This window comes from Rattus norvegicus, chromosome 7, assembly GCF_021556685.1.
Source record: "Rattus norvegicus strain SHRSP/BbbUtx chromosome 7, alternate assembly SHRSP_T2T, whole genome shotgun sequence".
NCBI classification, from domain to species: domain Eukaryota; kingdom Metazoa; phylum Chordata; class Mammalia; order Rodentia; family Muridae; genus Rattus; species Rattus norvegicus.
The window spans coordinates 83,089,412-83,666,127 of NC_141540.1; the positions used below are offsets into that span (position 1 = coordinate 83,089,412).

General features: G+C 38.0%; 1 protein-coding gene, 2 long non-coding RNA genes and 3 pseudogenes across 9 annotated transcripts; 4 read left to right on the forward strand and 2 right to left on the reverse strand.

Moving 5' to 3' along the window:
- The first annotated feature begins 31,950 nt into the window (after window positions 1-31,950).
- LOC103692897 (anaphase-promoting complex subunit CDC26 pseudogene) lies at window positions 31,951-32,361 on the forward strand (annotated as a pseudogene).
- Window positions 32,362-36,504: 4,143 nt separating this feature from the next.
- Window positions 36,505-38,643, reverse strand: Krt18-ps3 (keratin 18, pseudogene 3; annotated as a pseudogene). The gene has a single exon (XR_015626146.1). The product of XR_015626146.1 is annotated as a keratin 18, pseudogene 3 (transcript).
- A 40,748-nt stretch (window positions 38,644-79,391) lies between these two features.
- Window positions 79,392-82,526, forward strand: LOC148004779 (uncharacterized; annotated as a pseudogene).
- A 15,459-nt stretch (window positions 82,527-97,985) lies between these two features.
- Angpt1 (angiopoietin 1) lies at window positions 97,986-346,731 on the reverse strand. Of its 4 annotated transcripts, none has more exons than XM_087559330.1 (9): window positions 346,079-346,731; window positions 209,565-209,720; window positions 198,298-198,419; window positions 183,102-183,334; window positions 164,155-164,282; window positions 155,773-155,874; window positions 147,498-147,664; window positions 121,524-121,654; window positions 97,986-103,339 (listed from the first exon to the last, which is right to left on the reverse strand). In XM_087559330.1, exons 1-9 carry the CDS (start codon window positions 346,373-346,375, stop codon window positions 103,179-103,181), a joined length of 1,497 nt encoding a protein of 498 aa, XP_087415456.1. In that variant the 5' UTR covers window positions 346,376-346,731; the 3' UTR covers window positions 97,986-103,178.
- LOC102547184 (uncharacterized) lies at window positions 346,174-356,016 on the forward strand. Of its 3 annotated transcripts, XR_015624782.1 has the most exons (6): window positions 346,174-346,456; window positions 347,221-347,395; window positions 348,371-348,469; window positions 348,686-348,814; window positions 352,250-352,306; window positions 352,785-356,016. It is a non-coding gene; the product is annotated as an uncharacterized LOC102547184 (long non-coding RNA). The 3 variants fall into 3 exon arrangements; XR_015624780.1 differs by lacking the exon at window positions 352,250-352,306; XR_015624781.1 differs by lacking the exons at window positions 348,371-348,469; window positions 352,250-352,306.
- Window positions 356,017-421,769: 65,753 nt separating this feature from the next.
- On the forward strand, window positions 421,770-494,944 carry LOC148004780 (uncharacterized). Its single transcript, XR_015624784.1, has 4 exons — window positions 421,770-421,807; window positions 422,907-423,042; window positions 492,434-492,641; window positions 494,483-494,944. It is a non-coding gene; the product is annotated as an uncharacterized LOC148004780 (long non-coding RNA).
- The last annotated feature ends 81,772 nt before the right edge of the window (window positions 494,945-576,716 follow it).

Genomic DNA, 576,716 nt, shown 5'->3' on the forward strand with positions numbered 1-576,716 from the left:
AACTCCACAAGAAGACTAACAGAGTCAACTAACCTGGACCACTGGAAGCTCGCAGACTGAGCCACCAACCAAAGTCGTCCTCCTACCCCAAACATATGTAGCAGATGTGCACTCAGTCTCCATGAGGGTTCCTGAACAATTAGAGTGGGAGATGTCCCTAAAGCTGTAGCCTGACTGTGTAATCCATTCCCCAACAGCTCTGCCCTATCTGGCTTAAGTGGAAGAGGACTCACCTAAGCCTGCAAAGACGATTTGCCAGAGCAGATGGGGAAGGGAGCAATCAGGAGAGGGAGCAGTGTTTGGAATGTAAATTAGTGAACAATTTTTTCAACTTTTCTTGCCCATGCTATGAAATACATATCTTTCTTCCTCTTTATTGAATTTTTACTTAATAAGGGGTTTGGTTACTCTAGCAGAAAGAGCATATAAAAGTCAATACTAAATAATTGGAAGCCACAATGCAACTTAGCTCCTCCCTGCAAATACTATTCTAATTCTCATCACTGGAAGGAGATAGTTTTGACTTTATAATATGGGAAGTCCATTGTGGTTTTCTTGATGTGTTCTCATCATAGGTCTCCCTTATTTCTGCCCTCCAGCCTATCTTCAGGGAGTTCTTAGCTATTACTACTAAATCTCCACTTGTTCTCATGGGTTCTTAACATGTTCCCTCTTCTTTAAAAAATCCTTGAGTTTTTGAAATTTTAACCTAATTACAGCATCCCCTTTCCGCTTCTCCTGCAAACCCTTCCAAGTGCCCCCCCACTGCTTTCTTTTAAACATATGCTTTTTTTAACTGTCGTATATTTAAACATAGCTCTAAGTACATAAATACAACCTACACAGTCTATATAATGTTACACGTGTGTATATGTTTTCAGGCATGACCATTTGATTTTACTTTACTCTGCTGGAGCAAATATTACTCTAGGTTATATAGTTCCATACTAAACATTTGTAACTAGGAGCTGCAGATGAGAAGAGGCACACTGTGTTTCTCTCTAGTTCTGAGTGAATTCATTCAATATAATCATTTCAAGTTCCATCCATTTAACTGCAAATTTCATCTCCTCTCTATAGCTGAGTAATATTTCATAGTCTACACATAACACATTGTTATTATCTATTCATCAGTTGAAAACATTCATGTTACATCCATTTCTGAGTTAATTTCAACAGAACAGCAATGGGTATGTTCTCTTGACATTAGTGTGTCTGTGCCTCTTCTAGAACAGATTCTTTTAAACTTGAGTGTGCATGTAAACTATCTAGAAGTGTGAGCACAAAGGTTCCCTATTAGTCTGGGGAGATGGTAAGAATATGTACTTCTCAGTGTCAATCAGTAGCAATGTGCTGGTCTGATTAGAGAACACATTTATGCATAATGAATTCACAATCAAGACAGTGGGCATAAATCCTTCTCTGACTAGCCCGTCAGTCACTGAAAAGGTACATAGTGATACTCTTTGTGTACCAGGAAAAGCAGGAATACTTCACACTATTGAGGACCATTCTCCTATATTTCTTCGTGCTGCTCTTCTCAGTCTTCTCAAATTTAGCAGTTGGTGCTGAGTGCACCTCCCTACATAAATACTTGGTCACTCTTTGAGGCCAGCCTTGGCTACATAGCAAGTTTGAGGTCAGATTGAGTGATAGGAGATCCTCTCTCTTTCCACCTTATATACAAATTGCATATATAAACATATCATTAATATGCCAAATGTTTCTTATTGACTTTCAATTTGAAAACACAAATTTTAATTTTTTTAAATTGAAATATTTTAATTACTTCATTTTCCTTCTCTTCCTTCAAAAATATTCCACCTTTCTCTCTCTCTCTCTCTCTCTCTCTCTCTCTCTCTCTCTCTCTCTCTCTCTCTCCCTCTCTCTCATCTCTCAAATTTGACCACTGTACTTTCTTTCTTAATTGTTGTTACATGTATGAACAGTATCACTAAACATATAAATATGATCACAAAGATCCTGCTTGTGTTTGGGTTTCTCTTTGTCTTCCTGTGTTTGATGCTTCAGGCATTTTGGAGTTAAAGTGTTAATTTCATTACAGTCTTAAGCCTTCCTCCCAAGCTTCTCCTTTACCTTGAATATCTATCCTCAGTTTTATATCTAATATCTTTGTTGTGACCAATGTCAGCCCATTGTTAGTCCCTCAGACAGCCCTAGTTGACTTCTGTCTAATATTTTATTATATGAGAACATTGACCTTCTCTGTCTCTTTATTTTTAAAGACGTTGTGACCTGATGTCTTTGTGTCCTAAAGTGCCCAGTGTCTGCCATGAAGCAAGTGCCAACAGATACTTTAGAAAAAGGTGACTTTTAAAGGGCAGAAGGGAATGTGATATTTTGATTCATCTACTTTCTCCTTTTTTCAAGGCATATGTTTTATCACTTTTAAAGAAACCAGACTATTAAGGAAGCACAGGTTCATAAAATGCAGCCTAGTCTTTTACTTGTCCTTTAAGTTGCATAATTACATCCAGTATGTTCATACTCTTCCAGTGTTATACTTTTTCCTGTGAAGTTCATGAGATGATTAATAGAAAACTTAAATTATTTACATATAAAAACCCCAGCTGCTCATGAATCTGAAAGTGTTTAAAACGCTGACACATGTAACCTCCTACTGCTTCATAAATTGTTTCCCGTTACATACTGCCTTTGTATATGGTGAAATCTCATATTTACTTAAGAATTATGTGTCAAAAAGAAAGATGAATATTTGAGAGCATCCCAGGAACCCTTTGTGATTTTATTATTTGGACCTTCTAAGATACCACTTCTTGTCCTTCTTCTCTTGATTAATTTCATGCCTATTCATTTGTGAAAATATGGGCTTAAACTATTTTTTGCCTCTCTGCTGTTACTCTGGGGAACAAGGGGAAGAAACTCCAGGTACCAGATAGCAGTCCCATAGAGTGTCTATGGCCTTTCGTAGTTTGGACCACAGGTACTCTGGTCTCGGAGTTCTCTACGAGCTGTTTAGAAAGCATTAATCTATAATTAGGTTTTAACTTTACAAAATGTAGAATCACATTGAATTTTGAAAGAGTCATGTGTTTATCTTATTTACATTAAACAAAGATAATACAAATGGATGAGCTGAGACGTGGTGTCCTGTGCATATCTCCTGAACCATTTGATTATACTCTGACCACAAAAGATCAGAGACAATGTCCATACCTTACACATTCTCTTATTCCAGTGTGATGACTTGTTTTTATTTTAAGTTGTGAGTGAATTAGGGAGAATTATTCTCCTCAGGTTCATTGTGGGCTCTAGGCCAGGGGCAGCTGTCGGCTCAGCAGGGTTCCAGGCTGCCTTTCAATGGAGACTGACTCAAAGCTCTTGCCAAGGATGAATGAGAGTCCTGTGCTTATGGGAAAACATTCAGGTTGTCCCTTCCCTTCAGCTTGCTGCTGCTTTCCAGGCCAAAGCCTCACTTATAAGAAGTCAGGATAAAGCTGCTCTGTCCTTGTCAGTGTGAGTGGAAATACCCTTTGAATCAGTGCAGCTTAATGAAGGTCACTGGGCTTCTGACCTGAGATGTTCTGTCACTGAAGGGACCTGACTCTTCAGCATGATACGATTACTCTCGAGCACACTTTCTCTCATTGTTAACCTTCCCATGTGTACAGGTCTCATCTTCTCTGTTCTCCAAAGTTTCAAACCATGGCTATAAACGGCATTCTTTTTACTGCTTTTTTTTTGTTCTCAAACAGATATTTTCTTAGCTTTTGTCCTTCAATTAATATTCACAATTTGAGCGAACAGTTAGCATTCAAGAAGTTTTTAAGTCACAGGAAAATCAAAAAGATTACAAGTCTATGAGTGTCATAGTTTGGATATAAAACAACACTGACAGTTCATGTACTGAAGTTTTGGGCAACCACATGTCAGTAATATTGATAGGTGACAGGATTTTGACAATATTCACCTCAGCAATTAATCAATACATTTATTAGCTTCTAGCAAATTTAGTTCCAAGAAGGAGTCTAATTCTAACTGGAGGAAGGTCCCTGAGGACATGCTCTAGAACTGTTTCCCTTGTTCAGCCCTGTTACTTTCACTCGGCTTTAGGGCCATTACTCACCTGGCTCTCATGGTTCCATTACTGCATTTTCTGTCTTACCACAGTGAATCCAGCTGAGGGTAGAAGGAAATCTCTGTAACCAAGGTCAAAATAACTGTCCTTCAGTAAGTTGGTTGTGTCAGGGCTTTTGTTACAGGGACAGAAGGACTGACATGAAAGTGTCAAGAGACTCACCCTGTAGGGGTTCCTAGGAGTTCTGCCTGTGTCATTTCAAATCTTTTCTTCTCATTTCCCTTTTTCTTCTAAGGTCAGGGTCCACAGTTACAGCTCTCAAAGACCTATTGCCCATATGTAGGGGTTTTGGAGACAGGAAGTTTTATAAACAGTCATGCAGAAAAACTTCGGATCTTCATTTGCATTCTCTCCATTTTCTTTTCTGCATAAACTTTTATCATTGTAATATTTCTTTACAGAACTTTTCATATATTTCTTTTCACTCACTTATAAGACTGTTCTGAATAATGTCATGTTTTATAGATGGAACTAGGCATGAGGACACAATGCTGAAAGAACCACTCTTACCTTCTGGGCTGCACTCACATTAGAAGCGCCCATAGTAAACAGTGATAATCAGAAAAGCAACTGTTGGCCCTGATATATACTACTGATGAATGGTTCTCTTCTGTGGAAAATAGCCACTATCTCCATGTTTCAGATCCATTCTTTGTAGAATTAAGTGTGGCCTGAAATTTGAATAACAGGACCAACTCAAGCTCATGAAGATCCTTGAAGAAAGATGCTTCAGGGTGGGGGACATGAAAGGACACATAGTGGGAAACTAATAGAAGCCCAGGGTAGCTGTGGCTATCAGAGCATGTTCAGATAGAGTTTAGTGATGCACGCCGAGCCAAGTCACAAGTGAGCTTTCCAGGTCATGACAAACCATTGAGCAATATCAGACTCCATGTGAACTGTCGTTTGTAGATGAATTTAGATGATAACTCAAGGAAGTTACCTTTTTTATGGTTTGTGAATAGACAGACTCACCTTTGATCTAAGATAAGAGCTGGCAGAGAAACTAGGTGACCCCATTCATTGTCCACAGAGAAGTATTTAGAAGAATCAGGTTCTGCATTGTCAAGAACACAAGGTGTGTTGCGTTTCTATAGTGTTGTACATTCTAGTACTGAGAATGTTTCCATTGACTAGGTCAAGCAAGCAAATGCAAATTTCTGGGCAGACTTGACAGAGTGAGACTTATTAAGATATAGTCTAAAGCAGCCTCAGGAAACACCTTTTCCCTTTTTTCCTTTTCCATACATGGATGCCTATCAGGCTTGGACTTTGTACAATGTTCCACATCTGCTAGTATTTTACTCCCCTCCCCATCCCCAGTCTTAAATATACTTTCCTTACCCTCTCCTCTCCCATGTTAAAATGTGATCGTTTGATTCCTAAATCTTCCCTCTGCTTACTTTTCTCTCTGAGGCTGGCCAATTAGCAATAAACTTCCAATGCTTTGGTGATGGCCTCAGAAACTTGAAATACTAGTGCAGTCTCTGTAAAATTCCAACAAAGCATTTTTAAACCTATTTCAAAAGAACAGTTTAATTCGTTTCCTTAGGCTTTTCAAATAGTAGGTTGAGCCAAAGGTAAAATAATATTGTATTATTATCTGCACGTGACTATTGGAACCTGTGACTAACTGGTACAGAGCTAAGAAGAGACTCACACGATGAAGCCAGGTGGTAGAACACCATGTGTTCAGTGTGCTCACATATAGAACACATCAAACAAGTAAACACACTTTCATTACATAGCCTAGGCCTGGAATAATTATTTTGCTCCTGGCAAGAGACAAAGGTAGATAATAACCATTTAAGTCGAGTTAATATTAAGGGATTACTGGATTATTTTTGGAACATAACCACCTTTAATTGTTATATATGCCTTATATTTTCTGATGTCTGCAAAATATTTGTATATATTTGCAAATATATATATATATATATATGAATTGCCAGGTAGTTGTAAATAAGTAATATGGACAGAGTTATAAAAACTAGAACCTAAAATGTATAAAAAGTAGAAAATACAATGATGTTGTTAAAATATGTATAAATGTACCTCTTTCAAATATGTAAATGATTTAAATAAATTGACATGTATTTTACTCAATGCAAACTGTGATATATATATATATATACACATATACATATATGATCTTTTTCATTGCATTTCTTAACTTCAGGTTCTTATACTTGATCTTCAACATGAATATCTCATTAATGATCTGTTTTCAATAGAGATGCTTTGTTTGCTTTATTGAGAGCACATTGATTATTTGCAGAAAGATTATGAAGCCTGAGAAACCTATAATTAACAAAGCTTTTTTTTTATAAAATCCAAAAAATTAGTAAATGAACCAAGACTGATTTCAGTAAATTTGTAGGTTTAGCTGGAAAAACAACCTAAATGCCTCTTATACTTTTTAGTATTAAAACCAGCAATATAGAAGCGACAGAAACATGGCACTTAGCATAGAAAATCACAAAATAAGAATTGTACTAACAGTCACAGTCTTTAATTTTAATTTTATTTATTTGTATTAGTTTACATATATAAGCCTTTTGCCTGCAGTATGTCTCTCCCTTCCATGTCTGGTTCCTTTCCATGGAGGCCAAAAGAGAAGGTGATTGGAAATGAAGTCACATGGATGCTAAAAATAGTATTCAGATTCAGCCAGTGTTCTTAACCTTTGAGACTTTTCTCCAGCACAGCTCTCTCAATTTTGATAAGAAAATCTGCATTATTACAAAAAAATAAATATGCATCTTATATTTTCCACATGAATTTGATTTTTAAAAATATCTAAGTGGCTTATTAGGAAAGTCTTTGTTGATAACTCAATTTAATAAATTCAATAAATGTATTTGAAAGTAATGTAAAAAATTCTTTTTTGCTTTGTCAATAAGTTTATCATCTTTATGGAAAAGAAAAAAACCTCATAAAAAACTTTTTTTTTTTTTTTTTGCTCTCATCAACCTGTTTACGGGCTCTATGGAAGCTTTGCTTCTTTTGAAATCAGCGATCTGATTTCTCTTCTGCTCCAAGAGATAGACAAGTCTCCATCTACAACACCCTTCAGGGCCTTGAAATCGTGTTATTGCCAGTTGTAATTTGGGCAGTACCTCAATCCAAATAGAAAAGAAGGCATGGGAAGGATCATTAGTGCTTTGCACATTGTATTCTAACTGCAGTCATCTCCATTTGGCCTTCATAGATCTGGTCCATACCAAACCTATTGAGAAGTCTGTCAACAGCAGGCCAGTACAATATGCTGCAGCATAATTTGTCAGGTCAATGCTCAAAGTATATTTTGGTAGCCCATGAATATATGCTGTAGATACTATCTAATCCCCTTCTACATTGACTTAAGAAATCTGCATGGATTTCTGCATGTACCCCTGCAATTTCACTGGACTATGATACTGTATTTGAATATATTCTCTATATATTTTTAAAAGAATATATATATATTCTTTTATCTTCTCCTAAGTTTGACATGATATTTCTCAGCTGAGGTTGTATTCTCAACAACTTTTACCCCGTAAACCTTCAGAATCAAGACCTGTAGCCCTTCCACCAAAGTGTCCAAGTGTCACATTTCTTTAACAAGACAAAGAAAGTTCAGCACAGTAGACTTGCAAGCATCTGCCCTAAGTCTTCACTAGGTATAAAACAAGGGAAGTGAAAAGACATGGACAATGTTGAGTGGGAAATCAGTGTTTTTTCTCATACTGTAGTCACAAGTGTATTAAATCCTGTTTGCATGTTTGTTTCTGTGGTTGCTATAAAGATACCAAGGTATTTGACCCTGGTGCTTGCTCTATGTCTCTAGAAGCAGAAGGTCCTTTGGGATTCTACTGGGTAACAAGACCATTAGCTGTGAATGATGGTTGCTTGTATTCTTAGCATTGCTGCTTCTCAAAGGTGCAAGAACACTGACAGGAGGCTTTGTGCCTTTTCTCACAGAGTCTGCAGAGTAAGCTGAGAGAAGTTCTTGTTTTTATCCTGTCCAATGGTCAGAGTCAAGACGATCCAACCAATAGAAGCAACTCTTTGTGTTTTCATAACTCATGCTTATACAGGGAAAGGGTGTCTCTAACATGTTTTTCCCAGGCCTTTCTGGAACTTTCTATAGCTAATAAGAAAAGAGGAAAACCAACAGACAGACTTTCTTTGTGTAAGTGCTCTCAGCCTGCCAAACTGACTGGATGCAAAGGCAATTTCTTTACCGTTTGCAGCCTTCCTCTGACTTCTGCACAGGGAGTTGGGAAATATTTATTGTTGAATGGGGCCCTGGGAGATTATTCTTGGAAGGCATAACCTCTGCAAACCTTTGTGTCCTGACTGAACAGTGTCCTACAGCTAGAATTTAGAAACCTAGATTTCATTGCCTCCACATAACACACACACACACACACACACACACACAAACACACACACAAACACACACACAAACACACACAAACACACACAAATACACAAACACACACAAACACACACACAAACACACACACACGCACACACACAGAGACATACAAACACACACAAACACACGCACACACACACAAACACACACACACATGCACACACACAGACACACACTTACAGAAAAACAGAACAAGTTGTATTGTTTTGAAATCCAATCATACAGACTTGTATTTTCTTGCTAAAGGTAATTTATATTTCTAGAGTAATGAGCTTAAAGAGGTGTGAGAATCAGAAAATACTTTTAGGGTATTGTGCTCTTTAGGATGTAGTGAACCATTGGAATTGAAAGTAACAATATTTTTTTATTGACCAAACCATGTGTTTTTGAGACGAAAGGTGCAAAATGAAAAGAAAACAAACCACAAGCACTCACTTTAAGGAGTTCATAAAATTTATCACTATCAAAGGGCTGACTAAACCTTTACTGTATTAATCTGACTCAAATCTTCTATTTAATTCTTCCATCTTTCTTGAAATGATACATTTAGTCATTCTCTTACCATCCTTTGCCACTCTTTCTGTCCCTTAGGCTAGTGTCTTGAGTGGTTGAGCATATGACTAAAGGAATAAGGCACACACAGCTATGCTCATGACAAGGGTACCATGGTGTCGATTTGACTAGACCCTGGAACAGCAAACCTCCCTGCACCTAATTTTTTTGGTCGTCTTGCCTTCATAAATGAAGTCTGCAGCTGACAGGATTTTGAGTTTGTCTTGATCAGTGTGTGTATATCTGAACTCCCTCACTAGTAAATGAGTGAATTCTGCCATATAGAGATCCTACATGCATATAGTTCCACCAAAATTCAGCCTGTTTCATAACATTGGTGAGAAGCTATTTCATACAACTAGTATGAAAAGTTCAGCTTAAGTCATAGTTTCATTTGAGGTACATTTGGGGCTTCTGTGCCTGACCCCCTAAATGATGCCTGGTCACTATGATCATCAATGCCAGTTGATGACTCAGGGGCATGCTGGGAGCGGCCTTCTTTAAGTGGAACAGATATAGCTCTTCTCTGCCTTTCTGGGATGTTCTCATCTTTTCCCTCACAAAGGATACCACAAGATACCAATTTTCCTCAAACTTCAATTTATCACCTTCCCACAAATATTCTAGCGTGGACAGTTTTGGGGATTGTATCATTTCCTCCAGATCATATCTCCTTTGCATTACTTGCCCTGCACACCATGACCAACTTTTGAGCTTACTTTTATTACCTGAAAGAGGAATGAAGTTTCTGCAGAATCTGGTCATTCCATGACCATAAAACTGGTGTGCTTTCATTTTCAAAGGGCAAATCTTGCCCTGTTCTTCTCTTCCTGATATCTATTCCCTCATCCCCCACCCACCCTACCTCTGCCAAGCTAATGAATTCTTGAGTAAATGACAGTGAAACCTCATATTTAGAAATGCAGAAAGAAGAGCACAGGCCTACTGTTGAAGGCACCACTTTCTTTACATCTACGGTTCAGACTTTTTCCACTTGTCTTCTCTCTCGAGACTAAAACCAATTGCCAAAAAATCAACTTGTCAGGAGCACTAAAGACGTGAGCAAATAAAGTCAAATATATTTTGAGTGTTCCCTTTGTGAACTTGTGATACCAGAAACTGTCAAACATTTCTTGCAGACATAATAAGCAGCATATGAGCATAAGACATTTCCCTAGTAGAAGGCACCTTTGAATGCAGAGTAATCTGATCTAACAATGGAGTCCACAGAGGGACCCCATGCTCTTGAAAGAAGGAGAGTTCTGACCTGTTTAATGGTGGTGGTAGAAGTTTATACAGCAGAAGACAGTTTGGAGCATTACTGATATCTCTAATGTATTACTTCCCATTTCCCTCTGATTAGGCTGAGTACCCGTGATGCCCAGCACATTATATGCTAGTGGAAAGGAATGAATGAGTGTGTACTCACTGTTTTATTTATCATTTTATACTTCTGATTGGTTTTAACCCCTTAAGGATTTAAGTGATTCAAGATTTTTAAATTTTGTTTTCTATTTGCAAGCATCAAACAATACAGGGGACAAATTGGTTTGAAACAGATTGATTTTTATAGCAGTGATGGATAAAAATAACCATGTCCTTAAGTTGTTATCACACAGGATGCTGAGACAGAATCCAAACTATTCCCTCTGCCTTCCCTCCCATCGTCACCTTGATTTAGACTTCTGTATTTGGGTTGTTTCATGTGTTGTATACTACAATTCATTCATCAAAAAATAAAGAAAAAAACATAAAGAAACCCTTGTCTCTCATGACAGTGAGCCTAAGAGGAGCAAAAGGAGAGTGTTGAATCCAAACATATTTGACCATGGACAGAGCAATTATTTCTTTTGGCCCAAACTGACCGCTGTCTCTAAACTGGTAAGAAACAATATCCACAAACCTTAGTGCTCCAATTACGTCACATTCCTTTTTCCCCTTTCTCTACATCCCTCCTCCCCTCCTTCCTCCTCTCCCTCCCTCCATTTCTTTAGTCTTTCATTATTTTCATTTTTTACTGTGCATTCACATATGCTGCATGCATTAAAGCATATGAGTGTGAAAGTGTGTCTTACTCACTTATTCTATTGCTGTAAAGAGACACCAACACCAAGGCAACTCTTACAAAGAAAGCCTTTAGTTGGGACTTGATGGCAGGTTCAGAGGTTTAGTTCAATGACATCATGGTATCCTGTTTGGGAGCATGGTGTCATGCAAGCAGACATGGTACTGGTGGGTGTGGTGGTACTGAGAGTTGTACATTCAGAACCTGGCTTGGGATTTTGAAACCTCAAAATCTATCTCCAGTGACAGTTTTTCCAATAAGGCCACACCTCCTAAATCTTCCCAAATAGCGCCATTCCCCGGTGACTAATCATTCAAATATATGAGCCCATAGAAAGCAGAGCCATTCTTATTCCACTGTGACCACCACAGTGTTCATACAGACTTGTGTGTGACACAACAGCTGTATGGAGGGCAGCGATCCACTAGCAGTACTCAAGTTACAACTCTGACATTGTGACCTGGGGCTGGTACTCAGTGTCAGACTTTAGCAATAAGCACTTATACCCATTAAGGCATCCTGATGATATTTTAACTCATTCTTTTTCAATTTCTTTATTTCCTCTGCAGGCTTGGCTCCCATACCCAGAGGCTGGGAAGAGAAGGATTCTGGCAGAGGCAGCAGAGTAGGTGCTAAAGCATTGAAGAGCTGTCTACAGAAACTGTGCTGAGAGCTTTGTTTAAACTCGTGTCACAGACGACTAACGTGCTGCTACGAAAGTGAGATCCAGCTGACCTTCAAGCGTGCTCAGGTGTATGGTATGCTGTGATTCCAGGTTTATGGGCTTCCTAACCCAGACCTGCTGCTTCCAGCTCAATACCTGGATTACCGAAATGCAGTGCCATTTCAGATACTGAGCTCAGAAATCACACATACTGAATTTTTAGGATTTTAGGATCCATCAGAAACAAGCCTCTGCCTCATGATTTTCAGCATTCCACATTTTTCACCTTAGCGTTCCTGTTCAACGAAATCTCCCTCTTCCCGTAACAGCAGGTTACTGAGATAAGAGTGCCAGCCACCTGAGAATAGAAAAGTCCTGTGTTTTGAAAATAGCTTGCCTCCTTCAGTATGCACTGCTTAGGCATTACTGGCATCACACCATGTTTGAGATTGGCTTTAGGGCCCTTGGCAGAAGGAGAGCCCCTTGTGCCTGAATCTGTGCACTGCCACTGTTTCTTAAAACCTGGCCCAAGAAGAGTTCCCTCCAATGTGTCAGTTCCTAGAATCATACTTTGCTTCCCTGTTGCTTTCAAGCAGTTTCTTGATGCCCTTAACCCTTTCTTCACCAGAATGACTGCCAGCTGTTGACCATGTGTCTTACGCACATCTGTGTAGATCTTCATCTCTTTATTTCTATCCAAATCAGCTCTTGGGGACCTCTTCATGGTCTCTCTAGTTTCTGGTTCTTGCTCGCTTTTACCCATCCCTGTTTATCTGGTTCTGTCCACCACATATATTTACACAATTAGGTCTTGTTTTTTTTATTGTCAACTTGAACCTACTTTTAATAGCTTTACCGTGAATGAATGAGCTTATAAAAAGAGTAATGTGTCTTCCTGACAAACATTTTTATATGAATTCTTCTTTTATAGGCCCTGAATGACTTGATTTATCCAGGAAAATGCAATAGAACACAGATGTGTGGACCAAGTGTGCTTGCTTGGTAGTGTCCTGCATAAAATGCTTTCAGGCATGTAAATATTCATGACAAACGATGGTTGGCTTTCCCCCTTGGAAGCCTTTATTCTTTTTTCAGGCTTGTTAACAATTGGATTGTCAATAAAGTCTGTGGTATATACCTCCTCAAACATACCACTACCCAAATGTGTAAGTAAATGTTAACACTCAAAATCATATAGTAAAATCATTAAACTATTTACAACTTGTTAAACAAACCTCTCTGCTTGGTTAGGGCCTCTTGGTTCATATTCTTGCTCATAAGAATTTCTGGTTTTGTTGTTGTTGTTTCTTTGTTTTTGTCTGCTTTGGTTTTCTTGGTTTTTGTTTTTGTTTTTGTTTTTTGTTGTTGTTGTTGTTGTTTCTCCCTCTGAGCCTTTGGGAATGTACTATGATAATGTATTGGTGTATCACGGTATGCTGGACTACCATGGGACTGATACCAAGGTTCTCTTGTGTAGAAATCACTAAAAGAAAACTTATATTCTATACTAGTAGTTTGTTTGTTGAAAATGCTGTATCCTCTGGTAACTGGGACCACACTAATTGGCAATTTATGTTCTTCTAATTACCCAATATGGATATGGTATAATAAAGTACACTTCAGAATTAAACTTTTGTTATGATGGAAAGAACTATGTGCAGGAATTAGTAATAGCAACCATGACATTTTCAGTCAATAGCAACATTTAATTTTGTCTTCCTTTACAAAGGTTCTCAAGCTACAAGGTATTATTCTGGATTCTGTGTGTGTATGTGTGTGTGTGTGTGTGTGTGTGTGTATTAGGTATAAGAAGTACATATTTTATACATTATGCATATTATGTATACTATAATAAAATATGTGTATTATAACATTATGTTACTATATGACATATTATGAATATTATATTGAAATAATTTATTTTTACTTCAGGTGAACTAATAGTATCACAAAATTAGTCTATATTCTTTCAGATATTTCAAAGAAACTTATAAAAAGGTCACATTTGCAAAAAAGAGCCTACTCTGCATTCTGAAGAAAATGCCAATTCATAATTTCCATTTTTAAGACACCCTCTCCACATGGTGTCAGCTCTCATCTGATCTGAAGTTGGACGTGATTGGATTGTCAATAAAGTCTGTGGGATGTTTCCTCAAACATATCACTACCAAAATGTGTAAGTAAATGTTAACTAGTGCCTGTGAACTTGTGCCATCTGTAAAATCTTGTAGTCCAGAGGATAGAAACCATGAAGAATTTAATTTAATAGCTATTGTTTTGAAGGAAAGAATGGTATCTTGTAGGGAGGAGATTGAGAAGTGCTAAGATAAACATGAAATAAGATGTTGAACTGATGATGGCATTTATATTTTAAAAGATACAGACACACTTTTTCTACTAAGAGAAATGTTCAGATTTACTGCTATTCACTTAGTCCAGATGAATAAATATGTTCTTACTCAATTAAATAACTGGAAGAATTATAACTGGAAAAATGTGCCCTATAAAGATGGCTCATTGGGTAACATGCTTGTGATCCAATTGTGAGGACCTGAGTTCGATTCCATAGCTCCCACATCAAGACACAAATCTGTAGCCCCAATACTAGGAAGTAAAAGGCAGACAGGCAAAGCTTGTGGACTTGCTGGTCATCTAGTTGAAGCGGTGAATGGGTTCTAGGTTCAATGACAGGGTTCGTCTGAAAAAGGAAGGTAGAGAAGAAGCAGAAGAAGGCTGATGTCAGGCTCTATATGTGCACACACAGGTGTACACATTTACACAACATATGACTACAGCATGTATGGCTGAGCAAATGTGCACACAAATGCACACACATGTACACATACATCTATCCCCTTTCCCCCCACACACAAATACGAGAAAAAGTAAATGGAAGCAATGAGTAGTTCAAAGGATAAAGATAGTTTTCACCAAACCTAATGATCTGGATTCAATTGTGAGAACCCACATGAAGTAAGAACATAACCCCCCAAAATAAATGAATCTAATCTTTCTCAAAATTAAAAATGGAATTCAAAGATGTAATATATCTAGGTCACATGATAAACCTATTTTTAACTTGTGAGGAAACTCCATACTGATTTCCATATAGTGGCTTCACTAGAGTGCACTTCCACAAACAGTGACTAAGCAATCCCTTTTGTCTGCATCTGCATCAGCGTTTGTCACTTTTTATTCACTTATATAGTTACTTATTTATTTGACCTTAGCGATTCTGACTGTGTCCTGATAAATTCTCAAAGTATTTCTTTATTTGGAGTTTCCTAATAAGTATTTTGTTTGGAACTTTCCATGCCCATTTTGTAAAAGTGGGATGTTTGGCTATGTGGTGTTGAGTTATTAGAGTTCTGTATATTCTGAATGCTAACACTCTGTCATATGTATAGCTGATAAATATTTCCCCATTCTGTAGGCTGCATCTTGATTCAAGTAATGGTGTCCTTTTCTATATAGGACTTTATTTCATGTGGTATCATTTGTTAATTGTTTGTCTTAAACCTATGCCACAATGGCCCTGCTGAGAAAATTCTTTCCTGTGCCTAAAATTCAAGAATATCCTCCACTTTTTCCTCTATCAGATTTGGGGTAACAGATCTTATATTGAGGCCTTTGATCAATTTGGAGTTGTGTTGTACAGAGCAAGAGATAAGATGGGAGTTTCATTCTTCTGCATGTAACCATTTGTAACCAACAAAAATTGCCATTTGTTGAAAATAGCAAGTCGTTCTCCAGTGTGAATTTTTTATTTTTAGACTTTAAAAGAATTTTGGGAAGAATATTTAATTAAGGGGGATGCAATACATGGTATGCAAATAATGGAACAGGAAGGTTAAATGGAGTCAGAGTGGGAAAACCAGGTTCAAATATAGGAATTATGGTGATTTGAATACGCTTGGCTCAATGAGTGGCACTATTAGGAGGTGTGGCCTTATTGGAGGAAGTGTGTCACTGTATGGACTGAACCTGCAAGTGTTGTCCCAATATGCATAGTTGCATTCGTCTTAGCAATAATAGCCTAAGACAAGGAAGAATTACTAAAACTAAAAATATTTGAAATAGTCATATGTAAATCTACTTCTGTAGGTAGATTACTTCCTAAAATATATTCATAAACTTATTTAAAATAAATTGAAATAGAGCTACCCTATAACAAGGGAACAATGTTTCTCTGTCATTATCAAATAAAAAGACACAATAACGTATATGGGGTACCTCTTTTTGAGTTGTTGGCCAGTGGGGTCCCATAGACCCCTAAACAGTATAGACGATTGCCACTGCTGTTGGTCAACCTTCAGAACTGAGTGGTAACACCCTGTTGCTGAAGATAACCCATACTTGAGTCACAGGATACTGAGACATCTTTCTGATACCAGCCTGGGAATTTATCCCTATAGTGTGGGTTGTTTCCATGTACCGACCAGGAGGGAAAAGTTATCAACAATGTAACCCAGCTATGAACTTTGAGAGCTACAATAATTCCTGGGCTCTATCCAAGGGAACTGTGGGATATGGCCTGGGTGGAGGGGAAAAGGGCTACAGCTCTTGGAAGGGGAACCGGAGAAAGGAGGGCTGCTGGGCCTCTTCTGTGGCTGCCACTGCCCCAGAATCAGTGGCAGGTGGCAGGACGGCGAGGAAGGCTGGGAATCAAGATCAGAGCCACCTATCAGAAAGTGGCTGTGGTAGGCTCGAGCAGCTTCCAGGAGTGAGAATCCTCTTCCCTAGACTGTTTCAGCTCCATAAGACAGGCACTTTCAGACGATCTTTGCTGAAATAATTCATACACTTCCGTGTGGATCGGGTCTTAGAAACATTTTGGAGTGGGTTGGGTTCTAAAGCCAGATGTTTTCTATTAGCTTGGTCTGCGATATTAGTGATTTCCTCATCTACATGTGGAGGGGCTTCAGGTGTTGTCTCTAAGTGATTGATTGCCACAGTCCCCATGTCATGGTCACATGTTCCAGGACAGGAACTTGGTTGGGAGTAGATTTAAAAGCGTACCGTTCTCAATTATGAGAATTGGTGGGGTTCCCAATCCACTTGACATTACCAGGTTTTCTGTCTGGTAATTTTGAGCCCACTGACCTCAAAATAATGACAGGCTTGGGAAGATCTGAAGCCCGTTGGTACAACAGGGGAATGAACATTATGAGAGTATGTTCCTGTTTGGACTCAAGGTCCACTCCATTAAATGGAACTCATACCTGCTACAGTTAAATGGCCCAAAATGCTGTGGCTGACAGGAAAATAGGAGAGAATTTAGCACTATTATTTTCTTAAGAGGGGATTAAAAAAGTAACTTCCTCTTTGGTTCTAACTCTAATGCCTATAGTTTGGGTCATAGTTCAACCCTAATCAGAGAAGCTTCTCTTTGCAGCAGATAATGATAACGACACAGTCAACCTGATCAGTGAACAGAGAGTAAGAGACTGTGGAGTACTGAATTCTGAAGGGAACGACCATATTGTACACCCTCTCCACATGGCTCAGTGGTCATTCTAGATTAGGGCAAGGAAGGGTTTCCAAAGTTAGAAGTAGAAGACATCTGCTACAAAACAGTATTCACCAGACATGAATTTAAGGTACTATGACTACATTCTCAAGACCTATGCAAAAGGAAGCCAGCCTGATTTCCAGTACGGGAGGTAAAAGAGCTCAAGAAGCCACAAAACTAGCTGAGGAGTCATTGACAATTTTTGATGACTTCTCATGGAATAAAAACCAGGTGGGGTTGTTTTGTTTTAGAGAAATTCATACATAAGTACTTTATTTGTAATTACTTTATTTCTGTTGTTCAGTGAAGAATGATACCAGAGACTCAAATAGTATGCAAAAGCAAGGAGCACTTCATTCTGCAGAAGACCAGCATGCAGGGGTCCCTTATTTCCAAATGGAGAGGCACCCAAGTGAACTTGTAGGCCTGATTTAGCACAAGTTAGGAAATGCCGGGGTAGGTGACCTCTATGTTAATCTGTTGGGTCCATCTCTGTGGACATTCCATTACCAGGGTGTTGGGGCTGGAAACTTGGGAAGGTCTGGGAACTGTTACTGAGGAAGTAGCTGAGGAAGTCTAGAAAATGCTGTTGACCTTGCTTCAGGCCAGGTAGCTGGGATATTCCATTACCTGGGCATGAAGGCTGGAGTCTGGGGTTTTTTTTCTATTAGTAATTGACTTTCCTGGACTTGCTTGGACTTACCTAGTTTTTAGGCTTAGTCCCTTAATGGGCAATTTGAAGTTCATCATGGAGTTAGCCTAGCCTTCTCAATTTACATCACTGATCTTTCCTTCTCTTACTCATAATTCATTCAGTATGCCTCTCACTTCATCTCAAATTTATGGTCTCTTTTTCTAATTACTATTTTACACACACACACACACACACACACACACACACACACACACACAATCTGCAGAGTCAATTCAGTGCTACTTGTATTTATATGTTTTTAGGGCTGACCATTTGGTTTTGAATAACCAGCTAGGGGGTTCATCCCTAGGAAAGACTGATTTGTGCCTTTGCAGCAGTCATTCATCCTGTGCAGATCTTCATCTGTGGTAAGAATCTTGTAAGATGTCTTCAGATCATGCTGGCATGACAGGTTTGGATTAAGTAACTATAGTGTTGATATTTCTTGAATGTCATATAGAGAGGACTTTATCTCACAACTGATACCCTGTCTGGCTCTTACAACCTATCTGTCCCTCTTCTGAGATATTCCCTGAGACATAGGTGTAGGGATTTGATGTAGATGTACTTGGATGGAACTGGGTAAACATGGTCATTTGTTCCCTATATTTTGACCATGTGTGTACCTGTTATGTGTCTGCAGAAAACTAGAAATTCATTTGATGACAGGTGGTAGCCATCCTTACTGTTGTGTATAAGTATTTAGAATGCCATTAGAAATCATACTGATTTAGGTAGTAGTTGCTTCTCTTCTAGGTTGCATGGCCTAACGAGCCAGGATTAATTGGCTAGATTTACAGCACAAGATATGTTTTCCCTTCTATTGAGCAGGCATTATATCCAATTTGATAGTTACCCAAAGGTATAATAAGTGTTGCAACTGTATCTTTGGGGATCCCTTGCTATGCTGATTACTGTTATGCTTCATAGAGATCACATGTGGACAGAAATATTGATTAATTTTTCTCACTTAGTAAATTGTGTAACACCTTTCAGTACTACCCATTAAAGAGCCCCATTGCTGTTTTTCATATATAACCCTTCATAGCACCTATAGCCTGCTATTCTCCTCTCTAGAGTTTTTTACCTGACTCCACCCTCTGTGGTTCCATTTATCTTTTCTACTATCTGTGGGTTACCTGGGTTATACACTCACATCTACAGAGCTAGAGCTAGGAACCACAAATAAGAGATAACCTATGTCTTTTTTTCTTTCTGGATCTAGATTACCTCACTCTGTAAAATATTTTCTAGTTCCATTCATATACATGAAAATTTCATGATCTTATTTTTCCCAGAGGAATGAAAAAATGATAAAAAAGAACATGGCAACTCCTAAAGAAGTTAAACATAGAGTTGCCACATTAACCAGAGATTCTACTTCAAGCAATAGACCCTAGCAAAGTGAAAATATGCATCTTTATCAAAACATTTTAGTAATTTCCATGGCAGCATGACTCACAATAACCCGCAAGTAGAAAAACTGAAACATTTCTCAACTTATGGCATCATAAGCTTAATGTGAGTCATAACATATGGAGACGACTTAAATAAAATTAAGTTTTTATACAATATATTTTTACCATATTCTTTTCCCTCTCCTAATTCCTTCTTCCTTATCTCCATACCTTCAACTTCATGTTCTTTCTGTCTCAAAACAAAAACAAAACAGTAAAAAAACAAACAGAAGACAAAAATACTAAAACAAAACCAAAAGTACCCCCAAAGCACTGTATTAACTACCTATTCCTTGGTATGGAATTTGCCCTGGGATATGGTTGATTTACCCATGACATTCCTTTGGAAAATCCCAAGTTTCCCCTTCCTAACAAAAATCAATGCAAATAGCTTCATGGTTAAGGGTAGAAAGTCTTGATCAGTCACCCTTCTCCATGCTGAATTTTTCTAGTTGAACCTGTGCATATGTTGTGTATGTGTGTTCACATCCTATGTGAATTCATACTTGTATCAATCCTATTGTATCTGGTTAACTCTATGACTCCTTGGAGTCACCCATCAACCCTGGCTTTTCCACTTCCTTTTCAACAGAGGTCTCTGCACTTTCAGGGGAAGGGTTCGATACAGCCATCCCATTTAGGATGTCTAAATACTCCAAGTCTCTTACTCTCTTCATATTTTACATTTGCGGTTCTCTGTGTTGTGTTAATAACTACATTGCAAGAGAGGGCTTCTCAATGGAGGGTTGAACACTGATCTATGGGTATTACAATATATCACAAGGAGTCATATTGTTGTTATGTGCTCCTAGCATAATAATAATCTTCCTTAGGACCGATGACCTATCTAATCTCAGGTTCTTGTCTGTGTTAACAGTGACAGGCATCTGTTTTATTACATGGAGTGAGCCTTACATCTGATTTTTAAAAAAAATGGTTGATTACTCCTATAACAGTTGTGCCATTGTTGTGTCAATGTGTTTTACATGGAGATCACTGTTGTAGACCATAGGATTTATAGATGTATGATGTTGATGGTTATTTTTCTCATCCAGCAGTATGCAGAGTACCTGTCAGCACAGTTAATGGTAGTTAGTAGGGGTTAATGGATGAATCTTCTATTTGTTCACTGCATGATTTCTCTGTTTGATGGCAAAAGTAAATTGCATGTTAGGCAATAGGGCTTTAGAATTATGTGTGGAGGGTAATCGATAGCTTTGGTAAATAGCCTGTAATGCTTTGGCATCCCTTAAGCTGATTACTAATCATAGAGGAGTCCTTGTTGCAGAAAACATTAAGTATTGTATAAATGCCATTACCTACCTCAGTCCTAACACTCTTAAGAAAACTGACTCTTCCTCCCCAGAAGCTATAAATTACTACTAGTTCCTAATTTTGGCATAGGGATTTATAAATCTCTATCTAATCCATGCTAGGATGCTGAATGGCTTTATCTCAAACATGTCTGTGCAGGCAACCCTGCTGTGAACTCAGTGCTCTAGTCCTATCATAGCCAGTAGACAGTATTATTGGAGTTTCACCTGATATCTAGTTTGTATAACTGTCCACCGTCTCTTTTGCAATGGTTCCTATGTCTTGGTAAGAAAGATTTTATATAGATACCTCATTGGTGCCTGAGTATTTTATAAATACTTATTTTCTATGTTCTAGCCAGGTGTTAATTTCTGCATTAAGCAACATCTCCTACACAAATCGATTTTATAGAAAGGTCTGAGAGGGCACTGTAGGAAGTTTTACATTATGTTCATTTAGTAAAATAATAGTAATAGGTTGACCTCTGGGGTCTGTGAACTCACAAACCATGGGTTATTGGCCAGACTTCAAGGATGAAGCATATTTTTCTCCTGTATCTCCTTAAATTTATCTAGAAATTGGCTGATTACCCCAATAACATCCATACCACTATTGTACCCATAGACATATCTTGCTACACCATTCATTATTGGAGATCATGAAGTTCACAATCAACAAAGGCTTCTGATGACTCTTTTCTTCCAGCATTCTATATAGCATCTTCCATTACTGTGAGAGCTATCCATCAGGCAAGAAACATCCAAGTCAGTATTAACTTGATTTTTTTTCATTTCCTATGACAAACATGTACAGTTCATCAGCTATATGGTTTCATGCTGGTTAATCTTGATTACCAACTTTAAGGGATTTGAAATCATCTAATAGACACACCTCTGGGGTAGTCCGTAAGGGCATTTCCAAACTGACTTACCTGCACTGAAATGTTCTAACTTAAATATAATGGTACTGCCCTGTGTGCTTGTGAACCAAAATAAATTCTTATTTCTTTAAATTTTATCTGCCCAGTATTTTGTTGCAATAAAAAAATAGCCAATACAGTTAAAAAAATAAAACATTAGATCTTTATTTTTGTTTTCCATAAGCAAAATATAACAAAATAAAGTAAAATAAAACAAAAGCTTCACATTGAAGCTGGACAAAACAAACCAATAGAAGGAACATAGACCCAAGAGAAGACACAAGCATCAGAACCAACTACTTCGCACATCCAGGAATCCCATAAAAGTACTGTGCCATAGAATATACACAGAGGACTTGGCGAAGACTCATGTACAACTCATACTTGCTGCTTCCGTCTCTGTGAGTTCACATGAGTTTTGATCAACGAATTTGTTAACAGGCCTTATTCTCCTGGTGTCATCCATCTTCTCTGGCTACCACACTCCTTCTGTCTCCTGTTTTGTAGAGTTCCCTGACCTCCGAGGGAGAGATTTGATGGAGCTTTGTGTTCCAAAGACTCTCTCTCTTCCTCTTTCTCTCCCTCTCCCTCCTTCTCCCTCCCCCACCTCTCTCTGCGTTCTGTCAATCTGCATTTGTCCCCATCTGCTGTAAGATGAAAACTCATGGAATGGAATATCATGAGGAGTCATTCTATTGTTACTCTTTTGGACAGGAGTTCTTGTTTTTACCTTAGGTCTCTGAACTTTGTAGTGTCTGGTTCTTGATCACCCAAGCAAGACCAGGTTAGGTTCTATCTCTTGGAGTGGGCCTTAAGTCAAATCTGATACTGGTTGGTTATTACCTCAAGCTATGTACCACAGGCAAAATTGCAGATTATAGGTCAAAGGTGTTGTACCTGGGTTGGTGTTTGTTTCTCTTCTGATAGCCACCAAGAGTACTTTTTCATACCAGAAACACTAGAAGAGAAGTTTTCAATCTGTGTGTCATGACCTCTTTGGAAGTCAAATTACCCTTTCATAGAGATTGTTTAAGACCATCCTTCATATCATATATTTACTTTATAATTCATAACAATAGGAAAATTACAGTTATGAATTATCAACAAAAATAACTTTGTGGTTGAGGGTCACCACAGCATGAAGAACTGTTTTAAAAGGCCACAGAATTAAAGGGTCACTGCACTAAAACATGGAAGTAGGACTTGTTCTTCCTCTAGATATTTAATGAGTTATGTGACTATTGTATTTTGCAATTGGGCCTTGCTGTCAGCTTGTGGAGAACACCCTATTGTCTTGCTAACATCCTAGGTTGTTTGGGATCAATAATTCAATTATTTGGCCAATAATTCAATTGAATGTCATGCAGTTCTGGTACTGGAAGCTTCTTTGTGATAAGAGATGGCCAATGGAGCTTCATCTCCCTCATTATTTGGAGACTTCATTAGGATGGACTTCATATATTTTAGGAAGATTCCACTACACTAGGCTTCCATACCATCCCTCAAATGCCCCAATGCTTACCTGTCTCTCCTTGAAGATTCTCTTCCTCAACTCCATTCACTCTCTAATCCCCCCCCCCCGCTTCACACCAAATCCTCCCACCCCACCCCCACATTCCCCCCCTTTAAAAACTACTCTATTTCCCTCTGCCAAAGAGAGCCATGTAGCTCTACTCAAGTTCCTTCCTCTGGTTTTACAGATACTTGCTTGGTTATTATTTATTAAACAGCTAATATCCACATATAATCAAATGCATGCCATATTTGTCTGTGTCTGGGTTACCTTACTCATGATAATTTTCTTGAGTTCTTGCATGTATTTGCCTGGAAATAACTTAATGTCTTTTTTTTTAAGTTCAATTTACACTTGACGGATATCAAGGTTATTTCCAATTTCTGGCTATTATAAATAGCAAAGCGGTGACTATGGTTGAGCAAATATATCTGTGGTAGGATAAAGTATCCTTTGTGTATATACTGTAGTGGTATAACTGGGTCTTGATATGAGTTGATTTTCATCTTTCTGATGAGTCACCACAGTGATTTCCATGGTAACTGTAGAAGTTTATGGTCCCTGCAGCAATGGATGAATGTTCCCTTTACTCTGTGTTTGCCCAGAATGAGTCATTACAGGTTTCACTGCTATGAACATAGTTGATCAAGTGTCTTTGTAGGATGTTGTAGGATCTTTTGGGAATATACACAGGAGTGGAATAGCTGGATCTTGAAGTAGGACTATTCCCAGTTTTCTGAGAAACCACCACATTGATTTCCAAAGTGGTTGTACGAGTTTGTATTCCTATCAAAAATGAAGAAGTTTTCCCCTTGTTCCACATCCTCACCAGAGTGTATAATCTCTTGAGGTTTTGATCTTAGTCATTCTGATGGGTATAAGATGAAACCTCAGAGTTGTTTTGATTTACATTTCCCTGATGACAAAGGACTTTGAACATTTCTTTAAGTGCTTTTTTGTCATTCAAAATGACTGTTGAGCATTCTCTGTTTAGTTCTGTACCCCATTTTTATTGGGTTGTTTGGGTTGTTTGTGTCTAACTTCTTGAGTTCCATGTAAATTTTGGATATTAGCCCTTTGTCAGATGTAGAGTTGGTAAAGATCCTTTCCCAATCTGTAGGCTGCTGATTTGTTCTATTGGCAGTGTCCTTTGCCTTACCGAAACTTTGAAGTTTCATGAGGGCTCATTTATCAATTGTTGCTCTTACAACCTGAGCCATTGGTGTTCTGGTCAGGAAATTGTCTACTTTATCAATACATTGCAGCGTATTTCCCATGTTCTTGTTTATAAGATTTAGGGTCTCTTGTGTTATGTTGAGGTCCTTGATCCACTTGGACTTGAGGTTTGGGCAGAGTGATAAATATGGATTTATTTTCATTCTTCTACATGTAGATATCCAGTTAGTCCAGGATCATTTGTTGAAGATGCTTTCATTTTTCTGTTGTATGGTTTTTGACTTCTTTATTAAAATTCAAGTGCCCATAGGTGTGTGGGTTTATTTCTGGGTCTTCAATTCAATTCCATTGATCAATGTATCTGTTTCTGTACAAATATCAGGTAGTTTTGTTTTGTTTTATCACTATTGCTCTGTAGTACAGCTTGATGTCAGTCAGAGAAGATGATTCCTTCCAACGTTCTTTTGATTTTTTAATTTTTCCACATAAGGTTGAGAATTACTCTTTAAAGTATACAAAAAATTATGTTGGAGTTTCTATGGGGATTACATTGAGTCTATAGATTGTTTATAGCAAGATGGTCATTTTCAGAGTGTTAATCCTGCCTATCCATGAGCACAGGTGCTATTTTCATTTTCTGATATCTTCTTCAGTTTCTCTCTTCAAGGTCTTGAAGTTCTTGTCATACAGATCTTTTACTTACTTAGAGTTACACCAAGATATTTTATATTATTTGTGGCTATTGAAAATGATGTTTGTTGCCTAATTTTTTTTTCTCAGCCCAATTATCCTTTGTATACAGGAGGGCTTTTGATTTGTTTGAGTTAATTTTGTATTCCAGCCATTTTGCTGAAGGTGTTTATCAGCTGTAGGAGTTCTCTGGTAGAATTTTTGGGGATGCTTATGTATAGTATCAGATCATTTACAAATAGAGATAATTTGACTTCTTTCCAGTTTGTAAACCTGTGATTTTTTTAGCTGTTTTATTGATCTGGCTAGAATTTTAAATACTATATTGAATAGATAAAGAGTGTATGCAGCCTTGTCCCAGATTTTTGTGGAAACACTTTAAGTTTTTATTTATTTAGTTTGATGTTGGTTATTGGCTTGCTGTATATTACTTTGATTATGTTTAGATATGTGCCCTTTATCTCTGATTATTCTAATACCGTTAACATGAAGGGTGTTGGATTCTATCAAAGGCTTTTTCAGTGTCTAATGAGATAATCGTGATTTTTTTTCAGTTTGTTTATATGGTGGGTTACATCGGTGGGGTTTTGTGTATTGAAACATCCTGGAATCCTTGGAATAAGGCCTACTTGATCTAGCTGGATGATGTCTTTGATGTGTTCCTGAATTCATTTTGTGTGTATTTTAGTGAGTATTTTATATCAATGTTCATAAAATAAATTGGTCTGAAATTCTCTTTCTTTGCTGAATCATTGTGTGGTTTAGGTATCATAGTGACTGTGGCCTCCTAGAATGGGTTTGGCAGTGCTCCGTCTGTTTCTATTTGTGGAATAGTTTGAAGAGTATTGGTATTATTCTTCTTTGAAAGTCTGGTAGAATTTTGCACTAAAACCATCTGGTCCTGGGCTGTTTGGGAGACTTATAATGACTACTTCTATTTTTTGGGGGGTTTGGAGGCTGTTTAAATAGTTTACTTGGTCTCGATTTAACTTTTGTAAGTTGTATTTGTCTAGAAAATCATTTCATTAAGATTTTCCAATTTTTTGGAGTACAGGTTTTGAAATAAGATCTAATGATTCTTGATTTTTCTCAGTGTCAGTTGTTATGTTTCCCTTTCATTTCTGATTTTGTTTATTTGGATACTGTCTCTCTGTCTCTTGGTTAGGTTGGCTAAGGGATTGTCTATATTGTTGATTTTTCTTAAAGAACCAGCTCTTGGCTTCATTGGTTCTTTGCAGTGTTTTCTTTGTTTCTGACTAATTGATTTTAGCCCTGATTTTGATTATTTTCTGCCTTTTTATTCCTCTTTGGTGGGCTTGCTTTTTTCTAGAGCTTTCAGGTATAGTTTTAGATTGCTGCTATGAGAATTTCCTAATTTCTTTTTGGAGGCAGTTAGTCCAATGAAGTTTCGTCTTAGCTTTCCTTGTGTCCCATTAATCTGGGTATTTTATGCCTTAATTTTCATTGAATTCTATAACATCTTTAAATTCTTTCTTTATTACTTCCCTGACCCAGAGATCACAGGATAGAGAGTTGTTCAATTTCCATGACTGTGTAGACTCTCTAGTGTTTCTGTTGTTGCTAAATTCCAGCTTCAATCGACAGTGGTCTGATAAGATACAAGGCATTATTTCAATTTTCCTCTATGGATAAATATTATAAATAGGAACTTCATCTCATGCTAGTACCAGCACCAGTAGGCCACATGGTGCCAGTGGTTTCATTTGGCCAGGCACATCAGGCAGATTATCTGGCCCAGAGCTCTCAAACCGTTTCCACCTGACTCGCTAAGTTCCATTGGTGTGTTGCTTCCATGCCAGCCCCACAGTCACAATTCCCAGTAATCTGGTAAAATCAATACTCTCGATGTTTGTAATTTATCAATCATATTTATATCAGTAACTTTTCACTCCACAAAGTGTCCATGCAAGAAACTCGGAGACAATTGATATTGGTATAAACTTCCCACCTAGATAAGATAAATTGTCCTGTAATAATCCATCCCTTATAAGATATTCATAGCTCTCTGTCGCTGTTAAAACCACAAGGGGCTGGTTCATCCTTTTCCTCCTCCATCTTGGTTTCTTCTTTCTTTCCCTCATTTCAAAAACTCTACCCCTGCCTTTCTTTTTCACTGTCCAATGCCAGGCCTTGTCTTACCTTGTGACTGCCCTCACCTGCATACAGACATCAATCCACATATCTCCCTGGGATATTAAGCTGCTCAGTTCAGCTTGGCTTGGGCCAGAGATCTCAGCAAACAGGGAAAATGGGTGGGGAAAGGGTAGTCTGCCTGTATGGTTCAGGAGTCTCAGGTCTATAAAAGGTAGGAAGAAAGGCAGTAGGACAATTGATGTCCTTCTGGGATAGTAGGCTGATCATGGCAGTTTGGCTTAGCCCAGCTCAGAAATCAGGGAATGTGGGTGGGGTAAAGGAAGCTTAACTGTATAGTTGAGAAGGCTGATGGAGGTGGAGGATAGGGAGCAGAAGAATATAACTATATCTCATTTTAAATTGGATTATTTGGCTTTTTGATATCCAGGGTTTGTTGTTGTCATTGATGTTGTTTATATATTTTGCATATTAGTTCTCTATTAGATGTGGAATTGCTAGATCTTTTTCCATTCTATAGGCAGCTGCTTTGTCAGAATGACTGTGTCCTTTGCCCCACAATGGCTTTCAGTTTCATGAGGTGCCATTTATTATTTGTTAATATTAGTGCCTATGCTTAGAGTGTTCTGTTCAGAAAGTATGCTTCTGTGCTGATGAGTTCACAGCTGTTCCCCACCTCCTGTACTTTTGGCTTCAGTATATTTGGTCTTATATTGAGGTCTTCAATACATTTGGACTTGAGTTTTGTGGAGGGTAATATGTACAGATCTATTTGTGTTCTTCAACATGCATGTAGCAGTAAATATTAAAAAATAGAATCTACCATTCTACACTAGTGCCCACTCCGGTGGACCACATGGCATCTGCAGGATGTTTTCATCTTTATCAACAAAGTGTCCCAACCCAACTTGATAAGTTTCTAATTTTCTTCCCAAGCTGTTGCCGGCTACTTCCTGGGCACTTGTGGTGTTCTTGCTGCCATGACTAGCCTCACATTGTCACCGGCTACTCTCTGGCCCCAGCAGCAGCCACTACCTTGTGACTCTCTGCTGTGAATTCTGTTCACAGTCCCAGCATCTTGCCCTCTGTTGTTATAGTCACAACACCACTAACCCGTTAAAATCAAAACTCAATATGCTTGCAATTTATCAGATTTATATCAATAAATCCTCACCCCACAAAACATTTACACAATAAAATCTGAACAAATTACCATTAATATAAACTGCCTACCTAGATAAGACAAATTATTCTATACAAATCTATCCCTTATGGAATATTCCTAATTACCTATGGCCCTTTAAGACCATACAGAACTGTGTCTTCTTTCTCCTCCTTTATCTTGGTTCTTCTCCTTTTCTTCTCTCTTCCTCCTCTCTTCAAAATTCTGTGCCCACCTTACTTTTTTGCTGCCCAATCACAGGCTTTACCTTATTTTGTGCCTGCCTTCACCTGCATATAGACAACAATCCACACATGCAGACATCTAGCTTGACTAGCAACATTTGTTGAAGATGCTTTCTTTATTTTAGTGTGTATTTTTGGTCTCTTTATAAAAAATTAGGTATACATAGACATAAGATTTTATGTCTGTGTCTTCAATTCAATTCCATTTGTCTATTTTATGACAATACAATATTCTTTTGATTACTATAGCTTTGTAATATTACTTGAAATTAGAGAAATACTAAAGCTAACAGACATTACAAATGAAATGGATCTAAAATATTTTTCAGAACATTTCACCCAAACAAAAGAATATACCTTCTTTGAACCTCATGGAACTTTCTCCAAAACTAACCACATACTTAAACACAAAAAAAGACTCAACAAGATACAAGAAAATTGAACTAACTCCAGCATTCTATTTGACCACCATGGATTGAAACTGGGTATCAATAGGAACAGAAGCAACAAAAAGCATAAAAATGTATGGAAGCTGAATAACTACCTTCTGAATGACAAATGGGTCCACAGAAATAAAGAAATTAGTGATATTTAGAATAGAATTAAAATGAAAATACAACATATCCAAACTTGAGAGCATTTCTAAGAGACACGCTCATAGCACTAAGTGCTACGTAAATAACCTAAAGAAATCTCTCGTAAGTTAATTTCACTCATGAAAGCTCTAGAACAAAAAGAAAAATTACACCTAAGAGGAGTAGAGGTCAAGAAATAATCAAACTGAGGGCTGAAATAGAAAAAAAGTAAATAATATAGAGAATCAATAAAACAATGAATTGGTTCTTTGAGAAAATCAATTAAATTGACAAACCTTTATCTAAATTAATTAAAAGGTGGTGTAAGTGGTGGTGTATAATCTGGGTTTGTGGTGCATGTATTTAATACTAGCACTTCGGAGACAGAGGCAGTCAGATCTATGAGTTTGAGACGAGCCTGGTACACAGAGTAAGTCTCAGGATAGGCAGGGCAACACAGAGAAATGCTGTGTTGAAAAAGGAAATAGATAGATAGATAGATAGATAGATAGATAGATAGATAGATAGATAGATGATAGATAGATAGATAGATAAATATAGATAGATAGATAATATAACAAAATTCCAGAGAATCATGATCAAGAGAACTGCTAAACATAGAAGAGACATACTTTAAAACTATACTCCAGCAAATTGGAAAAATCCAAAATAAATGAATGAATAATTTTTCAATAGCTTCAACTTGCCAAAGTAAAAACAGCATTCAGATTAGCAATTTAAATAGATCTATAGTCCCTAGTAAAATAAAAGCAGTCATTAAAAGTTTCCCAACCAAAAAAGCCAAGGTATTCGTGCACAATCTTATCAGATTTTCAAAGATAAATTAACAACAATGCTTATCAAATTATTCCACAAAATAGAAACAGTAGGAACATTGCCCAATTTATTTTATGAGGTCACAATTACCCTGACACCCAAAGCACATAAAGGACCCAAACACGTGTGTGTGCGTGTCTGTGTATCTATGTGTGTGCATATTGGTGGTGTTACAGACTAATTTCCCATATTAACATAAATAAAAATACTCAAGAAAATACTTACAAATAGAATCCAAGAACACATTCATAAGATCATTCCCCATGATTAAGTATGCTTTATTCTAGAGAAAAATATCAATAAATGTTATCTATTACATAAATAAACTGAAAGGAAAAAAACACATGATCATCTCATTAGATTCAGAAAAGTCATTTAACAAAATGTAGCATCACTTCATGAAAAAATTTTGGAGAGATTAAAGCTTTAAGGAACATAGCTCAACATATCAAAGGTAGTTTACAACAAGCCTATAACCAGCAATAAAATAAATGGAGAGAAATTCAAAGAAGTTCCAATAAAATCCTTTCAATTAAAAATACCTTTTCAATATATTACTTGATGTCAATATATTACTTGATAAGATGACTGAAGGTAATAGTAATACAGATTGCAATGGAAGAAGTCAAAGTATCTTTTTTTTTCTTTTCTTTTTTCTTTTTTTTGGAGCTGGGGACCGAACCCAGGGCCTTGCGGTTGCTAGGCAAGCGCTCTACCACTGAGCTAAATCCCCAACCCCCCAAAGTATCTTTATTTGCAGATTATATGATAGAATACATATAAATGACTCTAAAAAAATCCCACCAGGGAACTCTTAAGACTGATAAACACATTCAGGGAAGTGCCTGGTTACAAAATGAACTTACAAAAACCAGTAGCTATCCTACGTACAAATGACCCATGGTTTGAAAAAGAAATGAGAGAAACAACACGTTTCACAATTGCCTCAAATATCATAAAATAGCTTGAGGATGCTCTATCCAAGCAAGTAAAATACTTGTATGACTGAAAACTTCAAGTCATTGAAGAAAGAAATTAAAGAAGACATCTGAAGATAGAAAAGATCTTCTAGGATCATGGGTCGCTCAAATTAATATAGTAAAAATGATCATCCTACTAAAAGCAATCTATAGGTTTAATGAAATCTACATTAAAATTGTCTTTAACGGACAGTGGTCAGTGGTTAGTATTGCCTTCTCCATGAATAAACACACATTTTATGGAGGCTCATTTCCCTTAAGAGCCTGGTGTTTTGTTAAGTCTTATTCTGACATATTTTATAAATGAGAATACTTCAGTTTTGGTTGTCATTGCCAATTTTCACACTAGTATGAGGTAGAGCAAAGACTGGAATTCAAGAACACTTATGCTATGTGGAAAATTATTATTTCAACCTTGCCTGAATCACTAACCAAACAATACCATTTTTTTACTCCATTTGAGTCAAATTGGAGAAATTTGCAGGTAGTCAAATTCAATGATTTGCTGATAAATTTTGAAGTGTACAAGATTTAAAATATTCATCCTGAAAAAAGTATCACCTTACCTAGTTGCCTAAGTGAAAGCAACCGCTGTTCTCTTCCTCCAGGACAGGTAGCAGAACCCAAGAGACAGTGACCATGATGATTGGGATGGCTTTACTTTCTTCTTTTAATTCTTTAAAAATGTTTCCAGAAGGCTTGTCAGTAGTGATATTTATGTCACTTATAAAAGATCTTATGTAACATATCAAATACATTTTTTAAATCTACCATGTTATCATTGTCCCTTGTGCAAGAAAATTATCTTAAAAGAACATAATACATTGTATATGTAATGCATTGCATTGCATACATTGTATTACATATGTTATGCATTGTATCTGTAGAATAGACTAAATGGAAACTGTGGTTATGGTTAGGGCTACCCAGCAGTGTGGTCATGGTGGGAGTTGAGGTTCTGGGAAGCTTCAGAAGAAAAGAGTTTACAGATTCATGTTTGTGGCTGAGATTTAGCGCCCTCAGCTTTTCCTCTCTGGCAATTTCAACAGTCCATAGCTCACTGCATGGCTCCTCTGAACTCCTGGATGACGTCAATATCCTTTGATGAAAACCAACCCACCCAGAGCTCAAGCTTGATGACCCTGAGTGTGAGAGCATTCGAAAGGACCTGGAGGCCCATAAGAAGCAGGAGGAAGATGTGGAAGGTGTAGGAACTAGTGATGGAGAAGGACCTGCTGGGCTCAGCAGTGACCACAAGAGCCAGGAACAAATGATTAAAGATGGAATTGGTCATAAACCCCAACTCAAGACCAATAACCGCACATCTCAGTTTGGAAACTTTAAATACTAGAGATAGATTCTCTGGCATGCCAGACCCCTGGGAATGAATAAAATGATGACAGAAGTACAAACCAGATTTAGAGAATTAAGTGTGTGCAAGCAAGCAGAATGGTTTCTGTCTCCTGCAGGGAGAGGTAACTTCTGTGTGAAATTATTGCTATCCAACCTTTTTGATAGGGTGGAAGCCAAATTCTGTCTTGTTCTTGGAAAACTGAACTGCAGAAAGCTTACCTGGTTTTTGTTTTTAAAAATAAATACATTTTTGGAAAAAATGTGAGACATCTTTGAAGGTAGTAACACTGAGAGGTGTCTTAAATTTCCAACTCTACAAGTGACATCATTCTCCTTGTCTTTACAGAAAGACCCCAGACCCAGAGCACTTGCAGTTGATTCCCTGGACTTTGACTGAACTTGTTTATGCAGTATCTGATGGCTGCTGACCATCCTGCAAGCAACAGAAATCCCAGATGAGTGTGTTCAGGCTGCAGTCCAGCACTCGGGAGGCTGAAGTAGGAATCTCAAGAGTTGGAGGCTAGTCAGGACTACACCGCAAAACTCTCTCTCTCTCTCTCTCTCTCTCTCTCTCTCTCTCTCTCTCTCTCTCTCGCTCTCGCTCTCGCTCTCGCTCTCTCGCTCTCTCGCTCTCTCGCTCTTGCTCTCGCTCTCTTTCTCTCTCTGTCGCTCTCCCTCTCTGTCCCTCTCTCTCTCTCTCTTGCTCTCGCTTTGGCTCTCTCTCACTCTCTCTCTCTCCCTCCCCCCAAAAACAAAACAAAACAAAACAAACAAACAAACAAAAAACAAAAATCCCTGCCCTCATGGAGACTGCATTCTAATGATCAAATTGTCAGTAACAAATCCAGTTACAGGAAGTCTTTACAGGAGGGGAGAACACAAGCAGCTCTGATAGTGAAAGACATTCTATTCTTCACTCTGGACTAGTCTAAGAATTTTTGCACAGGACCCATCTGAGAGCTTCTCTGGATACTTTTGACCATAAAATTCAAGGACAGAACCACCATCTGTGGAAGCCAGAACATCTGGAATCAAGTTTCAAAGAAACTCCTTAACTGGGATATACACAGGATTTTGGATAGTTTGTGAGCGATGTGAATGGGAAGGTAGAGACAGGTGTGTAGCTTCTTTTTCCTGCTCCAAGATTTTTTATAAAACCTCTATTCCAGTTTTATTGATGACCCCTAAGTCCTGTTATTTTCCTGTCTTAGAAAACATAAAACCCCCAAGACACAGGGGAAAAAAAAGAAACTGTGGTTATTTTTATGTTTCACACTCAGTATTAAAGGGTGAGAGCAATCTAGCTTATGCTGGACCATCCTGCTTGTGTGAGCTGCCAACAACTCCTTGGTGTGCAATGGACTCCCTCATATGATCCTTCCTCTCCTGGCTCATTTCACCAGCATCCGGTATAAGACACATTGGTGTGAGGCGGGCAGGCTGATTCTGATAGAGTGCGCTGATCGGCAGAGAAAAGGCATCAGCTAATTAAAAGGTTGCAGGCAGCAGTGCAAAGCTTAATGGAGACTTTACGTCTGAGGATAGATTCATTTGTAATGATTATCATTACAAATTTGTAGTATTTGTGAGTGAAGCCTCAGATAACTGCCTAACAGGCAAATAACTTTGAGAACGGACATGTATACTGCACGACATGACTATGCCTTTTTCATATAAAATGGAGGACACTTTTTTTTTATTGTTTTTTTTAACTTTGTATTTGACAGTGATGTATTCTCTTTGGCTTCAGAGCAGAGATAACGTGGATTGAGATAAAAGGTAGAAAGTGAATGGTAAGTCACAGGAAGCAATCATCAGATGATAAAACTGAACAGGAAGTGCTTATGTAGATAAATGAAGCATAGAGAAGGGCAAGAGGTCATTGAGAATGGTCTCCTTCTCAAAAGACTTTTAAACTTCAAAAGAGGTTGAAATAGGAAAATGGCCTTTAAAACTTCCTGGTCACACAATTATACTCTAAAACTTTATGTTAAAAAAGTTTATGTAAAATTATGGCATAAATTAAATCCCTTTCACATACATACCAAAATAAGTACCTATAGAAAAATATTGGAGAAAAACATTCATTGCTTGTCCCCTTATCTCAAAAAGAAAAATCATCATAAAAATACTTCCCAGTTTGAACTTTTGAACTCTGAGATTCTTTTCAAATTAGATGTTTTTCTGAATGTAGGTGAGCTATACTCCTTACAATTCAAGGTATCACATCCTCCAGGAACATAAGAATTTTACTAAGCAATGAAGAACCTTCAGAATTCTGTGGCATGACTCGCTAAGGATGAGCTATACAGCTTGAAGGATTTGTAGTGGTCACACATATGGGGGAGGGAGGTCTTCCCACAAGTCATAAATCATCCTGTCCCCTTCCAAAGCAAGCCCTAATAAAGAGTTCTCAGGCTCAGCTATACGTGAGAATCTAGGGAGCTTTTAATAACCCTGATGCCCAGGCTACACCACAAACCAATTAAATCAGGATCTCTGGGGTGGGACCTACATATCAATTTTTTAAAGATCCTCAGGGATTCCACTGTGAAAGCAAGGATGAGTAACACTGTCTTAAGCTTCAGTTAATAGAACACAGAACCGTGCCTCTTTTTTTCCTTGTTTTTATTGGTTATTTTATTTATTTACATTTCAAATGTTGTCCCCCTTACAGGTTTCCCCTCCTATCACCCCACCACCACCCATACCCACTCCTGCTTCACCACTCTAGCATCCCCCTACACTGGGGCGTCGAACCTCTATAGGACCAAGGACCTCCCTTCCTATTGGTGCCAGATAAGGCCATCCTTTGGTACATGCCCCACCCCATGTGTACTCTTGGATTGGTAATTTAAACTGTGCCTCTTAAACTGAGAATCTCAGCTAAGGTAAAGAAATCAGTGGGGGAACCAAACAAGAGTTCGTGTCTCCCATCCTCTATCCTGATATTTCTACAACACTGTCATCCGTCTTTCCTTCTCTCATTTTGCTGCTTCAATCCGCCCTTTCTAATCAGCTGCACTTCAGATTCCACATTGTGTATAAAACATAGCAGTGGTGGAGGTACCCTCTGTCAATTAGGTTTCCACACACCATCCTATGTTCTAGGAAATATTTTCCTGTGCTCTCAACTTAGACTCAACTCTAATTCTTCGGTCACACTAATGAGGAAAAAATTCAAAAACAGAAATTAAGTGGATAGCTTGGAAATATGTAATGAAGCAAAGAGTATGGGGTAGAATTAACATTATGTAACTCTCCTTCAGCTCTTTCTGCACTTCTAAAATGCCAACACTCGTGGTGGCTATCCTCAGTAGTATCCCTTGGTATTGCTCAAGGAAACGCTCACATATTAAAGGGCCCTGAGGTAAAGAAGATGAGGGAGAACCATGCAACTGCTGCCTTTATTAGAGCAATCTTTTTTTTTTATTAACTTGAGTATTTCTTATATACATTTCGAGTGTTATTCCCTTTCCCGGTTTCCGGGCAAACATCCCCCTCCCCCGCTCCCCTTCCTTATGGGTGTTCCCCTCCCAACCCTCCCCCCATTGCCTCCCTCCCCCCCACATTAGAGCAATCTTACTTGCGTTGAGAGGTCAGAAAAGAACCCAGAATACTGCCCTATGCCATACCTTAGAAACTGGCTCAATTCATGATTAGAACAGCAGCTCTGTCCATGGATGCTACCATTTCTCATAATGCAAATCAAACATTATGTCTTAAAGTCTGATAAAGGAAGTTAGAAACATCCGACATTTATACAACATTAATTTAGCTCAAACTAAGATCATATAATAAGATAAGATTGATTATGAACAAGAGTGGTACCCATAGGTTCATTTATTTGAGTGCTTAGGGAGTGGCACCGTTTGAAGGTGTGGCCTTGCTGGGTCCATCTAGGTCCAGTGTTCCCTTCCTGCTGCCTATGGATCTGATGTGGATCTCTCAGCTACCATGTCTGAGTATTGCTGTCATGCTTTCTGCCATGATGACACAGGGCTATTTCTCTGAAATTGTAAAAGAACTCCAGTTAAATGTTTTCCTCATAAGAGTTACTGTGGTTACGCTGACTCTTCATAGCCGTAGAACACTGACTAAGACATTATTATATGAAGATGGAAAAGTACTCCTAGGCTATCCGACACCTTCTAATGCTATGGTAAGAGTTATTGCACAACACTTGTGGCAAGCCAGTGGTGCTATACAGAGTTTGATGGAGTTAAGTTTCTATTCACCAACTTGGCTTATCAATAGTCTTCACAGACATCTTTATTTTCAGAAGGGAAGAGGAACTGTGGAATTAGTGTAGTTTCACTGGAACTCAGCTGTGTATAGGGATTTGAAGTTAATAGACCCCTACAAGAGAAGCCGTGTGTTTTAGGCAAACACACTGTGAATGTTGAATACTTTTCAAATGGTTTTGGTGCCTACCCCCCAACAGTGAACTCTCAACTTTTATTGGTCCCTCAGTCCTCAGGAGTTCCCTCTTTCTCAGCCTCAGTGTCTCAGAACTGTGGTGTCATTGGTCTCGGACACCACTTTGCCATCCACTACCTTATAGGTAGTTGTCCTCTGCATGGTTTGCATGGAGTTGCTGGAGTCCAAGGCGTCGTTGAGATTGAAATCTTCCCCATCCTCCAGCAAGCGGTGGAAGTTGGCAATCTCGGTCTGAAGACTGACCTTGATGTTTAACAGGGCTTCATATTCTTGGGCCTGGTGCTGTCCTTCTGCTGTCCTGTGCCAGCTCTCATTCCAGGTGCAGGAGGACCCCACTGATCTGCTCCATCTGCGCCCTGTATCTGGCCTCCACGTCCCTGAGGTTGTTCTCCAAGTTGATGTTCTGGTTTTTTCACAGAGTCCAGGTCATTCTCCAAGGTCTGGAGGGTGCGTCTCATCTCCAAGAGTGTGGTCTCAGCATCCCTGATTTCTGCAGACTTGGTGGAGACTGCTGTGGTACTCTCCTCAATCTGCTGAGGCCACTACTTGTCCAGTTCCTTGCAGTTCTTCTGAGTCAGCTCTTCATATTGGGCATGGATGTCTGCCATGATCTTGCTGAGGTCCTGAGATTTGGGAACATTCACTTCTACTGTCAACCCAGAACTGGCAATATGGACTTCCAGACCGTGGACTTAGCCCTCATAAATCTTCTTCATGAGCGGTAGCGACTCCTTGAGCACTTCGATTTCTGTCTCCAGTTGCAACCTTGAGATTTGGTGTCATCTACCACCTTGCAGAGTCCATGGATGTAGCTCTCCACAGACGGGCGAGTGGCCAGTTCTGCCTCATACTTAACTCTAGAGTCATCAGCTGCAAAACAGGCATTGTCAATCTTCAGGACAATGAAGGCATTGTCCACAGAATTTGCAAAGATCTGAGCCCTCAGACCTTTGATGATCTTGAAGTAGTGGCCACAGTCTCTGATGCCCTGGGCCCCCTTTTCTCCAGATGTTCCCAGATTTTGCTCTCTAGTCTCCTGTTCTCAGTCTCCAGGCTCTTCACCTTGTCTAGGTAGCTGGCCAGCCAGTTCAGGTCTTTCATGGTGTCCTTCTCAGTCTGGATTCTACCTATTCCCGCCAGGCCCGTGGAGCCACCCAAGATGGATCCAACACAGATATTCGGGACCCAGAGCCCTGGGAACCCCATAGATGCTGGCTACGCTGCTGGGAAGCCGGACCAACTGGCTGGGAGTCTGCAGAGTCTTGGGACCTGTAGTTGGTGGAAAATGTAGTGGAGCGGGTGATGAAACTCATCGTGTCTGGAGAGGAGAGTGAAGCGAGAGACCAGAACAGGACTTCCGCCACCAGAGAAGTAATTTTTAACTCTCCAGAATTTGGATGAGAAAAATCTCTCTCTGACCATCCACACTGCCTTGTATAAAGAAGGTTTAAAGACAGCCGTTTTGAGAGAGCATGTAAACAGGAGTTAATATGTATCCAGCCTAAATTCACTACTCCTCCAAAACCTCTATTAACCTCCAAGATTCAGAGTAGAACAGATTCTCCATTATGATCCAAAGTTCAAAGTAGTGGGAAAAGCACAAAATAGGATTTAAAGAGCAGAAAGAAGGTGGTTTGTAATCAATAATAGATGTGGGAATCTTCTGAAGACAGCACTCTCAAGCCTGATGTCCATTCTCAGCTGAGTTTCTCCCGCCGATGGACCATCCGTGGGGCCACAAGACTGAGGAAAAATTTCCCAGCATAATGAGTTCCTTGTTATTTCTCTTTTGACATGCAAGGGAACAATTCAATACTGTCAGTAAATCTACTTCTAGAAGATGAAATTCCTTTTTCTGGTTTCCTGTGCACCTGGCAGTCTCATGGTACACATATATAACATACAGACAAAACACACTCATACACATTATTTTATGTGCACAGATGTTTTGCCTGTATATACATCTTTGTGAGGGTGTCAAATCCCCTGGACCTGTAGTTACACACAGTTGTGAGCTACCATGTGGACCCTGGGAATTGAACCCTGGTCCTCTGGAAGAACAGCTAGAGCTCTTAACCACTGAGCCACCTCTCCAGCCCATACTCATACACCTTAAAATGTTTTAATGAAACATAAAGGGAAACATGGAAAATAAGAATGAGAAAGTTGATATATAGGGGGTCACCCTTTTCATGGACCTAAACTGGATAAACATATTCATTCTTCGTGGAAGAATGGAAAGAGGTGGGGGAGAGAGAGAAAAGGAGAGAAAGAGATTATTTGAATCATACCTTTTGTTCAGAAGTTCATATCTGGATTGTGACCACCATAGATATTTCTTGTATCTATATATCTAAATGTATTCCAGGCCTACTGGTTATGAAACAACCACAGCACCATTACAAGTTTCTTAAGCACCTCATTTATCCTGAGAATTATTTCCCTCACAAGAGATCCTTAGACAATGTCTCCTGCCTGGTTTGATGGGTATTGTGCTGATAAGAGCCTTGGTGTCATCTGCATGTCCAAATGACACCCACAGTTTCTACTTACTCTCAGAGATCAGAGAGAGTATGATTTCTCAAGCTGAATTATAATTCTAACTGTGAAAGAACATAGAGATCAAATGTGCTGGCCCTGGAAAAACTTTGGCAAACTTCTTAGAACTGTCTTCTGCCTTACTCCAAGATAGTTCCTTAGTTCAAATGAGGTTACCAACCATGATAGCTCATAACATTTGCCTTGAATAACCAAATATTACCTTTTCTCTGTATATTGTCAACATTGTTGAAATTTAAGACAGGTCAAATATATTATATTAGATAAAAGAAAAAAATTATTGCCAGTGTACTAAACTGAACGTTGTGGTATAAACAGCCACATTTTTGAGAGGGCCATGGTAATCAAAAGATGAGAAAAGAGAGATTTCTCACAATTGCTTTTGCTTGTCATTACATCGGTGATGAAAAACATTGGGCAGTTTTAAAATAAAAAGAACTTAGTCAGTGAGAATATTTCTACTATTAGAAAAAAAATCCAACAATAAGCAGCTATTCCTATTTAATTGCCGTATATATACTGGAGCACTTCAGCATGAAAAATGATTTCCTACTCTTCATGCTTTCCCACAATATCTCTTTTTCTATCTTGTTCTATACAAATCTCACAAAATGTCCTATTCTCATGACACTAGTGAACTATAAGCTCTTTGAGGATAAGTAAGTAAATGTCTGCATAGGACTTACTGTGGTACTCTGCAAAGTGTATAATTCATTGATTTAAACATTGTTTCATACATATTCTATGCATGCCAGAGTTCCTCATGTTTTAGGATGTATTCAAAGATTTTTTTATCCTATACACAAGTAATATCTCTTGATTTTGTAGCAGAAGTTTTCCTTTTTGGGGGTTCTGGAAACGCCTCAATCTTTGACCACATGTAGGCAAAATTACAAATAATAATAGGAAAGTTAGTCCCAGGTCTACAGCAATGTATGCCTTCTTACTCAATCTGTTTCTTTCTTTCTTTTGCAGATTGCTTGTTAATATCTTTCTAGTTTTTTTTACTTTATGTTGAATAGATGCAGACATTAGAAATATTTTTTATTTCCCTTGCAAGATACCAAGTAATTGCCATTTTGCATTAATGTACAAAGTTAAAGAATTTATTCTAACTCTCTGTGAATGTATTTTGACTAGTAACTTTGCCGAAGGAAAACATCTGTGGCTTGAAAACCAAATTGGGCATGTCTTTTTTTAAAGTCCAGAGCAATTTCACTTAGTGCCCGAATTCTTTCTTTGCATAGTTAAACAGTAAGCCACTGAGCTTTTGTTTTGAAAAGCTCCAAACACTTGAACTACTGTGGTGAGAGAGAGAACGAACACACACACACACACACACACACACACACACACACACACACACACACACACACACACACACTGATTTTCATAAAACCTAAGAAGACAAAAGATTAGCCCAGACTGTTATGGTCTATGTAATGCTGGAAAGAAAATAGAAAATTTCACAATTTTAAGAAATGGACACTCCTACTGCTTTAACCCCCATGAGCCACGTCTGCCCTCAATAAAGCACAGGGCTGTTTTTAATGGAGAAGCCCAGTTCTGTTCACCAGCTATGCCGTCTCAGAAACTAAGTCTTCAAAGTTTGGGGAAAAGCATTCCTTCGTTGTTCTGTGTTGTATGATGTATGAATGCTTCTGTTTCTGAGGCTCCTTCAACAATAATTAGTTCCCTCATCAATTTCTCTTCCCGTGCTCAATTGACAAACAAGTGCCACATGGGCAGAATGTCTGCATTCTCGGCTCTACAGAATTTGGGGGCATTTTTTTCCTGTAGGCTTCACAATAGAAATCCTCCCAGGAGGGTAATAAGTGGATGTGTGGTAATACAAGCCATGTGGGCCAGCCAACAGTGGAGTGTTACATCTTGGAACAGACCTCTCCGCTTAGTGATTAGCAGGTGTGATGCAAGAAGCCTTGGACTCAGCTCAACCTAAGTCCAGGGCCTGTTTCTGCTTTGTTCCCAGTCTCAGTATTAAGTTCTTAGGAAACTTATCATGTATCGATATGTTTCTATGCTCTTAGAAATGAAGTACCTAGGAAAGCCTACTGCAAATCTTTGTACCAGGCACAATTTTTCTGATTTTTTTTCTTAAAAGTTTGCATATAAAACTATTTGTCTCAAGATCTACATCTAAGTTATTGTTTTCCTTATATCAAATAACAACATAGCTGATGATTATTGGTTAATCAGATCAATTCTGAGTCACTTTCTTGAGAGTGGGCTATTTTTCTCCCCAAGTGCTTGCACTTGGACACTGCCCTTCCAGGTAGCCTCTTACAAAGGCTCAGAAAAAGAAGTAGAGGGTGTCTTAATAATGCCAATCCACGTCATGGTCTCTTGCATGATGGTGAAAGAGGAAGAGAGCTGGTGAGGGTCCCAGATTGCAATGCCGTCTCTTCGCTCGGACAGCAGTTTTATAATACTACCCACATCCTTGGTGTCTGGATTTGAGCAGCAGAGGAAAAGAACCCACATTGTTTCTACTGTTCTGAGAAACGAGGCACAGGCTAATGGCACATGAGGTGAAGAAAATATAAGAAGCTCTGAGCATCAGGGCATGCAAAGTAAAAGAAAAGGCACTCACGATCTGAAGTCAGGACTTAGGGATGGGGAAGATGGAGGAGGGGGAGGTGTAGGGCTGTTGACTTTCCAGGGGACAAAGTGAAAGCATTTGAAGACACAGAAGCAAAACAATAATATATGTTTGCACATGGTAAAGTTATGTCTGTTTTTCATGTTCCATGTAGCTAGCATGATGTTACTTACATGACCATGGAGAGAGTCACTCTCCAGGCTACAGATACTAAAATTCATAATAGGGAATGTCTGTAATTAGAGAACTGACAGAAGACAGCTTTTGTGCAGGTCCATGTCCATGGGCATGTTTATGTGCATGTCCCAATTAAAAGCTGAACTGGTGCTTGGTATAGTAAGGCTCACATATTAAACACATTGTAGAAAACATTCGGTTTTGATTATGAGGGTTTGATTGTGAGAGAGGTCACAATTAGTAAATTTGCTTGAAGTTTTTCAACCATGTTAACTTTTAAGTTACTGCACCCCAAGACTACAAAAGTAAGTAAAACATTAAATTTTTGAAAGATTTATTTATTATCTATAAGTACACTGTAGCTGTCTTCAGACACACCAGAAGAAGGCATCAGGTTTTATTACAGATGGTTGTGAGCCACCATGTGGTTTCTGGGATTTGAACTCAGGACCCCAGTGCTCTTAACCACTGAGCCATCTCTCCAATTTAAAAAGCAGTTACTTTAGCCTTCCATTTCCCCAAATGATCTCCTTAAATTATTATGAGGCAAAATTATTACCTGTAATGTGATCCTATCCAGACATGTAAGGCAGGAAATCTGCTGAGCAGTTTATTGATATATTCCATTTCTTACCGTGACACTTAAGGCCATAGACAAAGAATGTTTCATATTCGCAAGTTTATGGGAGTCCCTGGAACTGTGAGGATGACACTATAATCCCCCAAGTCAACCTTCCAAGGAATCGTGCCAACAACATAACTGTTTGAATGTAAATATGTCGTTCTAAGGTCTGGATTTAGAGTTGAGATTTATGACTGCTGCAGTACTTGTGATGCACGGTGTAGTAAGAATTAGGCTGTGACATACTTTGACATTCATGGGAGAGATTTTAAAGGCAAAATTTGGCTTTAGTTTTGGTCAGTGGTCTCTTCTTTATCAAAAACAGAAGAAAGCACTTATCAGTTTATCAATCAAGGATCTTGAGATTACAGACTGTAACTTGTTGAAGAACAGGGGAGCCATTGGAAACTGTCTGTCTAAAATGACTTTGACGATATTTTTATGTTTACTGTGAATAGTAAAGACATTTGCTTTTATCAGCTCCGCCTTATAGTTACACAAGAATAGATTCATAATCTTGATTGTGTACAAAGCTGAAATGTTTATTCCAAAAATTAATTAAAACATTGTAGTCAAACCACACTGACAAGACTGTGATAAATAAATAAATTCCATTCTTCAAGTATGAAATATAAATTAACAAAATGGTTAAAGTGTAAATATCATGGTATGTTTTGGCTGTTTCCTCAATGAGGTTTTCAAAGGTTACAAATGAAATTATAAAGCTCTGGGAGAAAATAGCCTACTTGACAGCTAGTAGAAGCATGTCTACATGCGATAACTTTCTGTGTAATGGTGATATCAATGTCTTCATGCCACAATTGCTCATTTAGCACTTGATAAACATGCTAGGAACACAAAGAAACAGGGAGAGCAGCTAATATTTGCCACTCTTTCTTTTCTCCAAGTATCTCCAGGTTATTTCTTTTTAGTTTTTGCCTTGTTTGGCTTCCCATTCATCCTCAGATTCTAAATTGGTAGTCAGGATCCAAAGGAAAGTTTGGTTTAAGTCCAATAGTCAACATGACTTCTCTAGTTTTAAGATTGAGCCATAGTTTAGTGAATTATTTATCTTCTTTGAATTCCTAAAATTGTTTCCAACTCACGAACAGGATTGTATCAGATTTCAGAAGATCATGGTGGTAAAAGAGGAAGCGGGCTTAAAGAAAAGAGTGAGAAGATAGCATCCATGTTGACTCCACAGCGTAATCAAGACAGAGGGAGGAAGATGGAGAACAAAAAAGGATGTACATCGAGTCAGCTTTGAAGTCACTTACCCTTCAAGAGTTGGAACTTCCGGAGCAGAATGGGGTGTGTAAGTTTATGTGGGTGTGTAAGGATCCAATTATTTTAGAATATTTGACAAGTGCATTCAATGTGGACAGGAAGAGCAATACAAATTTAACTAACACAAGGAAAAGAATGCCTGTATTACCACAGTTCTCCCAAGGGATACATGAGACATTGCGTTCTTTTGTGATAAACATGGAAAAATATTATGAGCAAAGAAGAGAGGACAAAGATGAATAGGAAGGCTTAATTAAAATGATCCTGCTGTTCACTGCCTGTGAGAACTACAGTGGTTTAATAATCATCCTATCATGATAACAAGCAAGGAGCACAGCCTTGGGAGGAAATAACACATTTACATTTGTCTATACCATGATAGGTTTGTAGACTGTAAAACATTTAGCCAAACATATCTTTGAGCCTAACATCTAGGTCTAGACAGGGGGAGTAACAGTATTGGCTTAGGGAGGTCATCTGGGAATGAACTGAAAACCACACTCTTATAGCTGGGTGTGTGAGGTGTCTGCTAGGGAAAGGAGGGGTGTGTACCATGCAATTCAGGAGGAAACCAGTTGGAGCCATTCCCAGGGACTGGGGCAGTAACACAGAGATGGGAGTACAGAGGGCGCTTTTCTCAAATCTGGAGATCAAATATTCTGTAGCTAAATAATTCCTCCCTCTTTCTGTGGTGTGTAGTTCAGAAGCTCAAAGCTAGCAAAAGAAAAGTGCAAACACTAAGAATAGGACAAAGCCAAATGCCAACAAGAATGGAATCATGAAATCTAAACATGAAGGTGTTACCATAGACTCTAAACTCAGTGAGGAGGGAAAATGGAACATTTATCAGGATTTTTTTTACGATAACTCTTCCCTTTGCTTCTGAGAGGTCAGCTCCCCTTTTGGTATCCTCCCACCGTGGTGCATCCAGTATGTTCAGGATTAGGCACATCCTCTTATTATGACTTTTGATATCTGAGGGTGTTTTAACATTTTATCCTCTGTTTCCTTGGCATTATAGATTGATATTTTGGGTCAGCATTGGAGACTTTACATGTTCTCTTCTGTGAAGAACACTTATAAATCCCTGAATTACACAGAAGGACTTACAGGAGTAGGTCTGACTAACTACTAAAGCAAATAACAGAGGACAGAAAAGTACATGTGCTGCAGTATATCCTGTAAGTCAATTATGGTTATAGTTTCAAACCAGGTAAGATACCTGCACACTGGGAAAATTAAGGGTAGGTTGAAAGAAGAGGAAAGACAGACAGGCTTTGAAAGGTAGGTTGGATGTGACCAGATAGAGAAGGGAAATGACATACCTGGTACAGGAGATGGCATCGGGGTAGAACTGACATAGAATATGTGAAGACTCATAAGAAAAACAAAGCTCTCAGAAGTGGGTAGCCTAAAGCACTGGAGGTGAAGAAAATTGTAAGTTTGGAAGATGGGGTGCAAAGTTTCTCCTACCTCTAGATTACATAATTGACTTTACATTCGGAAGGTAAGATTCACTTGTAGCTACCAACCCACCTGATTCAGAGGACAGATGGAGCTAGCAGAGGTAACTATGACTGAGTCTTCCTACAGAGCAGCTAGTAAAGGTCCAACTGCTGGCTCTGCTGAAGGCCTAATTGCACCAATAGGAATGTTCCACTACACACTAGCCAACCACAACTGGTCCCTGCAACTGGGTCTCCTCAATGTCAGGAAGAACATCATTGAGCAATCCTCTTCATTTCACCTTCTTTTTAACTAATTAACTAACTAATTAATTAATTAACATCCCGAATGAATGCTGCCCCCTCTTGTTCCCGCATCATAGAGTTCCTCCTCCCTGCCTCTTCCCTTTGCTTCTGAGAGGTCAGCTCCCCTTTTGGTATCCTCCCACCGTGATGCATCCAGTATGTTCAGGATTAGGCAAGTCCTTTCCCACTGAGGCCAGTCAAGGCAACACACTGTTACATATGCTCAGGGGCTCTTGCTCCAGCCCATGTATGCTCTTTGGTTGGTGGCTTAGTCCCTAGGAGCTCCCAACAGTCCATGTTAGTTGATACTGCTGATCTTCCTGTGGGGTTGCCATCTCCTTGAAGGCCTTCAGTCCTTCCCCTTGACTCTTCCATAAGGGTCCCGACCTCTGCCCAGGGTTTGTGGATGTCTGCGTCTGTCTCAGTCAGATGCTCTGTAAAGCCTCTCAGAAGACAGGCGTGAGGGACACCTGTCTGTAAGCATAACAGAGTATCACGAAACGTGTCAGGAATTGATACTTGCCCATGGGATGAGTCTCACATGTGACCTTTTTAATGGTTCATAACAAAATCAAATCTTCTGCCTCCAAATTACTGGCTTCTAAAGTATCTTTTCATCAGAAGTGTGAGATGTGTATTCTTGGATCATAGACTGTATTCTAGGCTTGATTAATAATTAAAAAAAACCCTTCATGTGGCTCTCAGTATTTTATTACTTATTTTTTCTTTCTAGAGACCCAAACAGTTACCTCCCAAGAAGTACCTTAAAGAGACACATAAAGACTTAAAAGGAATGGTAATGACTTCCTGGTGTATCAACTCCTTGGAGTATCACAAAAGGCTCTTAAGGTTTCTTTAAATGTTCAGTCTTCACTGGGCTTGAGAAACATCTCCATGCACTCACAACACGGATTGTATGCATGTTACAGACACATGATCACACCAAGCTCATTATTATGCATCTTCGTTTTCATGCTACCCCTTTCCTTTCCTAAAGCTTGCATGGTGAGGAGTTGAGCAAGCCTCTCCTGGTCTTTACTGGCTCAACCCAATTCCCCAAACTCACTTTGAGTCCTGTGGATCTTTGTTTGTCCTGTCAATACAATAATCATCATGGTGAGTCTGATGTTCTGTTCTGATCTTGACTAAGCTTGATAACAGTATTCTCACATCCAACTCTGAGCACCTAGGAGCTAATTAGATACAATAGTGTTAGTTAAGCAAGCAAAATGAAATGATATTTAATAATTGCATATTATGGTACATACAGAGTTACATATCATATCAGTATTTGATAAAGCTAAAAATCCATAACTTGTTCACCCTAAACTTCTCATAAGCTTGTTTCTTTTCAAAAAGGCTCAGCATCACAAGTCATATGTACAAACTGTAAGCCTATCAGCAATGTATCTCCTTATCAAAAATGGCTGACTCCAAGGCAGATAGGCCACCCACAGTATTTTGAAGCAGCAGTTTGCAACCAGCAATGATTTGGTTAACCTTTGGTTAAACATAGGAATTTAAAGCATGAAAAGGTCTGGAACTTGACACAACCCTTTGACACCATGCTGTCTGTCATTAATGATAATCCCCATTAGATGTTCAGCTTTGAAAATGGAATTAGACTTCAGTTTTCAACCCTAACCCTGCTGTACTGTAAACTGAACCCTGCTGTGTTTGGAGACTTCCTGATTTACTGCTTTGCCTTTTAACTGTTTTCAGGCAGATGGGGGTTGGGAGTAGGGTAGAGAGCTGCAGGGATCAAGTGAGTACAAACAAGGCCTCTCAAGTACCACCAAGGGAAGAGACTTTCTGCTTAGATAAGTCACCAGGTCAGAAGAGCTTTATTCCCACCCTGTTGATTTCATCTGCCCTTCTCTAGCTAGGTATAAGAATTTCCTCACTGGGACATCATGCAAGAAATCTTTGGTATCCCTTTTCACTTCCTTTTGAAAACAATGGTAGTAAAGTTAAATTCCCCACATCCTTCTCAAGCCTCATGGGCTTTTTCCTTGTTAGCCACAATGTTTCAGAAAGCTCTAAGTCTCATTTTATATATAGTCCCATGTTTCTCACAGGATACAAATAGGTGCAATTGCTTGCTAACTAACCGAAATGCCTCCTTCTAGAGCTGTGGTTTACATAGAAAAATGAATGTTGGACACCAGTTAAATTATAAGTAATTAAGTCACTCTTCCTGTTCACCTTGTTAACTTTGGACACATATTTGACTTACTAGCTGTGTTTGTTGGGGTTCTCTAGGGTAACTGAACTAAGAATAAATCTCTCTGTGTGTGTGTGTGTGTGTGTGTGGAGCCTTTTCCTAGCTATCCATGGGACTCATGGTGACCAAAACCATGAAATGGACATGTCTGTGTTCATAAAGTAGTTGAAAACTGCTATCCTTCTCTTAAAAAAATCTCTCTGGCACCGAACTTTCAGCAGTCACCTCAGCTATGACCTGAGGAGAACATTTTCTATTACAACTAGCCAAAAAGTCTAGGAGATAAATTGATAATCAGTGTGCTGGCTATTCTTGATTGCCAGTGTGTGCGCGCGCGCACACACACACACACACACACACACACACACACACACACACACACACACACAGTTTATTAGAATGACTTACAGACTGTGGTCCACTTAATCCAAAGATGAATGGAAAGTCCAAGAATCCAGTAGTTGTTCCTCCTACAAAGCTGGATGTCACAGCTGGTTGTCAGTGTACACTGGAGTCCTAAGGAAGTAGACTCTAATATTAATGAATGAGTGGACTTGTTAGTGAGGTTTTTCTAGGCAAAAAGAGAACTTCCTTCTTCCATATCTTTATATAAATGTCCAGCAGAAGAAATGGCGCAGATTAGAGGCAAGTCTTGCCACTTTAAATGATCGAGATTAAAGATGTGTCCTCTCACCTCAAAGATCCAGACTAGAAGTAGATATTTCAGTTTCAACATAAGCAGAAATGAATCATAGGTGTGCCTCTTTGGGGGGGGTAGTTAATTACCAATATAGTTAAATTGGCAATCAAGAATAGCCAGCACACTGATTATCAATTTATCTCCTAGACTTTTTGGCTAGTTGTAATAGAAAATGTTCTCCTCAGGTCATAGCTGAGGTGACTGCTGAATGTTCGGTGCCAGAGAGATTTTTTTAAGAGAAGGATAGCAGTTTTCAACTACTTTATGAACACAGACATGTCCATTTCATGGTTTTGGTCACCATGAGTCCCATGGATAGCTAGGAAAAGGCTCCAACACATTGGCAGATGACAATGTTATATTGCAATATCACGTCGTTGAAAACTCCCGTTAGAAGAGCGAGCACTGAGCATTGCTTTCCATCAATTGGTTTGAGAAGAGACGGGATGCTCTGCGTTTTCTGCAAGTTCTGTGGGCTGGTCTCTAATACAGAGATGTTTTAACATAGTAATTTTTGTTCTTTTTGGTAAATATGAGTTCATCATACCAGTACCATAGAAAGACTTCTAAAACTTCATTAATCCTGAGACTTTGGTTTCAAAACAGTGAAGTTGATATTAATACCCTAATAAATGCAGTAGCATTACTTTGCGAATCTGAAAGCTAGGTGAGAATAAAATCAGCATTGTATCAATTGACCACACCACTAGAAAGTTTTCTTTTTATTTAATAATGATACATATCAGTTATTAGAGAAAAGATGATGCTTTCTGTGCCACTTTATATGTCGTCATCTAGTTTGGAAAAGAAAAGAGTAAGAGGCTGGATCTGTTTTAAAAGATTTTAGAAGGTCACACAAATATGTAGCCAAGAGCTGTCTTATCTGGACTCAGTGGAAGAAGATGAACTTAATCCTGTAGAGGTTTGGGGGAATATCTGGGAAAAAACCCTATAAGAGGCAAAGGGAAGGGGATGGGGGAGGAACTCTGTGAGAGACAATATTTGTGATTTAAATAAATAAAAGAATTAATAAAAGAAGAAATTTAGAAATGGTTTTGTGAATTGCCTATAATCTCACAGAGAATAAATGATAGATTTGAAATTAAAATCTGGGCACTGCACCTACATCTGGTGTCTGTCACCATTGCATGCTGACTTCCAATGATGAGGTCTGAGTGGAGAATTGGCTCAAATATTGTCAAGGTTGAGGGCCCTGAGGTGCGAGAATCTGGAGTCTAGATAGTTAATCCCACTGTTTGAAGCATTGGAGCTCCCTGGTTTGAGAATAAGAGGGTTAGCTGTCCACAGGCAGACAAAGATAAATGCCCCAGCTCAAGAGGGGAGATGGAGATTTGGCCTTTTCTGCCCCACGGGATAGCCTTAGATGATGGGAAGTTTACTCTTAGAAAGAAAGATTGAGATGGTTGTTCTGGGATCCTCCATTAATTATCATTAGCAACATGAGAGTGAGATGTAGCACACTATTGCATCTGTACTTTCCCCTGACACACACACACACACACACACACATACATACACACACACACACACACACACACACACACACACACACACACACACACTTCATGTTGTGGCACATGACAAGAAACCATGTCTCTTCTTCCTTCACATTCTCTTATTATTTTGAAGTTATCCACCGTGGGTCTTCTCCAGTGAACAAATCAATAGACTTTCAGTTTTTAAAACTACTAGCAAAATGAACTTCCTTGCCTTGTAATTTCTCAGGCTTGAATATTTAAATACTTACAGTGGATCTCCCTAATTTTTTCCTGTTTTTTGTGAAGATAAAGATACATTCTTCTCATTTCAATGTGGGCATTCATATTTGCTACTCATACCCAATTGCCTGATCTAGAAACTCAAGTAAAAATTTTAAAAACAATGTAATACCTATTTTAGCTCCCAATCTTAGAGGAAGCAATTACTCTCTGGTCATTGAATTCAGCCTCTCCTATGATTTTCAGCTATACTTTTCCAGTGAGGAGATACTGTTCTTTAGTGCTTCCCAATTACTCTGCTGGAGAAAAAAATATCTCAGAAGCTTCCTCTGGACATCGTCCATTTTTCTTTTTCTTTTTGTGGGTTTGTTTTATATCCCTTTTCCATAACAATGTCTAAGTCTGTGTCCACACTACATCCTTTGAGCCCTCATAGAGAATTGTGGAATGGCATTGTCTCCAGAGCTCCTGGTGCTCTGGAATGCATCTACCAGCTTCCGTCTGTGGGTCTCAAAGTCCTGCAGTCCCACAATGCCCCAGCCTCCTGAAGTAGAGTCTCCTATGCTGAAAAAGAAGAGTGGAAAGAAGGCTATGAGAGAGAGTTCATAAGCTTTCTCTTTCCACATTGAGATTTAGTTCATTCTCTTCAACAGGTATTTCTTTATTCAACATTTTTAGAGACTTCAAGAGCTTCTGGCTGTATGCAACTGTCATTTCCACCATCTGGTTAGTAACATTGCTAAAGAGTAAATCACATGATCTCAGTCTTCTTCTCTGTTGTCCTGCCATTAGTACGACTCAAATTGTTGGACAATTTTATTTTCTGGTAGATTAAAACAAGCTACTCTCAACACAATTTCCAAATCCTAGTGCACTTGGCTATCTAGAACATCATCATTTTCTTGACATGCTTTTTCTGTCAAACAGCTGCTCCTCTCCTGTCACCTCATAGCTCATATCTGCGTCTTTCCTTGCTTCGATATAAAACAAAGACTCCTGTGGTACTCTGTGCTCATTCTCTGTTAACCACTGTTTTCACTTACAAGATGTGCTAAGATTTAACTCTGCCGATGACTTTCTCTTATTTTAAGTTTAAGCAAATTTGATAGATTCAACTCTTCCCCATGGTTAGAAAAGTTCTCTAAGGAGTAGGCAGTCCAGAAATATTTCTTTTTCCATGACAACTGGCTGAGAATCAGTCATTGTGGGAGACAGTGCCAAAAGTAGCAACTTTGTCATTTGGTGGAAACTTTATCACATATGTGTGGCATATGTTTGTCCTAGTAAAAATGTTAGTCAAGATTGTCACTGTACTCCTATTGGGAAATTGGGGCTTTTACTTTAAGATTCCTAACCCCCATCATATAGATATGAAATTGCTGTTTCAGATCTTCTGAGTTCGAAATCTACATTTGGTTCAGTATTAAGCTTTCTGCACTGAAAGGAGCCCCCAAAAGCCGAGCCTTTTATTACTTAAAGGACTGAATACGTCCCCTTAAACCGTAGCAAGGGCAATTAAAATGAGAATAAAGTAGATAAAGAAAACCCTTTCTGAAGTTTTTGCTTAGATGTCTAAAATTTAAACTTGAGGCCTTGGTCATGAATTTTGGTTACACAATAGATAGGAACAAAATAAGTCTATTCGTCACAAACACTCTCTGTGCTAGCCTAACCCCATGGCCATCTCGTTACAGTAACTATGTTGTTTTGAAAAATAACTCATTCTACTGAAGATGAAAGATAACTGATTGACTGCATGTATAGCAAAGAGGGAAGCTTTTGTTGTATGAGGAAGCAGGCCTAAAGTTGGTTGAGTAGTCAGTTAAAAAACAAAAAACAAAAAACAAAACAAATGTAGAAAGGAATTAAGCTGTGGGTGTAATTTTAGAAGTGCTATTGAGTTCGATTCTTTCAGTCATTACTCACCTATGTTAGTCATTCACCAAGGCCTCTTTCACCATCCTGCTAATACCGCTTGATTCTCAGTAGCCTTGCTTCAAGGCCTCCTTTCTCTTATACCTGATTTCTTCATATTTTTAGAGAGTTATCGGCAAAGGTAACTTTTGTGGGTTCTGGTTAAGATGGAGATTTAAAAAATCCGATCAAGGGTATAGGAAGAACAGAACAAATTATACTGTATTGGGTCCTATACATAATGTGTGAACACAATATTTTATAGTGAAATCTTGGGTCTTATCTTGATAATTATGAAATAGACAAAGTATATATTGTCCTGGACACTTTTAAAACTGTGAAAATTTACAATAAAATGATTAACATTCTGTATGTTCTATTTTCATGCCTCTTTCCCTGAACTACATGTCGTATACAGTCCCCTTGGTAGTTTTCCTTAAATTATATACAACCTCCTGCAAAAGAGTGTTGAGAGTTTGATATGATGAAGTACATCGAGAGGGTAGGATTTCCCATTATTCACTTTCGTCTGACCATTTAGTGATGATGGGGAGCCCTTGGGTGATGACAGATATGGTGAAAATCGTGCATTTATGAGAAAGAAGTCATGAAATTATAGGAGATTTACCCGATCTGATATGCTTTCATCTTGCAGATTTCTACCTACATTATTTGACTTTGATTTTCCTAGTATCCTCGTGAAGTAAATGTTTTTAATTTTCACTTTGCAAATGAAGATACTGACAGAGAGAATGTGTTCGTTTAACACGGAAACTTTAGGATGAAAGCACGCATGTAGACAACAAAGTTTTCTATTTAGAGAAAACACTTGGTAATTATATAATACTTTGAAGAAAGATAGTTTATTATATTAGTGACTATCCATTTGGATGAGGTATCATAGGCACATTTATTCTTGCACATTAAGAGCAGAACCTATTTTCTGATTAGTATCTCTAATTATGTGACATATACCTGTATCACTTTAAAATAGTTTGTTTTCCTTTGGATATTGTTATGTTGTATTTTTTCTTTGTTTTTGTTATGTTGTAGCTTTGATGATTGTGCACAACATTTTATAGTGAACTATATTTATTAGTATTGATTCTCTTATACAAAAATATAAAATAAGGGATTTTTACTAGTATTTAAAAAAACCCTACATTTTATCCAGAACTTTTTTTTTCTACATTTAGGTTAATCTTTAAAAGGAACAGGTCAAAAAAGACCAGGGAATGAGTTGAAATAGTTAGATTTTGTCAATTTATAGTTATGGTCTATCATTTACATTTAAATCACTGCTCTGTCCCACTGATTCATGTTTTATTTGTTTGTTCTGAGACTGGGTCTCATGTAGCTTAAGTGGACCTCAAATCTCTAAGACTTTGAGCGTAGCTTTGAACTGATCCTCCTGCCTCTACCTCTCAAGGGATGGGATTACAGTCACTCAGCACCATACTGGATAATCATCAGTTATTTCTAAATCTAATCTTAAAACAGTCTGGGGCCTATTATTATTTTCTCTATGTGTTCTTTGGTCAGGACAGTGGCATAGTTCCAGTGGAAATAAAGGATCATAATAATAAATGTTTACCACTTTCACAGAAAGAGAACAATGTAAGAAAATACTAAAGGATCAAGAGGTATAAGTTCAAGAGGCCCAAATTTGAAACTTACGTGAACTTGAATTTGGAAATTAAATATGGCAAACAGTTTTAGTCATTGTCTTCTACATTACTAATTGAGTTATTTGAAGAGAATTATATTTTCATTGTGTATATTATTGAATTAAAATAAAAACATACATATAAAATATATAGCTAGGTACAGAGAAAAGTTTGACATAATGATTATGGAGTATTTCTCCTTAGAAATGAAGATTAGATTATATTTTGTTCACAGCATTTAAGTCCTGGTTTTTAGTCTGATTTCTTTTCTAAAAGATTGAAATGCCTGTTCTTTCGATTGTTGCCTCTGACAACATCGCTCAGAACACTTGCCGAAGAGAAACATAATGGAATCAACACCGTAATGTGATATTTCCTGATGGAATACCAGGCTTGCCCCTTGTGGGAGACAGTCCCATAATCAACTGGCAGGACTGCGAGGTTCTTTCTTACATGCTAGATTGATGTGATAATCCATACCATGTTTTGACATATTTTGTGTATTACAACTTCTATGCTTTTGCTTCTATGGCAACTGATAGCTTTGTCAACTGGTTTCAGAGCACTGGGGAAAGAAATACATTGGCAAAAAGCTTGAGTTTTCATTTTTTCCCTACTATAGAAAAACCAAGATACTCAACCACACTGGCTGTGATGATGTGACAAGAGATAATTTAATTATTTTTGACATAGGGTTATATTACCCAGAAAAAATGTGATTTTTCAAACAGCTTACATTTATTTAAAAACAAATCCAAAGACAAAAATGCCTTCCTTATTTTATTAAGTAAATTTTTAGACATAATAGCAAGAGTAGGAAGCATTTGTGCTATTTTAGCTGCAACATGAGAAAGAAGCATTGCAACTTATGGCTACAATAATTTTGGTCTACAATCACTGTGTTTTAATGATAATTAATTATATTTAAAACAATCTTGCATCTCCCAATTTCTGCGAGAGAATTAGATGTTTAAATTTATCTATATTAATTATGCATTATTTCATTTACCACATTTGATTTTCTCACATTGCTAGCAATTTCTATAAATAGTTGAGAGGTTAGTTAAATATGAATAATCTATGATCCACATTCAAGCATGATGTTTGCATTGTGAGGAAAAATAGCACTTGTTTTTACATCATCAGAAAACATTAAGTAAATTTCACAATACATGAAAATTAGTTTGTATTAAAACTTTAAGCCAATTTTTTCTTGGAAGAAATAATGTCAACCCATTTACTTATCATCATGCTTAGCTGTTATTGCCCTTATAATACCAGGCAGTATTCATCAGTTGAGACAGTGACCATATGGCCCTTAACAATGAATATATTTGCTTGCTGATCTTTTAATAAAAGTTTACCACCCTTGAGGTACTTATATTTATACATCTTAGATAACCACTACACTGAACACGCATGTTCATATAAAACGTGTCATTAGGGGATCCTGTGAAAGTGTTCTCTCTGAATCCTTTGCTATTTACAAACAGACATTTCATATTTTGCACATCTTTCTGAAACTCTTAGGTACTGATATCAAAATCTTGTATATATAAGTGCATGAAATAATGTATATAAAACACACAGAAAATCTTTTATAATAAGTTGATTGGGCATCTTTCTTTGACTTCCTAGTTTTCCATCACTACACCAAAACATCAACATAATTATTATTAGAATATTTATCAGCTACATGGTTAATAGTAATATTCATTTTGGTATTTGGATTGTTATTGAAAAATGATAGACACTAGATTTAATTTAGTTTTAATAATTTGTAGTACCTTGACTGGAAATCTAATTATATGCTATTTGACTGTCAGATGCCTAATTGACATCCTATCCCTACAGCATGATAAGGCATATCTGATATTTTACATGCTCATTTGCATTTTCCTGAGAAAGAGAGCTGAACTAGCAATAGTGTCCAGAATGTGTAGAGTTCTCAGGAGGCATAGCCTGTAGGAGATATGGAAGACAGCAGCCAAAGAGCTTAGGCTTTGCGACTTTTGCCATTTTGTTGCTGAAACAGTTTGCTTCTCATTTCTAATGCTAAAGGTCCTACTTGAGGTTTTGGTTTGGTTTGGTTTTGGTTCATTTGCTTGTTAGTTTGTTCACAGTTTTACAGTTGTAGAGTGTAATGGTTAGGTATGGTAGGCGTTTAGCACTAATAGAATTACATTTCCCAAAATTCACTTCTTTTTCTAGGTCTGTGTTAGACATTGGGACAATGATTTGAATGTGGTAGGCAAGAGGGACAGTACATTTCAGCTCTGGAATTTGATAGATTCTTCATATCATTAGGGGCTGACCAGCCTCATTTGATTTAGAAAGCAACTGGTTCCAGTGTCCTTCTGTTGCTCCCTGTCCTACTATGTTAAAGAGCAATAGCATTTTTGGTAGGTGACCTCAATCATCATGGTTAGAGATATGTAGACACCACATGTTCCAATAATATCTCATGGATTTCTGTTGTCCTTAGAGTTTCCTGTTTGTCCATATCTTTCCTTTACCAGATGAGCTTTCTGCAGCTGTTAACCTGAAGTAACTTTAGGTTTACTGAAAGGCTCCACCAGTATCTTCACAGCTTCTACCATGGGATAAGGCATGACATACGAGGGGCTTATAATTGTCGATAGAGCCACCATAGATGTACAAAACTTATAGACAGTAACTATTAGCATCCATAATAATTTATACATGAGAACATCACACTCCAAAGAAAACAGTGTGAGCTCTAGGAGTAAATATTTACTGAGTGTTTTCTCTCTAAATTTTTTAAACAAGAGAAGCTTCCTAATCCTCACCTAAAACATGAGTTACTGTGACATCTTACCCCATTTTAAAGGTGTGTGTGTGTGTGTGTGTGTGTGTGTGTGTGTGTGTGTGTGTGTGCATCCTCTGCTTTTTGCCAGTAGTTCAGGTGGAGAAGAGTTTCCAGTCCTTTTTTGATTAGCTTACCTCACATGTTAATCTTGATATCTTCTTTGAGTCCCAATCTCCTGCTACAATAAGAGATTTGTGGTTTTAAATCTTGGGTTATTTTGTTTAATTTCTGGCTCTTAAACATTTTGAAATGATAAAACAAGCAAAAATTATTTGTAGTACATCTATGACCATCACAATACTGGTTTATAGTAGATATCTCATGTTAGAGTTTGTAGTTTTTCTGTAATTTGGAGAGTTTTAATAGCTTCAGTCTAGTGTACAACAAGACCGATTCTCATAGTAGCATGTGCAGAGAACTATGAACTGTATTGGCATTATAATTATACTGATATAATGAAAGCAAATGATTTTGAAATCAATATAGCTTTCAGTGTTGTTTTATTTTGTATCTTTAGAATTTACTGAATGTAGTGTTTCTCACACAATCCCTATTTTATTTGAAAGATGATATTAAATGAAAAGTAAAGTAGATACATGGAAAAAGGAACATGTGCTTCTTTTTATACCCCAAAGTATAATCATGGGATCAGCACACAAAATGATAGATTTTATTTTTTATTTTATTTTATTTTATTTTATTTTTATTTACTTGTTAAATAAGGAAGCAGGAAGAGAATAAGAGGAAAAGGAAGGGAGAACATTCAGGTATCAAAATATCTTAGTCCCATTTGAGTAAAGATTGAAGGTTTCTACTAACTACTTTACATATGTGGCAGATATGTGCAAGATGCCACGACTCTGACTCTTCATAATTGATTGGGTCATATGACTACTTCAAGTCAGGGAACTGAACAGCAGCCACATTTTGGTTATACCAAATAACGACTATCTGAATAAGCTGGGTATGATGGTGCCCGCCTGAACATCTAGCAGTCCAGAGACAGAAGTGGGAGGATTGTGCCAAGGTTGAAACTATCAAAAGACTATATGGTGAGTCCCAGGACAGCTGGTGTTAGACACTGAGACCCTATTTTAAAACAAGAAGGGAGGCAAAGCTTATCTGTAATTACCCAGTCTCTCCACTTCCTTATCTCCACTACCAAGAAATCCATAGACTCCCGAACATGAACCGGAAGCATCTCTTGTACTTGGGATACTTGAGTGACAGCGTGGAGCCAAAGGGCCCCCCCTGTTTTAACTTGTTACATTGTTCCCACGATTCCCACTTAACCTCTCTGAATGCCAACTTTCTCTTGACCAAAATGACGGAGAATCTGTGATTGTTTACTAATGCATATCTTTTCTAGGTTTTAATTTTCTATAGATCAGTGGCAGTGACAGCTTTTCTCTGCAATCCTTTCAATTCCTTATCTTCTAGTGCTATTGTCAGAGAACTTACATTACTATCTACTTGCCATAGTAGACAGAGAAAATAGATTTTTCTATAATACAAGACCATTATTATTTGTCAGTAAATTAAAATGAAATCTTTACATTTTTATGAAATTGAATGTTACCAGGAAACATCAAAAGTCATATCTCAAGCTTTATCATCCAGTCCAATGACAAGAGGGCAAGGGGTCCAGGACAAGTGTGAGTAGGGAAAAATATCATGATGCACAAACTATGTGCAAATAGGAACATGGCCAATCAATTTGTACAACAAATGCTATCATTAAAGACACTGAAAATCACTGTTAATTGTCATTCGCATTATATACTCAAGAGTCATAAAAATTTAGTCAAGTAAAAAAATGTAGTAAAGTTACATCTAACCGTGGAACCATAACAGAAGATGAAACAGATCATAGATACTTATGTTCTTATCTTATTCTGACTTTACTGTGCTATAAAGTTGAAAGTCGACCATTAAATCATTGAAAAATGATACATTAATAGAATAGCAACAATGCTATCAGTAGACCCATCTCCTCAAACACATTATTTATTCTTTCATGGTTTCCATTTTTATCCTTTTATAATAGACAAAACACCTGTCTATATTGAGTCTCTCTGAATGTCAGAAACTCAGGAGATTAAAGCAAGATTTTCCTGAATATTGGTGGAATTACCAACTTTGTTACTCATCTCTGTTCCTTTGAATCAGATTGCTGATATTATGAAGATTAAAAAATTAGGGGCTGAAATGTATTACTAATTAAATGAGTTCATTTCTCTCCCAGAACACCCAAATTTGGTTTCCAGAAGCCATGCCAGGTGGCTCACAACCATCTGTAACTCCCGCTTCAGGAGATCTGACACCCTCTTCTGGGTTTCATAGGCATCTGCACTCACATTGAGTGGATACTCAATATGTATTTATAAAATAGAACTCTCCAATAATCAAGCCAGCTATGCCAGTTGACTAACACAAGCTCTTCAGGTCCTCCAGACATTAGGTGGGTGGGGATTAAGTCATTTGGAAATCCCTCTGACCTCTTGAATCTTAGATTACCTCCCAAGTTCATTTTAGGGTCATACTGCCTTTCTATTATCAATCTTTATTTTCAGATCTTTGCAGTTTATGTGGGGGAAAAAATCTCTTCCATGTGTCAGAGTTTAAATTAAATAGTTTCAATCTTCAAACACTGGCTTCTGCTGCCAGAGCATAAAGTATATTCTTATTTCAATTCTAAGCAGTCTAGGAGTTTAGTATATGTAATACGTTCAGGATGTGCATCTCTCAAGCTTCTTTACCTCTAAATAAATCAAAGTAATGAAAAACCATTATTTACTGTGGTTTAATAAGGCTTATAGCCTTTAGACAGAGATAGACAAGAAAGCTCCCAATTTATCCCTGCTTTTCTTTGAGAAAACTGTGATCCTTAATCTTAATTAGCTAGTAGGAGTATGTTTCTTTATACTATAATTCTAACAGAATTGAGAATGTCTGAGCTTGTTAGTGCGTAACCCTTATCCTCACCTCGTGCACTGTGATAAGACTCCATTAAGTAACTGTCCTCCCTCAGGCTAAGAGTCAGTGAAAATAATTACAGGAGCAATAATGATGTTGATAATGAAATACACTACACTAGACCAGAGGATGGGCTAAATTCACTTAAGTCATTGCCTTACTTAATACTTACTATGTCAGTTCAAAGACAAAGTCAGTTTCGAGGGCTGGCATGGCATGACAGATGTGACCACCATTGGAGTTCCCTGAAAGGTCACTGCATGCATAGCTGAAACAAGGAAATATCACACAACAGTACTGAAATCTGCATAGTAAGACAGTTGAATATACCTAGAAAGGGAACTGGGGTTTGCATGGTTCTGCTAGTAGCCACCAGTCATTCCATGAAACAGAATGTGCCTGGGCATCTGTGATAAAAAAGACTTTATGTCAAAATATTTTCTTATGTTTTGAATTGATTAAATTAAACACATGTAGTAAAAAGTCTATATACATGTTAAAACATTAATTACTGTAGATGATAAAAATTTATTTTTCTTTTCTGTATTACTTTTGTATGTTAAAATATTTATTAGCAAATTATTTATAAATGCAAAGTGAATGGGTTAAACATTCTTTTAACCCACAATTAAATAATTGTAGGTAAATAGATGGAACTGGAAAAAGTCTTTTTTTTTAATTCAATCACATATCTCAACTGTAGTTTCCTCTCTGTCCTCTCCTCCCAGTTGTTCCCACCACCAGCATTCTCTTCCCAATCCACTCTTCCTTTATTTCTCTTCAGACAAGTGTAGGCATCCCAAGATTATCAACCAAACATGGTATATCAAGTTGCAGTAAAAGCAGACACCTCCCCTCATATTATTGTGGGATGAGGCAACCCAGTAGGAGGAGAAGGGTTCCAAAAACAGGCAAAAGTCAGAGACAGCCCCATTCCCACTATTAGGAGTCTGTTAGAAGACCAAAGTACACAACTATAATATGTATGCAGAGGGTCTAGGACAGACCCATACAGGTCATACAGGTTTATTATTGTTGGTTCAGTATCATGAGCTCCTACGGGACTAAGTTGCTTGATTCTGTGGTGGGTTTTGTTTTGTTTTTTGTTTTTTGTTTTTGTATTTGGTGTCCTTGACTCTTCTGGCCCCTACAATTCTTCCTCCCCCTTTTGTGCAGGATTCCTCAAACTTTCTTTAATGTTTGGCTGTGGATATGCATTTCTATCAGATACTGGATAAAGCCTCTCTGATAACAATCAAGCTAAGCTCATGTCTGTGAGTACAGCAGAATATCATAAGGAGTCATTTAATTGATGTTTTTCTTCTATGCCTTAGTGTTTGCTTCTATGCTAGGTCTTTGGGTTATTGAGGCTGTGACTAATCCTCCTGCCTCCATGCAGTGTTAGGGTGGCCTTCTTCTTATGACATGGATATCAAAATAGAATAGTCACTGGTTTGCCACTCCCTCAATGTCTGTGCCGCTTTTACCTCAGCACATCTTATAGGCAGGACAAATTGTAAGCTAAAGGTTTTTTGTCTGGGTTGGTGTCCCAGTCCTTCCACTGGAAGTCTTGACTGGTTACAGGAGATGGCTGGTTCAGGTTCTGTGTCTCCCACCACTACAAGTCTTAACTAGGTCACCCTCATAGATTCTCATTGCACTAGGTTTCTACCTCACCTTTTAAAATGTCCCCTAATTCTAGTTGTCTCTCCCAGAACTCTCTTCCTTTCTCTGATCCCTATCTAATCCCTCTTGTTTTTGTCATTACCTGCCCCTAATCCATCTATGATCTCTATTCTACTTCTAATTTTAAGGGAGATTCTTTTGCTTCTGCCTTGAACTCTCCTTGTTACTTAGCTTTCCTGAGTCTACGAATTATAGCATGACTCTTCTTTACTTTGCAGCTAATATCCACTTATGAGTAAAGATATACCATGTTTGTCTTTCTAGGTGTGGGTTACCACATTTAGAATTATTTTTTCTAGTTCCATACATTTCCATACAAATTTTATGATGCTATTATTTTTTAACAGCTGAGTAATACTCCATTGTATAAATATACCACATTTTCTTTATCCATTCTTCAATTGAGGGGCATCTCTGTGGTTTCATTTCTAGCTATTATGAACATAATTATGCATAATTATTGAGGTAGTGTCTTTGTGGTAGGATGGAACATCCTTTGGGTATATGCCCAGGAGTAGTATAGCTGGGTCTTGAGGTATATGAATGCTCAATTATCTGAGAACCCTCCATATCAATTTCCAAAGTGGCTGTACAAATTTGCACTCCCACCAGCAATGGAGGAATGTGTCCCTCATTCTACACTCTCACCAGCACAAGCTGTCACTTGTGGTATCTGTCTTAATCATTCTGACATGGTCATCAGACTCTGATGGAGTCTCAAAAAAAAGATTTCTCTGCTAGGAATTCTATTTAGATCTGCACCCCATTTTTAAATTGGATTGTTTACTTTTCTGGTATCTAGTTTCCTGAGTTCTTTATATATTTGGAAACTAGTTTTTTGCCAGATGTGGGGTTGGTAAGAACCTTTTCAATTCTGTAGGCTGCCATTTGATTTTCTTGCCTTACAGATGCCTTTCAGCTTTGTAATGTCTTATTTAATAATTGTTAATCTTAGTGTCTGCACATCTGATGTTCTGATCAAGAAGTTGTCCCCAGTGTCAGTGCATTCAAGGCTATTCCACACTTTCTCTTCTATCAGTTAGAGTGTATCTGGTTTCCTTAATAGATCCATATACTTATTACATGTCACAACTCAAGTCCAAGTGGATCAAAGTTCACAACACAAAAAACTATATGTCTTAAAATATTATCTTTCAGCTAAGAAATGTCACAGAGTGCTTTTGATTGCCAGCTAAAGCTAGTAGTTACCCTCAAAGACAAGACAAGGATACAAAGCAAATTCTGAAAGGAACTTTAAATTTAGCTCTTGTTGCCCAATAGGGGATTATGCCTTAAATCTATTCTTTTTATGTCCTTTATTAATTAGCTAATGAGTTAGAAGAGGGCTAATACTATTTTAATGCATATGCAGTTTGGTAATTATCCTATCATGTCAATGGAAACTTTTATTTTAGGATGTTCAAGAAAAGCCATAGTCTAAGCCTCCTCCATCATGTGTGGCATGATATTTATATGCAATCTGTCCCTGAGAGATTACTTCTTCAAATCCTCATGATAGTTATTGAATAACTAAATGACTAACTTGTTAAAGAAATAAAATTAATTTTCTTCCAAGTACTGGTGATCCCCAAATATATTCAATCTCTCATTGGTGATCAATATTTCATTCTTTAGAAGATAAAGGAAGTATTATATACCTTTTCCATGTGATTTTACCAGACCTAGAAAGCCACATGTGACTCTTTCATCGATGAGAAAAATAAATACCATGCATGGACTCGTTACGTGAACTTTATTTAATTTGAGAGTGAACTAATTCTGCCAGTGGAAATAATTTTCTAGCACTCAGTATTCAAGGAGATAAATTGTCTTTCATTTATCAGAAAATTTCACCAAAGCCAGCTTGGTTTCCATAACTAGCATAATAGTAATTGGTCTGTTTGGACTTTACACTGTCAAAGTAAATGAGCTACATTTTCCGACCATGACTAATTGGTTGATAAAGATGTTAGTAAGTCTCTCTCTCTCTCTCTCTCTCTCTCTCTCTCTCTCTCTCTCTCTCTCTTCCCTTTGCTCCTTCTCTCCTCTCTACACCCCTTTCTCTTCCTCTTGCCCCAATCTCTGCCCCTCTTCTTCCTTGTGCTTTGTTTTTTCGTTTAATTTCTGAGGGTCTTATTAGGCACACAGTATTTACTTAGGACTATACATGAGTTCCTATTTCTATGGATATATAGTTATCAGACTTTCTGGCACACTTACATATAGTCAATAACTTTATCCTTCAGTTAAGGGTAAAAATATATCAAAACCCTAATGATCAATGCCAAAAAAAAAGCACAGACTTCCAAGATGATATGTAGTAGTTCTAAGTTGTGTTATTTGTTTTGTGAAGGTTAAATTATTGAGTCAGGCAGAAGAAATGACAGTTTGACCTATTATATAAAAATATAAAAGTTCTACAAATATTTTGACTGTAAAGTCAAGGCCTTGTCAAACCATGGAACCTGGCCTAGGGTCAAATGGGCATACTATTATTTTCTCGTTTAAGTATGGGACCTTAAGGACAAAACTCTACTCCTCTAAACTTCAACTCAATAATGTTAGTTACTTCAGTGTTAAAAAGCTTAAGCTTGAGAAGAAAAATCTAGCTCAGCCATTGTGCAGAATAAACATCGATACATGTTAGCTTTCTCCTCAATCTACTGACTAAAATTCTTTCTCTACACACTAGTTTGCAAGCAGCTAATGTTGCATGCATGTAGTCTTATATTCTCCCTGCCTTTACTCTGGGAGGTGGCTGCACTACCAACCCCCACCCAGCATCCCTTGAATCCTTGGACAAAAGAAACACACACAGTTTGTTCCTTTTCAACTTGCCTTAGGACCCAATTTCTGGGCACTACTATATCCCACCTGGAAAAGTGTGGTTCCCGTATCCATTTCTTAACTCAGTCTCTCCCACTTGCCCTGAACATCAGCTTCTAAACTCTTTACGAGTGGCCAATGTGGCTACTGTTTTGAGATCTCACATGGCAGTCAGGTTCTCCTCTCTCCAAAGTATGGCAAACTCTCTTCTCTTTTGTGTCCCCTTCTGCCTCCAGGGACCCAGAAGTGCTACCTCTACCTTCCACCCAACAATTGTCTCATGGCTTCCTTTACTGACAAATCAAGAACCAACTGGGGAGCAGGACCTTAGCATTAGAACTCTCTCCTACAAACAAAAGAAAGCATTTAAAAACAAAATTCAGATACATAGAGCTAAGAAACATGTCTGGCTGCTCATTTTTTTTGTCCCAAAAAGTGGCACCAAGTCAGCCTATAACTAGGGTAGCATAAAACTAACACATTTTAACCTCATAATTTACTTAAAAACAAGTAAGGTGACAACTTCACTTGCCCTTTTGTGAGCCGATTTACTGTATTAAAGGAATGTGATGTAGATTTTTTGGAAAATATACTACCACTTTCTTTTATTTTCTGAGATACCATGTCTCCATTTTTTCATCAAAAGCTCTATTTTCTATGACTTAAAATACATTTTATTTATTATTGACAGTTTCATACATGTATACAATGGATCTTGAGCTTATGTATTCTGGTTGTCTCTTCTCACTCCCTAACATGTCCTTTTCCAATGTTGACTTTGACTCTTTTTACCTAAAACAAAGAAGAAACACAGGACTAAGCCACACCATTCAAAAATAACATTAAAGCATAATTTGGGGAGTACATAATGTATCAATTCTAAATATACCCTATCTTCTTATTCTCATAAGGTTAGTCACTTTATGTCTATCATTGAGTCTAAGTTTCCATGAGTTTCATTTGTCACTCAATATTAGCTGAAGGTCATGAATTTTTGACATACACCATGTTTCAATTCAGAGTGTGAGTTTCTACATCATTTGGATGTTGACTAGCTAATTCATCTTTTCTTTTTATTGGATTTTTTTATTTACATTTCAAATGTTATTCCATTTCCTGGTTTGCAGAACATAAGTGCCCTACACCCCCCTCCTCCCCTTCTTCTATAAGGGTGTTCCCCTCCCCATCCTCCCACAACATTCCCCTACACTGGGGGTCCAACCTTGGCAGGACCAAGGGCTTCTCCTTCCATTGGTGACCAACAAGGCCATCCTCTGCTACATATGTAGTTGGAGCCATGGGCCAGTCCATGTATAGGCTTTGGGTAGTGGTTTAGTCCCTGGGAGTTATGGTTGGCTGGCATTGTTGTTCTTATGGGGTTGTAAGCCCCTTCAGCTCTTTCAGTCCTTTCTCTAAGTTCTCCAACGGGGGTCCTGTTCTCAGTTCAGTGGTTTACTGCTAGCATGTGCCTCTGTATTTGACATGCTCTGGCTGTGTCTCTCAGGAGACAGCTATATCCAGCTCCTGTCAGCATGCACTACATAGCTTCATCAATCTTATCTAGTCTTGGTGGCTGTATATATATGGGGCACATGTGGACAGGGTCTGAATGCCCATTCCTTCAGTCTCTGCTCCAAACTTGCCTCCATATCACCTCCTATGAATATTTTTGTTCTCCCTTTTAAGAAGGAGTGAAGCATCAACATTTTGGTCAACATTCTTGAGGTTCATGTAGTCTATGGACTGTATCTTGGTAATTCCAGCTTTTGGGCAAAAATCCACTTATCAGTGAGTCCATACGACGTGTGTTTTAATATTTCTTTCCTTTCTACTTGGCATAAAAGTTTAATTTCAGGGTTTTATACTTTTACCATTCTAAATTTAGTTGTAAATTATTATATTTTTATAAATCTTTGTGTTATTTCTTTTAAAGAATTGTCTTTAACTTTATGCTTATATTTTTGACATTTCGGTTTTTGAGGACCTGCATTTGAACCTGGTAGTGTTGGTTATTTCTATTTTTTTTTGCTGTCATTTTCTTACCAAATGTCCAAAAAGAAACAACTTGATGAGGAAAGGATTTATTCTAGCTCATGGTTCGTAGGTATAATCTATTATGGAGGGAAAAGCATGACTACAAAAGCATTAAATCTCAGCTAGTGCTGAGATTCTGTTTGGGTGTGTGATTCTGTCCCCTTGTGTCTCTTTCTCTCTTTGTCTCTCTGTCTTCTGTCTCTATATGTCTATCTCTCCCTATATGTCTCTCCCTCCCTCCCTCTCTCTTCTTATTGTTCTAGATAGTTCTTTGAGTATTATACTGAATAGATAAGGAGAGAATGGGCATCATTGTCTTGTCCCAGACTTTAATGGGATTGCTTCAAGTATCTCTCGATTTAATTTGATATTGGCTGTTGGTTTGCAGTAAATTGCTTTTATTATTTTTAGTTATGGACTTTGAATTCCTAATTTCTCCAATATTTGTAACATGAAGAAGTATTATATTTTGTCAAATGTTTTTTCTGCTTCTAGAGAGATGATCATGTGATTTTTTTTCTTAGAGTTTGATTATTTGGTGGATTATGTTAATGGGTTTTCATATATTGAACCATTCTTGCATCCCTGTGATGAAGCCTACTTGATCATAGTGAATGATAGTTTTGATGTATTCTTGGATCCGGTTTGCAAGAATTTTATTGAGTATTTTTGTGTCAATATTCACAAGCGAGATCGGTCTGAAGTTCTCTGTTTTGGTAGGGTCCTTGTGTGGTTTAGGCATCAGAGTAATTGTGGCTTCATAGAATGAATTAGATAGTGTTCCTTTGTTTTTATTTTATAGAATAGTTTGATGAATATTGGTTTCAGGTCTTCTTTGAAGGTCTGGTAGAATTCCGAACTAAATTCATCTGGCCCTGGGCTTTTGTTGGTTGGGAGGTTTGGATTGGCAAGATTAATATAGTAAAAATGACCATTTTGCTAAAAGCAATCTTCAGATTCAATGCAATCCCCATAAAAATTCTTACTCAATTCTTTATAGAGAAAGAAACAGCAATTTGCAAATTCGCAAAAAAACCCAGGATAGCAAAAACTATACTCAACAATAAGAGAACTTCTGGGGGAATCACCATCCCTGACTTCAAGCACTATTACAGAGCAATATCTATACAAACTGTATGGTATTGGTACAGAGACAGGCAGATAGATCAGTGGAACAGAATTGAAGACCCAGAAATGAACCCACACACTTATGGTTACTTGATATTGGACAAAGGAACTAAAACCATTCAATGGAAGAAAGATACCATTTTCAACAAATGGTGCTGGTTCAACTGGAGGTCAGCATGTAGAAGAATGCAAATTAATCCATTCTTATCACCATTTACAAAGCTTAAGTCCAAGGGGATAAAAGAACTCCACATCAAACCAGATACACTCAAACTAATAGAAGAAAGAGAGGGGAAGAGTCTTGAACACGTGGGCACTAAGGAAAATTTCCTGAACAAAACACCAATGGCTTATGCTCTAAGATCAAGAATCAACAAATGGTACCTCATAAAATTACAAAATTTCTGTAAGGTAAAAGACACTGTCATCAGGACAAAAACAGCAATCAACAGATTGGGAAAAGATCTTTACCAAAATATACAAAGAAAACAAAAAGTTAGACTCCAGAGAACAAAATAACTCCATTAAAAAGTGGGGCACAGAGCTAAACAAAACGTTCTCAGCTGAGGAATATCAAATGGCCAAAAAAGCACCTAAAGAAATGTTCAACATCCTTAGTCATCAGGGGAATGCAAATTAAACAAGCCTGAGATTCCACCTCACACCAGTCAGAGTAGCTAAGATAAAAAAAAACTCAGGTGACAGCAGATGCTGGCGAGGATGTGGAGAAAGAGAAACACTCTTCCATTGTTGCTGGGATTGCAAACTGGTACAACTCTGGAAATCAGTCTGGAAGTTCCTCAGAAAATTGGACATTCCATTACCTGAGGACTCAGCTATACCTCTCCTGGGCAGATACACAAAAGATACTCCCACATACAACAACGACGAATGCTCCACTATGTTCATAGCAGCCTTATTTGTAATAGCCAGAAGCTGGAAAGAACCCAGATTCCCTTCAACAGAGGAATGGATTCAAAAAATGTGATACATCTACACAATGGAGTACTACTCAGCTATCAAAAACAATGACTTCATGAAATTCATAGGCAAATGGAATGAACTAGAAAATATCATTCTGAGTAAGGTAACCCAATTACAGAAAAACACACTTGGTATGTTCTCATTGATAAGTGGATATAAGGCCAAAAGCTTGAATTACCCAAGATGCAATCTACAGACCACAGGAAGCTCAAGAAGAAGGATGACCAAAATGTGGATGCTCCCACTCCTTCTTGAGAAGAGGAAAAATATCCATAGGAGGAGATATGGAAGCAAAGTTTAGAGCAGTGACTGAAGGAACAGCCATTCAGAGCCTGCACCACATGTGGCCCATTTATATACTGCCACCAAAACTAGATAAGATTGATGAAGCTAAAAAATGCATGCTGAAAGGGACTGGATATAGATTTCTCCTGAGAGACACATTCAGAGCATGTAGAGAGGTCAATGCTAGTAGCAAATCACTGAACTGAGAACAGGACCCTGTTTAGGGAAATTAGAAGAAGGATTGAAAGAGCTGAAGGGGTTTGCAATGCCAAAAGTACAACAATACCGACCAACCATAGCTTCCAGGGACTAAACCACTACCAAAAGACTATACATGGACTGACCCATGGCTCCAATTGCATATGTAGCAGAGAATAGCCTTGTTGGGGCACCAGTGGATGGAGAAGCTCTAGGTCCTACCAAGGTTGGATCCCCAGTGCACGGGATTGTCGGGAGGATGGTAAGGGAGGTAATGGGGGGATCACCCATATGGAGGAGGGGGTGGGGATGCGGGCTTATGGACAGGAAACTGGGAAAGGGAATACCATTTGAAATGTAAGTAAAGAAATATATCTAATAAAAATTAATTAAAAAGACTTCTAATTCCTTATGGGATCTGTGCCATTTTACAAATCTTACCAGCTCTTGATTTAACTTTGTTATGTGGTATCTATCTATAAAACCATCAATTTCATCTAGATTTTACAGTTTTGTTGAGTGTCAACTTTTGTAGTAGAATCTAATGGTTTTTGAATTTCCTTTGTTTCTATTGTTATGTGTCTCTTTTCATTTCTGATTTTGTTAATTTGGATACTGCCTCTGGACCCTTAGTTAGTTTGGCTAGAGGTTTATTGTTGATTCTTTCGAAGAATCAGCTTTTGTATTTGCTGATTCTTTGTTGTGTTCTCTCTGTTTCTATTTCGTTTCCAGGCCTGTGTTTGACTGTTTCCTGCCTTCTTCTTCTCTTGGGTGTGTTTGCCTCTTTTTGTTTCAGAGCTCTCAGGTGTGTTGTTAAGTTGCTAGTGTAAGATCTCTCCATTTTCTTTATCAGTGCCCTCAATGCTATGAATTTTCCTCTTAGCACTGTTTTCATTGTGTCCCATACATTTGGATATGACGTGTCAATATTTTCATTAAATTCTAAAAGTCTTTAATTTCTTTTTCTATTTCATCTTTGACCAAATTTTCAAATAGAGCATGGTTCAGTCTCCATGTGTGTTTGGTTTTTCTGTTGCTTTTTTTTTTGCTATTGAAGAGCAGCGTTAGGCCATGATGGTCTGATAAGATGCATGGGATTATTTGGAACTTCTTGTATCAGTTGAGGGTTGTTTTTTGACCAATTATTAGGTCAGTTTTGGAGAAGGTACTATGAGATGCTGAAAAGAAGTTGTATTCTTTTGGTTTAGGGTGAAATGATCTGTAGATATGACTTAAATCCATTTGGTTCAAAACGTCTATTAGTTTCACAGTGTCTCTGTTTCATCTCTGTTTCAATGACCTGTCCATTGGTGAGAGTGGGGTGTGGATGTCTCCCAATATGTGTTTTGAGCTTTACTAAAGTTGCTTTTATGAAAGTGGTTGCTCTTGCTTTTGGGACATAGATGTTCAGAATTGAGACTTTCTCTTGGTGAATTTTCCCTTTGATTAATATGAAGTGCCCTTCCTAATCACACTTGATAACTTCTGGTTGAAAGTCTACTTTATTGGATATTAGGATGGCAACTCCAGCTTGTTTCTTGGGACCATTTGCTTGGTCGACCTTTTCCATCTTTTATCTCAGAAACTCTGAGATAGTTTCTGTCTTTGTTAGTGAGGTGTGTTTTTTGTATGCAACAAAACACCAGAGCTTGTTTGTGTATCCAGTCAGTTAGCCTATGTCTTTTTGTAGGTGAGTCGAGTCCATTAATATTGAGATTAAAGACAGATGACTGATGGTTCCTGTTACGTTTGCTTTTATAGGCATCTTTATGTTTTTGTGGCTTTTTCCTTTTGGCTTTGTTGTGAGATGCGTAATGTCTTTTCTTTTGTATCTTCTTTGTATTGAACTTTTCCTTTTAGGATCCTCTGTAGGGTTGGATTGGTAGATAGATACCATTTGAATTTGGTTTTGTCCTGGAATGTTTTGGTTTCTCCATCTATGTTGATTGAAAGTTTTGCTGGGTAGAGTAGCCTGATCTAGCATTTGTGTTTTTTTAGAGGCTGAATGACCTCTGACAAGACTCTTCCAGCTTTTATAGTCTCTGTTGAGAAGTCTGGTATAATTCTGATAGGTCTGCCTTTGTATGTTACTTGGGCCTTTTCCCTTGCAGCTTTTAATATTCTCTTTGTTCTGTGTACTTAGTATTTTGACAAGAGGACTTCCTTTTCTGGTCCCATCTGTTTGGTGTTCTGTAGGCTTCTTGTACCTTTATGGCCATCTCTTTCTTTAAATTGGGGAAGTTTTCTTCTATGATTTTGTTGATGTTTTCAGGTCCTTTGAGCTGCTGAATCTTCATTTTCTTCCATTCCAATTATTCTTGGATTTGGTCTTTTCATTGTGTCCTGAATTTCTGGGATGTTTTGGGTTAGAAGTTTATGTTTTGAATTTTCTTTGACTGTTGTGTCAGTCTCTCCTACTATATCTTCTACACCCGAGATTCAATCCTCTATTTCTTGTATTCTGTTGGTGATCCTTACATCTGTAACTCCTGACATCTTTCCTGGGTTTTCCATTTCCTGGTTTGCCCCCATTTGTGTTTTCTTTATTGTTTCTACTTCCACTTTTAGCTCTTGAACTGCTTTATGCAATTCCTTCACCTCTTTGATTGTGTTTTTCTGTATTTCTTTAAGGGATTTATTTGTTTCCTTTATAAGGGCTTCTACCGGTTTACCTGTATTTTCTTGTATTTCTTTCAGTGACTTATTTATATCCTCCTTAAAGGACTCTATTATCTTCATGAGATAGGATTTTAGTTCAGGTTCCTTATTTTCAGGTTTGTTTGTATATTCAGGGCTTGCTGTGTTGGGAGAACTTGGTTGTGATGATGCCCAAGTATATAGGCTTCTGTTCTTTATGGTGTTGCACTTTCCTCTCACCATCTGGTTATTCCTAGTGTTTGCTGGTCTGGGTGATGCTGTCTGGAGTCTGCATCTCTTTTCTCTTGGTTGCAACAGGTCTCTTGTTAGACCTGTTGCCTTGGCTGTAGCAGATCTCTCATGGGGCCTTCCAACTGGAGGGCCTTCAGAGAGGCAGAGAAGCTGCTGATTTGTTGTCATGGCTACGGTATATCTTTTAGGAGGCCTTCAGATTGTTGGGTCCTCAGCTGAACAGTCACACTGTTGTCCTGTGAGAAGCTGTTCTTGGGATGTAGGGGTTTCTGTTTCCTTGTGTGCAGCCACACTCCAGGGACTCTTTCAGTTTTTTAGTCAGTTGCCCTGCATGCCTCAGAACCCCTGGGAGGTCTTCAGACTGTGGTGTCAATTGCCCAGTTCCCCTGAGTACAGAATAACTCCTGGGCTGCCTTCAGACTGTGGTTTCCTGGGTGCAGTGCCTCTCCTGGGATATCTCTGGTTGTGGTGTCAGATGTTCTCTGTGCAGCAGATCTCCTAGGATGACTCAGGATGTGGTATCAAATGTTTTGAGTGCAGTGGTTCTTCTGGTATGCTTCATGATATGACGTCAAGTGTTCTGAGTGCAGCCGATCTTCTGGTATGTCTGAGGATATCAACTCTTCCAGGGAGCAGACTAGCTAGCAGTCTATCCCAGCAGAAATGACCAGGTGATAGTGGATTGTTGTTTGAAGGGTGGGGGTGTGGGGAGTTTGTAGGTGCCAGAGTCCACTACCTGCCCCCAACAACTACTGTGGAACGTGAGGAGGGTGGGTCTTAACAAATACTGAGTACAGTGGATCCTCTAGTATGTCTGAAAACATAGCCTCTTCCGGAGAGCAGACTAGCTAGTGTTCTGTTCCAGCAGAAAAGTAGACATGTATTTTTTAAAAAACAATGAAGTTGTAAGTCAAAAGTAACTATGACATTGAAAAATAACAACAACAAGCCTAATAATTTTATTTTGTTATTTTTTTCTTAATTTGAATTTGGACGTTTGTAGGGATTTTTATAGTAGTTAAGAAAGGTTTATCAAATGTAGCAGAGGATGGCCTTGTTAGACCCCACTGGGAGGAGAAGTCATTGGTCCTGCCAAGGCTGGATGCCCCCTTTGCAGGGGAATGTTGGTGAAGGGTGGTTGGGCAGGGAGAACACCTTCAAAGAAGAAGGGGAGGGGCATGGTATAAGGGGTTTACAGCAGGAAACTAGGAAAGGGAATAACAGTTGAAATGTAAATAAAAGTATCCAATGAAAAAAATAATAATAAAAAACCAGACTGTACTCTGTACTCCCTCATGGTGCAGGCAGTGTCAGCCAGTCAGGTCACTTACCTCATGGCTTGGGAGGTGGGGAGAAATCAACAAATATGAAATGGAGATATGGGAAATTTAGAAAGACAAGGTGGTATGTGCACTGTGAAGGGAGGCAGAATAGGTGATGCCAGTCTACTAAGGAGCAAATTGGTTTTTTGGTGATCTGCATTGCCACCTGAGACCATGGTGACATCTGGTACCTATTGCCTTTCAGGGTCATATGTAGGCCTTGTGTCCTGCTGCAGCTGAGACCTGTGGTAGTCTTTGAATCAAGTTACCACCAAAGGCCATGTGGATGTTTGTGGTCTGGGCTGATAAGTGCAGCCGTATTGATATCAGTGGGCCATGTTGGCACTGGTGGACTTGTTTGGGTTTGTGGTCCTACTTCAGCTGGGGACCAAGCTCACGGTCTGTGCTGTCATCAGAAACCATAAAAATGTCTATGCCACTGACTATAAAGAGCCAAATAGCTACTTTTTCAGTGACATTGATGATTGCAGAAACATAGAAAAAGAGGGGCATGCAAGGCTTTTGTGACAACCCTTCCCCGTATCCCTAATAAGTAGCAGCCTAAACAGGAATCTATAATTAAAGAGAACGCTGAAAAAGAGTGATAGGAATGGGGACGTTAGCTCTTGAAAATTGATGGTTTCTAGCAGGAATGCACAATGGAAATGACTCAGTACTATTTAAGAGGCAGGCCACTGAGAGTTTGAAAGTGCACCAGTGAGCATAGAAAACACAAATTGGACTTGCTTTTTTTAATTTTAATTCTATTTTTATTTTAAGTTGTTTGGGTCACAAGGTCAGGGGAATTACAGAGAGAGAAGGACTAGGAAATGAGCGTGATCTGAGTTAATGATATGAAATTCCCAAAGAACCAATAAAATATGAAAACATTTTACAATTTCAATGAATGTTGTCACATTGAAAAAGTCACACAATTGCATGAAGATTGAATACATAATGTTTGAGAAGATGTTTATTTCAGAAGTATATAGACAACTGGATTCTAATCAATGTGGAGAGAAAATAGGATAAGTGATGTTGATGATCATCATCATGATAGATGAATAGATTGATTATGAATAGATAATAGACTATGAAAGATAGCATGCAGATGAATAAGCATAGATTGTAAATAGATGGGTAAAGATAGATGATAGATGATTAGATAGATAGATAGATAGATAGATAGATAGATAGATAGATAGATAGAAAGAAGGAAGATAGATACATACATAGACAGACAGATACATAGATAGACAGATATCCAAAAGATGTTAGGAGGAGGTTAGTTGTTACATAGCTTATATGTAATCTATGTAATATTAGTGCTTATATAGTTTACAGAAAAGATTTTATATATATTTATGTGTGTGTGTGTGTGTGTGTGTGTGTGTGTGTGTGTGTGTGTATAACTTGAATTTCTACTGTTAATGACACAGAAAAGCATGTGGAAGGAAGGCAATAAACACTGAAGAGAAGCTATAACTGAGGAGAGTTCATGAGTGTAGGAAGGATTGAGAGGAATGCTGTAAATTTTACTATATAGCATTATTATCTGTGTAGTCCTTTTCTGAAATGATTTCTTTTTCCATGAACCTGTAATTCTATATTTAAGATATAATTTAGAGCATACCGCTAGTTTAGCTTATCTCTTCGTTTTTCTTTGTGTGCAGGACTCATGGGAGGGAAGATTGACAGATGGTCACCAGGTTAAATAGCCTCCTGGAATTTGTGTAATTTGAAAATTGGTCAAACATGAATTCTTTAACACTATCAGTCATTGGTAAAACATTGGCATTTGGTTAATGCCTCTGAGAATTGTTCAGGGAGGTCTTATCAACTGTAGCCCTGGTACACACACACACACACACACACACACACACACACACACACACACGCACACATGCACACACAGAGAGAGAGAGAGACAGAGACAGAGACAGAGAGACAGAGAAACAGAGACAGAGAGACAGAGACAGAGACAGAGACAGAGACTGAGACACAGAGACACAGACAGAGACACACAGAGAAAGAGACAGAGGGAGAGAGAGAAACAGAGACTGAAAAACATACAGAGAAATAGAGACAAACATACAAAAACAGAAAGACAAAGAAACAGAAAGACACATAAAGTAGAATTCTTTTTTTTTTGCTCTTTCAAACTGTTTATTGATTGTTCATTGTGGAAAAATTTTTACCTTTATTTTTATCACTCTCCTCCCTCTCCTTTCTCTCCATTCTTCCCTACCTCCTTTCCACTGTCCTTTCTTCCCTTTCTCCTTTATTTATTCCTTCCTTGTTTATAATATTTATTCTTGACAAGTTTAAAATGTGAAGATGCTGCCATGATCTCTGCATTATAATGCTGTGCTCCTCTGCCACAATTCCTTAGGACTATTGAGCTGTAAAGTCCACTTCTATTACTTCCAAGTTTTTCAGAGCATCTCTTTTGTTTTGGGAAGTTATAGCAGCATTCCTGCCTTCCTTTCTCTTTTTTGACATTCACATACTTTGAGACATGGCCTGGGAGAGAGAGTTGAGAAGAGTTGTTTCTTTGAGACCCTGAGAAACTTAGACTTTCCTTTCATGTCACATGGTTTCAATATATTGCCACGTTAAGTATTCAAATTAAGGGCAAAATCTAAACAGACTTTTGCCAAATCTACAGAGAGAAATAGAGTTATTCACTGGCTGCCAGTGATTCCCTTTCTCTTTATTGTGGTGATTAAATGTGATTTTTCCCTTCAGTGATCTGTTCCTAAATTTATTCCTGTGAGATGCCAAAAAGTAGACAAAGTTAAAAGTGATTTTTGAAAGGTTGCAAATTTTCAACCATGTAGCATCTTTTCCTAGCCTTGTGGGACCCTGCTGACTGCCCCTGGAAGAGCATCCAGAAGCACCATCTCTCTTAGGCTTCTCTTCCCAACTCCAGGAATGAAGCAAGATAATTGCTTGTAATTTTTATTATTTGTAGTCATTCCTAGTGACTATGGGAAATGTCAGTTGGAAACAACGCTTCTTTGTCCTATTGTGACTCTATACCTTTGGGGTTTCTTCTGCTCCTGCTCCACATTCCATGAAGACTAATCATTGTTCATTCCCTGCTGGATTCATATTTTAAGGAAAAACAAGAATCATATGATTGTAGGCCACTTGTTCTCCTTAAAAATCAGAATCTCCAAAATGAAAATGTGTTTTATTCCTTCATATCTATTGGTATATTAAGCTGTTTCTATCTACTTGTTGGGGGTCCAATAATTGCCTTATAAAAATTATGAACATCAAGCTCAGTCTGACAGAGATAGGCTATTGAACATATGCTGGACTGATCAACCAGGGTTATGGTCAAGATTCAGGAACTGAAACATTATTGTGAATTACATGGCATTTTAAGTCACAGGGCTTTCAAAACCTACTCATAGATCTATGTACATCTATGCTAGTTATTCTACCAATCAGAATTTAGGTATGTAGGGATTTCCTTAGAACATATCTTTGTTGTACACTTAACTTGCTTCCGTGGGTTGTGCTATTCAACTGTGGCAGTGGACTTGCCTTGCCTAACATTCATGTCTTAACTTATCTACTAGCATGGGACATGGTTTGTCTAATATTCTAACCATTTGTCTAACCAGGATATCAGTTGCCCACATACTTGCTTCTTTCTGCCAAGTAGGATGCCATTTCCCAGGGAGGTCTTGGGAACTTAGATTTTACATAATCACTACTAAAAATGGAAGTCTCGTTTTAAATACTTTTTTATATCTCTTAAGTTGGGGTCCATCCCAGGGGTATCTCATACAACAAAAGCTTATGCATTGTGGAAGTGTTGCTGGGTGGTTGGTTCAGGTCCAAGATTATTGTGACTAAATACAAACCAGTTTTACTAACTTCTATCATGACTGATTTCTAAGGACACAAAACATTACAGAATATATAATTAACTTGGCCTTAGAAAATTTCCTAGTAACAGTAGAAATGTATAAGAAATTTTTCTTATAATGGCAGGCAAGTCAGGTAACAGTTACCTAGGCCTTAACATTTTACCTAGGCTTTAACATCCCCTCTAGGCCTTAATATTTTACCTATGCCTTAATGCTATTTATTTCAGAAGACATGGTATTCAATTTGTAAATTATTGAAACTTAAATTAGCTTAAATAAAGAGTAATAATAGTTCTTTTTGAGACATGTATCATTGTATAGTAGAAGCTGGTCTCAGACATACCATCATCCTCTTGACCTGAATAAAATTAATGTAACATAATTGCTCTCATAGCTGATATGTTTTATTTTAGTAAGTTTCTGAAACAAAGGAAATGTTTATATAATTTTATAATAAGTTCTTCAGACTGAAATAATGTTTATAAAAATTGATATTGACTCATCAATCTTGACTGTTTCATATCTTACTACCATACTTTTACAAGTTAAAATTAACTACTATTTGCTAGAAGGATCGATTCTTCGATTCCAAAGAAGCTTGAATTACAATGAATTATAATCGTTAACCTGATTGCATTGCATAAGTGATCCAACGTACATACAAATAAAACTACCAGTTTTCTGCCAAACTTAAAAAAGAAAACTCTATAAAATCATGTAATTGTATCCAGAACTTATAAAACACCATTTGCTTTTAATACGTGATATGACTTAATTTACCCCTGAAATAACTCTAAAATTGTTAGCTCAGTTTTATAGCCAAAGAGCCCGAAAATTTAAAAAGGCTCATTAACAAGCCCAAGGTCATCTACATCCAAAGTGAAGGATTAGTCACTAACATGGCAACTGCTGTCTCAAGAGTTGACTAGGAGAAAAATGAGAGTAAATATCTCCCTACAGTTCACATCCAGGGTGAGTGGAACACACTTCTAATAACTCCACGGGAAGAGAAAAGCCACTTGCAATTCAATTCAAATGTATTTGATATGAAAGGACCTTAGATTTTCATTTTATTTTCTCGCAAGGCAACTCTTCACGATGGGATTCTAGAGGTGTGGGTAGGATGTTATGGAGCCGTAGTTAACTGAGGAGAGATGCAGACATAGTTGTGTTGGTCTGGATCTAATCAAGTCCTTTATGAAGAACAGTAGACACAGACAGGCACTTCAGGTTAAAGGGGGGAAAAGCCATTTTACACAATGGAGGCATTTTAAAGATTGTCCTGAATAAATTGATTCATACCTAACAATTTTCTCCTGGTATTTATTACAGGATATTGCCAAACCTTGGCCATTTGGTGCATGGCCAGACCTTTTCCATTTTTCCCTCTGGTCTAAAAACAGTCACATCAAATCTTATGAATCATCATTTTTTTCAGACATCATACAGTTGAGTCAATTAAAATAAAATTAATCATTTTTGGGGTTGGGGATTTAGCTCAGTGGTAGAGCCCTGGGTTTGGTCCCCAGCTCCGAAAAAAAGAAAAAAAAAATTAATCATTATTTTCCTTGCTAGTTAAATTATTGCATGTAAAGTTTGTAGATGTTGAGCAAGGTGGGGGTTTAGAGGGAGTGGCCCAGATCCTAACGGTGCTTGCCTAAAATGCTTCTACTTCTGCAAATGTTATTTCATAATCATTTAGATTCTAACGCTTGTTAAAGCACCAAGGGTTATATTTCCTAGAGATTCACTTAATCTGTCCACAGAGGAACCCAAGATTGTCAAGCATAGAGAAATCATCCTGAGAGGTTCTCTCTTTTTATAAATGTTCACTCACATCTTTAAAATCAGCTAACATTTATTTAAACTCTGAAGGCAATGTAAATTTGGTAGTTGAGCAGCTCTGTAACAAAACTTTGTAGGTTATAATTTAAAATAGTTCAGTGTCTACAACTTTTTGACATTCCTCCTAAGCTCCTTTCAAGGTGACTTTCATTAAAGGGAGAGGAACTCAACCCTTTCTTTGTATGTGAAAAGGCCATCTCCAGGGCTAGGAAGATGTTTCTGCAAACAGTACTTGCTGGGCAAGCCCTACAGAGGGAAGACCATGCATTTCTATAATACCAGGGTTCCTACAGTGGGATGGCAGATGGGGGAAAGAGAATCACCTGGAAGCTCTGACACTAACTAGATTTGAGTGAACAGTATAGTGACAGAAATAAGAAAGATACAGCTTTCTAACGGTGGAAGGAGAGAACAGACTCCCACAAATGTTGTATGGTCTCCATGTATGTGGCAAGGCATGTCTGTGTCCTCACCCTAAAAAAACTTATTTTAGAAACGTATCGCCAGACTGAAACCATAGAACTTATGAAAGACAGAGTTGAAAAAGACAGGCAGAGTTGTAATGTCTGATGATCATGACGCAGTGGATAAATTGTTGCTCAGAAACACGAAACGCCAATGAACAGAATTGTGAAGTGAGAAGGACCTTTCTAAAGAACAGGTGGAGTCTGCTGGATCTCCTAGAGGTCATGAAGGTGCATCTGGCGACTTCATGGGACATGGAGGAAACTTTGGAGGTGGGAGAGGTAATTTTAGTTGTGGTGAAAACGTTGGTGAAAGAGGAGGCTCTGGTGCTAGAGGTGGTGGCAGCAGTGGTAGCTATGGATGGTGGATATAATGGATATGCAGGTGATGGTGGCAACTACGGTGGAGGTTCTGGTTGTAGCAGCAGAGGAGGCAATGGTGATCGTGGAAACCCAGCTGGTGGGTATGGGGTGGTGGTGGGACAGGGGGATATGATATGCACAGTGAAGGAGGAATTATCGGTGGTGATTGAAACTATAATGGCTCTGGAGATTATAGTGGGCAACAGCAATCAAAGTATGAACACATGAAAGGGGCCAGTTTTGGGGGAAGAATCTCAGGTAGCCACCCTATGATGGTGGCTATGGATCTGGTGGTTGATATGGTAACAGAAGATTTTATAAACAGCAGAAAATGGCTACAGCTGTTAGCAGGAGTTGTTGGGAAACTTCAGGTTACACTGAGACAGTCATCCCAAATGCATTAGAGGCACTGTAAAAATCTGCCACAGACAGAACAATAATATCGCGTGGCTAAAGAGCCACTTCTCCGGACTGTCACAACCACAGTTTGGAAAAGAGCAGCTAGTGATAAATGTGATGGGGTGTTGGTAGACACAGCTTCCTGGGGTCTTTTATCTGTTGAAGCTTAGCATCTTCCCTTTTCTTTTCATTACATCAAGTATACTGCCCTGTAAGTTGTGCTAGTGGTACCAAAATTAAAAAATTAAGAAAAATTTAAATTTAGAAAGAAATTAAATACATCTTTGAAAAAATTATCCTATTTATTCTGAGTATAACTCTTAATAAAGGTACAAGAATACCAATATATTAATATACTTATAATAAGACTCAACAAGGACTTGGAACAATGTGTATAAACAGTCAGGTGATTGATCTGAATGAGGAAAGAAGTATATATAGAAGAACTCTTTATAAAACTGTTTTTACAGCTACATGATATTTTAAAATTGCAATATAAGAACCATATGCCTTTGTGATAATCTTATACTATCATGTACATAACATATTTTTCTCACATGTGTACATAATGTGAAATGGGTTCTTTTACCAGGCAACATCTTATCACCTCACATACCTGTTGTTTTAATTATTTTTATTTGTTAACTTGTTTTATGTTTGCCAGTTTGTTTTAGTGGATGAAACATTTAAAGTATACTTTGATGTTCAAGTATATTACACATTGTTGCTAACTTCAGACACTATGGAGTATAAGAGACTATTTGAATTTATTCTTCCTGGGAGTTTCCAAGCAATAAAATTATGCCTGTCCTGGTGCCAATGAGAGGTAAGCATAGCCATAGCAAGAACATGTCTAGATTATTTGCCAAGAAGTGGTGGACATTGTAAGAACAACATGGTGTATGTGTTCAATCCAGAAGAATCTGCTTCCAATAGTTTGGTTCCCCTGGGTGTTATTGGGATTCTGATCATTGTTCAAAAATTTCATAGCACTGATTTAGGAAAAAGAGAAACATTTAAAGACAAATATGCTTGACTGCTGCTGCATCTGCCCCAAGAGAAGGACTTTGCTGTCTTAGGGAACAATCTATGCCATGAATGTTTAGCTTCTAGGATTTAGTTAACATTTGTTTACATTCATTATTTTTCAAAAATGTTCTTGCACACATGGTTATCGCTTATAAAAGTGGGGATAGGGGAGACAGAAAAGCCCAGAGGGCCAGCAGAATGAGAATAATTAGCTGCAGGGGGTGGGGTTGGGGAAGTCTCCTGGGACTCAATGGGAGTGACCTTAGCTAAAATGCCCAACTGTGGGGAAATGGAATCTGAAGAGACCGCCTCTAGTAGAGAGACAGGACCCTCATTGGAGCGATAGGGTCACCAACCCGTCTTCAAAACATTTGATCCAGAATTATACCTGTCTAAAGAAATCCAGGGACAAAAATGGAGCAGAGAAAGAAGGAAAGGCCGATCAGTGACTGGCCCAACTTGGAATCCATATCACAGTCAGGCACCAAACCCTAACATTATTACTGATGCTATATTGTGCTTACAGATAGGAACTTAGCATGACTGCCCTATAAGAGGCTTTACCAGCAGTTGATTGAGACAGATACAGATACTTACAGCCATTGGACTAAGGTCGGGACCCCTATGGAATAGTTAGGGAAAGGATTGAAGGAACTGAAGGAGATGGCAATTCATAGGAAGAGGAACAGTGTCAATTAACCCGGGCCCTTCAGAGCTCCCAGAGACTAAGCCGCCAACTAAAGAGCATACAATGGTTATTTCAGGGTCCCTGGCACATCTGTAGCAGAGGACTGCCTTGTCTGGCCTCAGTGGGAGAGACTTCGCCTAATCCTGTAGAGAGTTGATGCCCCAGGGAAGGGTGATGTGTGTGTAGTGGGGTGAGGTGAGGTGAGGTGAGATGAGATGGGTGGGTGGGGGAACACCCATGAGAGACAAAGGGGAGGGGAGATGGGATGAAGAACTCTGGGAGGGGGAAACAGGAGGGAGGACAACATTTGAAATGTAAATAAATAAAACAATTTTAAAAATTATTATTCAAAAAAGTGAACCTCTGTTGCTAGACATTTCTAGAGTAATGTTTGGGAAATTGTTTGACTCACCATAATCTCCATGGTAAAGAAAATATAAAGACACAGATCAGCTGTAGTCCCTTCACAAAGCAGGAACACTGAAATCACATTGCAATAGTCTAACAAGATTGTCTTGTGTCTTGATCAAATTCTTCTAGTTTTTCCCACCTGGAACGAAGGCCAAGCCCTGCACACCTAAGGAGAGGTATTCAGAGCATGGTGAATTTTGGTGTCCGTTGTTTCTTCAATAATTGGCTGCTGAAGTCAATGTCTGTCTTCTGAGCACATCTTTTTTATGCCACTTATAGCACTTCACATCCGATGAATCTTCACCTGAAAAGACTTCTCCTTATTAGGTTTTCCAGATTTATTTCTTTAAAAAATTCCATACAATTGATCACATAACAACTTCCTTTGAATTAGATCCTTGTCCTCTAAGCCTTTGCTTCAGGACTTACACTGAAATGTTCTATTCACAATTGGGTTTTTTTCTTTTGTTTATTTGTTTTTGTTTCATTATTATTATCTGAAAACACTTGTTTATTTATTTAATAACTAAATCTCTTCTAAAATAAAAATTTACAAAGTCCCTGAGGGAGAGACTACATCAGTCTTATTCCTAACTTAGGGAAGAATCTAATATCTAAAATTTATTTGAAACTTCAATATACAAACAAGAAAATAAATCAACATTTCCCAGATGACATATACGTCCTCCTCACCCTTGACTGCAACTTGTTCTGCTATCTCAGTTTTATACCTGAGGGCTGCAGGAAAGCAATGGTTAGTTAGTACTCTAGCTTAAGGTCGATCTTCTAAGCCACACTTCCTTTCCCAGGATTTCACACCAACAATATTCTGCTTTCATTGACTGTGCCACCATGAGTTACTGATTATCATTTATCTATGACATCTTCATAGACTTATTCTTCTGTCTTATTGCTGCTTTGCCTCCTGAACTCTCATTCCTACCTTTTCTAAACAAGGCTTGGCTCTTCTGCCTACTTTATGGTCTATTGCCAAGAATCATTTTGGGCACTCTACTATTGATCTCAAATATGATAAAACATGAGTATGATTACCTTTACCTCCAGGACACAGTTCAAACTCCCTAATTTGGTTCAAAGTACACCCACTTAAATGCACTCATATTCAAGACTCTCCTTAAGACACTAATAGAATTATTATTGACTTTTTTGAGATGCCAAATTTGACGTATATATGCTTATGTGCATTACGTGTATGTGTGTGCGCTTGTGTGTATATTAGTACATACATGTGTACAGATGATCATGAACATGTGTGTAAGACTCTGTGGAGATCAAAGTTGATACTGAGTATCATTCACACTCTACTTTGTTTATTAAGCACATAGATGGTTCGTTCTGGCTAGACTAGCAATGAGCTCAACCCAAGGATCCTGTATCTCTCTTTGCTTCCCACGTAGCAGGGTAACAGGTGGCTACCTCACCTTTAAGGGTTTTATGTAGGTTCTGGGGATTCAAGACTTGTACTCATTCTTAAGTGGCAAATATTTTATCCATAGATCTAGCATCCCTCACTTAGTTATACATGTCATGGTGGAACTCTACTGATCGCTTTGTATCTGAGTGGGATCTCCCATCAGTCTTGTTATACTCAAAATCTTTGCTGCCCATAGATGTATAAAATGAGGGCATGACAACTCCAAAGTCATGGTTGAAGGGAGTGTTTCTTTTTGTAGATATGAGGAAGAGTACAGCCAGAGGCATCAGGAAGAGTTTAGAGCAAGGAGAGTAGTGCGTTAGACATGGGCAGCAGGTTGGACTGGGCCTCGAGAGGAGAGAGAAGGTGGGGGGAGGAAGTAGGGAGGACCAAGAGAGGAAGACAAGAAAGAGCAGAGCCAAGAGACAGCATGGCCGAAATGGCAGGTTAATTTAGGGATAAAAAGCTTATGGGGCAGAAGTCCAGGAGCTTAAAGTTTAGGGTAGGTGATATGATGAGAAGAGACAGCATGCCAGACTATACTCTGTAATAAGTGTTTGTGATTCTGAGGAAGCCTGGAAGGTAGCATAGGCTTTGGTTTGCTACTAGGCACCACAGTTAGCTATTTGTTCTGAGTTTCTTTTGTACCTGCCCATAGATACTTATGGACCCATAGTAGGAAATGATGCATATGTCAGTCAGTTATGCCTTTTATGACTGAAGTACTCTCAACATAGAGAGTACTTCATAGCTAGAGTAGCATCATTTACCCCTCACTTCCCTGAATCTTTCTGCCTTCTCTGGGAATCAGGTTTCACTGTTTTTCAGGACAGAGATTAATAGTTCTTAAGCAAATAGAAACTGGGAAATGTGCCTTAGCATTCCAATGACAAGGTAGAAATATGAATAATCTCTATTTGGATGTTGGACACAGTGCAACGCACCTTCCTCAGCATTCGCCATGTGACAGGGTTATGGGTAACACATTAGCACTGTAGAAACAAGTCCTCAAGTGAGTGCTCTTATTAACATGCCATTCAATTTTATGTTCAAGTGACTAGCAGTGGTACTGAGGATTTTACACAGTGGTGTCCCAGCAGAATTGTTCACTCCTTGTAATAAAATGCTTACTTTGATTTTATGTATGGTGCCACTGCAACATTACCCACTCAGTGGGTGCTCTGTAAATATTGACTGGTTGAAATTTGGAATTTCAAGTATCATACATTTGGGGTTATTGGCTTCATATAATTGCCTTTGTGAACTACAAATGCAACTAAAATTGGATCTCTACCTAAGGCATTTCCATGGAGATTTCAGACTATGTTACACAGAAAATCCTTACAATAGAAATTATTCTTTTTTATAGCTTAAAGTATTATTTAAGGGCAATAAATAGTGGTTAATAATGGAAAAGTCTTAAGTTTCAGGCATGTTTTTAGAGACTCAGTCTACTAATATAATTAAGTGGAGGTCAAGAAATATTATTTATTTTGGTCATAGACACTAAATATCCAAGAGAAACACACATATCTTTCCATGGCGATGGCTTTGTGGTTAAACTCCTGCCTGCTTACATGTGGGAAATGACTTTGAGATGAGCATAATAACATTTTTATGGTTAGAGATTCATTTTAAGCATTGCAGATACGTTTGACATTCTGGAACAGATTTCAAATACACAGCAGAGTTCTTAAAGAACCTTGATGCACTACCACTTGCTCTAAGGAAGTTAATTGTGAAGTCTCATAATTTGAGGGGGAATTACATTTTATATCATTAGAATTTTAAATATGAGAAGAAATTGAAGTGGTAGATAAGAACCCTTTTAAGGGCTGTTTGCCATTTGGAGTGAGCCAACTCAAGACACTCAAGGTGACTTAGAGCCCCTGACTGGAATCCTTTAAAGGGGGGGAGTACTATATTCCATGCTTTATTACGGTATAATAGTCCAGTAGTGATGGGGGGGATGAAATTGAGAAGCACAAAATTACAGCTGTGGAAACAGTGAGAGTACACTACAGTAGTGTAGAAGGTTGGTAATGAAGATGCAGGGAAAAGAAAGATTGTGCTTAAGGGTAGTTCGAAGGCTCAAACCTGGAGGACCTAGTGATTAGACATGAAGCTGAGTCATGTGGTAAAGGGAAAGAAGTATGGCTAATGCTGAGAACGATCCTGTGTAGTTGAATAGCTGAGTCTGATGTTAGGGACTTTATTCAGTATCAAAGGCATTGGAAAAGCTGCCCCAATAAAGTCTGTCCTAAGGATTTGCTCCACCAGAGTCATCACGTACCTTATCCCATACCGGTAGTTACCAGTTCCTGTCACTGTTAAAACAACCCTCCAGAAAAGCATTTATAATTGTATTATGTTTGTTTTCTAGAGTTCTTTTATGCTGCATTATCTTGCACAGCTACATAATATACTAAAAATGCATTCAAGGCTTTGGTAGAACATAAAGACTATCCTTGTTTGAGGGAATTTCATTTGTCTACTTGTTTCACAGCCTCTGCTTCTACTCTGAGCTCCTTAGGCATCTGGTTATACTGGTTCCTTAGGCCTAAGGTATACTGGTAAACAGAGCTAACATGAGCTAACCTCTGCCCTCAGGTTGTTTCCAAAAAGGTGTGCAGACTGCAGTGGTAGCAAAGGATTTCTGGCTGTGAAGACTTGAAAGGAGAGTTCTGTTCTTCATGGTCAAGATCACTCAGAGAAAGGAGTAGGAGTAAGGAGTTTGCTGAGTAAGAAGGACCTAGAAGGAGCTCTATAAACAGGAGTCCTGATTACAGTACCACATTATGTCATAAAAATATTATATTGTATAGTATTGTATTACGGCATAACCTGTCATAGAGTACCAGCGCATAGCATATTTTTATGGGAAATCAGGATTCTTCTTTGGGTTCTTAGTCTCATAATGAAAAAATAAAAAAAAAATTGTCTCAGAAGGAAGCTCAAGGGCAATTTTATCAGAGTTTACGAGGAAAACAGCAGGAAAAGCAAGTTGCAAGTCTGGGAAAAGCTGCTGTAAGGAGGGAGATAGACAAATGGAAGAGAGGAATCCATCCCTTCTAAGTTGGATTTCAAAACAAAAAACAGAATGACAGCAGCAACAAAAAAACCAGGTCTTTTTACCAATTGAACTCAGCAAGTAGCTGCATGGAGGACACAGTGAGAGGCATTTCAAAGAAAGCCTGGAAGCCCAGGCCATCAGCAACAGCAAGCCCAGGCTTCAGGCCAGTGGCTGAAGCAAAAGAGACAGGAAGAAAGTAGAAATTGTGCTTTTCTGAGTTAGAACTCAGAGCAATGGGCGTGCCTAGCAGTGTTTCAGCTCAGAGGCTCCACCAGCATCAAGGAGGGTCTTGCAGGAAAGGCAAGCACATCATCTCATTAAAGGACTAATTACATCTCCTTATCCTGTCATCGGTCGAGTCAGCTTTCCAATGGTGAGGTCTCCTGGCCAGATGATTGACAGGCCCATCTGGATCCTTGCTTAAAGCAGATGTAGTATGTAATGTAATTTTTGGACAAGACTAGAATGTCATGTATCCAACCAAAGCCCCCAAGCTGCCAGTTTTTCATATGGTAATTTAAACCTTAATGGGGCAATTTGAGTCCTACCCTTTTATGTTTAGCAGAGAAATTGGAGGGATGGCCCAAATAGGGTGATGAGGGATTCAATTCATCTTCAATGGCCTCCAAAACTACTCACTGTAACAATATTATCATATATAGTATATTTAATAAACATAATCATAAATGTGACATGCAAAGATACAGGTATGGCAACAAATCAGGCAGATGGCATGCACTGGGCTTTCAACAGTGTTAGGATACAGACTGTAAGGGAGGGAGAAAAAATGATGAGACGATTTTAATGACTACTTTCTTCAGTATAGTATGCCTAATAAAATTGAGTTAAGAATATGACATTTAATTATCAAAGTTCATTCTCTCATGGCACACATGATCTGCTGAGAAAGAATGTTGGTTGCTAATAAACAGGTCTTATACCCTGGGTTATGTACTTAACAATATTCACAAGAACTGGAGATGAAGAGAAACTGGTTAAGTCAGTTTTTGGAAAAGAGAGCCTGGAAGTGAACAGTTCTAATTCTTGTCCTTGGTCACAAGCCAGAAATGTCCTTTGGTTCTATGCTGGACAGAGACCAAAAGGCCAGGGTGAGCTCTGATTTCCCCCACAATCTCTCACTTCTAAATGAGCACCCCTGCCTAGAAGCTCTGGGTGAGGGACTGAGGGAAACTCTAGTCCAGACACAGGTCCCTCTGCTGAAAAGTTGGGGAATTTAGGTCTCTGGCTTCTCATGTTAGAAATGAATTGTATCTTTTCCCAGATTCAGGCCATCTCTGAAATAATTTTCTGTTCTCAAGTGATTTTCAAGATTTGGTTTTTATTTTTATTTCTGGAGTGGGCCAGGGGAGTGGATATGTGCATATGAATTGCGGTGTCCATGGAGGTCAGAAAAGGCAGTTGTGGGTCACCAGATCTGCTGATGGTAGCCAAATCCCAGGAGAAGTAACAAGTACTTTTGATCTGAGTCTCTGCTTCAGTCCGAGTCTCAATTTTTCGGGTTGATGTCCAGGGAACTAGACAGGGTTTAGTAACCTTAAAGGGAATTGACAATTGACCCTCCCAGTTCCCATGGTAATAATAGAAAACATGACAATTGACCCTCTGATCAAAAAAGTAGAATACCTCTGGCTCTGGATGGAGGCATGACATTCTGATCTACTCCAGATATTAAAACATTACATAATATTTTCCTCTCTCTTTCTTTTTTTCTGATTTGACCTGCCAATCACCTGGCCAAGAGAGCACCCAATTGGAAAGCTGGTTCACTGAGGATATACTAAGGAGAGAAGACAAGTAAGTATCCCCTTAAGGAGATAAAGTTTTTACCCTTCCCAGAAACCTCCCCTGGGTGCAACCTCTGATAGAAAAGCCCTGACACACTGCTAAGCCTGCTTGCTTTTCTGAGTTCTTTGTAACTCAAACAATATGCATTTCTTTTTCCTTATTCTCCCTCTCCCCCTCTTCCTAACCTCCTATACTGGCTTTAAGCTTTTGCTTGTACTGATACTCTGGACTTGCTTTCTCACTTTCTCTGCAGCTCCTCTCCTCCTTTCTTCCATGTAGCTACTTGCTGTCCTCCAGTTGCTAAACAGACCTGCTTTCCTGGATTCTGACTCTCTCTCCTCCTCCTCTCAATGTCCCTTGGCAGCTGCCAAGGTTTTCACCTTGACAATCCTATTTTTCTTTAAAAATCTAATAAAATTGTGCTCCATTTTCTTCCTGAGTCCATTTCAAAATTATCTTTTTATGAAGACTGGTATCAGCAGAAAGGCACCCTGGCTCCCTACTAACAGGTTGTGGACTCACAGACAGGAATGAGCAGCCACTGTGGGTGAGGGACAGTAGTCCAGAAGAAACAATGTTTCTTAACATTTGCAGGGATTTACAGGTTGCTCAGAGCCATGGGTATGGGGCAAAAACCAGAACTCTACTTCAGGCTGCAGGACCCAAACCCACAGGGATACAGAGCCAGTGCTTGCCCTTGAGGAACCACGCTTGCAATAGCACAGTCGGGATTCATTTTTAATGCAGCCTTTAAACCTGTTTCCAGAATGGCAGATCTTTATGCCTAGAGGACTGGTTGCCTTCAAAAGTATTTGAGGTAATTTCAGCTGGTGAAAACTAAGATGTACAGTCACAGTTTGCAAGCATAACATTTAAGATAGAATCACAAAACAAAGTCATATAATAGAAGCTTTTATCAAAACATGCTAATTGTGTTTAGGTAAGATTATGTGCAATATATTTCAATCTTTAGTGAAAATTTATTACTATATAATATATATTACTATGTATTATACATTATATAATGTATGACTATTTATTATATAGTTGCTATATAGACTGATGTTCATATTTATTAAGATTTATGTAAAATTACCCTAGGTCAGGTGTACCACTTTCTTTTAAAGATTTTGTACAATAGACATGGTAGGACTTATAATACAGTCGCAAGTCAATATGTTAAACTGATAAGCACGTTTTATCATTAATCTTGTTATTTATTTCTTGGAAAACTCTATCATCTAGGTAGAAGGCATAAAATGCTAAAAAGCACAAAAACGTCATTTCAACATATTTATAGATGGTTAGAATACAGAATAAAAAACACTGGGTGGGGCAGCAACAGACCAAAATGTTTGCTACATGTCACTGACAGGAGCTTCAGATCCTAGAGTTTTAGGGTCCTCCCCTCTCCTCCCCTTCCCTGTCCTTCCCACTTTCCCTCTACTCCTGCCCTTTCCTCTGCTCCTCTCCCCTCCCTTTCATTCCCCTGCTTTCCTCCCCTCTCCATCTTCTTCTCTGTCTTCCCATCCCACATCAGCAGTCAATCTTCTTCCCTTCACTCTTGCCTTTATCCCTCTCAGTATTCTCCTTTTTCCCCGTTCTCCCTTTATTTAATTTCCAACAGACCCTTCCCCTCCTCTGTGCACCTTTCATCTCCCCTCTCTTTCTCTCTCCTCTTCTTCTCCATTTTTCCTTTCTTTCTTCACCATCTTCTCTTTTAGCTGAAGACTGAACCCAGAACATTGCACACACTAGGAACAGAAAGTCATCTACAACTAAACTGTCCTCCCCAGGCCACAATGATTGTTCTACTGTTAAGATGGGTGGATCTTGTATGGATTTGGGAGACCATAAATAAATTAGCACATGTAGCACATTTAGCACTGATGCTGTGCTAGGGTGTGGACCTAGGATCTATTTTGTCTGTAAAAGAGAAACACCTGTACCGATACCATACAGTTTTTATCACTATTGCTGTATTGGTAATGGAGCTATACCTAGGCATAGACCCAAAAGAAGCTCCAACATATAACAAGGACACATGATCCACTATGTTCATAGCAGCCTTATTTATAATAGGTAGAAGCTGGAAAGAACCCAAATGCCCTTCAACAGAGAATAGATTCAGAAAATGTAGTACATTTACATGATGGAGTATTACTTAGCTATTAAAAACAGTGACTTCATAAAATTCTTAGACAAATGGATGGAACTAGAAAATATCATCCTGAGTAAGGTTACCCAATCACAAAAGAACACACATGATATCCACTCACTGATCAGTGGATATTAGCAGAAAAGCTTGGAATACCCAAGATACAATTTACAGACCACATTAAGCTCAAGAAGAAGGAAGATCAAAGTGTGGATTCTTCAGTCCTTCTTAAAAGGGGGGACAAAATACTCATGGAAGAAAATATGGAGACAAAATGTGGAGTAGAGACTGAAGGAAAGGCCATCTAGGGACTGCCACACCTGGGGATCCATCCCACATACAGTCACCAAACTCAGACACTATTGCAGATGCTAAGAAGTGTTTGCTGACAGGAACCTGATATAGCTGTCTCCTTAGAGGCTCTGCGAGAGCCTGACAAATGCAGAGGTAAATGCTTGTAGTCAACCACTGAACTGAGAATGGGGTCCCCAATGGAGGAGTTCGAGAAAGGACTGAAGTAGTCGAATGGTTTGCAATCCCATAAGAAGAACAACAATATCAACTAACCAGACGCCCCAGAAGTTGCAGGGACTAAAACACCAACCAAATAGTACACAACCGAATAGCACTCCATGGCTCCAGCCCCATATGTAGCAGACACAGCATTGTCCAGCATCAATAGGAGGAATAGCCCTTGGTCTTATGAAGTCTCAATGCCCCAGTGTGGAAGAATCTCAGGATGGGGAGGCGGGAGGGAGTTGGTTGGAGGGTGGGGAAACACCCTCATAGAAGCAGGGGGAGGGGTGTGGGATAGAGAGTTTTAGGAGGGGAATCCAGAGGAAGGGGTTACATTTGAAATGTAAATAAATAAAAATCCAATAAAAAAGAATGTCTAGTTAGGCACTATAACACACACCTTTATTTCTAGCACTTGGGAGTCATAAATATGTGGGTTTCATAGATGTGGGCTTCTATCGGTGCTAGGTCAGCTTGGTCTATAGAGTGAGTTCCAGGCCAGCTAGGGCTACACATGAGACTTTGTAGCAAAAATCAGAAGCATAGACTGGGCTGTGGTGGTCCAAAAAGAAAAAAGAAAAATAAAAAAAAAGAAAAGAAAAAGGAAACATACATTGCATGAGATCTGGAACCTCAATTTTTCTAGTCTGTACTTTGAAAGGATAAAAAAAAGAGAAAACAGATAAAATGGATAAAATTATATGTACTTAACCCTATATATGTAAGCAACCCACAATGTATAAAATTAGTGAATATAAAATCAATGAGCATATCATTTTAAAAATTATGGAAGCTTCCATATGTAAGGTACATTTTCTAGCCCTTCTCAAGTTGGATCAACCATCTTTTAAATGGCAAAATTATATGTGGCAGAAGAAATGAACAGTATAAGGTAAAGGTCACAATGCTAGCTCAACTCCTAGTACTACCGTTCAGTAGACAATTGCCATTTTTAATCCTTTAACCTATCTGTCAGGATTATGATCCCTTTGGTTTGCAAGCATGGTGGGAACCATGCCCAATACTTCCTCTTCCCTGTTGCTTATGTGACATAACTGCAGTGTGAATGTGTTCAATTCCATTCTTGCATCTGACCTTTGGATATAGATTTAAAGGACTTGTACTATTAGATCAAACTCAATTAAGATATTCTGTCCAAAGTGTGGCCATGAGCTGATGTCCAGCAAGAAAATAGGACTTGAATTGTACAGCCCCAGTAAATGAGTTCTGCCAACAGAGAGTTTGGAAGAGGACCATCAGTTCCAAAACAGTGCAGCCTGATGACAGTGATTTCAGTTGAGAGAAACACTTAGCAGAAAGCTCAATGCAATAACCCAAAACAATATGACAGTTTGAAATAAACATTTTGCTAAAGTGTTTCTTGGGAGATAGTAAGTTTTTATGTTGGAAAACAGTAATATATATGGAAATATTTAAAGCCAAATAAATGTTTGCCATTGAAATAATAATTCTAAAAATAGCTTGAATTTGCATTTATTTGAAGTTTCAGCTCTATGCTTTAAAGATCTAAGAATGTTGTGCATGGGAACAGTTATGGTCAGCAGAAATGGCCAGGATGCAGGATCAGGCCTGCCAAAACAACAGAATAAAGAGACCAAAGTGAAGGTGGCCTCTGTCCTCACCCTGGACTGATGTATCTGCTACATTTTAAATTAGGAAACATTTAAATTGAGAGAATTCTTTATACAAATAGGATGACTCTTTTAATATTTAAATATTCCCAGACTGTGAGTAAGGAAATGACTTGTCACAAGAGAGGGCAGTGTGGTAAAGTGTTCTAATTCACACAGGTTTTTCAGGAGTGTCTGATTCCCCAAGGCCATCCTTAAATTTGCCTGAGGAAGGATCCTTTCCTAAAATCTTATATTGTAATTCAGAATGGGCACAAGTCCTTCTCTTGGTGATCTCTAGTGTGAGTCTAGATGAATCCATGTGAGAACCATCCATAAAGGAATGGATGATGATAAATAAAATAAATATAGCACAATTCACAGCTGATATTGAGGTGACTTCTTTGGTTCACTACCTGTTGCCCTATCTTCACGAGATCTGCTACTCCTCTGAAACCATTTTTATAGGGAACTTCTCCTACAGGAAGAGTCTTCACAATTGTCAGGAACATACCCTGACAGAAGTACATTGTGATATACTGAAGAAGGGCAAGAAATGCAAATAAGAGTCTCAAATATAACACCAAATGGTGTATTATTTCCTAGTTTTTGAAAGTACAAAATCATTCTATTAAACTTTTACTTAATATATTATGAATAGTATATTAATTTGCAATACATAAAGTATTATTATTTAAAAACATATTTACAATTGGGGTTCAACAAAAACCGGGAAAACAGAATGCACCCACTATTTCTTCAATTTCCTTGTCAGAGAGGAAAAGACAGGGCACGTAGTCACAAAACATCATTCATTGGTAGAAGCCTATTTATTGAGATACTATTTAGCACTTGCAGCTTGCCAAGAAAGGAAGAGGGGGTAGGTGGAAAACTGCATGTCTTATCTATAACTGCCTCTACAATATAGAAGGACATATCTGAGTCACCTAAAGGTTTGCTCTCAGCCAATCTTGATGCAGATTTGCTCAGAGATAGTGGATGGGATATCTCTATGTTATCAGGCATATTCTCTAAGGGGCTTAGGCCTATCATGACCTATAGAATTAGCAAAGACAACTTTAGCCAACACAGACCACAATGGGAACTTTTGTCATTTTATAACAAAGAAAATTCCTCTCTACCTACTGTCCCAAGAAATGTCATCATCATTCCGGGTTTGATACTTTAGAGCTGGGGTTACACAAAAGAGACTGAGTCAGCGTGTCTGTTCTCTGGCTGATAAATGTTTATTTCAGCACAAACATCCTCATTATACCTCACTGTGGGATGGTTCTGCTATGCTATCATCCTGGGCTCACTTGTGGTTACTCTGAGGAAATGAAGCCCACATGAGTCTCATTAGCACATAAATATTCTGATGTCCTTTTTGCATGAGCTCTTTGATGTTTAGGGGAAAACATGTGTCTTTATGATCTTTTTGTTAAAACTTAGAAAAAAATTTTTTTGAAATATAAACTATTGGGGGAGGTACTTTGATAGTCCAATTTGAGATCATGTTTTTATTCATGTGTCTAATCATTATTATTTAACTGAAAATTATCACCGACTATTGTGGAAGGAACATTTAACACACATAGACACACACACACACATACACACACACACACACACACACACACACCTACACACACACACAGACACACACACACACAACTAAAATTTTATTGTTTGCAAGAGTAAATAACTGGGTATTTTAACATATAACTGGGTTAAAGACAATCTTAAACACAGGTCTAGATTTTAAAGCTAGGCAAATATGGTCACTGAGCAAACAACTTACCTTTCAAGAGAACAAGGATATCCTCAATTGAGCAGAGCACAAGCAAAACTATATAAAGTCTGTAACGTAAGTAAGTGTCTTAGCTACAATTCAGTTGCTGTGAACAGACACCTTGACCAAGGCAACTATTATAAAGGGAGGATTTCATTTGGGGCTTGTTGACAGTTTTAGAAGCTTAGGTCATGATCATTGATCATAGTAGCAGGAAGTGGGCAGATATGGTCTTGGAACATTAGCTAATACATCCTGACCACACATATAAGGGAGGAGGGGGGAGGGGAGGGGGGAGAGGAGGAGGGAGAGAAATTGGGCCTGCTGGGTATTTTAAAACCTGAAAGCCCATGCATAGTAGTAGATCTCCTCCAATAAGCCCATACTTCTTAACTCTTCCCTAACAGTTTCACTAACTGGGCACCAAGCATTCAAACATATAAGCAAGCATATGGATGCCATTCTGACTGGAACCCTGACCATAATTTAATATGATAAAGTACAGAAACAAGATGGATCCAAGCATGCTGTATTACTGTATATTTTTATTAAGCTTTGCAAATTAAAAACAACAACAACAACAAGCTACAAATTAAAGGGTTTGGTAACTCAGTACTCTTTCTTTCTTGGAGTTCTGTTTCTGGAACTTTCTCAGCATTTCAAACTTTGTGATTATTAAGTTTGTCAGAGTTGTATGTGGTCAGCAATCTTTGATGTTAATATTCTAATTGTTAAATGGCTTCACCATCACCACCCCAATATAAGACAATGATATTACTGTATAAATTTTCTGTTAGTTCTTCATGCTCTCTTGGTGAGTACATCCCCAGTTTTGTCCTTTTTTGAAGGTTCCTTATTTCTAGAGACAGAATCATATTGAAATATTCACTCATTATTAGCCCTAGAGTAGATTTTATATCAGTGGTTCTTAACCTGTGGGTTTTGACCCCTTTGGAGATACATATCAGATATACTGTGCATCAAATATTTATACTATGATTATAGCAGTAGCAAAATTACAGTTATGAAGTAGTAACAAAATAATTTTATGACTGGGGGGCCACCACAACATGAAAAACCCTATGAAAGGGTCACAGCATTGGAAAGTTTGCAAACCACTGCTGAATGATCAGATGCAAGGAAGAGTTCATAGCTCTCGCTTTTAAATCAAAGGAGAAAGAGCTACATTTAGTGAGGAAACGTGGAGAGATCTGAGACCACTGAGGCCTCCTGTGTCAAATATTTACAAACTATAAATGCAAAGAAAGAAAAGAAAAAGTTCTTGAAGGTAACTAAAAGGCACTATTCCACTGAACTCACAGTGACAAGAAAGCTGAACAGTCTCACTAGTGCGGATCAAACCATCCACCATGTTCTCTTAAGCCAAAGGCATACCCAGGAAGCGGCTGGATACTCTCCTCCTGGATTCTATTTCTACAAAGGCAGTGACAGGTTTTTTTTTTTAAAATAAACTTTATGAGAAAAATTTGAAGGTCATTAATATGGCTTTTTGAGATTTAAGGAGGCAAGACAATTTTAACACACTAATTCAAGGTAAAGTAAGATCTGATAGGAAAGCAGCAGCAAGCTATGCCAAAAGTTAGGGCTGAGGTAATTGGTGAATGGGATGCACCAAGGAGTAGTTTGCTACGTGGATGAAACCACTCTACCATGGGAGAAGACGAAGGAACAATTAATACTTGGCTTTGAAGCTTTGGAGGTCAAGTTATCACTCTGGGCCCAGACTATGGTAGCAACTTCATTTGCTATACTGAATGAAAATGACTGGGGTCAAAGCAAACAAACAAACAATCTAGAACATTCTACATCTCCTGTCTGTATGCTCTAAATGGAACAGCAGTGCCCAGAAGACAGCAAGCACATCTGTTTGCAACATATTGACTGAAAATCTTCTTCTCACTATTAAGACCTACAGACAAGATGGCTTTTAGAGAATCAGTGCCAATTGGCCATTCATCTGCCCAACTGAGAGTTTGTATGGAGATGCACAATGAAATGAATGTTGTCTTATGCCTGCTGACACAATGTCTAGTCTCAAGTCAGTGGAGCAAGGAGAAACTTTGATTTAGATCTTTAAGGACTACATCCCAGAAGTCCACAGTGATTTGTTTGATAAATTTAGGCCCAATAAATTGAAGATCTGGAAAGGAAACAGCCACCATGCTTAGTAAAAAAAAATTTCTTGACTCATGCGAGGAGGGAAATATGACAACACTAAGGGGAGTTTGGAGGTGTTTCCAGGCCTCTTGGATAAGTTTGAATGACTCAAGACTGTTAAGTAGTAAATGATTCGGGTGTGGTAGAAATATGAAGCAATCTAGAATTTGGAGTCAAGTTTATGCATACAACTTAACTGCTGCAATCTCAAGACAAAATAGAGAAGATGGAAGGCCGCTTCTTCTTGGTGAACAAAGAAAGTGATAATCTAAAGTAAAACTTACTCTTCCTTAAGGTGGCTGTAGATACTTTTGAATGATCATGAGGGATCTATAGCTGTCGTCCCAGTGGATTTCAGAGGTTTGACTCTGGTTCTCAATGGAACTCTGATCTGATAAGCTACTACCAAATAGCATTGCATGATACAGAGAACTCTTCCAGAAGAAGAAAAACAAATGTGTGTGTATGTGTGTGTGTGTGTGTGTATGTGTGTGTGTGTGTGTGTTTGTGTGTCTTATTTTAAGCAACAAATACTCCACCCTCCAGAAAACACAATGCTGTTTAGTCGGCTGCCATTAGCATCACAGGGAGAGCCTCCACAAACAAGATTATAACCCACTGAGGTCGCAGATGATGGGGCACAGTGTTTGCCAATGAAGTATTAATAAGGTTGTATGCATTGTTATTTACAACAATATTCCTGTCTAACATTATTTCAGATTTACTTAATTATAGTATAGTATAAACAAAACATATGTGCTCAAGAAACAACAACAAAAACAGCTGTGAGTCATTTTATTGTGATAGTCTCTTTATTGTGGTAATAAAGCACCAGACCCACAGTAATCCCAGGGCGTACTTGTTTAGGAGTTTGGGATAATTAAGGTGGACTTCAAAGAGAAGAAAAAGGTTTATGGGTGTTCATATTCACAGACGCAAATGCCATAAGCAGAATTACACACAGATGTCGTAAAGTCACTTAGGTTGCTTACATGATAGAGCAAAACTTTAAAGTTGGGTGTTGGTGTTGGTATTATTCATTTTATTGTTATTTATTATTATTATCATCATTATTACTATTTACATGATTTTTGTGTGTGTGTGTGTGTGTGTGTGTGTGTGTGTGTGTGTTTTCCAGACACAGCATGGATATGGAGACCAAATTCTGTCTTTTCCTCCTACCGTGAAACAGGGTTTCTGTTTTCTACTGGATATGCCAGGCTCATTAGCTCTCAAGCTTCTAAAGAGTCTACTGAATCTGCATCTTATCTCCTGGAAAGATGTCTGAGATTTTAGACATCCATGCTATGTTTCCGGGTTTTATGTGCATTCTAAGTGTTCAAACTCAGGTCCTTACATTTGTTGAGTAAACACTTCACCCATTTATTTGTCTTCCCATCACTTCCCATCATACATAGGATATGAAAATCCATCCAAGAGCTTCTCATTTTAAAATCTATTACTTCCTAGTTCTTATCTATTTCTCCATTTCTTCCCCTCTTCAGTCTTCTTTGCAATCCCATTTAACCTAGAAATTCTCAAATGTTAATGCCTTTAAGCCATTTGAGGATCTCATTAAATGTATTCAGTTCTGAGGGTTAGTCCCCAAAATTCTGCATTTCTCTCAGGGTTCTGGTCAGCTCTGCTATTCTAGAATGAATGCTAGAGCCCAGTCTGGTCCTCAGAGTCTTACATTTCATGTATTCATCCTCGTCACAGGATGTGAAGTTGACTCTCTAGCTTTCTAACTCAGCTCTCAGCTATGACCAATTTTTCTTGAATTATAAAAGTAATGCACCCTGTGCAACTGTAATGCCACCCCTCTCTTCAGTAAGTTCCCTAATACCTGATGTAATGTCCTTATCAGCATCTCCGACCCATTCCCTCTGCTTCCTCCTGTCTATCTATTTCACGGTTTTATTTCCCATCCTCTTGCTTGCCTGCTCCTTAGAACTCCTCATGCTTCAATGAATGTTTCACTGAGTTCTCTGTCACTCTGAGCTCTCTTTTGAAAATATGTGAGATGTAGTAACTTTAATTTTAATTTTTCCTAGAAATCCCCTTATTATGTTCCTTTCAATAAGCCCGATTTCACATGGTAAATAATTGATAAAATAATGACCAGAGAAAAAGGAAGAAACATTTGACTATATTAGAAAAGCCAAACGAACATACAATAGGCATCCGTGGAATTTTACAGCTTAATGCTGGCCTTAGACTAATTACAACAAGCACATAAAGAGCAATGATAACAATCACAGAGCTGTGGAGATGGTGCAGTGGGGAAAATGCTCGGTGTGGAACAGTGAGGATCTGACTTTAGATTCCTTGGACTCCATATAAACCAGATATGGTAGCTGGCCACACCGGCTTTTCTATGCTGTGTTAAGAAACTGAAGCAGAAGAATTCCTGGGGATTTGCAGGCCAGGTCCCTTAGCTTGGATAGCAGTGAGCAGCAAGAGACCTTGTCATAATGAGATAGAATGTGAAGAACAGCAATCTCTTCATTTCTGAATTCCTCTTGCAACACACATAGATTTATCAAGTTTTTTCTAACAATTAAATTCCAGTCAATATTAACAAAGGTTTTGTTTTCAGGTAATGTGGGAAAATAAAAATAAGTAAAAGATGCCTTCTTAACTGTGAGTGGAAGGTATGCCTGTGTTATATAATGAATTCAAGGCAGGTTGGAATATCTCAGTGAGAAATGTTCTCAAATTAATAATAATAATGATGATGGTGATGATGATGATGATATCATGAAGTTTAGGTATAGAACAGTTTTGTAGTGTATATAAGGACCTGGGTTCAAATCCTAGAACTGCAAAGCAAATTCTGAAAATAATATTCAGACAAGTCAAGAGAGTCAAATTATGGATATATAAATGCAGGATGACAATTAGGGAGTAGATCTGAATGAGAGCAGAAGGAGGGAGGAGCTCGAAGGAATTGAGGGAGAGGAGATAATTTTCAGGATATATTATTGGGGAAAATAAGCTATTTTCAATAAATGAAAAATAGTAAAATGTTAAGTATTTCCTCAGAAAAAGGGTTGAGAATATCTAATATTTTGATGCAATCTAGACAATTTATTTTGCACATACAGATTTGATCAAAAATACCATATTTTTAATTTTAGAATACTTCAAAATGAGGCTTGGGATCATGGGTGATGATTGTTGTATACTGTACCATCAATTAGTTAATAGTGTTTAACAAAGCACCCCAAACAACATGTCTTAAAACAACCATTTCATACTCTTCTCATATGATGTATGCTATCTAGGGAGTTAGATGATCTGAACCAGAGTCTGCTGACTTTAGTTTAGATGAATCATGGAGTTAAACTTGGCCTTGTCCTGTGTGGTCTCTGAGCTCTCATTAGTGTGTCCTGGGAAATCAGAGGCAGAAGAAAGAGTATCTTTTCAGTATTCAGTGTTGGAACTGGTGACAGTTTGAATGACTGTGGTGGTGATGGGAGCAGGATGAAGAACAGGACTGAGAGAATTCCAAGTTACTACAGACTTCGTTACTTAGTCTCTAAGTCCGCATCAGTATGTGGGGTGTGGGGATAAACTCATACTTCTCACGTGCTGTTTCCTAACCTTTACATCAAACTCAGATATCCAAATAACTTATATTTTGACAGAGTCCACAAAAAAGATCATCAGATGTCACATGATGATACAGAATCTGACCATTGTCAGGAAAAACATAAAACCATATAGTAAAGATATCGGATCAAGACCCAACCCTTTGGTTTTCCATTGTAATGAGTCTAAGCTTTCCTACCTACCGCATGCCAGAATGAAGTTTTTTTCAACTAGTGAGGCCTTTGTTCATCTGCTAATTTTTATAGTGATTCCATACTTCAATAGGTTGTAAAGTTAAGTTTTATAAAATATGTAATTAAAGCAAAATGAAGTTGCACAAATTATTTTCAATTTTATTTAAATGAAATAATGTTCTAATATTATGAAAAACTGTCATAGAAATGACACAACTTTTATTGGAATAGAAATTTAAAGACAAAGTTATAGTATCTATTTTATCCTCCATTAATTAAATGCAAAAGCTATGCATGTCAAATTGCTACACACATGTTGGCATTATACAATGTACTCAGTATACTTCTTTATTATAAATAACTGAAAACAATATCTTATTTTTCAAACCCACATAACAAAACTGCAAATACCACACTTTTTTTCCTCCTCGTTTCACTTTATTTTTTGTAATATGGATGGAAAAACAGTTTACCTTACCCAAGATTAGTTTTAAAACATCTGTGGGCACAAAAACAGCAACAACCACAGTCACAAAAATACTAATTTTCTTTCACCTAAATGAAAAGGAAGATTTTACAGGGCTCAGCTTAAGAGAGTTGTGACGGAGTTACTAACAGTAGAAAAACTTTGTAACGCCTGGACAAAACACTCATAAGGCAAAATGGTCTTTTTTGCAGATATAAGTATAAGAAAGATGTGATGGTAAACAGTACAAACCTTTTCTTAAAACCATGAATAGCTTTGTTCTCCCAGATGCAGGAAAACCACTGAGGCCTGTGGCTTCAGTTATCAAGGTTCATATTTTGACACATGTATGCCACAGGAAGTCTTCTCCTTCTCTGAGGAAACAGAACTGGTGCCTACACTTAGTTCTCCCCTTTCATGGTAAAATCATATTTGATTCAATTTTTTTCTACTGTAACCTTGAACATTTATGAACAGAGAACTCTTCTTAATAGAATACTGCAGCCACATCAGGTTATCACAAAATCCCGTGTCCAAAACTTCACTTACTATAGATTATGTCATAAGGACATCTTATCTAAGGCACTTATAGCAGTTAACCAATTAGAAAATTCTTAGTCAAATGACTATGCTTTTTTTCCTATATTTCTCATAAATTACGAGTTATGCCAATTTTCTCCACTACTGTTATTTTACAAGATAGAAATTGCTTGAAGTAACAGAGCCTGGAGGAGAAAAAAACGTGAAGGGTAATATACTTAATCAAATAATACATTAGCTGTTTTGAAACACTTATAGTCAATTGTATAGTCATCAATTGAGGACAGCATTGTATATTCCAGATTAAACATGTGTTGAGTTTAACATGAACAGGTGTAGCATATGTACAATGATATTTAAAATCCTTCTATTATTTGTAGAAATATTTAAAGTATGACTCATAAAAAACAGAGTAGGATATGCATTTTGTAAGTACAGGGCAGTTAATTATCAAAAATTAAATTAGCATGAAAAATCTGAATGAAGAATTGAAGGCCTACAAACATTTTATAAAACAGCAATGCCACACATCTGCAAATACATGAAAGAAGAGCTGTACAATGGTTTGTTCCAACTCAAGTACTCCACATGTCACTTTCCTACATACCACCAATGAGAATGCTAACTGCATCATGTGTGTCGCTTTAAGAACTGGATGATAACTTTCCCACTTCTTACATATACTCAGGCTCTAAACATACCTGTGGATCAGTCAATCAAATTCCATGTAAATGAATACTGTAGCATGAGCGTAATTTACACCTACTATATCCATTCTTGATTATATTTTTATATCTTTTAACAACTGAATTCTCAGAAACTCAGGAGTCCTTAGGCACCTTTTACCCCCAACTCTTATCCTCCATGTACTGTATAGTATCATGGCTTACAAGGATGGCGTTACATTTGAACACGGGGAAACTGAAGTCAACTAGTAAATCTGACACTCAAAATGGGCTGGTGAACACCACTAACTTCTAGCCAACTCAGCAGACAAAGGTTTTCTCTATGTCCCTTTTGTGCAGTGACCTATTAGCAGGATTTCCCAGAATGGCACCAGTTCACCTCTGCAATCCATCTGCAACAGATTCTGGCAGTTCTGCTCCCATTTTTTTCCCTGTATGTTGTTTGTTGTTTATTCTTCTTTTGCTTTTACATGAAAGAAGCTGCATTTAGCATCATTGTGTTACAGATTCAAGATGTGATCCAGTAGCACTCTGAAGTGCAGCGAGCTGAACAGGTTCTTCCCTTTTCAAAACTCGACAGTGAGCAGCATCGTCTGGATAAAATCCACTCAAACACAGTGACCCGAGTGGAGACTCTGTGACCCCAGAAGGCTCCAGATCCATGGTCAAGAACACAGGTGACATCACGTAACCACTTGCTGCTGGAAGGGAGACGATGCTGGTTGTTTCGGAAGCTTCCAGATAGCTTCTCATTCGGGAACATCCCCAGATTGTTTTTCAGGTTTCTAATACTGGCATAGCGCCTTCAGAAGTCCAAGGGCCGGATCATCATGGTTGTGGAACGTAAGGAGTAACTGGGTCCTTTGAAGTAGTGCCACTTTATCCCATTCAGTTTTCCATGGTTTTGCCCCGCAGTGTAGAACATTCCGTTTAGATTGGAAGGGCCACAGGCATCAAACCACCAACCTGAAAAATGAGCCAATAGAAAGAAAAATGAGAAAAATGGAAGCAAGTTAGATCTAATATTTAAAGATCCATGTCACGATGGATGGGAGATTGTTCACCCTTGTTCTGACTATTTGCAAACTGGAAGCATTGAAACAGTATCCTCCCAGGAGAAGTGTTCCAGTGACACTTTTACCTAGTGTAACCAGAAGGAAGAAAATCAGGCAAACTCGTTTTCAATGTGACTGTGGTTAGATTCCCTTCCCACTGTAATTATGCAGTCTCTAAGCTTCGATTTTGAAGATAAAAGTCAGGCTTGATATAGAAGTGGAATTTGACTTTATGTCTTTAACTGACAGTCAAATAATTACTCGTGTATTAGTAAATCCAGAAACTTAGACAGCTGTGACTCAAACGATAAGAAAAACACCTTTTTTAACTTTCATAATTTTGTTAAGAATTAATCCTAAAATTAATTGGACACTATAGTGTCTATGATGTTTAAATTATATCTAGCCTCTCTATAAAGGTAGAGCAACATGGGAGTGTTTCCAATAGTGGCCGTATAGTTTATATTTAGCAATATTTCATCTATGATTGTTCAAATTGGTTTCAAATATAGTAGAAGAAAAGCTACACACAAAAATAATGTGGTGGCCTTGTGCTTACAGTCTGTTAGAATAATTGAACAAACTAGTTCTGTTTTCTTGATGAACTAAAGTTTTGGACTTTTCCGATAAATCTTAGTTCTTTTCTCCTGAAGTAACACTATTGAAGTCTTTAGGGAGAGATTTATGCCAGAGACATTCTAGAATATTTTTATTTGGATACACTTGACCTCTATTTGATTGCAGAGCTGTACCTAAGGGACTAATAGCTAACGAAAGGGAAAGTAGTCCAGCTGCTGTCTGATGGTAACATGAGCGTTGTCTTGCAGAAACTTTAGAAAAAGTTCAACAAAGTCATACTAGTTCTCCATGCTTTCAACTTGAAAAGGTTAATGCAGTTGGGGCGTGTTTATAAAGTCACACCAGGGACATAACAAGCAGCCTTTGTCACCAGTCCATTGGAGGAGCAGTAAGGTATGTCTGATGAATTCTGAGAGGTCCTGGATTCTGTGTTATATGCACACAGCTTGAACATTAACAGGGTCAAAACACGAGAGACAAGAAAGCTCTTGTTTGGCACAAAAGGAGGAACCGTATGATTCTGTTTTTCCTTCCTTATAATTAATTCCCTAATATTTGGTCAGTATTTCTAGTAGAAACATATGATTTATCTTGCAAAAGATATTCTAATTTTAAGAAGTTGATTTATCCAGAATATTTTCTTTAATAGAGCAAGCTGAAAGTCTAAAATGAAAGTCACCCTCATTGCTTCTGTGTTTTCAGTTTCCTCCAACCCCTGAGACTCTCCTGTCTCCGTGCTTAACCATTGAGTCTTCCCATTGCCCCTCCTTGTACCCATAGCAAAGGCATTAACTCAGTAAAGAAAGCCATGAAGATTCTGACAACCATATCTTGAGTTTGCATTCAGAGACTTATATCAAATGTCAACCTTATCTGGTTTATAGAAAGTCACAATAGTTTTAGAAAAAAATGCTGTGTGGCAATAGACAAGCCCTGGCTATGAAAGGAGAACCTAAAGGATGATGGGATGATGTTATGGGACACCATTTGACTGGGCTTAGGGCGGAGATAAGGCATATATATATATATATATATATATATATATATATATATATATATATATATCCTGTGAGAAAATAAAGCAAATCTATCCTGTGTGCTTTATCTAAGAGTGACACACATGAGTGCAGTGATGATGGCATTCTGGAGACAGTCACAGAAAAACTGTCACTGCTGGAATAGCCTCAAGATGAGAAATAGTCACCTAAATTAAAGCTCAGAAGATTCCAGAATGAAACAACTCAAACTTTTGTTCATGACTCTATTGGTAAATAATTAGTACTTCTCCCACTTGGGCTTGCTAAGCAATGGTGTGAGGAGGCTACAGGCCTCTCATTCACTGGCTCTGACAGACCAGTTCTTCTCATGAAGTGATTTATCTCAGTGCAAATGTGATGCAATAGTCATCATGACAGCCATGGTTCTTGTCCTCACAGAAACTGAATGCAGAGCGAGAAAGAGGAACAAAATGTGACAAGGTCATTACTGATCACTATCAGGAGTGCCATGATGAAAATAAGGGGCTTCTCATAGTATTGGAAGAAGCTGATGTCTCTAGAGGTCTGAGGAAGGAGGCAGCTAGGGGAAGATGAGCAAGGGTTCTTCCAGCTGCTGCAAATGTCAGCAGGAAGTCTGAGGAGCCTAGTCAATGTGTTTGGAGACTAAGAGAACCTAACTGTAGTCTACACAAAGTGAGCAGACACATTCAGGAAATGAAGGTGGAGAGTGGCTTGGACAGCTGAACAGTAATGTAGAAACATTTATACTTTAGCTAGCCTGCGTATCTATCATCAGGCAAATAAATAACATATTCTCTAGCAATGGGAACTTGTACTTAACCAAAGGAAATGGATCTGCTTGCTTAAAAGTTTCGTCAAACAGGGGCAGCCTCTATTCTATATGGTCTGCCAAAGCCATTTTGAGCATATGAACCAGTATGATGAGGGGGAAATTAAGTCTAGAATCAATTTCACACATACCAATCCATGGACAGGCAGAGAAGATGGTGAGTTAATTAAAACAAAATTCTTGACTTCAGGGCATTTGTATTGACAAAAACTGTCAAAAATTAGATGGCAGCTATTAAAACTTGTAGAAGGAACGTATTGTATAAGTAGGCTAGAGACTCTAATTGCCCAAGAAGCTTCAGAAACATATTCATTTACCACTTGCATTAGATCCAGGAGCATGAATTATTGGCTGGAAACCAATTCTAAATACAGTGTGTACCCTGGAAGAGCAGGAGGGTGTCTGCCAGCAGCTGGGGTTGCTGAGTGCCAGTGGGAAGGAAATTTGGGGAAAACAAATAGAAGAGAGAACACAGAGTTAGTTACTATGTTTGGGAAACTTTCTGTGAACAGTGGGGAGCCACCAGAGAGGCAAACTGAGAGAAAAAATAACTTGATTGATATTGACCTCCTTGGTCAACAGCCAGAAGATTCTAAGCAACAATAGTAATATTTGGTACTTACTGTGTAGTTAATATATATCACTAACTATGTAATGATACCTACCTATGGTTTTAGTCTCTTCGTTCTCCAAATGGCTTTAGAGAGTACCACAAGTTCCATTATAGAGACATCAACCCTCATAGAGTTGAAAGAACTCTTCTTGGTGACATTCACAGCACATGGACTATGTCTGAGTTATTATATTACAGCACAAGTAGAACTAAATAAGATGACTTACTTCCTATGGCAGTCTGTAAAATTTTATCTAGGCCCATAGTACCACTTAGAGATGCAGGGTAAGAGTTATAGTGGGAACAAAATTGCCCAAATGCTCCACATGCCTTACAGTGCCACAATGAAGACAAAGTTATAGCTGACATTGTTTCTATTTTTTTCTCAAGTGGGTCTATTAGAAAAATATGAACATTACTGATACACTTCATTATGATATTAGTATAAAACACTGTATCTCTGAATCTAATATTGTTTATTGAAGGTCTTCATGTGTTAAGGGATACAAATTTGAAATATCCAGTTAATCTAAGGATCAGTGGGCCACAAAGAGTAGAAACAATTATGCAGCAATTAAGGATGGCTAAGACAATTAACTAGCATGGCAGACAGCAAATCATAAGTATCCCTCATGAAAATTTCAGTTTCTTTATAAAATAGTCTGAACTTCAATGTAGAGGAAGCAGTCATTTTCATGATGTAAGATTTTGATATATGCATTTAAGCAAAGTAACCAACAGGGGCATTTCTTTTTGTCAAATATTTGTAATCATTCTTTTTTACTTTTTATCTTTTTGCTAAAACTGCTCAGCAAAATCAGACCTTAGAAAGGTATATATCCAGATGTTAGAAAGCATGGAAATGTAAAGAAGACAAATATGTAGACTTAATGTCATTGGAATTAGTAGCTAGTTTGTAACACGCTTTATGCCTGCATGAAGTTCTGCAAGAACAACTACAGGGGTCAGAGCTGTGTTTGCATCAACAAGCTGTGAGATGCCTGAGTTGTAGTGCTCAGGAATAAGAAATTGTCAACTCTATATTTTGTCCCTTGCTTTCCTTGGAGCAACAAATAAGAAATGCCTTAAGAAGTGACCTGGGAGACTGAGATGACTTGTTCAGTAGAATACCTGCCTGAAAGCTTGGAGACATGATTTCAGGTGCCTGGAACCCACTTGCAAAGTGGGACAAGGTAGTGAGTGAGTGCTAACACTTAAGAGTGGAAACAACCAGATCTTGACCTTCAGTGGCAAGCTAGCCTAGCCTAATCATGACTTGCAGGTTCACTGAGAGACTTTTCGTTGAAAAATAATAGTGAAAAGTGAACAAAGATAGACATTGGCATTGACCTCTGCCTATAACCACCCTACCTACACTCACACACACACTCCCCTTCCACACAGACACACAACACTCTCACACACATAGGCACACTATGGCTGCATGTGCTAATGAATATATAAAGCGCATGTAGCCACACATGCTTAGTGGTACCCCGGAAAGATATTTGTGCTCAAAAGAACTCAGTGAGACAGTAGAGGACAGAAGAGAGCAGCTTCCATTTGTCACTGGGAGAACTGATAGAATGTCTCAAATGTTTGAAGGCTGGCAACTCTTCACATAGGCTCTGCCAAGTATTTTTCATTATAACCTGTAACCTCATGTATATTTTAATAAGAAATCTGAGACGCATGTTTCTAATTCATTTACACTTAACTCATTAAAAGTTAGTTTTGTAATAACTATCTCAGGCTTCCCAGGACTTTAGAATTATTTGACCCTTTTATCTTTGAAGCAGAAAATTCACATTTTATCACTAATAAATGAAACTCTGCCCAGAAAATGGGGATTGGATTCTAAACTTTCTACCCAGGAAGTTCAAATTTATTTGAAAGTCAGGAAATCTAACTCTCACAGTCCTCTGATCCTAAACAAAACGTCTCTCAGCACTTCTTTTTTAAAGGTAAAACATACAGCAAAGTGGAAAGATATATCTGTGGGTTGCTTTCCTTCCCACTGTTAACGAACGCAATCTTATCATCAATATGCAGAAGAGTTCCCGGAGAAAGTAAGACTTCCCTCCTCATCAGTGAGGAGAAGGTGAGGCTGAGTTAAAGCTCTGGGTGTCATTGGTATGACAAAGGTCATAATGCAGAAGGCACATGCTGATTTTAGATGTAATACATTTCACCCTCAGCATGGCCCAGCTTTGGGAACAGCTCAGCTGCAGAACTCTTGTGAATGTGAGAAGAGCCTTTTCAGAGATCCGTCTGTCTTTCTTCCTTCATCTCCTGTGTGTGTGTGTGTGTGTGTGTGTGTGTGTGTGTGTGTGTGTGTGTTGTGAGCGTGTGTGAGCATGAGTGCTTGCTTGCATGCATGTGTTTCTTATTTTCCTCTTTCTTCCACAGATGAAAAGTTGTTGACTCTGGCCAGTAATATTGAACTTATTTAAATCCTGCACATGTCCTCTTACTGTCTTTCTCCTTCTATGAACTTCACCTTTAAGCACGTCGAGTGAGGAACCGCTTGGGAAAATATTCTGCCAACATTTAAATACACCTCCTTCGTTCTCTCTAAACGCCTTTACTCCCAACAGAAGCAGTACAGAAAATAGAGTGATGACCTCTGCGGTTGAGTACATGTGTGCAGCTCTTACTTCTGACACGAGTTCTGTGCACAAAGGCGAATGACCTCACTTCTCTGTATCTCAGATCTTGTGAAAGGAGTTAGTAAGGCCTGTATTTTCCCTAATCAAAAAGGTTTGGGGAGGCTGAATCTGAATAATGAAACACAGATCATTTAGGCTAATGGAAAAAGTCTGTGAGACAACAAAGCTACATATCTATTTTCTGTCTAATGGATTATAATACAAATAAAAGTATATATTTGTTTATTTCTCACAGATATCCAACTACTAGCCTGGAGTTGTAGCATTTTGCCATCGGTATAGTTGTGCACATAACTAATAGACTATAGTTCTAATGCCCTCCCCTATAAACTTGTGAATGATTCTCCATGTTGAAGCAAATATCCTACAGCATGGAAAGTAGAAATAAAATTCTAAGCACTAAGTTTAGGAAGATCAACTTGGTAGGAAAGTCAGAAGCCTTACAAATAAAACTTTGAAAATTCACGAGGCCAATTCTCCTTGTGTTTTGTGATTCTTAGATACTGGTATCTATTCTTGATATTTAACCATCCTTTTATTCCATATTTGTCTATGAAATGCTTGTGTCTAATCACATGCTCTAAATAAAATTTGATGCCGGAGGAACACTGGCACTTTATTATTTTTTTTTACCGTTTTACAAACTAACTGTTGAATTTGAGATCATCTTACAGTCTCAGATAACGTACTCATTGAAGAAACCCAGGCTTACTGAACTCATCATATGTGTCCCACACGAAGGCCAACTGAAGACCAAATGGTAGGCAGTGCCCAGCTATAATGCAGAGGACACATGCTTCTGGCAGGTACAGTTTGCACTAAATTTAAGATGTGAATGGAAATAAGAGAAACTCAAGGTAGATTTTCTACACCCAGCCTCAGATAATCTGGACCATTTAAACATACCATGTAAGGATTGCAAACCACTCATAAAACTTTGCCCAGCTCTTCCTGACTTTAGAAAAATGCCAACTTGACTACATCTATTTTCCCAAGGATCCTGACATTTCCATATCAACCACCGCATCACAAGGAATTTTCCCCTCTGTCTTTGTCAAGGTTAGAACCCAAGCAGAGTAAGCATTTATCAACCACTGTGCGCATCTGGTAAGTCCTAGGACATAATGAAAAATTTATGTGTATGGCTTTATGCACTCTTTTGGGATGGAACTGAAAAAACTATCCTTTGTTAGCTTTAGAAAGCCTTGCCTGTCAGCTGACATGGTTTATATGTGGGAAAAGAGGGCAGAGTTTCTACCACAGCAGATTCTTTTTGAGGAGGTTAGGTCACATTTTTACATAGTTTTTATATTATATACTAAATATGGAAATCACATTGAAACAAAACTCACATAAGGAAAGAGAAGTAAAATAAAACCATGCTTGTTTGCTTTTTGTTGTTAGCAACTTCTAATATTTGTATTTTATGCACTTTTAGACAAGATTATTTATATAATTATTTGATATGTAGATTGATTGAACAACTCAAGTTTTATAATTGAGTTTTAGACTGATTTTTCCAACTGTTTAGTTGATTTAACAAAAAAGACCATGTTCTAGGTGAAAATAAGTTTACTTTGAAAGAGACATTCTAACAGTAGAAGCTCTTTAATTTCCGGTTTTAGATTCAGAAGAATTCTTGTTCAAGTATTTTAGTTACAATAAGTTAGGCAAACAGGAGCATGCATGGAATGATATTGCACTTGCTTGGTCTCGATGCTAACTAGTTGTGAAAACTGACAAGTTGGACTGAAACTGCTCACTCTCTTTGGACTGGGGAGTACAAAGCAAAGTCTCGTGAAGGACTAAGGAAGCGTTTTCTATCTCTTCATCAGTGTCTCCCATCTACCCCAGACAAAGTTGCACAGTCCTGTACTTTAGACTTGGAGGAACTTAGGGCAAAAACTGAACACATTTCCTAAGCTCAATGGCAGTCACCCAGCAGGGCTACATCTGGCTTATAAGCCTCTGCTGATAAATCATTCTATTTAGTGTTCACTTGAGAAGTTGTTTCAGTAGAAAAGTCTGTGTGACAATATTTATATTGAAATATATGGTCTGGTGTAATAAAAAGGTTGTAATGAAACATAAAATTATTCAATATTTAAGCTGGGTAGAAGGACTTCTGGCTTCCTGGTAACATAGGAATAAATCTACATACTTGTGAGATGCCATAGAACAGTCTGCTCTTCGCTTCTGTGCATGTGAATACATGATGCCGCCTCGGGCCATAGTGTTCCCCTTTCAACTCAACAGTGCTGAACATATAAATTATCACTACCCATGTGCTAAAAAACATGATGTTTTTCTCTACTAGCACTATAATTGCTACATGGACCAACAAACCTGCAGAACCAGAAGGAAGATTGAGATTTTTGAAAACTAGGAGGGAAGATCATAATTAAATTCTTGAAAGTAAATAGCTTTCTCACTCTTACTCTCTCTTCTCTTTCTCCTTTTCTCTTGCTCTAGCTCTCTTGCCTCTTGCTCTTGCCTTCCTGCCCTCTTCCCTTTGTCCCTTCTCTCCCCATTCCTCTCCCCACTTCCTTCCACGTGCTCATGACCGGACTTCACTCCTTTCCTCGTCTACTCTTCTTCTCTCAGTAAACCTTTCCATGTGGAAAAAATAGCTTTCCCTTCAGTTCTTGCAAATGCTCATAATGATTAAGGCACCACCCTCTAGCAGTTCACTCTAGTGACTGGTTCCTGGATGCTCCATCTAAAGTTTTTCCCTTCTTCCTTATAATTCTATTATATTTTATATTATATCTATAAAACTGTTATTGTTCAAACTTGTGCATTCTTTGTGCATTATTTTTCTGACCACTTCTTTTTATATTGACATGAACTCTAGTCTATCCAGTTCATTACTCTAGCAGTAATTCCCTTTACTAAGATGTACTCATTAAATAAATATATGGTAGACTGATAGAAGTAATGAGATTAGGAAACTAGTCAAAGGTTCTGCTTTGCATTCATCTGCAATAGCAGTAGCTTTCAGTTAAGTTCATCTTTTGGTTCTAATCTTAACAGATGAGGGGGCCCATGGCACCAGTATCTTCAACTCAAACTCCATTGAGTTCTTCAAGAAAACCCTTTATGACTGTTAGTGAGCAGTAGATAGGACTTCAACCATGAAAGTTTTTAACAGATGACAAATCCCACAAGTTCTTCCTTTCAAATTATAAAGACTCTCGTTTGCTCAAAAGAGACACTATCAAGCAGGAGTGAGCTCAAACATGATTTATACAGAAAAGGAAAGGAAAAGCCATTAGACAATGAAATGGTCAAATTTCTAAGGGAAAATTTGACGGGGACCAGAGAGTGGTGGGTAGTAGCTCTGTAGGATATATGCTCCAGGCCATGCTCCAGTGACTTGGAAAGCTATTGACATTCATGCCTATGATTTTCAGTTCTCAGCTCTCAAAATTCCACAGCTTAGATTTTCAGTGTGAATGGCTTTACAAGACCCAGGTTCCTTCAGAAGGATATTTGATAGGGTAGTAGCATTTATTACAAAAACACATTTACTTAGACTAGTCCATTGCAAGCAATAAATAGAAAAATTTCTTCCCATGTATGTGTTTATGAGTGAGTAAGAAGCAAGTCCAAGGGCGATTACGGATGAAAGAACCTGACAGAGTTCAGTCATGAGGCAAAATTTAGGTCCTAACACAGAGATTGGTGGTTTCTCAACAACCAAGGCACGTCCTCCTCTTTTTACTCCTTGTTTGAATTTTCCTGACAGGAAGATGAACACCAATGTTGTTCTTCTACATACACATTTGAAAGATCTCCCTGTTGGTTGTTCTAGGACTGTATTTATTTCTTTGGAAAAATGTATTTGTCAAAATATACATGGAGACTATGAGTTATGTTTCAACACTCAAACAGGCAGGGAACTTGGATGTTCCAGTCTTTGTATAAAGCTACCAATAATGTTATTTATTGAACCAGAGAGTTGATGCAAGATGCATCAGTGGCTACCATTTTAAAATAATTCTTGAATTTCTAATGTTGATCCTTGGGTACAAGTCATAGAATTACAAATAGGTAACTTGTATATGCCTGAGAAGGTCAAATTATGATGCCAGAATAATTTATTCAGCACTACAATATAACAGTAAATATGATAAGAGCAGATTCATGTCATGCTATCCTTGGTAATAGACTGATCTTGTATTGAAATAATGTCATTGTAGCTGAAGTGGTTTTTAGGCTGTGATTGGACAGTGGCAGAAAGGCAAACGGATGGTCACATGGGCTTCATTGAACATTACTCTAAAACCTTCATCTTTTCTATGCTCTAGTAACCCAGGACAGAAACGCTAACTTAAAATTTCGTTGCACTGGATCTAAAAGTGAAGAGCAACTTCAAGGATTAAAAAATGGAAATCAGGTTCTCTGCACCCAAATCCCGTGGGAGGGAGAGCTAAACCTTCAGAGAGGCAGACAAGCCTGGGAAACCAGAAGAGACTGCTCCCTGCACACACATCTCGGACGCCAGAGGAAAAAGCCAAAGACCATCTGGAACCCTGGTGCACAGAAGCTCCCGGAAGGGGCGGCACAGGTCTTCCTGGTTGCTGCCGCTGCAGAGAGCCCCTGGGCAGCACCCCACGAGCGAACCTGAGCCTAGGGACCACAGGTAAGACCAAATTTTCTGCTGCAAGAAAGCTGCCTGGTGAGCTTGGGACACATGGAAGCAGAATTTCTCTAGGACCGGGCACGTTCTGTGTTTACCGGAAGTCCCACACCCACGGATCCCGGCCCGCAGCAGCTCTCTGCTCCCAGACCCGGTGAGAGAGAGACCCAACCGCCTGGTCAGGTGGGCACTCCTGAGGCTGCAGAGCAGAAGAGACCACCAACACTGCTCACCCCTGCCCACTTCCCTGGCCCAAGAGGAAACTGTATAAAGCCTCTGGGCTCCCGTGGGGGAGGGCCCAGGAGCAGCAGGACACCTGCCTGAAACACCGCCGGAACCTGAAAGAAACAGACCGGATAAACAGTTCTCTGCACCCAAATCCCGTGGGAGGGAGAGCTAAACTTTCAGAGAGGCAGACAGGCCTGGGAAACCAGAAGAGACTGCTCTCTGCACACACATCTCGGACGCCAGAGGAAAAAGCCAAAGGCCATCTGGAACCCTGGTGCACTGAAGCTCCCGGAAGGGGCGGCACAGGTCTTCCTGGTTGCTGCCGCTGCAGAGAGCCCCTGGGCAGCACCCCACGAGCGAACCTGAGCCTAGGGACCACAAGTAAGACCAAATTTTCTGCTGCAAGAAAGCTGCCTGGTGAACTCAAGACACAGGCCCACAGGAACAGCTGAAGACCTGTAGAGAGGGAAAACTACACGCCCGAAAGCAGAACACTCTGTCCCCAGAACTGACTGAAAGAGAGGAAAACAGGTCTACAGCACTCCTGACACACAGGCTTATAGGACAGTCTAGCCACTGTCAGAAATAGCAGAACAAAGTAACACTAGAGATAATCTGATGGTGAGAGGCAAGCGCAGGAACCCAAGCAACAGAAACCAAGACTACATGCCATCATCGGAGCCCAATTCTCCCACCAAAACAAACATGGAATATCCAAACACACCAGAAAAGCAAGATCTAGTTTCAAAATCATATTTGATCATGATGCTGGAGGACTTCAAGAAAGACATGAACACACTTAGGGAAACACAGGAAAACATTAATAAACAAGTAGAAGCCTACAGAGAGGAATCGCAAAAATCCCTGAAAGAATTCCAGGAAAACACAATCAAACAGTTGAAGGAATTAAAAATGGAAATAGAAGCAATCAAGAAAGAACACATGGAAACAACCCTGGATATAGAAAACCAAAAGAAGAGACAAGGAGCTGTAGATACAAGCTTCACCAACAGAATACAAGAGATGGAAGAGAGAATCTCAGGAGCAGAAGATTCCATAGAAATCATTGACTCAACTGTCAAAGATAATGTAAAGCGGAAAAAGCTACTGGTCCAAAACATACAGGAAATCCAGGACTCAATGAGAAGATCAAACCTAAGGATAATAGGTATAGAAGAGAGTGAAGACTCCCAGCTCAAAGGACCAGTAAATATCTTCAACAAAATCATAGAAGAAAACTTCCCTAACCTAAAAAAAGAGATACCCATAGACATACAAGAAGCCTACAGAACTCCAAATAGATTGGACCAGAAAAGAAACACCTCCCATTACATAATTGTCAAAACACCAAACGCACAAAATAAAGAAAGAATATTAAAAGCAGTAAGGGAAAAAGGTCAAGTAACATATAAAGGGAAACCTATCAGAATCACACCAGACTTTTCGTCAGAAGCTATGAAGGCCAGAAGATCCTGGACTGATGTCATACAGACCCTAAGAGAACACAAATGCCAGCCCAGGTTACTGTATCCAGCAAAACTCTCAATTAACATTGATGGAGAAACCAAGATATTCTATGACAAAACGAAATTTACACAATATCTTTCTACAAATCCAGCACTACAAAGGATAATAAATGGTAAAGCCCAACATAAGGAGGCAAGCTATACCCTAGAAGAAGCAAGAAACTAATCGTCTTGGCAACAAAACAAAGAGAATGAAAGCACACAAACATAACCTCACATCCAAATATGAATATAAAGGGAAACAATAATCACTATTCCTTAATATCTCTCAATATCAATGGCCTCAACTCCCCAATAAAAAGACATAGATTAACAAACTGGATACGCAACGAGGACCCTGCATTCTACTGCCTACAGGAAACACACCTCAGAGACAAAGACAGACACTACCTCAGAGTGAAAGGCTGGAAAACAACTTTCCAAGCAAATGGTCAGAAGAAGCAAGCTGGAGTAGCCATTCTAATATCAAAAAAAATCAATTTCCAACTAAAAGTCATCAAAAAAGATAAGGAAGGACACTTCATATTCATCAAAGGAAAAATCCACCAAGATGAACTCTCAATCCTAAATATCTATGCCCCAAATACAAGGGCACCTACATACGTAAAAGAAACCTTACTAAATCTCAAAACACACATTGCACCTCACACAATAATAGTGGGAGATTTCAACACCCCACTCTCATCAATGGACAGATCATGGAAACAGAAATTAAACAGTGATGTTGACAGACTAAGAGAAGTCATGAGCCAAATGGACTTAACGGATATTTATAGAACATTCTATCCTAAAGCAAAAGGATATACCTTCTTCTCAGCTCCTCATGGTACTTTCTCCAAAACTGACCATATAATTGGTCAAAAAACGGGCCTCAACAGGTACAGAAAGATAGAAATAATCCCATGCGTGCTATCGTACCACCACGGCCTAAAACTGGTCTTCAATAACAATAAGGGAAGAATGCCCACATATACGTGGAAATTGAACAATGCTCTACTCAATGATAACCTGGTCAAGGAAGAAATAAAGAAAGAAATTAAAAACTTTTTAGAATTTAATGAAAATGAAGATACAACATACTCAAACTTATGGGACACAATGAAAGCTGTGCTAAGAGGAAAACTCATAGCGCTGAGTGCCTGCAGAAAGAAACAGGAAAGAGCATATGTCAGCAGCTTGACAGCACACCTAAAAGCTCTAGAACAAAAAGAAGTAAATACACCCAGGAGGAGTAGAAGGCAGGAAATAATCAAACTCAGAGCTGAAATCAACCAAGTAGAAACAAAAAGGACCATAGAAAGAATCAACAGAACCAAAAGTTGGTTCTTTGAGAAAATCAACAAGATAGATAAACCCTTAGCCAGACTAACGAGAGGACACAGAGAGTGCGTCCAAATTAACAAAATCAGAAATGAAAAGGGAGACATAACTACAGATTCAGAGGAAATTCAAAAAATCATCAGATCTTACTATAAAAACCTATATTCAACAAAATTTGAAAATCTTCAGGAAATGGACAATTTCCTAGACAGATACCAGGTATCGAAGTTAAATCAGGAACAGATAAACCAGTTAAACAACTCCATAACTCCTAAGGAAATAGAAGCAGTCATTAAAGGTCTCCCAACCAAAAAGAGCCCAGGTCCAGACGGGTTTAGTGCAGAATTCTATCAAACCTTCATAGAAGACCTCATACCAATATTATCCAAACTATTCCACAAAATTGAAACAGATGGAGCCCTACCGAATTCCTTCTACGAAGCCACAATTACTCTTATACCTAAACCACACAAAGACACAACAAAGAAAGAGAACTTCAGACCAATTTCCCTTATGAATATCGACGCAAAAATACTCAATAAAATTCTGGCAAACTGAATTCAAGAGCACATCAAAACAATCATCCACCATGATCAAGTAGGCTTCATCCCAGGCATGCAGGGATGTTTTAATATACGGAAAACCATCAACGTGATCCATTATATAAACAAACTGAAAGAACAGAACCACATGATCATTTCATTAGATGCTGAGAAAGCATTTGACAAAATTCAACACCCCTTCATGATAAAAGTCATGGAAAGAATAGGAATTCAAGGCCCATACCTAAACATAGTAAAAGCCATATACAGCAAACCAGTTGCTAACAGTAAACTAAATGGCGAGAAACTTGAAGCAATCCCACTAAAATCAGGGACTAGACAAGGCTGCCCACTCTCTCCCTACTTATTCAATATAGTTCTTGAAGTTCTAGCCAGAGCAATCAGACAACAAAAGGAGATCAAAGGGATACAGATCGGAAAAGAAGAGGTCAAAATATCACTATTTGCAGATGACATGATAGTATATTTAAGTGATCCCAAAAGTTCCACCAGAGAACTACTAAAGCTGATAAACAACTTCAGCAAAGTGGCTGGGTATAAAATTAACTCAAATAAATCAGTTGCCTTCCTCTATACAAAAGAGAAACAAGCCGAGAAAGAAATTAGGGAAACGACACCCTTCATAATAGACCCAAATAATATAAAGTACCTCGGTGTGACTTTAACCAAGCAAGTAAAAGATCTGTACAATAAGAACTTCAAGACACTGAGGAAAGAAATTGAAGAAGACCTCAGAAGATGGAAAGATCTCCCATGCTCATGGATTGGCAGGATTAATATAGTAAAAATGGCCATTTTACCAAAAGCAATCTACAGATTCAATGCAATCCCCATCAAAATACCAATCCAATTCTTCAAAGAGTTAGACAGAACAATTTGCAAATTCATCTGGAATAACAAAAAACCCAGGATAGCTAAAGCTATCCTCAACAATAAAAGGACTTCAGGGGGAATCACTATCCCTGAACTCAAGCAGTATTACAGAGCAATAGTGATAAAAACTGCATGGTATTGGTACAGAGACAGACAGATAGACCAATGGAATAGAATTGAAGACCCAGAAATGAACCCACACACCTATGGTCACTTGATTTTTGACAAAGGAGCCAAAACCATCCAATGGAAAAAAGATAGCATTTTCAGCAAATGGTGCTGGTTCAACTGGAGGTCACCATGTATAAGAATGCAGATCGATCCATGCTTATCACCCTGTACAAAGCTTAAGTCCAAGTGGATCAAGGACCTCCACATCAAACCAGACACACTCAAACTAATAGAAGAAAAACTAGGGAAACATCTGGAACACATGGGCCCTGGAAAAAATTTCCTGAACAAAACACCAATGGCTTATGCTCTAAGATCAAAAATCGACAAATGGGATCTCATAAAACTGCAAAGCTTCTGTAAGGCAAAGGACACTGTGGTTAGGACAAAACGGCAACCAACAGATTGGGAAAAGATCTTTACCAATCCTACAACAGATAGAGGCCTTATATCCAAAATATACAAAGAACTCAAGAAGTTAGACCACAGGGAAACAAATAACCCTATTAAAAATGGGGTTCAGAGCTAAACAAAGAATTCACAGCTGAGGAATGCCGAATGGCTGAGAAACACCTAAAGAAATGTTCAACATCTTTAGTCATAAGGGAAATGCAAATCAAAACAACCCTGAGATTTCACCTCACACCAGTGCGATTGGCTAAGATCAAAAACTCAGGTGACAGCAGATGCTGGCGAGGATGTGGAGAAAGAGGAACACTCCTCCATTGTTGGTGGGATTGCAGACTGGTAAAACCATTCTGGAAATCAGTCTGGAGGTTCCTCAGAAAATTGGACATTGAACTGCCTGAGGATCCAGCTATACCTCTCTTGGGCATATACCCAAAAGATGCCTCAACATATAAAAGAGACACGTGCTCCACTATGTTCATCGCAGCCTTATTTATAATAGCCAGAAAATGGAAAGAACCCAGATGCCCTTCAACAGAGGAATGGATACAGAAAATGTGGTACATCTACACAATGGAATATTACTCAGCTATCAAAAACAACGAGTTTATGAAATTCGTAGGCAAATGGTTGGAACTGGAAAATATCATCCTGAGTGAGCTAACCCAATCACAGAAAGACATACATGGTATGCACTCATTGATAAGTGGCTATTAGCCCAAATGCTTGAATTACACTAGATCCCTAGAACAAACGAAACTCAAGACGGATGATCAAAATGTGAATGCTTCACTCCTTCTTTAAATGAGGAAAAAGAATACCCTTGGCAGGGAAGGGAGAGGCAAAGATTAAAACAGAGACTTAAGGAACACCCATTCAGAGCCTGCCCCACATGTGGCCCATACATATACAGCCACCCAATTAGACAAGATGGATGAAGCAAAGAAGTGCAGACCGACAGGAGCCGGATGTAGATTGCTCCTGAGAGACACAGCCAGAATACAGCAAATACAGAGGCGAATACCAGCAGCAAACCACTGAACTGAGAATAGGACCCCCGTTGAAGGAATCAGAGAAAGAACTGGAAGAGCTTGAAGGGGCTCGAGACCCCATATGTACAACAATGCCAAGCAACCAGAGCTTCCAGGGACTAAGCCACTACCTAAAGACTATACATGGACTGACCCTGGACTCTGACCCCATAGGTAGCAATGAATATCCTAGTAAGAGCACCAGTGGAAGGGGAAGCCCTGGGTCCTGCTAAGACTGAACCCCCAGTGAACTAGTCTATGGGGGGAGGGCGGCAATGGGGGGAGGGTTGGGAGGGGAACACCCATAAGGAAGGGGAGGGGGGAGGGGGATGTTTGCCCGGAAACAGGGAAAGGGAATAACACTCGAAATGTATATAAGAAATACTCAAGTTAATAAAAAAAAATGGAAATCAGTCCACCATGCCCCACAGTTTCTGTTGGGTTCCTATGCATCTTAGAGGAAGGACAGTTTCTCTTTCTACTAACATGGGAAACATGTTTGTTAGTGTAACACAGTAAGAACGTCAGAGTAGTTGGCAGTAGGGATGCCTACACTTCTATTTAGAGAAGGTATTACAATTCTGAGGGAAAAAAAAAACTTGAGTCATTATGATCGAGATTTTCCTCACAGTTTTGCTTGGGGCTAACCCTATTCCAGAAAGAAATTACACCATTAATATATTACATGGCTGGTTTTTAGGTTAGTATTCTCTACATGTCAGCCAACTATTGCAACAACTTCTAAAAGACTTTTTGCATATGTTTATGGCATTTTAATAGTTCATACTTTAAGTCAACAATTAGGTAAGTATAAACGTACTTCAACATGCAAACTTTATAGCATTCCTCTAGAGAATAAATCAGTACATGTTGTATAATGGAAGAGAAACAAAACACAAGGAAAAGCACATTTCTGAATATAGGAGAAGCCATTTTGCCTAACAGTGACTCTGAGACTCAGGAAAGACTTCTGCTCTTTCTTTGGTAAGAAAGTGATTATACATTGCTGGATAAATGTTACTGATATTTAAGTAGCAAGTACAAGCTTCCCTTTGACACACTCGTAATATCAGAAAAGACTTGGAATTATCCAAAAAGTATTGACTTTCTTATACAGTGATACAATGCTATTCAATGGTGTCTCCTATATCAGTAAAAAATCTTTTTCCAAACCGTGGTAAATCTGGTATGGATATATAACTTTAGGTTCCAATACATTTCTCCCTTTTGTTTTTTACTCAATGTAAAAAAATCCATCAATGAGCTTGACTGCATAATTGTAAAGCATTTGCTGGGAAATAATGTTCTATACACCTTGAAGAGCAAACCATAGATGATCTTAAAGCAAGAGTTCCTGTTACTTCAAGCAGCCACCAAATTCACTGAGAATGAAGCCTAGGACATTTCTGTCACAGATGAAGGAAATTGGGGTGAGGTGGGGTACTTTGAATCAGGCCAGCAGTGCCCTGCTCAAGAACAGGATAACCTCCTTGCAGGGCTAAATGATCTCTAGGACTTGCTCTTCTGTTTCCTGACCAAGAGATCACACTCTTTTCTCAGAGAAAAGAAACCCCAAACCTGAAACCAGTGAAAGGTAGTTTAGGGAAAGGCCTCTGAGACTTACCTCCTGTTAGCATAAGGGCGCATTTGCACATACAGTTGTCGTTATCAGCGTCCTTTGTGCTGAAATCAGCACCATGTAAGATCAAGCTGCTCTGTTTGCCTGCTGTCCCCGTGTGACCCTTTAAATATAACCTGCAGTAAAACAGAAAGTACGATCATCCACTTGACAGAGCATGACCTAGAAGATAATTTGTTGCGTGTTTAACTTCTTTTTGTCCTCCTGTCCTTTGAACTCAACCCTTCCAACAAATCACTTTATGAACCAAAAGTCAATAGATAAAAGAAGGAAAGAAGGAAGGAGTTAGAGAGGTAAAGAGGGGGGGTGAGAGGGATGGAGAATACAACCATGAGGCATAGGCTCCAATTCTGAATGGGTGCAATTCCCTGTGGCTGCAGCTTAGTGGCTGCTGTTCTTGTTTGCTATGCATAAAGGAACCCACGTGGCTCACGGCTAGTGCAGGACTCACAAACAGAAATGGAATTTATTCTTATAGTTACTTGTTACCAAACATAAATCTCCATGAGCATATCAGTACAGCAGAGCATTTCATTAATATCCCATACTAAATACTTTTACTATTAACACAACCACTATACCAAGTCTTACCGACAGAGGCTTCTTTTGGTTCATGTCATAGAAAGGTGAAGGTCACCCCACAGCACTCAGAGCACTTCACGTTTGCTGAGCACACACTCTATGTCTCCCTTTCTACGGCTCCTTAGACCTTTTAACCCAGGTCACATGCACTACTTCTAAGTCTGAAAGATTTGTTTCTACTGCCTTTAGAAAAACTGTGTTCAAATTCCAGCAGCTGTTTGATCTTTAAAACAATACTATTTAAAGAGCCCAGCCTGCTGTCTACAAACATTTCTTTCTAATGGTGTGTGTGCAGCAAACCAGTAGGACCTTTGAGTAAAGGCCTGCTCAACAGCAAAACAAATCGGGCTGTTAATGACAATTTAATATTATTACAGAGATGCAGACTGTCTATGGATTACATCCGGGAATCATGGGACTTCAGAGAAGTCGTCTAGTATAGCTTCTTGTCTGTTGGCTATCCTTTTCTGTCCTCTTTCATTTTCTGGGCCATGGGAGCTTGCCCAGGTGCTTCTCTTGCTTTTAGGAGCTCTGAGCATCTACAGTGCAGTCATGAACATCAGCAGTTTGGTACTCTCTATCAATGTGGATTCTCATTTGCATCATCTAGCAATGTTTCTTTGAATCATACCTACATAAGATCAATGGCGACTAATCTCTACATGAATGTGAGTCTCCTAGGATCTCGACCAGCTCTAGGAAGATATGAAACATCAGTAATAAAGGTAAAATAAAGTTGGGAGATGTGTAAAGACATGTAACTGGTTTTCCACATAGATATATGTAAAATGTAATGTTTTATCTTTATTTTGTGATCTTTAATAATTTTTTGTTTTAGGAAATAATAGTATTGTTTTGTGTTTGAAGGTTTTTTTCCTTCAGATTTTTAGGCCCAGAGTAAAGTGTACAATTAAACCCCATTTAGTTTGCATGGAGTCAGTCACTAACAGAATTTCAAATTCAGAGCAGCACAAAAATTTTCTAACCCTGACCTGCTAATACTGAATCACATATAAGTTGTTATTTTCAAACTCTGAGTGGGAGAATAAATATCCCACAAGCTAATGCAGATAATAAATGTAAACCTATTCTTGATAGTGTGATTTTTAAGTCTTTTTACCTTTACAATATAAGATATTATCTACTTTAGTTCTATTTTAATATCTGAATACATACTTATTAAAAATATCAAACAATAGCAAGTCAAAACCACTGTCCCCTTCTCTCACCTTGAAAAGATTTACCTTTATTTTTATTTTTTATTTCATAGCACGAGTGTTTTGCTTGCATGTCTCTCTATGTACCTCATTTGTGTCTGGTGCATTAGGAGGTCAGCAGAGGGCATCAGTCCTCTATAAATGGAATTACAGATAGTTCTGTACCCTCATATGGATGCTGGGAATCAAACCCAGGTGTTCTGAACGGAACAGCAAATGCTCTAATTACCAAGCTATCTTTCCAGTCCTTTGTCTCTTTCTTTAGAAGGAATCATTGTTGCCCATTGTGTATCTTTCCAAGTCATTTCTCCTCATGTATGAATAAAAATTGAAACAACATTGCACTTTAAACATTTCTTTACAATGTGAATTTTATATTCTTTTATTACCACTTCCAGGCATCACATCTTGTTCTCCAGCATCACCTGGAAGCTCTGGTATGAATACGCAGTATTTTCCCAGGCATCGCATGTCCTTCTCAGGTATCTCCTGGAAGCTGCGCTATGAATGTGCTGTAATATGTTCAAGACAGCCTTTCTCTCTCTCAGTATTCATGCAGGAATATATGCTTAAGTGGGAATGACATCTGGAACATCGATCCCTGACCTTCCTCTGGGGGAATAGTTAAGGCTTATGTCAGGCCCACTTCCTTTTAATCTTCTGCAGTCCAATTTTGTCTGAGTTTTGCAGTTTTCCAAAATACAAAACAATGTTCAATATATTATGTGCACAGAGTAAAGTAAGAAAGGCTTTATCTCTTTTCCTGTTTGTTCTTCTGTTCTTAGTGATGATTCATTTATATTCTGTTACAGCCAATGGAGATTAAGAAACAAAGTCAAAGTAAAATCATGCTTAAGGTAAATTCTTCAGTGAACTTTTTTTTAAAGATAAAAGGTCTAATAAGATAAACATTTTCTTAAGGTCCTGGTCAATTTACAAATTACTAAAACAAGAAGCGAAGGTCCAATATACACTCCATCGTATAGGTTGGAGTGACTTGAAAAATGAGGTCTGGGGAGATGGGTAAAGTACTTCAAATGAAAATGGCAGGAAGTCCTGAGTTGGCCTGCCCAGCACTCACACAAAACAGGGCATGGCAGTGCTGCTTATCATCAGATAACTGCCCCAGTGAAACGGAAGGAAGAGACAGAGGATCACCAGAAGTGCACTGGTTGTCAACCCTCCTGCTGTAGGCAGGTGATAAGACACTGTCTCATACATCGCGGGATACCTGGAATGACACCCAATGCTATCCTCTGACCTCTATACATGCATACCCATGCTCACACACCTAAAACTCAGAAACACATCATAATACACTCATGTGGGAGACTATATATATGAGACCAGTATCTTAAGTATAATGAACTTTTTCCTTGAACAAGATGAGATTAGTAATGTTCTTGATAGATCTCATGGCCTTAGCGTGTCACACAGGCAGCTCATGAGGTAAGAAGAGATACTTACTTTGGTACTCCTTCTCTTACATTGGAAGTCGGGGGAAATTTTTCATAAAATTAAAATTTTCCCAAAATTATTTAAAGAAATTTACCAATAAGGACAATTATGATTCTTTGTAGCCCTATAGGGATCCCAGAGAAATCCATGTCCAGGAATAGCTCTTTGCCCAGATATTACATATCTTTATTGTAATAGAGTCACAGTTGTTGACCCAAAGTTAAAGACCATAATTGCTACAGGTAAACAAAGGCTGGCCACTCATTATTGCCAAGTATTTTATAATTAGATAGAAAAACTTTGAATTGAGACTAATGAAATCATAGACTGTTCCTTTAAATTCAAATCCTTATGTGTAAATAAGTGCTTCTCCTTATCTATTTAGCTGATAGCTATTGCAAGTGGACCCTCAGCTCACAAAATAAAAGTCAAGACTGTCCTGGCAGTTGACTCTGGTGAAATAGAACTTGAACTGTGAGCCATTAAAAAAATGACTTTTCTTTTCAAATAACTCCATGGAAATCCTAAACGCTTTTTCTTTGTCCAGTCAGAGAAGAAGTGGATGGCAAAATGGATAGTGTGCTATGAGATTAAATTAAAATGTTCTTTCAGAGAAAAACGTTTAAAGGGACAGAAGTAATGAAGCAGGATAAAACTGGGGTAGGGATACTCTACAAAAAAAATGACAGGTGTTCTACAGGAGGCAATAGCATATGACCAAAGACACAGGTGGAAGATTATTATAGCTTCTGACCTTATTTTTTTCTTAATTAAGGAAAAAATGCTTGTTACTACATCATTGTTAGTCACTATAACATCTATCAGCATTTGGTTTTTCCCCCAATTACTATGCGATGGGAAAATAGAGTCCAATGTGTATATATTGAAATTAATCACAGTTCTCCAGCTATCTGTATGAAAAATATAGTACTCCCTTCAGGTATGGAAATTTCACAAGTGGAAGGATGAAGTTATTACATTTCTTAGTGAATGCATAGTAATAATGCACACTATTATGGGGCAACAAGCTTCCAAATGTCTTTCTATACCTCTCCCTCTCCATCTCCTTCTCCCTCTCCGTCTGTCTCTCCTCTCTGTCTGTCTCTGTCCTTCTGTCTCTGTCTCTCTCTCACTCTCTCCCTCTCCCTCCTCTTCTCTTCTCTTCTCTTCTCTCTCTCTCTCTCTCTCTCTCTCTCTCTCTCTGCAACCACATGCACTTGAGCATCAGAGGGAACCTCGGTGAAGTCCCTTCTCTTTATTAGGCAGATCCTGAAGATAGAGCTCAAGTTTTCAGTCTTGGTAGCAAGCACCCTGACCCACTAAGCTTCCTTGCTCACCTCACACTCTCCCTTTGGATGGTATCCCAGTCCCATAAACATAGTTTCTCACTAATTTCATCTGCTAAAGAGATTTCCATTTTCACTCTCTTTTTAGGCTGCCAAGAGTCTTTTTCATCATTAAGGCAGATTGAGTTATATGTATGACAAATCTATGCCTGGCCTTGAATCTTAAACAATAGGCAGTGTGAGGTACCAAACTTAAGGTCTTTGGTACTCACAAGCAGAGCACATTTTTACCTTTGATTCTACGTCTCTCCCTGTCACCATTTGAAAGTACTTTGTCTTTTTCATAGCTTCTTGAAGAAATTGTGAATGAGACCACTCCACCCTGTAATTTTTTAGAGCCTGGTAGCAGGGACTCAATCGGAGTTTCTCATGAGAGCCATGACTGTGCCAGTGCAGCACTGGACTGTTTCTGACTTAACTATCTTTCCCAGCCTGTACCACCACTGAAAGAGCAGGGTGTCAACAGCAAGGAAGGCATCACTATCAGAACTGAGTGAGACAAGCAAAATCCTATTTCTTCTAATTATTTACAGAGAGAAAGCTGCGTTTTACTTTAGGACTTCTGGAAAAGGAAAACATTTCCATTCTTAGAGTTGTTTAGATTTTAGAATTTCAAATCCTCCCATAAGCATCTCTTTGCTGGCTTTCAAATTTATGACTTTTCTTTAGTAATTATTAGTGTGTGTGTGTGTGTGTGTGTGTATGTGTGTGTGTCTGTATATTCCTAAATATATAAATATAACCTGGTCGGTCTGTATAATGTTACTTGTACATGTAGGTTTTCAAAGCTGCCCATTTAGTAGTGTATACCAATTGGTGTGCTCTCCCCTTGATAAGACTGTTTTTCTCTCCTCTCAGCATTGCTAAGGTGCCTGTACTTCTGTGTGGTGTTGACTCTTGGTGGGCTTTTCCCCATCCAAGTTACTATGGTTATTGGTATCCTACTTGTCTAGGAAATGTTCACTAAGTGATACTGGTGAGATTTCATGGGTGTAGCTTCCAACATCCCTAGGAGACAAAAACCTAACAGAAAACTCTGTCCCTTTAGCTCTTACAATCTTCCCAGGCCCTCTTTCTCAAAGATCCCTGAACAGTAGAATTGTAATGTAGATATATCAGTTGCAAGTGGACTTCACTTGTCTATAATTTCATTGGTTATAATTTTCTGAGATTTTTCTACTGCAAAAAAATAAATGACCTTTACCAGAATTGAGTAATGTACTTCTCTGTGGATATGTGAACCAATGCCAGCTATATGTCTGATAGAGGGTTAATATCTAAAACATTTTTTTGAAAAGTCAAACCACAAATAACCTACTCAAAAGCAGATCTGTTATTTGAACAGAAAATTCTCAATAGAAAGAAAAGATCATTTAGAAATATTGCAAAAATGTTTATCATTCCTAAAAATTAAGGAAATTCAAAACAACTTTGAGATTTCATTTTATTCCAGTTAGAATGGTAAATATCAACAAAACAGCTGAAAACAAATTCTAGAAGAGAAGTAAGGTGAAAGAACCCTCATTCACTGTTGATAGGAATTTAAATTGATAGAGCCACTATGGAAATCAGTATGGAAAATCCTCAAAAAGAAAATTACCATATGAGCAAGTCATACTACCCCTGGGCGTATGCCTAGAGAAATGAAAATGTTGCATACATGAGCTATGAAATACTATTCCACTGAAAAAAATAAGCTGAAATCATGAACTATGTAGTTAAATGGATGGAACTAGAAAAGAACATATTGAGTGAAGTAACCCAGACCCAGAAAGACAAACCACATATTCTCTTAGCTGACCTGTCTCGCTCCAAATCTTTAGATGTGAGTAAATGACCCGGGGTGATTCCAGAAACCAGGCATGTAAAAAGGTACCATTTCAGTAATAACAGGTGGTAGAGCCACAGAAGACATTAACACAGCATGTGAATTCTGAAGGAACGAGTGTGAAAAAGAATTGGGACCTCATTAGGGAAAGAGAATGAAAATAAATATAGAGGAAAAAGAGAGGAGGGTAAAATAGTAGTAAGGGTGTCTGAAAAGTCACTAGGAATCAAATTATTTACTTAAAGCACTTATAACACACACAACTTTGATATATAAATTCACAAATATAATCTAAATAAAAAATTTCCATCTGGGCTTACCATGTACCCTCAAAGGCCCAAAGGGTATCTAACAAACATCCCAATGCCAGGTGTGAGAAGCCCTATTTTAAGCTTTTGGTCAAGATAGTGCAAAAGAACTACTAATTTATTCATATAGGCTATTTGCCATTGGTTGTCCCCGTACCACCAGTGGAGATTTAAGACGAGTCCCTATTGCTGAGGACAACATACACTTTAGATACAGGACCCAGAGACATCTGAGCTAGAACAGACCTAAAAGTCTCTTCCCCGAGGACTTTTATGGTGCCAGAAGTTGCCATGCAAGCTGCCAAAGGTAGGAAGCAATCAAGAATCCTAAACAGCTATAATGCAAATGAACTACAATGACCAACATGACATGATCACCCAAGTGAACATGGGTGCCATGTGTACTTTGTGGTAACCAACAATTCTCTACTTGGACATAGGACATCCTGAACAAGAGTTAAATAAAAACTGACACTGGAAACAGCCAAATACTCAGAACCAACAAACTCATGGGTCTTGGAGGAAAGTCTACCATTACCATTTTACTAAACCAGCATGATCCCTAATGATTTTCTATATATGTTCTTATAGCCACAGGCATTTCATCTTTGACAATGTCAAAGTGTCTTGGGGAGTTATTCAAATGATGAACAGTGAATGGCAGAGGTTTATAAATAAAAACAAAAATACAATTTTGCTTTGGAAGATAAGAGGGATGGAGAGGTTTCCTACCAGGCTTGTGGAATTCAAGAATGACTTGTTTTAAGGTTATCTAACATCAAGAAAAGAAAAGAAAGTGTGTAAAAGTCATCTTTTATTTAGAGATGTCAACAGTCAGTATATTCTGTTTCATTTTCTGTATTTGAGGCTAAAATATATTTTCGTAATATAAGAATGTATGTTCATCACAGCTTAAGGGTGACTTTGAATCTTGTATTAATTAGACTTTGCTAATATTGTTAAATCACTTCTAATTACATGAATTTTTACATTATTTCTGTAATGATATCTGCAATGTAACTTTTTATTAATTCATCCGGAATTACTCGAAACTCATCCAATTATACAGCTTATTTAATACATGACCTGAGATTTATTGAAGTACTGCCACCCTCAGCTTTTGCATGGGTGATAAAGATCTCTACTTGTCCTTGCACAGGTCTCTCCCCCCGAGAGAGAGCAGGACCCCTTTTATTCTTTAAACTTTTATTACATAGATCACCTTATCTAAAGGAATATTATTAATAATATACATATCTCATCTGCCTGAGTAGAATGGAAATTTTTTGTTCTTTGTGACCTTTTATGTCTCATACGTATAATGAGCATCCAATAACTATTTATTGAGTCAGTATAAACTAAGAATAGAAATTGTTTGGAGTTTAAATTTTAGGCATCTCAAGCCTATAGCTGTAACACCCTAACTCTAATAACATAATTATCTTTTAGAATTCAAGACCCAGGGGCATTATTTTTCAGAATTTGACGTTTAGCCAATATTAATGACCTAATGGTCTGTTCACATTGTATTGCTTTAGTGAATATAGAATTTGTCTTTGGCTGCCAACAGAAAAAGACTTAAGGAAATAACTCATAAAACACCCCAGTAAATGACTACTTCAGCACAAATGAGAAATGAAAGCATCAAATTTTATGAAGGGACTTATATCACATACAAGTGCCCATTCTATTGGATAATTTCCGTTGGACCCAGGCATTGAATTTTTGCATCACTTCCAAGAGCTTCATATTCTTTGTTAAGGAACAGAGGGTTTGTTTATTAGTGTTGAATCTTGGGGTAATCATCACTGCTGGAGAAGGCTCCATGATCCTTCTGCAACATTTTGTTACATATTGGTGAAACAGTGTTTTGCCAAAAGGAAAATGATCACTTAATTCTTCCCACAAGTCTATAAGTGCATATATAAGAAGATGTATAAATCAAACTCATTGACTAAATTTCCAGGAGAGCTCTTGTTAGAATGTTGATCATCAATCACAGACCCAAATCTGTAAGTGGAAGCAAACGATCAAAGGAAGATAGGAAAGAAAACAGTGTGTGAGTAGGAAAACTAAAACAACTGATATGTGCAGTTTCACCAATTAAGAGGAATATAAGAGCAATTTATACCAGAGATAAATAAGGATCAAGCATATATAAGTGGTTCAGTACAAAATAAATATAAACTGAAAGAAAACACTGCCAAGAGGAAATAAGTAAATACATGTAAATAAACAAACTATTAGTTTCCAAAGACTGAGAATGTGTCACATAGTACCTCGTTAAACCTGAGTTAACTGAATGAATCTAAGTTAAACAAATAAACCTTGATAGGCCTATGTCCTCTATAAAATTTGTAAACATGGTGAGATGGAGACACAGCCAATTATTGAATGGTTGAGGGCAGAGGTTGGCATTACTGATGGTCTACAAAGTCTAATACTATTTAAAAGAAGAAACAGAACACTAGGTTCAAAGAAGAAACAACTGGGGAATAGATTTTTGGACAGATTACTTAGTTTAAGATCAATGTTATTTTCAAACAGGGAAGCTAAAAAACACAGTCATTTAAATATCTACTCTTTAATCAAGTTCCAATCATTTAAGAACCCTTGGGATTCTTTTATTTTTTTAATAGAGTGTTTTCCTTCTTGAGTCGAGAACCTCCACTTGTTTTATTGTTGTTTGTTTGTTTGCTATTTTTTGTGTGTGTTTCTTGTAAAGGACCCTGGAAACTTTAAAAAGATTCCCATCTCACCTGTCCTCTAATTCTCATGCTTACTTCTAGAAAAGTTTGTCACTATAAATCTTTCCTGAGGAAAGTCAACTATTTTAACAGAGAATTGAGGCACTGAGGAATTACCAGAGTTTTGTTAAGAAGGTGCTTTGTTTTGCAAGACTCAGACACCTTGCATTTTTGACACTAGAAACACTATCACTGCAACTATTTTTATATCATGGCAAAAGTCAATTTTCAGTGATTCATGAAAGGCCATGAAATGTGTGTGTATGATTTCAAAATTGATTATCATTTTTTCTTTGAAAGAAAATACTGACATCAAATATTATTGTCTTGGCTTTCTGTTGTGAAGAGATGAGATTATACCCTATTTTGAATCTAAACACAGATGTACACTCAGATACATATCTTTGTTAGTGCTAAGGAAATATAATTTGATTTTCTAAAGTTTAGAAAAATACAAAACTTACGTGCTCTTAGTTCAAGACAAAAATCATAAACAAAACCAAAAAAATAGCTCTTCCAGTGTACCTTGCCTTTTCTAGTATCACATCAGAAAATTTTAGTGTCAAAATGATGTGGCATAAAATCCCTATAAAACTTATAACAGGTCCTTAAAGTATATTTCAATTCCCCTGAGGTTTTATGTGCCTCACAGAGTGAGCTCTAGATGAATGGCTCCCTACCTGGACCTTCTTTTGGTGTTTAAAATCCCATGGTCAATAGCCACGTCAAAAAACCATGGATTTTTCTTTTACCAGAAAATATGTAAGACCATTGTAAAAACTGAGATCCTAAAAGTTTTGTAGTATAAAAATGTCCAAGGGAAAGAGAAATATTCTCATTTCATTATTTCTATTTATGGAGTAGCAAGAAAATTCCTACTCAGCATCTTCTAGACTGAAGACAGAGTGGAGTAATTATGAGGGTAAAAACCATTGGGAGGCATTGTGTGAGGTTTCCTGCAGGGAAAATACTTTCTCTTCTTGTGTTGGATGGAATGTTACAACAGGTCTACAATTAAGAATCCAACGTGGATAAGCAGATTCTTCTGTAGACTGAAACCATCCCTGTGTTTACTTCTCTTCACAATTAGTATAATTCCAAAGCCCTTGGCATGGATTATGGCCTTCTGTTATCTATAGCACAGTGAACCACACTTTGGAGATGGTGGCTGTTCTTTAAATGAGGTGTGTCCTTTCCTACCTCTGAGTTTTGAGCGCATTGTTCATCTTCTTGGAATGCCAAGCTCCCCGCCCCCATGTCACCATCTTTTAAAGTTGCCCCATAAACATGCACTCACATTTCATAAAGCACCAAGGATTTCCTCAAGGAAGCTTTTCTCAATCTTTCTCACCCTCAGCAGAACTAATCTCTTAAGTACTCAACAATTATCTAAATCAATTTCTTAACTAAGGACTTGAATGTGAAACTAAATCACAAATACATGCAAGTGAAATTTTGTGTTTCTTCCTTATTTGGGGGAAGAAAGTCTTTATTTCTTTTTATTTTTCCTATTTTGTTCTTTTGTTTCTGTTTTGTTTTAATAACTGTTCTCTGATTGGATCTCAGGCTGCCTCCCTTGAAGATAACTTATGCCTAATACTGTGGATTATACTGTAGAACACGTGCCTGCTATTTGTTCAACAGTAAGTGGAACACCAGTCCATTCCACTAAACCTAATTTCTTTACTTTCTTGCCTCCTATTATCTCTATTACCAACTCTGTCTGCATTCTTCTCTAGAGAATTACTATTCCCCCATTTTATGTTATTTCTGGTTACTCTTGGTGAACCTTCCCAGGTTTCTCAAATGGTCCATGGCCCCTTCCTCATGCCATGTGATTTTTTTTTGTTGCCGTTTGTGCATTATACTGCTTTTAAGGCTATTTCTCCTGCCTTCCAACATGGTGGTACCTCATAATTTATGAGTTTTCATCTCAGGCAAGAAGTATATACTATATATCCCATTCATTAAAATTATTATCTCTGGGTCTAGGAAATCATCACAACATAAGCAAAAGATTAAATCAAACTATGATATCTAATAAGGTGGAGAAATTTTGTAGTCAGGTATGGCAGCACATTCGTGTAATCAAGAACCTGTGATAAGAAGGCTCATATGTTCAAAGCCAGCCTGAAGAACATAACACAATGCTGTCTCAAAAGAGAGGCAAAGGGGGACAGATATGCTTTGTAAATTCAAATACAACTCCGTTTAAAACTTTAATTTGGAAACCTATGTTAGATATTTACGAGAGCCATGGAGTTCTGCAGAAATAACTTTCTTCTTGGTATTTCACAACATCTGCTACTGGTTCCAGTCAGGACCACAGGGCCATGTAGCCTCGAGGATCAGAGAAATGAGAAACATTTCACTCAAAAAAAGTGAAGCAAGTTTTCCAATACCTCCAAATATGCAGGGCTCAAATTGACATGAGCTCAGGAGATTTTTTTCAGCTCACAAGAATTTGTTTTGTAGATTTGGAGTGAATGTCAGCTTTAGCTCCTCACTTTACTCCCAAGGATCTGAGATTTGGAAAAGTGAAGGAAAGTGTCCAAGGTCGACCAGAAAAGAAACTGCAGATCCAAGTCTAGAGTTCATGTCTCTGAGTTCCCAGTGCATTACTTGATATGTTTCAAAGAGACACTTCCCAATAAAGATCCCAACCAAAAATAAGACTTGTGTGAAAAAGATGTGCTTCCTGACCAAGTCATTTCAAATGTTTCTCCCCCAATAATTTGCTCAATATTTTATACTTCTATTCACATAGAACTTTATCAGACAAAGCTAATAATAGCCATCAGTCAGTCAGTTCTGACCTGACAGTACCATTCAAGCCCAAACATTGAGATAACAAAATTAAATATCCACTCATAATAATTATAGATGGCATAAGCAAACTATGATGAGAGGGACATTATAAATTCCTCCATATATAACCTTCAGATTTCAGCAATTCAAGTTTTCTCCTATGGCAAAAGGACTCATTTAGTTTCTGTGATGCTAAATATATATACTTATAATGTTTCTGTGATACTATAATGAGAATAGTACCATAATTACTAATAATGCTCAAACCACAAACACATAACGCAAAAATTAAGTTTATATTTTTAAAAATTCCCCAAGATCTGATGAAACACAGACACACAGACACACACACACAACACACACACACACACACACACAAACACACCACTTTTAAAAACACTATCAAAATATGTGATTTTAGTTGTGTTGTGACAATAAAATTAGAACATCTTTAGTTATTTCTTGAAAGTAATAGCACAATTACCTTTGCTTTCAAATAGTGAATCTTTAGTTATTATAATAACATAAAATAGTAGTTTTTAATTTTGTATCACAGACATTCATGATATTAGCAAGAGGAGGATCAATATTAAACACATTTCAAAATTATTAGTTTAATAAATTATATAAAATCTGATTCTTCATAAACAGTTTAACTTAGTCCAACTAATAATGGTACAAATTGATTTTTATGGGCTTTAGTGTGAGAAAATATAAAATGTACCAATCATTATCTAAAAGCTATGATCTGAGTTTAACCAGGAAAAAAAATCAAGAAAAGAAAAACTGAAATCTTCAATAATATCAGTTTTCTATAAATACTATTATTTTTATTAATTTACATTAATATTTGGTTATATTTAGCACATTACCATGTACATTACCATTATGTATCATGTGTATGGCATTTAGAGGCATTTAGAGAGCTATGACCAATGCAATGAGTAGATCTTGTCTGGGTTCTGAATCTATAAAATAGATAGATAGTTGTAAAATGTAGTAGTATAGATGTAGGAATTGAACCTGGGTCCTCTAAGAGAGCACCCAAGTGCTATTAACCACTGTGACATCTCTCCACCCACTCAGTCAAAATGAACTGAATTTAAAACCTTCCACATTTGAGCAGCATAAACTGATCATGAAGGATTAAAAAGAAAGAAAAATAGATCATAACATTGGTTGGGTAAGGAAGGCAAAAGCGGGTAAATCTAGAAAGTTAGAGGAAAGGAGCTAACCATGGTCAAACACATTATCTTGGCTCTTTCACCATGCCACCTGTTGTGTGTATTTTAGCTTTCATATCAAGCTTCACACCTCTATTTTCCTACACAACCATGGCTAGTGTATTCATGTTGGTTTTCATTGAATTCTGATTACGTTACAGCCTGCACAACTCTGATTCTCATGCCAGAACTGTTTTTGTTTTTGTTTTTTTTAACTCCACTGAGCACAGCATCTTTTCAATCCCCCAATTAATCTGTTATTTTTAAGGTTGTAATTATTGTTATGTTGACGATCATATATTTATTTTTAACTGTATTTTTAGATAGTAAATTTTTATGAGATGTAAAAGGCCACCCTAATCCCTAAACTGACAGAAACTCTTAACTATTTATTAGATACATAAAAAAATCCAATTGTTTATCAAGAAAGTCAAAGCCCATAAAATAGAAATGTATGCAGAAAATTAGGGCCACAGCTGGAGTGAGGACTCCATGGTTAAGAACACTCATTGCCCTTTCTGCTAGGACAGACTACTAGCTACTCTGTTCCCCAGAAGAGACTATATCCTGAGACATACCAGAGAATCCACTGCACTCAGCACTTGCCAAGAAACTCTGCCGAAGTCCCAGAGCTGCTGCTTGGGGCCAGTGGACTCAGGGACCCACCATTTCCCCAAAACTCCACCCAACCAAATATCAATCCACTTCTACTTGGTCCTTTGTGCTGGGACAGACTGCTAGCTAGTCTTCTCCCCAGAAGAGGATGTATCATGAGACATACAAGAGGATCCACTGCACTCAACATTTGGTAAGAACACCCCCACCATCTGAAGTCCCACAGCTGCTGCTGGGTGCCAGTGGACTCAGGGACCCATCACCTTCCGAACCACCCCCACCTGCTCAATACCAATCCCCTTCTTCCTGTTCCTTTCTGCTGGGACAGACTGCTAGCTAGTCTGCTTCCCGGAAGACAGTATATCCTGAAGCTTACCAGAGAATCTGCCACTCTCAGAACATTTGACATCATATCCTGAAGCATACCAGAAAAACCACTGTAGTAAAAATACTTGACACCACATCCTGAGGCATCCTAGGAGATCTGCTGCGCCCAGGGAATCTGACACCACAACCAGAGACATCCCAGGAGACCCACTGAATCCAGGACACCAAAGCTTGAAGGCATCACAGAAGTTCTTCTGTACACAGGACAATTGGGCTATTGACCTTCCAGGGGCTCTGTGGCATGCAGGGCAACTGATCCAAAAGACTGAAAGGCTCCCTGGAGTATGGCTGCACACAAGGTAACAGAAAACACAGTCCATTGACTCTCCATGAGAGCAACAGTGTGACTGCTCCTCTGAAGACCCAACAGGCTGAAGGCCTCTCAGGAGATCTACCACAGCCAGGGCAACAAAACAAGCAACTTTTCTGCCCCTGTGACTACACTCCATTTGGAAGGCCCCACAGGAAGTCTTCTACATTCAGGGCCACAGTCCTATCAGGAGACCTGGTGCAACTCAGGGACAAAAAAGGCAGACTTCAGAAAGAAGACCCAGACCAACAAACACTAGGGATAACCAGATGGTGAGAGGCAAGGGCAAGACCATAAGCAAGAAAAGCCAATATACACGGGCGTTATCAGAAACCAGTTCTCCCACCACAGCAAGTCCTGAATATACCAACACACCTTAAAATCAGGAAGCTGACCTAAAATCCTATCTCATGAAGATAATAGAGTCCTTTAAGGAGGATATAAATAACTCACTGAAAGAAATACAGGTAAGAAGGAGAAGCAAATAAATCCCTTAAGAAATAGAGAAAAACACAAACAGGTGAAGGAATTACGTAAAGCAATCCAAGACCTAAAAGTGGAAGTAAAAACAATAAAGAAAACATAAATGGAGGCCAACCAGGGAATGGAAAACCTAGGAAAGAGGACAGAAATTATAGATGTAAGTATCACTAACAGAATACAAGATATAGAAGAGAAAATCTCAGGAGTAGAAGATACTGTAGAAGAGATTGACACAAGAGGTCAAAGAACATTCAAAACATAAAAACTCCTAACCCAAAACATCCAGGTAATTCAGCACACTATGAAAAAAACAAATCTAAGAATAATTGGACTAGAGGAAAATGAAGATTCTCAGCTCAAATGACCTGAAAACATCAACAAAATCATTGAAGAAAACTTCTCCAACCTAAAGAAAAGACAGTCATAAAGGTACAAGAAGCCTACAAAATGCAAAGCAAATGGAACCAGAAAAGAAAATCCTTTGTCACATAGTAGTCAAAACACTAAATGCACAGAACAAAGAAAGAATATTAAAAGCTGCAAGGGAAAAGGACCAAGTAACACACAAAGATAGACCTATCAGAATTATGCCAGACTTCTCAACAGAGACTATGAAAGTCAGAAGAGCCTGGTCAGAGATCATGCAGACTCTAAAAGAACACAAATGCCAAACCAGGCTACTGTATCCAGCAAAACTCTCGATCAACTAGATCGAGAAACCAAAATATTCCAGGTCAAACCAAATTAAAACAGTGTCTATCCACCAATCCAGCTCTACAGAGGATCCTAGAAGGAGAACTAAAATATAAGGAAGATGCCTATACCAAAGAAAAGACAAGATATTAAGCAACTCACAACAAGACCCAAAGGAGAAAATGACAAGCACATAAAGTTACCTACAAAAACAAATATAATGAGAATCAACAGTAATCTGTCTTTAATATCTCTCAATTTTAATGAACTCAACTCACTATAAAAAGACAGAAGCTTTTTGTGTATCCATAAGACTAGATACAAATAAAATCCAGCATTTTTCTGCATACAAAAAACACACCTTGCTAACAAAGACAAGTAAAAGAATGAAAAAAGGTCTACCAAGCAAATGGTCCCAAGAAACAACAAGCTTGAGTTGCCATCCTAATATCAAATAAAATAGACTTTCAACCAAAAGTTATCAAGCAGGATGAGGAATGACACTCCATGTTCATCAAAGGGAAAATTCACCAAGAGAAAGTCGCAATTCTGAACATCTATGCCCCAAAAGCAAGGGCACCCACATTCATAAAAGGAACTTTAGTAAAGCTCAAAACACACATTGAACTCCACACAATAATAGTGGGAGACTTCAACATTCCACTCTCACCAACAGACAGGCCATTAAAACAGAAACTAAAAAGAGACACTGTGAAACTAAGAGAGGTTATGAACCAAATGGATTTAACAGGTATCTACTGAACATTTCATCCTAAAACAAAACAATACACCCTCTTTTCAGCATCTCATGGCAGCTTCTCCAAAATCGACCAAATAATTGGTCAACTGATACAAGAAGACTGAATAACCCCATGCATTCTGTCAGACCACCATGGCCTAAAGCTGGTTTTCAATAATAGCAAAAGCAACAGACAACCCCCACACACATGGAAACTGAACAACTCTATACTCAATGACAATTTGATCAGGGATGAAATAAAGAAATTAAAGACTTCCGGGATTATAATGAAAATGTTGACACATTCCAAACTTATGGGACACAAAAAGAGCAGTGCTAAGAGGAAAATTCATAGCACTAAGTACACTGGTAAAGAAACTGGAGAGATTTTACAGTAGCAAATTAGCAGCCCACCGGAGAGCTCTAGAACAAAAAGAAGCAAACTCACCCAAGAGGAGTAGAAATCAGGAAATAGTCAAACTCAAGGCTGAAATCAACAAAATAGAAACAAAGAGAACAATACAAGGAATCAGCAAAACCAAAAACTGGTTCTTTGAGAGAATTAATAAGATAGATAAACCCATAGCCAAGCTATCTAAAGGGTCCAGAGACAGTATCCAAATTAACAAAATCAGAAATGAAAAGGGAGACCTAACAACAGAAAGAGAGGAAAATCAAAAAATCATCAGAACCTACTACTAAAGCCTATATTCAACAAAACTGGAAAATCCAGATGAAATACATGGTTTTTAGACAGATACAACATACCAAAGTAAAATCAAGAGCTATTAAAATTTGTAAACAGCCCCATATCCCATAAGGAAATAGAAAAAGTCATTAAAAATCTCCCAAAGGGGGAAAAAAAACCACAGGGCCAGATGCATTTAGTTCAAAATTCTACCAGACTTTCAAAGAAGACCTGATACCAAAATTTCTCAAACTATTCAATAAAATAGAAACATAAACAACACTACCTAAATCATTCTAAGAAGCCACAATTACTCTGATACCTAAACCACACAAGGATTCTACCAAAAGAGAGAACTTTAAACCAATCTCACTTATGAATATAGATGCAAAGATACTCAATAAAATTCTTGCAAATCGAATCTAAAAACACATCAAAACCATCACTCACCTCCATCAAGTAGACTTCATCTGAGGGATACAAGAATGGTTCAATATACGAAAATCTACTAACATAATCCACCATATAAACAAACTCAAGGAAAAAAAACACATGATCGGCATCTCCTTAGATGCAGAAAAAGCATTTGACAAAATATAACACCCCTTCATTTTAAAAGTATTAGAGAAATCAGGAATTCAAGGCCCATACCTAAATATAATAAAAACAATTTACTGAAAACCAACAGTCAATATCAAATTAAATGGACAGATACTTGAAGGAATCCCACTAAAATTAGGGACAAGAAAAGAGTGCCTACTCACCCCATTTCTACTCAATATAAAACCCGAAGTGCTAAGTAGAACAATACAACAACAAAAAGATATGAAGGGTTATACGAATTGGCAAAGGAGAAGTAAAAGTATCACTATTTGCAGATGACATGATAGTATACATATGAGACCCGAAAAATTCTACCAGAGAACTTCTCCAGCTGATAAACAACTTCAGCAAAGTGGCTGGATATAAAATTAACTCAAATAATTCAGTAGCCTCTTTTTATACAAATGATAAACAGGCTGAGAAAGAAATTAGGGAAACAACTTCCTTCACAATAGCCACAGATAACATAAAATATCTTGGGGTAACTCTAGTCAGACAAGTGATTTTTATGATAAGAACTTCAAGTCTCTCAAGAATGAAATTGAAGATCGCAGAAAATGGAGCGATCTCCCATGCTCATGGATTGGCAGACTTAACAGTAAAAATGACCATACTACCCAAAGGCAATCTACAGATTTAGTGCAAAATCCCAACACAACTCTTCAAAGACATGGAAAGAGCAATTCTTAAATTCATCTGGAAGGGCAAAAAACAAAAACAAACAAACAAACAAACAAACAAAAACCAGATTATCACAGAATATTGAAAACAATTCTTAACAATAAAAGAACTTCTGGGGGAATCACCATTCCTGACCTCAAGCTGTATTACAGAGCAATACTGATAAAAACTACATGGTATTGGTACAGGTAGATCAGTGGAATTGAATTGAAGATTCAGAAATACTTGATCTTTGACAGAGAAGCCAAAAGTACACAATGGAAAAAAAAGAGAGCATCTTCAATAAATGGTGCTGGTCTAACTAGCTGTCTGTATGTAGAAAAATGAAAATAGACCCATATTTGTCACCATTCACAAAGTTCAAGTCCAAGAGGATCAAGGACTTCAATGTAAAACCAGATACACTAAATCTAATACAAGAGAAAGTGGGAAAGAGCCTTGAACTCATTGATAACAGGGCAAATTTCCTAAACAGAACTCCAATGACTCACATTCTAAGATCAAGAATTGATAAATGAGACCTCATGAAACTGGAAAGTTTCTGTAAGGCAAGGGACATAGTCAATAAGACAAATCAGCATCCTACAGATTGGGAAAAAATCTTCATTAGCCCCACATCTGATGTAGGCCTAATATCCAAAATATATAAAGGACTCAAGAAGCTAACCACGAAAAAACCAAACAACCCAAACCAAAAATGGAAATAGAACTAAGCTGAGAATTCACAACAGAAGAATCTCAAATGACTGAGAAGAACCTAGAGAAATGTTCAAAGTCCTTTGTGATCGGAGAAATGTCAATCAAAATGACAATGAGATTCTACCTTACACCAGTCAGAATGGCTAAGATAAAAACCTCAGGTGATACCACATGTTGGCAAAGATGTGGAGAAAGAAGAACACTCCTCCATTGCTGGTGGGATTGCAAACTGGTACAACCACTCTGGAAATCAATTTGGAGTTTCCTCAAAACATTGGAAGAAATAGATCTACCTGAAGACCCAGCAATAGCACTCTTGGGAATATACCCAAAAGATGTCACATCATTCCATAGGGGCACATTTTCCACTATGTTCATAGTAGCCTTATTTGTGATAGCCAGAAGCTGGAAACAACCCAGATGTCCCACGACAGAAGAATGGATACAGAAAACGTGGTTCATTTATAGAATGGAATACTACTCAGCAATTAAGAATGAGGACATCCTGAGTTTTGCAGGCAAATGGATGGAATTACAAAATATCATCCTGAGTGAGGTAACTCCAAAATGACATGCATGGTATGATTTCACTAATAAGTTGATATTATCCAAAAAAAAAGTGCAGAACACTCAAGGTACAGTCCACAGAACTCAAAAAGTTCAACAAGCTGAAGTGCCCAAGTGAGGACACCTCAGTACCACTTTGAGTGGAGAAGAAAACCACCACAAGGGAGGAGGGAGGGAGGGAAAGGGGAGGGAAAGGGGATGGTGTGGGGAGAGAGAGGAATATTATCTGGTAATGGGTTGGAGGAAAGGACTGAGCCCTGAGGGCCAGAGAAAGAATGGAAACAGGTAACCTTGGGAGGAAGGAAGTTGTGAGGACCCTCTAGAATGTACCAGAAACCTGGGAGTGAGAGACTCTCAGGACTCAAAGGGAAGGACCCTAGGTGAAATGAATGAAGTGGGGAGAGGGAACTTATTGAACCCACCTTCAGTAGAAAGACAGGGCATCAAGTTGAGGGATGTGGTTGTTATCCCACAATCAAAGTTCTGACCCATAATTCTTCCTGTCTGAAAGAAATGCAGAGATGGAAATACAGAAGAGTCTGAGGAAAAAAAGGTCCAGCGACAGGCCGAAAGTGTGTTTCAGCTCACGGGGAGGCCCCAAAACCTGATTCCATTACTGAAGCTATGGGGAGTTCACAAAAAGGGACCTATCATGTCTGGTCTCCAAAAGACCCAACAAGCAGCTTAGTGAGATGCATGCAGATATGTGCACCCAACCAGTGAACAGAAGCTGCTAACCCCTCTGGTTGAATTAGGGAAAAGCTGGAGGAATCTAAAGAGGAAGGCAACCCTGTAGGAGGACCACCAGTAGTCTCAATTAACATGAACCTCAGGGATTTCTCGGATCACCAACCAGGCAGCTACACCAGCTGAGATGAGGCCTCCAACACATATACCAGGGTCTTGGTTCAAAAGGAAGATGCACCTAACCCTCAAGTGACTAGAAGCCCCAGAAAGCTTAGAGATCTGGTGGGGTGGGTGAAGTGGGTGGGGCAGGGATATCCTTGTGGTGACAGTGGGCAGGGAGGATCTATGGGAAATGGAACTGTTGGGGGGGGGACTGGGAGGGGAATAAAGTCTGAAGTGTAAAAATAAATAAATGAGGGACTGGAGAGATGGTTCAGTGGTTAAGAACACTGACTGCTCTTCCAGAGGTCCTGAGTTCAATTCCCAGCAACCACATGGTGACTCACAACAACTATCTGTAATGGGATCTGATGTCCTTCTTCTTCTGGTGTATCTGAAGACAGCAACACTGCACTCATAAGAAAAATAAATTAATCTTTAAAATAATAAATGAATAAATAAATAAATACATAAATAAAATTTGTAAAAAGAGCACTTGTTGTTCTTGCAGAGGAGCTGGTTCAGTTCCTAGAACCCACACAACCTGATTTCAAGGGAACAAAGGGCTGGCACACCACACCATTTACTAGAGAAGATGTCAGGGAAGGTATGGTCAGTTAAGACAATATCCTAATTGTAGAAGTCATATTAATGTAATAGACCTCAGTTTGTGTATGCAGAGACAACATGGTGGGAAAGTTGTAGAAAACCCAGTAGCTACAGAAACATCATCACGATGAGGAACCTTTGGACTGAACAAAGCTAGTAGCAGTAGACGGATAATCAGTAGTGAGAAAAAAGCATGAAAGACTTAGTGGTAGACTTCACTTGTAAACACTGAAAATTTGTATAAATGTATGAAAAAGGATAAACAGAAAATCCCTAATTGTCTATTGAAAATACATTCCAGCCATTGTGGGAAGAAGATTTTGGGAGTAGCAAGGAGAGCAGCACAATTGACTGTGTGTCAGATGATGAGGACATGGGTAATGCCACCTCTCTAGGGGCGATGTTTAATAATTTCACATGGACTGCCTGTCATTCCACAGGATATGTTTATCACGACACTCCTGTGTTATTATTTTCTTTTTCTGATTCATGTTCTCTGGGGTTCTGCAGATTCTGTTTTCATCTGAGAAAAATCATTTAAAGTTTTCTTGGAGGCTAACAGAGGAAAATATGTATTCTATGCACATCACTAAGTTAATCTATCCTTTCATAACACTTATTTTAATCAGTATGTCAGGAACCAGGAGGACAGGTTTGCCTTTTTAAAATCAGGTCTGTGGCTAGAGCTAAAACTATTTTCAGAATAAAATGTCTAAGAATTACAAGCAACTATTGACTGAGAGAAGTAGAATTAGCCAATCCCAGTGATGAGCCTCCTTACTGGTTATTCAGTACAGAGTCGTCAGCTTGGTAGATATACAACACAATCAATAGAAACAGACTCAGTTTTTATTTATGTATAGTTGTGCATACAAGTGTACATGTGTACCTGTATATACACACATGTGTGCGTTCATGCACGTGTGCATGTGCACATGTGTGTGTGTGTGGGGGGGCAAGGACATTAAAAATAAATGTACCTTGAGAGCAGAAGGGTTCAAGTGAGGGTAAATGGAAAGAGGCTGGAAGAAGGAAACGGAGGGAGGGAAAACAAAGTAGTATTTCAATTAAAAAGACCTATAACAATAAAATGTTAAAATCTGAACGCAAAACATTGAAAAATAAAAAACTTGGAAAGTGTAAAAAATGGAAGTAATAACATCAAGGTTTTGAATGTCAGCTAAACTTCATCTGAGTTAGAGCCGAGTAGTGGACTCTAACCTCATGTTCCTTATCTTTTTTTTTCTTTTTTCTTTTTTTTTGGAGCTGGGGACCGAACCCAGGGCCTTGCGCTTGCTAGGCAAGCGCTCTACCACTGAGCTAAATCCCCAACCTCATGTTCCTTATCTTTAAAATGCGTCTTACTTCAAAAGCACTATGTAGGTGAACTAATTCTGGAATATAAATTTATTAAATATAAAATACTATGCACACTGTGCACATCTTAGTATTAATAGTTTGACTAGGACAGAGGTACCGTGGTTCAGAAGGAAAATGTATAAAGAACTCATCCTGACAGTTGGGACTAACTACATGCAGATGACACCACATATTGCAGTCCCTGGAGAAGCATTGCTGACATGATTAGGAAGGGAAGCCTCAGGAATTAGCTTTTCAATATCAGCTTTTCTTCCATTTGTATAAGTTAATTTTCTCATTGTTGTAATAAAAGACCCAATAAAAACAACTCACAGAAGGAAGGGTTTACTTTGGCTTAGCACTTAAGGAGGAATGCCTCAGTCCTTAAGAGCACTGACTGCTCTTGCAGAGGACCTGTATTCAATTCCCAGCAACAACATGGTTCCAGGAAACAAATAGAACTCTGGTTCCTGGGGATCTGATAACCTCTTCTGGACTCCATGTACACCAAGCCTAAATGTGGTTCACAGACACATGCAGACAAAACACCGAAACACATAAAAAAAAAGTGCTGCAGTCCATGATGAAGGCAAAGACATGGCAGCTCTCGTGTGAGATGGCTGGGCACTTAGTATCTACAATTAAGGAGCAGAGAGCAGACAGGAAGTGGAGCGAGGCTATGAGGTCTCAAGGCCCATCCTCCAGTCACCCACTTCATCCACTGAGGCCCCCCCAAAAGCTCCACCACCCTCTAATACAGAGCCACCAACCTGTGTTAGCTAGCACTCCAACAGAAGCACTCCAATACACAAACTCATGGGGAACATTTTACATTTAAACTACAGTAATAGTCTTTTCCTTTTCATTAAGAATGAGTAGTATTTTCTAAGGCAAATTTACTTTAACCATCTACCTGAGCAGACTTATGATTTAATGCACCATAATTTTCTATTTGAAGAAAACAAGAATCCTATTTTAATTATATGAGAGTAGATTATGGCAGATCTACCTTTTGTTAGGTTTTTCTAAGAAAGAAAGCCAGGGCCACCCACTTTGTTACAGCAATAATATAACAGAAACCACCACAAAGAACATAATAGTAAAAATTGCCTCTCTATCCCTGAGAAAAATAATGTACTTTTTAGCCTCATTTCTCTTTTAAATCCAGAGGTTTTACATTACATCACAGTTCTAACTTTGTAATTCTAATTCTCGAGTTTCGTCCATCATTTCATGAAAGAAATTCTGTAGTATATCCATTTCAAAGCTGGGAAGACATTTTTTAACCATAGATCTCTCTCACATGTGGGAAAGACACGTGGGCAAAAGAATCATAGATACCAAAGATTTAAGGAATATTCAATAAAGGTGATGGGGATGGGCTGTAACAGGAAGCCAGCACTCCTAATGGATGGCCAAGAATGATAAACACTTGCCACACCTGATACCAGAAGCCTAGCAGATGCTGGCTATCTTACGCTTGCCCTAACTTTATCCTCAAAGACCACCCCACCTCACATGCATACACACACACATGCATGCACGCAAGCACGCATATGCAAGACCATCTACCACAACTGCATATAGCAATCTGAAAGGCATTTTGGAAAAGAATCAGGGCACATTCTTCAGGAGCCTAGAAAAAGACGATACTAATTACTTGCTAGTTCTATTGTCAAGCTGTCTGACACTAGCCAAGTTTCATAGAGTTTCAAGTTTCAGGACAAAACATTTACATAAGAGTACTCCTAATGTTTTACAGTGGTTTTTCTTGTCACAAAACTCTCAAAATGTTGACCTCCTTAGAAACGCTTCCTCTTACACTCCATTATATTTTATAAATGTCTCTTCATTGTTTTCTGGAGCTGCCATAAAGTATGGCCTTGCTTCCACCATGAGACTACTTCTTAGGATGTATATCTCATCCTCTGTTAGGTGACATCATCGCTATTTGTTAACTGTGATTATTACATCTCCAAAGTTCCAAACATATATGTAACATATTAAAAATGAGTCATGCCAGTAAAAAGATGTTGATTTCATTTTCCCAGCATTGTTGTGACTAAAAAGACAAATGAGACTCAGAAATAGTTGATCTCTGAGAACCCAGTCAGACACGGTGAATGAAGAACCATTGGGCTTTGTTCCTTAGCGTTACAAGCTACATGTTGTCATAAGGCGTCCTTTTTGATGTGCATTATTGTATTTTCAAGACAGATGGTGAATACTGATAATGAAAAGCCATTGTAATTCCTACTTAATGGTCATGAAATCAAGGTACATGCAATTAAAGATTTGTTATATGATGGGTACAGTTTTGGTAAAAGACACCACCTAAAATATTTTCCAGTTCTCAAGGAATGTCAACCAGACTTTTAGGAGCTTCTTAGTCACAGAACCTAACCACGAGGTCTGTGAGACTGACAGACTGGCCGGTGCCTGACCACGTTCTTAGAACATGGCAGTGACATAGTAAGTGTTTGTGGAGAAAATTTACATATCCCTTTAGCCATAGTTTTTACTTTTCCTATGCTATGAGCCACTCATTAAAAAATAATAAAAAAACATTTCAAATTAATAGTATAGTCTGTCTATTTTCACAACCTATTGTTTGTACTGACTTCCATGTTTAAATTTATTTGTACTTTTTTTTGTTATTTAAAAATATCCTCCCTGCAGTGCCTTGTCTCCTCTTATGCAAATCACTCAAATAATTAAAACATTTTCTGTAGTCATATTGGATGTAATTTGAAAACTCTATTTAAGATAAGTAAGAAAGAAAAAAGAAAGGAAGAAAGATAGTAACTTAAAAAGACTTGTTAGAGAAAGCAGATTCCTAGAAGCCTTTGGGTCACATGGGTTCTGGTCACAGTTTTAGATATATGAAGCTACTCTACCTTCACAGCCATCAGAACAGAGACACACATGCATCGCTCAGCTCACTATCCTCTTATACTGAGCCGACATCTAAGTGTCGATCTATGACTCGACACCGAAGCCTGTGAGACGTCCTTCCAGCGATTTCCCCATCTCAGCATCACAGGGCTAGGCAGAAACCTTGAATATTCAGTAAAGAGGATCATCTGCGTCACGTCTGGCTTTTCATTTCATGCTATTATGGCAAGGCCAAAGACTGCCGAGCGCAGGACTGGATGGAACTTACCTGTAGTTCTGCTTCTCGTTTCCTATGTGGAATCTGTCGTACTGTGAGTAGGCTCGGTTCCCTTCCCAGTCCATCAGCTCGATCCTCAGCATGTACTGCCTCTGACTGGTTATTGCAAAAATGAACTCGTTCCCAAGCCAATATTCACCAGAGGGATTCCCAAAACCCTGGGAAAGAATAGAGACACACTCGTTACTCCAGAGTTACTCCAGAGGGAACTTTTTCATGTTCCTTAAATAACAATAACAAATACAGTTTTGCTTGCTTTTTACACTGTAATTACTGACTTATTCTAGTACACTTCTGTTGTGTTTTTCTCCATTGACGTTTACATCTAATTCTTGACATAGTAAAACCTGTTTGTTGTGACACTCTTGGGCTAAATTCACCTAATTAGGAAGATTGATCAGAAAACAATTCTCAATTCAAGGTTTTCTTTTGACAAAGTTTTAAAAACGTTAGTTGACATTGTAAGCATACTTTGGATATTTCCATAATTTGAATATCTATAATTTGAATATCGGGATCCCAACCCTTATAATAGTAATGTGCTCGCTGTTCCCGTTATTGAGCTTCCCTTTTTCATTACCCTATGCTTTTATACTACGCTCTTTCAAGTGATTCAATTCTCTTACTGAGTTCCTAATTAATTTTAAAAATGGAGCTTAGAAAACAGTCCACATGATCACTTAGATTGTTTCATTGGCCAAGATTGGGGTTTGGAGGCGGAAGGCTGAGGAGCAAGGGCTAGGGAGTGCATGAACTGACATAATTGTACCTGAAGCCCCCTGGGGCCTTATTGTTTTCCAATCATGCAAGTAAGTACTGTCAACTTTGGGGCGGAGGGGAGAAAAAATGTACCCTCCCCAAACTGATGCCTCACTGAAGATAATGGTCCAGAAAGAAATTGAGAAATTACTGATATAGATTTGGGGCCTCTGACAGTAACTCAGAAAGTTACTCTTGGTAGCACTTGATCAAATTAGCTCCTTTTCTATCCGTTTGTCTTACTGAAGCAGGTTTGAGCTGCTTAGCAATAGAAAAGGGTACTACCTTTGAGAATTCTCAAATACTAATGAAGAAGTGTCATACAGTGAGCAGTGGACACTGACATTTACAGGAAAGGAAGAAAGGCAAAAGGAGCAAATGTTATAGAACCTCAGAGGAGGAACATCTAAACTTGGTCATTGCAATGGGACATTTGGCTGCTTCTCAGCCATATAACTGAGAGCTGGTAAAAACAAAAGAATCAGCTTCCAGATGGAGTCTTGGGCTTGAGAACTTTTCACACAAATTCCCATCTGGACAAACTCCGTAATCATGCTTATGCATACAAGCATTTAAAAGAGTAGGCCCTGTAATCACAGGATATATATTATACATGGTTGTTTAACAAAGAAATGGACCATGGTTAATTGGGGGCATTTACAATGAAGACTTAATCTGTATTTAAAAGTGCAAAGAAAGTACTATAATAATTACAGCAGTCCTGACTGTTTCAAAGTAAACATAAGTTTACTTAACTTTCCCCCATTAAGCAACATAAGAAAAGAATCAATATTCCCCATTTCTTTTTGAAAATATGCTGTTCCTCAGTGACTACTAATAATCCTCTAACCTTTTCCATTGTTTCTGCCCGTAGAATCACTTCTCAAAGACGGATAGAGTTGGTGTCAAATCCCTATCTGCCAGGTTTGTTATTGCAACATTAACAGATCACAGTCCATTTTGTTTCAGCTTAGTAGTTAGTTAGAGCAAATGCCTAGAGTGCCTAGAGTTTGCTACAGATATGTACATGCACACACACACACACACACACACACACACACACACGTACATGCACAAGCACACGCACATACAGCTTTGTATTTAAATTTAATATGAGTATAGATATTTTCAAAGTTCTCTATTTTGACTAGATTTTTATTTTAACTAATTGCACATTGTCTGGATGCTACTGCATGTATACTCCCCTGAGAATTATTAGGGCAAAATACAGAATTCATTACACTTAGTACTCCAGTGACTCCCTCTGTGTGTGTGTGTATGTGTGTGTGTGTGTGTGTGTGTGTGTGTGTGTGTATTTGTGTGTGTGTATGTGTATGCATTGGTGTGAATTAATGTATAAGTCTGCACACATGTGGAGGCCAGAGATTGACATTTGTGGACTTTCTTTATTATGTTCCCTTTGTCACTTCCCACCTTACTTTTTGAGACAGCATCTCTTACTCAATCAGAGCTCATTATTGGATAGAAAGTCTGGCCTCCTGTCTCAGTCTTCCAGTACTGGAACTATAAGTGTTTGCCACAACATATAGTTGTTTATGTGGGTTTTAGGGTTTTAATCCTCATTTTTGCTTCCCTACTCCCAAGACACTGAAAGCTACACAGTAGCAGAAAAGATCTGTAAATTTTTAGGATGTGCTAAAGATTTTACAGCATCTCACAGGAGCAAGCGCTACATGCTAAGAAACCCAAAGTTTTCCTTCTTCAAGGCATGCACGGAATAGCAAGTTATACAGAGCCGAAACTCGGAGTTAGCACTCTTCAACTGTTGCAATTGTTTGAAAGACAAGGAGAACCTCTGGGATTTCTCTTGAAGTTTTTAGTTCAGACTAGCCAGAGCTGTCCCTGCAGCCACTCCCCAAGTCCCTTTGCCGTAAAGCATTGAAGCAAAGAGTCAGCAATCATATTAAACGTGAGCAGAGAGGGCAGGAATGATGAAGTGCTAAGTCTTAGGTCGCATATTTCCATGCTGTTGAAAGTGTTGTGTGGATAAAACTCCCCAGCTTCCCCAGGGGAAAGAGCATCGATCCCGGGTGAGCCTCAAAACATGGACAAACATGAGAGCCATTCCTACAAAATAGAAAGCCTCTGCTCCTGCTCTCAGCCTGGAGCTCTAAAGGACCTCCCCAAAAGTAAAGCATTACTTGCTAATAGTAGGCTTTGTAGAGTTTTCTTCCTTTCAGGAGGAAACAACTGAAGTGAAAACCCTGTAGTTTGTCTTTAGAAACCATATTTTAATTTCATGCACCTCACCTAGAAAACTTTCTAAATGGGCAGAAAGTTTTACTACAATAAAGCAATATGGCTTTTGGAGAGGTAGTGGAGGAGAAAACTGTCTAATGGCCAAGTGTGGTGAAGCAGAAACAACTGTTTCATCATTAAGATGACAGATAGGCCAAAAAGGGGAAACGAAATGGGTTCCCACATTAGTAAACTGTTGGGTAGTTTATCAGACACCACCATGTATCTGATGTGGGGAACAACGGCTTGGCTTGGGTTAAGTAACCAGGCCCTTTATCTCTGCTACAGTTGAAGACTCCCTTTGACATAATTTTCAGTGGGACTTTGTGCTTCACTTAAGAGACTCAATTTCATCATCTACAAAATAATGGTTAAGTGTGCAGTGTTATAAGAGTGACAATTATCCAGGTCTCTTGAGTGTTCACACACAAGCAGCTGTTAAGTAGGTTTTTCCTACTGAGAGGATCTGTCACAGGAAATGGACATTCTGTGCTTCTTGCCTTTCTTCTGTAAGGTGACAAGCTCTCTGAGGTGCACAGGTATCCTCCTACTCTGTATGATTTAAGCATTTCAGGCTGAAATGTAATGTGTGTTTATCAAGAGCATTCTTCAACGGGCGTTTAGGCATGAATGTGTTATGATAACCTGAGCATTGCTTAGGGGAACAAATGTTATTTTAACCCAAGAACTTAATTAAGAAATGAAAACTTAAAGCCAACTGTTTGCGCAAACGAAGATGCTGACTGCTTGCCTAGGAAGGAGAGTTTCCAGAATATTCCTAGCTCGAAGTTAACCCTTCAAATTGAACCTTCTGCAAAGCTGATTAGCTGATTTGGTGATAATATAGTTTGCAATGTTGGAGGTCCAGACCCTAATTACAATTTATCGTGAGCCACCTTTAGCTCCCCAAATAGCCTTTTCCTTGCCCATTTCTGTGTCATCTAATGTCCCGAAACTAACAGGCAAAAACATCATGTAATGCATAAACTGACAGAATCCTCGTTTCCACCAATCAGAGGGCTCATGCTGCAGGGATGGCATCTCAGGCCTACAGCAGACTTCTCTACTTTTCTCTCACCCTCCTCACTGATGTTTCCATTAATGTGTGTTTAAGATGTCTTGACTTACAAGCCGCCTTCTTCTGCTACTATAGAAACGTTCATGACATTGCTTCCATGATGGAAAATAGAACTGGGGTGACCTAAGTCTGTGCATCTAAGCCATGGATCCCAAGCCAAATTAATTAACTCTTATCCCCTCTAAGGTCAGTTTTATGTTTTAAAATCAGCACATCTTAATGGGAAAGTACCTGTCTCCCTTTTCCTCTTTTCTTTTTTTTACCTGATTTCTCTCTTTCTTTATCTTTCTATATATAACTTAAATGCTTTAGGATCTAGCAAAGAAAATTTTAAGTTCTTCTACTCACATTAAAACCTAGTCATTAACAATTCTGATGGCTCCTTTTACTTGGAAGTGAGTATAAGACAGAGCTGTGTGTTATTTATGAACAGAGATGACTTAAACATATATATGTATGTGCATGTGCATGTACATGTGCATATGTGTGTATATATATGTATATGTGTCTGTCTGTATGTGTGTATGTATATATGTGTGTATAGTATGTATATGAATGAGAATGTCTACAGTGGGCCTGAAGATCAATATATTCAAATAGTTTGCTATGCAATAAAGGTGGAAATTCATATAAATATGACATGAAATAACTATGTACAAATTAGGGAGGATATCTTAATCAGATAAAATTATCTGAATGAAGTTGGCAGGAAACAACATATTCATAATGGTCTTTACACCAGGAGGTACTTTTGATTATGGGACTGGTAGAAAGAGATCATATGTATCCATAAAATATAGTAGTACACATCTCAAAAGCATTTTAAGCATTTTTGTATATAATAGCTTATCACAAGCCATTCTTTTATCTTAAATTGTCTGTAAAAACTCATGCCCCAGAGAAGGGAAATGCCTGGGGGGGTACTCCTCTCACAAGTGAAGAGCAAAGGGGGTAGGAGGAACCAGAAAGACGCAACATTTGGGATGAAAATAAATAAAATAATTTATTAAAACTTTAAAAAATGATAAGAATTCTGTTCTGTTGGTAAGGAGGCAGGGATAAACTTTAGTAAAAGGAATAAATTCTTCTGTTATGAATAAAATTTCACATTCATGAAAATGAGTATGTTCTGTTGTCAATCACAATTGCCCAAAGAACTTAGATGCCATGAAACAGATGCTGGTTAATTTCATTTGTCTTCTAGTAGTTTAATAAAAGGGGAAAACACTGGAATTTAAAGAAAAACAATAATGACTTCAAATTGGCCTCAAGAGTCACATTATACTTTTAAAATACAGGGAGAGGAAAGGACCAATATTCATTAATTTTGCCAAAACCTGAAAAAATGTTCAATTTCAGTTTGCAGTTTTTCCAAGTTAATAAAATAATTGTCTCTGATACTTTATTTGTTTTGCCTGATAATGCTCACAGGAAGTGTTGACTTTTTATAGAAAAAATAAAATTGAAACCAGACACAGTCTTTGTACTCCATGGGCTTCATTTTTCTTTCATACAAATTATTAAAGAAAGCAGATAAGCCTGGTTTTCCAAAGGTTCTTTTCACTTGACAATTAAAGCACACGTTAGATGTATATCCTCCCACTGCTGAGACACCTAGCCCAAGAAAAACAGGAAGGAATTTTGATTTAAAGACATTTTTTCTCATATTTTTCAATATACACATGTAGAAATGCAATTCAAAAGATGCATTTAATTTCTTTTCAGAAACAAATCCCGGAAAGTACCTATCTGCTCAAAAGGAAATGTTATTTTCAATAGGAAGCTTTGTTTATAGGGATAATTGTCTTTAAAACAAACCAAGTCTGTCCCCCAGGGCATTAATGACTGCCTGTCATAAAGCTGCTACTTAAGGAAGGTTTTGGGACTCTGGTTCATTGGCTTTATTTGCAGAAAGACTGTTGGTGAGTTGGTCTCTCTATGGCCTGAAGGAGTTCTATAGTCCATAAATGCCCCATTAGAAGAACTACCACAGACTTTTCTCTCAGCAGTAAATGTCTTTACAAGTCTATAACTCAGATGTTGTTGGATTTCTTCCTAAGGAAGACCTAAGAGACAGCAAAGTTCAGAACACTTCCATGGGCTAAAGCCAATGTTGAGAATCAAGTCCTTTGCAACTTGTTACAAGGGGCTTAAAAAGGAAAAAAATAATATTTTGTAATTTTTTGGGTTGCTGATATTGACACGAAATTCTGGGAAATGTATCAGGAAAGAGGCAGACCACATATATCCATCACTCAGTAGGAAGTAATAACAAGAGCCAACCTGCAAGACAGAGTCTAGGAAAGACAAAGGAGGAAGAGCAGCCTGCACACAAGTGTAGTTCTCCCCAAGCATATTCACCTTCAGCCAAGGAAGCCTGACGCCAATGTCCTTCCTGCATGAAGGCGATAGGTGTAGGTAAGACCGATAAAGACTCACCTCCACCTTGCTTGGTAAAGTCATGCAATTTTGTTTTTAGGTGAAAATAAAAGGGAAAGAAAGTCATGAGAAAGCTATAGCACTTTTGACCCTGTGCTTTGATAAACATTAACCAATGGATTCTTTCAATTTAGAAAATCTTCGTACTGAATTTTGCCAAAATGTTTAAAAAATTCGGAACTAATTTTACTCTCAAACCATAAATAATTGACACTGAGGTGATACATATTTCATGTTTGAATACAGCACGATAGCTTTTCTTATTTAAAAATGAGGGGAAAGGATAAATTCCAATGGTTAATGAATAATTCTAGTCTGGTTCCAATAACGAAAACACAATTGTCAAAGAATGGATACGTTTGGTAAATATTTAAAAGACATGAATCAAATTCATGCCTAACATTCTTTGTGTCCTAAGGAAGCAGATATTTACAGGCAATAATTCACCATTTTAAAAACTGTATGATGACAATTTCATAATTCATTTATTTGTTATCATTAATTTAAGTTATAATGTATGTCTGATTCAAATCTGTATGTATAGCCTTACTCATATTAATCCTATACTCTTAGATTCAAAAGAGTATGAATTAAAATGGTTTGAAAAAATTAGCAGTACTCTAGGAGGAATTTAATACATTTTTATAGTAATTGAAGTTTGAGTTGTTGATGACAGTAATAATTACAGTTTATCAAAAGTTCAGTAAACTTTGCTTATGCTATGTTGAGTCCCTGTGTCACCCCTCAAGGTAGATGCAGAAGGTAAGGTGTTAGTTAATATAAGAGGTAGACACTGTGAGTTAAGTAATTTCCCCAGAAGTGAACTCCTACTGAATGGCAGATTAAAAACTTGACCTATTGTTACAGATTCATTTTAGGACCATGTTTTTAAACTTTGAACTCCCACACTCACATTTGAGTAGAATCACATAAATGGAGAGAGGTCTTAGAAACAAACCTACTATTCCAGTTCCCCAAAACAATCCTGAAAGACAAGGTTCTATGTTTTACTGAACTGACATGTTTCAGTTGAACAAAGAATGGGGGTTATGTCTTAATAGAAGTCTATTTCAAGATGGAAGGGATTACTGGGGATAGTTTTGCTTATAGTCCTTTTTTCTTTCACTTTAAGAGCAAAAAAATGTTAGAAAGTCAAATCAAGAACTACACAGAAATTTTAATGTAAAAATAATGAAAAACTTCTACCCTTAAAATGGCTCTAAAAGTTTCCCTCTGTACTTGGCAAATGCTCACTTTGATTTGAGAAATGTGACAATCCCTAGTCATTGCACCAAGAAAAGTCTTGGCTGGTCATATGTGAAGGTTATATGGAACCACTTCCAGTCAGAGCTCGACAACTTGAAACCACATGAGAGAGGCCACAACTGGTATCCATCTTGCTCAATGACCTGTGGCCCTGCACAGCTTCCTGTCCTGATCATGTATCCAGCCTGGGTCGGAGTTCTAGTTTTTCCCACTAGGAACAAATTCAAGAGTGCATAACAGATCACCAAATAATTATAATAATACATTTTCTCTCTATTAAGCATATGGAAATAATTTACTGAACATGATTTATGAATGTTTTGTGTCTAACGAAAATAATGCCTTTAATGTAAACATTTTTAAATAACTCAAAAGCATCTAAAAGTGCAAGGGTTTATCATGTGTTGTGCATGAAGATAACCTCATGATAAAACATGAAAAGGCACTGTAAATTCTCCATCTTACCATTTTATACTCCTTCCAGCCCCTCTGGAAATCTAGGCTTCCATCCTCACGGTGTTGTATTACTGTCCATCCTCCCCCATTCACATCCATATTGCAAAATACCTGGGAAACAACAGGAAAATAATGGAAAGTGGAAATTACATACTTCTTTTAAAAATGTAGATCTGATACGTTTCAAAACATACATAGGATGGGCAGGCCTCTCCTGGAAGAAGAGGAAAACAACATTCCACACACATTTATTGGTTACTTTTCCCACAAGTCACATTTTTACCGCACCTGATAAAGTTCCATTAGAAATGTTTAATTATTTCTAAAAATTTAAATTGTCCAGCTGAAAATTAATAACCTTAATCTCAGACCACAATATAGTTTTCGAGGTTGAGATGTAGGTCAGTGGTAGCACGCTCGTCTTGTATGTGCGAAGCTCTGTTCAAGGTCAACCCCTAGTAAACCCTGACAAACTTAAAAATCTCAAATTGAATTAGGCACTTGTGGAAATTTACATTTAAAAAAATTACTCACGTTCCCAATGTTACATATTTTTTGGCCAATATATGAAGTTCAATATCACTAATGTTTTATTAAAATATTACTGCAATTAAGAATAAAAGATTCAGTTTTTGTATTTTATTGCAGGACTCATGCTTACATACTGTATTACATATGTTAATAATTACTCTTGATTGTTGAATGCTACACAGGGGACAACATTTGGTGAATGAATTGTTAAAAAATACATTGTTTAAATTTTAGTCATGAACAATGTGACTGAGTGTGTACCTCTTGACTGTGGCAAACTTTTCTTCTCCATGTAGAATAGTCATTCAAAGATTTAATGATTATTTCACGTATTCTATGTACAAGATCATTTATTTTAAAACAGATTGTTTCTCCCCATATAGCTGTAATGGCATTTGCAGAAATACGTTGCAAAGTGATTACTCTGGAAAGCAGTCACTGTGACTCATGACATGTGCAGCTGGCAGTTTGATTCATCAAGAGTTGGAATCTGAGGAATACCATTCATCCATCAATCGAATAATAAAGCATATTGAATGGTGAAATGTGTGAAAGGGAGGCAGCAGCAGCAAGCTGGCACTGTAGCAGGATCTTTTCCCTGAGGCACTGTGTTAGAGCACAGATGGTCAAAGGGTAGAAAAACAATGGCAAGAACTGTCATGCACAGCCAAATTGTTTCCTCTATTTCCTAGGAGTGAAAGAACTAAGACATGTGTGCCTGCGCGTGCATATGAAGTAGAACACCTGGTCTCCTGAGGGCTCTACCTCTACCCTATGTCTTTATTATCGTAGAAATTGACCCATCTCCAAATTCATACATTTGAATTCCCTTTCTATTTCCAAGATCACTCTCTGCTTTTCTTCTACCTTTCTGCATCTGCTGTGTGTCCTCACCATGACTCCTCACAAGTCGCCCCTCAATGCTAATATATTCACCCACTTGTTCTTTCATTCAATCTGCATTCTTTGGCATTGAGTCTATATTACAATAGAGGAAATTATGATAAATAGCAGATGGATTATGTTTTCAAAACACCTTGACATTTCTATACTGATTGCTCTCATAGGGGTAAGAAGGCAGCAGAGTCCATAATTTTCCAACTTCTGTGACCTCAGGAATAATAGCAGTAATGATATAAATAGACAACACAAAGATCTAACAAGTGAGAAAAGAAACGATTGTCTTTTAGGACATTGTGTTGTATGTAGCTTGGTCACACAATAGGGTATCAAAGGGTAGTTAGAAATGAGCTACTGGACACAGACCAAGGGTATATGAATAAGAAAATGGGAGGATGGGGAAGAGTCTTAACAATGACAAGATTACTTACATCAGATTACTTGAACACTGAATGTGCATTTTATAACTTGATTCAGAACAGCTTATGAAGGTACACTTATTATATCCACTCTACAAATGCAACACTGAGATTTAAAATATTGCAGTAGCCTACAGTTATTGGTAGTAGCCTACCAATTAGCCTAATACTTAGCAATTATGCTGAATCCAGATTTGAGCTGGAATATAACAAAGAACATGGGTTTGAACCCTCTGTATGACTAATTCAAATTTATTGTTAGCAAATAACTAAAAGCAACTGTTAATATTATGAAGATCAACTGATATATAAAAAATAAAGAAAAAGCGATTAGGGATGTGAGGGAGCAGTCGATGAAGAGGTTTTAGTAGATAATTGCTATATAGACAATATACATCAGTAAGTTATAGATGGGCACATATTTGATTTTATTTGTAATCTTCAGTTTCTTATGTAGTAACCAATTGTAGAGATTAAATTAAATTCATTGCATCCACAGATAAGAAAATGTGATTAGTGGAATCCCCCCAAAAATGAGTTATATGTGGAGTTGTGAAGGAGATGAATCAACATTTCAGAGAAGTCAAGTTAAATGAATCAATAAAAATACCTACAAACTTGAAAAGGAGGAGGCATTGGTGACCTGGCCCCAGAGATTTCAGAATCCTTATAAAGTTAACTCAGGTAGAAAACTTTAAGTGGAACATAGAAATTCCAAAGAAACACTCAGGGCCACTAACAGTTGAATGTAACGGAAGTTAGAATATCAAGGAAACATTCTGCTGTGCGAAAGCAATGTCACTGATTTCTTAATGAAACTTCAAACAGTATTAATTGATTAATACAAAGAATCTCTGTTATCTATGTATTTATACATATGTATGAATGATTCTATCTACCTACCATCTGTCCACGCGTCTCTCTCTCTCTCTCTCTCTCTCTCTCTCTCTCTCTCTCTCTCTCTCTCTCTCTGTCTGTCTATATATTTCCATTTCCCTCATCCCTGCCCCACTGGAACTGTAGCCACCAACAAAGTTGATGTCCAAAGCTATAAATTCTACCCACATACTCAGGAACATTATAACCACATTTGTACATTTACAATGTATAGAGAAAACTTTGCTCTGAGTTTCTAAGGATGGTTACTTATAAATATAATTCTATGTACTTTGTTCTAAATCACTCCCAGCTTTTTCCTGAACTACAGCTTTCCTTTTAAAAGGAGGCATTCAACAGCAGCTGAAAATATTAAGTGCTGAGAATACATTTTGGGAAGACCCAGAGAAAAACAGAGGGAAAGGTGTTAAGGGATTTAAAGTAAGTCCGATTCGTGTGAACATGCAACAGTAATGATGATAGCAGATGGCACTGCAGGGATATAAGGACAACAGAACTAAGCTGACTTGATGGTTAGATAAACCTGTAATTTGGCTTTCTCTAAATTGTGTGTGTGTGTGTGTGTGTGTGTGTCTGTGTCTGTGTGTCTGTGTGTGTGTCTGTGTGAGAGTGTGTGTGTGTCTGTGTGTTTGAGTGTGTGTGTGTGTCTGTGTGTGTGTGTGTGTCTGTGTTTGTGTGTCTGTGTGTGTGTGTGTGTCAAGATTAAGGGCACTGAGAACTCAGGATTTGGAATAAGTCCTCTTAGATCTTAGATATATTTTAAAGACAATACAATACATGTTTTTATTCTTCATTACTTATTGGCTGCATTTAGCATAATATTGACTGCACTGAAGTATTGTAATACATGACATTGAATATTATCTACATTATTTATAACATTATGACTAAAATGCACTTTTCAAAACCAAATTATGCAACTGTTCAACAGATTTGCCTTATGAGCATGATTACTGGATTCTGTGTGTTACTACTGATATCCTGATGACTGATCGTGCTAATTTTTAATTTATGTCTACTTAAGAAGTTGGATTTAGTCTTGAAGAAAGAACGAAAACCCAATTTTTTAAATTTATAGTCAGAAGAAAAATAAAGAGTCCCTTCTTAACATACTAAGGACATTCCATGGAATAAATTATCAGTTTCAGGAGGATCCGAGACATGGGAGACCTGAGGAGTTCATTTGCTGGTCTTGTGTGGTCTGTGCTATCTGGCATGTTTTTCCTGTGGACGGGGGCCCTGCTCCATTTGCTATGTCTGATGCACTATTCATTCTATGACTGGGGCTTAGCTCTGTCCAAGAAAAGGCTGAACTGGCTTCTTCCCCAGGCGAGGTCAAAGCGCTCAAGCATTAAACACCTTTTAACTTAATACAGAGATTTAAATCCAAACAAAAAAGGGGAATTTGATTCACATAGTTTTTATGCTTCTATGCTTTATACAAATTGGAATGATTAACCTTCTGAATACTAATTATTTTTCCATAACCATAAATGGAAGAGACTTAACACATTTGTTACAGTACTTTTTCAAGAATTAGAGGCATTGTGCGTTCAGGAACAAATTTTTAATATTTTACAATAAGACTTATGATTTAATGGTTTGTTTTTGGCTGAAGCTAAACTGACTACAGGGCATTTGGCTTTAAACACTTGTGAAATGAAAAGAGAAATTCTGTTTCCCACTACTGTGCCTTGAAGGGAATGCAGAGGGAAATAACCACAAACCATGAATACTGCGAAACAAAAGAAAGATATAAAAGATAGAATTCTCATTTTCTATCTGCCTGAAAACTAAATCATCCTAAACTACTGCTTTTGCCTTCCACAGGACATTTAAAACAATGCTTTCTAACTCTAGCTATTGTCTCGTTATTTGACATGAAACAATGTCAGTCAAAGTAGACTGTGGCAGCATGCACCAGACCTTCAAAGGTTCAAGACAGATGAGATCCCAGTGGTCAGAGAAGTAAGTAGACAGGAGCTCCCATCCCTAACCAAGAAGCCATCTCCAACTGACATCTGCTTACAAAGGAAAAAATTCTTCAATGCAGTCTCACTGGGTGGATTAACCACACTTAATGGTAGACCCAATTCCCAAGAGTAGAAGCCTAAAACAAAAGGAAATCACAAATATTTTGTAGATTTTTAGTTCCATAGTGCTGTGTCTGGCCATTTTTTTATATTACTGGTTTTTTGTTTGTATGTTATGGCTTCTGAATTTGTTTTTGTATTGTTTTGTTGTGTGTATGTGTGTGTATAGAGTGTGTGCGTGTATGGTGTATGGTGTGTGTGTGTGTGTGTGTGTGTGTGTTATGTTTTCTCTTATTCTCTTTTATTCTGGTTTATTCTCTCATTTTCTAAAGAAAGGCAGAAGGCATGGGGTTGGGTGGTGGATGGGAAGAAAAGGATCTGGAAAGAGTTGGGGAAAGGAATCATGGTTATGAGATAGAACATTAAAAGTATTTTTACTTAAATAAATAAGTAAATAAATATATATAAGTAAATAGTTCTGGTCTATTACAGTTCCAATATCTCCTAATAGATGAGCATTTGCTGTTATCCACTTTTTTCTGTTATCTTAACTAGTCTAATTTTATTGATTGCTTCATATTCCATATCAGACACACTTAATTGCTAGTATTGCTAGTATTTCCAGACTTGAGTATATGTAACCTCTGATAAACTTGTGAGATTATTACAAAAAAAAAAGAAAAGAGATGAGCTTTCTCTCAGAATATTCAAGAGTTGTAGCAACTGTTTTGTTGGCCATACTGCAGTCAATTAGAAGGGCCAAATGATAAATTTCTCCATTCCTATTAGTTTATAAATTTAATAATCAGCTTCTGAAATTCTTATAAAAAACTAATGAATATGTGTTTTTCCAAGGGCATGTTAAATGGTTGTAATAAGAGATTTCAAACAAAATGTGTTACCAGTCTTAAACAGTGTAGGTATTTCAATCTGAGTCAAAGAACAATACTGATTCTTGTGAAAGAGCTCTGCTAGGCACGGCAGCCTTCTGTTACCTATGTGTCAGGCCAGCAGGGGGAACAACATTCCTGATGTAAATAAAGAAAAAAAGAAAAAAGGAAATGAAGTGTGCAAAAATCATGATGAGTGAAGAAAAGGAATTCTGTTAGTGGAAAGAAAAAATATATTCCTTTAAACTCCTAATGACAATACTTTTAGTTTACACAATGAAAAGGCAGGAAGACCCTATTCTAATGTGGCTGGCTCTTACATTGAGTTCCTCAACAGAGTGTTTTAAAATTACACTTCCACAAATAATGGATTTTGTACCAATGGAGCTTCAAAGATGTACTTTAATACATAAAATCTAAATTATTAAATCAATAAGGTCAAGTATCATTTGGATGAAAGTTAAGTGTGAAATGCACACTCGATGAGTTAGGAATAATTACTCTTTCCACTCTAATGGGAGCAATGGTTTAGCATGTAACCTGGATATTGTTTGGTTCTCAAGATGGTTTGGAGAGCTGAATCGTGCTTCTGTATAAATTAGGTGTATGAATGGAGGTTAACAGAATGATTGACATTTTGTTCTACTGTCCTTCAAGGAATTCACAGTAGTATCAGTGGTGGAATGAAACAAATCTAAGGACTTGCTCTCCTCTATCTGCCTCCCAGGCTTAACACTTGAAAATTATTTTATGTTTATATTCATGGAAATAACAGAATCTTGAGGAGTCCATAGGAGAGTCACTTAATTTTTTAAGTTAACTTATTAGATACAGGCCTATTGCAAGCTATTTAGGACTCTTGTTTTGCTACCGTGTAGATTAAATGTATTTACCATTAACTCCCTTATCTCCCCAAGAACAAATTGTTATGGTTACATGCTCCTGGAATAGTGTGTGTGTGTGTGTGTGTGTGTGTGTGTGTGTGTGTGTGTGTACTTATTTTCGGACATCCAAAAGCCCTTCCCTACCATCAGTTATTCTCATCTCTTGTATGTTCATATATTTGTATGTTTCTTTGTTTTATTTATTTTAAATCATACAATACTTGATCCAAAGAATGTTACCCAGAATGCACACAGAAAAAGCAGGTGAAATCAAAGAGCTTTTGTGAGTGGTTGAGGTGGGAACACAGAGGGTTACACATGTAATCTTTCCCCCATCTGGTGCCTTCTGCCCCATCTTTTCCACTCCCACATCTAGAGCAAAACTGAAGGCTCCTTTCAAGAAGAAAGTGCTATCTCAAGAAAGAAGAAAACAGGTGACAGCCATATCCTGTAGTCCTTATTGAAATCAGGGTCAAGAGACAGGCATATAAAGAGATCCAGCCTTTGATTGGACCAGGACTCTAGACCGGACATCAGGTCTTGGAGTTGCATGATATGTGGCACATTGTAATCCAAGATTTAACTCCCTTGCTTACCAAAAGGTCCTGAAGTCAGGAAAACTGCTTAATGATGCCAGATTGACATCCTGATGATGTCATGGCCAGTTCTTTTTTTTTTCATGGCTTTTCTTCATTTGTTCATTCTAGTGCTGATTTATTAAGGACCAACCAACTGTATCGGAAAACATGTTTGGCATGTTTGTAAAAATAAGGCCACAGTCCCTACTTTGTAGAACATTAATTATAGAAATGTCATGCAAAATTTTCTGGGGAAATCCAAGAAGGCCAAATAATTTGCATTTCCTACAGGACTCAAAGAAAATGAAGATGCATAAATAGGTGTGGTAAAGGGCAGGGGAAAACATTTAATCCAATAATGGGCATCTGTCTTTGAGTCTTCCAAATGCAGCAAAACTTTTACATGTTGAAGCACAGGTAGGTCTGCTGCCTCTGATCCCGCTGCCTTTGGCTGCCTCACCTAAAGGTTCCTACGTAACCTCCTCCAGAGAGCCACCTCTAGCACTGTACTCTAACACCAGTCTTCTCTACTACAGAGAATTGTTTGTTTTATACTTATGTTGAGTGTAACTGGCAACTGAGTCACATCTCATTAACGGTGCTGAAGGACGGCCTAGATGGACAAATGCGAAGGGGGTCTCTAGAAGATAGGATAGCAAGATGCTGCTTAACTGCTTCCAAGTTTCCTTTGGGCACTGATCACCATGAAGAGTAGTACGTTCTTCTCATGGGCACTCAAGTAACTATGAGAGGCGCAACCTTTCACAATTGTGGGATAAGATAGGCTACATTTTTTTCCGTGTTAACCAGAGCAATAATTCTGTAAATCCCTAGAGCTGACCTGCCCTCTAGCTCAATGGTACATACTCCCTGACATCTTGGGAATTTGAAAGATCACTTCTAATGTGTTCTCTTGTACAGAGGGGAGATGGGACAACAGCATGCAGTTTGTGCAAAGAAGAATGTCTGAGCACATCCAAGAAACAGAAGAAAACAAAAGTTTATGTGATGAACAGATTAGGGGTAACTGTACCAGAGAATGTCGACAGAATATGGGTTTCATCTCTATGAACCATAGAATCGTGTGTGTGTGTGGGGGGGTGAGTGTATGTCTGTGTGTGTGTCTGTGTGTGTGCAAGTGTGTGTGTCAATATGTATCCAATGTGCATCATGTTCAAAAACTCACAAATTTCTTTGATTAGATAGCAATTTACCCAGGATCTGCTTTACATCGCATAAACAAGCACTTCTGGTCTTACCTTTTTGGGTTCTGGCATATTATTAAAATAAATAGTGTAGATTCCACTCTTATTAAAACCAGCTTGATATACATCTGCACAGTCTCGAAATGGTTTCTCTTCTTCTCTTTTTCCTCCCTTTAGCAAAACTGTACATTAAGAGAGAAAGATTTAATATGTAAATAAGAATATGAGTATTATGACCACCCAATGGACTACAAACATAGCAGGTCTTTGTTACCTTCACACAATACCGACACTGCATATACTGAAAAATAAAATATACTGCCTATGAAATAACTGGGAACTTTAAGATACTGAGAGAAAAACCTGTGGATCAATTTCCAATTACTTACTAATTTTATATCAATTTCTTTATTTTGGTTTTGCTATATCTTCAAAACTTCATAATGACATTATTATGTAATGCTTCCCATTTTTAGCAATTTATGTCCATGTTTCCTATTAAATTTATGAACCAGTCCTATTTAAATTTCAAAGAAAAGTTTGATTTATTTGTTGCATTGTTGGAAATTCCATGTTAGCTATATGCTCTACCAATGAGTTAGATACTGCTCAAATCCCAGGGTTAAAAAGATGCCCAAACAATTAAATGTATAAATTCTAATTAATTCTTTGAGAACTTTCTATCTTCATATGGTAGCTTTTGATTGAGTCACCCCTTACTTCTTCTAGTGCCTCCCATTCCCACCCTCTTGACTTTCTGTTGTTGTTGTTGTTGTTGTTGTTGTTGTTGTTGTTGTTTTGTAATGACTCACACAGTCAGATACGTTATGCCCATATACTGGTCAGTGTAGGGCTACCCACTGGAACATAGTCGACCTACCAGGAGCTGCACTCTTAAATAAAAGTAATTCTCCTTCCCTTAGAATTCGCCATAGGAATCCCTGTTTCCCCTATGCTAGAATGTTAACTGGCTTGGCTGCATGAAGGTCTAATGGAGGCGATCATAGCTGCTTTGAGTAATGTGGTTCTGTCATGACAGAACAACATTGCTTCCTCCAGCCTTCCCTGACCTCTGCCTCTTAAGACTTTGCCTTCCTCTCTTTTGCAATGGCTCCTGAGTCTCTGTGAAACGGGTTGATTACTATGTCCCACTTCTAGCTGAACCCTTCACAGACACTTATTTTCTGCACTATGACCAGTTGTGAGTTTCTGCATTGACCACCAGCCACTGTGCAAAGACATTTCTCCAGGGATGTCTGAGAGCTGGGTTAGAGAAAGAAATTCAGAGTTTGACACTGCATCCATTTTGCATCATAATAGTACATTTAGCCCTAAGGCTTGTGGCCTCTGTAGCCATGGGTTGTTGGGTACATTTACAGTACCAGACATTCTTCTCTTCTTGTAGAGTAGGCAACAGTACAATCAGAATGAAGTTGCTTACTCTCATGACACTTGTAACCTTATCACACTCTTGGAACTATACAGAGAATAGCTCTAATTAAATTTATAGGCTCTTCTGATTTCTAGAATTTAAAGTAATGGAATTCTAAATTTATTCCTAAATTTAATTCCTAAATACTAGTAGTTTGCTCATTTTGTGTCATCTATGTGATGATTTGACTTCAGGATATTAAATAACACACAGAGCTCAATTAAAATTTCTAGGTTTTTAAATTGGCTTATAAATTTATAAACTTTATGTTTCTCTTTCTCCGTATGTTTGCGTCTTTATTGACATAGGGTTTCTTTGTATAGCTCTGGCTGTCCTGGAACTCACACCATAGACCAGGTTGGCTTTGAAATTAGAGATGTGCTTGTCTCTGCCTGTGCCACTACACCTGGTTATTGTTTTATACTTTCAAAATCTAGGTGTTGTAATAACTTTGACTTTAGTTATTTTTTTTTAATTTCTAGGACTCTTTCATCTAAGCCCACATAACACTACTGCCTGTGTTTGATCATTTAAAACATCCACATTACATTTGATGTTTGAATTCTTTCTTTAAAGAAGTACTTTGGCCATGTCATTATTCCATTGTAATGAAAGCTAATAATGAGGTTTTTAATGAGAAAAGCCTATTTCATTCAATGAGTTTCTCCCATTCTTAAGTTGTCACTAGTAAAATAAAAGTACAAATTGACCATTTAATAGTTTTTGGCTAGAGACATATGTGCTGTATAAAACATTAATGACAATATTTTCTAACTAATATATAATATTTTAAAATTGGTTTCATTTAATTAAAAATTTTTGTAGGGGTACTCTGTAGTTAATGAATGTTTTCAATTATTTTAATTCACAATGTTTCTATAAAATAAAAAACATCAAATATCCACCATAAGTAACTGCTATTAAATGGATTTGATGATGTGAAAAGGCTCTAAAATACTGGCTTGATTTAAATGTAACTTAATAACATTTTCCCTTTATAAGTAATAAGCAATCTAGTCTTTATCGAATGAGTAATGCTAATGTAAATATTTTAAACTTTTAAAACTGCTAGATTATCTTCCAAGAAAGCAAAGTATTTGTGTGAGGTACATTGCTATAGTGTAAAAAATATAATGCTTAATAATTCATCATTTTATATGCAACTAATACCTGTACTAATTGTTTTTGCATAGTTATATCCAAAGCAATATTCTAGCATGATTATAAAAACAACATAGTCAACACAGAATAAGTGCACACACTGGAAGGTTTCATAGTGAAGCATGGTTCTTGTTTTGTTTGTTTGTTTCTATCCTGTCTAAATGTATGCAAAGAGCCATTTAAAACATATAGGTAGATGTTTACTAAAAATGTCATTTTTAATGACACTGAACATCTCAATGACATATCTAAAGACAAAGAAACAGTTTGGTAGAATTTGCTTATGAAACCTCTATGTTGGGCCATTAGTTTTCAAAATTGATTGTTCCTACACATTTTATACTTGATCTCTTCTTAGTGCAAAAGTGAAAATTATCTTCATCAAATGTCCCTAACAGTACTGTGGAGGAAGACAACATAAAACTTATTATGACATATGAAGATGAAAGACAGAGGAAAATGTGGTAAATTGAAACCCATGGGGGAAACTCAGTTTCCTTTTTAGGGTGAGAAAAGAAGAAAGTTCTTTATCTAGCAAGAAAATGTTTCTCCCATTGAACACCACTTCCTGTTCTCCTGTATGTGGTTATTTAAGGGAAACACAATTTCCCTCCTTTCTTCACTTCCTGTGCCCTTTGCTTTTCCACTTCAGGAAGATGTGGGTGAAAGGGTTGTGGTGTGGTAGGGAAACCTTTTCACAGACACAAGGAAGGGACAGGTTGTTTATTATATTACATTGTGGAATTTGTGGCAGTGCTGTCTAAATTAGTAGCATAAATTCTCTACCTAGGACAATATACTATGATTAAATTTTTGTTGTTGTGGCAATATGAGTGGCATAAATCTTCAATTTGATCTATGTTTGAATCAGCATTTTTGAAAATCTGGCAGATACTCTCTCCATAAGAAACTTTCTTTCCCCACAACTAGGCTGCTTCTTCTAGATCATTATGATTTTTTTCTTGAAAACTTTGATTTAGGCTATATTTTTGATGGTTAAAATATTGAAAAAATGAACTTAATTGAAAAGATTCATTCACTGCATATTTTTAGTATTTTTATTTTATTTGGGGCTTAAAGAAGAACCCATCTTAATGAGTAGATTACTTCTAGGGGTTCATTAAAATTAATCAATTTATGAAGTAGTTGTAAATATTTCTGAGGCAGGCATGTAATCACAAACAAAGCAAAGTCAAGAATAGTAATGCTGGAGAAACAGTAATTAGCACCACTGATATAATGATCATAGAAAACATTGATAATAACAACATTTCATTTCCCCTCAATTTTCTGAAATAAATACAATGAGAACATGGAAGTCCACAGGAACTATTAGCTGCTAAAGTGTTTCTCTCCTCAAGTTCAAACCCTGCAGCTTATTATATCCAGGGGAGCAAAAATCATCTGGTCATTTGTAGATTGTATTGAATAATATAACTTATAAAAACTTATAAAACTTAATTGGCTTATTCCATTCATTGACTCAATTGGAGTATAATAATTGCTTTAAGTCAAAAAGCAGAAAGTCATTTCAGGGGATGCTGTAATCTATCTAATAGTGAATTTTCAAAGACCTTTAATGTTAAAATGATAGCATTTTGAGACATAGACTATATTTTGGTTGTTTCTATTTGAATAATTTCACTGTGAAAGATTAGAGTGCTCTGAAATTTAGTGTCATACTTAGATATTATGAAAATGGGTAAAAGCAAAGAAAGACAATAAAAAGGAATATTTTGAACTTCATAAGTGTCTGAAAGAGTGATAAGCTTTTTACAGAAATTTTAATACTCATTAGGCCAGCAGACCCTAGGGGAGTGCATGGTAAGCAATAACACGACGCACAAAATTAATAGAAAAGGCTCTGAGAGGCATCGGTTAGCCAGAACTGTAGCATGATCTAGAGACTGGCTCTATGTCTTTGGCTATCTCTCAGAGACTTTGAACTTCTGGTAAAACTAGACAGATCTGAAAGCATGAATTTAACCCTTGACCTTTATATTGAAAGTTTCCTCTTTGTATATTTTCCTCTCCTATTCTGTAGTTCCCAATGGGTATATCTTCCCCCTAACTAAGAGTCCTGAACTTCTGCTTTAACCTGCCTTTCCTAACATCCCCTTTCTTCCACCCTACTCATGACCATGAGTCAGGCATTGAAGAAGGGCTAAGGTTGCATTTAGCATTTTTGGTGATCTCTATCCGCTGTCTCCTCATGAGGCATTTGCAACCCAACTTCTTCATTACAGTATTATCATTTCTGGATTCTTGAATCTCATTTTCTATAGTAAGTATCTCAAATGTTACTTTTTTTTCAATACTGCATCTCAATCTGGTCTTCTGCCACTCTTTGTATTTAATCTATGTAACTGGTTTCCTATGAGGATTGAATTCCTTTGTACTTCAAAAGGCGTTGTTCCTTCTGTATCCTTCTTGACATCTCTTTGTACTTCAGAACTAATCATTGCTTCTCTTTCCCTTTACACACTGAACACTTACAGCCTCACTTCTCTTCCTCTAAGTTCACCACCCCCTTCTTTATTGTTTTACCTGCACATTAAATAAATTTGGGTGTGTATGAGGATTACTTTATACATTATCTATCATGGCTTCAATGTATTACAGAGATGATTATAATATAAAAGAAGTCTTGACCTCATATTTACATTTCTATTTATTTTACATGTTTTGTTCTTATTTATCTTTCAGACAGTCCCTCCTGCTACCCCAGCTTTTATTCAACTTAGGCTAGTCAACCTATCAAACAACATTTTCTCTCCTCCCTTTATTGATCCCTTTCGTTTCCCAGTTCTTATCGATGAAAAATGAAAGAAATTACAAATAAACACAACAATGACCTGACGGTGCTATAATTGCTCTGTTTTCTTCATGTCATTTCTTATTAATTAATTCAACACATATTAAGTGAATACCACCTAGGTATAGCATTTTGTCTAGGCAATAAAGATGCAGACAAAAGGATTATCAAACGTTTTCAGTGAGATCACAGTCAGAATTGGGGGTTGTCTAGTGTAGATCTTTCTTAATAGTTGCATGAATGGTAAGTAATTTCTCATGACAGTGGAAAACTCAGCTCTTTACTGGCATAACTAAAGGTAAGACATGATCAGGTTTCCAACCATGTGACCAGAAGATGTGTTTCTTTATCTTCCTCATGAGTCACTTTGTTGGTTCTCTACCTGGTCACGGGATGGTTGGCACAAGCCTCTAGGGCTATCGTATTACAAGTGTAAACAGAGTATCAAAAAGAAAGAATGCAGATAATTGTTATCTTAAAGACATATGTCAAGTGCATTGGGAACTTTCAAGGAGAATGAGCTCCATCTGCCAAGCAGACTCCAGAGAGCTGCCTCCAAGAGATAGCACTTAAAACAATAAAACCTGCAGAACAGCTCAACAGAGGTAAACTTAAAGAGCCTGGTATGTCAGTTCAAAGACTTCACTCATGCACAAATCAGCCATAAATCTAGAAAGGATTGAGAAAGGGTCATCCTTCATTCTATTCATTTAGTCTTATCTGGACAATCAAATCCTTGTCATCTAAAGCGAAGAGCAGGAACATGAGCAGGTGCATGTCTGTCTGTCACCAGGCCACATTCGGTCAGTAAGCAACCGCAAACTGAGACCAGCAGCTGTTGACTGTTCTTTGCTTTTCCCTTCATTTGACAAACCAATCTCAACCCAGATGGTGTAACGACCACCCAATTCACTCTAGGGAAGGGCCGGGAAAGCTGAGGCAGAGGGTCACTTGAATTCAGATGAACCTTCAAGAAAAAACTTCCTGGAATGTGGACTTATTAATTCTTAATCTTAGCCACCCTAGAGAACACAGAGATCCATTAGCCTTGCTTCAGAAGGCCCTGGCTCTTCTTTCTAGCCACTTCCCAGTAGCTGCTGTAAGAAATCAATTACTGAGACATTCTTGTAGGACTGAAATGTGGTGAGTGAGTCAAACCTTTTCAAGTTTCACAAATACTAAAACACACATGTATAAAATTATTTGTTCAAGGAAAAAAAACATAGTGGCATTTTATGACCCAGAATCATTAGGGAGATCCCAACATTTGGAAATGACCTAAACCGGTGGTGTCAATAGGTCATTGAAATTTTGGGAACATAAAGATAAGTTGACTTAGGACAAATAGTCTCACTGACATACCTCATCCTGTACTACCCAGGCAGGCATATGGACATTAACAAAAACAAAATCAAACAAACAGTAAAACAAACAAACAAAAACTTCTTGACTTTGAAGACCTTCCCAACAGAAAAAATCCAAATCATTTAAAGCGACTTTCAAAAGTAGAAGACAGCACTTTTTGCATTGCAAGGGTGTGAAAAAATGAGTTATTTACAGGTAATCCAACGTCCAGCATTTGTAGACACAGATATGAAGATGAAAGCCACCTTTTTGGTGATGTTACAGCCTGTGTGCAAATATTTATAGCTACAAGAATACAATAAAGTTGTATGCTTAGAAGTGTGTGGTATTTTGTTGCATTTAAAATTAGTGTGCGAATGATAAACATCTGTGGATTGGTAACTTTGTGTAACAATTTTAGCCTACAGAAAACAGTATATAGATACTCACATAGTATATATATATATATATATATATATACATATATATATACATGTATATATATCACGTAACATATATATCATATAATAATACATACATTCTGTTCTTAAACACTCTTAATCTGAAGTCTGAATTAAGTTAGCTGATGTTCCTCTTCTTTTCAAAGCTGCCGATGGATGCGTCACATGCTCTCTCTGAGTTACTATATTATCACTTCAATTAGCATATTTTGAAACAAACAACTATTTGATCTTCATCTAAAATACTTAGGTATATAGTAAATAACCTATAAATTCTTAACTTCACAGTGGTACAGTAGTAATCATAATCAATTCAATTAGTGTTCATTGAATAGTACCCAGTACTACATTCTGAATTTTGTACGTGGTTTGTTTTTTTTCATTCCATCCTTATAAACATCTTAACAAGAAGATTTGGAATATATTACTTATATAAACTAAGGCTCAGTGATACTGTTTGATCTCATTAACACTTGTGACAAAGCTTGTGGATGACAATTATGAGAGATGTGGCTGTGTTTTGCTAGTCACAATGAAGCTGAGCTCAAATAAAACTTCAATACATCATCTGACCTAGATGGGGCTAAAAGGCTATTTTCAACTGAAAAGTCATACCCAGTTTCTTGGGTAGTTTGACAGAGGCCTTAATTCTGAATTAGTACAGGGTTTTCTCTCAGAAGTAGGTTGCACAAGGAAGTGATCAGAGGCAGATGTGACAGATGTTGACATACGGATAAAAGGAGACACAGGCAGGAGAATTGGCCATAAGATGGGAATCCTTGTCTGAAATATGCATATGTGATGATCCACAACTTCGAAAACTAACTTGATTAATAGGAATTAAGGGGTTCCTGGAGCTGGGCTTAGGATTGGCAGACAGTTCAGTGGCAGCCAAGCAGTCTTGTACGCAAGAGGCTCTGTGTTTAAATCAGCACTACAGAAGAACCTCTAGTCTCATGCTATATTTCTTTAATACGAAAGAATAATGGCACATAGTTCTACTGTAGTTTGATTGGTATATCTATGTCCTTTTGTCAATGTCCCTCTAATAAAAAATAACTTGTCTGTAAAACTTAATGTATATTCACACCCCCAGTTTTAAAATAAGAGCAGAACAAAAATATTTGGCTAAACATTTAAAATGGAGATTTAACTTTGATGATGTAGCCATTTATTTCTCAGAAATTCTTTTTCTCCATTTTCTCTTTGGGGTCCCAACAAGCAGTTATGAATGCTGTGTGACCTCTGCCATTTGTTCATGAGGTCACCTCACTGACAATGATATTTCAGGTTTCAAGTGTGTTAATTTCCCATGTAATGTTTCCAGCCTGGCAGAACTGTATTGATTTTACACAAAAGACTTCCACTGCCGGTGGGAAAGCTTAAGAGGCATGCCTTTATGCTCTATTGTGAGCATTACAGATTTCAGCCAAATCTATTAATGTGGAACGAACGTCCCTAGATAATGCTAGAAATACAGAGTCAGTGTCAGATGCCCCTGAATACTGGTGCACCAGGAAGTCTTCGAGGTTTTAAAGAAAACAAGGGCTGATGGTCACCATGTGACTGTCACTTTGTCTCTGACACTTGTGATATAATGAACTTGAATTCTCGACTGTTTGTTCAGGGACTACATATGGTTCACATGATTGCAGAGCTTCCTGAGGTATTAGAAGACAGGGAATGGTTGATTAGAACCATGAGGTGGGTGGGATGATCTAAGATACCAGGCAGGTTCTCCAGTGTGTGATATTTTATATTAAGCTACCTACCAGCACAGATGAGGCTACAGCTGATGTCCTTGTTTCTGGCTTTTTCTGTCTATGCCCCTTTGTACTGTCTATTGTACGCACACGGTGTACCCAATAGATACAGAAACTCTGAAAGAAACATCCAAGAATGATGTATGAAAATTTATTTTGGTTAAGATTACCTGTGTGTATGTGTGTGTCCATATGTTTAATTAACTGGCCACGTCTCCTTTCACAACTGCATCTCTACTTAAAACTGAACCTAAAGTTCAAGTTCACTGTTATGTAAAAACTCATTCTAATGTGGAATTAGAATGTTTATTCTTATGTATAATTATAAGTTCATGTAAAATGCATAAAATATGCAAGTTAAAAGAGACCTGACATTGCTATTACCTTAACAATTTTGATTTTATAAATCCATTATAAATGTGGGTCATCTTTGGTAGGTCTCATATTAATAAAACTCAACATAGGTAGTATACCTAAGAATGTGACTGCCATAGCCATCTCTAGGATAAGATGATAGAACCCAAACCCAAACTAAAGTAATGTTTTCTTCCCCTCCTCCCTCTCCTTCCTCTCCTTCCTTCCGTTCCTCTTCCTCCTCTTCTTCTTCTTCCTCCTCTTCTTTTCTTTTCCTCTAGCTCCTAGCTCTTCCTCATATTATTATTATTATTATTATTATTATTATTATTATTGTTGTTGTTGTCATTGCTGTTGTTGTTGTCATTGCTGTTGTTGTTGTGTGTATTGCAGACACACATTGCCACAACACTTGTGTTCAGCTCACTGAATAATCTTCAGGCATTGGTCTTCTCTGTCCACTGTGGGGATTGAACTCATATCATATGACTTATACATTAAATAACTTTACTTACTGAACCATTCTGTCAGACTTTAAAATTTTTATGTATTAGGAGAGTTCTGAACATGTTTGGCAATTAACTTTAAAAAATATTATGATAAAATATTTTGTATGTATTTAAAATTAAATAAATAGAGTAATATGTCTCAGATTTTATTCTTTATCCTCCATTCTGAAAGCATAAAAATTTCCCAGATATTTCATTCTATAGTTGATAATACATATATAGTTTGAATTCTTTAAGGATGCTAATAAAGTGTTTTTTCTATCAGAGTAATTAAAGATGTAACGTCCTATGTCAAACTAATGTCTGCTGTCACAGTGGAACCTGGATTCATAAAATCGCTACAGAATTTTACTTGTGTGTGGTAGAACAGTTTACTTTTTCAAACTACTTGTGCTTTGTTGAATGAACTGAGTAAGCTCTGGGCTCACAAGAGAACCCGGGAGTGAGTTTGTTCACCATTATGTTGGAAGACCAAGGGACTCTTTACACAGGCCTTTTCATTGTAGGAATGCCCAGGCCTACCTGGAACCAGGAGACAGTGCTTTGTAAAAGTTCATCCAGTCTCTGAAGCTGAATCTAATTACAAAAGATAATCACGAGATTTCAAATCTCCCTCAAATGATGTGGTTTACAAATAGTTCATGCATGAGGTCAGCAACTGGAGTTTTTAATGTTGTTATCACCAGTGCAGCTATCGACTATTCATCCCTTTTTATTCCATTCACAGAAATTATTACTTTGAGAAATACAGCTAATATGTTCCATCTAGAAGGAGAAACACGCCATGTCTAACCGTGAACAGTCACTGTCCCCCAAAGCCAGTCAGTTTTATGAAAGGAAGTGCTAGACAGCATGGCTCATGTTACAGAACTTGTGAATGTCAGACATATAATTGTCTGCCGAGATAAAGCATTTCCCCTGCTAAGTGGGACAAGCCCTCACTGTAGTGTGGAACTGATGTCTGTGCTTATTTTCCTTTCTCCTGCTACCTAACGTTAAATTGTGCATTACAAGTGGTCAGCAAATACATCAAATATTTCCCTTGCTCAATGAAAGGGATATTTCCTATTTTCCCAATATTTATCTGAGTGGCTTTCAAAAACTTTTCATTTCCTCCCACCTCTTGCCATGTTTTTAGAGTCATCCTGAACTCAATACATGCAGTTCAAACTACACCATCTCTTGACTAGATGATATACTTCATAAGCTCAATTGACACTGCACAGGAGGTAAATTCCTTTCAGATGGTAGAATTAGTCTGAGAACAGAGCCAAAGGACACTGAGGTAGGAGGAAGGAAGCAGATGCTTTGGTTTACCTTCTTAAAGAAGGCCAGAGACTGAAAATAATGCTCACATGTTCATACCATTGTAATCAGCCTCTGGGAAAGGCACTTTAGCCCAAATAATGCAGAGCAGTGAAAATTTATCTTATCAGCCATTACGGCTCTTAGATGATGTGAAAGAATTCTTTTAAAAAGACTCTCGTGGGAAGTTCCTCTAGCTTGTAATGTGAATCTCTAAGGAGAGAACTGAGTGTGTTCCTAGCCCTCGTGTCCTCTGTACACTGAATGTGTTCCTAGCCCTCGTGTCCTCTGTATACTGAGTGTGTTCCTAGCCCTCGTGTCCTCTGTACACTGTGTTCCTAGCCCTCGTGTCCTCTGTACACTGTGTTCCTATCCCTCGTATCCTCTGTTCTTATTTTTTGTTTCCTCTCTCTATTGCGCATTTCCTAACCTAAAACTTTTACCTGTCCTTGTCTGTCTTGGTTTTTGAATGCAGAGTCTTCTGTCTATGCAGGTGAGTCAAATAGTTAATTTTGCCTCCTACAGTTACATCCCAAGCTCCCAAATATCCCTGTACTTTTATTAAAATTGGAGGGCTTTACACTTACTTTCTGCTGCGGAAGGGGCACCATTCTTAACATCTCTCCCAATCACACTACCACTAATGTCTATTCCTAATTGGCTGGTGTTATTATCTAGTTTTAATCTGTTCAATACAGAATTCCAAATTCCTTGTCTTAACTTGATTTTATACTTACTATTTTATAAAATGAGCTAATAACCTTAGGGAATAAATGATCAGGAATTGCAGACAAATGTGTGTCTATGTAGTTATGCTGTGGGATTCAGTTGACTGGTAAGGGGAGGTAATCTGTTAATGTTCTGTGTTTTATTTGCATCTGTGGCCCATCAAATTGTTAAAGGATGCGTTTTGCCTAGACCCTATATTCTGTCTTCTCTGAGGACACAACACTCTATGGGACGATCCAGAGTTATCTCTTAATCTCAATGTTACTCTTTCTCTGTCAGCAAGACCTTGTGTCATGAGTATCTTAGTAAGTGGTTCAAAACTAAACTTGTTTTTTCTTGTTGTTGTTATTTTATTTAGAAAGTCATTAATGCCATTATAGTTATTTACTCCAGAAATCTGCAACCTAGACTTTGAATCTACTTTTATAATTTGTTTTATCTGGTTGATTCTAATTTTCTGAGTAACTTGCCATCCCTTTCCATTCCTTCGCCTTGCTTGACTCCAACCTTATTTCTCTCCTAGGAGTTGCCCTGGAGATTTGCAAGAAGGTCCAGTGTCTTTACTTTGTTTCCTCAGCAGAGCACAGTAAGTAAACCACAGACTCTGGGCTCTGTTTCCAAGGGCTCAGATCCCAGTGTGACTGGATCACATCTTACTGCTGCAAAATCTTGTACCTCTCTCGGCTTAGTTCCCTGATCTTTCATATGAAGTTAGTAATTACAGGTATCATGCAGTACTGTTATGAGAATGAAATGGCGTTAGCATGTCTGCAAAGGTCTCAGAAGAAGGCTTGCCTGAAGGACCAACAGTAATAAATCTGAAAACTCACATGTAGGCTTCTGTGTTTAGGATTGTTAGCTCTCAAATGCTTATCTTGTACCTTGTAACTAGAGTTTTTTTTTTTTTTGAGATTTTAATTGCTCCATCTCGCCCTTCTGTTTCTTTCTAATCATCCCACACACCACTCCTCACTCTCCTTCAAATTCATGGCCTCTTTCTTCACTAATTGTTACTGCACTCACTGTCTGTCTAATGCTTTTGATAATTGTGCTTTTAAACAATTGTTTTCTAAAATGCAGAGGTCATTCCATCCCTTTATACTGACAATGGATTATCATTGATTTAGAGGGGGAAATCATACAGCTTCCTTTGTCTGGGTTTACCTTTTTCGCTTCCTCTTTTATTTTCTATGTCCTTGAATCTAAGATTTAGCCTTTTTTATTTTTTAGTATAGGATGGAGTTTATTCAGGGCATGGGGTGGGAGTTAAGAGAAAGGCAGAGAGAGAGAGAGAGAGAGAGAGAGAGAGAGAGAGAGAGAGAGAGAGAGAAAGTAGAGGAGTAGAGGTCACCCATGTACACATGGAAAGAGAGGAGGGAAGAGAATGGGAGAGGGAGGAAGGATAGAGCAGGAGCAAGAAAGAAGGCAAGAGAGCAAGAGAAGATTTAGTCTGTTGATCTACATACACTAGTCCTATCTATGTTCCCATGGCTTCTGGAAACACACATGTTGTTTGCACGTCCTCTACTCTCTTCCTTTCAAAGAGTGAGGCATCATGTCTCTATTAGAACTATTCTACGTATGCTTTACTACTGGGTCCACTTTTTCTAGCTATGAAGATGAATTGATCACATTCTTAAGTTCATCATGGAACTTACAAAATGTGCTAGATTTAGTAGTAATCCCTTTACATTTTCATAGCAAGAACAAATTTAATACAGGTAAAGTTTACACAGTATTAGAGCCACAATACACATTCAATAAATAGAAGTCGTTGATGCTGGCTGATACCCTCATTCTGTCCTGGTGATATTATTTTATGTGGTGGTGTGGTGTGGTGTGTGTGTGTGTGTGTGTGTGTGTGTGTGTGTGTGTGTGTGTGTGTGTGTGTGTGTTTCCCTGTATATGCAGGTAAACTTGTGTGTACCCAGAGGGTAATCTCAGGTTTTCTTTCTCAAATGTCATCCACCTGGTGTACTGAGATAGAATCTCTCACTGACTGGGATCTTGCAAAGTTGGCTAAGAGGCTAGGCTAGCAAAGGTTAGGGGATTCACGTCTCTCCACCTTCCCAACATTGGCATTACAGGAGCTTGCCCCAGGCCCAGCTTTTCCCTGTGGATACAGGGAATCAAACTCAGGACTTCATAGCAGATACTTTACTGACGATGTTAGTACCCCAGTATTCTTACTCTAATTTTAATAGGTGTGTTTGTCTGGGTTCTGCTTATCTGGGCTTACCACTAATGAAGGGTTCAGGAATATAATATTAACTTAATTGTTTTTCTATTAAATTCCAGTTTCCTTGAAGCCTAAAATGCATTGTTTTTTCCAAGGTAAGTGAACAATGTGAGGACATGGTAAGAACTTGACAACTTTTTGCTACATAAAAACAAATTGTTAGGCTGCAGAGATGGTTCAGAGGTAAAGATCATTGCCTTTCCTTCCAGAGGTCCCGAGTTCAGTTCCGAGCAACCACATGGCGGTTAATGACCATGTATAATGAGATCTGGTGCCCTCTTCTGACCTGCAGGTAGGCATACCTGCAGGTAGAACACTGTATTCATTAAAAATAAATAAATCTTGAAAAGCCAATGTAGTATTTAAAACTAAACAAAATTCAAATAACCATCATTATTCCACAGAAGAAAATGTATAGAAGAGTGTTCTGTGTTTGAATGAACGGATAAATACATGCTTCATATTTTAGTATAGTAGGAGTACTACCCAAGCTGACTTGAACAATGAATATGTCACCTTGTGATTCCTTTTGCAGTTTTTCTTTCCTTTCCCTCTTTTTTCCTTTTGTATTCTTTGCCATAAATTTAATACTCTATTTCATATATGATGTGGTTTCTAGTGCTCCCAATCAATGTGATGGTATCTTAATTGACAGTGTACAGAGATGACAATGACTGGCGAGGACTGGTGACAGTCACAGTACTCAATAGTCCCCTCTACTGCATTTTCAACATCGTTTCCATGCAGGATGCTCTATTTAATCCTAGCAATAAGTTTGATCTGACAAAATGCATGGCATGACACGGAAGCTAAACTCGAACCCTGCAATAACACTGAGTACCATACTTCTCAAGTTTATACTGTGCCCAAGAATAAATGTGACCATATGTTTGCAAAGATTACACAAAAATAAATGTGGTATCCGGAGGCTGCACAAAGTGGATATGATGCATTTTGAAGTGCTGGCCCAAGCTACCCTCCTGCCCCATGCAAGAGGAAAGTCTGCTGGATCATCCCTGAAAGTACAGTTTTTAGAAATATGCAGGGGAAATCTTTCTTATGGAATCGTATGTTGTAGTGTGAAGAAAGCAGTATAAAATGAAAGTGCTCACTCTATGGAAAAAATCAGTTGTTTAGGGAACGATGTTTAGGGAGGGATGCATATCTGTTCATTGTGTCCTGCACATACATTTGCCATGGGATATCAATGCTTTTCATATGGATTTCATTTCTTGGTGGTAAAATACACAAGCTTGATTCTCACCTTCTCTTGATCTATTCAATTCACAAAGGCAAACTGCATATATTTATGATATCACCATGATCTCCTCAGGTAAAGTGGTGATGACATTTTAGATATTAGGAAACTTAGGCAGGAAGAAGCAGTTTGGACCACTCTGTGTAGTGAGTCTTCAGCATTGTGTTTAGATATGCTCTGAAGAAGTCTTGCTGTAGACAACACTTATCCAATATTTGTTCAATTGAATTTTGCTCCTCAGGGGAGATAGAAGGGATTGGAATGTGGTGCATTTTCTGTGTCATTGAGGCTGCATGCTTTTGTTTAATCTCAATCATTTCATTTAATTCTGTCCCTAGCATGGCCTTGTAGACAAATTACCCTGATAGATGTTTTCTGAGAACAATGATCACTCACTAACAATGTATCCTCTGGATTGTATGGCATTGTATTTGAGCTAATGACCCCAATGACCAAATTAAATTGAACCCAAAATTAAATTTTTGGGTTTTTGTTTTATGAACTTCATTTAATGTGCATTATGACACTGTTTGGATTTTAGTATTTATTTTAGGACTATCATATGATGGCATGTTAATTCTGCAATATTTGTATGTATATGAATTTAAAACTAAAATATTTTCATATAGCCATCTAATCAATAAACAACATAATAAATAATTTTTGGCCATAACATAGAGAGAGTTTGCAAATGTATTTCATGACTGAAAAAAATTCAAAGTTAACCTTAGTAACTTATATTTAATTCAATACTGTAGTATTTGGGCTTTAAATTTTAAATATATAGTAACTAAAGATTGTGATTCAAATAAAAGTATAACTATGAAGAGGATGAACATTTTGAGAGACACCTAGTGTGTGCCTCTTAAGAGAATTAAAATGGTTAGGCTACTTAACCGAGATTAAAGGCAGCACAAACTAAGAAGAAACAATGTCTGTAGCTATGAGCATGCAAAACCCAGTAGAGAATCAGCCAGTAGTCCACACAGTCTTAAATCTTGCAGCTAAGACAAGATGTATTTTATGTTGCATCATTAAAAGGAAGAAATATATTGGAAGCATTAGCGTGTCGGACATTTCAACATGTGTTATTATTGTCACTTTTCTTTGAATGGTCTAATCATAGAGCAGACATAGACACCTTTCTCACAGCTTGAGTGGATGCTCATGTGGCATCTGTCATGTCTGCTATCATAATGTTTCAGTAAATAAACAAGACATTTCATTGCCGAGACTGCAGTCAAATTTCCAATCAAGGCAGAAATGATAAAGTCATACTCCTTGCTTCTAACAGCTTACAACATGTTTACTAGACTAATACACGGGGAAGACATATAATTGTGATAAGTAGGCAGACATATGAGCTCTGTGAGAATCTCAAATGCTGGACATTCTTAAAATCATGCCCAAAACACTAACCAAGTTTATGGACTTAAGTTTCAGGAAGATAAGAAAAATGTGTTTTCAATCTTTGTCCAAATGTATTCATCTCAATATGAGAATAGATATGTCTCATATTAATACTTAGTTTATAAATACTCATGAGCTCTATTAAAATTCTCTGGCAAAATCCTACCATGCTTTTCTTCCAGTGGACTCTAGTTCAGAGTTTGGCAGGCTCTGTCTGATTAGCAGGTTTTTCCCTTCTCAATCACATTACTGAGCACACCCAAATGGAGCTCTTGGGACTCACTGTTTTAAACAAGTTCTTTACAAAATATCTCCGTGGCTTGTTTAGACTATCTAAATGAGATACAATGTAAGGAAATGGAGTGTAACAGAGAAATGTGAAATGTCCCTAAAACAAGATCATTTCATGGAGAGTTATCTTGTGTATTCCTATCTCTACATGAAAGTGCAGAGCAAAGCTTGTTTAGCTTACGTAGCAAGGATCTGCCACATGTGGGCATTGCACACTCACACTGAACTGTGATGTGAGTGGTCACATAAGCCACAGATCGATGACTGCAATCAGTTTCAGATGTAAGCTGTGCTCTCACTTATCCCAGTCATGGGGTCATCTCCCCTCAAAAAGGCTGACTGCAGTGTGAGTCTGCACAACATAGTCCCATGCTCTGAACTTTAAAGCCTCGTCCTGCAGGCCACGGGTCTGCGTAACAGCATCTGTACAATAGGGCATTGCCTCAACAACGACTGGGTGAGAATGGGCAGAGATGTTCAGAAGGAAGAGGAGTTGGATGCATGAGCCTGGCGACATAAATTGGCTTTCTAGAACCTATATAAATGTGCAAGCAGAGAAGCAACTCAATGAAGTTGGCCCCTGACCTACTCGTGTGCACTATGACACACATTTGCACATACTCACACATACAGAAGCCCCACACACAGTAAAAAGAACACAGAGATGGATACCGTAAGACATATTGACCAGCTGTGCGGTTATATGGCTCCAGGTATTCAAGTAATATAAAATTGTAAGTTCCGTCATCACAAAGACATCCCAAAAGTGCCTAGATATCCCTGTTACACCTCTGCATAGGATCAAGGAGAAGGGATCTTAATGGATACTTTAGAACCATCTTTCCTTGTGATAATAATTATTAACAACTATCTCTTTCACCCTTTTTGTACATGTAAAAAAGTCCCTTCTCCTCTCTCCTGAAAATGGAATTAATTAAAATTAATTATGAAAGAGTAATCCCCCAAGCTCACCTCCAAACTCTGAACTAATTCTAAGTGTTCCCTAATTTATGTGCTAGACATAAGTATGTAACATCATAATGTCAAATACATAATCATCCAGTATAAGAAATGTTATCAAGGTTACAAAATATCAAGAATGAAAGACAAATTCTAAAATTTCTTTTAGAATGATATAGCAGATTCGAAAACTTAAAAATAAAAGTTCTGAACTTAGCTGTGAAATTTGCCTTCAAAATCTTATTAATGCATTTCAAAATAATGAAAAGGAGAAATGAAGAGTAGGTTCTGATGCTAATATCCTGTTCCGCAATTGGTTCTTGATTTGTCAGTAAAGAATGCTAGGAGCCAATTGCTTGGCAAAAGGTATAGGTGGACTTCCGGGGTGCTGAATGCAGGGATGGGACAGGAGAAAGGAGGAGTTTCACCTTGCTTTGGAATGAGAAGAATGCAGCAGCATGTGAGGTCTCCAGAGGAGCCTGGGTCAGTCCCATAGGCAGGTAGTCTTGGATATTCGGCAGAAGCCAGATGGGATGGTTTAGCCACTGAGTTTAGGGCAGATGAAAGAGACTGAGGTAAAAAATTGTTAAGGGCATGCATTTCCAGATGGGAGATAGTAGTACCCAGCAATTGTGCCAAGAAGACAAATTGTGGAGTACCAAACTGTGTGCTTGTGCGTATGCATGTGCGTGTGTGTGTGCGTGTGAGTGTATATCTTTTAGTCTCAGATTCAAGGGTCTTGGGTGGGAGCTGGTAGTGCGGTCACCTCCCTGAACAAAAGTAGGTAGAACAAAAGGAAAATCAGGAGCTGGTAGCACAGCCTGCCAGGGAGCAAAGGAGGTGGGGAATAAAAACTACACTCAACATCTGTCAACAGCATTTGCATTGGCGTCAAAGTAGCAGGGGAAACCTTTACTCGCCTGCATGAAACAAAATATTTCTAAAGGCAGAAGAAGAAAAGAACTCTTACCACCTTCTTTTGTGCAAAGGCTGACAAGGTTATGGACTGTGTCCATGAGCTCCAGTTGTTGCTTCTGCAGAACACTGTTGTTGTTGGTAGCTCTGCTAAGTTGCTTCTCCAATTCTTGGATGATGAATGTCTGACGAGTAACCAAGCCTTGAAGGTTTTCTTTCTCCTCCTTCAAGGTGTCCAGCTCTTCCTTGTGTTTTCCCTCCATTTCTAGGATTTTATGCTCTAATAAACTATAAGGAAATGAAAATAAGCTATAATTCACACAGTGCTAGAGAGTCGGTACTGCAATTCTACTTGTTCCCAAGACTAAGATTAGAAGTCTGAGGCAGGTTCTACAGGATTTATTAACCAGTTCTTAATCAATCTAGCTTCCATAATCACAACTCCTAGCTTTACTTATGAAACCAGTCTTCTCAATGAGATCTAAGAGCACCATGGCTTCTTAAATCACTGCACAGGTGTCTCGGGAAAGGAAGAACCCATTGCATGAACATCACAGTTTTACAGAGAAACATGGAGTACTTTGCTCAGAGTGACACAACCTTATGAAGCTTCTCTCTATGTCCTCTAAATGATACTCTCCTCCTTGTATAGTGTGCAGGAAAACCTTCAAAAACCGCAGAAGCACTTTTAAATCTGAGGAACTGACTAAAAAATAAAAGGCATTTTTCACTTTATAGAGTGTCTAATATACTGGTATTCTTCAGGGAAAAGGCTTACGCAGTTTTCTTAGTTCTGTTTTCAGATGGTTCTAGCAGATCTTAGTTTACAAGGTGCTATTCCAATGCAGCACACCCAAAAATGGGCATTTAATTTACCTTGGAGAAATATAGAGCTGAATCACTCCTATAAGTCTTCAAAAAGAAGACACTAGGGAGTGTTTTAAATTTAATACTTAAATTATACAATCTAGTGTGTTTGAAGAGTCAAACTTTCCAACTGTTCGCGCTGAGGGGCAAGATGCAACATCTGATTGGCTTTTGCACAGATGAGGAAGTGTGGTAAGAAATGCCCAAGGAGATCCCAGGTCTCTGCTAACAAATCTGCTCTCCAAAGAAGAACGTGGCCCACTATACACCAGAACAGCTGCTGGGAAGCTGGGTCTATGTGTGAGTTCTGCCTAATTGAGAGAAACTTTGGGAGTGTGCCAAGATTGACAAATGAAAGTTTCACGTTGATACCCAAGAAAATAAGCCACGGTTCTCTCTCGAGTTTCCTTTATTCTACTCCGTGCCAGTACAGAAAGAATTCCTAACTTCTGCTGATCATGCAGGCACCTCAATTTGGAATCCTGAGAGTCATTTATATTTGTTTAAATCCCTGTTTAGGAGTGAAAAGGTTAGACAAGGAAGCCCGAGGAAGATGAAAGAAAATACTTCTAGGGGCTAAGAATGATAAAGTGTCTTTTCTTCTGTGCAGAAGCTTGCTGGTTCTAGAGAAACTAATGACTTTAAAAGAAGGCAGAGAGAGGGGTGGAGGGACAGAGGTAGTCAATTTTTATATTGTCCATAATGGTTAAGATTGCCATTCACTTTGTAGCTAACTGGCAAGTTCACTGCTATGGGTACAGAGGATCCTTCCTCTGTGCTTGGAGATTTTTGGCTTTTGCTCTGAGAATTAACCACAACTGATACTTCAGCTCATTCTTAGCCTACTTTTTAGTTATGTTTGCGCCTATTTCTGGAGTAGTGATCAGTTACATGACTCCCGCAATTTATAGTCATTAACTTATTTGAAAACTGTGTCTCAGCCTCATATGAGTTATGGTATAGCACCAGGAAACCTTTAGCATTAACTGCTAACATGAGGATCTTGTATATATAGCTCATGACTTGGAAGCGAAAGCATCATGTGATGCTGGATAAAAGTACTAAATAAACAGTTTTGTCCCACAAGCAAAGTTAGAACTGGCCTTCCAGGTTTCCTAATTAGCAGGCAATATCAGGTTTATAAGTCATATTTATTAGTTGCTAAGTGCCAATATTTATGCAGAACATAAGATGATAGTATTTCTTCAGAAAGGATTTTTAGGCAGTAATCCTCAGAGAAAAATTAGGAGCAACAAGAAACTTCTGTTTCTAACATAATACATTTTTCATATTTTACATCAATATTTTTCCACTTCTGCTTTTGATGTGTCTGCACAGAATATACACTGGGGGTAGCTGCTACAGGATATGTGAGAAAAGCACCAGTTGTTTTGTTTTGCTTTGTTTTTTGTACAATTTGAAAAGATATGAAAACTATAAGTTGGTCAAAGAAATTCCCATTCCAAAGAAAATAGTCGTGAATGGGAAAGAAGTCTTTTCCTTTGCAAAAAATAATATTCATTAGTATATTGGAAAGAGCATTGATTTTCATGACTTACTAAAGAGGTATTAATGTTACATGACTTCCAGGTACCAAGTGGCATCGAGCCAGTGTGTTACCTTAGAAAAGATGTTTGTGAAGGTGAAGAAGCCTTGATCATCAGTATGCAAGGAGATTGTAATCACATATATCTAGCTGGCCTGAGAGAACAAAGCAGCATCTCTCTGACCACAAGAATACTTGAACTTTGTCACGCAGAATTGATCGTTTCCCAGAAAGCATTTCCTTCCAAGATACTATCTCTCCAAGACATTCCCCCAAATCATTTCTTCACCCAGTTCTCTCTTATTAGCCCTTGTAGTCCAGCTATTTTCACAATACTATTATAGTTCATCTGTTACATGAATGAGAACCTTCTAGACTCCTTCAGTATGACTTCTCTTCATGATCCTTTGGTCTCTTTGAAGGCACACATCCTCTTTTCCATGCACTCTCAATGTGTGATTTCCAAAAGAATCGTCTCTGTGTTTCTTCCTATCTATTGGCTGTTGCACACTTTGGGAGTAAACCTTTCTTCCCTTTAATTGCAAAATGGTTTGAATCCAAGATTCACTTTCCAAAAAGGTAATTTGTGGCTGTTAACACACAAGTAATAAAATATTATAGTTGGACAGCACTTAATAGAAATCATTTCTTTTGATTCCTTTTTTAAAATTTATTTTTGTTTGATGTATATTGCTGCTGTGTCTTATTTATGCCAGTGCACTGTATACACGCAGTGCCCATGGAAACCAGAAGAGAAAATCAGATTCTCTGAAACTGGAATTAAAAAGTTTAATTCCAGCGTGGGTACTGGTATCTGATCCTGTGTCTTGAGGTAGCACAACTGAATCACATATTCAGTCTGTCTTTAATCCTTCAGGCATTATAGTTGATATCAACTGGATTGATTTTTCAACCTCTAGACTATAGGTAATAATCTAATTTTTTAATCTAAAACATTAACAAATATGTTGTTTTGGAACCAGGGTTTCTAAAACATGTTTACAATAGTGTTATGTTAGAAATCTATACAGAGCACCCCACTGTTATGAAAGTGACCCACATCCGTAACTGGCACCTTAACGCAGTGCAATGCAGCCTTTACTATATGATGTTTGAATAAGAGATTTGCCCCACAGACTTGAGCGTATACTTGATCTCCAGTGTGTGTTCTTGCTTGGGTAGGTTTAAGAGCTACGACCTTGGTGGAGGTAGTATGTCACTGGGAGCTGGTTTTATTGTTTTCAAAGAAACAATCTATTCCAAGTTTTCTTTCTGTCTGTTTCACACTTATAGTTTAAGTATTGAGCCCCTCAAAGTACTGTCCCTGACGCCATGCCTTCACCCCATCATCATGCCCTCCAACTCTCTGAAACCATAAGCTCAAGTGTACTCTTCGATGAGTTACCTTGGCCGTGGTACTTTATTATGCAATAGAAAAGTGACTAGTACAACCTATTGTACTATTTACATCATACCAGCAATCACGTGCCTGAAACATGTCCTTGATATTTGCTGTTCTCCATCTGATTGTTTGGGGAACTTGTGAGTCACAGTATTTAAACTTACCCTTTTCCCTATCTATAAGAAATGCCTTAAAAATCCAAACTTAGATTTTGTTTTGAAAGTGTTATTTTATTTTTAATTTTCATGGGTATACACACATGTGCATGTGGCCACAAAAAAAGGCCAGAGACATCAGACCCCAGATGCAATTACAGGGAAATATCAGCTGCCCAGTGTGGATACTAGGAACTGAACTGAAGTCATTTGCAAAAGCATTGTGTGCTTTTAATCAGTAACCCACATCCCCAGTGCAAAGATTTTCTCAATTATAGTCCTACCTTAAAATGTCTGCCATCAAATTTAATTTTTTTTTATTCAATAGACTGATCATATTCTATTTGGTCCCTAACTCTTTCTATAGGTTTTCTATCATATCCCCTAATCAGAAAAGTCTGAAAAGCCAAATGGAGATTTGGCAAGAGACCAGTAGATAGATAGGAAAGTCCAGTTATAGGACGTTAGATTCTAAAACCGGATTGTTGTTAGTTTCCCTGATGATAACATTCAAAAGTTTTAGTTGAAGTTTAAGCACATAGCAAAACATGGGTAGCTGACTCCAGAGATCAGCGCATGAGCTTTCTTTCAGAATTTATTAAACAGAAAAAGAGCCCCACTGTCAAGTTTTTGGAAGGTTTGGATTGGATAAACCGTTTTTCTTGGGATGCCTCTTTAGAGGTTACTGTTACATTGGGCTATAGTTGACCAACTGTGCATTCAATCTATATAAATTGAGCTGCAAATTCCAAAACAGAGTTTCTCACAGGACTTTCTGTGTTTCCTGTTTCCCATCTTCCTGGGAGAACTTTGAGAAGAGACATGCATAGGATTTTGGCACTTAACTTCCAGTTTGAGGCAGAGGTGCACTTTAATGAAGAACAAAATAAACAAAATAATCTAGGTCTTGACTTCACTGAAAGCTCATGAAAGAGTGTGTAATTTGGACATTGATTTGCCTGTGCTGCACACACTGTCCTTCTCCACACTGTATCTTATTGGAAATACTTAAGACCATTGGCTACATCTTGAAACTTTCACATAAAGCTCTCCGGTTCAAATTGTTTCCCACAACAGAATTCTTAACATAGCAGCCAATGAATGCCTAGTGGTAAGAGCTGCTGGTGCTGTGTAAATATAGCTCTTGACACAAGGAAGAGATGTTGAAAATATAAAAGCCTCATTTTTATCTGTCTGAGCTTATTTATAAATGCCTTCATTTTTTCCTTGTTTGTACCATGCATGGTGTCGCCATATGGTACAAATATGGGCATACAGAGGTTGAGTTTTCTTTCTAGATTAAATTTATTGTTTGTTATCAAATTAAACACTAAATTCTCTTTCAAAATATTGTTACACTTGTTTGGTGATTCAAATTTGGGGCAGAATTATAAATACTAAATGCAAACATTAGCCATTTTCAAAGCTTGAGGAAATAAGGATAAGCTAAATGTATTGTAGAAGCCAGAAATAAGGAAGATAAATGACTGATGTACATCATGAAATGTAATACAATTATTTAAAGATAGGCTGAAAATAAATGTTGAACTAGATAAAGAATTTCCAATATATATGACAGAACGTGGATGCCAGAAAGAGTGTATATGAGGTAGTAAAGACAAATGAGGCAAGGAATAAAAACATGTGGATAGTCTAGTCACAAAAGATAAACACATAGCAAGAAGGTTTTGGAAAATTAGAACATGAACTTGAGCACCCACACACATACATGCACACACACACACACACACACATGCATATACACATGCATATACACATGCATATACACATGCATATACACATACACACACATGTACACGTGCATACATACAGACACATGCATGCACACACATAGATACAGACATCCATATACACAAACACATACACATGAATACATATACATGCATGCATGCACACATGCATACACACACCCATATACACATGCACACACATACACACATGCATGCACACAGACGTGCATACACATGCAACACAGACACATGAAAACACATGCATGCACACACATGCATATACACATGCATATACACACATGTGTATAGACACACACACACACACACTAAGACATAAAGGGAGAACAGGGTACTCGACATAATTGTCTGCATATTACAAAAATTTTAAATAATCACCATATTTCTAATGAATGATACTTTACTACTATGGAATTTGTATATGTTGGGTATAGTTGCAACACTTCTAATCTCCACATTTCAGAAGGTAAAGCAGGAACATTATGGCAAGTTCAAAGGTAATCTTTTCTATATAGTGATTTCTCAGCTCACCTTTGCTTTTACACAGATCCTGAATCATAAATGTAAAATTAAACAAACTAAAATATAATAAAAATATAGCAAACTATAAATTATAGTATTAAATGTGTTGGTAGTCATTCTTTAGAATAAGTGTGGTTTAACTGTGTATAATTACATATATTAAAATAAGATATTCATGACATATTTTATGAAATAAATGCTAGGAATAAGCCTAACATTTGAAATAATTATCAAAATATATGTATATAGCATATAAATTCACAATATGTGAGATTGTATGTTGGAATGTGTTCATGTAAACATTCACAGAAATATGTATACTGCATACTCATAATTATGTTGATGGTGTACTATTAGAAAAGATTAGAAGAATAACCCCAATTATTTTAGCAATCAGTGTGAAGAACGTGCAAGGGACAGTGGTGATATGGAATTAGGAAAACTTTGATTTTCAGATGTATAAACAGAAGGAATGAAATCTAGAAAAGTTGGAGTGAGTTGATGAATCTCAGGGAATAGATTAGCAAAATCAGGTGCTATGCAGTAAGACTTTAGGAATGCATAATTGTGATGTGAACATTATGATTTTTTTTCCGGAGCTGGGGATCGAACCCAGGGCCTTGCGCTTCCTAGGCAAGCGCTCTACCACTGAGCTAAATCCCCAACCCTGTGAACATTATGTTTTAATAATGTTAAAGAAAATGAATAGATTTCAGTACTTAATGTAAATCATATGATTTGTGTTTTCTACTAAAAGCATTTTTATGTGTAAGTTAGTTTATGTTGTGTGTGTATGTATAAATGACATTTGGGGGCTAAAACTACTAGTGTGATATGGGCCATTATTAATCCAACATTTGAAAAACATTATATATACTATGTGAGGAGACTTGGATCTTGTAATACAAAGATAATAAGTCAAATTCAGACCCTATTCCATAAGATTACTTCCTAATGCTATACATATAGGGGAAAATCACGCATTTACACATACATAAACACATATGTTGTGGAATAAGTGGATGGCGTAGGTTATAATGAGAAAGCTTAACTCATCTAGTCAGAGCATGGCTTGAAGAAAGTAGTATGTGTACAGAGTTTTCAAGGTTGAACAGCAGCTTGCCAACTAAATAAGGAACGACAGCCATTGTAGGCAATTCAAGCCTCAGATTAGTATAGAACAACATAATGTGGTAAAGCAGAATAAATTCCACATAATTAAACACAGATATGCCTGCCAGGCATCGTCCTTTGTGTTCTACATACATTCTCTCATTAATCTGCCCATCAACTTCAAACAAAATTGTTATCATCACCATCTCCACGTTAACCATTATCCATCAAGCCACAGAGACTCTCATTAACTGGTCCAGAGTCACCCAAATAATATATGATAGAATTAAGTATAGCAAGAATAGAAGAAAATGAAACCCAGTCAGTCTGGTCTAAAAGCCCTGCTGAGAGTTGTAAGTCTACTCCTTCTAAAACTAAAATCAGTAAGGGGGAAAGAGCGGCACAATGATTGTAAGACCAGCCAGGCCAGGCACAGTGTTCTGTGCTGTCATTGGAACCTGTCTTCCTACCTGGAGTGCCCTGTTGGGCTTTATTGGGAGAGGATATGCCTATTCCTGCTAGGACTAGATGTCCCAGGATGAGGTGGTACCCACAGGGGTCTCTCCTCTGAGGAGAAGGGGAAGAGGCAATGGGGAAGGGATTTGTAAACGTGGGACTGGGAAGAGAGGAGGGAGGTGGCTGTGACCAGGATGCAAAGTGAATTAAAAAAATAAAATGAGTGAATACATGAATAAAGAGAATTTGAGTTTCTTTCTACCTAACATTGATTCAGTAGAGGAAACTTAAAGGGCATTTCAGAAAATGTTCTTTTCTGAGACCCAAATATGTTATGCTGGCACAAAGCTAGAGATATCAACGTTGCTGCATAGAAGAGATGAGCGTTGATGAGATGTGACCTAAGTAGAGTAATCAATGAATTTAGAAAGAACCGAATTGTTGGAAAAGATATTCAGTCGTGGAAATCATCAAGACCACCAGCGGTCGGCAAGATGTAGAGAATCCAGGGAAAGGGAAGAATTAAGATTGTCAGTTGGCTCAGACTCTTGGTCACTCTCAGCTCCTAAAACCAAAGAAACTGAGAAGGAACATGCTCTCTGCCACTCAGTTCATTATGTAAAAAGCTTAAAATGGAGAATAAAATTCTCCCTCCAGTTCTATTTATTTAAAAAAAGAGGCTACTGTAGGAAACATTGGATTTTTCTTCTTTTCCTGCTTTTGGGGGACAGAAATGAAGGATTTGAACCTGTTAGGAAAATGCTCTACTATTAAACTACTCACTCTGCCCTGAGTAACTTACATTTTAAGACCCTTGTCCTTGGTCAATACCATATAATGATAATATAATCAAAATCAGCCTAAAATCTAATGCTAGGATTTACCGAGTCTTCTCTTTAGTACTTCTTATATGCCTTATCAAATAGGGGGTGAATATGTAAGCTTCGATTAAAATTCCTTTTATTAGGAATACTATTAAAATCAATATTTCCTTATATTATTACAATAACTTGTCAGTAAGACAGAGTTTAGTATCTCGTAATTACATCAGATTCAATCTTGTAAGCATAATCAAGTTACTCCAGCTGAACACAAGATGAGACTTGTCAACTGAGTTCAATGCATTCCCAGGGTAAAATAATTATCTTCAATCTCCTAGTCCAACATTAGAAGGACTATGTAATGGTCTTTACCTTGGTAGGCCCAAATCAACCAGTCAGTTTTAAATTTTATATTTGTTGGGTTTTTTTTATTTACTTGAGTATTTCTTATATACATTTCGAGTGTTATTCCCTTTCCTGGTTTCTGGGCAAACATCCCCCTCCCCCCTCCTCTTCCTTATTGGTGTTCCCCTCCCCATCCTCCCCCCATTGCCGCCCTCCCCCCAACAATCTAGTTCACTGGGGGTTCAGTCTTACTGATAACTACTTAATGACCACTCCTGTTTTACCCCAGGCTACATCATGCTGCCTCTGCCTCCTGAGTGATGGGGTTAAAGGCATGCATCGCCTCCACAGGGTCCTTTTGTCTTTTTCTCTTCCCTCCTTTCTCACTTTATCCTTAAGACAGAATTTCCCTATGTATCACTGCTGTCTTGCTCTCCTAGAACCCATTATGTAGACCAGCCTTCCCTCAAATTTTAGAGATCATGTCCCTTTGCCTCTCATGTGCTCGGACTAGAGGAGGGTGCCACCACACCTAGCTTCATATTCATTCTTTTTGATGAGAAGACATGGGATACATACTAGAAGAAAGTTATAAAACACGACACGTAACCCACTGCCAACCCCATCACAGGCAAGGTATAACAATTTTCCATTTGCTTGGGTTCTTGTTTATTTTAGACATAGAGTTTGGAATGCAAAGTGTCTTCCTTCTAAGTGACTTTTTCAAAACTGTGTTTTGAAATTAGGGCAGCATTCAACCAACAAAAATAAAATTTGCTAAAGAAAGCAGACTAGGATTATCTATAGTCACCTCTGTTAGACTTCTGGGAAAACAAATAGTAATGCTATCCTGTCCTGCTTTGTACATCTGGGTATTTAGGGGATGAAAAAGTGAACCCAATGAAGTAAAAAATCCACACTCAACTCTGCAAGTCCTCTGCTTAGCTTTTCAGGATGTAAATCAGCAAAACCTCTCAGCATGAGTGTATGTGTGTGTGTGTGTGTGTGTGTGTGTGTGTGTGTGTGCACTATAATCCTAACTATAAAACATTCTCTTTTTTTCCTGCCAAAGAGGTGGGAGATACTCCTAAGGCCAGCTCACTGGCTTGGCTGGCCAGGCATGGATCTTTCTCAAAGCTGCTAAGTCACACACTCAGACAGGGCTCCTGACATTCCTGGGGAGGAAGCAGAGCTTAATTTAGATAATCCCCTCTGGAAAGTAGATTGGCTGATTCAAACCAGACCTGGCTGACTTGGGCATGCTGTTCTTACATTTCAGAGATGCCTCCATGTAGAAAGAACGTTTTGTTGTATCCGTAGGGTTAAGATTCACATAAAGAATAGGTAGGTGCGATCAATTAACTATTTCTAAAAATGTAGCTATTTGACTCTGACCTTCTCTCTTCTTGAAAGGACACTAACTGCTGTTTTAGACAGGGCTTGGCAGAATGCCTCTCATTCCACTGATCATACGAAAATAAACAATAACAATAAATAGAATAGGCAGATATGCTATGTGTCACAAAAGGGATATTTTTGGTCTGTTTTGAAGAAAACCACTTCTTAAAAATGGTGCAGGCAAGGATACATGTGTCTTAAAAGCAACTGTTTGGCCTACACTCCATTGTGTGAACTGGACCCTTCAACAGGAAGACAGAAAGACAATTCTAAGAATCCAGCCCTACTGGAAGCTAAATCTGCTAGCACAAAGGCCCTCAGGGATCACATATGAGGTAATAACAGAATCGGAGTTCATGTGAAAGAGCAGCTTGACTCAGTTTTACTGATAAAGACAGAGACAGTTTTCATCAGTTTGCCTGTGAAGTATAATCTTAACCATTAAAGATGTCACCTTGTTCTGCCAAATGTGTGCAACACTTCTGAGGGCCAACTCCCAGACTTGTGAGTGAAAGCCCCTAATGTACTCATAGCCAGACACAGCCTGAAACATCCTGAGGGAGGAAACAGAGCTTACTTTGTACTATTCTCTCCTTCTTATGACAATGAACTAGGACAATAGTACACAATGTCAATATATGAATAAGGAATCATAGTAGGTGCTATACCAAAATCATGATGGTGCACTCCTCCTATGGCAAGTTTTCAACATTACTGTTGCCACAGCTATGCCACAAGTCCCCTACTGTGAGTTGAGACCCCTGTCTAAAGGTTTTCTGGGATACGTTTGCCAGATTTAGTAAAGAAGAAGGCAAGAAGCCTAGTTACATTGAATTTCTAACAAAAGTGAAAAAACAACTTAAAATTCTTGCTGAAATGACTAAAAAGCCAAGATATATGTGCATGCCTGCATGCATACATACAAACATACATACACATGTGTGTATGTGTGTATATATATATATATATATATATATATACTTACATACAGATAGATATAAATGGAAATATATCATATATATTTGTTAGGGAAGAACAGAAATAGATAAAATTAAGTGGAGGAAGGAAAGAAGCAGGGAGGAAAGGGGACATATGACTACAACTGACAGCGAAGAGCATAGTCTTTTGTCTTGTTTTTAAACAGCCGACAGTTCAGGGAATCCATTCATTTTCTAAATAATCATGGATCCTTTGGAGTTTTCCATTTGAAATCCATGTTATCCTAGGAGTCAGTGTACAAACTACCGAGCAGGTGGCATTATCCAAGTCAGCAGGAGAAGCAGTGACAAGTGTACGGTAGTAACTTTTTAAGATATTAATCATAGACAGTAATACATCTGCTGAGAGACGGACCAAAGCCACTCCAGTGTGACTGTACACAACAAAACGCAAGGCAGTAAATACTTGTATTGTGAGAACATTTTATTGACATGAAAATGTATCTTTATGATGTTTGCAGAATCTCAAGTTAAAAAAAGAAGAAAGTGAATTCCTCTTGAATCACTTGATAAAATTCATTCGCATAGATAATTCCAGTTTTTCAATTCCTGAATCCCTTTTTTTGTGGTGAAATATGCAAATATAAACTAACTTGAAAATAACACTACTTTCTAGTATCCTTAGATTTCTATGTTGCTATTAAGTAAACTTCAAAACAACTATCATGTAATATTCTATTTAATTTTAAGCATTTATTTATTCGTTTGTCTATATATTTACTGGGCTACAGATTGAACTCAGGTCTCATGCTTGCTAGGCAGCTGATAGGGCACCAGGCTATATACCAAGCTCTTCCTTATAAAATAGTAACTGTACAATGCTTGTCACCATGAAGTAGTGAAATGCTGTGTGATTAAATTTACACAGTAAAGCATCAGTGTTAACTCTGAGGCTTACCCAAACCTTCTAGCAATCTGATGACTCTAATCTATTAATTAGACAATGAGGTCTATCCTAAAAGTGAAGGGCACATTCTTTAGTTTTATAAGAGTCTTCATATAGCTTACTACAGTTGAAAATCATCTGCTTAGAAACTTACCTGAATTTAAGAGCGGAAAGTTTGAGTTTATATTCTCTATGTGTTTCTTTAAAACTACTGGAGTTATGACTCTGGAAACAAGACGGTCAGTTTCAAGGGTCTGGAGTTAGCTTAATCAACCATGGATTCCAGAGCACTAGTGAAATTGACTTGCTATTGGAATTTTCCTGATTTCTCAAGGGAATTCTTATTAAAATTTAATGTTAAAAATTTTTAAATTAATAAAAATAGCTACACAACCCAATTTGACCTATAACATGCATACTTAGGTGGACAGGAGCCTGGCAGATCATGCTTGGGAGAAAAACCTTCTCAGTCCTCTGACTTGACTTAGAAGGGACAGGGAATGTCCTGCTGCTGCAGATGGCATCCAATTGTTTCCTTTACCTTTGTGTTAGTCCCTTCTCTTACTGCTGTGATGACATACCTGACTGAAGCCATTTGAGAAAGGGATTATTTTGGCTTGTGGTTTGAGTTGAACAGGCTGTTATGACAGTGTCTAACAGTGGTGGCAATGAGAGATAACTGATCACATTGTGTCATCAGTCTAGAGTCGGAAAGAGGTCAACACTGGGATTAGCTGGATTCCTCCTTTTTACTCAGCCTGGGACTGAAGTACCTGTGCTTGCCATGCTGCTGCCGACGTACAGAGTGCTTCTTCCCTCCTTTAAATTTCTCTGGAAATTCCTCACACACAGCCCAGAGGATTTTCCCCAAGTGATTCTAAGTCTATCAAACTGAGAATGGAAATTAGCTATTTCCCCCAACCTCTAGGCTAAGCCTGTTTCTCCTGACCAATTTACCCATAGACCTACCATAGAGCTCTACCCCTTTGCTGGTTGCAAGGAACCCATTAAAAGCACTCTTTGGGTGCTGATGTAATGAACTAAGCTGAAGTCAACAGAACACAAAGTTTTATCTAGCTTAGCTACTCATATGACATTTCTTCATTAATTTCTGTCTTTATTTGTTTCTATAAAAATTTTCATTTTACTCTTTCAGTAGGTTTTCAGATTAAAGTCCCTTGTTCTTTCCTTAGCTTTGACCATCAATTTATTGTCATTATAGTGACAGGCTTGACACATATACATATACATGTTTACATACACATACACCTATACTTGTGTTTGTCTATCCATCTATCTATCTATCTATCTATCTATCTATCTATCTATCTATCTATCTACCTACCTACCTATCTATTCTCTTTCTAAAAATCCTAGAATGATTAATGACTCAGAAAAACAAAGTAACATGCAATTGCTCTACGTATTCAAAATTCCTGGAAAGTTGAATTTTGAATTATTGTAAGTGGAATTCCCTTCAGCAAGAAAATTAAGGCATTTGGTGGCAACCCTAAATTGGAGTTGACTGAAGTAAAGTAGACCTGTTACACACACGCATATTTCTGGTTATTGTGGGACTGTCTTGGGATAAACAATAATTTTCAAGAGGATTTTCAATTTCAGAACATTTCATCAAACAGCCAGTTCAGGGTCAATTGCTGTCAAGTTTATTTACACTTAAATAGTTTACTCCATATCACCCTGCAAGAATAAATAAATGTAACACTCCTGACCCCTTACCGATGCTAAATCAACAGTCAGGTTTATTTTATTCAGGAAGAAGTTCGATTGTAATCCTTGGCATTGGTTGGGGATTTAGCTCAGTGGTAGAGCGCTTGCCTAGGAAGCGCAAGGCCCTGGGTTCGGTCCCCAGCTCCTAAAAAAAGAACCAAAAAAAAAAAAAAAGAATCCTTGGCATTGGTGTCTACTCTTTGCTTGACACTGAGAAAGCCTTTAGGCTGTAGACCATGAGATGACTTCTGTGAGGGTGAAAGAAGAGAGCTAGCAGCAAAGCAAAAGGATTCCATTCCTGCTTCCATCACTAGCAGGCTATGTGACTGACCCTGGGCACCTGCTCATATGGTGTGATGCCCTAGTCCTTCTGCAGAGTGGGAAAAACCACAGTCTGGTCACATGGTCCCCTGCATGGGAAGAGAGTCTAGACAGCAGAATTTAGCCCCAGCAGATTTAGTGACTTCCGATCAGGACAGTTGTCTTTACTAAATGCAGGGTAAGAGGGAAGCCATCTTCTAGACAACCAAGAAAATGCACTGATGTGAACTCTTATTCTATAGAAGATGGTTCTTTGCTTCAAGTACTGATCATCAGTACTAATGACTTCAAAATAAACTAGTTTCACTGTCCCACCTTTCAAAAACTTAGTTACGTTATAGTGACCTGTTATACCTCGTACCTAACAAAATAATACTATATGAGGATATCTATCAATCGACCAAGAAAATTTATTATGTCCAACCTAAATGACTTTAAGTGAGCAAAAACTCTTCTTAGTTATTTTATAGGCAAGTATTTCCTTAGAAAAATTATAAATCTGCTTCCCTATAATACAAGTTCTCTGAATTGACTAATCTTGTGTTTTCCCATGATCCTGAGAGTAGAGTAAATGACTGGCTGAGTAACAATCCAAGAGTGTCTGTCTGTTCTTCTAGCTAAGGTTACAAAGTTGGTGCTGCTGAAGAAATGTCGATCTATTTAGCCAAAATGTCAAAAAAAGTTTGTATATTTGCTGTTATTTGAAAAATAGCTCATGTTACACTTAAGACTGAGGCCCACACAGCTTGAGATGTAAGGAGAACACAGGCCCGCTGCTTGACACATTGACTGCGCATGCATCTTCCTCCTCTCTTGTGGATTTAGTTTTTCAGTTCCTCAAATAAAACTTTCAGTTGCCACTGAGCTAAAGAATATCAAGAAGTATACATAAAAGTATTTCCATAATAAAATAGTCCTTACCTGTTTTTTTCCTGAATCTTCAGAATTTCATTTGTCTGTTGGAGAAGCTGTTTCTCTAGCTTGTATGTTGATAATGAATTCTCCAGCAGTTGGATTTCAAGACGGGATGTTTGATTTAGTACCTTGGAACATTTTTGAAAAATAAAATCTCAATCACAAAACAAGTAGCACGAAAACCCTGAGCATTTATGAATTTTTTTTTTGCTCTTAATATTTTTCAGAACAACTGAAGCATATGACAGTCAATCAACCAAATACTGCTTCGTAAGTAGAGATATGTACTCCAATTTTTATATCTTTATATCTTAGGATAGTGTATCTTGCAAGTTTCTTATTTATATTCTGTCCAACAAATATAAGTGCAAAATATATTATTAATACAAGGTCTTGATATTACCGGTCATTTAGAATTAAGAGATGCATAATATATACCTACCCAGGCGTAACACTTTACTAAACCCAATTGGAAACTCAAACAACTCAATAATCTGGGAAGATTTCTGACCACACATTCATTGAATAGCTTTCATGGCAGGTTGTTGACACAAGAGAACTTTCATATACTATCTCACTTACTTGATAGTCTCATATGTTGGCCATGTCACTTTACAGACAAGGACACTGGAGTCCAGTCTAATCCAGATTCAAGATCTGATTTTCTAACCAGAGACTGAATTTGTGTCTACAAATTTGCACAGTAATCTTAGAGGCTGCAGTCAAATGATTTTTGGAAGCCTCACTATTCAGACTTGAAACTGTTAAGAAAACAGATTGCTATTGTTTTCCCCTCCACTGGTCATGGTCCTCACAAAATTGTCATGAGCGCCAATAGAAGCCAATAGGTTAAAAGTTTGTACTTATACACCAAACTCTACCACTCTCCAGGCAAAGACAGCAACACTGGAAAGAGGTCTTCAAATGGTGTCAACATTTATGCCTCTCTTTCTTGTCCCTCCTTCATATTGTTGCACTAAAGGAGTTTTTTTTTTTAAGGAAGGGAAAGGTTATATGGTTTTCAAATTCTCCTTAAAGTATTTAAAATCTTTTCACGCATCATAGTTTACTTAGATCTATTTGTTAAAAGGGACCTGAGAAGATATTTTGCAATCTCACTATCAAGTGCAAGGTCCTGCTCTAAAAGTGGAAATGCTGGTGTGTTCCTCTACAGCAGGATTAACGCTGGGACTGGATCTACATCTTGGTAACATGCACTGAACTACTTGGTTGAGATATGTCTGCAGGGGACCGCAAAGCAACCGGGCTCTGTATTTGTAGTAGGACAGAGAAGGAACCAGGTTGGAGGTGAGAGACAACTGCTTCAGATGCAAAACTTAAAGAAGGGCTCCTTCTCACTTAGGCAATGAAGTTAAAGTACATGTTATACATTTGTAGAGTATTTCAGAGCACAATATTTTAAAATGCTAACATGTCCCATAAATACTAGATGAAATCATTAAATCATTATTATTAATCTTTGGAGTAGTTTCAATCCATATCCATGGAAACATAATATATAAACGAATCACAACAAGTGTTTCAAAGTATAAATGTCTCATCTTGCCACTTTCTATTCTTTCCCTAGCACCCCACTCCTTACTAGGCTATGATCAGGGTAAGGTGAGTAAAATCACACAGGACTAGAGTGTACACTTGCAAGGACAACATTTTTTTTATAAATACTTCTCCATCCTATGAGACTTAAAACTTTGCCAATAATGAATTTTTCCTGAATACATATGAACTCATGGAATTTGACAATATGTACAAGATCTGCACAAGCTCCAAAGTCCCAGCACAGAGGGTAAAAAGTATGTGTGAAACCACACGCTAGTTCAGGTATTTAATGGCCATTAGATGAGTACATTGTCTTTAATAACGTGACCCTGGTAGGTCGAACACACCTAGCAGGTGGGCCCTACTCCCAAGAGTAGCTGTACAGCACAAAGTGGGACAAAGTGAAAACCCCTGAACGCTGGGGACTGGTAAAGGGAGAGGGGGAAGGCGAGTTGAGGCAGAGATGAATATGATCAAAATATAGTATATGACATTATCAGAGAATTAACACAAGTATTATTTGTGAATGATAGTCCTTATCACTTTATTTAAGGAGAAACAGAATTTGAAAAACATGCTTGTGAATGTTAAGAATAATGCTACATTCAGCAAATATTTTACCCAGGTCAGCTTCTGGTTTCTTTGTTTACTAAATGACCATTTACAAATATTTGAAATGCATAATGAATCACCTTGTATTTCTATGTGAGGACCAGTACCAGGAATGAGAAGACACTCAATGCTTTTGTCTGAATAAAAGCATGCCATGTCATGGAATGAAATACATCATTCACAGGAACATCAAACCTATATTTGCTTTGGTTTGCCATACTCTCTGAGAACACATCATGGTTATTTTTGTCAAATTGACACAAACTCAGACATATTTGAGAAGAATGATTTCATTCTTTTTAGTTTTTTTATTGATTCGTTGTGAATTTCCCATCATGTACTCTGATCCCACTCATCTCCCTGGCCCTTCATATCCACCCTCTAGCCCTGCCACTTTCCCCACAAAATAAAACTTTAGAAATTAAAAAATTTTAAAAATGTTTTAAAAGCTATAACATACATACACAAATATTGTAGTGCAAACTGTAGTGTCACAGTGCATCCCATAATATACTATTTTGTCCAAATATTTTTAATTGTAAATGTTCATTGTGATGAGCCATTGGTCTGGTTAGAAGCCTCTGATTTCTGCTACACTATATGCTACACTGGATGCTCACAGGGATTCCTCTCAAATATCTTGTTGTTGCCCTGTGTCATGGAGATTCTGCAGCTTTGAGATCTATAGGACCTACCCCTTAATGTGCTCCAGCAATTCACAGGTTGGGGTGGGCCAACCTGAAGCACTAGCTCTGAGCCTGGTCAGTAGCTGAGTTTATCAGTCGGCCAGTTTTCCTGCACCCATACCACCAGGCCAAGTTCTCCATCATGGCCACAGCTAGCCAATGCCACAGATATCAAGGGACATGGCCAGCTTTCCTGCTCTCACACCCTCAAGTTCAGCTCATCTGCTCCTACCACACCTGAGAGAATAACTCTTAATCAACAAAAATGCCTTTTAAGATTGGCCTACAGAGAAGTCAGTGACTAATGGTTCAAGTGGGAGAGCCCAGATCATGGTAAGCTGTGTCGCTCTTTGCAAGGCGGTTATGGATGGTATACGAAAGGAAGATGAACAGCTCGTGGAGGGTGAGCCTGTAGACAGCACTTCTGCATGGCCACTTCTTCAGTTCCTGCCTCCTAATTCCTGCCTGAGTTCCTGTTCTGACTTTACTTTATGATGAAGTGTAACCTGAGAGTTTTTCAACTGAAATACTCTCCCACTCAAGTTACTTTTGTCATGGTGTTTCATCACGTAGAAACCCTAAGACACACCTCCTGACACATTCAAAAACCAACATTTTGGCTTTTGAAGAATAATCCACATTTTTCTCCATGTTCTCTGGAAACAGACAGGAATCATTATCTGGAATTGACATTGAGGCTGCCTGTCAACTCTTGCAACTACTACCAGTATTAACCTGTCTCCTTGCTCTCCTTTTCCTCTAGTCTACACTGTCACGGAGCAAAAATCCTTTTGTGAAAACATGTCAGATCATACCATTTTCCATGTAGAACATGCTAACGGACCCTCTCTGCTGTTGGTTTACATTTTTAAGAACTTAGCTGGGTCTTAAGGCATTCTTACTGTATCATTAGAAGTCTCTTAGTTCTTGGATGTCACTTCTGTCCCTCATCTGGCACACTATGCTCCACCCACTGTCTTTCTGCCAATTCAATTTGCCAAATCATTTTTACCTCAAGGTCTTGGTACCTGTGCTTCTGTCTGGCTGAAAATTCCATCCCATCCCATCCCATCCCATCCCATCCCATGCCATCCCATCCCATCCCATCCCATCCCACCTCATGCCATCCCATCCCATCCCATCCCATCCCATCCCACCTCATGCCATCCCATCCCATCCCACCTCATGCCATCCCATCCCATCCCATCCCACCTCATGCCATCCATCCCATCCCATCCCATCCCATCCCACCTCATGCCATCCATCCCATCCCACCTCATGCCATCCCATCCCATCCCATCCCATCCCATGCCATTCCATATATAGGACTAGCTTGTTTTCATATTCAAGACATGCTCACGAGTATGTTCTGGCCACGCTTAGGAAAGTATCTACCTCTGTGCTCTCCTGCAGTTCACCCCTCTTGCTTTCCTTCTGGAATCTCCACTATTGAAGATGATCCTTCTTTATTCTTGCTGTGTTTTGTCTGTCAGGCTATCGGTGCACAATGGGCTGTTTGCAAGTTAGATACTGATCATGGAAGGTAACAGTCCCACAGGCATAGTTACACTCTTACAGGCCAAATTTAAAGACTTAATCGGACGTGGAAGAAGAAAGCAGACCAATCTTAGAGATGCAGGCTAAGTGCTGGTCAACTTAGTTTTAAGCACAAACGCCAAGCTCTTCTCTTTTCCCATCATCATGACTCTCCTGCTGCTTTATTTCAAGTCACCCCACTGATGTTTTCAAACAGGCTTGAAGTTCAAATCTGGGCATGCAAGGGAACTGTAGAAAACTATGATAAATTGACCACTGCCTTGCATGAGTCTATGGAACTTACTGCTGGCAATAACTGAAGTATTCCATTAAAATGACAAAAGACATTTCCTTCTTAACTTAAACACATCCCAAAAGCACATCTCTGGGAAAAAAAGTTTAAGAGTAAAGGGGTTGGGGAAGAAAGAAAAGAGTGAAGAATAAACGCAATAAGTCTCCAAGGACCAGTGTCAAAGCTTAAATTTCCCAGAGTTTGCCATAGACTGAGGAAAGTAAGATCTGAAATGGAGGATTCTTGTAGTTTGAAGTGCTTACCTCTTTCTTTCTTTCTTTTCTTTTTTTTAAAGGAAGTATTCGCTTTCTACAGAAAGTGAGGTAAGGAATTTCAGACAGCCTCTTGTAATGCTTTTAAGAGTATTTAAAATCCACACTAACTGAAAGGTAGTTTATGAAAGAGAATACAGAAACCACAAAAGGAAATCTCTTTTTGTAGCACATTGATCTTAGGGCCATTGATTTACTGTTGTTTGTTTGTTTAATAAAGGAAACAACATTTGATATAATTAGATGCTATGAGAGTGTGAAAGCTGTTTAATATATAAAGAAAACGCTATAAATTCAGTACTTTGCACTATCAGTGAAGTGAGGTTTTGGTCAATAAGAGGGAAAGAGATGAACAATCACCCTAAGTGTGATTTTTTTCTTTGTAGAGGGAAAGTTAACATGTGAGAAGGAGTGATATGGCCACTAGTACCCTGCCTGCATCCACAAACCTTACATTACTAAGAGTAAGATGATGACTTGTCCTCCTGCCTCTTGATGAGATGCCACATAAAGTGGTCAACAATTTCATAAAGTAAACCTGCTTCTTAAGTCATCTCAGGAAATCCTTTACACAGAGTGACTTCTGGTTTATAAAGGACAAGTGTTGGAAAAACAAATCAAAAGGCATACCAAATAAACACTCAGGCAATTCCAGAATATGAGAAATGATCAAATGGTTGTCTAAGTAGCTTTAATATGTTATTCATAAGTGGGAAGGGAACCAGAAAGCAAAAGACAGACCCAAGTTCAGTGAGCCCATCAAACAGAAAATAAATTATCTGATAAAGTACTTTAAAAATTAGGGAAACGGAGAAATATTGTTAATAAGGGTTACAGTAATAGATATTTCATATTATATGAAAATTAAAAAGTATTATATTTATATCATGTGTTTATAGTAACCATTCATATCAGTAGTTATGTTTATAGTAACCATACTGTATTTGAATATTTATATATTAAATACTCATATATACTATTTATAGCCTAACAATGTAACTTTGTGCCATATTTAAAATATAATAACTGCATTTGGCTATGGAATTTGGTAAGTACAGAACTTTCTAACACATGCATATATTGTAGGTTGAATTATTTTGTTTATTAAACTACACAGATCTTCTGAATTTAAAGTCTCAGTTCTTCCTACAGACTTAAGTAATTAAGACCCCAGAGCTTCTCTGCTTAAGAAAGGTGCTCTCTTGAGCAATAACTATTGCTACCAACTGTTTTCTTTTTAGGCATCCTTAGGTCTTCAGTCTGTGGCAGTTGATGACATCATTGGATTTCTCTTTATTATACAAATTGAATTATCACAATAAAGAAGAAAGAGGACAAATTTATCATGTTCTTCACAGTACAAAAACCTCCACTGTGCCGGTTACTTCTCAGATCAATATTTTCAGTAGATTACTTTTTTTGAAGTCATATTCAGGCCCATCAGCTAAGTTTTCATTTTTATTACTACCAATCAACTATTTTTGGGTTAAAATCCAAATATATTATTATCAGGGTTTGCTAATTACTTAATTGGAACTTACTGATGGTTTGATATATGTCATGTCCTGCTTCAAATCCTAACGATGGAGCTTTAGAAAAGAAAAGAAAATCCTTACTTTCCAAGGAATGTGTTTGAAGAATTGGTTAGAGTTTTTATGTCAACGCCCAGATAGTAACTATCTTTGCTTGGTGAGCTGTCATTATTTGGATGTAAAATGTTCCCAAAAGGCTCATGTGTTTGAACATTTGGTCTCCAGCTGGTGATGCTGTTTTGGGAAATTATAGAACCTTTATGGGTTGGGGCCTTAGAAAAAGAAATTGATCCCTAAGGATGAGTCTGCTGGTTTGTAGCCTGTCGTGGTTGTAGCTTCAGAGCCCCCTGCTTTCTGACCCAGTGAAATGTGAGCATTTCTAGCTACACACTTGCAATACAGCCTTGCCCACATCATGAATTTTGTACTCTCAAACTGTGAGCCAAACTAAATTCTCATTCCCTTAAGTTGGTTCTGTTACATATTTTGTCAGAGTAACAGGGTGGGGTTGGGGAGAAACTCTGATATATAGGCCATATTGTCTTTACTATAGCTCTGCTGTAGAACAGTCAACATGCATGGATAAACGTTATTGTGTTAATGCAGCTCTAAAAAAAGAATGGTCAGTCAAATTGAGACAATTTTCTGAGTCTTCTTCCTGAGGCTTATGCAAATTAATCACCAAATATTTTCCTTATAATACCCCCTCACTAATTTATTTCACTATCATTTCAGCTAGATCAAGGTTTAAATTTTTATTAAATTACGTCCTCATCAAGAAAAACAGCTCAGTTTTTAGAGTTAGCCGTTGACAGCAGTCATGAGAAAAAACTGGTTATTGCCTAGAGAGATGTGTTCTTTCAACAGATTACTCTGAACAGCTTTAAATTTCTAACTTGGATCTAAATCCATTGTGATCTGAGCAGTCATAGTGCTTAGTGACCTCTGAGAAGTGGAAGAGAAGTGGTATTAGACGTGCAGGGAATTTACTAGAACGAATGTCTATGGAGGGAAACTAAGTGGGAGGCGCCAGAGACAGCCTTCGAGTTAAGGTGCGGGCTTTACCTCAGTGAGGAAGAGAAGCAAGGGAAAGGAGTATTTGACGGAAGTAATTATATGCAACAGGCCATGGGAAAACATTAGCTAAAGTCATGTGTCAGCAAAATTCTAAAGCTCCTGGGAACAACGCTAAGTATCCTGCCACAGTGAGTCATGGCTTAGAAATGGCTGTTGAGAATTGTGGTCTCTGTACCATACCTGATTGGGCTTGAGAGCACAACAGCTTGGGGTCACTGTTCAATTAAACTTCCCACAACAGCATACTCAAAAGGTGTGTTTTAAACGTGACAGAAAGTGAAAAAGAGGATTGATCTAGAGAACTTTTACCGCGTTAACCCAAAGTCCGTGGACATAAGGACTGCTTTAGATATTATCGTAGGGCTCGAGTCACTTATTGGAACATCTTGCATCATGGAAATATGCAAAATACAGCTGTTCAAATGCGGTTAAATTCCGTTTCTAATGCTGTAGTGCTGGAACTTATTGGAGTCTGAAGGAAACTTGAGATAGCGGTGTAAAGACCTTCCCTATAGTTGACACAGCTGGCAGCTGGCAAGGACAGCTCAAAAGCTACATGTGATGATGTCACTGGCACCTGAGAGAATGTGTGTGTCGGGGGAGGGGGCTGCCATTCCCATAAGCGGCAAAGCTGTGGCATCTTTATTGCATATAAGAGACTGCCAGTGTGCTAAGAACTTTGGATTCGTTTTCTTGCTCTGAGTGAAATCCTGGTCTCCGTTTGCACCCATTGATATCATCCTAGAATGTCAAAGAAAAGGCAGAACCACAGGAGAGAGATCAGCATAGGTAGAAAGATACAGAGATTTTGACACCAAACTGCTTAATTTTAAATCCTCACTGTAATGGTCACTAATTCTTTCTTCCAAACCAACATTTTACATCTCTCTTTATTTCAGTTTGCTCTAATTCAAACAAAGAATGAAAATACTACATGCTTTACAGGATATATTTGCTGATAGTAGTCAATATGTGTGTAAGATTGCTTAAGACTGAGACAAAAGTAGGACGTAATTTGGTTTGTTGATCTGATAAATTCCCTCTAAACCAAAAGGCTGGTGAACAAAGTGAGTCACTCAACAGGAGGGGCCCATGAATATTGAATGCCAGATCCCTTTATGCAAAATAGAAACTTGAGGGAAAAGGGATGCTGGCAGATACTGATAAGTCAGAGTGGTGTTCTGCTGAGCTATGGAGAAAGTAAAGCCTTTCTTTGGTGTCAATTTCTTGTTATCACCCCCAAGGCCAGCTATCTTTCCTCGATGAGCTCATCCTGGCACCCCTTTTCTGATTAAAGTGTTCATTGGCTGTGGAGATCCTTCACACCTCAGAGCAAAACCATGGCCCTCGCACCACCTGTGAGAGTGCAAATCTAGAAGGTCAACAGAGGACTAGTAAGCAATAAGTAGCTTATCTTTATAAGATCATCATGTGAGAGCCAGGGCACACAATGGGGCAAAGCCCTTGCTACATGATCCTTAAATCCTGAACAGCCTGAAGTCAGTTTCAGGAAAGCAAAGCATAAAAGTGTGAAACCAAGTTAGGTGAATAGCAGAGCAAAATAGCAGAGCAAACCTGGACTGAGCAGAAGGCTCCTTTCAGCTTCTACCTTCTTAGAAGTGAAGGCACTGAGGGCTCAGCATTCATTCTGTAAACATGACTGCAGCAGGAATAGGGTGACTTTCATGGTTAGGTTGAAGCAAAACATGTCCTATCTCAAGAGTTCAAATCACCACGCGGATACACCCTTGCTTAAGAAAAGTTTGGAGCGTAAACATCAATGAGTGCAAGATGCTCAAAGGACGATAGGAAGAAAGCAAGGGTTTGCTTGGTAAAGCACAATAAGCACTGTCTGAGTGTTTCCTGGTGTAATTGCCTCTTGTTGATAGTTGTGATTAGTTCTGAGATTATCTATCCTAAAAATATCCTTGCGATATCTAATAAACACTAATTGGACTTAATGATGACTTTTCACTGTTCCAAACAGGGAGTTTTATTTTCTCTTTACTCATTGCCTTCTCTGTATTATCTTTCAGAAACTACATGTCTCCGAGTCTTTGGAATGTAGAATAAATTGTTACGTTTAAAAACTTTCAAAACAGTAATCTTTACAGTTCCAAGATTAAAATATTGACACGAATTTTCCCCCACCCCAGCATTTCCTTGACGAGAGAAGAATAAAATAAATAACAGAGAAGAATAAAAACAATACTAGAGAATGTTTCTGAGTGACATAAAATAGAAGTCTGTGTGTATGTGCACGTACACACGCACGCATGCATGCATGAACACATACACAGAGACATACTCTGGAGCCCTCTCCTTCCACCACAGGAGTTCTGAGAATTGAAATCCTTAAGCTTGGTGAAAGCACCTTAACCTGTTGAATCATCTCACCTGCCAGTGTTTCAAGGTTTGAACTCATGAAAAGGTTTGTTGCAGGAGGTAAGCATTCTGCTTTAAATAAAGTATGAGAAAAAGCACAGTTTTATTGTGTATAATGTAAGAAATCAATATTTTATAAATCAGCATGCTTGCAATTACAAATGAGTCAACACATCTCATGTTCAGTTATGAGATCTAGCTCCCACTCCTTGTATCTCCTGTATATCTAATAGTGGTCTACAAAAAATGGTGTTCTTTTCAAAATCTAGGCAATTTATTCCTCCAATGCAATCAGCATTTAAATTCAGATTTCATTAGTTGATTATTAGTTTCATTAATCAGTGAAAGAGATACAAAGACTCCAGAGCTCAGTAACTGTGTTAGTGAAAGAGATCAGAATATCTTCCTTACCTACAGTCTTTAAGTGTTTTTTATAAATGTGTTTGAATTTTTAAGTTTTTGTTTGTTCATTTGTTTTTGTTTTGTTTTTGTCTCAGAACCTATATTTGATATAAAATGCTTTATTTATACAAAACATCTCTGCTACGTCTCTTTAGATATCAACATATGATCTACAATATCACTGACACAGATTAAATAAAGTGGAAATAGCCTACCCTGGCCTATGTACACATGCAAACTCTTAGTCTTCATAGAATTCAGGTACATTGGAACAAAGCCACCCCCAGCCCCAAGATTCAGAACGCTATTTCAGCAGAATCACACTATCCGCATTAACTGCACTAAGAGGCCATTTCGCAGCGCTGTAATGTGACAGTGAACATTAAAAAACATCCCTACATTGTACTGAATTGTACTTAACAATGCAGATACCTGCAGACTCAGACTAATTCCTGTTTGGTGGACCTGAAGTTTTTCCTTTCAATTCGCTGAATTCACAAAGCCACTGCAGATGTCACTGTCACTAAGGCATTACCAGAGATAAAGCACGACAGGTCAAAAAGCTTATCAATAGTCACCATGTGACTATTTTGGTTTACACAAGTCCTATCACAGTTGGTAGCTGCAGTGTTTATTTGAAGTTAATGCTGATTAGGTTTCTTAGCTGCTCTCTTTTTACAAACACACGCAGACCTAAATATACTCACCCTCATTAAGGCATACATAGCTTGTCAAGCATACATAGCTTGTCAAGCATACATAGCTTGTCAAGCACTCATTGTTGTTATTACCAATAAACAAAAATGCATGTTTTTCCAAATCTCATGCTGACATGTGCTCTGTGTTTATGGAGTAAACTAAAGACTAATTCTAAAATAATCTTCTGGTTAAGTATGTGACTGTGACCCTGGGGACACACCTGGGTCTCCACATCTGTGAGCTTTCGGGTCTGCTCTGCAGTCTGAGACAAGAGGCTGGTTCCTATCTCCAGCATGGTGGCCGTGTGGTTTTGAACCGCATTCTGTTGTATCTGGGCCATCTCCGACTTCATATTTTCCACAATGTAATTCTCAAGCTGCAAGAGATAAAGGACAAGGCATGTTAGATTATAAGTAAAGCCTCCCCGTTGGGGCATGCAGTATTTACAACGACAAAACAAGACACAGCTGGCAGAGAAGCCATCTGGCAGAGAGCCTCTGCATGTTGGGGAGTTGAGGAATGAAAGCAAAACACACACCAATTCAACTGCTAACACACTCTGGATACACAGACACACTCACATAGTAATCACAAATCGTCATGAACATTTTCACTTGGATCCCACTCTCCTGTTGTGGACATGATCTCAGTTAACCCTCACAGCAAAGATATGAATGAGGCTATTGGCTCTCTCTCTCTCTCTCTCTCTCTCTCTCTCTCTCTCTCTCTCTCTCTCTCTCTCTCTCTCTCTCTTTCTGTGTGTGTGTGTCTCCCCCTCTCCCTCTCTCCCTCTCTGCCCCTCCCCCCTCTCGCCCCTTCTCTAATAGCCAAGGACAATAAAGCCATGGTTACCTAGCAAAGTTGCAGGTGACTTAGCAAATAACCTAAAGGTAAATCTTATTGCTTTAGTCTTTTGATCCTATCATGCTGACTACTCACCTCAGAAGAATTCAGCATCCTGCCTCTGTTTCAGGATCCTATGTAAAAGCAGGTCACATTGGGAGAAAAAGACAAGAAGTAGGAGGAGGGCAGACACCCATGGGGTGGAAAAAGGGTTTGAAAACTCTGAAATCTCAGCAGTGATGTAAGGCCTGAGCTGCAGAGCCCAAGAGCTAGCGTTAACCCTTCTTATTGCTCCTTTGAAAATTCAAAAAGAAGGCCTTGAAATTGCAGTTCATAAAACACCATTTGCCCTTCTTTCCATGGGTAAAATTTATTCCTTTATGATACCCTTTCACAGAACACAATGAGCATTAAAAAAATGTTACCATGGGGGCCAATGAGAATTACTAAGTGACTGAGTACTGGGGGTGGGGAGGTGTTGTTAGGCACCTGGGAGTAGGCATTGCTTGAAGAATGCAGAAACCAGTACTTCCCTGTCAGGGTGCTTAACTCTTCCCCACCGCTGTGTGATGACTGCACTTTATTACCTAATTTTTCAATGAGGAAACTACATCCCAGAGACATCAGGTCCAAGGCCACACAGCACACACAGTCAGACGTGGACTTGAGCACGGAGCTCCTTGACTCTCGTACAAACACTTGGTAGCTCTGCCAAGTCTTACTTAGCAAGCTGAGTTTGATATCATGAACAACTGTGTGATTTTTATTGATTCAGTGAACTATAATACATGCATACCGTAAGTTCTGTAGTATCATTATCATGCAATAAATAGAGCCATGAGTGTAAAACCCCCTCAGAAACTTTGGCAGTTCCCTGTCTAACCCCAGCCATTGCGTATTTCTACTTATCTAACTTGACTGTGCTCCAGATGAGTAAGACTAAAATCACTTATATGATTGGTGATGAATTCTGAATTTATATTTTATCAATATAAGTCAACCGTCCTTCATTACAAATGCAAAATAGATTATAAAATATCTGAAAGTTATTTCAACAAAACATATGGCCTCTGAGCCAAATCCAGTGTTTATTCCCATTAAATTACCTCATTCCAACAACCGAAGGCTAGGTTAAAGCAGTGGGAGTCTCTCATGTTGGGTTCTGTATTCCTAACAATGACCTTTCACTGTCATTTTAAAACTTACCTTTGCCTCTTTCAAGAGTCTGTGCTTGGGGTGGAGTTAATCCACCATAGTTCCCAGTGTATGTTCATGGTTGAACCTGGAAGTCTACAGTGCTTTGCTTTTAGTTTGCCATACAAGTGGCTCAGAGATGGAAACATATAGGAGCAATGCCGTTAAGCCCCAGTTTCACAGTTCTTTACGAGAGAACCTCCTTTGCACCTGGGATTCTTTAACTAGCGACACAGATGCCTGGTACTGCAGGGGTTTAATTTTGCCACCACAAAAACAAAGGCAGCCCAAGAATCCAAGCAATCGAGGGGCCGAAAAGACAGAGAGCTGAGAGATGGGGAGGCCAGGTAATAGAGCTAGAAGGGATGTTCCCAGCTCCTGGATCCACGCATGTTTCTAATCAGATTGACCTCTGGACATTCACTTGTAAGTCGCATGATCCAATAATTTCCCTTGAGCAGCCAAGGTATTTTTTTCCTTCAATCACATTGATTTATGTCTTAGAATAATCAAAAGATTATTGGCCTACTGCATTTGATAGATGTGTAGCAGAAGTCTCTGACAGGCAAACATTAATAGTATGATCCTTTGTTGTCCAGGAAATTTGGGGCTTTTATGGAAATTCTATGAAATGGCATGTGAGTTACCATTGTGAAGACAACAGCCATTTTTTGTCAACATTGATCATTTGTCTCTTACATGGCAAGCACTGGACTAAGCTCTTTCTCTTTACAGGATAAAAATCTCACAATGTTAAATTCACAGGAATTTCCTGTGCTATGTTGTTTTCAAAGTGGAACAGTGGAAGTTTGGGTTACCCTAAGTAACCCACCATTAAAACACATTTCTTTTTTTTTTCCTGTTTATATTTTGGCTTGGCAGTCTTAACCACTCATCTATCCAGCCAGAACTATCTGGGGTCCTTATGTACTTTACATGTAACTACAGATTTGTGATTATTTGTCAGAACTACAGGAGAAGATTTTTGAAATATAGATGAGGCACAATATTCTAGAAAATTCCAACAAGATAGTCTATATTCTAAAAACTGCCTTATAGCTCCCTGATTCAGCTGAAGAAGAAGTGCTTCTTAAAACATATCCATGGAAGAATATCCTATATGAAAGCTGGAAACAATTTGTTTTTAAGGAAGGAACCAGTGCCAGAATGAGAATTATTGGTGTTACTAGCACACTGTTTTAATTCATCTGACGGATAAATAGGAATAGGACTTTCTTAATTTAAAACTGTGATTTACAAGCTACTCCAATATTACATTGTTCACAAAATGGGGAGGGGTGGAAAAATTACTAACTCAGGCAACCAACCTTGTAGCAGAATGTCAGAGTTTATGGTTTCAAGAAATTCAAAAAATAATTTGACTGTCTAAGTAAATTTTCTTCCACTTTTGTGAAAGAATTCACTAATTAGTGATCTCCATTACATTACCTGATTGATAATTATAAAATATCTGATAAAATATCAGTTTTTTTAATACATTTGACTCACAGAAAATGGTTCCCAGTGTTTATGTTGTTATGGACATGAAAGCGATGAGGTACCCCAGGCATCTTAGAGAAGGACACACTGGAGTTACATCAAGGTTAATCTGCTTTGTGATCCTATTGACTGGTCAAATGTGGACCTCTCTTCACTACTGAGTTTCTCTATTAAATGCAGAACTTTAGATCATCAAATCAAAATGACTGTGCCATGACAATGTCTCTCACAACCACAGGGAGCCTTCCACTTCAGCCATCTCTGCTATAGAAATAAAGTAACAACCCCCTACCCCCGTCCCCCGCCAAACAGAAACCCTCATTTAAGCTGCTGGGATGCATATAACTCTAGTTAATTATTTTTTAATCAAATGGGGCTGTTATATCCAGCACTAACTGCCTTTTCTGTGGAAAGGACAGCACTCTTAAGCAGCAAGAACCAGATGCCATTGATTTAAAGGCTGAGGGGGAGGCTGAAGTCAAATATACAATGTGTGATGAAAACACAGCCTGCTTTCATCTTATCTCTAAACATTCCTCCAGATACAGCACTGTAAAATCCATGTCCACGCTCCTGATCAGCCATGTTCAGGAAGGATGATAACAAATTTGATTGTCTTCATATATCCTCTAAGGGCTCTAAAATACATATATTTGCAGAAAAATAATGGCCACATCAAGGCTTAGTATGTTAAAAAACATCTGAGGGGTGAGTTTAAGCTGAGAAGTCACTAACCGCAAGAGCTGATGAATAGACATTTAAATGATGAAGTTATTTGCTTTATTACTACTGTCAGTGTCTGCCTCCAGAGTTTTATCAAGAATGGTCCAACAAAGGAAGAACGGGGCAGGGGGATGCAGAATCTGGATCAAATAAAGAAAGAAAAATCAATGATATTATTAACATAGAGAAATAGTGCTAGTTATATAAAATGATTTAGTGTCTATAATGAATTTCATGAAAAATTCTCTTCCTTGATACTTCTACTAACACTACAAAGGAAAAGCTGGTTTCAGTGGCTTGTTTGAGAACCAGAGGCCTGAGGAGGCTTGATAGAAATCAAAGTGAGCAAGCTCCTCTACCTCGTGATGTTCCTCTACCCTCGGAATTTTACTCACTGGTGTCTTGCCAGTGAGTAAATTATCACTGGAAATGATTAATTTCACTGGTAGTTTGTGAAGATTCATTTACTTGGGAAACATAGTGTTGGAGGGTGATTGTTTTCACCCAGCTTTCCTATAGAGGCAGCCAAATGAATCTGAAGTAGGTTGAGAGGCCGCAGTACCAGGTATCTGGAGAGCTTCGTTTGTCCACTATATTGATACAACTTGCATATCATGTTTGTTCTGCCCATGTTATTAGTCACAAACTATGTAAACCATACCAAGAGAAAGAAACCGTATAATAAGCTTCTCTCGAAGTTAAATCTGATCCAAGATTTATCAATATGTAACTCATTTAATGCTCACAATAGCCCAAATTGTGTCACTAATATGACTAAGGAAGTACAGTGAGTTGCAACTCTCACAATATGTTGATGGCCAAGAAAGTTCATTGCCTTGAGTGAGGGCCAGAATAACTAGCAGGTTTTACTCTATGAGTGAGGAAAATCACCCCTCAAAAACCAACACAGTGCCCAGCACTATCACTGACAAATTAGCACATGATTTCATGTAACGGATATGTGAACTAGAAGGCATAAAAATACTGGGGTAAAACTTGTTTAAGCCAATTTTGGTATTTGTAATTTAAATAATAGTGCACAGTGAGTGATGACTATTTTAAGAAATAAATCAGTTGGGGTTGGGGATTTAGCTCAGCGATAGAGCATTTGCCTAGCAAGTGCAAGGCCCTGGGTTCGGTCCTTCGGTCCCCAGCCCCCCCCCCAAAAAAAAGAATTAAAGCAGTTGTGGAAAAAGCATAAAATCCAGTTAGTTATAAAATAGTCAATAGTATCTTAAAAGACATTTTTAAACATATTTAACATTTTTAAACATTTTTTAAATTCAAGGTTATCGGCTATTTGTAGTTTCCTTATAAATTGCTTGTTTGTACCCAATGGCTGACAATGAATAAGAGGTAGGCTACTCTGCACTGTGACAGCCATGAGCAAAATTCCTAAAGAGGCTCAAAATCTTTGTTAAATAATGATCATGAGAAGGAGAGTCTTGGTGAGATTATGACATTTCTTGAATGTAGAATACATTTTCTAACATGTCCGACTTCAAAGAGTCTCTTCAAGTGACATGCACAAAGAATATAATTCCTCTATGTAAGTCTTAAGAAAACAATATTTTAAATCCTATAAAATCTGACAAAGGCATGTTAGCTTAAAATATGTTAAAGATTAAGGGGACCCTTGTTGAAAGAGGGTGCATATGGTATTACTCAGTTATGGCCAAATAACCATGGAACAAAATAGATGAGTAAATATGGGAAAACAATAAAAAGGTAAAGCACTTCAAAAATTGTCTTGCATGTTGATGGTTTTATCTAATACCGTCATTTCATAAATCAGTGGCAATATTAAAAATTCAGCTATATCTAGGTTTATGGTCTTATAAAAAGAAATGACTAGGGGAAACTACATTATTTGAAGGAAATTCTGCTATGAGATATCTGAATATACAACTTAATTTTTTACTAAGTTTAGAATAATGATCTTCCTAGACCATAAATATATTTAGTTAACATCCAAAACAGGTTCTCTGCTCTCGGTTGCTGTGCTGTCCTGTATCTTGACATCAAGCCTGTTAGTATCTGAGTACCTTAGGATAAGAAAGTTCACTTTATTGACACAGTGAGAGAAGTTCAAATAAGTTATAGAAAAGAATGTGGCAGAGATAATTAATGTCAGATACCAGGTTGCGGACAATTGATAGCATAATCAGTCTTATGTTTAAAGGTTGAGCCAATATTGGTTCCCATAGTATTTGCCCACCTCACACGCCATATTAAAACCTGGCTCCTTGGCTTGCTTTATGTCTGCTGGTTGCAGGTTTGAGTCCATATTTCAGAATGTCAATGTTCATGCTCTTAGACTCAACCCTTGCTTCCTGGCATTAAAGCACTCCAGATAGCTCTCAGTCGTTGATCTCTATGAACCCATTGATTTACTCTTATGAGTCACTCCATGAGCAGCAGAACAGGAACTGAACTTTATAATTCTTCCAGCTCATTAGATCCCATGTTAGTTCAGTGTAGTTTAAGCATATGTGTGATAAGTATGTACTGTGAATTAAGCCCGTGGCTGACTTCACAAAGACAGGATCCAGCCCAGTGAGAAATAAACATGTAGAAGTAAACTGCCAGAGCTTACATTTGAGCATCTGCACTTTCTATAAACATACTTGTATCTGTCTACTGGGAACATCTTCCTAGTTACTGGTATTTAAAATGTGAGTAGATATTTGTTATATCCCCACAAAGCATATTACTGAAACGTTAGCAAAAGACTTCAAAGAATGCCACAAAATCGTGATGAACAGATGCCCTTGCAAGAACTTTAATAATAGATAGGTTAAATCAGTATTTTTGTGCTTTTGACAGAAACTCATTCTCCATTTGTATAAATGAAAGAGAAATTACCTGGGCCCAACCACATTTTACTGTCCTAGAACTTCATTTACTCTTAACTTCTCACACCATGAAAATATCATAAGTCTGTCCTACCATATCCTTTTTGGCAGTACAGAAGCTACAGGACCAGAAACACAGTAGAAAAGCCTTGTGTCAACTCTTCAGAGCAGGCACATCTGTTTCAAGATAAAGAGTAAGAACATCTGAGTCTCTTAATCCCCAGGCACCATTCTGTCCAAAAGACATTCATTGTCCTTTTCCTACACAATTTGCTTTTCCTTGTGTGTTTTTTCTCTCAATGAAAATTACTACTACACCTATCCGTCCTCTGAGCCACAGGGAATCCTCTTGTCAAATCTTCATTGTATCCAATCAATCTCTTGAAGGTAGCCTGGATCTGTGCTCCCATTGCTCACTCCCGACATTATCCCTTTATCCACACAGCCTCCAGCTGAGGTCAGACTCATCATTTTTCTTCTAGATCTGTTAATGACTGCATAACTGGTCTCCTGACTCCAGATCTGCCTTCCTCAATCCATCATCCACAGTGTAACCACAGGGGTCTATCTAAGCACAAACTTGGCCTTTTCATCCCAGGCTTAAACTCTTTCAATGCTGTCTGCTATCTGTCTGTCAAATCACATTTCTTTAATCAGCATAGATGTTTTTTATTTGATTTCTTTGACTAATTAAATTTGTATATGTGTAGTATGTGTAAGAGGTGTACACAGAGCTCTGTGGGCATGTATAGAAGCAAAAATTGGCTGTCAGGAGTGCTTCTACCTTGTTCCCAGAAGGCAGAGTCTTTCATTGCATTTGGTGCTAAGCAGCAGTTAACAGTCTCCAACCATCCTTCTGTGTCTGCTTCTCACAGCATTTGAGTTACAAATGTATGTGCAAGCACACATGAGATTTTATATTGATGATGAGAATTCAAATCAGGTTCTCCATACATATACAGCAAGCATTCTTTTTTCAAAATATAGATATTATTTTTATTATAGATTGATTTGACTTATGTTATAGCTGGCCTAGTAAAAAAGTGAAATGCATTTTGTGTATTTAAAACCAAATTATTTTTAAAATTTTTTGTATTTATTTTATTTACATTCCATCACATCCTTAATATCATAATAGAAGATTCCTGATAACCTAGAACTTGTTTTCTCCTTCCCTCAGTCTTATGCTATGACTCATCAAATCTCCAGGCTATTTATTGTTCACCAAATATTAATTTGTTTTGCTCTACAAAATGTTTTTGTAAAAGACCTTGACGCAAAGTTTTGGTCTATCATACTTCCTGTTTTCTTGAGGTAGGTCTGGGTGTTTAAAACACAATTTAACTTTCTTCTCTAAGAACTCTTTTGGGCATACAATAGTATACAAGTAAAAGACCAGTAAGTCATAAAAATGCACAAATGAAGCAATATGAGACAAAAATCCATAGAAATACCTTTGAATTTATTTTGTTGTTGACCATCTTCTACTTCTGTGCATGTGGCCTTTCCATAAGTGTGCTTTATATACCCAGTAAGACTCCATTAAAGAAAAATAATATTTCCTCTGTTTCCTTTGCAAAGTGGTTTTCACTTGGAGATAGCTAGAGATGGAGAATGAGTCCATTTCCCTCTGTCAGCACTGTGTCCATGTCTGTCTTGAACACAGTCTGCTCATGTTACCATAGTCTCTGGGAGTTCGTATGTGCATCAGTCCTGTTGCATCTGGAAGAAACTGTTTCTTTGGTGTCTTCTATCCCATTGGCTCTTACAATCTTTCCATCTTTACTTCTACAGAGCTCCCTGAGCCCTGAGAAGAAAACATCCCATTAGGATGTAGTCTTCTAAATGCCTCTCATTCTACAACAAATGTTAAGTTTCCATATGTGTGTATGTATATGTATGTATATGTTATGTATATTCATACACACACACACACGCACACACACACACACACACACACACACACAGAGAGAGAGAGAGGGAGAGAGAGAGAGAGAGAGAGAGAGAGAGAGAGAGAGAGCACCTGAGAGGTAGGAAGTAAGAGAGGTCACCAAGAGCCTCTGATCATACATAGAGAACTGTGCTTGCTAAAGCAAACTGACTTTCCTATCCTTATGGAATTTGCTTATCTGGAAATCAAGGGCATGTCACTGAGACCACACAGGGAGGACAAGATCTTGATGCTGGATTTTCAATATTATTCATGTTCAATGTTCAGAAAGACATTTTCTATATCTTCAAATGTGCTAAGTATAAATGCATACACAGACATTTATACACATGTTTATCATTTGCATGTTTTCTCATAATTCATGTTTCTTCGTCTCATTTCTATGTAGTTTTGGTGGTTGCTGTTGTTAAAGGTCCAATGAAAGTACTAAATATATACTCTCTTTTGGAACGATTGTTATAAAATTACACAAATTCAACTCCTTGTTTGATGGTAGATCTGCTTTTTCCTTTTTTGGTTTGTTTGTTTTTTAGAGAAAAACATGAGGTTGGGTAGGTTGGGAGAAAAAGGGTCTGGGAAAAGTTGTGGAAGAGAAAGAATATGATCAAAATATAGTCTATGAAATTCTCAAAAAATTAAACATTAAAAACATGTGAATTACTGAAACATTACATAGCAACACATAAATATGTATGATTTTTTATAACCACTAAATATTTAAATATTAAAACATAAAAAACTTAATTGCTACAAATGATGTTTGTTAATCTTTAGAGGCAGGACAAGAATGTCACTCAAAAACCTAGCAATCCAATTCCTAAACTCCGAGTTTATATTTAAATGAAAAGAAAGCAGAAGAACCACAAAATAACATAGCATGCCTTGTTTTTCTAGCAGTCACACATACTATGCAAAATGCATTCTGGTTTACTTAAACAAAAAGAAAAGTATCTCCTGTGAACAGCAGACCACCCATGCAGAAAATAGGTTATGGGGATAGATAGGTAAAATAGACTCTACAGGAAAAGTTCTATTTCTAAAACACAACATCTACATAAAACGTTCTTTTCGGATGACAAGTGACAAAAATGAAAATAATGGTGTAAGGTGGTGATTTTAAGGGAAATTATATTAAATGAAATATTTCATGATATCCTTTGAAATCTAACACTCAGTAGATGATAGCGTATTCTATATAAAAATATAGTCTTCATTTAGGGATTGGTAGATTTTTCAGTTACTGGTAAATAGAAAGTTGCCATCACTTATCACTGTTTTGTGTATGAAATTTAAATGGTTCTTAAACTTCATTCCAGCACAAACTCTATGTTCATCCTTCTGACTTTTGAAATTTTCTTTTCATAAAATACATCCTTCCATATATTGTCCTTATAATCCAAGATGCTTCTCAAATATGAAGCTTCACATTACTTTTTCTTCAGCTTACACGGGCAAAAGAAATGGTACAATTGTGTGTGCCTATGTTTTTCATGTGTTTTCTTCTACAATCTGGGATTACTTAACTGGACTTGCAATAAGCCTGCACAATCATAAAACTATCAATGACATAAGAAACATTCCAAGGCATATTGTGTGAGGTCCAGTTATTTCTTCTTCAATCATATTTTTGGGTAGTTTGTATTTAAATTGCCCTTGGGAAAAAAGGATGAAACTGATCACTTAAAGAATAAAAATAGGATAATGATTGCTGACATCTTATAAATAGAAAAAAAATATACTGTTTTCTCACTTTGATCAAAAGACTACAGGCTCTAGGCATCATTTGTTCATTCACACAGACAATTTGGGGCTCTGGGACTGTTTGTTTTCTAGGGTACTATTGGATACGAGCTAAAGATGATATTGTGAGAAAGCATTGTGCATGTGTGCAAGCACACATGCATACATTCATGCATACAAATACAGCCAGATGAACACTTTTAATATTGCTCATATGTGCAACTTGAGTAGGGGTGACCACTTTGGATTAGATAACCTACCTCATGCTCTTTCCTAGAGAAGGTTGATTATACTTCTCTCCATAGTGATTAATTGCCTACGTAGCCTTTCATCTAGAAAAAGGGTATTGTGAGATTCCCACACCCAAGTTGGCATGGCCAGTTTATGTTGTCATATTGCAGGTCTGGTTGAGGTATCTGTATTGTTGAGATTTCATGGGTGTTGATCCCCTGTCACATACAGAAGACACTATCTCACAGCAGATGTCCTGATCCTCTGTCTATTACAATCTTTTGAATCCTTCTTCTGTAATCTTGGAATCTTGGGTATAAGGGTGTGTTATAGATGTATCATATTTGGTTTGGCATCTCATGGTCAGTTGTCTCTATTTTGAAAAAATGTGAAATTCTGTAATGGTCTCCTTCTGCTTAAAATAAGCTTCTTTGAAGGGAGATGGGTGAGAGCTACACTTATCTGTGGCTATAAGGATGAGCACTAAGAACATATTTAGAAATTATACTAGTCCTCCATTAGAAGCATGACCTAACCAAGCACGATAGTTGGCTAGATTTATAATATCAGACGTAAATCCTTCCCCCATTGAGTGGCCCTTAGAAAGCTATTGGTTGCATCATATAAATGCCACTACTGTGCCATTAAGAATCTTTCATGCAGACTTGTAACCATTTTAGATGAGTAGAACTATTCATTGCTTTTCTCCCTTAGCAGCTTACATGTGTCTTTCCAGTGCTGTGAGCTTGACCTAAGGAAGAAGGCTTCCATAAGAGATGTAGCATTGTTACAATGACTCTCCTGTTGGAAGTATTTTCTGGCTTCAGAAACGGTCTTCCTTCAAGGTCTAGAAAGCAACTATAGGCAATGACAAAGTTTATACTATGTTGGGAGTCTCCTTCAGTCTCCTAACCAACAACTCTGAGGATGGTCTTCATGTCTGCTACTGGAACTTTGGTTACATAGTCTACAACTCCTACACAGAGCATTATCACCCCTTGTGGCTTAATTTCATTCAAGCCATGTGTACATGTATTTAAATAAGCATAAAATTGTATGCTTCCTTATGGGTTTTTCAAAAATCCTTAGTATTTAGTATTTCCCCTCCCCCTTCTTCCTCTGTATTGGCTTTCTTCCCTAGAGATATTTTTAAAATCAAATAGTACCCATAATACATTACATAAATCTACAATATATTTTAAAAATGTTTCATTTTGACATATCTGCTTTGTATATTTTATCTTTTAATAGGAAATAAAACATTGCATGGATGACCAGAATGTCTTCTGCTACTCAGCCAGAAATAATCTTTATTTTAAAGTTCAAGATGGCTTTTTACTATACAAGTACATATCCAAAATAAGACACCATAGTGAATAATGTTTTTAATATTTATAAAAGTATTATTTGCATGACTGATTGTAAGGTTCTTTCAAATACTTTATTTTTGATCAACACTATGCTTTTTGGATATAGTAAACACATTAATTATAAAGCTTTATAATGAGCTAAGTGACTGAGTTCGGTTAAGTAGTTCTGACTGTTAATAAAGCATAGCTGTAGTCTGACCCCTCTGGAGAGAATCTCAAAGCCCCTTGGGTTCATGGTATACTAAGTTCTATCTCAGATGCAAGAAGGAATGCACTATTTCTCAGATTCTCACAAAGCCCCCAGGATTTCTTCTCCATGGAACTGAAAGAAAGCTGTGTGATGAATCGTCCCCTGTTTAAAAACTACATCTCAAGAATCTGAATGAATATTTTTATTTTTGGCAAATAGCTATTTCCCAGAGAGAGCAATTAAGGGTTGAGAAGAAAAGAAACAAGTTACCAGAACTAAAAATTGATTCTATAGTTCTTCTCAAACATAAATTACTACATTAAGGGTTTAAAATAACCACAACCACAACTATAAAGACAGCATTCCCAACATCTTAAGCTTCTATGGAGAATAAGCCTAGATTTTAAGGTACAAAGTGACTAAAAACTACTAGGTCTCTGTGACTCAAAGAAATATCCATTTTGGCTCTACATAATGAGCAGTATACAATGTGATATATTTAGCACGTTCTAAGTTATGGTATAAGCATATTTAAAAGCACATTTGTATGCACTGGAAAAAGAAAATTCGTGAATGATGTCTCTTGCTACTGCAGGAATGAGTGAAATGCATTTTATTTAACAAATGGGTATTTTTTGTTCTACTTTCCTTATAAAAGCAAGAGTTTAATTTTACAGTCAGAGAAGAAAAATAAGAGAGAATCAAATGTTCTCAGAGTGCCTTCCTTGCTAGCGGTGGTAATCAGCTATCACCCTTCAGGGATTTCTGGGATGAGAATCATGGATAGCACTGCTGTCATCCATGAGCAAGCTCCTCTTCCCAGTGAGCTCTTCTATAATACTGTCCTCCAACTCTCATCACGTTGATTCTCTAGCTTCACAGAGCAGAATAAACACACACACACACACACACACACACACACACACACACACACACACGAAATCTAAATAACAGAAGCGACTTAAATTATTTCCACTGAGAGTGATTTTCTATAGTGATTTTCAAGGGCCAGACAATGGCTAAGTTCTTCAGGTATTATTGCCATAATTTATTAAATTTTATCATTTTATGTATATTGATGTTTTCCTCTCTCTCTCTCTCTCTCTCTCTCTCTCTCTCTCTCTCTCTCTCTCTCTCTCTCTCTCTCTCTGTGGTGTGTGTGTGTATGCCCACAAATGTCAAAGACACTAGTCATATAGATAGTTACGTTCTTCCATGTGCGTGCTGGAAGCTTAACCTGAGCCCTCTGGGAGAGCAGCCAGTGCTTGGAAGTATTGAATCACCTCGTTAGCCTCTCAATATCTCCTTCAATTCTCTTTCCAGCCACTCTGTAGGACAGATATGGCTGTTATCACAGACTGATCTAAGAGGACAAGTCAAGTGTCATAACCATTCACAGCATTTGTATTATAATCAGGGTTCCAACTCAAGTCTCTCTAGAACCTGTACTGTTCTTCCCCATCTCAGGCCCCAGCCACATGGTTGCTAAGTATGAATGTACATTTGTATGTATGTATGTATGTTTGAAACAGCCTTTTCATATTGCCCAGATCCCAAAAGCAAGCAATAAAGTATCCCAACAGTTGGTAATCAGCTTCCTACAGGAAAAAATTGAAAGTCATTATACTTGTTTGGTCTTTCCAGTAACGATGAAAATTCCCCTTCACTACTATCCTCCTGAAGGAATAATTCGGTCAAGATATGAAGATATAGTAGACTATTTGGGGCCTTCAAAACACAGCATAAATATGAAATGCTACTTCATGTCAGGATAACTTGTTCTTTCCTCACCAGCATAGCTATATGCTATTTTAGCTACATTAATTATGCTTGCTGAAAAGCACCTGTGCTTTCTCTCATCCGCTCATCTAGAACAGAGATACCATCTGGTGTATGCACATGGCTTAATATCATGCTTGTTCTCCAATTCATTACACCGTCGCTCTTCAAATAATCATGAATGTCAAATAAACACTTCTCCAACACTCATACAGGTACTTACCTGATCAGAAAAATTATTCACAGCAAAACGTCTCAGTCATTTGATTTTTTAAGGTTTGCCAACAAAATCCAATCAACAATCTAAAATCTGGTTTATGTAGCTAAGACACACCATTTCTAAGCCAAAGCTCCGGAAATAAAGCAATTTATTCAAAATCTTCTGAATTGTCAATGGATAAATTTGATTGAAAGTTAAAAACAAAAATCTTATATCATCTGTATAATGCCCACTATGAATAGCTAAAAAGGTTTGTTATATATAGAGTAAGGGAACTGAAGAAATGGCTCAGTGATTAAGAGCACTGGCTGATATTACAGAGGACCTGGGTTCGATTCCCAGCATACACAGTAACTCAAAGCCTTCTGTAACTCCCATTCTAGGGAATCTAACACTGTATTTGGCCTACATGCAATTGTAACTATGTAGAGTGGTCAAGAGCAGGCATTATCTGTTATTTTAGTTTATCAAGTCCATATCTACCGCCAAGTGAGAAGTAGTCCATGACTGACAGTATGATGAATTGGAAGGTTGGAATTCTGAAGGTCTAGGCAGGAGTGTTTCAACAGCTTGATTTTTGTTTGTTTAGGTCTTATGATGAACTCATTGATTCTTAATGGTAACTATCAAACAGAAGTGTTGACAATACAATCCGTGACATTAAAATCACAAAGATAGTGCTGACTTTGGTTTCTACCAGGAATTCGTATGACACTAACAGGCTCAAGTCAGTGTTGTCCTTTGAGGAAGCAAGGCCTCCATGTGCACAGATTCATGTCTAGAATTTTTGTATATCTCAGGGGCATCCTTGTGGATGCTTGCCTGATACATCAAACATTCGACTTGAAGGTACACATGCAGACACCTCTCTTGTGATGCTCTGTTAATGTATCTGGACAGTTGGGAGCAGAAAATACTGAGCCCCGTCTGTGCACAGTTATGGCTAGTGGTATATGTACCTGAATGTCTTCATTCTGTGAGTATTGAAATTTCACCTTAAAACAAGATTCTTACTAAAAAGGAACCTTGATTAAAGAAACATTAAGAAACTGCAACTTCTAAAAATCTAGTCACTGGAACTGAGTAGGTTGGTTCAGCTCACCAGAAAGCACGCATTATCATGAAGTCTCAGGAGGTTGCCTTCTTAAACGGTGGGTGGTGACCCTCATGGCCACTGAATGTGAGGGTCTGTAAACATTTGCCAATAATAAAAGGTTTGTGAGTATGCGATAATCAAGTATTAATTCAAACTTTAACACAGTGATTCATAGGTGTTTCTGGAGGTACTCCCCTGGGAAACATTGGAGCTCACTGCAGCCTTCCTTCTGAACATACTACAAGCACATTTTACATTGTGAATGCTCTAACGACACCACAAATGCCAATGAACATTGACTGAAACACCTCACCTACCACATAATAGAAACTGCACTATTTTATATTGTACAATAAACTTAATTATTTAATCACAGAAAACATACTTGAATGTTTTCCTAAGTTCTCAAATCAGCATGATAACATAGTTTGAATTATATTATGTTTCGAAGGTTTTGGTTTTAAATATTTGTGTTTCTGGCAATTTTTATTTTTAAACTGTAAAGTGAATTCAGAGTTGAGACTAGAACAGAATTTCCAATTATTTCTGAAATGTCCCTGAGCATAATTCTGACATTCTGCTCTAAATATTTATGTGAAACAGTCTTCTCAGCACTACAAAATACAAAATCAAATTACCAATCAATACCAAAATGTATTGAAGGTATTCTATACACTTCACTACAAAATATTCAGTCAAGTTTGTTTGTATAAAAATAAACAAGCAACATTCATCTCATAAAAATTTTGTTTCTTTAGTACATGATAAAATTGTACATACCAAAGAACTATCTTAAATTACACTCGAGGTTTATAAACAGAAGTAGTCTATTTGCAAACCTATTGTATAGTGCATATGTCCAAGGTCTCATGAAAAATCTCTGACATAAAGAGGCCATGACCTGAATGATGCTAAACCTTGGGCTATGGCAGCTTTCTCTTGTGCTTTACTATGAACCCTAGTAAATTAAGGTATACTTGTCATGCAACAAGGAGCCAATATCAAGCACACATACATAAATACACACCATACACAGACTATAAACACAACATGCCCACATGCTACACACACACACACACACACACACACACACACACACACACACACACACACAAGTAAAAAGTTTCATGAAAAAATATTTCTATACTGTAGGGACACCTGAAGCTCAAATCTGCTCTCCTGATCTCTGTTCCTTTCCCTTCATTTATACTAAAAAGCTCAACTCAGTGCCTTTTAAGTTTTTCTCAGCCTACTGTATTAGTTCAGTTCAAAAACACTGGACTGGAAGCCAGTGCTTTGTTTACCATCTACTACTTTCTCACTATGTGTTCTGCAATGTGCTAAATAGTTTGCTCACTATGTCACCAAGTCCTCAAGCAATCATCAGGGACCAGTACTTAAGTATCTGTTTTATAAATGAGGCATTCGGGATGAAAATTATCTCTGTTTATAGAGCCAGGAAACTGGAGATTACAGACTTTAAGTCGGTTTTCTTTAGTTTTATATTTTTTAATTTGTTTATTTGTTCACCTTACATCCCAATGTCCTCACAGTACCCGTTACATACCATCTGCCCCTGCTCCTCCCTCCCTTTCTCCTTCGAGAAGGGGAGGCCCCTTTAAGTATCACCCAGCACCCACTATAATCCCTGTACACTATACCCTCCAGGCCATGAAGCTGCTGCAGACTAGGTACATCCTCTCCCACTGAAGCCAGACAAAGCTTCAATAAGGGAACAGGCTGCACTAGCAGACAAGCAACAGATCAGGTAGAACCCCTCTCCTATCGTAGTGAGCAAGCTGCTCATCTGTTCAACATGAGTTCTTTGTAGTTTTAATTCAAAATTGTACTTATAGAGCCAAAAAATGAAGATAACACAGTAGAGAAGGCTAGAGAGCATCCTGACTAGTGCAGCACAAAGTTATTACTATACAAATAAATAAGTAAATAAATAAATAACAAATAGATAATAAGTGCCAGGTGAACATACATCAGCCTGCATAAGGCCATAAACATAGACAGATAGGCAGACAGACAGACAGATTCATAGATAGGTAGGTAGGTAGGTAGATAGGTAGGTAGGTAGATGATAGATAGATAGATAGATAGATAGATAGATAGATAGATAGATAGATAGATGATAGATAATAAATGGCAGATTAACATGCATCCATGTGCATGAGGCCACAGTTAAACTACACACATTATCCCTATGGTGCTGTCTATCATTTTATTTTGGCACGTTCTCTTAGTAGTAATGGATTCATTCAGGTTCACTGCCCAGTTAGACCAAGTAATTGGTACTTGTCTAGCAGCTCTGTGATTATAAGTTTCTACCTATCTGTACAAAGCTCAAGTCCAAATGGACCAAGGACCTCCACATAAAACCAGATACACTCAAAGTAATAGAAGAAAAAGTGGGGGAAGAGCTTCGAATACATGGGCACTAGGGAAAATTTCCTGTACAGAACACAGTGGCTTATGCTCTAAGAAAAAGGAATTGACAAATGGAACCTCATAAAGTTGCAAAGCTTCTGTAAAGCAAAAGACACGGTCATCAGGACAAAATAGCAACCAACAGAGTGGGAAATATATCTTTACCAATCCTACATAGAAGTTTGACTGCAGAAAGTCAAATAATCCTATTAAAAATGGGGTACGGAGCTAAACAAAGAATTCTCAGCTGAGGAATATCAAATGACCAAGAAGTACCTAAAGAAATGCTCAACATCCTTAGTCATCAGGGAAATGCAAATCAAAAACAAACCTGAGATTCTACCTCACATTAGTCAGAACGGCTAAGTTCAAAAGCTCAGGTGACAACAGGTTCTGGTGAGGATGTGGAGAAAGAGGAATACTCCTCCATCATTGGTGGAATTGAAAACTGGTACAACCGCTCTGGAAATCAGTCTCGAGGTTCCTCAGAAAATTGAATATTGCAATACCTGGGGACCCAGCTATACCACTCCTGGGCATATACCCAAAAGATGCTCCAATATATAACAAGGACACATGCTCCATTTTGTTCATATGAGACTTATTTATAATTGCCAAAAGCTGGAAAGAACCCAGATGCCCTTCAACAGAGGAATGGATACAGAAAATATGATACATCTACACAATGGAGTACTACTGAGTTATCAAAAACAATGACTTCACAAAATTCATAGGCAAATGGATGGAACTAGAATATATCATCCTTAGTGAGTTAACCCACTCACAGAAAAACACACATAGTATTCACTCACTGAGAAGTGGATATTAGTCCAAAAGTTTGAATTATCCAAGATACAATGCAAAAACCACATGAAGCTCAAGAAGAAGGATGACCAAAGTGCAGATGCTTCAGTCCTTCTTAAAGGGAGGAACAAAAATATTCATAGGAGAAAATATGGAGACAAAGCTTGGAGCAGAGACTGAAGGAATGGCCATTCAGAACCTGCCTCACCAGGGAATCTAGCCCATATACATACAGCCACCAAAACTAGATATTGATGAAGCCAAGAAGTACATACTGACAAGAGCCTGATATAACCATCTCCTGAGAGGCTCAGCCAGAGCATGACAAATACAGAAGCGAATGCTATCAGCAAACCATTGAACTGAGAAAGGGATCCTCACTGGAGGAGTTAGAGAGAGGATTGAAGGAGCTGAAGGGGCTTGCAACCCATAAAAACAATACCAACCAACCATAGCTCCCAGGAACTAAATCGCTACCCAAAGAGTAAATATGGACAGATCCATGGCTCCACCTGTATATGTAGCAGAGAATAACCTTGTTGGGCACCAATGGGAGGAGAAGCCCTTGGTCCTGCCAAGTCTAGATCCCCCAGTATAGAGGAATGTCAAGGTAGGGAGGCAGGAAGGGGTGAGTGTTTGGGGAGGGGAAACACCCTCATAGAAGAAGAGAGAAGGGGCATGGGTTAAAGGGTTTATGGACTGGAAACTGGGAAAAGGAATAACATTTGAAATGTAAATAAAAAATTATTCAATAGAAAAAATAAGTTTCTATCTCGCTTTTTTTGCATGGGTTTTGGACTCATACTCAGGTCTTCATGCTGGCAGGATGAGAGCATTTAACTGCCTTGCTATTTTCTCAGTTCATGTTGATAGTTTGTGTACGAGCACAATAAACCAACATAGTCAGTATATGAACACCTGTGTTGCCAACAATATTGATCCCCATCATTTTTATTTTTCCAACTGCAAAATTTACTTTTGCAATAATATATGCAAACAATAATGTGGATAGAATCAGATTGATATATAATGCCATATAATTAGATCAACAATTTAGAAATGAGCCACAAATCAATATATAGAGTATCACTGTGATAAAGGTCATCCCTGGCTGATGATGGTAATGTATTTATGTTTTATGTATTCTATTTTGAATTCATCACCAACTATTTTCCCTGTGTGTGTTTGTGCCCATGCGTGCATGTCTGCCTTTCTGTGTGTGTCTGTCTATCACTCTGTGTGTGTCTGTCTCCACCCCTACTCATTTATTTTGAGGGGAGATAAGTGTAGGAAATGCTATGGAGGACTTAAGGTTTCTGCCTACCCTGAGTGAATGATCTGGAGAATAGATCTTGCCAGACCCAGAAAGGTCTCAAACACTGCAGCTCCCAGTATTGACCCATGCTGTTCAGGCATCCCTGGATGCCTGAAACTCACAAATGTGAGATGATGAATTGATTATCCCAAGCCAATGTATTTTGGTCTGATTTCTTTTAGACAACTATAGATGATGAGTCCAAACAGTTACAGATGAAACCTTGAAGAATGATAACCCAGCAAGGCTTTGTCCCAGCATATTACATAGAGTATTTAAAAAATAAAATTAGGCTACAAAGTAACAGAATATGTAGGTCAGGAAAAAAAACAACAAAACTGAAGCATGAGTTATGGACACAGTCTGATGGTTTGCTTTGAGCTCACTCCACAGTGCATGCTGCAGACTATTGAGGCAATGTATGAATCATGGAGTTCTTAAACCCAAGTGGCCATTAAAATTATTTGTCAGCTAATCTAGTAATCCTTTGGTGTGTCTTTACTCTTGTTCTCCCTCTTGACTATTTTAAAAATGGCATCTCTGTTGAAAGTGAACCAGAGGAAAATAATTGGTACCCATTTACTCTGTTACTTTTGAAGGAAACTGGGGCAGAATAGCTGAACTAAATTTGAACCTAGGCAATGGTGCGTAACATCTTCCTTCTTAATTTCCTTCTCTCCTGGACTTCCCCATTTCTTACACTGCAGTCTAACGGCTGCAATCCTTTTTGTATGGCCCTCACCCAAACCCACCCTTTACCACAATGGCTCTCGCTGTATATATTGATTCCTACAAGTGCATCGAGCTTGCTCTTTTGATTACTTTAATGCTCTCCAGTGTTCTGTGTATCCAATTAAGTTCTGCTGTTTGTATCTCAAGGATCATTACAAGTGTACATGGAGAATTCTATGTTGAACATACATATACTTTACTTGTTATATGAAACAAAATCAAAACCATTAGAAAAAAATTAAAGTTGTCTCACGGCATTAGGACTCCTATCACTTATGAACTTATAAAAGGATTTTTCAATCTCAGAATTACTGAATTTCAGGACAGGAAAACATTCTGTTGTGTGTACCTGGGATTATGTGGACATCATCAGATATTCTGCAGCGTCTCTACATATAGGTGACATGAGATGTACTGGTTGTGGCAATCAAAGCATCTTCAGCTATTCACCATATGCCCATAGGGTAAAAACATTGCACCCTAATAAGACACTAATACAAAATACTTTCTGTAATTTTTGAGAATGGGTTTCATCTAGTAAGAGATGCAAAAATACAATTGCAGAAAATGATCCAGGCTCTCATTTAGGATGCTGCCATTTCACCTCTCAAACTCTTAAAACTGTAATTATACCACAGAATCGAAGTGTTTGTCTGCTTCGTCTCTCAATTTCTAACAAAAAGCAAAGATTGAAACTATTAGTTCATAATTAAATCCCTTAACAGGTAACTGAGACTGACTTATATTTACAAGACAGAATTGGAGACTTACTCAATGCTAAGGTTTGACATAGTGGTATCTTCCATTTTTTTTTTTTTATGTTTCCCTTTTTAAGGCCCAGAGAAAAAAAGATCTCATAAAAACTCAAAAATATACTCAACACTAAAATCCACATTTCTAAACTTTATAGATTCTCCATTGAGGGTTAAACAACAAAAGATACTTTCTTCTAGGTGGGTGACATGATTTCCCCTGGATTTATGTGTTGTGAATATGCCTTGGTCCACCAAGGTGACTAGCTATTGAGTGAGGACTCCATCGTGCATTTACATAACCGTCAGGCACTAAGAAATATCTTTTTTTTATTAACTTGAGTATTTCTTATATACATTTCGAGTGTTATTCCCTTTCCCGGTTTCCAGGCAAACATCCCCCTAATCCCTCCCCCTCCCCTTCTTTATGGGTGTTCCCCTCATTTTAAGGATAACATCAACATTTTATTATGAGATATTTTTCAACCCTTATGTGCAGTGAAAATGTAATTTAGTTCATTGTCATATGAAAAATATTTGCAACTAAGGCAAGATGGGAAAGCAATGTCATAGTTATTTCAGATAGAAAAAAAAAGTGACCATCTCACTGTGGTGCAAACTACATTTACAAAGCATTTATGTTGTGCCTGTGATAAGGTGCTAAAAATGTCTCCTGACAATGTGTAAATCCTTTTCCATTTCCGAACTCTTCTTTTCAGTATCTCAATCCCCCCACTCCCTCAAGTGGGAATTAACTTCAAAACTATTTTTAGTCAAGTTCAAAATGGATTTATCTTTGTGAATCAGGGAATGAATTTAGAGATATCTGAAGAAAATAGATAGATGGGCTTTAAAGAAAATTGTCACAGTATAACATCTAAGATCCTAAAGTTGCATTTTAAAGTGTGTGGAAGCATGAAACTCTCCAATTGGCCACTCTGAGAAGGGCTTAGCAAGCATGGCGGTGGTGTGTTCTGTCTGGTGGGAGATAGAGGGAGGGATGCAGATCGAAGAAGCAAAATCTTGGGATCCAGGAGAGATGGCAGAGACATCTACTCTAAGAATGTACTTGGTACCGCTGGAACACAGAAACCAACAGTGAGTCCTAGCTTGACAGAGAGGTCTGTTTGTTTATTTTGGTTTGGTTGTTTGCTTTGGGGGTTGTTTGTTTTTAACATGGGTTCTTTGTGAGTAGTAGCACTGTCTGTGCCATAACTTGCTCTGTAGCCCAGGCTGGCCCCACACTAAGAGATCTACTTGCTTCTTCTTCTTCACTTCATGACAAAGATAGAGGGTTTTGTTCTTGTTACTCAAACATATTCTTCGGAACATCAGAAATTTCTGATGAATCAAAGGCTTATGTGTTTCTAAAGGTCTATCTTTCCCAGATGTAAAAGCCTTTGCTTTCATGGGAATTTGTTTATTGCTCCTTATAATGAAATAACACAATTAAGAATAAAGAATTGATGAAACTGATGTTTATTTTTAAGGAGCTCTCATCATTCTCTTAAACATAATGATCTAGTGTGGGTTTTTTAAAGCAATTTGAAAAGACACCACCAGTACCTGTACCCAAGACTTAAATTGTTCCTTTCTCCCTAAAAGACTGGCTGTTTGGTTCCTCTACTGAAGACTTTTTGAACTTAGCACCATTTCAGTTGGCTGCCTTAAGAATGTTGACCTTAATTCCCATTTAAGAGAGTGAAGGGTTAGGATTAGTGTTTCTGTTTTCTACATATTACCTTTCAAAACCCTTTCCATTTACTCATAAAAGAAGTTGCCAACATTTTTTTTGCTAGTGAAAGGATTAAGACCAGGCTATTTCCATCCTAAAAGTGTGATTAAATATATCTGTGGTAAGTAAATAAGAAGCCAAAAGAGCCAACTGTAATAGTCTGTAATATAATGCTATAGACTACTTTATGGGGTATATTTATAAGAAAGTTATTATAAGATTAGAAAGGATAGTGTTTACATTTAATTGTACTTTCCACAATGCACGTTTTCATAAAGAAGTATACCTCTAAAAATGGCAAATAAATTGAATCAGCATGCTCACATGCAGTGTATATTCGGTCTAGAGCTTACCATGCAGTGCTTCAGGATCTATCCTGCCCAGAGCTGTCCAACCACAGGCATGAGTGAAAGTGGAAATCCAAGTTACTCATAGCTTACTGCGGATGCCTGGGGGTTTGAGTGCTCTCTGTAGCAGTGCATGAACTAACAGTAGACACTCCTGAAGTATTTGTGGTTCAAAGATGTCTTTTATCTAAGTGGCCAAGAAGCCCTTTCCTAAAAACACTCTCATAGACTGAAACAGGCAGCACAGAGTTATAGACAGATACACCAAAGAATCAGCTGGGATTCACATTTCCCAGTTTGACTCCCCTTCCCTGATCTCTTGTGAAGCAGCTAAAGCAGTCTGTGTTGCACTGTTAGAAATTTCTAGAAGCTAGGGTATCATATGATGCTCAGCAAAGGGAAAAATAAGAGTTTAATCCTCAGTTTATGCAATTTCAATGTTTGGGGTAACCCAAGGAAGTATGAAATCGTATTATTTCATTACACAATGGTATAAAGAAAGCTAAGTTCTACGTTGTCATCAGTTATTATTATTCTGTTCTGCTCTGTCCTGTTGTTTCGTTTCATTTTGTTTTGTTTTGTTTTGTTTTGTTTGGGGACATGGTCTTACCATGTAACTCTGACTGGTCTAGAAATTATAGAGATTCATCTGCTTCTGCCTATGGTGATGGGATTAAAGTCATGTGCACCATGGGCTGCTCTATTTCTTGAAATTTTTATGTCAATTCCACAATAGAACTTGCACCTAGCTCTGATGTTGAAGAGCCTCTTGCACAAACTCTAGACCATCAGCATAATTAGTGGTCTATTGTCATCTTTCAGGTCATAGGTGACAGGATCGACATCTGTACTGATCGCACACCTATAAGTGTTGGAGTGGCCAATGTGACCCAGCCAAGCTCCCCACTGGAACATTAAAACAAGCTAGGTTTTCACATCTGAAATGTATGATAGGAGGGATAAAAGGTAACATAGAGGAAAACACTAATACAGCCATGTTCTTGCTTAAATCTCATGAAAAGGAGAAACAAGAACAGTAGAGAACAGTCCTGATAAAAATAAAGTGTCTGCTTTGTTTTCTGATGTAAAAAGGAAGCCTGACCTCCCCTATCCCCCCCAACCTCCTGTCCTCAAGTGGATCTCCTCCTTCCTCAGCATAGCAAATTCTGAGATTAGCAGGACTGTGGTCTAGTCATATGAGTATATCATCTTATTTTGGAGATTGAGTCAGGAAAGACAAGAAAATACAAGAAAACATTATTCTGTTAATATCTCTACCCCTCAGAATCTTAAACCTTTTTGTGCAAATAAACCAGTATATTCTTCTTAGGCAGTAATTCCTGAGTATATCACTTCTCAAAGCTATCATGTCTTTGCATGTTAAAAATAGAACATAACTGAAGATGTAACTTAGTAATGAACTTCTTGCCTTGCATGTACAGGGTTCTTGGTTTGATTCTGGGACCACAAAGAAGGGAAAAACAAGAAGGGTGGAATAATTGATAAAGATCATTTCTTCCTCTTTCTGTGGCTAACATTCTGTGCCTACGTTTTACATGTAATTCACACGAAACACATTGGGAAACAAGGTATAAAGTCACACTTGCCCTACAATCGGCACACCAAGTGACCAACAGAAAAAGGTCAAAGTACTGTACTTGCATTGAGAAGATTTTCAAGAAATCATTTCAGTATGGAAATATGAAAGTCCTCAATGGTTTCTTAAAGGAGAGATTGTGAAGAGGGAGAGGACAGAGGGAGATTTTCTTGGGAAAGATAGAAGTGAAACCCAAATCTGATGGTTGTCTAGAGAGGAATGCAAAAGAAAAAAAAAGTGCTCATAGAATAAACTAGTCTTAAACTCAGATTAAGGCACAAGAAGAAATATTGCTCATCTTCTGTTCTGTCTATCCACAGCCTTCAAAAACTAGTAAGAAATATGATCGGGCCTGGCCAAATTGCAGCAGGTGTTTGGTGTTAGCTAAACATAATTTGAATTTTATTTCATGTGGAAAAAAATGAAATCTAAGGATATAGGCCCTTGGTTCTGACTCTGAATTCTAACTAAATTCCCCAAATGTTTTAAATGCTATAGCTCCTGGAAATATTGCCTCTAGGCTCTCAATATGCTATTTGTAGTTCCATGTGTCTGGGAAATAGAGTATTTCTAAAGTTTTTGAACTCAAAATTAAGGAAATTTCTAATTTTAAAGTATTTATTGTCCCAGTGTTTCAAAAGATCAATCACAATGTTCTTTTTTCCTTCTTTTACTGTCTCATATGTTCCACTCTGTTTCAAAGCACAGCTCATCACTGATTGTACAAATACTTACAAGCAGAGCCCATTTTTAGTATGTAATGAAGTGTAAGGATGAAGCTTAAATGATGCAATGTGCCCCGTGTCTACCCTTACATAAATAAATAAGGACCATTTGTTTCATTTCACTTAAATACACACTGAAGCCAGGGAATGTTCTATTTCTTTTGGCAGCAATAAAAAAACTCTAAGTATATAGCAACATCTTTTAAATATTGAAATATAGCTTTCATTTGTCCATTAGTCCAAAATAACTATACATGTGACATACTGGATACTTTTGAGAGTTTATTCAAAATGAATAGACTTAACCTTCCCCGTCATGCTCTGACCAGTAAAGCGGAAAGAACGGAGGCTTGTGGTCATGATCTTCCTTGGGTGAGCTCCCGAATGTGCAAGGCAAAGCTTACTTACAGATATGGAGAGTTCATCCATGGCCACAGATTCCCTAAGGACTTCCTAAAGAAAGCACTGGAGGAAAATCCCAGGGAAGCACGTTAGAGCACTGGCCATTGGAGAAGTTCAAGAAAGAAAGTGAGGGGAGAAACTGGCCAATATAAAACTATATTTCATACTTAGTTCATCTATTCTACAGAGCCTTCCTTCAGCTGTGTGCTCCTACAACTATCAGAAACCATTGTTATGTTGCAGGTCAGTGGTAGAGCATATTTAACTCTAAAACCTCTGAGAGTCCAGTGTTCATTTATAACCTTGGTAGGACAGTATAAACTTGCTCGACAGGGTAGAGGAAAAATTACCTAAGTATTAATGTTTATGAATTTCAAACACATTTTGGTTAGCTTGACTCTTTTAAGGGTGCATCGCTGCAAAATAAGTTTTAATACTTTCAGTTGCTAAAACAGATGCCATTACATTGCTGTGCAATGCCGCTTAGAGAGCTGGCAGCTTGGTCATGGAGACAAATGAAAAATTATCCATGGAATTTCTTGTTGCAACTAGTCAATTTTGATAAAGACACACATAGTATGTATGCACTCATAAGTAGATATTAACCATAAAGTACCATAAAGACGTGCACAATAACAAGGATGGCCCAAGGTAGGATGCTTGAATCTCATTCAGAAGGGATAGTAAATTGATATCAGAGGAGGGAACTGGATGGGAAAGGGAGTAAGAAGGAGAACAGGGGTGGAGATCAGGTAGGGGAAAGGGGCTAGAGAGAGGGCTAGGAGAGAAAATGGGGCATCTCAGGGACAAGTAGGACACATGGGACAGAGGAGGCTCCTAGGAGTCTATAGGGGTGACTGGAGCTGGGACTCCTGGGAGTTGGGGATACAGAGGCTGAAGTACCCACCTCTTGTAGACAAGCAGGACTTCCATTGGATGGTAGAGGACACAACCCATACACAGAATCTTTGACCCAAAATTTGTTCTGCCTACAAGATGGAGCAGAATTTGAGGGAATGGACAACTAATGACTAGCCCAACTTGAGACCTATCACATGGGAGAAAGCCAATCCCCAACACTATTAAAGATATTCTGCTGTGCTTGCAGACGGGAGCCTAGCATAACTGTCTTCTGAGAGTCTTCATCGAGAAGCTGAGGTAAACAGACATAAAGACCCAAATATTGGGTAAAGCATGGAAGCTTTTGGAAGAATGGGGGATGGTAGAGGATTGATGGAGACTGAGGAGACAAGGACACCACAAAAAGAATTGCCGAGTAAAACCAACCTGAGCCCATGAGGACTCATGGAGACTAAACCACCAACCAAAGAACATGTTTGACGTAAGCCCTCTACTCTTTTGCAGCAGATGTGAGTCACCTAAGAATTGGAGTGTGTGTGTGTGTGTGTGTGTGTGTGTGTGTGTGTGTGTGTGTGTGTGTGTGTGTGTGTGTTGCCTGCCACTGGATACCACTCTGACAGCTGAGCTGCCTTATTTGGTTAGTCCCACTGGGACTGGATGTGCCGGGGCAGATTGGTACCCATGGAGGGCTTCCCCCTCTCTGACAAGAAGGGGAAAGGGCAATGGAGAGAGCTTCAATCAGGATGTAAAGTGAATGAACAAATTTTTTAAAATGAAAACATAAGGTTGTTAATTTAATAGGTGAAACCAAAACTAGGAAAGGATTTTTTTTAAAAGCTCATTGAGCATCAAAGACTGAGGTTTAAAGTACCACACACATACTACTAGATTATTTTTAGCTTTTATCAAGTAATCCCCATCTTTGCCATACTAACTCTCCCATGTATTCACTGTATATGTATTTTTACCTTCACGTTACTTCATAAGGAGTACATTGAAATGTGATAAAAGGTATTATTAAAAAAATTTTAGTATAATCTAACCGTTTTAACTCTTAAAAGCACTTAAGTTAAGCTATTGTTATTTGAGGGAAAAGAACATTTTGTAATGAAAACGTGTGCCTTTCTAAGAAACCACTTACCAGATGTTGGGTCTTGAGATATCCCAAAGGGATACTGGTAAAATATGATGAAATAACTTACACACAAAAATCTCAGAAACTCTGTACACATGCTACAAGTATGAATTTTGTTTGCAAAAGGGTGGCAAATGTGCTTTGTCATCAGATACTGAAAGCCTGTAATAGCTTTGTTTTGAAATTGTGGTTTAAGATAGAAAAAAATACAAATAGTTACAAAAACTTACAGGAATATATTACTGCAACAATTGTACCAAGAACTAAAACATCAGGTGAGACAATAAGGTGGTTCAGTCTATAAATAAAGCACAGAGGAAGCAAGAGGGAGCAGGGGAGGGGTGGATGCATTAAAGATGGTTCCAGAGGGTGAGGGAGAAATTGGATTAACGAAATCTAATTTTGTCTGTAATTTCCACAAATGATGTCTAAAAGTTTACATACATACACTTTTAAAAATAAAATTAAGACTAGTGAAAAATAAAGGCCATATGAGGAATGGGGAAATGTCTTCATTGGTAAAGTGCTGACTGTACAATCACAAGGACATGAGTTCAATCCCAAGCATTCAAATAAAAAGCCATGTGTATTGGTCCAGCTTGTGGTCTTATATATGGGTGGCAGAGAAAGGAAGAACCATGCCAAATCCAAAGAACTCCAGATCTGAGAAACCTTGTTGCAAAAAGAAAAAGTCCCCCAAACAAAGCAAAACAAGAAAACAAACTGGGAAAAATAACCAAGAATGGATGGATCAGTTGTCAGTTTGGTGGAGCTAGAATCATCCAGCATGGAGGGATCGTCTTAGTCATGTTATTTGATGTAGGAAAGGAAGTACTACACACACACACACACACACACACACACACACACACACACACACACAAACACACACGGTAGGTGCTACCATTTCTTAGATAATGATCTAAAACTGATTAAAAAGGAGAAAGTAGGCTGAGCAAAAGAATCCATAGCTCTTTGCTCTTCGACAGTTAGATGCAATGTGATCAGTTGCCCCAAGCTCCTGCCATGATAGCCTGGGTCCTTGAACTGTGGCCCAAAGTAAGGCTTTACTTCTTTAAGTTGCTTTTGTTAGAGTATTTTATCACAGAAACTGGTAAAACAATTGACACATATACACATATGATGTCAGAGGGAGAACACCTGATGTTGCCCCTCTGATTTCCACACATAAGGTCACACACATGCATATGTGCCTGCACACACATGCACAAACAGACAAATATAAAAATAACTAAATATTACATGTTCTGATTGTCCGGCTGATGATTGTTAGATAAAAGCTTGTTCACTTTCTGTCTCTCTTGTTGCTCTCTCTATCTCTCTGTCTCTGTGTCTCTGTCTCTGTGTCTCTGTCTCTGTCTCTCTCTCTATCTGTCTGTCTCTCTTTCCATATATATATATATGTATATGTATATATTATGTATGTATGTTGTGTTATATATGTATATGTATATGTATAAATACACATTTATATTTGTATTCACATGGGACAGACATGTTTCTACACAACCATTAGAAGCTACATACTTGTTTTCACTTGGTTTGAGCACTTTTTTATTCAAATGGCATTTCAATTTTATCAGTTCTGTGGTGACTGGTTGTTGATATGAGGTATGGGCATAGTCATCATGTGAGTACCCTTCCTGTGAACAGTGACCCCCTTTATCAAAGATATTACTGTTTGACTCTAATCAGGTGGGAGGTCAATGCTTTCTTTGTCTACCAAACAGGAAATCTGTCTCTAGAAGTGGACAGACACACTGCTGTTTTAAGATGATAATCTTTTCCCCCATCTTATGATTCACCCCTTCATGTGTCTCTTCTAGGTAAGCAAGTGACACAGAACACAACACACTCTGATTTACTCTGCACAGTGACCATGTCTGGGCCAAGTACATCAAACTGCCCAACACTTAATCACTCCTGCTTGTTTATAGAAGTTGTGTCTGTGTATATTTAATACTTTGTCATTAGCCAAATAAAAGTAAGCTCCTCTCTGCTGGGAGTGTGCTGAGAACACGTCTTGGTCCAGATGGATTTTGCTGATCCTTGGGAAGTCCTAAAGTTCAGTTGGACTCCTCCTGATCCTGATTTCCTTGGTGTTTTAATTTCATCTCCTATTGGGCAGCTTTTTGTTTTATGTCACTGGGCAGATGGCCATTGGCTCTTTTTCTGGTTTTTCTTGGAAGTTTCTTCAAATGGCTGCAGATTATTTCAATGAACTTTTTCTTTTTTTGTATCATGCTCCCTTCACTTAATTTGGTATTTGGAGGGTTCCAAGTCAAACAGAAATCTCAAGCAGAATGCTTAAGATGGGAAAACCTTGAATTCAAATCAGCAGGACTTAAAAGCAACACCCTGTGCCAGGAACGTTCCCAGACCAGCCCTGTGAGTCTCTGATGGGCAGCTCTGACACTACCTGTCAATGTTTGCTTCTCCAGAGGTTCCCAGGAACTCCTCCAGCTTACTGAGCCCCTGGTTATAACCAAGAGCCTGAGTATTTGAACATTTCTGAAGAGATGTAGATGCCCTCCTGAAAGCCCCTTGCTGGGTCTTGGCAGAAGTGGGAGGGCAGCCCCAAAGAGGAATTACACTGGCGAAGACTTCTGAATTCTCTCTTTGTGAAACCTCATCTCCTTTGTTGCTTGATTCTGGCAAACTGAGAACATCCTGAGAATGGGTCAAGGGTCTTGCAGAGGAATCCCTGCTGGCAAGATTAAATCACAGTTCCAAAAGCCAACCACAACATTTTTCCATGTCAGTCTAGGACGTTATGACAACTGGGTACTGAGGTGGCCACATGACAGGACTGAGAGATGGGAAAAATACTTTCCCAAAGAAAAGTGCGTCCTACCAGGTATTAGATTTTAAACCTACCTAAAGTTCATGATCCTTCATTGAGCATCTCAACACTTTCTTGCCCTGTGCCTATTATTCCTTGTAAATATTAATGCATGTTTATTTGTATTGTACATATCATGTTATAAAAAATAAATATTTCTCTATCTTATACTTGTCTCACCTATGTGTCTCACTATGAAGTATGACACAGCCATAGAGCACACAACATCACTTGACTGACTCAGCATAGTGACCTCATAGACAAATGATTAGGAATCTTGATAAGACTTGGGGCTTGATTATGACAGTAATTTTTGGTGCATATTATTGGTTCCATTACTTACTTTCCTCTAAATTCTGAAGTAGACAAGAGATCTTCGAACTTGTTACTTCAGAGAGAGTAAAAATATAACTTAAATATTAATTTTATATGTGAAATGCAAGAAACATCAATGGAGCATACATTAAAATTAGAATTTTGTCATAGTTTATTCAACTTTTGCTTCCCAATATTCCTTTCTTTCAAAAAAGTAGATAAAACAACCCAGGAAAGCATATGTGAACTGCAATGATATTTAAGAGCATCCACATCAAGGTTAAGCACATGTGACTGTTCTATGTGTCACAATGTGATTTGCTATGATTGTCCATGGGTTGAAGTGGGCACCATATTTCCAGTTACTATGGATGGGCTCCAGAACACAAAGTCTGCACAGATCTGACAAATGCTTGCTAGGCTGTTAGCTCTTTGGGAAACATGGTCCTATTTATAGAATTTTCATTCCTTGTGGTAAAAACCCTCCCACCATGACAGATTTCTAGATACCAATTGATGTCACTAAACATAGACTGAGGAAAAAGATGTACATTTCTGGCTCTTGTGATAATGGGCCACCCAATCATATTGATACTTGGAATTGAAAGGCAGCTACCCTAAACCTCTCATTTTTGGAAGGAAGACATGAGTCTTTGAGACTTATTTAAAGACAAATAAGAAGAGTCAAGCTGGGAATTGCTACTCTATTTTTTCTAATTCAGGAATTTCTTTTATATTAAAGTTTGTTTGGCTTATAAATTTGCCAATACTGGTTGAGACTGGTTGTTATTGGTCTACATAACAGACCAATAGATTTTTAATATAACAAAATATATTTCAATACTAACAATAACAACATTAGACAATCATTGGATATAGTTTAAAAATAAATATATAAGATGATATACTGAGACAGCAAGCAGTATATACATAAAAGGTAGCTTTGTTTCTCCCTTTTTGAGGTGAGATTTGAATGAGAAGAATCACTCTACAATCATATGTTTGGATGCTTGTTCCCCGATTGGTGGAACTGTTTGGGAAGGATTAAGAGACGTGGCATGGTTGGAGGAGATATGTCACTGGGCACCAGCTTTGAACCTGCAAAAATCCTATACCATTCCCAATTAGACCTCTCTGCTTTATGCTTATAGAACACAGGGTAAGCTCTCAGTTGCTCTAGCACTGTTTGTTCCCTCTTGTTGCCACATTCCCTGACATGGACCTTAATCCTCACCGCAACTCTTATATAAGAAAGTATTTAATTGGAATTTGCTTACAGTTTCAGTGTTTCAGTGGTTTAGTCCATTATCATCAGGGGAGGGAGATTGGTGGCTCACAGGCAGATATAGCACTAAAGAATTAACTGAGAGTTTTACATATGAATCTACAGGCACCAGGAAGAGGGTGATACAGAGATCTGGTTTAGGATTTTGAACTCTCAAAGGCCCACTTCTACTAACACATTTACTCCAACAAGGTCACACCTCCTAATCTTTTAAATAGTGTCATTCCATGTTGACTAGACATTCAAATATATGAGGCTATGCAAGCCATTCTTATTCCAGCCACCATACCCTCTGACACCGTAAACCCAAATAAACTAATTCTATAAGTTGCCTTGGTCATGGTGTCTTATCAGAGCAGTAGAAAATTAACTAAGACATTATTGTCCTTATCGCTTCACATCCTTGTCATGGAAATTCAGTTTTAAATAACTACTAAACTACTTACTATCTAGGGAGACAAGTTCCATTTTCCTCCATGGTGGAAGATAGTGTACCACCAAGAATTTTTGTTATTGTGGACCACATCAGTTTAGAACACCTTATACTTTGTGAACCCCAAAGGTCAAAAACTAACACAGACATCAACCTCACACTTGATCTACAGCAATGGTACTCAAAATACAGTTAGCAGGCTCCAGAGAATAGTTTAAGTCCTGTTGCGGCAAATATTAAATAAAGATCATTCCCTTTTATCCTGCGCTAGTGCTGGCACCGTAGGACTAGGTGGCATCTGCAGGGTACCTTCATCTCAGCAGCGGCCAGTTCCAGCGCAGCCCTGCTCCACACTGGCCCCCTGGTACTCTCTGACCCAGGTGGTCACTCACTGGCATTAGCTCCAGCACCTTAGAGCCATATAAAGCCAACAATAATTTATCTCAGCAGCTCCATGCTGCCCCCAAGTACTCTCTGGTCCGGGCGGTCCATGAGCCTTTCCAGAGGTCCTTAGAGTTAGTTCCGGCACCGGCGGGCCATACGGAACTAACCATAATTTATCTCTGGTTAGTATCTCTCCTAACTGCCTCTCTGCTAGCCTCGAACTTTGCCCACACTCCCAACAAGTCCGACAAATATAAAACTCCAGAAACTTGTAATTTAACAATAGTTTTATCACAGATTTACTTAGAAATTTTATACCCTACAGAACATCCACACCATAAATTCGGAGCCAAATGATAAAGATATAAATTGCCCACCTAGATAAGATAATTTGACCTATAGAAATCTACCCCTTAAGAAATATATATAAATTCCTAGGGCTATGTAAGACCACCCAGATCTGAGTCGTCCTTGTCCTTCTCTGTCTTGATTGTTTCCTCTTTCCTTTTCTCTCCCACTTACAAAAACTTTGTCCCCACCATACTTTTACTGTCCAATCATAGGCCTTGACCTAACTTGTGCCAGCCCTCACCTGCATATAGACATTAACCTACAAAGTCCCCTTAAGTGCATCTACAAACTCAAAATCATTTCTTATATTAAAACTCAGATGTTATTTGCCCTTTACATTGTGTTGATACTTTCTTTGATGGTGGAAAAGCTGAAGTACATTATACTGTTATTTCACAGCCAATCAAGGCATTGTCAGCCCTTAATATCAGTCAGCATCCTTACTCAGCATAAAATTAAAGATAAAAAAAAAGAATATTTTTAACTATTTTTTTAGGTTAATATCATAAGCATGGCCTGAGGACACATAATCAGAGAGTAAAGAAGCCGGAAGAGGAATCCAGTGACCATTTGACTCATGATTGCCTAAGCCAGGAAGAACAATTCAAAGCAGAATTCTTAGGACTGGGTGGGTAGCGAATTGAGACTATGAGAGGTATAGCACATTCTCACCATAAGCAGAGCAGAAGGCAAGCCTGAAAAATTAAGTATGCTTAACTTAATCACAAAATACATCAACTGAGCTTTTGGATACCCAAAACATGTGAACTGTTGAACCTGATACCATATTTAATGTTGCAGTAACCTTCATACACCATGTCTTAGTTCAAGTGTTTGGGAAACAAAGAGGCACTATGAAACCTACCTCAGTCAGAATTGTTCAAAATCTCTTCAACTGGGAGCTCTTGTTAACCCAAACCTATCCAAACACACAGACATTCTGAAAGTGACTTAACCAGAACAGACGCCTAAGTAAGGCAATTCAATCATCAAATCTTCAAGAGACAGTATTATACTAGCAGGGGAAACCAGAGGTTTATTCATAGAGTTGGAATGCTACGTTTTGGGCAAAGGAGCCTAAAACTTCTCTTTCAAGGACAGTTGCCTATCAAGGATGGTGTTTCACATTAAGTTGTTTAGTTGGGAATCATTATAGGAACTGAGGAGAACGTGGGTGAGAGTGGGTGTTTCCCACAGGCCTTACATAGTACCTCATCTTTCTATAATTTAAATGAGATTTTCAGAAGGGGGCAATTTAGGCCATCTGGTAATGAATACTGTTCACCCATACTTGCTGTTAAGAATGAACAAAGAACATTACCATTGCACATGTGGTATCATAATAAAGGGTGTCAATGACCTCTAGGAAAAGATACCCACTATGGCTTGTTTGAGGAGTTGGACACAGCATACCACAGCAGGAGTCAGAAGTATGGAATGTAGGGTTCAACTTTGTGTTTGGTTTTGTTAAAGTACTGTGTTATGTGTTTGTGTATGAAGGTACCCACTTGTGTGCAGGGACACATAAAAACACATATACAGAAGCCAGAAGTCAACGTGGGGTTCCATCTTCAAAAGGTATCCATGTTTTTAAAAAAACCTATGTCTCATTTTGGGACCTGTGGTTTACCAATAAGACTATATTGGCTAAATTCTTGGGGTCCTCCTTTCTCTAGAGAACAAATTAAGGCAGTTAGTTGTCTCCCTGAACCATGCTGGTCCTCATGGTCAAACTTCTCATTCTAGGTGTTAAGTACTTTTATTGTAAGTGTAAGGTGTAAGTACATCTTACTGGCCCCTACTGTGACACTCTCTCAAAAGAACTCAGGTGTTCAAAGATTGTTCTCTAAAATAGTGGGTCTAATTACTGAGAGGTGATAAGAACATGATGGCTATGACTTAATAAATTAGTCCACTGATGGATTCATCATTTGATGACATCATTTAGAGGGGATGGAAACTTTCAGAGATATGAGCAAGTTGGAAGAAGTAATTTGAGCGATGATGTTGGGCTATGCCTCATTCTGAGTCTTTGTGTTCTTAATTCCCAGCTCCCATGAACTGAGCAACTCCACTCTACAACACCTGTATATATGTTCTTTTTCACTACAGGCTCAGAAACAGTAAATCCAGCTCTTCTGCTACAAATTGAAAATTTGAGCCAAGATAAATCTTTCTTTCCAAAAAAAAGCTTTCTCTTAGATATTGATAATTGTGACAAATAACAAGAAAAACTAAATAACTCAGGTAACAAATGTGTGTCAGATAGTGTGTTAGATGTTAGCTGTCAAAAATAGATGAAGTATCTTTTAAGAATTCATAGTTTGATGAGGTAAACCAACATAAAGAATAGAAAAAACCATAATTGCAATAGATGTTTAGTACTGTGTAAACAGACTTACTGAGTGACTAGGAAAAGATTCATAGAGAGGGTGAGTTTTAAAGAAAACCTTGAATAAGGAAAGGGGCATGATATTGATTGAAGGTTTTAGTATCCATTGTTGATATAATGACATGAAGATGCCCTACATGTTTGCTTTCATTTTCTCTGATCCTCAATATCGTGATATGAAGTGGGAGTTGTGAAAGTATTAGAATAATTTCTTCTGCTAAGCTTATTGGTAAGCCATTGTTGATAAAATGAACCTCACCAAATGTTAACATATACCTGCATGTGTATATTGAAAATCTCGAGGTTCCAAAACTCTCGCAAACATTATTCTTAAGCCAAGATGCCATGTGATACTTAGTGATCACTTGATCACTAAGTTGCCATTAGTTAATTTTTCTATTAGTTAATTTTTCACAATCTTAAGGAAGGGTAAATTTTGGATAAAAACACTTAACACGAAAACGGTAGAAAAACTTCAAGTGTAGATGTATACCACTGCTAGTCAAAGACAATTTCTAGTACTGTTATAATCTTTATAATTGAAATTCTCCTCCACTTTTTTCTCATTAAACACAAACTAAATTTCTGTCTTTCACAGAACAATAAAAATAACCTATAATCTAAAATCCTTTAAAATTTTATTTTTAAAGAACATTCATGGAATGTTAACTATTATTTTTCTATGTACTAAGATGAAATGATAAAGTTGCTAATAGTATATATTTTTTAAAGCTTTTCAACTTATACAAATGAGATAGTTTCCTTTAACTTTTGAACACAGAATTCCCCTCTGTAGCTTTGACTGTTGGTGAGCTCGCTATATTGCCAGGCTCACCTAAACTCACTGTAGAAACTCTCCTGCCTCAGGCTGGGATTGCAGGTATAATGATCATCTGTGACTACAAAATGTAAGTTTTATCAATGTACATCTATTTGTAATTTGTTTCCTAGTTTCTGGAAACATTAACTGCACGGAAATCATAATTGTTAAGAAAAAAAGAAAAGTCAACAATTTTCATAAAAGTTCCTGATAGGAAACACTATACAAAGCATACTGGCCAATGACCAACACACTGGAGATGGATAAAGTTCTGTTTTATAAAAACAAAGCATTATCTCGAGCTGTCTCCCCAAATCAAATTAGTCCTATTGTCATTTGAATAGACCAACTACATGACTAAATTTCTTTTTCAGAAGTCTGGTAGACTCTTTATAGCATATAGAATGGGAGAAACTATTTCTCAGTGCCACTCCTGGAATCTGTACAGAGACAGAGGCAGGATTTGGTTGAACATCTTAAGTAACATGTTGAAAAACTGTGGACCATTTCTTATATTTCCTGCTGTGGAAAACTTTCTGCATTTTGTGGCTCAAATTACTACTAGTGGGAACCTGCAGGTGTTTTCATACACGTGTTAGTTATTTTCCTCATGACCATGACAATATAACTCCAGGAATGAACAACTAAAGGAAGGACTTATTTTGGCTCACATTTTGGAGGCCCAATATATCATGACACAAAAGGCTTCTGTGTCAACTTAATGAAGCAGCCACTCATATTGAGTTCACAGTAAAGGAGCCGAGATGAATATTGGGGCTTTGTTTGTTTTCTTTATTTACTTGGGGATCATGGTTCATGCGACAATGCCACCTGCATTTAGGATGAGTCTCTGGAAAGTTCCTCACAGACATGCCTGAGGTGTGCTTTGTCGGGGAATCTAAATCTATCAAGATGAAAACAAGTTGAAGGAGAGGGCTCAGTGGCTAAAGCACTTACTGAAAAATCACAAAGACTTGCACCAGAGGTCAGATTCTCAGAATCCACTTGAAGCCAGGCATGCTACCATGCATTTACAATCCCAATGCTTCTATACCAATCTGGGACTTGGAGAGTGGAAGGAGAGTCCTCTGAAAGCTCAAGGACCAGCTACACTGGAACAAGCCATGAAGAACAGCAAAAAGACATTGTTTCAATCAGGGCAGAAGGTAGAGACTAAAAACCAAGGCTGACATCTGGCCTCCACATTTATAAAGGCAACAAGGCATACAAATACACGCCAGTGAGCACATGCACACATGCATACATATAAGCACCCATGTTAGAAAACATACACATACATAAAATATAAGAGTGAAGATGAACTATTACATGAATAAAACAGTTCTATGTAAAGTTTCCATATTGACTTTATTCAATCTGCTGATCTGCCGTGTGCACAACAGCGATGCATCCATTCACATCATTACAAATCGACCCTAGGAGTTCAGATGGGCTGAGGGGAACCACTTCCTCTTAAGTCATGACAGCTCAGCCTTCATATGGCTCTAGTCTCAAAATGCAACATGGTATCAAAAACAAAGAACTTGTTACTGGAAAGCTGTGGTGGTTTATCATCATCATCATCATCATCATCATCATCATCATCATCACCATCACCATCATCACTATTATTATTTTGGTTAACTTGACACAAAACAAGATTTATCTAAAAATACAAAGCTAAAATCAGAGACTGCCTCAATCAGATTTCCTGCAGCAAAGCCCTATATTTTCTGGAGGAATAATTGATGTGGGAGTGCCCAGCTCACTATGGGAGGTAGAAACCCTAAGTTACATAGATAAGCAGGCCAAGAAAACCATGAGAAGAAATCCAGTAGGAATCATTCCTCCATGGCTTCTACTTCAATTCCTGCCTTCACATTCCTTCCTTGCTTCTTCTGTAGTTCCTGACTGTAGGTTCCTGCCTAGAGTTCATGCTTTGTATCCTTTAATAGACTGACCCAGAAGATTGTTACAGCAATAGAAAACTGAGACAAAAGCCCCTTCCTAGCATCATTACTTTGTTTCATTATCATATGAAATGGAGAAAACGTGTACTCTGTCTTTTTCATAAGTTTGCTCTGATCACAGTAAAGTCTAAATGCTCTGTTTATCCAGTGTCAGCCCTTGCTGTTTTAGAAAGTGAGACTTTCATCTGTCATGAAAATCATGTTGCAGTTCAGTTATAGAAAAGTCAGGTTAGTCCTGGCACTGAAAGAAAGAATCCTTCTCCAGGAGGCTGGGAGCATGAATTTGATATGTAAAGCAATTACACTTCATAATGATGGATGTAACAGAACCTCAACAGGACAGCAATTAAAGAGAATTCTTAGTGTCTAGTAGATCCTTTGCAAATCCCCCACTGGGGACCCTTCACATCCTCTCCAGATTGGATAGTCCACTTAATTTTCCAGAACATCATTTGTCTGTTTAGCTTACAGTAAAGCCAAACAGAAGAAGATAATGTATAAAATAAAAAAAAATTATATGGTGCCAAAGTAAACACCTTATTCAAGAATAGGAATTAAAGCTCTTCAAAACAGTGTGTGTGTGTGTGTGTGTGTGTGTGTGTGTGTGTGTGTGTGTGTGTATAGACAGAAAATGAATGTGGCCATTTCTTCCACCTAAGGTTAATTCTAACCACCTAAGGATATTCCACCTAAGGATAAGTCAGCCAGTATTACCAATGTATTATAATATTTCTTGCCACATATCATTATTTTATATTTTTAAAAAGTTAAAGGTTGTAGCAATCATTTAGAGAGTATAAAACCAACATCTTATAGTTCCTACTTGCTTTTCAAAATGTGTGCCAATTTACAAAATTCAAAGTCTTTAAATCAAAACTCAATAACTACCCTCCCTTTAGGGTTAACCAGTCAATTATACCATAAAGCAAACTTCCCAAAATAATTTTGCATACATTGCCATACTATTCAACAATTCTTATAGCTCCTAATTTTATCTCATGTTCAAAAACTGCAATTTTACTTAAACCCACTTTAAAAATATGTGTTAAACATAGGTCTGAGATAGATGAAAGAGAGTGTTCTAGATTATCATGTTGATTTATAATTGGATATGCATGTTTTCATGATCAGAAAGCAAGACATATGTCATTCATTGTGTGAACAAGCTTGGATCCTTCTATTTGTTCAGTGGAATGCAAACTTTTAGGCTAGGTGCTCTGAAACGTCTCTTGTGGTAAGCTCTGCTGTTGAGATGAGCAACTCAGCTCCTTTCTTCCTGGATTCTATCACAGGATTCATCATGTTCTTATTGTCCAAGGTGGCAATCAAGATCAAATGTGGGATTAACTCATAAGGGATGTATCTGAGAAAGAAGCTCAAGCATCAAGGATTCCTCAGATACAGAATGCAGGAAAGAATCTAGTGTCAAAACATAGGAAAAGCAATTAATCTGTTCATTATTATTTTAAATATTTTATAAATAAATTACCACAATGAACCTATGAGGCAGGTACTCTTCATATATGCAGAGTAAATGAGGTCATAAGTTCAGAAACTGTTTCACTGATTAGGCAGATTCGGAATCTGCAGCGTCTGACTCTAAAATCTACCCTCGCTAATCTGTTTTTATAGGGCACACATTTGAATAGATGGTAAGAGAAAAAGTCTTTTTGAGTCAGATGCCAATATTCCCTGTTATTTAAAAAATAGATTATATTTGTGAATTGGTTTATCAATTACCAGGTATCATTGCAATAAATTTTCTTAATTAAACAGTAAAATATTACTCAAGAATAATTTCACTCATAATGTAGTACTCACAAATGGTTGAAATCCAGAGTTTAGTGTGTGGCCTAAAATATTATGAATACTTAACACTTAAATCTCCTATGATACTATAAACTAGTTCTGCTGGGCATGGTAGAGCAAGCTTGATAGTATATGTGACAGTTAATTCATTGTCATTTGTCTCAGATAAGTTGGAAGCCTAGCCAAGGCCTTTACCTTCCCCATTGATCTCTTTTTTTAGTCCAACCTTTATATTTTTCCAGTATAAAATGCATATTGTCTCGCAGGTATGCTTTTCAAAACAATAATTTTCTTCACTCATATGCTTTTCAAAACAATAATTTTCTTCACTTAGCAATCTTAATTTACCTGAAATTAGTGTGCACAACTGTACCAATTTCTCTATTTGTATAAAACACAAAAGTTTGCATGGTCATTCATCTAAAAACATGCTTTTTTATTACGAAGAGGAAAGATTGCAAACTATTGTACATTAAACATAATCAAAATAATGTAAGACATGTCACTTGAGGAAAATAGCAAATCCAATTCATTCTTTTCAATGGCTATATGATGTTTCAAAATGGGGGTGTATCAAAATTTGTTGTGTTTTACTCCTGAAAACACATTTGGCTTTGTCCTTTTTCCCCTTAAGTAATCCTTTTTCCCTTCTTTCTTTTTCTGTCTGAACTTCTGTTCCCATTTCTGTGATTATACTCTGACAAAAGGAAATTAAGAAAGAAAGGTTCAGTCAGCTTGCTATGACAGAGAAGCCAAGGCAGCAGGGTCATGAAAGCAGCTGGTCCCATGACATCCAGAACCGAGGAGAGAGATCAGCAAATATGTGCTGTTTCTCAACTGTCCTCTTAAGCTAGGTCTTCCCACATCAGTCAAGGTAGTCAAGATATGTCCACAGACATGCCGGGGCCTCCCTTCCAAGTTACACCACATCGCCATAATCTCACAGCTAACACTAAGCATCCCAGCGATGTGAGTACACTTGGGATTATTCTTGTATAGAATCATGTGAGTACTAGAAGTATAATTCTCATAGGAGATATTCCTAGATTGGTGTGTAAATTTTCCATTTTGCCAATTTTATTTTAAAAGTAACACAAGCCATTTTCAGCCATGTTGTGTATATCTATATCTATATATGGATATCAACTTCTACTCATATTTAAAACTCAGCAAATTACTATTTTTCTTAAAAAGGCTGCAAATGTGATGAAAGAAACATATATTTTATATTTATTTCAATTTCTATTTTTGACTAGCAATGAGGATGAATTTTTTATCAACTGTTGAGGTTACAAATCTACTGAAATAATACTGTTGCCACAACATTACTACCATGATTACTTTCCTCGTATATTCACGCATAGTTTGGGTAAGGAAGATACAATTGTTTATCATGATCTGTTTACTTTGCATTGTCTTTTTATGCAAAAGATATATATGTTTTGTATGTGTGCCTTTGAGCTTTTCAGTTTTCCAGAAACAATTTCAATACTATGTTTTGTTCCAAAACACTTCGGTAATATATTAAACTGTTAAATTGCACACTGCACGGATTTAGTGTCACATGTGGTAGAAGATCGTTGTAAATGCCCATGAAAATAAACTTGATTTTTCTAGGCTGTCTACTCAATATATTATTTCTCATTTAATTAAATACTCTCTCTGCCACACAGCAAGTTCATATATGTATATATTTCTGATTCTTTATTTAATTTGTTTGTTCTATCCAGTTCTAACCCAAACTTCATAGTTTTCATTCAGTAACAGTGGTATTGATGACACCTTCAGTTCTGCTTTTCATGAGGTAGGTAGATCCTCATACCGGTTACAGTCTGTATTTGAACAATCTGTACACAGGAGGTTTTTTTTTTCAAGTCAGAAAATGAAAAACGGTATTTCATACCAGCCACAGTTTCTTTCCACCACTACTTGTTGACCTCTTAACATTTTAGCTTGTAATAGTATTGCATTTATAAGTAAATTTGAGTGTGACCCTCTTACAAATTATAGGAAAATATATAGATCAGTGTTCCCAGGATCTTAGGCTAGAGATTGGCAGCACAAGGTCACAATGGACTTTTTCAGTACTTAGAGATACTCTAGTTTACGTGTACAACGAGCTAAATAGTCATATTTGTTTGAGCTCGCGACGCAGTTGTTTAGGTATAGACTATACTGTATAGTATACAGTATATACTAATGCTATCTCAGTAAATTGGACCTTTTAAAGTCTTTGTAAGTTTAGAATGGGGACCTTTGTGGGAGATGTTACTCAGACTGTTTCTTGCAAGTCAAGAGCAAAATTCTAAATCAGAGCTTAGCGACTCCTACCGCTGCTGTTTACATAATTCATACTTGACCTGGTTTGACTCGGCTTTAGCTGTGAACAGCATGGGCGAAAAGGACCTCACGCTTATTCAACTTTGCAGAGTTTGTTACAGTGACCAACAAGTGCTCTCCGAGTTGTGAAAGATATCACTATTTCCACGAAGCTGGGGCTCAGAACAGGAGGCAGATATTCCAGAGCACTAGAAGCAGTAATTTCCCACTTGAGAAAACAGTGGAGAGGGTTCTGATTGATGGCGCCGCCACAGAAGAAGCATTCGTACTCTTTTGCTTTGATCAGTGCATTGTAAGGAAACTCATCTCATAACCACCTCTTTCTGGAATATCTAAGCAAGACCTGGGGCTGTCTTTCATCGACCAGAGTCCAGAGGCAAGGGAAGATTAATGCACATTTCTGTAAGAGAGCCTCGGGCTCCCTGATAGAGGTCCAGCAAGTCTGGAGAGGTGATCCACTCAAATAGCTCTTATGGGCTCCAGATCCAGTGTTATCTGGGTTTATCCAGGAGGAGTTCAATTTCAGGGTCCAGGGGGATATGAGGAGTTTCAGGCCTATCATGACAATGTGCCTGTTTTATCTCACTTGTGAAAATATAGCGTGCATGGAGGTAAGATGATAGGACCCCATCTTGAGTTAGCAGATTATCACTAATGCCGTCAGCCACTTACCCAAAGTGCAGAATATATATATAATTCTTTTTATTTCTCAAACTAGTCTAGTTTTCAGGATGGCTTTGCAAAGCTTATTCTGCTGTGTTTAATGCTGAAACAAATTTTTGAATTCATCATTTGGAAAGAATAAGATCATTTTTATAGCAATAGAGAATATTAATGGCCCATTAACAAATAGTATCTCTTTCTTAAAGCTTCCGGTGGATCCTCCTCAAAAATCCAAGAAATATTAAGTTTGACAAACTGATCTGACTATTTATTATAAGGACTAACTTGCTACAGACTAAAGAACATCTAGAGGATAATAATGTTAAATGCTGAAGAAATAAATAACACAAGGAACACAGAGGAGAGCTCTCAAAGTTGAAATGGTTCAACATGGAGTGAGCATTCTTGTGGAAGGAATCTGAGGAATGTCTGAGCGGAGTCTACATGTTTTCCTTCTGATCTTCATCCAAGCCCTGTGTGCACTCTCAACATCTGCACACGGCTACCTGGGATATAGTAGAGGATTCCATGTGGAGCTGAAGAACTGGACAGTGACCTCGAAGATTGCTCTCTTTTTAATGTTGTTTTGTAAAGTTCCGCGTTCTAGATTTTTTTAGCATTTCCAGGGCTGGGAGGGCTGGAGAGATAGCTCATGATTAATGATTGTTTGCTCTGTTCTGTGTACATGCCTCGGTATCCATGTGACGAACAGGTGAAGGACTTGTGTGCACCTCTAACCCTAGCACTGTGGAAGGGGAAGATGGCAAGACTGACGGGCCTTCTGTGATACCAGTCTAGGCAAAAGAAAGAATGCCAGATTGCAGGACAAGGCAGAGAAAAGACTGCCAGTGCCCACCTCTTGCCTCTATTCACTCATACACACACACACACACACACACTCACACACACACACACACACACACACACACGTACACATGCACGCATGCACACACATGCACACGCAGACACACATGCGCACACACGCAGACCCACATGCACACGCACAACACACACATAGAATCAATTATAAAAGATACTAGTGCATGTGTCATTCAGTACTTCATAATTTTTTGCTTTACCTAATACTTTCCTGTAATACCCTTCTACCAACTAATGTACATTTAAGCACTTGTATATCAATTGACATGAAAGTCATAACAAAAATTGAAGATTCAAATATTTTTTGTAATATTTAACTTTGACTCAAGGTATCAATATGGGCATTTCATAATATCTACAACACAAATATGTCACTGTTTTTGTAAGTTAGGAAATAACTAATACATGGATCATAATATTTCTGCTTCTTTAAGTCATGACATACCTACTTAACTAACTTTTCCAGTTATAGAATGTATAACATATAGAGAATTGGAACACCTGCTGTGATCACTTGTTACTTTTGTAGACAACCTGGGATCAGTTCACAATGCCCATTTAGCAGTTTACCACCATCAGTAAGTCCAGTTCCAAGAGATACAACACCATCTTGAGCACATGTATACATACAGGTAAAGCAACTGTAGACATAAAGAGAACAAATGGTAGTTCTCATTGGGGAGAAAATGGTGAGATTTAAAAAAGAATCAGGACATACTTCCTAATTATTGTGTGTCCAGAACTACATGAAAAAACTAAACTCAAGGGTGATATCAAAGGCAAGTTTCTTCCTTATTTTTTAGAAAACACCACCATTCTCCAATACCTGGACATGAAAGAGCATAATAGCTATGCTTTTAGAAAATGTGTTTGTAGGGATATGATACACATGATCCAACGCAAATGCTCCTATCAGATAGGCCCAAGGGAGCTCCATGGTAAATGTGTAATGATAGTGCCAACTAGCCAGATAGGACAACGAGCTCTTGTCTCCTCTGAAGATATTGTAATAAATTCAGAGATTAACAAATTATCATGTAGAGAAACACAGGACACACTTGTCTGGTTTTAGAATGACTATCCTATTCATGTGCCCAAATTATTTTTCATTGATTCCTGAACTGTATTTCCTTTAGATATTGCTATAAACACCAATAGACACTCAAGTACAGATTCTCAAACATAAAATAACAATAAAAATCCATTTGGTAGTTATACTCAATAACTTACAGCATCAATAGCGTCTTATTTAAGACCCACACAAGGCTGGTCCCATCAACATTCCATCTTGGATAGTGGAGAGGGAGCTCATAAGGCCACATTCCTCCTTAAAAAGCTCTAAGTAGTTAATGGTTTATAGGGGAGGGAATATTATAATACCCAGTGGCATTGCTACCACTATGTTGTCATTACTCAAGTGCTCACTAGGGTTCACTAACTAAATGCCATAAAAAAGACATGAAAATAGGCCTTTGTTGAGAAGGAGGGATTCCTTAGGAGCAGAAAGGGGATAGGAGAGGACAAATAGAGAAGATATGTTAAATTACTTTGTTAATGAACTATGAAAAATAAATAACTTTTAAAAGTGAAAGCAACTTGATAGATAGCTCAATGGTTAAGAGTACTCATTGCTTTTGCAGAGGACCCAAGTTTAATTACCAGCACCTATATGGAAGCTTACAACTATCTTTACCTATAGTTTCAGAGGATTCAACACCATTTTCTGTCCTCTAACCATTCTCATAGCACACAGACATATGGGCAAATGAAATACTCAGACACATAAAATTTTTAAAACATTTAGTATAAAAATTTTTAAAGGTGAATAAAAAATGTTTTCGAATGAGAGCTGATATTGTAAGTTTTATTTAAGTTAAAATATTGGTTTTAAATTGAACTTTTAAAATGCGAGGAAAAAACTTAAACACTAAAGCATGAAGAAAAATGTCTGAGCAAACACCATAAATGTTTCATGGCTACAGAGATGGCTTTAGGGTTAAGAGCAGGTACTGCTCTTCCAGAGGACCTATGTTCTGTTCTCAACACCAAGGTCTGGTGGCTCACAAGAATTTAAAACTCTAGTTGTGAGGGATTGGAAACTCAAAACTATGTATATACAGACACATTCATGCACACACACACACACACACACACACACATACACATATACACACATACAGATATGCATACACACATATAATTAAAAATGGTTTTAAAAATCATAAAAACTAATTATTACATAGGTAACCATGATGGGCTTCAAAAATAAGAATAAATGGACCTATGTAAGGATAGGTAACTCCTGAGTTAATTTTTTTCAAACCCTGACTACAGTAGTCACTGCTTGCTATTTTGTGTTCCATTGAACATTTCATAACTCAAGTAAAAATGAGAAAGAGTTGATTAGTTGGCAACTCAGCAAATATCCTTTTCATTACTTAGTTTCAAGAAGTGAATCCAGAGAGACTGTTGACAGAAAGTATCAAGGGAGGCAGAAGGACCATAGTTCCATGCTCTGGATCTTCAAAGTTTCTGATATGTTAAAGAGACACTGAATAAATCACTTGCATTCAGCCCCTTCAGTAATAACATCTGCTACCCACAGAAGAAACATGTGAGTTTTATTTTTAAATTCAGTATGACAATACCTAAAACCTCCTTTCTTATGAAATTCATATATGTATTTGTTCTTCATCTATGCTTCCTTCTGGACAGGGCATCATACCAAGGATACCTGGACAGCCTGTGGCTAACAGTATTAAAATGATGCCAACTAAAGAACTTCAATCTTAAGTAATCCAAAACCAGAAGCTCTACTTCTTACATGACATGAAAGCTCTGTGTCCTTATAAAAGCAGCATTTACTCACCAGGTGTAAAGTTTGTCATCTCAGATTCTCAGATGCTTACTGCCTAATAAGCTTAACTTTCTAGCATTTTCGGAACTCCTGATGGCTGTGTCAATTTAACTGTTCTGACCCAAACTCCTTTGGAAGCTGACTGATTCAAACTGACTTCTGATGGCTTCTGACCAAATTGCTCTGATTAGCCTCAGACTAACTCTACCAATCTGTTCTCATCTTTCTGGATCCTCATTCTCTGCCTGGTTCTGTCTTTACTGAAACCTGTATCTGTAAAACTGTTCTGTTAAAAGTGCCATATTCTCTCTCTTTCTCTCTCTCTCTCTCTCTCTCTCTCTCTCTCTCTCTCTCTCTCTCTCTCTCTCTCTCTCTCCCCCCTGTTCTCTTCAGTGCTCTCTCATTGTCTGTGTTGTTCTCAGGAGAGTTGGGTTCATTCTATCTCTGATTCATTCTGTCAGATCTTTCTCTGATTCCTCACTTTATCTGCCCTTTACGTAGATGTCACTTTCAAACATGGCTGCTTCCTTCTAAACACTAACCTTATCTTCAGTGTTTGTGACTAAAGGCATGTACTTATGGCATGTCTATATTCTAGTCAGATGGATTAAAGATGTGTGTCATGTTTGAACAACAACCAGATAACACAGACCAAGAAGGTTTTTGGATGTGGTCCTTTACCAGACAAGGCACATTGCTGTATACAAATTTCTCTACACCATGTCACTGTTTCCTCCTATTCCTTCCTCTTCCTCTGACTTCACCACCTCCTCTTCTTTAAAAAAGGGTGAGAAGGAATCTTTACAACCAGCCTTAAGTTTAAGTTCTGGCTGAAAGCTAACTGTGGTGTCTCATGCCTATATTCCCAGAACTTATGAAGTTGACACAGAAAGTTGTACATTTTCAGACAGCCAGGAATACATAGTAAGTGTCAGGCCAGCCAGGGCTACAGAAACAATGTCTACCTCTTATCCCTTAAAATAAGTTCAACTACCTAAGAAAAGTGTTAAAAAAACAAATCTTAGAACCAACAACTGCCAAATCAAGAATATTTTCATATCTGGATATATATTCTCTAGTCTGTTGTAGTCCTATGATCTTGCTTGAGGTTTTGCTGAGACCGTATTGAAAAAGTCATTGATAGCCAAAAAGAAAGTCACCTAACACAATCACATTCTTTCACCCCCAAAAAACATGTATTGTATTCAACAAATATCCAGAAGACCAATTCCTCAGTGTATAGAAGACTTAAGCATCTAATGATTCAAATTCCAAAGTTGAAATGAAAGTAAATCAAATTATCAAGGTTTGTCTGATGCTGCATTCCTTGTGAAACATGTTAGAGCTGAGATACTGTGTGTTCAAGTGCTGCCTCTCCCACTGTGGGCTATAGGGAGGATGGAAGCATTTAATATTTGGTGGTGTCATATATAATTAATGATGCAGGTTCCTAAATAAATAGAGTAAATATGTTCAAAACATCCAAAATGATTATCCCAAGTCTATTTTTTTGTGGAGAAGAACTTGAGTTCCATTAAACCTAATAAGTTTAGCAATCACTAACTGTTTTGGTGGTTTGAATGAGAATGGTTTCCATAGGCTCCTAGCTTTGAGTGCTTAGACAACAGCTAGTGCAACTGTTTGGAAAGGACTGGGACATGCTTGCAGGTCAGGTTTAAAGCTTCCAGTTACTGCTCCAATGTCAAGCCTGTCTGTTTCCTGTCATGATGATCATGGACTCTGAAACTGTAAGTAAAGCCTCCCATTAAATCTTTTATAAGAGGTACCTTGGCCATGGTGTCTCTTTCTAGCAACAGAATGGTAACTAAGACACCAGTTCTACTACAAACGACTCGCACAAAAGGCTTGCATGACACAAAAGGCTTGCAAGTATATGATTCTAGATGGCTTAGCTGCAGTGCCAATCTTCTGGCTCCTCAGTCTCTTACATTAGCAATTTTGAACACAGTAGTTTGGGAAGATCGCTCCATCAGTACAGCGCTTGCTATGAAACCTTGAAGACCTGAGTTCCATCCCCCCAAAATTTAAAAAATCAAGTGGTGTCTGTAATCCCATCACTGGGGAGGCACATTGATGCTTGCTCACCCAAAGTCTAGTCAAATCTTTAAACTCCAAATTCAGTGATAGGTGGCGTTTTAAATGATAAGAAAGAAAGGCAATTAAAGAGTGAGACCTAATGTCAATTTCTGACCTCCACATGGCATACTTACATATGGGCACACACAGAAGTACACGAACATTTCATGTCAGGTACATGAAGACCTGTATACTAGTTTTATGCAGAAAAATCTCTGTCAAGTACATTGGAAAGAAAGAAATGAATCATCTCTGGTTTCTTTTCAGCTCTTTTGGACGAAGGGACACACAACTTTTACACAGAGTTTGCCTTGGTACTAAGGTCCCTTCCTTAAATTCTGTATAATTTTCAAACTTTATGCTAAGAGTTAATTTTCCTTTTGAGTCAAAGAGTCAGAGATCTTGTGTTTTGGCAGGATTCAAACTTGAGGGGCCTCTAGATAGGTCACAGAAACTACTCTCTGCTCTCAGTACAGATTTACATTAAAACATCTATGGACAAAATGGTACCCAATATTCTATTTTTTTAATCTTCAGAGAAATGTCAATACAAACACATTTATTATTATTATTAAATTTATAGTTTCTGCAATTTTGCTTTTCAGGTCATTTCCTACAGGGATAGGATGGGAACCGAGCCAGTAAGACTGATGAGCTGGAGAAAGAAGAACAGTCAGCTTGTCACTAGAAGGCAGGACCTGAGATGACACTAGGGCATTTTCGGTATTTCATAGTTCTCAATGTTCTGGGAAAATCATGACAAATATTCATCCAGAGTTATTTCAGTAGCTGTAACAACCAAATTTGGAAGTCATGGATCATTTGCAATGTAACAGAAGTTAGAATATGTATTTAAAGTAAGCAAACAACGTTCAAAGTTACCATCGGGATTTCATAATATTCAGAGTCTTCCTAGTTTAAATCCAATCAAGTTCAATGTTCTGAAAATATACAATTTACTATTATAGTCAGTGGGCAGAACAGATGTTTAACAGTCATTCAAAGAGGGGCAACTTCTTGAGCAAGATTCTCAGTCAACTGCCAAACTGAAAGTTTTGCTCTGTGTCTCTAAGCCTTCTTTCAAACCTTCTCAATCACCAGTAATAGTTTTTGAGAAACCAAAAGAGGAATGTCAAAAATGGGATAGGCTTTTCCTTCCAAAATAAGGAACACAAGACAACTGGCATTTGAAGAACTGCTTCCTGAAAGCCGGAGTTGATCTTACATGCTATAGGAAGTTACAAAAAGAAGCAAAGAATAGAAATGGTAATAGCTTGTTTTGTACTGGGGAACATTTTTTTGTTTCTTTTAATATTGAACAGCATGAAACATTCCCATTTTTCCCCAAAATGTTTGTTGGCAAGCCCTTAATTTCATCAAATTCCAAAATTTACCATGTTAATTATTGGAGATCTATGGTCATGCAGACATAAAGCAGTTATGGTTGTTTAAGGTTGATTACAGACAAGAATGAGATAGCTGGCTCATAAGCTTGCCACAGGAGTATCTACAGAATCTTCTAAAACACATAGGCATTCTGATTCCAACTGTTTTCCCAGACCATAAGATCACGAGTTCTAATAATCCACATGGCAATATGGCATGCCTTTGAAATGGTCCACAACAACACTGATGAGTCATACCTCAAAAACCACCACTGCTTTGAGAGGCAGTTTCAAAGCTAGGTAGTGACATGCTACATATGTGAGGTATCAATAGCCGAGGCAACTTCCAGGGAACTAGCTTATTTTCATACCATGATTGGACCTCATCACTGCCAAGTCCAATATACAAAGCATGAATGAGAAGGAAAGTTCTCACTCCTGTGAGATGTTGCCTTTGCTAGAACACTGTGGAGGCCCCTGGGCATCTCGAGAAGAGTGGCACTTTTTCTGAAATAAATGTTTACTGAATTCGTATCAACTCTTTGAGGCAAGACCCCACTCTTCCCATTATCATTTAAGAAAAATCACATGAATGGAGAAGTCAGTTCATTTTTTTTTGTACATGGAACTACATAACATTCTTTCCTTTTTGATTTTTTTCTTCCATTTTTATTAAATTGAGTATTTCTTATTTACATTTCAAATGTTATTCCATTTCCCGGTTTCCAGGCCATCAATCCGCTAACTCCTGCCCCTCCCCTTCTAGATGGGTGTTCCCCTCCCCATCTAACCCCTATTACCACCCCCCCAACAATCCCGTACACTGAGGGTCCAGCCTTGGCAGGACCAAGGGCTTCACCTTCCACTGGTGCCTCTACAAGGCTATTCATTGCTACCTATGAATTTGGAGCCCAGGGTCAGTCCATGTATAGTCTTTGGGTAGTGGCTTAGTCCCTGGAAGCTCTCGTTGGTTGGCATTGTTGTTCATATGGGGCCTTGAGCCCCTTCAACTCTTTCAATCCTTTCTCTGATTCCTTCAACGGGGTCCCGTTCTCAATTCAGTGGTTTGCTGCTGGCATTCGCCTCTGTATTTGCTATACTCTGGCTGTGTCTCTCAGGAGAGCTCTACATCTGGTTCCTGTTGGCCTGCACTTCTTAGCTTCATCCATCTTATCTAGTCGTGGTGGCTGTATATGTATGGACCACATGTGGGGCAGGCTCTGAATGGCCGTTCAGTCAGCCTCTGTTCTCAAGTCAATTCATTTTAAGTTGTTTCCCTAGAGGTATTTGCTCATCACCAACATCACACTGTTATTCACCAAATATGCAGATCTTAGACCTACCTGACACACTTATAACACTCCATGAGATCAGATTCCTTTCTGTATTTTGACTGCCTCAAACAGTGGTCAGCACATAACAGCATAGTATGTTCTCAATGAAAGGTCAGTGAGTTCATGAATGAAAGCTTTTACCCTAATAAACATCAAACATCTAGCCTATGGAAAAGTTGTAATTATTAACTAGAGAATACAGGAGGATACTGGCAGGAACTAATCAAGTTTGTTAAGTAGGGAACAAGATTAGGGTGCTCTTGTAGTTCAAAGTTCTTTAAAAGAATAACTGGAACACATATGGATTTATAGTAGTGACAGCAAGGAACTGGCTGATCTTCAAATACACAAGAACTCACTCTTTGCTCCTTCCTGCATGATTGACTTTACCATAAAACACTCTTTCTAACTCTTAATCCTGCTATAAAAGTGTTAACCTTTGATGTGTGTTTCTAGTGCTCTTGTAATCTGTTTTGAGGCTTGCTGACTGGACAGCCTTTTGAGTATGTAGACTTCTGCCATTTGGAGACAAAGACCTAGATAAAATGTTCAAAAGCTACTTCAATTCTCAGGCCCCATTATTCTCATGTAATTTTGGTACTATAATGGAATAATCTCAGTCATATATAGATAAAAACTGATCATCTGTCACTAAATGAAATTTAGATTTTTCATTTCCCTTTCTTTTAAGCTCATTATTCTTTTAAAAAAAAGTGGCATTCACATCCAAAAAAAAAAAAATCTCTTAGGAAGCCACTAAAGGGCAAGCATTATTCAGGGGCCTAGTGCACCTATCTATGGGTTACTTCATTCTGGCAAACTTCTATGCTGCTTGGTAGATTACAGGGATGAGATAATGAACTGACAATCAGAAATGACTTGCTTTAAAATCCACAAAGGATAATTCATAAGCAAGGACAGTGAGTGGGTTTGTGAGCAATCACTAGCCTGAGGGTATTATAGATGGACTTCATGTAAGATTCCATGAACTTCTACAGCCTTTTGATGTAGGTCTATAACATTTGAAGTTAGAAATGTGGTGAAATATATTATAAAACTCAGATTTGCATGTATACTATAACACACATATGCATACATTTGCATAGCGCATACACAATAATGAGTTATACTCTGTTGTAGAACTGTGTTCTTGGTTATTTTATCGATATCTTTGAGACAGGGTCTCATGTAGAGTAGGCTGGCTTTAAAATCATTATTTATCCAAGCTAGTCTGGCCTTAATCTCCTGATTATCAAAAAAAAGTCACTATACACTTTTTTGTTTTCTAGATTTTATTCTCTGAAACAGACTGCAGGAAGGATGAACAAAACATTAAAAAAATATATACCATCAATGGGCAAAACTTCCATTATCTAGAAAGCATGATTCTTTTATTTGCTTTTAAAGTTAAGTTTAAAATATTGACATTTTTATTTTGTTTCTCCATTTCTTTGACCTGCAAGGACTTTAGAATACTACAGGCAAAAACCTCATTAGACTCTATGTGAATTGTTTCATTGGCTGAAGGAGTGTTTCTCCATGATGATCTAATGTAATGACTCCATGATTTTTGAGGTACCTGTTGGTATCCATATGTAAAACACTCCTTTGTGCTGCCCATTTTCTCAGAATAAAAAAAAATCTGAAAATAAGGAAGCTAATTATGAGGAAGAAACTGACTACAGGTAACAGGCACAAGTTAAGAAAGAAGATAAAAGGCTAACTGCTTTTCAACTTCTAATTCTGTCCTGGATTTGTGGTTTTAATTTTAATGGTGGAGATAAAATATATTTGATACTGAATCTGTAAAATTTAATGTGAAGCTGCATAGCCTCTGTTTTGAATGCCAACTCTAACAGTATATAAGTTTATTAACTTGCATAAAATTTGGGTCTGGTTAATTTGAATGTTTGATATTTTTATACCCTTGCAATGGTTTTTTAATAATAAAGGTTATTTGAAATGTAAAAAAGCTTAAGAATATTTCATAGTTTCATCTATTCTGTGTCAAAAATCTATGCTGACTCATACCTGTAACCTTATATTCCAGCCCAATTTATGGTCTTGGCAGAAAGACAAATAGCAGAGCCAAGAGCAAGGAGAGAGGACCTCATTGAACTTACACAAGAGAAAACACTAGTCCAAATTAAAAACCTCAGACTGACATCTATCAGTTACAGGGACAAGACGAAAGGGAACAATGAACAGCACAAACACTTGTTCTGGTACTGGCCTAAGGGAGTTCACTAAGTTTGCAAATCTTGCAGAAACCCAATGGGAGCGCACCATTTTTCACTCTGTCCCTTAGGGAAACAGTAAACCCAGGCAATGACTGGTTAAGTGACATTCCCAAAGTCAACCAAGCAGAAAGCAATGTGGTTAAGAACCCAGTCGGTAGCATGTATGACCTTAGGCCACACTCTTAATTCCTAATTCAAACCACTGTCACAGTTAAGAAATGTAAGAATGGGGAGTAGAGAAGACAAGCTGGCTGAAGTGCACTTAAAAGAACTTTAAATTTATACTTAAGGTTAACTAAGCTTTGGTAGCTGAATTACACTTTCAAGAAAAGTCTAGACAAGCTTATAAAATTATGTATTGAACACTGAATATTTCAATTGTGTTTGGGAACTTGAAAATTCAATTAGATGGGTTTTGGATGTAGGATAGAAAGAAGTTTGACGAGATTGGCTAAAACAGCATTAGTTTATTTGTGCATTACATTCTCGAAAGGGCCCAGGGAGATGGCTCAGCTGGTAAAGTGCAAACCTAAAGGACTCAGCTCAATCATGAGAACCAAAGCAGATGACGAAATAAAGCCCACGGAAAGCCTACATGGTGGCTCACATTTGTAATCACCTAACAGGAAAGCCCCAGGCCAAGGAGAAACTCCAGTCTCAGAAAACAAAAACAAAAGTCAACAAAAAACCCAACAAGCAAACAAATAAAACCCAAAAAACCAAAAGTGAGTGCCTGAGGAACATCTATTGATACTGACTTCATAACATTCACACACAGGTGTGAACATGCATAGGTATAGGTGTACAGACACATACACACACACACACACACACACACACACGCACACACACACACACACGCACACACGCACATGCACATGCACAAAAATACACATGGAAACAGACATAGGTCTACACACACATACACACTTATATGCAAAAAACACACACATACATGCAAACAGACATAGGTATACACACACACATGCACACATTCAAAAACATATATAGGTTGCACACACATGCAAACAGACATAGGTACACACATGCACACGTGCATGTGCAAACACACACACACACACACACACACACACACACACACACACCCCTAGCTATAAAGGAGATTTTAGCTTTAGTTCAATGGTACAAGGTAGTTTTCAAAGAGCCCACATCTTTCAACTTCAAACTCTACTGAAATCATTGAGAAGGTGTTGGTCTGAGACATCATTTCTCATGGTCACAAAAATGTGTTTGCAGCTCCATACATCACAGTTACATTCAGCACGACCTCAAAGGTAATTTCTTCAAAAGTGCTTGCTCGTTTGGTTGGTTAACTGGTGTTTAGGAAAGATGAAACCTATTCTAAGAATGTAATCTTAACCTACTGCTGAGATTTGGGCTTTCAGCCCACAGTGTGGTTGCAAAGAAAACAACATGAAAAGAGCACTTCTGTACAGCCTCTGTTATGGTAGGCAGGTTGTGTCAAGGAGGAAGGGAGGGCTATGTCACTGGCGTTAATGTCTAAAAATGGAAGCTTCATCTGGTAGCATCCTTCACTGTTGTTAAAAATGATGAGGACAAAGAGTGTATAACATGAAAACAATCAAGTCATAGAGGAAAGCTGATGAATATAAAACTGTTAACATGTGTGTGTGCACGTGTACGTGTGTGTATGCACATGTGTGAAAGAATGTGTGTGAGTGAGAGTGTGCGTGTGTGAGAGAATGTGTGCGAGTGTGAGTGTGTGAAAGAGTGCGTGAGTGAGAGTGTGCATGTGTGAGAGAATGTGTGTGTGTGTTTGTACAAGTGTGTATTTAGATTAAAGTAGTTTTATGTCTTTGTATTTCATATAATACCTATTTTTTAGCAGCTTAAATTGCATCTATAACATTTTCAGTTTTTTTGAAAAAAAACTAATTCAAAGAAAAATCCATTATTTTCTAACAAAATATTGGTGCTATTTGGGTGTGCTTGGAAGCTAAGAGCTGAGCAGTCAAAAAGTGAACAAGACATTTTTATCAAAGATGTATTTTTGCATTACTGTCATGCAAAAATGAGAAAGACAAAGGAGTTATGGCCACTGGAGGATGCTTAAATTGGAAAAATAAAAATGTTTTGTTAAAGATGACGGTCTGACCCACAGCCTTGAGAAAAGGGCTGTTGCAACTTAACTTATTAGATGCTTTGCTCTGTGGATTCTTCCCCCTGTGAGAACACCTTACACTCTTGCCAAAATCAGCCTTGTACTGGCCACAAAAATTAAAACAGTTTGAAAGGAAGAAGGAAAAATACTCATATTTTGTGGAAAGTAATTCACAGTTCTAACTATGTGTTGATATCTGCCAATATGTCAGTGTTTGTTTTAAGCAAAGGAATAACACTTTTCTTGGATCATTGATCATGTTAAATCATTTTAATTGTATGCTTTACACTAAATACTTCTTGCTGCATAAACTTCAAACAGTACTGAAGAATAAACGTTAAAAATAAAATTCCTGCTGGGCATGGGGGCACATCCTGGTAATCCCAGAACTTGGAAGGCATACACTGGAGGATCAATAGTTCACGTTCAGCCTTGGCATCAGATTCAGGTTGAGGCCATTCTGGGTTCTATGAGAGACTGTCTACAGAACATAACACAAAACAAAACACCTTATTCCAATGTCTCTAATGAAACTTGGCTCATTTTCTGCTGCAGATATAAAACTGTTACATTTAGAATTTATCTCTTCAAGTATTTTTTTTATATTCAGATATTTTAAGCTTCACTTGAAGATTAATACATTCTTGTTCCTGCCATGTGCTTTTTGAAGTCCAGTAAAATATATCTTGCATAGCTGTCCGTGTCACTGCATAACAGCTGCTAACTTGATATGCACATTTTTCTTTGAATCAGCCCCACTATTTTGCTTCTGTAAAAAGACACTGAAATACATATTTTTGAAGATTGTACACTAATGAATATAGTTGAAACATTTAAAATGTTGATGGTGACACACTGCTGTCACCATGTACTATAAATCAGAGATCGGAAGTAACCTGTTTCTAGTTTAAGTTGAATTGAGCATGAACAATGTGGTGGAAATTACCACACTTGCTTCAGCTCATAGATTGACTTGCTCCAAACTAATGCTTATACTGAAGCATCTTACATTTTCACTGTACTATAATTGTTTGAGACATCTGGGTTTACATCCTCGTACATCAGTCATAGATATATTTATAAGCAATGTCCTATTAGAAGCTTAAAAAACATTTATAATTATGAAATAAATAAATAAATATTAATTTTAGTAATTTTAAGTAAAAAAAATTAAAGGGTAGAAATTCCCTTATAATTCTACCACCATTAGATAATGGCTTTTTCATCTTTATAATATACAAATTCATATTTATGTATATAATATGTATAAACTAATACTGTAGTTTGGCATACATCTAGTTACACTTAGAAAGCTTTTATTTTCAAAATTGAATTTACAAAGATATACATCATTTCTTGCCTTTCTCTCCTTACTAATATATTAGAAATAAGTAAATCAGAGTTTTTAATTAGTTGGTTTCAAACTAATATAATATAAACTAATGATTATACTATAAATGTGTATAAATTTTATTGAATTTATGTTATTTAAGTTTTGTTTAAAATATAGTTATAGCAATTATTCAGGCAAATAAAAATTGATGAGCCTTTGTGTTTTCTTGTATAAATTACTATAAATACAATTAGTAGCTCAAAGATTATAAATATAAAATATGTATAAAAGTATACTTATTTTTAAACTGTTTGAAACTATTTACAGGTTTATGAATATTTTTAGTTTACATGTGGTGTGTGTAGGCATATTTACTTTTTCTTTGTCTAATTGTTTTCTACTGAGGGAAGAAATGAAGGATGTGGATTTGGGTGGGTTGGAATATGGGGAAAGTCTAAGAGTAGTAAGGTTAGGGGGAACTATGATCAGAACATCTTGTTTGTAAACATTAATTTTCAATAAAAATTAAAATTATTAAAAAGAGACTATTTATATCTTTATAACCTTGAGAAATTTACATGAGTAATCATAATTTTATTGTTTATAATAATGCAATTTTCAACCTTTTATTAAATATATTCAAGTCTGGAAATTTTAATTTATAGAATCCCTCATCATATTCTTTGACATATCCTACATATTCATATTCCCTACATATTCTCAACATATTCATATCTATTCATGAAAACTATTTGTATATAATGACATTAATATTTGTGCTGGTTTTTCTAGATTTAATAATCATATTAATAAATATGATACATGTGAGAAATATAAATTTAACCGGAGGAAATTTTAAATTTGATAACATAAAATCAAAACAAGCATGAAAAAAATGTCATAAAATTATAAACCATGCCATGACATTTTCTATTACAAATGACCATTGGCAGTTAAAAATATAAGAAATATCTTTTATGAGGATGCAAGAATGGAGTTATGTCACGATCAGGAAACACCTGAAGAAAAAATAAATGCAGCTCCTTTTAATTTAATTACATTGTGGAGTAACATAAAGGGAACACAAATTCTCTTGCTGTCTAAGTTTCGGCAAATACGCCTGTTCGTCCCTTCTGTTATTTATACCAACACAGATGAGGGATAATCATAATTGCTATCTTACAAGGTTTTGAAAATAATTAAATCATGTAATTTATGTAAAGCACTTGGCACAATGTTTGGAACAAAATTGTTACTCCATAAATCATCATAAGAATGACTATTTTAGAAGTATTTTTATACTTTACAAAGAAATTCTCTCTACCATTAAATCCTTCAGCAAACAAAAAACCATTTTACATAAAGTCCACTCTTTTAGGAAACCGCTCAAAGTGAATTTGAGTCTGTTGAAAGCTTGCTAGTGTATTGGCCCTTTGAGAAAGTGCAGCATCTTTGAAGTGTGGGGGGACTCGGATTGATGGGTTCCTTCCTCTTTGGTGCTCATTCTTAGCTCTTGTACAATTGAAACAGAAAAGACAGGGCCAGGGGGCGTTCTGTTCCACAATGGTGATTCCATAGAGCTGACCCCGGCCATACATATGGCCCCCAGTAGGTGGATTTTATTTAAATTAATAAGATTGTTCTATGTTTAATTCATGACGCAGGGACTTAAAAGCACTGTGATAGAGAGGGAAGGTGAAGACCTAACTCATTGCAGATCATATTTCTATTAATGGCAGGCTGCCCGTTTTGAAGTGGATATCCCAAATATCAAAAGACACACTGTGAAAAAAACCAACATGTATAGACAGTATGTATCATACCCTGAGGAACAGTCTCAGAACTTAATTCTCTATTTTGTGACTTTTGTCTTGGTTCTTAGTTTGCATGGCTTTGTGCACAATAGAAGGCTGTGCTTTTTGCTCTGGGGGAAGATGAGAATATTGTGTTTAGTATCTTGAGTACCTGAACCTCACTGAAGTGTTTGCATTCCCCACAGCTTGCACATAAAATGGTTGGTCACTTCTAAAGGAAGAAAGTCAACAGAAATATCCTCACTAAAAACCATATCCCCAATGTGTCAAGGACTTTGAAAACGAGCAAGGAGGAGTGAATTTGGGGAGTAGGTTAGCAGGAAAAGACGGGCCAGAGAAAAAAATGACTATTATATTTTGAACTGAAAAGTATTACTATCATTATCATCATCATTATTATTTATTTTAAGAAACCATATCCAAGACAACTTAAATGAATAGATAATAAAAAAAAATAGCCAACACACAGGTAAGAATTGATCTCTTGGTTTGATTTTTCTTCCCTCTCCTACTCACTCACTTTGGGTCAGTTCATGGCTCTTGGGACCTCTACAAGAGGCTGTATATGCAGAGACAAGCAAGGAAGGGAGAAGATCATCAGTCAATTTTGCAGCTTGCTAGCTGTTAAAGAGAAAGGTTGGGTTGAAACTGATGACCACAATGAGGACTGGGGATTATCTGTGACTTTCAAAAGCCATTGTTCCCCTATTATTATGAAAACCAGTGGTGGGCTGTAAGCTCACTTCCTCATTCCCGCCCACAGTAGAAAGTGAATTCAGAAAGCATCCCCATAGAGCCTGAACTCAACTTTCAATTGAGAGTAATATACAGAAATGTCATTCTCTTTAAAAGCAGCAATTAAGTCGGACACCATTTGAGAAAGCCAAACTCAGCGATTACCAGAGCTCACTATTGTCAATGACTTTGCGGTTTTGCAATAACCATGTAAAATGTGCTTTCAGTGGGGATTCCCTTTTAATTCTGTACGTCTAAGTGTCTCTTATCTTACCCATATGTTTCTTGTTGTGTACACTGAACAGCGAAGTAAAACTTAATCTTGCAAGAGCTGTTTGGTGTTCCTGAGCTTGTCTAGTTATTCTTAGAGAGTAGAAATTGTCACTTGTTAGGGGGGAATTTTACAAGTCTGAAAAGATGGCTGTGGAAGAGCTTTTGTTTTCTTTCCTTCGCCTTGAGAATTTTCACACAGAAAAAAAAAGCGTGATTCCATCTGTTACTAAAGTGTTCATCCTGAAAGTAGAAAGACACAAAGGGAGATGGAGCTGGGAGGGGAGGGCTCTGCTGCCTATGAACTGCTACTGTTCAAAGTCACTCTATCCCTCTCCCTTAGAAAGCACAGAGAAGGCAGTGAAAGATGTTTAAATAGCGATAACGGATTGCAAATACAAGAACTCTTATCTTTGAAATTTTAAAGTAGACAGGAGGAAGCAGGGTATATTTCGTTTAAGGCTTACCCCTAAAGACGAGCTTTTATCTTTTGTAGGTCGTTCTCTGCTTGTGTGCTTCAAGAATACGTATTGAAGCTTTGGGGCTCAGACAAAAATCACCGAGAAAATACAACTACAGCATGTTATGTAACAATCAGCCATTTGGGAAAGATTTAAATTAAAATGTTCCCCCCAAGCAGTGTTCAGAGAACGGGGGGCGAATGGGCCAGATGTGTTTGTCAGGGACGTTGGAATCATAGATCCTCTTTCACGCACTGATCCATTAGCTCATTCAGAGATTTTCCTATTGTCAGCAGTAGTAGCTCCTCCCATCTGAAAACACGTGTGATCAGATAGGAAGCTCATTATTATTATTATTATTATTATTATTATTATTATTATTACTGTAACTTCTCTCACTGGCTAATCCAAACACAGATGATAATTACAACATAGCAAGGGATGTCTTAACAGGAAGCAAAGGAATCATTTGCTTACATGACCTCTAATCTTAACTGTCACTAAACCAGTATCCTCAAACCAAGCTTTGCTTCCTCTCATTGATGCAATATTCTCCCTTCTCCATACTTAAATAGAAGAAGGAAGACAGGGAGAACATCTAACACCTCTTCACTCCAAGGAACACGACCATTTACCAGAAGACTATCTTAGTGCAGCTGCTCTGCTGGGATGAGAAGCCCAGAGTGCAGTTTCCCTCTGTGTTCGTCAGGGAGAAACCCCTGGTCCCACAGCCCGTGTCCTTGGGGTACACGGGTCTGTCCTTGTAGGCTCCCGACTTCCCTCCAGTCTGCACTGTGAGAGCAGTCTGAGGACTTACTCTATTTTCCCTTCCCTTTCTTGGGTCTCAGCAATCTACTTTTGTCCCTTACCAATGCCTAAGGTATCGATATGATTATAGAAGTTCTTCCTGCTATTGATGTGTTACACTTCAGGGAGGAGGAAAAATGCATCCCTCTACAGACTTTTCTAAAACCAGGACCTTTAGCATTCTTTTTAATGACTTCTAAACGTTCATGCCCATACTTATTCAGAAATATACTTATTAAACTTAACTGCATTAGGTTTCCTTACTTTTCTATCCACATCTTGGGCCTCCTGAAAATTAAGCCCCTTTGATTAAATCTATGTTTTGAAGACCCTCTCTATTTTGTCTAGTACCTAGAACATAATACCTATTAGACCTAAATAAATGCTGAACCCACCCATCCTTTTATAAACATCCATCAAGATGCATTGAGCTAGGCTCTATGCTAGGTGACATTGAGGTTGTGACAGACTCAAGGGACAAGCAGTGCTCTTTCTGTCCTTCAAATCTCACTCCATTGGCAACTGCATGCTCCTTTTGTGTAGCCAGCCCTGGACAAAGGTTAGAGGGTGAAGCAAGAGCAAGCACTGAGCTCACAAGCTTTGCATCCTAACACGTGCAGCATTTTGAAATCAAACTACCTCCAACTTCAAGACTCAGACTTGCTACACTTTAACCTTATAACATTCTCACTGTGATCTATTCCTTGGGATTAGCAGTTCTTCTAGGAACTGAGGATAAAGTCTATAGGACAGGATCCTTAAGTACTGAAGTCCATTTCCCACTTTCTGCTTTCTTCAACTCGACAGCATGTAAAAGCCTGCCTTTGGGAACTGAACTTCATAAACAACACAGGCTGTCAGAGCCACTGCTGTTTTCTCTGTCCACCTTTCCCACATTCTATAATGGGGACTAATTTTCTTGATGGCTGAAACTGTTTGTCTAAATAACAAGGTGCTTAATTTGAACCTTACACAAAGGAGATTGTTTCAGAGATTAAATGAATGGAAGCTGCTGAGTAATTTTATACAACAGTAGCTTTCATATTATCGCCAAAGTGCCAGAATGGGTGAGCTGGGACAGGGAATAAATAGAAAGTGTGCTAGTTTCTCTGGATAGACCATTACAGTTAGCATAAAATGTTCAATTAGTATGTATGGATGCAAGGAAAGTCATGGACTTTTTAAAAATGAGACTTTGGTAACTTGTAAGTTTCTCTCAAAAACTTTGGCCAGTTTACCATTGATGATATTATTATTATTATTATTATTATTATTACATTATTTAGCTACCCGGAACGTTAGGCAGCCAATTAATTATCAGGTCAATGTTTCAAAAGCTCCCACTGCTATTCTTACTATAGCTCTACCATGAAAAAAACTGCCTCCAAAGACTTATGACAGTCACTGTGAAACTGTTAATAATAAGCTACGGACTTAAAAATCTTTATATCTTAATTAAGCTTTTCAGGAAATAATGTTTTTTGCATATATTGAAGATTATAGGAAAGCTTATCTTCCCTCTCCTCATAGTTTTCCTCCAGAAAAGAATGTCTAGGCATGAAAACAGTGAAATGAGCATTAAATTCATAAGATTTACTCTTTTAGCAGGACAGCATTTTGCTCTCTATACTGACTCAGAGAATATATAATTTTCAAGTACAATCTTTGAAAAATAGATTTGATACTAATCATGTTAATACTAGCAAATGAAATATTTGGAATATATTTATTCTTAACTTAAAGCATATCTTCATTTTTCTCATAGCTAGATGTTATCTTCCCTTTACCACTCAATAAAATTAACAAAGATAATTTTAAAACATGTGGTAATAAATTCAGGGAAACATACATAAATATTACTTTAAATCAGATCGTGTGGAAAATTTGGATTTAGATTATGCAGGTATTGATATTGAGTTGAGGGGAAAATGAGTTTGGATTTGAAAACAAAAGCCAAAAAAAATCAGGAGCTAGAATTCTGATATTTCATAAAGAAATATACATCAGTTCAGTAACTTAGGGCATGTTTTTATAAACATTGAACCTATTTAACCTAAACAAGGAAGACAATTGAGAAATACTTTGACTTGATGACTTAAAATACAAAGTCAAGGTCAACTTCAAGATTAGTCGCTCCACCCACTAATGTGGAGCAGGTACAGGGAACCACTGCTTCTCTTTTTAAGTGATATACAGTGTTTTGTTTTGTCATAAGGCTGTTTTTCCTGTACAAGTTTGATAGAAAGATTGCAGGAGAATTCTGAATGTTTCATTTTTATATATGATCAGGGATTTCCAACCTTGATACCTTTGAAAAGCGAGCAGAGTCAATTGTTAGTGTGGAGGGGCTGGTCCTTGCCTTATAGACTTGTAGAAAGCTGCATATTACCATCTTCAGTTTCTACTCCACAGGCTGTGACAATCAAGAATGACTCCAGGGACCTAGAGATAGCTCAGAAGCTAAAGGTGCTTACCAAGCAGCCTGAGTTCAATCCCTGAGACTCACACATTTGGTGGAGAGAACTACTTCCACAAATGGTCTGATATCCACAGGCTCACAAAGTGTGGTGGTTTGAATGAGAATTGTCCTCATATCTACCAGTTGGTAAACTGTTTGCGAACGATTCTGGCCTTGTTGGAAAAGAGGCATCATTGGGGTCTGGCTTTGAAGTTTCAAAATCCTATGCCATCCCAGTTAGCTCTTTCTTTTTCCCTAGTGCTTATTGAATCATACTGCTCCAATGACTTGCCTGCCTGCCTGATGCCCTGCTCCCTGCCATGATTGTCATGAACTCACCCTCTGAACCCATAAACCCCCAATAAACTCTTCTACTTGGTCATTGTGTCTTATCATATCAACTGAAAATTAACTAAGATATAGATAGATGCTAGACAGATGCATAGATAGATAGATGATTGGTTGAGTGGTTGATTGATGGATGATAAAATTAGAGAGAGAGAGAGAGAGAGAGAGAGAGAGAGAGAAATAGATCACTAACTACAACCCATTCCAAATGTCTTCTAGGAACCAAAATACCTCCTAGTTGTACAAGAAAAGGTTTCTAGAAGAGTACTGGGAAATTTTCCAGAAGCCCTAGAAAACAACTACCCATACAACATGTACTTTTGGCATTCTCAAATTTCTCCCTGCCAGGACAGTTAGAAACACTTGCATAAAGAGTAGTGTGGTGGTGAGTGTACAGGTGTTAGTGTGTGCGCACGCCCATACACACACACACACACACACACACACACACACACAGAGAGAGAGAGAGAGAGAGAGAGAGAGAGAGAGAGAGAGAGAGACCTGTGGCAATAAGGAAGGAGTCAACTTTCAAATGTTTTCATTTCCCTGTGGAAGGATGAAAAGAAAACCAAAGATGAGTTAAGAAGTTCAAATTCTTGCCTCTTTATTACTAGCTTCTACACAATATTCTGTATTATTTTGTGTCAACTTCATGTCTGGAGTCCCTTTCTCTTTTCTCCCTTAATATTTTTTTGAATGCTAAGATTTTAAACCTAGTAAAAAGCCAGGACTTTTGAAAAGCCAGGACTCTATCACCAAGCTCACTCACAGGCCCTTACTGCATGTTTTATTTAGGCTACATATTAGAGGTTTTCAACACATGACTAACCAGTCAACATTGATTCTTAATGACTTACAATCAATTCACTTTTAAAAAGATTAAGAAGGTGGGCTAAAAGAATGGGAAATATCTAATAAGTAGATGTGCCTAAGGAAAAGTGTTAATACTGACACATATATATGCATATAAAATACCCATGCTCTTCTCAAAAGGTACATTTTGAGAGACCACATTTTATAAGCAAGAAATACAACATAAACATAAACATAAAGTAAAACATGGCCTTAGACAGGGTAGCCAGTGCAGAAGAGGTGCAACAGAAATGAGAAATAGAATACTTGAATGAGAGGAGACAGGTTGTAGCTTATAAATGGTTGGCTAATGTGTTTTGGCATCTACTTTTATTTAAAGAAAAACTTTAGGCCCAGAAAACAAAAACATTACAATGTGAAGAAAGCAGGAATGAGAAGAATAGGTATGAGAAGCTCGCAGCCTCAACCTAACCAGGCAGTGTAAGAAAGTCCTCTGCATTATCATTGGTCTTTAGCATCAGTCTTTAGCCTCTTCCAGGGACCCATGTAAGCACTATCTTCCAAATAAAAAATAATGCCACTGTACACATGAACTTGAATCTTGAAAGGGTTGGCTGTGTACTTGTCTGCTGAAAAGAGAGACATCTATGAACCACCAGCAGATTCACACTTTAAATGTAGTCAAACTAGCTAAAATATTCATATTATCAGATGTTTTGATTATAGAAAAGCAGATGATCAGAGAGTGTATGTTAAAGTGGATCTTTGGGGCCTTTAATTCTGAGATGCTGCTATACTTGGAGGATGCCAAATGCAGTTTTCACTGGCCTGATTAAAAATGTGGGCTGTATCACTCAAACCCAGAGTGATTTAAAGATGTTTCATATAAAGGGCTTAGAGCTAAAATTAGCTATTGTGGGGTTTCTGTTTGCCATGATTATATGGTAAACTGCCCACAAACTTGTCACACAGAAAAGGCTGTATACATAGAAGGGTTTTCTTATAGGGAAAATATTTGTACAAAACCTAGTATTGAATGGACTGAAAGAACTCAGTAATTGCTAACATTATCTAGGTTCGCATTTAGAGTCAACTACAATTTCTTTTAGTAACATTCTACCCTAAGTGAAAACCATTGATAATTTAATAAAACACACTTGAAACCTTTCAAAAACCATACTCAAGTTTCTCATCATCGAGCTTTGTGTGTCAGACTGAATGTGAATTTATTGAAGTATTCCCCATTGGCAAAAAGGGTTTACTTTACCCATTAAGAGCTCACTCAAATGGATATCAGATATCTCTTGTCCTGTTGGATGATGTAATTTAAGTCTGAAACTCCCTTTGCTTTACTTTAACCAGGAAGTTAAAAATCTTTCTCAATGGAGGCAACAGTGCATGTCACTGATAAGAAAAAGGTGATCCACCAGGTCACAACTTGACCCATTCTGGACAATCAGAGAATGAAACTCATCTGCTCCCACATCGTGTGACTCCAATAAGCAAGTTTCTTTTAACCCATCAAGTCCCTTCAATGATTGAAGCCAGCTCTTCCTTATGTCCAGCACTTCCTGGCCATGCTGGGCTCCCTTTTATGATGCAATCATATTCCAACTGTTGAACTACTTTTGCAACCATATACTAGAAGCTACAGGAGAAAAATAAACACATAACATATAATTCTGACTTTTTACCCAGCTAATACTTGTAATACTCAGGCAGAGAAGAGAAAATGACCAAAACACGCAGGCTCTCCAATCCAATCATCTTACAACTGTTTTCTTACCACTAATACGACAACAATGCAGAGCTTAACAAAGAACAAAACACAGTGATCTGAAGCAATGCCACAATCCTCGCAGGGAAAGGGGGGCTTTGGGAGGAACTATGGGACAGGAAATAAGGATTACATTCAACATACAATCTACGAATTGTCAATGCTTTGGTACATAGAGCAAGTGTAGATACATTGTAAAGGATGGACTTCACACCAGGGCTGCCACACTCTAAAGGATAGTCATGGGGAAAAGAGATGATAATTTTGATGATTAGTTTTGATTATCACTGTGACAATCTAGATTCATATGAGGAACAAGTTTCAATAAGGGATTGTATGGATTAGTTTGGCCTGTGTGCATAGCCATGAGGAACTTTCTTAATTGGGTTAACCGATTTAGATTTGTAATGTATGTATCTCATCACTGTAAAAATACTACGTCAAATACTCTTAGCTTCTCTAACTGACTCTGTTATGATAGGCTACAACATAGAATGCTGAGCTAAGCGAAAGTCTTTCTTCCCTAAGGTGCTTTCTAGAAATATTTTTATCAGCGAATTAAAACTGGGACAGTATCCATTCTAGATTCCTACTAATAAGTCAAGACTGTGATATTGGTCTGGTATCAGTAGGCATGGCGATTAGAATAAGAATGGCCAGCATAAGGCTCATTTATTTTAATATTTTGTCATCAGAGAGTGGCACTACTTGAGAAGGATTAAGAGGTATGGCTTTGTTGGAGAAAATGTATTACTAGGAGTGTGCTTTAAGGTTTCCAAAGCCTGTTTCAACCCCTCCCTCCCCCACTACCTGTGAATCAGTTTGTAGCTCTCAATTACTCTTATAGTACAATGCCTGCCATGATTAGTGCCATGCTGCCCACCATTATCACAATGTACCATGCGTCTGAAACTATGAACAAGCTCCCAATTAAATGCCTTCTTTTATAAGAATGATTGTGGTCATGGTATCATGACCACAGCAATAGAATTGTGACAAACACTTTACAGGTCAGGTGAAGTGGTTGAGAAGGCTGGTTAGAGACTACCCCCATTATTATCACAAGTTACAACTCCAGAACTACCTTAGACACTCAGAAATCAAAACGAGAAAAGGCAGATGATTTGCTGCTTATGATGGCTCAGTTCACTTTATAATACTACAAAAGCCATATACACTCAGTGTAAGTCATTGCAAACTTTGACATTTCCCAAGGATCAGAATCCGTACACCGTTTCTTTGTCCCAGTTCTGAAGACAGGCCATGAGTAAGCTTCGGCTCCAAGTCAGTGGTTGGAGTAAATGACCAATACTCCACAATGAACTATACTGCCAGTGCTGGCTGTTTATGGCCAGTCAACAAATGACATGAGAGTTTTCAAACTCTTCTTCATAGATAGGCTGTGCTGATGAGATAGATGATTATGCTAGCTGTTCAAGTGTTCTGAGTAGGATTAAGGCAGGCTAGACTAAACTCTGATCCTCAGTAAGTTAGGAGGCTGAAATACATTAAGATGCTTTCAATGAGTTTATCAGGGCATGACTTTATTCTAAGTGAGGAACATCTGTACTCCTTTTTGCCAAATCCCTCCTCATGAGCAGGAAGAGTGCCAAGCTTCAACATTGTGATTCATCTTCTGTCAAAAGTCTCTCCAGATCAGTATTTCCTATCTCCCACTATTTTTACTTCCTAGAACAGAATTTTGCATCTGTCTGCACTTAAATATTATGTTTTATCAAAATAGATGTGGTCATCCCAGGAGCACCAACAGGGAACTCATAGGAAAAACACTATATTAAGTCATTATATAAAGCTACAAACTCATGTTGTGGAAACATATCTGACCATGAGGGGTTAGAGAAATGGCTTGGTTGGTAAAAGCTTGCTCTACAAGCATAGAAGACCTGAATTTAAATTTCAAATATACTTTTGGAGTTCTGGAGTTGTAACTTGTGATAATAATGAGGGTAGTCTCTAACCAGCCTTCTCAACCACTTCACCTGACCTGTAAAGTGTTAGTCACAATTCTATTGCTGTGAAGAGATATCATGAGCACAATCATTCTTATGAAAGAAGGCCTTTAATTGGGAGCTTGTTCACAGTTTCAGACGCATGGTACATTATGATAATGGTGGGCAGCATGGCACTAATCATGGCAGGCATGGTACTGTAAGAGTAATTGAGTATATTTAAACATCAAATATACTCCTCTGGCCTCTGCAGGTATATACATGGCCTAATGCCCCACATATTGTCTTATCTCTCTCACACACACACACACACACACACACACACACACACACACACACACACACTGCATAGACAAAAATTTGACCAGAAAATATATGAAATAAAATAATCATAAGGGTCTACCATAAAGCAAGTCAGATGATGGGACAGAAATTTTCTACAGCTGTGAATTTGTTCAGTTTGCTTCAATTTCAACCCACCTAAACACAACTATTTAAATTCCACTAGTGTTTTAAAATCATTCAATTTTAGTAATGTGAATGGAATTTTTTAAGTTATGGTTTTATTTACTATTATAAAAAATTACAAATATATCAAAGTAGATTTATTCTTTCTCTGCAAATTGGTCTTTCTATATTTACCTTTCTATATCTGCCCTTTTATATTTGTATGATCTCAGATCATTCATTAAAAACTAAAACTTTAGTTCGAGAGGGATTGCTTAGCAGTAACAAACACTGATTCTCGCTCTTGCAGAGGACTTGATTTTAGTTCTCAGCACCCAGATGTTAGCTCATAACCATCTAGAACTCTAGTACCAAGGGGTCAGATGCCCTTATATGACCTCCACCAGAACCAAACTTGCATGGGGTACACAGACATGCATGTAGTCAAAACACGCATGCACATTACAAGTGAATAAAACAAATTAAAACTTTGCAACATCATCAAGAGACAGAAGTACCATGCCATACTTTTCTTTTTAAACCAGATGCTGCTGCATATGAAGCTGTTGTTTCTCCTGGAATAAAAGGAGGGTTTAGACTTCTCTGGTTAAAGTCAGAGGACAAAAGACCAAACACGCAGAAAAAATAATTGAATCAAATGATATGGAAACTAGTGATTGACTTTATCGTTCTCAATTAATCCCTTTGCACAAGTTTATTATTTTTGTGATAATTTATTTAGCTGACCAAATAAGAGTTTTCAAGCCAAAATTATTATAGCTTCCAGACAAAATCTAAAAGAGGACTTTAGAAAAACAACAAAAAATGAACCCATATATTCCTCTGCTTCCTGGATTGGGATGATGCCAACTTGATTTTTGATTACGTGACATACAATTGAATTTGGCACTGCCCTTGAAAATCCAGCAGATTTAGCATGTCCTTTCAAGAGTCTAGATTGGCAGTTATGTCTGGTTATTTGCAGGAAATTCAAAGAATAAAGTACATCATTTGTTGATAGGCTGTAAAATATTTGAAAACCCCAGTAAGAAAACTATATCACTTACAGAACCATAAATGGAGCCAGAGGATAACAGGTTCTGGAACATTACCCAGATTTAAAAAAAAAAGCAATTATTGCATGATTTCTTTCATACGTTTATTCTAGATTTACACACATACACATACACACACATACACACACACACAGCAGAGAGAGGCAGCTTAGAGACAAGACAGAGATAGACAGCAGGAGTGGGAGAATGGGAGAGGATGGTAGAGGGAGGTAAACATAAGACTAGTACAATGACATTCATGTATGGATGTGTCTCTGTGAAACCATTTATTTGTCATGCTAACTAAAACATGAGTTAATTATGTCTGTATATAGTAACATCAGCAAATAAACTGATGAAATGTCACATGCAATAGCATCAAAATATAATATAGAAAATAGATTTGATAATAGACAAAAGAGAAAATTTACAAACCAATGGATTTATTTGCATGTGCAAAGAAAGCAATGGTTCGTATGGCAATGAAGGCAGAGAAAGGGGGTAATAAAACATGTTTTTATCACAAAAATAGGAAATGTGGATCCAATTCAGAAGCTTGCTTTTTACTCACATAATGAAATTGAGCTGGGAGCAGGCAAAGACAGAACAGCAGGCTCAGTCACCAGGCTGTCCTGTAGCTTCCTGAGCTGATGGAGATTTGATTCTACTCAAAACTCTAAGGCTGCCTAATGGTAACAGTCCTCTCAAGAGAAAAGAAAAGCAATCCTCCCACCCTGCCTTTTATTCATTCAATTCTTTACAGAAAATGTCACTCCATGTTCTTTACTTTTCTCTTTTAGAAACTTAAACTAGTATCCTAAAGCCAAGAACTAATTTATAATTTACAGAGCCGTTAATAATATACATTCTAAATATAAAACACCTATGACCTTATTCTTATTCTGCCACGCAGTGAATGGTGAGAGAAAGAAGTAATTGGAGGATGTAGGATGTCAGGATGTAATGAGTTCCATATTTTGGTCATGTTCACAATTTGGTGTGTTACTATATAATACAAGAGCAAAAATAAGAATGACTCTTAAGTCCTCTCCCTGCCCTCCTGCTCTGAAATAAGCCTGTAAAGGCATTATCAGTGTTTCTCCTGACGGAGATCATAAAACCTTCTTTCCTAAACCCAGAGGAAAGGAACAACCTTATCTTGGAAGACAAAGAGATTCCAGGAATTTGAACCACCACCCTCAATGGATTTCCTCCAGCTTGTTTGAGCGCTCCAGACCCCTCTCTCGTCCAATCAGGCATTTCCAGGATTATCTACATCAGCCCCACACAACAGCCACACAGTTCCTTGTTTCTTTGAAACGTTGTACCTGCTCTTGTGTCACATTGGTACATTAAGGTTGTATCCCTGTTTCCAGTAAGTTGTTTTGTAGATCACAGAAGACCATCTGCTTTTAGAGACAAAGAAAAAGCCAAGGGAAAACAAGGGAAGCTGGTCCAGCAGGGTGACCCTTAACCAGTCAAAATGTTATGTTATTTTAAAGGTTTTCTTATGAATAGAGAAGAACAAATACTTAGGTTTGATTCATTTTGTATGATTCCATAGCATAATACTTTCTATTTGTAAAGACAGGATTAATAAGCCTTAATAGAAAAGCTTGGGACCAGAAATGCTTCAACTTTCACTTCTTTGCAATTTTGGAACATTTGCATATACATAATGCAATATATTGGGGCTGGAATACAGGATTAACAGAAAATTCATTTATTTCATGTATATTTTAAACACAGACTGAAGATATGATTTTATACAACTTTTTGGCATGGCTCTGTTTTGAATTCAACCTGTGGCATGAGATTAGGGTTGGAATTTCTGGCTATTGGACAAACAAACATACATACAGAAATATTTCTAGAGCTCTGAGATTTCAGGTGTTCTAATTCAGTGTACTTGACCTGTATAGCCACACAGCACACTCATTCTGAATTTGTTACGTTATTACATTTCATGTCTACAGTAATCTCACCAGTTCCCTTGTGTCTGTTCATAAGGAAAGAGCAAATTTAGACTTTGAGAGGATAAGAGCAGAAGCCAAGATGCAAATCTGAGGTTGTTTTAAGACTCCACTTGCTATTAACTATCAAGTACCCAAACAATAAATCCCTAGTTGGTTTAATACATTGACATTGCCCATGGCTCAACAGCTAAATATAATGAGAAATTAATTATTCACATGATATCTGAAATCATTTGTGTTGATGATTAAATGACTAATTTACAGATGTAAAGAAAAGGTACTCACTAGTATTATATCGGAAATAATTTCACCTGTAAGCCCCTAAAAAAGAAATGTCTAAATTTGCTCATTCCCAGTCCAAAAGTAGAACCAAAAGTAGAACAAAAGTAGAGCCTTTCCTTCTTGGCCACTTAAAAGAGTAAATAAAAAAATTAAAAGTTTGAAATTATGAGTTTCTTGGGCAGAAAAACAGTGTAAAATAAAACCTAGAGCCTAAATGGCTGTTTTAGGAAGCAGTAATATGTAGCACAGTGCTTACGTGTATCCAGGGCAATCATCAGGGGCTCATGGTCAGTCATGGGCATCACCTCTGTTTACTTGACTTTTCTATGTGATGACTTGGAAGGCTTAGCCGTGAGCTCACCACTCTCCAAACAGGTGGAGAACGGTCTCAGGTTGCAAAGTCTCTTCTATATACAATACTGCACTTGTCAACCGAGAGAAATTGGGACTTTGCCAAAACTTTTGTTTTCAATCTGTCACTTAGGTCATCACTCATACATAGTCTATGGAGAATGAATCATGGGATATTTAAAGTATGCTTTCGGTAAGCAGGAACACACATAGCTCAAAATATTAAAAATTAAAGTTTTGCTTTTCTTAATAAATTTTAACTCTAAAATTATGCTCATCTTAAAAAGATAGAACTAGTATAGAAATTACTTACATTAGGAATCATTAAACAAATTTTACAAATAAAATATACATATTCATTAACAAAACTAACAGATCATTGCAGATACTAAAACTAGGACAAACTATTTTCTATTTGGAATAATTCTTGAGATTAATAAATTCTGTTAATTCAATTGTGATAGTTATTTTAGAAATAACAAGATAATATTCGATTTTATTTTGATAGAGAATAATACAATGTAAATATTACTAAATATCATTAAAATTTTCTATCATTTTAAAAATATACATATGTATTGCATAGATATATTTTTAAAATATAGGTACAGTACAGGATGGTGAAGGGTGTGTACATTACATATCAACTACCCAGTTTTTCTCATAGTGAGTGAAAATTTCTCTCTCTCTCCCTCTCTCTCTCTCTCTCTCTCTCTCTCTCTCTCTCTCTCTCATCAGTTAACAATGGAAGCAGTATTAGTCACAGTACGATTGGAATACTGCCAACAAAATAAAGTTAAATAGCATTTCTCTTCAAGCCTCATAAAAACGTCCAGAGGCCTTTTGTAAGGATATAAAGTATTAGTGATATTCTAGCCCAAACAGAGCAAAAACAGGAGTAAGGAAGGGCATGGAAAACTCTTGCTGGTCTAGGAGCACTTTCAAGTACCCTAACCCTGTGGCAAAGTCCACTTTGGTGTCTCTGTCAGTCCTCTCCCAAGCTACCTACAAAGGGGAATGAAAACCGCCTTCCCCATCACAAGTACACAAAAGAGGAGTCTTGCTGGTAAGGTTAGCATCAGTCAGTATCAGGCTGGGGACAAAAGCAAAGCCGCCCTTTGAATTGTTTGCTTAATAAGATCTCCTGGTGAATGGCCTGTATCTGCAGCCTGGGGTTTACCAGGAACACAATACTGTGTTATTTTACATAGGAAAGAGTCTAGTTTCAATAAAGCAAGTGGATATGGTCAGCTTGTCATTTTAATATAGTTCTAGTGTTTGTCCTGAAAACAAGATAGATGTGCTAAACATTGTCCCTAAGTACCGTCATGGTCATTCATATACTTTGTCCAATCTATTCGATTTGTCTGTGGAATGTTCTATTTTTGTATTGGCTGCTATTCATTGTCTGTACTCTATTTGGGGCTTGCTGCTACAGAATTTTAATGAGTTTCATGTTAAACATCTATTAGAATTCACTCTTGCAGGCAGTCTACAGGGAATAAGCCCATACATCCTTTTAGATTCAACTCATCCCTCCACTACAAGTGAGTTCACCCCACATTTAAGGGTAATTCTAAAGATCACAAATAAAACTAAATGGGGCCCGAGAATACTTCCAAACCCAACAAACTGCTATTCGTTGTGTGCACAAACTGAAAGCCTAATTCGGGATCATGGACTCAGGGCAGGTAGCTTAGCCCCAGTCAATTACAGCCGCCAGAGAGTCAGTAAATCGCCTGTGGCCAACAGATTGGTATAAGGCAAAACAGAGAGCTGCACCCAATTAACTGCCTGTGTACCTCACTTCCCTTCTCTAGCCATTGGTATTTTCTGACCATGTTATGTGAATAGAACTCTTAAACACTTCTCTGGATCTAAGAGATACCAACTATGTCTATGATTCTTTATTGGGTTAAACTCTTACAAATATGTCTAAGATATTACCTTTCTGCAAATATGAAATGATTACTTTGGTCCACTGGAAGGGCAAAGTTTAGTTCAAAATATTCAGCTTCCAGGATGATGACAAGTGTTGGATTTGCTAAAGGCTTATGCAGTAAGCAATTTGGTCCCCCATTTGAACTTGCCAACAACTGGTGAGTCACAGAGAACCTGGGAGTCTGAGAGTCAGGACTTTGCCTAAGGATATGCATGCACTCATGAATCCAATGAATCTTTCCATAAATTCTCAATGTTCTTGTTATGTTACATTTTAGTTATACCCAAATATTCACAAATGCATTTTATATAAAAAAAGGTGACTTTTGCAAAAGGATAAGAGTGTTTCTGGGACCAATGAACCATGGTCTGTGAAATTCCATGCACAGCTGATATTGGTTTTGTTTCCTTGGTGTGCTGGCCTGTCTCCATTTGCAGTTTGAGAGGATCTTTAAATAGATTTTCATGGTTTTTTTGTTTGTTTGTTTTTGTTTCTAACACGATCTCCTGCCTTTGTGAAAGTTTCTTTAGTCTAAAACATTCAGAACCCCTAAATACTAGGTTTGGAGCACAAAAAGCCCTGGGCTAACTTGACTCATAAATTTTCTTATCATTCAGTCTAAGTGTTTCAGTTAATGGAAATCACTGTATCAGCTGCCAACATCTGCACCTGAATAAAAATTTAAAAGTATAGTTTTACTCAGAGTTACACAGAATTGAAGAGGGAAAAAAGGCAGGCAGGTCTTAAAGCCACCATGAATTCTGTTTTGTTTTGCTTTAGTTTGGCTCCTTGCAGCAAAGTTTGTAATGACCCTGTGCCTCGAGGCTGTGTAGAAAGACAAATTGGACAAGAATTTCACAAACTCTGTAATATTATTTTTAATGAAGGTTTTACAAATACCAAAATAGTTGCTCATGCTTCAGCAAGAGAACTGCGTGAATGAATTTCTTCTCAGCTTCAGGTTCGCTTAAGTCAAAGGGGACCCCTGTAATTGCATGCTGAAAGCTTTATACTGTGGAAATGGACAGACAGTAGAGAAGGCAGACTCCAGCCTGCCACCTATTCAGAGCCAGGTTCTACAAATTTCTCAGCACAGCACTGACAAAACGAGACAGGTGTGGATGGGCTCTATATTATCCTTAGCTGAAGGGCAAGGTTTGTCCTTAGGATTTTGTCCCTTTCATCTTGGACAGTTTTTTGGATACAGAGTCACAAAGAGGTGTCTCTCCAAAAGATGCTTGTACAGCCGCAGTGACTTCTGGGATTAGCACTGAGCTCTGTTAGAGCTGCATTAGTGTACAGCTCATCTTCCTGCTCAGGGTTGCTTCTTTCTGTTTTCCTTTTACAGGTACTGCTCCTAAGGATAACTTCTCCCATATCTAAACAACCAAAGCAAAACAGACAGACAAACAAAACTGCCTAATGATTCTTGGCCTTAGGTTCTGTATTAGGTTCATGTTCTACCAAGAACATCATTAACACTCAACACAAGTTATTCTCCAATAACGGTAATCATTTTCCCACTGTGCTCTTAGCGAGAGTGGAATGGTTTAGGTAACTTCTCTTTTAAACCTGGAAAGGATTCTGGTATGGACAACAGGAGCAATTGTTGCTGTCTAGAATCATAGCTATTTCTTATAATGCTCAGTTTGAAACTGACAAACAACCATAAATATTCAAGGCATATTGATTTAAGTAATTAAAGAATTTCAGTAGTTCATCTGATTTGCGTTGGTGACTTAAACATATCTGGTTTCTCAATAAGAAAACATGTAATCAATACTCTTTAGTTATAATATAAATACAAAATCCATCACACTACAGTGCTAAGAAGCTGATTCTTTATTGATCAGTTTAATAAACACCTTCCTTGATCAATTAAAAAAATATTGAGTGTGAGGGCCATGTTAATCTCCCCTCAAAACTGCACAGACCTTCAGCACATTGCATCTCTAGAGAGAATTCAGTACAAACCCCAGCTGAAAGTCACAGGGCAAGCATTTGCAGCTATCCACTGATGCACTATTCTGGGCACATTCTTGGTTATGCATGAATGTCACGATGACTTCTAAGGGATTAATTATTTTATTTGGAATCATAACATTTCTTAGAACACCATGAGGACCTTTTCAAAATTAAGTCATGATAATTCAAGTTTTGGTCACATATTAAAATATCTCAAACATATTAGGTAGACGATTTTTAACCATTTCCTTTCAATACTTTGAAAAATCACATTAAAGAAGTCTTCCCACTTCTGACTTCTAGTATTGAATTCGGGGTATTAGCAGTATAATAGTCATGTGCTGCAGATACTACAGGGGGTATCTACCTTGACTTTGGCATTCCTTCACTTGCTAATGGTTTTAGACAACTCTGACCAAGACAAAGGCACTAAAGCAATGAGAGGAATAAGTAAAGGTTGTTCCTATAACACGACCTGTAAATTCATAGAGGGGGCACACAGGCAAAGAAATCAGTCAATTCAGAGAAGAATCAAGCTGATGGATTTCTTCAGAACTTATGTTTGGCATGTGTATCAGTCAGTTTCTTGTTGCTGTGATAAAATTCTCAGCAGAACTGACTTAAAGAAGGAAGAATTTCTTTTAGCTTACTGTTTGAGGGTACGATCTACTGTGGCAAGGAAATTATTTTGGCAGGAGCTTGAAGTGGCTGGTCATATTACATCCATTGGCAGGACGCCCAAAATGATGCTGAAGTTCAGGTCAGTTTCATTTCTCTCTCCAGCCTTAACTGCAAGTTCTAGAATTATAGCCCATGTAAAGATATGCCTACATTTAGGATGGGTCTTTCTGTCCCAATTAACCTAATCTAGAAAATCTGTGACAAGCATGCTTAGAAGCTAACCTAATCTTGATATTCCTTCCAAGATATGCTTAGAGATTTGGCTGATTCTAGAGTTTGTCATTTTAAAAATCTATACCAACAGTGCATTTGTAGCTAAACCATACCTCTTTCCAACAGTGCTTATCCTTATTACCATTCTGCAGGGCTCTGTTGGTAACAAAGAATTACAGAACCAAAAGCCATGGACACATTAGATTCAAATTGGGGCTGTAAAGGGATTAGAAAGGCATGTCCAACCAAAATTGTTGGCCTTTGAGCCTGGATAGGTGTGAATGAGTACAGGTAGTACTTTTCCACTTCTGTAATAACAATATATAATAATAATGATAGGAAATGTTTTCAAGATCTCTAGCAGAAGCCCCAAGGGCAACTTCCATGAATAATGTAGAGGCCTCTGGAAACCCTTCTAATAAATTAGAGTTGAATTTCTCTAGCATTTAACAGAAAGTATACAACAGCATAGCAGTAGAAAATGAAAACCAAATTGTGCATGCATAAGAAAATACTATCAATTTTGGAAGACAATGAAAATGCAACTTATAAGACTTGGGAAGGTAGCATCTTGGGTAATTTACAAAGATAGGCAAATCAATTTAGAAAGACAGTCCAAGTGAGAACCAGCCTCTTGCTACACACAGGGCTCTCCACAAGAACAGGCCAGGAAAACATAAACAGTCCTGCGCTAGGGCAACTTGGAAGTCAGGCTGTGTGAGCCACCATCAACGCACATGTCCTAAGGTAAATGAATGAAAGACAGACAAAGCAACTCCACTACCAATAAGTCCTTAAACAGAGGCTGTGGGTGGGGATCAAGATTGTGTAAATCTCTGTACTATTTTATGCTTCTAGGAAGAACATCATACTTAGAAGTGGTTACATGACATTTTGTTTAAGACAGAACCTATTCTTAACTTGCTCTGTAGTTCTGACTGACCTGGAACTCTCAATCTCACTGACAGGATTATATATCTGGCTCATCGTATCCAGCTGAAAATGAAGACAAATGGCAAAGAGTGAAAGTAACCATCAAGCCCATTCTACAACAGGTCTGATGACATTACCTTTCTCTCCTTCCTTCCCTCCTCTGGGTGCTGCTCTTTGTCCTCCTGCATCCTTCCCTGGCTTTCAGTTTTGAGGAGGAGGTGTCTTTAAAGCCATGCTTCCAGGATTTTTATGTTTTGCATGTTTCTTTCTCTTGGCAGGATATTCTAACAAATCCCAATATTTTGTCCTTGTTTTTAAATTAAACACAGCACTCAGAGAAGGGGAAGAATAAAGGGGTACAACAATAACAAATGACAGGAGATTTTCCTTGGATGCCAAGATCCTTAAGCCATCAAGGAGCTTAGCAAGAGTAACAAAACTCCACTCTTTTCAATATATGATCCAAGTCCCTAAGAGTTCACCAGTGTGCCAAGTGGAAAAGGTAGAAACCTGAGGAAAGCTTTTCAAGGGAAGAAAATTAGACTCTTTATATGTAAAGGTAGAGATTAAAGGTTTTGAAGCAAGTGAATGAATAAATAAATTCACCTCTTCTCAGAATCCACACAGGAATTCTAACAGAAAAAAAAATAAAAATAAAAATAAAACATGAGGGAAAAAACTCCCTTCCCTGACATTCTTCTTTTTCCTGATACAGGTCAACAAGCATCCATTCCAAAACATCAGACCAACCCTGAGAAACACAGGTTACCACAAGCAGGACTCACCTGTTCTGTTAATAATATAGTTAAAAGCACAGAGCCTCTGGTTTCCAAAACTATAAGGCTCCAAGGATGAACCATTTTGAAATTCCTCTGTCACAGGACTGAAGATCCCGTTAGGCCACTGTGGTATTCCATACAGAGGTACAAATGCTAAGAGACACCTGCCCAATAAGGCTGTGGTACCAGCTCCAGGGAGGCAAGAGGTCTGGTAACAGTTCACTAAGTAGTTATTGACTCTGTTCTACCTTTATGTGGCTGGCTGTTGAGGCTCCTAATCTATTGGCAGGCATTGTCCTGAAAATGCCCTTTCTTCAGGATCAAATGTGGCATGTTTACGCCTATGCACAGGTGAAGTTTAGTGTTTTCTACAGATTTTGATCTTCTTCATCCATAATATTTCTCCCTTAAATTTTTTTACTATAGGGATGATGTTCCAACATAATTGTAATCTCTGTATTGGGAGGGGGGTCTTTGCGGGTGATGGTTTGAAACTGTGAATGCTATATGTCTCAGATTTCCTTCTTCTATGAACCCCAAGTGTGCTCATGTGCTGAGATTAAGTTTCTGTGCTAAAGGGTAAATGTTTCTCTCAGTCCGAGTGGGAAGAGAAACAGTAGTCCTGTGTTTTTAGTGTCATTTATGGGGAAGACTCAAAATCTTAAACAGGTTAAAGAAAATGAGAGCAGGCCATTAAAACCAGTGGGATTTAGAGCACATTGAGAAGGCTAGATTTCCTGAGTGAGTAGAGAGAGACAAACAGATCCTCTCACTGCAGGCTATCAGTGGGTGAAGGCCATGTTTCGAAAGCCAGCTTCTTCTGAGGGAAAAATTTCAGAGACCAAATAAGATTTTTATTCCATCTGTCTTTTTCTGTGGTTTTATTACCACCAGGAAGAACCTGGACTTGACGTTTCAGGAAAATGAGTTTGTTTGTTTGTTTGTTTGCAAGCTATAAACAATCAAACATATTTTCTGGTTCCCAACTATGACACCCATGATTTAGCCATCTACTCCATGATCCCCAGCAGTATATCCAAAATCCATTGGTGTGCGCATAATTTCTGGTATGTGTCGAGCATGTTACATGCCTTGACAAGTGCAGAGATATAGAAGGTCAGAAGCTTGGCAGTAAGAAACAGGATTGACTTCCAGTGTAGGCAATGGACCTTGCTTAGTGTACTATCGTATCTTAGGAATAAGTCAGAAACTCTGTAAGTCTGAAAGGTTGGATGAAAACCTTCTCAGATACACACTATTACTCCATGCCTGGAAAAATGCGTGCATTTATTTACTATTCTTATTAATCTCTCTAATCAATTACATTTTGTGATGATTCACTTTGAACTATTCTATTAAATGATTTAAATTTTTTTAAAAAAGCATGCATCTACAAGGCTCTTTCTCAGTTCCTTTTCTCTGGCTACCTCCTTTTCGGATTAGCCCAGGATTTTTTTTTTGTAGCTGTAATATTTGGTAGTTGGTATTCTTCAACCATATTGACAAAATTTCCAACCTCCTAACCTCATTTATATTACATACGAGAGGGTCTTCCAAACCTTCAGAGGATGACCTGAAGGAAAAGCTGTCCATTCCACATTCCTTTCATTGAATTTTTATAAGTGCCTCATTTATTTTTAAACCTAACATTTTGGGTATTTTAAATCATGTCTGCTACACTACACAATCATTGGGCTACTTAAAATCAAATCAGGTAAAATCAACATGAGGTAATTGGATAATTGGGTTACTTAAGGATAACTAGCTACTAATCTTTCTAATTAACTGGTGCTGATTCTGGTTATAAGTCAAGTCATGAGATGACACTGTACCCTGCCTGCCCTCTGACAGTGTTGTGATGGGAATTGAGAAGGAGTCCTTTAGAATACGAAGCATAGTGAGTCCTGGGAGCAGGAATGGCTGGCTACTGAGGGTAACACAGAGGCTTCCCAGGCAAGTCTCCTAATGGGCATCTCATCACTTAACAGTTCAGTTAACAAATTTGGACAAAAAGCAACTGAAAACTTCATCCCTAATTATCAAACCCCCTTGAAGCTGTACATTTCCAAAGGCTTTCCTAAGAGAATAGGTGTCACTAATCAATAATGACACCTAGTGAGACACTCCCAGAGCGCTCTCTTTCTGTGAGATGTTTGTTAACCCAGCAGGAAGAGTCTGAGGTGAAATGCTTCTTACTTCAGGGTTAATTATTTGCATTTTTTCCTTAAAGCCAATGGGAGCTTGAAGTATGAAAGCCAACCGCTGAATTCCAGGCGGGCAAAAAACTCTCAACTCTGCAGGATTCCATCAGTGAGTGGATTTCTGGATTGCTTTTGTCTTGCAGAAGAAATATGTAGATCCATCAAAGGACTGTCATTCTCTTCATACAAGTAAAGGAGTTTCCCAGAGACTAATATTCTTTTCAAAATGAGGCTTTCATGAGTCTTTTGTTTTAGGACCCTGACAACATAGTGACTTGTTTTGATTATCATAAAAGTAAAAGCAATAAAATTTCATTAAGACACTCACAGTTGGTCATGTTTCATGTCTGAGAGGCAAAGTCCATTTGTCATGTTGGTTATTTTTACTTAATGTAACTAAGTGGGCAGTGCTGGGTGCATGATCATATGATAGGAAGGCTCTTACCTCTTGACTGGACTGAAGGCCTTTGTGGATGAGTTCCTTGGTATTTGTTGTGCTTGTGATTTTGCTTTAAATCTGAATTCTAGTGTAAAAGAAAAGATCTTGAAAGCATTTTGATTCCTAGTGTAAGATTTGATGCTTTAGGAACTTCAAAGAAGCCATGGATATATTCTAGATTGAAGTTAAGATTACTATTTTCTAATGGAAAACTGATTTGGGAGTACGTTTTGTGGTCCTTTTTGTGACATTCTCAGACTGACTTAAGTCATGCTCTATTCTGCCAATCCATGTCACATTCTCTTACCAGGTGTTACCTTTACAAAGCTTTCCAAAGTACAGGATTGATAAATAAGGTGATGATGTTGGAAAGGGGAGCACTAGCAGATGTGAATTTCAGACATTTAGCTTAGTAATAGATAACATGATCCATTACAAACTGAGCTCATAGATACCAAGTGGCAAAATACAGCAAGGAGCCTACTGTAAGTGGATTCCAGGGTCAGTTCTTCCCAAAGAAACCAATCTGTCTATGGGTCAATTCTGTGTCTCCCCTCCCCCAGCCCATGCAGAGAAAGGGCATTTCCAGAACAGGTCTCATTGAAATGTTAGTAAAGGAGTATTGAGTAAGATTGTACCATTTCCTCACCATACAAGATGAAAAAAAAACTCCAAATAAAGATGTTGTCTAAAATTTTTCTCATCGGAAAACTGTTGAATTGCAAAAACTTATCTTTCAGTTCTTTGCAGCTTTGGAGAATAGTTGCCTATAAAGTGGAAAACCGGGTGGCTAATTTCTATCCGAAGTAAGACTTCCAGGACCAAATCTGCAAATATCTCGCCCCATTCAAGCTGACCCTTACCCTCAATCGTAGGTTTAAATGTTATAGTCAATATGCTCATCCTTTTTATAAAACATGGAGCACAACCAAAGATGCAAGATAAACTGATTTCTGCTGGAGGGATGGAATCCTATGTCTCATCCAGATGTTTGAGTCATTTCAGGTTCATTGATCTTCAAAAGCAGAATTCCATATATTCCTCCAACCATTCACAAATCTATATATATTCTTTATTAATCTCCAACCATGCTCCAGATGGCAGGTAGTAGGAATATATAATTAACTGCAGAATAGTCCTCATTCTCCCATGAACTCTTTCAGTTTAGAAATACCACAGCAAGTCAGTGCAAATTGATGAAGAAGTAACTGTGATGGAGAGCGGACCATAGAAGCATTTACAGTTTCATAATCAAATAGGGCAAGAAAGGGATGTCACTCAACTGTGAAGGAACAGCACAGGAAAAGGTGTAGAACAAGAATTCCACAACATACTTGGCAAGTTTTGAGACAGGGGAGAAGTATTTAATCTCTTACACGCTGGGCAGGAAGAGACAAGAAAAATAATTGTGCTGAATGTAATGTTAGGGAGTTTGGACTCCATTGCGAGAGCTACTAGAAGTCATGAAAGGTTTGTAAGAACCACAGTTGTATGGTTGCAAAGTGGGGGTGCCAGTATAGGGTACAGTGCTTAAGATCAATGAAATTATTGATTTCTCAGAAAATCAAGGGAAAGATCTTCAGGAACTAAATATCATAGAGAAGATGAACTATTAAAGAAGACTGTGCTAACAAAGTTGATCTCAGCCAAAACAAATACTTAAAGAAATGCTTATAAAACTTCAAGTAGGAATTAACCAAGTTTATAAAGGACGTATGCTTGCTGAGACCTGAGCCTAATTGGATAGCAGAGATTAGTGGATTAAAGGGAAAAATTCCCTAAACAACTAGTGTTTCCATTACTGTTACACTGGTCCTTTTCATTTGTAAATGTGTACCCAGTGAGTTTAAAAACCGAAGTATTTGGAAGGATTGTGTTTCCTGGAAGTGGTGAACGTCCACTTAAAACACATCTGAGTGCCTGTCTGTTTACAGAGTTAGTTTAGAAATAGTTATATACAATGAATTTCATTCATTTCTTACTTTCGTTTAGTGACATGTAAACAAAACAGATTAATTTTTTGGTCATTTATGAACTGGGAACTAGAAGCAATGGCTGCTTCAATAACATCATTATAGTGATACAAGTTGGATTGGGAATGAGTGATGATCTCAAGGAACAGTAGGGATATTGCTGTACATATAACCGAAACAAATTTACTTATAGGTGTTTGGCTCCTGCCCCTAAAATGGGTAAATTTTATAGCTATAACTGATAGTCCAATAAAACTGTTAAGGAAATTACTGATATACACCTATTAGGTACTTTAAATACGCTAAATGTTGTGAAGAGTCATTCATCTAATAATATTATCTATAGAAATTACTAGAGGTAGGTTTGTTCTAAGCTACTGGGGGTACATTAAAGCAAGAGAACAAGGTTATTTTCTTGCTTCCATATAGTAGACAACTTAGAAATGAAAGGCTTTCATACATACCAGATAACCTTTGAAACCTTGACTCAACTCTCCTTTAAAAAAGCAGGTCAGCAGGTAATGTGCTGGTCCCTAAGAATAACAACTAGTGTGACCTGAGTTCGATTCCAGGGACACATATGGAAGACTCCCTAAAACTGTCCACCAGCATCCATTTGCATGACCAAGTACACACATGCATGACCACATGAGCATGCATACATGTACACAAAACATGTAAACAAAGAAAAAATATATAATGTTTAAAAGCATCTTTATTCAATACCTACTGAGAGCATTGTATCATGCAGGTACCAGAAATAAAATGAATAGCAGGCCATGGTTTCTGGTGTTGCCAAACTTATAATATAGTTTCACTCACATTCAAAATAAAACTGTGAAGTGTGAGATGCAATTCTCTTCCTTTTCCGCGGCAGAACAAAATAACCAGAATAATAAATACTCTCTCCAAGACCATACATTTCCGGGGCTGAGTTTCAAACTTGGGATTTCATCTCAACTCTGTGCTCGACCGTACTGTCCTCACGGTCACTGTCAGATGTAAGAAATACGAACTTTATATAGGATTTATTATCACAGTGTCCTCTGGTGCTCGGGACTGTGATGAACTTGGCTAGCTGGACAGTGTTTTTGTTGGCTCAGTGTGTTCCTTCTGGCTCTTGTGTTGGGAAGGCGCATCTCACACTAGTGCGCGAGGTCGTTATTTAGAACTGCTTTTCTTCCTCTTCTTTGATACCAGTTTCAGCAACCTCCTGAAGATCTTCTTTTTTTCCTTTTTTTTTTTACTTTCTACTGCTAGGAATGTAAGGCTCATCTTCATTTCTCATCTGAAGAGACACCACCCATGGTACTTACTTCTTCCCTACTCCCTTTTTTGCAGCTCCCTAATGATGCTGTTAAAGAAAGCAACACGGACCCAGGAGGACAGAACCTCCATCTCTCTGCTAAGTCCATGTCAATCTCTAGGCTTCCTCTGCTTCTACTGGGATGAGAAGAGACTGCGAAGGTTGACTCAGGAATAAAACTTCCCAGATCCATGTGGGAGAACTACTTCAAGTCAACAAGGCATCTGTAGGACTATGAATGATGATACATAACAGGAAAGGGAAATGTGTTGGTAGATTTAAACAATGTGGGAAATAAACTACTGCACAGATAACCATCCATCAGTTGTATTATCAAAGCCTCCAGTTTTAAAAGCAATTGGTCAAAATAGTTACGTTTTTCTCCATAATACGTAGCCTCTGATGACAAGGAAAAGAGAGATTGTAAGAGAAGACAAGATTTTAGGGTTATCTTTCTCCAAAACTCATATATTTTTCTACTATTATTTTTATAAATAATTATGTTTTGTTGGCCATTTTCCTGGACTTTAAAAAAAACTAATCATGCTTCCCAACTAATTTGGAATATGAAAATCCCCATACGCTCCCAAAGAGTACTTGATCTAGAAATTTTAGCTTGGCGTATGTCTTTCTAAGTAGACAGCTGACTCTTTAAGAACCAGTAATTTCGAAGGAAAATCTACAAATCTAATTTGTTGGCACAGAATTATCACTAGCTACCTGGACATAAATGTTTGGAAACAAAATCCAGTTTTAATAAAGCCGGGGGGGGGGGAGAGAAGGCAAAAAGTTGAAGCTCAAGTATGTGTAAGGCCTATAGTAACTGGACAGCTCTGGTTTGAGAACAATTACACTAAACTCACAAATCTGGTTTTAATGGCTATGCTTAGAAGAGGGGCACAGTGCTGAATGTGTAAGTCATTATGAACTTGGCACAGTAGCTCTGTTTATTTTCGGCTCTTGTGCTGGTTTTGTGGAGGATGTTTACTTAACCAAACTCTATTAAACACGCTAAAAACTTCATTGTGGACTTGGTCTCTGTGAGCACACTTCATTGACAGGCTGGAGGGGGGATGCACGATTGGAATCGCGGACAATGGCAGATGCGCCAGAACAGACCCCAGTGGGTATCTTCTTTATCTTGAGCTACAGAGATTTTTCAGATCAATTAGTGTCTCTGAAAACCAAAAGCCTGATAACCTTGGAGACAAGAAAGTATTGACCAGAGACGCCAGACACAGTGCAGGGGACTGCTGGCGGACCATACTTGTTACCACCTCTGACCTGCTGGACCCAGATGATAACAGACTCTTGTGTCAGGGATACCCCGCCCACAGACCTGTCACTCAGACTCTTGTGTCAGGGATACCCCGCCCATAGACCTGTCACTCAGATGCAGCTGCCAGGCCACAGCTGCTTAATTACTCCAAGAGCTTGAAGGGGTGAGCATCTTAACTCTTGCTAATATTGTCTAAGTCCAGGAAGGAGGGAGGTCCTTAGAAGCATCTCAGGATGCAAAGATAGCACATTTGAGAAACACCATCACTGATTGTCATGAGTGGTCCAGGTTACTTTAGACATTGTTATTCCTCTGTCTCATTTTCTTTCATCCTTCTTTCCCCTTCCTCCCCCCTCCTTCCCTCTCTCTTCCACCTCCCTTCCCCCTTCTCCTTCCTTCCCTCTCTGTCCCACCCTTTTTCCTTCTCTTGCCTTCCTCCCTCTCTCCTTCCAGTTCCTCCCTTCTCTCTTTCCTTTTCCTTCCTTGACCCCCTCCTTCCTTCTTTCCTCTCCTCCCTTCCTATCCTCTCCTTTTCCCTCCTCCTCTTTCCTGCCCCTTCCACTTTCTTCTTTCCTTTACTCCTCATCTTCTTCCTTAAACAATTTCACCTATAAGTCCCATATTCATCTTGAGTACTCTTACTTTAGATAATTTTATGTGTATGTCCACATAAAGATTTTAAAAATATATAGCAACATAAAAATATGTTAAAGTTAAAAATATTTTGAACAATTGCATTTTTATTTTTAAAAAAAGGTCAGTTCCCACAGAATAAGTTCATAACAACGAAGCAATCATTTTGTTCTAAAGCAAGCAGTGGAAGATGTTTTCCATGCACTGTTATTATTTATTAAAGCCATCCTAGGAGACAGATAATTGGCAGACAGAAACAACTAAAAATTAACACATATGTTTTCCTTTGCCATTTACATAAATCTAAACCCAAAAGAGACTTTAGTTTGTGGTATCACAAATTATCTGATATGTTCTTTTGAAGTCCATTGACAAAAAACACTCCAGAATTAAGTCCATTTTATATGGTGTGTGGTCTTCTAGCAAAAACTATTAGTTTTATTTAGTTGAAAAATAGACACTCAAGGATTCCTAACAAGGTTTTATAAGACAGGTCTGATAAATAGAATAATTAATATGAGAGAATGCTTGTAAGCCACATGCTCCGTAAAGTAACACATACTATTAATTAACAAACAAATATGCACATTTCTAAGGCATAGGCTCTATGAGATCCAAACACAACATCATTATTTTGTAACATTGTTCTTCCTTCAGGACCCTAACGTGGAGTATGGAACATGGCACACTGTAATGCTTGCCATGTTAATAAGCCACGGTTCATGTCGGTGACCACAACATCAATTACTTATGAAGAATAAAGGAGAGTTTGAATTTTTACTTTTCACTTAAAACATTTTTTAAAAGCAAACTTGTTACTACTGCCCTATTCTGGAAATGCCATTAATTCAGAAACCATTAATAAAGATCACAGGACAAACAAGTGGACCCGAAGCTTCAGGGTCAGAACTCATGGTGTGGGGCTTCATTTCTCCCAGCCTTACTTTCATCAACTTAATGGGGATGCTGGTTTCATTATAAAGCATGGAAGAAGGGTTAGATGAGGTGATCTAGGCCATGCCCTAAGGTTGGTGCTTTGCTGTGCTCAACTTGTACTGGTTCCTCCACTTTTAGAAATAGAAATGATTTTCGGAAGGATCCGAGACATAGTCAACCTGTATTTATAGCTTAGATAGCTTGGGAGAGTATTGTATCCAAATAGCTACAGTCCATTAAAAATAAAAAAGACCTACTTCCAATGCTAAAATAACTCCTCATCTAATTTGAGAAATATAACATGTAAGCAAATATTTATACTTGAACACTGAGAATAAACTCACATTGTGATGGCACATTAAAAAAACATTAAAGAAGACTTAAGAGATGAATTGTTCTTGCTGCTCAAATGGCATTTAAATAAAATTATTCTATAAGTCTTTTTAATGTCCATGAACTATACAGACACAGGCAGGCTCAGAAGGGGGACCTGTGCAGAGAGGCAGAATGTGGCTGAGACCAAGCCAACTATGCAGGAATTTGGAGAGAGAAGATCAAATCTCTGACTATGAGTCTGAAGTAGCAGTAGCAGCCTAGTGAAGGTGATGACTGAAGAGAGGAGCTGAAGCCCAGGTTCTCCACCTAGCAAATGCGGGAGCAGCAACTGCGGCAGAATACTTGGGCTAAGAAGAGATAATGAATTCCTTCTCCCACCGTGTTTAGATTTAGGCAATGGAAGAACATCTAAGTAAAGATGTTCCATAAACAGAAAGAAATCTGTAATGAGAGAGTCTAAAAGGTCAGGGCAAGAGAGAAAGATCTGGAAACTGTCTGCACAGTGCTGAGTGGTAAACAGAACCTAGGGCTCAAACATCAGACTTGCTTATGGGCTGTGACCTTCAAACCACAGAAGATCATTTTTAAACCTCTACTTTAGATACATTTATTTTAAAAACATATTTTGAAATTCTTTCTGTGGGTTAATAGAGCAACATGTTTTAACTGACCTTCTAGAACTAAAAGAAACTTCAAAGATTTCTGGCTAATTACTTTGGTTTATAGACAGAAACCAAAGGGGTTAACTGATTTGAACAAATACATTTCCTTATTTATGTATCCAATAAATACAAATGGTTAGATGGAAGCAAATGCAAATATCTGATGATATAAAATTACACAGAGGCACACATTGCTGTTTACAATTCATCAATTCTATTGCAATTGTTATATTAAAAATTCATTTTGTGGTAACTTAAACTACTTATTCTCTAAGTGATTGATCCAAACCCATAAATAATGACATAATTCAAAAACTAGACTTTTCTATCAAACAAATTGTCCATTTAAAATACCAGACTGATGATGTGTAAACAGGTTCACATTTAGAAACACTTCTATGTGTTAGCGGTTGCTAAGGTTTGAATGTGAAATATCTCTTAGAGCCTCACGCTTTCCAACACCTAGTTCCCAGTTCATGATGCTCTTTGGAAAGACAGTGATACCTTTTGGACTTAGGATCTACATGTGTGTTTAGGATGGTAGGAACTGGCCTCAAAAGATATCCTGGCCCTACCTTTGCCAAAACTCTCTTCTTAGTGTGAAAGCTGGTGACTGTTGACTGGTGACTGGTGACTGTTGACTGGTGACCATATCTTTTTTCACTGAAGACTGACCCACTAAAGAATTCATGTCTTCCCCTCACGATAATCAGTTTCCTAAGAACTTTGATCCAAAATAAACCTCTCTTCATTAAGTTGCTTCTGCCACATGTTACGTCACAGTGACAAGAACAATAGCTTGCAGTTGGAGGATGTGGGAATACTTTATAGGTTATAGGATTCCTTTTTAAAACGTAACTTGAATACATGAGATTTGTGCTTTCTTGAAGTTGATCCCAGATGCTCTATACACTTAAGTTTAATATATAAAGCAGAAGAAAGCATACATTTCCAGTCACCTTTTATACACTTCGACAAAACTAATGTAAGAAATGAATGCAGCAGAAGCCCAGGGCAGAGTATAAATCTCTAGCTTTCAGTTGTAATTTAGACAATCAATCACTCCTCTCTCATTTAGTCTAATGGCACTTTATCCGTCTAACAGTTGTCAGAATAAAGAAAGAGAAAATTCATTAATTTGTGCATTTTCCAAGTAATTATTCTCTAGAAATAGACTATCAGATGATTACACAGCCTAAAACTAAGGCCAATGACAGAAACCTGATTGCCTTTCAAGTAAACTATGTCGATCCTGAATTCTCTTTCTTTTGGAAAGCTCTTGCACATAAAAGCATTCCCTGAAAGGTCCATATACAGTGCTTTATTGTCTGCACCTCAGGACCATAAAGAGCAAAGATGATGGCTCCTTTGGGCCTAAATAAACTTCAGTGTTTGAAGGCACAACCAGGCTCCCTCTGAGCCTCCCTGTTCCCTGGGTATTTCTGCTATGAGCTGTCCTGAGTTCTTTACATATTATAGTTTTTTCCTTAATCCTGGGATTCTTGTTAATGTATTATGGAAATGTGGAGAGAAACTGGGCCCAGGAGTTGGACAATCTTTATTTGAATCTCTTGCTTTACCATTAACAGTCTGGTTAGATCTCACAATTTGTTTAACCTCCCTGGGCCTTGGGTTTCTTATCTGTCAAGTTGGAAATAATAATAACCTCAGTGGTGTGTGTGTGTGCACTCAATGAGATCATGCATAATCTAGCTCCTGGCTCAGCTCTCATCCAAACTACACCCCCGGTAGGAATCAGATCTTCATAGATAAGAAAAAAAAGTCCCACTACCTCTTAGATCCAGATACCGTGTACCAGCTGGAAACCAAGGAAAACTGAAAGTTTATTTAAACATTTTTAATGTTTTACATGAGCTCACACAGCCCCTCTCAATACAAAGGTCATGAGAAGCACTTTGCCAAATGTATTTCCTTTGAACATTTAGTAATATAAATGCAAGGGAATACAAAAATAAAATAATACGTTTTGGCAAAGTTCATTCAGGTCAATAAATACCATTGTGCACAGGTCATGGTACACTCTGGTTTGGTTATGTTATTATCTAGCTTGGTTTCAAATTAGATTTCACTCTGTATCCTGATCAATTTGTATTTTAAAAGCTTTAAAAATGCATAAATGCCATTGTGTGTAACTATTAGATATCAAGTTTATTTAAAAATCAACAAAAGAAATAAGGATCTATAGATGCTTAATTAACTCAGTGGTTGAAGTATTTTCTGTATAAGCGTGAGGACCTGAGTTCAGATTTCCAGTGCATTCTAAAGGCAGATGTGACCATGTGCCTTTAAAAGCCCATTTAGATCCCACGGGCTTGCCATCTAGCTAGCTAGATGAGTATGCAAGCTTCGGTGTCAGGTCCAGTGAGAGACCCTGTCTCAAAAAAATAAGGTGGAACACGAGAGACAATACAACCAATGTTAATTCTTGCATGTGGGTGAACATACCCAAGCTCCCTCCCTCTCTCTCTCTCTCTCTCTCTCTCTCTCTCTCACACACACACACACACACACAGACACACACACACACACATACACACAAACACACACACACATACACACAAACACACACACACATACACACAAACACACACACACACACACACATGGTAGAGGGAGACAGAGAGATAGAGACAGAAAGACAAAGAAAGAAACAGAGATTAAAATCAAAATAAATTAACAGAAAAAAATAAGCTAAAAGTAAGCTAAACACTTTAAAATACTGTCCAAAAGTGTGAGATACATTATGACACAGAATTTTTTTTCTCTGTAAAACAATGGAAACTTTTAGGTTAACTTAAAATTTGCCATAAGATGAACCTCTCTCCTCTGTTTACCAATTCTGTAATCTCCCAAATACAGTAACTTCCTCCTGTCACATGTTTGCATGTCAAAGCACAGAAAAAACCAAAGTACTGTAGCACAGAAGTCCTGCTCAACCCACCCTCCCCTGAAACATCACTGTGCCCCCAGTAGGTCTTAGTAATGTGTAAGTCTTAGTAATGTGTCTGGCTAGAAGATACCATGGCTCCATCTGCATGGGGCAAGTAGAAACCCTTCTTCCAGCTGCGTTCCCACTTGGGTGATAACATCTGCACAATTTCTTCCTATCTGAGATGAGTTTTAAATGTGTTTCATCTAATATACCATGCTCAGCTGTCTTTCTTTAAAAGTCATAAGATTCATTTTCTACTCAGTGTGTGCCCCTTTTCTCAAGCAATGTTGGCATGAAAATCTTGGGTCTTACAAGTGATGGGTTAGCACACTACCACTGAACTATAACCCCACTCCTATACCTAACATTTTAAAGACAATTTATATATTTAAGGGCTCTGCCTTTTGGCTGCCTATACTCTTCACATAGATTTTCTGAGGACAAGAAAATTCTCTTCATTTTCCTAAAGGCACTTAGTTCAAGAGATCCATAAAATCTCCCTAATTTAATTATGAAGGCAGAATTACACAGTAGAAATATTTTGACTGGAATTTAGAAACCTTGGTTTTCAGTTTGATTCTAGTCTTGTTATTAAGCAATACATTTGGGAAATTAACTTCTGGGGACATCTGAAATAAATAGATGGTGTTATGCCACCTTAAGCATTTTTTGGATCCTACTCAGGCATTCACAACATACACAGTAATGTAGTGGAAACAATGAAAAGCTTTTAGACATATACTGTTCTAATTGAAAGAATAAATGAGTCTGGGTCATTAATGTCATTGAACCTGAACTCAGTGCGCAGACAAACATACAATGACTTCTACTTAAAACCTACCCTCAGATTTTAAGTTCAGAGCCAGATGACTTGGTTATACTTTACTATGCTTGATAGCAGTGACATTAAGAGCATCCAAGAAGTTCCAGTGTCCTTTCAAAATTGTCTAAATTCCTCTCAGAATATCTTTTGTGCGGGAAGAATCTGGCTCAAATATCCATGGGTTATATGTGGATGTTCTATGTCTGAATCATTGACACCAGTGCCTAATACCAAACAAAACTCTTAAACCCCAAGCTATTAACTGTTGAGCAAGCTATTTAGCAACACGGGAAGTTCTGAAAGGACATTTTATTTTGGCCCAGTTACCTAGGGGAAAGGACAGGTTTTTCAGACTAAATTGAACTTTGAATCATTATTCTTCCTACTGAAGCTAGATATATTTAATGAGGAAAACACAAAGCATTTCCTTTTCAAACACATGTTTATATGTCAAGATAATAAGACAACCTTATCCTCCTGTCCTTCTGTTCCTTTTAGCTAGCCAAAGTGAATTTTAAATAACGTGGTCGACCACACGAATGTGTTCAATAGTATTTTTTCTTGAGTTTCAATGCTTCTCATTGAGATGAAATATTCTGTGTGTGTGTGTGTATTATATATATATATATATATTCAAATAAAGAGTTAAATATTTTTGAGGGTATCATTAGCAGTATCCTAAATTATCCTCAAAATTAGTTAGTACAAGCTGATATGGAATATAAAAAGCCATGCAAGCCAATTAATTATGCTAATATAAAATGTTCTAATTATTCATTTGCATTGATTTCCTTTAGTCTCATCTTCAGGCATGAGTTTTAGTATTATAATATATGAGAATAAAAGATATTTAGCATTATTATTCACATAAGACAATGGTTCATACATCAGATGGTGCCGTACTTTTAGCATGGGAGAGAAGTTGTACCTTTCTACTCTTTTTGTGAGGGGCAGAACACTCAAGAGATCAAATAACAAGCCAAAGCCCTGTTGAGAGAACCCTAAAGGCAGGATTCTGCAGGTCAAGAGGAGATTTACATCAAATTAACATATCTTGGGGTATCATTCTTCTTCACTGCAGGGGCCTTTCTGTCTAAACACACAATCTGGTCATTAGAACAGTGTTGATGAGGAGGACAGACAATACATTCCAATTTTGCACCCTCTGCCTTTGCTTTTCTCCTGAGGTGGCTCTTGCACACACTCCCTGTGGTGTATCACAACCACATCAGCATCTGGTTTCTCCGAGGCCCAGAGTCTCTGGGACCACGTTATCCATTCAATTGTGATGCACAGGATTACTTGTTCTATTGGACATTGGCCTTATTTCATCAATCAGTGAATATTTTACATGTATTTCTAACTTTGTAAAGGGGACTGGATGTGCGGAAATGTAGAGCATAGAACACTAGCCTCGTCCTTATTTTCATCCCTTGAAAGCTTTGCAGAGTCCCTGGATTTCCTTCAAAAATTACAACTTTTAGTTCCGAAATTATATATGGTCAGCTCAAATTATGGGAATTTTTAGGAAAGTGCAGTGGTTTCTGAATTACATGTCATAAGCCTATAGTTAATTCTTTTTTTCAAATTCTGCCCCTGTGTATATTATATATGATTTGTTGATTCTTTAATGTATTAGGGTAAGCATCAAAGAGAGTAAATAAATTTTAAGGTACTTGTTGACCATCTAGTCATTTTCTACACTCTAGAAATAGGACTCAAATAAAATTTCCATCTTTAGAAACTTAGAATCTATTGACCAACAGACGAGATGTGAGTAACATTCACTTAATTATAAGTGGTGGCTCTAAACCAGCACTATTCTGTATGAATAAATTCCAAGACATGGATTAAAAGCTACATATACCACTGCAAAGCTATGTGCATCAGTGGAACTAATATTATATTTTATTTACATTCTAATTTTCAAGTAGATATGTATTTGTTTTATTTTGTACATTTTCTATGAAGCCTTAGAACAATAAGATTTTGACATTTGCAGTACATTCAAGTTTGGACTTACCACAGTTCTAGTACACAATACCCAAAATGCAGCTGATGGCTTCCATTCTGGGCAGCACAGTATAATATAATCAGAAGTTCTGAGGAGTCACAGAAGAGGAAACAGATTTCCCACAGGACCTTCATAGACACCGAGCAGAAGAGCTGACCTTTGAGTTTGGCATTTAAAGATTTTATTAGTAAAACAGGAATAGATTTTGGCCTGGTGGTGAATTTCTATATTAAATTTGGATGTGTCTTTTAAGTTATGTCTAGGCTTTAAAGACAGAATAAAAAAGATGAGTGCTTTGCTTTACAAAAGTTAAAAGTTGTCAAGATGAAAGATGGGTTGAGAAAATAGAAATGTACAGCCAAATAGAGCAATTATCTGATTATTACGAAAGTATAGGAGATAAATTTAAACATTGCATTCTTCTTCTTTTTTCCTGTTTGTACTGGGCACCAAACCCTGGGCCTTGTACTTCCTAGGCAACAGCTCTACCACTGAACTAAAGTCATACTCTCTGAATACTAACTACATTCATAAGGCTTCCAGAGTTAGCTATTCTGCCCAGATCTCTCTCCTAAACTCCAGACATGCCAATACCATGATGGACCTTCCCATTCAAGTAGAATCCACAGGCAATTGACTGAGAACAACAGCAACCCAACTCCTAACCTTATACTCAGAAATGCTCACTCTTTTGTAAGGGGAAGTTCTGTTGCTAACATCCTGTTCCCTGATTGGTTCTTGATTTGTCAGTAAAGAAGACTGGGGGCGAGGGATTGGGGGAGGGGGAGAATTGCTGGGCAGAAGGTAGAAACAGGACATCCAGGTCCTAAGAAAAAAGGCAGATGAAAGGAAGAAGTGCTTTTCTGTCATGCTTTGGAGGAAGAAGAATGCAGCAATGATTATGTGAGGTCTCATGTAGAGCTAAGTCCTGAGGCCACTGCCACAGGGGCTAGGTATGTATGTACTTATTTACATAAGTAGTAGACATTCTAAAATTCCGTTCAGTTTTAAAAAAGAGTAATAAAAGGGATATTTATGATCAACAAATAATATATGTAACTTTGAAACACCATGAAACTCCTTGCTTTGATAATTTTTATGTACTAATGAAATAAATGATATGAAAGTCATGTTTTATATGTTGTCCTCTATCTTTGTTTATAGTCACACTTTCTTCTTGTCTAATTTCTGAGGTTGGAAACCTTTTTCTCTTCATCTCTGGTATGTAACTTCTGAGGAAATCCCACTAATTACACCGACAGAGCACAGTCAAAATATGACACTTCTATTGTAACTACCTTGATCATCAGATCATCACTATCCTTTACTAGGTACTGTACTAATGCCCTACTTGGTCTTCATGCACATGCCCCTTACTTTGTAGACAGCACATTCCTGCAGGGAAACCAGACAGACTTTTGAAATTGAAGTTAAAGTATCCCCTGAAAACTTTCAATTATTCACAGTCTATTCATAGAAAATGTGCTTTTGTGCTTACTAGAGTATTTTTGGCTCATTAGTTCATTTACAAAATGGTTTCATGATTTCATGCTTTTTTCATGCTAGTTTCCAGTATTTCAAACAGGTAAGCAAATACTTTAATTTAATCCCGTTCTTAAATACCTTGTTCTGGGCATATAAATACCTTGTGAAATTAGAACAAATTGCTATTGCATTAGGCCCTCTATGCAAGGCCAGTCCACGTGTATATACTGCCCCTTCCAGTTCTTTAGTTGTGACATGCTCTACATGGTTCTAAGGATTAATCTGACTGGGCATGGAAGGCAATGAAGAAAGAACAAACGTGCAGACCCGCAGAAAAGCTGAGATCCATGGAGAAGCCTCAGCACCATACAAGCTCAGCATATTTATTATAAATAGTTTACCAGGGTGGTTCAGTGATTACATGCAGCTAAATAGGGAGAGAGAGTTATTTATTGAACAAGGGGGCAGGTTTTGCTAACATTAGTATGAGCAGTCTCTGAATGGAAGTGGTCTTAGGCCTTAAATAACTTGCAGGACATTCTATGGTGGACATTTTCTGCAGACATTGTCAATATTTGCCTTCAGAACAGAGGAAGGCTGCCATCCTTCTTAACTTTGCCTGGGGAAATGTTTCCTTCTCCCATGGGGCAGAGGCAATGCTTCTTGACATAGCCACACCCTTGTCACCCAATATAATTCAGTCAGGGTCTCATGCTTCCTATCTATCTGAGTGACTTGTCCCTGTGTTATATACAAATCAAAATATCCACTTTTCAATAAGGAACCCAATGAATACCACCTTACCCGTGATATTAAAGCATATGCCATCAACCTTGGCATACAGCAACATAGCACCAGTTATGAAGCCTAAGGGAGACTGAATATCATCGTAATGTTTTCTCTATTTTAAAAAAACTTTATAGCCTGGCTCAGTTTAGTAAGAAAAGTAACTGAAAATCTAATGTCATTGTAAATGCTTCAAAATCCATTTACCAAAAAGTAAACACAAAAAAGGCCAAGAATATTCTAGAACAGAGACTGCTAAAACTTGGTGATAAAATGAGACTCATAATCCTGGAGTGAATGCTGGGGGAGGAAAATCATTTTGACAAACATGTACTTTGAATAGGGCTCTGACTGAGTAATGATATTACAACAGCTTTAAATCTCCTGACTGGAAATTAAAATTCAATTGTGTTTTTAAATGGCTTTATTACTAGTAAATGAACACGGAACTATTTATGAGTTAGAAATTGTGACACATCCAATTTATTCAAAAGTTCAGGAAAATCTGCATGTAGAGGCAGATGTATAATCATGAAAAGTATGATTTGAAGAGGCTTCAGAGTGTCACAAGCTCAGTGGCTTTCAAACAATACTTTTTTAGACAAAAATTCTTCAGCGGCTTCTTTGGACAGAGTCTGATATCAGGTTACATGGAGCTTTACACTCACACACACACACACACACACACACACACACTCACACCTACAAACCAATAGTGGCATATTTTACAAATGTCTACATAGGATTTCATAAAAGATTTTGAAGTTTATAAAAATTCTGAAAGTCCTCAAGTCTGAGTTTTTATTTCCACTTCAGGCTTTCAGACCGAGGAGCTATCTTACTGAATTATATGTCTTGGTTTTGGTTTTAAGTTAGTGGCACAGCTTACTGTTTGAGTGAATGCTCAAACTCTGGCCCTTGTGTGATATTTACATGAATGACAAGATTCATAAGTTCTAAATGAATATACTGTGTTTTGTTCTCCATAGCTCTTGTCAGTGTCAAATTTTAATAAGTAGATAGTAATATCTGGAGGACTTCTTAAAATGAATTGTTCAACCTATATTGTAGATACATTGATTTCTCAACATTCTTTGCAATGAGGATGGGTTTTCTCTTCTTGATAATAATATTCTGTAACAATGTTCCCAAAGTTGACGACGAATTTTGATTGAAGATATTCATTGATACTCTTCTCTCTGTCCCTTCCTGACTTTTCTGTTTCCTTTGGAGTGTAGAAAGGCAGGAGGACAGGGTCTCACATATCATCTGTAAGGCAGCCTGGTTTCAAAGGACTGCAGGGCATAACGGTTCTTTTTCCCTACGCTGCCTATTGTTCGAATGTGTGTGTGTGTGTGTGTGTGTGTGCGCGTGCACACACTTCCATGCACACAGATACCAAGTGCATTGTCTGAGGAGGTCAGACCAGGACCTGAGGAGGTGAACAGGCACATAATAAAAATCACAATAGAAAAATAAGAAAGTTATTTATTTCAGCAATGATGCAGTAAAATTATTAGAAAGAGTATTTTCTGCATAACAAGGAACCTTCCATTGCTTCAGCACTACTTCCAAATTCTCCTCACTGCCTCACTTGCTAAAATCCCACATCATTCCTAACTTTCTAACAGGAGATCAGTGGAACAAAATGTAAATCATGGGTTTCCTCCTTGGTTTGGGTCCATTATTTACACATGATATAAATTATTCACCTATGTAATATAGTATATGTTTCAGTCTGTAGCACATATAATTTCTTGGGGCTTTTATGAATTCCTCACTAGTCAAGTAGAAGAATGCAAACGTCAGATTTCTTAAAGAAACATGGACCGGAAGAGTGTGCTGGAGGATCAAACATTTCACTTCAGATGTTTGAGCTCAAAGATGATAGAGCACCTAAGTGTCAATGCTTGGAGACTTCCACCTCAACAAATGTATCCATATGAACATGCATTATGACAGCTACTCAGGACGAAGGCTATCCTTGTCTCTATTTCTGCACCAAACCATGGTTGAGATATATCTTAACTTGAATTCACTGCTTCCAAGACCTGTGACCTCTCTACAGCACGTAACAAGCATTTTTCAATTAAGCAGTGCTGTAACCTTCATTGATATCATGGATTTGAAATGCATTTTCCCTTCTCAATTTTTACGTGAATGAATTAATATACAACAGGTTAATGACGGAATATGCATCATTTAATGTAGATAATGAGGCAAGATAATATATTAAATTTATACGTCAGAGACATTTCTCTGTAATGCTTTTATATTCTCTCCCTTTCTCATGATGTGACTAAACCTCAACGTTTAGAAATCCCAAGCTATCAATTGTTAAGATTATGCTTTCAAGAGTAAATCCAAGAACCCTTAATTTGCATCCCTAAAAATGTAAAAACACATTAGATTAGTCAGTATTTGATTGAATATACAAAACTAAGGAAGATGATAGGGTATTATGTCACATCTGATCTCAGGTAAGGCCGGCAGAGAACTGAAGGTGAGCTGGGTTCTGAGTGAAACCATGTGGATTTCAGAATATTGTTGGACAATGTTTAATGTTTTTGAAGAAGTGAGTTTAAAGTCATTGGCCTCAACAAACCCTCTGTGTTGCTTCTCATTAGTGTCCATATTTCATGATCTCTACAGCTAACTATACATTTGGAGCATCTGCTAAAGCTCAACGTCTGCTCCAGCTTCCTGCAGTGGAGCTCAGGGTTATTTGCTTTTGTATGGTTCATTTCTGCCTGTGGTATGTGATAAAGGTGGTGATTTCTTGACACAGCAATACAGATGGGTTTACCCCATTAAAAGTGCGACTGAGGGGGAGGGGAGCCTTATAAATCACTGTGTGGTCTTATAAATTGTGCAGTCTTATGGAATATTTTCCTCCCAGGTTTGGAACAGGATGACATCCACATATGAAATTGCCAAAAGCATTAAACAAAAAACAAAAAAAAGAAAGAATGAATGAAAGCGAATCCAACCAAAACAAACAAAAAAATTCTAATATTATTTTAAGAAAAATATTCTAAAAAAATAAAACCTGCTTGACTCAAATGAAATATTTCCAAGGGTATTGCCAAGAACATGAAATGAGAATAGGAGTGTACACACTCTCAAACACACACACACACACACACACACACACACACACACACACACACTTTCCATTCTTAGAGCAGGGAAGGACAAAAAGAAATTAAAATTATATTTAGGTTATCAAAGTTGACTGATTCATATTTTTGAACATCTATTCTGCATTTGGCATTCTGATATTTCTTCTCCTTTATTAAGTTTATTTAATCACCATGCTCACTCTACATAATAAGTACGAAGCTATAGGTGTGAAATTTTATGACTGTCTTCTGCATACTTACTAGAACAGTCTGTTAGTGCACTATGATATATTTATTTCAAATCTCATTTAAGTAAAATTGTTGTACAATAGGTACTCTCCTATTTCAATGACTACTTACAGCCAGAGCTAGGGAAAGTCATATGACACTAATATTCTAGGGTCTGCATTTCTATTAACTATTTCTTACCATCTGGTTCCTCAATGGTGATTACAAACAATACATACCAATGGGCATTAATGATACAGTTCAAGCTTAGGAAAGATATTTAAAGGGAGAGATGCTTTGCCTCAAATTTAAATTTAAGCACAAATATATCACACAGGCAACACACACGCACACACACACACACACACACACACACACACACACACACACCATACCCTTTTACCTGTGGCTTAAAAATTTGAGGTTGAGTAATTATTTAAAATCTTATGGGCTCAAATATTACAGTGCTGAGAGAGAGTTAGGTTTTACCAGACTTTGTTTTTCCATTTATAAGGAGTGGAGGGCAGTGCGGACAGAAGGTTCTATATGTTTGCTAACATTATAAACATCATATTATGAAAGGCACAGAGCAGCACTGATATGGTGACATCCCTGCTTAGAGTGACTAAAGAGTGACTTTGTGAAAGTGGAACTTCTTTTATAAGTCATTTGGACAGTGGTTTGTGAGAGGACATTTGATGAAGCAACAGAGGAAAGTTACAGCCACAGGATGTTAACCAATGCATTTGGAATCCCTTATTAAGAAATAAAGGATGTTTCCATGACATGAATTTGAGAAAACTGTTTCTTCTAAATTAGTGAGTCTTTAAACATAAAGTTCATTCTTTCACTACACAATAAAACAAAACAACCAAAAAACATTAATATTTTATTCACTGCTAGCGATTCTAAAAGAATGGTCATATGTATCTCATTATGCCAATCTTTCCCTCAATTACCTACTTACTTAATTTTAATACTTTGTGTGTGGATACATTATATATTTATGTATAAATTATCTGTTTACAGTGCTGTATGTGTGTGCATTGGTTATAAGTTTTTGTAGAATAAATATAAAAGGGACAGAATTAACCTTTACAAAGACAGAATCCATATGCATTATAAAACAAAGCCAGACATAAACACAATCACATAACACATATTCTATTATTTGTCATTTGAGAATTATGTACATGTATGAGCTGCATCTTCATCACAGCCACCACTCAGGCCCTTCCCCAATTTTCCTCAGCCCTACATTTCCTATCACATCTCCCTTCCAACTTCATAAATCAAGTTAGTATTGCCCTTATTTGTGTGAGTATGGGCTCCTCCATAGGGACATAGAAAAGTATCCTCATTTTTAACAAAGAGTGTACGTGGGTTTCCTCCCCCTGTAGCCATCAACTATGAATAGGTCTTCAACTAGGGTTGGGGACTTAAGAGTCCTTCCCTAAACTTAGATGGACTTTCAAAAATGTTAGATGGCTTTACCTTGTGTAGGTAACCATAGCTGAGTTCCTGCATATAACAACCACTTCACATCCAGGAGTCATCATTGGATGGTGTCCAACCCGTACAATCTTTCTATATACACAGCATACACCCTATTACAGTCTTTCTGACTCTACTCTCTGACGGTTCCCTGGGCTTGGGTAGGAGGCGCTAGTATAAATAGCCCATCTAAGGCTGAGGACTCACAGTTGCTTATCTTCAACTATTTGAACTAGTAACGTATTTTTGTATTAACCACTGCCCAATACAATGAGTTCATCTGGCCAATTTTTCTTTCACCTAAATGAAATTAAGAACAGTGGAAGCATGGGTAGAGTGATGGTCCAATGAGCAAATGCTTGTAATAATGAGCACGAGAGTCAAAATTCAGATACTCAATACCTATATAAATGCCAGGTAGGCATAGTCTCCTCTTGTAACTCAGCACTCTGAAGGCACAGGTGAGGTTCAATTGGTTTCAATATGCTTCAATAAATAAGGGGCGGAACCATCCCAAGAAACTCAAGACATCAATCCCAGGACTCTGCACACACATGCACACATTGTCATCCATACACACACGTGTCACCTTTTGCATAGTCCCGCACAGCACATACAGAAACATGTAAACAAATAGAAACAAGAAAACTTTCCTTTATAATTAAATTGTGTGGATCAAACATGGACTATGAAATGAAAATCTGTGGACCTCAGTCTTCATTACTTGGACTACTACGTCAACTTCCATTATTCATACAACCTCTGAAAGCTATCTTATCTGCAAATTGAAATAATTTTTATTTGTCGTGTGTCTTTAAGGGTTAAACAAAATTAAACGAACATGACCTATAGCATATTTGGTCTAAATAAATATTTGCTCCACTCTCAGTCTTGTCATAAAAGTCTCTATTTCCTTGATATGCATTCAGAACACACACCCTAAAAAGTCAATTAATGAAATGCATTCAGTTAGTCTTTGACACAGGAATTTATTTGACACAGGCTAGACTTGAACTCAAGATCCATGCATCTCCATCACGCAAGTGCTTGGATATTAAGTAGGTACCACGGGCCTGCTTGAAATGTAAAGTCTGATGAAGAACATATATTTCTCTATTTTCTTTTTTCACATAGGGAGAAATTCATTTTAATTTTATATTCAAGCAGATGGGAAGTAAATTTTTAACTAATGTTAAAAGTGTGTTTTATGATGTTAAATGTTAACATGTTAATTTAGTTTTAATTGATGTAGCTCAGTATTTTCAAAGATGTATTCATGTGAGTGTATGTGGGTTTCTTTGTTTGAATACAGATCTATGTGTACTATGTTTTGAAGCATAATTATTCTTACGCAGTGCTAATAGGATTATATGTTAATTCGATGCCATTTTTTGAAATGGCTTGAAGCTCTCTAAATGTCAATTTTGATCCAGAAATTGAGATGAAATAGAAACTGAGCAGTGCCCCATTACAAAAATCTCCTTCAACTACTGAACTTTTGTGCATTTAAAAGTCAACCAGATGTCTGTTTTCGTTGTTGTTTTTGTTGTTTTGTTTTATGAGAAAAGATTGTTGAGCATTGCAAGTTACAGTAAATTCTGTTCTAACCCACTCGTTTGTGATGTTCTAGTGAGAGAAAATATAGAGGAATTTGTATTTTAGGTAGCTGAAAATAATCAAGTTTAACTTTAATGTATACACTAACTAAAATGTTCGTTTCACTATTGTGAAAACTGGTTAGGAGTTGAGATATTCAACAGTAGGTAATTAGAGTACATATGAACCATGGATTTTGAAATGGCAATTAAATGAAATGGGGAGCACATTTCATGACATGAAATAAGATGTGCTTAAATAAAGGCAGATCTTGAAAAACAGTATCTGCAATGTCCCTATTTTTAAAAAGAAATAAGTTTATATGTCTATCAGCATTTTCTGATGTTTTCACGAATGAGTACGTGACACTTATGAACTAAGAATCATTAACTAAGAAGCAAATAACTTCTAGCTAAAGTCCAGTTTCTCTCCATTTCCAACCACGTGTACATCCCCAAGTGTACAAGAAAGAACTGAATGCAGAGTGCGGTGTGCTACTACTGGACAAGGCTATCCATTCTGTTGCCTTGTTACAACAGAAACCAGTTCCCAAGAAAAGCACTTTCAACCCATTTTCAGCTGGTATTCCTTCACTTTTAACTATCTGGTAAGGTTATAAATAACTTCATACAAACCTTAAACTGTTTATTTAATCATCATAGTAACCTATAGCTACATGGCTTCCCATGTGCATAGTCATGCATTCTAAGTAGGGATCTGCACAGTTGAAAAGTAGTATCACTTCCTTTGTTAGCCAATCTAAACTGTAATAAGGTGATGGATTGAGATGTAATAACAAATTCTCAGTATTATCTTAATACTTACTTTTAATTACAACGCTAGGTTTTACTGACCTATTTTATTGATCTATCTTTATTTCTGGCTCTTTAATTTAGCCTAGTATACCTCTTGTCATATATTTGACAAGACATCTGCATGTTCTTATGTAGAAGGCAAAGAAGACACAGCAGGGTAACTGTCTAAAAGGTACAATTGTCCAGAGTGGACTTCCTCCAAGACCCTAGCTATGCTTGTAAAGTGAAGTCATTTGGAAATAGGTCTTACCCTTGTCTACTGACCTTTGGCTCCTATATGTCTTCTTCTCAGACACCTTCTGGAAATATTCATTGAGATGCCTTTTACTCTATCTAAAAATAGGCCCCAGATGTCTTGCTACCTTATTATGCAATCCATTTTTCCCTTCACAAAGATTGTACCATTAGCCAAGACAAAGGGAAGGCTTTAAAGACAAAAGCTTGAGTTCAGAATGAGTGCATTACATTTCCCCTTTTTGTTTCAGTGTGAATAGTTAGGATGTAGAAAACTGTTTTCAGTATTTTATTTCTGAATAAGGCTTGATAATTGAAACATCCTCTTTGATTTAAAGTAGAAAGTCACAGTTTGTCAAATTTTAGATGAGCATTGTTTTACATATTCATCACTTAAGAATCTTATTACACATATCAATGTCTTAATTTTTCTGATTTAGTTCCAAAAAATGCCTTCTTTTCCTTTTATCCAGTAATTAATAACTATCATTGAATTCTCTGGCAGGGGGTGGTAAGGGTTAACCTTTCCTTTCCTTCCTAAGACTGGGAGTCAACTGAACACAGGAATCTGCAGTGTAACTCACTGAAACAGCTTATATTAGCCTCTATGTAGTTTTGGACCCAGCATTGTGAAAGGAGAGTATTGTTTGTTTATTTATTTTTTATTCTTTGAGAATTTCATATGTGTATTCAGTACAGTTTAAAAAAGAAAATTGGTTAAAAAGAAAATAAACACTTCCAGCAATCCCTGGCTTCTCGGGAGCCATTTTGGGCAATTCTGTGATTTGTTTGGATTGCTCAAGATTCTGTACCTGTGACAAATCAGGCAATGAGAATCCTTCTTGTGTGAGAAGCAGTGGGAGCTGACTAAACTAATAATAACAACTTTTATCTCTAAGAAATGATCAGGTCATCCTTAGTTTCTTTTTGCAAGCTTTTTCAAGTATGTTAACAGTGTCAGAAAGACTCCAAAGAAGCATGACTTTGAAATTGGAATGAAGCCACAAGAAGTATGTTTGTACAAGGACAAGAAGTCCAAAGCTGATATTCATTAGTGTTCTGTCTGCCACATAGAATGTACTAAAGACCAGACTCAGGTCTATCAGCTGATCACTGGGCAGCATCTTTAACTGTGAGGGGTCAAAGGGTCACTTTAAATTTAAAAAACAAACTGTTTAAAATGTGTTATAAGCTCAAAATTGTTTTTGTGATATTCTACTTAAAATAACAAATCTATGAGTTGATCAACACACACACACACACACACACACACACACACACACACACACACACCAAGACAAAAACAAAAGAGAAATCTGGGTAGCAATTGAAGTCACAAATATTTTTCTGTGAACTTGGATGTCCTGAGCAAAGCTAGGATGTTTGCATAATCTTTTCTGTGGCAACAGCATTCCACACACATATTTCTATTTAAAAAAGAAACTCCACACTGAGCAGTATTCTGTGTTCAAGGCCCAAATAAAAAGCATCTCAGGTCAAATCCCACTCTAATGAATTGACATGTGTACAGAAGTTGGACTCCTCTATTAGAACATCTACAGATGCCTTGAGGTCATGAATGGCAAGTTTAATTTTACTTACATTTCTGAATCTAAGCTTTAAACCATCTAGCTAAATTTCATCTCCCAAATCCACTCAAATACTTGAGGTTCCTACAAATGAAATAAATCACCATATATACTAATAAATAAAGGAGAAGACGAAGTGGGCGGTCAGTCTACATGAAGAAGCTTTCTCAAGGTCTGGAAACAAAAATGTTGAAATTGGTCTACCATTCCTTGACAATCGCCTTCAACATCAGACCTAAGTCTCAAAGTGCATGACACATTTATTTTTTAAAAAAGAAATACAAAATGCATATGCAAATCTAAAAATTGAAGAACTCTGGATCACTCAATCTTTAACAAAGGGTTACTTAAAATGGAATCAAACAAAGTGCTTATAATGAAAATGACTCCACATAGGACTGTGGAATATGTGTCACAAATTTAATTTTTCCTCCATAAAATTGAGCTGCAATAAGGTGTTTATACTCTATGGAATCAAAATTAGCTAGTATCATGAATATACTTCTATGATGAATAGAATAAATTTATTCTATATATAATAATTTATATATAATTTATATATTATATATAAATAATATATAATTTATATATTATTCTATAATAAATTTACACAACAAAATAAACCCTATATGCTTTGTGAAAACTGTTGCTACATAGAAGTACACTAACAAATACAGAGTGCTCCAAATGTTCTTAGGGACATTTCCTGGAGAGGAATAATTAGCATATGTCACATCTTACCTTTATTTACAAATAATAATAATTTCCTTCATCATATTGTGCTACTAGACCCACAGTCAACAGTTAAGCTGAAAGACAAGACAATTAGCCAAACAACTAAGCTGCCATTTTTAAAGGAAAGTAAACATCACTGGAGTATATTCTAATCAGATGGTGGGTTAATGCAAGTTGCTACTTGCTAAGGTCAAAACCGATGCTGGCCACTGTAAAGTAGTTCCATTAACCAGAAAATTAAAACAATGGGGTTTTTTCCAACTTCCATCTCTCTTTTTGGAAGTTAAGCTACAAATTATACCTGGTAGTTCTACATTTAATCCTCTATTAGGGGAACTGTGTTTTGTATACATCAGAGTTTCAGCTGACTGGATTTCTTGATCTAGGTGTAAGTTTCTTTACCAAGATGATGTAACTTATTTTACTGTTGGAAGTTCAAACTACTTGTGATACCTCATAGGCGTTTCCAATTGGGGAATCACTCACACAAAACTTATACTTATGTATGGATGCACAAAACAGGATAAAATACCCACAAAGAAGTTTTCTTTATACAATGAACTTGTACACAAAAGTACATTGAACTAGTAAATTGTCTCATACAACCTCTTTCTATGTTCTGCTTTTTTCTAAACAACAGCAACACCTCCTTTGAAAAGTAAAACTGAATGAAACAGAGAAGCATTTGAATTCTGTTCCAATTATAGCTTTCATGTTTCTAAAACAGAATGCATAGTTGCATAACGGTGGCTTGTGTCCAGGAGTATTAGATATTGTAGTGTGTACTCATAAATGGGATATGACCAATAATGCTGGGATGGCTCAGTGGGAAAAGTGCTTGCTGTCCAAGCATGAAGCTCTGAATTAAGATACCCAGAACCCATGTAAAAACTCCACATAGTGACATGTGGCTATAGCCCAGGGCTGAGGAATGCAGACAGGCAGACTCTAAGATCTCCTTGGTCACTTAGAGAAGGACAATCAGTGAACCTCAATTTCAGTGAATGAAGAGAGAGTATTTCAGCAAACAAGATGAAAGGTTATTGATAAAGATATTCTGATCTCCACTTCTGTGTCTGAATGCACACATGCCTATACATACACACATACACAACCCGAGGGTTGGGGGAAGATGGATGAAGATGTATTGTTAAGATATGACTGACAGTGAAAATATCAGTTACTAGTTACTCTCTGGCCTTTTCGACTAAGTTGAGTTTTACATGATCCTACAATACCTAGGATGCATGTAGGAATGAGTTTATTTTTGAGATTCCAATAACTACTTATTTTATTGCAACACATTACAGAAAAATGCTAATGGAAATATGATGTGTGAGTCTAGTCTGTGCCATTTAATAAAAAATGCAGGGAAATATTTTAGGGATGCCCATGTCAAAGGAGGGCCTAAATTCTCTGACTACTAATCAAAAAGTATAGGTGCCCTAAAGTACAGAACATAGCCTATGAGGGAGTGGGGGTGGCTCAGTGTGTAAAGAATTGAACTTCACAAACAAGAAGGCCTTGGTCTGAGTTCCAAAAGTCATGTAAAGCCATACAGGAAGTGCTTTTCTGTAACTGTGCCTATACAGAGGAATAGGAAACCAAATCTATGCTACCTGCTACCCTAGTACACAGCAATGAACAATACAGAGACTGCTTCAAACAAGGTAGAAGGCAAAGACTGACAGCTATCATTGTCTTTTACTTTGCATATGTACAGGAATGCCTGTGCTTACACAAATGCACATGTACACACACATATCATGTCCACATATACTTATACAAGTCCATCACAGACACATTCACAAATGCAGATAAATTGATAAAAGAGAAAACATTTTACACACAAGCAAAAGAACCTAATGTAAAATGTCCAGAACACACAGGTTAGCCATTGTATGTATGTATGTGTGTGTATATATATATATATATATATATAGAGAGAGAGAGAGAGAGAGAGAGAGATTATTAATCAATGAAAGCCAATGTCCAATTTTTTAAGGAGTGAAAACATATTAAAAGAAAGTTGAAATACATCAAAAATGTTCTGTTTGAAGCATGAGACAATGTTCCTTATAAATGTGAGGAAGATACCTTCTTCTTTAAAGATTAGCTTCTTTGCCCACTGCACACGATCTTCTACTAAGCCAATCCATTGCCATAGCTTATCGTAGTAATTTCTTTTATATATTGTTTCATTTATTTTTACCAAATAAATCTGCTTCCCCCCTTTCTTATCAACATCCCCAAATGACAGAACTTGTATCTGGATTAAAGTTCAATTTGATTGTCCAACTTGAAAGCCAGTGCACATGATGCCATCTTAAGAGAATTTGAGTCAACTCTATCTGGTCTCTGAGTTCCAGACATATATGTCTACAGTTTTCTCCTACCATTCTTTTCTAACTTTGTTTGGTTTGATGTTGAAGAAGCTCATTTTTCTAAGTGTTCAGTAATTACATGGAGACACAGCATAAACTCCATTAATGAAGTAATTGACATCATTCAATTAAACAAAAATTAGAGTACAACTCAACTCATAGCAATGAGAGCTGGGCATGAGCAAAAAAAAAATTACTCTGTGCCCTACTACCAATGTGTGCATAGTTCAGTTGCTCAAATCTCAGGGAGGACCATTCCACTTTATATTGGCCAGCACAAGTTTAAGACATCGAATAAGGCATACTTTTCCTTTATGGTGTTAAACCTTTTAAAATATGCTTGACTAACTTCTCAGAATGACATTTTTATAGAAGGGGGGAAGGTTAGCTGGCTCCAAAGCACATGAAATGAGCAGCACAGCAAACTCAATGAAAATGTAAATTTATTCTAAAACGCAAGAGTTTTTGCCATTTGTTGAAGAAATGAATAAAAAGAGAACAAAGGCTTGTGTGGTGCCTAAGCCCTAATAACTTTTCTCATAAACATCATGGTCTTCAGTGACTTTCAGTGGAATTGCTCTGTCCCATAAAAATTGACAGAAGTGTCACCAATTTTCTTACTTGTTATTTGGTATTCCTGTTCTATTATGCTTCTGTTGAGGGAACAGGGACATGTCAGAGTTTCACAAACAAAATATGGTAAAAGTCTCCAAGGTCCTTAAACTCAAACTATTCACCAATCCCCAGTCACGGTGTGTGATGAGGTTATTCTTACTCCATATTTTCAAGTGTATTCTGTAACATGTAGGCATTTACTGTCAGCAAGTTGGCATGTAGAAGCAGAATTAGATAGAGATGGGGAAAGGTAGGGAAGGTTTAAGTAGCAGTTATTGAGTTTTGCATGCCCAGAAAGGGATTAGTGGCTGCTGGTGTGAATAAAAATAAATGTGAAATGAGCTTATTCTCTCATTAAGCAGAGTGAGCTGGTACATTTGTGTACGCACCAGTGAGCTCTTCTCCGCAGTTTGGCCAATGAACAACTCTAGATCATGGGAAGATTCCGCCACTGTTTTTATTTGTGGTCAGTTTGATTATTTGACACAGAAGTGAAAGACTTTCCAAACAAATATTTCTGCAATATACAACTCCCAGTTATGTGGAGAACAATAGGTTTGGTGCCTGAATAATATACATGGAGGTAAGAAGAAAGACCACAATTCAATTCAATTTGAAGTCATCATTGGCATTAGTTAAGCAACGTATTTATCTTTCTTTAAGATAACATTTTTCACTTAAATCTTAACTGTCCCACTCTTCATAAGGGGGCAGTGCATAAATAAATCCCAGTGTAGAAAGAACACGTGGGATAATGTTTTGTAATGAATCAAAGCCACTTATTTTCTGATTTCAGTCAGATAAAAAAAATAGACAATCATGGCTGCCTTTGCTAACGTCTTATATCATCTTTAAATGCTCAACTGTCTCAAGGGAACTGGACCTTAAAGAACATTGCAATGTGCCCAGTATACACAATCCAAAGGGGAAAAACCACAAATCTTCTTTAGGAAATGCTCCTTTTATTTACAAATAAAATTTTATTTTATGTATAAAAGCATTATAATTAAAAATCAATCATTTACCTTTTTCCACTCATACTTTCAATCTGTATACATTTTAAGTGAGTTTGATTAGTCCAGACTGAATCTGAAGATTTGGCTTTTTATTTTCCTCCTATGTCCCCAATCTCTCTACTTGGTACATTTCATTGGCAAATCCTGGGAGATTATGGTGATTGTTCTAGAACTAACAGAAATCAAATTTTCATGAAAAGTAGTCCTGCTTTTAACCCCTAGGAAGGACTTGTCTACATTTACCGTAAATTCTTAAAGTAGACCAATGGTTCCTCTCCCTGGGTTACTAAATTCCATCAGCCAGACATTTGATCCTATTGCATCTAACTTGCTAAGACACATCCAACCACTGACAATGAGAAATTGTGTGATAATACTTGACCCTGTCTTCATTTCTTCATCTAGCATAAACAATGAGGCTTCTGACAATCATTGACATCTCACAGTCAAACAAGCACATTTAACATACAATTACTCAATTCCATCTTGATTTGCCCAAGCTTGTCACTTAAAACCCAGTAAACTTCATACTCAAATGGGACATATGTGCTGTGGCCAAAGTGTACTAGAAAGTATGATGCAGATCCTGAATTCTTATGTGCAAACAGAATCCATTTGCACATAAAATCGTAAATATCTAAATTAGTGTAAGTTGGTAACGATATGGGATTTTTCTATGCATAAAGCGTACAAAGCATGATAGATAACATCATCCTTCTAAACAACGTACACAATAAAGTACTTTTTATCATTTTTAATCAGAAAATAAAACAAATGACTTTAATAAGCAAACTGCTCATTAAGAACACTGATAATAGTCAATGTTTTTTTTTACAAACTGTATAGTGATCACAGCATAGGGGCCTCACATTGGACTTTTAGTCTTAGAGAAGACAGATGATACCAGTAGTCAGTCTACTTTCATTTTCACAAGGATTAAGTAAACCATTAGCACTTCACGAAAAATAAATGTATGTCTCAGGTAGCAGTGGCATTGACAGTGAAGATACCAAGGAAGGACACAGACAGAAGCTCAAGTTCCAAACAGAAGTTGGTTCTGTTTTGACTTTCACAACAGTCAATTTCACAGCACATCCTGCCTCATGTAGCAGGACCATAATCAAAGCCTCCAATGAGGGAAACAATACAGACCAGAGAGCTTGGTTATAACTGTTAGAGTCTTAGTGATGGTGTGAAAACTGCAGGTATCCAACATGGATTCTAAGCCAGGAAAAATGAACTGATACTACAAAGTACTACTGGTCATCTTGAAAGAGTGCCACATGTTAGATAGATCATGTGACGTTGCACACATGACACTCTTTCAAGGTGACCACCAGAAACCAGAGTACTACAGAAACCAGAATAAAATTTGACTGCTATGTTTGGAGATTCATGTATTAATGAGATATTCATGATCACAACCAGGGCACATGCACTGATGTTCTGCAGTTGTTCAGCTATGAATTCTATACAAGCAGGCAGTAAAAACCTTTGGGCTTATATTTTTATAGTGCATGAAGTCATAACAGACATAAAATGACCAATGAACCAATAATGTCCCTAACCCTCTCCCAAACCCAAACTCACACCGTACTTCTAATGAGAGAGGAACATGTAATTTGAATGCAAGGAAGTTAAGGTCTTGTTCTGTCTCAGCCACATTCACTTGGAACAGACAGCTTCTATTTGAATCCCTGTGGAAGGCAGGTTTCTACCATACCCCAAATACTCCTTGAATTCTTAAATTTGCACTCTTGCGTTGCATTTCCTCTAATGTGTGGCCTGAGTTTAAAAAAAAAAAACTTCTGTAATCAATAAACTACAACAACATTATCACTTCCAGGACAGCAATGCAAAAGCTTGTGACAGCCATCTTTCTAACAAATTCCACAGGCTTTCAGCACACATGCTGTAATGAAGTTAAGTATTGGGTAGGTCCAGGTGACATGAAACGGTTACTATGATGCCACCGGCTTACAGGAGCTGAATCTATATGAGCTTAAATGCTAATCTGTCAGTAGTTGAAGAGTCAGAGGACCTGGGAGCAGGCCAACATCTTTTTTTGTTATTTTTATTGTTTGAGAATTTCGTATCTATATACAATGTGTTTTGAACAAATATACCTCTTATTCTCCCTCCAATTCCTGCCCTTTCCTCACATCACTTTTCTCTCTCAACTTCATCTGTTTCTCTTCTTGAAAATGCATGTAGTCGTCTTTGAGCTGCCTGTCTGTGCAGGGGATTAGCATCATCTGCTGGAGCATGGGTAACCTCACTGACATCGTGATCAGAGCTTTCTGAGGTGAGTATGAATCAGAAGACACAAATTGCCCAGATTTCTGAACCAGAGAAACTTTCAGTTAATAAATGAGTATTTCAACAAGCTACTAAATTCTCAATACCTTCTATATAACAAAAAGATAATGCAGTTATCAGATGCACTCCTGAGACTTAGAACATACTCCACTTTGTCTAGAAACAAAAAGAAGTTTATAAACCTCTTTCCAATCATCACATTGTCTAGAAACAAACAATAGCAGTCTCTCGGCCATTATCTTTTAGCTTTCTGCTTTCAAAGAACCCTAGGAGTGCGTGAAAATCTTCTGTATTATATAGATTAATCTAAAGATCATAATGTCACATATAGATTGTATGCTTATCTTAACTCCTGAGTGACAGGCGTCTGTGATAAATTATAAAATTGCTTTAAATACTGGATAAGGACTTCTTTTCTCATAACTTTTATAGACATGGATACTATAAGTGTCATGAAATTCTAAATTAGAAGTTAAATAAAATATATAAGAACTGAACATAGACCATGTAAAGACAGAACATTAAAAAATAGTAAGTGTGTGGTAAGAGTGAGGCTAGCTAACTCTGGGTCTTTCTTTTTCTGCCTCCCAGCAGCTCGGCTGTATAGATAGTCTCTCTGGGTTTTAATTTGCCCATCTTCTAAAGTGGAGAGGATGACTGGATCTACTTCAGATAAGGACTACATAAGATGACATGCATGGGGCATTTTGTACTTGCCCTGATATGCTATAGAAGGTTGAAAATGCTAAACCACAATGGTGATCGTGTGACTGTGTCATAGCTTTCTCAATCACAAATTACAAGTAGAAACTGACAGAGAGGAGCAACTTAGGATGGTGGGGACAAGCTCAAGCTGCAAACTCAGAATATGGGTCTTGGGATTTCATGACTTAGGGAATTTTCTCAACTCTAAGCTCCCAATTTCTTCTTCTTTCACACAAAATGATAGCAGTTAATATCTGATTCATTTACTGTGACGATTTTATCAATATGGGACAACCCATTGATAGAACTTAGAGCATAATAAATCCTCAGTAATGACTACCATTTCCAAAAGAATAAAATATGTTAGTAAAGCAACCTCAGTGTAGTAGATATGGAGCCAGCACATGGTTTTGAGATGAGTAACAACAGATTAATAGAAACAGATTAAGGGGGCTGGAGAGACAGCTCAGTGGTTAGGATCACTGACTGCTCTTCCAGAGGTCCTGAGTTCAGTTCCCAGCAATGACATGGTGGTTCACAAACATTCGTAAGGGGATACCCTCCTCCAATGTGTCTGAAGACAGCTACAATGTCTTCATACTACATAAAAGAAATAGATAATTAAAAATAGAAACATCATCTCAAACATCTTATTACTCACATTAGGCATGTTCAGAAAGTGCTGCTGATAAACAGTTATTCAGAAAATGCATTTATGGTACAAGTGACCAGGAATATGAGCCAACAGTAGTAATAGAGAGGAAAAACCTATTATCATTTCTTAAGTTTCTTGAAGTAGAAACTTCTGTATTTTCTGTGGGGCCTAACCACTTAAAATGGAAAGGAATTTAGCAGGAGAGATGGCTCAGTAGTTAAACATGCTTGATAGTTCTCCACAGGACATGGATTTGGTTTGATTTCCAGCACCCAAAACAGGCAGCTCACAATGTCCTATAGCTTAACTCCCAAGGGATGCAAGGTTCTCTAATGGCTTTTACAGGCTTCCACAAACACAAAGGATACACACACACACACACACACACACACACACACACACACACTTACACAGAAACACACACACATGCATATGCTCACACACATACATACACACACACACTCACATATCTCACACATACACATGAATGCATGAACATAGGCAGGTACACACAGACACACACACACGCAGACACACAGAGACAGACAGACAGACAGACAGACAGACAGAGAGACAGACACACCAAGTGTAAGGAGCTCTTCTGATGAAACCAAACCACAGCACTCACAGGATAACATTCTCTACCCACAGGCACATTTTAACAATGGGCACATTAGGCATTGAATTCAGTGCTTGTCATTTGTTTGAGAGTCGAATTTTAAAATTGAAAAGGAAAATAATAACCTGGTTATTTCAGTATTAAAATTCAACTCGCAAACAAATGACAAACCCTGACTTGAATACCTCATGTGCACATTGCCAAAAAGTGGGACGACAGTCGCGAAGCAGACAGTCTCAGGGCTGGCGCTTGCTTCTTCCCGAGGTAGAGCCACAGTATTCCCCCGCTTATCAAGAGTCCTCTGTGTATAAAGACGGAGACAGATGTGGCATATAATAATATGGATTGTGTTCTTTCTTATCACTCCTTTCTTTTCATCAATAATATTTCATAGTGTCAGGGTTGGGGATTTAGCTCAGTGATAGTGCGCTTGCCTAGCGAGCGCAAGGCCCTGGGTTCGGTCCCCAGCTCCGAAAAAAAGAAAAAAAATTTCATAGTGTCAGTCATCAAAGTACTGGTACCCATCATCTGAGCTCATCTTGAAAATTGGGAGCTCATCGCTGTAACTGAGCATTTCTCACATACACTGAGTTGGAGCCTTGGTTTATATTTTCAGCGTCCTATTTATCATTTTGTTGTGCTGGTCTGTACTGACTCCTGGAGTCACTTGGCAAACAGTTGCTCTCTGCTGGACTACAAACCTCCTCTGAGGACAGCAGGATCCTTACATTGCTCAGTCTGTCTCCGGCTTCTTAACGCATGCTTGGAGACACGTGGTTGATGAAACCTCGGAAAGCATTTTATTAACCACGGCATTATAGCTATGTGACTTACAGAGACTTTACTAAACAGCAACGGCAACCACAAAAATCCAACCTGTCTTTGTAAAGGATAAGTAAAAGCAAAAGCATTCTGACACTGCTGGAGAACAATACCAATAATTACGCGCTTTCTGAAGACCAGGAAAGGCTGTAACAGGGCTCACAATGTAGCCTCAAATTGGCCAAACCCTAGATTGTTTTCCATTCTTGATTTATGCACTTTCAGCATTTATGCTATTTTTTTTTTGTAAAAGCTAAGCCAGATTGCTGGCATTTCAAATTTTACTTCATGAGCCTCTAGCTAACACACAACAGGTTTGTCATGAGTTACCAAGCAATGCGACTTGACATGAGGCAGTGTGGAGAACAATGCCATACCACTTCTTAACAATACCTTTCTGTGAGGCTAACATGAGGATAACGGGATGCAGATTGTGCTTGAATGCTGCTCTTAACCACTCTCTACAGGCTAAAGTGAACAGAAACTATTCTGCAGTTGATCTGTTCATGGTCTGTATGATGTTCATTAGAGTCTTTATAGAAAAGAGGCATCGAAACCATATCCACAGTCACAAAACAAAATACTTTACAGATCTGATGTAACATAATAAAAACATGTTTGGAGGATGTTTTGTTTTGCAGTAAATATTTCAATAAAATGTTGCTACAATTCTGATTTTTTTTTGTTCTGGCACTAGATGCATTCATTTTGATGATGCAAAGAAAATTGATATACTTTAAAAAGAAATTATCCTTATCATAACCATTCTCTCTTAATTTATTAGCCTGATCCTTCCAATGCTTTGGAAAAAGGACATTTTTAAAGAGTATGTGATAGATTAAGTGTGTGCTATTAACAAATTTACTAATGTTTTTACTTGTATTATTTCAGAAGGCTAATAAAATATATCATGTTACACCTAAAACATCCTCAATGGCCTGCAAATTCATTTTTATATGCCCCCAAAGTTCCTTGCTTTTCAAATATATAAACTTTCTTTCATATAACAGTCATGACCCTACACAAATGAGGACATGCCCAGAACTTTAACAGCATGTAAGCAAAGCAATTTACCTGAGATTACAATGGGTGCTTTGGATGGGAGAGAGGAGAATCTATTTTTTGGAATTATTTCATGTTCCCAATGATTCATTCTATGGACTTTGTATGGCCCAGTGAAGCAGTTCTCAAAGTCTCATTGCAAGAAGAATTATTTATGTTACACAGAATTAGCAGATGGATATATGTTCTTAAGAAATGTGTCAGATAAAAACATGCTTTCCTCTGAAGCTTGTTGAAGAAAGCCTGTGTCTGAGACTTGTTCGTTTGTTTATTTGCTCGTTTCTATATTTCATTGTCTAAAGTCTACACTTTTCAGAATTGCTTAAAATTTTACCAATGTCCTATTTTGGTCCACCTTCTCATCAATGATGCCACATGACTCAGAGTGTCTCCTCAGGCTCTCCATCCTCTTCTGATGGGCTGGATATTTTGGAGGAGATCTTGTCAGGTATTTTGTAAAATGTTACAAACAAGGTTTGTGATGCTCTTGACATAGCTATTCTCTGGTGATGGGCATGAAAAACAAGCGTCCACAGAAGGAAGCGACATTCTGTGATGCTCTCATAACATTGATAAATGGACCTATCCAACAGGACTCAGTTTTTGTTGATTTGAACAACAGTTGTCTGCCCTGAGGTCATGTTTGGCAAGCTTCTCAATACCCATCGTAAACCTGATTGTTCTTTAATGGCAGTGCTCTCTAGGGAAAACTCACTACTTGTAGTCTACACTTACGTGTAGAGAGTTTTGTCCACGATCTACTACAAAACTATATCAAATTTCATAAATTAAAAGATTTGAAATCTACTCCTCTCCAGAGCATATCAATAACCTATCATATGCTCAAAGCAAAACTATAAACACATACATAACACCTTCCCCCTATAACCAAATCAGGCACCATGGCAAATATTCTGGTTTGTGTTTTAGCTGCACTGGCCATCAGGCATGACTAAGTAAAGATCTCTATTTTTGTTCTCCTCACTTTCCATCATGAAGGTTAATGGCACCATCATCCCCGTGAAACACTGGTCCTTAACTTATTTAAGGTCTGCAGTTCTCTAAGGGTTCTATCTTTTATATCAATGAGCTTCATGATATAAAAAGGTAAGACTGTTAGTGGGCTGTGTGTTTTTAAGAACATGTGACTGTATTTTATTTCTACAGATAATTATGTGTTTGCTTAAATATCCACATGGTCCATGTTATAAGACCATTATTCTTGTCCAGAAAACATGGAATTTCTATGTTTTCACAGAACTGGATTTTTTTAACTTGCACATTTTTTCAGAACCTTGAAGGATTGCTGGGGCATATTGATGACTAATATTAGCCATCAAATCTCTTTGTGTGGGATCAAGTCACATATGCTTTATGAGGCATCATCTACTTGGTAACTGTTGCGAGCTTTTGTGCTGATTGAAAATATGCATGATTACAATGTGTGGGATTGCATGCCCAATCACAACATTAAAAAAGGGGAATGCACAGTGATATTGAATCATAACTGCTAGGATTTAGATAGGGCTCAAAATAAACAAAAAAATGGACAAACCCGTGAAAAGTGAGATTAGAGAAAAAAGTAGAGGTAAATCCCATACTCTAAAATATTTCTCCTAGATTTTCTTCACTAGAGAATCTGCTATGATATCTAAAAGTTCCTTTATAGTTTCTTCCCCCAAGTATAGTCCTGATGAAAAATAAGGAAAAATTAAACATGATCAAGTCCCTCTGATCATAGCTTCTTTTATTCCAGCTTGCTTTTAGTTGATCTCCATCTAAATATATGCACTTCTAAATTACTTTAACTTAATTTAATGTTGTTCCTTGACACTGATACAAGTGAAGTTGATTCTGTGCCAACTTTTTTGTTACAAGCCTTATAAATTCATACTCACATTCTACCCCACCCTGAAGCATACAAAAGTCAAAAGCCATGAAAATATCTAGTATTTAAAAAAATGAAAATAAAGGTTCTTAAACAAGTGAAATCTATTTGAATTCTCTATCTTAGAACTTGATACATACTAGAAACTGAAAATAGTGTCAATTAATTGTATTATGGCTCTAATTTACAGAGACAAGTCACCTACTTGTTCATCCCACATCTCATGGGAATTTCCTTTTTAATAGCTATTTTCATGAAACCACTGATATTATGGCCTTTAAGTAAAAAAGGCTGGGGCTGCAGAATCCCCTGCTCTTGCCCTTTGCCTCTTGTTGGAACTTTATCTTCATCTTCAGAGTAATTAATGTTGCTTATGTTTCCAAGATTTTGCTTTTTTGCTTGTTTGTTTCTTAGTGTAGCGACGATGCACATCGGGAATCCCTGTAAGCACCGAGTGGGTACTAACATGACCCATCAGTCCCAGTATTTCCCCTGTGATCACTGGAATACTCATGTGCACTGATGTTTTTCTCTGTTGAGTTCTTTTCCTTGGAAATGACTCCTAAACAGTAGATTGTTGAGTCAAAAGAGTATATAAATGTTTAGTTTTTTTTTTTAAAAATTTACTGTTATGCTACTTTTCTACTAACTTTCAGACAAAGCACCTCATACATTCAAAGATTATTTCTGTACCTGTACCGTCCAGGTTCATCAACTGAGAAGGGAAGAATCTGGTATAAATTTTACTACAGAAATTCCAAACCACTGGGAATTGAACAGATGCCTCTAACAAATTTTACACCGGGGGATGGGGAGACCACCAGTCAGCCATGCTCCGTAACAACTTTCAGAAACATCTGGATTTAAATTTAGAGGGCAGACACAACAGGTTAAGGAGTACAGGGTTATAAAACACCTTCATGCCTAAACTCTCTAAGGTTAATTTCACTGTGATTTTTACTTTTAACGTATCAGAAAAGTTGTAAGTAAAATAAATGTGAAGACTTATACAGCCTACATATGTTCGATACAGCCCTGTTCTGGAACTCTGGGGTAAAGGTTTGATAGTATAAGGATTTTCAAAAATACTCTTTTGAAGATTAAAAATATTCTTATTATCAATAATATCACTAAGCAAGTAAAACATATTCTGCCTTCCAATTTTATATTTTTAAAATCTGACCAAGATTATATGAAACTTTAAGTTGTAAGGATAGTACAAGGCACTAAGGGCCATCACTGAAAACATTATATATATATATATATATATATATATATATATATATATATATATATATATATATGTAATGTTAGTGGCCAGCAGACAGAGTTAATGTCTAGTTCACTGTTGTTCAATAGCTACCAACATGACAAGCACCTTGGTAAATCCTAAACGAATCTAAGTAAGTCTTGACTGCTACTGAACCAATACATCTTCTCCATAATTCAGTGACATATAAGATTTACTTCCTAGTGCTCAGAGAACTCTCACCGTGTGAGTCAGTTTCAGACACACTACTTTGAGGATGGTTTATCTCCATTCTACAACATGCAGAGTTTAATGCTGAAGCTAGAAGTAACTCAATGGGTATAGATTGAGTCCTTGGAAGGATTACAACAGGGAGACGATGCATCAATCACCTACAGTTTAATTCTATCCCTTGACCTCTTTACAGCATGATGACCTCTTGATGAGCATGCGGTAGATTTTAGCCTGGTAGCTTAGTGTCCTCAGTATGAATGTTGTAATGAAGAGGATAAAACTGAGAGGATTTTATGACTCAGCTTGATTCCAGGTGAGTTTGGCACACAAGTATGGGGGTGCCTCTCAAATGGGCCTTGGAAAATATTCACCACACGCATCATCTAATTCTATCACACATATTTTACTTCCCCTCTTTATACATCATAGACTCAAAAGGAAATAAAATTTTCTTGTGGTTGTACTTAAATATGAAAGAAAACTTGAGGTTTCAAATAGTAAAACTTTTATATAACATTTCAACTATATCTACCCTCAAGACCGTTACATGAGAGACAAATGTGACTGTAGATGTCCTTGACAGAAAGGTCACCTTCTTGACATCAACTCTCAAATGTCCAGTCTGAGACACCCTGAACATACACTTGCTTCATTTCTCACAGGGGAAAGATACTTTGTATGTAACAGGAGAGGGTGTTTGGTTAATTATTTTAGACATAAGAACTTTTAAATAGACTTTTAGGGCTTATTTGAGTATTTTAAGTTGTCTGTGAGATCTTTTTGGTATGGTTTTCAAAATTAGATAAAATGGGATTCATTACAAAATATGAAACTAACCAAGAGAACTAATGTTCAAAATAATTCATTTACGTAGTGACCTTTGTCCTACAAGTTGTCTAAGTCTGACTTGTGAGCTCAAGATACATAAGCATGTGTCTTACATGAAACATAAAGATGATGAAATAAAAATTCTCCAGAGGACCCTTCTGCTCTGCAGATGATCTGTTCTCAGCTAGGAGCTTTCCTTCTTGGAGACTAAATGTGGGCTTTCTCCTACTACCTACTGTCAGCTCTAATCATTGATTTGAATCAAGGTCTCCTAAATTAATTAGTCTTTGCTGTCAGTAAGAGACATGGGCAGCTTCCCTTTCCAGAAGTCTGTCAATGGTTTTTCTTCTGAGTTTGAAATTGAGAGCAAACATAAGGTTTATACATGCAAAGGCATAAACATTCTGAGCATATACAGAGTGAAAATTCAAAGGTAATAGTGGGGTGGTTAAAGAGATGACCTGGTGGTTAGGAACTGGCACCACTCTCACAGAAGACCAGAGTTCAGTTCCCAGAATCTACGTAATTCAGTTCACAATCATTTGTCATTTCGGCTCCATGAAATCCAAACCTTCCTCAAGACTTTGTAGATATGTTTGCTCACATATGTACAATTTCTCAGACAGATGCAAACAATTACAAAAAAAGGTAATAAATAGTTGTCCCCAAAATCTTTAAGCAGGACACTAATTCATTAATGTTGTAAAATTAAAGACTCTCGTCTAGTGACTATATTTTGCTCCTATTTGGTGCTTAAATAAAAGAAATATAATCTGGTACTACATTGTAATTTTTCTAAGAAAAAATGTGTAGTTAAAATGACTTAAAACACTATCTTTATTTGGATACCCATATCAAAATAACCCTAGCTTGAAGCACTGTGTCTAAGTAATTTGCTTGTAAAAAGTAAAAATAGCAATGTATTATTTTTCTCTGACATGGTTGTGAAATTAAAAAGAAATACAGAAACAGGAAGGTAATAGAGAGCAGTTCTAGAACAATAACTTTCCATAGACGTTTACAGGCATGTAAGATAAATTATCCTTATCACCACAAAAGGCTGTTTATCAACAATAGATTCTCCAAAGTGTCTAGGAAAACATCACTCATGTTCAGAATCCTTGATCCTGCCCCTAGCTCAACACTGAGAATTTATTTTAATTTGTGAAAGAAATAGTTGAAGAGACAAGGATATAGAAGAGTATTAGATGTAACCCATCTATGAAATGAGTTTAAATTCTACATTTTTCTCAAAGGAAATGTGCAACCTTTTAAGATTTTTTTTAAATGCAGTAGCCTCTAGTTGTCTTGTGCTCAAACCTGGTTTAATGATATCTGTTCCCTGTAAGACCTGTATTTGGAAGATGACATTGCTTACCAAGGTAGGCCTAGGAACACTCAGTTTGTTTTTAAATCCTTTTTCTAGGCCATTCAGTTTCATATTTCCACTGGTGACCAGTCATCCAATAGTCTTTTCTCCTCCGTGCAGACAAGTCAATTAATCAAACACAGGAAATGAAAGAAAATTATTGGCAACAGCTCTAACTATATTATAAGGATGAGATAAATGGCATTATAGTTGTGTGTCTGGTAATGTATGAACTGTGCAATCAAGCACGAGAATGTGTTTCCCAGCTTCTGTTAATGTGCATATGCCATTTCGTCACCTATACTGGGACAGGAAGAAATTGATAGAAATGTGAAAGAAATGGGAGGCAGGGTGGGTATATGAAGAAATGAACCCACAAAACTGAGAACATTGTACTCGCTGGTTAAATAGTTTTCTACCAACTAAGAAAAGATCCTTACCATTCGGCAGCATCATTACATCCTGGAACACTTTACCTCGTAGACTTACCCCCAAATAACATAGATGCTGCAATACATATTCATAGATGTGCACAGTTTAGCAGTATACACTGGGTACCTGCAGTGTGAAAATGCCATGCACTGAGACGTGCTAGCAGTAAATGCACAGCCCAGCAAGAAATCATAGAATGACGTGTTTGGTTTCTTAAGTGCTATTTACACACAGAAATTGGTAGAAAGCTACATTCAGATATGTTGCCAATCTGTTTCATCCTAACACTTCAGTGGGAGTCCATGAAGGAAAATGTAAAATGTGGAGTTAGGGTGTCTAGAGTCCCATAGATGTTCTCCCCCATCCATGGGAATGCAACTCTTGAATCACAGGCAACTGAATGGCCAGCCTCCGAGACTAGAAGAAGAGAACAGACAGGGAGATATCTGCCTCAAGTGCCTCCAAGTAGCCATGTCCTTGGCCTCGGACCAAATACCAGAACTATTTTAATTAATAGCAACAATGATAAATAAAATAGGAAATGAGATAAGAGGTCCTGGCCTAAAAAAACAAGGCTTTGCTTCTCATTTTTACAACTCTCTGTGTGACCTACAGAAGAAAAGTACGTGCAAATAATATTTTAAGCTCCAGAATGTGCTTTTGCTTTTCCAAGCAAGACTGCCTACTGATAAATTCAAGAGGGAGGTCATGAATTGAATGGAAGCTATTTAAAACGGGCAACCCCCTCCACTCTCGTGTAAAGTAATTGTAAGCCTTTCTTAGGCATTTCAAAGTTTTTAGATAAACCGTCAGACTCAATTAAGCACTGTGGCTTCAAGAAGATGGTTTGTCTGTTGAGCAAGACAGGAGGGCGGCCAGACAGGGGTCTGTGTGGTCTGTCACCAGACCTGCAGGAGGGACAGAGCCTGGCTATTGTGTTGCACTGGGCAACACAACCTGTTGCCACAGCCAATTTAACCATGGGCTTTAGAGCCTCAGTGAGGACAAATGGCTACGACAGAACACGAGGAAGGGGCAAGTCATTTGGTATGAAAGAATTAAGGCTTTGTCCACAAAGACAACTGCAGAAACTTCTAAAGGCAGACTTGTAATTTAGGATTAACAAGAGGAGACATAGTGGTTAAAATCCTGCAACTCATTCTGTATGAGTTAAGGGCAGAGTTCACAGAGCTGGGCTCCCTGTGACTGCCCGCTGGTCCTGAAGTGTGCCACTGTGTAACCCTGTGAAAATGGCCTCCTTTCTCTACGCCTCAGTTTCCTCGTGGGACAGACAAGTCAGTCAAGTAAATACTGCCTAACATTAATTTTTTAAAAATATTCAATAAGCATGTAAAGTTTTTCCAGGGCTTCTAATAATGGTTAAAAGTGTTATCTAAAACCATCCCTGGTAATATCTAATAACTGAGTAATAATTACTGTGTAAAAACTAGCACAAAATAGTCAATGTGAATTATACTTACATCTAAATAAACTCTATTGTTTAGATAGTTATTTCTTCAATTTTATCCATAATGAAATAGAGAAACAGAGAAGTGAAAGAGCTTCCCTAAGGCCACAAAGCAAGTAAGTACCACTGTCAGAATTCTAAATTTCCATAGTCTGGTTCTGGCACACAAGTTTTACCAGTGGGTTGTACCATCTTTTAACTTGACAAAGGAGCAGTGAACAACTATTTGCTTTCATGTCTGTCCACTTAGGAGGGTTTGTACTTCAAAACAGACCGTAGTGGATACATTTCTGCTTCCCTGTACCTTGAAGACTGCGTTGGAGGGACAGTGTATTTGGTTAGATGACTGGCTGACAGGCTGCTTGCTTTTCCTTAAGGCTGAGCTCCTGCTATTCCTGCTACTTCCTTAATTTCAAGGTCTATTGCCATCTAGAAAATCCTGACCTGGCCCCTCCCCCATCCTCGACCTCCAGGAAGGAATAGTTGCTGGCCTCTCTGCTCATCTGACCAACATGTCATCATCCCAGCATCCCACTCCATGGCTAGGGAGTGGAGGCTCTCTCTCAGCACTTCATCAAAAGCAGGAGCAGAGAAAACAGGTGGAGAGGAGAGATGAACAGGGAGAAACTTTCTGTCCTTCCTGCTCTGAGGTTCGCCCTCTGCCTCTACTCTCTGGGCTTTGGTTCTGCTGAGTTCTCCCAGCTGCAGAGTTAGGGAAGTGCAGGTTGGAAAAGCGAGTCACCGAGTCACCTGTCACTCCATAGACTTGAGAGAGAAGAGAGAAGGGGTGGAGAGAGAAGGTTTGACAGAGGGAGGAGGGGAGGTAGTTCCCTTTTAGAATAATAACAAAGCTACTAGTCAACTTAAGTGAAAAGTGACATTAGGACATTCTCTCCCTCTAAGTATCAGCCTCAATCCTCCCATCCTGAATGGCCAGTCCCATTCAGTCTTTTACTGAAGAAAACAGAAAAAGTCCCCAGAGATGACTCCACGAATTGATATGTTCAGGAATTTGTCCTCATTCAGAGCCACTACTATAACAAAATGGACACAACATAGTTTCTTGGTATAGCTGTCCCCTGAGAAGGTCTGCCAGGGCCTGACCAATACATGCAGATGCATGCAGCCGACCGTCAGATTGAACACGAGGACCCTAATGGAGAAATTAAAGTAAGGACTGAAGGAGCTAGGGGTTTACAACCCATAGGCAAAACAACAATATCAACCAACCAGACCCCCCCAAAGCTAAACCCCCAGGGACTAAACCACCCACCAGAAGATAAAGGAGGGGGATAGCTCCAGCCTCATATGTACCAGAGGATTGCCTTATCTGATATCATTGAAAGGGGAGCCCTTTGGTCATGAGAAGACTCAATGACCCAGGGTAGGGGAATGCTAGAGCGCTGAGGCAGGAGTAGGTGGGCAGGTGGGGGAGCACTGTCATAGAGGCAGGGGAAAGGGGAGGAGATAGGGAGTTTGTGGAGGAGAAATTGGGAAGGGGAATAATATTTGAAATGTAAATGAATAAAATAACCAATAAAAATAAAATCAAATAAGAATCCTTTAAAAGATAACTAATAAATAAAAGTAGAAAAACAAATGTCTCTTATAATCAAACAATCCAGCATGAAGATTGGAAAATATCAAAATGCCTACACAAGATTGACTTTCTTTGACCTTCAGTAGAATTCTATGTGAAGTGAATATGGTAGATTCCAATACTAGAAAATCATCGACCAATCACGGAATCCCAAGTACAGACAAACATTAATGATGTGCCAACAGATATGCAAAATAAGTGATACACCTTGCCACTGACTGACCACGAGTTAACTACTATTTTAACACATTTGAGTCATCCTAAGTAGAGTGGACCTAGACATTTTAAGAGTCTAGAACAGTATGTTTGTCTGTTTCGGTGACTGCAACATTTAATAACCTTAAAGTGCTTTGAATCTGACAGATTTCATACTAGCTTAACAACAGCTATTCAGTCTAAGAACACTTGAGTTTCATTTTGTCTATCAGCATTCCATCGCGGATATACCTGCCTCGTATTTAATCGCCCGGAAGCCTGACTGAGGGTATTTGAAATACATTTCTTGGAACCTATGGGACCCCTGAGGTTGTTGCTGGAAAGGGTGTAGGGTAGAGTCCTGGGCAGGCCTCATCCTACGTCTCCTCTTAGACCTACCACCTGCTTCCACACGACACAGGAGATGTCTCTCACGCTCTTTATTTGAAAATCAAGTTCTGTTATTGCCAATTACTTCAAATGCATCAGTTCATTTATTCAAAAGTAGAGATAAGCAGGATCTTGAGGGAGCTGGGGGAGTTAGAGGAGGGGAAGCTCTAATTAGGATATATTGTGGGGGAAAAGTCTATTTTCAAGGAAAGAAAAAAAAAAGAAAACATGTAAGCTAGGCATTAATGATGAAGAAAAGCCATGTGGTGTGTGGTGTAGTTAGAGCCTAGGGGAGGAGATGGGACAAGCAGGGGGTAGAGCTTACTGACCAGCGAGCCTATAACACTTCATGAACTCCAGGTCAAATAGAGAACCTATCTCCAAATGAACAAGTGGATAGACAAACAGACAGACAGATGATAGATAGATAGATAGATAGATAGATAGATAGATAGATAGATAGATACATACATACATACATACATACATACATACTAGATAGATGATAGAGGATGGATAGATGGATAGAAGATAGATAGATAGATAGATAGATAGATAGATAGATAGATAGAAGATAGATAGATAGATAGACAGACAGACAGAATAAAGGTGAACAGTGTCTGTTGAATGAACACTGAGGTCATCCTCTGACCATTGCATGTATACACATACATGTGCACCCATCACATACATAACCACACATCCACAAATAGCAAACTTCTATCATTGTTATTTTTGATTATTAAATATTCAGCTTATTATAGTAGCTTATCATTGAACTACTGCTCGGTCACTAATAAATGGCTTCCATCTGATACTTCCAATCTTACTATTTAAAAGTCAAAGGAGAGGAGAAAAGATGAGACTAGAGATATTGGTAGTAAGACACAAATTCTATACCTGATATTTTTGCAAGGAGACAACCCAGATGCAAGGCCTGATAGACCATTTCTTAGGCAGAAATCAATACTCACTGAGCTTCAAACTAGCTATCTGCAAGTTAATAGCAGCCAGAGTGTGGACATGTCTTATGGTACTCTGGGAGTCTTAATAAGTTAGAAAAAATATAATTTAAGGATTTAAAAATATTTGCTGGTTTCATCTACAGTAATTTTAAGGACTAAGATTATAGTTTACTTCATTAGACATTCACAAATAAAACCTAAGAGTACCTACAAAGCATATACCTGCCCCAATAACTCATCCTGCAGACAGTCTTAGCCATCCCCTAGAAATATGTAGGTTTGATGTTCATGAATGTAGTGCTATGAACATGTTATGAATAATTAAGATATTCACATTAGAATCTTCCAGCTGCTCATGTACTATGATCACGTTGACATCTGTGCTAATTTTTGTGTTCCCTCAACAGTTGAAAACAAACAAGAAATACAATTTCATTGGAAACATAGAGTTAGTATATTCTAAAGTCAAACAGGATTTATCTTTCACCATATTTTTCTAGTAAATGCAAAAGAAAAGAGACCTAAACACATTACCAATGGAACGATGACATTGCTCTGACTCCATGCAGCGCCTGTACTTCAGAAATTGTTCATTTGTCTGTTTCGAGGAAAAGATTCTGATCACGGGCTGGGAATTAAGACTGACCAAGCCTAACTACATTTCCCATCTAATATTTCCATGTGAGAATTCAAGGAAAGCATTCAGAACCTACATAAACATAGCCTCCAAATACGGGGAACATAATCCAGAGGGGGCTTTGCTCTTTAGAAACTCTTTGATAACAGAGGGGCACATCTTTTGTACACATTGTAAAAAGATTTAAACACTGAGAGGCCCTTCTTCCCTCAGACCGTGGGGCCAAAACCAAAGGGGGTTTGGAATTTCCCAACTTTGCTGCAAAGGATAATCTTGTATTGGAACAAAAGTCGTGGGTGACTCAGAATGTAATTAGTGTTGTGCATCTGCGCAAACGGTACAGCATAGCTTGTGGTATTTAAAAAAAGAAAAAAGAAATAGAGAAAAAGAAAAAGAAAAGAGAAGAAAAAAATAAGGCCCAGGAAAAGGCCATTCATGCATCTGTACCAGGCAAAAGCACTGGGAATAGCAAACTTCCTACTCTGCCTGTTCTAGCAGGGTTGCCTTTGGCATCAGAGAGTCCCACTCCCTGTGCCTCCCTTCTGTCAACTGTGCAAGTCGGTTCACTTTCTAATGTTTGATCTGAAATGAATGGGAGGGAGGCCATTTTCCATATGCAGTGGATGCAAGTGGAGAGGCCAACTGAAGTTCATGACTGAGACCACAAAATGGTTCCAATGTCTTGTCAACATCTGTGCTAATGCCTCAGCCAACAGGATGAAACAGGCTCAGGAAACAGGAGACCCCAGAAGTGGGATATCAGAATTGTTTTCCAGGCGCTTTTTCTCTTCCACGTGTATCAGCTTCAAGACTGTTTCTCTTGTCACATGGTAATGGGTAGGGAAAGAAAAGACACAAAATTCCTTTGTTTGTACTCTAAAATGTCACCTCATATCATGCCAAACACCAAGCCAAGAACTGGCTTAGTAAGGCTTTCTGCCAACTGGCAAAGTCCTCACTTTGCCTCCTGGAGGTCAATGTTTTTCCCACATAACCAACTTCACAGTTTACCTTTCGATAGTCCCAATATCAGTGCTATTTCGTCCGATGATATAGAGTAGGGATAAGAATTTTTTTAAAGGGCCAGATACTAAAATAAATATTTATGCTCTATTGGCCATTTAGTTTCAAATATAATTTCTCCATTCTGCCTTTGTAGGATAAAAAACAGCCTTGAACAATGCATATAGGAATGAGGGTGGTTGTGGTTCTGTTACAATCAAACTTTATCTATAAACATGGTGACAAGATTTGGACCAAGGGCAATGGTTTGATGACTTTTGATGTAAATGATTTAAAAGATACTCATGTTGCATATTTAAAGGATAATATGTGGAATACAGTTAAGCATTATTGTCATAAATGTTTTTTATACTTTGAATAGCTCCACATAATTACTCCTTTCATTACTAGCTGAAAAAGTATTTTCTTTCATTGGTATCCCTAAGAGGGGTTGACTCCAAGATCTCCTATTAGAGGACACAATTTACAGATGCTTAAGTCTCTTATAAAAAAATACCAGAATGTTTTCATATTTCTTATATACATTACATACTTTAGAAAGTCTGGAATTCTTATAATACTTAACAAAACCTAAATGCTGTGTAAATTATTGTTTTAACCATACTCTCCAGAAAAGAATAAAAAATGTCCATGTGTGTTTCAGTCCAGATCCATGTTTTTAAAGTATTTTTGATCTGAGATTGTTTGAATTCGTGGTTACGAAACTGCATCTTCTACTCACTGTCTTAGGAAATTTTGTCCAACAGTCATTACACAACCAAAGGAATAAATAATGCAGTCAATAAAAATTAACCAGCAATTAAAGTTCTTAGTTCCTCTTACATCATGACTGTGATGATGAAGCCATGCCTTATTGAGGCCCTATTGTGTGCCATGCTCTCATTTAGGTATATTAAATTAAAAAGAGACAAAACCTGTGTTATAAAGTTTACATGACCGCAGATGGCTAAGACAGAATAGATAATTTGAGAAACATTAGTTGATATTATGCCACATAGCAATACATGGCATAAAAATAATGTGGTTTTGGTTCCCTCCCTGAGATTGGAGGTGAAGTCCCTTTTGTTGCAAGTCTCATGCACTTTAGACACAGGGCTCATGGATAGGAGCTGGATATATCCTGAAATCCTCCTCCCTAAAGGCCGGCTTTCATGGTTCCGGAAGTTGCCACCCAATTTTCCCAGGGGTGGAAGCAACCAATTGTTCTCCTCAGCTATGGCATCTATGAACCACAAAAACTAGCACAGCACAATAACCCTAAGAGGGTAACAGTGGTACCAAACCCTTGGCAGTAACCACCAGTTCTCTAACTAGACTTACGACCAGTTCAACAAGAGAAAAATCATGCCTGCTACTGCAAAGCTAGCCAGGCATGGGAAATTATCCTAGGCTGAGGAAGTCAGAACTTGGGAGAAAATCCACACCCACCACTTTCCTAAAGAAGCACAATATCTAACTATATTCTAAAAATTCATCACACAGATAAGCATAGGTCTTATCCCTCATCAAAGAAATATCTCTTTGTAACAAATGGAGACCATTACAAAAAACTACAACTGATCCTAATGCAGAGAAAAGTGATCATGCAATGCCTATCCCCAAAATATATCTGCAGCATAATTTCTGGACTAGTGGGAAGGAGGACATGGAAAGAATATAAGAAGGAGGACCAGGAAATTTTATGTGAGAATGTGTCTCTTAGAAATGTCAGAGATGCTACACTTATGAAAGTCTCCTTTTAACTGGTGCTTATATACCAGAACACCTGAACAAAGATGATATCAAGAATCATACAAACAATGGAAAGAAGATATATCCTGGGGTCCCAAGAGTAGAGAGCCAGTTACAGGCAACTAAGGAATGCTGAAAATGGGAGAAATAGTCATCCTCAGGGAAGGGCCTCCAAATGATTATCTAATATCAAAAATCATATGCATACTAGTAAAATTATAAATAGAATGTACATGTCTTTATACATTTAGGAATCAAACAATTAAAAACAAAGAGGTCATGAATTTAAAAATTATTCAAGGTTATATACAGAAAGGATTGGAGAGAAAAATCAAAGGTAGACATGATGTAATTATATTTTACTTTAAAAAACTATAACAATGGGGCTATGTAACACATTAACAAATCACTCAATAGGCTGAGGAGGAGAAGGTGGCTGAGAGAGAACTTCTGAGGGAGGGAAGACCTAAGAGAGATAGACAGATGCATCCAGGCTAATTGCTGAGGACCAATTTTCCACCCTGAGTAAATAGCTTGTAAGTGCCTGGGGCAGGAAGAAGCTTGTATCTTGGAGAAATCACAAGAAAGGCCCAGCCATTTCAGTGTCCGGAATGTCCTTTGAAGGTGACAATGATGAGGCCAGAGAGCTGCTCTAGGGAAGATGTGGAGGGGATTTGTGCAAGCAGTTAAGATTTCATTCCTGCATAATGGGGAGCTATGGAAAGATTTTAAGAAAGAAAGTAACACATTTTTAATCATTTTAAAACACCTAAACCAGTAATTACAGCACTATGAAGAGGAGGGTCTGTGTAAATTGAGGAATATAAGAGACGAGGGTGGCCTGCGGTCTCCAGAAAAAGGATGTGCCTTGGCCCTACTCTGTGCTCTACCAAAAAAAGTAATACTGGCCATAAGCTTCGGTGAGTCTGTAATAGCTACCACTGCCCATGTACTGTGGAAGAAAAGATGGCCAGCCAGTTTAGCCAAATTGGTAAGCTCCAGACCAACAAGAGAACCTTCCTTAAAAGTGGTAAACGGAGATCCTGAGATGGGACTCCCAGTTGTTGTCTGAACTCCACACATGTCCACACACACCTACACTCACATGCATGCAACCTATACACATTTAAAATAGTAATAGCAACAATCACACATGTCCACACACACCTACACTCACATGCATGCAACCTATACACATTTAAAATAGTAATAGTAACAATCACACATGTCCACACACACCTACACTCACATGCATGCAACCTATACACATTTTAAAAAATAATAATAGCAATAGCGACAACTGAACCTTCTATAACCCTAGCATTTAGGTCACTGAGGCAAGAGGGTTAGTCAGTCACAGGTTTGAGGCTACCCTGTACTACACTACACAGTGAGTTCCAAGTGCTGCCTTGGAGTACAGAATAAGACCTTGTCTTAAAAAAAATCAGCCAAATATAAAAACCGACCAATAAACAGCAGCAGCAGCAAAGAATAACAAATTTCAAGAGCGGCCAATGAGATGGCTCAGAAGGTCCTTGTAGCCATCTCTGAAACCCTTGTAGTAGAAGAAGAGTGACTCTCATCCTTTAACCTCCATAGGAGGGGTAGGGGCATTTTTAAAACCCACCTGAGAATAGAAAACAACAAAAGTCTAAAACTCATTTCTATTCCCTCTTAGTTACGCAAGATGTGGTCACTCTCATTTATCTGGTACCACTGGACATATTTCCAAAAAGAGCTTTATAATATAGGAGCCACAAATAATATAGGAGCCTCAAATGCAAACATCGACTGTGATGTTAAATATATAATTACACAGCTCTCTTCTTTCTGCCAAGTGCTATCATCCTACATCACATTAACAAAGGAATAATCATAGAATTGGACCTCGTTGAATTAAGCCCATCATGTCAAGACAGCCATGCCATTACAGTTCCCTTGCATAACTTGCCTATCAGTTGTAAAACTACACAAGCTGAGGAATGAAAGTTGAGAGTCTTATAAAGTGACTTGTGTGATGGTCAATATCTTACAACGGATATTTTTAAAAATCCACTTTACCAGTGTTTAAGGATATGAGCAGATTATCACAGAAACCGTCTGGATTCATATTGTTTTAGTAACATTTTTTCTGCATCAGGAGCTTCCCTGATATTTATCATCATACTTTGATTAATATTTTTTTAGTAAATGGCTGAACTAATTTGATGTATATGCACTGTTTGCATTAGTTTCTGCACAACATTACTTCTTAACTTATAGCAACTACTTAGGACAAAAATAGAAATGTGTAAGTTGTGTGGAGTAATTACAGTAAAAAATGTGCATGTGAGTTCAAAACAAATATATTACATGAAGTTTGGAGTCTGAGTTGAAGAAAACACTAATTAAGAGAAATTTATGAGAGTCTTTAGCAGGTCCTTTGATGAATGCATTTATTTGGTTACTTGATCCTCCAACCAATCACATTAACAATGACAAAAGATATGCAAATTCAAGCAGACAATAGGGAAGCCAACTTCTCTGACTCACACCAACTGGGTCATTTCAACATGTATTCAGCTTGATTCATTCTTGTGAGGATTGATATAACCAAGGAACATTTTAATACTTAATGCTCGGCCATAATCTGAAAACTATGCCATAACCTCTAGCTAAGAACGAAGCCAATGAGAATCAAATTTATTTCACAAAACCAATTAACATATCGAATGTGTGCATGATGTCACCCCAGCAGAGCTGTGCCCTTGCCCTGTCACTGCTGAATAATTGCAGAGCAACAACAGAAAATATGCGTCGCTATGCGAATCACCATTTTGGTTGTATGTTTAAAGCAAACAATACATTACATTTTTGCTAGAATAGCTCATTCATGATTAAGAACTATATTTCCCACTGGTGTCCGACTCAGAGAACCCAGATTGATCGTGATTCAGTTCTCATTGAAAACACTGTGGATGGGATATTAACAAACTATTACACCAAAGTCATTTATTCACAGTAGCAGGAAATGCTGCCATAGAAACACCAGATGGTCTATTATAAACTAATTCTATGCAGAGTGATGGAAAATGTGTCTATGATCTGCCTATGTTTCCTGCCACAGTCTTAACTTTTCACCTGTGGTGTGTAGCAGGAAGCTGCTGTTCCCAGTCTCGGAACTCCAGAAGTACCAAGTTCCTGTTCACACCCTGAAAGAAATAACTGCGATCCTAGTTCAGTCCCTAGTGGACAAAGAGAGAAGAGCTACCAGCAGGCATGATTCAGCAGCAGGCGCAGACCTAAGTAACTGGGACCACACAGAACAGAAGTTTGCCTTTCCCCATCTCTTATCCTTTTAGAGGGCTTGCTGTGGTACCAGCAGCCTAGTCCCATCCTTCTGCCCACGCTGAGGCTCAGGTCCTGTAGGAGAGGTTGTCGTGGCTCTAGAAACATGTACTTACCTGTTACACAGCTAAACAGTGATTAGAGAATGAGCTGAAACATGTACTCACCATGGAAAAGGCAGACTTAACAACAGCAGCTACAGAATGTTCTGTGGCTTACGAAAAAAGACCCACGCACTGATCAGTGTGACTTCTATAAATTGGGATCAAGTACGCACTCCGCATTAACGTTCCTCGGGAGACTGAGGCTCCCAGATGGCACTATCTCTGTTCCTAACCCAGGGAAGCAATGCTTGTCAAGAATTACCACAGCCTTCTCGTGTTCAGCCCAATCTGCAGGTGCACACAGGAGACTTTATGGGCTGAATTTCTATCCTTAATGTGAGCAAAAGCCCTTCCCTACAATTTTCCCATCAGAAGCTATTTTCTTGATTTCAGATGTCAGTCCTCATATATCACTTGTGAAGTTAAGTCCCTTTAACTTACAAATACATTTTTTCTAAACAAATGCAATATGAGTACTTCATACTTATTCTCATTTAATATTATTAAAGTTGGGGGTAAGCATTTTATGAAGATTTCCCATGGCAACTCACAAAACTCCTTGCTGTACATTCCATTTAAACTTCCGTATATATCACCATTATGATTTTTTTTTTACACCAAGTTGCCCAAGAAGTGCGAGCTTTCTTTTTCAAAATTGGACTTTGACAGTCAGAATGCTCAAAATAAACTTTAGGGGGGAAAAAAGCAGGGTTGGCATAAAATTTGCCAGTGTTAGAAGCACATTTAGGAAGTCACAGGATCAGAGGTTCCCACAAGCCCAGGACCCCTGGCTTACCCAGGAAGTTGAGCCCAGAGAAGAGAGCCCTTTTCTTTTGCAAACACTGCCCCCCGGAGCAAAAGGTAAACACAAATGCCCCCTACGGAACTCTGAGCTCGCTGCAGAGGGGGAGCCGGGAAGGCTCAGAGCAATTAGAAACCGAAAGCGATCACTTACTTTTTGCAGCCACTGAGTATAATTTTCCATCACATGCTCCAGATGCTGAAGTTTCTGGGAAGAGAAATCCGTCTCCACGTGTGGAGCATCCCTTTGCAGAGCGTTGGTGTTGTACTGCTCTGTCGCACTCTCACGGCAGTTCCCGTCGTGTTCTGGAAGAATGAAAGTGTAGGCACATTGCCCATGTTGAATTCGGTTATATCTTCTCCCTCCGTTTTCTGGACTCCGGCGCTGGTTGCTGCACCCTATGTGAGTCAGAATGGCAGCGAAGAATGCAAAGGAAAGGAAAACTGTCATTGTACTGCCAGCACTCGCCTTCCGTGCCTCCTGCAAAGCTTGCTCCTCTCTTCTGACCTTTAAACTAGTTCTTTATTTCAGGTAAAACTGCTTGTTTGACGCTCTCCCCGTTAAAGAAAGCATTTGAAGAAGATCCACAGAAAACTAGCCATTTGTTAGCTTTGTTCTAAAACGCGTTACTTAAAAAAATTACTGTAATGATAGTTTCCTTCGTTAAAACTTGAGATATTTATTGCAATAGTAGCTTAGATTTATTGTTTCCTCTCTGTGTAACCGTTCAGCGTGGAGCCTGCCCGAGTCAGCTGCAAGTACATATTCTAGTCCCTTTCCTCTACCCTATCTGCAGCAGATCTGCTATTTTCTCCCAGACCTCAGTGAGTTTTATTAAGGTTGCACATCCAAGCCAAGCTGGAAGCAGGCAGCCTTCACAAGATGACTTGACAGGAATGCATGAGTGTGCCCCTATGCTAAGGATTGCTGATGGCTTTGGGCGGCGGATCGGCTTACAAATTGGCTAGATGCGCATGACCTCGATCATGTATGGGCCTCCCGCCCCCTTCCGCAGACAATTGCCTTGAGCCCTTAGCAGATGCACGGAAAATCAATAAACAGAGCAGTCCACCTTAATACGTCTGGGTGTGCTTGCTGACCTACTAAAATCTAGCAAGCTAGAAATGGGGTTTCAAAGTGACTGTTTAATTGGGAAACCCTAATTTGACACAATCTCCAATGGATTATTTTTTTTATAATTCAATAAAATTATTAAATTAAGTTTTTTTTTTACTTTGGGAAAAACATTTAAAAACTATTTTTAGAAATGGCATTCTTCCTTTGTATTTACATAGGCTTTATAGAGGAGAAGAAAAGAATCAAAGGATCAAATTATCAAGGAAATTACCATAATTTGTCACTCACAGCAACATATCACGTGCATACTAAGTAGTATTTTGAAAGCACCTTTTGGGATATGGATTTTAAATGAAGCTGGTTTCTTGGTCAGAATGCAGCTGTTCACATTCTGTGAGTATAAATTGAGCAACTTCCCTGCAACAACAATGTGGTTACAGTTTAAGACAGTGGCCTGAGAATTATTAATTCCTGTGGTACATGCTAATCATATATTTCACAAGAACCTCTGGCATTGCTATGGCTGTCCTTAACACGGGTATGGAAATTCCACACCAATCCTCTGTGGCTGCAGAGGCAAACTGTCTGAGAACAAGCATGTATCAGGTGTGCCAATGGCTTATACAAGAGAAACCTCTGTGGTTTTATTAAAGGAAGAAAAACTTGTGATCGGAAGGTGCTTTCCTAAGTCCAGAATATAAATATTTGAATAAAGATACAGACAAATACAAGGACCCGGAGATGGTTACGGAATTTAGGATGGCATCAGGATATATGTGCACAGGATGTGTGTACATGCAGGGTTTTCATTAGGAACTTCGTGGGCTTTGGGAGCAAAAGAGCCTCTCCTCTCAGGCATGTGTACAAACAGAAGCCACAGTGTGACTCTTGAGTCCTGGAATGGGAGTAGAGCAGTGGGGGAGGGGCAAAGGTGGTTACAGATGCATCTTTAGGGAAAAGAGAGAAGGTCAAAACTGACTCCGGGAAGGTGGTGGTTTGCTTATGGTAAACGAACAGTGATGAGATTCATCGGTTGTTTCCACACCAAATGACATGTTTCTGAGCAGGCCGATACATTTTGCCAAACACGGGAGTAAAATTCTCTGACGCCCATAAGAGACTGGTGTTACTACAAGAGTCAGGGGCAGAGTGCTCTTAAGCAGCCACTATACTGCTTGAGACTTTGCTGTTTATCAGCTCACCTTAAGCACTCCTTATATATTACGTCATTTAATCATGGCAACACACCTAAGACACAGGTATTATGTTTAACTCTTGTTTTATCGACAGGAAACTGAGTCACAGAAAGGCTGCTCAGTTAGAGATGACGAGGGAAATATTCTCTGATCCTAACTTTCTAACTCTTAGGACAACCTGTCTCTGAACACCTCCAAAAGGAGGGAGGAAAAAGGCAGTCTCCAAAGGGCTCCACTCAAAGCAGACTGCTTGATGGTACCCAGGAAAGAGGTAATTATCTAGTTTACCTATTTATTTTAAAACAGTGACTCCTGTAGCCAGGACGACCTTGAACTTCTGATAGTCATGCTTCTACCTGCTACTCCTGTACACCCCGAATGTATGTAGTGCTGAGGACTGAACCCAAGGCTTCCTGTAAGGTAGGCAGACGCTCTACCAACTGAACTGTTTTCCCAGCAGAAATATGATTTAATTCTTTCTCTGCAGCCCCCACAAAGCGACGGGCATCCCCTACACAAGCACAAGGATGAAGCCGACTGGGAAAGTATTGCTTTCCAGCAATGCTTATGTTGAAAAAAAAATCCATACAGAGAAGATTGTCCAAAAACAACGCCTGTAAGTGCTTTGTTACGAACTAAATGCAGCTGAAAACTGGCAGGGAGTTAATGGAGGAGCGGTGAGGTCTCTATTACAGCGCCACTGTGTTTCCAAATGGCCATGACGGTTGGAAGTCTGTTCTCTGTGTGTCAGAACCTGCTGTCCATGTGAACCTTCCAATCTGAACAAATAAAGGCAAAACGGAGATTCCACAGGGAAGCACGGGTCTCTAGGAAGAGGGAAACAGAAGCAAGTCTAAAAGAGTTGAAGGGAAGGTGACCAAGGTGAAAAAAGAATGATTCAAGGTTTTCACTAGGAAAACAAAAATGCACAATATGGGAAGTGCTAGTAACAATGTCCATGGCTTGGGCACAGACAGGCAATTAGCACAAAGATGTCTATAAACCCTTTTGTTCTGAAGCTCCAGTTGTCGACAGTGGAGGATTGTGTGAGTCCCCACTCACTAAGGTTAACATGCTCAGGGGCCATGGATCTGACCAAGGGCGACAATTGTCTCCAGCTCTTCAGGTGTAGTGTGTAATTCAGGGAGTGATAGGAAGAATAAGCCATTACGATTTTTTCTCCCTCACCTCCGACCTTTTTATAATTCTAAAGAGATAATCACAGTATGTTAAAGACTTGGATTGGCTAGGTTTGAAACCTGGACCACTGTCATGCGGACAGTAAGTCACATCTACACATAGTCCTGTAAATGCTGGAATTCCCATTGACAGTAGGGACCCCTTTAAAATCAGTACTTAATGACACTAACTGTACCCCAAGACTCAGGCTTTGCTGCTTTCTTTCTGAAGCGTTCTTAATTCCAATAAAGTACAGCACGTGGACACATCTCCATTAAATCTGAATGACCACCTCTTCATATCTCTCACTGTCTTGGGTTTCTGATTGCTTATTTGACTCATTTATTTTTTGTTTCTCTCCCTTTCTACCTCTGAGCAGTTAAAAAGGTCTTCTTGCCCTCGATTCCCTAGCACTTACTGTACACTTTATTTGAAAGAATGAAGGGTTAAGTGAGAGAGCAGATGGGATAGCTAATTACTTAATTAATCTCTCTGGAGATCTGGCAACTACGAGACTGTTCACATCTACTGTGTTCATTGGAGAATTTTTTCTAGAACCTCTAAGCGCAAGGAAGTACGGTAAATCTAAGCTTAACCCTAAAGAATGGGATAGACTTAAAACCATAGTACAATATCAATACATATTACTTAAAATTAATAATTCAAAATTGTTTAAAAATAAGCAAACTTTTTTATTTAATCCTTTTTGAAACTACACAGTGGTACATTATTGTATCTATCATCTTGCAGGTGAGAAAAGTAGGTCGTACAAGGGTTGATTCACCAGGAACTGTGACAATTTGTATAGCAGAGCAAGAACTGCCTCTCTAAGTCGTCTTAGTCACACGTTTCTCAGTGAATTAGTTTCTCAGTAATTAGGCCTCAAGTAGCAGGCGTTTCTTAGAACTTAGAATGCAGGAATAGCAGGTATCTATTCCCAACCCCAGCCTAATAGATTCATGTTATGATTGACGCCAATAGGCTTAAAACTAAATCAGGACACACTGGTATTGTTGTCCCACCTACTTATCAACAGGGACACAGGCTATTCCGTCTACAATGAATGATTAGTCCCACTCCTCATTTTCTTGGCACAGAGTAGACCTTGGGTCAGTACCATACAGTGGACTAAAGAAACATTCACTTTAAGTTTCAGTGCTGGCAGTGGAAGGGATAGGAGCACCACTTGTGTGCAGACTCCAAAAGGAATCCCAGATGCGGTAGCACAATAATACCTAAAAGTTCCAGCCATGTATGGACAAGGATGGAAAAGCATTCAACAAACATCTCAGAATTGCCTTCTGTCATGTTATCACTTGTCATTTATACAGAGGAGATGTTCTATGCATACCTAGCAGGCAAAACAGATGAGCTTTAATGGAGCAGGAATACAGATACCAGCACTTCCTCTGCACCGGAATAGAGACAGATGACCATTTGGACACCCTTTAAGAAGAAATCTTATATAGGGCAAAATTATACATAGTTCATTTTGCGTAATGCCCCTCTCTGTTTCTGTCTGTGGAGGTATACATGCCTAGATTAGAGTAAATGATGCCTCTTTCTGTATCTCAAACTTTTCAAACTTTAGAAAGACTATTTCATATGTTCTCAAAAGCAAAACTGTTTCTTAGGAAAGTCTGAGAATTTCCTTCCATGGGTCATGAGCACCAATGGTAGCTGGTCTCTCTAAGACAAAGCTGATAAGTAGCAACTGTGGTTTGAATGAGACATCCCCATAGGTTCGGGTATTTAAATACTTGGTCATCAGTTGGTGATGCTGTTTGGGCAAGGAAGTGTGGTCATGCTGAAGGCCGTGGTGACAGTTGTTGATGGTCTTGTCCCTCTCCTAATTCACTCTCTGTTGAGTTTGTCAGATGAGGATGCTTCCTAAAGCCTCTCCTGCTGAGATAGATTTTTTTGTGAAAACATACATTTAAAAGAAATCCTTCTTTAGGTTGCTCCAGGTCATGTGTTTTATCACAGTAACAAGTAACTAATATTTCACTCAACCATTATTACTCAACTTTGGACTTTCTGTCCATTTTGATCTTGGAATGAAGGTGACTTCCACTCAGTCTTCAGTGAAACACTTCTCATTCACAAGTACTACACACAGATTTAAGAGCATTGTAGGAAATACTATTTCTAATTTTGTGTGAAGTTTTCTGTGGAGAAATGGGAGTAACGTTGGCTCAACACATATGAGGCACACGCGCGCGCACACACACACACACACACACACACACACACACACACACACAAAGAACAAATTCATGACTTCACCAAATTTATCTGGTCATGATAATTAGTGTATTGAGTCTCCTGGCAGAGAATGGCTGAGGAGTTACTTATAGGAGGGTGAGTAGTTCCCATTATATCTATACCACTGAGAAAAAAAGTACTCATACAAACATTGTTGACAATTCTGGCTTGCCACATAGATGGAATGTTCTTTCAGTCTTCATTCTATAAACTCCATTACCTTTTATGACCATAGGACCATGAACAACTTGTAAAGAATTACATGCTGCTGGGAGGAAACATTTTGGGGATACTTAGGGAATATTTTGCAAAATATGTAGGTTAGGCATCCCTAAAGCTTGAAATGACTACTCTGTGTACATAACAGGACAATATACTAGAGAGAGGAGGATGTCAACATGTACTTTTAGAGCCTCTCTTGCAAATAAGCACAGCTGTTGATAAAGATGGTATACGTTTTATGTTCAGAGGACAATGTTCTTCAACATCTGTAAGCTCAGGTTTTAAAATATTTTGGAAATAGATTTTTTAATTTTGCTAATATTCTTCTCCTTCTCTCTGAATCTCATTTTCATGCTCTGCACACCTAAACCTGTGTCCGGTGCAGCATTTCCCAACTGTTTGGCTCTTACTTGCCTGGATAGGTGATCACTTTGTAAACCAGGTAAAAGGCTAGGTTTCCATTTTGGTTTGTTGTTTTTATTACTTCCTGGCTGAGATACTGCAAGTTGGCTAACATTAGACAAAACAGTTCTTTTAAACTGAGCCTTCCCATCTGTAGCGTAAAGGTAGTGATAATAGCATAACCTATATGGAGGTGCAGTGAAGAATTGATAATTCAATGAGTATAAAGTACTGAGCTCAGTGTTGAAAGGCTGTAAATGGTAAATGATCATTCTTGTCTTTCTCCATGTGTGTTCTCTCTTGTGTTCAAGATTTGTCCCATTTTTGACCTTGTTTAATTGAATTTTATGACTATGTTTATCTAATTCCATTCCCTATCATTTCATCCTCTTAAACATTGAAGAGCATTTCTGACCCTCTTAAAAAAATCACAAATTTAAGAAGCACGTTTTGGAACGAAAGGGTGGTCACATCCACATGTTAGCTTGCATAAACAGCTCTGCTTTCTTTTCCGGCAGTGACTTCAGTGTTCTTCCTCACTGTTCTATCCCCTTCACCTGGACCAGTGAGGGCCTGGCACACAATAGGTGCTGAATAAATATTTGTTGAATGGATGAAACAACTTGAGAACAACTTAGGGGAGAATGTTCTGCTCTAAGTAGTGAGGCCAGAGAAACAACTGGTAAGGCAAACAAGACAAGGAATCAGTCACATTTGGAAGTAAGAACTGAATCCTCACAGAGAGCACCCAGGGGAGCAATGAGAATATCATTCAGAGCTTGACCACCATGACTTGCTGTCCAACTCATTTCCAGCCAATTCAACCAAATGACTTTATTTGCAAGAACGCCTTTTATGTCTGGACTTGGGGCATATATTATTTCACTCTGTTTCCTGGGAGATAATGTTTGCCTCTGACACAATGACAATGAAAGGAAATGTTTTACTATTAATCTTAAAAAAACCATGCAAGGTGGCAGGACGTAAACACAGCAAAGGAAACCTCATTTTATTTTATCAACTCCCTCCTCCACAAGTCAGTTTTATGCCCCACCACCACCCAAGGCTCTAATTCGATTACGAATTGGACAATTAAATTAGGAAATAAATTCCCGTATTTGAAACTATGATTGCCTTAATCAGATTCCTAGTTCAAATATTGCCCAGCAAACTTTAGACTTTCTTGTGGTGATCTTAATCATCATACCCTTTAATTCTGAAAAGTTACTGCTTCCTTTCCTACCAAGTACATGGTATGGTTCATTTCCCTTGACATTTTTTTAAAATTAGTAATTAAAATTTTTTTAAATTAGTCTTAAAAAGGAGAATTTAGGCAATTGAAGAATGGGTTAAACAGCAACCTGAAATGAGTGGAAATTAGGAAAGATCACCGTGGCCATGTTTTGGTCAATATTATCTTCCATCATTTGTGACACACACACAGAGGGATGCCAAACCTACATATTTTGCAAAAACTTCCCTAAATTTATACTAATCTCATGTTACCTTCCTATTTGCCATCCGTGCTGTCCTGGTGCATTCCTAGCTACTTTGAAATGTAAGCCTTTAGCTTTCTTAGATTTATCCTAAGCAACAGCAGTTGGAAAATGAAACACTTGTATTTTCCCTAGCATATGTTAAAGTAAACACAGAATATTAAAATGAATATCTGTGTACAATAATCTCTCCAACACTGGAATTCCTACTGGAATGAGGGCCACATGTTGGGCAATACTACTCAGTTCTTCTCTTACAAAACAAATGGCATAACGTCTCCTGTCAATATGTCTATGGAAAATAATATTGTCGGGAAGTGTCTTAAGATGAATTTGCATCAGGTCCAGAGTGTTTGAAGATGGTTTTCATTCTGTAGTAACTTCAGCAAAACAAACAATTCTGAAACAGGTTCATCCATTTATCTTGGCAGAGAACAGAGGAAGAACTCCCCTAGGCCTCAGACAGGGAAGCCATTGAAGAAACTGGCGTCAGCAGGTCTTTCTTCAGTATACCAATAGAAATGCCCACCCAAAAAAAAGGTCTGGAATCAAAACCAATAACAGACCCAATGCCACTCACTCTTCCCCTGAACATGGAAGTGAAAAGGATAGGGTGTTATTTAGCATCTACAATAAGTCTTCACGCCTCTGTGATTTTTCATTTGGAAGAGTGTTAGGAGAATAGTAAATTAATTTCTCCTCAAGAGTTTCAGTCTCTTGTGAGAACTGACACTCCTAACTCAACTTCTTCAGAAAGCCATAAAAATGCATCAGTTCTAAACAGAGGGAAGAAAGTTAATATTTAAAGAACCAGTTATGAACCAATTAGCCTTGGTTTAACAAGAGCTAACATTTACTGAGTACCTAAAGTATATCAAGAACTATGCTATGCAATGTTCCAGCCAAATCTCACCTGTTATAATCATCACAATGCCCCAATAGGGAGGTTATGTTATTGCTGCCTTTTTACAGATGAAAGAACATTGAAGAATTCCAGACACTATAGAAACTCACTGTTTGCTGCTTCCAGACCAGAATCTTTTGATCACCACATATATACAAACCTTCAGTCAGTCCTGTCATAGCATCTGCTTTTTCAGATTCCCGAATTAATTCTTCCTGGTTTTAGTAGACATTATCCTATTTGTTACTTCACTAAGAAGCAGAACACTTGACAGAGAATTAAACAAATGCAAAGTTCTAAGACTTGAAAATTAAAACATGATTTCTAGCCTCTCCAAGAGGTAATAATTATGCTATATTTATTGTATGCCAATCAGTTTATATAAATTACCAAATATAATTAAAAAATATTCACATCTGTGTTTATGTGAGAGGGGGGAGAGAGAGACAGAGAGACAGAGACAGACAGAAACAAACAAAGGCAGACAGAGAGGTCCCATGGAGTTTAGGTTACAGGTAGCTGTGAGTCTTCTCCCCTCCACCTGCATATGGCTTCTGAACATTGACTTCTAGTTCTTTGTAAGAACATCAAACACACTCACCGGCCAAGCCATTACTCTGACCCCTCAAAATTATTGAACAAAATAATTTACGTAGTTCCAATTGTCAGATGGAGAAATTGAAACTCAAAAAATAAGGAATTAGACTAAGGCTGTACAGGAGTAATATAGTTTGGCATGAATATCTGACTTAAAGGCCCTGTCATTGTAACTAATATGCTAGACTAAATTGCCTCACACATATAAATAATCATCTTAAAACTACTTGTATGGGCATGTATGATAGATACCTTGGCTGAATGCAAGGGACAAGGTAGATCAATTATTCAAAAATTGTCATCCTGACTAGCCAGCATCAGGACTATCCGAGAACATATTTGTGATGTAAACTAAACTCCTGGCCCACCTTATTTCTACTGAAATTGAAGACTGCATGGTGGACAGCTTCTCCAAACAAGATTTGCTGAGAGCAAAGGTACTGATTCATAGTTAATAGCTAGGTACTTACCAGTGGGTTGCTTCAACATCTCTTAAGCCTAGAGACATGTTAGTATCCCTTGTGATTTTTACATAAATAAAGAAGTCTGGATTTACTCTTTTGATTTTAGTTCAGTAGTTCTGGATGTAGCCTGAACATACTTGTACACATTAAAGGACATCAGTTTCTAATGTATCGACATGGTTGAAAACTAGTGGTTATAATGAATCCGACTAAGAAATAAATTCTGTAAAGACAATTAAATCTGTCTAACACAAAGAGAGAATAAACCTCTATGGATATGTGTGCCATATTTCTGGAGTATGTTTTTAATTTTAGGAAAATAAACAATGAAGTTATTGCCTGTAAAAAGTGCTGTATATTTAATTTCTGGTGCATTTAAGGACACAAAATAAGCACAAAGAACTTTCAAGAGCTCATATTATTTTGTTGAACTAATTTATCTCTTAAATTTATATTTTAGAGCCTTTACACACAAGGACACTGTGTTTATCTCAATTAATAATTAACAACTGCTGTTATGATGACATATTCTTTTTGGTCTCATGAATCATTAGTTTCTCCCAAAATAAAAAACAAGTGTCTGTGTTTTCATTATCAAACGTTCCAATATCTGATTTTAGACTTGGAATGAATGAAGGGATTGGGAAACCAGTATTAACAAGTTGCTTTTCCTAAGTAAATTACAGAAAGTTTGGCATTAATGATTATCTTCTTTTCAGCTACAAGACCTATATGGGCCTCTTATTTTCTGTAATGAAATCATGAGATTCTGGAGCAATTGTTTCCTTATATCAAAATGGCACCATGTAATTCAAATCAATACCCTTCATACTGTCTGCAAAATGGAAACACATGAATGAACCAAGAAAATGTGTGAGATCCATAGGACAAATATGATTTAGTCACACAGAGGAGTGATATACTAATTAAAGCTACAATGTAGAGGAGCTAAGAACATATTGATATGGGAAGAAATGGGGTGTCTTTGAGAGTGGTGAAGTTTTTGTCTCTCTTCTAAGTTGAAATTTCAACTAGAGAGTTTGGATGTTGGAAATACATGACCTCTTCCTCTGTGACAGGAGTTCTATGTTTTTTTCCCACTAAATCCAAGGAAGGAAATTCACAGTACATAGAAGAGTCAGTTTTAGAAAGAAATTTTCTGGTAAGGAGCTTAGAGAAAGAAAGAATGCAGTTCCTTAATCAGAGGAGTGGATTCCAGGAAACAAGGTATCACTGAAATGCCAGTCCATGGATTTTAATAGAACTTACAAAAGAGACTGTGGTTAGGGAGAAAGACATAATGAGTCTAATTGGAATACCCAGGAGATGTCCAGGTACTTCTTTATTTGTTTCATATTTTCACACCTAGGTTCCAGGCAAAGATGTTCAATTAAAAAGCAAAACCAAAAATGGACCAGAAACCAGAACTCCCTCTGGCATTCTTGGCTTCCAGGACTGAGGCAGGACAATGTTTTAGATAAATAGAGATTTAGCTTAAGCTTTATTGACACCACACAGATTTTAAGCAAAAGGAGAAAGTTAGAGACTATTAGTAATGCTTTAAAAATGAAGCAGGGAAATAATGCAATATATATTGTAGTGATGGTGGTTATTTTGGGCTAAAAGTTTCAGGAATGGCCTTGTGACAAGGCATTGAGCAAGTATCTGAAGGAATGAGTCTGTGAGATAGAACAGTGTCCTGCCTTCAATTCCATGAAAAAGCAACAGCATAATCCTTAAAGCACTGAATATGTTACCTTAGATAGCAAAGGAATGTTTTGGATATGCCTAAAGTTTTTGGTCTTAAATGTGGAGATTTTTCATTTGAGAGCATTGTAACCTTGTGGTTCATTAGAACCAATGCATCTTCTCCAGTGAGGAACAGAGAGAGGTATATAAAAGAGAGGTCAGACAGATGCAGTTTTATACTTTGAAGGTAGAGGAACGTTCCCACAAGCCAATGTATGTGGGTGGCCTTCTGAAGTTGGAAAAACAAGGAAACGGATTCTTTCCTAGATCCTCCTGGATAAAAAAGAAGGAAAAAAGAAAGAAAAGAAAAGAAAAAACACAGCCTTCTTAACACCTTGACTTCTGCCCTGTGAGATCAGAGATTGACTTTTGACCTACAAAACTATAAGATAATAAATCTGTGTTTCCTTAACCACTAAGTTCATGGCAATTTGTTACAATAGCAACTGAAGACTAACACAAGAAAGAAACTCTAAGTTCTTCAAAGAACAGTGGGTCAGTCATGAAATCTGGAGAAGAATAGAGAAAATGGGGTTAGAGTGGAAGGGTGTGGGTGAGAGACAGTGGAGGACTTGTCAGTCAGAGCAACAACATTGGTTTCTACTCTGAGATGGGATGTCAGTGAGGATTACTGAGACGAGCAAGTTATCATCGGCCATACATCTAAAGGGATTCCACCCCTCCTTTGTTGGAGCAAAAGGACAAAAGCCTAGAAGTGAATGAAGAGGATCTTTAAATGACCTACAAGAAAGAAAGTGTTTGATAGAATATAGGAATGGTCATGGAGATAAGTTATGGAATAAATCTTTTGTCTAAAGGATTATCTATGTACGGAGTGAGAAATATTTACACATGTTGTTTTAGGCAAATAGTAACTTGGGTTTGATAACTGAGAAGGGGAAGACTGTGAGATAACAGATATGGGATAAGGAGACCAGAAACTGTTTCAAACATGTTAAGTTTGAGATTCACGTTGAAGAGTAAGGTTAAGCTGTGGGATGCATGACTGGAGATCAAGATAGTTTTGTACAATGGAAATTAAGTCTGGGGACTGTTAGGGGAGTATTGATAATAGACAACAGAGGAAATGATAAAGCCAGGAAGGGGAAAGAAGGAAAACTATATATTGACCTCTAGGCTCTGAGTGACTCTAACATTCAAAGATGAAGAAAATGAAGAGAATTAGAGAATGAACCTGTGGAGGAGTGACCAACAAGGTAGGGGAGGAAAGACAAACAAAACCAAAAGAGGCAGAAAAATGAAGAAGATATATGTCCTGGGAAGCAAGGCAAGCCTGTGTCTCACAGTCTACTACCAGATGGGGCTTCTGATGGGAGAAGATGAGTTTGACAACTGGTCAATGATCTGGGTTCATGCTCCAGAGAAGAGCAGTCTGAGAAGAGTAGGGCAGAGGAGATTAAGACTGCACTTGGTTGAACAGAGTTAGGGTTCTGAGGTCTGCCTCAAGAGTGTGAGGTCTTTAAGGTGGTCAATTCCCACCACTGCCAATAAACAAACAACCAAGCTGGAGGGAAAGCAATCCATTGGCACTAACAAATATCTTATGCATCACCTTCTTGAGGAGATTTGTTTTAAGCAGAGACACAGTGGTGGGAAACATCAGAAAGACTGCACATTTTCCTGAATTTTCTGGGAACATGTGGTCGCAGACTCTGAGCAATCGTCCTGGTGAGAAACCTGGGTATGCTGCCCTCAGGAACGTTGGCTTTGCTCTTAGTTTTACAACTCATTGTGCCAGTTAGAGTTACCAAAACAATATATTTGAAATTGCCAATATATAGTCCTAAACTCCTTTCCACAAATAAGCAAGCTTTGTTCTGTGCGGTAATGCTGCCCGAGAATCAGTGGAACTGTAGACAAGTGAGTTCAGTAGAACCCTTCGCTAGACTTAGTAAAGTCTACGAATGTGGCTTTTTTTTTCTTTCATGATGAAAGATTTGTAGGTTTTCCTATTTAAAAGAAAGCAGTGACTATTAGTGAGACATTTATTCTTGCATGAAGGATATATGTTCTGGAGTTCCTTTTCTTCAATGTGTGTTCCTACCCTTTGACAAGCTGTCAGAAAGGACACACTGCATATGCTGCAATGGCTTGGAAGTATCTTTTGAAATAACTAAATAGCACTGTTGGCTTGTCCCCACGTTTTTCTTTGTTTTTTTTTTGTTTGTTTTTTTTTTTTTTTTTTGGATTTTTGTTGCTGTTTTGTGGTATGGTGTCTGGATAGCTGTTTTTCACATGTATTTCAGACATCAATTTCAAAATGAAAATTGCTAGATACTTGAGAAATTTAGCATATGAAGAAGATGATATCTTAAACAATGCTCAAAAGACCTTTAAAACAAATGGTCTTAGAACAATTGCATTTTCCCAGTACAACTGAGAAGAGATGATGATGGCTTCATGGTATACAAGATTGCAAGATAAACTCTATTAATGAACAGCTTTTATCTTGAAGAACAATTTATCCCTATTGCTATTCTGATCTTGATTTTTCAGCCTAGAAAATTGCTAAAAAAAAAAAAAGAAAAAGAAAAAACCTCATTTCATGTTTTGATTGACACTTTTTCAAAAAAGAAGAAATTATCTTTATGCTGCATAGGGTTCCTTGCTAATAAAATGAATTTCTTTTATTAACTTGAGTATTTCTTATTTACATTTCGAGTGTTATTCCCTTTTTTTAAGAGGACGACTTATCTAATTGGTGGGTAGACTGACATTGCCCATCCAATAGCAGTACTTAGAACTTATAAGAGACCACAGTGACAAATTAAAAATGTGGCTTGGAGAGTGACTGAAGGGGCTGAGAGGCCTTGCTGCTGTTATTTAGCTCCCAGCACTCATGTTGGGCAGCCTGCAACTGTCTGCAAGGCCATTTCCAGAGGACTCTTGAGGCCTCTGAGGGACCTTGTAATTCTATGAGCATATATCCACCCACCATACAAACACAGATACACATAATCACACACACAAAAATAATGTTACTTTAAAACAACTAAACTTACACTTTTTAAGAACTTTTTCACTGTTTTATTGAAAATAAAAAATTTTATGTAACATTCTGATTATGATTTCTCCTTCCTCATCTCCTCTCAAATCCACCCCACCTCTCTAGCTATCCAACTCCACTCCATTTTTCTCTCTAATTTATACTTTTTATATACCTTTTTATTTTATTTTTATTGTTGTTCACTTTGGTTTTTCCAAACAGGATTTCTCTGCGTAACTCTGGCTGTTCTGGAACTCACTCTGTAGAACAAATTGGCCTCAAACTCAGAGACTCACCTGCCTCTGTCTTCCAAGTGCTGCGATTAAAGGTGTGGGGCCACCACTCTCTGATCTTTTATTTTCCCTTTCATGTTTTTAACATCAAATTATTTAGATCCACCTTCAAAATGCAAGACTATAATATAATTAAGACAAACTTTTGAGTTTCTCTGTGTGTATATTTGTGTGTATGTGTGTATGTATGTATGTTTGTATATGTTGTATATGGATGTATGTTTGTGCATGTTTGTATATGAATGTATGTCTGGGTGTACATATGTTTGTATGTATATAAATGTGTGTGTTTATATACATGCTTGTGTGTGTATGAATATGTATGTATGTTTGGTATGTTTATATGTTTGTTTGTGTTTTGTACATGGATGTATGTTTGTGTGTGTATATGTTTATGTGTGTATATATGCATGATTGTGAGTGTGAATATGTATGGGTACATATGTTTTTGTATGTATGTATATGTATGAGTGTTCGTGTGTGTGTGTATGTGTGTGTGAGTCTGTGTGTGTCTGTGTGTGTGTGCGTGTGTGAGTCTGTGTGTATGTGTCTGTGTGTGTGTGTGTGTGTGTGTGCGTGTGTGTGTGCATGTGCATGCACTCCTACACATGTGGAAGTCAGAGGAGAACTTACAGGAGTTGGTTCTCTTCTTCCACCATGTAGGATCCGGGATTGAAGCTCAGTTCTTCTGTCTTGGTGTTTTTGCCCAATGATCTGACCAAAGGGAAACATTTAAAAATAACACTGGTACTTTGGTGATCTGTTATCACAAAGAATTAAAGTATAGACACAAATTCTGCTCTACTGCCATTGGATGGACAAGATAAAGCAGGTGTCTCAGTCCCACTAGGATATGGCATCAGTCTGTGTCAGGGCTTCATGTTCAGTGATCCCAGAGAATGCACAAGCATGATTGCATTCACTGAAATGCATTCTGTTCACTTTCAAATACATATCTACCAAGTTAACCCGAAGATTTCAAGATGAACAGGGGCTGCAGAACGCCTCTGCTTTTACTACAAAGCTTCAGGGACTTCTTTAAAATGTTTGTAAATTACACCAGATATTATTTTTAAAGACATTTCTTTAGGCTTCTGTTTTCCACTCACCTAAAAAGATCCCTTTTCTTTTTGACCTTTAATCACTACTGAAGTTTTAACTTCACAGCTCCCTGGATATCATACCCTGTTACCTTGTGTTGTGACCTCCCTGTGACAGATGTTCCCATGGTTTTGGCTAAGGAGCCACCAAACCAAGCAGGTTTTTGGCTCATCTCGCTTACTGTACGCCTGCTGCTTTTGCTTCTGGCCCTCTGACATGTTGCTCTATCAAGTTTATTAGGTAAAAGGTCCTAAGAGAGGCTCAGCACTACACCAATGACATATCTACCACCATTAAACTTCATGGGAACAACCTGTACATGTGTCTACTACCCACCTTGACCCAAGAATCAGTGAGGATAATTAAATCCACATCAAAATATGGGTTATATATTGTATGAAGGATTAGGTTATTTAGGTGGCTCAAGATATATGACCAATTACATACAAAGTAAAATTTAAAAGCTTTTAAAGTTTGGACTTGTATGATATAAATAACCTTTCAGTTTAGTCATCTTAAGGAGTCCCCCTTAATGATTTTCTCCAGGTCATGGTGACATTAATCTAGAAAAGAATGACCCCCAGTATCTTGAAAAAAATTACTGAAATTGGAATTTTAATATCCTACTGCCAAAAGCAAATTTGAATTTTTCATTTAACATTTTTACCACTAAGAATCTATTCATCACAATTTCTTCTCTCATTTCTCTAAATTCTTTCTGTATTTACATTAAGAAAAATACCTTCCTAGTATGATGAAGTTATTTGACACCTGTAAGGGAGTTGTTTACCCTAGGGAAACCAATAAGCCACGACTATAAATAACCAGAGGCATGAAAGCCAGAGTATTTGCCAAGGGACCAAAAGGAATCAGACCAATAAAAAAGATACTAGAAGATATGGATGGGATTAGGCCGAGAAAGGCAGTGTGATCTGATATTCTATTCATATCCCTCTATATTTGGATTTGAGATGTGTGCTGAAGATGAATGGTATCACTCCATACTCTGCTAATTTTGTGGGGGAAACAAGAACACGAATTCAATCCCCATTATAACACACTGCCATGGACACACTGACCTCATAGATACTGACTCTATTTTCAGATATCAGTGTTATGCCTGGACTTTCTCACCTGAGTAAGCTGAGACCTAGTGAGGCACCCAAAGAACTGTTAGACTCAGCCTGTAGCTATACGGCTCTGCTTTGATGCTTACCTTCCACGTGCTATGGGGGAAGATTCTCCATTGCTTCACCTTTGCCTCTCCACTTTCCCTCTGTAGAGGCACAACTACACCTTCTTCCAGGGCCTGTTGGAAAGTTAAACAAAATAGCACAGACAGAATGCCTGGTGTTTGAAGAAAGCCAGTGAATAATGTTTTCATACATTAATACCATGTTAATAAATAGGAAGGGGAAATACAAAGGGCATAGAGAAAATTAAATGGTTTTGGTTGTTTCTCTGAAGACCGGCAATGTTTAAAAATCCCTTCCAAGAATACTATAAATTCTCCTAACTGCAAACACAGTGGAATTTCTTGTAACATCGTTTGAAAGTTCACAGGGTTTGAGAAACCGTATCTGGGGTCACCATGCTTGCTTGATACAAGAGCCTGGCAAAACAATCTTTTGACTGGTTCACTTTTAACCTTCCTGAGATTTATGGGTTTCCCCCCCTTGTCCCTCTACCTTCTCCCACTCTTTTTTTTCTTTTTCCTTCTTCCTTTTTTTTCTTCCTGGCTGTGCCCTGTTCTAACTTCCTGGGCACAATTCCATTTTCTCTGCAATAGTGAGACCTGCGGCAGGAGGGAGGAGCCTATGTGGACCAGCAGCCTAATCCGCACACACTTTCACCCTCTCTGACCCACACAGCACCCTTCACTAACCTTTGTCTTGACCCTGCTTTCCTTCCTGGCTCCATTTGTCCATCTGTTCAGGGAAAGGGTTAAAGGTCACTGGGTGGGGCCTTCCCCACTGCATAAGAAGTCTCCCAGTAGTACAAGGATACTGGGGAAAACCAAAACAGAAAAAAAAAAAAAATAGATGCACAGAAGGGAAGTCACTGCCAAAACTTTGTTATTGGATCCCTTCTGATTTATTTAGAGCATCTTGCTTTGCATATAACTACGAAACCAAACAAACCCCTAGTCCAGCCAGTGGAGGCCAGCTTGACTTTGCAATGGAAACTAAATCTGTGCCTCTAGGAGATGCCAAAATATCTGGACAAAAAGCGAGAAACCATGTCAATAAACAAATATGTGAATCTTATTACCTAGGTTCACCCTGTGTCCCAGTGTTAATGAGAGAAGGACAGGGGATATTTGTCTTCAATGTGGTCAGAGAGATTGATAAAATTATGCAGACTAAAATATCAGGCTATCATATGCAATCTGACCATTCTCCCATGTTTTTTCTACCTAACCCTTCTGATACCTCTATCATTTGCTTTTCCTTTCTACCCAACTACTTAGTACTCATCTATCCCTACCTCCCTAAGTACACCCCTACATCTCTGTACCTGACTTTATATCTTTCTCTGGCCTTGGAAAAAGAGACAATTTATTTTCTTAGTAACTCAATGAGAAACAATGGCTTGGGTTTATTCACTGCTGTATCCCTAAGAATCACATCCAGTATATGGCTAACACTTGGTAGATTTTTTTTCCAATAAATAATGAGAGAACAACAAATCCGAAAGAGAAAATGTCAGTTAAGTCATGAAGAATGGCTAAAAGCTGAATGGGAATGAGAAAGAAAGGCTTCCTGGTACAGCTATAAGTTAGTGTAAGATACCATGACTGTATACTCCAAATCTATCTAAAAGAATGAATAGGACGTGTAATACTGGGACAGGTTTTCCTCAATTCATAGGTGTGAGAATCATCAAACATGACTTTCAAATAATTTTCTTTTTTTAAGGACTGTCATGTAAGGAACAAATCTCCTCTCTCTCTCTCTCTCTCTCTCTCTCTCTCTCTCTCTGTGTGTGTGTGTGTGTGTGTGTGTGTGTGTGTGTGTGTGTGCATGTGTGCATGCACATGCATGCTTGTGGACCTCAGCACATAGCACATATGTATGTGCAGGTCAGAATCAATAATGATGTCTTTATCTTTATTTATCTCCACTCATTTCCTGAGACAAGGTCTCTCATTTGAGCCTTCACCTCACTATTTCAGCTAGATTGGCTGGCCAACAAGCCCCCATGATCCTTCTGCCTCTGCCCCACCCTCAGGTATGTCTACCACCATGCTCAATATTTTACATATACATGGGAGGTGTAAACACAGGATCTCATACTTACACAGTAAAGATTTTACTGGCTGAGTCATCTTTCCGACACCCATGATCCCATTATTCACAGAGTAATTGAAACTCAGGCTTGCCATTCAGAAGGTGTGTTGCCCACATTGCCACTGTTGTCCAGATTCTTCTCTGATCTCTTTTATCCTGTTTGTTCTAAAACTAGCTTGCAATGATACTCAATACATGTGACTTTCCTTCCTTTACACACACACACACACACACACACACACACACACACACACACACACACACGATCAATGTCACCTTTACCAGTTAAAGAGAGATGGACATGGCACAGAGATGGCTACTGGGTACGAGCAAGTGCTCTACAAACATGAGGAGCTGAGTTTGAATTCCTCACACCTATGTAAAAGGCCAGGCATGGCTGCCAATGCCTGTAACCCCAGCAAAGAGGTAGGTATGGGTTACAAGATCCTGAGAGCTTGCTGACCCAACAGAGTAATCTAAATAATGACTTTCCAGCTCAGTCAGAGACCCTGCTTTGAGGGTAAAGCAGAGATCAATAAATGAAGATATATGACATTTTGCTATAGCCTCATCAAATATGTACATTGACACATACACCTGTAGACAAACACCACACACACACACACACACACATACACACACACACACAGAGAGAGAGAGAGAGACAGAGAGAGACAGAGAAAGAGAGAGAGAGAGGCAGAGACAGAGAGAGAGAAAGACAGAAAGAGACAGAGAGGCAGAGAGAGAGACAGAAGAGAGACAGAGAGGCAGAGAGAGAGAGACAGAGAGAGACAGAGAGAGACAGAGAGAGACAGAGAGAGACAGAGAGGCAGAGAGAGAGACAGAGAGAGAGAAAGACATAGGGAGACAGAGACAGACAGAGACAGAGAGAGACAGAGGGAGACAGAGACAGAGAGAGAGAGAGGCAGAGAGAGAGACAGAGACAGAGGGAGGAGAGAGAGGAAGAAACATAGAGAGAGGGGGGGCCCTGACTCAACTGGATACTCTCTCACTTATTATATTGCTGTATTCACTCTTTTTCAAGACTAGAGATCTGAGGCAGAGGGCGTTTGGCATAGCAGGAGCAATGGGAAGTTAATTCTAATCACTGCTGGAGAAATTCATGTGGTTATTAAAGAGCCAAAGTTAGATTCCAGGAATCACGGTCATTTCTTATTTCAGGAATCTCCCAAATAAGTGACTCATATCATTTTCTTCTTACAGCACACTGGCTGCTCTGCATTCTGCATGTGCACTGTGCATAGCTAGCTATGTACACCCAGGACTATTACAGACAGTGATGACATAGCTTTAGTTTAACCTATCTCAAAAGTCCAGAAAATAGCCACAAGTAATGAGGGCAATAACAAACTACTGTTAGATCTAGTCAATCCTAAACTTGAGCCATTTAAGCATAGAATGTATCCACTGTCCTTGCCTTCTTGCAGCTCAAATATCTTTATTATATTTTTTTTTAGTTTTTAAATACAAATGTTTTTGTTAGATTGCATATATTATTGCACTGGTAAATATATGATGACCCATCCAACCATTTTGTTTCTCTCCCTTAGAGTTCTCTTTCCTGCCATCTTTTAAAAGTTTGTCTTTCTTCTCAGTTCTTCTTACGTTGTGTGGTCTTCCTGGAAGCTCTAGGACTGGTAGCTTAGAATGACTTGCCAATGAACAATTAGTCAAAGTGCACTTTTGTAAACGGCTAATTCTCTAAAAGCAATTTCTTAGAAACAGCCCCACCCCCAACCATGACATATGCCTTTTTATAAAGTCGTGCATGCTATTCCTTCCCCACTTAGAGTGTGCTGCAGGAAGCTTGTTTCTCCCACACCTGAGTCACTTAAGTATTACACTTTATGTCCCCTACACATTGTTAAGTGTCAAACTCTTCGTAACAGCTTTGTTACAAATGTCCCTCAGTGTTCTGGATCTCAACAAGAAGCTCCACTTACAACTCACTTTCCCAAGGCATCAGAGAGTCATTCATCTTCTCAGCCTCCACATCCAATCAATCATCCATTCTTGCTGATTTTCACCTCCTAATTAAACAAGATAGTGAAATTTATCAGATTTGTGTTTCCTACGGTTCTGGAGTGTTTCTCAATCACTTGACTTCTCTTCATCACTGCCGTCTGCTAATGAAGGTCAGATCTACCCATCTCCCTTCAGGCCACCCCAGGACTATTACAATGAGATATTAATTCATGTGTGTCCAGCTAACATTTTTTTCTGACATTCTTTCCTTATCCTGGATGTGGGAGGATATATTCCATATTTTCACATAATCAAAGGTTCTCTGATGTCTCTATATATGGCTTCTCAAGTCTGGCTTACAAAAATGTATTAGGCAAGATGGTCTGTGTCATCATCTGTGTTCAAATTCATCTAGAAAATTATTCATGTTGCATTTCCTGCTTACAGAATCATAAAGATTTGAGACATAATACAGGTCCCCCAAAGGCTTGGAGTAAAGAAATCTATTTAACATTTCTACATTAGACTGGATGCTCCTGCCATCGTCAAATTCATATATTTAAAGTTTAATCCCAGCTGAATGGCATTTGAAGATGGGGACTTAGGGGTGTTATTAGGTTATGGGGATGGAATTCACACGGATGAGATTAATGCCATTATAAAAGACCTGATCTGGAAGGGTAAGATTGTAATTCCAGCTATTTGGAAAGCTGAGGGAAATGGTAACACATTCATGCTTGCCTGGGCTAATGATTGTATTCAAATCCAATATGGACAACTCAATATAAAAAGTAAAATTAGGGCTGGGGATATATTACAGGAATGGAATGTTTCTTTCATATATTTGATACCTTGAATTTAATATGCATAGGAAGAGAGAAGGGGAGAAAGAGAAAAACAAACAGATGGAGAGAGAGAGAGAGAGAGAGAGAGAGAGAGAAACAGAGAGACTCTTTCTATGTTAGTATACATCAAGAAATCTACTGTCTATAACCCAGAGGAGAGCGCCCACCAAGCCCAATCACCCTGAGCCCTCGACATCAGACCTCAACCTACACAATGTAGAGAAACAAGTTTCTATTGTTTATGTCATCATCATTTTATTAAGGAAGCTCAAGCTACCTGAGACATTTGAATAATCAAGCATGTTTTATATGCACTGAACTAATGATTTTTATTTTTCACATGGCAGCCATTAACAAGTAGTGGAACAAAATTTGAACATGTGGGCATTTGGTAATCTGCTCACTCTAGGGAAGTAAAGAGCAGACTGACCCAGTCTACGGCTTCTTTCCTTCCTCTTCACCCACCTTTGCACTCTGGGAATCCTGGTTGACTTGCAGTTCCTCACAGACAGCATGCACTTTCTCCTTAACTGTTGGCATGTGGTTGCTTTTACCTGAAGTGCCCTATTCTAACTCCACCCTTCTTCCACCTCTCCTGGACTACTCATTTGTCAAACTACATCTTAGGTTTCATGTCCTCCGGGAAACTCTGACTAGTCTAACCTGGCTATGTGTTTTCTCATAGTGCCATCAGAGCGGGCACTACCTTTTAAATAAAGCCACCTTATATCTCTCATTTCAGCACTCTCCTCAGAGACTACAAAATGATTACCTAGTCAAGTAAACTGGTATAGGCAAACTGTAAAATGAGTGATAGTGAAGTCTTTATAGATGTGGAAAATGTCATAATTCCTCAATACTTCAAAAATATATCTGGATATTTTTCTTTTATTAGGAATACGTTATATTTCCAATCCTATATAAATAAAGCCTGACTACTTGTCAATGTTGTTACTCGGATTTTATGCACTTTTTCTTTCTCGCTTGCATTCACATATTTCAAATATCATATCAGATTTTCAAATACTTATGCTTTCCTAAGAATGAGGAAGAAAAGGAAGCAAAATATTCAGCACAGCAACATTCTGCTGTAAAAATTAGCACACCCTATTAGGTCCTGAGATCTGATCAGCCCTTAAAATCAGTAGGACATTGAACTCATCTTTGCCAGATTTTATTTAATCCACAGCTGCTCTTCATTTCATTTGCTTTCAACTTACTAAGCCTACTTGGGGTATGAAGCAGGTCTGAGCCAATCCTACTGTTTAGCTGTTTATAAAGGATGACACCACGTATTCTGGCTAAAATTACCTTTTGCCATATGTTTCTGCTAACTGTCAACTCACTTATATTCAGAAAATAGGTTTCTAAGAGCAAGTAGCAATAATTACCTGAGTGTAAAATAGTCACCTTATTTATGGGTAGATGTTGTGCCAACAGATATCATGTACAATAAAAGCTTGAGTTGAATATTTATTTACTCGTTCACTCACTCGGCAAATGCACGCTGAGTCCCCACTATGTGCTGCTACTCTGCAGTCCTAAAGACTACCATAGTATAATAATAAACACAGCAATGCTATAAACAATGGCTACCTTGTGTAATACTGTATGATGTGCCATGCTAAGCCATATATGTGTCTTAGATCATCTCTTCTTTATGAAAAAATTCTTAACATGGATATACTGCTGTCACATATTAAGATGCTGACACTTAGACACACTGATTCATCATGCAAGGTCAAAGTTGGCAAACAGCAAAGCCACAGTTTGAATCCCGAGACCCTAGAATTCCTATGATCTGTTCCCAACTTCACTGTTACCAGTGCCACTGTGCACTGTATCACTTCCCCCAGTCCTGCTCCCTCCTGGACCAGCGCTGTCCTCCTGCAAAATGAACAGCGTCAAACAGGAATCATTTCAAGGGTTTTCAGGTAGCAAAGGCTAACAAAATCAAATTCAAGTGTTAGGTTTGGAATCAGACAACATTTGAGTATATGGTGATGTTAGTGTTTGATGAATATTAACTGATGGTAGTTAATGACAAACTATAGTTAATGTGGTTGCACTGTATGACCTTTGAGGTACCTTCCAACCAAGAGAACTTGTGATTCAAGAAGTGGCTGAATCTAGTTGTTCCTAGATTCTATCTCTAAACTATCTCTTGAAAAATAACTACATTTTGTTCAGGCTATTTTCATAGTAATAAACTGGGCTAAATAAGATACTTAAAAAGAGGTCACTCACAAAAGAGTGGCTCAGGAAGGACATATGTTATCTCTAATTGGCTTGCGTGTCAATAAAGAACTATAGATTTTACAAAAACACAGCTGATACATCATTTGGCATAATGGAAGGACCACAAAAGGAGAAGTATTAATTTGTCTAATTGTTTAACTCATAAGCTCTGCTAAAATGTTCATCTATGTTTTTCTAAACCCAATGTATCAAAACTTGCTTAGGAAGACTTTGGTTGGTTTAATGAGTTTATAGGAATTTGATTGGTGCAGAAAATTATGGTTAATCTTGAATATACTTAAAAAGGTAATTCTTTGACTTCCTGCAAATTATTTGTTGTTCTGTAACCTCAACTCCCAGACCTCACCTGCTTAGACACATCATCTCCTCATATCCCACAATGAAAAATGCTTGAACCATGTTCTTCCTAGCTAACTTAATAGAATGGTTTCCTGAGTTATATAATATTCCCAACTCAAAGGCCACTCATTTCCAAGAGAAAGCAGTCTTCTTTTTAATTAACAACAAAACATAACAAAACAAAAACTAGGTAGTATTCCTAGTCTTTTGTCCATGTTCACCAGATCTTTGACTTGTTTGCTTTTCATGAACTTAGAGGTAAAGTAAAAATTCTATATTGGGGTTAAGTTTTGTATAAAATACTGATCAGTGGAAAGGAATCATTCTAGATATCCCAAAATCTGAGTTGCTACAACATACTGTGAGTCAAACTCCATTTATGCATAAAACCTTTCATTCTGGGCTTCATGGCAATGATGCACATATTGTGTACCAATCCATATCCTTAATGTACTGTTTCCCCTGTTGAAAACAATATTTTCACAGTAAATTTGGAGCTGTGTCAACCAGGGATCTAAATTATATTTAAACAGGACCCTGATGTTTTTGTTTTTGTTTTTTTTTAAAGAAGCCTTCGTAACAAACCAAACAAAATGCGTACATAAGCCAGGAAAAGTTGTAACAACAATATGATCATGCTATAATTATTGGCATTTAAGAAAAATCGAGTCTGTATGAAGAAAACCAGAGAGTTGACCAACTGTTTAGGCTTTGGATGGAAGCACTCCAACTCAAATCTGCCTGGTGATTAAAGTTCCGACCTTGAGAAGCACAAATCTCACTCCAGAGCCTACCTCTGTCACTCACCGAGTGGCCTTGGCCATGTTACAGAGCTCTCCCTTTCCACAAGTCTACCTCATAGAACTGTAATGCGGTTTTGGTGTGCTAATGTATTTAGACGTTCTCATTCCCCTGCTTGGCACATAAGAATCACTCTATAGTGTATGCTAGGTTTTATTCATCCGAACGGTTATTGAAAGTCTGCACATGTCAGGGACAGAAATGTGTAAAGCAACCATCAAGAAAAATGACACAGTGGTAAGAAATGATTTTGTTTCCTTTTAGAAAAAGGTTTTTACATTTTTGTGTGTTCTTAGATTCTTTGAGCATAGATGCTATTTTCATGAATAGCTTGCATGCATCCTGCCAAGATGAAATGTCCACCTATAATGTCTTTAGGTGACATTTAGGATATAACGGTTAATTTGTATTGGCTTATTTTCCTCTGCCACAGGTCAGTTTTGAAAACATATGGCAGACATACTGGAACAGTAATGAAATGAAGGCTAGTGGAGTCACACATTGTTATTTATGACCCTTGTGACTACTGAGATTGTATCATGGACAGCTGAAGAAAACAAGAGGATGAGAGGCAGCTCTGAAAGCTGCACCTTTAGAAAATAATGAGTTTCTGCAATGAGACATCATTGCTGAAGTACATGCTTAATTTTCAGTGTCTGTAGAAGTCAAGAAACAGGAAGTCCTTGGGACTCTGCTTCTGACCTACACTCACTTAGGAACTTTGTCTCTGGGACAGTACAAAGAAAGGCTTATGATTCACTCAGAAAAGAGAACTCTGTATGTGAATGTATGGGACACAGAATGTGCTGACTTATAGATACACACACATAACATACATAATTATATGTATTATTTAAATTTAACATATTACATATTTATATTATATAGAGAGAATATACTATACAATTTTAAATATATCTAATTATATATACATAATTATATGTGTATATGTTTTGTCTATACATATGTAGTACCACAGGGATGCCTGGCAGCTGCAGAGGTCAGAAGAGGGTATTAGATTCCTTGAACTGTAGTTGTCAATGGTTGTGATCTCCCTTTGGGAGCTGGGAACAAAACTTGTTCTGCCTGAACAGCCATTACTCTTAATGCCTGAGCTATGTCTCAGGCCCCAATAAAGTTGCTGTCTTCTTCGCTGATGAGATCCTTGAGGTATGTACTTTGGGTCTTATAGTTGCATGGACTCCATCTGTCTGTGTCAGAAGAACTGACGACATTTGGGATTTTCAGCGGTAAGTGAATGGTATTACCCATCACTTTATATGGAACATCCATTGTATGGTTCATCTTGCCGATTTACCAAAATAAAAAAAAAACCTCTGACAATGTTTTATTTGTTTCATGGACTTGATCACAAAGGAATTGCAGAACATATTTTATTACATTTTGAGTTTTAAATCCAGTTTCTTTTTTGACTTTGAATAAAATTCATCTTTCATTTCCTGTCATGGATAAAACCCATCCAACCTCATGAAGTGCCTTAAGCCTACTAAACTCAGCATCAAGTTAAATAAAGAAACTTTGGAGTCATACATGTTTATTTAAATTAGTTTTGAAACAGAACAGGGAAATATGTCTTCCACAGTTAGAGTGACCATTCTGTGTTCTCATTAATGAACGATAAGAAAACAATCTGTTCTGAGCTCAGCTTTCTCATTCATAAGACAAGGTTCTTAAACCAAAATAGATACCAATGCACTCCACTTTGTAGTCAGTATGTGTTTTTTTACCCCTAACTAATAATTACCTTTTAAATTATCTGAAGAATCTAAAACCAATTTTTATTTAAAAAATTAATGTGCGTATACATATGGAAAAAGTGTACTGTGAATGAGTTGAGATTTAGAAGGTTATTTTACAAACAGTTTTGAGAACTAAATACAAACAAATACATATAAAATTTTATTTCAAGTGAATAAGTGGAATGATTATATGAAGTAGATGCAGATTAATGGTGACGATTTTACAATAGGAATTATACAGCTTTAAATCCTATGCTCATGACAGTGCCAGGGATAGCGTATTATGAAATCTCCTACTCCAGTCTTTATTGCCAAAGATAGCACATACTTAGTGTACTGCTGAAAAGATCAACACCACATCGTGTAGCATGGAGACTAGTTCATTGAACACCTTCGAATATTACCTATGTGCGGATCCTGTCTACAAGTGTTTCTGCTCAGGGTAAAAAATTCTGGCTTCACCAGAAGCAACCTTGACTTCAATAGACAAGGATGCATCTTGGAAATGTGTACTTCACAATGATTATCAGTTTGCACATTAGGGTCTCACATTTATATGCAAATTCCAGGTCTGTCAAGTGTTGCTTACTTAAGTTCTGAGAAATATATTCTTTCTTCTTCTAAGTGGATGGTATGAGGTTTATGAAAGAAAGTATATAGCATAGCCTCTAGTATGTAGCAACCTTACAAATGGTAGTCATTTTAGCACACTTCCTCAAGCTTGGAATAGTCAAGGGAACAAAAAAGCATGTCAATCAATATTTCTGGAGAAACGAATGAGAAAATGAATAATCCTTGGTTGTTGAACTGCACCCAGACTCTCAACGTCTTCTGGGAGTGAGGCAGGTCCTGAGATCCCACAGCTTCCTATGGAAGGCATGTCATTTTCAAAGATGTCTCTCTTGACATGTAAACAATGCCCAGTAAACCTCTTGTGCTCTTTTTATGAAAGCAACTAGCAGCTAGGGATTGCACGTTTCCACCCACTCAGTTATAAAACTGTCTCATGACACTTTTCTTGGGTATGTGGTCAAATGGGGATGCTCAAAAAGGAGAGGATAGGGCTGAAAGCTTTAGGAAATCTAAAATGAAGTCGTATCAGCTCCATTGAGTGTTCTTGAACTACTTATACAAAAAAGACCTGAAAAAAGTGTTTACTTCATACATAATGTAGGCTTTAAATTGTAGGCAAGACATTAAAAGAATAAAAAGAACAATCAGCATTAAAAAATTATACTTCACTGGATGATCTATGGATCCAAAGCTAACAAGATTTTTATTACTAAAATGTTTAAATAAAATTAAATCATTTTAGAACTACATTTAATCATCAATTATGTGTGGGCTCCCTCTGCTGGATCTTCACACTCTGAATACTGGGAGAAGTTTAGTGTCATATAGTTAGTTAGTTACCTAACAAAATGTTTTACTCAAGGTATTGTAATCAACATAAAATGATCACGCACAATTTCAAACCCATAGTTCAATATTTTGTCAAATGATGAAGCTAAAATCAGTTGTAGTTGTATTTTTCATCAGCATTGAAAAATAGGGCTTTTATTTTGGTGTGGGTCAGAGTGTAAGTGTTTTGAGTGCTTTAGTTTATCTCTTGAAAGGATGTAGATGCTCTTTGTAGAGGGGTCATATGTGGTCCATGGTGCTGGTTGCCAGGGTAACCATGTACTCTGTCTGTTCATGTCAAGGCTAGTTGTTTCTTTGGAGACAATTGGACTATCAGATGGAAGGAAACAGAAAAAATGCAAATTATGATGTAGGCATTGCTGCAGAAAGGTTTGATTATATGCAGCCAACTCGGAGGCATCTTCATATCCATAGCGAGTTTCTTTATGTTAATAATATTGTCAGTTTCTCAGTCACAAGTCTGCCCTGGTAAGTGCTCAGCCACTTCCTTCCATTGCAGCAGAGGCTGTTTTATTTGCTGAGCTTGGAAAAGGATGTGAGAGCAAGAAGGTTCACTAATGTAGCTAAAACTTTACCTAATGCCATAAGCTATTAACCCAAAACACTGTTAAAGTGTTATCTTTCCAATTTACAAAGCATATCTAATAAGAGTTTCTCTTCAAAAATACGGCACAGTGATCCTGAACTCAGGTACTACGCTCTAACACTTATTGGAAGAAGGTTGTAATTAGGATACATTTCACTTTAAGATTAGCAATGTTTGGTTAGCTTTTTCTTTCCTTTAAGAACAGAATTAAATGTTTCATTGTCAACCACAATCTGTCTTGGTCTTTCTAATGTAGCTTCATATAGTGAGATGTCCAAAATTAAATTTTGCTTTTCATCAATTTAGGCAAAATACAATTTAAGTGTGAAAATTTACAATTATACTTTAATTCTTTTTTATAGTTGAGACCGGGTATGGCTGTGCCTCCTAGGTTGCTTGGGCCAGCTCTTTTCCTATTTCAGCTTCCCAAATGTAATTATAGGTATGTGACACCATCCTGGTTGATTTATTTACCTTTTATCACACAGTTTCCAAACCCATATAAAAATAAATTTTACATCATAGATAACAATAAGAGTCCTGAATTACGTACAACCACAAAACATATCAATGGTTCTAAACTGAGCCTTTTATAATATCTCCACAGAGCCCAAAGAATTCCTTAAAGTGAAAGTGATAATTGAAGCCACTTTCACTGACACATTGGACAAGCACGGTGGTGAGAGATACAGGTACTTGTCCAATGACAAAAGCTCTGTTCTCCGAGACAGGATTTAGGAGCCTCATGAGACTACTGAGTACTAAGAATGGGAAAGAACTCAAAGTGAAGGTGTGCTGAAGTATGGAGACACATAGAATTTTAAAGCCATAGTCTTCAAAAATAGATATAAAATAGTTTATAATGTTAGAATGATAATATTAAGACCATATTGAGGTAAGTAAAGTATGCTAAATTTACTGTCATCAGTTCATTTAATTTGGAACCTTAAAACTACTTTGGTTTGCAAGGTGTTGGACAGGATGATTTTAATTGTTCTCATAAAGGAGCTCTTTCAGAGAGGAATAATAGAAGACAGAGGTTAGAGTGGGTGGGCTATGGAAAGAGTGTTGGGGAGCACCCATAACTAGTGGGTACATTAAAAAGAGGGAAAACTGGCTAGGGAAAAGGGTCAAAAGTATTCTTTCAAAAAGAAAAAATGTGAGTGTTAGTATGGTTAGGGGAAGAAACTGGTGGGGGGGGGGCAAAGACTAAAGATCATTAAAATCCTCAATACCAGTTTTCCAAATAAGTCACGTAGGCAAGATGTGGGGTACCTTGTAAAGGTGATTACAAAGAAGGAGACAAGCTTCCAGATGTATTATCTACAATTCTATTTATAACTTCTATGCAGTATCTAAGATTTTACATTGTGTTATCTATTCTCTGAGATGGTACAGTCTGCAAGCTACTAGCAGGAGGCTGAATGTGTGGATTTTATGACCATAAGAGGATTGGGACAGTCACTGGAGAGGCAATCACTTTGGAAAAATAAAGGGGTGAGAAGGAAGTATTAGTGAGAAGAGTAGATTTGGAGTACTCTGACATGGCTTTGCTTCCAGGACACTAAAGACTTACCCAAGAACATCACTCACAAAGAAAATGAAGATAAGGGTGCCTTTTGATGTTGTTTGAATATAAATGAAATTGCAGAATGCTCTTACAAGCTGGTAATATTTTGTCTCCCCAAAGTTAATGTGCAGATGTCATAACCTCCGAATGCAGTGATATTTGGAGATGGTACCTAAGGGAGTAATCAAAGCTCCATAATAGTGTTGGACTATCCTTAGGAAAAGAGACATCATCTTCCTCCCTCCTTCCCTCTCTTTCCCTCTCCCTTCCTTTCTCCACGCTCCCTCACAAACACTAAGAAGAGGCCTTGAGAATTGATTGTGGTTTATTGTCTACAAGGTACATTAGAGGACAACGAGAAAACGAATCTGTCCTTTGGGCCCCAAAATACATCAGAGCAAGGAAAAGAATCAACTGACATGTGGAAGGCATTTAGGCGAATATGTGAGGCCTCTTACGTTTTAAAACTGCTATTCATGTCTAACATCACCTACTCACTGTCTATTACTGAAACCAGCTCACTGCCTCACATTCTCTCCTAGTTTCATTTCTATCGCTCTGATTGCTTTACGAAAAGCTACTTGGAAAGAAAGGGTTAGTTTTATCTTATAATTTCAGGTTATATGCCAACTGTTGGGAAATCATAGCTACAGATACTTGAAGTATATAGTCACATCATATCCGTCATGAAAAAAGAGATGGCAATTACTATATCTGCATTCAAACGTTCTTTATTGTTTGTGCTACCTAGATTTTTTCCCCATTTCTATAAATCAGGAACCCTTGCCTAAGGAATAGTGTCACTTACAGTGCTCTGTCTTCCTGCTTCAATTAACCTAATTAGAACAATCCTCAGACATGCCACAGGCCAACAAAAACTAGACAATCGTCACTTACGCACCTTTCTCCAGGTGATTGTAAGATATGCCAAGTTCACAACTAAGCCAAAATATCACACATTCTATTGACAATAACTTTCCTAGGTACCTGACATACAGGTCTCAACATCATCTGTTATTTTTCCCCACTTTTCTTGGTACCAAGGTATCCTCTCCCACTGGCTATTAAATCATGTAGCTTCTGCAAGACTATATCTGGAATGAATACCTTCTTCTGTAGCTCTGAGGCCATAGTCATACGTTAAATTGTGCCTTTCACTAAGGTATTTTCAATATCTTGCTGATAATCTCTAGATACCTTTTCTCTTTAGAATTCCTGTGAGACATATAGGATTTTCTCAAACTCTTACCTAAACTTCACCAAATTCCTTACAGAAACATTACATTTCTCTCTCTCTCTCTCTCTCTCTCTCTCTCTCTCTCTCTCTCTCTCTCTCTCTCTCCCCCCCGTGTTTGTGTGTGTGTGTGTGTGTGTGTGTGTGTGTGTGTGTGTGTATACACATCTTCATGTATTTTCTTGCATATATTTAGGTAAAGATCTGTGAGTGCATGAATGGAAGCCTGAGGTTGATGCTGGGAATTTCCTCCATTCCCTTTCCACATTACTCACCGAAGAAGATTTCTCAATCAAAACTAGAGCTCAGTAATATGACTAGTTTGGAATTTTCTGCCTTCCAATGCTAGAAATACAGACAGGTTGCCTGGCATTTCAGGATGTTTCTGAGTATCTGAACTTGAAAGACCCCCACCCCCCCCCCCCCGCCATGAGTCTTAACTCAGAGCTGCAACAGGCTTGAACCAGGCACGCCCAGATACCTAGGGCCGAGTCACCGTTAAAACTAACAGACCATAAAAGGAAAGGAATACAGAACAGACTAGGAGTACCGGATCTGACTCACAGGCCACCTGGCAGGAAGGGATAAGCCCCTGGCCCCCGACATTCAGGACGTCCCAGCCCGCACGTACTCTCTTACCACGTTACAACCTCATTCGAATATGATTCAAACCTGCCAATGTGTGTAGCTATACCTTATTACCTCATCATGTGAAATAACCAATCATATGTGAACATGTCCTATATGCCTCGTTTAAATCCACCAATCCCCGTAACTATGCATCTGCTTCTGTATGCCTGCTTCTGCTTCCCCAAACCCTATAAAAGCCCCATGCTGGAGCTGCTGGGCACGCAAGTCCTCTGAAGAGACTGTGTGCCCGCAGGGACCTGTGTTTTCCAATAAACCCTCTTGCTGATTGCATCCGAGTGGCCTCGGCTCGGTCATTGGGCACTTGGGTCTCTTCCTGAGGGACAGGTCCTCTCCGGAGGTCTTTCAAACTCTAGTCCTTATACAGGGATGGAAAGCGTTTTACTGTAGAGCTATCTTACCAGCCCCGGAAACATTTCATTCTCCTTAATTAACGACAATTACAATTATTCAGATGCCTTTTGCTTGTTTTAGAACTATTAGCTCTAAATGTCCGAGGCAGCAATGTATTGATAAATACTATGATTAGCATGCAGGAATGGCTTATTGATGTTAATTAATTTGTTTATACTTAATTTATTTGTGTGTGTTTATGTGTAAGCATAAATACACACACAACAGGCATGTGCATATACATATGTTATAGGAACATGTGTGCAAGTGTCCACAGAGGTGTGCAGAATGAGTCCTACCATGTGGAATTATAGGGAGTTGTAAGATGTCTGCTATAGGTTCTGGAAATTCATCTCTGGTTCTCTGCAAGGCTAGAGCTAGACGGGTCAAGGACATCATAAGAATATAGCCCACAGAATCAACTTACCAAGGCTCATAGGAGTTCACAGAGATTGAAGCAACAATTAATGACCCTGTATGGATTTGACCTAGGTCCTCGGAATATCTGTTATGGTTGTCTAGCTGAGTGCTTCTGTGGAACTCCTAACAGTGTGAGTGGAGCATGTCTCTGACACTTTCGACTGCTTTTGAGAGCTTTTTCGTTCTACTGGGTTGCCTCAACCAGCCTTGATATGAGGGTATAGGCTTATTGTAACGTTTTATGCTATGTTCAGTTGATATCCCTGGGAGACCTGCAGAGGAAGAGTGGATATAGGAAAGAAGGGAGTTAGAGACGGCAGGACTAGGGGAGAAAGAAAGGCAACTGTGATCTGGTATAATATAATAATAATAATAATAATAATAATAATAATAATAATAATAATAATAATTAGAATGCTAAACCCTTGAGCCATATCCCAGGCCTAAGGAAAGTTTAAGTGAATAAATTCATATGAACATCATGGAGTGCCATATCTGAGACAGAAATATAATACATTCTGATATATGTATATGGTATTCGTGTGTATATGTGTGCATAATTGAGAATGGTATGAGTGTGCACAGATGTCAGAACCAGAGGTCAATATCTTCCTTAAGTTACTTTCCACCTTACCCTTTTGAGACAGAGTCACTAAACTTGCAGCTCACCAATTCAGGCAGACTGACTAGTAGGGGAGCCGCGTCTGTGGTCCCATCTCCATTTTCTCACTGTGGGGATTACAATGTGTACCTCCACGTATGATTTCACATGCTCAAAGGAGGTCCTCCTTCCACTGAGAGCACTTCCAACAGAGTGATGTTCCCGGCTCCTACCGTATCATGGCTATTATCCAGTCTTTCACATTGCCCTGCAGACATTTCTTTCATATATAAAGTACAATGATAAATAACATTTCCTAATATTTCACACTATAATTTCTATTTAAGATAGTATTCCAGTAATTATTAGTAAATGGCCCTCATTATATGTAGGCTGGCTGAGGAAGCCAATCAAATTTTGTTGTAGAAGTTATTTTTACTTATCTGATAGAATTTTCTTGCCTTTAATCTATTTCTTCTCTACCTCCCTATCATCTCCTGACCAAATGACCTTGTTGACACATTTAAATAAAAGAATGTCAACTATTTAGAGGGCACTGGGTCTGAGGTTGGGTTGCAAGTTTGTCCTAACTTTATTCATTGTGGGATAGTTACCAGGAATAACAACAACTTGCCCTCCCTATGTCTCCAGGGAGATGGATTTGGCTGTTGGAAGTCACAGATACACTGGAGACAGCAACAGAATAAACATTTCAATGTTATATTTTCAAGAGGCATGTATTTACTGAGAGACAAATCAACAGAAAAGAGTGAACCAAAAAGTGGGACTTCTGTTTTTAAAGTTATAAAAATGTTATAGGGCCAAGAATGGTAGTGAGGGAGGTATACAGGGAAGAAATGAGTAGCATTTTCTATGAACAAAGAGACAGACTTTTAGAACACTTTTGGGAGGGAAAAATAAACAATAGTTTAACATTCAAGAAAAAACTTGCTTGAAGACTGAGGAGAAGACGCAGCATTTATGAGCATTTCTAACAGACAGCCTGGGTTCAGTTCTCAACACCCACGCAGGGCCTCACAATCACTCCTAACTCCATTTCTAGGAAGTTTGACGTACTCTTCTGAACTTCTAGGGAGCCAGGTACATGCTTTGTATATATACATACATACATGAAGGCAAAATACCCCCTACATGTAAAATAAAATAAATCATAACAATTCTTTATAAAAATATGTTTCACTAATGTCAATAAAATTGTTAGCTTTATTGTGAATGCAGATGACCTCAATTTTCTGAAAAGTAAGATGGCTTTAAAGAGTGAGCCAGTGGTAGAAGGTATATACAAATAGATTGCACATGCCACAGGCACACACAAACAAATGGAGTAGGGTCTGCAAATCATGGCAGAGAGACATAGGTACACCTAGACACAGGCCTGGCCAGAGCCCTCTCAGTCAAACATGCTCAAGTTCCAGGCTGGAAAAGTAGAGGCTAATTTTGAAGTTAGAATAAGACAAGGTAACGAAGACAAGCTCGTAGAAGAGGGGACGTAGGGTTTCCTAGTTACGGTGGAGTCTTTTTTAATCCTTTTCTACTCCCGTATTTGTTTGATTATAAAACAACCATGTTTAGAAGACATGACTAACCGTTCCCTCACACAGAAAGCAAGCAACTTCAGTTCACAAGAGGACACAGAGGCAAATGCAACACCAATAAGAGAACTGACGACAGATTTGAACACAAATTCCCACATGTTAGAGTAAATCTCCGTTTGAGTCCAAATCATGGTATCTGGTTACTGGAAAAGATTTCCTGGCAACAGTTTAAACCCATGGAAGGTTACTGTCTTACTCGTGACTAGCAAGGAAGGCAGAGACTATATTAGTCAGACATGCTGGATTTTAAAACCACACACACGAATCCTCAAAGTTCCTCAAACTGAGAGAGGCAGATATACTGTAGGAGTCCTATCAAAAGAGAATAGTCATTTTTCTTGCAACATTAATCCTTATTGTAATTAAGTACTCTTTAATTGGGGAGAAGATTCATCTCAACATGGCATTTTAACTAGGTCATATAATACTTAAAAAGTTATGTACAGGTTTTGTTTTGACATTCTCATAAAATGTAATTATAGACTAGAATCACAAGATTTTATGAGTGAGATGGGTTTTGAGTTCAAGATTTTACTTTTTGATTATTTTCTATATCCTCACATCCTGCTGCATTAACATTATCTTGCTTGGTAAAGCACCTCTCCTCGCAAAATAAGACATTTCATCATTTTTTTTATAACTATTGATTAGGAAAAGTCTCTTGTTTTAAATACTTACCAAAAATACAATGAGGGGCAGAGAAAAAGACAGAGAGTAATTAGTAATTTATCTCTTAAGATATGAAATATGATATTAAAATGGAGTTGAAAAATAAATTTAGTCCAAGCATTATGTTTACTGAGTCAAAAGTCAAAAAATAATTTCTAAGCCACTGAGATGAAAATCTATTTTGGGTCAGGATAATCCTTAAAATACTGTAAGATTCCAGAAACTTATATAAGATGGTGGTTAATATAACCATTAAAATGTTAGTATCAGGCAAGTATGTCCGCTATAAGAAACTAGTACAAACTCTCCATATAACTCTCCAATAGCCTCAGGATTGATATCCCTTCATAGTCATTTGTATACCATGCTATTCCGTGACATCGGCCAAACACATAGACCTAGCAGAACTATCAATAGTGCGTTCTAAAATCTGAGTGTCAATTCTGCTACAACTCTCCTTACTCACTCTGCAGTTTCTCATATACTGTTGCAGACACTCACAAAAATGAACTAATTTGCTAAATAATTTCTATTCACATGCAGGCATACTGTTAGATTCCATAATTATGAATTTTAGACCCTCATAGACATTGTAATTTAGATTATGAAACACATAGGCATTATTTCTCATAAGTTAAGGAAAACAATCCATTCCAGTCACACGTGGTGCTATCTATGGCAAATCATTTCAGATGAGACAGCGCTGGGATTTTTCTCTGTTATTCACGTTCACAGTGTTTTAAGATAGTGCTGGGGAACAGACCATTCGTGGCAGCCAGTGGTTCTTGAGCTGTGCCAAAATTAAATGTATTTTTCTATAAGTTTAAACATTTAGAAAGAAGAAAACAGTTTCATCAGAGTGAAAATTTAAAATCTGAAATGTTTAGAAATGTGAATGTCAGCACACGTAGCTTGGGGAAGCTGCTCTTCATTAGGCAAAAGTCAGGAACAAAACCAGCTGCTCTCTTCAGGCTCTGATGAAGTGAGAGGTTTCTCTTTTTTAAACAGATTCTATTTAATCCTAGTAAACCATTTACAGTCACTATTTCAAAGAGTGCTCTTTAAGTAAAATTGAATTATCCTAAGGGAAGCTCGAGGAAACCTCTCAGTGTGATTGCACCAGGCCAACATTTGGACATAACCATGTACTTGCAACTGGATATGTGCAGGGAATTCCTAAGTAACTACAGGAATTGTCACATTATACCTCAAAAATCAATTGAATTGCTTTAAGTATTTTAATCTTCAAGCTCCCCTGAATCATCCCTTTCAAAAAAAATTCTTGAAGGAAGAAGGTTATTTGCACAAGTAAACCTGTTTCTCAAAGGCATTTAAAGTGTCCATTATAATTAAGTTCATTAAAGCTATGACGTGGCACATATAAAAGCTATACTAAGTTCATGATAAATTTCAAATGGCTACCTTATGCAGTGTAAGTGGATGTGTATCTAAGGATTCAAATTTCTCACTAAGTAAAGGAGAGTAGGTGCTAAGTCTGCCCCCTCAAATGCAAAATGTTTCAGAGAAAGTTGAAAGATGTGAACTTTCTGAAGGGCAGCCAAGATTGGCCTGCAAATCTTCATGTGCAAATTCAAGAAAACAGGTGAACTGCCATGTGATGCTAGAGATATCAAAACAAAATTCAATTCTAAGTACAGTCAATGTAAGTCAAAGTCAGGAGAACCATGTTTTATTGTTCGCGCTCAAAGTGATCACATGAAGATAATTTGAAATTTTGATTATTTTTGGATATTTTTTCCAAATAAGCTGGAGCACTGGACAAAGTAAACCCATTTATACATCAAGCTAAGAGGCAGGAAAGAATGATGTGAAAAATCCTATTCCTGATTCTCACCATCACTTTGAGGTAGAATTCTAAACTGCAAACTCCGCTGTATGAAATTAAAGTAACCTTCCTATAAAATTTTAAAAATATGAAAAATAAGTAATTTTAAATTTATTAAAATGTCTGTATTAAAACTTAACCTGGACACTTGTGTAAAAGTGACCATCATTCATTTGTATGATGCCTGTTAAAAGTGTTACAAGGTGTGCAAGTCATACATGCAGTAACACACATGTTTCAAAAAGACTGAAAAGGAAAAGCCAACCTCGAAAAAAAATATCACTCTTCAGTTAATAATGGTGGGACATCCATATTCAAAACCCAAATTATCAATTTCAGTACATGCACCCCTTTTTAAAATTTAAACTTATAGTTTCACAATCAGTTTTTTTCTCTCTCTCTGTCTCTCTCTGTCTCTGTCTCTCTGTCTCTCTCTGTGTCTCTGTCTCTGTCTCTGTCTCTCTCTCTGTTTGTGTGTGTGTGTGTGTGTGTGTGTGTGTGTGTGTGTGTGTGTGTGTATACAAGAGCGCACCCCTATCCACTGACGACTATTGGAATTTCCTCAATACTCAGAGGCTTAACTATAGACATTTCATTAAGCTTCCCTTCTCCAGGTCAGGAGTTAGGCAGTTTCTGCTAAGTCTTTCTTGTTTCCAAGTTTTAGTAGACAGCTTGAACAAGTCTTAAGGGTCTTAGCTTCATTTCCAGGAGTGGTGCCTTGAGTCTTTGCTTACATGGGACTTACTGCTTACACAAGTGTTATTCTCATAATCAGGGAGTCTGCATAGAGGAGATTTTACACATGGATGTGCAACTTTCTTAGATATGGAGGGTTTCTAAGCAGAAGATTTTAAAGTTTCAAGTCCTCCTCTGACCTAACCTGAATATCCCAGAATCTCACTTCTGTGTCTCACTGGTAATGCTAGATATCCAGCCCATTCCAGGTATAAGGGAATGGAACTGTTGTGTCTCAGTAAGAGGAGTGGCCAAGAATTAGTAGCCATTTTTAATTTTCCATACACATTTACAGCAAAGGATACACTAGAGACCCAAATCTCAAAGGTAACTATTTTGTTAATGCTTTCCTGGTGTTTATGGAAAAACAGTTTCTAATTTTATGTTTTTAAAACAGTTACAATTATAGTTATTAATGTACATCATTTAATAAAGTTAACATTATTGCAGCTTAGTTTTAGAAAATGGATACATCAATGCCCTAAACCTCTTGTTTTGGGGTGAGTTTTGGGTCTATTCACTCTGTGTGTGTGTGTGTGTGTGTGTGTGTGTGTGTTAGTAGGATATTTACTTTTTTAAAAGGTTTTCTTTATTGTCTCCCTATTGAATTTATTTAGGTAAATAGCACACTACCTGAGACCGTATCTACTCAGGCATGTGGAAGTCATTGGGACAAAGTTGCTACATTACTAGGACTTCTTAGAAAAACAACTATTACTTCCCAGTCATTTAGGACTAAAGATGATCACTTGGAACTAGTCTAAGAAATGCTGAATCTCTAGGCCAATGACATGCATTCTTCTAATATTTAATTGCAATGTGTTTGTCCAAGCCAGCAGCTTCCTCGCTGATTCAATGCCCTGCTGGAAGTCTTTTACCAAACTGAATGTTGACAACTTTATTCCAAGGCACTCTCATGACTAACAAATATTGTTAAAGTAGGTTTTATGACTCCATTTTTGTCTCTGCCAAGAGAACCTGCACGTGAAACCATTGATTATGTATAAGAAATAGCTGGATTTCTTTCCAACAACTTCCTTGTCTTTGAGATCTTGAATCGTGGTGCTGGTTTCCATCTCCCAGTTGCCATGTCTGCCAAAAGTTACATTTGTTGCCTAACCTTGACAACCAAAAGAAAATGAATTTGGATATTAATATAATACCTTGTTCATTTTTATAACTTTCCTTTTTGGATAATGCTTTCATGGTTCTTAACAGCTTATGGTATCCTTTTTCTCTTAGGTGTGTGTGTGTGTGTGTGTGTGTGTGTGTGTGTGTGTGTGTGTAGCAGATATTTATATGCATGTGTACCAGTATGCATACATGTAGAAGGGATAGAAAGACACTGGGTGTCCTGTGTGCCTGTATGTGGGGGGTGTGTCTGTGTAGTATATACATGTGTATGTAGCAGTGTGCATACATACAGAGGGCAGACAAAAACACTGGGTGTCGTGTGTGTGTGTGTGTGTGTGTGTGTGTATGTGGTATAGTAGTAGTAGTGGTAGCAGCAGCAGCAGCAGCAGTGGTGTGTACATGTGTGTGTAGCAGTGTGCATGCATATAGCAGGCACACAAAGGCACTGGGTATCCTGTGTACATCTGTGTGTGTGTGTGTGTGTGTGTGTGTGTGTGTGTGTGTGTGTGTAGTATGTACATGACTATATAGCAGTGTGCATGCATATAGAGGACAAAGGAAGATACTGGGTGTCTTCTCCTCTCTCTCTCTCTCTCTCTCTCTCTCTCTCTCGTGTGTGTGTGTGTGTGTGTGTGTGTATAGTATGTACATGTGTATATAGCAGTATGCATGCATGTGGAGGGCAGAGGAAAACACTAGGGGTCGTGTGTGTGTGTGTGTGTGTGTGTGTGTGTGTGTAGTATATATGTGCATGTAGCAGTGTGCGTGCATATAGAGGGCACAGGAAGACACTGAGTGTTCTGTACCCCCTTTCATCTCATTTATTTCAACAGTCTTCTTCTTGTCTAGAGCTAGGCTGGCAGCCCATAAGCCTTAGCAATGCTTTGGCCTCTGCCTCTGACTGGTCTGTGATTACAGGCACCAGTGTGTGGTGGGACCTTAAACACAGGCCTTCACCCCTGCAAAGCAAGCATCCTTAGCTACTGAGCCCTTATTGCATTTTTAATTTTAAAACTTTGAACCAGTTTTGGAAAATGCAATCAATGAATTGTTATATAAACACTTATTTGCCCTCTGAGTGATCGCCATGTGGTAAAATTCCTGGGTGATGTCCTACTAAGCCTTTTGGTGCATATATTAAAGCTATGGAAAACAGAAAATGAATTGAAATGATTATTTCAACAGAACATAATTAAGTACTGGCTTAGTTTAGAACTGATCAAACATTTTTATAAATGTATTTGAATTGAGGAGCTGGTTCTGAATGTCAAGAGCTCCAGTCAGAAATGTTAGAAGCATGTATGGTAACAGAGGTAGAAGCAAAAACAATGGAATTCCTATTAGAAAAAGATCTCTTGGAAGAAAGGCTTTGGCCACTGTTTGACTTGGACACTTGCTAGTGTATCAAATGGTCAGTGTGAAACAACACTGAGTAGCAAATAGTATGTGTGAGCTCCCTAGGCATGCAGATCACAACCATCTTGTTTTAGGTAGCCTACTTTCTGAAACTCTCAAAATATGGCCTTGGCCCCAACCTCCTGAGAGACTTTGATACTGTTTTTCTCACTCAGGAAGCAACATTCTCTGTGGGGTTGGTAGGTGAAGGAGTCCTCAGCTGCAGCAGTCTCTGGAGACATTTTTTCTTAGCTTGGGCATAGTACTGGCATCAGAAAGAGATGCTGCTGGCGACTGTTCTGTAGGTGATGGTCTCGCTTTTCAATGCTCTGTGGAAAGTCCCTTTTGCTTCCACTTAAATAGTTCTCACAGTAGTCAGCAACATAGAATAACTATAATTAAGGTATTTAAGGGAGGATTTGTTTAAAAATTACATAAAATCTAGCAGCTGTGCAATCCTCAGACAGCTGCTATCTAAGACACCCTAAAGGATATAGTCATGATCTCATTGTCCAGACAGTCCTTATAGGTACCCTGTGTCTCTTCCAAAGACTCAAGGGACATCGCATGAGGACAGGATGTCCTCTGCTGGCCCCAAGCATTTCTATACTGACTGTAGTGTAAAAGCCACTTGTCCCACCAAAGCAAGAGCCCACTGCATTTACAGAATGCTTTTATGCAAATCTCATCATGCTATTAATTCATACTTGAAGCCAAGAATAAAGTGGCCCGCTGCATTTTTCTCTTGTTAAAAACACAAAACCATGTATCTGACTGTTTGTCTTTTTCCTTGGTTACAAGAAAAATAAGCTGCCTGAAGTCATTTACTCTTTCCAATGCCGGTAATACTGACACACTCTGGAGCCAGGCTGGCTGCCTAGATTTAGACCACACAGCCATCACTTATCAGCTACAAGATAGCATTGCTTTTTAGAAAGTTCTCTGGGCTCCCGTTTGTTTCTTCATAGGAAAAAAGAGGTTAATAATTGCTGTGAGTTAAGGTCATGACAAAGGTTCGAATTGTTAATTGTTAAGGACTTAGTGGCCAGTGTTTTTAATAAGTTCAGTAAGCATCACTTTTCCCTTCTTCCACTGCACAACTAGAAGTCTGCTGGGTTGTCTGATAGCTCTTTGCTTACAAGTTTTATAAAGCCAGAGATCACATGTAGATCACCAAGGAACTGCTGGCTTCCAGCTGAAAATCAAAAGTGAACTATGTCTTTAAAAATAGGTGGCCAGAGACAGCCTGTCAGTCTCTGGGACAACCCCCACACCAGTCCAAGGTCTGCAGGACCAATACTGTGTTTATAAACAACGTTGCTTACTGAGCTTTGACTAAGGAGCAGGGCCAGACTGCTATCACTGCTCTTCCTTGTGGTCAGGATTCTTTATCCTCTAAAAATCAGAGAGATTTTATGTGTTTTGTGTTTTGAGATAGAATCTCATTCCTAGCCCATGTTGGCCTATAATTCCCCGTAATCATTCTGCCTCAGCTTCCTGAGAGCAAGGTTTGCAGGCATGAGTTGCCATGCCAGCTGGAAGTCCTTTGTAAGCAAGGGTAGTTGGATTGGGTCATCATTTCTGCATGGGAGTGGTGGGAAACGAACCGAGGAGCTTTTCAAACAAAAAATATGACCATTTTTGCTGTTGGAATTCAGCTTCCCAGAATAGTCACCAAAGCCTATCACTAAAGTATGTGGAGCTAACACCTATATTCTTTGAAAAGAGTAATTACCCTCAATGCTAGTAACTTGGTGCTCTTCCCTCGGCATTTCAAAGATCCGAAATAAAGGAATCTTGTGAAGTGGTTTCTGCCCTAGAGATCATGTAAGGTCATGCTTCTTAGCTGCCTCTTGTTTACATCTTTGTTCAGCTTGTATAATGTTTTGCACTTCCTTTTGGTATTTGAGAGAGCATGGAGTCTCACTACGTTGCCTAGGCTGGATCTTCAACTGGAGGCTCAAGTTGTTTTCTTGCCTCAGCCTCTGGAGTTCTTAGATTACATGCATGTGTGCATGTCTCATTGTGTAGTGTTTGTCTTCAGGTTGCGAATAATTTTTAAGACATTTAGGAACGAACGAACTTCTTCCTCTTTCTTTTGTATCTTCAAAATAGTAAAAACCCACTGCAGGTCTTCAGTTTAAAAAAAAGGCAGAGGTCACACACATACACACACACACACACACACACACACACACACACACACACACACACACACACTTTGCCAAGAGATATACAAACACAAGAACCAAGTCTGGAGAACTAAGCTGAATCCCACACCAATCTGAAAAATCCCAGACTGTAAACGTTAACCAGAGAGAATTTTATCTACCACATCAACATATTACTTTCAACTTGACATTAGACCAGAGAGGATTAAGTGGGAAAATTCCATTCGGTATTCAACTACAAGTATTACTCAAAGCGGTTTGTGCCAGGCATGGTGGCCCATGAATGTAATCCTGGCAAATCAGGAGGCTGAAGCAGGGAATTGTGAGGTTAAAGACAGTCTGGACTGTGTAGCAAGACCTTGTGGAAGAAAGGAAGGAAGGAAGGAAGGAAGGAAGGAAGGAAGGAAGGAAGTTAAGAAGGAAGGAAGGAAAGAAAGGAAGAAAGGAAGAAAGGAAAGAGGGAGGGAAAGAGGGAGGGAGAGAGAGAAGAGAGGTTTTCTGTAGACTCTAAAAATAAAATGTTTTTCTTCACATGATGCATCCAAAGAATGGGGCTGAAACCGTTCTTTAAGGATCTGGCAATCTAAAGGACACTGTGGTTAGGACAAAACGGCAACCAACAGATTGGGAAAAGATCTTTACCAATCCTACACCAGATAGAGGCCTTATATCCAAAATATACAAAGAACTCAAGAAGTTAGACCGCAGGGAAACAAATAACCCTATTAAAAATGGGGTTCAGAGCTAAACAAAGAATTCACAGCTGAGGAATGCCGAATGGCTGAGAAACACCTAAAGAAATGTTCAACATCTTTAGTCATAAAGGAAATGCAAATCAAAACAACCCTGAGATTTCACCTCACACCAGTGAGAATGGCTAAGATCAAAAACTCAGGTGAGAGCAAATGCTGGCGAGGATGCGGAGAAAGAGGAACACTCCTCCATTGTTGGTGGGATTGCAGACTGGTACAACCATTCTGGAAATCAGTCTGGAGGTTCCTCAGAAAATTGGACATTGAACTGCCTGAGGATCCAGCTATACCCCTCTTGGGCATATACCCAAAAGATGCCCCAACATATAAAAAAGACACATGCTCCACTATATTCATGGCAGCCTTATTTATAATAGCCAGAAGCTGGAAAGAACCCAGATGCCCTTCAACAGAGGAATGGATACAGAAAATGTGGTACATCTACACAATGGAGTACTACTCAGCTATCAAAAACAATGACTTTATGAAATTCATAGGCAAATGGTCGGAACTGGAAAATATCATCCTGAGTGAGGTAACCCAATCACATAAAAACACACATGGTATGCACTCACTGATAAGTGGCTATTAGCCGAAATGCTTGAATTACCCTAGATGCCTAGAACAAAAGAAACTCAAGATGGATGATAAAATGTGAATGCTTCACTCCTTCTTTAAAAGGGGAACAAGAATACCCTTGGCAGGGAATAGAGAGGCAAAGATTAAAACAGACACAGAAGGAACACCCATTCAGAGCCTGCCCCACATATGGCCCATGCATATACAGCTATCCAATTAGACAAGATGGATGAAGCAAAGAAGTGCAGGCCGACAGGAGACGGATGTAGATCTCTCCCGAGAGACACAGCCAGAATACAGCAAACACAGAGGCGTATGCCAGCAGCAAACCACTGATTTGAGAATAGGACCCCCGTTGAAGGAATCAGAGAAAGAACTGGAAGAGCTTGAAGGGGCTCGAGACCCCATATGTACAACAATGCCAAGCAACCAGAGCTTCCAGGGACTAAGCCACCACCTAAAGACTATACATGGACTGACCCTGGACTCTGACCTCATAGGTAGCAATGAATATCCTAGTAAGAGCACCAGTGGAAGGGGAAGCCCTGGGTCCTGGTAAGACTGAACCCCCAGTGAACTAGATTGTTGGGGAGAGGGCAGCAAAAGGGGGAGGATGGGGAGGGGAATACCCATAAAGAAGGGGAGGGGGGAGGGGGATATTTGCCTGGAAACCGGGAAAGGGAATAACACTCAAAATGTATATAAGAAATACTCAAGTCAATAAAAAAAAAGATTTAAAAAAAAGAAAAAATAATAATCTGGCAATCTATTGTCTATGAGGGATGCAAACTGAAAGATTGGGTACAGTTTATGTATTTTTTTTGGATGTAAGTTCCAAAAACTTAAATAGAGGTTCCTATTTTTTTTTCTTTTTTCTTTTTTTCTTTTTTTTTGGAGCTGGGGACTGAACCCAGGGCCTTGCGCTTGCTAGGCAAGCGCTCTACCACTGAGCTAAATCCCCAACCCCAGAGGTTCCTATTTTTAAAAATTTGATGGTTTCTGTTTAGAAGTTTGGGGACTTTTTGGTGAACATCTCTCTCTCTCTCTCTCTCTCTCTCTCTCTCTCTCTCTCATCTCTATCCATTTCTCTGACACACACACACACACACACACACACACACACACACACGCACGCACACTGGTATACATATGAATATGTATGTATGTGTGTATTATTCTTAAGACTGTGTGGACAGTATTAATGAAAACAGTCCCACCTGATGCAAATATTTAATTAGTCACTGTGGAGCTCCGTATGCAATGTGTAACTTATTCCTAGAGGTAAACACTATGCAATAGAAATTTTTGCGTAAGGTAATGATGCAAATGTCAACAGAAAGGACCGCCTAAGCATGATGAGACGATCAGATGATTGCAGATGTGACCAATGCCACGAGGACTACAGTCCAGACACCTTTAACTCTGTGGAAAACACAGTGCGGAGATCAGCCACACTGATCCCAGTGCTGCCTCTCCAGTGGTCTCTGGCCTTACAAAATTGACTCTTCACTGTGTTATGTTACTAATACTTATCAAAGTCTAATTTTATTCCTCTCCATTTCTCTGTCTTAATCATGTCACTAATTCCAAGGCTGAAGGGGTTGATTTTTCCACCATTTAGTTTGATTTGGCTAGCATTCCCAAGTATGATAGGACTTGAAAATTAATTCAGATTAAGCCATCATCCATTCGACAGCTCTAGAGGGCTGACATTTACATAATGCACAGTGATTTTTATTCTTGACTATAAAATTCAAACAGTTGGAGGCCTTTTGTGAATTATGTTTTGGTGTGGTTCCTTTTCCGGCCCCCTCTGGATTTTATGAGCACACATCCCTCCCTACCTCTGGCTTCTCACATTTTGACTTAGTTTGTCTTTTCTAAAGAACCTAAAGATGATCTGAGACTTACATGATAGGATAAAGAGGGGCAGAGTTAGTTGCTATGTAACACAGTGTCATTTTATTTCCATAAGGATTTGGGACATTTGTCTTGCTACTGGTATTTTGTGGAGGCAGAAATGAAGCCTCAGAAATAATAAATCAGTTGTTCAACTCTTGAAGCTTGAGAGTAACAGAAGCTGATTCCATTCAACTTCCCTTTCAAGCTCTGCACAGCCTGTTTTGCCTATTGTATCACACATGAGCAAGTTAAAAAAAAAAAAGAAGCTTCAGTTAGCCTGCTCTTTGTTAATCTATCACCGAGCTATGGAAGTGATGACATATCCCCTCTAAAGGTCCATCTACTACTCATATTCTTTCTTGAGACCATTCAGGTGAGCCAGCTAAACAAGGTTCAAACATGAAAATTGCCCTAAGACTATGGAAAGCACTAAGGTCATTATGGAATTTTGTGAGAAAGATTCTTAATTCCAAATGAGTTGCTGGGGTATTACATAACTCAGGATTGAATGCAGAAGAGTCCAGAGTGTCTCCAACATCCATTTCTAGGCTTATTTTGATCTTTGTGTAGATAGGAATCTTTATAACAAGCATATTAGATAGGCACTATAATTATAAGCTTATATGATTACCTCCTAAAATAAAGACTTAACGTAGGAGTCTTTGTAGGTGGTATGGCTGAAGTCCTGCAGGGAGCTATAGCATTACATTATGTCCATGATTTATTACATGCCTGTTTACAGGCCCTCAGAACGTTCTCCTTTTCTTTCCATCAACTTATTTTCTCACTTTTTCTCTTCATCACTTTCCTCCATGACTATAAACCTCCCCACTCCATTTACCTCCTGCTCTTAGGACTTCTCCAAGTATACCCAAGGATTCAACAGGAAATTTCCTCTAACAGAACTGTACAGACAAGACTGGCCTTGAACTCAGACCCATCTGTCACTGCCACTGAGTACTGAGATTAAAGGTGGGTACTATCATGATCTGCAACATATACATTTTTATTCACAGGCATTATCGTGAATATAGCTATGCAAATTGACAGTTATAGTCTCGTATATTAATCTAGTGGGTCTCTTTAATAACCGAACATTTTATTCATTTCCTTATTTATTTATTTATTTATTTTATTAAATGCCTCTTGATGTCTACAATTGTGTCTGATGAGACAAAAGCCTATCAAGAACCCATCCCTGGTTTGTGGATGATTAATAAGTATGCTATGTTAAATGACCAAATACAATACATTTATCAGATAGATGGAATAGCAATGACATTCATCTATTCATTAAAGAGACATTATCTGGCACCTATTTTGTTTAAGATTCTGTCTGAAGGGCTCATATGCTCAACATGGAGAACCAATTAAATAGCACATGATTTATCTACACTGGTTGGTTCCTTAGTTGAATATGATTGCAAATATGTTAGCTGATCTCTCTGCCCTGCAGATACTTCTTTTATAATGAAGGACTCAGATGAGTCTTGGAATTCCTTCTAGTCTGTATACCCCTGATTCAATGTGGTTATGTTCTCTAAACTGAAGAACCATATCATTTAAGTTTCCAAATTAGATATGGTTTAATCTTTATACTTACATAACTTGAGATAAACTTCTTCAAAAATAACGCATGAATGACAATAACTATGTTGAGTGTGTTGTGAGTTCCTCTCAGTGGTATTTAGATTTAAGTGTCAAAGAATCATAAACGCTAGGATTATATTTCTTCTAAAGCAAACAGGCCAAAATCATAGATGATATTTTCTTGGTAAAATGTACTTCCTATTTTATTAAGCCCAAGATACTTGAAAATCAAACGATATGCTGAGAAAAAGATGTGTGCACACAATCTATACCTTTGGAATGAAGCAAATAAAGGCAATTTGTTGAGTATGTAAAATTAAAATGTTCTGCTGTCTTCAGTCTCCTGACAATTAAGCAAAAGTAAACTTGAAACATAGTCCACTTTAAGGACTAAACCACAAAGATCTTACTTTTCCCCACATTCACTACAGTCTTCCATGACCACAGCCAACAAATTCTTTATCACATGTTCTTAACTGTTTCTTACCTAGATACTCTCTCTCTCTCTCTCTCTCTCTCTCTCTCTCTCTCTCTCTCTCTCTGTATATGTGTTTGCATGTATATGTGTCTAAGTGTCCTTTACATCACATGACATATATTTCTGGCTTTCCATACCATGTTTAGCTATGACTGTCGCTCCTTAGATAGTTAAATAAAGGAACAACATCCTATTTTTTCAAGTTATTGCTAGTTGACTCTAAAAACCATTAAATTGATGAAGTGCCCTGATTTGTTAGCACTTTTGGCACATCTTCAAATCGCTTTCCTACTACTATGAATGATGAATGATGAACTTCAATGGTTCATCTGGCCTTGTACCTGACAATCTTAACTTTGCCACTTCTGCTTTCCTCCCTGTATCTCTCTTTGTTTCATTATATTTTACCCCTCTAGGCTTAGAGTATAGCTGAAGTCAATCTTCTATCTGCAGGGAAGTGTTTGTGTGAAGAGGAGTCATCTATTAGCACTCATTGATTTCCACAGAAGTATAAAGAAAAACTGCTCTTTATTTAGAAACTACAAATCAACACAAAAATTAATAAAAAGCAAAAGTATGACTTTGCTAAATGTAAGTATAGTGGGTTAGTCAGGGATCATGGGATTTCTGACAAATATATTTGTGACATGAAATTTACAGCTGATTGTTTCAGTTTCAAGCTTGGTCTACGTGGCAACACAGTTTTTGTTTCAAGAAACTATCTCAAACCATTTTTGTAAGTCTTTGGTTTTAATATAATTGTCCTAAGGAACTTTTCCATAGATTTACAACATAGAATTCTTTCAGGGGAAATTTAATCCTAATATTTATGAACCGTCCACATTTAAATCATGAAAATACTGCTATAAGAATTCCATTTATCTATTTAATGCTGAAATTCTCTAACCGGATAATTATTTGTATATTTGAGATAAAATTATTATTTGCCTGCAGTGATTCAGATAATTATCTTAATTACCCATTTGAGTCTTGTGTGTAGAGAAGTCATAATCAAGCTAAATATACCACAATTGCAAGGTATTTTATTCTTTACATTTGGGACTCTATTTTATCTAAGAGAGCTGACCCAGCAAATAAGAAGTTTAAGAGAGATTGTTTAAATAGAAGCCTATTTGGTGATTAATGTATAATCCATATGTCACTCTTACTACAGAAAATTGTTTAGATAAGTTTAGCAATTTTGTCTATACCACATAACTTTTAGATGAATTGATTGTCAGGATACGGAAAAAGGAGTGTAGTATACTTTGGTACAGTGAAAAATTTTAAGATCATCACTAGATCAAATATTAAAAAAATTAAATTGCAAATTTTGTATTTTCTTCATTTTTTTAAAAGTATACTTACATGTCACTTAAACGTGAACCTTTCCTTCTTTTTTCTGCTTTCTCTTGTTTCAACAATTCAAACTTATTTCTTCCTAGGACCCCACTTCCATTCTATCTCTTGAATATTTTCCTCTGGTTATTCATATCTTTCAAGTCAATTAACTTTCCATTTCAAGTAATTCCATAAGAAAAGCCATCCCTAGGTACCCTAGACACATTAGCAATATTTTCCAATCTGATCATACTATGCTTTTCTTTTTATGTCATTTATTAATAATTTCACCAACTAGATTTGGGAAATAGACACATCAATGTACCTATGTGTCAGCAGGACCGTCCAAATCTTCACTACTGCTTCATTTGATCTCTGTTCAATGGACAAAGAAAACTTGGTTCTCTTGTCATTTCAACTTATAATAGTCCATGAGGAAAACATAAACCTTTCCATGAAAGAAGGAAGGATGAATCACAGAATTTATTCTCACTCTTTACTGAGGATCCAATAGTTTTCTATTGTGTTTCACCTAAAGGGTAACTAGCTCGACAGTAGAGACAGCAAAAGATACAGTTAATTCATTTATGGAGAAGCAAGAAATGTCAATATTGAACTCTTGGATGTATAAATAATGGAATATTCTAGTCAATGTAAGCAATGAACTTTTTCTTAATTACTTTAAACAATATAAATTGTTTTGTGACCAGGACATAACACTTGTACATGTACATGCACTATGTACAGCATAAATATTATTAACTTCCATAAAATACTTTTTTTTCAAAGTATTGAAGTGATGCCAGAATCTAGTTGATGATGGGATGAGACTATTTTAAACATTTTTTAAACACACTTTAAGTGTTTTTCAGGCCACATTATGTACTTTTAAGTTGCAACATGGATGCAGTTAAGGAACAGCAGTATCTATCTACCTTAGACATTTAATAACTTCCATGAACTTCATGCTTTAATGTGTGGCATATATTTCCAATAGCCAAAGGCAAGAAAGAAAACAAAACTATAAAGTATAAATAGTAAGAACACTAGCACATATAGATATTGGCTTGGGCATGGGCACTCCATTTCAATGTTCATGACACAATACTTATCGACTTAGAGATACAGATTCAGTTGCTACAATGCTTTGAAAATAATTGTTAAATAAAAGGTGCATACTTCAGTCATGCGTATAAGAGAAACAGAAAACTTTAACATTATTTTGCTTTCCAGAGTTGTGATGCTAAGAAAATAAAATAGAATTTAAGGTGTACAGCAAGAAGCACATGGAGAAGAGGCTTTGCTGCCTTCTCTGTTCTATGATGTTAGCTTTCAACATTGTGGTCAGACTATAACCTTCTCTTCCCCAGGCTGTGATGGTTTTCATAGATATCTATGAGCCTTTGCTTATAGCACAGAAGAAATACATCCTGATATTTGTTGTTCTAGATGTGTGGACGGGCATGTCTACCTTATTGTCTTTGTTTTTACTGAATCTTGATTTTAGGGGTTATAACCCTTATTACTTTTTAAAAGAGTGGTCAGGTATTTTAGCAGATAACAAGGAACCATTTGTTCTCAAGTAGCCTCTGATCATTGTCTACTTTCTGTGATCAGGATCTCAGAGATCAAACTTAAGCATGTCCTATACTTACTTCCGGGAACAAACAAGTTGACAATGGAAGCCACCTAACCAAACTTTGACTCCATAGCTGTCATTAAACCAATTGTTGATCTGCCTAGGACAAGAGAAGCAATTAAATTATGACCAATGAATCACTATAGGATCAAGAGTCACTACATATAGTAGCAAATCCCAGTTATGCAAACACTAGGTAATGGCCCTCACAAAGTCACAATAACCGAGATTGTGTAAAACAGTATTGTTGGCCCCTGAGTTTATTGGATATGCTAAAATTATCCTAGATGTTCTCAAGGAAGAAACTTAAGAAGTCACCTTCTTAAGGATTCACTTTCTCATTAGTTACTTTGATTGGAAGTCACATATCGCCTGTTTAGTTAGGAGGCAGTGGCAATACCACTATTGATTTCAGAATATTTATGAGTCTAAAGATTCATGTGCCATAAAGTATAAGAAAAAAATGAAATCAAATGGCTAGGAGTCATTCTTCAGTTGGGAGAGGAGAACCACATTTACCGTTCACCCTGGTTTCCTGTTGCAGCGGATGAATTTTTAAATCCTTATGGCAAAAGCGTTAATTTTCTTGTTTATTTTTTCTTCACAAAAATATTGTAGGTGTGGTTAAGAATACAACTGTATTTATCCTTCCCACACTCAGTTAATTTGGTGGAGTCCCACCCAGACCCAGGCAGGAAGCTCTGTTCCCAAGGATCATTTAGACACTGTGTGACTAATAAAGGCTTGTTGAAACCAGAGCTTCAGCAACAGACCTTCACTGGGCATCATCTTACAACTCAGATCCATCCCAATTGCTCTTTTAATTGAAACATCAACTCCCTATATAATCGAATTACTATCAGTGGAATTATCTGTCTATGAGAAACACAGACTTCCATGGTATTCTTATTTTAGCAATCTAAGAACTTCATCATTTATGTTTTAAAATATTTTTCTTAATGAGCAAAAACCAAATAATGTCACATTTGTTGGGTTGTCTTAAGTTCATCTAGTACTTTCCAAACCACCCTTTCAGACTTACGCTGGGTATGCATTTTGACATGAGTTTTGTATCAGATAGATATAAATTGAAAGGATGTTATTTGTATTGTCATTCTATTTATTTATCATCATGACATCAACATTACTGTAATTTTATAATTTTGAAATCAGGTGATATGATCACTCAAGTATCTTTCTTTTGTTCTCTGTTTTACATTATTTCAAATATTCAAGATCATTTGCATTTCATAAGAATTAGTATCTTTTCTTTCTAAAAATTTCAATCAGAATTTTCATTATGACATAATTAAAGCTATATATTAAATTATATATATGCCATTTTTGAAAAATAAGAAAAATACTAATAAAAGCCATTGATATATCATTTGAATAAATATAACAAATAGGCATTTGAATTTTGATGTAAGATTTCCAAATATTTTTTCAAGAAGAGGTATGTGAATTATATAGAAGACCTATGGCCCAAGAGTTAAATATTCCAACATACAGGTACATTTGACATTCTCAATGAGTTTCTATGTCATAGTTGCTTAGGGTCTCCAGACACTCAAGAGACATTAGACAGCATTTGGAACTTGGACAAAATTGGAGACTTGTTCAATGACAAAATGAGAGAAGCATTTCGCAAAGGACTTGAAGTCAAATAGGAGAGACCAAACAAACAAGTGAGTATGAGGCAATGTGAGGTTCACAGAGGGTTCTGGAAGGCAGCTGCTTAATATGCTAAGCTATCTAGTTACAGTAAAATGTAGCGTAAAATTGTTTGCTTATTTTTGTTTTTGTTTTCTGTAAGAGGAATTTATTATCCTAAAGTGTTCTCAAATCCTAATTGGTACTTAGAGAAAGGCATTTACATATTGTTTCTCCTTCAATTTCTTTCCACCCAGCTATTTTAAAAAAAATGACATTGAAAATGCCACAGCCACTGAAATAAAAACAAAAACGAAAGACTATTGGCAATATGAATGTCTAAATGTGCCATTTTATTTTCCTGTGAAAATTCTAAGCCAATAAAGAACAAAAAAAGTTATACTTTCTGTGCAAGGATTTTAGATGTTTTGTTAATATCTGTGATGTTACCTGATTCAAAAACTGTAGGGATGTTTGCTTTCACATGAAAACACGCTAGCTTATTCACTCAAGCAACAACAAATGTTTACTTCTCCGATGCTTTACCACTTATCAGGAAGAAGCATGGACTCTTTCTGTGCAAGGTGAAGTGAAGGCGCTGTCTGGCACGTTGACAGACACTACTTGAAATCATTTTTTAGGAAACTTCTTTCATCAATAAGAAGAGTAGACTCAAAAGGATGATATTCAGGAAATAAAACAAGAACAGAAAGAATTTTGCCCATTTTTCTTTGTGACGATTTCCAAAAATTTGAATTCTCACTAAAATTTGTGATGTCACAAACGCAGTGAATGCAGAAGGAAGATCTTAGTTTGCTGTATGCTCAAGGTAGAAACAACCAGAAGTCTAAAATGTGTGATGGACCACATTCACTTTGGTAGTACATAGAGACTTTGATAACCCAAGCAAATCCAGAAAGAAATCCTCAAGACGGATGATCAAAATGTGAATGCTTCACTCCTTCTTTAAAAGGGGAACAAGAATACCCTTGGCAGGGAATAGAGAGGCAAAGATTAAAACAGACACAGAAGGAACACCCATTCAGAGCCTGCCCCACATGTGGCCCATACATATACAGCTATCCAATTAGACAAGATGGATGAAACAAAGAAGTGCAGACCGACAGGAGCCGGATGTAGATCTCTCCCGAGAGACACAGCCAGAATACAGCAAATACAGAGGCGAATGCCAGCAGCAAACCACTAAACTGAGAATAGGACCCCCGTTGAAGGAATCAGAGAAAGAACTGGAAGAGCTTGAAGGGGCTCGAGACCCCATATGTACAACAATGCCAAGCAACCAGAGCTTCCAGGGACTAAGCCACTACCTAAGGACTATACATGGACTGACCCTGGACTCTGACCTCATAGGTAGCAATGAATATCCTAGTAAGAGAACCAGTGGAAGGGGAAGCCCTGGGTCCTGGTAAGACTGAACCCCCAGTGAACTAGATTGTTGGGGGGAGGACAGCAATGGGGGAAGGATGGAGAGGGGAACACCCATAAAGAAGGGGAGGGGGAGGGATTAGGGGTATGTTTGCCCGGAAACTGGGAAAGGGAATAACACTCGAAATGTATATAAGAAATACTCAAGTTAATAAAAAAAAAAGAATACAAGAGATAGAAAAAAAGATGTATAAAAGTAATAAACATCAAACAGAAAAAGTAGAAGAAACACAGAAGAATTAAAATATCAGATATATGTAAGCTAAGCACAGATATTACACATTGAAGATACAATAACTTTATTGATCAAGACACAGATATTCAGATCGAATTTCTTTAAAATCCAACAGTGTAATAGGAATTGAAAAGTTTGAAAAAAAAAACAGGAGAGTCAACAGGATTATACAGCTTGACAAATTATAATTGATATTTCTTTACCTCTGCAATAAGTGAAAAATACGATAGAAAATATCGATATTGTTCAAAATAAACAAACAGTAGAATTAGAAATAGAACAGAGGGAGAAAACATGGGTGAAGCAATTGGGAGAGAAAAGGATATGATCAATATACAAACATATATAGATGAACATATAATAATGAAAACCATTATTATGTAAAATTACCAAACACCAATCAAAGGAAAAAATTAACAAAAGAAGCAGCGTATACTACTAAGTCTCAAAAAATAAGGCTTGACTAAATACAAGATCACAGTGTAAATAGGCACTGAGTTCTCATTGTGAAGTTATCAGTTCTCTATAAATCTGTGGACAGAAGGCAATTTGTGTAACCATACAGAACAAGTGCTGGAAGAAACAAGGACCGATTCTAAACTTTCATGGAAGAGGAAGTCAACAGAAATATTTAAGAATAAAATTGATTGAAGCCTTGTCCTACTTGATATTTACTATTAATTATACTTGTTTGAGGTAGTTTTCCTCATCGGTCTCTAGACCTAAATTTTTATTTCAGTTCCTGCATTCCCCAGACTTCCACTGATGCCCTACCCTTTCTGCATCTCCAGGATTAGATGCAGAGAGGAAGCTGGTGACTTGGGTCTCATTTACTATATTATTCTGCCTTAGACTCTTGAATTCCTGTGTTGATTCCTATACATCTACATAGTTCTCATTTATGGTATGGTTGGTCACACTCATGGCTTCTATATAAAGTATGAAGTTTACATTCTCAAAGCTGTATACCGTAGGTACTTACTGGATCATGTTGAGAAGATCATTGCTTTGACAACCAACAAACTAGTCTCTGAATACCAATGTTGTCCAGTGGTTGAAAACCAAGTACTGAATTATATTCTTGGTACATCAAGTTGTCCGTGTGTCCCTTCATGAGTTATAGGACAGAAAAAAATCAACTTTGGCTTTATCAAAAATTATCTCCATATCACACAATTTTTATTAATTTCTTTCTCATTGTCCTTTCTTTTGACTGTCACAATATCTAATGGACCAAATTACTATAAGTACTCTGATCTCATTTGTATTTTATGGTGTTATTTCAAGCCTAATCTCTCTTTATCATAAGTGTATATGAAGAACACATGGAAATCATAAAACAGATTTACAGTTGATTTTTACTCCATAGCTTTAAGCTGTATGTTTAATTGTGGCAAAATTGTAAATAATTCTTTTCACTGTGGCTATAAATTTACTCCTTCACATTTTTGTCTTCAACTCAAACCAGTTTTAAAAGCATTCACAATGCTTTTTTTACAGGGTCAAACCATAAAGCAACACACAAGACACAGTAGCAAGGCACTGAGCACAGCATTAAATATCATGACACTCAGTCTGCATTGTGTATTAAAGCAGACTGAATATAAGATGTAAACCTGTAACCTAGGTTTTGAAGAAATTCAGGATACTGTTATCTATTTTTCTTTCTTCGTAGTGGTATTTTCTGTCTTCCTGACATCTTTTCTTTCCTCTTTCCTCCCTCCCTTCCCACGCTCCCTCTTCCCATCAACCCTCTCTTTCTTTACACCCCCCCCTTCTCGTTCATTCTATTGGAATGGTCTGGTTACCAGGCTACAGGATAACTTGGAATTCACCATCTTCCCATTTCAGGCTCCCTGGTCCTGGGATTTTAGGTATGCCATCAGTATCAGCTCTTTATCTCTCCTGGCCCTAGTTCTCTAACAGTATAACCAATGGTATGATAATCTTTGAAGACAGTCTTTATTATTTGTACTATGAATTCAATATAGTTCAACTTCATATTGAAAATGTATTGGTATTTAATTTTTTCAAAGAAATGGGTTTTGGAAATTCTCTGTTCATAACTACTAGATCAGGGAAAACTAAACAAAAAGCAAAGTCTAGTGTACATTTTAATATAGTTAACATGTAAGTATTTGTGAAGTTTAAAGCTACTTTGAAACTCAGGTCATCCACTGTAGCTTGAATAATGACCCCAAGCCACCACAGGAAAAAAGAAGTTGTTTGATTTCTATACATGTTAATCTTCTGCATTATAAAGTATTGAACCCAGAGCTTCAACCAGGCAAGCAACCAACCACTTAGTTATACTCAAGAAATTTAGCTTCCTCTATACCAGAATCTTATTAAGAAACAAATGAAAAATTAATAATAAAGAAGAAAAGTGCAAAGCAACATAGAATAGTACTTAAAATGATAATTGCTAAATTTGTACGTTTTAAATTGAAAATAAAATATTCTTAAAAACGGAATTTTATTGAATTTGGGTGGCTGTTTTGATTTGTGTTTCTTTCTATCCAGTCAGAGTCTACAGACTAACAGAATGTATGTGAAAAAGTATGATCCATCCTTCTGCTGCATATAAGAAACACACCTCAACATCAAAGATAGAAATTACCTCAAAATAAAGGGTTGGAAAAATATTTTCCAAATAAGTGGTCTAAGAAACAAGCTAATATAGCCATTTTAATATCTAACAAAATAGACTTCAAAATTAATCAAGAGACAAAGAAGGATAGTTTGCATTCACCAAAGGAAAGATCCATCACAATGATTTTGGTTTTTTCTTAATTTTTAGCATCTATGCCATAAACACAAAGGCACCCACATTTGTAAAGGAAATACTCTAAAGCTTAAATCACACATTGACTATCACACAGTAATAGTGGGAGAGTTCAGTACTCCAATAGACAAGTTGTCCAGACAAAAATTACCCAGAGAAATACTGGAGCTAACAGATACTGTGAATCAAATGTACTTAACAGATATCTACAAAAAATTTTACCCAAACACAAAGGAATACACCTTCTTCTCAGCAACCCATGGAACATTCTCCAAAACTGACCAAGTACTCAGTCACAAAGCAAATCTCAACAGATACAAGAAAATTGAAACAAGCCCCTGCATCCTGTCAGACCACTATGGATTAAAACTAGATTTCAACAACAAGAGAAACAACAGAAAGCCTACAACCCGAACAACTCTCTACTGAATGACAACTGGATCAAGACAAAATAAATAAAGACTTTCTAGAATTCAAAGAAAATGAATGTACAATGTACCCAAACTTATGGGATACAAAAGTCTACAGATTCAATGTAATTTAATCAAAATTTCAAGACAATTTTTTACAGACTTTAAAGAGCAATACTCAACTTCTGCAGAAAAACAAAAAGAATCCCAGGATAGATAAAACAATTCTATACAATAAAAGAACTTACAGAGTTACCGCAATCCCTGATTTCATGCTGTACCATAGAGTAATTGTAATAAAAACCACATGCCATTGGCTTAAAAACAGACAGGTTGATCAACAATATTGAATCAAAACCCCAGACATAAACCCTCACATTTATGGATACCTGAAACTTGATAAAGTAGATAGAAATATATAAAGGGAAAAAGTCTTCAACAAATGATGCTAGGCTAACTTTTGTCAGCATGTAGAAGAATCCAAACAGATCCATATCTATAACCCTGCACAAAATTCAAGTCCAAGTGGATCAAAGACCTTAACTTAAAGCCAGATACACTGAATCTGATAGAAGAAAAATTAGGGAGTAGCCTTGAATGCTACCTCCTGAACAGATCACCAATAGTGATCTGTTATGAGGTATAAACCTAATGTAATGAAAACCCCCAGGTATTTCAGAAGGTAAACCTAGTGGAGACTCCAGGTAAAGTGAACAGAGGAACTGAACCAGCCATCTTCTGTAAGGCTTCCAGTGGAGGGATTGAGACTCCAACCCATCCACAAAACCTTCAACTTATACCACCTGAAAATTGTGCTAGGGTAGAGGTGGCACAGAATTTTTGGGAGTGGCCAACCAATTACTGGTTCAATTTCAGACCCATGCCCTGAGAAGGAGCCCACTCGACACTATCTAGAAGGCTAGAAACCAGAGATTTGATAGCCCAGAGACCTAGGATAGAACAAAACATGACCAGAAAAAAAAGATTCTTAATGGTATTCTGTTATATTCATAGACCAGAGCCTAGTGCAATTGTTATTAGAGATGACAAGAGTTGATGGGAGGAGATGTAGAGGCCCACAGCCAAACATAGGGTATTTATTGCTTAAGGCATCCTACCGAACAGAAGTGAGTGAACCAACGATAAGGTAGCCTGTATAGTCTGACCGAGTTCCTCTGCATATTTGTTATGGTTGTGTAACATGGTGTTCTGCTGGAACTCCTAACCATTAGAGTGTCTCTGACCACATTTCCTTCATTTGTGATCCTGTTCTTCATACTGGTGTGTCTGGTCCAGACTTGATATGAGAATATGAAGTTTTTTGTAACTTGTTATACTATATTTGGTTTGTATTCCTTGGAACCTTGCCTTTTCTAAAGGGAATCAGAAGATGAGATAAAATTCATAGGATCCCATCACTGAGAATCCCATCACAGGAGGATCAAAAGTTCAAGTTCACTTGGGATTACATAGATACAGAAAGAAAATAGTATATTAAAATAGCTCATGATTTTTTTCTTTTTCTTTTTTTTTCTTTTTCTTTCTTTCTTTCTTTTTTTTTTTTTTTTTTCGGAGCTGGGGACTGAACCCAGGGCCTTGCGTTTGCTCTGCAAGCGCTCTACCACTGAGCTAAATCCCCAACCCTGAGCTCATGATTTTTGAATGACAAACCATCAGGAAGAATAAACGTTTATCCCTCTTCATTTCATTAAAATACCGTGCTTTGTAAGACAACTTTTTAAATAGTATCAATAAAAACTATATAAATTTTAGAAGTTTAGATAGTATATTATAATTAATTTGTTCAATATTTCAAATTTATATTTAATATTTTAAAGTTTAACTTAATAAAAATGTATTTAAAATGCAATTTCTGCAGTGGAAAAACCCATAAAACTGAAAGTACTTTGATAGGATTTAAGATGCAATTCTGAAAGTGAGGATTCTAACAGGATGAAAAAGTAATAATACTGAACTAAATGAATGTGGATAGAGAAGCTCCATGAAAAAAATGAAACACTCATTATATTATATTTTAAAAGTTAGCAAGTAGATTGACAACTCTGATGTTAGCAACATGAATAGAGGAAGAACCTATCCTACTTTCATAGAATTCAATATTTGAACAGAATTTTACTCTTAGTTCTTCAAGTTTCTTTACTGTTAGAAAAACAAAGTTTTCTGGCTTAAGAGAAAAGATTATTTTAAAGACAGAGAAAGAAGTCTTACATGACAATACACTGATTTAAGTGTAAGCCAACCAGCAATATATGGATTGAGTTTCCTTCAGAAAACACATAGCTTGTAAGTTAAAGGAAAATACCCTCAGGCTACTTGTTTTATCAAAAGTAAAGCAAACTAAAATAGTTTTAAGATGTCAAAAATTCCCAAACTGTTGCCAAAACACCCTTCTCTAAGTCAAATAAAATATCATAAATTTTCTATTTATACTATTCACAAGAAAATAGCATGGGAAATACCCACAATTACTAGAATGAGAAATGTGTTTCTTCAGGAAAATCTGAGGTTACCTATGTTATCTTCCAAATAAAAGCATGTGTCACTCACTGACAGAAATCTATTCTGAGGAATCTGTTCTTTAGTGGTTTCTCAATTGTGAAAGTGAGGGAGAAGTTGCAGAGACTAAAATGATTATCATGTCAGTAGGTGATTCAGTTTCATGGCCCACTAGTTCAGGGGTCTTCTATTGTTGAGCAGAATGTCCTTAGAAGGTTCATGGCCGGGCAGTATACATAGTATTTAAAAAAATGTTTCATCAAATCATCAATAAATAAATTGAATGTGATGAGAAATCACTCCACAATGATTCCAACATGAAAGGCAGTTGTATTCAGCTTCCTGCTTCATTAAGAAACCTTTTGCTTGATTAGAACACTTTTATCTACTCACAGCTAGACTTTGCAGGAATTCCTTTCTTGTACACATAGACATACAAGCAAACAAGTATGTATATTAACCCGGTCTACCTAGCAACTTCCAGGCTATGTAGAGTCACATGATAAATCTCAAAAAAGGAGCTATGAAAAAGGAGTCACTTTAAAAATATAGCCTGTTTTTATTAAAAGATGAGACTTAGATTCAATGTAGAATAAAAATTGAGTCATAAAGTTGGGTCACAGTGACAGAAGTAAGATCAATGGAGAAAGTGATAAACTCTTCTTTTCTGTGATTCTGTATTTTTATACCTTCTAAATTAAGAAATAGTTTTTTATTTACATGCTCTAGTTTTACTACTTCTGAGAAAATTTATTATAGGTGATATTAAATGTTTTTAGCATATCTTTATTAGTTTTATTTGATTTTAATATATTACATGCAATAAAGTATATGTGTAAAATTTATAGTTTATCTCTTTATTCTCAGAGTTACAGTAGAGTTGATGTAGTTTTGGCCTGATGTCAAATCACTAATTTGATATCACAGTGATTATAAAATTTCAGCCATAATGTTAACTTAAGAATTTCTTAATTACTCTTCAATAAGCAAAGATAGTAGAAAATATGGAAAGCATGTGTACACATGCATGTGTGCATGCATACACACATACTCATATATGTTCATGTTATCTTTCAATCATGTTAACAAATAGAGTTGAAGGTATAAGTTCTAAACAAAAGTCTGCAAAACAACTGGAAAGAATCTGAGCTCTGGCATGTATTCTAATCCAAGTGCTTCCTGCACCCTGAAACATTACCACATGAACTCATGTCCACAACTTACAACTCTCAACTCTGACATTGCTTAATGAGGCAATGAAAACAGGACTAGACTTCCCAGATCCAGTGACCATTTCAGAAACCAATATTGTCTGCAGACATATATTCGAGACCTCAAATCTCACTGGGAAATATGATCAATTCAGGGTAGAAATATCCAGTATAAGGGATGAGTAGAAAGTCGGAGATAACTATATATATTAAGAATAGGGATTGAAGTTGGGGATTTAGCTCAGTGGTAGAGCGCTTGCCTAGCAACCGCAAGGCCCTGGGTTCGGTCCCCAGCTCCGAAAAAACAAAACAAAACAAAACAAGAATAGGGATTGAAGATGAATATGAAGTTATTACAATGAAACATGAGTGACATGGCTGAGAAATTATAATAGATGGAATAAATTGAGAGAACAAAATGTAGATAGTGAAATGAGAATTAAATGCTAATGAATAAATCAGAGATCAGAATATCAGTAAGATTGGCCATTGTTATGAGTTGATAAAGTTGACAAAATGATAAAATTGAATTGTAGAAGAACGTTGTCTGCATTTGAAGTTAACTCTTTATTGTTAAATTTAAAGGTGATCCATGCATTGTTTAACTATCTATTTATGCAGAGATGTTTAATCTGTACTTACTGAGTATATGCCAAAACCCTATTAAAAGATATAAATGAATGAAAAACATCAACACATCTTAAAAGACAGCTTATTCATAAAGTAAATGACAGGATATTTGTGGATATGCCAATAGAAAACATTTTTAATGAAATATCTTTAATTAAATTGTTGTGTGGATTAAATTGATTTCTGAAAACTTTAATGCATATAAGTATACTGTGCCTATTTTAAAATATATAAAGAAGTACCATTTTATTGTAAAGGTAACGTTTATTGCCTCAGATGGGATGAGATGAGAGCCATCCACAAACTGTTCAAATACACAGTTTGGACTGATTAAAGAGCATTTCTGTCTTTGTGCTAACTAGCCCTAGGCCTAGACCTGGAACCTTCTAGTCTCCATACAATCGAATATAGACCTAGAATGCTTAAGCCTCTGAAATGTACTACTGAATAAGCTCACCCTTTCTAGTTCTTTCTGAACTCTGGCCAGCTGGTTCAACTCAGCTCTTATAGTTTAAACTCCTCTCCAAGCTGACCAATTCAATATGGCTTCTCTTAGCGTCTCACTGAATTGCTCTGCTTAGACTCCAACTAACTCTGGCAATTTGTTCTAATCTTTGGCTCCTTATTCTCTGGCTTCAACTGCCTCTGCTAACCTGTACTGAACTGCATAAACTCCATGAACTCCATGAACTCATGAACACACTCAGCCATACAGCACTGCACTCACTGCGGTGACTTCCATCTGGCTGACTGAACTCTACGGCACTGAACTCAATAGACTGAACTGCTCTCCAATTAGACATCACTTTCCCACATGGCTACTGCTTCTACAAACTAACCTTACCTACAGTGTTTTGGATTAAAGGTGTGTACTAAAGATGTGTCTGCATTCCAGGTGGATCACACATAAGTAGGAGATCTTTGGATGTTATCTCTTGCCAGACCAGCAATGTTGCTGGATTAAAATTTCTCTACTTTTTATTGTATTATAAGAAAATCCACTCTTCACTGCCTACTTGTCTTGTTTTCAAAAAGCCAGAACTGAATTAGGAGACTGACCTGGAGACCTTTGTTCAAAAAATGGTAACCTTCTATGTGTGCATATTTAAAAGCATTAATTTCCACCACAGGTACCAACCATTTCTGTGCAAGGTAATACTGCCAATAGTGAGCAAAGCTTTAAACTGTTTGCCTGCCAATGTTAATCAAAATGTCTTTTGAAATAAGTCATATTAATCTGGAAAAGCAGCACTGAGTCCACGAAATACATTTTTTTTCTTTCGGATTAGACAAAAGAGCCAAAGAGTTGACTCTACAGACATTTGATAATCCCTAAAGATAATCACATTATACTTCCTAAAGTATGTAGTAACATAAGAAATGTAAAGCTCTCCAAGTGCAGAAATGATCTTGTGTTACCATGGTAATGGGGTGTCACAGAATTTCAATGATCCTAGCAATAGAGTCAGGAGATTCAGTGACAGCCACAGAAGTCATAGTGATGGTCGAGAAACCAAGAAATGTAGGCTGACTCTAGAAACTAGAAAATACAAGAAAGAGGTTATTTTTAGAGCTTCCAGAACTGCAACTCCATTGTCACTTGGATTTTAGCACCGCCAGATAGCCATAGATTTCTGATCTCTACAATTTTTAGATAATAAACAATAAATAATGAATTACCACAAATAACAAAATAACATAACTCTAGTATGTCAATAGCAATAATTTTATAATAAAACTAATATAGCAAGGTAAAAGATTAAAAATGCTTTTTGTAGTTCTTTGGTTTTTTGCAAAGAAAAAGGTTCTTAATTGAGATAATATTTAGTATTTTGTTCACTCTATCACATTGTGCCTCCTTTTCAGAGAGGCTTGTGATAAATATTTTTTGGGTCTAATACTCATATAACTGTGCTCTCCTAAGCTACTAAAATATGTTGATTGGGATTCTTATTAATTTATCTCACGAGGCCTTCATTACTTGGGTCTAGGTTATGAACACTAACCTCATCCATGAACCATCTTGCATTCCTATATGTTCATGTCTCTTCTTGACAAATATAGATTTTTACAAGTAGCTTCAAATGGCTGTTTTTTTCTCAACATGATTTTAAAGAAATCAGAATCCATACATACAAATTCTTTTCAACCATTTACTAAGAAATTTATTTTTACCCAGGTATAGTGGCACTTAACTGGCATCCAATTCTTGGGAAATGAAGAAATAAAGATTGGGAGTTTAAGATTAGTCCTAATTATATTGTATCTTAGATACTGTCAATTAAATTGAAGTAATCTCATGAGTAAAGCAAATTATAGAAGAAAAACTTGATTGGGGCTTACAGTTTTCAGAGGGTGAGTCTATGGGAAGAGGGAAATGAACATTTTATGGAGAACCACTCAAATGTCATAGCAGTGAGCATGGAGCAGGCAAGTAAGCATGGTGTCGGAACAATAACTGAGAGTTTACTTCTCATCCAGAAACATTAGGCAGACACACACACACACACAACACACACACACACACACACACACACACACACACACACACAGAGAGAGAGAGAGAGAGAGAGAGAGAGAGAGAGAGAGAGAGAGAGAGAGAGAGAACTGAATGACATGAACCTTTGAAATCTCAAGAAACCCTCTCCGAGCCATACCTCCTTATCCTTCTCAAGCAGGTCCAAGAATTCAAATATACAAGCCTATGGAAACCCTTCTTCAAACTACTACACACACTAAAATCATATGAAAATAATAAGGAAGGAAGGGAGGGGAAGAGGAAGGAAAGAAGAAAAGAAGGAAAAATGAAGGAAGGAAGAAAAAAGAATTTTTTTGTGTTTATTTGAAATTTCCCAATTCAAATAAATATTTTTGGAAACATAGCACACACAGAAAAATTTTGGAAGAAAAAATACTTAGAAGAAAAAGTGGTACAGATTTTCACTTAATTCCATCAATAAATACATTACTACTTTGATAAGAGTCAGAAAATACTACCCTTGCCATTTGAGAAGGTAGCAGAAACAAGGTGTTTCCCTGACCTGCCATTACCTCTGAAGCAGGCCAGAAAAGTGTTCTTGAGCCTTCTATAGCACATCATTGGAGCCTTATTTTAGAAGGTCTTTTCCGTTCCCAAAGCAGAAGAGTGAACAGGGACATGTGGGAGAAGCCAACAGGCAGCTCAGCTCTCCCTAAATCCTTTTGTCCTTTTCCCCCACTCACACATTCAAGTGGCTCTCCATAAAATGTACATTTCCCTCTTTCCGTGGCTACAATTTCTCAAGGCTCTGATGTGAAATAAAACAACATAAGACTTTGTGTTTCTTTCTTTTATCTAATTAATTTATCATAGGAATATCAGTCACAAAAATCAATGCATAAAAAATACATCTGTCATCAAGTACTTTATAATTTCCTTAAAAGGATCCATGTTTATAAAATCCATCATATAGCTTCTATTCCACAATGTGGCTGCCTTAGTTAGATAGATTATAGGCATGTATGTAGGTAGGTAGGAAGGAAGGTAGGTAGGTAGGTAGGAAAGTAGGTAGTTAGGTAGGAAGATACATAGGTAGATAGATGATAGATAAATAGGATAAAATTCTTTTTCCTATTAATCACTGTTATAATGTAAAATTTTCTTGACAATAGTGATGACAGACATATCTTGGTCATGTCTTCATTGCAAGCTTCATTTCAGGACTAGAGATAAAATGCAGGGCCTTGTACATACTAGGCAAGCACTCTCCGACTGAGTGCATCCTCAGCTGATCAAGTCTTAATAGGTATTTAGAAGGCTTATGTTTGATAGTGTTCTTTTGAATTTTGGCACACTAATCATTATTTGATTAAACCTATCTAGAGTTAAAACTAGTTTTCTTCTGCTTGAAAGACTCTTGTGTAAGGACTGCCTCTGTTCTCTATCCAGTGAGCCATGACATTGAAAGAGCCTAATTTTGTCCTTCTTGCAATAGAAACCTTCTAATTTAGTAGATGTCATGGATTACAATTCATTCAAGGGGTTCCACTTAGCTGATACTCTGCAGGTACACTTCCTATAGTTGATGCTGATATTGGGGAATTAACCTTTCATGCTTCTTTCCACTTGATCCTACCTGTTGACATTTGTATGCCAAAAAAAGAATATGTCAGTAGCATGAGAAACTAGATATGAAGTTTCAAAGTGCTTGTCTGCCAGCTAGACAGGTTTAGCAGAGGAAGGTGACTGGGATGAGTGGGAGGATCATGCCAAACATTGAGATACATGTTTAGGAACAGGGGGGTGGGGCGAAGATGAATAGCCCAAAACGCCAGTGAGACTGACTTCACTGGGGAGTGCACATATAGTACTTCCCAGTGACAAAATGAACCACACAGAGGAGAATAAAAGTGGGTAAATTTACTGAGACAGAGACAGCATTCAAAAAGAAAATTGTACAGCATACCCAAAAAACCCAACCAGCCCTATGTGGTCAAAAGCAAATTTTGGTTTGATGTTTCTCATCTTGTTATTGAATGAGAATTATCTTGACTATGTCAGGAAAAAACGAAAATATCAATACTGGAAATGGTCACTGAAGATTATGAGAGAATTGAGTGACGTCAGATAAAAAGCTTGATATTTGTAGTATTGTAAGGCTGGACAAAAATGTCTACATTCTAGGCGATGACATTCTGGATTTTGTACATAAAAACTGGAAATGCCTATCATTGTGCTTATACATGATAGTAGATATTTATATGCATCTTACTCTTTTATTTTTAGTTACTATTTTATTATTTTATGTGTTTTGGTGTTTTGCCTGCATGTATGTCTACATACCACATATGTGCCTTGACACATGGAAGCCAGAAGAGGGCCTTAGATCCCGTGGAATTAGAGTTATTCACCAATGAGAGTTATTCTCAGGTATTATGTGGGAGCTAAGAATTGAACTTGTGTCCTCTAGAAAAGCATGCAGTATTCTTAAGTTATGAGCCATCTTTCTAAGTCCCTTACTCTATGGTTAATCTAAAAGTCCATGACTGTATTTTATTTTTCTTTGTTTAATATTAGTTTTCATCAATAAGCTATAGACTCCAAAAATACACAGATCTGTTTCCATCACTCTTTATTATCTAACATGAAGTTCTATACCTGCCACGCAGCAATGACTGTATATTTATTTAATGAATTACTGAATAAATAAGCTCGTACAGAACTGGCAAAATTTACTTTACTGCAAAGGTTTAAAAGTATGATAACCCAAAAGAAGACTTGGTTTCTATTTGAGCATCTTTGAAACATTCAAAGGAGCGTTTCTGTGTTTAGCTAAATATGGTTGCTTAAATATGTTTGACTCAAAGAGTGGCACTATTAAGAGGTGTTGCCTTGTTGAAGTAGGTGTGGCTTCACTGGAGGAATAGTATCACTGTGGGAGTGAGCTTTGAGACCTTCTTAGTAGCTGCCTGGAAACCAGTCTTCTCCTGATGGCCTTTAGGACAGCTCCTGCAGGGCCATGTCTGCGTGGATGCTGCCTGCTTCCTGCCATGATGATAATGGACTGACACTCAGAACCTATAAGCCAGCTCCAATTAAATGTTGTCCATTATTAGAGTGGCTTTAGTCATGGAGTCTCTTTATAGCAATGGAAACCCTGAGGCACTAAAGATTTCTAATTCTCTAAGGGATCATCTTATGGAAATGAGACATAGTGATGCTTTCAATCATTTCTGGCCCTGGGTAAGTGAAAATGAACCATAACTGTAATCACTTGGGTTTTCAATTTTTTTTCCTTCTGGAATGTATGGAAACTATAAACAATACTAAACATTTAAAATGGGAGACTTTAGATTAATTTTAAAATCAATAGGTTCAAACTCTCATTTGATTGTTGAGTCCCTGTACTTTAATTAAGGAGGATATTTAAAACTGTTTATCATCCTTATCATTTATATGGGTTGTAAAACTACTAGTCATAGTTTGGATCAGAGATAAACACACATACAAATGTGTATATATGTGTTCATTGTATGTGTGATGCATGGTTTGTGTGTACAATACATGTACTTGTTAGTATAGATGCATGTGTGTACAACCTGTGGAGGCCCAGCATTGATCGTAGCTGTGCTTCTTCAACTGCTCATTGCCTTTACACTTTGATAAAGAGTCTTTTGCTGATGCTGATGGACTCAGACTAGAGGACCAGTGGCATCTCAGGATCTTTCTGTCTTTACATCCAGCCCCGAGTTCTGTGGCTACAGGCACATTTTCACCATCAGATTTTTACCAGTGTTCTTGAGATCTAAACTCGTGTCCTCATATTCGTATGGTAGGAGTTTAACAGCTCTTAGTTAACTTCCCAGGTTTATGTGTTCCTTTTGAACCCCTGGAGCAAGAATAGCTCCAGGATGTCTCATTTCTAATATATTGAGAAAGAATCTAAGCAAAATTGTCTGTATTGGGAGTATGGCAAAAGCTAGAGACCTCAAACCAGACCAATGACTCCTTGCAATGAAGATTTGCAGGTAAAGCTGCTGTTTGGGCAAATAAGTATACTATGTGACATCCTGTGACAAGCCACTGCTTCCACAGTAAGGTTGATTCATGTTGTTTGTTTCTTTGTTTGTTTATTATTATTTTGTTTTTTTGTCTTCTTTAGTAGGGACAACATTGCAAGGGTGAAAGATAGATTCATCAGGATGAGAAGATGAGTGGAATTGGGGTACATGTTGTGAAATTCACAAGAAATCATTAAAAAGTGTTAAAAAGCAATACAGGCTTAAAGCAGCCTTTGGCAAATGCTGAGATTCGTCTGCATAGATCATTTCCTCATGTGACTGGAACAAAGGGAAAGTACTCTGCAGGAAAAGCATGTCCTTACTCCCAAAAGCAGGCCCCAGGGGTCAGTTACCAAGACAGGAGTTAGAGCTATAACTCACAAGGTATCAGTTGTATTAGATAAATGGGCCTTCTTTTAGTCAATGCTGGAAACTGACTTTCAACTAATTTATACTTGGTTTTGATCTTTAGTTTTTCATCCTAAGAGATCATACCTACAAATAGTAAAAAGGCAGAAAAATGTAAAATAGACAAGTAGCAACACAGAAAAAAGTGACCGAGTGCTGCATCAACTTATAAATCATTTGCTAACACAAAGGGATATAAGATTAATCTAAGTCATATAAACATCACTGTTCCCTTTTTCCATTGCTCGGTGACCATTAGGGAAATTTACAGTAAAGGAAAAGATATATTTTATCATTATCTCATCCCTAAGTCCTCTTGGCTTAGTTTTAGAGGACATACTTTGTTATTAGCAACTACAGAGGAGCCATAAGATCCCAGGCAGACACTTCCAAGACTAGTTAAAAGCAGCATCATGTTGACACACTTCTCAGACTGCCAAAGCTTAGGTCCAGATAACTGCTAACTGAATACATAATAAACTTATGAAATTTCTTTGAGTTTTAAGTTTAAAATGGCACCCACTCACTGCATAATTTGTAAGGGTGATGGTGGAATTGGTCCTAAGCAAAAACAATGTTAACATACATTAACAATAGTAATAATTAAGCATTTCTGTGAATGAATGAGTGTGTGTGTGTGTGTGTGTGTGTGTGTGTGTGTGCAAAAACAAGTAAAATAGTGTATCAATGCTGTTTGTGCTTTAAATACACTATGTTTTGGTCTTTTTGTTGTTGTTGTTTGAAATAAGTTCTCATTCTATAGCTTTCACCTGCTTGAAGTTCATTACCCTAAAGGTTACATGATACCCTAAAACTTGTAGCAATCCTCCTGCCTTTGCATTTCAAACACAGCAAGTGTTTGGATAACAAGTCTGTGCCATAATACTCAGCTTATACTATGTCTCTAAAGCACCTATGTTGAGGTAAAATCCATCTACTTCTATCTACTGCCCAATCACAGGACCAATTTTTTAGTGACAAATTCACTTTGAGAACAAGGTTACATATCATTATTCATCATTATTCAGTGATGATCTTCCTGTCAAGGGGCAAGGGGAACAGTATTTACCACCTGAATACCATAGCATTTACCAGTACCATAGCAGTACCATACCAACCCCCTACAGAAGCTGTGATTGGAGAATTGTTGGGATACAGTGAGTTGTTAGAATTCACAGAAAGGATTTATTCCAATTTTCTTGGTATTGCTTAATGGGAGACTTGGTGCATTCATAGATTCTGAAGAAAAGAGAAACTAATAAACAAAAGCTGCAGTCATAGAAAGAGCAAAGAGTTGTTCCATTAACTCAACACAAACTCCCCTCAGAACTCCCAAGACCACCTTGAGATGCGAGAAATATAGCTTTCTAAATGTAAAGCTAAACACTGAAACTGCATACGCAAAACAAATGGCTTCCAAAGCAACTGTCTAGTATTTCACGCTGTGCTGCTACTGGGGGGAAGATGGAGTTTGCTGTGTCCAACTTTTTCTTTGGAAGGTTTATTTTCTTTAAAGCAGCACGTTTACTGGGTCTTTGCCCCTTTACAAGCATTTCCTTGTTGTTTTGAAAAACCTAGCTACTGAGGTAGAAATGCCTGGGCTCCTCAGAATAGACCTCCTGTGGCTAAGGCCCTTTTTCAGGAATGAGCACAGAGGATGTGGAGCAAAAGGATCCCTTTGTTGGGTTTTAAAGGTATTGTCTTCCTTGCTACTCATCTCTTTAGCCAATGAAAAGAGAAATTAACTGTGATGATGAATGAGAGCCAGAGTGAAATGTGTAGGCATTGTCAAGGTGAACCAATCCACTATTGTCTCCAAAATGAGCTTGATGCTTATTTTCCTGGTCTCCGAATACCACCTTTATTCTTCGCTTTCCTTTATTTTTCCATTATTCTCCAAGGCAACCATGTACAAAGAGAGTCTGTGGTCAGCTTGGAATGAGAGCAGAAAAAAGATGCCCTCTTATTTCCTAGCTCTGATCTGAAGAAACTGAGAGTTCCAAATATTATCAGCTAGATAAGTTACAAAAAAGATGGAAAAAATGTAAGCCTCCAAAGATCCCAGGATAAAGCACATCACTGGAACATTTTTGAGCATACAAGAAAATTGGAAAATGAGAAAACAAACATGCATACAGCCTGCTGACATACATATTTGCACATGCACAATGCACACAATGCACACAAATATTTACTCATTCACACACACACACACACACACACACACACACACACACACACACACGCACGCGCCACACCATGAGCCCAGAAAATGATGTTAAGAAAAGATTTATTTGGCACATAAATACTTTTTTGAAAGATGTTCCCTACTTATACTTCCACCCTGCCCACCACATAAACTCCCTACCCCCACTTCCTTTGGCACCTGTGGTCCTCTAAAAATCCTGACAGAGATCGCTGACCTCATGAAATTCCCAGTGAAAATTGAATTTCTCCACTTGTGTTCTCTCCCCATAGGTGTTTTATTGAACTTCATGAGCCTCCAAGTTCTCATTATACCAGAATTAATACTAATACTTACTTCCAGATTCTAGTGTCCATTCAAGATCATAATGCTGTGCAATTGTATACAATTACATACTGTTTTTTGGTGTTTTCAATCATCACTGTCATTATTATAAGGCTCATCATATGAAGACAGTCACATAAATAAAAAGCACAAGTCATCAGACACATAATTGAAGGCACAGCAAGTGTCAAAAGGTCTTGAAAGTACAAACTCACTTAAAACCCAGGCATCCTGGGTCAGCTACTATCACCTTAAAAAGACTGAGGTACTTACAACTCCCAAACTCAAAATAGCTCTGAAGTGTTGGCTAAGATATCCTTGTTGTGAAGGTACATAAAGTGCTCTTTGTGAATTTCTCTCCCCAAGTGTTAACTGACAAACAGCATGCAACACTTGACAGTCTCCTTCAAAGGCAGTTTAAAGAAAGTGCCTGAAATACAGAGAATTTGGCTGCTCATTATAGACCCCTCTTTGGCAAACATCATGTTGAAGCATCAAAGCTTTTCAAACATTGGAGGACCTGGCTTAGACTGAGATAAGCAAAGCTGATAGTAAGTTGTCCTTGATTTCCAGCGTACATTTGTTTAGTATAATTGTTCTTACCAGCTGAAGTACTGACAGAACATAATTTAATTAAAATCATGTGAATAGAAAACTACTTAAAATTTTGTTTCTGCATGGACTTTTCTACTCCTGACTTTTAGCGCAGTGCATTGCAAGTTTCAGACAAGTACAGTTTCCTCAGTGAATCCCAGCCCTACTCTCAAGTCGAATCTCCTCTCTCATTGGCTTTAGAACTTTCCTAGGAATTACTTAACTTCTTAGTAAGTCATTCCTTAGATTCTCATAGGACTGGGGCTCTCTCTCTCTCTCTCTCTTTGAATGGCTGATGCTTTATCTCCACTGTTAAGATGAAAATGATCTTTCAAGTAAAATGAAAACCTGTGAGAAGTTCCCTGTTTCTTGCACATACTATAAATACATGGGAGTAGCAGTTGAGACATATAATTTAAACACAAGATATTATAGAACATGGATTATTTTATAAATCATCATGCTCCACCTTCAGCAAAACTCAATGCTATGATTATCAAGAGCATCAAGGCTATTCAATGAAAGATTGATGGGCTAGATCATCAGTTAGACCATTTACTGTTGTTTCATTTTCTCAGAACTGGATTTATAAAGGCTTTAACTCCTTTGTAAGTCTCATAGTTACTTTTAGGATGCAAAATTCTTTAGTATATTCATTTAGCAAAATTTTGTCAGCATTGAACTATGTCCAAGCAGCACCTTACAGACTTTATGATACTTTATGATACTTACGGTTGTAAGTACCTGCCCTTGGAGAACTCACACTCCAGCCACGATGAGGAAAGTATAAATAGCTTCATTGAGTATGGCAAATGCTACCATGGAGATAAACTGAGGTCAAGGTGAATTAATTGAGCATTGGAAACGCTGATAGCTTGAAGCAAACACGAAGATCAGTGGGATATAGCAGAGGACTTAGAATTTCACACAGTGATACCTACTCGTATTTTGCCAATAAATAAATGTGGCAATACCTCTTCAGCAAGCAGGGCTGAGAAAAGTAAATGCCACAAAAGAAATAGATGAAACTACTTATTATAATCCTTCACAAACATAAATTAAAAGTAGATCAACGACCCTATCAAGACTGAGAATATGTAAGAACTCTGAAATTTAATCTAATAACAAGTCATCAAAAGTGATATAGGGGATTATGTAAATTAAAAGCCTCCTGCATAGGAAAGCAAACAATCCCAAGAAATGGTAACAGAAGAAAATCCCTTCCTGCAATACATCAGATAGAATCAAGACATAGATCAGATAAAGTGCAAAAAATCAAATACTCTAAGCCATCTATCTTCCAATCAGAGAGCTAGTGAACCGAATACGCAGTTCTTGAAAGAAGAAAAATACATACCCAATAAATATTTGAAATGAAAATTAAAGCTACTTTGAGATTCCATTTTACCTTAGCCAGAATGACTAGCACCGAGATACAAATTCTGGTCAAGATGTGGGTCAAAACAAATGCTGCTGACTACTGGTTGCAATGGAAAACTGATGTAGTCACTATGGAAACCAGTATAGAGGTTATTTAAAAATAAAAAAAGTACTGTGTGTTTCTTCTTTCAATAATTTCTTATATCACTCTTAGGTATATATCCAAAGGACTCTAACCGCTACCATATAGATATGTGATCATGCTTAATGTCTGCATGATTCATAACTAAGAAATGTAAGCAACCTATATGTCTATCAACAAAAGATTTGATACATAAACATGATAGAATCTTATTCAATTATAAAGAAAAATAGCATCGATAAGGAAATTAACCAGCCTCAAAGGATGCCATATTTTCTTTCCTATATAGAGCCTCTCGATTTTAAGTGTGTGTGTGTCTGTCTGTGTGTGTGTGTGTGTGTGTGTGTGTGTGTGTGTGTGTGTGATGAAACTAGAAACAGGACGGTCAGAGGGGAAGATGAGATCTTAAGGGGTTGGGAAGAGAGAATAAAGAAGAGTATTGGAATACATGTGACAAGGAAGCTGAAGATCCATTATCAGAGCAACTCAGATTAGTATCCATGGCTCCAGATACATATGCAGCAGAAGATGGACTTACCTCACATCAAAGAGAGGGGAGGCCCTTGGTCCTATGGAGGTTTGGTGCCCCAGCGTCCTGGGATGTTGGGACAGTGAGGCAGATGTTGGGGAGTGGAAAAGTACCCTCATAGAGGCAAATGGGAGTGGAAAAAGGAGGAATAAGGGGTTGTGGAGGGGTAACCTGAAAGGGGGAGATCATTTAAAATGTAAATGATTAATTTAAAAGAAAATAGGATGTTACTGAGAAGGCTTCTTCTGAAAGAGAAACTGAACTCTGCTCATTACCTGCCTGATCCAAGTGTGGAAGGAACTAAGGAACAAGAAGAGGGAGACCTACTGTGCCATAGAGAAGACGAAATGTGCCCAAGATGAGAAGGACCAAACCAGGGTGCCCTAAAGTAAGACATGCAGGAAAGTTGCCCATTGTGCTGGAAAACTGCATCCGGCATTCATGGCTACTTTAACTTGTCACCACAAATGGCAGCTTATTATATCATGAATGCATTTATAACTTCCAATGAATAAGGTTGTTGTTATAAAAATCTCATTGTTGTTAAATATCGGCCTGCACCTGTCCAGAAAGAGCACATCAACCAACTCGTTTCCACATGGAGAGATATAATGGGAGAACAAGACAAGGGGAAAGGGCGAGAGAAAGAAAAGGGAGAAGAGGAGAGAAGAGAGAGAGAGAGAGAGAGAGAGAGAGACAGAGAGACAGAGAGACAGAGAGACAGAGAGAGACAGAGAGAGACAAAAAGAGAGACAGAGAGAGACAGAGAGCGAGAGAGCGAGAGCCCAAAAGCTGTCTGACTTTTATTTGGAATATGATATAACTACTCCCAGGTGGAGTTGGGAATTGAGCCAAAGGTGTTCTGGGAATGTATGGCCATTACCACGGCAACAGTAACCAAACAGTGTTGTGGTTAAAGGTAAAGGCAATTCCTGATACCAACATAACTCCCTTTTTCTTATCATGAAAAGAAGGAAAAAAGGGAGGGGGAAACTGAGGGTGAAAGGGGGATAGGGCTGCTGTGTCTCAGGCTACTTCCTGCTGTCTTGGGGCATCATCATCAATGTCTGGGTACAGCTGACTTTCACCATCAGGGCCCACTTGGTAAATGTTCATTGCATCAGGCTCCTCAGTGGACAGTGGCTGGTAATCTTGTAACAGGAAAGGGTTTTCAAAAGTCCAGGAACTGGAAGAAAACGTGGGATGACAGGATAGTGCCATTTATGAGGGGAGATGTTTGTCCAGTTTTAGAGTTGGCTATTTCCTTGTTGTGCAGGGTCTGTGGACCATCTGAGGATCGGTCAGAAGGAACACGTCCAATAGAAGCATCTGTGTCTGTGAGAGGAGATTGGAATATCTGGAGGTCACTCCTCTGGAGCTGTCCTGGGTGTAGTAAGAGCCTGGACTTGACAAGATGCTGGACACGCATATACATTTATATTATAGGCAGAGAATAAGATTAAGCGCATTTGGGAGAAAGGAAAAATTCTCTTAGATGTACATTTGAAACCCAGATTAATCCCACCCTTTGGAATAGGTAGTAAGTGGGAACTTTAGGCAGCTGTACTTATCTGGGTGGAGTCCATAAGTGGTAGGTCTGAGTGGGTTTCCTGTAGCTTATGAGTTTACAAAAGATATACCAACATGAGCCAACAACATGAGTTAACAACCTATTCTTTAAGATAAGCTTTTTGTGGAGCAGAAGGAACAAGAATTTGTGATTACAGTTGGATGGTATAGTGGGAAGTTTCATTAGTTAGGCAAATTTATAGGAACTGGAGTAGGACAATGGTATAGCAAGAAGAGGAAATATGAAGCATTTAATCAATGAAAACTGAGTTTGGTAAGGAAGTAATGGGTTACATCTTTGAAAGCTTACATCTGAACTAGTTGCTAGAAACTGAGTTCAGGCGTCTGTTTTTTAGTTAAGTTACAGTTATCTTAGCTGTCAATGTAGTGAGAAATCTGGGGAAGAATAAACTATAATCTATCATAAAGAATCTCATTCCATTTACCAGATTGCTGGCAGTATTTGTGAAGATCCCGTAAAATTGGGGAATTCAGAGCGCCGTTATGAGGCCATTTTGAACCACTAACTAATGAATACTGGGTCCAGACATTATTGCGTTGGTGTATCAATTTTGATGTCCTCAGGTGAGATGTTAATTTTAAAGTTTTGAAAATTTCCAAAAGACCTCCTAACAGTGTATGTGTGGGCACGGTCGAAGACCTCGAATTTCCCATTGGGGGAAGTCACCAATTAATTTCCACTGGCGTCCCAGGGAAAATTAATGGCAACAGAAGAATTCTGCCAAGACCAGGTATTTGAGTTGTTACTCAGAATCCTGGAGGCTACGATGGGCACTGACCCGCCAGAAAGCAATCCCACTCAGGCCTGGGGTTTTCTGTCCGCTTCGAGAGCACAGAACGAGAAGTGGGGGTACTAGGAACAGCTTTCGAGGGAAGCTTCACGCAATGATCAAGGTCCTATCATCGCGTATGTTAGCTAAGGAGATTCACAATTCCAGAAAAATTTGGCCAGCTTTTGTCCCGGGAAGCGGGTCCTACCTGCCAACCGGGAAAAAAAAAATAACAATAAGCCTGTGAGTGTGTGGAAAGTATGCCTGCAATCTGGTAGCAGGAGTGTGGAACCGTGGGGTCTAGGCAGCGAGAACTAGAAAAATGTGTCCTGGAAGGCAGCTGCAGTTTATGCAGAAGTCTCCTGCGAGCCAGGTGAAATGATAACTCAGCTGGTCGAAGTCTTGAGTCTCACAGCAGCCAGAAGATGGTGGTGGAGGCTTGTACCAGCCGGCGGTGGGGGTGGGGGGGAGGGGGTTGGTGGTGGGGTTTGGTGGGGTGTTGGTGGAGGGGTGGTTGGTGGGGTGTTGGGAGAAGGGAGGGCTTAGTCACGAGAAATCAGAAGCAGCGTACAGGCCACCACTGTTGTTAAAATCTCATTGTTGTTACATATCCGCCTGTGTCTGTCCAGAAAGAACACACCAAACCACGGTTCCACGTGGAGACATTTAATGGGAGAACGAGACAAGGGGAAGGGGTGACAGAAAGAAGAGAAAAGAAAAAAGAGAAAAGGGGGGCAGAAACTGCCTTTTATTTGGAAACTACTCCCAGGTGGAGTTGGGAATTGAACCAAAGGTCTTTTGGGAATGTTAAGGTCGTCAAATGGTGTTGCTGCTGAAGGTAGAGGCAATTCCTGATACCAACAAAGGTAGTCCAAGGAAACTATTCCCTTCCCTGCCCCAGCTTCTGATTGTTACCATTCCTTTGTGTGTGTGTGTGTGTGTGTGTGTGTGTGTGTGTGTGTGTGTGTGTGTGTAGAATATATATATACATATATATATATGGTAAAAGAATATATATATGAATATATATGGTAGAAGAATATATATATATATGAATATATATTTGGGAGAAGACTATGTGTGTGTGTGTGTGTGTGTGTGTGTGTGTGTATTCTCATATATTACAGCCTGCTTGCACTTTCCCCTCCCTCCACCTTTACTACAATTTTCCTCTCCCTCAGATCCATTCCTCCCCCATTTGCCTTCAGAAAGGACAGGCCTTCCAGGGATATCATAACATAACAAGTTACAATACGACAAGGGACAAACCTCATACCAAGGATGGATCCCACTACTCCATTGGCACACCTTTTTATCCTACTCTGACTCTTCTGTCGCCCTCATCCACACGCCACAACCACTATGAAGGTATTGATCTTCATGCAGGAAAATCTCGTCTTAAAGTGCTTAATGTATCTGCACCCATTTACCCCTTCTGCCTGGTAAAACAATAAATTTATAGGTCAAGGGATTAGATGTGGGTAAATTATGACAATGGTCATCACAGAGCTTCAGAAAGAACCAATAGGATGCAGGCATGTACTTGTCTGGGAACCAAGACCTTTTTCTAATCCACGAGTTTCTGAGTTTCAGCAGCATCATATAAACCTGTTATAAAAACACCTTAGGTATTTAAAAATCTAATGTCTTAAAGTCCAGTATATTTCTCCTTTCTTCCATCTCCTCAGTTCAGTGGTGTGTGTGTGTGTGTGTGTGTGTGTGTGTGTGTGTGTGTGTGTAGAATATATATATACATATATATATATGGTAAAAGAATATATATATGAATATATATGGTAGAAGAATATATATATATGAATATATATTTGGGAGAAGACTATGTGTGTGTGTGTGTGTGTGTGTGTGTGTGTGTATTCTCATATATTACAGCCTGCCTGCACTTTCCCCTCCCTCCACCTTTACTACAATTTTCCTCTCCCTCAGATCCATTCCTCCCCCATTTGCCTTCAGAAAGGACAGGCCTTCCAGGGATATCATAACATAACAAGTTACAATACGACAAGGGACAAACCTCATACCAAGGATGGATCCCACTACTCCATTGGCACACCTTTTTATCCTACTCTGACTCTTCTGTCGCCCTCATCCACACGCCACAACCACTATGAAGGTATTGATCTTCATGCAGGAAAATCTCATCTTAAAGTGCTTAATGTATCTGCACCCATTTACCCCTTCTGCCTGGTAAAACAATAAATTTATAGGTCAAGGGATTAGATGTGGGTAAATTATGACAATGGTCATCACAGAGCTTCAGAAAGAACCAATAGGATGCAGGCATGTACTTGTCTGGGAACCAAGACCTTTTTCTAATCCACGAGTTTCTGAGTTTCAGCAGCATCATATAAACCTGTTATAAAAACACCTTAGGTATTTAAAAATCTAATGTCTTAAAGTCCAGTATATTTCTCCTTTCTTCCATCGCCTCAGTTCAGTGGTGTGTGTGTGTGTGTGTGTGTGTGTGTGTGTGTGTGTGTGTGTATTTAGAACACGAGAAATATGTATGTCTATGGGTTTCTACACATTTCAAGGAATTATATAAATTTAACAAACACATTCATGTACATACTAAATTCTTAGAACTACGTGGAACATTTTTCCATAGTTACGAGTCAAAAAACAGACCTGATTGTGAAATTTGACCACCAAAGTAACATGTTCTTGGATAACTTTCTATTGCTTTGAACATTTTAAAGGAGCTAAATATTTTGTTGTGAAAATTGATGATGATGATGATGATAAATAATTTGAAATTGGTGGTATGAATAAGAAACTGCCCACCCACGGTCTCAGACATTTGAGTATTGGGTCTCCAGTGTGGAGAGGTTGAGGAGGTAAGACCTTCCTGGGGAAGTACCTCACAGCAGGTGGGGTGGGCTTGGAGAGTTTACAGCCTCTCTGGCATTTGGTTGTTGTCAGCATCTTGCTCTTGATTCAAGATCTGGGCCCTCAGCCTTCTCTTATAGTGGCCGTGCTTGTTTGCTGCCATTCCTTTGCTGCAGCATCATGGACGTTTATCCCTTTGGAATCCAAAGCCCCACTAAACCCTCTCTTCCTTGAACTGCCATCATTCATGGTGTTCTACCAGAACAAAGGAAAAATAACTGATATATAGGAAATCCATTGTATATTATAGAGAGAATTCTATATGAGCATTTTCAAAAACAGTCCAGATTATCGAAGACATGAATACTAAAGCTGAGATACTGTGATATGTAAAAACAAATAAAATGCAGAATAGTCTAATGGAGTGAGGCAGGCTACTGCATGCCTACAAACTGCATTTCAGTGCTCAGACAGAACCTCAAGTTTGGGGACAGTTGAGACTACAGAGGAAGATCTGTTGTTTTAATTTTTTATTCTCTATTTTTTTTTTTACAGCCCAAACTTTCCCCTCCTCCCAGTCCACCCTCTGACTGTTCCACATTCCAAACCTCCTACCTCCCCACCCCTATCTCCAAGAGGATGTCCCCAGTCCCCAGACTCGTTCCCACCAGACCTCTCCATTCCCTGGACCTCAACTCTCTTGAGGGTTAGGTGCAACTTCTATCCCTGAGTCCAGACACAGAAGTCTTCTGCTGTATATGTGTCAGGGGAGGGATGGGGTGGGGCTTATATCAGCTGGTGTATGCTGCCTGGTTGGTGGCTCGGTGTCTGAGCAAACTCAGGGGTTCAGATTAGTTGAGACTGCTGGTTTGCCTATAGGGTCGCCCTCCTCCTCAGCTTCTTCTAGCTTTTCCCTAATTCAACCACAGGGGTCACCTGTCTTTAAACGAGAAAACATGGAAAGGGATTGTAGCTTTGTTTCATCATGACTATTTTATCAATATTCTTGCAACTCACTTCTCTAAGGAGCCATTTCCAACATGGAATTTTCAAATGTATTTTCCTGAGTCCGGGCTGACAACCTTATTCCTTTTATTTATTAACATGACTTATGGATGTTGAAGAACAGAAGCTAATATCATTAATATTACTAGAAATCCAAAGCTGTTTCCAAACCTTTTTCCTTGCTCCAAATCGTAGTCACTACAAAGATGTGAGGACACGAGATATTCAGAATTTGGAGAGACTTAGTCATTTTCTTGGAAGTACTAAAGCGGTCCTCTGGCTATCATCATTGACTCATAAGAGGATGAGAATGAGGACTGAACAAGCAAAGACAGGTTCTTAGGAAAGCTGTGAATTTACACACACTCACCCTGGCCAACATCAGGGCATAGATGTGAGTGTGAAGTATTCAAATAACAGGCAGAAGAGTGGAAAAGCAACTGGAATGAAGTCCCAGAGACTTGCTTTTAATCTGCAGCTGAAAGGTCATGCACAAATCATTTATTCCATTTCCCTAATGTTTTGACTAATTCACTTAAAAAGACATTTATCAGGGCACTCCCAAGAGCCTGGAGCTTTTCTCTACAGGTGTGTGGGATAAGCTAAGGGAGAGACGGTGAGGATGAACAGAGGCAAAAGCACTGGCTCCTTTCAAGTCCTTGTTTGTAGAGTATGTTTGAGATATGTGGGAATTACTTTTCTTCCCAAACTATATTCCTTCATGCCAAGGATTGTGACATGCTTTGGAAAATGACTTTAGCAGAAATGTGTAATACAGACAGAAAGGAGTAAGCTCTAGTTGAGCATTTTCCTTTGGTTTTTATACTTTAAAAACTCCTGAAGATATAGACCTATTAAATATTCATCTGTAGACATGTAAAATATTTAAAATTTATTATTAATTCTTCAATAAATCTAATTAATTATATTTAGTGAGGAGAAGACTAATGTGGCATCAACAAAGATATAATCTATAAATTAATGTGATTATTCTTAAGAATTACTGTGGCTTTAAATTTTATGTCATTGCCCTTGGCTCATGGAGTCTAGTATTTTTTCCATACAGACACTACAAGTATTTGAAAGCTTTCTATTTAAAAAATAAACTGTAACTGGTAAACCAAGAACCTTTTCCTCCTATTTTTCTGAAACATTTTTTGTTCAAATGGAAGATACATTGGCCTTTCTGAGATATTTTCAGGGAGTAATTGTATTACATGCAATTTCTATTTTCAAAGCTTATCTTAAAATAGAATTGCAAATGTTTCTTGTCACTGGTCATATATATATATATATATATATATATATATATATATATTACTGGAACAACTGGCTTCAGAATTATGCCAGTAATAATAATAGCAAAGGATAGATTGATTGATAAATCTTTAATTTGCAACTATCATAGTAATGACTGGACCAGGAAAGCATCATGGATTCTAACTGCACTGGCACGCTAACATGGTTTCAGGTTGCTTCCCTGCTTATTAGTAATGATGGGAAAAAGCACTAATAACAAAGTAGAGAAACTTTTCAATATTGTCATCAAATGATAAAAGTGAACATCATCAATACGGGAAGGCCAATTGTGAGGGACATAAAAATCTATAAAAGATACATCATAGGTAAAGGCTGCAATATCATCCATGTGGTTTCTGATGGATAAACTATAACTTGAATCTAAACATCAGACAAACTCAAAATCAGAGATGTTCTACCAAAAGGAAAAAAAAGACCTAGATGGGGCAGCACTCTATGAAGCAAATGGAAGTGACAGAGCTAATGGGAGAACCCTAGTATAGGAAGAATCTTGAAATCCTGATTACTGAAAACTGAGAGGATTGACTTATAGGAGGTTGCTAGTTACGAAGTAGACAAATGGTGGTTTACATAGTACTGTTTCATTGATACTAATTTCACTCATTCTCAACAGTGCTGGAATTCCATAAAATAACTTTTTGTCCATTGAGAAACACAGGCTAAACTTGGTAACATTAAATACTCACAGTCAATGTTCCCTTACTGGGTGCAAAAAAATTACACATCAGACAGACAGACAGACAGACAGACAGACAGACAGAAATGAATAGATAGCAGAGGGCATGTACATTGATGATCAACAGATAGACACAATAAATACATTTATAGAACAGATGAGGTAATGCTGTAGAACACCAGCATCACGCAAGTCTGAGGAAGGCCCGTAGGTGTCTTTTCACTAATGTTATTTTTGCATTTTTCTGAATGTTACAGAAAAGTTCAAGTAAAAATTTCAAATAGTAAAAAATGTATGTGAAATAGTGTAAAGCGGGAGTAACCAATGATGCCTCTAGGCCATTCCATCAAAGGAAATACTGTGCACAGCTGCCTCTTCCTATCCTCTGCCTTTACACTTTTAGTGGCTTAGATTATTTTATTTGTTAATTGCTAATTAGCTCCCTAGGAAACAATTCCTGAGCCCTAAAGTCATAATTAAAATATTTATAATGTTGATTGTTATCCCAGCACACATCAGAGCACAAGGTGCAATGTAGATACCAAATCAATGTGTTGGCAACATGACAAGAAAAGTGTTGAGCTTTATATGTCTGTCTTAAAATTCAGGAAGTGTTTATCTTTTGTCTCCCGATGTTGATAATGGAACATAAAGAACTTTTCATTGTGAGGTTGAGTGAAGGAGAAAAAAAATATATTTAATTGAGTAAATATGTACTAGTTCTTTGTAATGTACTGTTAGAGTATTACTATTAAACAATGTGATGTCTACATGCAAAGATTTACAATTGGGTCAAAAGTAAAGTATGCTCTCTTATTATGATGATATTAAATACTGAGATGTTGATCCAAAGACTTCACAAGATCAATTCATCATTGGGAAGATTTATTCATCATGAATAAGTAGAGTGGATAACACTTATTAAAATATTCTTATTTATGTGTGGATTTTGGAGGACAGTCACCATGCATCACTGATGCAGCTATGAGCCTGGAAATCCTCACTCTAGAATTAACAGTGGAACTTATAACAGTTTTTAAATGTTTAAGTGGAAGAGCATGTCTGAAACTTTAGAAGGTGAAATAAGCCATTTTAAAAGGCCAGCATTAACCCAGTACATTAATAATGACCTCACTAGTCTACAGTCAATGTTCTTAGCATATGGTCCTTTGGTTGTTCATCTCCTCTGTTCTTCAAATTTTACAAATATATCAAGGAATAAATGAAAAACATTTTGCAGTGCTTTCATTTAGAGAAGCAATAAAATGTATGACAAACTAGAACAGACACAAAGCTCCCAAGAAGCCACCAAAACGATTAGGAGTTACTAAGTAAGTAAAAAGTAGGTAGCCTTTCAGAATTTATACAGATTAAAAATAATATAAATAACACAAATTTATAACATAAGAAGTAAAAATTATTTTCCATGTTCAGATTGAAAAAAACAAACAAACTGAACAAGGTCAAAAAACAAATAACTAATGTTGGTGATTCTACCAAATGCCTTTCCTAGCCCGAATGCAAAAAAGTTAAAGGATAGCAAATAATCAAGATAATATTGAAAATTAATGTGGCTAGAGAACTTACTCAATTATCTTAAACCTTTTCATGAAACTACAGTAATGAAGACAATGTGATATTGGTATAATTATTAGAGGGTAGCTCACAGAATTACCCATTATACTTATTATGATGATTTAATTTGCTATGGAGATGCTTTTTCATTTTAATAGTAAAAAACTAAGTGTTTTGTAACACAAATGATAACAGATCTTTATTATATTATGCAAAATCTAAATCAAAATGTGTCATAGTACCAGTGAAGTGAGAAGACACTGGAAAGGTAGGGTTGGACAGGGGTTGGGAGATGAAACTCCAGAATCTTAACAAGTGACAGTCATTACTTCAGTGACCTGGACTGTGCTGCATATATGGTGTTGCTAGAACCAAGGACCCTAGTCAGCTGCTTCTGGCAGATGGCAAGCCACAGATCTAGAAAGTTATACATGAGAATGAGGAAGCGAGGTAAAGAGGTGGGTGCTGCAAAAAGAAGCTGACTGCAAGTGATGTCAGCTTTACCTCAGTGTCTCAGAGAAGTATTTAGCATCCTCTGTATGGTGCTATATGCTGCTGCCCATAATGAACACTGGTAGCTAAAAATCTGCATCATAAAAAGTTGACACCAGGACTGACTGACACCAATAAGACTGCTTTCATGATAAAGACCAAGTTAAATCTAGATGTGTTCCAATGAGAGCCATTAGAAAAGATAGTGAATACCCCTTCTATAGCAGTGCCAATAAGAATCACAGGTACACAGATTTCACAGGAGGTCTGGAAGATATGTAGGCAATAGCACTGACTCCTGGAGCAAATAATTTCTCAGGTCAAGTAAGGCTGTATTGATGGGAACTCATGTAAACATCACTTGTAGACAACAAGTACCTAGACATCTTTCTGAAGACCTTTCATGGAGCTGAACCTGTAATTGGTATTTCCCATTGACTGCATATTGAACAAAAACATGAAAAAGCTACACGTTTGCCATATCTGGTACAAGAAGAGACTATGTTTAAAATCGTGGAACTGTGCTATGGGCAAAGCAAAGAAATGAAAGGCGAAGAGACTCACCAACATTCCCAGGAATTCCCTCTCCTAACTATCCTTCCTTTCCACATTTGTTTTGTGCACATTTCACACTGATTCCACTTGAAAGCAGATATGGAACAGGTATACCAGATCTATTTCAGCCATTTCTATTCCTACATCCATACATTTTATACAGTCTATTTAGAGTAGCTCCTCTGGCTTACCAGTTTTGACTTCCGTAGTAGCTTTTTCTGTTTGGGATAGTTCAGAAGGTTACTAATGTTGATGTCTTTCTAATGCTTTGTACCAAAGACCTCTTTGAGTTAGAAATCAGAAGCAACCATGCTAGATCATAAATAAGCATGTAAGTGTGCCATTCACTGTGTCTGACTTCTGAGTCCAACATCAGTCCAGTTGCTTAGTTGCAATATTGATGTGACAATTCAGTGACAATACGCACTTATAGTATAAAGGAGGTAATCATTGTAATACGGGAATAACATTAAATATAGAAAATGAAAAATACTGAAATAGCGGTTTCTAGTTGATGCATGAACCTCGCTGATCCTGGCCCACATCTCCCTGCTCCCAAACCCCTTGAGAGAGAGAGCGCATCGCCCAGACATGTTGGCAATCCTGAGACTGCAGGGCAGGAAAGACCGCCACTTCTAACCACCTTTGCCCACATCCCTAGCCCAAGAGGAAACTGTATAGGGCCTCTAGGAACAGAAAGATAGGGGTAGTCAAGCGGCAGGAGCCCTGCAGTCCAGACTGCACCCGGATCTGAAGGGACCCAGTCAAACAGCTCCCTGCACCCAAATTCCGTGGGAGGGAGAGCTAGACATTCAGAGGGGCAGACACCCCTGGGAAACCAGAGGAGACTACTCTCTGCCCATATTTCTGACTCTAGAAGAAAACACCTAGTGCCATCAGGGTCGCCTGCATGCAGGGAACCAGAAGTAGGGCCAGGCCCTTCTGGTTGCTGCCCTCACAGAGAGCTGAAACCCAGCCCCAAGGAGCGACTTCAAGACCAAGACCAGAGGTAAGATCAACTTTTCTGCTCCAAGTGACCTGCCTGGTGGACTCAGGACACATCCCCACAGGAACACCAGAAAGCCAATAGACAGGAATGACTACACGCCTGAAAGCAGAACACTCTGTTCCCATAAATGGCTGAAAGAAAACAGGAAAACAGGTCTACAGCACTCCTGACACACAGGCCTATAGGACAGTCAAGCCACTGTCAGAAATAGCAAAACAAGGTAACATAAGAAACAACCTGATGGTGACAGGCAAGCACAGGAACCCAAGCAACAGAAACCAAGACTACATGGTATCATCAGAGTCCAATTCTCCCACCAAAGCAAACATTGAATATCCAAACACACCAGAAAGCAAGATCTAGATTTAAAATCACATTTGATCATGGTGCTGGAGGACTTTAAGAAAGACATAAAGAACTCTCTTAGAGAAATGCAGGAAAACACAAGTAAACAAGAAGAAGCCCTTAGAGAAGAAACACAAAAAATTCCTGAAAGAATTACAGGAAAAGACAATCAAACATGCGAAGGAATAGAACAATAGAGAAAGCACAAAGGGAGACAACCCTGGATATAGAAAACCAAAGGAAGAGAAAAGGAGCTGTAGATACAAGCATCATCAACATAATACAAGAGATAGAAGAGAGAATATGAGGAAGAGAAAAGTCCATAGAAATCATCAACACAACTGTCAAAGATAATGTAAAACGGAAAAAGCTACTGGTCCAAAACATACAGGAAATCCAGGACTCAATGAGAAGATTAAACCTAAAGATGATAGGTATAGAAGAGAGTGAAGATTCCCAACTCTAAGGACCAGTAAATATCTTCAACAAAATCATAGAAGAAAACTTCCCTAACCTAAAGAAAGAGATGCCCATAAACATACAAGAAGCCTACAGAACTCCAGATAGATTGGACCAGAAAAGAAACTCCTCCTGTCACATAATAGTCAAAATACCAAATGCACAAAACAAAGAAAGAATACTAAAAGCAGTAAGGGAAAAAGGTCAAGTAACATATAAAGGCAGACCTATCAGAATTACACCAGACTTCTCACTAGAGACTATGAAAGCCAGAAGATCCTGGACAGATGTCATAGAGACCCTAAGAGAAGACCTTAGGACCCAGCTATACCTCTCTTAGGCATATACCCAAAAGATGCTCCAGCATATAACAAAGACACATGCTCCACTATGTTCATAGCAGCTTTATTTATAATAGCCAGAAGCTGGAAAGAACCCAGATGCCCTTCAACAGAGGAATGGATACAGAAAATGTGGTACATCTACACAATGGAATACTACTCATCTATCAAAAACAATGGCTTCATAAAATAAATAGGGAAATGGACGGAACAGGAATATATCATCCTGAGTGAGGTAAGCCAATCACAGAAAAACACACATGGTATGCACTCATTGATAAGTGGATATTACCCCAAATGCTCAAATTACCCTAGATGCACAGAACACATGAAACTCAAGAAGGATGACCAAAATGCAGATGCTTTAGTCCTTCTTTAAAAGGGGAACAAGAATACCCTTAGGAGGGGATATGGAGGCAAAGTTTAGAAAGGAGGCTGAAGGAATGGCCATTCAGAACCTACCCCACTTGTGGCACATACATATACAGACACCAAACTAGATAAGATGGATGAAGCAAAGAAGTGCAGGCTGCCAGGAATCGGATGTAGATCTCTCCTGAGAGACACAGCCAGAATATGGCAGATACATAAGCAAATGCCAGCAGCAAACCGCTGAACTGAGAATGAAACCCAGGTTGAAGGAATCAGAGAAAGGACTGAAAGAGCTGAAGTGGCTTGAGACCCCATATGAATAACAATTTCAACCAACCAGAGTTTCCAGGGACTAAGCCACTACCCAAAGACTATACATGGACTGACCCTGGGCTCCAACTGCATAGGTAGCAATAAATAGTCTAGTAAGAGCACCAATAGAAGGGGTGCCCTTGGTCCTGCCAACGCTGGTCCCCCAGTGAACAGGATTGTTGGGGGGAGGGTGGTAATGGGGGGAGGATGGGGAGGGGAAACCCATATAGAAGGTGAGGGGGAAGGGTTAGATGTTGGCCTGGAAACCGGTAAAGGAATAACATTTGAAATGTAAATAAGAAATGCCCAATTTAATAAAGATGGAAAAAAATTCTGAAATATAATACTTTTAAAACAAAACTTTTTCAAATGAAAAATATAAAAATATGATTAATTTTAGGCCAGGCAAAGTGTCTGGGTTCATAATTGTGGCAAAATATGTTAGAATTGAAAGCACACCTGTTAAATTCAAGTTTGTTGATTAAAGAATCTGTTCTTCCAAGAACACTGTTAAATTTTTGAAAAGACAAGCTATTAAATTGGAGAACATTTTTGAAAACTATGTGTTGATACAATTTTACTTAAGACTCATAAAGAAGTCATACCACTAAGTAACCAAAAACCAAGCCAAGGTTTAATATGAGCAGATAAATGACAGGGCTCTTTCATTTAGAAAGATGTATATACCGTTTGCCAATACACTCATTCTGCTGCTCAACATGCCCAGCTGTATAAAAAATGCACATTAAATCCAGGATGGTATATAACAGTCACTATAACTAAATGATACTATATGATGCCGAGCACTGACAACCGTCGAAAGAAACTGCACCCACGATTCACATGTAGGAATCCTAAATAGAATGACTTCTCTGTGAAATATTCAGGCACCTTTAAAACTATGAATAATCACCACATGCATAGACTATGAGATCCCTTCCTAAGAATCTACCCAGGGGAAAGAAAAGCAACAGACTTAAGAAGATTTAAATATGAAAGATCATAAAGTGTTATTCACTGAAGCAAGAGCTGTAACTAATCTAAATGTATGTTACCTGGCTAATAGATAAATGAACTTGGTAGATCTAGAATAAGACGGAATTAATAAGATCTAATAAACACTGACGTGTGCAACGCAGATGAACCTTAGAAACTCCAGCTGAACTAAAGTAAAGGCATTGGGTACAAAACTCTATGATCTGTCTGACTTCATTCAAATGAGCTATCTGGAAAGAGCCAGTTTATAGAGACAGAATTCACTGCTTTAGGATAGAGCTTGGGCCAGGATTGACTAGAAACAGGCTTCTGGAGAGTGATGCAAATACTCGAAAACTTATTTTTGCCTACAGTTGCATGGGTTTATAAATTTTCAAAAGGTAAGTTGCAATTTAAAGTAATTTAATTTTGCACTATAAGGAGTGAACTTTATCTCTCACCAGTTTCTAGAAGAGAAAGAAAAAGCCAATATTGATGTACACCGACAATTAAAAATAATCTTAAATTTTTATTTGTGAAGAAGAGCGTGACCACCAGTTTGGATGCGTCACTCAAACCCTCACTCAGACCCTCTCTCTTGTGGCTCTTGTCAGTTGGAATATATCACAGAAAAGCATTGTTGGAGCCCTTATTACAAGCTAGTGTTAGTAAAATAGCAAAGTATTGTTACAAAGAAATGTATTCCTGTTCTTTAAACTTTGAAACACCCTTTGAAGTGGCGAGTCTTTGAGAATGTTCTCCCAAATGAGACTTACACACGGCACAGACTCCCTGCTACAGTTTGAGCCATGAATGAAGAAGTAACATAAAGAAAATGGAAGTAATATGTTTTGTTGTTGCTCTTAATTAAAGGTATAAGAACACTTAGTTCCTATGTTTGGTAAAAGCTCAAACCCAGTAAATATCTAGAATTATTCATATTTTAAAGTGTAAATAGCATGGTTTGTAGGAAGATTCTAGGCAGAAGACTTCAGCACTCTATGTATAAAACACCCCTTTAACTCTCGAGCAGTGAGGACATTGCTAGTTCATTTGTTCATTGAAACTGGTGAGGACAGTGCCAAGAGTAAGTGTCACCTCCACAGTGAGTATGGACTCCAAAGGCCGGCAGTTCCCCAAGCCTCACTGCATCTCTAATCCATCACTTTGGGAATCATAGAGGGTGCTGGCACATACAACTCTGTCTGATATAATCAAATGTAAGCTTGATTATAGAAAAACATGTTGATTTTCACTCACAGTGAATTTGTTGATGAGATTGAGCATCCATCATGTAATTCTTAAGGTAGTAAGTATGTCAGCTAGATTACCATCACTTCAGAAAACCACCTGACATCACCAGATCACAAGGAGGGAAGCTTGATCTTTGTTTGCCATTCCAGAATTTCAATATGTGGTCACTTAGTCCTGTGGCTTTTGAGCCTGTGATGAAAAGGAACCTGGTGACAAGGATCTGTGGTGGGAGAGAGTACGGGAGCAGAAGGAGATGATGTAACCAGAGTTGCAAGTCTCTCTTAAGAATATACCCCAGTGAGTTTCCCTCACAACTGGACCTACATTTCAAAGATTCCACCATTCCCAACAACCCAACATAATGGAGACTGAGTGCTCAGCGTGGAGGCCTTTGGAAAGACAGCCATTTTTTTTCTCTTACTCATCCTTGGTCTGCTCTTCTTTCCCCCCTTTTTCTGTATTTCTTTTTAAAACTTTTATATTATTATCTTCTCAATTAGCACACACACACACACACACACACACACACACACTCTTTGAGAATTGCATGCTTGTGTAAATGTACTTTGATCATCCATCTTCAACTCCCCACAACTCTCTTAGGTGCCATTCATTATATTACCCTCCCTATGTCATACTTTCTTTTGTTTTAATTCATTATATCCAATTATCACTTCCTGTTTGATCCTATAATAGACTCAAACTCATAGTAGGTATTATTGTCTGCACAGGGTCTGCACACGATCAAGTCAGTCAGAATCCCAGCATAGATGGGGAGAAACTCAGACAAGCCAACCCCTAGCTGAGAAATTATTGTCAACTGATGGTTGTAGGGCGAGAAAGCACCAATTTTCTTCAGGGACATGGCCTCATCTAGGTTGAGTTTGCCTATGCTTTTTAGACTTCTCTCATCTAAACTCTACCTCTCTAAATTTTTATTTCACAGATATAATGCATATATGCTGGGTTTGTTATCTCTGTTCTATATATGAACAGAGTAAATATTGTTTGTTCATTGTGTTTCCCCTTTGAACTCAATTTTTCTCCTTCATAAAGTGTATTACCTATGTTGAGAACATATATTATAAAACTTCTTAATGGGCAACAGAAAAGAAAAAGATAGATACTTTATCAGCTGAATCTTGCCATATGTTTATATATCTTCATGTGTAGCACCACATTTGGCCTCTTACAAATGCACGAAGTACTATCATTGGCCTCACCTGCACAGGTAATTAAATGAAAGTTCTAGTAATAAGTAGTTGATTTTGAACTGAGACCCACATATTTTATCTCAAATTCAGTGCTCTTTTTGTTCACACTTTGCATTAGAAACAATTCTCCTCTGAAATAAAATGGCAGGAATTCTTACTTTAAAATCATGAAATTATAGAAAGGCATAGCAAAACAAAGTATTCTGTAGAGAATTATACTACATGGTAAAGAAACTGACCAAATGAATATAAGTTTACTCATATCTAATTATTAGTATTTCAATGAGCTTGCATAAGTCCAAATACATACATACATACATACATACATACATACATACATACATACACAGAACACACACACATATGTGTGTGCGTGTGTATATGTATATGCGTAGATGTTTATGTATTTGTATTTGACTGAAATTTTAAATTATCTTAGCTAAAAATCATGGGAATCTATTCATATAAAAAGATGTGCACAATATTGCACAGTTCCTTGCTAAATACAAAGATAAATTAATTTGCTAAGTTAGCATAGAGCCTTTTTGTTTTGTATGGTGGTATAAATGATAAGAGCCCTCATAATCTCATATATTTGATTACTTGGTTCCCAGTTGGTGGAACTGTTTTGGAGGGCTAGGAGGTGTGGTCTTGTTGGAACAGGTGTGTCCCTTGATTAAGGTTTTAAGGTTTCAAAAGCCTGTATTACTCCCTGTGAGCTCTTCCTGTCATGTGCTTGAGCAGCAAGCCCTCAGCTACTGCTCCAGCACCATGTCTGCCTGCTGCCATACTCCTACCGTGATCATCACAGACTTTAACCTTCTGACACTGTAAGCCCCCAAACAAAGTCTTGTGTAAGTTGCCTTGGTTATAGTGTCTAATCACACTAGTAGAAAAGTAGCTAAGAAACCTCGCCAAATCAGAATAGCTTAAATTATGAGTTTTTCAAATTTACATAGCAGGGTAGAGACATCAAACGTTAGTGAACAAGGTATAATAGTATACATTTAAATATAATAAACATATATTATTATATAATATGTTATATTATTGATAATTACATAACATCTCTCCAAACAGTAAGATTAAAACTGCAACAAGAAAAATAAAAACTAAGAAATACAAAGTAAGTAAGGAATACAAAGACAAGTTATTGATAATTACCTAAAAATGTCTTGAAACAGTAAGATTAAAATATGCAATGAGAAAAATTAAAACTAAGAATTATGAAGACAAAATAATAAATATGAATGAAGCTCTCTCCATTGGAGGGTTGATAGTGAGCTCTGCTAAGTCAAATGTAGCACATTACTGACTAAAGAAGAAGATTGTAACTGTTTCAGACTTTGTAAGCTATATGCACTCTTTGTCACTGTTTCTCTTTCTCACTCTGGCTCCCTTTGTAGCATTTTTTTTAAATTGAAAAACATCTTGGCTCAAGACAAGGACCAGATCTTATTTTTATAGCCCCACCTAGTTAGTGGTTTACTAAATATAGACAGATGGGCTGAGAGATGGGCTTAATTTTCTACTTAGCTGAGTTATGAAACTGTCAAATTCAAGGGCGGCTTAGGAAAAGATGAAAATAATGAACACACTTTCCAAAATTGTCTTCCAAATATCCACAATTACGTGAGTTGGTTCCTCAGCTCTACATTTTTCTCCTAGAAGTCATTCATCAAATATGGGTCTCCATTTACTCTACACACAGTTTCAATAATCTTCAAATAATGACTAATAAAGTCACCAAATCCCAGCTGTCTCTGGTGACAGAATGAAACAGAAGGATAACTGTGGCTTTGGTTTTGCCAGATATCATCATATCTTCATATATTTCCTTCATCTCCCACTATGAAACACTTCTAAATGAGCATTCAGCTACTTGATGTGAAGACAGCTGATTGGGAATTGGTTGGGGAACATATCCAAGCCTGAAAATCTCCATCTGTTAGAGGAGATGAAGAGAAAGCACTGGGAATTGATGCTGCAGTTTTCACTCTTGGGTGATTAAAGGGTAGTGAGATAGTACAACAAAAAGGCAGCCTTCTTTTTGTAAAGAGAGAGTGTCAGATCCATAGTCTTTGAGTAGAGCTGTCTAACAGTACAATCTGTAGACATATCTGAAGTAGATCATACATGAAAGGCACGGACATCCAGAATTAAGTGCTGTACACTACAATCCTAACTTTTTCTGTGTGCTTATGAGACTACACAAGTATTATCTGGGCACTTAGTTAACCTATCAGCACTCAAGCAGGCTCAGTCAGAACATATATAGAGGTCTGTCAAGGTGAAATTTATAGATCACTCATGCTATAGGACTTGATAGAGTTCTAGATGGCACCCATCCACCCATATGATACTATTGTGAGAATATTGTAATTTTGAGGCAAAATTAGCATCATTTTATGCCTTAATTATGCACAATTATGATGGCTGAAATGAGGTAATAACTACCTGCCACAAGGCTGTCACCATCTGAAACCAGAATAAAATCTTGAGGGACAATTTGTATGTTTTTCCAGTATTGACAAATGAGCAATCAAGAAGACCCTCTTCTTCTGCCTGCACTTTCTAGAATTTCTAGCATTTTAAATAATGAAGACTAACAATAACTAACAAGAAACAGTTGGAGAAAAATAACAGTAGACAAAGGGTACCAATGCTTCAGTGCCCATCTTAACTGACCTAGAATATGAATTTCTGAGATAAATACACTAAGGAAATTTTCTCTTTCAGAAATGTTGTTAGACTTATAAAATGAGAGTTTCACTTATCTGTTCATGTTTTTATCGGCTCTTAAAGATTTCTGTTGTCTTAAAGGATTTTTATCAAGAACATGGAAATATATAAACATATTCTCTGTAATAAAAATGTTTCAGATACAATAAAAAATCAGACACAATGAAAAAATCTAGAAGCAATTAAGAAATAAAAAAAGAGAGAAGAAAATAATGATCTGCTTAAAAAGGACAGTGAAAATCTTCCCAATGTTTAAATTGTCTCTGTCTTATGAAAAAATTCTAGTATATTGTTAAAGAACCAACTCTTTGCTTTCTATAAAAAACAAGTGAACTGAACTTTCCTCAAGTAAAAACTTGTATAAACAGTAAGTTATTAAGTACTGAGAAACAGTAAAACTGGGATAATGAGGAAAGATTAACATGTAAAGTTGAGACAACTAATAACAAATTTTGGACTGTATTTGCAAGAAACAGTTTAGATCTGTGGCTGAGAAGAAGTTAAGTGTCTTTCAACAGTCTGATAGCGATGGCTCCAGGTAGCTATAAAACAGAATATAGCTGAGAGTTCATCTGGAAGCTCATTGTGTTAGTCAGTGTTCTCGTGCTAGGAATAGACACCATGACCACAGTAACTCTTTTAAAAAGAAGCATTTAATAGGGGCTCCTTACAGTTGCAGAGGTTTGGGGCATCATCATCATGGCAGGAAGCACAGCAGCCCACAGGCAGCTATGGTGCTAGAGAAGTAGCTGAAAGTTTAACATCCAGATCTGCAGGCAGCAAGAAGAGAGAGACTCTGGGACTGGCTTAGACGTTTTAAACTCCAAAGCCCACCTCCAGTGATACACTTTCTCCAACAAGGCCGCATGATTTAATCTCTCCCAAGTAGTGCCACTCCTTGATGACCAGGCATTCAAATCCATGAATCTATGAGGGCTGTTCTTATTGAAATCACCACAGTCATAGGGCATTCTTAGAATCACGGATCAGGATTATAATGAACAAAACTATATGTAACAATGAAGGTCTCTGATCTAGAAAATTTGAGGCTTTATAGAGCAATAACTCCCAATATCCAATTTCTAATGACTAAAAGACTGCTACATAGGGTCCAACTTCTCTGCAAGTATTTTCAGTGCTGGAGGGTTCAGTACTATACAAATCACTTTTCTTAAATAATCTTTGAGGTAAGATCTATTTTTATTATTTTATATAAAAATCTGACATTAGTACCTGCTATTAACTATAATGAATTCTGCCTTCAAACATTTGAGAAAATATAGAACAATCTTGATTTGGTGTTTTTCCTTATACATTATGACTTTCGTACATGGGAATATGGACTGTTTGAGAATGATTTCAAGAGCCATTTTTCTTTTCTAAAATTTTAATACATTTTTTTCAATTTCATGAACTGTCTGATTAAATTTACTTTGAGTAGAAAAATTTGTCAAAAGAACCATCCTAGGGAAACTAAAGGTCTGAATTGTTTACTTAAGGAAGAGATCTCAAACTCAATGACTTCAGGCATCAGGTATGTAAGGAAATTTAATGCAGACTCATTTGTCTCTGAAACAGAGCAGGTTTTGTTCAGTGTTGAGAACTGAATTCAGGGACCTATGCATTCTAAGCAACTACTTAGGAGAGTACACTATGGAGCCTCACTCCCAGGCCTTCCGAGCCTATTGAATTTCCTATGAGTAAATCTATGATGACTTACCTAAGTTAATGCTAAATGTCTGTAACCATTGTGACTGTGCTAAGGGATACATTTTTTTCCACCTGGAAGCAGAGGGCCAGGGATGTTTAGGGGTCATCTGCAAGAGTAGAGAGGTACATCAGATACCAAAAGAAGAAAAAAATAGAAGACTCTTTCCTAAAAAGCAAACAAGAGCAAAAAATAATAACCATCAAGAACAAAAGCTATTGCTTCTATTCATATTCCATGAAAGATAATTTATCCCAAGACTGCGGTAAGAAGGGGGCTGTGAACTGTGTGCGGATCCTGATGGTATTGTAGTATGTGATGATATTCTAATCAAAGAACACAAGTCATAATTACAAACAAGCTGTTTCTGGTACATGTTCATCTAAATTTTTTTTTGTCTCTACCACTATGAGAAAATCAACTCCCATCGAATGACAACCGTCATAGCTGTGCTTAGACCTTTCCTTTCTGGGGAACAGGCCTTTTGCCCCTGTGGCCTTACAGGTGCTCTCTGTGGATGAAGCCAGTTCTAAAATGGCTGCTTCTTTATGGTGCCTATCCTAGAAGAGCACAGAATTTGAAATCTGAGATTGGGCTTTTCATTTCTTTTTTAATTTCAGAGAAATCATGAATTTAAATTTATATGCAAAATCAATAAATTTTACATTTTGGACAAAACTATGTTTTAATCCTTTCTAGATAAAAAAAAATTTCTGTGCTGGGTTTTATCACAGAGAACTGATTCCTCACCTTTGGATGACTGTTACAGGGTACTTTTCCTACATGCTTCAGAAATTGTCAAACTATTTGCTTTATTCAATGGGTAGCATTTTATAAGAAGAGTAACTATAACATTTGGTTCATTTTAATGTTTTCCCTAAAAAGCACAACCTTAACTCATGGCTAGAAAAGTTCAGAACATTCTATCTCCATATGAAACTTGCCTCATATTATATAATTTCTGATTCTAGTGAAGATGAAAAATAGAATAGAAACCAGAAAATAGTGCCCCTTGGTCTATCTTTATGCTTGATTAAAGATGATGGAGGTACTGGAAAGACAGGGAAAGCCAAATGAAATAGAGCAAAAGGCTGCAAGTGTCTAGGGGCGATCGGCCGTTGGCACTGTTCCCTGGGTCTAGTTCACCACTTCTGGCATGTTTGTTTTACCAGAGGGAAAGATTGCTGGTTTATCTCCGAACATTTTGCACAAGTTAAATGTGACATTTTCTTTCTCCTCTTAACTGTCTCATCGTTGTGTTTCTGAACCACTGATAGCCCTAATGCTTTTTCCAAAAATAAAAGCTGTGGAACTAATTATTTAAAAATCAGTCATGAGTTATTTCTCTTGACTATTTCAGCAAGATGGCTGATCCAGTGCAGTTAAATCAGCTTCAGGCTATTACGATACTCAGTGAATGTTTACGTAGGGCGGTATTGCCCTAAAAAGGTACTCTTAAATGCTTAACAAAGTTCTTGCTCCCTACAGAAACATAACAAAAGTTTGGTTAGAATTTTTAGCCACAAACAGCAACAAAACATTAGAGTACATTTCATTATATAATTCCAGTTTTAGAAGACAAAACTACTTTTATTAAAATACTTACTATTGGTGTTTTCCTGAGTGCGAAATATGTCCCAACATGCTGATGTATTTGAACACTTGGTCCCTTAGCTCCTGGCGCTATTTGGGGAAGTTATGGAGTCTTTTGGGCTTGGACTCTTATCTGTCAGATGAAAGGCCGAAAAGTTGTGGCTTGAGGATTAAGTTTGGTTTTGTCCTAACTGGATTCTCTGCCTCCTGATCCACTAAAACTGTAACATGCAGTTCTTATGAGCTCTGACTTTATAGGAATGAGTCTCTTTCTTTGCATCCCTTTAAATAATGCATTCAAATAAATTTCCCTTTTCTCAAATTGCTTTGTCAGGTGTTGGAATACAATGTAAGTAACAACTTTTATTTTCATAATGCTTAAGTTGATCTAGATGGACAAGGAAGATAATAGTATATTCTGACAAAGAATTTACTGATTGCCAATCACTGTTTTTCATTTTTGATTGATTGTTTATGTGGGGCCATACTACAATGGGATCAAACCCAATGCCTTATGCTACAGAGCAGAACCATCCTTGTTACATGGGCATAATTTCGTATTCAGTAGCCACGATCTCGGCACCACAATGTCTGCAATTTCCTTGTGATGACACACACTGGAAGATGTCGGAGGTAGCCTAGGCTATGCAATGGGAAACTGTAAGGCTTACGAGTAACTCTAAGTCCCATTAGACTTCAACAGCTCAGTGACTCTTCTGAGAAGCAGTCACATAAACAGAGATTGTTTTCGGCAGAAAGGGAAAAAGACTGGCCTGGTTGCTGTGACAAGCTTCAAGAGCTAACAAGGACTTCAAGCTACAAACAGAGGATTTCTCATTTCTGATGATACATCCATTCCAAAGGCAAAGAAAACCAAGGATCCTTTCTAATGTTGATTAACATGTCTACTATTTTTGGCACTTTTTACATATTGTCTCACTCTTAATCACTAGCTACATAGAATCTCTCTTTTGAATTCCTTAGCACTATGTATATGCCTTCATGGTAAAATTATCAGCCTATAAAAACTGAAATTATATTTATTAGGACAGTCCCCATTCAAAGGTATCAAAATCAGGGATGTTGACAAGGTATAGCAGAGTTTGATATTTGATAATGCATGAAATATAGCATGTCTTTTGACTCATTTGAGCTATGTAACTACTTGTTTTGTTTCCTGCAACAGATTTCAAGTCAAGGACAAATTAAATCTAGTCGTTTCTTATTATCTCTTGTGAAAGTTCAGCACTGAATGCTTTGCCTGAACTCAAAACCTATTTGAAAATACGATAGAACATTTTATCAAGTAAACCTAAAATAAGAAATTTCCCAGAATCTTAGTCTGGCATTCTTTCTACTAAATAACAACATCATCAATCTTTACTGACAAGGTCTGTCGACAAGAAATGGAATATACAACAATCCTTAAATGTAATAGAAAACAATAATTATGAGGCAGCTCATACAGCATTTGTAGTGTATAACGAATGTTTCAGATACTCCTCAGTGCTGTACTTAGCTCTTAGTGCTCACAACCTCTGGAAGTTGTGAATATTCTTTCTTCCCCTGGTTCTCACACCTCTTCTCCTGCTTGCTCTAGCTATAGTGTAACGAGGAACTCTTTGGACCTCTCCTTTGCCACATTGTCTTTCTCCCACCTTTGTCCTGCCTGGAAATCCCACCCACTTGTGCTCATGAACTTCAAGGACAAGCAGGTTGTGTTTGCTAGGCTAACAACTATTACAGATGATGGAAAAGTATCCCCTCTCTTTCTCAAGTGAAGGAGACTAAGTTGTTGTCTACAGTTACTAGGGGAGGGCCTGGCAGCATCTCTAACTCACCTGCCACATTAGTTTCTGGCTCACTCGTGTCCTTCCTTCCCAATGCTACCTACCCACACATAAGAATTCACTTTTGGAGAATTAAAACTGAAGTCACTGTAACATAGATGCACTATCAAGGACTTAGATGTAGAAGCTGAAACAAGAGACTAAACCATATACCCATCCAAGTGTAGCTTAGTAAGATTAACTAGAGCAACCAGTAGTGTGTGAAACTTGCCTGCAGAATTGTTGGGTATTACACCACCAAAGAAGACCTCACCCCCAACAACCATTAACTGCTTAGCTATCCTTAGGGAAGAGAGGGAACTTGTGTGCCTAATAATTTGCCTCATGAGCTACTTGTGAAGTTCTCATACATGCCTCGTGCACTGCTTGAGCCAAGCGTCTCCCAACTGCATTTAGAGCCTTATGAGCCTTCTGCCCTTCCATAGGGGATTGTTAGTGGACCTAGTCTTGTGAGTATCTTATGGCCATTACCACAGCTGCTCTGATTTCAAGATGACAACACTATGTCCTGCCTGTAGGGCAGCACTCCATAGTATACATTAACTTTGGTGGAAAATGATTCCAAGAGGGATCATGGAGAGAAGATCAGATCATAGAGGGAGCTATAACAGTGATAAAAGCCAGAAGGGATAGGGACAGAGGCTGATCTCAAGAGATCAGTTCTGAACAAAGCTGGGAAAGAGCCGACATGATTTTCCGAGAAGCTAAATTTTCTGAGAGGCTAAGGAGGAAAGAAACCTCAGAATGAAGGTTTAGATTGTGGCCAGAGTACCTGGTGGTAGTGATATATGCTGGAATGGAAATCCTGTCAAAAAAAACCCAACCAAACAAATAACAAAACAAAACAAAAAAGCCACCAACACCAACAATGGAAAACCAAAAGCAAACAACAACAGAAACACGTGTGGAAGGCAGGAGTAGTAATCCAAAGGATCCAGCTGTTCTGGCTTCTTCCCTTTCACCCCCTTGAAAAAACAACTGCTTCTCCTCAGGGCACTTTGCTCCTTTGCTCACAGTGTCTTCATTCGAAGCTAGTTTACAGCTTCCTAAGTCTTTGTCTCACCCTTTGCAAATGGAGTAGATCAAATATTTATTGAGTACTCAGACCACTTAGGACACAGCAAGGGGCATACTGGGTAAGTTGCAACAATTACCAGTTTTATTTCTCCATGGTGAGAGGGAACATGTGTTCTCCTGGTGATTTTTGAAACTGAGTGTGTCAATGCCGAGCTCCTCGAGTGTATTTAGGCATGGCCCTATTTAATTTTACAGTGTAGGACTAAAAGCTGGATAGTGTCAGCTCCTCGAAACCAGAGTCTCTGTGCCAGACTTCTCTTCACTCAATGGTTCAAAGCTTCTGACAGCCAAAAGGGGAATTCTCAGACAATCTGGGGAGACAGAAAAAAAGAAGTTAGCAGGTATGCTTATACTCTGCAGTTTAGAGCAACTGGGTGCTGACAGTTCATGTTCGTCATTACTCCTCATTCCTGGACTACTGGCTGCTGCGTTTTCTGCAAGAGTTAGACTCCATCCCTCATGTCTCCAGGTTCTACCTGACTTCTCCCCATTTCCTTTAGTGCTGTGCTGAGAAGAAATGTTGCTTTTTACACAGCAGGGCTTCAGACTACCCTCTTGGTCATCTATATAGTGGAGGAGAAAGCTTGAAGGTGTAAGAGGCTAATTGAAAGTCTTGGCTTTTCTTTTTCTCTCCTACCACAAATCTTTCTCTTTCCCCAAGTGTTGATGTTGTTTTTTTAAGGGGAGGTTTTTGTCAATAAAGAAGTCCAGGAGCCAATCGCTAGGCGGAAGGTACAGGTAGGACTTCCGGGTCCCTGGAGGAAAAAGAAAGGGACTTTTTCCGCCGTGCTTTGGAATGAGAAGCATGAATTAATCATGTAAGATCTCGGGAGCAGCCTTCCCTACAAGTGGAGAGCCAAAGGCAGGATGGAAGAAGAGACGGAGGTTACAAATTGGCGAGGGCACGCCTTTCCAGGCCCGGTATCTGTGCCCAACAATTGTGCCACGAAAGGCAAGATGTAAAGTGACAAGCTTAATGTGTGTCCTTTATCCGAGGATTCCCGGGTCTCGGGTGGGGCTGGCAACAGGACCCTTCCCTGAGCAAGAGTCTCCGGAGTGGGCTGCTGGAGTGGCGGAATCCTGGAGCATAAGGGTAGAAAAGGAAGCCAGGTAGGAACTGGTGGCTGCCTCTCCCAGAAATAAGCTGGGCGGAACGTGAAATGAAGTGAGCCAGGACAGGCCAGAGCGCAGCCGCTCTCAAATACGGTAGCGTGATTTTAAAACTACATGCAACTGCTTTTATTTTTTGTTATGGCTTGAATATGAAATATTCCCCACAGGCTCATGTTTTGAATTATGTGCTCATCAGCTTTTAGTGGTATTTTGGAAATATGTGGAACTTTTAGAAGGTGGGGCTTAGTTGGTAGAAGGTCACTAGGAGAAGGACTTTGAAAGTCAAAATTGAGCCATTGTTTCCAGTCCCCCACCACCTCTGGTATCCTGATATTAAACAGTGTCTGCTCCATGCAACCCTGTGAGCTGCTCCACCATGTTGGACTGAAACCATCTGAAACAATGAGCCAAAGGAAATTCTTCCTTCATTCACCTGTTTCTTGCATTTCTAATGTCAGAGCGATGCAAACATAGCTCATACAACCTTGTCCCAAATGCAGAGATAAAGTAACCAGAACCTGTCTAATCTGGTTCTCCTCATTGCTGTAGTAACCCCCTTACTGTGCTCTGCCTATAGGATTCCTGGTTCTGATAACCACCTCAGATATGTTATCTACAAGTCAGTGATCGAAAGCTATTCTTCGTCTGAATTTAAATGGCATGTCCTACACGGTGCCATTGTTTCTTGAATTTAAACATTGATCATCACTCTTACACATACCTCCTGTACTTGAGTTTTCCCAACTTGCCAACACATTATCTCCATAGTTTTAAAATCTACATAGAAAATGGTAGCATAGCTTAAGGAACTGCCAGTTGGCTTAGCGGAAATTCTCATAAGTACCTCAGTCTCAGACACTCACAGCATTTGAGCCTCAGCCAGCAACATACTACAGGCTAATCAAAAACCTTCCATAGGAGACAAATGCCATTCTGTCACCCTTCAGGATGTTTCTCTTGAAAGGGACTTTCTCATTCTGTCTATGAATACTGTCTTCTCCTTTTGTTGCTGGATGGAGTACGCTGAACCTCATTGGGTTTAACATGCTGCCTGATTCTTTAATTAACCTTTATAGAAAACCTCTGCTAACTTGAATTTGTCTAAGGATTTTATTTTAACAATCCAAAGAGGTAGGTAGGTTTCCAAGGCCTCATAGCAAGGGGTACATCTGTGATGCAAACCCACCAGTCTGGTTACAACCCTTCTGCTTATAACTGCCCTGAGATTCTGCCCCTAGCTAAGAAAATGCTGTTGTCAGTGTTGATGAATAGCCCCTCCCCCTTCTGCTTGCTTTCTATTTCAAGAGCTCTTCAGCCACAAATCTTCCCGATCTCTAACTGATGTTTCGCCATCTCTATGCTCTCATCTACCCTGGACCTTGGTTGCTGTCTTTTTTCATTCCTAGGGTTGGACACTTCGATTTCAAAGGGTCTTGACCTTGTTCGTTGACCAGAACACAATGTCCTGTCCTTCTTGTCTGGACAACTATAGTCACGCATAAAGGGTCATTTCAAGTGACTGCCTCTCCAGACAACACCCTCAAGCCCTTCCTGTAACTAGCTACCACGCATGTTTGCTAGTGTGTTATTTCCCTTTACAGCTCCATCAGCTTTCTGTGGTGCCCGTCCCCCACAGCTTCCCCCTAAATTAAGTTAACAGTTTGGCTCTCTAATGACTACCCAGTCTGTGTTTATTCCTTGGCAAAACTCTTCTACAATATTCAGACTTCTTTGAAGCATAAATTCACTACTTCTAAATATATATTTTGGAAGATTAATTTCATTTTTAAATTATGTGTATTGATGTGTGCCTGCAAGTTGAATGTACTCATAAGAACAGGTGTCAGCCATGTCCAGAAAAGGGTGTGTGATACTCTGAAGGTGAATTTGAAAAGAGGTTGAACCTCTTGATGTAGATGATGGAATCGAAGCTTGCCCTGTGTAAAATCAGTACATTCTCTTACCAGTGGGCTTCTCTAACTACATCGGAATATCCTTCCTGTCTTCCCATCATAGTTATGTTTCCTTCAACTTTTTCTTTGATAACTACTGATTATTTTCTTAAGTCCTTCTGAATAAGTGAGTAGATTTTGGCATTGGGGCATTGGCTCAGTGGGTGAAGTACTTGTCAATACCCTTGACCAAGCATGAGAACCTGAGTTCAGAGCCCCAACACCCACATAAAAAGACAAATGTGAATGTCTATGTCTATAACCCAAACACAGAAGGTGCTGAAACAACTGAACTTTGGGAACTCCCTGGCCAGCCAGTCTAAATCAGAATTTAAAAGTGCAATGGAAAAAAAAAAGAAAATGAAGACAGAGAATGACACCGTATGTTACCCTCCAGCACTCATACATGCACAATGGGTGGATGCACTCACATTCACTCATAAGCAAACACATACACAACATACACAACACATATGTGTAGATCTTGACCACACACACATGCTTACTCAAATTAAGCTATATACTAAATATATGTATGAAGTTGTAAATATTGTCAAGTATCCCACGCTGGAGTGCTTCTTAGCATCAAGATACATATATGAATCCAGCCAGAATAACCAAAAGCAATAAATGTGAAGGTCATAGTCATTGAGAGGAAGTGGTTCATCTTCATATCAATTATTAAGTTTGTAGTTTCTCTGGCACTAAGATCTGTTCTTCCTTCAAGAATTAGGGTCTAATCATCTGGAGTAAATACATCAAGAGTGTTACAAGCCTAGGGTCTCATAAAGTTTCTTCTCACAAAGGCATTGTTTTAATAAATGTCTTCAAAGCCAAGAGCGCTGATTTTATGATGTGCATCCAGACAGTTAATGAAAGGGCTGAGAAAAGAGAAAGCAGCAATAAAAGCCTGCCTTGGGATGAGTCAAATGTGAAGCAATGTGCAGCTTTGTCAGTTTGGCCAGGGAAATGGAGCCCTTACTACAGAAAGGATGTTTACAAAATCAACGCAGCCATCTAAATTTGACCCCAATTAGAAAAGCATCTCATGTCCTTTGGTCCTGTGTTTCACCGGTTGTATTTAACCAGTATCGGCCAAATCCATGTGTCCATTTTCTTTTCAAATCTATTTAAATAATACTAGTGAATCCGAAGGAATAAAACTATTTCTCTTAAAAAGACAACAACAGTTACCCACTTTCTAATACTAAAATAAAAAATACCTTTAATTCCATTTCCTTTTCAAATGATTGCCATGGTTTATTCTGTGGAAAACAATAAACAAAAAACAAACAAACAAAAAAAACAAAAAACAAAAACAAAAACAAAAAAACAGACCTGAAAGCTATATGCATAATTCATTCTGCAGAGGGGACTATGCAGCCAGAGCGTGTGATAAAACTACTATTGTAAGGAAACCCCCCAAAAGAGCTGTATGGATCTCCCTTTCCCTTCCTTCTGTTATCTTAAAATCTAGCAAGGAGGAACTCACATGGAGACAGCAGAGTAGGGAGTAAGACACCCTTGGGCTGCTTGCCAAATGTGAGAAGTTAGTAAAAGGAGCACCATGAGTCCGTTCTCTCACATCCTCTTCACATCTATCCGTCAGTCTCCATAGTCACATAATACTCACTGCATCTGGGACACAACTGCTACAGAACAGTCACTCTTAAGAAAGACTCCAGTAGCCATCTCTCTTTTTAGCATTTCATTAATCTGCCTAAGACAACACTGTGTGTCCGCTGGGGCCAGTTTGTAGTCTGCAACGTGGAAGCATATGACTGAACATGGATTATACTATATCACAAAATTCTCTTTTTTAATCCATTAAAATAATAAATATGACACGGAAGGGATGGCTTCCCATTTTCTTTAAAAAGCAAACCAAGGTCTTTTCTTTTTAAAGACAGAGACATCTTTCAGTAGCTGATTTTACATTTATCTTTGTTTCATGTCTTTACTAAATCTTACCAATGTTTCAAGTTGATGTCTACAGTAAGCCTAACACTGTAATGGCATATATATATATATATATATATATATATATATATATATATATATATATATAATGTATAGTCTAAATAAGAACCTAGTGTCTCCAATTGTTTTTATGAAACCATTGCTACCACCCGAAAGCATTCTCTGGTGCATTTATACACTGTAGGTGCTGAGCAGTTCTGGATGAGGTGTTAGGAATGCATAAACCACTGCCATGCTGCCCTAGCTAATTCCAACATGGCACTGCCTTAACCTGGCTTCATAATTGTAGCAACTATACCACTTAAGACCGAGTTTTCCTAAATGACCCTTTCTTGTCCTATTTCATTTTCCACTGTCCCCTTCTAGTGATTTCCTAATATTGTCCATATTGACATTTCTTCAGATGTCACCACAGTAACTCCTGTCCTGCAGCTCTTCTGAAAATCACCACTCCTCTATAGGAACTGGACTATGATCTTTCCACTGAACCTAACTTAGCCTAAGAGTTACCTCAAACTGTATAATATCAAAAACTGCTAAGGAATTCTGTAGGTAGTTTATACAAAGACATCTCACTCTCTTCTTTCATCCTTCTGGAGTACATGATATTGGAAATAAACCACTAGAGAAGCTTCTGGAAAGCCAAGTAGCCTGTGTTCCAGAATGCTAGAGATGGAATGAAAACTCATATCTTTAAGTCTAAATAAAGTTCAAAGGAACTAGCCAATATTAACTTCACAGCCTGGTGAGAGGACCATCTTCAAAATAGATCCTTAAGACCACATGAGCCACAGTATATGATACCACATGGAAAAGAGACATATTATTCAAAACAAGAAACAAAGCCATAAAACAATCGCTGTTTTCCTAAGTATTGCTCAAAGCTAGGAAAATTTTGAACAGCGCTATGGGGAGTCTGAACATGTTAGTGCTTCTCTACTCTGTCCACTAGAACTTTCAGTGCTTAGAAATCAAAGCTAAGATTCCTACTCAATTTCTGTAAATGGGAATTGGTCACTGGAAATTTTGAAATCTCTCTAGATATGTTTTCTCTCTTTTATAAGAAGAACTGTCATTGGGCTATATTAACTGGGTTAGAGCCCGCTTCTTTAAACTTGGCTATGTCAGCATGGCCATCTTTCCTAAACAAGGCTATGTGCTGAAGTGTTAGAGGTTAGGGTTTCTGTCAGTCTTTTTGGGAAGAGGCCTAATTCACCTTGGAGCAGAGTGAATTTCTTAAATCAGTAACAATCAATAATAGAACTAGCACCATGGATCAACAACTTTATGGGAACAAGATGTACATTAAAGAAGAGAGTAATTGCTAGAATGTAAGTAAAATTCTTCAATACACAAACCAATTACCCTGAAAAGGAAAGTCTGTCTTCGTTGTTGCTGTTGTTGTTGTCTTTGTTTTTGCTGCTGTTGCTGCTGCTGTTGTTGTCTTTATTGTTGTGGCTGTTGCTGTTGCTTTCCCCTCAATTTTAATACCGTGGCATATATTTCTCAGAGGACAATGAATGAAAACTCCACAAAACATTTACTGACTTTTTACTTTCATTTCTGGATTTTGAATTGTCAGTACCTCTGTAGTTTTGTGTTTAAGGTTTTTTTTCCACCTTTATGGCCTCATAAACTATAATATGGATTTATTGATATTAGAAAGACAACCTAACCTTTAGACTGTTTTTAAAATCTCAAGAGAGTAAGAACTAGCACCCTAATTCTGAGGACAAGAGAGGAAATAGAAATAGGCCCGTAAACAGTGTTTAAGACATGTCTAATTGGCTTAAGAGTTGGTTGTCCCTGAAGACTTTTATTTTTTGTCAGTATAATAAACACAGGCAGGTTAACAGATGAACTTCCAGATCTTACTTCCTTATATGCTAATTTTGAGAACTAGTGTCAAGTCCCTATAAAGAAAACCCCAAGCAACACATAGTGCTTAACCTCCAGATATCCCACTGACAATGCAAATCTTTGTCACAAACACAGGGGACCTAAATAACCAATGTGCCCAATCTCATCCTGTGCAGTGAGAGATAGTGTTCTGTCAGGGAACAATGAACAAATGAAGATGAAGAACAAACACCGACTTCTTGATAAATTATCAAACATTTTGTTTGGAGTTATCCTTAAAGAACACCCAGTGCAGTATAAACTATGTTTGACCCATCTATTATCTGGACACCAAATATCTCCAAATCCATTCATTTCCCTAATCAGCTGCTACACATTTTTCCCAGCTTCTACCATCTGCTTTTAATTTCCCAAACAATCCACAACTTAAATTGAGATGATAAATAGTTGATCATCACATGCTTTCATTTACAGGTGCAGCCAGAACAAAGGAGATGGGCAGACCCATGTAGTTTCAGAGAGTTGAACTCATGCGAACAGAGAATATTATCTGTTTCCTTGTTTCTTTGACATCTTGGGAGTTCATAAACAAACCCCACTTTGAGTAAAGAGTTGTAAAATGGGTTTGGCTTAACAAGATTAACATATAGTGTTATTTTGGGCAGAATTTTGAAAGATAGTTTAAAAGACCAAGACTAACAGATTTCATGGAAAGAAGTAAAACTAGGAAAAAAAAATAGCACCCTTTCCAACAACAACAAATTGCCTGGACTTATACATAGTATAAGTATTTCAACAACCAATAAATTGTGTTTACCTTTATATCATATTTGCATTAATGTGGGAGAGAGAAAATCAAATCCTTATTCTTCTGTTTTAGACAAGGGGAACCATAGAAAGAAAGAAACATTCTTTCTTAGACATTGCTGAATGACTAGTATGTACTTTGTATATCACAAATTCAATCTTGTAAACAGCCATGTTGAGATTATTGTCTTCCACTTTAAACATAAGAAAACTGAGCCTGGAAGGTAAAGTCAAGTTGAGAGTCAAGCTCAGGACAGTCTGTGATTGATGGGAACCATCCTTGCCCTGATTAATATATGATGGATAGCAAAAAGTTGGGAAGAAAAATCCACTGTGTTTCTTTAAATGGTAACACTAGACTGACAAGTATTGATAATACCATAAAAAGGTTTGTTTTTCCATTACTAAAAGTCTCATCAAAAATAAAGATTAAATTATTAGACACATACACAAAGATATGAGACACAGATACACACTGGCCAAAATATTTAAGAAAACAAGTACTTTGTTTTTAACATTGTGATTTAGGGGTGTTTGGAGGTTCCCAAAAAGAAGTAAAAAATTATACAAATACTTAAAAATAAATACTCTAATTTTAATGAGGGGATTTTAATAATTTTTATTATATTTTATCTTTTATTACATATATTCATTATTCTGAGGGAAGAAATGGCTGCATAAGGGGGTGAAAAGACAACTTGTCAATTGTCTCCTACTAAGTAGGATCTGAGGATCAAATTCAGAATATCAAGCCTGGCAGCAAACACTTTTACCTGCTGAGCCACCTTGATGGTTTATGTGTGTGTGTGTGTGTGTGTGTGTGTGTGTGTGTGTGTGTGTGTAAAACTAGCATACTATGTAGTCCAGATTGTTCTGGATTCTGTATTTCATTAAATAGGCAAGGTTGGTTTTTGAAATCTTTAGTGCTAGAATTACATGTTCACAGCCGTGTGTGTGTGTGTTTCTGTGTATGTGTGTGTATGTGTGAGTGTGTGTGTGTGTATAATTGTGTGTACTCTATAGAACACTCATATTGTAATCATCCTTAACTTTACAAATCTTTCCCAATATTTACTTCCAGGAAATCAGAAATTTCAAAACTTCAAACTGACACAACTGTCATGGTACTTCTTCTGAGTCTAGATTTTGCAAATGTGAAACAACCTGTTAATAAGACAAAGGAATGGATTTTTGTATTCCTGTGGTAAAGGAGACCCTCATGAGAGTCCCATTGTTCATCAGGAGTTAAAGTCTAGCTGATAATTAAAATTAGGGTGTGAAACCTAATTAAATCTTCACTTTGAAGGCTTGTTTGGGCTGGTAAGTGTCATTTTCTAATCCCTTAGGATTGGTAGGCAGTGTAAATTGAGTTTATTTCAGAGGATCAGTACATATTATAAACTGTCAGCTCGAGCTTTCTGTTGAAACATCAACGTGTCCTTCAGAAAGTTCTTGGACTGAACAATGAAGTTGTTCATACATTTCTCCTAACATGGCTAGAAAGGAGACTTTGGACTTTTGGAACACAATCTACAATAATAAATACTTATGGTTATGTAAAAGAAGTATAAAAGAAAAAAGTAGGCTAATCTCACTAATCTCGCTCTTCAAAACAGTCGCAGATTGCAGGTGGCCAGTTCACCGCTTCAGAAGCACCCCCTTTCTGCAAAAGCCAATGAGAGGCTGTGATGGCCACCTTTAACTATCAACTCGACATAGCATAGAATCATCTGGGAAGAGAGTCTCAGTGAAGGATTGCCTAGATCAGGTTGCCCTGAGGACTTGTTGATAGGAGATTGTCTTGATGGATGTAGGAAGTCTCAGTCTGAGAGGAGGTACACCTTCTCCCTCCTTGGGGTCCTGGACTGTATAAAAATAGAGACATTTAGATGACTACTAAGCATCTGTATATGCCTTTCTCTCTGTTTATAACTGACAGTGTGAAATGATTTGCTGTTTCAAGTTCTTATTATTTCCACTTCTGTGAAATAATGGACTGTGACCAGGAGCTGTGAGTTAAAACGCACTCTTCCAGCTGTAAGTTGCTTTTTGATAAAGTGTTTTTTTATTACAACAATAAAAACAAATAAAGCTAAGACACAGGCATTGAGCTTCTAGTGTGTGCTTGTCAAACAGTAACACGAGGCAGAAATGTTACAAAGCTTCTCAAAGGAAAACTCATAAGGAACTGTTTTATAAGAGAAGAATAGCTGGTTTTAAGCAGAAGGAGACAGCTTCACATTCAAATATTCATTCTTCTAATTCCTTCTTTGAAGCTATCTTTTAGGGTTGGAAGAAAAAATGTCCTCCATCCGCTCGTGTATTTGAACCCTCTGTCTCAGTGTTGTACTGTTTGAGGGGGTGATAGAAACTTTTGAGTCATGGAGCTTGGTGGGAGGAAGTTAGACATTGGGGAAGGCTTTCAGGTTTATAGTCTCAAGTCATTTCCTGGTCCCTCTTCCTCTTCCTGTATGTGAAGGGAAATGTCATTTGCTGGTTTCTTGCTTTTGCTGCTAAACAACTTTCCACATGAAGATGATTTCTGCCTCTCTGAAACCTTAAGCTAAAAATATTTCATCCTAGCAACATGAAAATAATATACCAGTTAGGAAATGGAGGTACCTCATGTCAGTGGCCTTTATGACTACTGAGGACACACTTTGGTAAAACATAAAAGGGAATAAGTAAAATTGGGGAGGGGGGGACATGGAAAACCAAGAAGGCAGATGAGGGTCGTCTAAAGGGAGATAGAGAAAGCAAGGTGAAAGAGAAGAAATGGAAGGCAAAAGAGAGATTTAACACACACTCTACAGACAATAACATTGAAGTAACAAGAAAGTTTAAAGAAATAAACTTCCAAGACTTTTATGTGATAGCTAATAAAATCTTTTCTTCAGTCTCCTTATGATATCATTCTCCCTCTGACCTTCCTTGTAAATACTCATTTAGAGTTCTCTGCCAATGTCACGGTTCTAGAACTTTTCTATCAGAAGTGAACTGACCATCCATGAATGACAGAACAGTGGTTGCTATATAGCACCAGGCTCCTTGAAGGTCAGAGCTCCCTTATGATTATAAGTGGAGGAAAGCGACCAATGAAATGCTGAGAGACCTGTCTGGTGGACGTGCTAGGCCATTACCATACTCAACTGCAGCTAAGGCGAACAGATTTGAAGAATAAGTTTTTATGTAGGATATCACTCCCCACCCTATAACTGTATTCTCTGGCACAACTTTAAAAAGGAAAACTAGACCAATGAAATACCAAATCAGCTGTCCTCAGATTCGCTCGATATTCTCCTCCAGTTCCTCTGCGAGTAAACCAAAACACAATCTAAATGATAAAACAATACTGACTCAATCAATCAGAGACTACCACTAACTTCCAACTGGGGTCCTTCTTACTCGTCCATGCTAAAGTAAAGCAAATGTCTATCTTTATCCTAGCCAGCCATGTCCTCACACAACTTCCTTCATGCTAACAATGAAGCACTACCTACACTAGTAGAAAGAACTCTGAATCTTTTATAACTTAGCACCCAACACAGAAATCTTAAAACACTGAAATGAACTCTATTACATTTATTTCATGGAAATTTCTCTTTGTTCTACAAAATTAAACACTAAGAGACAAGATACGAGAAGAGAGTAACAACCAATGTCTTTGATCGTACAACATGCTTGCTCATGGGAGCTGATCTTTGTGGAGTGAATTAGGTGATGATGTTTACCTGGAAGCCCACTTGATTGTGTGCTTGTATGAACTCAATTCAGAAGTACAATGGAACACATGCAGGCTACAACTTGAGTACAGGCTTGAAATTTACTAAATTTTTTCACAAACTTTGAGCTCATAATTTGGGATTTCGTGTTTAATAGTGAAAGATTGGTTTCAGAAAAAAGATGGGCAGTGCCAACCAGCTGTGGTGTAACAAAGAGCTTGTTAAAGAATGAAATCTCCATGTTTAGTAAGAAGTAGGTGTTAACACCTCAAGATCTCTACCACAGGATTTATGAAGACACTGCACATCTTAGAAGAGACTTCCCGTTCCGCTCCTTTGTTTTCACAGGTCTTTAATCACTTACGCTATAAATAAAAGCATCTGAAATAAAGCAATAATCTCTGAGAAATTATTGAGCAGCAATTGCAAGGTGTATGTGCTTCACAAAGAAATAGAAGGGGTTAATTGCTGTACTTCCTACTATAAAATTGTATGGCCTATTTTACTTTAATTCTTGATATATTTATGTGAATATATTTATATTATGTTTATTATATTACTTACTATATAATGTTATATAATAAAGATATATATTTATAAATATATTTATCTGACCTGCTCAGTTTGTATGGTATTACTTGTGTGCATGCGTTTTCAGGGCTGGCCATTAGGGATTGGATAAACAATTGTTATATTCTTCCCTAAGGAAGACTATTTCTCCTGCTCTCATCATTCAATAGTCGCTTATGGTCTTATGTCAGGACTGAGACCTCATGAGATTTTCTCCATCAAAGTTGGTGATACATTGGTCTTTGGCCATATCACCTTGAACATATCTGATACTGTCTACTGTATACTTTTTGTAAAAGCCTTATAATAATTTTCTTGTCAACCCATGCCCCTGCCGCTAAAAGAAAAAGAAAAGAAAAGAAAAGAAAAGAAAAGGAAAGGAAAGGAAAGGAAAGGAAAGGAAAGGAAAGGAAAGAAAAGAAGAGACAAAACCCACATCACTCTGGGGTTGATGAGATTGCTCAGTGTAAAGGTACCTTGATTCAAACTGGACAAGACGTTCCATTCACAGAACACACACAGTGAAAGAAGTGAACTAACTCCTGCAAGTTGCCCTCTGACTCCCCCACACACTCTTGTATACACACACACAATCAAACACTCACACACAAACATACACATACACACAGGCATACACATATGCAATTTTAAATAAATCTGCCTGTAACTTTTCAATTATAAATTATATTTTCCCTTTCATATTGGTTTAAGAGGACATTTTGGGAGGATTGTTTTAGTTCACCAATGGTGACAACCAGGAACAGATAATTCATGAACAAAGATGCAAAAGACAAATGCCTTTCGAGGAGGATGCTGGGAAAGTTTGGTTGATGTATAGAGTCACAATAAACAGTCCTTCCAGAGTGCAGAATCTAAAAATGGGATTTGGTCTTAAACTCTATTCAATACTCCAACTGTACATTAGTCCTCTCCATTATATACTCAGTTCCTCCCCCCCCCCCCCCGCCATGTCTCATTACTTGGGAACTAACAATTCTTATGTCTCAAATATTTTCTAACTTCTGCTGCTCTGCACAAAGATAATAAATTCTTAATTTAAATTCCTAATAAATTCCATTTGCCATTTTCTGGCTATTCTACCAGCCTGAATAGATGTGACTAATTAACTAAATTAATGGTCCTGTCATAGTTGGTTGATGTTACTTGAAAATATTTATTGTGCTTTCTGAAGTTTGCATGACTGCTTGCTTAGTGAAGAACACTGCATTCACTTCTTCCACCCCATATAATATTCATGACTCTACTCTCTTTATTTAGGACTTAATGACAATTCACCACCACTGCCATCTGAATTCCCAATTTTCACATATAAAATTTTACACTGTACTCTATTTGACAATTCTTGTATTTTATGTAATATTTGCAAAGTTTTCTTGAAATATTTTCATCTTGAAACAATTTTACAAAAATTTTACTAATGCCCATAGCCCCTTAGCTGGAGGAGAGTGGTGTCCAATGAGGCCACCAGTATGCAGTTTTTGATCATTTCTTTAGCTTCATTTTTTTTTACATAGTGACCTACTTCCCAGACTACATTCATTGAGAATAAGTTGCCACCTGCATTCATCAGGAATATGTTGTCCCTGTCTTAAAGGCTACATTCTCCTAAAACAAATACATAAAAGTCCTTTACTCTATTGAGAGTCTCAGTAACATTTCCTGGATTGCCTTCACTTTATATGAGTAACAAGTCCATTTTTGAAGTGGTTTCTCTGGCTAAGGAGAGAAACTTGCTCTGGGTAGGTAAGCTTCAGTCCATGGTCATCCCTGGGCTAGAGGTGAGTTAGCACTTAGAGGTCTTCACAATGAACAGGCAGGGATTCTTCAGAAGCTTTGAGTACCAAAATAGAAGTGATTGAGACCTGAGAGACCAAAACAAGACCACTATCACTTTTTTGCAGTAAATAAATGACACACTGACTGAATAAAGATTAAGTTTTTATAGTTTCATCTACAGGAAAGTGCTTGAAATGTCATTCATTTTCTAGACTAGGAAATGTTTTCATGAAAATTGGGCTTCTATGACTCTTATTGGTGAGTTAATGTCAGCTTTTGGACTTGAAGCTCATACAGGGATTTTTGAAATCCGTATAATAAATGGGAACTTTTCCAATAGAATGTCACAACTTCTGAGGAAGACTCCTGACTGGACAAACTTTTATTTCAATGTCCTTACTTGAAAATGGATTTTACATTTTATTGAATTACCTTGACCACCTTTAGTCATTGGAAGTGCTTTAAGGGGATGGCTAATTCTGGATAATTAAGGCAAGAAACGGAATTTTTAACTCTAATTTCAATAATAAAGCACTAATGAGAACTTAAATATATACATCAATTTATCATTCATACTTCCATGAAGTATTCAATGTATAGGACAGAAAAGATGGACAGAGACTGTTTACTGTCATACAAAGTTTCCAGCTACTTCTTAACATCTAAAAAATGCTCTTGGACGCACTCCCTCTCCTGCCCCCTGCTCTGGGAATTTCGGTACAACTTGGCTGCTCAAAGAAAAATCTTTCTCTTTTAACACCTTTTTGTGATGAGGGAAAGCTGCCAAGAAAACCCCTACCAGATGGAACCAGGTCTGAAAAATGTCTCTCTCGAGTCGGGGGTTATAATTACTTTTGACAATACTTTTGTTGGATGACTCTTTAATCCTACTGAATTTTATAGAGGAATAAATCGAACACTTGCTGCATTATATATTGTATTTGTGGTATTCTTAATCTTTCTAATTCATGCATTAGGACAAAGAGACAGTTCAGTTGTGGGCATATGTACAGCTCTTGAATCCTTTTTGTATGATTAAAACAGACATGCTCCTAGAGTAAAAGACAGTAGTTACAATTCACAATGCTATTCACTACCAAACAGGCAAGAGAACCCTATGGCTGAAAACAATATAATAAACAGAAAAAGGAATGGAATCAGGAATTCAGATGCTTTTAGCAGGTGCCCCATATTTTTGCCTTGATACTTTGCAATTTGTAGAATTTCTTTCCCTCAAAAGTAACTATTTAGATCATGGAGTTATTGTTTAGCTCAAAAAAGAAAAAGAAAAGGAAACCAACCCTGAGTAATGTATGTGAGTTTTCCAATTACATAGTCACCTAGGCTCCACATTGATGCTTTCCTATAATAATATTCTTAAAAATACTTGCAAAATAATACACTATGATGGAGTCAACATAGATCTGTGATAGCTACCATACCATCTGTCTGACAAAGTGCAGCACAGTGACAATGATCTCTAATATGTGCAAAGATTCTGCATAATCATCCTGTGAGGTAACTGATATCACAATTGCTATTTTATAATTTAAAGATAAGGCTAATAAATATTAACTAACTTCCCCACGTGTATGTTGGAGGTTGTTTTGTGCACTGTATATTCAAATGCTGACTTCTGTACTCAGAAATTTGGTTGCCATTTGTCAGTCTGAAGCGGTACTTTTCTCAGTATTTTGTAAAACATTGTTCTCCATCACCTTCCGATTAGATAAAGAACGGAACAACCAATGGCTGGTCAGGACAGGAAAAGGCAGGATTTCTGAACCTGGGGGGTGGGGGTTCAGGTGGGACCAGTGAAGTTGATATCGGGACATGGATGAAGAGGGAGGTGCCAGAGTGAGACTAAAATATCAGGTAGGAGGTAGGCCAGGCCAGCATTTTTGGGTTAGAATAGCTGAATATCTGCCCAGCTATAGTGCCTAAAGCTTTTAATCAATATAAACGTCTCCATGTCATTATTCAGAACAAGGGCAAACTTAGAAAAAACCTTACTTTTAGAAGTATATGCAACTAGACAATTTGGAATTGATACTCAAGCCATGCCTTTTCATACTCTGTAGGTTCTTTGCTTCCTGGTTTCCTACAGTATGATGAAATGCATTCTCTTATAAACACAAACTTGACTCATAGAAAAGAAGATTAAGTGCTAATTTGAGCAGTGACAGTTCAGTTAATAAACAATAAACATTTACATTTTGTGGGGGTTTGTATGAAAATGGTACCCATAAACTCATAGACTAATGTTTGGTTCCCAACCCATGGACTGCTTAGAAAGAATTACCAAACATGACCTTGTATGAGGAAATGTGTCATTGGCCATAGGCTTTGGCGTTTCACAGAATCAACAGAGCTAGCTCTCTCTCTCTCTCTCTCTCTCTCTCTCTCTCTCTCTCTCTCTCTCTGTCTCCTGATCAGGACATAAGCTTTCAGCTACTAATGTAATGCCATGTCTGCCTGCCTGTCACCATGCCCATGTCATGCTCCTGCAATGACGACCACTTCAAACTGTCAACAAACCCCCAACTAGATGCTCTCTTCTATAAGCTGCCTTGGTCACTGTTTCTCTTCAAAGCAGAAAGAACAATAAGATACTATTTTTGTTTGTTTCGTAGTGTCATAGTCTAGCACAGAATAAATGAGACCTCTTTAATATTTCTGTAAACTTCAAAGTTCTCTGTAAGTCTTAAAATTTTGTAAGGCTGACATTACCACACACCCATTCATATGCTGATGGTCTTTGGTTGCCTTCATTTTGGGGGCTGCTTTATTGTTATGACATGGATGCAAAAATAGCTATTAAATGTTCCTGCTTACAAATTTTCTCTTCTGGTATATTCCCTAAAGTGAATATGTAGGTGTGACTGATAACTTCAGAAATAGTTTGAGGAAAGAAAGAGAGATTATGGCTCATATAGTGCAGTCCATCATTGCCGGGCCCAGGGAGCTTGGTCAGAATATTGTGTTGGCAGGAGCAGGAGCATGTGGCAGAGGCCAAGGCTCAAATCTTATAGAGCAAAAAGCAGGGAGAGAGCTAGGATCCAGGTCTGGCCACCCTCAAAGGCCTACTCTTGATCACTTATGAAGTCTAGCCAGTGTCCATCTGCTAGAGCTTCTTTAACTACAAGAACAAGTGTTCAAGTCACAGTGGTCCATGGGGGAGGTGTCCTAAGGAAATGATGGTGATGCCATTTTTAATTATTTTGAGGAAGTCCCATTACATACTGCATTTCATATTAGATGTATCATTTTCTATTCCTACCAACAATGCACAAGATTCTTAGTTTCTCTATGTCATTAAACAACATTAAACCTTAAAGTTTACCTGCCTTTAAAATAATCAACATAACATATCCTTAAATTTTAAAGTAAACAAGTATTATTTTCAAATTCAAAGTGTAAATAGCTTTAAAGACCAAATAGAATCAAAATAAATCATTTTATTTACACTGAATATAAGTGAATAGATATGGGAGAAAATGGAGGGAAGGAACTAAGTGGGGAAAGGGGGTGGGGAGGGGAGCAGGAGGGATCAGTTGGCGGGAGCTCTGAGGGACAAAGTATGAGGAATGAGAGAGAACTGGAATCTATGTGAGGTAGGCATTACTGGGACTGGGACAAGCTAGGAATGGAGAACAATGGAAACTCCCAGGAATCTCTGAGGGGAACCCTAGTAAGATTCCTAGCAATGGGGATATGGAACCTGAAATGGCCACCTCCTATAACCAAACAGGACTTCCAATGGAGGAACAGGACACCAACCAGCCACAAAACCTTTGACTCACAATTTGTCCTGCCTACAAGATATGCAGGGATAAAGATGAAGCAGAAATTGAGGGAATAGTCAACCAATTACTAGCCCACTTGGGAACCTTGCCAGGAGAGAGAGCCTACCCGACACTATTAATGAAATCCTGCTATGCTTGCAGACAGGAGTCTAGCATAATTTATCTGAGAGTCTTCATCCAGCAACTGATGGAAACAGATACAGAGACTCACAGACAAACATTAGGAAGAGCTTAGGAAATCCTATTAAAGAGAAGGAGGAAGGATTTTAGGAGCCAGAGAAGTCAAGGAAACCACAAGAAAACACAGAATCAGCTAAGCTGGGCCCATAGGGGCACACAGAAACTAAATGGCCAAATAGATCATGCATGGGATGGACCTAGCCCTCCTGCACATGTGTAACAGTTTTGCAGCTTCATGTGACTTTTACATTTATGTGACAGCAAGGTTGTGCTAATTTTCCTAATACATCTTTCTCAAACCATCTTTTCTTCTTTGCCTCTGTGATTGCCTTGGTGATATCTTAACAGCTCTAGTCTGCACTGGAACAGTCTCCCATTCCCTTAGAGATTCTAAAGTCACCATTTAAAGAAGCCAGGGCAGTTATAGTATTACCATGTCTTTGCCTTTTTTACTGGCTGGTTTCGTGTGTCAACTTGCCACAAGCTGGAGTTATCACAGAGAAAGGAGCTTCTCTAGAGGAAATGCTTCCATGAGATCCAGCTGTAAGGCATTTTCTTGATTAGTGATCCAGGCTCTGTAGGCCCATTGTGGGTGGGGCCATCCCTGGCTGGTCATCTTGGGTTCTATAAGAAAGCAAGCTGAGCAAGCCAGGGGATACAAAGCAATAAGCAGCACTCTCCATGGCCTCTACATCAGCTCCTGCCTCCAAGTTCCTGCCCTGTATGAGTTCCTTTCCTGACTTCCTTTGGTGATGAGCAGCAATGTGGAAGTGTAAGCTGAATAAACACTTTCCTCGGGGTTGGGGATTTGGCTCAGTGGTAGAGTGCTTACCTAGGAAGCACAAGGTCCTGGGTTCGGTCCCCAGCACTGAAAAAAAAAAACCACTTTCCTCCCCAACTTTCTTCTTGGTCATGATTTTTTGTGCAGGAATAGAAACCCTGACTTAGACACCTTATCCCCCTCTTCATTTGATGGTTACAAACATGAGATGTGTCACAAGACAAAGCATGGCAGTCAAACTAAAGCATTGATTCCTTAAATGATTTATCATTTTTCACATTATTCTAAACAAAATTGCGTTATGTAGAAGACAGCAAATCTGCATAACTTTAAACATATATCATATGTTTCAAAGCTTTGTCTCATGTGAGAGACTTCAGATTATTTGGGTCTGGTAGCACAACCCCAAGTGGGTATTTTTTTATATCTACCAAACACTGAAAGGAAACCTTGAAGAGTGCTTACATGGGAAAATATTACATCCTTGCCACGTCCTATGAGGTCCTCTGTGAAGCAGCCTTGACCAAATAAAGACTCACTTTGTGCTGCTTCTGTCTTAACCAGTATGTTTCTAACAACTGCCACATAGACTGTGTTTTTCTGTATGTTCTCAGCTTTTCCTTGCCTTCTACATATATCACATGTTATTTCTCTCCTGGAAGGAGTTTCTGTTTCCTGTCCTTAAAGCCAAGCTGCTGTAATAGCTATTTCTCTTCCTACCTTTTGGTTTCTATCAATACTGCTTATTCTCTGAAGTTATCTCGACTCACCCTTCCTCTCTGATCCTTCAGACTATCACTTTGAGTCTCCCTGAAAATTTAATTATTGATTGCATTATGTTATATTGTGCTGTTAGTTTATATAACTATGTCCCACCAAGAATGACAACATAGTGAGTAAATATATGATTAAATTTAGTTATTAAAACAAATGGCATACGACTAAGCCCTAGGGCTATCGATTTTTCCTTGTGTGGCTTTAAGAAAGTTAACTTCTCTGTATCTACAGTTCTTTGTCAAACACAGTCAATACAATGGCTTATCTTGCTGCCCTGTTATCTGTGAGGTAAACATAATGTATTTTACGAGAGCAGAAGACCTCCTAGAAAAGAGTAAGCTTTCAGAAACACTGGGTACCTTAGTCTTATTTGTAGAATCCATATAACTAACTAATGAATAGGTGCTTGGGAAATGTTCACTGAAAGAAATTTAATTTCCTTCTTGTCCTGTATATGTTTGGGGACTTCATTTGCTTCTTTGTGGCCAAAATTGAAATATACTTTTTAAACAACTGAAAGAAACGTTAGTGGATTTGAAATCCCTAATGCATGGCTCATGTCCCTGGTGATTCAACTTTCTAAGCACACCCCCACCCTAGTGTTTGGTAGCAATTGTGTCAGATCACAAAAATTCAATTGAAAGAGAAAGGAATTAAAATACCGATGGTTTGGGAGTTTGTTTTTCCTTTTGCTATCAGGAAGTGGTCCAAGCCTCCATACAGCACTTGAAAGAGAACCTAAACTTGGAGGCCCATCTTTCAGAATTCAGAAAACCCATTACATATTTGTTGAAAGGAAAATGTTTGTGCATTTGGACAGTATCTCCACATAGAGAGGATACTGCCAAAAGGCAGGCATAATTGCTTGAATTGAAGGGGTTTTGCTCAGGGTCTTGAGACTAGTGATAGATGAGCCTGAAAGGATTGCTTTAAATAAACCAAACCTCTTGGATTAGTGTTGTTAGGCTCTGGAGCCCCCTGGGAAAGGCCTGTCTCCTGTGATTTCCAGTATACTCTACTTCCAATGAGCTGGAAATACCACAAGAAAACCACTGTTCTCACGGTATTTTTGCCTTTTCCATTTCTGGTTTTAGCAAAGGGGTAAGAAAAAAAAGTGGTATGCACAAATCAAAACTAGCATGTGTATATGGTATATATATATATATATATATATATATATATATATATATATATATATATATATATATATATTCAAATCATCTTTACACTAAACAGAATTCATCCACAAATTTCAACTACATTCAAATAGAATGTGTTTGGTGACACTTTATAAGTCTCCTTATAAAGTCCTTATATATGTCGCAGAGTTATAGCACATTCTCCCAAAATAGCATCCTAGAAACATTGATTGACAATAAGGTTGCCAATCACAGTGCCTACAATTGGTTACTATCTATAAATTGCTATTAAAGAGTATTTACTTAAATGGTTTTCAAAAAAGTGGCATAAATACATAAGCATATTTAAGTAAGTATTTAGTTGTTTCCTAAGGAGACTATTTTTCTACTTATAATTTTGTCAGGGGATTTCACTGCATGTTTAGATCTTTCTTCAAAAGCACACAGCAAATGTTTATGGTTCCCAGCGTGCCAGACGGAGTGCGAAGAACGAAGAGCTAGGAATATCATGAAGGCATCTGTTAACATATGTTAATGTCTTTAAATATTCACAATTACGAATATTTAGATAAGATAAACAAAGGCATGTGAGGGAGAGGAAAAAGAAAGGATGAAATGGAAATCTTTAAAGAACAATTTATGGATATGCTCATTGCTTTCTGTATAATTAGTGGCAGAAAAAGAAGATTAAAATTGAGGGAAAATTAATGTGCTTTGGAGTTTAAAATCTTGATTTTTTTAAAAAAATATGACCAAAATTTAAATTTGCCTACAAGAGGGTAAGTTGTTGTTGTAATGTTCTGAGTGGTGAACATACCAACTACTCCCTAACCAACTAGGCAGATCCCAGTACGAGTGCAGAAAGAAATGTTATTATGTACACATGGACATATTACCACAACTAATGGCATCTCTTCCCTTTTAAATAAATATTATTCTTAAATGCTGGTGTCATTCAGTGGTCTAACAACTCAGAACAGAGTCAATCAGATATACTTGTGTTTGTTTATTTTTGTCCCACCTCTTTTTGGCTCTGTGATCATAACTATTTAACGCCTCTCAGATCAGAAACCACACTGTAATCATGAGGACTCTAATAATGCTATCCCAAACAATTCATATTCACAATGTCTCTGTCATAATTCATTATAATAATGAATAAAAGATGCTTGCATAAATTAGCAGCTGTTGTGCTAGCATTTGGCATAAGGAATACAGCCAATAAACAATATCAGTACTATATTCCAAAGTTAATAACAATCAGCACTGGTAAACTATAAACAGTGAAGAAAATAAGATCAGAGGAAATTAACAATGTGAAAATAAACTTAGTAAGACTAGATGCTAGAACATCCATGATTAAGGAACCCTATTGAATATTCCACAGCTGTAATTCAAACAGCACATGATAGTATCTAAATATTATTTTTTCTGAATCTGGGGCACATTTATATCCAAGTTTCAATTATGTACCACCAAGGACTAATTCTTTACAATTTGGTGACCATGTGAGAAGTGACTCACATGTGTGCATATCATGAGGCCCCATCTCTGATTCCTCACTGATTTGTGTGAGTATTACGTAGGATGGCAATATGTGGGCTCCAGCTGAAATTTCATCTGTAAATATGGAACACTATTTTCAGTCTTCAAATAATCCCTACTGCTAGTTGAGGTCTTCTCTATTCTTCCATTACTAAAACTGTAGGAATTTGATTACTAATCAAAATAACAGTACCTGAGTCACTTTCTGGCAAAAAAAAAAAAAATCATGATTACTATCTAGCTAGAGGCTTTCTGCTAACAATTCCCTCCATCCCACTCCCCAACAACAACAACAACAACAACAACAAAAGTGTGCTATTGTCTCCTCCTTTAAGAAGTAATGCAAAAATCCAGCTACTCACCTGGATAGAAAATTGCCTCTAGGCAAACTGTCCAATGCAGAAATGACAAGAAATACTATAAAGTGCATCTGCTAGAACAATTGTCTCTCTAGCCATTGTCTACTGTCCTCCCCTAGAGTATCCTCCTTTATTCTATTATAAACTCTGTGCCTGCCTCCTACAACTCTAATCTGAACTATTTCCATGGTAACCATAAAGACTGAGCAACCCAGGAGAGGCTTAAGTGAGATTCCTTTCCGGACACAATGTGGAGAAAAAAAAGGACTGACTGCTGAAGGTCTTCTCAGTCAATCAAAGCAACTGATACAGGGACTTTACCCACCTCCAGCACCTGGCAAAGAGAAGTGAGGATGACGAGGTCATCTGGTCTCTACCCTTGAGTTCATTATTGGTGGCAGACATACCAAGGTGGTTGAGTCTTCAGTGCTGGCGCACAATGGAAAATCCATAATAGAAAAAGGGGGAGATTTCCAGAATGGTTGTACCAGTTTGCAATCCCACCAACAATGGAGGAGTGTTCCTCTTTCTCCACATCCTCGCCAGCATCTGTTGTCCCCTGAGTTTTTGATCTTAGCCATTCTCACTGGTGTGAGGTGAAATCTCAGGGTTGTTTTGATTTGCATTTCCCTTATGACTAAAGATTTTGAACATTTCTTTAGGTGTTTCTCCACCATTCGGCATTCCTCAGCTGTGAATTCTTTGTTTAGCTCTGAGCCCCATTTTTTAATAGGGTTATTTGTTTCCCTGTGGTCTAACTTCTTGAGTTCTTTGTATATTTTGGTTATAAGGCCTCTATCTGTTGTAGGATTGGTAAAGATCTTTTCCCAATCTGTTGATTGCCGTTTTGTCCTAACCACAGTGTCCTTTGCCTTACAGAAGCTTTGCAGTTTTATGAGATCCCATTTGTCAATTCTTGATCTTAGAGCATAAGCCATTGGTGTTTTGTTCAGGAAATTTTTTCCAGTGCCCATGTGTTCCAGATGCTTCCCTAGTTTTTCTTCTATTAGTTTGAGTGTGTCCGCTTTGATGTGGAGGTCCTTGATCCACTTGGACTTAAGCTTTGTACAGGGTGATAAGCATGGATCGATCTGCATTCTTCTACATGTTGACCTTTGCTGAAAATGCTATCTTTTTTCCATTGGATGGTTTTGGCTCAGTCTGGAGGATCCTCAGAAAATTGGACATTGAACTGCCTGAGGATCCAGCTATACCTCTCTTGGGCATATACCCAAAAGATGCCCCAACATATAAAAAAGACACGTGCTCCACTATGTTCATTGCAGCCTTATTTATAATAGCCAGAAGCTGGAAAGAACCCAGATGCCCTTCAACAGAGGAATGGATACAGAAAATGTGGTACATCTACACAATGGAATATTACTCAGCTATCAAAAACAACGACTTTATGAAATTCGTAGGCAAATGGCTGGAACTGGAAAATATCATCCTGAGTGAGCTAACCCAAACACAGAAAGACATACATGGTATGCACTCACTGATAAGTGGCTATTAGCCCAAATGCTTGAATTACCCTAAATGCCTAGAACAAATGAAACTCAAGACAGATGATCAAAATGTGAATGGTTCACGCCTTCTTTAAAAGGGGAACAAGAATACCCTTGGCAGGGAAGAGAGAGGCAAAGATTAAAACAGAGACTGAAGGAACACCCATTCAGAGTCTGCCCCACATGTTGCCCATGCATATACAGCCATCCAATTAGACAAGATGGATGAAGCAAAGAAGTGCAGACTGACAGGAGCCGGATGTAGATCGCTCCTGAGAGACACAGCCAGAATACAGCAAATACAGAGGCGAATGCCAGCAGCAAACCACTGAACTGAGAATAGGTCCCCCGTTGAAGGAATCAGAGAAAGAACTGGAAGAGCTTGAAGGGGCTCGAGACCCCATATGTACAACAATGCCAAGCAACCAGAGCTTCCAGGGACTAAGCCACTACCCAAAGACTATACATGGACTGACCCTGGACTCTGACCTCATAGGTAGCAATGAATATCCTAGTAAGAGCACCAGTGGAAGGGGAAGCCCTGGGTCCTGCTAAGACTGAACCCCCAGTGAACTAGACTGGTGGGGGGAGGGCGGCAATGGGGGGAGGGTTGGGAGGGGAACACCGATAAGAAAGGGGAGGGGGTAGGGGGATGTTTGCCCGGAAACTGGGAAAGGGAATAACACTCGAAATGTATATGAGAAATACTCAAGTTAATAAAAAAAAAAAAAAGAAATACAAACCAAAAAAAAAAAAAGGGGGGGAGAAAGGTTCTCACTTTGCTATAGGAAATCTCGGTAATGACCACCCGGTTTAGAAAGCTGTTCAGATTGTGGCCTGTGGTCTCTTTGGGCACAAGTTAGGAACCAGGTTTAGTTGGGATGATCTGGAAAAATGGAAGAAAATAGGATGCTAGAGAAGATGGGTTTGTACCACAGAAAGACAGACTTATTATTTTATATCCCAGCTAAATTACCAATGCCTTAATTGGCCTTGGGAAGTATTCATGACATAAGCGACTCTAAATTCTCCAAATCGATGTTTTCATATAGTTAAAACAATTAGTGAGCTCAGAAAACCTTCAAACAGATCGTATTTCTCATTCTGGGGAAAACTTGAGATCTGCTTGCTTTTGAGTCATGATTTTTTTCTACTAGTAAATCGTTAATGCCTGTCATCTAAGATGTCACTTTTGCCCAAATGTTTATAAATGAGCAATTAGAATTTGCTGAAGCATTTTAGATGAAGCTTGTTTAATTGATGAATGAACTCACTCCATATATCAAGTTGTGATTTTTCTTCCACAGTGAAAACAGAATGTGACATTAGTAGACATAGTGCAGAGCTTCCCTGTTTGTCTGCCTGTTATAAGGAGCTAAAATTTGTACCATAAAGACAAAAATGGTGATGAATGAAAAGCAAATGAAAGGTATCTTATATTTATAGTAAAAATTTACCTGTGGGATGTGTGTGTAAGGAAGAGCTGAGAATGAGAAGCAGGATACAGAATACTTATTTTAGAAAGGAGTTGGCATTGTTCCATCCCTCAGAAGTCATTAGCATCAACATGAAAATCACAACTTTTTATTTAATATGATTCAGAAATAGCAGAGAAGGATTTATCTTTACATCTGCTCAATTGTTATGTAAGAAAATTACCAGGACCAAAAGAAAGAAAGAAACAATTAAATTTAGGGGGAAATGGTACTTTCTTTTTCCACCAATACAACACAGAATACGTTTTGTTATTGTCATACAAGAATTAGAATTTAGCTTGTCCACATGCCCATTCTTCAATGTTCCATGAATTAGCATAACAGCATGGTGTGTGTTTTTCTCACTTGGTCTCTGGGGGAAGGGGAAGATCTCATCTCACCTGATAAGAGTGTGTCTGGAAAAAAAAGTTATCAAGCTACAAAAGGTAAAGGTCATAGCATCACTTTGGAGAAGACTCCAAGACACCCCCAATCAAAACACATAGCCCTTTCCTGTTTCTTATTAAATTGCCACGTAGGATTATAATCTTACTTATAGAATATCAGTGCTGGAATGTGATTAAGATATAGCTGAAACGAGATGGCTTAAGCAACAGAGAAACAGCACACAAACACCCTTTCTGGAGGATGGATCCTGTATGCAATCTGTTGGCATCAAGCGACAAACTCCCTGGAAGTTCAAACATTGAAACTGGCAGATTTCAAAGCTTTCTCCTTGTCTCCTTTTAAAAGGACTTATGAGAAACTGAAATGCTGTTTTCCTGTGCAGAGGGAAATGAAAACATGTTCTCTCTTGGAAGTTCTCAATGAGTATAAAAGCAAATGTGGGGTCTCCCGCAAAGGCCAGAGAAAGCCTTGAAAGCCAAGAAATGTTTTGCTAAGATTAGTCCCTTCCCCTCTGGCCAGAGAACCAAGGATAGAATTTTCTATCTCCTCTTTATTCAGGAGTACATTGACTTTAAAAATCACTCTCTGTTCTATGGTGTTGATTACTCTGCCCCAGGCTGAAGGAGAAGGGAAGAGAATCACAAATCTTACGCCAAGGGAGGTGATGGGGAGGACTCAGAAATATACGATGTACTGACATGGTGTTTCTACACATCCTCTGACTCACCAAGGTAACTTGTTCCAAGAGCTGAGGAAAAGGCGTGGGCTGCACAGGTAGGGTAGAGGGAGGAGACAGGCTCTACCAGGAAGAATAACACCCAAACACATGTTTCCTTACCTTGGCCTCCTAAATATGTCTTCTCCTAAAGGCTAGGAGAATGGATGATTCTGGAGTTTTTAAAACAGAGCACAGATCTACACATGTTCATTTCTTCTGGGATGTGGTAGTAGGGTGCTTCATACTGCTCCGCCTATGTAATTTGAAGACTGATAATATCCAAGACACTTGATCTTGTCCTTATTTCCAACACTGAGATGAAGAGTAAGTTTAATTACAAAATAAAAGAAAAGCTAGTCTGTCAACTTGCAGACCTCAAGACACAATCAGAATTAGTTTTATCAAGTTAACAGTGTATGCACTACTTTGAGCTACATGCTAATAACTCCTGCCCGTAGCTCTAAACATGTTTCATATTTGGTGGAGAGGAGGATATCAAAGGAATCTGTTTTAAAATCTGAACAGCTTTCAACTGTGGTAAATATTCTTTTTTTTTTTTTTGGTAAGGACTAGATCTCAAAGATTTGTATTTCATTTCTGTTGATATTCTTTCTTATTGAAGCAACTACAAACAAATAAAAGAACACTGGTTAGCTGGTTACAAGAACGACCTATTGATAAAAGTTGAATGCTAATTCATCTGTTTGTACCTGCAGCTTCAGAAGTCTCGGTGTTGAGGGATCACTAATGGCACAGGCCTCCCCAACATATAGAAGAGAAATGGGCTGATATTTTAAAACAGTGAAATGGCATCACACTTTACAAGGTCCTGATTAGTTTGCTCTGTTTCATGGTCATAGTCATGAGACTTTACATTTTTTGATGAGAAGGGATGTGTTTGTTGTAAGAATTCTTAAGCATCTCACTTGCCTTGTTTCATGTAAGGCTAATAATGTGTATGAAAATTACTATTCTCCCTGCTTATAAATGAAGAAGACAATCTGGGACTCATTGAGCTACTTGCTTAAGAACATAAAAGAACTTACAGAACAGAAAACGACAGAGCTCCTCTGTGTTAAAGTCCTGCTCAACCACTTGGTCAATGTGCCTTACTCTTCTCACTATCAGAAAATTCAACCACCTCATAATGAAGCAGTAAATGTTTGCAAATTAATGAGAATTAACAATGAGACTAAAACTGGTGTGTGTAGATACTGAATACTAGAAACGGCCTTGTCAATCAGCTTGCAACTTGGTGACATAGAACTACATACTGTGAACTAAATAGCAGAGACAGAATAAGCATCAGATTAAAATGTCAGGTTTATGGGGTTGGGGATTTAGCTCAGTGGTAGAGCGCTTGCCTAGCAAGCGCAAGGCCCTGGGTTTGGTCCTCAGCTCCAAAAAAAAAAAAAAAGACAAAATAAAATGTCAGGTTTATCAAGTGAAATATAAAAGTCCCTCTCCTAATATATGTATTTATCAAAGTAACGACCAGAGGAACAGTGACAGAGAACATATCTGTCAAATGTAAACATCGTGGCTAAGAGGTTGGATTCACTTAAATGACCCAATTAAAGAACTAGAAGTGTAGGCTTAATTTACCACCAAGCATTTACACTATGGGGACTTTTACAGAAGAATCTCAAGGGAAATGGAAATCCATTTACTTTGGGCATTTAAAAATAGACTGTATTTGCAAGAGAAAATAAAGAATACGTTTGTACAAAGACATAGGCATGAACGTTTATAGCAGTTTTATTTATAATTGTCCCAAACTGGCAAGAATCCCTATGTCTACAAACAACTAAGTGAACAAATTGAAAAATATATACATATATATATTAGAAAAATATTATGAAAAAGAATGAACAATGAAGGCACTCTCTCATGTGGATAGGTTAATAATCATGCTGAGTTAAAAACATGGCAAGATTTAAAAGATTCTATTTATTTGAAAAGTCTACAAAGTAGTCAGTGTTGAGTAGAGAGAGGATTACAAAGGGACATCGTGAAACTCGAGAGTTGATGTAATATGTTCATTGTGTAACTATGGTGATGATTTCACAGCATCTGAAAATGGCCAATTGTTCTAAGCTGTATGCTTAAGATACATAGTTTATTTTACATAAATTACACCTCAGTAAAAATTTGATTGAAGATCAAATAAACATAGATTATGGAACATTCTAAAGAGTTAGGATGTGTGACACTGTCCCAACAGCCAAAAGGATAGAGGGATATCTTCCCCAGAGATTGTCCTCATTAATTCTCCTAGTGATCCACTTCCCCTTTTAGTAGGCCACTCTTTCTACATCCTCAGACCATTTAGTGAGCTATCATCTGAAGAGCAAAGACTTAGAACGATAGCCACTCACAATGCCACCACACAGAGACAATAACAGATTCCATTTGGGACCACCAGAATTTCAATCTCTGTCCTTGAGTTAGCTTTAAAACTAGGTTCCTATCATTTTCATTCTTTCTCATTGACATTTTAATCTTTGAACTTTTGAGACCCACTCAAGTTGCCCACATGTTACACACACTTATTTAACCATTTATTGACTTTGGTTTCTCTCTCTCTCTCTCTCTCTCTCTCTCTCTCTCTCTCTCTCTCTCTCTCTCACACACACACACACACACACACGTATGCATGCTTTGTGTACTAAAATCCCGTAATCTCCGTCATGAGCAATGTCATGTTGTAGCTTGCATTCTCTATTCATTTCAATCTCTGAAATTTCTCTTGGCATTGCTAATTCAAACAAAACCCAAAACACTAACCCTCAAGTTTGACTACCAGTATATACCCTTTAGTTTACAACATTGAAAGTATTCAGGGAAGCCATAAACAGGTCTTGGTAAGTTTCATAAAGTTTTTACATAATTTATATAAGAGATAAGTCACTATTGCAAATGTCTACCTAGTTTCTAAAATATTAGAAATTTGAAAAAATCTAAAGGTACAAATTATTATAACTACTTTAAATTTTATGGAGTTAGCCTTTCAAGATCATAATGAAAGTTAGAATATTTGATAAGACCTGAAAGAATGGACAAAATATCCTAATGTATATCTTACTGAAGCATCTCAGGGATCCTGTAAAGCAGATATTAGTTTATCTGTGAACACAGTAAGGTATTTGTTATTTTTCGAAAGAACTCTACAAAATAGACACTTTTCCCCCTCAGGGAATTTACAAGTTGATATTATTTTCTCTGTTTCTTTTGTACAAAAAATGCTTGGAAAGGGTAATTAATATAGAACTAAGAAACAGTTCTAAGATTATATAACCTTAGGTGAAATATTGAACATTATATATTGTATAAGTTAGGAAAGGAGAGTCATCCTTCAACCCATCATCCAATATAATTATTATTATTTAAATTTATTTTTCTCCATGACCACATAACCCTGTGTTGTAACACTTGGTCTTTCACGTAATCCTATATTCACCCTGTAACATGATTTTGATGACTGAACATTTCTTTGTCTTATGAGTCAATTCTTCAACCTTTTGCCCTTCTGAAGCTATATTCACCTTATTTCTGCATTTGCTCTAAGCAAAGTATATTTTTAAATCACCCCCTGTTCTGAACCATATGTTTAAATGAGACCACAATATTTAGAGGAAAAGTTTGGAAGTATTAATTACTTTATAGTAAAATGATTATATTAGGCTTGACTCTATGGGTCCTTAATTTAAATTCTTTAAACACTGTTTGTGATAATTTGATAAACATGTTGATTAATGATTTTGTGGATTCCCTCCCTTCCCCCGAAGAGTAAAGCCTCAGAGCATGTCTTTCAACAATGAAGATACCATTGCAGAAATATAGTTCTGTGAATTAGATTAATAACATAGTATAAAGCATTAATAACATAGGAACAAAAGCAGCACAGCAGTGAAATGCCTACTCCAAATACAAGCTGACTTGGTTATAGAAGGCCATTGACCTGATGAATTAAGATTGTCTCCAAGTCCTAACGTGTCAGGCTCCAACTTCATAACTGTAAGTTGATACAAACTAATGATGGGCAGGTACAGATTTCCAAAGCCATTCAGCAAACCAACAAAACACTGCAATCATGATCAAATAAGAATGGATGTTGATGAAATTATGCCAGACATTTGAATGAAGTACAATAATATTATGTTGGCTTCATATATATATTTGATGGTATTTTTTATACTGGGAGATATTTTTAAAAAGCAAATCTTATTTTGAAAGTGTGGTGATATTCTGTCTTACATATGTAATAACATCCCTAAGTACACCAAGATGCACGTATTTGCTTTGAATCCAAGGATTTTTGAAATGTCGCTGTGTGTGTGTGTGTGTGTGTGTGTGTGTGTGTGTGTGTGTGTGTGTGAGTGTGTGTGTGTTGGAGGATGGTGTCTGTGAAAACCAGAAGAGAGAATGCATCATCTAGATCGGGAGTTATAGGCAGTTGTGAACCATCCAATATGAGTGCTAGGAACCAAGTCCTGATCCTTTGGTAGAGCAGCAAGTAGTCTGCATTGGGATGCTACCTTTCCAGCCATGAAATGTAACTTTTCATGGATACACTCATTAGCAACAACTAGTACACAGCACATTGAATCATCAGTTATTACAGTGGTTTCCAGCTTAAACAGGCACTTGCCCATTTTCTCCTCACAGCAAGGAGTACAGGCACCATGCCTAATAAGGAAGAGTTTTGATTTCTCTGTGAGACAATTTTACATAATGAAGAAAGTGGAAGAGATTAGTTTGGAAATTTTTATATCCTATTTTTAAAACTCCTTCTACTAAGGACAACTGTTTATGATTATCATGACAGTTTGGATTTAATTATTTTTTGATCTTAGAAAGTGAGGTCCTTAGAGACTTGCTAATCGTGTAGAGCTGTCGGGTTATTACATTATTTTCGTTTGAAATACTTTTCTAATTATTTAACAGATGATTCTCATAGTCTTTCTGGATACCACTATTTTGACAAATAAATTGCTAACAAGAATATAAATATCCATGGCTTTTAGGGTCTAATTTCCATGGTAAGCAAAGCCATAATGTGGTCATTAACGTATCCTGTAAAATGCCACTTCTTAGGGATTCTAACCACATGAGTGGCAGGTGCCGCTGCAGGAACGAGACACTTGGAGGGAAACTAACTTCCCTGTCACTAGTAATTCTCTCTTGCTTAACCTCTTCTTTGAGGTGATATTTCTGGGCCACTAAAAGAGGATTTGCTCTTATCCTGACTAAACAACTTTGATTTGTCTTTTTGAAAGGTTTTTTTTTTTTCTGTGCAGGATCCAATACAAGTATTCAGTTATTTTAATGAAAGGCAATATTACCAAGATTTTATAATTACTGAAATAAATGCCTTATTTTACCATAAATGTTGCCCAACTCATTTCTCCTCCATTTGCCTTAGACTGAGTGCATCTCTGCTTAATATAGAACATGCTTCACGTCCTTTCTCAACCTTAAGCTCCTTCAGCTTACATTGCCTTGAGTTTTTCAAAGAATTCTGCTTTCTGCACAGCAACATTCTTCTGGACCACTTAGTGGGCCGGTGGCAATTTTTATTTGATTTAATCAATCTAACTATGTTATGTAATTATATTCTGTAAACTTGAACAAGAAAGGAGAAAACTTCACCTCTGTAAAATGCTATCATAGCAGGCATCCTGTATCCTAAGGGAGAGGGGCACTTTTTCCTGCTCCTGTAATCCAGAGGAATCCACAAAATGACTCCCCCTTGTCACCGAAGAACAGTGTTTCTTTGTGGACTAGTTCATTCCAATGGTAAATCCGAAACAGTGGAGTGAGGCTCTGACCAAAGATAAGCATCTCTGTGCTTGTTTACAGAGAACTCACACAGAGAAATTTACTTAAGGAGAAAGGGCTGGCAGTACAGCCTTTGGAAATGGCAGAAACCAATGATTTTGATGCCAGACTCTCCTGTTTACTAAAACGGAAAACACTGTTGTGTAAGTGTTGAGTTTTCAATTGTTAGATTGAAGACCTAGGGCAGCGTGCAGTTCCCCATACTTGGCAGGTTTGTTCCTCCTGTGAGACTTCTGCAGAGGTGCCCTATAAATCTAGGTCTCTTCTTATCTGATAATGCCCATTGGCCTATAATAAATGAGACATGAGTTGAGTTTTATGCATAGTAACAAGAGACAAGGTCAGTATCATGTTAAAAAAATTCTTTGTTAAGCAGGTTGAAAATGTACACTGATTACCCAGTTGGTGGCTTTCTTCATTATTGACCTATATCCAGATGCTCCCTAGATAGCAAAACACAACCTCTTTCCCAACTCAATTTATCCCTGTCAATTAAGCCAAACAAAATGTCAAGGGATCCCAAGAACGAATTGTTAAACACAGTGTTTTTGTATCCTGAAGACTGACTGATCTACTGGATCCAGAGTTTTTTCAAGGAAGTGCTTTTCTTTTTATAACATGTATCCAATATGACAAACACTGAGCAGCAATCCAGCGTTGGCCTCCCTTCTCCTCCCCGTTGGTACTCTGTGGAATAGGATTACTTTGTGGTAACTAGATGCTTCTTCCTGAAGCATGCCCTTGGGAAGTTAAGATTGCATGCCAGGCATTGGTGTTCAGGACAAGTAGAATCCAAGTGTCAGCTACTCCAGAGAGGCACCCTGACAAATGACTCTTGGTGTCTGAGAGTTAGCAGGAGAGCCAGTGACCTTGGCCTTCCTTGACAGAGGTGACTGCAGAGGTTTCTGGGGAAGCTCTCCTTCATGTTGCCTTATCCAACAGTGAAAGACATTTAAAACAACTAAGCTTGATTAATGCTATTTGCACAGGATAATTACTTTTATCAGGATTTGTGTTGGTCATAGCTGTGTCTTTCATGCATCGGGCATACCTACCTAGAAGGATTGGAATAAATATTGAATGAATCTTTCCAAAACCTGATTTCTCAGTAAAGGCTGACTCTTCTTTATCTGGATAAGCAACAGGACCAATTACTTAAAGATGGAGCAAAGTTATCACCGTATAATTTTCATCTAATTTAACCATTTTTAAAATCCTTGAAAACAAGTTTTCACAACTTAAAGAATAAAAGAACAATGTCTTTTAAGGAAAAGGCCAATATGTCATGTATTAAAGATGCCATGACATTCAGAATGATCAGTGAGGAGTATTCTATGAAAAAAACAACTGTACGCAGCTTTTTGCTGATTTTAGAGTTCATTTTCTCATCTGAAGATAAGGGCGTTATCTGCATTACCATATACCTATGCTTCATCAATTGTAATCAGTATATATATGTATATATATATATATGTGTGTGTGTGTGTGTGTGTGTGTAAATTATTTTGTGTTAGATGTCTAAAATTATTCTTGTCTTCTCCAAACATATATTTGATTCCATCCCACTTTTTTGAGGTGTTGAAATATTTAGTTGCTGAAAATATTATTACATAATCTGTTTTCTTGATTCTGACTTTAACAAAAGAATGCATCAGTACCTCAGCCATCAGCTGTCACAGAAAGTGCATCCCGCTGAAACACAGATAGATGTGAGTATCTTCTATTGGTATTCATAAGGCAGCCCATGCTTTTCTGTTACACACTTGGCAGTTTTTCCTGAAGTTAATGAAATATCTAAATCATGAAATGGTTTGGGAAGATTTATGCATTCTGCATATTCAGAAACTTTGGAAATCAGACTTCATATATGTATCAAAGCGTTAGTCAAACTGCTCTGAAATGTCTGGAACTCGCGTTTGTTGGTTAGGATATCATTGCTAGGTCTCTAATGTATGGTAATAGAGGTTGTTCTATCTCCCAGAATCAGAGTTTAATTAGCTTGTATCATTCTTATAATTTCTTCTATAATTCACTTCTCATTATAATTTCTCATGAAATTTTTGCATCAATTTGATATTTTACTTAAAAAAGATTTTATTATAGCTATTAATATTACTCTTTCTTCTGAGGCAATTAACCTTTCCTTTTAAACTTATTTCTCTTATATTTTGGTGGGTATATTTTCTTATCATTATGCTAATATCTTGGGTTGTTTGTATATCTTATTTAATTATTTTTCCTACTCATTAAACATGTTTTTAAAGAAATGAATATTTACTTGATCCTAACACTCAAAAGAATTTTAGTTATGTTCAGACTCCAAGATGAGTATTCGTTAACTTGTTTTTGTAGGTACTGTATATCTATTGAGATATTTTATTGGCCTGAGATAGTAAAGTGAAGTTTTAATTTTTTATTATTTCTTTCTTTCACCACCACTATATTTTTACACTTTTTAGTTTTATTGCATGAATTATTTGTACTTTTAAAACTTTCTTTAGATTTTTCCTCTAAAAATTGGATTAATTGGATTCCCAGTTAATTCTCATTGCTATCACAGAGTCATATGAAATAAAAATTTGGAGTACCTGTGTTTGTCTCTGCATGTGCATGGTGAGGATGTGAACCTTTGGTATCCTAAATTCTCCGTACTCCTTTTAAGCTCTGGTGGCCTGTTCCAAATTCTGAAATACTGACCAAACTATCCCTCTGCAAGTGTCTTTCTGCCACTCCTATGTTTCATATTAGAAGAAAATGCATGGTATCTTTTCCTCATAAATACCAGGAATTACATATTTTAAGGTTAAAAATATAGAACAATTGATGTTTTGGAGCATGATTCAATATTCCAGTTGATACACGGGGAGCAAGCACTGCTTTCTTATTTGCACTGGCCTGGTATGTGTTTACACACTTTTTTATTTCTTGTCTTCATGACTCATTTGTTTAAGGTGTGGCTCTGTGTACAGCACAGCATCAAGCTGCGTTTTATGTGATCCAGCTTTTATTTTTATTTTAGAAAACTTTTATTTCTTTTTCTTTCCTTCTCTCCTCTTCCCTTTTTTTTCTTTTCCTTTTTGTGCCAGGGATTGAACTCAGACTTAAGCTCGTTAAACATATGTCTACCAATGAATGACAACTCCAACTCCATAATTGAGTTAAAGCCTCTGTTGATTGACAGGATAACATTCTTAGTTATCGATGCCGATATTGGTTCATTTACTTACACCATTTTACCAACTTTGTTCCTTTCTTTTATCCACCATCAAATTCTAGCCAACTATATTATCTTTCTTAATATTTAAGTTGAGGTTTCACTGTTCTTTTAGTATTTTGAACATTTCACAATTACCCCTGGGTTCCTACAGCTTTAGTCTCACATTTTCTTTGATATTTTAAAGGTCTTTAAACTCTTTTTGTTAGAGTGATTTCTTTGTGTTGTTGAAACTTTATTATATAATTTTGAATTTTAAAACTTCATAGAGTACTGGTTTCTGCAAGCTGACTTTTTACAAATCATAAAAGAAACTATTTCCAATAAAAGAAAAAATATATCAGAGATTTTAAATGCTTTTTCATCCTCAATCGAGTCATTCATCGGCTCGACATTTTTATTGCAGTTATGTAAAATGAGGAGAACTAATACGTTCAAAGTGTTTTCCCCTTCTAAATTTTGTTTCTATAGCTTCTTGATTAATCAGCAAAGACTAGCCACTTATTGCATTCTATTGTATTAATTTCTCATTTGTCTAGTTGGAGGGAGCTGTGCTTATTTTTACTTTTATTGCATTTTACTTTTGGATGCTAGGGAGTGAATCTCAGGCCTTGCACATGCTAGGAGAGCTATCTACTGAGCAACATCCCTGAGCTTTGGTTTGACCCCACAGGAGCTGCTTTACAGCCCAGGCTAGCCTCACACTCCTCTCACACATGGCTAGATTACAAGTATGTGCTACACACTTGGTTGAAGTTCTTCGGTCAATTCGGAAGCCGGTTACATGGAAATTATATTCTCCAAGAGTTCCCTGAACATCCAAGGGGTGGAGGGGTACCACTATATCTGAATGTTTGGGCAACCATATAATCCTTTGATTGTTTTGTAGAGATTTCCATTTCTTCTCAGAACTGGGATTGCTGGGAGAAGCTGGAGGACAGATTGACATTTTCTCCCTCAGGAGTAAGATAACAAAATTGTACTAATTTACTGGCACACTTTTGCCAATGACAGATTACTGAGGTCAGTTGTGACAGTGTTCTTAAGTCATCTGTGCAAAGCTCATGCCTATAAGTGGAAAAACTACACCTATGCTAAGACCTCTTAGAAGAGGCATGTCCCTCAGGTTTTCTTCTAGTATCTGTGGAAAGCCTTTTGTTTTCTCTTCTGCAGCGCTTTGTCAAACAGCACAGATATGTAAATAATTACCAGTTGTCTTCCTGGAGACAGGACTTTCTTCACTGAGGAAAATTTGAATTGAGTTGACTCAAATCAAATGACCTTTAGGAACATACCTCCTGTCAAATACTGACAGGTCTCCTGTGGTGGTTTTGTGAAGGAAGCTCCCACTTGTCCTATCCTCTTCCAGCAAGCAGCTAGGCTGCTTTCTGTAGCTCCTGTAGGTCCCAGGTTGCTGGATTACAAAACTGTCCTGGAACTGGGAAGATAGACCTTGGAAGAGTGAAAATTAAAATTACAGAAACCTCAGAGGTCTTACTGGTATCCCCCTGCTGTTCTTAAATGTGTCTCAGCATTCTGAAAATGTCTGATTAATTTTGACAATTAGTTAAAATTTCATCAAGACCTTATGAAATAGGATTGTCATGGATATTGTGAGTAAATGATTACTAGAGGTCTTTTGCTGTTGCTGTTCTTGGATTTCACTACTGACTGGATTTACTGAGCTGTTTCTCATTCTTGTTCTTTTGGATTATTCCATAAACTAAGGGCAAGTTCTAATTTCAATCTATCATGTTCAAATTAAAGGCTCTAGTTGCTTTTACAACTTAAAATACATGAGAAAAAAATTAATTTTGAAATTATATTCAGTAGATTTCAAAACAACATTCATAAGCACACAGATTATTTCAACCTGAAATCTAATGAGTTTATGGAATAGTTGATATTTTGCCCTCCGTTAACTCACCCCACTGCTCAGCTAGAAAGGGTCAAGAAGAGGAAGGTTTGAAGAAATAAAGGGATTCAGGCACTTCTTGTAATAATTTCATTCAAACACACCAACAATAGCCTCATTTAACAACCACATACATGAATAGTTCTCCAAAACCTGAACCTTCCACATATGTACAGATTGCCACATTCTCTTGTTTTTGTTTTTGTTTTTGTTTTTCACAATAACATCTAAAACCTTCCCTCTTATACAACATACATTTATACTTCAAGTAATGACCATATCTACCAAGGAAAAGCAAGTCTTTAACTACATCAAATTGTAGAAGAACTTTTCTTAGAAAATAAAAGCAGTTGTGATCTGAATCAGACTTGTGAGCTATCATAGCAAGATAACATGTGAGATTTAATGATGCCATTTCCTGGTAGGTAATGTTACAACTTAATTGAAAATCATGGCCCTCCAATTGGTGTCCACTGGAAGACTAATGGTTTGTGCAAGGAAAGTCAAATACATTTGGTAAGTGGATGGTGATGATGCATTCTATATTCAGCAAAAATGAATTTGTTATTGTGTTTTGTAACTTTTATTGTAGTACATTCAAGCTAAAATATCCCACCTCTACCTCACATCTTGACACTTAAGTTTGACAAACTACTTTTTGTTCAATTCTTTAAGACTAAGGAGTCACATGGACATTACTCTTACATGTAAACTTTTACTTCTCTTGTTAATTAAAGATATAAATGGAAAAAGGTTCTGAGGAGTAGTTTGTTTGCTACTTGGTTTCCAGAAGGAATAAAAAGTTGTTTGCCTCCACTAATATGTGCACTTGAAAGAAAAGCATGAGTAGGTACCCTCCAAGCGAGCAACTTTGTGTCTTTGCCTCTGATGCTAATAAACTAAAGTTTTGGGAGCAGACTGATCAGGGCATTATAGTAAATGTCTTTTGGTATCGTTTTAAATGGTTAAGATAGTCTTTTAGGGGGCTGGGGATTTAGCTCAGTGGTAGAGCGCTTACCTAGGAAGTGCAAGGCCCTGGGTTCGGTCCCCAGCTCCGAAAAAAAAGAACCAAAAAAAAAAAAGATAGTCTTTTAATTTGTAGTGTTTTCATCGCATCTATCCCCATCAATCACATTACATCAACATTAAACAAGACTAATTGTGCACACATGTCTTTGTGCTGAAATCTTAGCCTGTCTTAAGCAGACTCTCCTATCTTGAATTATGCCTGATTTGTCTAGGCACCAAAATGGATTAGTTTTCTATGCATACATTAAAGGACACTACTCACAACTATACCATCCAAGCTAAATCTTTCTCCTAGTCCACGACTTTCCAAGGAACTAGTATGTGGCTCCTGACTTCTCACAGCTCCATCTTTCAGAGTGGGAAGAGCACATTTCTCCTCTAGAAATTCTATCCCATTCCTTTGGTTCTTGTTTACAGACAACTGCCGAGAAACAGTGGTCATTGGTGAAATCTAATGGTTCTACTGTCTGTGTTACTCATGATGGTTTGTGTAGATTTGACCAGTAACCCCTATGGAACACTTTCCACTTTAAAATCCAAGAAACTTAAAACCATTATTACAAATATTTAGAACTATTTTACTAGTTCATAGCATAAACAACAGGAACATATCAAAATACCACATTAATTGAAAAATAAACATATGTCTCTAATGAATTTTACAACATAAGCTTAGCAACACCAGAAATAATGTAGGGTGTGTGTGTGTGTGTGTGTGTGTGTGTGTGTGTGTGTGTGTGTATGTGTGTGTGTGTGTGTGTGTGTGTGTGTGCATGTGTGCATGTGTGAGATATAAGAGGAATGGCATGTATAGTATTACAAAAAAATCTGTTGTTTTTTTTGTTGTTGTTTTCAATCAGGTTCTGGGAATTTTGTCCTATTTAGCATATTTCATATTGCAAAGGTCTCAGATGAATTATTCTTTTCTTTGAGACATAGGAGATTAGTGATATATGCTTATGCTTTAGGGACCTAAGGCTAACTCTTTCAACCAGGAAAGCTGGATTCTTCTAAGTTTCCCCATACCTACAATGAGATAAAACCACTGTATTGGAAGACACATAATCAAAACATTTATAATTACCCATACATTTTATAGAGCCTTCTCAGGATTCTAAATAAGAATTAGGGCCACTGCAATTTTTCTACAATTCCAAAAATTAGCTACATATATTTCTATTTTCCTCATGGTTCAAAATTAATAGACAGGAAAAAAACCTTTATATCCTGGCCAAGAAAAGATATTCACCCCAACATATCTACACTGGCTCAGAGGCAGCAGCCTCCATTCTTCTGAAATAACATACTTGCTCTAAGCACATTCTGAGATAAAAATAATCTTCTTATTTTATTTTAATTATACAAAGCACTGAGATAATTTGTAACAATTTGATGCATGTTCATGTGTGTGCTGATCAAATCATCATCAGGTAACATGACCAACTGCTTTAAATTATTTTTTTAATTTTGGGGATAATGTGGTAATTGTGCATGCAAGGGGCAACGTGATATTTTCAATAAATACATATGTGTGTTCATATATATCATATATATATATATATATATATATATATATATATATATATATACTGATTGATTAATGTTTCCATTGCCTCGTTATTTTGCACTTGGGGCCTTTGAGTGCTTCTTTTGTTTCTGATTACAAAATGTACATTACAGTGAACTGCAGTCACACAATTGTGCTGTGGAATGTGATATCCAGCATTCCTCTATATCGTCTTCGTTCTCAAGCCCTTAGTGATTACTACTGCATAGTCTCAGATGAGAACAAACAAAACATGAATAGCTATTTCCTTCAAATTGAATCATTACTTTCTTAAGAGAGGAGTTCACAGAAGATTCAAGAACCTAATGAAACAAAAATCATAAAGTTTAGTTAGTTCAGTTGCTTTGCCCCTCCTCAAGGTTACATTAAGTAGTGGAAAGAGAGGAAATTTCCATGAATCTTCAGCAAGCTGAGAAGAGGTGTAGCTTTTGTGAGTCATCCCTCACTCTGTTGGAGTAAGCTTTTTGCTGATACAAGGACCTTGAAGTCACCCAACCTCTGTGAGCAACCCTAATAATTTTTTTTAGAGTCACTAGACTAAATCTTAAAAGGACACCACACCAATATCTGCCATGTACCTTGTAGAATCCAACTTCATATCTGCCCATCCAACTTCTATGACTTCTTATTCCCAGTCTGTTTTGTCATTATATCAGCTGCCCAACCAGAAATCAGGCAGTTTGTTTTCTTCTCCTGGTACATTAAACCAAGTCTTTCCTGTGTGATACAAAGTTTTGATTGCTTCACTACAAACAAATTAGCTTTCCCTTATAAGAAACTGTCTTACACACTGAAAACATAATTCCTTTGCAAAGTCTATCGTGATGCATGGGGTCACAGGCTTGATATCTAGAGGACCATTTCATCGAGGTCCAAACCTGTCATTCTGAAAAAGGTTATCAGCATCCTGCTGTGGCTATCGTGGTCAAACTCTTCAAAAACAGGGGATTATTTACTTGGCTCTCATACTGAAGGAAATGTAAGACTTCCCCTGTGTCTCTAGCAAAGATGGATCAAGATAAAGAACATCACACACCACTCAGTATGAACTCGTATAGGTTTGGCAATCCACACACTAGAAGTATTTTGCATGATTTTCTTAAAAGAGAATTACAAAGGAAATGTCTTCTTGTTTTTTAGGGAGCTGTGAATAATCTTTGTTCTGTTTTGCATGCTAGTTGAATATAGAATTACCTGGCACATCCAGGCTCAATGACACTTGGTAATTTCCAAAGTTCACCAAGATATTCACTTCGAATAATCAAACCATACCTTATGACTCATACTGAAATCTCTAAACTAAGATTCTAATTTAGGTCCCATATCAATGGTAGAATATTTCCCACTTGTTAATTATGTTATACTCAGACATGATAATAAACAACTGTGATGCTCTGGGCATGCACTAATACTAAGGCAGAGAAATTATCCCCACCTTTCTCTAACCACTGTACCATGAAATTTAAAGAACTGTGGGAAGCATGTCAGCTTCGCTACAGTTTTTGCTCTGGTTCCCTGTTGGATTTGCCTGATGGAAGACCCTGTAAGAGCAAAAGAGGAACAGTTAAGAATATTCTCCATGATCCGACAAACTAGGCAGCATATTAGTGGGGGTTGAATTCTCATGCTTCAGCTCTCCTGGAATTTGCTGGAAGACAAAAATAGTGATGACAGCAGTGATGGTGGTGGTAGTGGTGGTGGTGGTGGTGGTGGTGGTGGTGGTGGTGGTGGTGGTGGTGGAGGTGGTGGTGGTGGTGAAAGAAGAAAAGGATGACAAAAGAGGAAGATAAGGAAGAGGAAATAATTACCACTATATGTCAGGAATTCCTAAGTGATTCACTCTCTGGATAGTACTCACAATGCTGAATATTTTCTTCTCCACACACCATACAATACTTCTTTTGTATGCCTTTATTTTTCTACTGAGGCATCAACCGGTATAATGTCCTCAAAAAAGTGTCTCATAGAAAGCTAAACATAGATGTAAATGATATTTTGTATTCAATGATGCAATTAGGTACACAAAAAGATAATGAATCTATAGGTCAATAGTGTGTGAACCTGTAGGTGTGTGTTTGTGTGTACATGTGTTCTTATGTATGCATTTGTGCATGTTGAAGTGCACTTGTGTGTGCAAGTGTGTGTGCATATGTTTTCAGGTGCAAGACTGCTCTTGCAACAGCTTTGGGTACCACTTTTAGGCTCTGTTTATCTTTTTTAATGCACATTTTTTGAGAAAGTCTTTCTCACTAGTCTGGAGCTCACCAAGTGGTCAAACATGACTGGTCAGTGAGACCCAGGCAGATCTGTCTGTCTCTGCCTCTTCAGGATTGAGGCTATAAGAATGCTGAGCCTTGCAAGCTGAACCAAAGATTTTACCTTAATTTTTATGGGATCAAGTTCAGATCCTTGTGTTTTAAGGGCAAACATTTTACTGACTGAAACATCTTGCCATCCCATTAGTAAATAATTCTAGTTGTGTACTCAAAAGCCAATTTTTTCCCTGTAACTATGGAATTCTAAATCTTTTCAGATTAATTCTATATTTTGTAGGTCGTATGGTTGGTATATCTGACTCGTGAGGTTCCTTTGTTTGTATATCTGACCATGAAAGAAAGAAATTCCAAGTGTCAATGTCTGGGTATAATTCTTTTATATATAGGTGAAGAAAAATGGAATGTAGAGAAAGAAAAAGTGAGGGCAGACAAAGCTTACTTAAAACATTCTCTCCACTGTGTCAAGAGATTTCAGGTTCATTCTGCCATAGAAGGCCTGTATTAACTTCATTGCTTTTAGCTGCACACTACTCATTGCCTAATAATCATGGCTTGAGCAACAAGAACACATGTTGTGTGCATATGTTTATAGGGAGTCAGAGACTTCCTGATGGGATCTGTTCATAATCATCTATATTTTCAATTTGAACCTCTCAGCTTTGTCTTACAGAAGTATTCTGGCATTTATAGTCTAGAAATAATACCTAATAGATAAGAGCTAAACAGCTCTCTTCTCTCTCTTGTTTTATTTACTTTTATTATAGAGGTGGGGCTTTCTCCAAATCTCCCATTAGACATCTTCACAAATTTTATTGCAAAAACTAAGTCTATTCCCTTGTGAGTCAGCATTGCAGCACCGAAAAACACCAACTCAGGGGAGAGATGTTTTCTTTTGGCTCATAGTTTCACAGACTTCAGCCTGAGATTGGCTGGTTCCACTGTTGAGATGGAACATCATGGTAGGATCGTGCAATAAAGGAGGCTGAGAGAGAGAGAGAGAGAGAGAGAGAGAGAGAGAGAGAGAGAGAGAGAGCTCATCTACTACCTCCTAGAATCCACTCTCTTCTAGCTCATTCACTATAAACTCCTCAGTAATTTGATCCATTGGTAGGATTTGTAACCTCTTGATCTAATCACCCCTCAATAGCATGATCAGCTAGAGGCTGAGCCGTTAATATATGAGCCTTGGAAATACTCCTGATTCCAGTAATAACTAAGTCCTAGTCTAGCATTTTGTAAATGAGTAGAAAAGGATGTTCATATCTCTTTAGGCTCTTCTACTGTTCTGTTTACCATGCGAAAGAACTTCAGCTGAGCTCAGGATAACCTAGAATAAATAGTATATTTCCCAACTCCCTTTGTAATAAATATTGAGCAAGATGCTCTTTAGATATCTACAATGGATTCTACGAGACAAGCCTAATGGTATATTCTGGAACCTTATTTTTTAGCATCTAGTGGAAAGCTCCTGTATCTACCTTCTATATCCCTTCTTTTTGCCCGCTAATTTGAAAGAAAAATATAGAAATAGCTTGAGCTAATATTAACTGCCACAAGATGACTTTAAGAATGAGAAGTTTAAAATGTGGCTGTGTGGTAGGAAAGAGTTGGATTCTTGAGAATTCTATGAACAAAGTTCTGTGGTGCTCCAAATTCTTGACTTTTGGATCTGTTCAGTAAAAAGAAAAAATGTTCCACTGCATTTATTACTATTTTGACTTTCTCTTATTTGCATGCAAATATAACACTAGCAACTTAAATTGCTTATGATTTATTTTCTGGTCAAGGGTTGCTTCCCTTAAGCATATTGCTAACTGATAATGCTTCCACAGAAAAGGGATTGCCTCATCCAGAAGGCACAGATGAGCTGCAGAGGATGTTACCAGTGGCGTTTAACAAAGGCAGTCAGCAAACACACTGCAGAGAAGATGAAGTGTTGCAGGGTTATACAGCCAAGTCGGATGAGAAATACACAAACCATCAATCCTAAGCTTTCGTTGAGCATTTACTACATGCCAACACAGTCCTTTTGTTGTGTGCTGCAGTTGGATTTCCTTTAAAATAAAAATAACTTTCTCACAAGTAATGGTTAGTCAGCACTTCTGGGAACTATTTCAGTTCATAAGTAAGAAGAGAGACTCCTTACGGAGTGAGCACTGTTTCCCTGGAGCTCACGGTGCTAGAGTTGATAGAACCATATGCCTGCCACAGAATAGAGACCCCACAGTGATATCTAAAGTAATCTAAGTGTTCCCAGAGCTATGAATGGTACAGTAATGCATGCAATAAGGTTCAAATATTAGGGGTACAGAGGAGAATTGCACTTGGTTCAAATTGAAGAAACTGTTTGAAGGAGTAGCAGTTGACTTTCTGTGTGACTTAATTGAAGCCATCTCTTGCCTTCATTGTTTTTTTTTCTGTTCCTTTTTCTCATCATTTCTAGCAATTTTACAATTTTAAATGTGAACATTTGCATATTGGTTGCAACTTCCTCAATGAACTGTAACATATTATGCCCCCATTGCATGCCACAATTTTGGTAGGAGTGTTTGTACTTAGTAATTTAATTAATAATCCTGATCAATTGTGAGATAATCAATTGCCAATGCTTATGTATACTAGAAATAATAGGTAGAACATAAATCAAATTTTAATCCCACAAAAATCTGAAGGATAATTCTGCTTCATTAAAATTTCAAAACCAAGTTACTTCCCACTTATGATTTTGTCATCCTTAAGCCATTGCCCTTTGTTCTTCATCTAGTAGGAGATCTGCCGCTTACCTAGCACATCTGTATTCTAGATAGCAAGATGACAGGATTTGAAAAACCAAAGAAAAAATGGTTCACATCTCTCCTTTTTAAACTAGCACAGGACACTTGTAATTACATTCAAAGCCTGATCATGTGATCACCTCTCCATACAAAGGAAGTACAGAAAGATCAAAACATTTTCCAACTATTATGAAATATGCCAATATGAAAGAGAGAGAGACAGAGACAGAGACAGAGAGGAAGGAAGGAAGGAAGGAAGGAAGGAAGGAAGGAAAGAAGGAAGGAAGGAAAGAAGCCTACCCCTATTACTATTCCCTTCTAATTTCCTGTGTTCCCTTTCAAAATCCACAGATTCTACTTGCTGTTGCCACATGTGTACATGTGTCATTTATGTAGGACTGTGTACTGGAGCATGGATAACCTATCAAGAACAGTGTCCCTGAAGAGAACTAATTCTCCCTCCAACAGCAGCCATCAGTTGCCAGTAGCTCCTTGCTAGGAGCAAGCATCTTGGATTTTTCTCTGCTCCATGCCGGAATCTTATCTCAATTGCTGTAGCGTAAGTTTTATGTAGATTGTCACAATTATTGTTAATATGTATATGTAATTGTCCTGTTGCATTCAGAAAACACTGCTTCACTCTACATATCCACTGCCTGTGGCTCTTAAGCATCTTTCTGCTCCTCTTCTCCAATGATCCCTGAGCCTTTGAAGGACATAGTTCGGCATCAATGTCAATGTTAGAGTTGAGAACTATGAAATCCTTTATTATCTACATATTGGTCTGTTGTGGGTCTCTGTATTCACTGCCATCTACTGCCATTTTTTTTGTCTTAAGTAATTGCTATAATGTGAAACGAACATTTGTGGTGGCTGGTCTCTGAAAACAGAGGTGCTTTCTGTAAAAGCTTTGATTCTAAATTTCTTCCATCTTGTTCCAAATTCAGCACTGACTGTACTATGCCAACACTTCGACCAGTTGAAAGAGGAAGTGGTTTGGCTTTTACTTTGTATTTTCCCCTCAGATCTGACATGTGTCCAAAATTACACAGATTAAGAAAATATGTGAACGAATTTTTCTAGTGATAATATCCTTGTATCAGACATTATTCTCATCTTTGATTGGCTTTATCTTTGAATAATACAATGAAATATCAATTTCCAAATAAAATCTACATGTCCACCATTTTGGGCATCTGGAAAAAATGAATGCAGATATGTATTTTAAATATACTCAGTGCTTATTTCTTGTACCTGGGGTGCTATTAGAAAACTAGGTAATTGTCTGGAGGCTTCTATTATGAATGACTTCTGCATCCTATACTTGGGACAAGACCATCTGCTTCCACAATTTCCCATGTTCTTCATTTACCTCTATCCCTACTTCTCACTTCTGATGAACTTCAGGGAAAACTCGTCTCCATTACTACACTGGCTTTCAGAGCGTCTCCTAATTTAGATGTGTTGCAGTGTCTGAATTCTCATAATAACTACTAGTCCCAGTGTTCAAATGTATTAAGACCTGGTCCCCCAAATACCCTAAGAGCAATCTAAAGATAATTTTTATTTTTTCAGTACTTTTTATCCTGCAGTTTCATCTCTCTATTGTGCTGGATTCATAGTATTTCCATCACATATAAAGTATCCAGGCCTGAACTCTGCCTGATGGATTCAGATCTTATTGCCAGTATCAGTATGCTCTGCTGCAGTGGATACTCCATCAATCTTCCCATCTCGCAACCAAAGAAAGATTTCCTGCCAAATGACTGCAATCTCGTTCTGAAATGTTTCTTATCTAGCTCTCAGAAACCAATGATGTGCAATGCAAAGTTTCTATTGTTCGGGATTTTAATTTGTCAACTAACAAGTACTCACATCTGAATGCAAGCATTTCTCAGTGACCTAAAGAAATTGTTTGGGGGAGAGAAAGGTCAAATATGGCCCTTCTTAAGTGACTCCTGTTAACATAGGAGTGTAAGATGATCCCTTCATATCATTGCTGTTATTACAGAGGGAGGATAAATATATCACAAAGTTTGGCATGACCCATACTTGAGATGGAATGGAGTAGAGCACAGAAAGAGAGTCAGAAAAGAACTGTAATATACAAGAGGTGGTCTGCTGAAAATATTAAATACTTCACTACAGACTGAGTGGTTTACGAACAGCAGCAGCTGGGAGAATGTTTCCCCCCAGACATACATTAGTGGGCTAATGACAGCCCATTTGACAGCTTAAACCTTATAAATGATGTGACCCACTTGCCTCCCTAAAAGGAAAACACTCTCAGAGCTACAGATTGGACAGAGACATCCACTTAGCAGGAGGACAACTAAGCGATATGGTCATTTATTATTTTTTATTAAACCTATTGATGCAAAATTTATTTTCCTTTGACAGGGTCACTGAAAATATTTCAATGGACAATGATTGTAACGGGTCGACGAGCTCCTTTCTCTCAGCACTCTATCTAAGGCACGCCCTTTCTGCTATGGGAAAATATCAGGACAGATTTGAAGAACTTTTAAAGGATAGATCCCTCAAAAAAAATTGGCTCTCAGAGATTATCATTGAAGTGACCGAGGAACTAGCTGTGCTCACAACTTTTGTATGGGTTTGTCGGACTCTCATATTTTTCTCATTAGATTTAATGATTGCATTTCCTCTTTATCTCATGCAGCTCTTTAAATTATTAGTTTTTTATACTAAATGTAAAGAGATATTTGATCACAGCTTCATTCCAAACATTTAATGCTTTATGACGTCCTTGTCTTGCCTGTCAAATGGCTTACCTAAAAGATATTATATCTTTCAAATCTATGTTCAAAATCGATCAACACAAAATGAAAATATTTGCTCAAATAATATCCCTAGTCATTCTCCTCTTTTTGCTTTTTGAAATAGGCAGTAATGTATTCCAAGGACAATGGAGCTGAGAATGATCTTGAACCTCTGCTTCACTACCTCACAGTCTGAATGCTAGAATTTCATGTGTGTAGGCCCACACCTAGTACACATAGTCTGGGGACTGGACACAGGACTGTGTGCATGCTAGGCAAGCCCTCTACCAATGACGGAATATCACCAGAACTTATCTTCCTATTTAAATTATGCAGAGTACACAAGGCTAGAATTTTCAACACCATGTTCACAAGTAATTGCATCTCATCTACAGTCTCGCTCTAATACTATATCAATGTGAAGATATTTAACATATTCTCATTTTCATGACATAGAGAAAAGCATAAGTGTTTAATGGAAAGTCATTGTCAATGATTTACTTTATGTCAAGATGTAATTCATACTACTGAAGAAAATACACTATACTACTCATACAAATTATAAAACAGTTTTAAACAAACTGTCTTTGGGGCTGTGCATCAAACATTTTTGATACTCACAGTAAGGTTTTGGGTTAATGTAACTATGAGCAGGAAGGAAGCCACTCCCCAGCTGAGTACTTACTTCTTAGAAAGATGACCCAATTTGCATATGCTTGGCCCAGGGAGTGGCACTATTAGAAGGTGTGGCCTGGTTGGAGGAAGTGTGTCACTGTGGGAGTGGGCTTGCAGACTGTCATCCTAGTTGCTCCTGGCTTCCTTCTGGTGAAGATGTAGAACTCAGCTCCTCCTGCACCATGCCTGCCTAGATGCTGCCATGCTCCTGCCTTGATGATAATGGACTGAGCCTCTGAACCTGTAAGCCAGCGCCAGTTAAATGTTGTCCTTAATAAACCTCAAAAAAATAAAAAAACAAAAACAAAAAAGAAAAAAGAAAGAAAGGAAGGAAGGAAGGAAGGAAGGAAGAAAGAAAGAAAGAAAGAAAGAAAGAAAGAAAGAAAGAAAGAAAGAAAGAAAAGTGGTCCAAAGCTTTTCTGCCTAGAAAAAATACCTTATAGAGTGAGAGGCAGGCAGTCCCTCTGTTAATCAGATTTCTAAATAACTGAGATGTGTTGAGCATCTCCTGACTCAAGATGGACACACACTGTAATAATACCCAGGATAACTTGGACAGCACAAAAAGGTTGTGTATATTTTAATAATAGCAGAATCTCTAACTGTTAAAAATAGAATGGTTGAGATCCTGATTTTTTTTTTAACTGTTTCTTCTGTTTTGACTGCTGATGTTTGGGCCACTGCACATTTGCTTAATCCTAACCCTCCTCTTGTATAATCCAATTTAAAAAGATAAAAGAAAAGATAAGTAAAAGAAAGAAAAATGAAGATAAAAGAAAAATGTAGAGAGGTATAGAGAGACAATGGGGCAGATGCTCAGGAAAAGGTTTTAGCCAGGTAAGACAACACAGGAAGAGGTATATATTAAAAGGTCTTCTTTTAGTTATTATTCTATCTAGTAATTTTTAAATATTTTATTGGATAATTTTTATTTACATTTCAAATGTTATCCCTTTTCCTGGTTTCCCGTCCATAAACACCCTATGTTATTCCCCCACCCCCACCCCACTTCTATGAGGTTGTTCCTCCCACCCACCCCTTCCTGCCTCCCCGCCCTGACATTCTCCTACACTGGGGCATCTAGGCTTGGCAGGACAAAGGGCTTCTCCTCCCAGTGATTTCCAACAAGGCCATTCTCTGCTACATGTGCAGTTGGAGCCATGGGTCTGTCCATGTGTACGCTTTGGATGAGGATTTAGTCCCTGGGAGCTTTGGTTGGGAGTATTGATGTTCTTATGGGTTACAAACCCCTTCAGCTCCTTCAATCCTTTCTCTAACTCTTCCAATTGGGACTCAATTCAATGGTTGTCTATGAGTGTCCACCTCTGTATTTGCCATGCTCTGGCAGAACTTCTCAGGAGACAGTTATATTAGGTTCCTGTCAGCATGCATTTCTTGGCATCAGCAATATTTCTGGGTTTGGTGGCTGTATATGGGCTGGATTCTTAGGTGGGACAGTCTCTGGATGGCCTTTCCTTCAGTCTCTGCTCCAAACTTTGTCTCTGTATTTCTCCTGTGAGTATTTTGTTCTCCCTTCTAAAAAGGAATGAGGAATCTGCACTTTGGTTGTCCTGCTTCTTGAGTGTCATGTGGTCTGAGGATTTCATCCTGGGTAATCTGAGCTTTGGGCTAATATCCACTTATCGGTGCATGTATATCATGTGTGGAATTTTGTGTTTGGGTTACTTTACTGAGGATGGTATTTTCTAGTTCCATCCATTTGCCTATGAAATTCATGAAGTCATTGTTTTTAATAGCTGAGTAGTACTCCATTGTGTAGATGTACCACATTTTCTGTATCCATTCTTCTGTTGAAGGGCATCTGGGTTCTTTCCAGCTTCTGGCTATTATAAATAAGGTTGCTATGAACATAGTGGACCAGTGTCTTTGTTATATGTTGGGGCATCTTTTGGGTATATGCCCAAGAGAGGTATAGCTGGGTCCTCAGGTAGTACTCTGTCCAGTTTTCTGAGGAACCTCCAGACTGATTTTCAGAGTGGTTGTACCAGTCTGCAATCCCACCAACAATGGAGGAGTGTTCCTCTTCCTCCATATCCTCGCCAGCCTCTGTTGTCACCTTTGTTTTTGATCTTAGTCATTCTGACTGCTGTGACAGGGAATCTCAGGGTTGTTTTGATTTGCATTTCCTTGTCTATCTAGTATTTTTAATTATGAATGAGGATCTGAATATAAAAAAATAAAGTTGTACATACAAATATAGAAGGAATCCAAACAATTGCTCGATAGTCATGACTCGCTCACTTAATTACATTAACCTTTTGCTGTTTTTTGATTCGTGTTCCCATGTATGTTCAGTGTGTACATGCATAGGCAAATTTAATAATGTGCTATACAAATTAAACTATCAACTAATCTTATGAACAAAAAGGAAGTACATTTAAGTAACCAACTGAGTTCATAAAATTGGAACTGGACTTCACCATACATATAAAGTAAAAACCATTAAAAAGTAAAATTACATTAAACTTTAAACAGATGCATCTCAAAGCACTGTGAAAGACATGTGACAAAACAAACCTGTGTTACGTAAACTTGAAACATGTTCTCAAAAAGCATAACTAATGCAGCAAGACAAAATGGATATCTTTTGCTTTGAAACTCTTTGAGGTTTTATATTTTACTATGCTTGGAATACATTTTCAATGAATGTACATCACTGGGGTTTTAAAATATAGTTTCTAAAAGAAAATTATATGACATAATTGAGAAGAAAAACCTGAGAACATAAATATTTTCATATGTATTAGGAGTTCAAAGATAGAAAATACCCCAAGAATAACTGGGCTTTGCCTCTATTACATAAGACTTCCTTATCTCTGCATAGAATTCTTTGTAAGTCAATGTTGAAATACACTGGCATGGCATACCCAATTAGATTAAAAGCAGACAGAACACAGGCAGAACAGATACAAAAGGCGTAAATTAGCAGTGGTATTAGCCCAGGAGGAGAGAAGCCGTCATCAATATCATACGTTCTCCACAGACTGGCAAGATTATTTCAGGCTGGTATTTGGACACAGGACATGTGCGCTTTTGGATGGTCCATATCATCACAAGGCAGAAGCATGTCTGGGGTTATAGTGATGTTGAGATATCTGTTTCCTTTTGAAGCACAGGTGCAGTATGTGACTGTCCATAGTTGGTAAGGAAGGTGTCAAGTGCTACACAAGCTGCCATGCTGTGAGCTGCAACAGAGTATTTCTTAGAGTAGGGCCTGCTTTCTACCAAAGACCTTGGATATTAAACAAGACATGAGACAGAAATCAGACAATATGGATAGTGCCATTGTCATTTAGAAATCTGTTATCATTATTACTTCTCAAAAAAGAATAAAGTAACCCATATGCTTCCTTATATGCACCCCATCATTACCCATCCTTTCACTCACCCACCCCCCAAGAAAACAGAGTAGAATTGAACTGGAGTTCAGTTTGAATAATTAAGGAGTTTATTAGACTTACTTGCAAAGTATGGGTGAGGGCTTGCCTGCAGGAGCAGCATAGGTAACCCAAAAGCAGCCACACTAGAAAGTCTAGCCTGGTATGGAAAAATCACTTCCCCATAGCCGCATAAAGTCTTATCAGTTAACATTTTCAAGTCTGTATATTATAGCCTCATACCTTTAGGGACTCCTTCTCAGGCCATGTGCAAACTGGACTGGCTTCTTAGAATAAATCTCTCTCTTTGGTTTGAAAATAATTATCTATTTCCTACCCCTTTGTAGCATTTTAAATTTTTTCCTTTTCCTGAAAGAATATTTACTATAATTGTCTAAAATCTTATATTTCCTTAATGTCTATTGTAAACTCTATGTTTTGGGGGGCTGTTTTTGTCAACTTTATACAGACTAGACTCATCTGAGAGGAGAGAATCCCAACTGAAAAAAAAAAGCTTCTAAAAGATTGGACTGCTCTGAAATGCTTACAGACAGGATGCTAGCATAACTGTCCACCACTCAGCAGCTGACTAAATCAGATGACGGGGCCAACAGTTTAGACAGAGATTAGGGAGTTTTGTGGAAGTGTTGGTGGAAGGACTGAAGAACTCAAAGGGGATAGGAACTCCACAGGAAGATCAACAGAGTCAACTAACCAGGACCCTTGGGGGCTTCCAGAGGCTGACCCAGCAACCGAAGAACAAACAGGAACTGGACCTAGGCCTCCTTGCATAAATAGCAGATGTGCAGCTTAGTCTTCATGTGAGTTCCCCAACAACTGGAGCAGATGCTGCTCCTGACTCTGTTGCCTGCTTATGCATCCTGTTCCCCTAACTAGGTTACATTGTCTGGCCTCAGTGGGAGAGAGTGTGACTAATTCTGCAGAGTCTTGATGTGCTATGGTAGGTTTGTACCTGTGGGAGCCTCCATCTTCGCAGAGGAGAAGGCAAGGGATTGGGGGAGAAGGCCATGTGAGGGACAACTGAGATGAGAGGGGGCTGTAATAGGGATGTAAAGTGAATAAACAAAGTATTTTTAAAAAGATTGAGTTATAGGTAAGTCTGTAGAAAACATTTTCTTAGCGACTGTGGAAAGGCCCAGCCTATTGTAAACGAGGAAACCTTTGGGCTGGTGGTTCTGGATCCTATAAGGAAGCAGGATAAGAAAATTATGCAGAGCAAGTCAGTAAACAGCACCAACTCCATGGCTCTGCATCAACTCCTGTTTTCAGGTTGCTACCTTGTTTGAGTTGAAGTCCTGGATTCTTTCAGTGATGCACTGTGGATGTAGAAGTGTAAGACAAATACACCCTTTCCTCCTTAACTTGTTTTTGGTCATGATATTTCATCATAGCACTAATAACCCAAAGTAGAACAGTTCCTAAGTTACCTCATTAGTACACATTAGTACTTCAACATATAAATGTAGAGAGATAAAAATAACTCCCAATAGATTATTATAAATTGCAGCAATTATAATAGAAATACGACTTGAACATTATTAAACAAAGAAACAAAGCAAAAGTTGCATTCCACTGGAAAAAAACAGCTTCTTCAACCAATGATGCTTGGAAAACTGGATGTCTGCATGTAGAAGAATAGATCCATACATAGTTTCCATCTTGTACAAAACTCTGTCAAAGTGGATCAGATACCCTGAAGCTTATAAAAAAGAAAGGAGAGAATAACCTTGAATGGTTTGCCACAGGTGAGGACTTTCTGAACAGGACACCAATAGCACAGGCACTAAAATCAACAAGTAATAAATGGGGCCTCGTGAAAAGAAAATGCTTCTGTAAGCCAATGGATACTCTGGTAAGCATTGTTCTCCCCGTTCTTTACTTCTGTGGAACTCACTTTCTCTCTGTAAGAGCACATGTGACCTTTGTCTTTCTGTACCCATGTCTGTGTTCATCTAATACACTGCCTTCCACTTTCATCTGCTACCACAAATTACGGAATTCCGTTCTTTTGTGACTAAACAAAAATATTTGCATATGATAGCATATTTTCTTTGCCTGGGCACCTGCTTTATGGACATTTATGTTTGATTTTGTTTCTTGGCTATTGGGAAAAGGCTGTGGTGAATGTGTGCCTGCAGATGTCTCTTTAATATACTGATTTTAATTTATTTTGACCCCCACCCACATTCAGAAGTGATGATACCAGATCACATAGCTTAATAGGACATTAACGGGTGTTTCCTCGAATTTTCTTGGAGACATAGCTAATGTCATTGTACATGTAACAGGATCAAAGTGAAGTGTTAGATTCCATCTAATGGAATGGCAGAAGCAAAACAACCAATGGGACAAAGGGCAGGGGAACCACATTGAATAAAATATTCTGATGAGTGTTGCTTCAATAAAGATCTTAATGAATTTCCAAAAGAAAGAAAAAAGACAATGGACACTGTCTTTTGGAAAAAGTGTCAGACTCCAGAATGGGAAAACATTTTTACAAACATCATGTTTGATACAGGACTAATTTTCAAACTAGATTAAGAACTCAAGAAACTAGACACCAATAAACCAATAATCTAATTAAACAATGGATTACAGATCTAAACAGAATTCTTAATAGAGGCCTTTCAAATGGCTGAGAAATAGTTAAAGAAGTGTTCAATGTGTACCTTAAGGAAATAAAATTCAAAACTACTTTGAAATTCCATCTAATACCTATCACAATAGATAAGATCAATAACAAGCTCATTGATGTCAAGGATGTAAAGCAAGGGGAACACTCCTCCTTTGCTGGTGGGAATGTGAACTCGTATAGCCATTATGAAAATCATTATGGATCCTCAGAAAATTGTGAATAGATCCACCTTAAGACCCAGCTATACCAGTCTTGGGAATATACCCAAAGGATGCTCTATCATACCACAAGCACACTTCCTCCACCATGTTCATTGTAGCTTTATTCATAGTAGCCAGAACTGGAATCAACCCAGATCATTCTCTCAACAGAAATGTGAATAAACAAATGTGGTACATTTATCCAATGGAATATTACTCAGTTGTTAAAAAAAATCACATCATGAAATTTGCAGACAAATGAACAGATCTAGAATCAATCATCTTGAGTGAGGAAACCCAGACCCAGAAAGACAAATATGGTATGCATTTCCTTTATTAGTGAATATTAACCATTATGTAAATGATAACCAAGCTACAATCAGTAGACCCAAAGAAGTTAGGTAAAGAGGAAGGGTCAAGGAAGGACACGTGGATCTCCCTGTTAGGGGAAATAGAGTAGATTTTGTGGGTTGACTAGGGGTAGTAGGAGATGGAAAGTGGAAAAATCAGATTGGGAGATGGCATGGAGGGAGAAAGCTGGAATTGGGGGAAGGGGCATTTGGGGAGTGGTGATGAAGCTTACTACAGTGAAAACTCCATGGAATCTATGAACGTGTTCCTCATGAACACTTTTAGTAACAGAGAAGAAACTCTCCATTGGCTATCTCATGTAGCCTAGAAAGTCTTCCAGTGGTATGACTGGGTTATAATCAATTGAGTTGTCCATTAAATTGGCTCCATGGAAATTCCAAAACAATCTGGGCTGATGTAAGGACTAAGGCTTGCTCCCACATACTGACAAAAGGGATCTGCATTGCCAAGCACAACATCCACAAAACTCATTAAACATGAAGATGTCAAGCTGGTGCATGCATGGAGCCCTACTTTCTAGTCTATGCCTGTGGGAAGATACTTTGCAGGCTACTAAAACAGAAACATGGAAACCAACAAAGCCACAAAACCTTTTAAATTTGTTTTTTGTTTTCAATACATCAGGACTGAAGTTTCCCCTTCATTTACTCTTCCCAGGCTGACATCACCTTTCATTTCCTCCAGATCCAGTCCTCCTCTATTTCCCTTCAGAAGAGAGCAGGCTTCCCAGGGATATCCACTAAACATGGCATAACAAGTTCGATAAGACTAAACACAAACACTCATACATCGTATGACTTACAGACCTGCTCTACAAGTAGGAACCCACACCCAACACTGCTTGGGAAACCAAGAAACACAGACTAGATAGGTCAGAACCCCAAAACAAAAAAAGCCAAAAATCAAAAATCAATCAACCAACCAAACAAACAAACAAACAAAAAACCTGCTGATTTCAAAAAGTATTAATGAACTGATTCTTAATGTTATGCTGCTATGCTCACAGATCATTGCCTTATAAAGTAATCATCAGAGACACAAGACAAACTCCAGTATCAGACAGGAACAACTACAGAGACCTACAGCCAGACATTGTGCAGAGAGAGAATTTAAAAGGGATATCCAGTCAAATCCCTCCCCTCCGAACTCAAATAACCCCACACAGAGAAGGAGGAAGAAACTCTAGGAATCACAAGGGATGGAAAACACAAGGAAAACAACTAAGCAAGGCACATATGAGTGCACAGAGACTGAAACAACCACCAAGGAGCCTACATGGATCTACATTAAGTCCTCAACACATATATTACAGCTATTAGCATAGTATACCTTTTAAAGATTTACTTATTTGTTTTATGCATGAATACTTTATCTCCGTGTACATCAGCAAGTTGGAAGAGGGCATCAAATCCCAGTATAGATGGTATTGAGCCATCCTGTAGTTGCTGAGAATTGAACTCAGGACGTCTGAAAGATCAGACACTGCTCTTAACTACTGAGCCATGTCTCCAGACCAGCTTAGTTTTTTGTTTTAAATTGGACTTCTGACTGTGAGAACTAATGGGTCTCTGACTCTTGAACCTGCTCTTGGGACTCCTTTCCTCCTGTTAGGATGCGGTGTCCAACTTCAATACAAAACTTTGTGCTTCATCTTATTATGTTCTATTTTGTCATGTATGGTTACTATGTCTTAAAAGCTTGTATTTTCTAATGAGAGACAGAAAGGGAGTGGATCTGGAGGGGATGAAAGTGGAGGAGGAACTTGGAAGAGTGAGGGTAGAGAAAACAATAACCAAGATATATTGTATGAGAAAAGAACTTATTTCCAAGTTTAAAAAATTAGTTGTTCGTATTCCACTTTATGGAGATGACCCCTTTGTGGGAAACAGTTCTTAGAAAATGTAAACTAAATTCTGGACTCCTTGTCACTAATGGAGCTGTTTAGCATTTCGAAGCCTTTCTGGGGAAAATACAATCTCTCTTCTTCTCTTCTCTTCCCTTCTTTTCCTCTTCTTTTCTCTTCTCTTCTATCTTCTCTTCTCTTCTCTTTTCTTCTCTTTCCCCTCCCCTCTCCCTCTTTCTTCCCTGTAGCTACTCTGTGTATGTGTATATGTGTACCTGTGTATACATATGCATACAGGTGCTTGTAAAATAATAAAATTGGTATATGTTTCAAGAAACAAGAAAGTGGTATTCAAGAACAGTTATTGTGTCAGAAGTTTATTTTTTGAAAAAAACCTGAAGAAAAAGTAGGAATGTAGACCAACTATTAAACTGGTATGCAAAGAGAATCGTGGAGTTATGGTAACATTTTTGTATATATACAATTTTGTGAGGGGAATTCTTATAATTGTTTTTAAGCCTTAAGCAAAAACTTGTCACATAACACATTTCTATAGATAAAATTAAAAGTATTCTGGTGATTGCTCTAGCAGAAGTCACAGAATGTATTAAAAAAGATTCTATATGTTTCATAATAGTCATTGTATGTGCTATTAGTATAATAATTGTGCCCATTCATAATGCATCTACTTAACAATAATTATTGAAAAACAGCTGTGTAATCTGTACAAAACGTACAAGGACTAATCTTCCCCTGGAGGAGCCTGCTTTCCTTTATGTTCCATAAAACATGGTTTAATTATTGCCAAATAATTTAAACTTTTTATATCTTTGCCAAACATTTCCTTTTCTGGGATTTAGCTCAGTGAGGAACCAACATTTATTCCCAATACACTGAGGACCAAGAAATTCCCTTTCCAGAATAAAGCATGGCTTGCTCTGTACAGGTCTCCCTACTACAGCCCACTACAAACACACAACAAAACACAATGAACATCCAAAGCCTCCGCTCAGTGCCTTCAATCAGCTGAACTCCCATTGACTTCAAAGGGAGCCCAAAAGAGATATGGTGGGGAAGTGAGTTGGCAGCCATGCTGACACATCCTCAAGGCACGGTGTGTTAAAAACACAAACCTTTCACGAAGCTAAGTGCCAACAAATAATACTTTAGCATTTTCAAAGAACTTCCCAATGGTCTAATTAAACTTTATGAGGTCAATCAGTATTATTAGCCTGGTTCAGTAGATAAGGAAATGGAAACACAGGAAGGTCAAGTGATGTGCCCAGGCATTCAGAGTTTAGCAGTGTTCGACACATCAGTGTTTGAACTCCAAGGGCCTGACAACCAAGGAATGCTTCAGTCATTCATCCTGTTCCCCTCACTGAGATTTATCAGCCACTTTGATGGACATTCTTTATAGCTACTATAGGTGTGATTTAACATCTGAAGGTGAGGGCACTCCTTGCACATCCAAAAAAGCAACAACAATTTCTTATCAAATAGCTGCACATCAGGGCTGGATTAGAGCAGAAAGGACTCAAGTGAATGTGAAGATCTGTTGATGGAAAACTTTAAAAGTAATTAACACATTGCTCATATATAAGTTTCCCCCTGTATAACCTAGTGGTAAATATGAGAACATACATTTTTCATCACGAGTAAAGCCATTATAAATCCTTAGAGCTCCCATCAACTGGCATACATTTTCTCAAACTGTATCACCAGAAGAGGTCATTTGGAACATCATTAAGTCAAGCTGTTACATTAAAATGACATAACCCAAAGCTGTACCCTCAGACCAAATTGGTCAATTACCCACAGCTCATTGACTGCTTACTATTAGCTTAAAGGCCATCTTCTTAATAGAGATGCTGGAATAATAGAGTATAATTTACCCATTATTAATATCTTTACTGCAAGTTCATGCAAGAACCACCATCAGTGGTTAGAGTCAGTACACATTGTATTTTTAATCTCCGGGCATAAACTTTTAGAGACAGAGTTAAGGATTAAAAGGGAGTTTTATATTTTGAAAACAGAATTCCTTTCTTTCTTACTTAAGTCAGAAGCTGTATTTACATATTGGTTCACCCTAGTATTGCAGAGGAAATTACTTCAAGCCTCCGAGAGTCTAACTTCTAATCGAGATATTTTTAATGTCTTTTATCTAATAAAAATTAAGAAAATAAATCTTTCCTCGTTGAACTATTGTGGGCGTTTTATTTGTTTTGTTTTGCTTACGATTGTATCTGACCATGTAGTACAGGCTAAATTCCAACTCAGAAAAATTTTATTTCAGCCACCAGAATTCTAAGGTTACACACATGTATTATCAGATCCAGCAAAATATTAATTTCTTAATATGCATGTGATATCTTTTAGTTTCCCTTAAAAGTGTGACAATGAAATATGGAGTGACATTAGATCTCCATCCTCTTCCTCTTCAGGGTACAGGAGAATTCCTATGATTTTGGTTTTGAAACAATGTGCAGCCTTAGTGAATACGATGTCATTAACTCAGGAATCAGCTTTCCTAAGTAAGTTATAAATTATGCAAGTTCTGTCAACTTTCTCCATGTACTTGAGGGCCCATCTCTTCTGTAGTCTTTTTATATGACTGTTAAAGTAGGTGAAGGTGCACACAACCGGGCTTAAATGTTGGGGCTGAATCATCTTAGGTTTCAATTCCAGTTTAGCTGTCATCTAGCAAGATAGCCCTGGATGAGCTGCCTAACCTCTCAGGGTTCTAGTGCATAACATGTAAAATTTGAATTTTTTGCCCCATAGTTATTTTGTATGAATTAAGCTTAATATGGTCTTAGCACAATACCTATCAATTACTTGGAATGAAGCCAGGGCTCAATTGATGTCAATTGTGCTAGAATAAACATAGTAGAGCTAGGTCAACTCATCCTTTCACATTTTTTGTTTAATATTTGTTTTTAATTAATTCATTAAGACATACATTTATTTATTAATTAATTTGTTTGCATTACAAATCCTGCTCACCCTCCCAGGCCTTCCCTCCATGATTCTCTCCTCCCATCCCTGTTGTCTCCTTCTCCTCTGATAGTGTAGGACCCACACTCCCCCCTGTATCCTCCCACTCTGGTACGTCAGGTCTCTGCCAGATTAGGCACATCCTCTCCCCCTGAAGCCACACAGGGCAGCCATAAAGACGAAGCTGCCTGACTGCTACATGCTGGGGCAGCTCTTTCCAGCCCGTGTAATGATTTGTTTGGTGGTCTCAGATTCTGAGTGCTCACAGTAATCCAGGTTGGCTGACTATGTTGTTCTTCCTGTGAAGTTGTCATCTGCTTCCGGGCCTTCAATCCTTCCCCCAACTCTTCCATATGCAACCCCAGTCTCTATCTAATGTTTGTCTGTGATTAACTGCTTCTGTTTCAGTCATCTGCTAGGTAGAGTCTCTCAGAGCACAGTTAGGCTATGCTTCTATCTGTGAGCATAATAGAGTGACATTAATAATGTCAGGGGTCGATGCTCGCCCGTAGGATGGGTTTGTAGTTGGGCAGGTTATCAGTTCATTATTCTTTTCATCTCTGCTCCATGCCTGCACTTCTTTTAGACTGAACAAATTTTGACTTGAAAGCTTTGTGGGTGAGTTGGTGTCCCTATCTTTCCACCAGGGTCTTGCCTGGCTAGAAGAAGTGGGTGGCCTCTTTAGATTCCATGTCCCCATTGCTAGGGATCTCAGCTAAGATCCCCTGCATTGACTCCTGGGAGCCTCCCCTATCCCAGGTCTTTGCTACTTCCTTGAGATTCTCCCCTCCCCCTTATCCAAGGCAGCTGCAGATTTCCATTCATTCTCCCGGCCTCTGGGTCTCTCTCCTGTCTCTCCTGGCACATGATCCCACCCCCCATTCCTCTCTCCCCTCCTCCTTTCCCCACAGGTCCCTTCTTCCCTCTGCCTTCTGTGACAATTTTGTTTCCCCTTCTAAGTGAGAGTCAAGCATCTTTGCTTGGGCCTTCCTTCTTGTTTAACTTCTTTGGATCTGTAGGGTGTATCATGGGTATTCTGAACTTTACAGCTAATATCCATTTATTAGTGAATACTTGCCATGCCTGTCCTTTTGTGTCTGGGTTACCTCACTCAGGATGATATTTTCTAGTTCCATACATTTGCCTGCAAAATCCATGCAAAAGTTCTTGTTTTTAATGGCTAAATAATGTTCCATTGTATGAACCACGTTTTCTCTATCCACTCTTCAGTTGATGGGTCTCTGGATTCTTTCCAATTTCTGGCTATTACGGATAAAGCTGCTATGAACATAGTGGAGCACATTTTCCTGGGTATGATGAAGCATCTTTTGGGTATATGCCCAGGAGTGGTATAGCCAGGTCTTCAGGTAGAATTATTTTCATTTTCCTGAGAAGTCGCTAGATTGATTTCCTGAGTGGTTGTATGAGCTTGCATTGCTACCAGCAGTGGAAGAGGTTCCCCTTGCTCCACATCCTCAACAGCATGTGCTGTTCTTTGAGTTTTTTAACTTAGTCACTTTAAATGGTATAAGGTGGGATCTCAGAGTTGTTTTGATTTGCATTTCCCTGATGACTAAGGATGTTGAATATTTCTTTAAGTGTTTTTTGGCCATTAAAGTTTCCTCTATAGAGAATTCTCTGCTTAGTTCTGTCCGCCATTTTTAATTATTTTGTGTGTGTGTGTGTGTCTAACTCATTGAGTTCTTTATGTATTTTGGATTTTAACCCTCTGTTGGATGTAGGTTTGTAGGTTAGTGAAGATCTTTTCCCAATCTGTAGGCTGCCATTTTGTCCTTTTGACAGTGCCCTTTGCCTTAAAAAAGCATTATAGTTCCATGAGGTCCCATTTCTCAATTGTTGATCTTAGAACTTGAACCATTGGTGCTCTGTTCAGGAAATTGTCTCTTGTCCCAATGTACTCAAGATTATTTCTCACTCTCTCTTTTATTAGATTTAGTGTATTTGCTTTTATGTTAAGGTCCTTGATCCACTTGGACCAAAAGCCTTACTGATTTCTTTCTTTCTTTTTCTTTCTTTCTTCTCTTTCTTTCTTCTTTCCTTCCTTCATTTTTCTTTTTATTGTTTCATTTATTTACATTCCAAATGTTTTCACCCTCTCAGTCCCGCATCCAAGAGTTCTTCATCCACAACCCCTTCCTTTTGCCTCTAAGTAGGTACTTCTCCCACACCTACCTACCCCCTTCACCCACACTCCCACCCCTATTCACATCCCCCTTGCATCCCTCTTACTTAGGGCATCAGGATTAGGTACATCATCTCTCACTGAAGCCAGACAAGGCAGTCCTCTGCTACATATATGCTGGGGGCTTTGAAGCAGTCCATGTATGCTCTTTGGTTCATGGTTTAGTCTTTGAGAGCTCCCAGGGGTCCATGATAGTCAATACTGTTGATCTTCCTTTGGGATTGCCTTCCCTTTCAGATCCTTTAATCCTTCCTCTAACTCTTCCATCCCAACTTGGGGTACATCCCATGAGTGAGCACCAAACCCTGACACTATTACTGATGCTATGCTGTGCTTGCAGACAGAAGCCTGGCATGTGTGTCCTCAGAGGCTCTACCAGCAGCTGACTGGGACAGATACAGATATTTACAGCCAATGACTGGAGGTCTTACTGATTTCTTTACAAATAACTATTCATTAAGCACTTTTACAATTTTTAGTCTATTCTCAGACTAGGTAGTTTAAGTAAAATTCGAGTTTGTGTACTGGATGAGATAACAAAAAAAATTGTTCCTATTTTCAGGCATTAAAGTTATTGTGGAAAAGAGAAGATAATTTAAGTAAAGATTTTGAAGAAACTGTGACATCGTGAAAATAACAATTCTGTTTTTTATGAAATAGAGTGATTGTAATATCAAAAGGTATAAATATTAAGAGTGGTATCTTCAAGGGAAGAGTGGACATGTTAGTAGTCACTGAACTGACCAAAGTCTGAAGATCATTTTAATGAAGTAAATCATCATTTGAGCCATCAAAATTTAGGGTTTTCATTACTGAAGCATATTTGCTGCTAACATTACTAATATAACCATTAGTGTCTGTAGAAGAGTTATATAATATTGTATGTTTTGCCCATAAATTGTAATTATTGCTTAAACCAAAAACTGGTGCTTTCATAAAATCTAAACTGACTCTACAAAAATCTATAAGGAAATATTTAAATCAAATATGTTTAAAATTTATTCATGAAACACTAGGTCCAGAGTAAACAGGGAGCTTTTGAACTCTAATGGTATGAAGTGGTGAAGATTTAATCACAGGCATGTCTTGTGCACTATAGAACTGCTTCATTCAAAACTATACTTGGTGCCAATTTTCTCATTGTTCAAAATAGTAGGTTGCATGAAAGTACTGTGAAAATTGATTTATTAAATGACAGGACATGTAAATCTATTCTTAAGAGTTAGTAGACATCAGACTAATGGCTCAGCATTAAAAGCACTTGCCACCAACCTTGATGATGGGAATTCGGTACCTCATTCCCCAGAATGGAAGGGGAAGACTGACTCCTACAGGTTGTTCCTGGGTTCCAAACATATTGTGGCGCGCGCGCACACACACACACACACACACACACACACACACACACACACACAGTGATTCGGGGAAATGAGGTTTAGCACATAAAGGACAATTTTATTAACCCTGGGTTATGAAAGTTGTAAACCTCCACAGTTGTCCAGTGGAGAATAAAGAAGAAGAGAAAAATCAAACAAAACAGTTAAGTCAACATGGAGGACAGTCACATGGCACTACATAGCCAAATGACAGAAGAAGGGCTTTAAAAAAAAAAGGTAAGGAAGTTGAAAGGCAGGGGGAAAACATGCTTAAACTGAATCTGGTAGAAAAGGGGGAAACATGTTTTTCCTTATAGTTCTGAAAAACAAACAGAATTACGTTTTAAGGCTAAGACCCAAAGCTACTGTGCTAGATGGCAGGAATTCTGGGAAGGTAAAGGCACACATTAAAGGAGTAATCATTCCACCTACTTCTCTAGCATACTTAATGTGGATCTACCTTCCTCCGTGGTCCTGCCTTCCGAAGGGGTGGTCCTGTGGTCAAGTCATGGACTTGCCAAACTGAATTAACTCTTAGGGAAGGAGACAATGCCATTCATCTATCTATGGGAAGAGTCTATTCTTTATTAACACTCCACTATCCAACAAAAGGAAACCTAAAACCATTTAATAAATAAGCTAAAATTAGAGAGCAAATATGTCATTTTCATCAGGAAAATCTAGAGATTCAGTTCCAAAGTTATTCTCCAGTAGGAATTATGTATATCTGGACCAGAATTCTGAGACCATCCTCATTCATAGCCTCCAGCCAAGAGTAAAAAAGGAATAGTGTTCCAATAACATGGTTTCTGAGACTACTTATACCTAGTCTGGTAAAAGCCAGTTCATATATATCTATGAGAATTGGTTAGTAGTGATTCTTTGGAAGGCTCTATAGAATAATAAATTCAAGGTTAAATTTATTTAGAACAGATTCATCATCAACTTCTATATATGTAGTAGTCACTGAGTTTACAAATATGAATACAAATGCCACTCCTTCATTATATTATCATATTTTCTGAAGTTTGCCCTGGGTTTGATAAGATGAGGGTGATAAGTGAAAATATGATATTTTAGAAACTCAATTGTACAATGCACTTCATTGTGCTAAAGATGGCTTCACAATTAGATTTAAATGTCTGGTTATGCCTCTCTCAATAAAGACATTTGAAGTCTCAAACATTTCACTAACATGCCCCATTTCAAATTATATCCTGGTCAGTTAGATGGGAAAACCTGGGCACCCTTCCTCCTGGGTGAGATTGTCAACTGCATAATTTACTAGAATCTCTTCATAAGTCTTAATGCATTATACTCTCACACCTGTAATAAATGAATTCTTGGTGTAGACATCCCTTGCCTAATGATAACATTTTCCAGTGGCATCTCAAAAGGTAAATTAGAGGTAGTCTCATCTACTAAACTGATTTCAATTGAGAGAAATTAAATAATAGTTCTCTCCTTAAGTACACCTTTGCTTTCTGATTTCTGTGTTCTTAGCATATTTTATTCATTTTTGTGTTTGTGTGTGTATTTGAATGTGTGGGAACACACTATGCAAGTGTGTAAATCAGAGGACATCCTGAAGAAGTGGGTTTTCTCCATCCATCCTGTGGGGTTTAATTTGGCCAATCCCCTTAGGCTATAAGTCTCAGTATCGAGCAAGTAAGCATCCTTACCCATTGAAACATCTCACTGTGGCTCAAATTATTCTATTTTGTTTATTTTGTCAGTATTTATCATTGATCTTGCTGTACCTAATATAAATTGAAATATATCATAAAAATTTATGTTTGTAAAAAAAAAAGTAATCCACGGTCTTACAGTTTCAGACACTGAAGAGGTGATATATCTTTCTGTGGGTGGACAGACACTTAAGATGTGCACAAAGAGACACATTTGCAATTAAATGTCTACTTCAGTCAACTAGACCACAACAAAACCCAGTCCATTAACAATGCCTGCATTAAATCAGTTCTGTGTCAGGTTCAACCAAGCCTGGACATTTTCATTCTTGTCAGTCTTCTGTCCTGTCTGAACTCCTGCTATTAAAGTTCTTACCTTTGCTGATGGAATGGGAGTGACACATCTGATGTGGAACCTGCCAGGGTTTTGCTGTCCTGTGTGTGTGCTCCTAGTGTCTTAGAAGTAGCTGTACCTGTAAGAGATTGGGCCCAGTGTAGTCTTTAAAGCAAAACAGAATGATCTCATGAAAACTGGCCATCTCCCAGCCCTCCTGCCACTACCCAACTTCATAATTCACAGGAATGGAATGTTACTCTGCTGACACTTTTCTCACATGAAATACCTATTGGATTTCACCTTGTCTATACCAGTGTCCCTGAAAATTTTTAGGGAAATATATTTCTGGGGCTGGATGGATCTGTTTATGTTTCCTCGGGGCTCAGTCCCTCAACGAATTTTCATTGCTATCTCCAATATATTTAGAAAAAAAAAGAAGTTGCGAGACAATATTCTCTGTTCTGTAAAACGGGGTTGTAGCACAAGGAACTTTAACATAAAAACTATAACTCTGTGATATGAATAATCTTAAATCCCATCCAGAAAACTATTTCATAAAGTCTTTGCCAGGAAAGATAGGGCTTTACCATCTAATTTCAGGAACAACTGTAGGTCAGGCTGCCAGATAAATATTTACAACACATTCAAATTTAGCTGAACTTATATGACTTCAATCAGTGGAACTGTTTCCAGACTCAAAGGTCACCAAAGCTGTTATCAGGTCTCCTGAGATAGCTGCCACAATCAAAATCATGTTGGAAGCCAAATGCCACACACTTTAGGCTTCCTTGAGTCCTCAATAGCTGATAGGAAGATAATCTCCTTCTTTCTGTCCAAGGAAAACACCTTGTCACTCCCCTCCCTCCTCCTCTTCAATGACCCAATCCCTTTTTTGTCCAGTTGAAGAGTGTAGCCAACTCCCGGAAGCTACTGTGTCTTTGTGTCCTGGAATGTGCTTTTCAAAATGTTTAGGCTGGAACTTGAAGGGTATGAACTCGTGTGATCATTGGGAGGGGAGCAAAGAAATCTCACAGTAGCAGGCTCTGAGCCAAATGTCCAGGGTAAAGTTATCTGCCTTAAAAAATGTTAGAAGGGTCATAGAGGTGCCCAGAGTGGGAACTTGCCAATTAAAGGAGTGTGAATGAGACTTATGGGGCTGGCCAGGGTGACAGGGTCACAGCCATCATCTGGCAGGAGACAATTCACAGATAGGTGTCTGACAGGGTAGCCAGAGTTCTCAGGAGCTTATGAATGATTCTTGGAACTGTGTTCTATGCTGCAGACTGTTTCGTGCAGATTAGAAGTGCTACTTGCTGACCCCAAAGGTTGTAGCAATTACAATGAGCACTTCATTTCCATAAGAAATGGGCACTGGAACAGTTTAGTTAGTGGTCATGTGGAATAAGTAATAGAAGTAGGAAAAATTTAAAGTACCATATTTTCAGGGTTTCCATCTACTACTTTGAAGATTTCAAAGAACAAAAAGTAAATTATAAAATTAGGAAACAATGCTCTGTTTTGGTAATAATAATGCTTCTGAAAATACGAGTGTTGTACTAGATGAGTCCTAGAGGACGTAGGGTAATAGTGAATCTATTCATCCCATCTTATTAGGACTAGATTTCTCTTTAAATATGTGACCCATGAATTGCAATGAGGTGAAAGCCAAGCATGTTTCCTTGAGTAGTGTACTCAAATGGTCATGACCACTGACACCTTAGGTGTGTCTAGACCACTCTGAAACTAAATAAAACTGCATCAAAATAGGATGTTTCAGGGCTAATGTGCATAGCTGTGTTTTGATGTAATATTAATAAAAATTGGCATTTCATACTTACAAAAAATGCACAAGTCCTAAATTGCAAGGCAAAAAGGCTTCAATAAGAAAACTTCTGAATTTAGATTCATGAACATTAACTTTACTTTTTCCATTCTTAACTGTAAACTGGTATCTTTAGGTAAAATTAAGAGCTAAGAGTTTAGAGTTCACTGTGTGAGAAATTCAATGTGCTCTAAAAGCTTCCTAGGAATTAACTCATTTACTATCCAAACAAAACCTGTGTAGTGGATATTTTTATTAACATAATTTGAAAGATGAGTAGAAGTGAGGTAACTTGGGGGCTGAAGACACATCTCAGTTTTTGTAGAGCATTTGCCTAGCATGAATAAGGCTCTGGCTATGATCCTCAGCTTAAAATGAGTGAATGAGTGAATGAATGAATGAATGAATGAATGAATGATTGAATGATTGGGTCCAGTTTAGAACTTGAAACAGGATTCAAGTGAGATAACTAAGCTCCAAAGCTGATGGTCCAGACATCTGCAACTATAAAATTGCCAGCTTAGTATTATAGTGGGTTACGCATACATACGTGTGCACATGCACATACACATATACAAACGTTCTCTCATTGGTCATAGTATGACAGAAGTGTAAAAGTAGAAAACAGAGCAACATAGTCTCGCTTTGAAAAGCCTTCATTTCTTTATTACCTTTAGGGATAGAATTCAGAAATGTCAACTTCATTCCAAAAGGTGTTTCCAACATCAGAAAATCAGTGTTCTATAATGATGACCTATTTTGCTGACGTGTTTTCGCAGCTTAAAATTAATAGGCATTTACTAAAAAAAACAATTATTACAGTGACACTTCAGTGTGGTAAGTTAAGTATTTGTTGTCAGTTCTCAGGAAGATAATTGATAGTTCTACTCTTATCTCAGGAGAATTCTCCACAGAAAGAAGAGGTTGGAGGGTCTTACTTCTGGGTGGCCAAGCACGCCAGAGTGGTGTTAATGAAATGAAAGTAGTTTCTTCGCTAAAACAGAAAGATAAACTGTGTTGCCAAATTGCTGGGTATATTTTTACCACACAGAGGGGGTGTCAGCAAGCTCCTCCTAGCACGGAGACAACAGATTCATTGTGCCAAGACACAGCCTTCCAGACACCTGTCTAACGCAGCTACTTGAACACAATTTCCGTTCCTCTCCACGTGTTCTCGTCATCTTTTCCTTGATATCCGCACTAACACTTGGCAACATCCAGACATGGCTGCTGTTCGCAGTTCTTGGTGACATCTGCAAGACATCGGTTGGTCTGATTAGAACACACGTCTATCTTCCTAGATTCACAAGAAAAAAAAATTGAATTCGACCTGGGAATTCAGCAGACCACTGGGAGGAAGCCAGCGCTGCTGGAAATGAGTTTTAAGTCTTCATTGTCCTCTGGTCTTGAGCATTTTAACCTTTCTGATCACTCCCAGTTTTACCTGGTTCTACCATCATTACTTTAACATTTGGAAAACAATGCTTCCTCCTCCTTTTTTTTTTTTTTTGATAAGTCAGAAAATCTTTTATTCAAAACATGCCGGCCTTTCCCAAGAGCCATTAGTAAAGCACTCTGGGTTTCTCCCTATTGTGCCTCATGTAGACTGATGCCAACAAACGGTTTGAACTGCGCGAGGGGATTGGAACCAAAGCAGAACTTGCCTAAGAAACAGAGTCAATTACTGAGCTCTCTCTCTCTCTCTCTCTCTCTCTCTCTCTCTCTCTCTCTCTCTCTCTCTCTCTCTCTCTCCTCTCTCTGGCGCCTGGGTCACTCCAAGTGTCAAAGCACATCAGAGATAGAAAGTTCCAAGATGGTGTACTCATTCTGATGCTAGATTTAGGAAAACTGGCAGACCCCGAGGCACGGAGAGCTGCACAAAATCTGTTTTGGCAGAAGCTTTCTCTCCCCCCCCCCCCAGTTGGGAGGAGGGGTGCTTGAAGAGTTATGGGAATCTGGCTTTCTCTCCTGCTGCAGAGAAAAAGTGAAATAAATAACCAATGATGACTAGCCTTGGCTTTGAATGTCCAACATTTATTAAATGCACTCAGGCTTTCAGTAAAGAGAGTGATGACCCACAGGGCCATACGCATCATTTGTGGTGCTAAAATACTTAAGAATGAAGGTTGATTTTTGTGCTAAGGTTTATGTGTGATTGAGAATGAATGTAAGGAGAGAGATAGTAGAGACCATGTTTCTGATTTGTGGAAATTATATCTATAATAAAACTGATCTCAACAAAAAGCGATTGATTAATTGATTTTTCTTCAGTAGACAGCATGCAGAACATGACCTATCCATTGTCTTGTCTGTCCCATATGCACTCCAGAACTGTTATTCTCTGCACTGGTTATTTCCCTCCCAACTGTCCCCAGCCTGAACAGAAGTATGTTGATTAATCATTTGTACCAAAAGATATCCTAGTTCAGTTGCATGTGATGGTAAAGAGAAGGGATTACCATCCCTGGCAGTAATTTCAGTAATTAAGTTCTATTGATTTTGAACAGACCAGTATGCAAGCTTTGGCTGACTAGATAGCCCCAGAGCTCATCCTGAGAGGAATAGCTCCTTCAGCATTCTCAGAATCCCAGAGCTCAATCACATCAAGTGAAACAGGGTTTGGGGAAACCCAAATTGCAAAGAACCAAGACAGCATATCCACCTCTTACACACGGCTACATCTAAGCATCGTTTGTGTTCTCTCTCACCATAAAGTAAACACACGGCAATTTGTTTTCAGCAGTTGGTCTTATACCAGAGCATTTTATCTTGTCAGCTTCTAACAAATGCTACAGTAAGCAGGAAAATAAAAAATACTCAAGCTTCCCTCCTCCACCATAAACTACATGTGGTTACAATAGTCTCTGGTACATTCCTCCTTTTCCCTTCAAACAGCCTCTCTAATCTAATGTCTCACAAATGGCCCATGGAGAAAATGCCAGATGTAGCCTTTACGTTCTGTTCTCTCAGGTGGTTGACTATTTTTGTCCAATCAATATCTACTGCTGGGTTGGATTTCAACACTATTTCAAGTTCCTATTCTATTTATATTCTTCCTAATAGTTTGGTTATTAAAATCAATTGAAGAACTCCAATTAAAATAGAAGTGAGCAGTAAAATATCTGCTACATTGATCTAGTGAATAACTTGTCGTGATCATGGCTTTTGATGCTTTCAAATGGTTCATTTTAGTTTTATTCCCTTTCATTCTATGATCAGCAGAAAACTTGAATCTATACAAGAAACTGCAATATTCATTTTGAGAAGGTCTATGCTGTCTTAAAATTCTACACCCACAGGGATTTTCCTTTCCCTTATCTGCATTTGATGTTGACACATTTTCATTTCAACTTTATGAAGTCTGTTAGACACTTTTGGGATCAAGTTGTAAATAAGTTGTAGATTTAATTGTTTTTTAATCTCAATGTATAATTATGTTGAACATTTTCATTCCCACACACGTGTGTGTGTGTGTGTGTGTGTGCGCGCGCGCGCGCGCTTGTGTATATTGGTTAATATATATGTATATTACTCAATATACATTCATACATATACACAATATATATGTGTATATATATTCACACACACTGTTTATGCACACCACACACATACACACACACACACACACACACACACACACACACATATGCACGCACGCGCACAAACACACTGCTTAAAATGCCCTTTAAAGAAATAATTAAATCATGGCTAATGTTTTTCCAACTTAAGGATTAGATTTCAATGTCTTAAAACAAACAAACAGCAAACCAGTGTTAGCCATGATCAATGCGTGTGCTACTTACACTATTGGTACACTAGAATCTGGGATGCTTTGTCAGTTGATGTGTAACCTGTCTATGGAGTATTCTGTGTTCCAAATCTTGCAAATAAATACTGCAACACAGTAAATGAAAGCTTAATTTCTTTTCTAATCTAGTATTGTCTATCTTAAAACCATTTAGTCATTACTCAAAAAAAATCTCAAGTAGAAGACAAGTTAATTTGTCCAGATGTCGAGGCTTGCCAGAGCCTGGCCGAATGATGCACATATGGAAGCTTGCACTGAGTCTGAAAGACTACGATCAAGAATTTAAGTCCACTATTGGGGATCTAAAAACGTTCAAGGCCAGCCTAAGCTACAAGAGATAATACCTTAAAACAAGCAAAAACAAACAAAAGGATTGCTTAAGTGATATAGTGTCTCAGTTCTAAAGACTGTTTTAAACTTTTCTGACTACTCAGTGATCAGCAATCGTACCATAAAAGATACTGGGACCCAGTTCATAAACCAAAGAAACTGAAAAGTGCCACTCCTTGAGAAACTCACCTCAAATATTTTATTTTGAAAACTAAAAACTGTCACTTAATACTACATTCTTTAAGTAGCATTTACTTGTTTTTCTGTGCTTCATATTTAATTTTAAGCTATTATTCTATCTTAGATTGTGGCTAGCTGACAAAATCAAATATGAGAGGCTCTGCATTCTGTGATAGCCTACTCAGACTAGTATCTAGTCTGCTTCTATTCTATCTGCCTTTACTATAGATCTTGGGGAGGGAGGACCCAAGAGGCCCTCTTTATCTTCAGATATGTCATCATCAAAGTATCTTGATGACACAGGGCCTTCTCTCGGGCCATCCCCTCACAATTCATTAAGAAAACTTTATCAAAAAGCATACCTCTAAAACTTGGTGATCAACAAAAGATGATTCTCCTAAAACATAAGATTTGCTTTAAAAGGAATTGAAATAACCATCTCAGATTCTAAATTAAGCTGTCAAAAAGGCTTCATTTCCTCATATAATATAACAAGCAAAGAATGAGGTTATCTCTCTTTTCATTATTTAATGTGCTATATCTATCTGTGTACCTTCTCCACGTGTGTATCCTACTACACGTCTGTTCTGCTCAATGACCTGTTCATACCAATCACATGCTATCCCTTTCTCCCGAGCACTCACTCTCTGTGGAAAGCAGAAATGAACATGGAGAGTAAGATGCTCAAAGTGCTTCTTGTTTGCTATGATAATAGGAATATTTTTAAAAATTGATACGATTCATTGAGGCTTTAGCAAACAACCTTGGTTTCATTTGTCCCTCATCTTCCTTTTTCTGTTTTGCATTGACCTCCCTCTCCCCTTCCCAGTTGTAACTCCTCCGCCATTATTCTGTTTCCCACTTCATATCATCTATATCCAGCTTTCCTCTGCCAAGGCCCATCCCCACCTATGATCCCTTTTACTCTTCTAGTTTATGTGATCCCTCCATGTTGTACACTCATGACTGAAGATTTGGAGCTAGGAACCATAGACAAAAAAGATCATGTCTCTCTAGGTCTGTGTTAGCTCACTCAATATTCTCTTCTAGGTCCCTCCATTTACTTTCAAATTTCACTATTTCAGGTTCTTTTGTTTTGTTTTGTTTTTACAATAAAAGAGTATTCCATTGTGTATGCGTACCACATTTTCATTATGTATCCATTGAAGGACATTTAGGTTGTTTCCATTTTCTGGATATTTCTTTTTCTTTTTTCCATCTTTATTAACTTGAGTATTTCTTATTTACATTTCGATTGTTATTCCCCTTCCCGGTTTCTGGGCCAACATTCTGGCTATTTTGAATAGGAGGCCATGTGCAATGTTAAGCAAGTTTCTATGAGGTAGGATGTCAAGTCCTTTGGGCATATGCCAAGGGATGGTATAGCTGGATCATAAGGTAGATATATTTTACTCTTTGGGGATTAACATCATGGTTTTCAGAGTTAGCTACCTCAGTTATATCCCCTCCAACAATGGTCGAGGGTTCCACTTTCTCCAGCATTTGTTTTCAGTGACTTTGTTGAACTCAGCCATTCTGACTGGGGTGAGATGAGTTCTCAAAATTCTTTTAATTTGCATCTCTCAATTTGCTAAAGATGAAGAATTGTTTTTTAATGATCTCTAGTCTATCTTTAATCTGTTCTTCAGAGGACCCTCTGTTTAGACCCTGCTTGTTTGTTTTCTTTATTTGTTTGGTTTTTTAAATACTTTGTCTATACTGAATAGTAATCCTCTGTCAGATGTATAGCTGGCAAAGATTCTCTCTCATAATTCTGTAAGGTTTTTCTTCACTCAATTGTTTCTTTAGATGTTCAGAAACTTCTTAGTTCTATGTGTTTCTTGTTGTCAGTTGTTTGATATAGCCTCAAGAAACCATGCTACTTTATATTTATCTAAAACTATATACAGTACGTATGTGTGTGTGTGTGTGTGTGTGTGTGTGTGTGTGTGTGTGTAAGTTAAGCCAATGAACAGTACTCCCCACCAACAAACTAACACAAACCCCAGTACTAAGACAAAAAATTAATTTTAATGGTGAGTCAGGTTGGTTCCAAAACAACATAGTTTACCAATGTATCCCTTGGTTGTGTCTTAGTGGTTGAGGGTTGGCCCCTATTTTTGAAGATATTATATACTTCTGACACAGGATTTAGATGACTCAAGCAAGATCTGACCTGAAAGATGGTTCTGTGTGTGTGTGTGTGTGTGTGTGTGTGTGTGTGTGTGTGTGTGTGTGTGTTTAAACAATAATAATCCCAGTAAAAGAAAGCAGAGGATTCTATGAAAATTTAAAGAAGGGTAATTGGAAATGGTTGGAAGAAAAAGGGGGGCAGAGTCATATAATTCTATTTTAATTAAAGGAAGAAAAATAACTCGTTTATAACAAAGTAAAAAATTAGTGAGGAGGGAATTCTATCATGTCAATTTTAAGTTTAGATCATGCATTTAGAGCATGGGTCATTCTAAAAGTACAATTGTTTTGTGCTGTTCCTTGTCACAGGTATTATGGCGTTCTTTCATTTTTTCTTTTTTTAAATTCCCCTCAATTTAGCCCCATGTATCTTTATCACACCTCCATAAGAGATCTTTGCACATCACATAGGCATTTCCGTCATCTTTGATAATTTATATGCCATACAGCATTTCTTCATGTAAAGCAAACATTTCCTAAAACCCAATAGCAAACTGATTTTTATGATTTTTATCTGTCTTGGACTTGGAACTCTTGCAAAAAGCCTCTTGAGGGTCTAGATAAAGTAGGTGAGTTGACTTTTGAAGTCCACGTTTGTTTACCTCCCTGAGGTACCCACATATTAGCAATCATTTCATGGCATCGTATATTTCATCACTCGTCTGGCTCTTTTCTATTCTTAGTCTGGGAGGTTGAAATGTCCCAAAGATTTCTTTATTTATTTGTTGTCTTTTATAATGGTGCATTATTGCATGAGATGAAATCAAAACTGTGAATATTTTCAAAAACTCAATTTCTAACAGTGAAGCATAAACTAGAATGTTGATAATGGCCTGAAGTTACTCTTTTCTAAAACATGTTATCCAACTACACATGCTAAATCAGAGAACAGGATGTACATAGGCTTTTACCTTTCCAAATCAATATGTAAATTACCTGAGAGTAAGCAGGTATTTAATGCGATGCATGGTTGACCCCAGATTTTAATTCTAACTTGAAAGCACAGATAAGTCCTCTAAACACATTATTTTTAAAGTTAAAGATAAATTGCTATGGATAAAAAGGAACACTATTATTTTGAATTCAATGATGTTTCTTCTTAAACAAGGCTCCTTGAGAACCACAAAGTGAGGACTGCCTTTTTTATTTAAAGAAAATCACATTCAAGCTTATAAGTGATTCCTTTTTCATGTACTATTTTTAAAGCTACATTTTTATTATGTGGGCAAAGGGCATGCCTTGGAGGGATTATTTGCACAATGTTTGTTATTGCTTATGAAAAGTGTTTTATGCCTTGCTCTTTGGCTGTTTCTGCATTCTGAGCCCAAGTGAATTTATGAAAATGTTACATGTTCAACTCTTTTGTATTCCTTTAATGAAAAATTCTTTCCTATCTATGTTCGTCAATGTTTATCTGAACTCATGTCCCATTATGTAAAAGAGAAAAGTACTTGGCTTATTCTCAAAGAATTGTTTGACACTTAAAGGATTAGAGAAAATTTGATTTATGATATGTAATATGAACCCTTAGTATGAACAGGAATAATATTCTGAGATCTAAAATCAACTACCAACAGAAGGGTTCAGTTGATTTGCTTTGGTGATCTGAAATTCCATCTCATCAGAAATAACCTGAGACTATTCTCTTTAATGTGGTTTATAGACTCTGACATCAATATTTGAAAGGTAAATATTATGTGATATCTTCTGACAAATGCACATCAAATGCTTATTTTGTCTTATTTCCTGGATGTTTAAATCATTAACTTCATGCTTGCTTATGTAAAGAAAAAGGTAAAATTTCTAACATAAAGAAATTAATAAAGACCCAAAGGCTTAAAAGTGTACTTTTCATTTAAAAGAAGGATGATATACGCTGAATACTTTTTTTGTAAATGTAAAATTACTACTGATGCCAAGAACATCCTTATAGCAAACATTGCATCTTCTTAACTGATGTGTTTATAATGATAGTATAATGATGCTTGGGAACTTTTCCAATAGTAAACTATAAAATACTGGGGGGTAGGAGGCACTTAAATAGTGCTATTAGGCCTTTCTTAAGAATAAGCCCTTTTATCCTAACTAAATCATACTTGAGCACGCAATGAGGTTTATTTTCTAATCCTTTGCCTTATACATTGTTACTGTGATTCCATTAAAAGTGAAGTAAGGGATGCTGGAGAAGTGGCTCTGTCAGTAGAGTACTTGTCCCACAACTCTCAGGGCCTGATCTTTGAATCCCTATAATTCACATTAAAAAAAAACTGTGGCAGCTAAGTGTCAGTCATCTCCACACTGTTAACTTAGAGACAGGCAGTCCCTTGAGCTTGCTGTCCAGTTACCCAGCCAAAACAGTAAGTGCCAGGTTCACTAAGAGCCCCTGTCTCAAAATAAGGTAGAGAGGAATTAAAGAAGATACTTGTTGTAAACCTCTGGCCTCACAAATAGATAGATAGATAGATAGATAGATAGATAGATAGATAGATAGATAGATAGATGGATGCTAATGGAAAGTCGACTTAAAATTAAAATAATATAATAATTATGAATATTTTGAACATACAACATTTCATCTTCATAACCTGTCTCCTGGCTTTCCAGAATGCTATTTATTTATTATACTTTATTCATTTATTTTGTTTCTGATAGGGAGGGGCACACATTTGCCCCATAGGTAGTTTGCTAAGACCCGAGAATGTGTGGGACTCAGTTTTCGTCTTCTAGCATGTTTGCTTGGGAATACAAACTTAAGCCCTTAACCTTGGTGACAGGCATCTGAATTCACTAATCGATCTCACTGGCATCTCTGGAATTTCTGAGAAAGAAAACTCAAGGTGGCTACTACTGTTACTGCTGCTGCTGATGATTCTTTTCTTCTTCTCCCTCTTCTTCCTTTCTTCCTTCTTCTTTTACTTCTTTCTTCTTTCTCCTCTTCCTTCTCCTTCTCTTTTTCCTCCTCTTCTTCCTTGTTTTCTTTTTCCTCCTCTTTTCACTTCTGGTTTTGATACTGCTTCTTGTTGATGATGTAATCCTTTCCATTTTCTTTTTTTTAAATATATTAATCCCTGCTTAAGACACACACACACACACACACACAGACAGACAGACACACACACACACACACACACACAAACCTGCATTAGCATTCATTGCTTATTTTCTGTCATGTTTAAATTTTCTAAGATGAAATGATTGGCAACAGTGAAACTCATACGCAAACTCCAGGAACAATGTTCCTAATTCCATGATATTTACTAGCAAGTCACTGAAGAAGTTTAAACCAAGAAATTCATGCACTGAGGAAGGCAAAGTCAAATCAGAATTCAGGGATTATTTGGGCAAACAGAAAAGAGGAAATAAAGGGTCTTGTCACAGCAATAAAATGATAGGAGATGGAAAAGAGATTTGTGGTGGATTCTGAAGGCAGACTCAACCAAAGCTACAATAGAGGAAGAGGAAGAGGAGGAGGAGAAAGAAGAAGAGGAAGAGGAAGAAGTCAGTAGATAGGATTTAAGCCTGACTGACTAGTCACTAAATATCTAGTCACTAGATAGTCAGTACGTCCAGAAAAGGAAAACATGAGAGGAATAATTTAAGAGTACTATGGTTTGATAGTACTATGGAGATTTCCCAGAATCTATGAGCATGACCCTAGTAGGACTCCTAGTAATGGTGGATACAGAATTTGACCGGCCATGTTCTGTAACCAGAAAAGGCTTCCAGTACTGGGAATGGGACACCAAATCACCCACAAAATCGCCCCCCTCCAACCTGTCCTGCCTGCAAGGTGTTTTGGTGCAATAGTGTCTCAGAAGTTGTGGGAGTGGCCAATCGATGACTGGTCTAAGTCAAGTTCCACCCCAGGAAAAGGCGTCCATGCCTTACACTGCCTAGATGGCCAGGAATAGTAGGCTGTTAGCCCAGGTACCTAGAGTAGAAGCAAATAGGACTGAAAAACAGTCACAGAAATGATTCCTAATAAGATTCTGCTATACTCATGGATTGGTGTCTAGACCATTTGTCATCAGAGATGTTTCTACCAGATGCTAATGGGAACAGATTCAGAAACCCACAGTCAAACATCAGGCAGAGCTACAGGAATCCTGCAAAAAAGGAGGAAGGACTATAGGAGTCAGAGCGTCAGAGGATAGCAAGAGAAAATGACTCACAGAATCAACTAAGCAGGGCTCAAGGGAGCTCACAGAGACAGAAATAGGAATCATAAAGCCTACGTGAGTCTCTGCAAGTAACTTATGGTTGTTTAGCTTGGGGTTCTTGCGGGATTCCTGGAAGTAGGAGCAGGACAGTCTCTGACTCTTTCACAAGCACTTGGGACTCTTTCCCTTCAACCTTGATATGAAGGTTTGTGTGTGGGTTGTTTTTTATTGGATTTTTAAAAATTTATTTATTCACATTTCAAATGTTATCCTCTTTCTCAGTTTCCAATCCATAAACCCTTTCCTCCCTCTCCCTTCCCCACTTCTATGAGGGTGTTCCCCCACCCATCCACCCACCCCTTCCCGCCTCCCCACTATAACATTACCCTACACTGGGGCATCAAGCCTTGACAAGACCAAGGGCTGCTCCTCCCATTGGTACCCAACAAGGCCATCCTTTGCTGCATATACATCTGGAGCCATGCCTCTGCCCATATGTAGTTTAGTTTGGGGGATCTGTGGTTGATTGGTATTGTTCTTATAGGGTTTCAAACACCTTCAGCTCCTTCAATCCTTTCTCTAACTCCTCCAATGGGGACCCTGTTCTCAGTTCAATGGTTGACTGCGAGCGTCCACCTATGTATTTATCATGCTCTGGCAGAGCCTCTCAGGAGACAGCTATATAAAGCTCCTGTAAGTATGTACTTCTTGGCATAGGAAATATTGTCAGGGTTTGATGACTGTATATATATATATGCTGGATCCTCAAGTGGGGCAGTCTCTAGATTGCCTTTCTTTCAGTCTTTGCTCCAAACTTTGTCTCCATATTTCTTCCTATGAGTATTTTTGCTCCCCCTTCTAAGAAGGACAAAAATACACATAGTATGCACTTACTGATAAGTGTATATTAGCCCACAAACTTGGATTACCCAAGATACAATCCACAGACCACATGAAACTCAAGAAGAAGGACGACCAAAGTGTGGATGTGTGTAGTTTTAATGCGTCTTGTGATGCCATGTTCAGTTTATATCCCTGGGAGTCCTGCTCATTTTTCACAGGAAAACAGGAAAGCAGTGGATTTGTGGGAGATCTGAATTGGGGGTATACTTTGAGGAGAGGAGAGTGGGGAGACTGTATTGTATGAGAGAAGAATAAGTAAAAAGAAAAATGAAAGTGGATTATGGTTTGAATCTAAAATATCTCCAATAGGCTCATGCATTGAACAGCAAGCCCCAGCCATTGATGCTCTTTGGGGAAGTTGTAGAACACTGGTGCCATGGTGCTACCTAATAAATGCAGGTCACGTGGACAAGCATTGAGGTTAAATCCATATTAGGTCTGGTCTGAGCTGTCCATTTCCTAAGCCACCATGAAAGGAGCAAATCATGTTGTGACATCCACCATTCATAGCAGACATTGTTCATGCCACGCAGCTATCAGGCTATGCCTATGAGAATGGACTGGACCCAAAGCTATCAGCCAAACTTTTCTGTGTTAAGTTGTTTCTGTCAGACATTATTTTTCACAGTGACAAGAAAATCGAACTAACACAGGTAATCATTAAGTGATTCTAGGTGAAGGTATGCTAAATTTTAAGTATGAAATATCTTAGTGTGAGAATAGGCATATTCAGTATTTGTTTTCAAGTACTTTGGACCTGCCAAGCTTAGCTTAAAAAGAACCTGTATGTGGAAAATCAATTTAGAAAGACAAGGTGATTTGCAAACAGAACACCAAGTAGAGCTAGTGCATTGTTAAGGACTGAACATGTACACTCCCCAAGTTTCAATGTGATGTACTAACAGTTATTACCTCTGTATGGAGATGCTTCTGAAGGCACAACAATCAATTAACAAGGTGTTTACATTAGAATGAAGTCATGTGGGCTAGCCTTAGACTCATCTGATAAGTGTCCTTATATGGAAAGAAACTCCAGAGCAAAGAGTAACCCAGAGATACTCACAGAGGAAAACCTGTGAGTACAGTGGAAAGGCTAAATGGGGATGTGAGTAGGCAGTGCCCATGTGAGGATGTAAATGAATAGTGCCTCTGTGAGAACATAATGAAGGAGGCCGTGCCCAGTGTCCATGTGAAGATCACATGCAAAGGCAGTGTCTCTGTGAGGGAAAGGGTAGGCCGAGCCCTCATGAGGACAGTGGGTAGGCAACGCTTATATGTAGACACAAGAGGGCCTTTGTGAGGTGACAATGAGAAATCATTGTCCACCTGAGGCCTTCAGCAGGCATGAAATCCAGCAAACCATTGCATTTAGCCTTCTGAACTCTATCTGTAAGAAAATAAAGACATATTTAGTTGAACATTCTATCAAGTAAGAGCAGGCAGCATTCTAGCTGTCCTTCGTCCCTCCATCTGAATGTACTGTTTAGTTTTTCTGTCATACTAACAGTGTCGATTTCTCCAAAAACCCATATCTAAGACATTTTATTTAACGTGGATGTTCATAGTTTGGCTGGGACCACACTTTTTCTTTGATCAGGAGACTTGACACTTCCATAATCTTGCCAAGACCATTGTTGTTCCACAAAGATCATGGTTAATAGGAAACACAACTTGTTTATAAAATCCCACTAAACCCCATTGCTACCTGTATTATATCTGTGCATCTCAACAACCTGCACTACAGATTTCTACCAAAGGAAAACAAACACAGGAGTAGTGAGAATGTTAAAGGCATAATTTACCAGGGTTAAATGAAATTAATTAGAACCAAAATTTTAATTTTTGTAAATTTAACGTTTATATAAGCTGATAAAACTTAAAGAGGTGTCAATTTAATTTAAAAATTAGTCAAGGAGTCAGGCAGGAAGTTTGCTCTTCAGGTAAAATATTTGCTACACAAGGGTGTGGACCTGAGTTTGAATCCCCAAGGTAACCTAAAAGCCAGATGGCCACAGTAACCCATCCACTTGTAATTCTAGTGCACCAGAGGCCAAAACAGGAAATTTTTGTAACAAGTCACCAAATTAGACCAGCAGAAATGGAGATTTTAGGTTCATGGTTCAGCTACAGAGTCTGGCTCAATGTATAACTTAGACAGCATTCAAGAAGGACATACATCATCAGCCATAAACCCGCTATTTAATAGGCACATATGTGGGCATATGAAGCCAAACTCACATGTATGCCCCATAATTCCCAAAACACTGCACACATAGATGGATGCACATATAAAAGTTTAAAGCATTATTCTCTGAGCACTAATAGGTTGAATGAGAGTTGCCTAATAGAGATGTCTTCTTTTTCTATAAGGCTTATAGAGGCTGGTAGTTCTAGCATCACCATTGGACAGTCATGCACAGCGTTTGTCCTCCACAACATCCTGCCTGGATTTAGCTTTTCCATTTCTATGTGAACAACTCTCAGCTTCTTTCAAACAAGGATACATGGATAAGCTTTAGACAAACAAACCAATACTTTCCACTGTTGAAAATGAAGAGTTTCAGCAGTATGGGGCGAGGATTAGAGGAGAGACTAGAGGGACAAAAACAACCAAAATTCACTATATATTTTCACCCAACTATCCAAGAATACAAATACATAAGGCTGTAATCCCAAAATAGAAGGATGCTTAGGGGAGATTGAGGCAAGAGTGTCATGGGTCATATAGGTAAAGAATACTGAGAGTAGGGTAAATAGGTTTTCCAATTGGCTAGTACTGAAAACATACATGAGAGTAACATTATATAGGCTGAGCAGGTTATGTTTAGGAATATATGCATATATGTATATTTGTGTATTCCCTTCACGGCAATGAATTTGAAAGAAAACAAGATATGATATAACAGATGGTTTGCATGGAGGAAATAGAGAGTAATTATATTATAATCTCAATGATGTAATTATATTATAATCTCAAAATCAAAGGAAATCACAATTACCAGTTCAAAGATGGCTTATTTTGTGCGGCAAAACTCTGTCTCAATACAATAAAAATATCCCTCCAAAAGTCCAGCATATAGAGCATGTTTGTAATACTTTGCTAGGTACTTCTGAAGAGTATTCTGTCCTTGCTTTAAGATAGCCAATAACATATTTTGAAAAAAAACCATTTACCATTAATTTAGCAAATGAGGTTATTACTTATGAGTGCCTTTTTTATGCCTGGCACTGTCTTAGTATAGGGACATAAGTAAGCATGACTCCTTGAATCTTTGCAGACTGCCTGGGGACAAATGTATTAGAAGATATTCAGGTTGATATATATTAGTTCCATTTGTAATCCTGTCAGGAACCTGCCTTCTCAATGCCATCTTTAATCCACCTTCAAACACATAGTGCAAAGTAAGTAGTGATTTCAAGATAAAACTGCTTTTACAGCTTAAGATGAGAGGGTCAGTGATCATATTTGGAAAAGTTATGCTGCCTTACAGCTTTTGTTACTAGAAATTGTAAATGTCAGTATTTGGAAATAAAAGAATCTCCTACTGTTTTTGACTCAGTTTTGCCTCTTGTCCCATATTCACTTTCAGCATCGGGACCTTAGAAGTGCCTGAAATAAGGTATTAAAAGGGATAATTAGGTTAAAGTGGGTTCTTAGCCTGTGCCTTACTTCAGCCTGGTTGATCTTTCTTAGAAGAAAAAAAACTGTCCAGCACACAAAGAGACCCCGCAGGCTCGCCCATGCACAGGACAGTCCTATGACTAGTCATCTCTAAAGATGTGTCTTCTACAAGCTAAGAAAAAAGGCACCAGGAAACCAACCCTTATGGACACCTTGACCTTGCACTTGTAGCCTCCAAAAGTACGAGAAAATAGAGAAAATAATCTTCTGTTGTTTACATCACTCAATTCTGGTGTGTTGTTATGACAACCTCAGCGAAGACAATAGCAAGTCAAAACTTGTAAACTGAAAACCAACTGGAGAGCCCATCATTATGCTCTTAACAAGGACATCCTCAGATAATACAAACCATCCGTGCACTTGGTCTTTCTGTCAAGTACAAAGGGGTACAGCACGTTTTTGTTTTGTTTTGTTTTTTTATGCCCATGGCCTGTTGTTTAAACAATAAGAACTTGCAAGGAGAGTAGAAACGTTTTCATTAGACGCCTTTTATCACGACAAATGGGTGACATTTAATGTATCATCAGTTCCTGTCACCACCAAGGCAATTCATCTCTCTGATTCAGAAAGGTTTATTTAGCTAACTTTCTTTCAGCCATCTCAGTGAACCATGGTAATTTCTGGCACATGTGGAAAACAGAGCAAGCTTTCTTGAATTAATGAATTAAGTCTGTCAGACTTAAGCTGGCTGGGTATGAAATTCAAAATAGACCAAGGACTGGCTGACCATAGCTGCTGCTTGCATGGATCAGATTTGGCATAAGATTCAGCCCGTGATGCAATGCCAATTGCCAAAGTGATATTCCTTCATATCCCACGTGGCTTATTTTTAAAATAATATAGATTTTAAAGGAAAATAAATCTTCCCTTAATGTGAAAATAACTACTTAGAAGAAAAATAGAATAAAATATAAGTTGAGTATTCATTAAGAACTGGCTTGTGGTTTAGAACAATAATCTTAGACTTCATTGTTTGTATTGAGATGGACCAGAAAAACAAGAGATAGATCAGGATACAGAGCTACTTTCACTGTTACATGGAAACTTTTTCACTGGATATTTTCTTTACTTACATTTCAACTGTGCATATGTATTAGAATGTAGGGATTGACACTTTGTGTTCTCTCAAGTGTAAAACTGTTCTTGAATTTTTACAATGAAAGAAACCAAAGGAGTAAAGACTATTTGACTTTAGGGGCACATGAAACAACTCGACTAACAATCTTGAAATACTCATGCACCCTCAGTGGCAGGTACAGTGGGCAAGTTTGAAACACCAGTTCCGTGTAGCAGCCACCATTTCAACACTGAGGACTTCGGGCAATGTACTCTTCTCTTCAAAATCAGAAACATAAAATCCCAGCTCTTCTTCAGGAAGGTTTTGACTCCAGGGTGTCAACAGATCGAACAGGATGTTTGTATCAGAAACCTCTGGGTGGAGCCAACACAGGTTGAAATTCAATGCAATTCAATACAGTTTGCAATTCAAACAGGTGACTTTTCTCACTGGGACAGACAGCTGCCTCATTACATTGTTTCCATTTTCAATCAATGTCAAATCTCCAAGGAAATTTGTCTTCACAGTTTTCTAGGGTTTCTTTAAGTACAACAGACAATTTAAAATCGTAATTTTAGGGCCTAATTAAAACACCAAATGTGCTTTTGTGGCTAAATTCATTAAGTTCACTCCTGTTGCTGTGGTATTACTTCATTCATTCACTCACATAGGTAATTATCTTTCAGGTGCAGTGGTTCACAGAGGGTCCCAACTCAGTTGAGAGACATCACCCCTACCCAAATGGAGCTTATGTGCAAAAAGAAAGATAAACATTAAATAATTAAAAATAAATATGAACTAGATAGAAATAGGATTCCTTCAGTGTGCCAGGGCTCTGTGTAAAGTGCACACATACATTCCTTCATCCCATTCTCAAAATAGCAGGGTAATGTCATTATTAATTTTAGCCTTATTTTACACCCCCTCCCCCCCCCCAAAAAAAAACAAGGAAGGGAAGTTGAGTCGGAAGTTCATGCAACCGCTCAGTGTCAGAGCTGGGATTTAAACCCAAACTCTCTGTTTCCAGTACATGTGTCTTTAAATACTATTATTGCATGTACCATTCAAAGATATCAGGGTAGACTTTGATTTGTACCCTATAGAAATGGACCATCCACAAAAATATAAACACAAAGCCAATAACCTAATGTCATGAGGAGCATCTCAGGAACACTGATTTTTCTTCATTTGTAAGTAGAGGATGGGGGAGAAATCTAAAGACAACTGGGAAGAGATGGTTCTTCCTCTCTACCGTCTGAGTCCGGGTGATTGATCTGAGACTGTCAAGTCTGACTGGCTGGAGCACCTTCACACACTTAGCCACCCCACTGACTCCTAAGAATACTGCTTTTTTTAAACAGAGACTTGAAGGACAACTGGAAGAAGAGAGAAGATGGGAGCAGGGAGTTTCTAACAAAATAAATAACAGGTCTCCCTTTTATAGCATTGAAAATAAGAAAAGAAAAGAAACAGTTTGGCTGAACAGTTTGCCAAAACTTCACAAAGAGTCAAAATGTATTTTCTATTTTATATTTCATTCAAAACACAATTTTCATTAAAAGAAAAAAAGAAACACCGAAGAATTTGAAAATAATTGGAAAATCCTGAAAGACACAGAAAATTGAAAAATTGCTTTGCACAATGCCAAGATTGCTGATACAATAAAAAGGCTAGTGGCAAAGTGATTATTTTTGAATGCATTTCCACCCCCAAAAGGTATCTTGTACAACATTTTATCCCAGAAAACTGTATGTTTTCAATTCTGTCCTCGCAGGCAAGAAAGGCTGTCAGGCAGACAGATCAGTGTAGTCAAAAATAAAAACATTGTGGCTTGCTCTCAGAATTGCAAAGAGCTTGGATTTGGCTCAGGTATATGGGAAGGTATGGGAAAGAGAAGATAAGTTGGGCTGGTGTTGTAATTTGCATATGGTTTGGTTTAAACGTTCCCCTAAACATCCAAGTACTGGAAGCCTCTTAGTCCCCAGGACGATAACATTGGAGATCATAGAACACTGAAGAGATGGAGCCTACTGAGAGGTGTGTGGGTCACGGGAGGACTGCCTAGGTAGGGAGTGAGTGAATGTGCTTATTTAAAAGCAGCAAGCCTGGATCTTCTCAATTCTCTCTCTGCTTCTAATTCTTCAGTATCATTTTTCAGAAAAGATTATGGCCACAGATTACTTCAAATCAAATTCTTTTGTCTAAAATAACAACTTCAAAACTCAACTGAAAGAAGCCAGTGTGGGCTGGAGTGAAGGCTCAGCATTTAAAAGTGTTTGTCCTGTGTCCCGGTTTGCTTTTCTGTTGCTGTGGTAAAATCCAGACTAAGCCAACTTGTGGAAAGGAAAGGGTTTGTTTAATGCACACATCCTAGGTCACAGTGCATCACTGAGAAAAGTCAGAGCAGGTATTTAAATCAAGAACCTGGAGGTAGAAACTGGAGCAGAAGCCATGGGGGAACTGTTTACTGATTTGCTCTCAATAGCTTTCTCAGCCTGCTTTTTATAAACCAGGACTACCTGCCCATCAATCATTAGTCAAGAAAATGCCTCAAAAATATGCCAACAGACTGATCTGATCGAGATAGTTTTTTTTTTCAATTGGGGTTTCTTTTTTGCAGATGACCCTAGTTTCTGTCAAGTTTACAAAACACTGGATTACAAATTGATATTGCTCACCTTGTAAGTCTGATGATATAAATTTGATCTAAACAACACATGTAAAAGTGGCAGGAGAAAGATAAATACACACAATTATTCTCTGACCGCTACATAAGTGCCATGACATATTTTTGCCCCCTTCCCCATAACAAGATGGACAAAGACACACTCTAACTTTTTCTTAAAGCTAGAGTAGGAATGTCTTCCAGGTCAGTCTCAAGATATCCCTACTTATGTTCATGGATGCATAATACTAAAGGTATAGTATGATGTTCTTTGAACAAGAAGTTTTGTAACCAGATGTGTCTGTTTAAATCCCATTAGATTTATAGAGATCGATTATAGAGATATACAGAGATAGATAGATAAATAGATAAATGGAATATATACATACATGTATGCATGTATGTATGTATATATATGTTTATATATGTGTACCATATATATCCTATATTTAATATATCATACCTATACATGCATTTTATCTACACCATGTTCCCAAGAAAAACCATTTCTGTCACGTGTGTTCTCCAACATTTGCTATATTAAATGTTTTGAAAGACAATATGAACCAATATTCAAGAAAATAAATGGAGAAAGGCAAAATTTTTGAAAATTTCAACATAGTTAGAATAGACTATGAACTACAACTTATCCACTATGTGGCCTAGCGGATTAACCTCACCAAGCTCAGCTTATTCACCTCTATAATAAGGACAGTAGCTGTATCCAGAGGACCAGAAGGTGAGGAACCAAACAATTAGCAGAGCCCAGGAAACAGTGAAAGAGCTGTCATCTACACTATGACATTGGTTGCTATGTGCCAATGTCCTTTGCAGCCAATGAATTTTGAAGTTGCTCTTTCTAAAGCTCCTGGTATCCCTGATGATCCCCTGTACACTTCTGTTCTAGTCTTTTATTTCTTAGAAGCTTAATGTGAACAATCCATGTGTATGAAGAAACTCAGTAATGTCTGGAAATTAGCCTTTACCTCTAAAGTAGAATAAACTACTGGCGGTGATTCCTGGTGATATTCCGCCATACTCATAGATTGGTGCCTTGTCCAGTCATCATCAGAGAGGCTTCCTCTGGCAGCAGATGGGAGCAGATACAGAGACCCAGAGACAGACATTATGTGAAAATAGAGTCTAAATCGAATGTCTCCCATCTGTTCCCTCTCCTCTTGGAGCTCAGTGAACAGCATCGAGTCAGAATAGATGGAGGACACCAGGAGAAAATGGCCCAGTGATCAACAAAGCAGAACTCACATGGATTCACACACACCAAAGTGGCAGGCATGGGGCCTGACTGGGTCTGCACCAGGTCCTTTGCCTATGTGTTATAGTGGCTAGCTTGGGGATTTTGTGGAACTCATGACAGAGGAAGTAATGTGTTTCTGATTCTTTTGCCTGCTTCTGGAACTCTTTTCCTCCTATTGGATTGCCTTGTAATAGCCTGTAAGGGGATGGGGGGCTTTTGCCTTGTCTTATTGTATCTTGTCTTTTTTTTTTCCTTTTCAAAAATTAATCATTTCATTCGTTTACATCCCATATGATATCCCACTTTCCGGTTACCGTTCCAACAGCCCCCCATCCCATATACGCCCTCCCCCGTCCTTTTTGCCTGTAAGAGGGTGTTCCCCTACCCACACACACTCACCCACCCCACCCCTCCAGCATCCCCCTATGCTGAGGCATCAAGCCTCCCCAGGACCAAGGCTCCCCTCCGGTTGCTGTCAGGCAAGGCCCTTCTCTGTATCTGTATATGTATCTGTAGCCATGGATCCCTCCAGGTACACTTCTTGGTTGATAGTCTAAACTCTGGGAGAACTGAGAGGTCAGACTAGCCTATGTTGTTCTTCCAATGGGGTTGCAATCCCTTCTGCTCCTCCTGACTTTCCACCAGACCCCCAGCCAGGTGCCCTGAGCTCATTGTAATGGTTGGATCCAAGTATTCACATCTGTATTGGTCAGTTGCTGGCCGGACTTCCTCAGGACCTGCCATACTAGGTTCCTTTCAGTAAGCACCTCTTGACCACAACAGCAGTGTTCGGTTTGGTGTCTGCAGACATGATGGATCTCCAGGTGGGGCAGTCCCTGGTTGGCCCTTCCTTCAGTCTCTGTTTCATTTTTTTGGTCCCTGTTCTTCCTTTGGACAGGAACATTTCTGGGTTAAAAACTGAGATAGGTGGGTGTTCCCATCCCCTCCCAGGGGCCGTGCCTATCTGCTGGAGAAGGTTTCCACAGGTTTAATCTCCACTTCTTGGCTAAAATCAGCCCTGTTGGGTCTTGAAAGCCTCTCGTTTCCCTGGTGTCTAGGACCCTCTGGTGGCTATCCCCAATTCCCCATCCTCACTGCTACTTGTTTTTGTTCGATTTCCTGGCCCTCTATACCTCTCTTACATCTCCACCAGATCCTGATGCTGCCACCCTTATTTTATCCCCCTCATTTCTCCCTCCCCTGTATCCCTTTCCCTCCACCTCCTACAATCATCCTATTTCCCTCTCAATGCAGGACTGAAGCATCCACACCATGGTCTTCCTTCTATGCTCCATATGTTCTGTGTATTGTATAATGGGCATTGTGGGCTTTGGGGCTAATATCCACTTATTAGTGAGTGCATTCCATGTGTTTTCCTTTGTGTCTGGGTTACCTCACTCAGGATGATATTTTCTAGTTCCATTTGACTGTAAATTTCAATGAAGTCATTGTTTTTAATCACTGCATAGTACTCCACTGTGTAATATATACCACATATTCTTTTATACATGTATTTTATTTTTCTTTGATATTTTATGTGTTTACATTTTAAATGTTATTCCCCTTTCCCCCTCTTCCATACCCCTTCCCTCTTCCCCTGAGTCTATGAGGATGCTCCCACTCCCAACCAACCACTCCAAACTCAGCGCCCTCACATTACCCTATATTGAGGAAATAAGCCTTCACATGACCTCCTATTGATGCTGGACAATGCCATCCTCTGCTACATACATGGTCTCCAGGTGTACTCATTGGTTGCGGGTTTAGTCCCTGGGTGCTCTGGTGGTGTATGATTGGTTGATATTGTTGTTCTTCCTTTGTGATTGCAAACTCCTTCAACTCCTTCAGTCTTTTCTCTAACTCCTCCATTGAGGTCCCCTTGATCAGTCCAATGGTTAGCTGCAACCATCCTCATCTGTATCAGTAGAGCTCTGGCAGAGCCTGTCAGGAAACAGCTCCTTCTTGCTCCTGTCAGCAAGTACTTCTTGGCATCAGCAATAGTGACTGGGTTTGGTGGCAGCATACGGGATGGATTCCCAGGTCGGGCAATCTCTGGATGATCTTTCCTTCAGTCTCTGCTCCACTCTTTGTACCTGTATTTCCTCCCATGAGTATTTTGTTCCCCCTTCTAAGAAGGAATGAAGCGTCCATACTTTGGTCTTCCTTCTTCTTGGGCTTCATATAATCTGTGAATTTTTTCTTAAGTATTCCAAGCTTTTGGGCTAATATCTACTTCTCAGTGAGTGCGTACCATTTGTGTTCTTTTGTGACTGGGTTACCTCTCTCAAGATGATATTTTCTAGTTCCATTCATTTGCCTAAGAATTTCATGTAGTCATTGTTTTAATACCTGAGTAGTACTCCATTGTGCAAATGTCCAACATTTTCTGTATCCATTCTTCTGTTGAGGGACATCTGGATTCTTTCCAGCTTCTGGCTATTATAAATAAGACTGCTATGAGCTTAATGGAGCATGTGTCTTTGTTATATGTTGGAGCATCTTTTGGGTATATGCCCAGAAGTATCTTGTCTTGTCATGTTTGGTTGTTATCTCTTGGAAATCTGCTTAGGAAACAGAAGGGGAGTGGATCTTGGATAGAGAGAGGATAAGAGAAGTGGAGAAAGGGGAAATTGCGCTGGTGATGGATGAGAGAAAATGCTTGTATTTTTAACAAAAAAAATAAATAAAAGAACTGATTCTTTAATATTAGCTATTTGAAAATCACACAATTCCAGATGTATTCAAATATTGTTATGTGCTCATTACTAATTAAATTATTTTCTGTATTATTAAAATGCAATTATTTTTCCATCTACTCTTCCCAACTCGCAAATACCATACAGAAAACATTTAAGAGCTTGTATTCCTTAAAATAAGATTTACTACTTTTTGGGAGGGGCCTTCATTTAATATCTCTAATATGCACAAATATTCATGTGAGCTGTAAAGTAAATTTTGTTAGCCAATACAGTGATTTGTGGGAAAGACAAATACTCATACTCTTAGTCACTGATAATTTATGAAAATAAACAATTACTTTATGACACTGTGCTTGAACTTCACTCTAAAGGGTGAAAAGATGGGAAAGTAAGAAATACACACTTCTAGAGTACACAAGGTAATATAACAGACCTTAAAAGTGTATGCTGTCAAATTGCCTTTGGAGTAAAGCAAAACTTAGAACATGTTTGACTAGAAGAGATTATATTCTCTGCCTTCCCTTCCTATCTATGTTTTCAAAGTCTCTGTTGAATCCTCTTTAATTCACAAATGACTAATTTTTGTTTAACACTCTCCAACTATCTAACACTACTCTCCATACCCTTTTCAAGGCAGATCATGGAATGAATATACTTTAATTAAAAAAATAAGACTTACTTGTAGGCCTGGGTAGTTTCATTTAATATACTCCAATAGAGTTGGGGTTTTTTTGTTTTTTGTTTTTTTTTTGTTTTTTTGCTAAATTTATCTTGAAATCATTTGTGTTAAAGAATAGCTAGCGCATGATACTTACACTATAAAAAGAAATAAAGTCGCAGGTTTTAATAATTCTTAGGTGTCTCTATACAAAGCAGATGTTCTATTATACTTTCCAGATGCTGGGCGCAAGCGTGATTAATTAAAGGCAGTGCCTACATATCATTTTGGTACATTTCCATTCTTAGTTAAAGCTATGTTAAAGAAAAGAGAGAATGAACAAAATCTAGGACTGCCTGGCTGCCCAGGGAATTGCCAAACATAATTAATTTTGCATATGCTGTGCCAGTAAGAGGCAGAATTACAAAGCAACTGTAGCCAAAGAAAGAGGTACTTCCTTGGTGCTCTATGACACCAGCTGCTCCACTTTGCATATGAAGTGAACCCCCAAAAGACTGTGTTGACAACATGGTACCCAATGTGGAGCTTTGGGAAAGTGTCTGGGATGGTAAGTAGTTTGACATCATTAATGATGAAGTCATATTTGAGGGGGCTGTTAAAAGGAAATAGAAAATGAAAAAGGTAGACCCTAATTGGAGGAAGCGAGTTGTTAGGGAGGTGCCTTTAAAGGGTATTTCCTATTCTTCCCCATCCTTCCTTCTGTCTTCCTCTGCTTCCCTGCTACCCTCTGGCAGAGGCACCTCATGTCCCACTAACATGAGTGCACATATGAATTTACATATGTACACACATACACCATCCATAAATATGCATGAAGGACCAAAACCCAGCTAGGAGAAAACAGAGCTGAATAACTCGGGTGACAGGCAGCTCCCATGCCTACTGTCATTTTTGTTCATTGACTTTACATTTGTTTTTAATGTAATACATTTTGGTCGCATTCTTTCCCCACCCCCATCTCTTCCCAGAGTATTCCAGCCTCCTTCCCCACCCAACTGCTCTGTATTTCTCTTTCTCAAAAAAACAACCATAAACCAACAAAATTAAACAAAAGAACATTAAATAAACAAACAACAAATAAAGCAAAGTTAGAAAAAACATTTTAAAAAATTGTTGGAGTCTATTTTGTGTTGGCCAACTACTTCTAAGGTTGGGGCCTTCTCTGACTGCCTTTTTATAAAACTGGGATTTTGGAGGTCTGAACTCTGGTTTTGTACATGAACTATATTTCTCTGAGCCTGATCTGATCACTTTGAAAGAACATTTTGTTTAAAAACAAGAAACAGAAAAATGAAAATGGAACTAAAATGCAATCAGTCACAGCTTCCTGTGCAGTGAAACTGAACAATGTGACAAATTCCAGAGTGTCCTCATCCTGAGGGAGCAAAGGGTGTCTCTTGGGGCTTACTTGAAAGCCTTCTCTCTGAAGAGTTCTCCTTCATGCAGTGGTAGAGAGGAGACACAAACCAGGTTACAGAGATGTGCAGCCTTGGCTTACCTCTGAGAACCAAATCTTTTCTTCCTTTTCTTTAAAATCTTTCATTTAAGTTTTTAATGTAACCTACTTTGATCATATTATTTCTCCTCTACAACACCTTCTAGATTCACCCTACCTTCTCCTCACCCAACTTCATGTCTTTATTAATGAATTAATTAATTTCATCATTATGGCATTTTGTCTAATTCTCTCTTTGTATCACTTTGTTGAAAATAGATTCTCTTCTCATACAATATACCCTGTTTATAGTTTTCCCTTCTCAACACAAGCCCTTCTGAAAAGTGACTACTGTAAATCATCAAACCAAGCACACCAAGTCAACTGAAGTTAACCAACAGCCTCATACTCAGGAATTGGATAGAATTCATCTTCCACATTCCCTTGCTACCATTCTTCCTTTGTTTCCTAGAAGTACACTCACCTAAGATCACATTATGTCTATCCTGGTTTTACCTGTAGTTTTAAGATTAAAAGACAAATGAATGATTAATGGAAAACTCAAAACCAATTACAACAATAAATCCTCCCCAGATGCACTTGGATGAGGGGATGAACATATTTTATCTTGCGAGACAGGATGAGTGCATTACCGAACCAAGCTATGTTACTTGACTGGCTCTGCTTGGAAGTGGTTGAAGCTGCTGAGCAGGCACTGTATTGAGAGCACTGGAGAGCCTTATCCTGTGACGTCTGTCAGTGTGCATACCTTGGGTTTCAGTCTATACTATAAAGCTCTACACAGACACTGATTAGTATAGCTATAAAACTGTCTAATTGTAAAGATTTCTCTCTCTCTCTCTCTCTCTCTCTCTCTCTCTCTCTCTCTCTCTCTCTCTCTCTCGCTATTTGTGGCCTCTGTGTCACAGGAGGTTTTTGACAGATACAGAAGGATCTGAGTTTGAGACCACGCTAGTCCACATAGTCCTTTTGGGGGAAGCTTCATAATTAGAACTTTTCTTCAAAAACAAGACCAGAAAAAGTCTATGGGAGATGCTTCACCATAATCTGGCTGGCATCTGTAGCAAAATCAATATATTGTAAGTGGCAAGTTGTCTTTTAGAATCAGCAAAATACACCCAGAGGGTTTGCTGCAGTCCTCTGCTAAGCCAAATCCTTTCAGCTAACCCATTAGCACTCATCACCTCTAGTTTTTCTATGCTGCCTTTGTTTACTTTGCCTTGCTTACTGTCTCTCTTCCTCTACTTCTAGAAGGCAAACGTCAGGATAAATCAGAGCTGTCTCCTTCATGGCACACTCTATGCCAAGTGCCTAAATCACACTAGACATCCAGGAAATACTTAGCCAAGGCTATGGAATTAATTATCTGAGTGATGCAAACTGCAGCATACAGCACCGTTAACACCATCTATCCCCGAGAGACCAGGGAAATACAGACAATTCCTTGGAATTAATCTCTCCTTATCAATACTGTTTCCTCCAACCTTTCAAATTTCATAGACATTTGTCAAGCTTCCACACCTGGGCTATGAATAAGAAAATATTCACCACACTGAATTTTTGGTTAGAAAGCATCTCGTGTAAATACAAGTATACCTGTGTGGTTGACAAAATATAAGCCTTGTATTTATTCACCAAATTAAATGTTCTCTGTGTCTCTAGAGTCTCTGTCATACAGACACTTGCCACCAATTGTTGCTGGGCCACAGGAGTTCTTCCAGGTAGAGCATATGCCTCTAGGTTTGCTACAAAGAACAAAGCTCATGTTGGGTGAGCCTCTAAGAGGCTAATGGATTGAATCCATTCAACTCCAGTACTTTAGCATCACCTCTTTCTTTTCCACTATGGAAGACACACCAATACATTCCTTTTCATGTCCGTACAAGGAACATGTCTTGGTCATGGTGAATGTTTATTCTTATAAAAAATATTTATCCAGTAGAGGCAAAACCCAGTGTTTAGGAGGTAGTGCTGTGAATCAAGTAGCTTTGTTCCTATGTGAAAAATGATCTTGTGCTTAATGTCCACAATTTAGTCATTTCGGTCATAAAACAAGGCTAATAAGCAATAGTTCCTAAGCATTGATAATAATAGGCAAGGCTATGTGGGGCTTAATAGAACACTCTACTATTCCATTTCTTTAACAGATTTTAAAATATGCAACCAAGTCTTTCTTGTCTCCAGTCAAATCAAACTGATGATGCTTTCACCCCTTTGTAGGAAAATGATTTGAGACTTAAAAATAAAGTCTACACAGAGATAGAGTAAGATTTGGCACTCTTCATGAGAAAAGCTCGAGGGAAATGATTATGAGCTTTTCACAAAGATTTTCAGCATTTCAAACTTTCTCTTTTGTTATGTGAATTTTCATAGCTGTGGAGACAGACCTACCAACACTGAAGTCAAAATATTGGAACGAACTCATCCTTTCTCTAGCTTTTATGGAGTACCTCGAATCGCAGCCATGTGGAGAGATACTCCATGTTCCCTGCAATTTCCTCATTTAATAATTATAACTCAATAGTTTTAATATATCCACAAAAATCTAAACCAACACCACAATTTTATATTTTCAGTATCCTTTTACTCCTAAACCCAACACACATACTCACTTCCCTTCAACTTCTCTAGCTCCATTGAGTCATGAATGAACTTTGTGTGCCTATGCCTTTTCTTGGCCATATTTTAACACAGTTTCTCATCACACATCCTTATCTTTGAATGCACTATGTAGTCCAGATTGATCCCCAAGTTGAGATCCTCCTGCTTTAGCCTCTGGGGATAGCTATTATGGGGAATGCAGTACCATACATGGCTCCATGATATGTTTTCTTAAATGACAGATATGAGGGTTAAATCAATGGATTAATTAGCATAGCATGGAGTACATAATGTTCTATGACGCGAATTTGAGTCACTTCTTAGATGGGTAGAAACTCAGACGTTAAGATGGATATAAGAGACACGGAATTGTCAGCATGGGTTGCTTGTTCGGCATCACGTTTTCAGGTAGATGTGAGTCACACATTTAACTGTTACCCACAAGGACGCTGAGGTGAAGGAGAATAAGACTGGCTGTTCACAACATATGTGAGACAAGAGTGTGTGGACAAGATATCAGGCGTGTTTGTGGTTGTGGCTGTAGATGACACAGATAGTGAGGAAGCCGGAAGAATAAGGTAAGAAGGCCAAATGGTTAGCTCTATGGTACTCTGGAGAAGAAAGGTTTCTAGCAACTGAGACAGATAGAAAAGAAACTTCACTTAGGCAGAAAGAGACAGGCAGAGAAGGGTAGGCACGAATTTTAATGTTCAACCCCCCCCCCAAAAAAAATTCTCAAAGCATGGAAGGATAAATTATAAGTATATAATGTATATTACATAGTATAACATTTAGAACTATGTCTAGTTCAGAAATCAGTGTGTGAAATGTGTTTTTCCCTTTAGCACTAAGAATTGAGCAGAGGGCCTTCCCCTTACTAGCAAGCTCCCTACTGCTAGGTTACATCATCAGCTCTAAAACATGTTTGCAAAAGCAAGAGCCATGTGAGCCACATGTGAGCAGCTTGTTTGTTTTGTGTTCCTCATTATTAACTGTCAAATTTTGTTGTAAGGATCATGTTGCAACTTCTGAAATCAGGAAAATCAAATTTGGGGAAACTGCAGGGAAAAAAAGAACAACTCTTTACACCACCATCAGAAAAAAAAAACAGAGTTTTGGGCAGGGTGAGACTCTCAGTCTTAACTCTAGCACTAAGCCAATCTGTTGCCTCTGCTAGAAGTTCTCAAGAGGCTTCTTTGAATGTGATTGCTGTTCTGTGCCTTGCTTCCAGATCAAATCACAGAAACAAGGCATGGGCTATGTTGATGGATGCTGTACAGAGAACTAGGTCAAATGGTGTTAATACATTTCAGTGATCTCACCTTGGAGAGGTGGATGGATAGAGAAGTAGATGATTTCTGCTCCCTCCCTGCGGCTCTACCACAGGAAGGGCCAGTGGCCCAGTTATTTCACCAAGTGCACCATGTAAAACCATATATTCATACCTCCTGGGGCAGTAGATGGTAAGGTTATCAAGATTGAAGGTCCAGCAGGCCCACTTAAAGGCCTCTTAAAACTCAGTGCTGGGCTTCACATGAAAAGAACAAATTTGCAATCCTCACAAACGCTTAGTAATCTTGGTGCTGCTTGCATGTAGGGACCACACCCTTTGAGGATGAGGACCAGTGGTGAAGAAAGGGGTTAAGATTATCACATTCTATAAGTGTAAAATATATCTGCCACAACTCCATGATGGCCCTAGTCTTACTCAGTTCCCTTCACCCACCAAGGTCAGGCATCAAAACTGGGGCACAGGGCTGGGCACAGTGGCAGTGAGATGCTTGCTGGACTGAATATTAATGCTGCATTGTTTGATTTCCATGCCAACCAGTGTGCAATTACAATACAAAAAAAAGGCTGGAAATATTATTTTGAACTTTCCCCCATTTTTTAAAAAGCTGAACTCCACTGCATCTTCATTTGTTCTTGATTCTGAAACTTATATGATTCACTGCATCCTGGGGGTTGACGGATGTGAACGAAGAATTACTGGAGACCCCAGGCTGCCAAAATGCCTATTTATGTACAATTTTTCTCTGAAAGTACCAGAAATTCTGCCCCTGAAGGGCATTTGTGTCCTGGTATGTCTCAGGAGGAATTTAATAGATGAGTAATTGGGAAATTAAAACCAAGAGTTTGGCTTTTCCAATGTAATTCTAAATGAGGCTTACTTATGTTTTCGTCATTGGACATCTCCTATTTGTGCTCTTGCTAATCCAGCCTTCATTCAATACATCTAGATTGTATTCTGACTGTTCAAAGGCACAGAGGAAATTGTAATTCTTTGCTTTTTGAGGGGTGTTTTAAAAATATGTCAGGCTACATTAAATTTAAGATGATCTTGCTAATAACAACAACTAAACAAATTTCAGATCCTGAACAATTGAATGGGAATAAGCACGTCAGAAATGAAAGGATGGATGTAATAAGAACGTGAATCCAGAACTCAGAAATGACATAATAATAATGCACAGGATTTTATACTTGCAAAAGGTTCCTACCAGAGCCCGGAGTTGCTAAAATCCCGGAGCTGCTCTGTGGCTGCCCTCCACTGGCCAAATTGCAAAGTGCTACTCAGAGCAGAGACCATACTGGACTTGCAGCAAAACATTCCCAGTATTATACATATGTTTTCAGGGTTTGTAGAAGTTTTGCATGGCCTTTACTGACAGTACTTCTGTATAACAGAAATAACTCATTTGTGCTTAAACATTTCTGACAGCATCTTGAGTTTTCAGTCTGTAATGGTTACTGTCTAAGGGGGTTTCCGATGATGATTACAAAAGTGTTGACCACACACAAGGAATTCAGTGTATTGTAAAATATGATTCACTATTGTCAGGCTGTGGAAGGAGTATAGGATTTAACCTTGTAGCTTCATTCCATGTCGTTTATCATTTATTATGTTCAACTTCAGTTTATTTACATGTCTAGCAACCAAGCACAGATATATAGAGCCTTTTTTAATTATTGGAAGATGATAATCTGGTATGTAACATTTCAAAGACTATCAGTCAGGTGAGAGGACCAGGGCGACGGCTCAGTGGGTATGACTGCTGCCTGTGCAAGCATGACAACCTAAGTTCAAAACTCTAGCACATACATACAAACCCACCGTGACTTAACGTGCCTTTAACACTGGCATGGGGAGGGAGGCTAAAGAGATAGACAGGCTCTGGAAGCACACTAGCCTACAAGCCTAGATGAAAGAACAAGTTTCAGGTTTCTTGAGACACTTGGTCTAAAGAGAATAAGGTAGAAAACAATAGAGAAAGACCTCAATGGAATTCTCTGGTTTCCATAAATTCATGCATTGATACAGAATCTGCATACTAATATGCATGCACTACACACACACACAGAGAGAGAGAGAGAGAGAGAGAGAGAGAGAGAGACCCTATACACCTAAAATTAATTGATTAACAGGATAAAATAAAAACTTGAAAGTACCCAAAGATGTTAACTAAGCTTAAGTACAACCAAGAAAACATAGGAAATAAATAATCCCATACGAGCAAAGTCAAAAGAAAGGAAGTATACACACACGCATACACACACACACACACACACACACACGCATACACACACACACATACACACACACACACACACACACACACGAGAGAGAGAGAGAGAGAGAGAGAGAGAGAGAGAGAATAAAATAATAATAACCAACAATCATTGGTCATTGATATCTCTCAACAAAGAAAGAGAATCAAAAAACAATTTTCCATAACAAAACAAATGCTAAAGTTCTCAATAAAATACTTAAAAATCAAATTAAAAGACACTTCAAAAATATCACTCACCATGATCAGATAGACTTTCATTCTAGAGATGTAGAGATGGTTCACATACTTAAATCAATTAACATAATCCACCACATAAACAAAGTAAAAGACCCAAACCACAAGTTCATCTCATTGGATGCACAAATAGTCTTTACTACAAATCCAACACTTTCACAATAAAAGATCTGTAGATATAGAGAAACAAGGGAAATACCTTAACATAATAAATGCAGTTTACAGCAAACCCATATCCAATGTCAACCGAAATAGAGGAAAAACTCAAATAATTCCAGTAAAATCAAGAAGAAAAGCAAATTGTGTACTCCTTGCATACCTATCCAATATAGTACTTGAAGTCTTAGGTGGAGCAACAAGACTGAGGATCAAAGAGATACAATTGGAAAGGAAGAAGCCAAAGTGAATTTATTTGCAGATGATATGATACTATTTGTAAGAGTCCCAAAAATTTCACGGGAACTCCTACAGATGATAAATACTTTAAGCAAAGCAGCAGGATACAAAATTAACTCTCACACACAAAAAATCATAGCACTCTTATCTGGAAATGCCAGCACTGAGAAAAAGAAATCATAGAAAAAAACATCTTTCACAATAGCCCCAAATAATATAAAATATTGTGGGATACTTCTAGCCAAAGAAGTAAAAAAATTAAATGAAAAAAACTTCAAGTAATTGAAAAGATTAGAAGATAAAAAGATATTCCACATTCACGGATCAGTAGGATTAACACAGTAAAAAATGGCTATCCCACCAAAAGCCATCTACAGATTCAATGCAATCTCCATCAAAAGTCCAACACAATTCTCAACAAATTTTGAAAGGACAATTTTCATTGTTGTGTGGAAACAAAAAAAATCCAGGTTAGCTAAAACAATTCTGAATAATAAAAGAACTGTAGAACATATCATCATTCCTAATATTAAGTTGCAGAAGATCTCAGAAGATAAAAAGATCTCCCATGCTCATGGACTGGCAGGATTAATATAGTAAAAATGACCATCTTGCTGTAAGCAATGTACAACTTCAATGTAATCCTCACCAAAATTCCAACTCAATTCTTCACAGAGTTAAAAAGAGCAATTTGAAAATTCATTCAGAATAACAAAAAAACAAAAACAAAAACAAAAACAAAACCCCAGTATATGGTAAAAGCTACTCTCAACAATAAAGAACTTCTGGGGGAGTCATTGACCTCAACCTGAATTACGGAGCAATAGTGATAAAAACTGTATGGTATTGCTACAGAGACAGGCAGGTAGCTCAGTGGAATAGAATTGAAGACCCAGAAATGAACTCACACATACATGGTCACTTGATCTTTGGCAAAGGAGCTAAACCATCAAATGGGGAAAAAAAGAGAGCATTTTTCACAATGGTGCTGGTTCAACTTCTGGTCAGCATGTAGAAAAATGCAAATCAATCCATTCTTATCTTCTTGTAGAAAGCTCAAGTCCAAGTGGATCAAGAACCTCCACATAAAACCAGATACACTCAAACTAATAGAAGAGAAAGTGGGGAAAAGCCTCAAACACATGGGCATAAGGAAAATTTCCTGAACAGAACACCAATGACTTATGCTCTAAGATCATGAATCAACAAATGGGACCTCATAAAATTGCAAAGCTTCTGTAATGCAAAGGACAATGTCATTAGGAAAAATGATAACCAATAGATTGGGAAAAGATCTTTACCAATACCTCATCCAATAGAGGGCTAATATCCAGTCTATACAAAGAATTTAAGAAGATCGACTCCAGAGAAACAAATAACCCTATTTAAAAGTGGGGTACAGGGGTTGGGGATTTAGCTCAGTGGTAGAGCGCTTGCCTAGGAAGCGCAAGGCCCTGGGTTCGGTCCCCAGCTCCGAAAAAAAGAACCAAAAAAAAAAGTGGGGTACAGAGCTAAACACAGAATTCTCAACTGAGGAATATTGAATGGCCGAGAAGCACCTGAAGAAATGGTCAACCTCCTTAGTCATCAGGGAAATGCAAATCAACACGACCCAAGATTCCACCTCACACCAATCAGAATGGGTAAGATCAAAAACTCAGGTGACAACAGATGCTGGTGAGGATGTGGAGAAAGAGGAACACTCCTCCATTGTTGGTGGGATTGCAAGCTGGTACAACCACTCTGGAAATCAGTCTGAAGTTTCCTAAGAAAAGTGGACATAGTACTACCTGAGGACCCAGCTATACCTCTCTTGGGCATATACCCAAAAGATGCTCTAACATACATCAAAGACACATGCTCCACTATGTTCATAGCAGCCTTATTTATAATAGCCAGAAGCTGGAAAGAACCCAGATGTCCTTCAACAGAGGAATGGATACAGAAATTGTGGTACAATTACACAATGGAGTACTACTCAACTATTAAAAACAATGACTTCATGAAATTCATAGGCAAATAGGTGGAACTAGAAAATATCATCCTGAGTGAAGTAACTCAATCACAAAAGGACTTATCTTACTGATAAGTGGAGATTATCCCAAAGGCTCAGAATATCCAAGATACAATTCACAGACCATGTGAAGCTCAATAAGGAGGACCAAAGTGTGGATGTTTCAGTCCTTCTTAGAAGGGGGGACAAAAACACTCACCAGAGGAAATATGGAGTCAAAGTGTGGAGCAGAAACTGAAGGAAAGGCGGTCCAGAGACTGCCCCATCTGGGGATCCATCATATATATAGCCACCAAACCCAGACAATATTGCTGATACCAAGAAGTGCATGCTGACAGGAATCTGATATAGATATCTCCTGAGAGGCTCTGCCAGAGCCTGAGAAATACAGGGGCTGATATTTGCAGCCAACCATTGAACTGAGAACGTGGTCCCAATGGAGGAGTTAGAGAAAGAACTGAAGGAGCTGAAGGGGTTTGCAACCTCGTAAGAAGGACAACAATATCAACCATAAAGACCCCCTCCCTGATCTCCCAGGGATTAAACCCCCACCCCAAGAGTACACCGGGATGGACCTATGGTTCTAGCCACATATGTAGCAGAGGATGGCCTTGTCAGGCATCGATGGGAGAAGAGAAGCTCTTGGTCCTTTCAAGGCTTGATGCCCAAGAGTAGGGCAAAGTCAGGGCTGGGAGGTAGGAAGGAATGGGTGGGTGGAAGGGGAAGCGCCCTCATAAAACAAGGAGAAGATAGCAAATTTCTGTAGGGGAAACTAGAAAAGGGAATAACATTTGAAATGTAAATTTAAAAATCCAATAAAATAAAAAATTAACTCAAAACAAACAAACAAAACAAAACAAAACAAAAAGCAAATGGGATCTCAGAAACTGAAAAGCTTCTCTAAGGCAATGGACACTGTCATTTGGTCAAGTGACAGTCTACAGAATGGGAAAACATTTTTATCAACTATTCATCTGAAAGAGGGTTAATAGCCCAAATATATTAAGAACTAAGAAACGAGATGTCAGGGGCTACAGAAATTGCTCAGCGGTTAAAAGCCCTGACTGTTCTTCCCAGCAACCACATGGTGGCGCGCAACCATCTATGAGATCTGGTGCCCTTTTCTGGTATGTCTAAAGACAGCTACAGTGTACTTATATACAATAAATGAATAAATCTTTTTTTTGTGTGTGTGTGTTTTTTTTTTATTAACTTGAGTATTTCTTATATACATTTCGAGTGTTATTCCCTTTCCCGGTTTCCGGGCAAACATCCCCCTCCCCCCTCCCCTTCCTTATGGGTGTTCCCCTCCCAACCCTCCCCCCATTGCCGCCCTCCCCCCATAGACTAGTTCACTGGTTCTTAGCAGGACCCAGGGCTTCCCCTTCCACTGGTGCTCTTACTAGGATATTCATTGCTACCTATGAGGTCAGAGTCCAGGGTCAGTCCATGTATAGTCTTTAGGTAGTGGCTTAGTCCCTGGAAGCTCTGCTTGCTTGGCATTGTTGTACTTTTGGGGTCTCGAGCCCCTTCAAGCTCTTCCAGTTCTTTCTCTGATTCCTTCAATAGAGGACCTATTCTCAGTTCAGTGGTTTGCTGCTGGCATTCGCCTCTGTATTTGCTGTATTCTGGCTGTGTCTCTCAGGAGCGATCTACATCCGGCTCCTGTCGGTCTGCACTTCTTTGCTTCATCCATCTTGTCTAATTGGGTGGCTGTATATGTATGGGCCACATGTGGGGCAGGCTCTGAATGGGTGTTCCTTAAGTCTCTGTTTTAATCTTTGCCTCTCCCTTCCCTGCCAAGGGTATTCTTTTTCCTCATTTAAAGAAGGAGTGAAGCATTCACATTTTGATCATCCGTCTTGAGTTTCGTTTGTTCTAGGGATCTAGGGTAATTCAAGCATTTGGGCTAATAGCCACTTATCAATGAGTGCATACCATGTATGTCTTTCTGTGATTGGGTTAGCTCACTCAGGATGATATTTTCCAGTTCCAAACATTTGCCTACGAATTTCATAAACTCGTTGTTTTTGATAGCTGAGTAATATTCCATTGTATAGATGTACCACATTTTCTGTATCCATTCCTCTGTTGAAGGGCATCTGGGTTCTTTCCATTTTCTGGCTATTATAAATAAGGCTGCGATGAACATAGTGGAGCACGTGTCTCTTTTATATGTTGAGGCATCTTTTGGGTATATGCCCAAGAGAGGTATAGCTGGATCCTCAGGCAGTTCAATGTCCAATTTTCTGAGGAACCTCCAGACTGATTTCCAGAATGGTTTTACCAGTCTGCAATCCCACCAACAATGGAGGAGTGTTCCTCTTTCTCCACATCCTCGCTAGCATCTGCTGTCACCTGAGTTTTTGATCTTAGCCAATCGCACTGGTGTGAGGTGAAATCTCAGGGTTGTTTTGATTTGCATTTCCCTTATGACTAAAGATGTTGAACATTTCTTTAGGTGTTTCGCAGCCATTCGGCATTCCTCAGCTGTGAATTCTTTGTTTAGCTCTGAACCCCATTTTTAATAGGGTTATTTGTTTCCCTGCGGTCTAACTTCTTGAGTTCTTTGTATATTTTGGATATAAGGCCTCTATCTGTTGTAGGATTGGTAAAGATCTTTTCCCAATCTGTTGGTTGCTGTTTTGTCCTAACCACAGTGTCCTTTGCCTTACAGAAGCTTTGCAGTTTTATGAGATCCCATTTGTCGATTCTTGATCTTAGAGCATGAGCCATTGGTGTTTTGTTCAGGAAATTTTTTCCAGTGCCCATGTGTTCCAGATGTTTCCCTAGTTTTTCTTCTATTAGTTTGAGTGTGTCTGGTTTGATGTGGAGGTCCTTGATCCACTTGGACTTAAGCTTTGTACAGGGTGATAAGCATGGATCGATCTGCATTCTTCTACATGTTGCTCTCCAGTTGAACCAGCACCATTTGCTGAAAATGCTATCTTTTTTCCATTGGATGGTTTTGGCTCCTTTGTCAAAAATCAAGTGACCATAGGTGTGTGGGTTCATTTCTGGGTCTTCAATTCTATTCCATTGGTCTATCTGTCTGTCTCTGTACCAATACCATGCAGTTTTTATCACTATTGCTCTGTAATACTGCTTGAGTTCTGGGATAGTGATTCCCCCTGAAGTCCTTTTATTGTTGAGGATAGCTTTAGCTATCCTGGGTTTTTTGTTATTCCAGATGAATTTGCAAATTGTTCTGTCTAACTCTTTGAAGAATTGGATTGGTATTTTGATGGGGATTGCATTGAATCTGTAGATTGCTTTTGGTAAAATGGCCATTTTTACTATATTAATCCTGCCAATCCATGAGCATGGGAGATCTTTCCATCTTCTGAGGTCTTCTTCAATTTCTTTCCTCAGTGTCTTGAAGTTCTTATTGTACAGATCTTTTACTTGCTTGGTTAAAGTCACACCGAGGTACTTTATATTATTTGGGTCTATTATGAAGGGTGTCGTTTCCCTAATTTCTTTCTCGGCTTGTTTCTCTTTTGTATAGAGGAAGGCAACTGATTTATTTGAGTTAATTTTATACCCAGCCACTTTGCTGAAGTTGTTTATCAGCTTTAGTAGTTCTCTGGTGGAACTTTTGGGATCAGTTAAATATACTATCATGTCATCTGCAGATAGTGATATTTTGACCTCTTCTTTTCCGATCTGTATCCCTTTGATCTCCTTTTGTTTTCTGATTGCTCTGGCTAGAACTTCAAGAACTATATTGAATAAGTAGGGAGAGAGTGGGCAGCCTTGTCTAGTCCCTGATTTTAGTGGGATTGCTTCAAGTTTCTCTCCATTTAGTTTAATGTTAGCAACTGGTTTGCTGTATATGGCTTTTACTATGTTTAGGTATGGGCCTTGAATTCCTATTCTTTCCAGGACTTTTATCATGAAGGGGTGTTGAATTTTGTCAAATGCTTTCTCAGCATCTAATGAAATAATCATGTGGTTCTGTTCTTTCAGTTTGTTTATATAATGGATCACGTTGATGGTTTTCCGTATATTAAACCATCCCTGCATGCCTGGGATGAAGCCTACTTGATCATGGTGGATGATTGTTTTGATGTGCTCTTGAATTCAGTTTGCCAGAATTTTATTGAGTATTTTTGCGTCGATATTCATAAGAGAAATTGGTCTGAAGTTCTCTTTCTTTGTTGTGTCTTTGTGTGGTTTACGTATAAGAGTAATTGTGGCTTCGTAGAAGGAATTCGGTAGGGCTCCATCTGTTTCAATTTTGTGGAATAGTTTGGATAATATTGGTATGAGGTCTTCTATGAAGTTTTGATAGAATTCTGCACTAAACCCGTCTGGACCTGGGCTCTTTTTGGTTGGGAGACCTTTAATGACTGCTTCTATTTCCTTAGGAGTTATGGGGTTGTTTAACTGGTTTATCTGTTCCTGATTTAACTTCGATACCTGGTATCTGTCTAGGAAATTGTCCATTTCCTGAAGATTTTCAAATTTTGTTGAATATAGTTTTTATAGTAAGATCTGATGATTTTTTGAATTTCCTCTGAATCTGTAGTTATGTCTCCCTTTTCATTTCTGATTTTGTTAATTTGGACGCACTCTCTGTGTCCTCTCGTTAGTCTGGCTAAGGGTTTATCTATCTTGTTGATTTTCTCAAAGAACCAACTTTTGGTTCTGTTGATTCTTTCTATGGTCCTTTTTGTTTCTACTTGGTTGATTTCAGCTCTGAGATTGATTATTTCCTGCCTTCTACTCCTCCTGGGTGTATTTGCTTCTTTTTGTTCTAGAGCTTTTAGGTGTGCTGTCAAGCTGCTGACATATGCTCTTTCCTGTTTCTTTCTGCAGGCACTCAGTGCTATGAGTTTTCCTCTTAGCACAGCTTTAATTGTGTCCCATAAGTTTGAGTATGTTGTATCTTCATTTTCATTAAATTCTAAAAAGTTTTTAATTTCTTTCTTTATTTCTTCCTTGACCAGGTTATCATTGAGTAGAGCATTGTTCAATTTCCACGTATATGTGGGCATTCTTCCCTTACTGTTATTGAAGACCAGTTTTAGGCCGTGGTGGTCCGATAGCACGCATGGGATTATTTCTATCTTTCTGTACCTGTTGAGGCCCGTTTTTTGACCAATTATATGGTCAATTTTGGAGAAAGTACCATGAGGAGCTGAGAAGAAGGTATATCCTTTTGCTTTAGGATAGAATGTTCTATAAATATCCGTTAAGTCCATTTGGCTCATGACTTCTCTTAGTCTGTCGACATCACTGTTTAGTTTCTGTTTCCATGATCTGTCCATTGATGAGAGTGGTGTGTTGAAATCTCCCACTATTATTATGTGAGGTGCAATGTGTGTTTTGAGCTTTAGTAAGGTTTCTTTTACGTATGTAGGTGCCCTTGTATTTGGGGCATAGATATTTAGGATTGAGAGTTCATCTTGGTGGATTTTTCCTTTGATGAATATGAAGTGTCCTTCCTTATCTTTTTTGATGACTTTTAGTTGGAAATTGATTTTATTTGATATTAGAATGGCTACTCCAGCTTGCTTCTTCTGACCATTTGCTTGGAAAGTTGTTTTCCAGCCTTTCACTCTGAGGTAGTGTCTGTCTTTGTCTCTGAGGTGTGTTTCCTGTAGGCAGCAGAATGCAGGGTCCTCGTTGCGTATCCAGTTTGTTAATATATGTCTTTTTATTGGGGAGTTGAGGCCATTGATATTGAGAGATATTAAGGAATAGTGATTATTGTTTCCTTTATATTCATATTTGGATGTGAGTTTATGTTTGTGTGCTTTCATTCTCTTTGTTTTGTTGCCAAGACGATTAGTTTCTTGCTTCTTCTAGGGTATATCTTGCCTCCTTATGTTGGGCTTTACCATTTATTATCCTTTGTAGTGCTGGATTTGTAGAAAGATATTGTGTAAATTTGGTTTTGTCATGGAATATCTTGGTTTCTCCATCAATGTTAATTGAGAGTTTTGCTGGATACAGTAACCTGGGCTGGCATTTGTGTTCTCTTAGGGTCTGTATGACATCAGTCCAGGATCTTCTGGCCTTCATAGTTTCTGGCGAGAAGTCTGGTGTGATTCTGATAGGTCTCCCTTTATATGTTACTTGACCTTTTTCCCTTACTGCTTTTAATATTCTTTCTTTATTTTGTGCGTTTGGTGTTTTGACAATTATGTGACGGGAGGTGGTTCTTTTCTGGTCCAATCTATTTGGAGTTCTGTAGGCTTCTTGTATGCCTATGGGTATCTCTTTTTTTAGGTTAGGGAAGTTTTCTTCTATGATTTTGTTGAAGATATTTACTGGTCCTTTGAGCTGGGAGTCTTCACTCTCTTCTATACCTATTATCCTTAGGTTTGATCTTCTCATTGAGTCCTGGATTTCCTGTATGTTTTGGACCAGTAGCTTTTTCCGCTTTACATTATCTTTGACAGTTGAGTCAATGATTTCTATGGAATCTTCTGCTCCTGAGATTCTCTCTTCCATCTCTTGTATTCTGTTGGTGAAGCTTGTATCTACAGCTCCTTGTCTCTTCTTTTGATTTTCTATATCCAGGGTTGTTTCCATGTGTTCTTTCTTGATTGCTTCTATTTCCATTTTTAATTCCTTCAACTGTTTGATTGTGTTTTCCTGGAATTCTTTCAGGGATTTTTGCGATTCCTCTCTGTAGGCTTCTACTTGTTTATTAATGTTTCCCGTGTTTCCCTAAGTGTGTTCATGTCTTTCTTGAAGTCCTCCAGCATCATGATCAAATATGATTTTGAAACTAGATCTTGCTTTTCTGGTGTGTTTGGATATTCCATGTTTGTTTTGGTGGGAGAATTGGGCTCCGATGATGGCATGTAGTCTTGGTTTCTGTTGCTTGGGTTCCTGCGCTTGCCTCTCGGCATCAGATTATCTCTAGTGTTACTTTGTTCTGCTATTTCTGACAGTGGCTAGACTGTCCTATAAGCCTGTGTGTCAGGAGTGCTGTAGACCTGTTTTCCTCTCTTTCAGTCAGTTATGGGGACAGAGTGTTCTGCTTTCGGGCGTGTAGTTTTTCCTCTCTACAGGTCTTCAGCTGTTCCTGTGGGCCTGTGTCTTGAGTTCACCAGGCAGCTTTCTTGCAGCAGAAAATTTGGTCTTACCTGTTGTCCCGAGGCTCAGGTTCGCTCGTGGGGTGCTGCCCAGGGGCTCTCTGCAGCGGCAGCAACCAGGAAGACCTGTGCCGCCCCTTCCGGGAGCTTCAGTGCACCAGGGTTCCAGATGGTCTTTGGCTTTTTCCTCTGGCGTCCGAGATGTGTGTGCAGGGAGCAGTCTCTTCTGGTTTCCCAGGCTTGTCTGCCTCTCTGAAGGTTTAGCTCTCCCTCCCACGGGATTTGGGTGCAGAGAACTGTTTATCCGGTCTGTTTCTTTCAGGTTCCGGCAGTGTCTCAGGCAGGTGTCCTGCCGCTCCTGGGCCCTCCCCCACGGGAGCCCAGAGGCCTTATACAGTTTCCTCTTGGGCCAGGGATGTGGGCAGGGGTGAGCAGTGTTGGTGGTCTCTTCCGCTCTGCAGCCCCAGGAGTGCCCACCTGACCAGGCGGTTGGGTCTTTCTCTCACCGGGTCTGGGAGCAGAGAGCTGCTGCGGGCCGGGATCCGCGGGCGTGGGACTTCCGGTCACGAATAAATCTTTTTAAAGAAAGAAAAAAGAAACTAGATATCAAGAAAATAAATAACCCAATTAAGAATGGTGTACAGATCCAAACAGAAAATTCTCAATAAGGAAAACATGTCTGGGATATACTTAAACTTTAGCCATCAGTGAAATGCAAATCAAAATGACTTTGAGATGTCATGTTACACCTGTCAGAATGGATAAGATCAACAAAAAATTGGCAGTTCCTGCTGGCAGGGATGTGGAGTAAGAAGATCACTTCTACACTACTAGTGGGAGTACAAACATGGACAGATCCTGTGGAAATCAATATGGTAATTTCTCAGAAACCTGCGAATCAATCTACCTCAAGATCCAGCTCTACCACTCTTGGCCACATACCCAAAGTATCCTACTATATCATCCTACTACATCCTACTACAAAGATACTTGCTCAAGCATCTTCATTTCTGCTCTGTTCATAACAGTCAGATACTGGAAACAGCCTAGATGTTCCTTAACAGAAGAATAGATAAAGAAAATGTGGTTCATTTAAAAAATATGGAGTAGTATTCAGCCATTTAAAAAATGACATCATGAAATATGCATCCACATTGGATAGAACTAGAAAGAACAGCCTGAGTGAGGTACAGGAGACAGCTTCTCTAATTATGACTGACCAAAACTCTGATCAATGCATATAACAAAATATTATTAGGAATCATTTATCTTTATATTTTTTCTGACCAATTAAGAAAAATATAGTATATGCCCCTCATATAGCTAAGTCAATGATCACAAAGATATAATCTGTAGAACCACAGAGATTAAGTAAGACTAGAGGTAAAAGATAGATCTCATTAGAAAAGTGAGATAAAATAGATATTGTTGGGTGGGTGATGAGAACATGAGGATCAAGTTAAGAGTAGAAGAGGAGAGGAGGTTGTACAAAGGAATACAGGAAGAGACAGTTGAAATCAAGGGTCCTTTGGCAGGTAATATGGAGATCTAATATAGAAGAAACTAATTAAAATATAAACATATATGAAAATAAACCCAAAAAATTGCTAAGGAATGGAGAAGACAGATCCCCTAGTAGCCAACAAACAAAATTTTCAGTACTGGGAAGGGGTTACATCTAATTAAATAGTTGGCCAAAGAGAATTTACAGGATCCTCCAAACAACCAACACTATGATCAAGACTATAGGTTATTCTCCACAAACTGACAGCAAGGCCATATAGCTGAATGTGGAAAGCCGGGATAGCATTCGCCATTACAAGATGGCGCTGGCTTCTGCTGCACCAGCCCGACTTCCTTGCAGGAAACTAGCTGTGTGCGCATGTGCAAGAGTGTGTTCACACCAAATCTTTGCCCACCCCAGGGCGTGCCAGTGAGATCATGGGTAAGCGACCAATCAGGCGTGGACGTGCCGTGCTAGGGTTATATAAGCAGCGCCATTCTGGGGCTCGCTCTCTCCTCTTCAAGATGTAATAAACGTTTTGCTGCAGAAGGATCCTGGTGTCCGCGTGTGTACTTGCTGGCAGGACGATAGCACGGGATATATGGTGCCGAAACCCGGAAAAAAAGCCTCACCATCGCCAGCGCCGAGGAGAGCCTCCGTTCGCGGAGAGGGTCCAGAACTGCAGGTAAGCTCTGAGAGGCATGTTTGGTCTTGATACAGCATGTCAGAAACAGAGCGGAATGAAAGATTAAAGCGCTCAAAGAGAAAAGGTGCACATAAGAAAAAAGACCCTTCCAAGGACCTTGGATCCAAGGAAGTGAGAGATAAGGGAAAGGATGCCCTGGGAGAGAAACAGAGGAAGGAGAAGAAAACCCCGAAAAAAAAATGCCTTTATCCGGTAGAGGAGTTAGAGGCTTTGAGGCTTGATAGTTCAGAAACAGACGAGCTTAGCCCCTCTGAGGAAGAGGATTTAGAAGATGAGGCAGCTCGCTATGAAGAAGAAAGATATGGGCCTAGGTGGAGAGCCACTGTGAAGAAACCAAAAGTTATGGATCCTTTGTGGGCAAGGCTGGTAATTTTGTTTATTTTTTCTTTGTGTGGGAAGCCGTTACAACCGTTAGGACAGGTCAGAGGATCTTTACAGAGCAACAAGAAAGTATGTCGGAGGGAGAAAAGGTCTCGAAAGAAAAAAAGAAAAGAAAAGGAGATAAAAGGAACACAGTATTTTGGGAGAAAAATTTTGTCTTTGTGCTTGTAAAAGGTGTGATTAGGCTCTGGAAACTTCACAGAGTCATACTGATCAGATTTGATAGAGGTAGACCGCCTGAAACATTTACTCAGGAGAATCAAACAAAAAGATATCTCAATTCTAAACTTTTGTCTTCAGAGTTGTAGTGTTTCACTTCCATACCATTTGTGAATGTCAGTCGTGCTGCTCAAATATCCCGTAATATATCTCAGTATCTTACAGGAATTTGGTTTCAACACGTTGATGGACTAGTCCAGGAATTGAGACAATTCATCGTCCATATCAACTCCACTCGAGTGGATGGTCACCGTGGAAGTGGTGGGAAAGGGGAAATCCTACCTCTCTGCTGACTCCTATTGGAATCTGGGCCCCTTTGGTGGGACACCATCTAGTTTTTCCCCTTTGTCTATTGTCTGTCCTTGGTGCACCAAGCTGTCCATGTATGTCAGTTTGTGTCTGTGGTTTTTGTGTCTCATTCTTTAAATATTTTATGTTTCATGTTCAAAAGAAAAAATGGTAAAAACTTTATCTGTCAATCGTTCACACCTTGATTTGGTTTTAACTCGTTTCAAAAAAGGAACAAATAAATAAAAAGCAGTTTCAATTGGCCTTTAGAGCCCTGCACCTGTAGCTAGGAGCATAGGTCAGCTGGAGAAGCTGCCCAGGGGTGAGCGTCTACATGAGCTGATCTTAAAGGCGCCAGCAGCTCCTCAGCTACTTTGGTACAGGAGTTGATGGCTGTTTCTCTTAGAAAAATCCCTGACTTATTATTAGACTTAGCAGGTGACAAAGTGCTTCTCTTAAAATCATAGCTAGAAAAGTAAAAATGGTGCTTGGTGTAAATATTAAAGACATGTGTAGCCACTTCAATTTTGTTTCTGATTGGTTTTAAATGTATAAATATGTTCTACACACCTAGGTTATGGACTATTGGCTTTTAAGTTATTGGATATGGTTAAAAAGATATAATATTGGTAACAGAAAGTTGACATAAAGCTGGTAATTTGGATAGAGTCATTCTAGACAACATGTGGCATGAGCCAACCTAGGGAAACAGGTCTAAATTGAGATAATATTTTTATGGAATTCTTACTCTAGAAACCAGGCTTCTAAAAGAATTTAGGACAATGCCTCTTTGTTGAGGTATTGGAGACCATACCATCGTGCATTCATATGTAGGAATTGGCGGTCAAACTTTGTAACGTGAAGGACAGACTCGGCGTTTTGGAGACTGGATTTTGGAGACTAGATTGTTGGAGGTTGAGTTTTGCTTTCCAAAGCTGTGGTTTGCCCTGAAGTTAATGTATTTTAATGCTAATTCCACTGCCCCAAGGACAGCTGCCTAGTCACGTACTCAGAACTCAGGTGACCTTGTGGTTGTGCTCTGATGTTACAAGGAGAATTTAAGGAATGTGATTAAGGATTGCCAATGTTACATTGACTAACTCAAACTTATTTGTAATTAAGAAAAAAATCAAACAGGTAGAGATTGTTATACGATTTATGAAGGATTGATGAGGTTTTAGAACTTGTGAGAGCATTATAGCTTGTTTGCTTACTTCAACCGCCATTTCAAGATAGATTTAGAGGATTGCTAACATCCTTGTATTATGTAATTTTGTTGCTTCTTCAATGTAAGAAGTTAGAACTTTGAATCTTTCAGTGTATATAGAAATTTTTACTACAAACTTTTGCTCTCAAAATGAGCTTTAATATTTGGGGAGTAGCTGTTAGACTACTCCAGAAAAGAATATTTGAAACTAATTTTAAGCTTCTAAGGATATGTTAATTGGCTAAGTACCTCACCTTACCAGAGGACTTAGGTCTTTGTTTGTTATCCTCATTGGAAATAAAGCTTTTGTCGTATTAGTACAAAATTGTAGGCTAGAGTCATGGAAGTATTTTAAAAAGAAACTTGGTGAAACATACCTTATTCCAAACATCAATCAAATTGGTTATTACAAAATACTGATATTTGGCCTATTACATATACAAATTTCAGGCAAAATTGATAATTTTACTCTTTGCATGCTTTTATATTTACTGTAAATTTGTGCATGCAACCCATAGAAAATGTGCTTAGTGTATTTATAGGTGGTTCATCTAATGAAAAGGCTACATGTATGATTGGATCACTTGTTTATTCTCTTGAGTTTCCCCTGCTTCAACACAGACTATTCAACAATGCTGTAGCCACTGTTTTTAAATGTTAAAAATCAACCTTTCAATTCATACATTGATAGCCAATGTGTAGCTTGTGGTTTACAATTGATTTCAATTACTTAATGCTTCACTAGAGGCAAGTTTTCTACATGAAATCAGTGAGTGATGATTTCAGTGTGAATGTCTGACAACTCACTGTCCTTTCAGTGCTCTGGCTCTGACAACTAAACAAAACCATAGATCCAGCTCTTTGAAAATGGTAATGGAGTTGATAACACACCCTCACGAAAAGAGGAAGACTCCATTTGCTTACTTTCAGTGCCCAGCCTTACCCTGCCAGCTCGGGGATTTCTAGTAAGACTGAAATTGGACAATATTTACAAGATTTGACATTTCTAATTAATGCTTATGTTTAGGTAAATAAAGTTTGTGAGGTGCTAGAGAGATGGCTTAGTGGTTAAGAACACTAAATACTGTTCCTTTAGAGGCCATTTAATAACTCAAACTAGATTGCCTGGACCCCTTAACGAGGGAGGACAATGATACTAGACAGTTTATATCTTAATAAAAAAAGGGGGGGGGAGTTATGTCCCTGTATGCTATGTATGCTATATAATTATTTAATAAGACTCCTTTTATTTCAATTTTAAAATTTGTATGCCAAGGAACACTCTGAGTGTTTATGGCACCCTACAACTAGGCATACTTCTGCCTAGGTGAAATAGAAAGATCCACATATTGACATGATCCTGTTCAGATAGTTTATATGGGGAAGAGGGAATCTTTTGTGTTTTTTCTACAGGATGCTACAAGAGTATGCCAGCTGCCAGAGGTGGTTGGTGAGACTTCCTGATCCTTGTTGCATGAAGATTCAGCTTTCGTGGTTCGGGTCCCTGGAGTCATTCCTCTGCCCTGAGAGGAAGATTGAAGATCCCCCCTCATCTTTTGTCAACCACTGCATGTGTCCCGTCCCACTGTGGCCTATGCTCAGACCCTCTGTGCACTGCTGCTTTCTGGAGAAGACTGGACTCCAGCTGTTACCCCTGCCCCCCTCATTCCCCTGGTGACTCTTGTTGCCTTAACTGGTGTTGTCGTCTTGCAGTCTGTACCTTCACAGGAATGCCATCTGCGTGAAGCTGCTGTGGACTGGGGAACTCTGCCCTGGTTGTACAGATCTCAGACATGGTTCCATTGCCTGCTGGCTGTTCCAGAGAAGAATGACCGATCCTAAACTGTCCTGGGAAAGACCTTGTTACTTTTGCTGCTATTGTAGAAGCCATTACTGCTGCAGCCATTGTGTCTGCTGTGTCTAGAGTTACCCTCCCCCAATCTATTGTTAGGCAAGCACAGTGGGTGAACTTTCTGGAGTAGTTGCTAACAACTGGGAATTCTAAATTTTATTATAGGAGTGGCTTGACTACGGCCCTTGGTGGTAACAGCTGAGGAGAACCAGATGAGGTGCCCACTACTTATCGGGAGTGGCTCTGTTTGGTGCAGCCCTATGCTGTGGATTAGTGTTTATGCTATGGTTGGTCTACAAACTCAGATCTCAACAGAAACGTGACAATGTCGTTATCACTCAAGCACTTGTGGCCATTGTACAAGGGGCCTCCCCTAGAATTTGGTTATCTATGCTCAGGAATTAGTCGGCATCTGAGTTCTCTGCTCTTGCACCCCATGGATTTGTGGATCCATTGCACTGGGATGAGAGAGACTCAATGATTCTTTAATCAGCCCTTCTACATCGCTGAGGTTTCCTCATTGCACGTGATAGGGTGATCATGATTTCCCCACTAACTCATTTTCTGGCTGGCCTCTTTTGTAGAGTTCACCCTAGGTCGTTTAGCAGTTACTGTCACACAGCACTGCGGTATCCAGAGATGGGCAACTTTCCTCTTGCACAGACCAATCTAAGACACGGGGCCCGGTGGTGATAGGGTTACCCTACAATGGATAAGGCTGTGACATTAGAGGAACGACCTAAGACAGGAGCCACAGCAGATGGACGTAACTGCAGAGGCCTAGACCAGCCTCATTCTAGTAAAACAAAAAGGGGGAGATGTGGAAAGCCGCAATAACATTCGCCATCACAAGATGGCGCTGGCTTCCACTGCGCCCCACGTGGAAAGCCGGGATAGCATTCGCCATTACAAGATGGCGCTGGCTTCCACTGCGCCAGCCTGACTTCCTTTCAGGAAATTAGCTGTGTGCGCATGTGCAAGAGTGTGTTCACACCAAGTCTTTGCCCACCCCAGGGCGTGCCAGTGAGATCATGGATAAGCGGCCAATCAGGCGTGGACGTGCCGTGCTAGGGTTATATAAGCAGCGCCATTCTGGGGCTCGCTCTCTCCTCTTCAAGATGTAATAAACGTTTTGCTGCAGAAGGATCCTGGTGTCCGCGCGTGTACTTGCTGGCGGGACGATAGCGCGTGACAGCTGAAGACAATACCTATAGAACTCAATTAAAATGAAAATGTTGATCTGGTTCTCCCACAGAGCATCCACACCTATGTTCTAGTGTCTTTGGTGCAGAAAGATACCCTACATGCTACCAAAAGAAAAATGTAACCATCAACTCATCCAAAAACTCTTTGATGTCTAATAGTGTTCTGCCTACAAGATATGCTAGGTTAATAATGGCAGAAAGCTTGTCTGATTTGATTTAAGGTGTACTACATTAGATGGTACTCCTTAATACCATCTTAGAGGGTAAGGGTATTCAATACCCAACCCTACTTGGGTAACCAAGAATCAGGGACTAGATAGCCCAGGGACCTAGGGTAAAACCAAATAATACTGGTTTGAAGGAGGCAAAAAGTAGTGAAAAATGACCTTATATTCTGTATATGTTCTGATATACTAATAGTTCAATGCCTTGTTCAGCCACCAAAATAGAAGCTTCCGCCTGGAGCAGATGGGAACAAATAGCAAAGACACACACCCAGACAGTATGCAAAGAGATAGTGAGCAACCTTAGAACACTCAGTCCTGAATGAGATTCTCCATCAAATCCTCCCTTCAAAGTTCACTGAACCTCATGGAAGAGGAGGAAAAAGATTGTAAGAGCCAAAGAAGAACACCAAGGAAATAAGGTCCTCCAAATCAACATGAGCAAAGTTCATTTGAACCTCACAGAGGCTGAATCTCTGAGTAACCAACCAATAACTGATTTGATTTAAGGTGTACTCCATCAGATGGTACTCCTTAGTACCATTGTAGTGCGTAAGGGTATTCCATACCCAACCCTGTGAACTGCAAGGGGAGGATTTGATAGAGAATCTCATTTAGGACTGAGAGTTCTAAGTTTGCTCACTATCTCTTTGCATATTGTCTGGGTGTGCGTCTTTTTTATTTGTTCCCGTCTGCTCCAGGAAACAGCTTCTATTTTCCATAGAGTTTTTATGGTCTGTACCAGGTCCTCCACATATATTTTATGGCTTCCAGTTTAGTGATGTTATGATTCTTGAGTGTACAAACAACTAAGTCTCTGATTTGTGTGCCTTCTCTTAGTCCCTCTTCCTTCTGTTGGTTAGTCCTGTCCAACTTTGATATAGTAGTTTTTGTTTTAACTTATTATATTTCATTAAGTTATACTTTTAAAAAGTGAATGAATGAGTGAATGAATGAATGAATACGTAGCCACTAGGGTAAAGATGAACAACTGAACTGTCATTTATATCACTGAGAGAGAGAAAATCAGTTTTGCCTAACAGAGTGACATTGGATATATCAAGGAAAGGCTTTGTGGTTTTTTGCTTATTTGTTTGTTTTTGTTGTTGTTATTTGCTTACTCTTTGGTATTTTGTTTTTTCTTGTTTCATATTCTCTTGGGGCATTGTTATTTTAGTTTCTTGATTTTCAGGGTTGGTCATTGTATTGGGTGTTTGTTTGCTTTGTTTGAGAAAAAACTTATGAGAGGGAGAGAGGATCTGCAGTAACTTGGGGAGGGAATGAATATAATCAAAATATATTTAAATTTAAAATTGTTTTAAATTATAAAATACATATTCAAAAATATAAAAATACTTGAGGACATTGATGATTTTGAGTTTAGAAAGTAGATTTTGATTTGGTATTTTAAAGTCTTCTACTAAACACTTTATAATCTGTATATATTGAGTTTCTTAACTTGTAAGCTAAGGTTGTAAACAAGAAGAGTTTAGGTCTATAAAATGTGTTAGCCAAGTCCATGTGGTGAACTTGTTCACCTGTAATCAGGAGAAAGACACTACCCAGAGTTTCTCAACAGTTTGTCCAGATGACACATCTTAGCACACAATTGATAAAGGAGGAATAACTCTTCAAATCAGGAAAGGACTTCGATATATTAAAGTTAAAATCCTACCCTTTGTGGGGCTGGCCATTTCCACAGCACACAAAACTGTAAAGGATGCAGCTTGTACCAGAAAGCTGAACTGACAGGTCCAGAACAGCTCCTGTTCTTTCTTCTTACCTCCTATTATCTAAAGAGATCTATGACTGAGGCCATTTTATACTGAGTTATAGAGATATTCAGACCATGTTCTCACACAGGACAAAGTTTATGGAGTGGTTCCTTCAGTTGTCTGCCCTCTGCTTTGATATCTATCCAACATCTAAATCTTTGGTCTCTGCTTGCATTCACCCAATACTTCGGGAAGAGAACTGCAACTCCACACTCTTCTCAAGACACATACGGCTCCTCTCTTCAGTCCGAGGAGATTTATCTCTACATCTCCTAAGCAGTTCTTACTCTCTTTTCTGGCCTGATTATTGTAAACTTCTAGAAAATTCCATGCTTTCATTTCCTCTGAAGATGAAACGCTATCTTCAAACACTTTCTGCTAGAGGACTTGACACACATCTTCAAGACAGATGATCACCAAGGCAAGGAAGCCAATGCAAAAGATAAATAAAACGCAGTTTCCATTCTTTCTCACTCTCCCACATTAATAAAGCTGGTACTTGTATTGCTTCATCAACAAGTATTTTTGCCACAATTTTGAAATCAGATAGAATAGAGAGAAATGAGGAACACATTGGGTTGAGACTTTGGAAGAAACATTTTTTAAAAACTCTGATCTCCAAAAGGTTTGTCTCTTCAATTCTCATGAATCGATATCCAGTGCAGTGAAATAGAGTTCCTCACACCCCATCCCCGCATCACATCCTGACAACAGTAGAAACCCGTGTGTGTACTAGCACCGTATTGCTTTGATTATTGATTTCTGGTGCACCTGCTTGTACTAGGAGGTTTCCCACTATGCTAAGGCAGAGCACCGCAGGGGTGGGGGTCGGGGTGTACATATGTGTGTGAGAGAGAACTCATGCTTCTCTCTGGATCGCTGCCAGTGATTGCCAGTGATCAAGTGTTCATAACAAAATACACGTAATATTTCAAATACAAATCAAATTGTAATACACTGAGTGAGAAAGTATAGCATGAGATAACGTGGATGTAGCCAATGGCAGAATGTTGAAAGTAGAACAACATTTACAGTGTGGGATTTTATAAATATTTGTGAAGGACATTTTAATATTTCTAAAAGAGCATTCTCCGTTCCTCTATTTGTTGATGTGGTTTCAAAAGATGCAGGAATTAGACTTCACTTGAATTACTAAACACATGTTCTTTTTCAGTTTTATTTATCTCTACTGCCTTGTTTATCTAAACAACTACGAATCATGTTATACAGCATAAAATACTATTTGCCAACAAGAAAAATATTAATACATTCTTGAAGCGGAAAATTAGGCTGACTATGCCACCCATAATAGCTCTGATGTACAAACATTAACATTGTGTCAATTGGTGTTTATTCTGGAATTTTAAATGATGAGCAATTTTCATCCAAAGTCAAAACAAATGAAGCAGAGAACCTCTTCAAAAATAGGTCATATATGCTCTTGACCATATATAGAGCCCAAAATTCAGCTATAGAAAGGTTTTCCAGGTTCCCCAAAAGATCCTGAATTTAGTAAGTACAAAAATGTTTATTGCTTCATTGGCAAAATAGATACCAATGTCTCATGAGTATGTCAGCTGTCCTTGAGAACATTCAGCTCCACAAAATGAATAGGCTTCAACTGATATTGTACATTTAGATAAGTGTTTGGGAAATATGAATTGAGAGATTACCAAGGAGATAAAGCAGGTGCAGATGTAATGTTTGTGATAAATTCATTCAATGCTGCTATCTGAGTGGCATACATGTGGTACCTAGAGAATACAGCCAAAGCACTACACATTAGCAAACATTTTATTCACAATTGACTTGTATTTGAATTAGCTTAAATGAAGCAGGAATGGGATATAGTTTATACTGTAGGGAGATCAAGAATTTGGGAGGATCCTTGATACAGCTAAAACAAAGCAATGGAGACTTGATCGCTCATCAAATTCTCCCACAGTTATATTGGTTGGAATCCCCCTTCACAAAAGCCAGGCACACTTCAAGTACCCCTCTAACTTCGCATTCCCACAACGACTCTCACTTATAATCAATCCACAAAGAAAAGCTCATTGGCTTGAGACAAGGAACTACATCACAACCCAATACATGGAGCCAATAGCAATGTGAAATGATTGTGGATAGCAGGAATTCTGAACCCTGCTTTCCTAAGATATGCATCCATTTTCTCATCTAGTAAGCAGCGAAATAGCAACTAAGTTCAGAATTGTTTTGTGGGAATTGAAGAAATACTGTGACTACAAAGTGTGGTCGATGTTCATTCCCAGATGAATGAATAAATTTGGTATAGCCATACAACAGAATATTATTTAACTTGGAAAAGAGAAAGAAATTCTACTGTGACACTCAAAAGGACACTCAGCAAAATGAAAAGGCCAGTTTCAGATTGAAGAAGAGCCCGTGACTGTGCTTATATGGGGTCTTTAAAACAATATCACATCCAGTGGAGTATAGAATGGTAGGCATCAAGGGGCTACTGGAGGCATTAAATGTTGATCAATAGATATAAAATATCTGCTATGCAAGATGAGATCAAAAGCCCATAAGGATATGAAAATGTGTGAAGACTCCTAACTTTTTATATGTAAAGAAAAGCAAAACTACATTGAGTTCAGCAGATGTGAACAAAGTCTCAGTGAGCTTGTGGGAAGAGTGTGAGAAATATTATAGAATTCCCATTCGAATTGGCATTAGTCTATAATCCTGGAATCCTGCTTCTGAATAAATACATAGTCCAGGGAAATAAACTCAGGAAGCCAAAGACACCTGTTCTCACTTGTCCTTTGTACTACTCGTCACAATAAGAAGAAATGGCAACATCTTAAGTGCCCATGGACATATGAGAATAAAAAAGAAAGAAAATGTGGGGTTTACTCACACTAAAATACTATTCAGCCATAACAACAACAACAACAACAACAACAACAACAAAAGAGTAAAAAGTGTCATTCTTGAGACTATGGATGGTACTGGATACATTAAACTTGGCATCAAAAGACAAGAACAATATCACCTCACTCATATGTGGGATCATAAATTCCACAGAGGTTGAGTGCAGACCAGTGGTTAACAAAGGATAGGAAGAGTGCAGAAAAGGGTGGTATAGGAAAATATTGACCTATATTACTAATTTAGATGAGGAACTAAATTCTAGTGTCCCAGTGAGTAACAGGTGAATGTAGATCAATGATAATGTGTGTTTCCAAAAAGCTAGAAGGATTTCTATTATAGTCACCCAAAAAATGATACATGTATAAAGATGTGTCACCTTGATTGAACACTATGATATATCTATAATATATATAGATATATATCATTCACACTTATATATCACCTGGTACCCAGTAAGAAGTTGATTGTCAATATTTTTTGATTAAACTGAATTGTGTGCTAGTGATATGTGTTTTGCAAAATATTTTCTATGTTTAATAACATGGCACTGTGTGTTTATAAACTGAAGGTATATGCTTAAGCCAGAAACAAACAAAACCTAAACCGAAGAAAAGGAGATGGAGAAAGGAGTGGAAAGAGAAAAAATAAAGGAAGGGGCAGAAGTAGTGACAGAGAAAGAAAAAGAGGGAGGGAGGGACGGAGGGAGGGAGGAGAAAGAGAGAGAGAGAGAGAGAGAGAGAGAGAGAGAGAGAGAGAGAGAGAGAGAGAGAGCTCAATGATGTATTTATTGGTTTCATTGTGGTAGTGGTATTCCAAATGTGTGTGTGTGTGTGTGTGTGTGTGTGTGTGTGTGTGTGTGTGCGTGCATGTTCATCTAATTAAATAATTAAGTATAGACTTTGTGCTTAATGTCATGTATGTTTCACAAATTGTTAAATGAAATGCTTGACACAGAACAAACACAGTTTGAGTCATTGTTTTTCTACTAGAATTTTTTTGAAACTTGGTCATCAACAAAAATCATTTAGGAAACTTTTTAAAGATGTATGGTGCTTTGATTCTTATCCCCAGAAAAGTGCTTTGGGAGCATAAGTTCAGTAATAGGGTTTCAATGCATTTCTTAGAAATTTCTAATATGCATCCAAGATCAAAGGGACCAGTGCTGGACTATACACTCCATAGTTAGTGAGATTTTTTTAAGTTCCCTTCTTAAATATTCAGTGTTTAAACCTATGTATATCTACTTCAGGATGGGAACATGCTCAAGGGTATTTGTTTAGTGAAATAAAAATGCATGCATGTATACAAATGTGTGCAGTATATAGTAGCATTTATGGGGTCAGGGTAAAAGGTCAGAGGCAAGATCCAATAGAATATTCAAAAAATTAATTATAGGGCTAGACTGTGGCTCAGTTGGTAAACTGTTTGCTTTGTATGAACAAAGTCCTGAGTTCGATCTCTAGCAATACAAAACTGGGAGTTAAGGTGCACAAAATAATCCCAGCACTCAAGATATAGAGTCAGGAGGATCAGAAATTCAGTGTCATCCATGGCTACATAGGGAATTCATGGCGAGCCTAGGCTAAAGACCCTGTTTGCAAACTCCTATTAATCATAATTAAGCTAATAAGTGGATAAATAACATGTCCTTTATACTCCTTTCACTAGAAAATCAATCTCTATAATGATTCAAAAGACCTATTATTGGGGTGCAAAGGTTTTTATGCTCACAGAGAAACACTGGGCAAAACAGGAATGTTAAACCTACAAGGTTGTCTCTTCAATAAAAGAGTTGTATACTATTTTCTGCCAAGAAGGCTAAAAGGAGGTAGTTAATAGTCTAGATGACCTGTGTCCTATCTGGAGAGCAAAGCACATGCATAACTGCTTATAAGAGCTTTTTCAAGCTCCTACAAGCAGGACCATAATAGTTAATAGTTTAGGTGGCCCGTATTATGGAGAGTACATGAGATTTGTCCCCTAAGCCCTTAAAATAAAACATGTAACCTGTCTTTAGAAAGTAGCTTCATGGAGCAAGTGACATGTACTTTGAGAAGTATTTTGAGGTAATTATGCCTTCTTGTATACAAAGAATGTTGTTGCACCTGAAAACATTTTGTACTTAAAGATGCCTAAAATGAAGTACCCAGTGTCAGACACTAGGAGTATTAACGAACACCAGCTACTGAGTCATACTGAACCAGATTTTCTTCTTGCCTCAAGCAGATCGTTACTCTTTTGGCCATGGTATTTGCAGAGACTCCTACACTTAGATATAAATTTGGAATCGAACTTTGCTGAAAGCCTAAATATCAAAACTGTGCCAGTCTGGGAGCACTGTTGTTTACTTTATAATTCTTACTTCTGACTGAACCATTTGCTTCTTAATCCAAGTTCCGTCTCTCATTGCAAAGGAACTTGAGCACAAAAATATCTACATTTAGTTTCCTTAGAGCCTCTCTGACACCTCCCACACAGAGTTGTTAATGCTGACAGCAGGAAGATAGGCCAAAGAAACAAAAGGTAGGCTGAGCCCACTTGAGAAACCTAGGTGCTTACATCCCTGATGTTAGACAAATTCATGAGTTGTAGGCAGTTACAAACTTTTGAACTTACACATTGCCAGGCATTTATGCAGGGACCATAATGGCCCAAGGTTACAGAGAAAAGGTCAAGGGAGCCCTGGACACCTCAAACATGAGGGTGGCAGGAATTGACTACCTCCCCTTCCCCAACTGGCTCCCACAGTATCAACCCTAATAAGAATGTGTTACCCTGATTTAAGCCCCCCACCCATACACATCCTACAGCCCCTGAGTATGTAGATGAAGCAAGCACCTTCCAATACCTTTGCCCTGACCAATGGTACATGGTCACACAAGCCTTGCACAAGAAACTCTTAATGCCTTCCCTAGGGGCATAAATACCCCTTCTCTACCTCCTCCCTCAATAAATGAACAAGTTCTCTGAAGCAGTTCCCCACTATGTTCATTGCCTGTGTACTGATCCTGCAATGATCACAGAGATCCTGCAATGAATTCAGCCACACCTGGCTAAGCTTCTCTCACTGCAGTCCAGCTGGGTACATGAAGAGCCTCGCCACTTGGCAGTTGGGGGGAATGGACAGCAGAGGGGGAAGACTGGAAGAGGAATAAGAAGACTTTTCTAAACATGGCTCAAACGGGTGGGCTCCCCAACTTAATGTATATAGCACTCTACATGTGAGTGCATTTACACAAGTTACAACTTGGGAAGATACTGGGACCGCAAATATTGAAGTGGTCTGCTCAACAGAACTTTAGGGAACAGGGTCTACTTTAAATTCTGATTATAACATGCAGGTAGGTGCTGAATTGCTTCATACCATCAAACTATGTAAGTAAAGTCCTCTATGCTAAATGTCTTCATGACTTCCCATTGCATTTTGAGAAAAGTTAGGGGAAATTCTCATCAACAATGATAGTGATTTTCTATATAAATGCTACAAACACTGAATTAGTAAACATTGGATCATTCCTTCTAAAAATGCAAGATTGTATTTTTAGAATCAGGTTGTATTATTTCTTTGGTTGAGTGACATCCAGGCTTGTGTATTTGTGTTTCTTGATACATAAGATTGGTTCGTTAACATCAAACTAATAGTCAACAGTATTGACAACACTGACTGTCAGCCAGAAATCCTACCTGAATACAGTTTTCCTAACACTATTTTCTCAGTAGGGCACATAAAACTCTCTTGTGTGCATAGGAGTACTAGACAGTATTTCAACATCATTTTAAACAATGAAATCACCACAGAAAGATGTAAAAGTTTTAAAATGCACATTTTGTATATCAATAGACAAAATGCAGTGTACAGCATGAAAACCAGAATAGGAAAGAAAGTTATTACCTTACTTCATGAGCTAAGAACTTTCTCACCACATAACTCAAATTTTTAACACTGCACACAACCAAGGACTATATTAATCTGAGGATACCAATTGAATTTTACATAGCAGGCCAATACACCACCATCAAAATCCACAAAGGATCGCAATAAAATGTTTTTCAGATTAGAGTCTCTGACCCCAACCTCAGAACTAGGGTCACTCTCTGCGTTGGCTGCATCTTGTCTTTCCACTTATGAACCTGATGCCACCAACTCTCCCCATTTCTCTTTCTACTCCACTGTAAGGTCAAATAACCTTAAGTGTTTTTTTTAACCTAAAACATGAATGTCCAGAAAATGTCATGGGCAGAAGGAAAAAGTTCTAACCATAATATATTAATTACCTACATTGAAAGCTCTGAAATCTGATGAAAACTATAAAACTAAAGATGCTACCATATATAGAAACAATAGGAAAGTACATGACAGAATGGCAAGTGAGACCAAATATCACAACCAGACCAACTATATCATGTAAATATGTACCATGGATGTGGTGGTTTGACTAATATTTGAATGCTTAGTCACCAAGGATTGTCACTATTTGAAAGGATTAAAAGGATTAGGAGTGTCACCTTGTTGGAGGAAGTATGTCATTGGGGCTGGGCTTTGAGGTTTCAAAATCTCAAGCTGACAGCAAACCACTGAACTGAGAATAGGACCCCCGTTGAAGGAATCAGAGGAAGAACTGGAAGAGCTTGAAGGGGCTCGAGACCCCATATGTACAACAATGCCAAGCAACCAGAGCTTCCAGGGACTAAGCCACTACCTAAAGACTATACATGGACTGACCCTGGACTCTGACCTCATAGGTAGCAATGAATATCCTAGTAAGAGCACCAGTGGAAGTGGAAGCCCTGGGTCCTGCTAAGACTGAACCCCCAGTGAACTAGACTGGTGGGGGGAGGGCGGCAATGGGGGGAGGGTTGGGAGGGGAACACCCATAAGGAAGGGGAGGGGGGAGGGGGATGTTTGCCCGGATACCGGGAAAGGGAATAACACTCGAAATGCATATAAGAAATACTCGTTAATAAAAAAAATAAAATAAAATGTAAAAAAAAAAATCTCAAGCTGAGCTTTTGTGTCTTCTTTTTTGCCTGGAGATTAAGATGTGGCTTTCAACTATGCTCTGAGCACTAAGCCTACTACGTCTTCCACAGGACAGCCTCCTGTGATAATTGACTAAACCTCTAAAAGTGTAAGCAAGCCCCAAATTACAACTTTCTCTTAAAAGAGTTGCCATGATCTTGGTGTTTCTTCACAACAATAGAAAAGTGACTCATGTAATGACTTTGGAAAGTTCATGACCATTTGTCAATTGTTGAGCTTGAAGCCTGAGCCATTGGTATTTTGTTCAGGAAATTTTCAATGTGTTTTCAATGTGGAACTTTTCAAAATTCCAATGTGTTCCAGGCTATTTCCCACTTTCTCTTCTATTAGATTCAGTCTATCTGCTTTTATGTGGAGGTCCTCGATCCGCTTGGACTTGGGCTTTGTACAAGGAGATAAAATGGATCAGTTTCCATTCTTCTACATGCTGACTGCCAGTTGAACCACCACCATTTGTTGAAGATGTTTTCTTTTTTCACAGTGTGTTTTTTGCTTCTTTGTCAAAGATAAAGTGTCTATAGGTATGTGGGTTTATTTCTGGGTCTTCAATTCTATTACACTGATCAATGTTTCTGTCTCTGTACCAATACCAGGTGGCTTACCACTATTGTTCTGTAGAACAGCTTAAGTGTGGTGATGGTGATTCCCACAGAAGTTCTTTTATTGTTGAGAATTGTTTTTGATATCCTGGGTTTTTTGTTATCCCAGATGAATTTGAGAATTTTTCTTTCTATCTCTGTGAAAAATTGAGTTGAAATTTTGATGAAGATTGCATTGAATCTGTAGATTGCTTTTGGTAAGTGGCCATTTTTGCTGTATTAATGCTATTGATCCATGATCATGGGAGATCTTTCCATCTTCTGAGATCTTCATTGGTTTCTTTCTTCAGAGACTTGAAGTCCTTGTCATCCTATTGACATTGGCAGAAATGCCCAGCAGCAGGGAGATAAAATCTAAAGAGATCATCTCCAGTAGGTAGACATGGCCCCCCAGTTGAAGGATGGGGCTGCCTCTTAACTCAAAATTCTTAGCCCAGAACTGTTCCTATCTAAAGAAAATTAAGGGACAAAAAATGAAGCAGAGACTAAACAAAAGGCCACCCAGAGACCTTGGGATCCATCCCATGTACAAACACAAACCCTGACACTATTGCTGATGCCAAGATGCGCTTGCAGGCAGGAGCCTCGCAAGGCTGTCCTCTGAGAGGCTCTGTGAACACCTGACTGAATCAGATGCAAATACTTACAGCCAATCATTGGACTGAGCTCAGGGACCCCTATGGAAGGGTTAGGGATAAAATTGAAGAGGCTGAAGGGGATGGCAACCCCATAGGAAGAACAACAGTATTAACTAACTGGATCCCTCAGAGGTCCAAGGACTAAACCACCAACCAAAGAGCATAAATGGGTTGGTCAGTCGCCTCTGCTAGATATGTAGCAAAGGACTGCCTTGTCTGGCCTCAGTGGGAATGGATGTAATTCGTCTTGTAGAGGCTTAATGCCCCAGAGACAGGGGATGCTGGGGATAAGGAGGGAGTGAGTGGGTGGGGGAGCACCCTTTTAGAGGCAAAGGGAATGCGGTATGGGGTGAGAAGCTTGTGGAGGGAGGATACGGAAGGGGGCAATATTTGAAATGTAAATAAATAAAATAGTAAATAAAAAATAATAAATAAGGGTTAGGGATTTAGCTCAGTGGTAGAATGCTTGCCTAGCAAGCGCAAGGCCCTGGGTTCGGTCCCCAGTTCCGAAAAAAAGGAAAGAAAAAAGAGAAAAAAAATAATAAATAAGACATGAACAAAGGCAACAGCTATTGATGTGCCAATGTAGATGGGCAAAATCTCACAAAGTCCTACCGTAGATGAAGAAGCACCAGCAATTAATGGTTGTTGAGGAAGAGAGAGAGAGAGAGAGAGAGAGAGAGAGAGAGAGAATATCAGTTTTGTCCAGAGACAAGCCCCACAATCCATTATCTAAAACCAAGGAGTCATCCCTTAAAACATATACATATGTGCAACACTGAATGGACTCAACACGTTGCATTAATATATATTTCTGTATGTGTGTATGCATGTATATAATAATTTTAAAAAGGCATAAAAATAAAGAGAGGGGCAAGGGGCAGAGACAGAAGAGGAGATAGAAAAGAAAAGGGGAGGAAAATATTATGACTATGAACAGAAAATAAATATTTTTTTAAAAGTTAATGACCAAATTTTTATCACCTCTCAGGAGATAAGTTTATAATCAATTTTTAAAAGGTAAGAGTTATATAAATGTTTCATAATCAAATTTTAATTTTGAACTTTTAGATAAAACAAAGCATATGTAATGCTGTGCTTCAAATGACAACACTGTTGTAATGAGATGTCTCGTTATACACTATATAACTTGGCCATAAGTTTGTATATGTCAGAAATATGCTTATGTATACATGAAGTTTACATGTATATGAATGATACATGTGACATGTTTGCAAATATATATCCTATGTTTTAAGATTAATTCTAATTCCCTATTTTGTGAATCATTTTATAAATTAAAGGAACCCAAAACCTAAAATACAAAAGCCTTGACATTCACATGTGTGTGTCCTTACAATTTTAAGAATTTCAAATAGTCAACCTGGTTTTTTGTTTCCTCGGGGAATTGTTTGAAAGGAAATTAAATGTTTTATTATTAAGGTTATATTACTTTTAGCTTCTTATTTTGGTGTTTGTTGCCAGGAGATAGATATAATTTTGCCCAATAAAGAAGGCTTAAAAGTCCAAATTGTCTTCAATCAGTATGTTCTTCACTTTTAGGGTGGAGAAAAGCATTACATTATTCAGCCATTTTCTAAGATGGCATAGGACATTGCTTAAATTCTCAAGATCCTTGAATATTTTCAAACATATATCTCATGGTCTATATTTTGATAACCTATTCTCAGCTTAGTCTCTGTCATTAAGAGGCAAAAGAAAAGATCACGTAATCAGAGAGTGACTAACTATATATCCTAATCTTTATAAACCAATCCAGTCTCCTGTTCTAGTTCAAAGACAGCCTAAGATCAAGGAATGCATGGAAGGTATGAGATTACAAAGAAGAACCAAAAGCTGTACCAGGACAGAGGCTGGAATGCTGTGTAACAGGCTGGATTGCAGTCCTGCCTTCATGCATGATTGCTTACATGCCACTCAACCTCACAATCACTTAGGAAAGAAGTGTTTTCTTAAAACACCTGATGATTAAGGATGTTGAACAATTCTTTAGGTAATTCTCAGCTATTCAGTATTCCTCAGCAGAGAATTCTTTGTTTAGCTCTGTACCCCATTTTTTTAATAGGATTATTTGACACTTGGAGTCTAACTTCTTGGGATTTTTTTATATATTGGATATTAGCCCTCTATCAGTTGTAGGATTGGAAAAGATGTTTTCCCAATCTATTGGTTGCTGTTTTGTCCTAATGACAGTGTCCTTTTCCTTACAAAAGCTTTGCAGTTTTATGAGGTCCCATTTGTCAATTCTAGATCTTAGATCATAAGCCATTGGTGTTCTGCTCAGGAAATTTTCCCCAGTGCCCATGTGCTCGATGATCATCCCCACATTTCTTTCTATTAGTTTGAGTGTTATCTGGTTTTACATGGAGGTCCTTGAAGTGTAAATCAAAACAACCCTGAGATTCCACCTCACAGCAGTCAAAATGGCTAAGATAAAAAATTCAGGTGACTACAGATGCTGGAGAGGATATGGAGAAAGAAGAACACTCTTCTTCCATTGTTGGTGGGATTTCAAGCTGGTACAACCACTCTGGAAGTCAGTCAGGAGGTTCCTCAGAAAATTGGACATAGTACCACCTGAGGACCCAGTATAGCACTCATGAGCATATACACAAATGACGCTCCAACATATAACAAGGACACATGTTCCACTATGTTCATAGCAGTCTTATTTATAATAGCCAGATGCTGGGAAGAACCCAGATGCCCTTCAACAGAGGAATGGATACAGAAAATGTAGTTCATCTACACATTGGAATACTACTCAGCTATCAAAAACAATGACTCATG

What these genes read in the sequence shown, in the direction of transcription:
- Angpt1 (XM_087559330.1), bottom strand. Translation starts at nt 346,375, where the DNA reads ATGACAGTTTTCCTTTCCTTTGCATTCTTCGCTGCCATTCTGACTCAC. An exon ending in ATACTCAGTGGCTGCAAAAA is followed by an intron (nt 209,721 to 346,078) that starts GTAAGTGATCGC and finishes TATCTCTTGCAG; the next exon opens with CTTGAGAATTACATTGTGGA. An exon ending in TCACAGATGTGGAGACCCAG is followed by an intron (nt 198,420 to 209,564) that starts GTGTGTCCCCAG and finishes AAATGTTCCAAG; the next exon opens with GTACTAAATCAAACATCCCG.